Genomic DNA, 440,357 nt, shown 5'->3' with positions numbered 1-440,357 from the left:
TAAGTATTTGGACATACTCAAGTGTGAAAGTGGCCACTTAAACCAGCCAATGACGGGTCATAAGCCCTGTAAATGCCTAGACTTCCATATTCCCTTCTCAACAATGTTTTCCCTCTCTGTTGAAATAAATTTAAATGGGTATATTGGTTTACTATTTGGTACATTGTAACATGTTGGTTTATCATTTGGTACTTTAAAAAATTACATAAAACTGGGTTTTTAGTCTACAATTTTTTTTTATTTAAAAACTGTGTAAGACTATGTTCCGGCACACTTAGTTATATAATTATTTTGGTTTTTTTTTATTAATACTTCTACAATGTTTGTATTCTTTTTTTTATACAGAATAATGTTCCCTCACTGGGGTGTCCCGTGCCGAGGGAAACATTTTACAAATAGTGAAACATGCCTTGAATGATTTATTTAACAAAGTCAACATAATAATAATAAAAAAAAACGTAATTAATCTATTAAACCTAATTATCATTAACATAATAAGCAATATAAACTAAAATAATCATAAAAAACATAACGAATTTATATATACCTGTAGACCAAATTTCATATACGGGACACAAATTTTACCTCTTTGGCTTGATCCACTCATCGATCTGTGCGCAACCCACCTACACTACCCATTTCTTAATAGCAATTTTATATTGTGAGTATTTACTAATTGTCCTTATGGATAATGGAAGTAGATTGTACACTTTAACCGAGTAGTAGGCCAATCCTCTTTGACTGAAGGTTGTTTTAATTTTTAATTGTTTTTTCATCATCAGGGTGGAGTATCTAGTAACTCTTGTATTTGTGAAAGAAGTTATGGAAGGTAGAGAATAATGTTTGCGTGCGTATAGTAACAGGGCTTTTACATAAAGTTGTTTTTATAGATGTTACATTAAGATTTACGAATATACCGAGGGAGCTAGTTCTGATTGGGACTCTTAAGATAATTTTTGTTAAAGTTTTTTGTGCAATTATTATTTGTTTGATCAGTGTCATTTGCACATCCCCATCCAATTATTCCATATTCCAAAACTGATTGACTTATTACGTAATATATTTTTACAAGTTCTTTTATGCTGATTATATTTATTTTAGTTTTAAAAAAGTATTTTTTTTTTAGTATGTTTGATTTGATTAGTCCATCTTAAATTCCCATCTATATAAACGCCTAAATATTTAATTCAATCTACTCTATCCAACGATTATGTAATGTAATTATTCATATATTTGTGCCAATAACGGAATCGTGGAATTTTCAGACATCGATAAGAAATCTATTGTTTTGCTTTTGCAGGCGATGCGCATGGATAGAAATACAATGGATAATCGTTACATCGAGTTGTTCCTGAACTCGTCTCCCGGAGGCGGCGGGGGAGGCGGAGGTCGTCCCTACGGAGGTAGCTTCACGGGGAGCTTCAACAGAAATAATAACTACCGCTAAGCTTGACGCCGTTATTTCCACGTCTTCCCTAATAATTAACTTTAGCACATAATATAAATATCTCCGAGGAGTCACACGATGACCTGACTACCCAATGGGTTTCATTAATCAAACCGTTTATTTGATTACTGTTTCCTATTTTAATATAAATTACTTGTAAATCGAATGAAATGCAATACGCACCGTATTCCATTTAAAGACATTGTTTTAATCTTACGTAATTATGGATAAACACTTTGTCTTTTTTATCTCGTTGAGTAATATAGTTTAATTTAATGTTAAGAACCTTTTATATAAAAGAAAAACAATATTTAAAAGTATTTTGTTTTCTATGTTCCCATATAAAGAAAATTTGCAGTTTTCTACTTTGTTTAAATTCAATTTTAAAGATATTTTGTGATTTTTTTTTCAAATATTTTTGCATTTTAATTTACAATGCCTTTTTTCCATTCCACAAATGCTTGGTTTGAACCTTACTAAAACTGTGAAAAAAGTTAACTTTTTTAAAACTGAGACACATGAATTTTAGTTTCTAGCTTGCTTTATTAACAGTATAGATGTTAAGTTTTTTTTTTATTTCTTTGACAAACGATTACGGACAGGGATACAAATTTAAACCCTATCCTATATTTTTAAAAGAAACACAATCCAAAGCATTTATTTTATCAAGGCTTCATAAGATTTAAATGGAGCACAAGAGCTGTATTTAAAAATGAAATTTGATGTGGTTGGATACAAATTATTATGCTTTCATCATCTTTACAGTCTATGGTTAACACTCTTCAGTATAAATAACAATCTTCAGTATAATTTATTTTGTATAATTCAGCTGGAAAAACGACTATAAACTAAGCAATTACTAACCCAATTATACAATTTTATGATACTGAGAAATTACCTAGAATTTGTATGGAATTTTACTTCTGAATAATAAATAAATTTGTATGCAAAGTATTTCTTTTATTTTTCTTATTTTATCATCCCCAGCAAATCAATCTAGTATGTATAAACAAAGATTGAAATATTTCCTATGTGTAATAAGAATCCACCTGGAAAAGTCACAGAAATCCAAATCTATAAAAAAAGACTAAACCAATATTATAATAATCAAAATCCTAACTATATATGTGCAAAGACAAAACCATCCCCGGTTCGCAGTTCCAGTAGGGCGGTTGAGTCTGAGATGGGGTGAGTATGTGAAATCTGGAAGATTCATTTCGGCGGGCTTCTTGATCACCGCTCGGACCTATTCGATATTCCGGCAGAAGCTGCTCAAACCAACATCCCTAGAGCAGCCAATACCGTCAACCATTGATGAAATCATGAAGGCGGTGAAATGCCTGAAGAATGGCAAAGCACCGGGCGAAGATGGCATTCATCTTGAGCTTATAAAAATTAGTCTGGATGCAACTGCTCAGACCCTCCACACTTAACTATCAAAAATCTGGGATGAAGAACGTTGTCTGAGGGATTGGATAATAGTACGATCATTGCATGTCACAAGAAAGGCGATCCTTTGGAGTGCAATAATTACCGCGGAATAACTGCAGAGCGTACCAGGTAAGATTCTTGCACACATAATCTTGGGCAGAATACAAGCTCCCGTACTGCAGATTCTGAGCGTCAACCAAACTGGTTTATTCTCAGTAAGTCGTATGCGGACCATATCCAGAACATAAGATGTATTCTCCAACAGAGCAATGAAATGAACTCGCTCCTTGTGTGTGTTGCTTCATTGACTACGAGAAAGAATTTGATAGTCCGCATTGATCATCCCTCTGGAAAATCCTCAATGCGTACGGTATTCCTCCTAAGATTATCGCTGTTACAAAGGCGGTCCATGTAGACAGCTATTGTCGTGTGAGAATCGGCGAGAGTGCTGGCTGGCAATAGGGTTTCCTGGAGGCGTCTGGTGATATCCACAAGCTCCTCTTAGGAGTGCATGTGGAAAAAGAGAAAAAATATCACACCCTGCTTCCATTAGAGACTGGATGCATGCATGTCAAAATAAGAATACCATAAAAATGTATTCCTTAGGAATAATAATTCAAATTAAAATTTATTACATTTTTATTAATTTTATTAAATGGTAAATCTTGTTATTTGCATACTCAATTTTAAAATACAATATACATTATACAATTAGAAGCATTTGATTAATGTTTTATTTTTAAAAGCTATGTCAATGGCAAATACATAATACTTTGATATTATTTATTATATAAATAAAGGACGAGTGATACTTTAATCCACAAATTTGGAAAATCCAGTGATCGGTTTCATCAGTTTCGCGATTGATATCTTTATACAAAACAGAGGTAAGGATAGATAATTTATATATTCTTAATGCCGTTTCTGCAATAATGTTTTTTTTCAACATGTCTAAAAACGGATAAAATAAGACTACCATTATTGAAAAGAGCCGAGTCGCAAAATTGTTTGATGTATAAGGGTTTAAAAATGTATGATGAGATGCCTGAATGTATGAAGAATGAAAAGTGTCTGAAAGAATTTAAAAATAAATGTATAAGTTACTGTAAAGAAATGTAAATATAAATAGATGATGTAAATGTACATAATAGTTTATATTAGTTTTAATATAAGCTAACTTAAGAAATAAATAAATAAATACATTGAACTCCTTAATAAAGATACCAGTCTCGAAGATGTCGCGAAAGCGATGAAACCGGTCACTGGATTTTCCAAATTTGTGGATTAAAGTATTTATTTATATAATAAATTACAATGAACTTCAATCAAGAATTTTCACTTACAAACTTAAAACTTTTATATTTAACTGAAAAATTATATATAAATTATAAAATGACAGGTGTTCAATTGGGACAACAGATAAATAAAACAAAAATCAATAAATTAACATAATGTAGTTATAACTTAAAAGCTAGTTTAAAAAAAGATAACTTAATTTTAAAAAATCACAACAAATAAAAATATATTAAACAGGTAAAGCTCAAAAATATGTATCTTCAAAGGACAGAAATATGTTTTTGTTTATATAATTTGTTATAAACCTTCGGGCAAAATGTTGAAATCGGGTAAAAGTGATTTCATTTATGTTTATAAATTGCTTTATTTCAAAATCCGAAAACTTTGTTATTTTTAAAAGGCGCAATATTGTCACAATGACCCAGCAAAAGTTGCATGGGATATTAACGTACATACTTACAAAACAAACGCACGAAGCTGCTAGTGTACTACATATTATTTTAAAAAAACAATTGTGAATAGACAATTTTTGCAAAAGCTTCCGATTCTTTTACAAGAAATTTAATCAATATGACTTTGCAGAAATTGGTCAAAACATTTGATTTAATATTATTTTATGGAAAATTCAAATGTCTCCGAAGATATTTAATGGCAAGTCAAACTTGAGAAATACGGCGTCTATGGCCTGGATTTCATCTGCAAATATCCTGGGTTTGTCATTCCTGATGATCCCGTAGTCAGGGTCCGTGGTCGGGGTCGGGGAGTGAGGGGCCCTGCCCCCCTTGACAGGAGTCATGCTGAGCCTGGAGTCTGTGAAGGAGCGGGAGAGCAGGGAGATGTTGGTTGCCGCGGGGATATGGGAGTTTCTCTTGCGACTGTCCATTCGCCTCTTGCGGACCAGGCCGCACCGCACTCTGCAAAGAATCTTGTAGCGTTCTTCGTCCCGTAAGATGACGCACATTTCCTAAAACAGGCAGACGATTTTTAATGATGAATGTCTTTTAATAAACTTTGAACAAAGTCAGATGCAGAACAGGGGCAGTTTGCTCAGCATTAAATAAAATGAGACCTATTTTCTGCGATGATAATCTTAATTTTAAACTTTGTCAGAGAACGGTCAGATGCTATGGGTGGTGTGTACTCTTATATTATGGAGTTGAATCATGGACCGCCAAAGTAAGTAACATACACCGATTAAAAGTGTCTGAAATGTGAAGGAAGATATCTTGGTTTCGCAATACTCGCAAATGGACGGGAATAAGAAGCGTGGAGGATCTATTCCGTATCGCCCAGGACAGAGATGCACACTCCAGAGTAATAGTCAACGTTGGGATAACCTGACAAGACACAGGAAGAAGAAGAATAAACTTCAACCATGAAATTTTCAAAAAAAGTATTAATCAATAATATTTTGAGTATGTTTAAATGTTTATAGACAAGGACTCGGTCGGGATATCTTTAAATGTAGTTTCTTTCATCTCTCGGCCACTATAACATACCTTTCGCATGTTCTCATATTTCCCAAACATCCAGATGAGTGTACAGATCAAACGGGATAAGAGATGATCCTTGTCCCCCCACCGAAGCAACAGAGTCAGCATTGTGTTCAAATAGTCCACCTGATAAATCAAAATGAAGTGTCAAATTAATTTCCAATTTGAATGTAAAGATTAAAAAATGCCCACAGTAAAAATTGTTGTATATTGAGAAGCATCATCCTAATAAGGTAGCGGCTAGGCGCACTACAAACTTATTCACTGATAATGGTGTAATATTTTCATCAAATTTTGAAGTGTCTCTAGACAGCTTTCTAGAGGAAAAAAATATTAGGTAATGTGTCAAAAATTCATAAATAATTGACTAATTATTTTGTTTTCTGCAAATCAAAATCGCATTCCAGGTTGGTTCGTTCCGCGATAGAAGAAAATATGAAGATGATTTACACTCCTGAACAATTTATAAGAAATTTATTTTGAAAAAACATAACATAATTTTTTTTTTGGTTTTTTTGGCAAGGAACACGTCATAAATTATGTTACATAAATTTCTATGAGAATTTCTTTTCGCTCAACAAGCGTTTCGCATTACGAGTAAGATTCTGGAACGAATTATGCTCATTGATCAAAAGATTGATTAATATAATATACCTTGAATACATATTTAGCAGTAGGGTTGTATTTGGTGAGGTTAAGAAGTATGGCAATCCCGAGGTGTAAGGTCTCGAGAGTGGAAACTGATCTGTTAGATGCTCCCATATACATGACGAGCCGGCCAATCAGTGGTACGGCCATCTCCTCACCACCATACATCATGGGGTATACATTTGTTACATAGTCTGAAACAAATAGTCAAATTAGTTAATATTATTAACTGTTTAATCGCCATTGTCACCTTGTGATAATCATCATCATCATTTTCTCACATTCTCGTCTAGTGAGACATAGGGTACTGTATTGGTATTCTAATAAAAATTATCCCTTTAAATAAGTACTTCATGTCGACCCTGCCGGGAATCAAACCCTGGACCTCCAGGCATGCTAACCAATAAACCACGAGGCAGATTTATCTTTAATTTAACCTGAGAGCACCTAATAAGCGAAAAAAGTATCGTTTGGGATTCTGTTCTATTTCACACGCAGAATTCTTGTTTTTCATTCTATTTCTGATTCTAGAATATGCTAGATGCAATTTTAGGCAAATATAAACATCGGCATACTCCACCAATGCTCAATAAAGGCATCAATAACATTTGTTTAGTGTCATAATAAAATAGTGCTGGCGGTCGATAACATTTGTTTAGAGCCTCAATGAGAGTGCTGGCGGTCATTTAGTATCATGATGAGATAGTGTTGGCGGTCATTTAGTGTCATGATGAGATGGTGCTGGCGGTCAATTAGTGTCACAATGAGATAATACTGGTAAACGATAACAGTAGTTGAATGAGCACAAAAGAGAGAAGTAATGTTTACCTAGAGTTTTGAAAGCTCGGATGACAGAGGCCACATCGCGGAAGTGTCCCAGCACCTCCATAGCATCCTCACTCCTCTCCGCCAGGGTGAGCTGCTGTGACTCCAGTCCACCATCTCTCCACCTCTTGCGTAGTGCCGCCACCTTACAGTGCTCCACTTGCTGCTTGCGGATGTTGTATCCTCGCCAATGTTTCTGTTAAATAATAAGAAAATCACAAAAATAATATAAATAAATACATACACAATACTATCTAAATAATTAAATATTTCAGGATTAAAATGCGATATATTTTGCTTTGTATTTGATAAATCATTATCCTTATCTGCGCCCAGAGGCACCATTGGAAAACCAAATGCAGCGTATCTCGATCGTCTGTTATATGAAGGTAAGGTGATCAGTCGTATGCATCTGGTGCCAGTCCAGGGACGCAAAAGTAAGGACGGTAAAAGGATCCGCAAAACTTTTTTGTCAAAGAGCAAATCAACAGAGGATAGGCAAAATTTACTAAATGACAAGTAGCTAACTTTACAGAAGAGCCAATTAAAGTTTGTTTTTTATTTAATTAATAAAAAATCTCGTATTTAAATAATGTAGGAATCACGCTAATAAATAAGGTATAATTATTAATTTTTAAAAAAACAAGCTTTAATTTCTGTAAAGGTGCCACATGTCGCTTAGTAAATTTTGCCTTTCCATAATTTAATAGATTAGAGAAAAATAATTGCCATTACAATTTTACTATGTTTGAAAAATTTCATATTCTAAAGGTCATTTAAGCAGAACAATAAATAATATTTTGAGTATGTCCAAATCATTTTTTTCTTAAAGAATTTCAATGAGGTAGTTCAGTTATTTCTTGTATTTTTTTATTTGTTAATAGACTATCAAACTAAGAAGATAAATTTTGATTTTTATGTTTCATATTATCTCTTTGATTTTTTAAAGTTTTGTAATTTTTAAAATACTCCGCCCGTGCCTTCATGAGTTGTCGTCGGTGAGTTGACATTTAAAAAGAGAAACCTGAACGTATGAAAACACACGAAATATGGCTTCCTAGAAACCGGAAATCTATCACAACGCATAATTGATCTAAACAGCTGTTGACCAGAACCTATGCTACGAAACTTATTTTAAAGCTGTTAATTTTTATCAAAATGTTTTTTTTTTATTTTTTACATTCATTTTCCAGAAACTTTGCTGTACAATCAAATGCTCTAATTTTTACCGCATTTACGAAAACATTTTTATATCCAATTTCCCTTAGCTCTGAACTTCCTCATTGAGATATTTTCTAGCTTAACTATGACTAGAAAGTGAAATGTGGATTTACCTGAATCACGGTAGCCGCCTGGTTGGTGATGAATCTCTGGCGAACTATCGCCTTCTGTTCCACCATACGAGACACGGCTCTCCTGGTGAGCCACCCACAAACAGCAGCTTGTATTTTGATTGCAGAGGTCCGTAACAACTTGAAGGACTCTCTTTCCCGTCTCATGGTGATAATAGATCTCCTACGCTTCTGGCACGTGATCACGGCCTGCTTAAGGTTATTATATTGAACGCGAGCCTTGTACCCTTTCCAATAAGTTATGATTTTAGCTGCCGCAGTGTGTCTGATTTCTGAGACTTTTCTTTCGGCTTCTTGTCTAATGGCCAGATATCTTCTTCGAACTATCCACTGTCTTACAATGGATTGAATTTTGATTATTGTAATCTTCATTGTTAGATAATTTTGTCGCGTATTCTTGGCTAGTAACCAATTTCTGAAATATGTTTGAATCAATAATGTGGACCTTTTGATAGAAAGATATTGTTTTCTAGCAATATACATTCTGTAGAATGATTGTATTGTTATCGCAGCAGATTTTTTCATCAGATAGGTTCTTCTTACAATATTTCTTCTGTAAGAAGTCTGAATAGTAATGGTAGATTGCCTCAACGCCAAATAATATTCTCTTTGCATTTTCATGGCCAAATAAGATTTGAAGTATCGCTGAATTACAGAGGCACCTGATTGCTGTTTGTGATATTCTTGCATACATTTCAGCATTAAGAGTTTCGCTTTGTATTTACTTTGGATAAATTTAACAGTTCTTATCACTTTCAGATAGTCAAACCTCGTGACTTGTGTCAATTTATAATTTCTGTACATTCTCTGAATTGTGACAGTAGCTCTAACCGTAATCAAGTACTCTTGCCTTTGTATTTTCGTAAGTTGATGGGCTCTGAACTTCCTTTGAAGATAAATAGCGGCTTGCCGTTTTAGTTTGTACTCTTTTAAACATTTTTCCATCAATATTTTAGAACGATAAGATCTTTGAATAAGAACACAAGCATTTTTCAAGTTTACGAAGGTTTGACGACAATATTTCATAGAAAGCTTAGCTCTGTATATTTGTTGAATTAAAACTGCGCTCTCTCTGAGTGTAACATAATGAGAATGATCATTTCTCATAGAAATCAGAGAACGATACCATTGTTGGATCTTTACTATTGCATTGTATTTAGTACAATATTCCCTGCGGCAAATATCCATAGACATTTTAGCCCTATACCTCCTTTGAATGATCAAAACAGCGCTATATTTTCTCAAATATTCGCTTCGAATGATTCTCATAATGATGTAAGATCTGTATTTCTTTTGGAGCACAATAGCCGCTTGACGAATTGTGTTGAAATTATTTCTCTCCTCCATCATCCGCTTATAGGCCCTAAATTGTTTCTGGATAATGATGGAAGCTGACCTCATTTCTAGATACCGTCTTCGAGATTCTCTGGTTAATTTATACCCGCTGTAATACTCTTGGATAATCTTGATTGATTTTATTTTTTTCATGTATGACTCTCTAACCAATTTCATTTGCAAATATGCTCTTAAATGTGATTGAATCACGTTGACGCTCTTTTTCTTGGCCAAATATTCATCTCTACATTCCCTCATTGCTAACTTGGCACGATATTTTTGTTGCAGAAATATGGCAGTTGCCTTAAGGGTAGTATATGTATTTTGTATTTTCTTTGTGAGTAAATAATTTCGGTACATTTTCTGCATCTTTATTGTAGTTTCTTTTAAAAGTAAAAATTGTTGTCTTTCGCGCTTCATGATGACATAAGCGCGATAATGAGCCTGGATTATATGAACTGCAGAAATAATAGACTGGAACTTGTCACAATCATTTTGCATAAGTAATTTGGAACGATATCGTGTTTGAACATAAATGCAAGCATTCTTCAAATTTTGATAATCTCGCCGACATAGCTTAGCTAATACATTAGCTCTATATCGCTGTTGCATTTTCAAAGTATAGGATTTAAGAGAAATATATTCTTGTTTTATTTTCCTCGTCATAATAACGGATCTATACCAAACTTGAATCATTTTCGCAGCAGTTTTCACAATGGAGAAATCTCTTTGAGATTTAATGGTTTCTAATTTTCCTCTGTATAACCTTTGAATGTATACAATAGAACGGTAGGTTTTCAAGTAATCGGTTCTACAAATCCTCGTGATCATAAGAGATCTGAAGTGTTTTTGAATGACAATTGCGGAATTTCGAAGATCACAATATTCCTTTCTCGCTTGTAACATCAGCCGCCTCGCTCTGAACCGGGATTGAATTACGCAACACGCCTGCTTAAATTTCAAGTAATTATTGCGTTCAATTTTCATTAAGATGTGTGCCTTATATTTTTGTTGAATAGTAATACAAGACTTTCTAAGTTTTATATAATGATCTCTTTCTTTTTTCGTTTTTAAATAAGACCGGAAATACGTTTGAATCAATAAGGCGCTACATTTTTGCTGCGTAAAGCCATTCCTCACTTTTCTCATAACAACGAGAGCTCGATACTTCTGTTGAACTAAGACACAAGAAGACTTAAGAAGTAAATAATTGCTCCTAAATTCTTTCGTGATTAGCCAGTTTCGGTAAAACATCTGAATTTTTAAAGCCGCATTTTTAGCTTCCGTATAGTCTTTCCGACAAGAATGCATTAACATTTTGGCACGGAACCTCCTTTGTATAATCAGTGTTGAAATTTTCAATTGGATAAACTGCCTCTGAATATATCTTTTCACTACGATAGATCTGTAAAACCTCTGTATTTTAATTGTGCTAACTTTCAGAATGACATAAACTTGTCTAGTTTTCTTCATGGCTGTATACGCCCTGAAAGCATTTTGTAAGTAAATAGTGGATGCTTTGATTTGCAAAAATCTTTTCCTATCCTCATTACGAAGTTGGAATTGCTGTTGTAGTTTTATTTGACGATATCGCCTTTGAATCGTTGTGGCCGCAAGAGTAAGTTTATTTTCACGAAGCAAATTCTTAGCTCTCCGGACAAGCATCACATTACGATACCAATTTTGAATAATACAGACAGATTTCTTACATCGAGTAAAATGATTCCTACAACGCCACATTCTCCAGTGCTTTTGTAGGACAATAACAGCTTTAGTTTCCAACTCGAGTCGTTTCAAATACCACTTTCGGGTAATGATACTCTTCCACCAACTTTGTATTTTGGTAGCTGCATTGTAAAAACGAAGGTTCTTCTTATTTTCTATTCGCTTGTTAAGGAATATAGCGACACACTTCCTGCGCCACCATTTCTGGATAACCAAAGCAGACTGGCAGAAGAGCGGCGCACGGAACTTGTTGATGAGCTGCCATAACAGAGACAAAGTTTTCTCTCGATGGCCATCCACAATGTCTTTGGCTGAAATGTCGCCTACGATCTCGAAGCCGGCCGACTCGAGAGCATTCAAAGCAATTTTTACATTGTGCAGTTTCTGCAGAAGGGATATCGGTGGAGTTCTCAAACCCGAAGACAAGTTCTCCTTCATTAGAATGATTTCCATCAGACGAGTCAGTCTCACTCCGTCCTTCAGATCCACGGCTAAGTTGTGAACAGCGTACTTGAATTCGTGTAGGAAGGTTTGCTTATGAGTTACAATATAACCCGTCGGTTTTAAATGTTTCGTTATATCCCCAACTCCTGATAATGTTTCCTTAGTAAACTGAATTAATATCTGCCTACTGTCTTTGTACAAAGCATTTCTGCAAAACAAGCAGGGATCGTGAGGAATTATTTTATTTTCTTTGGCTTTATCCAAAAAGTAAACCAAACACAGGAATTTCTTCAGTGTGTATTTTTTCACATTCTCCGTATATTGCGGAGAGTGCACATTAGGTAAGGAGTGTTTGGTACTGGTGTACGGATCTTTGAACAAGCGTTCGACTATAAACGCAGAGAGACCCATTAAATCATCGTTGGAGTTAAGGGATATATTAGTTTGGAACACCGTTTCCAGCGCGATGCGTAACCACAGAGGATTGTAGCAGAGTAATATGCTTAAAATAATTTTCTGCAATCCAATGTCGAGATGAATATTTTTATCGGCCCTGATGGAGAGAAATTTTTTCTCTACTTGATTTGACACTTTATCGAAAACAGTAACAATCTCGGGCTTCTTGATGAACGCTTTGGCAGCTTTCCTGAGGCTCTCTAATCTATGGGAAGTATGGTAGTTGGAGGAGACCTGCTCCTTGGTGGGGGCTAGAGAAGCGGCCTTGTTGCGGATCTCGAGCCACGCCTTACCGATGTCAATCTTGCTGTCCACATTAGTCTCGAGGTCTGCTGGGGGAGATAGTACATAATTTAACCACATTTTAAGCTCATTCTCTAGTTCATTGTAGGCTGTTTCGTCATATAGACAAGTTGCGGACATAAATGGATCAACAGTGGTGGCGATAGTTTTAATGCTTACGTAATTACAAGTCTCATCCGACACTACTTGGCTAAAACTAGATGAATTTTTACTACAGTCACGTTTTTCTATCGTTTGCTCCTTAGTAAATGTCCTGGATACTTGGACGCTCCGTTTGGGTTCATAATGCGACTTCATCCACCTTGTATTTTCAACACTCGCACATTTGTTCGGAGGGTTGTGTAGCGGCTTACTAATTTCGAATGTCTTGTTCACAACAAAAGTATCGCAGTGATTTTTCTTCTGAACGTCAGCCATACTTATTTCAGACAGGAATGTAGTCTCTTCGGGAATGGGAGCCAAGGACGAAGGGCTGATGGGCCGAGGAGGAGTTTTTTGCCACAAGTTGGCCTCCATGATATCTTTAGCTCCGGCGAAATTGTTCTTCTCTTTGATGGTATTTCTCAAGTCAGCCCTCTCGTTGAAACTCCGAATACTCTCGGAGAAATGGAGCGAGCGCGGAATAGGACGGCTCGGCGGGGGGTGAAGCAGGGGAGGGGGGGGAGACCCATTCACAGAATACGGAGAACTTTGGTTGCTGGGTTCTATAGGGACTATCGGAGAGTCTCCTTTAACGTAAGTGTCGGAGCTTAGCTTCCCGAAAGTTCCATTGAACGCGTCTCCCGGGGAGTATCCCACAAACAGGTCTTTGCAAACTCGGTTATTGGTAGATCTGCAGGAAGAATGATCGCAATCTTTCCTTTCTGTGGAGCATCTCTTGGGGTTGAAATTCTGCAGAGAATCGTTCAAATCACATTTGGTGTCGGGTGTGAAATGGAAATATTCCGCGCTAGGCTTATCTGGGATATGCGAAACATTGTCAAAATAGTGGATCTGGGAGTTTTCGGTATCTACTCCATTGATACGTATACTGGGCTTACAAGTGTAACGCAAGGAATCTAATGCATCCTCTATTTTAGATTGAGTACTAATGTCACACAGGTCAATAATGGAATGAGTCAAATTGGCAGAAGGTACTTTTATATTAGGATGAATATTTTCGATATTCTCACTTATTTCCGAGTATTTACTATATCTTTCATCAGTTTCGTGTAAAACGTAATGATTATTTATTGTCACAGATTTCACATTTTCGACATGTATATCGGCCCAATCCGGACTATTTGATATTTGCAGAGCAGGCCTAGCACTTTGCACATTCTTGTTAACTCTACTCTGCCTGGGATGATTCTGTACCGGAGTGAATGCGAGGTTGTCAATTAATGCGTCGAGATCGTTAGTTAACGCAGCTTTATGTTTAGTTTCGGTGGCAAAATTCATGGCATTTTCCGAAGTCACGTCAAATGTTTGGTCACTACTATCGATAACAATAGGATTTGATTTATTTAAATATTTGCGTGACACCCTGGAGGGAGTGAATTCCATATTTTCGATGGCGTTGAGCACTGACAGAGGGCTGAAGCGGTTCGGAATCGGCTTGCTGGATCTGAAGTCTCCATAGTTGGGAGGGAAGGAGATCTCATTCTCCTTGTCATAATCAGTCTGCTGGACGAGGTAGGTCTCTCTACGGAGCTCCACTGTGTCTTCAGTGTAGTTCGGAAGTTCTCGGTGTACGCGTGAAGCGGGAGAACTTCTGTACTCTACGGAAATATCCTTCACTATTGTCGAGTTTGTTTTGACAAAGTTTTTGAATTTCGTCCTCTCCATCTGAGGAGAGTATACTTTGTTCCTAGGAGAGAGGCGCTTCACCTTAGTGAAGGGACTGTTCTTGGCATTAGCTACTTTGGAAACTAATTTTCTTTTGGCTTTTGATTGATTTAGTTTCTTACTGACCTGAAATAAGAAACATTAAAATATTATATTCTGCAATTGTGTATTACACCATATTTCATAATAACATATAAAAATATATGCTAGAAAATTCGGCTAAAACTCATTTAGGCCTCCGGGACTAGAAAATATTCTAGTGTAAAAACACTTATCCAATTAAATATTTCATGTCAACCACGTCGAGAATCTAACCCGAGACCTCGAGCAGGGTAAGCAAAAGCCCTGACCATTACACCATGAGGTGAACATTATATTAGACTATGATTACTCATAGAACAAAATAAATCAAATATAATAATAAAAAGTCAACAGGTGGAAGAATTGAAGAAACATGGATTTTTAAAGGTAGGCAGAATGGTAAATGTTACACAGAGTGTAAAATGACCACTTAAACTAGCCAATGACAGGTAATAAGCTCTGAAAATGCCAAGACTTCTCACCTTATCTCAGAAAAGTTCTTAGTATCTGTAATATTAAATATTAGTAAGCTTACCAAGGTTTTGCAAATGATGACAACATCATAGCGCCCCTTCCTGTGGTCCTGCAGCTGGAGGTTTGTCCTCTGGGCAACGGCAGTCTGCGGACACCAGGACAGCAGTAGGGGCACGGAAGCCTCCGGCTCTACTCGAGCCTCCCTCCAGGACAGTTCCAAGCCGAGCTCCACTGGGGGGAGCTTCGCAAAACATAACTGAAATTGTAACATTGTATTTATTATTTTTTAATAGACTATTAAACTAAGCTAAAAATTTTTTTATTCAATTTTTTGTATTGTATTATCAGTGCTATGATTCTTTAAAGTTTTGTATTTCTGAAATAACTCCGCGTGTGATCGCAAGCAAACCGGAAATCTTCAGTCACAATACATCTTCACAGGTTGCAGTGACGTCAGGAGCTTGCATAGCCCCCTAAGAATAAGATATAACCCCTTAATTATTTTATGAATAAAAATTGCAACATTATATTTTAATTCTTGCTTTGAACCGGCGTCGTGGCGCAGTTGGTTAGACGGCCGACTGTGAAACTGGTTTCGCGGATTCGATTCCCGCCAGTTGTAAGAAAAAAATCCATGAAAGATTTTCTTCTCAATTGGTCAAGGTGTTGTGGTGAATTTTTCACTACCTCCTTCCATATCCCCTCTTTCCCACCTGCTGACAAGCCTCTAAAATAGAAGCTTAGCGGGTAAAAACAAAAACTGTGAGAAAGACTATTTTTTTATGGATTCTTAGTACATTTTAATGGGCTATGTATAGCGTGTGAGCTCGCCAATATATGACAGTAAAAATTTTATTGTCTTTGAATTTCCTAGAGTTTTGACCATCGAAAAAAAAGAAGATTGCAAATAAAATCAACAGACAATGGAAATTTGATGTGTATTATTTTAATAGATTGTTTATAACAGAAAAATACATAGAGAAATATGCATTTTTATTTTTTGTAATAAAACAGTCTAGTAAATTCGAATAAATAAAAATACGCTTTATATTAACAATATTAATTAAAATGCAAAAATAACATTGAATACTTGAAAAATAAATATTACTGAGTGTTACAAACATAATTTAAAAAACGGATAGCGATTAAAAGTAAAAACTATCTTTAGTTTAATTCTTATAGCGATAAATACATAAAAATTATAAAACAGGAGTTATACAAATACAAAAATAATATTGTAACTAGGTGGCTACCTACACGGTTAAATTTCGAAACACCACGCAATTTTTTATCTCGGCTACGCTATGTAAAATGAAAAAAAATATTTAAATTAATAATTTCATCACGTCATGAAGTCGCCCCTGGGTAGCGCCTGCTAACGTCAATCAACAAAAACATCCTCGTTTTAATTACAATATTTCGGCTACGCCATAAAACTCTATTTTTAAATAATTTCTCACGTCACAAAGTCGCCCCTGGGTAGCGCCTGCTAACGTCAATCAACAAAAACATCCTCGTTTTAGTTACAATATTTCGGCTACGCCATGAATCTCTTTTTTTAAATAATTTCTCACGTCACAAAGTCGCCCCTGGGTAGCGCCTGCTAACGTCAATCAACAAAAACATCCTCGTTTTTATAACAGTATTTCGGCTACGCCATGAATTTCTTATAAAAAATGTCAAAACGTCACAAAGCCACTCTCTGAGTGTCGCTACTGACATCATTTACAATAACATAATTATTTGTGCTTTTTTCAGGTACGCAACATTTTTTTTAAATACACCTACCTAACCGATAAAATACTATTAGTAATTAAACCAAGGTGTGCTTTAAAGTTCCGTATGGCCAAATAATATTATTTATTATTAGAATATTATTGACATGTAGTTCAAGCATTGCTGCATTCACGTTGCTTTACTTCTGAGAGCTCAACTGCTATGTTTTTCTATGGTTATGTTAATGTCATCTGTCATGTATTGGCGAGCTCACAGGCTATACTTACGCCATTTTAATATATATATTTGTTTCCAGTATTATCATCATTGCCCTATTTTGTATTTAATTGTTTTTCTATTTCTTTTTCATTTATTAAATATACGGCCTAAGCCAATTACAACAGTTACATGAAGAAACACGAATACAAGAAACTGAACAAAAAGAACATAAAATTATGTAGCAAAGAAAAACAAAGGCAATACAATAATGGTATACAATATATTCATAAAAACGAAAGACATAAGACTTCGAGCTAAACCATGCCAATCAAACTTCCTTCCACACTGTTTTAGTCGCGAAGAGATCTACGAAAAGCCATAAGTTAAATCCCAAAGAATTCCAAGTTGTGTGATGAATTGACTAATCTACACATTTTGGACATTGGGGCATAAAAACAAAAGTTGCTATCAGAACTAGAAGATTGAATAAATATCAGATTTTGACTTCTGATGACAATTTTATTTTATAATTTTATTGCATAAAATTAGTATACATACTTAATAACAGGGAATCTATATAAAACTAATTAATGTAAAATGAAAACGGAGTATTCTCTGTTTATAGTCTCCATCTAACATGGCTCAGCCTGTTCTAAGATAGAGATTTTTTATCTTTAGAGCATAAGTAGTCCTATACTAATAAAACAATAACATAAAAAAGAAAAACTAAAACTACTAAATTATAGATGCCTAGCTAATCAAATGTAAGAAATTAAAAATCATTATTATACAAATATAAAGTATATATATGTGCCAAGAATACATGTTACTTAAACATAAATATAATATAGTATAATATATAATAAAAAAACAATATAAAGCAATGAAATACATAAAAATATAAATAATATGTGTACCAATTATATATAGTATTAAGTGTTTAGATTTACATATACTTTTTAAAAAATATCTCTCGCTACACTATTTATATGTGCAGTTATTTTTATTTTAAAATTTGTTTTACATTTTGAGTCTTTTGGAACATGAAAAGAAATTGATTTCACAACATAAACGTGGCGTATCTGGATCATTTTTGTTACATGGAAGGTACGGTGATCAGTCTTGCGCTTCAGATCCTATTCCAGAAACAGTGAAATACTGCAGTAAATAATGCAGTTGTACATAATGTAAATTGTATATTTTTCAATTATTTACATATTCAAAAAATATTCACATATACGTTTATACATATTATTTTTTTACAGAACTCACTAAGCCATGTATGTATATGGCTTGTCGGTGAAGATCCTTTTCATAAAAATAAATGATTACACTATTTGTGTAATAATAATTACTACTACTACTAATTACTACTAATTACTAGGAGCAGAAATTATTTTTTTAAAGAATAATATTTAGAAAATAATAAAATTAATAGAATATGTATATCTGTACCTCAGAGGCAGATGGATTCAATCCAAACGTCAAATGTTCAACACAAGCCTAAAAAATCTACTTTCTCTAAGTGATTTCTAATAATTTATAACATTAATTTATATATTCAGTATCTTAATACATTGGTTCATTCATTATAAGACTTAAGTTTTTTCAAAATCAATAGACATTTTCATAAACTGGATACGAAAATCGAAATGTCATTTCATCAAATTCTGGATTTGCATCTGTCTGTCTCCAAGGTACAGATATTATTCTTATATTTGGATCATTTGGATCAAATATTTGCATTACGCAATATGACAGAAAAGTTTTTGGCGAAAAACCAGAAGCTTTTTTGCGCTTTTGTTGATTTGCAAAAAGCATTTGATCGAGTTGATAGGAAAAAATTATGGATGGTTCTATCGGAGTATGGAGTGAGTGACAACCTTGTCCGCGCTATTGCTTCCTTGTACAAAGATAGTGTAGCGTGTGTAAGGGTAAATGGGTCATTAACTTCCTGGTTTGACATCCCTAAAGGAGTCAAACAGGGATGTGTAATGTCACCGTGGTTATTCAACATATACATGGATAAATGTATGAGAGAATTGAAAAGTATGGATGTGGGAGCGAAAATGAGTAATCTTACTGTCAGTTGCCTTCTGTACGCCGATGACGCAGTCCTCCTAGCTGACAGCGAAGAGGAACTGCAATCCTTGGTTACAAAGGTTTACGAAGTGTGCAAGGAGAGTGATTTGCTAATGAATGTGCAAAAGTCGAACGTCATGGTCTTTGAAAGAAATGTAACTATGACTGAATGTAAGATTGTAGTAAATGGAGATAGTTTGAAACAGGTCGAAGAATTTGTATATCTGGGTAGTATGTTTACTAGAGATGGAAATATGGACAAGGATATTGAAAGGAGGGTTAGTGCCGGTAACAGAGTTAATGGTGCCTTAAAGTCTGTCGTAGCAAATAAGTGTCTATCGCAAGAGGCTAAATTAGCAGTTCATAATGGAGTTCTGGTACCAACCCTAATGTATGGAAGCGAAGCATGGAGTTGGAAAAAAAGGGACGAAAGTAGACTGAATGCTGTTGAAATGCGATCCCTCAGGCGAATGTGCGGAAAAACAATGTATGATAGGTGCCCTAATGTCGAAATTAGAGCTGAATGCAAGGCTGAGTTAAGCATTATCGACAAAATTAAGAAAGGTCTTTTGCGATGGTTCGGTCATGTGGAGCGAATGAATGATGAAAGAACGGCTAAAAAGATTTATGATGCGAATGTGTCTGGTTGTAGAAGTCGAGGAAGGCCGAGAAAGACATGGCATGATCAAGTACAACAAATTCTTGAAAGTGGTCATGTGAAAAGTCGGAATAATCGACGTGCGTGCATGAGAAGATGTATGAATGTGAAGGAAGCAAAGGAAGTGTGCCAGGACAGAGTGGTGTGGCGTTCTATCCTCTCTGCCTACCCCTCTGGGGAAATGGCGTGATGGTTAGTTAGTTAGTTAGTTAGTGGATCATTTGCATAGCGCCATTTTTGTAAAAACCACCTCAAGGGCGCTGGTATGTAATAGAGTAACACAAAAAAGTAATTGTTATAAAAATTTGAATATGGTATGATATAAATAAAAGTAATCAATGATGCAAGAAAATAACGGTTTAAACAATATTAAAAAAATAGAAAGAAGCATCAAAATTTATAAAACGGAAATGAGGATAAGTATAAGAAAGGAAGGAAAGCAAAAAGGGATATAATAAATAATTATTACATTGTGAAAGATTTAAAAAAAGGATCTGAATTACCTGAAGGGGTACAGTTGTAGGGTTGAATACGTCTAAAACCTTCTCGGTTTTTGTGTTTATGCAAATATCTTCAAAAGTTATTAAAGGAGGTGCACAAAATGGCTTGAGAATTAGTTTTGGATTATCTTGATCTGCTGCTTCCTTATCGATCCGTTTTTTTCTAACTATCTCCGGTGTATTATCCACCTAAACGAAAGTTCATACATTATGTAAATAATGGCATTTCAATATTTGTAGGAAATCAATCGTCTCTAAAACCCACTTAAGTAACAATAATGCTAAAATCTACCCACAAAATTATTGGTCTAATATTTAAAGAAAAATGAAAACATATTAAAAGTAACGACAGATTTAAATTGAGGGTAAAATTTGTGTTTGAAGTGTTAACTGAATATGAAGAAAAAAACGATCGCATGACAGGAATTCAAAGATCTGTAAATTAACCACGAATAAAAACACTACACTATCACATACCTGAAAATACATATTTAAGTAGGTTTGAATGTAATCTTAAATTATTTTCAGGCTAATAGCGGATACAATTATTAGTAAAGAGCAACACATAAACTTATAAAAATATTTCCAGCGGCCATTCGGAACCGACCACAGAAACAAACGGATATTTCGATGTTTTCAAAACAAACGAAGATTTTCAAATAGCAGTCCGCAGCCAATCAGAGATTAGACGCTAATTGTGTTACCATAAATAATATAAAATAAACAGCTGAAGAACTGGAACCTACTTAACCGACAATATTAAAAAAATAAAATAAATATATAAATATAGGTATTATATATATCACAATCATAATCAATTTTATCTACTACATACACACTTAGGTTATAGATTCTCTAGATCATGTCTAGTCTGCCTAACTAGGTACAACCTATTTTAAAGCAGACATTTTTATGCAAAAATAAACAATAACATTACTACCTACAAGTTAATAATTTACTATACAGTTATTTAATATTAATTTATACCATTTATTATTTTAGAATGTATTTTGAGTAAATTTGACGATTTTTCTCGACCTAAACCCAGTAACCAATTTTTTACAAATTTATCAAATTGAATCCGGGTCATGGTTTTGAACTATTTGGGTAACAGATTGAATGTTTTGGGGCCCAGAAACCATGCAACCATCATGAATGGAATGGATTTCTGCGTTCAAATGTGGACTAACTGGTAAATGATTAATATATATTTTTATAAATGTAAAATGTAGTAATGTATAAAATATCAATGATGTGTATAAATTGAATATATATGTATATGTATCTATAAAATATAATATAAATATGTTTGTGCGAATGTATATATGTGTGTGAATGTATGGTTATAAATGCATTACAAGTGCCCCGACTCAACACGGATTTTCTAGCGAGTCGGAGCAAGTTCACAGACATGGGTCGTTCCTGATTGTGTCGCTATAAACTGTATCTCTGTCCTTAACAAATGTATGTATAATGTAATTAATAAATAAATAATGCTTTTTGCTTATTTTTATTATAAAATAATCGATCCAAAAAAAATGCCTAAAATAACCGAAATAAATATTTCAGTTTTCTTTTAATTTACAAAATAATCTAATGTGCGCATTTTCAGTGTGTTATAAAATGAAAATCCCTGTCCTCTGGTAATAAGCGCGTTTGCTTATAATGCAAGAGGTCTCGGGTTTGATTGCTAGTGGTGGACATTTATTAATTATTGAAATAAGTATTTTTTTTTTCGTTGCTGATTAAGATACTTCAATTTTTTATACGAATGGTATACACATATAAAAACAGCATGTAAATTAGTAATTGAAATTTGTTGGTGGAAGTTCAATGTAATTAATAAATTATTTTTATTGAAACAAATTATGAGTTGACACTTGAGGTACAGATAATCGGTTTCGTCAAACTTACAACATCGTCAATGATACGATTTTTAGCTAATTCATTCACACTATAATGTGTGCGAGTCGGGCAATTTTCGAGTAAATTAACAAAATTGTAGTGTGTAAACTTTTTAAAAAGCATCTGGGACAATGTCGCGGAAGCGATGAAACCGGTTACAGGTCCATCAAACTAAGTGTGTTATCAACCTGTAATTTGTTTTTACTAAATACTATCAAAACAGTCAGCGACGTCCGACTGTTACATGTTGAAAGATTCGGCCTTTCAGGCATTATGCAATCGGCCCTCCGGGCCTCGTTTCATGTTTCTCCAGGATTTGAGATATTGTTTCGTAATATAAAGTATCATGTGTGACACTTGTCAGCTCTTCCGCTATCCGTGTGCAAAAAATCCCGTCAAACGGATCCTCCGTTGCGACGTGAAAGAAACACAAAAAACAGACAAACACACTTCGCATTTATAATATTAGTATGCGTGGACCAGCATATGGAAATGGATACACATTTTTTCAGAGAAAATTTGATTTCACTTTATAAAGTCAATTGAATAAAAAACTGTTGATTTAAAAATTGAACTCAGGGCTTTACAAATTGTAATTGGTTGTTTTTTTGAATATCTGAATAACTAAATAATATATTAATACTACGAGGAGAATATTGTAAAAATATTGGCATCTCAGGTAATATATGACATTAGGAAGATTTAGTGCGACCCGAAATTGGATTGAAAAAATGTTTTCTTGAAAACTATAACATTCATCATCATCATCATCGTATTACTATCTGATTTCGATGGTGCATAGGGTACTACATTGGTAAACGAAATGCAGCGTACCTCGATCATCTCTGTTACGTACAGGTAAGCTACCTAATCATTTGTACGCTTTATTTGATGGTTTTAATTCGATTATTATTTCTAATAACATTTCGCTATCAGTCATAATTCATTATGGTGGGGAAAAAATATGCATAAAAAAGATAGACATATGATATGTCTCTACGCGGGTCCGGGAACTAGGTCTATGGGGGAATAGAGGAATACTGAGGAATACTGAATATAGAGGAATACTGAAATTTAGGCATTTACAAGGCTTTGATCGCAAGAAATTAGAGAAATACTAAAAACGATTCGTTGGATGGGGCCCTTAAGGTAGATTAATTAAGCCATTCGCTCTATATATATATTTTTGGAGATCGACAAATAGGTAGGAATACGTAGAAAAAGTTTAAAGGTTCAGACATAATTTTTTGTAATATTTGGCAAAGCCAATATATTATTTTATATTTTAATTTTTTTATTCTTTTCTATTTTTTTTTCTTTATTCGGATAACCAACAGCTACAATTATGATATATAAAAACAAAACAAATAAGCCAATTACAGGTTTTCACAAATAGCACCACAGTATGTTAACAATATTGTTGTTATATACATCATCTTCCATTCATAAAGCCACTGTGTATATCTTTATCAATTTATAATTTAGGTACCAAATTATAAAAATTTAGTATGATATTTAAAACGATGAATAATTAGATAATAATGAGGAATTATTGGCTTCAACATCAATAAGTTTCCTGGTATTTAGCTACAGGAGAAAAGTTGTATCTCCAAACTCCATTTTACATACGAATATATTTTTTTCTTTTGTTGTTTTTATGAAACAAAACAATTATTTCCATTTTTATATTATAACAATTAGAAACGTTTTTCAGCGACTCATTTAAGATCTATTTGTGTAATAAATCATCAATTTAAAATAAATTACGCATTTGAGGTAACAGGGCCGGATTACTTTGAGAAGATAACAAAGTTATTAGTAAAATCAACCCTTTGAAACGATAGTGTGAATATTTTAGTAAAAATATGAAGTACGTTAACATGTAATACAAAATGTTTTAAATAAAAAATCATAAAAATACACACATTTTCTAATAAGAAATTCAGTTTCACATTACAGACAATTGAAGATACAAAAAACTCTGATAACTCCCTTTGCTGTACGGGTCCCCATTATTATTAGTTAATTTCAGTATAAGTGTTTGTAGGTGTACCTGTATTATTGAATCAATGTAATATTAAATACTAATAGTACCTAGGTACGATATGGATACTATTTATCAAATATCAAATCATTTTTTATTGTTTTTAATTTGTTTGAACACATTGCATATAAAAATACAATTTAACCTATTATCTGTCGTTTTCCACGTAAAGCATTTTCATGTCAAATCCTATATTATATTATTATATTTATTACCCCACTGATTACAAGCATCTATGTAATAAAACAGTACCTATCAAAGTTGCACTCGCTGATCACGTGAAATATCACGCAGTGATCATCTGGTCAAAGCGTGTTCTTAAAGTAGTATTTAAGTTTGCAATGGAAATAATGATCAAGTGAATGAGAGTATTAGTCCTGTCCCCTTTCTTTGGTGCTGAGTGTAAAAGAGATATCACTATGAATGCCACGAGTTTTGATGAATTGCTGTTCCGTGACTGTAAATAGTCTGTAAGTATCAAATGCGTATTTAACGTAAGTGTGTGAGTAAAAAATATAAAGGTAATATAAACACATTTTGCTACCTGCAAGTGATTTCAGGGCCTCTATAAGCGTACTATTGTATCTCCACAGTAAGAGCCTAAAAGCGATTGATTATTCGAAAAAAGAGGTAGCTATTTTCGTTGTGCCGTATATATCTTAGACAAATTATGTTTTTCTTTATGGCAAAATTATTGAACTAAACTAAATTCATGGTATATGTAAGATTAGATTATTATTAATAATTAATGAATTATTCTTATTAAACCAGTTTAAGAATTGCTGGTTTTCGCGAGAAGCACATTGAGAATAGATAAAATGGATAGGTAGGTAGCAAGGTACCTACAAAACAAAAATGATGTATTTTTTAGGGTACCTAGTACCTATGATTTTACTTTCTTCCATCTTCCATGGCAAATGGCAACTCACATGTTTCTTTTTTGACATTTTGATTGAATTTTGAAAAAAGCTTATTACTTTAGTAAAATAATTACATTAATTGTACTCAAAATTAAAGACAACGCGCGTATTCTTATGTAATAAAGTGTTTTTAAAAAATATACCCATAACGTACAATTTTAAAATACAGAGATATTTCAAGATACAGTAAAATACTAAATACATTTGTGTGGTAGTGTAATGGGATACTAAAATAATATGTTTTTGCAGGCATATTTACATTGAATTTTAATTTTTGAAAATTTGTGCAGTAGTTACGGCCTTTTAGGCGTCATGGGAATGTAGTGGTAAAATTATTGTAGTTGTGTAGGAGACATCACATAACCAAGTTTGCCTCACAAAAGTGCAACATCAAACAGAAGCCAACAGAAGCGTTGTGTCGTTCGAGTCTAATGGAATATCGCTTCTTTAGAGAAATATCGACAGCAACCGTGGCGATTTACTCAAATATTCAAAACCATCGTGACATTTGTCGTAAACAACAAATCTTATTACTATTATTATGCTGTTTAAACGGGTGCTCGAGGGAAAATCGGCGCTGAAGAATATAAAAGGGCCTTCAGATAAGTGCAAGGATAACTTAAAATGTGAAGATTGTGACCATCCAAAGTAAGTCATCAATTATTATTAATCCTTCGCATGAATCATAAATTCCTTTGCAAAAATGTCAGGGTTGTTATTGTTTTGTCATTTTTTACATGCCATTTTTTCATGCCATTTTTTGCATGTTTACAAAAGTATGAATAATTAATTACTTGCCGGCATTTGATTTCGAGATTATAGTAAACAAATCCTCTGTTTACAATGTGGAATCAATCGGTATCTTGTGCATTACAATTATACAAATGGCCTCAACGGATTTTATTTTGGGTGGGCGGCTTTCCTTCTAGAAAGTTCTTGTTTACATTTTTTGTCAGTGGTAGGTAGCTCGTAAAATTCTCTCAGTCCAATTTTTCTACCGACCAATGCTGAGATTTATTAAAAACGAAGTGTTTTTTATGTAAAAAGATCACAAATATGCTTTATTTTTTAGTTGGAAGTGTGATTAAGTAAAGCCAATGTCATGTATTCTTAAAAACATGGTTTAATGAAGTATTATTAGTGTAGTTACTGCTAGTTCTAAAAATACATATGTGTATTATTGCTCTATTAACCCCTTATAGGACACATTTTGTGTGGATTTACAAACTTAATAAAATGTAATAAAATAAACACAATGCTTACTAGTTTGAGTTTCAGGTTGTTTATGCAAATTATTTATTTATTATTTATTTAATTTTACAATACGCCCAAGGGGCATTTACAAAAAATATACAGTTAAGTACAAACATAGTGCGTAAAAATTTAAAAGATAAACAATGCTTTTTTGTATACATTTAGAAACAATAAGAAGCAAATTATCACAATGTTTTGATTAGTTATGGAGTTGATAGATTAATTTTATTGTTTTCCTAAAGAAAACGCCTGTCTTACAAGAGAAAACCAATAATTTTTAAGAGTTATGCCTTTGTGGAATTAAAAAGGAGTTCTTTTTTAATATAATGGGTAATACATTAAAAACTGAACTACTGAGCTCAATAAAATTTAATATACCAACTAGAAACGTCAGACAAAACTTACTCTTTCATACCGATAACCATAGAACTAACTATGGTTTTCATTCCCCTATGCCCAGAATTCTTAGGTCTGCCAACAAACATACCAGTCTTGATTTCTTTGATAGCAAGTTGTCTTCTTTCAAACGATCACTGAATCAAATTCAATTATAAACACCTCTCTCCTGCTTCCACTCCCACCAAGTCTACCATATATAATGGTGTCTTTCTACTTTCCTTTATAATAATTTTCTATTTATAAATATGTTCTTAAAAATGCCCATTGGGCGTATATATAAATAAATATAACTCAAAACATCAAATTTTTAACTTGTCATTCTATGGAGCAAAGCTATCAAAGTGATTGAAGCAAACCATTCACCGCTTTCAGAATGTCTAATCATGTCCCTAATTTTCTTAATTGTGTTATTATTATTTTTTTTCATTTAATTTTTTTGCACCACAACAGGCCAGGAGGCCCAATTACAGTGGTGAATTACATTACAGAATAACCAGGCTTGAGAAAAATCACATTTTAATTTTTGTGTTCTCACCGGGAATCGAACCCGGAACCTTCCGTATGCGAGTCAAGTGTCTTGACCACTACACCACGGAGGCCGCCGTTATATTATTACATATTAATAATAATAATAATGTTTGGATAATTTATATAGCGCCATTTTTGTGAAAATCACCTCAAGGGCGCTGTACAATAAATAAATATTCCAACACGTCTTGCTGCTACAGAGCGCATGGACAGTTGGGATTCTAGTTCCTCGTCTCCAATTATGATATATTACAATTATGATATATATGAGCTAGATAACAGAACGTCTTGCAGCTACAGAGCGTGACAATAAGAAGTCTAGCCCCTATTTACATTTTTATTTTCAATTTTTTTATTTGACAATGAAGTTTAGAGTTTAAGTGATATTTTAAAAACAAAATAAAAAGCAAATTTATAAAATTAGAATTTAGATAACAACAAGTCTTGCAGCTACTAGCGCATGGACGGTTGAAATTCTAGACCCCATTTACTAAATTTAGATATTTGATAACATTTACATAATATGATAAAAATAATATGATAGCTAACATCACAAAAAGTCTTGCAGCTTCAAAACGCATCGACAAATGGAATTTCAACAACATAAGAATGATTTTAAAAAGTTAATAATAAAAATAATCTTAAGAAACGCAATAATAGTACATTGAGCAAAGAACTAGTAAGTATGGCAATTAAGTGAACATGTAACAGCACAAAAAGTAAAATATAAAAAAACTAAACTAAATAAAATATTATTATTATATTTATTGTCGACTTATGGTGTAGTGGTCAGAGCATTAGCTAACCATGCAAGAGGTCTCGGGTTCGATTCCCGACATGGTTGACATAAAATATTCATATTAACGGTGTTTTAACACTAGAATATTTCATAGTCCCTGGACTGGCACCTGAAGCTCAAGACTGATCATCTTACCTTGACGTAACAAAAATCACTAAGATATGCTGCGATTGGTGTACCAATGCAGTGCCCTATCCACCATTAGGTGCGGAAAGGGAATGATGATGATGATTGTATTTTTAAAAATTACAAGTTGCTTATTTTTTACCTTATTATGCACAAGGCTTATTTATATGTACTGAAAAATGTATGTTCCTTCTAACTCCTTTGCACTGTTTGGCATTTAAATTGTATTAAGTTTATGAAACCTTTATTTATTTTTGCCAATACACAACACTGTTACTCGTTTTTTCTTAATTGACCACAGCAAAATATTACTCATGTCGGAGAGATCAAACATCGATAAATATCTATATTTTAATATGTACAAATTAGCAAATTGCGATACTGAGGATTGCCTGTTCTTTTCTGCAATGATTGAGACATACTCAAAATACTGTCGTTATCGTTTATTTATTGTTGTATTGCATTGTTTTATTTGTTTCGTTGCGCAGAGTTGAGCACATTGTTCTACCTGTATTTAGTTACGGATAAAAAATGATTATTTATATTTTCTCCGCAATACTTTTTGTTAGCCTTGACAAATATCTAATGCGTAAGTCTAACCATCTCACCTTCAAATAATTTACAATAATAAATCACGCTGAAGGAATTTTGATAAATAACCTATCTACAGGCCATCTTGTTTAGATATTATCTACCTCAATCAACAAGTATATTAAAAACTTAAGTATTTTATTTAAAAAAACACTAAATATAAATTTAAGTATAATATTTTAGTTTTAGAAGGCCAATAAAAAAAAACACCCAGGGAGCGATAACAAGCGCTATCTTCATTGGTGTGTTTCGAAACGGTATGTTTAACTTTTCTACTACCTCTATCTACCTCGGTATTACGAAGTCTAAATCTCTCATATGTTCGATGTTTTGAGTTGATGAACAAACTTTGATATCTGAATTTGTTGCAACATAGCGCAAAAATATTTTCAAGAAGGGAATATGGAAGTCTATGCATTTACAGGGATTATGAACTCTAAACTAACTCGAAACTCTAAACTTCATTGTCAAACAAAAAAATGTAAATAGGGGCTAGATTTCTTACTGTCCATGCGCTCTGTAGCCGCAAAACGTGCTGTAATCTGGCTCCTGTATATCATAATAACTTTTTAAAACATTTGAAAAATTTACTATTATACTCGATGTTTTTTTTGTAAATTTATTGATAATTTTAAGTTGCTATAATTTCACTCGTCCATGCACTTTGTAGCTGCAAGACGATTAGTAATCTAGCTTCAGTAGGTAAATGTTATCAACTATCAAATATCGAAATTTCGTAAATGGGGTGTAGAATTCCAGCTGCCCATGCGCTCAGTAGCTGCAAGACTTATTGTAATCTATCTTCTATTTTTATAAATTTGTTTTTCATTTCATTTTTTAAAATATCACTAAGACTCTAAACTTCATTGTCAAATAAAAAATAAATAAAATGTAAATAGGAGCTAGATTTCTTATTGTCAATGCGCTCTATAGCTGCAAGACGCGCTGTAATCTAGCTCCTATATATCATAATTGAAGACGAGGAACTAGAATCCAAACCGTCCATGCGCTCTGTAGCAGCAAGACGTGCTGGGATATTAAATGGGGAAAGTTAAAAATAGGTAACAGTCAAAAATACTATACAATGGACTTAAACACTACAATGACTTACCTTACCACTTGAAAAATTACGCTGGAGAAAATTTTAAACCAACCTGAAAAAGCATATGATGACTACATTAACCTGGCGAGACATAACATGACTATCACTTCACTTTATAAAGCGCCCTTGAGGTATTATATGACAAAAATGGCGCTATATAAGTTATCCATAATAATAATAATGTTTTTTTTAATGTGAAAAGACCCTATTGGAGATAACTCTGTTTTACTTCACAAAAGTCAAAAGATAGAAGGGTTAAGGAATTAAAAAAAATTAAAATATTCCAGTAAAATGGCTATATAGTGCGGAGCCAATTTTACCATATAAAACAAAATTTTATATTTGAAGCACTTATGGTGGTCTCAGCATATCCCGCCATCGCTCGAACAAGGGCGAATGGATCCACCCTGCAGAAGTGGCTTTGAGAAGCGCGTTGTTGAAGCTTTTCAGGCGTTCCCATAGGCTCCAGGCTCTTTGGCGAAGTAGGGCAGGGCAGCAAAGGTGTTCATCCGTCCAGCTGTGAACATTTCGATGTTGAAATGTGGACGTTTAAAGATAGGCAGAATGATGAATGTTATACAGTGTGTGAAGTGGCCACTTAAACCAGCCAATGACGGGTCATACGCCCTGTAAATGCCTAGACTTTCGAATTCCACTCTCCATTTTTTTTTCCTCTGTGGCGATAAATTTGGAAGATGCGGGGGTTCATTAATGATTTTTTTTTTGCTGTAGTAAATTTTACTATATTTGCGTTATCTGAAATATTTTATACAACTAGGGGTTATCATGTTGTATGTGAGAATTTATCTCAACCTTTGGGGATGTGTCCATTGGAAGCATAGATAATAAGACTCTAAAGTTCAACGTAGGATCCATCTTGTTAGACAAAGAATACACAACGCTTCAGTTAAATATTGTCCATTCGAACGTGCTGGCGTATATGTAATTAAAATAAATCGTTAAGAACATTATAAAATTATGGCTCATTGATCAATGGATATGCTAAAACTAATAATGAATGTGCTTTTCTTAATTTATTGAGTGAGTAACTGTGCAGTGAAATAAGTTTTGTTGGAAAAAATGTAAGTAATAAATACACATAGTCGGTGACGGTCGGTGGTTGTAACTTCAGGGGGTGCAAAAGAAGACATTCCTGCCGGCCTCCACGGTGCAATGAAACCATAGGTTGTGGGTTCAATCCCCGCCTTGAACAAAGAAAAAGACAATTATCTTTCTTTGTCTTTGTGGTGAATCAGTTATTTAAAAGAAAAACAAACAAAACATCAAATTGATCAAATTATATGTAGCGTAATAAAAATAATAATAATAGCGTATAATATATATATATTTTATTTTATTTTATTATTTTTTCACGCCCATAAGGCTTTTACATACATGAAAGTTTTACAAAATATAAGTATATAAACAACATTAAATTGAAAAAATACAATATAAAGCAACAAAAGATAGAACAGACTTAAGAAGTAAAGTTGGTATAAAAAAAGAAGATGAGTATATAAACAATATAGATTAAAAAAAAAAAAACACAATATAAAGAAATAAAATATAGGAACAGTGTTATGAAGTATAGTTGGTATAAAAATAAAAAGATGAGTGTATTAACAACATAAAATTTAAAAAAAATAAAAAAATTGATGATATATATTATACGCTAAAACAATACTCACTTACAGATTCAAAAACTACTCTTACTTAAATGAAGGACATAACCCCTACAATACATCACATACAAATAATATAATCACTAGATCCTCAACACGAAGACAACTTAAACAAATACAATTTAGTACCACTTTCGGACAAAGGGATTTTGAGTATTATTCAATTAAAATCTATAACCTACTTCCACTATCTATTAAAACAATTAGTAACGAGATTTTTTTTAAAAAGGCTATCAAAAAATGGATAGCGGAGCTAGGTAGAAGTAAAATGGATTGTCTCATTTGCCTTATGTTAGGTTTTTGTTCTTTCATTGTGCGTTTTGTAATAAAAATAATATAGATGTACATAAATTAATTATAAACATAAATACGTAGTGTTTAAAACTGTCCGAACATTTTGTTAATTATCTCTGTTTATTATGTTAGTCTTCTTTGTTTATTCTTAAATGAAAAATATTTAAAAAAAACTAAATTGTTAAGTGCCCTCGGCACGGGTAATCCCAGGGAGGTCATATTATTTTTATTATTAATTATAGTTTGTAAGAGAAAATATATGAATAAATAAAAAAAAATAAAAAATGTATATTTATTTGTACATTTTAAAGGTACATACGAATTGCTTGTGTAAAAAGTCCATTCTTCTATTTTTTTTTTCTAAAATAAACAATAAAGGTTACTTTCCACCGAAGTCATGCAAAAAAATCACAATTATTAAGTAGATTCACTTAACACACTAGAGTTCTGCTGATTGGTCAATTTACTAACCATAAACCTATCTATCTCAACTCTCTTATCATTGGTTGATTCGGAAGAACTAGCGACGTCATGCAAAGTAGTTTGTTTTTATTAAAACCATTTATTTTTTATTTTGTACATTTTTAAGAATTTTTGCCATACAATTTTTACCATGCGTAAAAATGCATTTTTTATATCCAATTTCCCGTAGGGCTGAACTTCCCTATAAAGTTTTTCTGGGATGGCATTAAAAAAATGTTTTGGCTGTAAAATAATAGTGGTTTGGAGCAGCGTTTGTACTGCACTTATGTAAACTAGTTAACTTTGAATCAATAAATTAATAAAATAAAATAAATATGAAGTGATTTATACTGTTTATTATTTAGGCGTTTATTTCATGTAATAATAAATTGATAAAATGTATTCAATATGCAAAATATATTATAAATTCACCCAATTTTATTTCAGAACTAAAATACAGGCTGTTTTCAGCCTGTTTCTATTTTATCTTGATTGTTATGTAGAGATCAGTATCGAATATAGATTATCTGACAATAATGCAGTGAAGAATGTCGACTTGTTATTTAAGGAATGCCATCTTTGTAAATATCTAAAACTGGTTCTTGGTTGTAAACACGAACTGGTATCACTAATGATTTCGCCTTCAGCATGTCAATTTACGGTTCCGTATTTCAATAGCTGTACGATTTCCCTCAAAGGTGTTGTTTTAAAATGATACCTGTGGAAAAATTTTGTGAATTTAAAGTAGCCATAACGGTATATATATTTATAAACCACGTGTTTCAATTGTTACGGTAATCTATCATAAAATAACAAGTGATTGATTTTTTCTATGAGTGAAAAGCTATAAGTATATTAGAAGTGAGTTGCGATCGCAGGTGGCTCCCGATCAAAAACACTGGCAGTGCATTTTTTTACATTTTGTAAACTTTTTTGTTATTTTGTACCATAGGTACTAAATTAATAATATTATAAAATTGCATCATGGCTCCGATAACAATGGGAAGTTAACACTTATCTTCAGTTTTAACTACAAAGTAAAATTAAGTTTCTGTATAAAAAGCAGAAATGCATACAATTTTTCCTCTAAACATGTTCAATTATAGATTACCGAAAAAGATACTTTAAATGTTCATGCAAATATACTCATTTTCGTACAAAAATTTCCGTTTTTCTTTATAGGCAGTTGAAGATAACTCTGTTAACTTCTCATTCAAAAAAGACATTTTTGAGAAAAGTACCTATACAGTTTTGTTCAGAATTTTTTTCTCTGTTTATTACTTTTTCAAAGTAATAGTAAAAATAAAATATTAAATTCCACTAAATGGTATAACAACACTAAAGTATTATAAAAATAGTTTAAAGACGTTTAGTGCTTTACTGTATTATTAGGAAATGATACACTAATGCATTGGCATGATAAATATTAGACTTCTATATTACCTTCTCTTAAATGTTCTCTTCTCTTCTCTTAAATGTTCTTCATCTCTGTTGTAATATGTTAGTATAAACAGCTCCCCGGGGAGTTGAATCCAGTCCTTGTCTACAAAAATTTGGACAAATTCAAATTATTGTTGAGAAATCCACCTGGTCCATGAAGAAGTATAGAAATTGAAAAAATAACATTTTCAGGCGTTGCCTAGTATGTAGGTTGAATAAAACAATTAGATGAATCTCACCCGCATAAATAAAGGTTTCAGCTCTTTAACTTCACAAACATCAACAGATGAAAGAATCGAAGGAATATAGATGTTCAAATATAGGCAGAATGGTGAATGTTACCCAGTGTGTAAAGTGGCCACTTAAACCAGCCATTGACAGGTCATAAGCCCTGTAGATGCCTAGACTTCTATATTACCTTCTCTTGAATGTTCTTCATCTCTGTTGTAATATGTTAATATAAACAGCTCCCCAGGGAGTTGAATCCAGTCCTTGTCTACAAAAAAATTTGGACAAACTCAAAATATTGTTGATAAATATCATTAGTTTATTAAAATCTCACTTCTTTAGTTTGTCATATCCTCAATAATTTTACATTATAAAATATAAAATGTAACTTTAGCTTAGTTAGAATGTAAGTTTACAAATACAATTGTAAAGAGCCTTAGAGGTTATTTTTCACAAAAATGGCATTATTTAAATCAGCCGAATATTATTATTATTCGATAGAGATAACCCAAACCCCTAGGTTATGCAAAAATTTTAAAAATATCAAAATCAATTTTATAAAGAAGTTTCTAACTTCAAATGCTCATATATCTAAATTGTGGTTTTTTGACTTAATACACAAAAGTTCTCATAGAGCTTGAGGAGATGTATGGGAGAGAGAGAGGAGAAAGGAACAAAGGAAAGAAAAGATAATAAGCCTGACATGGTGTTGTTAACGAGCGATAAAATGTGCGATGACAGTCCTCATATTGTTTTTGTTACCAGCATTGCACGGATTACGCGCTTTGTCTTCTCCATCTAATACATGATTTACCGCTATAAATCATTGATTATCTCCTTTAAGCCACAGTATTACTAGATTTGGTATTATGCACACGCATTTAGGGTAATAGCTTATGCGAAAGCGTGAGATGACAAGAAAATAATATCGTCAGCTAGAGTCGATCTCATTTAAAATTTGTCAAGTATTTTTCATCTGTATTTATATTTGTATATAATTATCCACGTAAAAGCCCCGTGGGCTTTAATCAATAAATAAGTAATCACAGCAATTATAATATCTGTACCTTAAAGGATAAACCACGGGAGTCACATTGAACGAAATGTTCAGAAAACAAGATTTTATTTAACCTAACGAGATAACTTCAATCTTTAAAGAACGAAAAAAAAAAAAAGAATAAAAAGTGGGTAAAATTAAATTATATTGGAAATACTAGCAATAAAATAAAACAAGTGTTACAAAAAAATAATCTTTTAGTTTCGTTTTAAATTATAAAATCTTTAGGCCAAACATTAACCAAACAAGATCAGGTAAACAAATTTGAAAAAAGCGGAATTAACATGTACTTGTTTTGGTTCATATATAGGACAAAGCGGGAGAGAAATTCAATATAGACTGAAAGAACATTTAGCTTCACATAGATTAAATAACGATATATCAAACTATGCATCATATTTAAATCAATTAAAACATAATTTTGACGAATCAAAAAACATAAAAATTTTACATGTAGGACATAAAGGTCAAAAGTTAGATAGATCAAAATTTTTAGAAATAAATAGGATAAAAAATAATAGCGATAGAATTTTAATAAATCAGCAGATATAATTCAAAAACTCACCCTTATTAGCCCCCTTAGTTGGACCCTGTACATTGTAATAAACCAATAAATGTATTTCATAAAATAGAATCCTCTCTTAAAGTACACCGCCGACACATGTTTCAATAATTTGTCTCACTCTGTTCCATTGAAATATTTCGTATTGTATATTTTTCAACTTATTTTTAAATGTACCTACACTTAAGATAACATTTAGTTTTATATAAATCATCCTTACACCGTATAATATTCACCAGTCTGAAGATGCCCATTAGAGGGTGAAAGCGCTAATTGGTCAAATAAATAAGCGGAAGTGTACCAAGTATTTTTAAATGAATAACTTATATGTAAGTATAAGTTATTACATCATTACTTTAAAGAACTTTCAAACTAAAATTATGATTATTTTGATAATAAAAGTACATATTAAAATAGCGTATCTGGAACTACTGATGATTTTTTGCAAAACAGACTTCAGATTTTTATTTCAACCTGTAAAAACGTTTTTATGACGAAAGTGGACATCGGTTTTTTATTCACGTATAAAATAGCTCGTTGCAATAATTTCTGCATTTTTAGCTTCAAAACACCAAAAAGTGGACTACCGTGTTTTATCCGCTAATGTTCAGATATAAGTCTGAAATATTCATCAAATGCATTTATTATAATAATGAAAAATTACGTGCCCTCTTTAAATTTCTTCTGATGCGTTTTATCAGCATTATTGTTTAGAAATAATAATGTTTGTATTATCGTTCCCGGGCAAAAGTCTTCAAATGTAAAATATTATGATGTTATTCTTTAGGAAGCTGTCTAAAGATTCTGCCAAGAGACTTGTTTTTTGTTTATACACCACAACAGGAATCACAGTACAGAACACTCCGGCTGTAGAAAAATAACATTATTATTATTACCTCTCACAAGAAACTCTGAAATAAAAATATGTAATATAAAATAAAACTCTCCTTATTATAGTTACCATATATTTTATTATGAATTTGTATGAAGTGAAACCCACTAATACTACTACTACTACCATCACGCCACATCCCCGTAGGGATAGGCAGAGAGAATGGACTGCCACACACGTCTATCCTGGCATACATTTATTCCACATTCATACATCTTGTCATACATGCCCTTCGGTTCTGCCTGCTTTCGACATGACCAGACTTAAGATTTTTGTTTATCTGATCATGCCACGTCTTCCTTGGTCGCCCTCGTCTCACGTTATCGTTCATTTTCGCCATATATACTTGTTTTTCCATTCTTTCGTCGTCCATTCGTTCTACATGACCAAACCATCTCAGTGACCCTTTCTTAATCTATTTATTCGATTTACACTCTCGCCTGATTTCATCATTTGTAACCCTGTCATACATTGATTTCCCACACATTCGTCTAAGAGATCGCATTTCAACCGCGTTCACTCGGCTTTCATTCTTCCTCTGCCAGTTCCATGTTTCACTTCCACACATAAGTGTCAGGACTAAAACTCAGTTGTGCACTTCCAGTTTAGCTTCGATTGACATATTTTTATTAGCAATTACTGTGCTTAGTGCACCGTTCATTTTGTTGTCCGCATTCACTCTCCTTTCAACATTTTTTTCTAATCTTCCATCTCTTGAAAACATGCTTCCCTGATACACAAATTCTTCTACTTGTTCGAGACTTTCGTTGTTTACATTTATTATGCAGTCAGTAACCGCATTTTCCCTTTCAAATACCATCACTTTTGACTTACTTTCCTTCATCACCAATTCACTCTCCAATACATCATACATTCTAGAGACTATTTGTTGCAAATCATTCTTGCTGCTTGCTAACAGAACTGCATCATCAGCATACAACAATTGTGAATGCCGATTTAATCAAAACAATTCTACATCATGTATGTACATACTTAACTCTAATCTCAAAGATGTGCTAAAAAAATCCCTCTGCAAACTTTGCCTTAACATTGTGTTACATTAAGCAAAAGATGAGATATTTTGAAAAAGTATTTTGTTTTCGAGTATTTATATTTTAAATGAGTGATTTCTACCTAAACAGACCTTGATGTATTTTCATCATACAAATTAATGTGATCTAAAAACATAGTTGTGTTCTAATTTCCTCTAAACAACTCTTGTATTTCCACCAAGTCATGTAAACATGTTTAATTGATCCCTTCACATCGATATGCGTCAATTAATTCAGTGAATCTTAGAAAGGTTATCAAAGGTTTTCTTATCATATTAATGTGAATCGCATTACGTAAAATCAGCGTTTCTTAAACTAACTTTATTACCAAGATTAATTTACTATTTTACCTTCATGTTTTTATGCGTTCAAGTGCCCTATGCACATATTAAAAGAGGAGGAAAATCTAGTCCTGGCCGGACTTATTCGTTATATTGCCATTGCGCCAGTAATATCTGTTGAGTAACATTTTAAAAATTGTTCAGAACATGAATATGAAATGTTTTTGTTTTTATTATAGACTTTTTATTGAAAACTAAAAAAAACATTATACAGGGTGTTCATTAAACCTTGTCACATCCAAATCCACGATGATCAGTATGAGCAAGAAGACATATTGGCACATTAAAATAATTTTTTAGAACGAATAAAATTAAAAAAAAAAATATATCAAAAAAAGCAAATGGTTGCTTACTTCTGCTGTGGAGAAACGAGGAGGGGGAGGGGGAGTCTGATACTGCGCCGCGTTCCCCTCACTTTTCTGCAGAAGTAAGCAACGATTTGTTTTTAAAAATATTTTATTTACAAAAAATTTCTTTGTTCTAAATATTTTTTAAAATATGCTCATCTTGCCCATACTGATCATTGTGGTTTCGGATGTGACAGGGTTTAAAGAACACCTGTATAATTTTTTTAAATATTAAATAAGAAAGCCATGTTTTGTTGGAATATTATATAAACAATGAGAAGGTAAAAATACTTTCAAAACAAAATTTTCAATTAACAGATATTACCGGCGCAACGACAATATATGATTTTTTTAATACAATTTTTTCCATAGTAATTTTTAAAAAAAAAAGTGTTTTAATAATTTTGCCTTAAAAATAAAGTGCACATTTCTTTTAGTACAGAATAAAATGTATAATCATTGTTTATTGAAATTTTTTCTATATTTATATGCATTTTTCATTGTGGTCTGCCGCCATCGAGGTCACTGGTGCACTATTTTCCCTGAACTTCACATTATTTTCCTCTTTGACAAGGACGGAGATATGTCTACGCATGTTAAAACCACGATCTTATGTTTTATGCAAAACAAGGAGTCTTATGCATTAAACATTGGTTCCATGGGCATGTGGAGAGAAATAATTATATTCCAATGTTGTAGAATTACATACACACATGTTTGTTTTATAATAATTAGTCAATATTTCATTCTAATCATGTTCTTGAGTCATGGAGCCTTTACTCGAACAGTCCGGCTTTGTCGTCAGTTTGTCGGTAGGTTTTCCTCGAGATACATGTGTGAACGTGTGCTCAGGGCACTGCAGATTAGTTTACAATTGTGTTATCGCTATAAATAGTTTTTCCTTTTTGTTGCAGTGTTTTTGAAGAAGTCATGAAGATTATAGTGACGGCGCTCGCTCTATGGGCAATATGGGTCGGGATTACGCTGGGCAGTACGGTTCTGCCGTATCCCTTGAACTTCATAGTCTCGGCTGGTAAGTATTTTATTTACAAGAATATTATTTTAGTTCAGTCCCACCACATAGCGGCGTTTATTTATCGAAGAATGAGACAAAATGTGTTTAGTAAATAATTTAACTCTTTTATTATTTTGTGTAACATAAATTTAAAATGCCGATGACTAGTTTTAGAACAAGACTGTACTTTTGGCAAGGCTTAAAAATAAACTAACTTTAATTTCTTTTATTCACAATTTAATTTTATTTACTCTACATTCTCTCTCTCTCCATAGGACTGAATTCCTGTGTTGAGTTTGGACAAATAATATACTACGATATAGTACAACGATAAACTGATAACTTCGGAATACATGCCTTAGAAATATTTTTGGTCTTAGGAAATATGATCACATTTCTGATTATCATAGGCAACTGAAATAGCTCAAAATTAGACAGCCGAGAGACTATCACTCCCTTTCACTTCTGTTCACTGTACTTCATAGTCCTAATGCACCTATGTACCTCCGTGAAAATTTTCAATACTTATCAGTTAATGGTTTACCTCTTCATTCTAATTCTCAAATTCTAATACCCATGCACAATTCCTCTTTCTTCTCTAACTCCATATAGTGTCGATGTGGCTGTAAAATCATCTCCCATCCACTATCAAAGATGTTTCTACAGTATCTCTGTTTAAATTACGTCAATCTTTCTCTTCCTTAATCTATCCTCCTTTCCTCTTTCATCTTTATTCCTTTTTTACATTGAATAATAGTATTGCTTTAAGGTAATTTATATACAAATACTGATATTTCTATTTTTGTTCATCTTTAACTTTTCATTTTATTTTCTATTGAATACTTTTTGTAACTTAAATTGTATACCGTCTTTTGTGGATGATACGACGCATCGGACCATAAGACACACCCCAAAATTTATCTATCAATTTTTAGAAAACAAAAAGTTTTGGTCAATAAGACGCATCGGAGTATGAGACACACCCCAAATTTAGTTGAATTTAAAGAATATTTAGGCTAAGTAAAAAAGTGCATATTGCGGTCCGAAAAATGTGGTAAATAAAACTTTTATTTTATCGGTTGATTGGAAGAAATTGCCACTTGCCAATAAGCCCGCGAATGTACAATTTATATTATGTACAAAAAATTCAATAAATAAACAAATAATATTACACAAAGGAAGATTATCATTATAAAATAACACAGCACATTAATATTTACAAAAAAACATCTGTTTTACATTAAACAAACTATCTCAAATATTTGATAAAGTCATCAAGGTGTTTCCAACTCAAATTCCTCCCCCCTCATGGAAAATCTAGATCCAAAGCGTACACCAAGTTTCAAGTACCTAAAATATGTAATCTAATCCATATTTCATAGATCTTGAAGCGTAAGACTGGTCATGTTACCTTCATGTAATAAAAATGATCAAAATTAACTATTGAATGATTGATTAACAGACATAGGATATACATGTAAGAGAAAAAGTGCGTTATGATAGAATTGTAACCCCGAAACCGGTCAGCTAATTACTAAAAACATTTAGTTTATACAAAGTTATACTGCAGAAATAAAGTTTTGTTGATATTGAAGATAACTGTTACAAATACTGTTTTAGTTGTTGGTGTGTTCAAATTGCGTTTATTTACTTATAGCAAACAACAGAATACATTATGGAAATCAGTAAATAGTTGTCTTTGCCAAACATGGACATGCTACATAATATTATTTCTTATTGTTCAATCGCATTTTTTCATTCATTGAATTTACAATCAATACTATTAGGTGTTGACATAAGTTGTGTCAGTTTTTTTCAAATTTGTAAATGAGCACGAAAAGTAAAACAAAATGGTAAAGGTTCCTATTTGAAAGAAAATTTTCTAAAAAAGATATTGTATTTGCTTTTATGTTGCATATATTATTTTATTTGATTACAAGCCTTCAAAATGAAATGTTAAGTAGGTGATGTGGGCATTTTCGACACCTTTCATCTGTTTGTGTTCGATCGAGGGAATAAAGGAATTTGTAATTTTTTTATTTATTTACTTAGGATTCCTTCAATCTCTTGTAAACACCTATGACTTAAAACTATGCAATCCAATTTGACAATCGATAAATTCAAACAACAAATAATAAATTAAAATGAACCATATAATACAAATGGTTAAATCGGGTTGTGGTCAAATTTCTATGTTGGAAAAACTTCACGTAAATTTAAAGTAAGAATCAAAGAACATGTAAGATGTCTCAGTAATAATAATTTTTCGGAATTCGCAAATCATCTTAAATCCGAACATCATGATTTTAATCAAGAAACGGGTGAAGAAATTTTGCATGTCAATAAAAATGGTTCGGACAATTTAGAATGTTTAGAAATTAGTAAATCAAAAACTTCAAATAATAAATAATCAATTATATTTAACTTCGAATCCTCTTTTAAAAATATTCCCGTTATATTCATTTTATCTTCTTTCTCTCTCTTTCTTGCATTTTCTGTCTCTTTCATACAATATTTTATAATATAAATATCAACGAGAGTAATTAAAAGTTAGTTTAATTACTGACAGTGAGCTAATAACCTCAAAAACGGTCGAAGTATAACTCTAAACTAAAGTGGTTTATATAAATTTATAAACATATTAGTGGAAAATAATAAATTTAAAAAAAAAGATTTCGTAACAATATATTTTATAAATCATATAAAAAAATAAGTAATATATTATATAAATTTAACATTTATTTGGATTTTTAATGTGGCTTAGGTAATTTTTAACAATAACTACAAGTCAACAACATAGTGATTCAAACTAATGTGACGAGTAAAGGAAACTGTTTGGTAAGATTTATCACTTATATTCTATAAATCTTAATTTTTTTTTACTGCCTACCCTAGTTAAAAACTCTGTGCACGCGACTAAAAATGCTAATATGTATATCTTTTTAAAAAAAAAACATTAAATTAAATAAAATAAGAAACCTCAAATCTACCGCCAAGCTGTATTGTCCTGCAATTACTCTACGACTCTATAATAACCCCATTTAAACAGCCTGTGCTTGACAACATTCTTAAATGTCTTTGTTGGCAAGGGCTGTATGGGCGCTTGCAACACTGGACACATCAAACTCCAGGTGGCAATCCTGCCAACACAGAGACGCGACACGGCGCTAACGACCGGAAACCTAAGACAGACTCTCACTCTCGAACATCATTGATTCCGGTTGCCTTCAAAACGGCATTGTTTCTCTCTTATGATATTTAACGTTAAATTGTTCCAATTTACACGGCTAGGTTCAAACAGTATTGTTCGGCGTTCATTAGTTTATTGAATTATATGTCGATTAAGTTATAAAGAACTCCAGATAAAATACGTAAGTTAAAATCTTTTATTTTATACCTTGCAACAAAACATTGGTAAAATAATAATTCTATACAATTATCATAACCACACGAAACAGATTCTACTACACCTGAATATCAAAAGTTAATTTATTATAGAATCGTATGGAGTTTGAGGCAAACATTTTTTTTACAGACTAGTAGTGGGCACAGCTAGCTTATCCTTATTTAGAGAAAACAAATAAGACTAATTTGTCGTAATTCGTCCTCTTGTTCTCTTTATTTGGAAAAAAACAGACACAACTTATGTTAACATCCATATTTAAGGTAAATGAATCTTGCATGGCGGTTTTCGAGAAAGGCGTTCTTATTTAATACAGACCCGATAATTCTCCTACATTATTTTACTCATAAACGACACATTGTAAAATTAAGAGGAAAGTAGTACATAACTTAATTTTGGTTATAGAGCTTTTTTACCATCGTTTTACATTATAATTATTGTCATATTGGTAAGGTTAGGTTAGGAAAATTTAAATTATTCATAATTCATGACAAGAGTTTGTGATTTTCTTAATAGAAGTGCAAATCCTATTTTGGTAGATAGTATAATTCCTTTTGGTTTATGGGATTATTGTTATTTAGATAAAACACATGTACATATGTGTAATTTTATTGAAGGTATAATGTGTATCTTATGCCATGAAATGATAAGATAGTCGAGCATTTTATTGACGCATGATCCTTGCATGATATAATTTTTGTATTTCAACCATAAAAAAACCCTACTTTTTTAGTGTTTGAGACTGAACAAAATATCAACAAGGCGGTTTTACATTGGATCTTACTAGAATTTTGAAGTCCTTTTAAAATATTCCTTCAAAAGTTTTTACGGGCACATTAATTTTTAATTTATTCCAACAGAGAGGAAAAACATTTTTGAGAATAGAATACGCAAGTCTAGGTAATTACAGGGCTTATGATCTGTCATTGGTTGGTTTAAGTGGCTTCTTTACACACTGACGTTCACCATTCTGCCTTTGTTCATACATCCATACATTCCTTCAATTCTTCCATCTTTTCGAAATGCCTGGTCTTCCATATCTTTTCTTTAATGATCTCTATCTCTGTTGTAATATGTTAAATATTTTAAATCCATTTATTTTATTTTAATACCTCATGCTTTCGCCATTTTAAGATTATTTAAAAAAAATATTATAAGTTGGAGAAAGTAGATTCTTTAGGCTTTTGTTGAACATTTGACGTTTGGATTTGCACCCGTTTGCCTCCGAGGTACTGATATTATCTTCTCATTTCTTATATTATACCAAATTTGCCTCGTTTGGTAGTATTTTCACAACCCTGTTTTAAAGTATTCATATTTATTCAGATTTCCATTGTTAGCTAAATATAATACGGTATGCTTATGATATATTTAAAATCACATTTTCTGCATAATAATATATGAAACAATGCCAGTGCAGCACAGAAACTTATTAAAAAATTTAAAATTACAACCCCTTTTTACATGGGGATGCTCCACACAGTACCTTGTATAAAAATCGATTTGGGATTTAAAAAAAAAAAGAAATTCTTTACTGTACCTTATTTTTTTTCTTAAATCAAATACTTAAAAAAATACTAAAAAGACCATCAAAATACTTAAAAAAATAATAAAAAGATCATTCACTATCACTATCATATCACGGCATAATTACCACAACTAGGTAATGAAAACCAGCCTTTGTGTAAAAACAGGTTCCAGTGTATAGACAAAGATCAAATTTCATGCAAATGTCTTATTTAAGGCAAACTTAAAATAGCAGACAAACCTTAAATATTCATAATTTTGTTTTTCAGATATAATGTACCCACCGCCAATGTACGACTACCCGTTCCCCAGCCAGAAGGTGCTCAGCAAGCTACCGCCGATCAAGGCGAAGCACATCAACGGCAGTCTCGCCTTCGGCCACACTTCCGTGGAGATGATCCGGAGACTGGAACAGAACCTCATGAACTCGGGAATAGTAGTGGAACAAGCCACCCCAGAACACGGCCAGCTGATCAACGCCTACCCCACGGACGAGGCCATGATCATTCATCGATGGGCGCTCGATATCACCATGGCTTCCCTCAACCTGGCGCACAATGCCTGCACCAAGTAAGTTGCGCCATATGCTTATAGACAAATTCTGGATTTTTTTTACAGAAGTCTAGGCTAGGGTTAAGTGATCACTTTAAACACTAATATTCAGCATTCTTAACAAATTACAACAGGGATGGAGAATACCTTAAGGAAGGGAATATGGAAGTCTAGGTATTTACAGGGCTTATGAACTGTCAATGGCTGGTTTAAGTGGCCCCTTTTTACACACTGTAACATTCACCAATTTGCCTATGTTTGTGAACATCCATATTTCTTCAATTCTTCCATTTGTTGATTTTAGTGAAGTTAAAGACTTGATGACTCCCGAGGGGGTGAAATCCAGTCTTTTGTCTACAAACATTTGGACAAACTCAAATATTGTAATTCAGCATTCTGCCTATAGGTTGTTATATTGTAATGTTTTCAAAAACATATATTGTAATGTTTTTAAATTTTTTATTTATTATAAAATACGTCAAATAGCTCACTTTAACGCCACAATATAGCTGAAAAATTACTACTGCAATATTGCAATTTACGACATTGGCCTTTTTAGATCCAAGCTACAGATAGTATGGCATTATTTGAAATCCAGGCGTTTATAAGGTTTATGACCTAAGCTTTCATCTCGGTTATATTTAATCTAAAAATGATGTCAATCTATTAAAATTAATTAGAAAAAAATATGTATCAAAACCTCTTATTACACGTTGGATAAGTTCCACGCTATTCCGTGTAAAAAATATGCACAAAAAATATGCAAAATATGCAAAAAAATGATGGATATGTTTCTATGAACAAAATCGATTGGGGATTTAAAAAAATGGAATTGTTTACTCTTTACATTGTGATCATTTGTGAGAATACGATTTGTAAATTAATTAGCCAGTTGCAGATCTCCAAGGATGGAATCTGCTGTTATTGGACTTCTTTCTTCATCGTCACTGCTAATTCTTATTCTTCTAATATTTCTTCCTCGCTGAGAACTTATAAACGTTCAAAGTTTTTTAAATTCAATTTTAGTACCAAGATTTTTCAAAATCATTTTTATAAAAAAAAAAACCTGTAAAACGATGTTTCAGTGTGTTTTATAACTTTAAAACAACATATTTTAAAATATAATTAATTGAATAGGAATATTTCAATAATACATGAGAATAATATAAATTCCCTTTCTTATCAATAAAATTTTTGTTTATTTTACAATCTAGATTTATCGAGGAAAGGTAATTAAGATAAATATTATTTATTTACAAACACGATGATAGGTATAAAATATTTATCTTTTGTAGTACCTAACTCATTAATTTATTTGAAGGCACGATCATTCATATGTAATTATTAATTTCTTTGTTATTTTGCAATTAATCAATGACAACATTATAATACGCACTAAGTCTATTTAATTATATTTATTGATTTATTTTATTTATTTACTGTTTTACAATGTTTGTATTTATTTAAAAAAAAAAAATTCTGTCACATGGAAAATAAAATCTTTTAAATGTTTTTTTCGTTATTTAGGTTTGATTAGGTATTTTTATTATTATTTTATTCTGGTTTTATAACAATGGGACTCACGGCTCCCTTCAGGCAGTAAGTACATATTAAAAAATAAACATCACGCAATATTATGATATTCATTCATACAATTATTCTTATCATTGCAGCATTCGCTTTACAATGTGAGCATGATAAGTAAGGCCTTGGTTTTTTTCTTTCTTCAAACTACACATTCCACATCAATTTTTTTTCTTCCCAAACGCGGCCCAATGTACTCCTCTATTTCCTATCCGAACATCACCGGGAACAGACATATCATTCATCTTTCTTTTCTTAATAGGATCGCTGTTCAGATCTGATGTTGTGGGTAACGACATGCGCTTTTGAGCCTGAATATTTTAGGACTCGACGTGTTTCCGACAACGTATAAATACAAATATAAAGTTTACTCATTAATATTATCGTGAATGCATCATAAACACAGTAAACAATACCAAAAATTGCGATGCATTTTATGGTCCGATGCGTCTTATCTTAAAAACTAAAAAATACTGTTTGAATCTAACCGTGGAAATTGGAACAATTTTACATTAAATGTTATGAGTGAGTCTCAATGTCGTTTTGAAGGCAACCGGAATCGATGTTGGTCAAGGAGGGTCTGAATTTAGTTTCTCGATTGTTGGCGCTGTGTTGCGCTTTTGTATTGGCAGTCCTGGCACCTGGAGTTTTATGTGTCCAGTGCTGCAAGTGCACATAAGGGTTAACTTATCTGGTTTTCTAAATATTCGGTATTACCTATTTCCTCGATTATAAGACGCACCCTTATTTTTAGAGACCAGAAGAAAAAATATTACCATTTATAAAAAAACCTGTAATTATAAACAGTCATATTATTTATCTGTCACCTTAGAGCATGAAATTTCTTCAAATTCATTATGATTTTTATCTTTTTATTTTATTGAAACCACCAACTCTTACAAAATTAAACAACACTTACAAAGCAACAACAAAAAACTAGGCCAATTACGGATTTGGAAAAGGTACAATATTATTTTATTTTCTTTTCTTTTATTTAGGAAACATACAGTACAGTTTAATATTTTACACAATTAGACTTAATTCTAATGGAACAGTGAAGTTTCCATATTATAAAGCAATTATATGTAAGGTTAATTATGAAAGTATAAAAAAGAGAAGGAAAAAGAAAAACATAAATGAAAGTTGTTTAAAAATTAAAATTCAAGTAAAAAAAGATTATTATCAACATAGCATACAGTTCACGAGCTTTCGGAAGCCAAAGATGAACAGAAAATATAGGAATTTTAGAGGTCATTGTTAATAAAAAAAAATTGTTGGCCGAATATACTAAGGATTTCATTGGGGTGGAATAGTTTAGGATTAGTATCTTATTGTTTAGTAATTTATTATCAAAATGTTAAATCCTATAATGCTGGAATATTAACTATTGTCCTCAATCAGGTAGGAGATATTGCAATTTTATCAAAGTAACTACTCTGCCTTAATATCTTTTATAGTTGAAACATTAGAACTATAATTCGACCCCGAAGATTAGCTGCACCGGATGTTAAAGGAAAGGGGATGTGAAAATAGGAAAGGAAGGGAGAATAAAAAAAGTAGTAAGGGGCACAATAATGTCCTTATAGCGGTCTCCACATTTGTAGTCAATGTGTGAACAGGGGTGAGTGGATCCACCTTGCGGTGGCTCGGAGAAGCGTATTATTGGAACTCCTTAGGCATTGTCATCGGCTTCAGGCTCTCTGGCAAAGAAGGTTAGCAAATGGTGCATTTGGTGTAGTAATGAGGGATGACGAGGCCATGGACCGCAAAAATTTATTACCAAAAATAAGTGGATTATTTTTTTGTTTGCAGATATGGAGTTCACGACGAGGAATGCGCTTCGTATATCAGCACATTCAGTCTGAAAGGAACTGAAATGGGAGAGAAGTGCGCGATGCTCAACCAGCAAACATGCAGCTCCACTAGAATCAACTCCAAGTATCGATCCTTCGACGGATCTTGCAATAATGCCAAGCGCGGTTCCCTTGGAAAGGCGCTTACCGGATTCAAAAGGCTGCTGCATCCCAAATATGCCGATGGGATCAATGAGGTGAGTTTCCTTATTCTTATTATATTCTATGTCTGTAAAGAAGAATACAGTTCTGTGCGTGAAATAGAACCAGAACCCTAGATGAGTGCCGATGGATACTCTCAGGTAAAGAGTCTGAAAAAGGTATTATCTAAGTATTTCTCATAGGTGACATCTGTTGATGATTTTGTAAAGTTTATTTTATTTAGATAAATACCTAGAAGGTTGAATTCCAGTATCGGTCGTCTAATAAGATATGTATTGATTCCAGCCAAGACGAGCTCACTCCTACAAACCTCTTCCCCCGGCTAGGGCTATCAGCGCAGCGATGGTAGCCGATATCAACGCCCCCGACCAACACAGGACTCTGGCTCTTGCCCAGTGGACACAGTTCATCGAGCACGATCTTGTTTACATTCCAACCAGGAAAATGCGTAAGTTTCCCAATCATTTTTAACTTAGAGACAATATAGAGTACAGTAGATAAATCTAAACAAGCTGGATTTATTCCCTAAACTGCAACTCGTGTCCCAGTTTATTAAAATCCTATCTTTTACCCGCGGCTTCGGTCACATTGTATAAAAATGTATGGAAAAAATAGGAATTGCATCAAAATAAAAATAATTTACCACACTAAATGTGTACATATTGTACACTTTCAGGAATGTTGCAAAAACGGTAATAATTAGGGATTTTTTTTAATTTGATTTTACTAAAATATTTTTGTGTTTCGTATTTTTTCAAACAATGTTATGTAATCTGTTTTTTTATTTGATTTAAAAACAGCATGTTAAAATTATTTTATGTGTAAATAAAAAAATGACAAAAATAACATTTGGGATTTGCATAAAATAATCAATCCAAGATGGAAGAAATATGATGATCTGTTTGTCTATGGTGACGTAGCATCGTTATTATGTTCACAAATCCAAAATCCTACTACAAAACCAAAAGCAAACCAAACTAATCATAGATAAAGCAAGTTAATCAAAGAAATTTAAAGAATTTCCTTCAAATTGATTATTTTTGGCATCCCACCTTACCTACTGCCTACTCATTTTCAAATAATGTTCATTGTCGATAAATTATGTAATTTTTTCATAGTAATTATTTTTAATTCAGGGTGAAAAATAAGTATCCTATTTTACTTTTCACCTCTACGGCTATTAGTCTCACATTGAATCGAAACACAAACAAACAAACACACTTTCGCATTTATAATATTACTACTACTACTACCATCACGCCATTTCTCCGTAGGTGTAGGCAGAGAGAATGGACCGCCACACACGTCTATCCTGGCATACATTCCTAGCTTCTTCCACATTCATACATCTTGTCATACATGTCCGTCGGTTCTGTCTGCTTTTGACATGACCAGACTTTGGATTTTGGTTTATCTGATCATGCCACGTCTTCCTTGGTCGTCCTCGCCTCACGTTACCATTTATTTTCGCCATATATATACTTGTTTTACCATTCTTTCGTCGTCCATTCGTTCTACGTGACTAAACCATCTCAGAGACCCTTTCTTAATCTTATCAATTGTACTTTATAATATTAATCCATACTAATGGGGAGCTTCAGCCCTACGGGAAATTATATACAAAAAATGATTTCTTGCGCGCGGTAAAAATTAGAGCATTAAATTGTACTGCATAGTTTCTTGAAAATGTATAAAAAAAAAATTTAATAAAAATTCACTACTTTGATTGACGTCACTGGTTCATATGGGCGGCCTCCGTGGTGTAGTGGTCAAGACGCTTGACTCACGCACGGAAGGTTCAGGGTTCGATTCCCGGTGAGAACACAAAAATTAAAAATGTGATTTTTCTCAAGCCTGGGTGCTCTGTGATGTAATTCACCACTGTAATTAGGCGTCCTGGCCTGTTGTGGTGCAAAAAAAAAAAAATGTAAACATGAACAAACCAATGATGTGACAGCTGTGAAGGATATCCGGTTGGCTTACCGTAAACGAACCAATGGGAAGAACTAACAGAGAACAACCTTGACCTCACACGGGTCACAGACTATTAACTTCCTCATTGATAAAATGAGTAGAAATTTAATTACTGCAATAAGGGAACACATGAGGTGTAATCTTATTCCTGAATTTACTAATTACCTAATAGGAAATAATACATACCTCAAGATACATTATTGTCAGTTGTGTGTCACCCGTTGCACAAAATTTATTTTAAGGATGTGAATCAATTGAAAGCCAATTGGCACTAGCCAATTACCAATTGCAGAATATAAATAAGTGATGGTTCTTAATTAACTATGTCGCTGATCTCACTTAATGTAATCTTTATCAAGTGGCACAGATTTCATTATTGATTTAAATTTATAAATTGATACTAGAATATTCTTAGCATTAGCACTTCATGTTGTGTTTGAATACCTCGCAAGATTACTTTACTTTGTTGGGGATTTTTACGGCTATTACATACGAGCAAGTAGAAATATGTCAAAATACCGATATGAAACATTGATTAAAAAATATTTTCTTGACTGCTAAACTTAACACTCATTAGACTGGCAGTCTCTGGACAGATGAAAAATACAGTTCTGAGTGAGTGGGATATGTTGTGTAGTCTTGTGGTATTGTTGTAGATTCGGATTAAAGGTTTAAGATCGTCGTGATCATAGAACGATGGACGTGTGAAAAATGCAACATTATTATATATTTGATCTTGAATAGGTTATATTAAGGCTTTATATTCCAGGTTTGAAAAAAAATAAATATGTTTAACTAACCCAAATATCAAACGATTTACAGTAAAACCCCTGTTCTATGTTTTTCAAGGGAGCAACAAAAAAAGTGTAAAACTGAGGAAAACTTAGTGAGGAAATGAAAAATGTATGGAAAAAAATTAATTTCACTAAAATATAATTATTGTACAAGACTCTACTAAATATACTGCAGAAAATTTGTAAGAACTGCCATGATTGGGGATTATTCATATAAACTAATGATTTAACTAAAAATATTTTGTATTTTTTCAGTGTTGTATTGCAAACACGAAAAAAAAAATTGAATTTGCATAAAATGCATACAACAATTTTTTCCCTAAATATTGGGAAATTTTATTTATATGATATCACTTTTTTTAGTATGGCACCACAAAATTTCAACTGTCATTTTGTCACACTTTTCTCCTTATCTCCTTTTATGTTTATAACATTAAATAATATTTCTATTGCCAATTTTTTAAACTTTCTGCATCGTAATTTATTAATGTAAAGACTTTATTCTTCCTAAACATGCGTCGACTGCATGTCACTATTTAGTAAAATGACAAAATTAGACACTTAAACAAAATGGTCAGTTACACTGCACCTACTTTGAATTTATTTGGAGACAATAATTTACACATTTTTTTATTTACCTCGATTTTATTCTTCATTCACGCGGCGGCGCGCAGCATGTCTTTTGACAAATCGAATGAGTTATGAAAGAATTTCGACATAAAACCGGGGTTATGAAAAACGTAAAAAACATTAATTGGGGGGAATATTTGAATGAGAATGTAGGTGTAAAAAGCGGGAAAACGTAAAATCGAGGAACGTAAAAACGAGGTTTTATTGTACTTTTATACTTATCAAGTTGTGATATAAAGTGTAAATAAAAAATTTCAACCGCTCATTTATTACCCTATGAACGAAATTCTGTCTGATTCATATTTTTAAAAAAGAATTCGAAATAATAAAACAGATTGCTTATAATATGAATACAGTGAGAATATTGACAAAATATTAAATCAAAAGCAAAAATGCATAGTTATAAATAAATCTTTATATTCTACTCCAGTTAAAATAAACCTAACCTAACCTAACCTAACCTAACCTAACCTAACCCACCTAAACAATGGAGACGGATTCTTTTTATAAATGTCAATTTTTTTAAACAAGTATCTAATACCATAAAACCTACATTCTACACAACTAATACTATAAGTACATTGTTAAAAAATCTTAAAGAAAAGATAATACTATTGTATAGTGAAATTAAAACGAGGTCATTCTTTTTTACCAGTTCACTTCGGCAACACTATATCTTGCTGCGACCGCTACGGCAGAACCCTTTCCCCCCGTTACCTCCACCCAAGCTGCATGTCCCTTGCCGTGTCCCCAACTGACCCGGCCTACGGACAAGACAGGATAACTTGCCTGCCGTACGTCCGCTCCGCCACCACATTCAGGAGTGACTGCACAGTCGGTACTTCGGAACAGGTATGTCGATCACCCAGTCCATAAATAAGACAAGTCTAAAGACAAAGTTTAAGTTAGCTTAAACCATTCAGCCCCGAATTGATCACTGTGTGGACAGGTAAATGATGATAATGATTCTGTATGTACTTAAAGAGAGAAAAGGTCCCTCAGAAGAATACTTGGTATCCGGTGGTAAAACTCGTAAGAAATGTAGAGATATATTACGGATGCCTCCCGAGAACCTTGACCACGCTTGCTCGCAGACGTCCACGACTAACAGTTCGTTGGCAGTTCACGTTTAAATTACGGGACGCAGACCTGACTTGGGACGACACAAAGGAATTAGCCGCAGAGAGGCCTGGAGAGATTTTCTGTACACCATATGACTGTATTAAGAGGAAATACAGTCTTACTTTTCTTCATACAGACGTATTCTCGTATTTTTTCCCTGGATAATGGCACTAGAGCAATGATTTGTGTGCACACTATACGAGGTGTGTTCAGAAAATAATGGGAATTTTTTAATTTCGTGGGTTTGGAGAGTCCAATTGTCATTTTTTTTAAAATTATGTTATACATGCCCCTGAAGTATGCTAAAATTTTCAGCTGTATGCATTGTTTGCTTTGTCTGTGGTAGCTGCTAAGGTTAGACGTGTTTTTATGAGCTCAGCGATTTTCGTTTGTTAAAAAAAATGGATAAATGAATTTGTATCAAATTTTGTGTAAAAAATTGAATAAATGTGTGAAATTTGATGAAAATGTTAACAAAGGCCTATGGTGAGTCTGCTATGAGTAAAACAAGAGTTTTCGAGTAGTATAAGTGTTTCCAAGATGGCCGTGAAGACGTTGAAGATGACGAACGGCCCCGACGCCCCAGCACATCAACAACCGATGAAAAAGTGGATGAAATGATTATGAACAATCGCCGAATCACAATCAGAGAAGTCGCTGATGCTGTTGGCATATCAATTGGCTCATGCCATGAATTTTTTTAGAATGTTTTGGGTATGAAACGCGGATCAGGTAAAGTTGTTCCGAAATTGTTGAATTTTGAACAAAAACAGCGGCAAATGGAAGTTGCTCAGGTGTCACTAAATAAAGTCAACGACGATGCAGAATTACTGAAATGTGTTATAACAGGTGACGAAACATGGGTTTACGGATATGTATAATGGTTATCTCTCCGCCTTCCCGTATGGGGAAACGGCATGATGGTTTGTTTGTTTTTGTTTCACTGTAATATTTAATAATCATTTTGCTTCTATGTATCAAATGGTGATGATAATGTTCTTGTTATTTTCTAGTGATAAATCACCATGAATTAATGCAATATTAATATAGAATAATAGCATTATTTTTATGATTAATTAATTGAGGAAAACCACAGTTGATGAATACAAAAACAACAATTTTGTCATTGAAAATAATAATAAATATTGTTTATAACCTTCTTTTCGTATTTATGTATATGCATGCAATTCCGATGTGAAAACAATAATTTTATTTTTTCTCAGTTATTATCATTTAATTGTATTATCAGTTGTGCTATTAACATTGACGCAACATAATTTTGTATGCTAATAAAAATACCAATGTCATCTGCTTTTACTTTGTGTCTTATTTAATATTTATGTAAAAATTGATTGAATTAATTTTCTGTACATTTTTTGTACATGTTTGCATTCATGAGTACATTTTCAAACTATTCGGTATATTTTTACATGAATTAGTAAGTTTGTAGAGTTTTTGAACTTTGTCTTTTTGTATTTTGTTATTTATAGCTTGAAAACGGTTTTATTAAAAAAATAAAATTGTGGTTCAAATTTGTTAGGTCAGGGAATTGTTGTTGATGTTACATCACCGCGTGCAAAGGGATCTCTTACCATAGTCTTTTAAGAGTTAAAAATATATATTTCTAAACAACTATGCAAGTAAATCCATACTTTACTTTTTCAAACATTTATGTTCTAAGTATAATATTAATACTCATATGTGCTGGTGTTTAATATTGTTCATTCCATAGAATTAAGAATAGTCCAGAAGGAGCGTAAAAATCATATTTGAATACATCAGACTGTGTCCGAAAAAAACCCCCACTTTGCCCCACTTACGCCGCGCGCATGCGTGAAGTCGCCGCGTAATGTTGCCAGATTGCGAAAAATATAGTCATAACACAAATGTATTTGGACTTAAAAAAAAAAAAAAATATTTTACATAAAACTGATATTTTTATGACATCTTAAATAATATTTGATGTTTTAGAGATAATGTCGGTCAAATGTCCACTACGGCGTTGTTCAATCCGAGAGGTCCAATTTTCATTAGTTCTCTAATTAGATGAGAAAAGTAGCGCAAAAAAATTACTACCCTGGCAACACTAACACAAAGTTCATTTTTTTTTCTTTGACAATCTGATGGATGGAAAAATAATTTAATTTTTAAGTAATGCATTTGCTACTTACGCATGCATTTGCTACTTAAACATGCATTTGCTTTTTTTGCATTTCCACATGAAATGTGATCCCATCCTGTTTCTTTAAAATCCCAGAAGTATTTCTACACTTTAAAATGACACAACCCGGCTTAGTTGTATTCAAATCGGGAGTTGCATACTGAGCGATGTCTACAAAGAAACTAATGGGTCAAAACGTAAAACTACTTCTTTAAGAGTAGTTTAGTCGCATTCTGTTTGATATTCGGTTTATGGACTATTACTAATTCTATGGTTCATTCATATTATTTATTATTTGACATCAAATATGCATAGTATCACGATAATAGATATTTTATTGGTTCCGTGGTTGAAAGCGCATAAAGCCCCTTATCTATAATGTTGTAACTGGATTTATCCAGTTTGAAATTATAATAATGCATGTTTATAGTTAGTATCGCATTTACTGTGTACACGAATTTGTGGGTTTTATTTTTTTGTTTACAAAATCTGATGTAAACTTATTATCTGTGGCATTGCCTACCGGAACTAGGTTTCCAAATTTATTTTATGACATAAACACCATGATAGAAAGCATATGTTTGTATTATTATGTACTTGTATATTCAAAATTATATAAATTCTAATAAATAAATAAATATAAAAGTGTAAGTCACTCTCCAAGCACAAGAGCTAGTCTCTTCTTTTGGAGAGTTTCAGTTATAACATTTACTAGATGTATAAAAGTAGATTTGCATTAGAAAAAAAAACATGTACCATTTATGAAAATATACTGATTAATATTTAATTTATACTTTACATAACTATTAAAATTTTTATGCCATTTTTTAAACAGCGTAAAAGGAAACGCGGTCTCAGTTTTCATCATACAAATGTATTCCTATATTTTCTCCGTGGATTATGGCACTATAGCAATGATTTTTGTATACACTATAGATATTTACCATTGGCCTGTCTCTAATGATTTGGTTGAATTTGGTTTAGTATCTTTTTCTTGTTTATAATTTAGACAATGCAAGCCGAAAGAGATAGTAATAGGAAGAAAATATTACAAATAATTACAATAATATTGTGGTTAAAAATATGTTTGTTTTATGTTTTATTATACAAATACATAAACGCAAACAAAATGTTGTTTTTAGGAAGAGAACTGTCATACTTAAAAGATGATACAAATCTGCCTAAATTGTCAATAAATTCTATCTGCCCTTAGTGGTTTATGCTTATTGAGATTTTATTGAAAATCGCATAACTGTTTTTCACTAACAACAAACAATTTCGATTTAGGCAACTTTTTTCTCACTTAAAGAACATAATTTTACACTTTGAATGACATATTCAACTCAAAATGGACTTTTTTAAGGTTAGTGACTTTTGTCTGAACAGCGACGTTATGTTTTGTGTTTAATAATCTATTTTCCATAATTTATAAAATTATTTGTGTGATTTAGAACTGTTGTAGCAAAATATGACTTTATAATTTAAAAATTCTACGTAGACGCATGTGACATTATTGCTAAATAAGAGTGTATAAAATAATCAAAATATATAAGGTATGATAATTTAAAAGAACATGAACGAATTTTAAAAGAAGTGCCCTGTTTACTATAGTAATTTAGAATGTGTAATATGAGTATAGATAGTGTAAATATAAGTTTTTACACTGTGTAATATAAACAAGTTAAGAAAGATATTGTCGATTTTGTTACAGATGAATCAAGCGTCTCACTTTTTAGATGGTTCTTCGATTTACGGTTCCAATACGAAGGTGGCTGCTTCCCTTCGCCAGAAAGTCGGTGGTCTGCTGGTGGTCGATGAGACTCTGGAAGGAACCTTCCTTCCTCAGGTCGACAGTCCCAAGGAACGTTGTCAGGTTGACAGTGATAGCGCCGTGTGCTACAGAGCAGGTAAATACAATATACTTAAGTGTATTTTTTACATCATGAATAAAAACAGAGGAATCAAAAATAAATTTCATTTAAGTCATGTTCTTTCAAAAAATTGCCTTAATTTAACAGTTAATCCAATTATTCGGAGTCTTTTAAGTCTTCTTCTTTTCCACATCCGCTCCTAAGTGGAGCATGTGAACATCACCAGTTGCCTCCAGGAGACCCTATCGCCAGTCGCCTCTTCCCATGTCAATCGAGCGCCCCTTAGTTCCGCCGAATAAAGTCGAAAGATTGTTATCGACGGCCTTACAGGACAACGTGAGCCTGCAGGTTTAAAGAAGAGGCTACTTGGGTTTTGGTTTTCCCGAGGCATGTGCAGCACGTCTCCGAGCAAAGTCCACCGCTGCATCCTCGAGACGTTTGCTATAGAAGGCTGCTGCGTCTGTTCTTGGACTTCAATGTTAGTTATACAAATGAACCACCTTATACCTAATATTCTTCTCAAGCACTTACTCTCAAAACTCAGAAGTTTGGTGTTTTGAGCTTCGGTAAGGTGCCAAGATTCGCACCCATATAGAAGTGCTGGCATTATACAAGAGTTGAATAATGGGCATTTCGTATGACCGAGTATAGACTAGAGTTCCAGACAACACGCATCCTGTTAAAAGTTGCTCCAGCTATTCCTAGGCGGATTGCGAGCTCTTGCGCATGCTTCCATCCTCAGTTATGTGAACTCCCGAGTATTTAAAGCTGTCAACTTTCTCAATCCTCTGTCCATTATTATAGAGAGGCTGATCAGGGTCAGGACAGGATTTGTTGCACATAATCTGAATCTTTTTTGTATTAATATTAAGACCCAGACAAGTTGAGTTTTCCTGCAGTTTGTCAACAATTTCCTGAAAATCACAGACTTTTCAAAAAGAACTGAATCAAGAACCGCATGTCTGGCGCTCATTAATCCGGATAATTGGAGTTTAACTATATATGGTTTTTATTGCTAAAAACAGTGTTATTCGTTTACTCTTTTTACCTATATTCCGTTTTCCAAAAAGGATATTTCTTTTTTATTTTGTTGTCAATATTTTGTATTGTTTGCAGAATTTTAGTTTCTGAATGAAAATGTAGAAAAAAAGGGGATTACTTGATGAAAGTTTCATTTTGACAAAAATATAACAATAAGGTAGTTCCAGTGCTTTTTATTATTATTTGAGAGTCCGAAGTTCAAACCTCGCTTTACCACTTGGTTTCCATTTTCTAGCTATTTTTTTTTACGCCTTTTATAAAATGGCATCTTAAAAACATTAATGTGATTATTAAATTGATTTGTTGTTTAAGGTGACAACCGCGTGAATATGCACCCCCATCTGACGGCCATGCACACCCTGTGGGTGCGCGAACACAACAGGGTGGCTACAGTTTTGGCCGTCCTTAACCCCACATGGAGTCACGACACCCTGTACCATGAGGCCAGGAGGATAGTCGTGGCCCAGGTACAGCATATCACCTACACCCAGTGGCTGCCCGCCGTCACAGGTCAGTACGACTCTGAATAAGGAACTTTTAACACTTGATTAGGAAATGTGGAAGTCTAGGCTTTTACAGGGCCCATGAACTCCACACATGTGATTGCCATATTTTTATCTCTGTCCAGGCCGATGAAGAATACAATTCTGTGTGTGAAATCAATCCAGAACTCCGGAGGAGAGCTTTCGATTCGATGACTGCTCTCAGGTAAAAGTCTTAAATAAGGAAATCCACCTTGTAGTGCAGTGGTTGGCGTCGTCGCCTACCATTATTGCGGTCCTGGGTTCGATTCTTGGCAGGGTGGACGTAAAATATTCATTTTATAGTTTTTTTGAACAGCAATATTTAATTGTTGAAGCATAAGACTGATCACCTCACCTCTATTATTATTATTATATTAATTTTAAGTGACTAGCTTAAAGCTGATATGCTTAAATCTATTTTAAAGAATGTTAGCTGTTGGCGCACTTTAACTTTTCTGAAACAAATCTAGTCCATTTTTGAACCTATTGAGACTACACAGCTCTTGTGGCAGCTTATTCTTACCATCAACAACCCTATTGCCCAGGAAATGCTTCCTTGGATTTAGATTGAATCTCGTTTTCTCCAGCCTGAGACTGTGGCCTCGAAGACGAGCATCTTGTTTAAGCTTAAACATGTGATTCAAATTTGGGCAGCTATAGTAATTGATCTTGTATGTCTCTTTATGTAACAGATGATCAAACTACATTGCCTTTAGTGCCCTATGCACCACTGGGTATGGAAAGGGAAATGATGATGATGATGATTTTATATCGAGCGCAAAAAGTCTTTTTTGCGGGAGAATCAATGAAAGATTTTCAAAAAAGAAAAATTAATGGAGTCAAGGGAGGTGGTGATGAATGAGTTAGAATGTAATTAAAGTACTTTTTCTAGGAAACTACAACGATGATTCATACGACACGTATGACATCAGCTACAACCAGGACTTGGACCCGACTGTCACCAACTCATTTGCGAGCGCCGGCCTCCGCTTCGTCAGCTCCCTCATGGACGGCTCCATCCGGCTGCTAAATCGCGACGGCTCCGTGAACCTCACCCTGGAGCTGAAGGCCCACTTCAACAACCCTCGCGTCGTCGGCGAGTCGGGGCGCCTGGAGCAGCTCGTCAGGGGGCTGGCAGAGCAGCACAGCCAGGAGATGGACATGCATGTGGCTGATGATGTAAGCGGACGTTTTTTACAAGTCCAACATTAGTGGCTTGGATCTATTATGGTCAATGTCGTAAATTGTTATAGTAGAGTAATTATTTTGCCATTTTGTGGTGTTACAAGAAACTGTTTGACGTCTTTGATAATATTAATAAAACACATTACAACATGTGTATATGTGTATAAAATACCTACATATAGTAAAACCACAGCCACATTCCTTTGTTCTTCATGTCTCCATGATCGGAACAATGTTAATTTACTGCAGGACGTTGCTCTCGTCGTTATGTGCAATACTATTAGACTTGCAAAATATGATGTATTGTATTAAATATAAAGCGATGACTCACTTCATCGGTTGTCACACTATATTTCAGGTGAAATAATTTAGCACGTGTGTGTGTGTCATTGATCATGGATCAATGACATTTCCTATCGCTGTAGTCGTCTGGAATTCATATTACTTTCTTTTAGATATTCCGGAGCAGAATTGTATTTAATATTTTGATCTAAAATTTGCTTCGTTTATTTCAGCTCACAGAGAAGTTGTACAGCGGTAAAAGTTCTCACGGCCTGGATGTCCTGAGCTTTGACATTCAGAGAGGTCGCGACCACGGCCTGCCACCATATCATCAGTTCAGGGCCCTGTGTGGTCAGCAGCCTATCAAAGACTTTGACGATCTATCAGACACAATGTCTCAAAATGTAAGATTTTTATTCATTACACTTATGATCTATGACATGTAATATCGTTTTTTGGATTTTAGTAAAAACCAAATCTGTGTTTATTTCATAATCATCATTTCCTTGTCCTCATCAGTAGTGCACAAGGCACTGTATTGGTACATTTTAATAATTTAATACACTAGGGCAAGATGATCGGTCTCAAGCTTCAAATCCAGTTCAGGACTTGTGATATTGCAGGGTAATTACTATGACTAGATAACTTCAAAATCAGCATTTGTGAGTTAGTTAAAAATAAAAAAAATAAAAAAAACAAAACTGGATTTTTTATGAACAACCAAACTTTAAAATTCAATTTACTCAAAACTGGCTTTTGCAGTTAACCGGCTATCCTTGTATACCCACGATATGATCTTAATGTAACATTCACTATTCTGCCTATGTTTAAACATCCACATTTTCTCAACTCTTCCATCTATTGACTTGAAGTTAAAAGAGCTGAAACATTTATCATGTGGGTGAGATTCGTCCGGCTGAACCAATTCACCTACTAGGCAACGCCTAAAAACAATTTTTTAATTTTTATACTTCTTATATCAGTTAATTTGATCAGCAATGTTTTTAGCATGTCCAAATGTTTGTAGACAGGCTGGATTAAGCGTATAAGGTGGCCACTTAAACCAGCCAATGACAGATCATAAGCCCTGTAAATGTCTAGACTTCCATATTCCCCTCTCAAAAAGTTTTCCCTCTGTTGTAACAAATTTAGATCTAAATAACTCCCTAGGGAGGAAATCCAGCCTGTCTACAAACATTGGATTAATTTGTTTGTGTCAGCAGGTACACTATAATATTTTATTTGAAAACATATTGTCACTCACACATAAGAAAAGTTTTATCAAACATTTTAAAGCGCTGTACAAATATAATAAATATTTTTTAATGGTTTCTTTAAATCTATCTTTGTCTTTTTTTGCTTTTTAAAGTCACTTCACATTTGCAACAATCGTCTAAAATGATGAAAATTTACACTGTTATTTTGTTGTTGTTGCAGGTTATTGACAATTTGAAGAACCTCTACGCTCACGTGTACGATATTGATCTAATTGTCGGTGCTATGGCGGAGAAAGCAACCGATGGTGCTATAGTGGGACCGACATTTGCTTGCCTATTAGGTAACTTAATTTAAAAATAATAATATTTGCACTTTTATGATTTGCTCAGTTAAATTTTGGGCTCATTTTCATTGAGTTGTAAATAACTCGCTATTAGAAGATGGGAACTCGGACCTCTGATCTGTGAGTTCGCGACACTAGCCACAGGACATTTTATTTCTGAAAAAATTCTCACATACATTTTGAAGCTTAACTGTACAAATAACACCCTTTATTTTATTAATTGGTTGGAAGAAAATTATAACTGGCAATAAGCCTATGTACAAATATGTCAAATGAAATGTATTTAATGTAATTAAATCAACTAAATAAGTCTGTAAATAAATTAATAAATAAAAAATATGAAATAATTGGGGCATCCTGGCCTGTTTCGGCGCAAAATGTAAAACAACTAACCCCACACTGTAATTAATTTGTCCTCTTTATATCAATTTTACGATTGTTTGATTTCTGCCTTCCAGCCGATCAAATGTCGCGCACTCGGTCTGCCGATCGCTATTTCTACAGCAACATCGAGCAGCCGGAGCCGTTCAGCAATCAGCAACTGGCACAGATACGGCGGTCCAGCTTGTCTCGCCTCTTCTGCGATAACACCCCGGGACTGGACTCGGTGCAGAGGGATGCTTTCTCAGTTGTCTCAGACAGGTATACATAATGCTGACACACATCTCACTGTGAGAATTTGCGTTTTATAATTGAGCTATATAAGTCAGAGGTGTGAAAAAATACATTTTAAAGATTTTTTTAGAACTGTTGCGTAATATATTTTATTTCATACAAGATACCAAGTTTTTACACTATATTTAAAAGGTGTGCGAGTGACTTTTAGGGAAGGAGAATCTCAACCACATATTCCCCTTCTGCCTGATAAATTCTCTTCCTTTCTTCCTGAAATATCCAAACACCCCCCACCTTGCTACTAACATGCGAACCCTTCTTCACTCCCCCAAACTTCCTATCTTTAAACTATTATTGGAATTTCTTGGATTTTGGACTGCGATGTTCTCCTTACCTCACCTTCCATAAGTTTATACAGTAAAACCACTGTTTTACGTTTTACAAGGGAGCAGCAAAAAAAGTGTTATACTGAGGAAAACAACAAACTGAGGAAATGAAAAACTGCAGAAAAATTGTAAAAACGGTCATAATTATGGATTATTCATATTTACCTATGATTCCATTTTTATAAAATGTATTTTTTCAATCAAAACAAAATGTTTTTTTTATTAAATAAAAAAAAAAACTTGTTTAAATAATTTGATGTAGGTACTTAACCTTAAAAACACGAAAATAAAAGTTTGAATTTTCATAAAATGATTTTATTTATATTGTATCACTTTTTTTAGTATGGCACCACATAATTTCAACTGTCATTTACATCGTGGCAAAACTGTTTCACACTTTTATGATAACTGTTTTAACAATCTTCTTTCCAAATTATGTTTATAACTTCAAATACTATTTCTATTACCAAATTTTTAAACTTTCTGCATCGTAATTTATTGATGTAAAGACTTCTTCATGCGTCAACCGCATGTCACAATTTAGTAAAATTTCATAATTAAGCACTTAAACAAAATGGTCAATTAAACTGGCCCTACTTTGAATTTAGTTTGAGACAACAATTTACACATTTACCTTAATTTTATTCACCATTTTGGGCAAACGCAGCGGCGCGCGGCTTGGCGTCTTTTGACGGATTGAATGAGTTTTGAAATTTTTTAAACGTAAAACATATGAATTGGGGGGATATTTAAATTAGAATGTATGGAAAAAATGGGACCTAAACATTTCGGCGTAAAAAGCGGGAAAATGTAAAATAGAGGAACGCAAAAATCAGGTTTTATTGTATACATTGAAAAAAATATTTGACATGACACTGGCAAAACACCTTTAAGGTGACACACCATCAAAATTATATATTTAAAAAATACACCACATTTAAAGTAAATTTCACTAAATTTTTTAATAAAATAGTAACTTAATTAAAATCAGCACTTCCCTTATCCAAAATCAATAAAACCCGGCTTATCCAAAATCAATAAAACTTTATCTAGTACTGAATCAAAGCTTTTTATTATTCTTTCAAATTAAAAATAATGGCAACAAAAGTTTTTATTAAAAAATTCAAATCAAACACTAGATAAACTATTGAGATATTTTTTTTGTTTCATTGATTTGAGAATTTTACTCCACTCGATTTCCTTATTCAGGATTTTTAGTCTCGTCCAGTGTTCTGATTCAATTTTACGCACAGAACTGTATTCTCCATCCACCATGGACACATGGACACTAATTTTACCACGGCTTATTCAGTTTCTACAGCCTGTCTTTCCTCTGTTTCAGCAATCCTCTAGTCCTGTGCAGCGAAATAAAACGTATGAACCTCGCCGCCTGGCAGGACGCCTCCCACAAACCCGACATTATCACGAGAACAAAGAGGAACATGGATCGTTGGATCAAGCACAACGCTTGAAACTAGTCATTAAACGTGTCGTCTCGGCCTTAGTCACATTAGTTCATAGACATAACCTCACCAAAAGACTCTATCTGCCGTAATAATACAGGGACCGAAAAAAAAATAAATAAAATGTAATTCCCATCATTTTCTAAATAAATTTTTGGTCAATTTTCTTTAGAGTTTTCATTAAAAAAGATCTCTTAATAGATTTTATTTTTTAATCAAACAAAAATACCATAAAAACAAGCTAATGTTCTTCATCAATAGAGTCTTTGAAAATCCATAAACTGACCATAAAACGGTGTGTCAAAATATTTTGAGTTCTTGTTCTCTAATACGCCATCTTGTGTCAACACTAGGTAAATAGCACCTTAACTTGACCATCGTTATTAAAAATACTATACTGACCCGCGAGTGTCAGAATATGATAGGCGTACAATTTAAATAACCGCGATTTTGAATAAGGAAGTGTAGTGTCTTTTAAAAAATTGTTGTATCAAAACAATTTATATTATTTTTTCATGTTACTTAAAACTGATTTGAGATTTACATTTTGAAGCCTCGCTTTGGTTTTTACTTGTGATTTCACGTTTTTCCTCCTGGTTGTCCCGTAAAATCTCCTTGGATTTTTCTATTATACTTAAACTCTTTTAATCAAAGCCTATTTTGCATAGCGTGCAGAAAATCCCAAGCATTTCTCAACAAAAAACAGTTTTTTAAAATATTTTTTATCTCAACTAATATTGAGTTTTGGGGAACTGAGTTAGATCAGCAACTTTGCAAAATAACACTGGACTTTCTTGAAACTACCTTTTCTGTCTTTATACATCGTCGGTGATACTGCAATACCGCGTAACCTGTTTTTTTTTACGAAAATGTTTTACTGAAATAAATTTGTTATAGGAGCCGTTACTTTTTAATTATTGCTATTTTTACTCTGAAAAATGGTATCAGAAAATACTCCAGCGGTATTTTTGGTTGATCAAAATCATAAGTAATATATTAACCATACGCTTTTAAGAATCCCCTATTAAAAAAAGAAATCGATAGTTACGCAGTATTGTAGTATCACCGACGATATGTTAAATTCAATATAAAAACTTTGTGGCCGATGATCGGTCCCGTAAGACTTTTCACATCCACCACAGGGGGCAAACAATTTGCCCCTTGTTGTTTCAATATTTTTAATAGCTGTCTATAATGATATAAAAATTGAACATAATGAATTTATACAAAAATCTCCATCTTAGAACGGGCTGAGCCATGTTAAATAGGAGATTAACCTAATCTAACCTTAAATGCAATTAAAAGAGTTTAGGACAATTAATTGCGATGTAGTGATTGATCTGATTGAATTTTCAACTAAATCAAACTAATTTAGAAAGAGAAAAAACTGCATCATCTATTTTGTTACAAAATAGAAATGATTTGTCCAAAAGGCATACACAAGGGCCCAAATCGCGTGTCGCCATGAGATGACGCTCGCGGTCAATGTCATATGTTTCAGCGTCGTGATGATATGACACTCGCGGGCAAAGTTTTAAAAGTCAAAGTGTTTTGACAATCATAGGAGATTTATAGATCAGATTATCCGAATCTGATAGTTTAATACGTCATTGCAATTGGTCTCCTGTGATAAGTACACTGGTTAATTCAGAATAGAGTCTGCATTTTTCATTTATTAATAATCATCTCTAATTAGTTGGCGTGTTTTCATCAATTAGAATTTTTATCTTTAGCTGTAGTAATTATCGATTCAGAATCATTTTATTTACTTTTTAATATTTAATTATTATAGGTAAGTTTTTTCATGTTTTGGATTGTCGAACAAAATATCAGCCACATTAAGAGTAGTTTCTAAAAATCGTGTTCAAATAACAATAAACGGTTAGGTCACAAATATCTCAATACGGATTGAGAATCTCTTAGAGAATCTATCACTATCTTCTGAACACGTCCTGTAGTCTTGTCCCTTTCCCCCTCTATGATTACCGAATGGAGCTTCTCGCTACCATCCGTGGCCTTGTTGTAGGTCCTGTCGGATATATAGATCCGGTGGCTTCCAAAAAGAATTTCAAGGCTTTAAAAAAGTTTAGTAATCATTTCGGCGAATTGATCATGTCCGATCAATTTAATCCCAGTCAGTGAAGAATCCACTTCCCTCTTTTCCACAATCCAATGAAGTACATATTATGTACTTTTGGATTATCTCCTTTCAGCACTAAGGGTCTAAGGCTAACAAATTACAAAGAGCTCCTTCGGGCATTTTTTCTCGTTTAGCAATGAGTAATTTTTCCGTGTATGTGGGCACCGCCAAGGAGACTTATGTCCTCAGATGCGGTGTGCGGTATGTGGTGGGCAAACTGCCCTGCCACTTACTGAAAAAGGATGGGAATACATATGTTTGTAAATTATAACGAGTATGTTATTCTCCCTCCCTTTGTAGGCAAGTGTCTGGTTTTTTGTGCCAACTGAACCTGTGGTAGATCTGGCTCTGGGTTTAAGCGATTGCTTTACACAATGTGTGACATTTACCATTCTGTTCATGTTTAAACATTCATATATCTTCGATCCTTCCATCTCTTACTAGATGAAGCCTGAAAACAATTATCGTACTTTGACCAGTATTTTTAACTCCCTGAATTCAGTTTTTCAATTACTTATATATTTTTTTTCAATAAATACGCCTTCATTTAAAATACTTTAGTAGAAAAAAATTCTGATCTATTTTCCTCTTATGTGGCAAATTTTTAAGCATTCAAGTGATGAAGGTGATTAAAAGTTGTGATTATTTGAGATTTTAGTCGCCATCGGGCAGTGACCAATATTTTATATTTACTAATTGTTATATTTGTCATAGACGTGTTCCATTTCTGTTCTGTAGGACATTAGAACGTAAAAAAATATTCTAAATTAAGTATCGCAGCTCTGACAAAAAGAATTCCGACACATTTGTAAATAACCAAATATACTTTATAGTCACATACTTAATGTAAATTAATAAAATTCATAAAATCAATAAATTTAAAAATAAAAATATTTACACGTGTGTCGGCCATTTTGGAAAAAAAAAGCTTTTTAATTGCATGAAAACTTTGATATTGATATATCACTTTTGTACAAATTTATTATGCTTTTTTTTCTCAGATAAGCTTACCTATATAATATTATGTGTAGAAATTATTACATTTAAATTCTGCCATTGCTTACTCTTTGTTTTTTGTATGTATTACTTAAATAAAACATAATATATTTGAAAAAAAATGTTCCTATTATTATATGATGTATTTTTTAGGTATTTGTAAGCTATTTTTCTAAATTATTACCATACACATATGTTTTTTACACTATTTAGTGCAGTGTGTACATAAATAATCTGATTGAGATGATTTATAATAAAATAAATATAAAACCATTTTTTTTTTTTTTAAATTCCGACTAGTTTCTTATACTTAACTTTGTTTAACTTTGAAACCGATCGGTAGAAGAAAAAAAAGTGGTTAAAAACAAAGTTGTTTTATATTTATTGTATTATAATGAATACCCACAAAGTTAGTGTTTTAAATATAAATTTTATGAAATTATTTATGTATATTGGAATATTTAAAAACGGTCCCTTCTGTTTCAATAATATATGAAGATGAAGACTATCGATGTTTAAAAAAAATGTATGTTTTAACACAATAAATCTACAGAAACTATATTTAATCAACAATATTTTGAGTTTGTCCAAATTTTTGTAGACAAGGACTGGATTCAACTCCCTGGGGAGCTGTTTATGGACAAACTCAAAATATTTTTGATAAATCCACCTGATCCATGAAGAAGTATAGAAATTGAAAAAATAACATTTTCAGGCGTTGCCTAGTATGTAGGTGAAATAATTCAATTAGATGAATCTCACCCGCATAAATAAAGGTTTCAGCTCTTTAACTTCACAAACATCAACAGATGAAAGAATTGAAGGAATATAGATGTTCAAATACCCTTCCGCCCACATCTCTGTTGTAATATGTTTTAATGTTTAAATATGTCAAAAAGTTAAATTATGGGAAGAAACCATCTTCATGACATTCATTATAATCAGTACCATATTAGATAGTGGACTCAAAAGTCATTTCAAATAAAATATTAATATTTTTAAATACGAGTATGCCAAAAATATGCTAGTGCAATGGCCTCTACAAAAATGTTAGCTACTTATAATGTTTGCACTTTTAAAATGAATAATTAATAAAAAAAACTATGTAAGAATATAATTTAATAAATGAGTTTTTGAATATGAAAATTTTCCAAGATACCAGTTTCACTTTTAGAATTTATGTCAGTTTTAAGAAATTATAATTTAGTCAGTTAATGGCAAAACTAACAAAAAAAAGTTTTTATAAATAAAATATAAAAATTTAAATACAATCGCAAGTAAAGTCTAGATATTTCTTTTATTTGTATTTTGTGAAGTAAAAAAACTAAAACCTGTATTTTTTTATCTTTTGATAAGATTGCTAATTTGCATTTTTTGCATGTGAATCTTGTGTTTTGCCGTAAAAAAACTTACATTAATCTTGTTTTTCTTCAAAATCTCGTTTACTTTGTCAAAAATGAAGCCAAGAGTGAGCAATGGACCAAAGCTAAGACTGAAACAATATTATCTGTGCTCAAGCGAAGAATTACATAAAATAATATTGTTTTCTTTAATAATTTCAGTGGATATTATTAAATATGAATAGTAAAAATACCTTCTTTTATTTTTCTCACCTTAACCTTCTTCATGGAAATGGCTCCGAGATATCTATCGGACCTACATAGGTAATACATATTAGGGAAAATACACGTCAAAGAAAATCTACTCTTAGGTCAGCATTTGATTCAGGCAGAGGAAAACTTGTCGAACTCCGACGCTGCCCAAACATTGGGTTCGGAGCTCGGCCCCTGCCTGGAACCGATTGCCTTCACGGTTATGAATCATCGACAGTTCTCGTCAGTTCAGATCTCAACTGAAATCCTGCTTCTTTCCCCTCAATAAATTTTTAATTCAGAATGTTCAATACGAAGTGGTAATATTTACTGCTATTAGCACTCGCCCCTTCCTAAAATAGCCCGATCTTACAGGACATTTAGCTGTTGCAAGATAATTATTTATTATTATTAATATTTAAAGCATTAACTTTGCGGTCAACCATTTTACTAAATGTTATTAAATATTAAATAACCACTTACCTGAATTCACACATCACCTAATCAATTTAAATAATGACTTAAATAAAAATACACGAGTTAAAATCTTACATACAAATAATAAAGGGTTAAATGTAAATAATATAGAAATATTTCACATTATGAAAGCTTTAAAAAATAATGTTCCTTTAATTGATTAAATTATTGATAATCAAACAACCTTTCAATATAGTCCTTTATACGATGTTCCACTGTATATAGTCACCCTTAACCTATTAAGCTCACATAGACAAATAAATTACTAATTCACATTGTGATGCGTAGTTAGAGAGGAAGAGTCTAAAACTGGTAATCCCAGCATGGAAAAGATCCACCTCTCTCGGTGAGCTGTTCAACAGACCAATCATCTTCCCCACAGCCATCATCAACAGTAAATTTGTTCTGCATTCAGGAAGAGGTCTGTGTACATATAATTTTGTGCTATTCAAATTAGTTCTCGCCTCCAGCCAGGAGCCAGACTCTTCAAATACATAGGCTTGGAGGGCGAGAGTTAATCTACGGAGACCCGATCTATCCAAAATGTAAAATATGTTTATACAAACAAATTAATATAATAATCTCGCCGAAATCCAAACCTATATATATATGACTTCCATATTCCCCTTTTTAACTCTTAAAAGACTGGTAAATATCCCTTTGCGCGCGGTGATGTAACATCGTGTTACCACTAGTAAAAAACTTAATATTCTTAAGTTCAGACATTGAAAAAAAATATATGGGTCTCCACGTATGTCTATACTGTTTAATAATTCCTTTCCCCCATAACTTACAAATAAACATACAATTGAGCCCTGTTATAGTAAAATAAATTAAAAATCATAAACACGCCGCTCATATTACGCGCGTGCGTCCCCCATCACTGTCATCAACCGACTGACGACTGGATCTATTTTACACAACACCCGCAACAGAACAGCGTCTCTGTCTTCCTTGTTGTGAGTTCTATCTTCGTGTTCTCTCTTATGAGGACGTGTTGCTGAATTAGCGGACATTCATTCTTTGCGTTGCAAGGATAAATATTTTTTGTATTAACATCCAGAATAGTTATACAAATTTTACTTTCCAAATCCGGCGTAAAAGTGTCCATTTGAAAATTACAAAAATACGGGTTTATCATTTTTTTAAATAAGAGAGATATATCAAGTCTTGCGTCCTATGTCGACTAGTGTGACATCACAGCCACACAAGAATTAACAACGTCTTTGACTGTTGGGAAAACTAGACAAAAATACCGAGAGCGTTCAAAGCGTTCCAATTCTCATCTAGAAATATTTAGATTTACTCAAAATATTGTTGAAACATACGCGCGACGGACCCTGTCTAGGGTTACCAGGGCTGGTATTCCAAACGCTCTCGCGGCCGTATTATCTCGTGTATTTACATACAAAATACACGAGAAAAACTGTTCTCGTGCCGCGAGAGTGGTTCAGAATAACACCCCCAGGGCCCGTATTCAATTTTATCAATATAGTAAAATTAAGTTTTCTGTTAAAAAAATAGAATATGCAATTTTTTTTTTGTAAATATGTTCAATTACAGGTTACCGACGAAGATAAATTAAATTTTGAAATAAATATACACGTTTTCGTATATAAATATCGTACTTTATATTGTCTCGACATGTACCGATGAAGATGCGTTTATAATCGTGACCCAGGGGTGCTATTCTGAACCATTCTCGTGGCACGAGAAAACAGTTTTTCTCGTGTATTTTGTGTGTAAATATACGAGATAATACGGCCGCGAGAGCGTTTGTAAAACCAGCCGAGGGGTTAAAAAATAGAAAAGTCACAGGTGGATAAAAGTCCCGAAGATCGGTCAGTTGTTAATAATTTTAATAGCTGTAATTAAGATACCTACATTAACACGTAAACAGCTCCGAAAATTTCGGTGTTAAATGCTTCAAATGTTTTATATAAAATGGCGTAGCATATTAGATATGCAATGCTTTTGCCAATGTCAGGTTAAATTCTTCACATGTTATGTGTTTGAAATTGGTTTTATATTGCTCTCTGAAAATCTGTTTCTTTCCTTTGCCTAAATAAAAAAAAAACCTTAACACATTTGCATTGTGTGGCATAATACAAAAATTGAGGAAGTTCGGAGGTTTTTTTATTTGTTAATAAACTATGACCCGTGACGTCACGAGCTGTCGTCGTTGAGTTGAGCTGATAATAAACAATTAGTAACGAGAAAATGTTTAAAAAGGCTATAAAAAAATGGATAGTGGAGCTAGGTAGAAGTAAAATGGATTATCTCATTCGCACAAACCAATATTGAATCAACCGCTCCACATGTGTATAGCTTATGTTAGGTTTTTGTTATTTTCATTGTGCGTTTTGTAATATAAATAATATAGATGCACATATATACCTAGTTTTTAAAACGGAATATTTTGTTAATTATCTCTGTTTATTAAGTTAGTCTTCTTTGTTTATTCTCTAATGTAAAAACATTCAAAACAAGTATATTGATAAGTGTCCTCGGCGTGCCGACCCGTGGGTAACCCCAGTGAGGTCACATTATTTTTATTATTAATTATAGTTTGCAAGAGAAAAATATGAATCAATAAATAAATGGTGACATTTAAAAAGAGAACCCGTACGTATGAAAACACGCTAAATATGGTCTCCCGGAAACCGGAAATTTATCACAACACAGTTAATTGGCACATAAACAGCCGTTGACCAGAAACCTGTGACATTTTAAAGTAGTTCATTTTTATCAAAACGTGTTTTTATAATTTTTTACATACATTTTCGAGAAACTTCGCTTTACAATGAAATGCTCTAATTTTTAGCACGTGTATGAAAACATTTTTCATATCCAATTTCCCGTAGTACTGAAATGCTTCAGATCGAGTGTTGCCATTGCATACAATAAATTTCAGCTAGTTTTTCAACAAGTGAGTTTGCATTGTGTTGAAAAGTTTTCAGTGGGCATGTCAAAAATCCGGTCTCGAATGAAATCCGGGCGGAGTCTAGTCTGACCGGATTTATCCAGTCAGATGGTATCCTTACCCCTGTCTCCCGTGGCTACGGCGTTAGCCTTGCTTTTGGTTCCGGGTTCGACTGAAAGTTACAAATGTAAGTTTTCGCAAGCAAGTGTTCTGTACTCACATTAACAATTTGTGTTTTAGGCCTCTCGTGGGGCAAAGGAGACCTTCATTTGATTTGCTATCATGATATCTAACAATTTGCTTATTCGAAAATTTAATTCAGTATGGCTTTGACGAAAAGGCGGACTGTAAATGAAAATAGAATTTCATTAAGTTTTGTGATTGGGAAATATTTGAGAAAGAATAGGAACATGGAATGGATACATACCTTTAATATGATCTGAATGTTCTTCAATTTCTGGCACTGGATCACAAAATGAACTATAAAAATATAACAATGTTTTCCACGACGCGCGACGATTCCAACCACTTTTTTCCGATTTTATGTCAAGTCAAAAATGTTGTTTAGTTTTTGTTCTAAATTCGAATCTTCTAATTTTGAATTTCTTCTATCTTGATGTTAGGTAGGTACCATAAAGATGGGTCAAAGGAAGGATGGGAACCAAAGGTAATCGGCCAGGAATAGTATCGATAAATGCTGTTATTTACTGAACAGGCTTAAATTTACGAAATTTGTCGTTGACGTGTCAAATTTGATTGGAGCATGCCATTGCTTAAATAATATTACCTACATACGTGAAAAGCCACGGTGCGAATTTGGACATATTGCGAAAATTGTAAACATATACGGTACGTGCGTAATATGGCAAAACCATGCGATAACTTTTATGAACGCATACTTTTCGTCACTACATTGAATAATATTAAATATTTACATCTTACGGGAAAGGCGGTCTGACTTTTCTTCATACAAACGGATTCCCATATTTTCATGACGCGTCTATATAATAATAATAATACATGGTTTATTAAAAAAAAAACAATTTCTTTATCTACTACATACATACTTAGGTAATAGATTTCTCTGGATTATGTCTAGTCTGCCTAACTAGGTACAACCTGTTTTAAGGCAGACATTTTTATGCAAAAATAAACAATAACACGACTACCTACTAGTTATTTTTTATAAAGTTATACAATATTTAAATATACCATATATTATTTTAGAATCCGGAAACCATTTTATTATAAATTTATTTTTGAATTCGGGTCGTGAGGAAGATATGGAAAAGTTTTCTATATTTTTGTGTTATATATTCGATGTGTTCTGTCTATTTAAAATATTTATCAATATTTACTCCAAAATATTTTATATGGTGTACTGATTCAAGTATTTCAGAGCATATTTCGCTTTTTCGATAAATTGGTTTTTATGTGAGCTAGAACCATTCAAAAACCTTAAAAAGCGCCAAGATCTGCCGTCTTCAGACGCACGGTATACAAATTTAATAAATATTTTTGAAAAATGGAAGAGGTACAGATACTAGGTAAGGGCAGACAATTTTGTCGAATAGGTATTTGAGCACTGTTTTTCTGTCATTCTCTCGCAAATGCCTCCCCGATATAGCTCGTCGGCAGAGTTGCCAGACTCGATCAAGCGAAAATAGGTAGATTCAGAAAAATAAATCGGTAGATTCGGGAGAGGTGAGGGGGGGGCAAAAATAAATTTAACATTTGTTCAAAATTTAAGCGTCGTTTCACCTAAGGCCATTGCTTTAAATTCGAAAACGCTTGATAAATGAACAATTGAAAACCAAAAGGACTGCAATATGTGAATAACCAAAACACATTGATTCCGGCTTGCAAAACTTGCCCAGAATACTTGGTAAATCTTGTTTTATTACTTTGAGGTTATGTTGATATTTTAATTTCTATTTCAACAATACTGTATTTTGTGTAACCATACAAACTCTTCGAGGGTTTAAGGCATAAATATTAATGAAATCTGAATGATTTTTTTTTCAATTATGTTTATTAATACCCGTTCTGTGGAAATAAAAGTATTGTGTGTTATAAATAAGCCTGTCAATGACTCGGTATAAATAGTTTTTTTTTTGCAGGTAGAAGCGTATTGCAGCATAAAAGTCCTGACATTGATGGGTCTTCTCTGTCTCTCTATCTCCTGGTATAAATAGTTTTTTTTTGCAGGTAGAAACGTATTGCAGCATAAAGGTCCTGACATTGATGGGTCTTCTCTGTCTCTCTATCTCCTGGTATAAATAGTTTTTTTTTGCAGGTAGAAGCGTATTGCAGCATAGAGGTCCTGACATTGATGGGTCTTCTCTGTCTCTATCTCCTGGTCATTTTCACAATCATCAGTCAAACTTTGTTGTCAAACAAAATTTCCAAACAAAGAAATAATTAATATTTTAAAGTTCTTTAAATGTGAAATATGCTAATTGCTAAAGTAATAAAAAAATGGCTTAAAACAATGATTTAATTAAATTTAAATAGATAATTAACTGAAGAAAAACCATTTCTATCATTTTTACATAAAAGGTGATCAATACACCTTACATGTCTATACATGTCTCCTCATAAGATAAACAAAGATACATATGCATTTTTTAATAATGTCATGAAATTCTATAGTCATATTTTTTCACACCACAATATGACCATTCACCAATACTAACCAATTCATTTCATTAATATATAATTCATTATATATTTATGTACGATAGATAAGGAATTGTTTTAACAATTAACATGATGGTAACCTAAGTGAGCAAACAAACAATAAATTATTATATGTATTCGTTTTATTTTTATTGAAATTTTGTAATATGAAAAATAAACGAGGAAATGTATAGAAATCGGTAGAATTTCAAAAGAATTCGGCAGATCGGTAGATTGCTCCTAAAATCGGTAGATTGCTCCTAAAATCGGTAGATTGCTCCTAAAATCGATGGATCTACCGAAAAATCGGTAGTACTGGCAACGCTGCTCGTCGGACTAATTTTGCCTGGCTAAAATCGTCAAAATCGACGTTTGGCTGTCCCGTTGTCCGCACCCTAAACCTGAACCAATTAAATTATTTTTTTAAGTAAAAGTAACGGAACGAATTTTCTATTTTTTATTGATTAATTTACATGATTGATACATGTTTTTTTTTTACTAATGTAATAGCTGTTACTCTCCAAATCTTGTGCTTGGAGAGTGACTTACACTGTTATATTTATTTAGTAATTTGAAATAAAAAGAAAAACAGAAAATCATAATACAAATTAAAATAAAGAGCTGTTTTTACTCGGGTTAAAAAAATTCTTTAAATTTACTTTGAATTATTTACTGATATATTAGTTTTAATACATTTTAGTTCATTGGGGAGATTATTGTAATTTTTTATTCATTTGAAAACAAAACTAATCATAATAATTCCATACACAAAATATTCAACGAAAGAATTCTGACAAGAAACAATAAAAGTTTACGTGTGGCAGGAGAGCCATAGGGCATAGATAAATACGGATTTGTTAGTGATCCCACTTTCTCATTCGTCTTTGTAATTAAATTGTCGGAGGGTTTTCAAGAATAGCATTATGACAAAGCAATCGAGATGCCCAATCGACTATTGTCGAGTGGGTGACAAAATGTCACATCTTTCCAGCATTAGGCTCCAGATTCGTTAATTTTTTCTTCTTTGTAAATTTGAATAATATAATTTATTTTGTAAATAGTGTCTACTGTATGAACTTTCAATAATTTAAATTTTTCGTGTTGAATGTTGAAGGTTTTTTGTAGGTGTCGATACGTTTTCTGGTTTTTAAAATTAATTATCATATTATTTGTATATCACACGTCCGAAAACCGCTGATAACACTGGGCGGTTTTAAGAGTTTTTGGATGGTCCTAGCTCCCCTAAGAAATACTTTATCAAAAAAGCAAAAATATAGACAAACGTCAATAATAAATATCTATAGTGTGTAAAAAAAATCATTGCTCTAGTGCCACAATCCAGGGAGTTTGACTTGACATTTGTGTATATATGATATTTTTTTCAAAATGATTTAGCTTAGGTATGTGGTAGATTTTATATAGTTTATTTTATTAACTTATTTTTTATATTTCATCATCATTCCATATCCGGTCCCTAGATGGAGCATATGGGGTCCACAAATATCCTCTAGGCATCTCTACCGGCTGCCAGCTCCCGTGGATCCTTCTAATATTCCTTCTAGTATTCTCTTTTTAAAAAAAAAGATAATTCTGGTTGTAATATTTAATTTATAACAACTATCTTATTTACTGTTTTTATGACCTTCATACCGCCCTTTATCGAAAACGATAAAGGCAGGTCTGAAGGTCATAAAAACGTAAATAAGATGTTGTTATAAATTAAATATTACAACCAGAATTATCTTCTTTTTTAAAAAGAAGGGAACATAATTTTATAAAAAAAGGTTTCAACTAAAGTATAAAATAAATGTTTATTTTTAAGTATTACCGAAGGCATAATTTTACGTAAAGAAATAAAGGAAAATGTCACAAAAATTAATGTGATTTAAAATGCTTGTATTTCTTTTCAAAAACAAAAACAAAAAAAAATTGCTTCCGCCACTTTCATGTTTAATTTATTATCTTTAAATTATAACAACAAATTTTAGTTCAATACTTAGATTTATTGAGATCCCAGATACCTAAGTTTAGTCTAAATTTGAAATGGCGTAATCTGCCGCTCTAAAAGTAATTATATTTTAGTTACATAAAACTTTTAAGTATATTTTTAACAAAAATACCTTTAAAAAGTATTGTCCTTATCTAATTTATGTTTTTTTAATTTTTTTATTATTGCGCTATTAAAAAAAAACGTTCGTTTTAAAATGGCAAAATCGTATGATTTCCTAATTTTGCGTTCGTTTTACCAGACTACAGCCTTAAGGCGTCCCGTCGTTCGGACATGTGCCGACGAGTCACTGGCCGACGTCCAGGACATCGAGAACCTGACGCCTTTTAAAGTAGTTAAAGCGTGGTTAAGGCTCTCGGGAGGCATCCGCAGTAATGGCCCAGCCAACCCTATCGCCTTCGCTCGATGACAGTTGTCTTCGGATTTTTTAAATTTAAGTTTATTAGATGCAAAAATGTGTTGAGCCATACCAGTCTCAAATTGAGATAATTGATGTAAACATCAAGTGTCCAGGTCCATTTTTCAAAAATATTAATAATGATTTAGTTTGGCTGTAAAAGGTTATATTTAAAAAGTACTTGGAACAATGAAAGGTGATAACAATTTTATGTTTATTATTTTTTAACATAAAAAATTAGCAAAAAAAGTGGGATAACATAAGTATTTTTACAGAATAACAATAACGCAAACATATTTTAAACCATGTTATATCCCAAAAAAATGTAAATAATAATTTAAATCAATAGTAGATATTTTATTGTGATGGAAATTTTTTAGTAAAAAAATAAATAAAAGCTTCACGTTTTAAACCAGCTGTGCCATTCTGAACCGCTATCGCTGCCGTAGGAACATCAAATTTAGAAAAAATAAATATAAAAGATAAAAGCTTATTTATATACAAAATACTGTCGTTGCGCCGGCAATATCTGTGACATTTCGATTTTTTTTAAGGGGATATTATTTTTAAATACATTTTTATTGGTGACAAAAAGGAAAAATACGTAATTTTATTTTGACAAAATAACTAATACTAACTATATTTTGTTGAAAAAAAATACTTTTTTTTCAAATCACTTAACAGGTATTGCCGGCGCAATGACGATATACAAAATACGCGAGGTAAAAGTGTTTTCTACGGCCGCGAGAGCGCTTGGAATTTCACCCCGGACGAAGCACTCTGTGATTACCCAAATTACCCCAAATTATAACAAGTTAGTTGCGTTTGTAGTAAACAATACTTGTCGGCAATTCTGGCAAAGAATGCGTCTTTAGAGGGAACAACTCATTTTTGCAAATATTGTTATCGTGTTAGCCACATATTGTTCTTAATTCACAACAATACGTTAAGCATGTCAAAGCCGTGTTACATTGCTTTAAGTCCAGTCGCATGGTTTTTGGCCAACACGTTGAGGTATTACAGAAAAAAAAAGTTTAAACTCATCAAACTATTTTTCAAAGTAAGAATATCAGTTTTGGATAATGATTCTGACATTAACTCATACTACTACTACTACTACTACTACTACCATCATGCCATTTCCCCGTAGGGATAGGCAAAGAGTATGGACCGCCACACACGTCTATCCTGGCGTACATTCCTAGCTTCTTCCACATTCATACATCTTGTCTCACATGCCCTTCGGTTCTGTCTGCTTTTGACATGACCAGACTTAAGATTTTGGTTTATCTGATCATGCCACGTCTTTCTTGGTCGTCCTCGTCTCACGTTACCGTTCATTTTCACCATATATACTTGTTTTACCATTCTTTAGTCATCCATTTGTTCTACGTGACCAAACCATCTCAGAGACCCTTTCTTAGTCTTATCAATTATACTTGACTCAGATTTACACTCTCGCCTGATTTCATAATTCGTAACCCTGTCATACATTGATTTCCCACACATTCGTCTAAGAGATCGCATCTCAACCGCGTTCACTCGGCTTTCATCCTCTGCAAGTTCCATGTTTCACTTCCGTACATAAGCGTTGGGACTAAAACTTCGTTGTGCACCAGTTTAGCTTCGATTGACATATTCTTATTAGCAATTACTGTGCTTAGTGCTCCGTTCATTTTGTTGCCCGCATTCACTCTCCTTTCAACATCTTTTTCTACTCTAACATCTCTCGAAAACATGCTTCCCAGATAGACAAATTCTTTTACTTGTTCAAGGCTTTTGCAACTTCCGACATCCATGTATAATACACCCAATAACTTTACGTAAACGAATTCGGACCAATTTCAACATTAAGCTGATATATCTGTAGTTACTAGCCTTCTACGTTTAATTCGTCGACCATAAATCTTGTAGGATTGATAATGTGCGTAAATCAATAATCCGCTTTACGATCTAAAATAGCATTATCTCCCAATAATACTTGAACTGGCTGGTGGGACGAGGTTATACGCTTCACGTTTAGTTTACCTGCTGCCGATTATATTCCGATTTCTGTAATGCAAACCAATGAAATTAACGGACCTACGCATTTTTATTGCTGAAAGTAGTGTTGCAATCAATTTTATATCAGAAAGGAAGTACTTACGCAGTAGAATATAATATTCCGTGCAAATACAATTGTGTAGGTAAATTCTTCATGTTATGACTTCCTCTTCTATGTCTCCTGTGCCTCGATTATGAACGCTATCTTCATCTGTATATATCGAGACGGTATACTTAACTTCTGTACTATCTGTATCTTACCTCGGTATGTTCTACCTACTTGTCATATCGACATCATATGATCGAAACAAACCAATGGAATGACCACAAACAATTAGTACGCGTTCCTTACGTCATTAACATTAAAAATAGTTCTTATTTATATTTTATATGGGGATCTGTAATAAAAAGTGCTCACTTCAAAGCGATTATAAACTCCAACAAATCCCAATTCAAGCAAAAATTGCTCGCTTGAACATGAATTTTGCATGACTTTTGGAAATCACCAAGACGGTACGCTTAACGATCGTCTGTATGTATCTATCGATCGACTAGAAAGCCGGCTCCTATAACGTCTCGATACATACACTCGGAAAGATAGTAAAAAAGATGAAAAAAATAAAGTAACTAAATTATTTTTTTAGTGGTAACTTTCTGACGCATATAATCTGTGTCTGACGCCTAGATACTCTTATTTGTTAGTAGGAGAGAACCTAACGACATTATTTTCACATCTAGGCGTTCGTTTTATTAAAGTGACAGTTATGTCGGAATTTAATTCGACTTCAAAATTTACTTATTTCTCTCTCATATTTTTAATAGGCTTTTAAGAAAAAAAGTGCTAACCTAAAAATGATTAAAAATTTCAATAAATTATAACTAAAGAAAAAAATGCTCGGTGGAACAAAATTTTTGACACGTTTAATGCGTAGATAAACGTATCAAGAGGTTCTAGAACCTTAACTTATCATTTTATACCGACGGGTCTAGACCCGTCGGTATAAAATGATGAACATACATCAAAACTTGATGGTGGGAGTATCGGTACTATACCTTTGTAGTTGGTCGGGAGACTTTTATCTTCAACTATGACGTCATACTGAAGCTATGTCATTTTAGAGCGTAGATATGTGTACCGTGACGTTTGCTTCCCCTTGATTCATATCGATGTACCTACCCAAAACTTGAAGGGAGGGGGTCGGTAGTTTACCTTTATAATCGCTAGAGGGAATTTATCTTCAACTTTACCGTCAAGGTGAAAGTATGACGTCTTTATCTTCCCATCATAATCGAGGCTCTGGTCCGTTGTAGTGCAAAAAAAGTTTTTTTTTTTATCATATAACCACTTTTTTTAATTTGAAATTTTTTTTAAAAATTATTACCCATGGTCTCGGGCAATGATTTGTTGGCAAATATTTGCCTGTCATACCTAACTAAACGAGACCATTAAGGCTGTATGGTAAAACGCGCGCAAAATTAGGAAATCATACGATTTTGCTATTTTAAACCGAATGTTTTTTTTTAATCGCGCAATAATAAAAAAATAAAAAAAACATAAATTATATAAAAACAATAACTTTTAAAGGTTTTTCTATTAAAAAATATACTTCAAAGTTTTATGTAACTAACATATAATAACTTTAAAACCGGTAGATTACGCCATTTCAAATTAAGACTTAACTTAGGTATCTGGGATCTCAGTAAAGACTAAGTATTGAACCAATTTTTTTATAACAATTTGAAGATAATAAATTTAATATGAAAGTGGCCGCAGCGAAATTTTCTTTTTTTCTTTTTGAAAAGAAATACAAGCATTTTAGACCACATACATTTTTGTGACATTTTCCTTTATTTATACGTAAAATTATGCCTTTGGTAATACTTTAAAAAATATATATTTATTGAAATATTTTAGTTGAAAGTATTTTTTACAGAATTGTTTTTTTTTTTAAAGAGGATAATTCTGGTTGTAATGTTCAATGTATAAAACATCTTATTAACGTTTTCATGGCCTTCATACCTGCTCTTATCGCTACCAATAAGGGCAGCCTCCTCGGGTACTGAGTCACCCTCTCAGTTTTCACTAGAGTATTTCTCATTCAGCGCGTCACATACATATTACAACAGAGATGAAGAACATTTCAGAGAAGGCAATGTAGAAGTCTAGGCATCTACATGGCTTATGACCTGTCATTGGCTGGTTTAGTTCCCTTCAGTAGACTGAAGTGTTCAGGTGGCCAAGTTTGGATAGGACCCAGTAATGCGGAGTATAACGCGATCCCTTGCCCAGGGCTACGGGTGAAGACCTCAACGGCTGTGATAAATAACGATTCTGGGTATTTATTATCCGTCAGTGATTTAAAATGTCGGTGTTTTATTAATCGCAGTCGTTTTGTTTTAATTTACACATTACCGATATTGCCCAATATTGCATTCCTCCGAATCGTAAAACTGATCAGATAAACATCCAAATGTCAGTAAGGTTGTAATTATTACATTCGTTATGTTATTCCATCTTTGATGCTATCTCGAGAAACATTTAGCGATCTTGTAAAACAAACAACCATGTACTTGGAACATTTCACAGTATTTATAAGAAGTTTCTTCTGGCGCAGATTGCATCTACATTCTGCGCAAGTATAGTTCTCACAAAACAATAGAAACATTAATATATTATTTTATTATATAAATAAAAGACGAGAGATACTTCAATCCACAAATTTGGAATAACCAGTGACCGGTTTCATCGCTTTCGCGACATCTCCGAGACTTTTTTAGATAGTTTTTTCGAATCAACCGTAAGGGAGTACCAGAATTCCTGTTTGCGGTAAGGTAATCGACTAATCAGCAGAACTCTATGAAAAGATAAAAAAAAAGTTTAATATTAGTATTTCAAGCACGGATTTTTTTATTTTTTTTTAGTTTATAGAGTCTTTATTCAATAAAATATACATATTTTTACAATATACATTATAAAGAAAACAAAGTATTTAGATATATTTTGTCCCTAAACAATTCAATAATAGTTTGTCATCGGGTGCTCAGACATTAGTTTTAATTAATAATTAAATAAGAAGAGTACAGACATAATACTGTATACGTATAAAATAATAAACATAAAAATAGTTTAAAGATTTTTTTTGTAAGAAAATGGAGTAAAATAATACAATTAAAATTAAAGAATAGTAATTTACTTAAATATATTTTAAATATAAGAAAAAAAAATAATAGACACATATAAAAATAGTGTGTGCTCATAAATGTAATCAAAACAAGATAAAAAAATTAATTAAACAAAGTAAAGTAAATCGAGAATTTCAATAATAGTAAGAATGCATCTGTTCCCTGGAATCTAAATAATTATAACACGTTTTTTACTGAAATCGATATATATTTCCTCACTTTAAACAAGTTAAAGAAAATGCTAGAACCCTGATTGAAAATAATCATTATAATTGTACCTACCTAATATTTAATCTAACTGTACCTACCTAATATTTAATTTTTTGTACACTTTAATATTGTAATTATTTTATCTTGTTTGAAAGAAGAAAAGAGGGAAGGCTGATCTGGGATTACTCCGTATGGATCCGCGCCGGCAAAAGGATTTTTAAGTCCGAGTAAAAAAAACCTTTTTTTTAAATTTTTTATTACTTCATTATTATTGTAATATTTTATTTATCTTTTTACGTGTGGAATGATGCGGAGTGTCTTTTAAAGGTACGCTTTTCTTATTCTTTTTTTGACATTGTATTTAGTAATGTATAGAAAACTATAATTGGCTTATAATTAATATAACACACTTCATAAACTCGGCAATAGTTATTCCCACGTATCTGATATATTTAGTGTAGGGTATTGTTCCTATAAAACAAACCTTTTGAACTTTTTCAAAGATAGTGAATGGTAATTATATTTATTTATTTATGCATTTCATATAAAAATTTTTGTTCACTTTGCTCAGCTGTATGAAACTGTACTTATGATTTTCTTGTTATATGACTTTGAAATATTTTATTATTTAATTTGTTTTTTACATTTATTCTTGAATTGTTTAAACTTTCTACTGAATATGTTGTATAATTTTTAGGTTATTTTTTTTTATAAATCTTGGGTAAAAGTTTATGTTTAAAAAAAAAATATTAAGCCAAATATGTTAGTATTGTAACTTTTTGTAAAAGGCAGATTTGCCAATTATATTAATAAAATAGAATAAATAGTTTTGGTTTGTTTGTAAATATTTTTTTTTGTTGTAATGGCTGTTGTTTTCTTTTAATAAATAAAATAAAATTAAAAACACGAAAAAGAAGGTCAATATAACTTGAGACCTCACAGGCGAAGTAATTAAAAAATACAAAACTTTAGAAAATCTAGCGATAAATAGTCGATTAACAATTGAAAAAAACTAAGAACTTCCTCATTCTCGGAATCAAAAGTCTACGATGTTTGCAAGGAAGCGATTTGCTGATGAGTGTCGATAAGTCGAATGTAATGGGTTTTTTAATGAAATGACTAAATGTGAGATCATTGTGAACGGTGTTATTCTGAAACCGGTAGAGGAATTGTGTATCTGGGAAGTATGTTTACTAGGGATGGAAATACTGACAAAGACGTTGAAAGGAGTTTAAGTGCCGGGAACAGGATGAACGATGCACTAAAATCTACCTTGTAAAATAATTGTTTGTCGCAGTATAATAACTGGTGCCGATCCTTAATTATGGAAACGAGGTATTGAATAGGAAAAACAAGAATGAAAGTAGGCTGAATGCTGTTGAAATGCGATCTCTCAGGCTAATGTGTAGTATAACTACAGGGATATAACTATACATATATATTTATATAACAATAGGGATCTGATACTAAGTGAAGGGGTCAACACTGTTTTGGCATCGAGGCAACACTATTATGTTGGCAAGAAGGTGCATAATTTTTTGCCGGAATTGTGGAAAAGCGGGAGTGTTGTCAAGTTGAAGAATGTCGTCATATAAAACTTTTATGACATTGTTCGTTGATGCATGCCGTGAATTGGAGATTCGTACTGGATGTTGAAAACAAAATATAAAAATAAGGAATAATCAAAAAAATACAAAAGGCAATCATGAAGTTTCGCATACATTAATTAAATGTAGGTATGCATGTGTATGCGCATGAATATATGTATGTGTGTACGTGTATGTATGTGTATATGAATGTATGTATATATGGGTATATATGTATATATATATATATATATATGTATGTATATGTGTATACTAGTAAGTTTGTATTTTATTTGTCTGTTCTTTTTTTTACTTGTAAATTATTATGCATTAAAATGTAATTGCCTAGCTTAGAATGGGGTATGTACCCTTGTTAGATAGGCAAAGTGTACAAAAAATGTATGTAATATGATAAAATGTATAAATAAATAAAAAATATAAAATATAAAAAACCTATGAAGGTATCCACAAATTAATGTCGAAATCTGTAAATAATGTAAGACTACACGTATAAGCATTATCAACAAAATCAAGGAAAAAGTTCTGCGCTGGGTTTAATATGTCGAGCGAATGGACGGCGAAAGAACGGCCACAAAAATTAACGATGCGAATGTTGATGGATGCAGAAAATGAGGAAGATCGAGGAAGACATGGCATCACCAAATCCAGCAATCACTTGAAGACGGACCGTTCGGAAACCAGTAGACCAATCACAAATAACTATCGACGTGCTAATAAGCGACGTGATAACAATATCTCACCATGGTTGTGTATTGTATTCGCGATCACAATGGAACATCCGTGAGCACCTAATATTAAATGTCAAAATATTTACGTTTCGCGATATATAATCCTGCTGCGCAATCACATATTTGAATTTCACAGGTGTAAATATGAAAGATATTTCAAAACTGCTATTTTTGTTTATTTATTTATTATTTATCATACTACTTATTGCATTTAGCCGGCTGTTGGCAAGCCAAATGTCAAGAAAAGCAGTCGCCATAGTAATTGTAGTTTAATTTTCACTTTTTCGTATTATTTTTTTTTGTAAACGTCGATTTTTCGCTAATGAACTGTATTTGTTTACGAGGAAAACAAAAACAAACCGACACGAGCGTTGACTTAGAGATTACACACGCATTGACTTATGACCGCGATAGCTTAAGCATGTTTATTATTGTTCATTGTGATCGCTCAAATGCTTAGCATGTTTTTAAGCATGTTTTCAGCATGTTTTTATTTGTGATTGAGCTACAGAATAATCGGCATGCGTACATGAAATGTATGAATGTAAAGAAAACAAGGTCTGAATGCAAAGACCGAAAGATATGGTGTTTTATCCTTTCTGCCTACGGTGTGATTTAAAAAAAATGTTTTTAAAATTTTTATTCAAAAAACATACAGTCATACATAAAAAGTATTAAAAACAACGATTTTCTAACATAAAAAGACCAATTAAGTTTTCGTAAATTATGCAAAAGATTTAAACACTAAATGTGACAAAAAATTTAATAAATAAGAAACTCAAGTGAGAAAAGAATAATTGTTAACATACGCGTTTTCCATGGAGGTTATCATTGATAATAAATAAAAATACCGAGTTTACACCCCGAGCCATCCACGCACACACACATGAACGCGCATATAAAACAAACACAAACATATACATTACATGCGGTACATATACATAGCACAAACCACTCGAGATGTACATTCAGCAACTACCCCAAATAATGTACTCCATGAAGAAATTTTCTGTACAAATGCAGCGTGCAGTTAAAAATGTCTACATCAATACTGAGTCCATTATAATTTCGTCTAATGAATGAATGAATGAATGAAAAATGATAGTTTGTTAATTAGTTTTTAAAGGTTAGATGATCAGTAATACGCTTCAGGTTCGAGTTCAGGGACCATGAAATATTCGAGTGCATAAACACCTTTTCAAATAAATATTTCATGTCAATCATGTCGGAAATCACACCCGAGATCTCTTGCGAGGCAGGCAAACGCGCTGACTAGGAGGCTGACTAATTAATTAGTCATTTTACTAGGTTAGTTTCGAACCCTTCATTAAAATTCCGACAGTAACGCTGAGGTACTATTAGATTATTTGGAATTTTCTCGATTCCAAGGTCCCTTTTTGAGGTCAAACAAATTGCCCGAAACGCGGGTATTTTTATGAAACTACGCTTTATAGGTCAGTCATAAACATTAAAAATGAAAACATGTTATTAAACGATATATCTTTTCACAAAGGAATTATACAGTAAGGTCAGAGTTTATGACACATGACACATGAGACAAATACTATGCATGTAACTATCGATCTTCGAACACTCCTTTATGTTATTCTTGTCGGAATGCTTTATTTTTGTCTTTGTCTTTTAGTTTTATTTTACATATATTCCTAAAAATAACAGAAATTTAATTTATTTATTTCGAATACAAATAGATGTTACAGGTCAAATGGTTATAAATAGAAACTATAAAAAAAATGTATACGTAAAAATAGTAGGGCCTGCCATCCAATAATATGTATTCACCATAAAATTAAGAATAGTCCAGAAGGAGCGTAGAATCATATTTGAATACATTGGACTGTGTTAAAAACTCCCCACTTTGCCCCACATTCACTGCGCGCATGCGTGAAGTCGCCGCGTAATGTTGCCAGATCGCGGAAAATATAATCATAACACTTTTAAAAAAAGCAAGTTATTAATTTCTCTGAAATTTTATTGTACACGCGGAAACATTGATTGACACAACAGAGTAGATAAGTAAAGGGTTATTTAATAAGAGTAATTTAATTCATGAACTTTGAACTTGAAATTTAAAACAAATTTTATTTTACATGAAAAGGATATTTTTATATCATGTTAAATAATATTTGATGTTTTAAAGATAATGTCGGTCAAATGTCCACCACAGAGTTGTTTAATCCGAGGTCTAATTTTCGTTAGTTCTCTCATTAGATTATCAAAGTAGCGTAAAAAATTGACAACTCTAGCACAACATTAAAAAAATTGACAACACTAACAAAACATTCCTTTTGTTTTCTTTGACAATCTGACAAATGGAAAAATAATTCATTTTTAAGTAATGCATTTGCTACTTACACATGCATTTGTTAATCACACATGAAATGTGATCCCATCCTGTTTCTTTAAGATCCTAGCAGTATTTCTACACTTTGAAACGACGCAACATGGTAGTTGAATTCAAATCGGGAGTTGCGTATTGAGCGACGTCTACAAAGAAACTAATGGGTCAAAACGTAAAACCACTCGTTTAAGAGTAGTTTAGTCGCCTTCTGTTTGATGCGCGTATGCGGTTTCTAGACTAGTCTTAATTCTATGTATTCACTTAATTATACAAAAATAAAGCGACGACGGTTTAAACTATATAGAGAATAAATATACTTGTTAATGAAAAGGCGGACTGTAATTGAAAAACGAATTTCAATTCAGCTTTGTAAGAGGTTGGGAGTATTTGAATAAAGGATAGGAACATAGAATGGACACCAACCTTTGATATGATGTGAATGGTCTTCAATTTCGGGCACTGGATTATAAAATGCACTATGATATATGTAACTATTTGTGATAACCATAGGACAACGCACGACAATTCAAGAACTTTTATGCAATTTAATGTACTGACAAAAATGTTGCTTTGCTTTGTTCTAAATCCAATTCTTCTAATTTTGAATTTCTTCTATTTTGATGTTAGGTAGGTACCATAAAGATAGGTCAAGGAAAGGATGGGAAAGAAAGGTAATTGGCCAGAAAAAACATTGATAAATGCTGTTATTTACTTAACAATACTACATATTAAAATAAAATAAATTTGGACAAAACAAGGAGATAGTGGGAAGGAAAAAAAGGAAATTGATGAAGAGTAGTGAAGGATGAATGAAGGAAAGTAGGAGTGGAAAATTGCATTTGATTTAATGATAAAGAACAAAAAAAGAGACAAAACGTCTTTTCTCTGTTATTCTGAATCAAGCCTATTAGTTCTCTTCAATACCTATTATAAGGAGTGTTAAATATTTCAAGACTATTAAAATTCTTGTTAAATAAATACAAAATTGTATATACATACATACAGTTAAAGTTTTTCACAAATATTATAGTTGAACATGCTTTGAGTTGCATTTGTTATTTACCTCGCTTATTATGTACAAGGTTTATATTACTTTAAGTGGATTTTTTCTGCTTTTAAGAAGCTTCTTTTTATTCTTTCAGTGTTGAGATATTCTGTAGTGGGCCAATCAGGATCTTCTTTTGGGCAATGGATTATCAAAAAACGTATTATTTTTTGTCACCCTTTGTCTTTATGTGATTTCTTTAGGCACACCGCTTTCGGTTTTATGGTATGTTATAAATTATAGTCATCGCGTGCGCTTTGCTTTGTTATGCGTAGCTCTACGTCTTTCTTTATGGCAAAGACACTTAAAATCCTTTACTGTACATTAGTGCGAAGCAACTTAGAATATGCATCACAAATATGGAATCCTATGTACAATGTGCAGATATCACGCATTGAAAATATAAAAAAAAAATCGTAAAGTTCATGTGTTTCCGGTTGAAACTTGAGTTTAAATCTGACCAGTATATTCATATATGTAAAAAACATCACCTATTCTCGCCTCGCCTATTATCGCCTCTGCAAAAACGTCGTGAAATAGCGGATATAATTTATTCACTAAAAATTGCCTCTGGTTCAATTGACTGTCCTGAACTACTATGCAAACTTTCTATCAATGTTCCTTACAAAGTAACATTGATAGAAATAACCCTCTTCTTCACATACCTCTCGTTTCATCTAATTATAGGCAAAATTCATATTTTTAACGAACTTTTAATAATTTTAATGTAATAAATAAATCATTTAACATAGATATATTAGCAAATAATCCTAATGACGTACGGCGTTTGCTTTCGAAATAATTCGTAGTATTTTTTATTTTCTTTTGAATTTACATTTAATTACTATTCATTTTATGTTCGAGAATCTTTTTTAACTTACCGTGATGCTACTTGTGAAAACCTGTAATTGGCTTATTTGTTATTTGTTTTGTTATAAATATATTAAAAATAATTATAGCTGTTAGTTATTCAAATAAATAAAATAAAATAAATGAATAAATAAAATAAGGAATTAATATTTTTCCTAAAAGCGAACGGATCAAATATATTCACTATAATAAGCGCAAAAGTTTTTTTTACGCTTCGTTCGGCTGTTTTCTCTCTTGAATGGGCGCTTTACTTTGAAGCGTGATGGACCGTACTCATTAAATGCCAAGGTTTTTTCGTTTTGAGATACGCAAATGTATTAATTATTTTTTAAATTAGTATGTACCTAAATTGTATTTCGGCCGATTTTATTATATTTCCGTAAAATGCCTCAATAAAGAAAAAAATCCCACATCAACGCGAGAAAACAAATATTTTTTATAAAATAAGCAATCAAAATGAATAAATAAATAATTAGGAAATAAAATAAGAGTTTTATAGGAAATAAATAAAAAATAAAAAAACAAAAACAAACCATCACGCCGTTTCCCCGTAGGAATAGGCAGAGAGGATAAAACGCCATATCGCTCTGTCTTTCCATACAGACCTCGCTTCCTCTACATTCATACATCTTCTCTCTTGACTCTTGACATGTCCATCTTCAAGTATTTTATGGACTTGATCGCGCCATGTCTTTCTCGTTTTCTGATTCCATCAACATTCGCATCGCAGTGCCTAGATTATGAACGCTATCTTCATCTGTATATATCGAGACGGTATACTTAACTTCTGTACTATCTGTATCTTACCTCGGTATGTTCTACCTACTTGTCATATCGACATCATATGATCGAAACAAGCCAATGAAATGACCGCAAACAATTAGTCCGCGTTCCTTACGTCATTAACATTAAAAATAGTTCTTATTTATATTTTAAATGGGGATCTGTAATAAAAAGTGCTCACTTCAAAGCGACTATTAACTCCAATAAATCCCAATTCAAGCAAAAATTGCTCGCTTGAACATGAATTTTGCATGACTTTTAGAAATCACTCAGACGGTACGCTTAACGATCGTCTGTATGTATCTACCGACCGACTATAAAGCCGGTTACTATAATATCTCGATACATACACTCGGAAAGATAGTAAAAAATATGAAAAAAATAAAGTAACCAAATTATTTTTTTAGTGGTAACTTTCTGACGCATATAATCTGTGTCTGACGCCTAGATACTCTTATTTGTTAGTAGAAGAGAACCTAACGACATTATTTTCACATCTATGCGTTCGTTTTATTAAAGTGACAGTTATGTCGGAATTTAATTCGACTTCAAAACTTACTTATTTCTCTCTCATATTTTTAATAGGCTTTTAAGAAAAAAAGTGCCATCGTCAAAACGATTAAAATTTTTAATAACTCATAATTAAAGGAAAAATTGCTCGGTGGAACTAATTTTTTGACACTTTTAATACGTAGATAAACGTATCGAGGGGTTCTAGACTCGTCGGTATGAAATGATGTACTTACATCAAAACTTGATGGTGGGGGGTATCGGTACCATACCTTTGTAGTCGGTCGGGAGACTTTTATCAACTATGTTATTCAACTATGACGTCATACTGAAGCTATGCCATTTTAGAGCGTAGATATGTGTACCGGGACGTACGCTTCTCCTTGATTTATATCGATGTACCTACTCAAAACTTGAAGGGGGGGGGGGGGGGTCGGTAGTTTATCTTTATAATCGCTAGAGGGAATTGAAAGTAGTTATGCAAAAAGCAGCCAGTCCACAATTTTGAAAAAATGAGATATTGATGTTATCGGGTGCAGTAAGATCAATTCTATGTTCTGCTTTTTTAAGCCAGACCGTTTTCATACAAAAACTGTATTAATCACCTTCTGAAAATGGTGTAGATCACAAATATGGCATTTCTTAATTTGCAAAAAGCACACACAGCACTAGAAAATTCTAGTGGTGCTTAAAAACTCATTAAAACTGGTCAAAAACACAATCAGATTCTTGTTTGTAATATTAAAAAAACTTATATATTCATTGTTTATCATTCGTTAAAGTCAAAAACATTTCAACTGTTGTGTAGATTGGATAATTCTCTCTTTTCACAAAAGTGCTATTATCTCAGTTTTACTTTTCTGGCTGTTTTCTGCATAAGTACGTTCAATTTATCTTCAACTATACCGTCAAGGTGAAGGTATGACGTCTTTATCTTCCCATCGTAATCGAGGCCCAGGTTCTTTGGCGGAGTAGGGTAGCGGAAGAGTTTACCCGTTTAGCTGTAAATATTTCGGAGGCACTGCAGTCCAAACAATTGCCCATATGCATTGTGATACGTGACCCTTAACTTATTCCACGCTGCAAGCCTACAATTATTTCGTAGTTCCGCGGTATACTTTGATGGATGGATGTCATACGATGTAAAGAGGATTTTCTTCGCTTCGCCATTGCACTGAAAGAACTATCTCGCTTGCATCGAAGCCCTGACATTGATGGCTCTTCTCTGTCCCGGTCACCTTTACTATCATCAGTCAGTATGTGTCCTAGATACTTGAGTCAATTGAAATAAGCGTTTTACATATTTATTATTTGTGTGATTTTCTTTTCAACAAGTGACAAGGACAAGTGTCCGACAGTAAAAAATGAACAAAACGAAAAGTTGACTAGATAGCGGCGCGCGTGGCGACTGACGTTCATAGAGAGGCATTTTGTTAAATGTTTTCTACAAGCAAAAACATAATAGCAGTAAAAACTAGTTTTTGGAAAAAAAAAACTACATATTTAGCGTGTATACGATGTTGTCATAATATTCATTTTATTTTAATAACATAAACGGCAAATCTGCCTTTTAAAACATATATAAAATATTTGTTTTTTTTTTTTTTTTAAAACGTAAATTTCCTTTTACCCAAGATTTATAAAAAAAATTAAACCTAAAAATTAAAAACAAGACTTATAAAAAAAAAATTAACCTACAAATTTTACAACATATTCAGTTGAAAGTTTAAGCAATTCATGAATAAACGTAGTAAACAAATTAAATAATAAAATATTTTAAAGTAATATAACAAGAAAATCATAAGTACCGTTTCATACAGCTGGGCAAAGTGTACAAAAAATTGTATATATAATGAAATGCATAAATAAATAAATATAATTACCATTTACCATCTTTAAAAAGGTTCAAAAGGTTTGTTCTATGGGAACAATACCCTACACTAAATATATCCGATACGTAAGAATAACTATTGCCGAGTTCATGAAGTCATGTCAAGTAGGGTAACCTAAAAAGCGTTAATGACAGGTCATAAGCCCTGTAAATGCCTAGACTTCCATATTCCCTTCTCAAAAATGTTTTCCCTCTCTGTTGCAACAAGTTTAAGTAAAAAAAGTGATATTTTCCTTTTGTACCTACTATAATATCGCACCGGTCATGTAAAAACCCCCCGAGCGTAAATAATAAATAAAATAAAATAAGTAATGAATAAAATATGTAGTTTGTGCTACGTATGCTTATCTATTTACTATTGATTGATGTTAATTTTAAATTGCATTTTTTATTTGAACTATTTTTTCACCTTATGCATTGCAAATACTCGTATGTATGCGCGGTGTCATTAGAGCTTTTTAAACTAACAAAATTGGATCATTTTTTACAACTTACACAATTAGCAATAGTGAAATATTGTGTTGAATAGAATCAAATCAATCATTTATACCTAACGATACATGTTTTTTGCAGACGAAAAAAATTGGACCCTGGCAACTTAATGCTAAAATTAAAAATATGATAAATATATTTTATATCAATAAAGGTTTTGTCAAATTTGTTCAGTAGCTTTTTTTTATATAGGAGTTGCTTTATTATTTACCTTACCTATAATATACAAGGTTTATATTTCAAAAGTGGATTTTTCTGCAATAAAATTTCTTTAAATTTATCTAAACTGTTGGGATCAGAAGGGATATACTAATGTGGGCCAATCAGGAACTTCTCAGCATTTGCTTATGTGGAGAGGAATTCACTTAAAACTCTTCAGGAGAAGCCGGCCTGTTGGCAGTAGTCAACGGTTCTACTTCTGCCTTCCGTTTCACTAGAGAAGTTTTCGGCATTTTCTTCCCTACTTTGGTTTATTTTACCAATTGTCCGCACTATATTGACCATGTATGATACTACCTCTCGTGTGAGTTTTTTATTACCTATCACCGATGGGATGTCGTATAGATCTTCACCCAAGCTTCTGCATCGCGCCTTCAGCTGTTGTCTTTGAAAGCTGAAAAGGGGGCAATGCATCAACAGGTGAGGGACATCTTGAGGAGTTTTATCATCGCATGGGCAGCTGTCGATCTCGGAGAGTTCAAAACGATGCAGGGACCTCATAAACCCACCATGACCCGTAAGCATCTTCAGTCTAGCTGACCTTATATCTGTTTGAATTGTTTTTCACAATCTTGGTTGTTTTGTGCAGTTATGCATTACCTTAATGAGGAAGTTGAAGTTTTAAATTTATAAAAATTGATTCGACAGCGTCGATTTGATTCTTAGCGAAACTATTGAAATGTTTATAATTAAATGGGACTCTTTTTAAACGCATGCCTATCAGAAATGGGCACCTTTTTTCAGGCCGGAGTATCAAAATCATACGAAACGTATGAAGGTTGAAGCAGTCAAAAGAAGTAATCGAAGTATCGGGGATGAGAAAGCTCGGAGCTACCGGAAATAGGATTGATTTTTTTGTTGCGCACGGTAAAAATGCGAGATTAGATAGCAATAAAAAAGAGACTGATATTTCTTTCTTTTTTTGTATTTTTTTATTATTAAATATTTACGTTCTTATGCTTTACTCAAATATTTTATTTTGAGGGCCATTTTCAACGAGTTGTAAATAACTCATTATTGGAAAATGGAATCAAGTAGGGATAAAGTGGAATTCGAACCACGGAACTTTGGTCCGTGAGTCCGAGACACTAGCCACAGGACCACAACCCGATATAGGTATAATATGCTTGTTTTTATGTTGAAATTTTAAACAATCGAATGCCCAAATACTTCACTAATAAGATAGTGTTCAATGAAAAATAACGCAAATATGTTATTGGAAAAATTATTACTTGCTATGTTTGTACTTACCTGTATATCTTTTGTAAATGCTCCTTGGGCGTATTGTAAAATAAAATAATAAAATAATTGAAAAAATAAAATAAGGTTGCCTTTAAAAATAAAACAGAATCTCAAAATTGTAATGAAAATTTATGAAGAGATGCCTGAATGTAGGAAGAATGAAAAGAGTTTGAAAGAATTAAAAAAATAATATTTTCTTTACTGTAATATTATGTCAATTGATATGTAAGTAAAGTAAGCGTAAATATAAATTTATATACTAAACTAATGCTAATATAAGCTAACTTAAGAAATAAATAAAATTAGAGCATAAAATTGTACTACGAAGTTTCTTGAAAATGTATGAAAAAAATTATAAAAACGAAATTCTATGAACGACGTCCCTAATTCTTCCGAATCAACCAGTGATAGAGTGTTGTGATCGATTTCCAGTTTACGGTAAGCCAATTCGACACTCGGCAGAACTCACCGAAGAGAACTTGTGCCGTCACACGCGGAGTGATTTCAAAATTATAAAACTTTATAGAATCACAGCGCTGATTACACGTTACATACAAAAAATGGAGGAAAAAAAGGGTTAGTTTGATAGTCTATTTTTAACAAATGAAAATTGAGAAAACAAAACTACAGAACTTCCTCATTGTCTATCTATATGGCAACCGTCCATCTTCGAAAGACGATGATGATGTATACTTAATTTGAAGACTGGGAATAACAGCTTTTCCGATGACTGTACAGTTCTATACGGGACCAGCACAGTTGGCCACATTTCTCACACTTCCAGGTTGTGGGGGCTCCAGTAGGTAGCTGCCTTCCTCGTAGTCTTTAAGGCTTCAGATTTTCCAGACAGAGGTCGTCGTGTGCCGCTTTTCCCTCCTTTACGGCTCCTCTCCACACACCTCTATCCCTGGTGAGATCTTCCCAATGATCAGAGTCAATGCAAAAGTCTTCATGTCACGTTTACAGACATCTTTAAATCGCAATCGCTGACGACCGTGGAATCTTTAAGTATCACAAAGCTCTCCATACATAATATCTTTCGGTACTCGGCCATCCTCCATTTGACTCACACGACCGAGCCATCGCAGGCGTCTTTGTCCTCATTGTCAAATGTCATATAAAAATCATGTTCAAGCGACCACTTTTTTCTTTGATTTATTTAAATTTTTAATCATTTGGAGGTAGCTACTTTTTATTGTAAAAGCCTTTTTAAAAACGAAGGAGAAATTAGTAAATTTTAATTTGTCATCAAATTATCAAATCTAATCCCTAAAACAGATCCTGACATAACCCGATAGAGTATAACCAAACTCTCACGAAATCAATTATAGACTACTGTTAATTAATATTTATTCCTAAGAGATTATTCGCAAAATTTGTGAAAGGCTCATGAAATGAGTCGATTTCGCTATTTCGGCAATATGTTATATGAAGGCAGGTTAAATATATACTGATTTGTAAGTCTTCTTCTTAATCCCACATTTATTTGTCTTCTTCATAGTAAAATATTTTACTGACAAATTTTATATCGAAAACGACACGGCGTTTTGTCGGGGAATTAAAATGTAATTTGAATGTGGGTTAGAAATTTACGTCCATAATTTTGGATTTTCCATAAGGTTGGCGCATAAAAGCATGGTGTATTGATTAGTCATTTTCACAAATCTACTTTCGAAAATTTTCCGGCCGTCAACGTTATTTTCTTGTGAAACCATCGGTGTCCCAATATTTGCAAATCAACGCCGCAAGGTTAGCCATAAATTAATTAATCATTTATTCTTTTACGCTCATAAATATCGATAATCACAACAACTACTATAATTTCACACTTCAATTGGCTTATCGTAGCACATTAGTATTCAACCATTCAGTTTCCAGGATAGATACGTATCAGTCGGTATTCATGTTTTCAATTTTTATCGGTAAAAAATATCCAATCAATAACATTGTACTGTTTTTGAACCATAAATTTGACCATAAAAATAGTTCTATGTATTAGACTTTATTTTTACCTGTAAGAATCCATCGGCATCGAGTTTTCTTTTTCTTCTTTTGAGCTTATCCACCTCGCTATTAGAGTAGATCTAGCCAGTGTCATATTTTTATTATTTGTTTTTTTTAAGAACAGATTTGATTGAGAGTGAACTTACCGACCAGCAGGCTTACTCTGTCACAATTTCATTTCGTTCGTTCGTTCGCTCGCCATATATCCATCTCAATATAATGCAACCAAAACGGTATTTCGCTATCGTTCCCTCTTATACGATACGAATGAATTTACGAAACGAATTCGTTACAGAATAAGCGGGAGCGTTGCTATTCTGAACACTCTCGCAGCCGTAGACAACGCTTTTACCTCTCGTATTTTATATGTAAATAAAAGCTTTTTCTACGGCCGCCAGAGCTTTTGGAATATCACCCAGGGGTGGTATTTAGATTTCCTCTGCCCCCTAGTGAGTTTTGATTTAAAGATTTACATTTTTTTCTTTGCTTCATATAATGGCCACACTGATGATTAAACGTCAAATGGTGGATAAAACTGCTTCAAAAACGGAAAAAAAACGAATACGGTTTGGCCAATTCAACCCAATTAAGTGTTTTGGGTAATGCTTAGGGTTGCAAAAATGATCTAAATGAAGGTTTTTAGATTTAATTGCACGTGTTCGTATATATTGTATGTTTACTTATCAGTGTGGCTATTATATAAAGCAAATAAAAAAATAAAAACCTTGAAATTAATCACTCTCTAGAGGGTAGAGAAGATCCATAATACTATCCTGGGTTTCAAAATTTAGATACCTGGGACTAAAAGTCTCTAATAAAAAGTATCTCTACAATGAAGTCCGCGAACAAACTAATAAAAATCGACTAAATCAGGATGTTTAAAATACGTTGTCTGAAAAAATAAGCGTTTGCTTGTGTCTACCGCTTTCCAGCAAAGTGCGAATCTATAAAACTTACGTCCGGCCGATAGTGATAAGCGGAATTGAATCAAGAGCCGATACAACCAAAACAAAAGTACTGCATAGAACTGCAGAAATGAAGACATTGCGCACTGTTCTGGGAAAGACGCCCAGAAACAGGATCAGGATTACTGTCATAGGTTAAGCCTGCAACATAGAGCAAGAAAAAGCGGCGATTCTGGCACGACCACGTGGAGAGAACGGATACCAACAGATTTCCACACGTGGTAGTAAACAGCACGCCAGAAGGTAAAACAGTAAACAGCACACCAACCTGGAAGACCTTCGAAGAGGTGACGAGACAGTTGGAGTTCAGTGTCCCAGGAGACCTCTTTGTAATAAACAGATCCCTAGTTGCCTTAAAGAAACCACCAAACCGGTGGAAGCAAGTAACGATTTTGACAGATTGTAAATCAGGGGTACAAACAATAGCTGATCGAAATTCAGTCAACCCTATTATTATGGACATTCATACAGATATACAAAAACTAAAATACAGATCACAGAATGTGTATATCAGATGGATAAGAAGCCACTGCGGAATTCAAGGCAACGAAAAAGCAGACAAAAAGCCTCGAGAAGCTACTCTCAAGAAAACAGCTCTTGATTTTGCCAGATTTCCTTTAAGTTTTGGCAAAAAGAAAATAAGAAGCAGAACTTTTAAGATCTGGAACGAGCGGTGTGTAAGTAAAACTACTGGCCAGGTAACTAAAATATTCTTTCCAACAATCTTTCATGCCTTCGATTTCAGGAAACGCAGCAAGTTGGCTACGAACTGACGCAAATCCTCACCGGCCATGGAAGTTTTTTAAGCTATCTTCACCGTTTTAAGCTCTCAGAAATTAATATCTATCCATGTGATGACGAGACATCCCAAGATGTCCCTCATTTGTTGATGCATTGTCCCATTTTCAGCTTAGAGCGAATGAAGCTAGTGGCGCGATGCAGAAGTCTGGATGAGGACCTAGAAGATATCGTAACAGTAATAAGTCACAAGGACTTATCGCATGAGGAAATATCATACATAGTAAAAATAGTAAAGGTGAAATAAATAAAAATAGGACACAAAACGCCGAACACCCTCACAGTGGAACGAAAGGTCTGTTGATGTCTGTCAATAGTCCGGCTTCTCCTTAACATCCTTAACAAGGCCACAGCCGATTATCTCACCAGATCCTAACTATATAGTCAGAGTAATTTTAGGAACATACCTTTTGCATTTAATATAAGCCTTGTACATAACACGAAAGGCAAAAAATAAGCAACTCCCATATAAAAAAAAAATTAACAGATCCCCGGATCCACCACAAGTTTATTTTGCGTATTTTTTAAGATTTAGATCGTGGGAATTAGGTAATAATTTCTACAATTAGTAATCTTTAAAATCAGAATTTTCGAGTTACTCACTAAAAACACATATTTGCATCTTCCTCTATAATTGCTTCAAATAGACAAGTCGTGATTCATTCAAATCATATTATGATGATCTATTAACATGTTTGTAATTAATTTATCAACATTTATTATTAAGTTTTTTTGTTCCATTTGAAGATCTTTCGTGTGAATAATGTTCTTCGTGAGATTATTGAGCAATCTTGGAAATAACCCAATTCGATTTTCGTTCCACAAGGTATTTTTTTATTTGGGGAAATTAACGCATTCGTTAATATTTTGTAATATTAAAATGTATTTGACACTGGAAAAAATATAAAATTTGTTGCGCAGCGTCTTTGTATTATATTCTTAAAAACTACTTAATTAATTAAACCACAAAAACCATAACCCAGAGGTGTCCATTTCGTTTATCATATAAAGCAACGGCACTTATCATTACGATATGTAACAAAGAGAATTTTATGTATTTACGTACATTGATTACAGTGGTCAATAAAAAATGCAACGATCGTTGCTAAACATTGGCCATTATATTTGTAGCAAGCGTAAACACGCATCATTACAATGAACAAGGTCAGTGGTAAAAATAATTACCTGCGGATTGTGTATTATGAAACTATAATATAATATATTATATGAAGTGCAGAATTGGAGTAAAATTTAACTGACATCTTTACATTATTATTTTTTTCAACAATATTTTTTATTTTTTTATTTTTATGTATACTTTTGCAATGTTTGTATTCTTTTTTTATACAGAATAATGTTCCCTCACTAGGGTGTCACGTGCCAAGGGAAACATTTTACAATAAGTAAAACATGCCTTTAATGAGTTATTTAACAAAGTTAATATAAGAATAAAATAAAAACGTAATTAATCTAATTAACCTAATTATCATTAACATAATAAGCAATATAAACTAAAATCATCATAAAAAACACAACCAATTTATATAGACCTGCCGACCAATGGAGAATCCGTGTAAATAGAATTCTCCTTTTGCGATTTGAATATATTTTATTATGGCGGACAATTAAATTATTTTCTCCAAAACTGCCGATGTGAGCTAGTGGATTATGCAGCCAAAAATTCTATTAAGATGTACTCGAACCAGAGAAAATTAATATGTAATAACACTGACTGACCTGGTGTTGAGTCTTCTTCCCTGTCGGCGATCAGCTCACGCGCTACCGGGGAAACTGGTGGTCAGGAAAACTGCATGCACACAACTGTCTGGAGTCTGGAGGCGGCGCGGCGGATGATGATCAATGGCGATGGATGATAAAATGTTTGCGGCGTTATATAAACTTTTACGGCGAAAAAAGCGAAAAATACTTTTAAACAATTAGAAAAGAGTGCGAACGTAACTCGTTGAAAAAGCGAAGAGTGGCGCGGAAGAAAAAGCAGTGTTGCCAACCAACAAAATATCCCGTCAGGCGTAGCAACCCCACAAATCAAAATTAGCCAGTATCTACTTACATGCGATTCTTCTGGCTGAAATACATTGAAACAAATTATCGGCTCAACCAACCAAATTTCATAAACAGGACACAATTTTTTACCTATTTGTCTTCATCTACTCATCGATCCGTGCGCAACCCACCTATACTATCCATTTCTTAATGGCAATTTTATATTGTGAATACTGACTAATTGTCATTATGGACAATGGAAGTAGATTGTACGCTTTAACCGAGTAGTAGGCCAATCCTCTTTGACCGAAAGTTATATTAGTTTTTAAATATTTTTGCAGCATCAGGGTGGAGTATCTATTAACTATTGTATTTGTGGAAAGAGTTATGGAAGGTGGAGAATAGTGTATGTGTGCGTACAGTAACAGAGCTTTTACATAAAGTTGTTTTACAGATGTTTTATTAAGATTTACGAATATACCGAGGCAGCTAGTTCTGATTGGGACTCTTAAGATAATTATTTCAAGTTACTAAACTTAGTAACTATTCAGTGTTCGGACGGAGATTATAAGTTCTGAGTTCTGAATGTGAAAAAGAACCAGAATCCAGGACGGGCGTTTTTGAGTCGATGGCTGCCCTAAGTCGAAAATGAGTAATTTCAGTTGTTTTAAAAAAAATGTTAAAAGACTATTAAACTAAGCCAAAAATTTAAAAAAATATATATATTTTTGAAATTACTACACGTGTGACGTCTCAAGTTCTCTTCCCCCTTTTCTTGGTGAGTTCTGATGATTGGTCAGTTGACTTACCATAGACCAAAAATCTATCAAAACTTCCTTATCATTAGTTGAATTGAAAGAACTAATGACGTCATTCAAAGTAGTTCGTTTTTATTAAAATATTTTTTATCACTAATTTTATATATTTTCAAGAAACTTCATCGTCAAATGAGGAACTTCAGCCCTACGGGAAATTAGATACAAAACTTGGAGTATTAAATTATTGTACTGCAAAGCTTCTTGAAAATGTACTTTAATAAAATGAAAACTACCTTGAACGACGTCACTTGTTCGTATGAATCAACTAATGATAAGAAAGTTATGGAAGATTTCCGGTTTGCTTACCGTCAACGAATTTATTGTGACAAAACACACCAACTTCTGCATACAAAATATATAATTAGATTCCATAAAATACCTTGGTGTTACCATTGATAGGAATTTGCGATGGTAGGCTCAGGTCCAGTCACTAAACTCTAGGTTGAGAAAGCTGTGCCATCTATTCTGCTCTCAGAGACATTCTGGATATTAACACTCTCAGAAGTGTGTACTTTGCTCTGTTTCAATCCACGGCAACCTGTGGAATAGCTGGCTGGGGAGGTTGTGCGGCATCCATTTTCAAGCCGCTCATAATTTCACAGAAATTATTATTGAGAATAATGTTCCGGCGCTCTCCAACATACCCGTCAGAACAGCTGTTCCAATACATGAAGGTGCTGGATATGAGACAACTGTACCTAAAAGAAGCACTTACCCACTTCTGGTCAAATAATAAGGAGAGGTCTCAGCAAAATGTCCGCACGAGGTTTTCCCAGAGCATGAATTATGTCATACCCAAAACACGTACGACTTTTGCTTAGAGACATCTCTCATTTATCGCACCGAGAGTGTTCAATATTTTTGAAAAACGTATTAAGCTCTCAAGGACAAAAAATATTTTCAAGAAAGGAGTTAAGGACTGGATTTTCCTTAGTGAGAGGGATGTGAGTAGGAAACTCCTTGATGATTTTCCGAATGCTTGAGTTTACTGTTTACCATATTGATGTGCCATATATATGTATTTTAAAAAATATTTTTTAAAACGATTTTTTATGTTTCTAATCCTATATTTGTGGTGATATACTCATGTGTCTGTGTCATATAATTGCTCGTCCCATCTCAACACAGAACTTTTAGTCCCATGGAGTTGGGACTTATTGTCTCAAATAATGTACAATAAACTTATGTATGTAAATAAATAAATAAAATAAATGGACCAATGGGCAGAACTAATCGAGAATAAGCTAGCGGAAAAGATCCTCTGACGTCACACGCGGAGTTATTTCAGAAATACAAAATACAAAACTTTAAAAAATCATAGCGCTGATAATACGATATGGATTTAAAAAGTATTTTTTTGGCATAGTTAAATAGTCTAGTAACAAATATGAAAATTCCACTGAACTTCCTCATTGCAATGTCTTGTCATATTAGTACCTAGAATATGTTTTACGTGTCCATATTAATTACACGATGCCCTCAATAAAATGTGAATGACTTAAGCCACCGAGTTCATTGTGTTTGACTTATATTTCGACCGGTCATTTTTTTCCATAGTCATTATGATAAGTTCGGTTCTGCTGTGTAGCCCAGTGATGGATGCATTACCCTGTTTAGAGAAATAACGAATCGGTTAACACACTTCATTGTTTCCTTTTAGACGTTCGCAGAAATAAAGTCCAGGAAATCCTTTTAGTACTACAATGATTTATTTAATGATTTCATCGTGTTACAGGGTGGTCATCATGACAATTATTTTGTATAATTATTGCTTACTACTCATAAATCTGTAGAGATCATAGTCCATAATCGATGACATACACGTGCTAAAACATTGAATGAAAGTTAAATTCAAACCGTAAATTGTGGAGTCCCACAAGGATCTATTTTGGGTCCACTCTTATATATTTTATAGATTAATGACCTATCACAGTACAATTTTAAAGGAAAAATTATTATGTATGCCGACGACATTGGACTATTCTTTAAAAATCAAACAGACGTATTAACAAACAATGACATAAACAAAGACCTTACTATGTTGACTAAATGGACCAACACAAACTTACTTACACTTAAAGAAAAAAAATGCAATATTATCCTTTTTAGAAAAAAATGTCGTAAAGTAGATGCTTACATAAATAATGAACGACCAACTGAAATTGAACATGTTAAATACTTAGGACTAACAATATACAGACAATTGACAACAAAAGTGTCGACATTATCAAGTCTTTTTTTTTAAAATCAAAAACTTTGTTCCAAGAACGGAATTTTTTTTAATGTACGAAGCCTATGTGAAAACTAAAATATATTACATGCAACTACTATGGGGAACAGGAAATCAAAATGACATACACAGACTACAAAGACAGAAAAATAAAATATTAAAGTTAGTATATGACCTTCCCTATCTAACAGCAACTAAAGAACTTTTTAAACAAACTAAACAATTAAATGTAACTGAACTCTTTAAACTGGAATCCTTAAAATTTATTTATAAATTAGCCACTGATGTAATTGTAGACGAAGAATTAAAACTTGAAAAAAACTGTAGGACATGAACACAATACGAAAATATCAGAAAAATATCATATACAACCTTCCAAAACGAGAAAAGGACAATCGAGACTAATAAACCATGGACTGAAATTATACAATAAACAATCAGACAAAACTAAACAAAAGACTCAGACAACCTTTACAAAAGATGTTAAAAATATTATTATTAACGGTAGAATGTGAATTTTAAAAGTAAAAATATTTTGTTAAATGTATGTAACCCGTAAGGGTTTATCAATGAAAAAAAAATTCACCTGAAATAGTGCAATGACCGATAAAGCACTTTCATCATTTTCTACAGAATCCAACACAGCAAATTATGCAACTCTAACAGTATTGCACATTAAATCGGGAGCATCGTCCTGCAATATATCAACACTGTCCCTATCGTAGAGAAATGAACTACAAAGGAACGTGGCGTATAAAGAGACCACAAGGCGTGGCATCGCCTGTCAGTCAGTTCAGTTCAGTTGACCAGTCAACGTCAGTCAGTCCAGTTTAATCAGTTACACAGTTCCAGCATGAAGTTACTTAAATTCACACTCGCCTGACACAATTAATTATTTATTCGCCATGTAATAAATAAACGTCAAACAACAACCTCCTGTCTTCTGTCAATCTCTAACTGGGGAAGGAGCTCCAATCCTCAACAACCAAATTCCTAATTCCTACAAGTCCATTGCAGTTTTGTGATAATTATAGTCTTTTTTTCACAAAGTTTAAAATTTTAACACGTCTTTATAGACTTCAGTAGCTCAATCACAAATAACTTTCGATGTTCTTAAAAACATGCTAAGCATTTGAGCGCTAACAATGAACAATAATAAATATGCTTAAGTTATCGCGTTCTATAAAAAATAATACAATATATTGCATTTGCGAAATAGTAAGGAGTATCTAATACAAAAAAGGGAAAATTAAATTACAATTACTATGGCGACTGCTTTTATTGATATTTGGCTTGCCAACCGCCGGCTAAATGCAATAAATAGCATGATAAATAATAAATAAAAATATAAGTTTTTGAATATTTTCCAAATTTACACCGGTGAAATTCAAATATCTGATTGCGCAGCAGGATTATACGCCGCGAAACGTATATATTTTGATATTTAATATTAGGTGTTCACGGATGTTCCATTGTGATCGCGAATACGATAAACAACCATGGTGATAAATTGTTATCACGTCGCTTATTAGCACGTCGATAGTTTTTTGTGATTGAGCTACAGGTATTTAATTTATGTTTTTATTACTAGTAAAATACACATGGTTAAATGCGTAGGTCCTCAGTTTCCTATGTGTCAGAATTAAAAACTAACCTGAAAATTTTCGAAATATTTCAGTGCCTATGCCTGGTGCTGGTCCTTAGACGCGGAGTGGAGTAGGTGGCGGGAAAAAGCTCAAAAACTTCTACATAGACTAAGATTCCATCTTCACCGATGTACCATGTTTTAAAACTGAATATTATTATGTAGGCCAACTAGACTCTGATATTTTATCTTTTCGTAAAATGAAAACTAATCATAGGAAACAGTCTACGATCCCTCGTATATGTGAAACATTTAACAAAAAAAATATTTAATCATTAAATCAAATTCAATTTTCCACTCTTACTTTCCTTCAATCATCCTTTACCACTCCTTATCAATTTCCCTCTTTTCCTTTCCACTATCTCCTTGTTTTGTTCATATTTATCTTATTTTAATACACAGTATATTTATTATTTATATAGTTTAAACTTCAAGCCGTCGTCGCTTTATTACAGTATTATTTAGTGAATACATATAATTGGATGGCAGGCCCTACTTTGTATACATTTTATATAGTTTTTTTTTTAAAAATATTAATTTAACCTGTACATCTGTTTGTATTCGAAATAGATAAAATAAAATAAAATAAAATAAAATAAAATAAAATAAAATAAAATAAAAAAAAAAAAAAATAAATAAAAAAAAAAAAAAAAAAAAAAATAATAAAAAAAAAATAAAAATAATAATAATAAATAAAATAAAATAAAATAGAATAAAATAGAATAAAATAAAATAAAATAAAATAAAATAAAATAGAATAAAATAAAATAAAATAAAATAAAATAAAATAAAATAAAATAAAATAAAATAAAATAAAATAAAATAAAATAAAATAAAATAAAATAAAATAAAATAAAATAAAATAAAATAAAATAAAATAAAATAAAATAAAATAAAATAAAATAAAATAAAATAAAATAAAATAAAATAAAATAAAATAAAATAAAATAAAAATAAAATAAAAATGTAAGTTTATAATAAACATCGTGTTCTTCCTGTACTTAAATAAAATATTTGTCAGTAAACGGCTGCTACACAGTACACGGCTACCATAGGTAAAGGCGTTCAAGTTTAGCATAGGTAATTAAGAACGTATTGTAATTTATTATACCGATACTTCACGACCAACTCGGTAATTTTGAACTTCATTAGGCAATAATACGTAGGAGTAAATGTCTGATACTAATATTAAGGTTTTGTACTCGTAAGTTTCCAAGGTGGAATAATTACACACAATAGTGTAATAATCATATTTACAACTGAACTGTTTAGAGTAGGTATTGAGTTCAAAGCGCAGGTCACGAACAAAGGCTTAAATTTTGAGTATAAGTATCCAAATCTCTAGACACAAGTGCCAGATAACTTAATCCTTTGTTTTAAAGAAGCCGTTTTTTTAAAAGAAATAACCCGCTAAGCCTCTTTTATAGAGGCTTGTCAGCAGGTGAGCAATGTAGAATAAAGTTACGAAAAATACGCCACAATACCCAGACCAATTGAGAAAAAAATCCTTCTTCAATTTCCTTCTTGCAACTGGTGGGAATCGAACCCGCGAGGCCTGTTTTACAGTTAGCCGTCCAACCAACTGCGCCACGGCGCCTGTCATTCTTTTTCAATAACTTTTTTGTTATTTTTTTAATTATCCTACCCAATAATGTTAAAAATGTATCCAAATTATTAAAATATTTTTTGCCGAATTCTTTCAATAATAATCCGCATTTATTTTTGCTTTCCCCGTGTTAACAAATGAACCGTGAACCCTAGGCTGGTATTCTGAACGGAATTGCGCGCAAAGAGATCGCTCTGTTAGTGCGTATTTAGTATGTAAATACGCGTTAAAAATGCGTTTTCTGCGTGCGCTTTTGCGTTCAGAATACGACCCCAGATTAATAAATCTTCTAGTTTTTCCCAAAATTGAAAATGTTTTGTTCTCTGCAATATTTTTCGTTTTGACTTTCAAGTGTGTATACTCGTTTATAGTTTAGAAATGTTAATAATTAGCATATAGTTAAATGATAATTAGATGTAAGTTAATATAAGAACATTCGTACATTATGTTTGTACTATATTAAGACTAAATATTAATAAAAAGCAGCAAACATTACAATCGCTTTACTATCTTTGATTGTGCTGTTTGGGTAAGTACTTCTGGCCATAACCACAATAATCTAGATTTTGTGCTTCACATTTTACATGCATTCCCTCTCCCAACTCCTGCTCTTAAAAGCATCCTCTCACAACAGTATTTTGTGAAAAAAAAAGTGAATTTTGCAGAAAACTCGAAATATTATAAAACAGTTTTATAAACACTCCAACGACAATCGTAATATATTTTTATTTATTTACTTTTTAAGTCGGATTTATAGCATTTTAATTGGTATGTTCCTGGTACCACCCGGCCCTAAGGAACTCACGGATTATTTTCATGTTGAGGTTAGGAAAGGTTTAGATGAAAGTGGAGTTTAATGAATTTTTAGAAAAAAAAAGAAATTATAAATTGTGAACCTTTTTTTAATGACAAATTCTAGATTTTTCCGGTCAACAAAAACTCAACCCTTTTCAACGTTAGATGCCGCTAGTTTTCTCCATACTTTTATTTTCTATGGAAAAATAACACGCATGGGAATGTCATATTGAAATTTATCTTTCTGCTGGCAGAACCAGTCTGCCAGTAGGAAAAGCAATGTCTTTACTCAACCGTATTTCTTCGGATATCGACATCTTTCATGTTACTGAAGAAAAAAAATCAGGGAGGATAGCTTCCCCTTATTCTAATTACTGCTATTTTTATTTTACCATTTTGTAACATTTAAATTTTTTAGGTATTTTTTTCCCGTGTTTTGTATAAATAAATTGAAATTAAAATTGAAAAAAACCAGGCACACATTGTTAACATACGTTGTGACCGTTTTTTTTCCAAATTTAAAATGAGCACCGAAAGTTTAAAAAAATGGCAAAGGTTATAAATCATTCGAGATATTTTTTTTGCTCTACAAGATATTGTGTTTGCGTTACATATGTTATTTTATTTTATTACGAGCCCTTAAAATGGATCATCTAGTAAACGAAAGTGAGCGTTTTTGACACCACCTTCTGTTCGCGTTCAATCAATCAATGGGGGGGATAATGACAGTGAAGCACTCCCTTCACATACTTTAAAACTGTTTTAAAGACCAAGGGTCTTCCCAATAGTTTCGCTCATACTAAAAAGCTGTGTTTTTTGGTCAAAAACCGAGCAGTCGTATTTTTATAATCTCAATTTCATAAACAGCGGTTTTAATTGAATTATTGTACTGGCTTACTTCTTCTAAAAATAATTGTTTAAATGTTATGAGTCATAATTTACTAAGGTATCCAAAATAAAACACTTTTATTGAATTTCATTCTGCTTTTATTATAAAAAAATATGTGACACTTTTCGTTTTTTTTGGTTTGATAATGTCTTAATATATTTAAAAAATAATAGTAGAATTAAATCCAATAAAAGTGTTTTATTTTGGATACCTTACCAAATTCTAATATGGAATTCCACCAATTATCTGCATACACAATAAATTATAATTTATGTTTTTGGTAAGATATTATAACAAGATGTTTTATTGAAATTTTTGTTCCCACAAAAATCTTAATTTCAAAAAAATTAGTATAACAATTTAATTTATTTATACTTTGTTAATTTTGTCTGTCTTTGTTGTATTTTAAACTTTCCCCTTATTGATCCCTTTGAATGTAATAAATGAAACGATTAAGAAACCGTGGTAGTATTGTGGACTCACGGGCTAAAGGTCCGAGGTTCAAATCCCACTCTACGACAACTCAATTTCCATTTTTCTAGTTCAAGTTATTTACGGCTTTTAGGAAATGGTCTGAAATTTTTAATATCTGAGTAAATTATAACAGAGATGAAGAACATTTAAGAGAAGGTAATATAGAAGTCTAGGCATCTACAGGGCTTATGACAAACAAACATCAACATATGAAAGAATTGAAGGAATATAGATTTTCAAATATGGGCAGAATGGTGAATATTACGCAGTGTGTAAAGTAACCACTTAAACCAGCCAACGACAGGTCATAAGCTCTGTAGATGCCTAGACTTATATATTACCTTCTCTTAAATGTTCTTCATCTCTGTTATAATATGTTAATTTGAGTAAATAATAAGAACTCACTTACTTCTCTTTTTCTATAAAAAAATAAATAATAGAAAATAGATATAAATAGTAGTGTTCTTGTCTATAAAACAATTATATGTCCACACATAAATTACTGTTCTTCCATTATTTTTTTTAAGTAATAAAGAGGAAATAAAAAATTTACAAATTTACAAATTTTTCAAAATAATACGATAAAAATTATACTCAAAAGAAACACGTCTTCTGATGTTGAAAGAATGCACAAAGAAATTGGCTTACTCTCAGTAAAGCAATGAATAAAATATAATATATTATTTTTTATACATAAAACAATTAAGGGGATAAATAAAAAAAAATATACATATAATAAAATTTAACCAACAATGTCGTACATATGAATCTAGGGATAAAAATAGATAATATTATCAATGAGGAGAAAAGCAGTGTATTGAAGCTGTACAATGAGTTAGCTGAAGAAACTGAAAGCATTGAAAAATAAAAAATAATTTTAAAAATATATTTTTTTGAGAAATTTTGATGGAAAATTGTCATGTTGTTGTAGTTTTTAAGATGTTATATAAACTAACTTAATAATTTTTATCTGTTATGCTATCCATAGTGTTGAAGTGCTTTATCTGTTAAGTTTTTTATTGTTTACTTTTTAGCACGAACACTTTACAAATTGTAAATTCAATAAGGGATTGTCCTGAACTATTATCTCTCATCAACTTCAGGGTGCCTGAAAGAATGACTAGACAGGTGCTACCGTTTTGTAGCAACAATTCACGGACAGTGTATTCTTGTAATGCCGTATTAAATAGACTTCATGAACTCGGCAATAGTTATTCCCACGTATCTGATATATTTAGTGTATGGTATTGTTCCTTTAGAACAAACCGTTTGAACTTTTTCAAAGATGGTGAATGGTAATTATATTTATTTATTCATGCATTTCATAATATATACAGTTTTTTGTTCGCTTTGCCCAGCTGTATGAAACAGTTCTTATGATTTTCTTGTTGTATTACTGTAGAATGTTTTATTATTTAAACATTCTACTGAATATGCTGTATAATTTTAAGGTTAATTTTTAAAATATAAATCTTGTTTAATTTGTAGGTTTAGTTTTTTTTTATAAATCTTAGGTATAAGGAAATTTATATTTAAAAAAAATATATATCAAGCCAAATATGTTAGTATTATAAATTTTTGTAAAAGGCAGATTTGCCGTTTATGTTAATAAAATAAAAATAAAATTAGCAAATGAATGTGTAAGTAGCAAATACATTACTTAAAAATTGAATTATTGTTTTATCTGTCAGATTGTCGAAGAAATCAAAATGGACATTTCGTAAGTGTTGCCAGGGTAGTATTTTTTTTTTACCCTGCTTTGCTCATCTAATAAGAGAACTAATGAAAATTGGACCTCGGATTAAACAACTCTGTGGTGGACATTTGACCGACATTATCTTTAAAACATAAAGTATTATTTAATATGATATAAAAATATCCGTTTTATGTAAAATAAAATTTGTTTTATATTTTAAGTTCAAAGTTCATTAATTCAATTACTCTTATTAAATGACCCTTTATTTATCTAATCTGTTGTGTCAATCAATGTTTCCGCGTGTACAATAAAATTTTCGAGAAATTAACAGATTGCTTTTTTTTTTTTTACCTTACATTTGTGTTATGATTTTATTTTTTCCCATCCTGCAACATTACACGATCCTGCAAAATCACGAATGCGCGCGGCAAAAGTGGAGGATTTTTTGGACACAGTCCGATGTTTTCAAATATGATTCTACGCTCCTTCTGGACTATTCTCAATTCTATGAAATTAACATTTAAAATTCGCATTTTAAAAACGTTTTTTTTTTTATTATTTACTTAGTAGTTTTTCCATTTCAGGTTAATAAAATCTTAATATATGTTTAATTTTATATATTTTATATCTTTTTCACACCTGCGCAATAATATACACACATGTCCACTAACCTTCACAAATAATGTCTAAAACATATTTGCACACGCAAAGAAACCGACTTATGTATATTTCATATATTTCTGTGTATATATGTCATTGATTTTGTTCTCTGTGTATTTTGTTAGTTATATTTATGTACATGTTTTACTGTTGATATCCCCAATATTTTTTTTTTAATTAAAAAAAGGGGAAGGGAGGTCTGTATGCAAAGACAGAGTAGTATGGCGTTCTATCCTCTCTGCTTATGTGCTTATCCCTACAGGGAAACGGCATGATGGTTTGTTTGTTACGTAAAACATACTTATATTAACTCAATTTATGAGAAATATTTGATCAGGAATGCAGCCGTTTATCAAATAACACCTCCAGGCTCTTAAATCACGTTTTAATAACCTTAGGAAGTAATTATCTTGCATATTATAATGGTTTTTCATTTTATTAATGACCTACTATATACGACTATATACGATTATTAATTATACCGTTATTAATAATCCTTTTACCACAAACATTTGAAAAGAATAAAGATAAATTAAAATGAATTTAATTAATGAAAATAAATTAGCAGAGAATGTTCTTAAGGTCCTTTTAATCAGCCCTCTCTTAGTCAAGTGAAATAAATTGATGTATATTTGTTCCCAAGAAAGTGGAGTCTTAGGATCAAATGAGCCCACTGCAGGGTGAAGCAAACCAACTGACAATACGACCCAACTTTTGTATTCAAAGTTTTAAATCTTTGAGCTATGTATATGCCTGTTTTTTTTACGAAACTTATGTTATTATAAGAAATTATTATTATTATAAATAATAAATTATGATTAAGCATAGAAAAAGTATTTTGAACGAATCGGAGATGAATCCCTAAATACATTTTACTAAATACACATGACCAATTTACTACTATACTCTATTTTTTATAAACTTATTGATATTGTTTTAACTTTGCTGGAATTCCTCTCGTCCATGCGCTTTGTAGCTGCACGATGATTGGTTTTCTAGCTTTCATATATCAACTTTAAAATACCTAAATTTTGTAAACGGGGTCTAGAATTCCAATCGTCTATGCGCTTAGTAGCCGCAAGGCGTGTTGTAATCGTACTCCTTTTTATTATTCATATATATATATATTTTTTAATACACTAAATTTGTTTGTGAATTTTTAGAATGTGTAAATGGGAGCTAAATTTCTAACTGTCTATGCGCTCTGTAGCTGCAAGACGTCCTGTAATCTAGCTCCCATCTGTTATAATTTTTTATTGATCTTAACTGAAAACGAGGAACTAGAATCCCAACCGTCCATGCGCTCTGTAGCTGCAAGACGTACTGGGATATTTATTAATTGTACAGCGCCCTTGAGGTGATTTTCACAAAAATGGCGCTTTACAAATTATCCAACAATATATATATATTTACTAATGTTTCGTATGTCGTACATAAGAGTTCCGAATATACGGTTGTCTCGAACACTCTTTACGTCTCACTTTCGATGCCATAGGTTCAGATCTAGATATTCGCGAATGAGATTCACGCACCACGCAGGCCAGTGGCTAAGTAAGATGTACCACTGCCACAGAACGCCATATGTGGGTAGTTTCTTCCGAGCCCTGTTTGTACTATTCGGTCTTTTCCCTGGCGGTCTTTTCGTTAGAGCTGCGAATGTCAGCCGATGGTTTTATCATGTTTTAACTAATTAGATTGAAAATATTATCGCTTTTGACTTCAACTATACCTGATTGAAACAATTGCCATATATTCTTTTTTCCGATTTAAAATCTCTTTTTTTTGCATGTGTATACTACACAACAACAACAGAACTGAGCAACTCGTTTATTAACAAAAAACATTGCTTTTTATCAGTGAAACCGATAGGAAGATTCACGGACTTTTAAACGGTTTTGTGTATGGAGGAAACATTTTCACTTGTCGTTTGTACCTCTCGTTTTCAGGTAATTTAAAATTTGCGTTTTTTTTCATAAAAAGTTTTTTATCACCCTTCCATAAAAGGATTGTTCTTCCGAAACTGTAGTAGCGTTCTTGTAAAATAATGAAAGTATGTAACACTAATAGCAATGTTTTAAATATAAATTTTTTAGTAATTTTAATTAGTTTTTTAGTAATTTTAATAAGTAATTTTTTGGTTATGTAAGACACTAGTTTTTTTTATATTTTGAAGAAAGGGTTAGGTGAATAAATATATTAAAAACAAGCTAACACTTACAATTTCTAAATAAAAAATGTACGGATAAAATAACACATTGCAATTACATATGGGAAGTAAAAAATTACAAATGATTTAACGACATTATCGCAAATAAAACCTGCAAACACAGCAAGCAACAGTCTAGATGCAATAAATATGGCGGATTACAATGCATATCCGACTTTTTAATGGCATTTTTATACTAATGAAGAAATAATAACTGTATAATGACTTCTTTGATTATTGTGATTACTATAAAGTTATGTTTACATGTATTACGTAATTCCAACATATATTTTAATTGATTAGGTGGTTGGCGAATTCGAGTTATTATTGTGGAGACACTTCAAATATTCTTTAACACGATATGAAAATTTCTTGTTATTCTTCGAACGTAAACTGAAGAACGAGAGTAGGGAAAATATCACATACTACGAATACCGATAGAAATATATAAATATATTTAAAATAATTAATTGTATTTTCAAAATCAATATGGTTATTGTGGAGAAATGTTTTCATATTTAAATTTAAAAAAGACATTTTAAAAAATGCGTAGCTAGAAAAACGCGACATGTTTGGCCTTGACAGATGTGACGTCAAGATTCGTGATAATGTTCTAAACAAACTTGAATGGTCAGGAACAAATAAACATAATCGTGTCATATTAGGGGCGTGGCCAATGGAATGACCGTTTTTGCGGGAATTCAAAATTACAAATTGAAAAAAAAAAATATGCCAGTAATTGCCAATTTTTTTTTCTATACAGATTTTATAGACCTTTATTACTTTAAAAATGTAAAAAAACGTGACATTTCCCTATTGCTTTTGAACCCTTCCGGGCCTATGGAGGTTCCCCAGGTAGCATATTTTCAATAACTTATTTTTAAATCATCTTACTGATTTTATTTTTTGCACAATTTTAAGCACCCGATAATGTTAAGAATGTAACCAAATTATTAAAACATTTTACTGCCGAATTCTTTCAATAATAATTCACATTTTTCTTTAATTACTTCAATTACTTATCATTTTATTTTTTGTAAAATTTAACCGTTGCTTTATTTTATTACAATACATGTTATTGGATGGCAGGCTCTACTATTTACATACTTATTTTTTTAATAGTCGCAATATATAAACATCAAACCTTTACATCTGTTTGTATTCTAAATAAATAAAATAAAATAAAAACTTGTATTACTAGCAAATTGACTAAAGTAATCATGCACATTTCTTTTCGTGATTCACTTTTTTGCATGTTTTTTTTAAATGTGTGATTGGTTACTTCTGATTTCTGATGTCTATCATATCATAAGTAAATACATTGTATAATCTGAGAGCGAAGAAAAGTGCATTCTCTGTCCTAATCTAGTTTTACAGAGGGGTACTTTGGTTCGATTTTGAATAGTTTTTTGTAGCTTAGGTATTGTTTTACTTCAAACTTATACTAACCACAATATTGCAAAAATCACAGAAACGAGTATAAACATGAGACAGCCATTTAAATAATGTTTAACGTAATGGTTGCTACATAAATACACTTTATATAACGTGATGCAATGAATATGGCCGTATATCAAGACATTAAGTTTCCGTTTAGCAAGAAAGCTAATAGAAAATACGCAGATATTACACTATTTTGAATTGCTAATTTATTATTTCAAAGTGTTGTATACGGTGTTGTTTAGAGTGTTGTCGAGTGTCGTAACTACTACCCGCAATATTGATGTGTCATATATTTATTTAAAAAAAAAATTATTATGTTTCAGGGCCTCAATTATGAACGCTTTCTTCATCTGTATATATCGAGACGGTATACTTAACTTCTGTACTATCCATATATTCCTCGGTATGTTCTACCTACTTGCCATATGATCGAAACCAACCAATGAATGACCGCAAAAATTAGTCCGCGTTCCTTACTTCATTGACATTTAAAATAGTTCTTATTTATATTAAATATAGGCTTCTGTGATAGAAAGCGCCCACTTATGCTTTATATTGTCTGTATTTATCTACCGAGCGACTACAAAGCCGGCTCCTTTAACGTCTCGATACGTTCACTCCGGAAGATAGTAAAACAGACGGAAAAAATATAATAATTAAATTATTTTTATAGTGGCAGCTTTCTTACGCCTAGATACGTATATGTCAATAGGCCAGAATTAAGTGACAAAATTTTTCGCATCTAGCCAATCGTTTCGGAAACTGACAGTTATGTCAGAATTTTATTCGACTTTAAAATTTACTTGTTTCTCTCTTATATTTTGAATAGGCTTTTAAGAAAACAAGTGCAAACCTCAAAACGATTAAACATTTTAATAAATCATAATTAAAGAAAAAATTGCTCGGTGAAACAATATTTTTGTCACTTTTAATGCGTAGATAAACGTATTGAAGAGTTCTAGACCCGTCGGTATACACCGACGTACTTACATCAAAACTTGAGGGGGGTAGTGTATAGTGTAGTGGGAATGGTAGTGTATCTTAGTAGCCGGTCGGGAGACTTTTATCTTTAACTTTGACATCATACTGAAGCAATGTCATTTTAGTACGTAGATATGTGTACCGTGGCGTACGCTTCCCCTTGTTTCATGTCGATGTACCTACCTAAAACTTGTATGTGGGTGGTCGGTAGTGTATCTTCGTAATCGCTAGAGAGAATTCATCTTCAACTGTATCGTCAAGGCGAAGGCATGACGTCATTATCTTCCCATTATAATCAAGGCCCTGATTCAATATAATATTTGTGATGTAATACTCGTATGTCTGTGTCAACTAATTTCTCGCCCCAACTCAACACAGGACTTTTAGTCCCACCGAGTTGAGAATTACGTCTCAAAAACACTACTTAGAACTAAATATAAATAAATAAATAAATAAATGTATAATTTTTTTATTCAAGTGACACCTTAAACCTCAAATGAAAAACACAATATCTTATAGATCATCAATCCATGACACAAAATAAGGTAAGAATAATTATTTGACATACTTGATTACGATAAACTTCTGTGTACCTGAGGAATAAAACTGATCAATGTGAAAACCACATGTGATCAATCAAAAGGACATTGTCACACAATTATACTGTGAAAAATAAAATATTAACAAAAGCAATGACAATTCAAATATTATTTTTATTTATAAGAATCAAACCACGAGAAAATTTTACTTTTGTTTTACATTTAAAAAAAATAAAATAATTGCTAACTCATCTAAAGCATGTTTGAGTTGATTATTCTCTTCACACAGTTGCAGCATGTTATTTTGGCGATGGCGAGATCCTCCTTCATCAGTGCATTCGTGGTGGTCAAGGCTTCTACTTTAGTTTGAAGATTGGTCACAGTGGCACTGGACAAACGAAAATTAAATCGAGACATAATTTTCATAAAATCAAAACACTAACGAAACATAAACAGACACTCGACATTAATAATGCACATGTTTTTGCAACACAAAGATTAATTATTAAAGTAATTCTAAAGAAACCCTCAACATTCAATACGGAAAGTCTATATAAAATATTTAAGGTTCATACCACTGTGTTATCTATTCAGTGGTTCATACAGTAGACACTCTTTATAAAATAAATACAAAAGTTATGGTCAAAATAGCTTTGTCTTCAAAGGTTTAAAAAATTATAATAATCTTCCCAATGAACTAAAAACTATTAAAAATAATATATCAATAAATAAATTTTAAGTAAATCTAAAGAAATTTTTTGAACACGTGTAAAAACTACATTCAATTTTATTCAGTATGAATGTGTTATTATTTTATGATTTTTCTTTATACATCCTATGTTTTTTTTTCTCTCATGTACTCGTATTTAAAATTACATAAACTCTTATAAATAAACAACTAAAACAGTGTAAGTCACTCTCCAAGCACAAGAGTTAGTCTATTTTTTCGGAGAGTTACAGTGATAACATTTACTAGATGCGTAAAAGTCGATATGTATAGAATTTTTAAAAAACATGTACCTTTTATGAAATTTATTAATTAAAAATAAAATAATAATATAAAAAAATAAACCGCATGGCCAATACAATATTGCTAGTACAAAAATGATGTGTTTTGTATTATTGTTATGAAAAACTTAGACAGCACCATTTTTGTAATACAATACCTCAAGGACGGGTTTTTTAACAAAATAAAAAATGGAATTTTTTTTCGAGAGTTTGGCCTAAAATATGCTCAATTTACCAACTGACTGCTTCACTAATTGAAAACCTTACCGCACGCCTCTGATAATATGGACCCATTTACTCTTTAAAACAAATTGCTTTTATCTATAAACGATTTGTTGATTGTTTATCAATTATTTCTCTTGTTTGTTTTTTTATCGTAATGTAAGTCTAGTCGTCCGATTGTGGGTTTATGTCTTATTCCGGTTACAATTACAAAAAGGCGACTGTCGATTGATTGAAGTCGCAAAATTAGTTTGGCAGCGAGGAACGAATGCGGTAACACTTGTGAACAGAAATAGAAAAATAAATAACCACACGTACGGAATGACACAACTTTAAAAGTGTAGACTCGATGTAGACAGGCCAAATGTAAGAATTTATTATAACACAACAATTAAGGTCTTGACGAAAAGACAATTTCTTTAACAAATATTTTTCAAATGTAGAAATACACTGTTAAAATTGGAATTTATTTAGACCCCTGCAATCAGTTTTGAAACGTTCAGATCCTTTTACCAATAGGTGTAATAATATTTATTATTTTAGTATGGAATTTTCACACTTATAGCATTCAAGTAAATTTAATTACAATTTTGTTTGTGTTGATTGAAAATAAATGATTTCATAAATATATTATTCAGAACCTTGTTATTAATTATGATTAAATTTGAAGCATTTAATTGCTGGTCAAACATTTTATCAAATTTTAGTCAATATTTGTATATCGACTTTTCTGCCTACAGGTTTCGAGACGTACTCGTCACTTCGTCCGGACACTAATTATCTGTCTTCTTCTAAACTCATTACCTGATCTCTTACCATTCCTCGTCTTTGAATGTGTAAGTATTATCTCCCCATTAAAAAAACTGATATTTTTAATTAATTAGGGTTTTTTCAAATACGCAAAAAACCAAAAAAATTATTTTGGCAAATTCTTTTTTTGATCAGTCTGTTGTTATTGTTCGATGGAAAATATTGCTTTTAGCAATAAGTCCGCCGAAGTATTTATTCTTTCTACTTGAATATTTAAAATAAATGATTACACTAACATGCAAATCCCACTGCCGTATACACTTTCACCATAGTAGTTGCACAAAAATATATTAATATCAAACGTTGGTTTTATGTTTTTTTTTAATCAACACGTTGGTTTCATCTTTTTGAATCAACACAATGGTTTTATATTTTTAAATAAACATGTTAGTTTCATCGTTTTAAGTCAACATGTTGGTTTTATATTTTTAAATCAACACGTTGGTTTCATTTTTTTAAATCGACAAGTAGTTTAATCTTTTTAAATCAACACGTTGCTTTTATATTTTTAAATCGGCCAATAGATTTCATCTTTTTCAATCAACTCGTTGGTTTCTTAGTTTTAAACCAAAACGTTGGTTTCATATTTTTAAATCAAAACGTTGGTTTTATATTTTTAAATCAACTCGTTGGTGTCATCGTTTTAAATCAAAACGCTGGTTTTAGATTTTTGTGCAATGGTTCTAAAAATCAACAGATAGAAGAATTGAAAAAATAAAGATGTGTGAAGAATGGTGAACACATTGTGTAATGTAGCCACTTAAATCAGTCAATGACAGGTCTGTGACAGCTAATGACAAGCAATGTAAATGTCTAGACTTCCATATCCCCTACGTATTCATATTTCTCGTAATATCTTAACTCTGCTTTTCGTCCTTCCTCTGCCATTTATATTATTCTCTTCCATTTATAAGCGTCAGGACTGAAACCTTGTTGTGCATTGCCAGTCTGGCTTCGATTGACATATTTAGTTTTGCAATTAATTACTGCATAAAAATGCAAAACAACAAAAAATGAAACGGGTGTTAGAGTGAGCGTTGGTTAAAAAACAAGTTCAGACTATTTATAATTTATAAGAAGGTCGAAAGCGAGTTATTATTGAAAAATCAATCAAATTACATCATTATCCATGTATGATTAGATCAAAAAACACTTTTTAATATGTGGGTTATAACATGTTCCGTTGCATTGCACATTTATAAGAAAAAAATTGTTTATCTATAAATAGATTGAAAATGGTTTGACGCTGAACCAATGATTATACATTGATTCGAGGACTCTACTCAAGTCAACTAATTTGCTAACTGTCAAGCAGCTTTATGTCAGGGCGGTTCTAACTAACTTCTGGTTTTCAATAATGAATGCAACCAAAAAAATATAAGCCAAGGCGTGCAACGGGCATTTACTTTACGATACGATAAGTAAAACTGCACTTTTTCAGATGCATTTCACTGAATAGGCCTTAGGTTTTTAAACGTGTTAGACCCTGATAAAAAAAGTCTGTCTGTCTGAGATTGTTTCTTTGACATAATTATTTTATCTGTTTTAATTTGAACTAAAATTATAATTTCATTATTATTTTAATTTTTAAAATTTTAATTATAGGTCGTAATTTTTGTATATTTTGTAATTGGTATTTATGTTTCAATCTATTACACTAGGTAAATACTGTTTAGTATAAACAAGCATTTATAGTTTGGGTTATCACCTTTCTTTCCCGTCCTTATGGTACCTACCTAACATCAAGATAGAAGATTTATAAAAATAGATCATAAGGATTTAAAACATTGTAAAAAAAAAACATTACATAACACTGCAAAAGATTTTTTGGAATCGTCACGTGTCGCGTCGTTCTGAAAGTTATTATTTGGAAAGTTATTTCACCATCCAGAGTACCAATATTGAAGAATATCCCAACCACATTAAAAGTAGGTCCATTCCCGTGCTCCTTTCCTTTATTCAAATACTCCAACTTTGTTTGAAATTGAATGATTTTCGTTTTACATTATACAGTCCGCTTTTCGTTATCAGGTACTAACAAAATTTAACAATGTAAAATTGCAAGGAAATATTCGTAGCAACTTCACTAGGTATAAAAATAACAATTCTGAAACTACTAACACATAAGATTTATTAATAAAAAATTAAAAAATAAATGAATACAAATATTAAAAACTGGATAAAAAAAAACACTAGAAACATATTAACAACTATCATTTATTGCATAATGTATGCAATAAAACCTACTCCATTTGAAAATACACAAAAAAGATTGTAGGTTGTAAATTGTATCAAAAATAAGTAAACTGTTACGTATTTATTATTCATGAATATTATTCGCATTTTTTTTCTATTTGTCCTTTCACTAAGCAAGCTCATATCGTAAGAAACAAATTTACATTAACAAAAGTTGTATTTAGTTCCACGCACCGCACACCGTGTAGTTCATATAAATTATAATAAAAAATACAACTAAATCTCTAATACAGATTACGATACATAGTTAGAGAGAACTCTATTGGTTGGTTGTTTATCATACCAATTAAGGGCATTGGTAGCAAAGATACTCCCGTTTTGGTATTTTCGAGAAAAATAACAAAAACTGCTACACTAATGCCAAAGAGAGTCTTCATGTTAGAAATATTATTTTCACTGAATTTAAGATACTAAAAAATTAGCTTTAATAGAAACACTAATTCAAAAAACTTTCTTACTATTTGTATGGCACGGCCATTTTGAAAATTTAAATCTCAAGCCTGTCATTGGTCGAATAAAATGGCTAATGGATATTGCTATGTTTGCTTCCAAACACTATTTTCAAACCATCAGAAGTATGATTTTAAACTACATTTGCAACTCAACTCATGATTTTTATTAAAAAAAAGTTGATAAACTACAGAATGACATCAAGTGCTTGGTCGAGTTACCCGATGTAATACTCTGTTCAAATGCGGTCCATCATCGACCAATGACAGCGCGAATTCACCAGTAATGCGGATGCATGTACTCGCGAACCAATATGCTAACAACATCGATGTCTTTAACGTGAGTTTTGTAAATTTTAAATATCAATGTATATGTTCCATATCAAATAGAACTTAAAATTCTGTTCATATTGTATTTTATAACATTACGTACCTAGCTGCTTTAAACCTTTAACTGCATTTCCCAGTTCTATATTTTTTCACTTTATATTGTATTTTTTAAAATTTATGTTGTTTATTTATATTCATCTTATTTTTTATACCAACTTTACTTCTAAACACTGTTCTATCTTTTGTTGCTTTATATTGTATTTTTTAAATTTAATGTTGTTAATATACTCATATTTTATAAAACTTTCATGCATGTAAAAGCCTTATGAAAAATTAATGAAATAAAATAAAATAAATAAATAACAAATAAAATATTTTTTTTAGAGGTTGCTACCTTTGCTTCCAATGCCCTCAATTGTCCTCCCCACAGGCATCATCAACGGGAAATTGGTTTTGCAATCGGGAAAAACGAGTGGTCTGTGTTGCCTAGCTCTTAAGTAGTTGCACGCTGGATATAACTTTATGCGCTCCTTATAAATTATCCCGTTCAGAAATTTAAAGGCAGGCAGCAAAGCAATGCTCCTTCTGAACCGTAAGACATTTTGTAGCGTCCGATTTGATGGATTCGAAGTTTAGTTTAGTTTTAACATAATGTAGTTTCAAATGAGGTTAAAACATAATGTGGTAGTTTAAAATTTGTCAAAAATGATTGTAACGGACGGTTGAAATAGAAAAATTAAATATAATAACATGGAAATATAAAAAAACATAAAAAACTATCCCGACATTCCGATTTGTGGTTTAAGACATTTTAATGTTGAATAAAAGTGCATACCTACACTAATATTTATATTATGATCAAAGTATGAAAAAAAACCTTTATTTAACCTTGACGTATTATTTTGTAGGTATTTTTTGCAGGTATTCATTTGGTCATTCAATTATTTCAGGTAATTGTAATTATATCAATTTAAGTAGTTACGCAAGAAATAATATTGATTTTTTATTTAATTATAACGAGTGGGTTTGGTTCTGTTTTGGGTTTGTGTTATAGCGAGCGCTGTCGTATTGTGTCATATTATGTATATTAATGTAATTATACAAAAAGTATACATTTATGATTATTTATTTATGAGAGAAAAAAGGAATGCATGACAGCTCAACCCTTTTCAGGCATTGTATACTGATAGCAGTGCGAGTTAGAATTTAGTGGACTGTATGGAAATTTATTATTAATTATACTTTTTTTATTGTCACAACCGACTAGTTTCGGTAACTCAAGTTGCCCTCTTCAGAGTTATATAATAACTAAATATACATACGTAAAAGAAACAGTGAACAGTGAAGTGTCGATAACATATTTTTACAAATAACCATTCTTTTAATTTTGAAGATGGAGTAGAAATATTACAAATTATTATGAAAATAAAACTTTGCTATCAGTGTTACACAATTTTATTATTTTTCAAGAACACAACTATATTTTCGGGAAAGCACTTCTCCCATCGACGGGTGATATAAAACTAATATAATAAACACAGAATATTGTTCACAATGTCATAGAATCTAAACAAAAAATAAACAAATGAATCAGTGAAACTAAGAGCAGGGGGTTTTTTTTCCCTTATCTAAGGTGTTAGCATATGAATTGATGGTTATCTCAATTACAGATATGAAAACATGATCAATGAGTGACAGGACATTAAGTCGAATTTATTCCTTAAATTTAGCACATAAGTGGAAGTTGCAATAATTAAGTCTAAGATTTACTGTGTGGGAAGACATCGCGAATCATATAATAGATAGTAACCACTCATTTCATAATCACACCCTAAAACTCCTGCACCAAGTAAATAACAAAGGTAGTAATATGAATAATTTAGAAATTAGAGAAATTCAAAAAAACTTAAATTCTGAGAACAACCTAATCAATAATCACACATTTAACCACCCCTCGCCTTTATTGACTATGTTCCCTTTGCGACCCCCTCACCTCACTCAACCTCTAAGACCCGCGTCTGTTAACACTCCCTTAGCCGAGCGATGATTGTGGGTGGGTATTAAGAGAGTGCCTTGAGAATAAGAACGAAGAGGTAAACCAAGAACTGATAAGCGTTGAAATTTTTCACGCAGGTATATAGGAGCGTTAGGACTATGAAGTACATTGAACAGAAGTGAGAGGGAGTGATAGTCTCTCCGCTGTCTAATTTTGAGACATTTCAAATGCTTACGATAATCAGAAATGTGGTCATATTTCCTAAGACCAAAAATGTACCTTATGCATGTATTCTGAAGTCGTTCAAGTTTGTCGATTTGCTCACGGCTTAAATCAGTCATGGAAACATCAGCGTAATCTAGAATGGGTAGTAGTAATGCGTGTACAAGGGTGCATTTAGTATTAATAAATACCTTTGTTTATTTAAATACACATTCAGATTACTTAGATTAAATTTTATCATTTAATATATTCTCAATAATCCCAATCTGTTAGGGCTTTCATAAGCCTGTTAATTGGCTTAAAAATATATAAAAAATACGTATTTAAATTTAAAATTTAAACATTCCGTGAAGTTTTTTTTTTGTAAAACCTCGTATTTACGAGGCAGTTTGTATTTGCGCAACCAAAGTGAGCTACAGGATATAAAATTTTGTTTATATCATACGTGGTACGAACTATGTACTACTAAGCATAATTTGATAAATCTAGAACAAAAGATTTATGACTTTGTTAACAATAATAGCGTGATCGAGTGCGGTACACAACAGAAAATAGTTTATAGTAATGACCATTTTTTAACGGACGCAGGATAAATTCAACTTGAGCAATAAAGAAATCATTGTAGGCGATTTATACAGTTTCGTAATAACGGTCATAGCGTAATATCATGATATAGCCAAAGGCCCTTATATATGTATATTTATACGTGAATATTCAAAATATGCGAATATTGTAGGAAATTGGGTGATTTCGTAAGTTATCCTCATTATTTCTCTATCCGGTGGTTCATAAGGTATTTATTTATTTATTTATTGTGGATAACTTATATAGCGCCATTTTCGTAATAAAATACCTCAAGGGCGCTTTACATGGTGATTCTACTGTTAAGTTAATTTAATTGAAGCTTTAAATTTGTAATTTGATTAAAATAATTTATTTTGTTGTCACGTGCTACGGATTTATTCAAATGATTTAGAGAACAAGTGGGTTTTAAGTTTTTTCCGAAACATCACTTCACTTTCACAGCCTCGCACCTCTGCTGGGAGAGCATTCCATGCCATAGGGCCTGCGACCGCAAATGCGCGCTCACCAAATTTAGTGCGCTGTTTGCGTAGAGGTATAATAACTTTTCCTCTCGCCGTAGACGTAGCTGATCTAAGCGTGAGACGCCTGTCAGCTAGTTCATCTGGAATGCATAGTTCCCTTAGATATTCCGGAGCCGAGTTGTGCAGTGACTTATACATAAGCCAACAGAGTTTGTATTCGACCCTCTGTGGAAAACGTAGCCAGTGTAGTTCCCGAAGTAGTGGAGTGATATGACTGAACTTAGAGATTCCGAAAATAAGTCTCGCTGCGGCATTCAATACAGATTGTAGGCGAGTCATTTTGTTCATTGGTAGACCTGCATAGATACCATTACAATAATCGACTCTAGACACTACAAACGCATTTATTAATTGACGGGCGGCATCAACCGGCAAATTTTTGCGTATGCATTTAATTTGTCTCAGCTGGTAGAAGCATGAACTTATCGTTCTACTAATTTGAGCGTCAAGAGATAGGTCAGAATTGAGTAAAACTCCCAGTAGTTTAACGGTGGGTAAAACGGCACTCCCTACATTGGGTAGAGCCGTATCCTGGATCAAATTCTGTCGTCTGGCTGAAGCCACCCACAGTTGTTCAGTTTTTGATGGGTTTAATGTTAGTCTGTTTTCAGCCATCCAGTTTCCTATTTTCTTGATGCATCCATCAATTAAATTGACAAGCACACTTCTCTCGCCTGGTTTGCAATAAAAATAAATCTGCGTATCATCTGCATAGCAGTGCAACCACAATCCACATTCTTTGATAATGTTCTCTATATCTTTAGTGTAAAGGAGATAGAGAAGTGGTCCGAGTACTGACCCTTGAGGCACTCCTGTAGACACCCGAAAGTTGGTTGAGCTTTTACCCTGGAACACGACTGCATATTCTCTTTTATTAAGATATGAACTGAACCACATATGTGCCTGATCACGGATACCATAAGTTTTCTCCAGACGTTCAAGCAAAATATTATGGTCTACAGTATCAAATGCAGCACTCATGTCCAGAAGAGCCATCAACACCAGATTACCAGAGTCCACCGACGTTATAATGTCAGACAGTACTCTTATCACTCCCGTCTCCGTGGAATGAAAACGTCGGTATGCCGATTGCCTTACCGAAAATAAAGAATTCCGCTCGATATAGTTAACGAGCCTGTGAGAAACTATTTTTTCTAGTATTTTTGATACGATGGGAAGATTTGAAATAGGGCGAAAACTGGAAAGATCTTCCACATCTAGTTGGGAATTTTTTAAAAGTGGAGTTACATTTGCTTTTTTTATGGCTCTCGGAACAATGCTGCGCTCCATGGATGTATTAAATAAATCTGTTAAAAATGGAGCTAATACGTTAATGCATTTTTTCAAAAGCCATGTTGGCATCGGATCTAATATACATTGTTTGTTGGGTAATGCCGCAACAATTTTTTTAACCTCATTTATAGACGTTGGTTCAAATTTACTGAATTTTTGAAGGGCATTATCTAAAATTACAGGTTTTTTCGCTGAACTACACGCCAGTCTGATTTTTTCGACTTTATTTGTAAAAAAGTCGGCAAAATCAGTGGCAGTAGCGCTTGTGTTAGATGTCTCTGCTATACAGTCACCACGAACAGATTGAAGGCTTCGCCAGAGTTGTTTTGGAGACTTTTTCTGTTCAGTGATTTTTGTACACCAGAAACTAGATTTTATTTCTTTTATAAATGTCCTATAAGAGGCTTGCATATCTAACCATATTGATCGGTCCAAAGTTGACAGTGTGTTTCTGTATTTGCGTTCTAGACGTCTTAGCTCTTTCTTTTTGAGTCGACAATTTTCGTCAAACCATGCATCAGATTTCCTTTTTCGAATAGTTTTCGTAGTAAATGGTGCATGTTTGTCTATCAGGTTAGATAGTACCTCATTGTACAACCCAACCAATTGATCGGCGTTGTTTGAGCGACGGTCAATGTCCGGACCAATCAACGATGTCAGAAGTTCGGATTTAAAATGTTCTAAATTTAATTTTCTCCATGGCCTTGATGCGAGTGTTTTGTAAGTTGGTGTTGGTTTTTGGATATTAATTTTACAGTGCACTAATCTGTGGTCTGAAAGTCCGATGTCTGTTACAAAAACTGTGATTTTTTTATCACAATTCCGTCGTATTATAACATCAAGTGTACCTCCCGCATCATGTGTAGGGGTATTTACTTCTTGTGAACAATCGAAATCACTTAAAAGTGCATTAAAACGAACCGATTCTGAATCCGTCTTGCGGTCGAAACGAATGTTCAGATCTCCAGTTACGTAAGGTACTGTATTAGTACACCAAATCTATCGGTACCACGGTTGAGGACGTCGTACATTCACAATGACGGTATAGTTGAAGATAAATAATTCTTCCATCGATATGTATCAAGGGGGCGCGCACGCCACGGTACACATATCTACGCACTAAAATGACATACCTTCCCTATGACGTCATAGTTGAAGATAACATTTTATTTTATTTCAATTGATTTATTTATATATATGTACACTACAAAATGGAATATCTTAATTCATACATATAGAAATGATGAAAATAAAAACGTAAAATTAGGAATATATAAAAATAACACATAAGTATACACAATATCCAGAGAATAATATGTTAAAAAATTAAGATAATCTTGTAACGGAAAATCCCCTCAGAGACATGAAAAATGTTAATGTTCAAAGTAATATTGTTTAACATAGAGAAAGCTCTTCCAACAGGCATAACTATTGGTAGGTTGGTCCTGTATCTTGGAATGTGAAACAGTCTATGCTGACGCTGTCTAAGGTAATTACCCGCAACACAAAAGCTAATGCTCCGCATGATTTCAGGGTCGAATCGAAAAAAGTGCGTAGTTAAATCTTCCTTCTGGTCTTCAAACTGATGTAACCGAGCACACCCTGGAGGATACAAATTACTAGTACTTAAACACATACTATTTTCTACAAAACACACAGTTTATCCCGAAGATGGCTCCAGCAATGGTAGCCGAAACGTCAGAAAATATCCAACACACAATGTATCACTCAAAAAAGAAACATATAAAAGTAACTATATTAACCAGTCTTTTGTCTATGAACATTTGGACAAACTCAAATATTTTAAAGAAACCAACTGGTCCAAGAAGAAATTGAAAAATTGAAAAATTGTTTTCAGGCGTTGCCTAGTATGTGAAATAATTCAGTCAGATGAATCTCTTCACAACAATAAAGGTTTCAGTTCTTTGACTTCACTAAAATCAACAGATGGAAGAATTGAAGAAATATGGATGTTCAAACATAGGCAAAATGGTCAATGTTACACAGTGTGTAAAGTGGCCATTTAAACCAGCCAATGAAAGGTCATAAGCCCTGTAAATACCTTGACTTCCATATTCCCTTATTTAAGGTATTCTCCATCCCTGTTGTAATTTGTTAATCTTAATGACCCTCGAGGGGGTGAAATCCAGTCTTTTGTCTATGAACATTTGGACAAACTCAAATATTGTAACTATGTATTTATTTTAATACGAACTATTGATTTACTGTAGGAAAAGTGTTAATTAAAAAAGATTTTTCTGAAATTAAACTAAAAAAAAATACAATGTTCCCCATCTGGCCCTACTGTCAGGAAAACCCCTGATAAAAGAAATTGAGTAGAGAATAGTCGGTCTGCAAAATTAGCAGTTCACAACGGAGTCCTGGTGCCGACCAGTATGTATGGGAACGAAGTGTGGAATTGAAAAAATAATGATGAAAGTAGACTGAATGTTGTGGTAATGCGGTCTCTCAGGCGAATGTATGGTAAAACTATGTGTGATAAGTGCACAGATGTCGAGATCTGTGCTTTGTACAAGGCTGAGACAAGCATTATCGACAAAGAAAGGAGTGCTGCGTTCGCTTGACAGTGAAATAACGGCTAAAAGGATTTCCGATGCAAATGTTGATGGATGCAAAAAACGGGGAAGACCGAGAAAGACATGGCATGACCAAGTTCAACGAATAAACTTGAATAATTTAATACCGTTTTTCTTTATAATATATGTATGAGGTCATTTTAATTCATGACAAAGAATTAATATTTTAATTATTCTGTAATCAAATTTCGATGTGAATGTTATAAAATAATTTTAATGAGTCGCAATTATTATAAAAAAGTATTTTAATTATAATTGATTGCGTAAATAATAATTAAAATAACTATGCTAATTTGTAAAAGGTTTTTGATACAAGACGACAACCATCATATAACACAATTATTACTAACATTGTAAAGTATATTTTAATTATAACAATGTAAATTGTTTCCACTTTATTGCATAAAAAAACTCATTCATTATTAATTTCGTAATAATTATTTATTAAATTCTTTTTTAAAGTACGTAATACGCACGTAGTATATACGCGTTTTAGTGATTAATCAAAAAATTTAATGCAAAAAAGCTAGTCTAGGCATTTACAGGACTTATACTCTGTCCTAAAAATGTTTTACCTCTGTGTTGCAACAAATTTAGATATAAAAAACTCCCTAGAGAGGAAATCCAGCTAGTCTGCAAACATTTTGACATACTCTAAAATTTTTAAATAATAAGAGCCTAAAAAAGGAATTTAAATTTTTATTTTGTGTGATTTTCATATAAATTTGTATGGTGTTACAAAATCAATGTTTTTTTTTCTGCTGAAACAAAAATTTAGTCTGTGATAAACATTGGAGCCGGATAGACGTAACGTCGCTTGAGGTATTGCTGATACTTCATCATCTCTATTATTTTGTTTTTTTTACACCTAATGGTGCGTAGGGCACTGCATTAGTACACCAATCGCAGCGTGTCTTGATCATTTTGTTACATGAAGGTAAGGTGAACAGTCTGACGCTTCAGGTACCAGTCCAGGGACTATAAAATATTCTAGTGGAAAACACCCTTTTAAATAATATTTCATGTCAACTATGTCGGAATTCGAACCCGAGACCTCTTGCATGGTGGGAAAATGCGCTGACCATTACACTACGAGGCTGAAAAACAGGAACGTTTTTTTAAAACTCTTGTGTGGCTGTGATGTCACACTAGTGTACATACAATACAAGACTTGATATATCTATATATCTCTTATTTTTTTAAATGATGAACTCGTATTTTTCGTGATCTTCAAATGGACATTTTTACACCGGATGTAGAAAGTAAAATTTGTATAACTATGCTGGATGTTAATACATAAATGTTTATTCTTGCTACGCGAAGAATGAATGTTCGCTAATTCAGCAACACATCTGTATAAGAGAGAGCACGAAGATAGAGACGCTGTTCTGTGGCGGGTGTTGTGTAAAACAGATTCAGTCTTCAGTCGGTTGATGACAGTAATGGGGGACGCACGCGCGTGATTTGAGCGACGCATTTAAAAAAAAAATCTTTGCGTTCTTATGGTTTACCCAAATATGTCATTTTTGATGGCCATTTTCAACGAGTTGTAAATAACTCACTATTAGAAAATGAAAATCAAGTTGTGGTAGAGTAGGGTGCGATCCTCGGATCTTTGATTCATGAGTCCACGACCCTAGCCACGGGACCACAACCCGACTTTTTTGTTTTTTATTTAATTGATAATTTTTAATTTATTTTGCTACAATTAATTAATTGTTTATTTGCATAAATTATGGAAAATAAATTATTAAACAGTATGTCTCCGTGTTTTTTTTTCTTAAATGCCTGAACTTTAGAATATTCAGTCTTTTGCTTGTGGTAACACGATGTTACATCAACGCGCGCAAAGGGCTTTTTTACCACACCAGGATTGCTGATACATAAACCTATGAAAAACGTGTTTTGTGAATAGCACAAAGTACCCGACTCACGTGTGCTCGCCGCTAGCCTTTTTAAAAGAATAAGTTTGTTTAAAAAATAATTTTAATTAATTTTTTACGTGTTTTTGTAGCACCTTGTATTCTAAACTGACTGCCATGTCAATACACCGACCTTGTATCCATAATAAACATTGATTTTACTTTCGTTTTCATATGAGCGTTTATTGACTTCAAAACAAAAAACAGGAATATTTTTTTCTTTAAAAACGTTATGACCAGCTTTGTAAGCATATTTTTTTTACTTCGCTATTCAGAGAGGTTGACCGACATTAAACTACAAAACAATGTATTTTGATCTTTAATTACTCTTTATTAGAAATATAAAATAACGTCCATCAAAATGTAACTTAATTATAGGCTATTTAAAATCGTTTAAAGAATTCAGCGTAATATTTATTATTATTTTTTTAATTATCGAATATATTATTTACAAGTGAAATTGCTTTATTGTATAGGTATTAATCGGTTGCCATGGCTAATTATTTCATAGAACATGTAAGCCAAAAGACGTTCAACCCATAACATTTTGAACGCTAAGCATAAAAAGGTATTTAAATTTAATTTAATTAATCGATTCTCATATTTTACTTATTGGTTCGATCCAGTTAAAATAATTATCATCATATGTGATAATCTGAATTTATAAAAAAAATAATGCAGGTCCTAAAAAAAATATTTTTAGTGGTTCAAAAATTTTAGGACATCTATATTATGTGTTGTTTTGCTCTTTGAATAAATAAAATACAAAAATTGTGTTTTTATAATATTCAATCATTTTTTATCATTTTGATATCTATCGTATTCTTCCGGCAGACTTGATTTCAGTTAAAAATAAAATGTATACTTACACATGGGGTTCAAAGTTCAAACTGTCAGTAGGGTCGCAGTGAGTCACATATTGCTGGAGGATGTGATTCTTTAAAATGCTGCGAACGCCCAGTTGCATTCCACCGGCAACACTACTGACTAGTCCTACTCGTTAGCGTCCACGCCGCAAACCCCGGGCGATGGGATCACACTCTTAACGGTGTGATCTTAGCAGATAACGAGAGGGTGAAAGGCAAGATTTTGGCGCCTCAAAACCAAAACCAAGCAGCTAAGGGAAGGTAACCCCGACAGAAAATCCACCAGAGAAGCCAACGGGAAACCACTCTGGTCACCTTTTCCCAGGAATCACTAAGGCGAGTACATCAATAAGCAGTCGTCCTGGCTGTGAAATGTTAAATTAGCCTAGGACAGATACACATGCTTTCGCTGTAGTGATCGCCAACGTCAGGGGGACACGGCAAGCCACTGGAAGAAGAAGATACCCACACACAGACCATGCTTTTGTGAGATTTTTTGTGTGTTAATGTAATATTTTTTTTTTGTATTTGTAACTTATGTATACCTAATGTAAAATGCAAAGAAAAAAATATAATCAAAAAAAATTAAAAAAAGACAAACGCACTTTCGCATTTTTACAAATAATATTATTATTAGTAAGTATAGAAGTATGGATTATTAATAATAATTACATAGAAATATGCTTATACTTATGTATATTTACCCGGAACATGGAATATAGTATTATAATATAGATACGTACTAGTAATTGGAATGTTGATCGGACATTTAATGTCTACAATTTGCAGTAAAAAAGAAATTTGTGAATACATAATGGACGTTTTTATGATTAATGTAATCGGTACGAATATGCGAAGTGAGAGAGGCGGAGAAATGAAAGTATTACCGAATTCGCTAATCTAGATTTCGGACGTAAACGAAATTGACAATTTATTTATTTATTTTTTAATAAAAAAGGTTAATACGCTCAGCCTATAGTTAGAGGTTTTTCAGCAGATGGGATAGAAGGGATATGGAAGGAGGTTATAAAAATACACTACAACACGATTTTGGCTGGTTCGATATTCTTGCACAAATTAAAATCTAAGTGTATAAATGCCCATGATATTCTTGCTCAGTTTTACCTTAATGTACCTCACCGTAACTTGCGTACCAATGCTGTCTTTGCTGTGGGAAATTACAAAACCAACATCGGATTTTTTCCCCTCTGCCAAGGATCCTCAGAACAGAGAATAAAATCTCATTAAACGGTACTGTCGATGTGTTCCTACAGCAAAAGCAAGTATTCAAGAAGCAAGCGGTGTTGTCACCCCTGACTTGCGATGACACACTTGCCATGTCCGCCTAGATTATGCCATAATTATACCTTTGTAAATTTAAATAAACTTTAAGATTGTTTAAATTGAGTGTTATGATATAATATCAAATCAATAATGCCAATCTGTTAGGGCTTATATAAGCCTGTTGATGGGCTTAAAAAAAAACATCCAGACCAATGGACAAAAAAATCTTTCTTGAATTTTTTCTCGAAACTGGCGGGAATCGAACCCGCGACGCCAGTTTTACAGTTAGCCACGGCACCTGTAATAAATAACATTTTATTTTGCTTTTATTCATATAAAAAAAAAACCTCAATATTACAATAAATATGACAAAAGGACACTTTAATGCAGTATACCTAAAATATGTTCTCATCATTTTATTTCCTCATCCGCTTCCAAGTATTTTTACTCAAACGAAAGACTTAACCCAAACAATACAACACATCAATAATGTTTAGAGTTTGTCTAAATTTTTGTAGACAAGGACTAAATTTAACTCACTAGGGAGCTGTTAATATTAACATATTACAACAGACATGAGGAACATTTGACAGAAGGGAATATAGAAGTCTAGGCATTCACAGGGTTTATGACACATTGGTTGGTTTAACTATTCTGTCTATATTTGAACATCTATACTCCTTCGACACTTCCATCTGTTGACATTTTTGCAGTTAAAGAGCTGAAACCTTTATTGTTGCGGGTGAGATTCATTTGATTGAATCTACATACTAGGCAACGCCTGAAAACATTTTTTATAAGCCATGTGGACGCCTAGACTTTTATATTTATAATCATCATCCCCTTTCCACACCTGATGGTGCATAGGGCACTGGATTGGCACACCAATCGGAGCGTATCTTGATAATTTTTATTACATGAAGGTAAGATGATCGTTCTCACGCTTCAGGTACCAGTCCAGGGACTACGAAATAGTTTTTAGTGTAAAAACACTCGTTTGAATAAATATTACACATCAACCATCTCGAGAATCGAACCCGAGATCTCTTGCACGGTAGGCAAACGCGCTGACCATTACACCACGAGGCCAACGTCTATATTCCCTTCTGTAAAATGTTATTTCTGTTTGTTGTAATATGTAACTACAAAACATGTAAATAGTATAATCACTAGATTCTCAACACAAAGCCAACTTAAGCAAATTAAAACTAATACCACCTTCGGACAAAGGGACTAAAATCTATAACCTACTTCCACTGTCCATTAAAACAATTCGTAACAAGAAAATGTTCGAAAAGGCTATAAAAAATGGATAGTGGAGGTCTTGTTCTTCTTTTTCTTCAGCCTTCTGTCCTCCACTGCTGGATATAGGCCTCTTCCATATCCTTCTATTTCTTTCGATCGGTTGCTGCTTTCAGCCAATTTTTACCTTCCACAGCGGCTATGTCATCGGGCCATCTTTTTAGAGATCTTCCGACGCCACTTTTACTCTCCCGAGGTCTCCATCTTAAAATTTTAGGGGCCCATCTTATGGGGTCCTGTCTCGCAACATGTCCTGCCCATTGCCACAGTCCTGCTGCGTGATCCTGATATCCGTTATTCTGGTTCTGTTCCTAATTTCCTCATTTCTAATTCGTTTCCTTTGGCTTATACAAAGCATGTTTCCATGTTGAATTCAGTCCATGTCTACAAAAATTTGGACAAACTCAAAATATTGTTGACTTTACCATTTTGTTTTACTTATTACGCTCACTTTAAAATTTGGAAAAAGACGAACAGAACTTATGCTAACACCTAATATTTTCAAAAAATATATACTTATGTTGCATAATAAATCAAAGGGTTAGCAAGATTTTTGAGGTTCAATGTAACCTCGAAACATACCTTTTTCGGAATGTAAATAAATCATTTTCTTAATTTACCGGATTGATTTTGAACAAAGGCTTTGATTTATATTCACGATCAATTATTTTTTAATGACAACGAACCAACTCAACGATTGAACTATTGACAATTAAGATGTTTCTAAAAACCCATTCAGACCCGAGTTTATTCCTGTGAATAAATACAACATTTTGTATTCATTTGAATTATTCGATAATTTTTGGTATTTTTTATTTTTTTAAATTTCCTATGCATTCGAAATTATTCAACATTTATTTTTAATATCGGATTGTAGTCTCGTGGGTAGTGTTGCGGGCTCAAGAATCAGAGTTCCGAAGTTCGCACGGCACTCTACGTTTTCTTGATTCCCATTTTCCAAATTCAAGAGAATGACCTCAAAATTAAAATATTTGAGTAAATCATAAGAACGCAAATATTATTTTTTTAAACATTTTAATGAGGTATCATTCAATATTAAATTGGTTTTTTATGAAAAATGTATATTTTAAGTTATGTGGGGTCAGCCATTCTTAAAAAAAACTAAAATTCCTTTGACACATAATTAAATATCTTCTTTCAAACGATCGCTGAATCAATTTCAAATATAAACACCTCTCTTCCGCTTCCACTCCCACCAAGTCTACTATATATCTACAATTGTGTCTTTCAACTTTCCTTTTCTGTGTATAAATATGCCCTTAAAAATACCCATTGGGCGTATATATAAATAACAAATGAATGAACCGTTTTTTTCACAACACATATGAGAGTTTAATTAGGGCTAGTAAAAATATGTCAATCAAAGCTTAACTGTGCATAGCGGAGTTTTAGTCCCAACACTTATGTGTGGAAGTAAAACATGAAAAAGCCGAGTAAACGCGGTTGAAATGCGATCTCTTAGACGAATGTGTGGGAAATCAACGTGTGACAGGGTTACGGATGACGAAATCAGGCGAGAGGATGACGAAATCAGGCGAGAGTGTTAATTTGAGTCAGGTATAATTGAAAAGATTAAGAAAGGGTCTTTGAGATGGTTTGGTCACGTAGAATGAATGGACGACGAAGGAATGGTAAAACAAGTATACATGGCGAAAATGAACGGTAACGTGAGACGAGGACGACCAAGGAAGACATGGCTTGATCAGATAAACTAAAATTTTAAGTTTGGTCATGTCAAACGCAGGCAGAACCGAAAGGCATGCATGACAAGATGTATGAATATGGAAGAAGCTGGAAATGTATGCCAGGATAGACGTGTGTGGCGGTCGATTCTCTCTGCCTTCCCTGTACAGGAAAATGGCGTGATGGTAGTAGTAGTAGTAGTAATTAAGGCTGGCTGTTTTCTGGAAAATGCACATTTTAGGGTGTGTCGTCAGCCAGACTTTAAAAGTCATTAATACACTAATACTAATATCATTAAATTATTTCTTGTATTATTTAAAAAAATTAATGGCATAAGTAAAAAAACACTCCAACTGTCGTGTAGGTTTGATTATTCAGTCTTTTATCAAAAGTGCTATCTCAGTTTCACTTTTCAATGGCTGGGTGCTTTTAGCATATCACACCCACACGATAAAGTTTTCAGCTCTTTTACTTCACAAAAGTCAAAAGATAGAGGAGAAGAGATGTGGATGTTTAAACAAAGGCACAATGGTAAATGTTGCAAAGTGTGTAAAGTGGCAATACGTGTACCAATCACATAAAAAATAAAGGCTTTTCAAATACAATCATGCATTTATTGTTTTCGTTTTATATATGATTTACTGTCTTTAAGCACCTGGGCTGGTATTCCGAACGCGTTTACAGCGCGCTATAATGCGTATTTAGTACGTAAAATAGCGCTATACCGCGCTATAATTTCGTTTGGAATACCAGCCCTGGTGCTCATCCAATAATCTACATCTCAATTTAAGTAAGTGCAAGGTTCTGAGATATTTTCGTCTGGAAAATCGTATACGACTACTCACTGAACGATGAAATATTATCATTTGTGTCTAGTATACGAGATTTAGGTAATATACTTGACATTAAACTTTCTTTTACAATTCATATTGAACATGTTATTACTAAGTCCTTAAAACTTCTTGTATTTAATAACAGACGACACAAATGACTTTAATACATAAATCTGAAAAAGTATTATTAATATTTATAGCATTAATTTTGTGGTCAAACATTTTTCGGAACATAATTTCAAAATATCTTTCTATGAAGCATCACCTCTATTTACTTAATGTTATTTATTATTTGTATATTCTTCGGGTGTACCACAGGGTGCTCACCTTGCTCCTTTGCTATTTAATCTGTTCATCAACGATATAAAAAATACTTTTCTTACTTCACCAATTTGGCTGTTTGCTGATGACACTAAAATTCTCAAACAGATTGACAGCCCTTCTGATTGTTCACTATTACAATCTGACTTATTGTCTTTTAGCACCTGGTGCTCATCCAATAATCGACATCTCAACTTAAGTAAGTGCAAGGTTGTGAGATTTTTTCGTCAGGAAAATCCAATCATATACGACTACTCACTGAACGATGAAATATTATCATCTGTGTCTAGTTATACGAGATTTGGGTATTATACTTGACACTAAACTTTCTTTTACAATTCATATTGAACATGTTATCAATAAATCCTTAAAACTTCTTGGGTTTATTAACAGAAGCACAGCTGACTTCAAAAATATCAATACCCTTAAAATTATCTTCTGTTCCCTAGTTCGCCCGCACCTAGACTATTCCTCCGTTATCTGGTCTCTATATTATGATGTTTACATCAAAAATATTGAATCAGTTTAAAATCTATTTTTAAGAAAGATAGGCTGGAGGTTGGGCTTATCCAGCGACTAATATACGTACGATGAGTTTGAATCTACCTTAAATATATATTTCCTTCAAGCCCGTCGAAATAAATCCGACCTTCTAGTTCTATTTTAAATTCTCAACTCACTTTTTGATGCGCCTGAACTAATGAGCTCAATAAAATTAAATATTTAAACTAGAAATCTCAGACAAAATTTACTCTTTCATAGCGATAACCATAGAACTAACTATGGTTTTCATTCCCCTATGCCTAGAATTTTTAGATCTGCCAACAAACATACCAGTCTTGATTTCTTTGATAATAAGTTGTCTTCTTTCATATGATAACTGAAACAAATTCAATTATAAACACCTATCTCCCATTTCCACACCCACCTAATCTACTATAATATACCACTGTGTCTTTCAACTTTCTTTTATAATAATTTTCTATGCATAAATATGTCCTTAAAAATGCCCACTGGGCGTATATATAAATAAATAAATACTATTTTTCGAATAAATCTCACACTACACTTTTTATGTGTGGAGTTATTTTTCTTTATTAGATGTATAATAATACATCTCATTTTTAAATTATGCATGTAAATACTGTGTGCAGAACACCTGTGCACCAATCATACAATATACAAATATGGAGTATTTTTTCGATGCTAAGTAATTTTAAATAATTTGTGTAATTAATTTTAATACAGATCTGCGTAACTCAATAACAAAATTCATAAGTATTTATTTGTATGTCCAAAGGCGATTTTTTCACAATACGCGTTCACTCTGATTAATAATTACAATGAAAAAACATTGACTGTTATTGAATTACATACCTAATAATTTATAGACGGCTATAAATAATTTTGAAACACGTGAAAATAAAAATGCTATTAATTATTTTTACACTTTTTATGATTTAAACGCGATATTTGATTAAAATATGTTTTTTTTTAAGGATATTCGGTTTGATAAATACGTGTTTGAATATAGTTTTTCTGTCACTTTCTCGCAGATACCTCCCGAAATACTGCGCAAAAAAGACAGCTGCATACTGGACTAATTACCTCTAACTAAAATCGAAAAAATGGGAATCATTTATTCCCATTTTCCGCACCCCAAAACTGCATCGATTTTGAGTTTAAAAAAAAATATATATCAGAAAGAAATATTCTGCGTTTCACTTTTTCGAAAAATAACGGCAACAAACCGTTGTTTAAAGTACATGTAAACAACATATAATTTTTAATAATTTTCTCTTTTTTAAATGACTGTATGATTTTATTTTATATTTAAATAAAACATTATGGGGCTTACTCATAAACTCAGCGGAAAGTCACGCCTAAGTATAGTGGTATAATTCGGGTGGAAATACCATCCTAATTCTACTACCAAAATATATATTTTTTAAACTTATTTTATTAAAGAAGGTAGACATAAACAGAAAATATAAAAGGAAAAATACTTAAACCCACTAAACCGCGAACCCGGCTTGTCAGCAGGTTTTTTATTGTTCCTTTACAAAGAAAAATGTTAAAATTTTATAAATTTAAAAAGTAGTTTAAACTTATAATAAGAAATCAAACACTGATTTGAGTCTACTGAACACTTTATTTTATTTTTACAAATATAAACATATAAAAATAAAAATTTCGTGAAAATTGTTCGCCTTATTAGGGCATTTTCAAACGAATGTGAAGATTATTTGGATTGAATGTCCTTAAATAGTTATATAATTCAAGGTACTTAAGTAGAAAATAAAAATAATCTTATGAACTATAGCATGTACATTAATCGTAATTGAGGGAAAAACCAATGGTTAAGGGTGAGGCTAAGTGTTTAATAGGTAATGGGGAATTTACGTATTTATATTTGAATTTCGGGGAAAATATAACAAAGTAAGTATTTATTGACATACAAGTATGTATTGTGAGATAATTAACTAAACTTTATAGTTTTGTAAATTTAGATAATTGCTGTCGAAAAAATATGAATAATATTATAACAGGTTGCTGTTCATTTTAATTTTAAAACATGATTGAAATATTATGAGGAAATTTATATAAACTTAAATGTATTATTATACAATATTTCTATTTTTAAGAATTTCTTATCTTATTTCTTAAGTGTTTAATAGGTAATGGGGAATTTAGGTATTTATATTTGAATTTCGGGGAAAATATAACAAAGTAAGTATTTATTGACATACAAGTATGTATTGTGAGATAATTAATGAAGCTTTATAAGTTATAATATATAATTATAAGTTTATATATGAAGTTCTACAAAATAAACACCAAATCAAACAATAGTTTAAACATTATTAAGAACTAAAAACATGCGTATTTTTTACACAAAAATTTAAATAGATGACTGTTAACATGAAATAATAATTAATATAAAGTCATGTTACATAATATTAGATATTTTTTTCTTAAAAGTATTGTCAACATTTTCTTTTAAGATCTGCTTAGGAATCTTATTGATGGATTAATAAGAAATTGGTACTTATTTCTTGGTCTTTATTCTACAGACACGAAATAAATTGAATAATTTTATAGCGTTTGGTTCGCAGTTCACTAATAAACCTATTTTCCCATCCTCGCCCATAATATGTTGCAACATCACGAGATATAATAGATTTCTAGGTGCAGACGTAATGACCAGCGCGGTAACCACTAATAACATTAAACGTTGGTCTCTAGTCCTTGACCGTACGTTACACCTGCGTGACCATGCGGGCGTGATTTTACGATGAATTTGAACCAATTTTTAACGATTTCGTATGAGAATAAATAAAAATTTATTTATTAGATATAGGTAGCCTAAATATAGGCACCTACCCGTGAACCTACCGGAAATACAAGACATTTTCAAGGACGCTTGAATTAGTGGTGATTGATCTATGAAATCAATCGATTTTAGCATCGATCTTAAATGTACATTTATTTTTAAAGATTTTATTTTTATTTTTTAATTTACACTGCTAACCGCCTTTTATTGTACACAGTAATACAAATTTTAATAAACCTACTACATTGGTAAACATGATGGTAAAATTTAAATAAAACAAATTACACTAAACTTTATACATTTTATAAACCAAATACAATTTGAGAACAAAATTAAAATGGAAAACAAAAATAAAGAAAGGATATAAAACACAATTAAATATTGTTACGGTAGGTCAGGAAGGATTGATAAACCAAATTAAATTTAAACTTTGCAAACGTTTGTCATAAAAAATGCCTTCACAAACCCGTAATCCTTCTCTCCCAAAACAAGCGGCCACCGGCTAGGCCACAACGTTAGAGCATGATATAATTTTACATAATTTAAAAAATTTAACATACTTAACACATAAATACATTGGAAAAAAAAATCTGAAATAAAAAAACTTTCTTTGCAGTATGTGAATTTAATACATAAACATATAAATTTACGCAACTAATATTTGTAATTTTTGATTCCTAAATTCATTTAAAAATGATGAATGAAATACCTCTTTCTACAAATTCCTAAAATTTTAATGTTAACTATCTAATGAAATGTGGATCCACCGTAGAATGTTAAGAATATCTTATCTAACAATGAAGTATTACGTAGAGCCAATACTAACAGAGAATTATTCACTACTGTTAAGCTCCGTAAGTTTTCATATTTTGGCCATGTGTTGAGAGGTGATAAATATGCCATACTTCAGCTTGTCATGAAGGAGAAGATCGAGAGACGTAGAGGGGTCGGAAAAAAACAGTTTTCCTGGTTTCGAAACATCCGAGCATGGACCAGGATTAGAACTGTGGAGGAGCTGTTTCGCTCTGCTCAGGATAGGGAAGCTTTCTCCCAAGTGGTCGTCAATGTCGGGGAACCCGACATGACACGTAAAGAAGAACTGGAAAATACACTAACAAATATTCTGGTTATAAATATTCTAACGTCATAAATTTAATTCTTCTAAGATAAAAAATAAAAATACTAATCCTGTTGTAATTATTCTGAGTTATGAATGCAAGTCTTCTATGATGATTAAATATTAATGTACTATTTTTGATTAAACAAACAAACAAACCATCACGCCGTTTAACCGTAGGGGTAGGCAGAAATGATAGAATGCCATAACACTATATTGGCATACAAACCTCGCTTTCTCTACATTCATACATTTTCTCATGCACGCACGCCGATTATTCCTACTTTTGACATGTCTATCTTCAAGTATTTGATGGACTTGATCTGATTGATGATTTAAAATTAAATGATCCAAGCAAGACCATGTGTCAGTCCGAATAGCATGGCAATGCGTAGAAGATGGGATCTTAAAAAATGGGTTTCATTTGGGCCCGTCTCTTCAATGATGTAGAATTTTTACGTTGAAGACCCGGGTCAGCTAGTTAGGGCTTGCATGTGGTCCACTAATCGGGTACCCAATACCATACCATAATCTCAGGAGGCTTTAGGGACAGTTCAGCGATCCAATAATTTCATTTCTCAATGCAGTGCTATGTTTTTTAAGAGTAAGGGAGACATTTATCTCCGTAGCACCTCAGCTCGACTCCATAATATTTCCAACACCTGGTTTGTGTGACAATTATCATGAACAATATGTAAACTATTAAATAAATATTAAAAAGTTAGTAAAAGGGCTCTGTAAGTTTCAATCCAAGATTTATATGAGTTTTAGAGACCCTGGATCAGCATAAATGAAAGTGATTCAACGACTTACGCGAAAAGCAGCTCCTATGTTCCGCAAGCGATTCTTTACCTTACATGTTTGACACGAAAGAGGAAGAGGATTCAAACTAAAGATATGAACTATTTTTTTCTATGATATATTTTGTTGCCCTTTATAATAAGGAATATTTTAATGTGTTCTTTTTTCCTTTTTTAATTACTATAAAAATATAACATATAATCTTTTACGGAATATTTTATTTTCTCTTTCTTATGTTACACAAAAATATTTTAACTGTCTATTTATTATAGGAGCAAAAATTCATTAACATTTTCTTGTATACCCACGAAGAGGCCATGCCTTTGTGGGATTTTTTTGTTTACTATTTTTACTATTAATGTGTATTTCATTGCTAAGAAATTATCTTTTATTTTACTTCTTATGTATATTTAAAAAAAAACAAATAAAAATAAAATAAAATAAATAAATGATGAAATATGGAAAAAAAGTTTTTTATGAATATTTCACAAATCGATTTAAAGCGCACATCACTACGCAGGTATTATTAAAATTGACCATGAATATAACGTGGTCGTCTGTTATACATTAAACATCAACCTCCGAAAGAAAATGCAGATTTTTTCAAAACGGAATTTACAACACACTATTATGTACCTATACATTTTTAAAACCTATCGTAAACAAATAAATTTGTTTAATCTCACGCATATAATACTAATTGGAGTAGAATAAATTGTAATAGTTTTTATGACTAATTATTACGTACAAGTTTTTTAGATCAATTTTTAATATGTTTTATTGACTTTGTTATTTTGGATATTTGCAATAACAATTTCGTATTGCTTTTGTTCTGCGGTTTTTGTGACATGTGGCGTTGTGTATATGGCCAATATGTTTTATATAACGTTATTTATTATGTATCGGGTGTTTTCAATGCGTGATACAACTTCAAATTAAAATAAAATAAGAAAATAATATTATCTATAAAATTTTCATTTCATTTTATATTTATTCATTTTTATAAGCGCAAAATTTGAAATTTACATTACTTAATCGTGATATCCAAAATCGCAATATACGCGACTCAAAAAATCTGCACGTTGTTACCTCCTATGAAATAGAGTAGGGTAAAGAAAACAGAGAGTTTCCCCATTAATTGTTATCACATCATGATCATTATGATCACATCAAATTAAAATATTTTCGGAAACAAAGTAATATATTGTCAATAAGTGAACAATTCTTTTTCTAATAAAATAAATAAAACATCTTTTTTTTTCACCGACCGGTTTCAAAGCCAACAAGCTTCTTCGTCAAGGTTTACGTAACTAATGAATTCTTTTCTATTTTATTTTTATCATGTTCACTAAATACTACACGTGGAGCCAATATCTCAAGTCTTTTTACCTTAAAAGGTTGGTAATTTGATATGAATATTTTCGAAGCCAGACAGGAGTGGACTAAAAGATATATTGTTTATTTGGTTATTGCTTATTTTTTTCTTATTATGAATCTATTTTATTATAATGAATAACAACAAAGTCAGTGTTTTAAATGTATTTTTTTAAATTCTTATTCTAGATTTGGTGTTTATTTTTAAGAACTCTATATTTAGCTTTTTAATATAAAAATCAAACACTGATTTGAGTCTACTAAACACTTCATCTAATAAAAGAATAATAAAAAAGTGTTTGATTTTTAAATTAAAAATATAATTCTTTTCCTTACTCTTAGAGGTGGGGGGGTTAGTGCTATGCATGCTACTGACGTCACTGCGATCTGTGAAGATCTATAATGACGGATCCTTTCGAATGGTTCTCGCCCTCCATGCCCAGGGCTGCGATTATGAACGGCTATCTTCATCGGTATATATTATACTGAGACGGTATAAACTAATATCGATATTTATGTACGAAAGTGGGTATATGTGTATGAAAATTCAAAGTATCTTCATCGATAACCGGTAATTTAATATGTTTAGAAAAAAAATTGAAAAAATATTATAATTTTCATTCAGAAAACTTAATTTTAATTTGTTGATAAAATAGAAGATAAATTTTAATTTCCCATCAAAATCAAGGCCCAGGTCTATAAAGAGCCTAGCTACTGTGTGGATGGCGAGAGTTTACATTTTGCTAAATCTCCCCCTCCAAGCTCAGATCCGTAAAAATCGGGCTATTAGGTAGGGGGCGAGCTCTTTAACATCCTCAAGTTTAACCAGTGGTCCCCCGAGGATGAGGCTCCTTTTATAATAAATGATAGGTGTTTCCTCATCTGCAGTGAAGAACCTACATCTGGACGTTTCGGAAAGGTTCATTTTAGCAAGGTGTTTTTTCAATCTGCAGTGCCCGTAGGGCTTTAGTGATAACCCTCACTTGATTTCGGCTGAGTTTTATTAGGTCAAAAGCAAAACTTTGCGAGTACCCTTTTATCAGTTCCTCTGCATGGTGCTAATCAGGTACTTTTTGGCAGAGCATTACGCTTTGCTTCCTGGCTCATGACCTAAGCTCAAAGTGTGTAATGTGGCCACTTAAACCAGCTGATGACAGGTCATAAGCCCTGTAGATGCCTAGACTTATATATTAATTGGTAAGAAGTCGTTTGGAGTTTAGTTCCATTATTTGGTCGCCACATGAGACTCGATACTCTTTGATGGTGGAGAGAGTGCAGAAAAAATTTCTGCGCTATCTGTACCTCAAAGAGTGTGGATATTATCCTTGGCTCTTCCCAACCGACTTTTTACTGGGAATGCTAGGCTATCCGTCATTATGGGGGAGGAGGGACGTTCATTTGGGTGTTCACTTTTTCCAGGTGATCGGTGGTCGCATACATAACTCAGAAATTCTGATGGATGTAGGTCTGTTCGTACCTGATAACTATCTTCAACAAAGACAGCATCGATTGTTTTACCTACCGCGATGCAGAACCAACCTGCCAATGGTTATGCCGGTTGGTAGAGCAATCTTGCTACTTAATCGCATCGCCTCGGGTGTCGACATATTTCACGACAGTGGGCCTTCCCTTAGGAAAGCACTTTCTAACTTTTAATTTTTCTTTTTACATTTTGTTATATTATTTTAATAACATAACTATCTGCTGTAATTTGTGATCTATTATTGTATTTGGAATGAATTGGGTCTTTTTTCTGTAATGTTCTAAATATCTGAATAAATAAATGAAATGAAATTACCTTTTCTAAAATGTTCTTTATCTCTGTTGTAATATGTTAAAAAATAGTAACTTTGGGTACGTTTTCGTATCACTAGTTTTAAAAATATTTTACTCTATGGGTCTATGTATCAATATGTAAATGCATAGTACAACATGAGCATATTATTTGAACAATATCGAGGAACCTTGAAGATTTGTACAATATATCTTTCTGTCAATGTAATTATTAGTGGCCCTTAGTATCCCTATAATTATTTGCCTTTAATTAACGGATATTAAATAATAAAGTCATTTTTTTACCTTCCGAAAAGTCAATAAGGTAATTTACTGCTACGCTAATAATGAATACGCTGTCAAATAGTTGATTACTTTGGCCAACATCGGTTGAATTGATTTTAATTGTTGATTAGAAATCACGACAAGAGAATATGTCACGATTTTAATTTATCGACAAATAGAATAAAATATTATAAGACCAAAGACAACATGACTTTCTAGTCTAACGCAGTAGATCTGGAATTATTATTTTCTAAATCTATTTCAAAGGGAGGGAAGAGATGGCATTTTAGAGAATAAAATATGAAAGTCTAGGCATTTATAGGACTTTTCACGGACCTGAGCCTCGATTATGATGGGAAGATAAAGACGTCATTCCTTCATCTTGACGGTATAGTTGATGATAAATTCTCTCTAGCGATTACGAAGATACACTACCGACCCCTTACATTCAAGTTTTGGGTAGGTACATCGACATGAAACAAGGGTCACAGTACACATATCTACGTACTAAAATGACATTGCTTTAGTATGGTGTCAAAGTTGAAGATAAAAGTCCATCGACCGACTACTAAGATACACTACTTATCCCCATCAAGTTTTGATGTAAGTACATCGGTTTATGCTGATGGGTCTAGAACTCTTCGATACGTTTATCTACGCATCAAAAGTGTCAAAAATTTGGTTCCACCGAGCAATTTTTCCTATAATTACGATTTATTTAAAATTTTAAACGATTTCAGGTTGACACTTTTTTTCTTGAAGGCCTATTTAAAATACAAAGAGAAATAAGTCATCTTTAAAATGCCATTGAGGTTGGGATAACATTTTGACAGTTAGTACAGCGCCACTGGCGGTGAAGTTTGAAAACTGCAGCGCATGCGCAAGACCACGTGACCTTTGAGACCGCGTAATTCGCATCCCCCTTTAAGGCGCAATGGCAACATTTCAAAATAAATATTACTATTTAATTTATTCGTGTCTTCTTTATTAGGGTTGTGGTCCTGTGACTAGTGTCTCAGACTCACGGATCAAAGGTCCGTGGTTCGAATCCCACTCTACCCCAACTCGATTCCATTTTCTGATAGTGAGTTATTTACAACTCGTTGAAAATGGCCCTCAAAATTAAATATTTGGGTAAATCATAAGAACGCAAATATTTCTTTTTTCTTAAAAAAAAAGAATACGTATTTTCGCGCGATGTGTAGATAGAATCGGCTTTGTAGTCACCCGGTAAATAAATACAGACGATCATTAAGCATATCGTATTGGCAATTATCAAAATTCTTTTTAAAATCACGTTCAAGCGAGCGTTTTTCCCTTGCATTGGGATTTACTGGAGTTTATAGTCGCTTTGAAGTGGGCGCTTTCTATCACAAAAGCCTATCCTTATATAGGGTGATCTTTAAACCCTGTCACATCCGAAACCACGATGATCAGTATGGGCAAGAAGACATATTAGCATATTAAAAAAAATATTTAGAACAATGAAAAATATAAAAAAAAAAATTTAAACAAACAAATGGTTGCTTACTTCTGCAGGAGAGAATTGAGGGGAGCGCGGCGCACTGTCAGACTTCCCCCTTCCCCCTCGTTTCACCCCTGCAGAAGTAAGCAACCATTTGCTTTGTTTTTCATAAAGAAATAAAAACAAAATTCAAACAGAAGGTTAAGAAATATGTGTTAAACAACTTATAATTTAAATAAATTTAAATTGTTATTGTTATTATTAGAGCACACATAAGAATATGTTCATGTGTGCCCTATTTCAAGTTTCAAAATAAATTTTAAAAAATTGTCAACATACTTTACAAACTGTTTGTTTACTAAAAAAAATAAAAAATAATAATACAATAATTGAATTCCAAGCAAAACGTTTGACCACTAATTAAAAAAATCAATTAACTTAATAAATAACTGACACCTGATCAATTCAGGGTCTAAAAATCATCGCAATTAATCAGTCTTTTGTTACCTATGCATTATATTTTTTAAAAGCATCGATTCTGAATGCGCAGTACAATTTTTTCAAGTGTAGTGAACTTCAATATAATTGTATTATGCAAACATGATAAATGCTTTAAATGCGTGTTCTTTGATAGGTGTAAGGTCATCTTTAAATTTTAACTAATGGTTCTTAACTTTTGTGTGGTCAGTCATTATGTATTTCAATATTTCACGATAAATTATTAACATGAATACATGAATACATAGCAGTAATTAAAACACTTGCTTCCTATTTTCATCTTCAAATTATTTTTATATTTATTTATAATTTTTAAAATTCCGTTATGTTTATATAAACATAATTTATATCAAGTCGTGTAGCGTCTTGTCTGGTTAGTGTAGTAATTATGTGCTTTTGAATCTTGATTTCAAATACTTTTTTTAGGAATCCGTTAGTTCTGGTTCTAACTCACACACAGACTGTATTCTTAATCCACCCGGCCACACACATTTATTCGAATATAAAATGATTATTTACAATATTTCGGGTACGTTCAAATCTTTGTAACAAAATTTTGATTTTATCCTGACAGGATTGAAGCAGATGAAATGTAATAAATATATAATCGAATGCACAAATACTTCAATAATAAGATATTGTTGATTTTTTTAATAAGAGTATTACAAATAAGGATAGAAACAGAATCTTAAAATTGCATCATGTATAAAGGTTTTAAAATGTATGAAGAGATGCCTGAATGTATGGAGAATAAACAGAATTTGAATGAATTTAACAAGAAATGTTATGTTTACTGTAAGATGATGTAAATAGATATGTAATTAAAGTACGTGTAAATATTCGTTGATATAATAATTGTTATATTAGCTAACTTAACGAAAACACTTTTAAAATTAAAATAGCTGTAATTCTTCTGTACGTGTGATGTCACTGAACTTCTCCTAAACGGCTTAACCGATTTACATGCGGTTTTTAAGCGAAATGTAGATTTTTGCGCTGCGCATGTTCGTAGATATTAAAATTTTCAAACGAATCTGTTAAAAAAAAGTTCAAAGCATAAATATTTTTTTCATCGACCTACCAGGGTTGCATTCGACGAGAATGCAAATACAAAAAAATGGAAGGATGTTATTTTTTTGTGTTTAAAAAAGTTTGTTTTTGAATGTTTACAGAAAACATTCGCATTTTATTGACCCCAATCAGATTATTTCCTTAAATTCCTTTTAATTTCTTTCCATTTGTTTCTTTTTAGTAATACTAAAATAACAAATTACAAACACATTTTTGAAAATCGCATTTGTGTATAAAGTGCACCCTTGTTGGTGAGAAGAGCCGAGTTTGACGTTAGCAAAAATAATTATATATTTGAAAACGAATTATTTTATGTTTTGGAATTCAATCATAAACAAATACTTAGGTACCTACTTATCAATGAAAAGTATTTTTCCAAGCTAATGGAAGGCAAGTCAACGTTCGGGAAGGACAACGTGTGTCGGGTCCGCTAGTATATCGACATCGGGATATATTAAAAATCCTTTCTTTTTAAAGCAATGCAACATACCATACACTTTTGGACCGCATGTGTCGGGAATATGACATGTATGTTATATTCTCGACGCTGTATATATATAATTATAAAATGTATATTTGAAAATAAACAAGTCCCGGCATGCTTAAAAAGACAAGTTTATAAATCGTGTATATTGCCGGTGACGACATACGGATTAGAAACCATGTCTGTAACACAGAAAAGTAGCCAGAAACTAAAATGCACTCAAAGATTCATGGAAATACAGATGCTGGGTATATGTCTAATAGATATTATAATAAATTAAGCAATGAGGCGATGAACCGGAGTCGTGGGTATCCCATGATCCATATCGTGCAGAAAAATTAAAATGGCAGTGGGCAGGGCACTCGGCGAGGCAAAATGATGGCAGATGGACACCCAAAATAATAAAGTGGAGACCATGGACAGAAAAAAAAAGTGCTTTAAGGCCACAGAAATGATACGTCTATGAGTTTGCCTCGATAGCTGGTAAAACGTGAATGATAAAAGCAGGTGATAGGAAGGAATGGAGACGTTTGGAAGAGGCCTTTATCCAGTAGTGAAGAAAACAAGGCTGAAGAAGGAAAAAAAAACTGAAATGGCAAAATCGACATATTTCAAGATCCTCTTTTCTGTGGCCTTCCAACACTTCTTTTGTTTGCCCATGGTCTCCACTTTATTATTCTGGGTGTCCACCTGCTATCATTTTGCCTCGCCAAGTGTCCAGCCCACTGCCATTTTAATTTTGCTGCATAATCCATGATATCCACGACTCCGGTTCGGCGCCTTGTTTCTTCATTTCTGATTCAGTCTCTTAGACATACACCGGGCATATGTCTTTCCGTGGATCGTTGCTAAGCATACATGTACTACTTATTTTGTACATGAGATATTTTAAAAAGTTAAGAGGATGCGCGGTCTGACTTTTCTCCATAAAACCGTATTATCTTATTTTCTCTCTAGGTTATGGAACCAGAGCAATTTTTTTCTACACTATAGATCTATCTATAGTGTCCTTATAGCTTTTTGTCGAATAATATTTTTTTATAATAGCTAGGAAAATCCAAAAACTTTGAAAAGCGTCTAGTTTTATCTGACGTCTTTGGACGTATGGAACATCCAAAAAACCTTGAAAGCGTCTAGTTTTATCTGACGTCTTTGGACGTATGATTTACAAATATGATAACTTTTTTTTACACGCAAAGAGTACCGACACGGGTTATTTCATTCTGATACGCTTTTAAATTTTTTTAAAATTAAAAATCGGTTCAAATTTGCATGGGGAATTTTATAAGGTAGGTAATATAATACAAAAAAGATGGAAAACATTTTTTAGAAGGGAATACATAAGCCTTGGCATTTACAGGGCTTATGCCCGCCCGCCCTCTTGCATATGTAATTAAACTGTATATGCGTATAAAATATTTTAATAAATATTTATTAGGTAATATAGAAGTCTCGATTTGATCTTATCTCCAAAATATGTTAAGAATAGTATAAAAGCTATAAACGTTGTAAACAATTTACCAGTCTTGAAGATGCCTACTTATGCGAAAGCGCTCGTTGGTCAAAATAATCATCATCATTACCTCTCCTCACTTAATGGTGCATAGGGCACTGTATTGGTACACTAATCGCAGCGTATCTTGATCATTTTTGTTTCATGAACGGTACGCTTCAGGTACCAGTCCAGGGACTGAAATATTCTAGTGTGAAAACAGTCTTTTAAATAAATATTTCATATCAACCATGTCGGGAATCGAACCCGAGACCTTTTGCACGGCAGGCTAACGCGCTGAACATTACACCACGAGGCCGACAAAATAATAAAAAAGTAAAACTAAAACAAAAAGTTTCATTCATAATTTTATGTATAATAATGTTTCAGGGGTTTCTTGAAGGTGCGCGTTTTATATTAAAACGTAGCTCATTCAATATTTAAGTTTTAAAATAAAATAATAAAATAATAATATTCTTTCCAGCGCAATATTTATGTAAAATATAAAACCCGCTGAGAGCATTTAAACTATACAAAAACGAAAAAATCTAAATCTAACGAGAGCTTATCTATTGCACATAATTGAAATGCCATTGTGGTATTTATTTATTATGTTTACAAGATACAATTAACACCAATTCCCAGTAATGTGTAGATCTAAATTTTCATTAAAAAAACTAGCTAAAAATCGTTATACACGACTGCGGAACCATAAAGAAAATAGTAGAAAAATGATTGATAATAAAGGCTGGTAATTAAGATCCTACCCATGAAATTAAAAAAAAAATACGCTGTAGATTTTTTTACGCTGGCAATAAAAACGAATCGTTCTAAATTTTAAATATCTAAATCGTTCACGCGCGTTAAAACAATTGAAAATCTATATTTTTCCAATCAGTTACATTGTATCTCTACTTAATGGCTGAATTTTATGGATCGGAAAATTGGTCAGAAATCATCGTGTAAATATTTTTTGATTTTTTAATGCGTTATCATTATCCTTTTTAGCACTCAATGGTGCTAAAAGGAACCGCGCTGATACTAGAGATGGAAGCTATAGTTATTTAAAAAAAGCCGCAGTAACAGTTACCGTTTTACAAATTAAACTGTTTCGTATAATTGTTTTAGACGTTTTTATTAAAAAATAGTTTTGTATATCCTGACCACATTTTAACGAAGAGGGGTGGCCATGGTTTTGCCACACTTCTCTTAAAACTGTTTATTTTCGAAACGGTTTTACGTCCACGCTTCTTTAAACTGTTATTTAAAAAAAAAAATAATTTAAAATCCTGACTATTTTTTCTACACACTAACATATTAATTTTTCTATAAGACTGTTACAGCTGTTTAAAAACATAAATGTCACTGTGTAACTGGTTTTTTTACTAAGCAAATTTTTTTTTTTTTGAACTTTTTTAGCTGTTTCGGAAGAAAAACTGTTTAATAATGGCATTTTTTTTTCATCGCAGCGTATCTTGATCATTTTTGTTTCATACGGTCATTTTTAAAAATAAATATTTCATGTTGGAGTAGCAGGATTATTTTATGTTGGAGCAGTCAATGGATTCCAAGACCTCTTGTATGGTAGGCAAACTTCCTGAATATTAGACCACAAAGCGGAATGAATATCTTACCCTAACGTATAATAACAAATGATAATTCCCAAAATTCAAAACACCAGACCCTGAGTTTTGAAAATAAGTATTTGTGAAGAATATTAGGTGTAATATCAGTACGTACTATTTATTATTAAAGAATTGACTTTATGGTCAAACATTTTAACTAATGTTAGTAAATATTAGTATTTAACCACTTATTGACTTTTTATGTCTACCGGTTTTGAGACATACCCGTCTCTTCATCAGGACTCACTATACAATAAATAGCGGTTACACCCTTAAAATTTTTAATCGAAAATTTGAACAAAAATCGGTCAATAAATTCTTATATTCTCCTGTAAATATCAACGAAGATAAATATAATATTTGTAAATTATTTTGAAAATAAAACTTTGTTATTAGTTAACATATTACAACAGAGATAAAGAACATTTAAGAGAAGGTAATATAGAAGTCTAGGCATCCTTGTCTACAAAAATTTGGACAAACTCAAAATATTGTTCGTTATTAGTGTTACACAATTTTTATTCTTTTACAATAACACTACTACAGTTTCGGGAGGAGTGCTCTTTTTATTTTACGAGTATATGTTTATGATTATAAAAAGGCATTTGTGCAGTTCATGAATAAAATATAGAATAAATTCTGTACCTAAAAAAATAAACCACGGGAGACACATTGAACAAAATGTTCAGGAAACAATATTTTGTGATTGTGCGATTTCCACAACATGATAACTTTTGAACCAAATGAGATAATTTTAATCTATAAAGAACGTTCAATGTAAAATTATAATTTTTTTGATAACTAAAGTACATATTAAAAAGCGTATCTGTAACTACTGATGTTTTTTTACATTAAAACAAAGTGAACTTAATTTTTTTTTCAACCTAAAAAAACATTTTGATAGTGGAGTACGGTGTTTTATTCACGTATAATTAATAGCTTATCGCGATAAATTCTGCATTTTCCACTTCAAAACGGTAAAAAGTGAACTCCCGTGTTTTATCTTCGAAGGTACAGAATTAGACTTCTTGCCGAGAACTCTGTTTAGTTTTCAATTAGTTATGTTTTTCTGTTCCGTGTAGTACGGCCATTATACAATTAAATCCAGCCGTGATTTTGAGTTAATGGTACGAGGTTAGGAAGCTAATGTTGGAATATATTGCGTTTATTTTGATCAGTGTTGCCAGTTACACAATTTGTGCTTTATTACAATATATTATGTAGATATATAGTTTGTGTACGTAGGTGGTACTGACCCGCATTATAGATCAGTAAATCACACTGCAGATTCGATTTGAAATTAGAATTTATGACGTAACGTGGATTGGGCATCTCCAATGCAAGCAAACTTGTTTGCTGTTATTTTCAAAATCTTAAAAGGGAATAATTCCCCTTTTTACCATCTGAATTCTAGGCAATAAAACAAAAAATCACGTGACTATCGGAATACGATTTTTTGTTCGGTAATTAACTAAACGAAATATAAAATGGTTATGTTTCAAATGTTTCATTTTCGTGAAAAGGGCAGACACGGTGCCGTTTTGCGTAAATTTTTACCATAATCCACCGAATAAGTTTTACTTGTCATTTAAATTCTCATCCGATTTCAATAATATTCCGCCATGCTAAAAGTCGAACCCGGGACAGTATGCTTGGTAGCTAAACTCAAGTAACTCCGGCAACTACACGTGGACCGGATCATCTAGGAATTTAGCAAAAACATGTGTTTGCACATGTGCGATACTGCGACAGTGACTAGTGACTACGAAAGCTACCCTATCTGTTATGTTATCCATAGTGTTGAAGTGCTTTATCTGTTTAGTTTTTTATTGTTAACTTTTTAGCACGAACACTTTATAAAGTTACTATTATTTTGTAAATTTATTGATAATTTTAAGTTACCAGAATTTCACTCGTCCATGCATTTTGTAGCAGCAAGACGATTAGTAATCTAGCTTCAATAGGTAAATGTTATCAACGATGAAATATCCAAATTTAGTCAATGAGGTCTAGAATTCCAACCGTCCATGCGCTCAGTAGCTGCAAGACTTGTTGTTATCTAACTTCTATTTTTATAAATTTGTTTTTTTTTTTTTTTAAATATCACTAAATCTCTAAACTTTTTTGCCAAATAAAAAATGTAAACAGGGGCTAGATTCCTTATTGTCTATGCGCTCTGTAGCTGCAAGACGTGGTGGGATATTTATTTACTGTACAGGGCCCTTGAGGTGATTTTCACAAAAACGGCGCTATATAAATTATCTAAATATATATATATATATAATAGATAATGTGGAAAAAATGTCGTAAACATTGAATTATAAAATACAACATGACTAGAATTTTGACCCGGCTTTACTCGGGATAGAGTTAAAATCAATTTTTTATTGGTTCTAAAAAAATATTTTTTAGTAATTTCCATTTTTAAATTTAACGTCGCCAGAAAATACCGTTAGTATGTTTTATTTTACATCGAATAAGGCCAAAAAAATAGGCCCGTAACATTATAAATTAATGTGTAAAGAATAAGATTATTTTATTACATTAGGAAAAAAAACGAAAAGATAATGATGTTAAATAAATATATAAGCGCATGATTGAAATAACTTATTCGGTATGCGAATATTGATATTTAAAAAATAATAATAGTCCAAGTTATATAATAATTGTTTTTGTTATTATTATTACTAACAAAACTGATGTGGAGTGTTTCACGAATCCATATCAAGTCCTTGAATCAAAATCTTTGAATAAAAAACATATAATTAGATTAATAAATAAATATAACCAGCATCATCCGCTGTATACTCAATACTGTATTTCTTAATAACGATTTTTACTATTATTATTATTGTTAACATAAGATAGACCCGAGAAATTAAGCAATCGTTTATTGAGAAAATTAGGATTCGTATGGAAACGTAATTAATTATAAAATCAAGGAGGAAAATAAATCAAATTAATAGATTTATTATCACTATGATTAAGATTGGACGTATTATTAAATCTAGAAAGCTTTGCAAATGAATGCTTGCGGCAAATATTTGGTATTAGGTAGTTCGGCTTTGTCAGAAATGAGAATTGATGGAAAATGCAATTTGATAAGACAGGCCCGTCTACGTAGCGTAGTTGGTTAGACTGCCAACTGCGAAACTGGCGTCGCGTCGCTAGTTCGAATCCATTCATTTGATTATTGATGTTCGTTAATGTCAAATCTAGAAAACTTAATTTATTGTTTTTTTGACTTACCTCACCCTTATAAAGTTGAAAGTTGCAGTTATAACATTAACTTAATGGGTATATAAAAGTAGATTGTAACCGAAAAAAACATGTATCATTTTATGTAACAACATTTATAATTTGGACATACTGAAAGCACTGCTGATGTAATACACATGACTTTTAGTCCCATGGAGTTGGGACTTATGTCTCAAATAATGTGCAGTAAACTTATGTTAGTAAATAAGTAAATAAATACATGAACAAGATATACTCCCAGGATTTAAAAAATAAAACTCATTTGGGACGGTACATTAAAAGAAAACATTTTTGTGACAATACATAATATTAGTTAATGCAATCCAAAATAAAATCGAAGAATAATGTTGGACCAGTTATTTTTATTCAAATTAATAAATAATAAAATTGATTCTCCTAACCTACTAGAAAGACTTCCATTCCGTGTGCCATCTAGACCGACAAGACAAAATCTTTTGTTTTACACTGAAAACGCGTCAACAAACTATTTTAAACAATCTACAATATCTAGAATATGCGACCAATATAACAATATATTTACCGAGGCTGATATTTTTTGTGACAATGTATGTAAATTTAGGTCAAAAATTATAGAAATTTTGAGAGAAGCAGACATTTAACATTATTATAATATAAATATTTTTTCATTTCGTTTCTTTTACATTTATTATATTGAACATAATTTAAATTATTGTATTAAGTGTAAACAATTTTTTTGGTGTGTGCATGAGTTTCTTACTCTAATATACAAAGAAATTGGCAATATATGTGTACATACTGTTTGTTTACCTAATAAAATAAATAAATAAAAATAGTTGAAAACAAAATATTAGAAGCGTAAGACACAGCATTATTCACGATTTATAGAAATTAAATTAATAACTATTACTATCAAAAAGATTCAAGTAATATTTTTAAATTGCTACACTTGCTAATTTTAAAAAGTAATCAGTACGTGAGAATATTTTTAATGTGCTTCATATTTTTCTGTATTTGTAGATTCAATCAAGCGATAAATAAGTAATTACTTTAGCGAACTCACAGAGGAAGTACTACGTTTATGAACAAAAACACAGAAAGTGGCTTGGTGGTATTTTAGATACTTGTTAATGAGAAATATATTTTCTAATTAATACTGTAGGGAATAAAGGAATCAAGATTTTTTTTGTCAAGAATTGTCAATAAAAAAAGAAAAAAAAGATATGTAATATTTCAGTTTCGTATGGAAGATGAATGGACGAGGATGTACGGATCAAATATTTGTTCTGCGAAACATAACAGAAAAATACATGGCTAAATACCAAAAGCTTTTTTGCGCATTTGTCAATCTCCAAAGAGGGTTGATAGAGTTGACAGAAAAATTGTGGGAGGTTTTATCGGAGTATGGAGTGAACCTGACAAGGGTTATTGTGTCACTGTATAAGGACAGCACAACATGTGTAAGGGTAAAGCGGTCATTCACATCGTCGTTTGACATTCCTAAAGGAGTCGAACAAGGATGTGTAATGTCACCATGGTTTTTCAACGTATACATCGATAATTGTATAAAATATTGAAAAGATTTAAGAATGGGAGCAAAAACGGGTGATTTTATTGCCAATGGTCTTTAGTATGCTGATGATGCCGTGCTTCTTGGTAGCAAAAAAGAAGATCACAAATTTTTGTAACAAAACAACTGAGATACAGAACATTTTAGAAAATGTAATATAGAAGTCTAAGCATCTACAGGGCTTATGATCTGTCATGGGCTGGTTTAAGTGGCCACTTTACACATTGTGTAACTTTCACCATTCTCCACATATTAGAACATTTATATTCCTTCGACTCTTTCATCTGTTGATGTTTGTGAAGATAAAGAGCTGAAACCTTTATTTATGCGGGTGAGATTCATCTAATTGAATTATTTCACCAACATACAAGGCAACGGCTGAAAATCTTATTTTTTAAATTTCTATACTTCTTCCTGGACCAGGTGGATTTATCAACAATATTTTGAGTTTGTCCAAATTTTTGTAGACAAGGGCTGGATAATATAAACGTATAATTTAAATCGGGTTGTGGTCCTGTGGCTAGTGTCTCGGAATCACGGACCAAAGGTCCGTGGTTCGAATCCCACTCTACCCCAACTCGATTCCATTTTCTAATAGTGAGTTATTTACAACTCGTTGAAAATCGCCCTAAAAATGAAATATTTAGGTAAATCACGAGAACGTAAATATTAAAAAAAAAAAAAAAAATACAACAGAGATGAAGATCATTTTAGAGAAGGTTGTAATATGTTAATATTAACAGATCCCACTCTCCCCTAACTCGATTCCATTTTCTAATAGTAAGTTATTTACAACTCTTTGAAAATGGCCCTAAAAATAAAATATTTGGGTAAATCATGAGAACGTAAATATTTCTTTATAAAAAAAAAAATACAACAGAGATGAAACATTTGAGAGAAGGTTGTAATATGTTAATATTAACAGCTCCCCAGGGAGTTGAATCCAGTTTTTGTCTACAAAAATTTGGACAAACTCAAAATATTGTTTGTGTCAAAAGTTTCCGGTGTATGCAGGGAAAGCGATTTGCTAATGAATGTAGATAAATAAAAAATAATGGTTTATGAAAGGGATGTAAGCATAACTAATTGTAAGATCAGTGTGAACAAAGATAATCAGGCAGAAAAATTTGATTAGGTATCTGAGAAGTATGTTTACTAGGAATGGAAAGACTGAGAAGGATATTGAAAGGCGGGTGAGTGCCGGAAACAGTGTGAACGGTGCATTTAAATTTACCTTGGCAAAAAAATGTTTGTCGCAGGAGGCAAAACTAAAAACTTGCATTCACAATGGAGTTCTGATACCGAATCTTATGCATGAGACCAAAGTATGGAATTATATAAATAATGATGAAAGTAGGCTGAATGCTGTCGAAATGTAAACTCTCAGGCCAATGTGAGGTAAAACGATGTATGATAGGTGTACAAATGTCGAGATCCGTACATTGTGTAAGACTGGCATTATCGACAAAATCAAAATAGGAGTGTTGCGTTGGTTGGATATGCAAAGCGAATGGACAGCGAAAGAACAGTTGACAGTATTTACGACGCGAATGTTGATGGATACAGAAAACGAGGAAGACCGAGAAAGACATGGTGCGACCAAATCCAGCAGATGCTTAAAGATGGATATGTCAAAAGTAGGAATAATCAGCTGGCGCGTCTGAGAAGATGTACGAGTTAGAGGAAGCGAGGTCTGTATGCAACTTGGAGTAATAATGCGCCAAGCTATAGAGTAGCTCAAACGCAGGAAAACTATTCTATGACTGTTGGGTATTAAGTTAGCTACATTTCGCAGCAAAACAATGGGCCGTATTTAGGTCGAGAATTGCTAAATGAATATTAATTTGCATTGTAAATACTTTTAAATATGTACCCGTGTATTTATTATTGCAGGGTTATTCCAATTTATTTTTCTATAATTCGCCTATATTTATTTTATAAAACTAAAAATACATGTGTGTGTTTATTTTTTTATTCATTTATTCATTTTATTCACAATATACTTATGTTACATTTATTGAGATGTAAATCCCAGCTCCATGGAGCCAAAGTCCAGTGTTGAGTTTGTTTGTTTGTTTGTCCGTCACATCTCCGAAACAACGAGTCGTAGCGGCCTGAAATTTGGACATGTCATTTAAGATGCGATTTTAAGGTTAACGTTGCTATTTTTGAGTAAATTTTTTATCAATCTCTACTCGACAAAGTCAAACTTTATATTTACCACACTGACTGTTATGTCGGAATTTAATTCGACTTCAAAATCTACTTATTTCCTTCTCATATTTTGAATAGGCTTTTAAGAAAAAAAGTACCAACCTCAAAATGATTTTAAATTTCTCGGTGGAATAATTTTTTTGTCACTTTTGATGCGAAAATAAACGTATCGAGGGGTTCTAGACACGTCGGTACAAACCGATGTACTTACATCAAAACTTGATGTTGAGATGAACGGTAGTATATATTTGTAATCGGCCGGGAGAACTTTATCTTCAACTATGACGTAATACTGAAGCTATGTAATTTTAGTGCGTCGATATGTGTACTGTGATGTACGCTTCCCCTTGTTTCATATCAATGTACCTACTCAACACTTGAAGGTGGGGGGTCGGTAGTGTATCATAGTAATCGTTAAAGCTAATTTATCTTTAACTATAGAGTCAAGGTGAAGGTATTATTTATTTTCTTTTATTTAGGAAACATACAGTACAGTTACAAAGTTTTATATTTTACACAGTTAGACTTAACTCTAATGGACCAGTGAAGTTTCCATATTATAAAGTAATTATATGTTAGGTTATTAATGAAAGTACAAAAAAGAGAAGGAAAAAAACGTAAATGGAAGTTTTTTAAAAATTAAAATTCAAGTAAAAAAAGTTATTTTAAATTTTGTAGTTTATAGTTAGTATTTACAAATGGATATAATATTAAAAATGAAGAACATTTGTAAAAGTAATTTAAAGTTAAGAATTAAAATAAAGAATGAAAAACATGCTCAGATGTAAAAATAAAATAAAATAGTAATAACATTTTTAAAAAAGGAAAAACATAAATATACCCATACATATTTTAAGAGATTCAAAGAACCGATGAGAAGAATCTTTAAGTGAAATATAAGACATTAAATTTAAGACAATTTAAAAAAACATCTTTAAAATAAATTGCACATAAGAGCAGCAATATTTCGATTTTGCATACGTATATAATAAAAGTAATACTTTAAAAGTATAAAAACATGTCAACGCAGCCGAGAAAAAAAGAAAGAATAACAGGTATAGCAAGTTATCTTTAAAATTTGAAAAGGCAATATAAGGAAAAGATTTTAATCCAAGAGTAGTCGATAAAATTTCATTAAAGCGATTTTAGCAGTAATACAAATTTCAGAAGAGAAATTTGATTAAAAATAATAATATTAATGTATGTAATGTGAAGTGATGTTAGAGAAAAAGGGATCAACGGGAGTTTTATTCAAAAGTTTTCAATACACTATTTTTAAATAATTGTAATCGTGTATGATAGATATCTATGGTTAAAAAAACTGTTATAGTGGAACACGATCTGTGTAAAAACGAATTCTGACAATAGTTCGTATTGACGCTAGGTATTCGAAAGGTTGGGTGATTTCGTAGGGCACGTGATGGACAGTTAATTTGAATTTTATGACGTCTTTATCTTTCCATCACAATCGAGACCCAGGTACCCAAATTAATGTCACAATTAAGCGCCCCTAGGCACTCCAATTTACCGATCACCTTACCTTTATGTAAAAGATGATTGAGATTCGCGTATGTCCGAAAATAAGCAATGTGATAAATATTACACGCCTCTAAATTAACCCTGTAAATGCCTTGACGTTCGCATATTTAAAGGTTCTTCATGTTTTTTAATACACAGCAATCTATCCATTTGAGATTGCGGTACGGTTTTTTGATTAATTTGAATCTTTTATTCTTAATATGTTTGTAGTAAAATATTTGTAACATATTACATATTGGTCAGTATGTTGCAATTTTTTTATCGACAAGAACATTGGAAATGTGAAAGTAAAAAGATTAATCGAAACAAGAATCTAATTTAAACACTAATTAATTTAAACTGATATCAACATAACTTTGTGAAGATGGTGTTGGTTTTTATATTTCCTTTTTATTTATTTATTTTTATTTTATTTCATCAGCAAATTCAGCAAAGATTTGTCTATACAATTTGAATTACGGAATTACACAGAATAGATAAAATTACATTTGACATTAAAGGGGACCAGAAAAGTTTCAATGGTCAAAAACTGGGTGAGATTCGAATGACAGTTGTGGACAAACAAATAACCATAAACAAAGTTTCATTTTTCGAAAGTTTTTTGTGTTTTCTTGATAAACAAAACAAGCTTCGAAATTTCCAAAAACATTAATAATTGAGAGGTATATTTATATCTAAAAGCGACCACGCAACACGAACTGCTTTCTTCTTGTTGCGATTGCGGGTGAACGAGTTAGGTTTTTTTTTAACGGCATTTTGTTGGTAAGATCTTCTTCCATAGAATAAACTTAAATTCTGTAACGAATCGTCAAAATTAGATCAATGGCGGTCAAGAAATCAAAAACTCCGAAAAATTCAAGTTACTTGTGGTTAAAGCAATATCAAAAAAAAAAAAAAAAACAGTATACATTTTGCATGAAGAAATAAGCTGGAGTAATCGGCCAGTTTCTTTCACCCACTGGGAATGGGCTGGGCGCTAGTGCGCTTATAGATGTTTATATTCATTTTTTGAGCAATATATAAGGAAATATGACCACATTTCTGATTATCGTAGGCAACTGAAATGGCTCAAAATTAGACAGCGGAGAGACTACCACTCCCTCTCACTTCTGTTCAATGTACTTCATGGTCCTAACGCTCCTATATACCTGAGTGAAAAATTTCAACGCTTATCAGTTCATGGTTTACCTTTTCGTTCTAATTCTCAAGGCACACTCTTAATACTCATCCACAATTCCTCTTTCTTCTCTAACTCATATAGTGTCCATGCGGCTCGACTGTGGAATCATCTTCCACCCACCATCAAAGATGTTACTACATTATCTCTGTTTAAATCACGTCTGAAAAAACATCTCCTTTCTCTTCCTTAATCTCTCCTCCTTTCCTTTTTCCTCTTTCCTCTTTTTTTTCCTTTTCCCATTGAGTAATAGTTTTGATTTAAGGTAATTTATAAACAAATACGTTTATTTATATTTTTATATACTTTTAGCTTTTTAATCTTTTTTTTTCTATTGAATATGTTCTATAACTTGAATTATAAAAATAAAACTTTTATTTTATTGGTTGGTTGGAAGAAATTGCCATTTGGCAATAAGCCCGCCAATGTACAAATAACATTATGTACAAAAGTTAAATAAAAAAAAAAAAATAATAATAAACGGTGACGTTACTTTATAATGTATAAAAAATATTTTATTTATTTTCTCATAATTAAAACTACTGTAAAACATTATTATCGGTAGTCAAATATAATGGCAAGCTGCCCATAATCGATTTTACGGACGATTCGTCCCTGCTGTGGGTGAATGGTGGGCTTTTGTATCCTCTCAATGTGTTCATTTTGATGTTAGAAAAATAAAAAAAGTTTGTAGTTAGATTAAACATAGTATTAAATTTCCTCATTAATAAAATAACATTTCTCAATCGTTATTATTTAGTTTGTCCGCGAATCGAAAGTGCGATGTGACATAATTATTCAGATTAAGTAATTAACATGCTTAATACTTTCATTGACTGCTTATACATTCGAAATAATATATTTTCTGAATTGTTAACATAAATATTAACACATATACTTTTGCGGAACGGTATTTAGTTCAACTCGGTAAATATAATTAGTTTTCGTGTTTTTTACATAATTTATTTATTTACGAACATTGTCCATATAAATAACTTATGTTATTTCACAAAAAAATATAATTTTATAGCAAACGACGAATTACAACAGAGATAAAGAACATTGAAGAAAATGTTATATAGAAGCCTAGGTATCTACAGGGCTTATGACTTGTCAATGGCTGGTTTAAGCGGCCACATTGCACACTGTGCAACATTCACTATTCTGTCCATATTTAAACATGTATATTCCTTTAATTCTTTCATCTGTTGATGTTTGTGAAGTTAAAAAGCTGAAACCTTTATTTATGCGGGTGAGATTCATATAATTGAATTATTTCACCTACATACTAGGCAACGCCTGAAAATGTTATTTTTTTCAATTTCTCTACTGCTTCATGGACCAGGTGGATTTATCAACAAGATTTTGAGTTTGTCCAAATTTTTGTAGACAAGTTCGAATCGACATCTACTCGATAAAAACTCAAACTTTATATGGATGCCTAGTGCGGCTCCAACCTATTGCCCGTCATCAACTGTCAATATCAACAGTAAACATACTTTAATTCACAAATTAACTAACTAACCATCACGCCATTTCCCCAGAGGGGTAGGCAGAGAGGATAGAACGCCACACCACTCTGTCCTGGCACACTTCCTTTGCTTCCTTCACATTCATACATCTTCTCATGCACGCACGTCGATTATTCCGACTTTTCACATGACCACTTTCAAGAATTTGTTGTACTTGATCATGCCATGTCTTTCTCGGCCTTCCTCGACTTCTACAACCAGACACATTCGCATCATAAATCTTTTTAGCCGTTCTTTCATCATTCATTCGCTCCACATGACCGAACCATCGCAAAAGACCTTTCTTAATTTTGTCGATAATGCTTAACTCAGCCTTGCATTCTGCTCTAATTTCGACATTAGGGCACCTATCATACATTGTTTTTCCGCACATTCGCCTGAGGGATCGCATTTCAACAGCATTCAGTCTACTTTCGTCCCTTTTTTTCCAACTCCATGCTTCGCTTCCATACATTAGGGTTGGTACCAGAACTCCATTATGAACTTCATTATGAAATTCACAAATTTATTCCCTTAATTGAGAAAAAATAGAATCTGAAGTAAATATGTTGATATAAAGAAAGTTTATAAGCAACATGATACACGCGTCGGGACAATAAATGCCAAAAATCAATGTAAATCGTGGGCAAATATTCGAAATCAATTACCCGTGAAAACTGTCTCCTTTAACACATTTGACGCTCCTACTGCTGCAACCAAACATACTGCAATTCATCATAGTCGAATTTTATTTATTATAACGTAAATATCCAAGTTTTTTACAAACAAAGCCAAGCACAGCTTCAAAAACATCCGATCAAACCGTTATGTTAATGTTGTGAAAAAAAAAAAAACAAAGTGGCCACCAATTTGTTGCTAAGCAACAAACCACATCGCTTGCGTTCTATAAAACATAGTGATAGGGCTTCTCTATAAGTTCACGCATTATTACTCTGAGATTAAAACGCATTTTACTGAAAAACCGAAGTGATTAAAACGCCGGAGGTAAGAAACTAATCCTTGCATCGTTGATCACATGTTGTCTCTTAAGTTATCATTACGACGTTGTGTGCATGACAGGGAAAGCACAATGAGTTGGCAATGTGTGAGTGTCATGTGACCGGAAAGAACGAAGGAAATTTCGCCGTTTCCGTTTCAAAATGGCGGCCAAATTAGATCATCCGAAATATTTCACCGGAAGAGTTCGCCGTTTTTTGCTAATCTAATTATAGGCGATATAAATTAATTTTACGCTTAAACCCGATTTAAATCAGATAATGTTTAATGTGTATAGTATAAAGTAGATAATGCTATAGAAATTGAGAATTTACATGAGAGAAAAGAGGATAAGAAATAACGAGTGGATAAAAACGGAATTGACTGCCGGGCAGGCGATTAGTTTTTGTATTATTTAATCAAAATTACTTACTACTAAGACTCGGCTTCGTATGTATGTATGTATGTAGATATATTTATTTAAATTAACAATTTATTTAGATAAGTATATATAGTTCCGTCCAAATATTGGAATGAACCGATGCTTCTCTAAAAACTAGAATTCTAAACAATCACCATCTATTTTTTATTTATTTAATAAAATCATCTATAAATTAACTAATCTTTTAAACAACTACAAGAAATATTTGGTTTGTTGTTTTAATCAAAGCGATCTGAGATTGGTTCGATGTTCATTCATTAATAACTTCTTAAAAATTGCGACAACCCCACACACAACCTTCCGACGGCGCAGTCATGCGCGCACTGGAATAAAATACATTGCGCTCATCTGATTCTGGAATATGAAATTGCGTAACTGCTTAGGTTCCTTCAAAACGGACCCTCAGTACAGAGTTTCACAAGTCCGCGCATGCGCAAATAGAGATCTTTAGTATCTGTGGAACCAACATTTACTATGTTTTTTGTAAACGTAAGACTGATCATCTTACCTTCATGTAACAAAAAAAACAAAATACCCTGCGATTGGTGTACCAATGCAGTGCCCTATGCACCATTAGTTACCGAAAGGGAATAATGATGATGATGATGAAGATGATCAGTCTTACACTTCAGGTGCCAGTTCTGGGACTAAGAAATATTTTCGTATAAAAACTTCCTTTCAAATTTTATTTATTTATTTATTTATTTATTTATTTATTTATATTTATTTATTTATTTATTTATTTATTTATTTATTTATTTATTTATTTATTATTTATTTATTTATTATTATTTATTTATTTATTTATTTTAATTGTATCAATCCCAGAGTGAGTTTGCTAACTCATGGGAATACAATTGTGTTTTTGTACATTTTTGTATTTTGAAATAAAAAAATAAAAAAATTTCATATCAACCATGGTCGGGAATCGAACCTGAGACCTATTGCATGGTAGGCAAACGCGCTGACCATTACGCCACGAGGCCGACTGTATGTATACGTATGTATCAGAATCAGAAAATAAGATACCTGTGAGTTGGGACTGGATACTATTAGTACCTATCAAAGTAGTAGTGGCATAACAATATGCATTGAAAGGTTTTTGATTATTAAGGTGTTTATATAATTAAGGTGTACACAGAGAGAATTACATATTGGTGCAGTTAGAATCCTGACGAAGAAACGGGTATGTCACGAAACTGGTAGATATAGAAAAGTGGTAAGTGGTTATATTATCATGACAGTAGAACAACTACACATGAGATGTTCTTCAACCTTACACGAGAGCGGTTTAAAAAAATTTTGACACTGGTTGAGCCTATAATTTATTTCGATGTATTTTAGCCAGAAGAACCATAATATGTAAGTAGATACTGGCTAATTTTGGTTTTGTGAGATTGCTACACCTGACAGGACATTTTTGGTTTGGCTGCACTGTTTGGCCCGCGCGCGCTTCTCTTCGCTTTTTCGACTGTGTTCGTACGTTTTTGAATTGAAAAAAGCATTGTCCGCTGTTTCGGTTTAAGTTTAACTCGCACAACGCCGCAAATTTATCATCAATCTGTCGCCGTTCATCATCATCCACCGCCTCCAGACGAAATTGTGTGTTTTCCTGATCAACAATTTCCCTGACAGCTTGAGCTGATCGCCGACAAGGAAGATGACTCAACACCAGGTTAGTCAGTGTTAATACACGTTGATATTCTCTGGTCTGAATACATTTTTAATGGATTGTTGGCTGCATCCACTAGCTTATATTGTCAGTTTGGAGAATCAATTTACTATCCGCTGTCATAAATTTATTTTTAAATCGCAAAGGTGAATCTTATTTACACGATTCATCAGACACTTTATGTCACAACCTGATAAGTACAAAAGTATATAATTTGGTACTTGAGTTAGTTATGCGTATTAAAATTTTTAAAACCTAGAATATAAAGACTTTATATCACCTTTTCAGGATCAAATATAAAAGAAAATCGATGTCCTATTTCGCCGTTCTACAATAATGACAATATGAAATTATTCACTAACATTCAATGAAATGTTTTACCACAAAGTGAATGATTTTAATATTAGTGTCCGACTGAAATAAGATTTTCAGCCAAAACTGAAACTATTTAAATTTATTTCAACAGAGAACGAAAAAGTTTTTGAGAAGGGAATATGGAAGTCTAGGCATTTACAGGGCTTATGACCTGTCAGGAGGAAATCCAGCCAGTCCGCAAGCATTTGGACATAATCAAACATTGTTGAATTACTACCTGGTAAAAGAAGAAGTATAAAAATTGGAAAATTGTTTCCAGGCGTTGCCTAGTAGGTGATTTGGTTCAGCCGGATGAATCTCACCCACGTGATAAAGGTTTCAGCTCTTTTACTTCACAAAAGTCAACAGATGGAAGAGTTGAGGATATGCGGACGTTCGAACATGGGCAGAATGGTGAATGTTACACAGTGTGTAAAGTGGCCACTTAAACCAGCCGATGACAGGTCAGAAGCCCTGTAAATGCCTAGACTTCCATATTCCCTTCTCAAAAACTTTTTCGTTCTCTGTTGAAATAAATTTAAATACGAACAACTCCCTAGGGAGGAAATCCAGCCAGTCTGCAAGCATTTGGACATAATCAAACATTGTTGAAAACTGAAACTATTTATAATAAGTTTAAAGTCACTTCAAAACGCCCGAAATAAGGCGTTTTTATTATTTAACCCCATGAGTTCATCAAAATAAGTGTGGAATAAAATCCACAATTAAATAAAAGGCAAGAGATAATGGTTCGATGTTTCACTTGATTCACTCACACTTAATGTATTTATCATGGATATGGGGTTTTGTAACTAAAAAGCTTATATCTGAAATCCAGATTATCCAAAATAGGTCAGTAAGAAATATATATAATATTCCTATAGAAATGCACATAAAAACATTTACAATGTGGCCGGCATTTTGCCTTTTAGTATTATACCTTATTAAAAAATCGCACATGCTCAGATTCAAATCATAAGTAATGTACTCGTAGCTCACACAAATACCCAATACATAATGATAACAATTTATCGTATTCACGATCACAATGGAGCATCCGTGAACACCTAATATTAAATGAAAAAATGTTTACGTTTCGCGACGTATAATCCTGCTGCGCAATAACATATTTGAATTTTATCGGTGTAAATATGGAAAATATTCCAAAACTTCTATTTTTTTATATTTATTTATTATTTATCATGCTATTTATTGCATTTAGTCGGCGGTTGGCAAGCCAAATGTTAAGAAAAACAGTCGCCATAGTAATTGTAATTTAATTTTCACTTTTTTGTATTAGATACTCCTTACTATTTTGCAAATGCAATATACTGTATTCTTTTTTATGGTAAACGCTGATTTTTTGCTAGTGAACTCTATTTATTTACGACGAAAACAAAAAACAAACCGACATGAGCGTGGACTTAGAGATTACACGCGAGTTGACTTATGACTGCGATAGCCTAAGCATGTTCATTATTGTTCATTGTGATCACTCAAATGCTTAGCATGTTTTTAAGTACGTCAATAGTTTAAAAAAAAATTGAATCGGCATTCACTTCGTAACACTTTATTATAAATTATAATGAAAATAAAACTTTGTTATTAGTGTAACACAATTTTATTATTTTACAAGAACACTACTATAGTTTCGGGAGAGCACTCCTCCCATCGACGGGTGGAGTGCTCTCCCGAAATCTGCCTTTTACAAACATTTATAATATGAACATATTTGGCATAATATTTGTTTTTTTTAAAACATGAATTTCCTTATACCCAAGATTTATAAAAAAATAAATAAACCAAAAATTATACAATATTTATATTTTAAAAATTAACTTAAAAAATATACAGCATATTCAGCAGAAAGTTTAAGTAATAAAACGTTCTACAGTAAAACAACAAGAAAATCATAAGTACTGTTTCACACAGCTAGGCAAAGTGAACAAACAACTGTATATATATATTATGAAATGCATGAATAAAAAAATATAATTACCATTCACCATCTTTGAAAAAGTTCTAAAGGTTTGTTCTATAGGAACAATACCCTGTACTAAATATATCAGATACGTGGGAATAACTATTGCCGAGTTCATGAAGTCTATTTAATACGGCATTACAAGTATACACTGTCCGTGAATTGTTGCTACAAAACGGTGGCACCTGTCTAGTCATTCTTCCAGGCACCCTGAAGTTGATGAGAGATAATAGTTCAGGGCAATCCCATATTGAATTTACAATCGTCTATCGTTAAGTTTGAACAAATTTAATGTTTTAGTAAAAAATCGTAATTTAAAAATTCATGACTGATTCTTAGTTTAAAATTTATATACTGTAAGAATTTTTTTTGGACTCTTTCAAAAGGATTTTGATGACAGTTGTAGTAAGGAGTCCATATTGTAGAGTTATACTCTAACTGGCTTCTCACTAATGAAGTGTACATCAACTTCAAAGTGCCCATGTTTTTGAATTTCTTAGTCACACGTAACATGAAGCCTAACATTTTTAGAGATTTACTAGTAATCCGAAACATCCCGCCCGCAGGTTTCAGCTTAGCCGAAGTTTCGACCGATACTCGTTTTATTGGACATAACTGGCTTAACCGAAACTTCTGTCGTTCATTATTAAATATTGATATTGTTTGTAAATCAAATAAATAAATGCAGATGTTTAAGGCGCGAACAAGAAGTGAATGAGCGCACATTATATTTTCATGCAATACACGTGTATTCCTTAAATTTATCCGATTTGCAACCAAAGTTTTTAAATAATATGAATATGTAAATACAACACTTTCTTAATGGATTGTGTATGTACTAAAGAATAATCTACATTAAATTTGTTATTGTAATGAGAGTATAACTCCTAATTAAGTGATTTCAAATTCGTTAGTAAAATGAGTACCGGAAGCGAGAAGTAGAGAGTTTTGATATGAATATGCTCACCATTTTATGTTAGCCAAATAGAAATTGATAACTTACATACAATGTTTGGAGACGTATACTGCTCCCCCAGATAAGAATGCCCCCGCCCACATGGAGACGGCAGCGTAAAAGATGTGTTGACGTTCGTACTCTTATCTGGGCCTCAATTATGAACGCTATCTTCATCTGTATATATCGAGACGGTATACTTAACTTTTGTACTATCTGCACTTTTACTTATTTGTATCGAGGGGTCCCTCCACCATCAAATTTTGATATAAGTACGTCGGTTTACACCGACGGGTCTAGAACCCCTCGATACGTTTACCTACGCATTAAAAATGACAAATTTTTTGTTCCAACGAGCAATATTTCCTTTAATTACAATTTATTTAAATTTTAATCCTTCTGAGATTGGCACTGTTTTTCTTAAAAGCTTATTAAAAATATGAGAGGGAATAAGTAAATTTTTAAGTCGAATTAAATTCAGACATAGCTGTGTGTTCTGAAAACGAGCGGCTAGATGCAGTGGCTAGACTGGATAGATGCCGCCCTATTTAATATACAAGAGCATTTAGCCGTAAAATGTTGCCAGTGTAAAAAATAAATTTTGTAATTATATTTTTCCCATTTCAGTTTCAGTGCTGCAGAGCAGCGTTTATTTTATAATTAAAAAATACATAAATGAATTTGTTACCCACTAAGTCTATAGACTTTTCGGTGGGAAACATTTTTTATTTACATTTACATTTATTTTATTTGTATTTTACAGATTTATTTATAAACAGGAACTATAAAGTATCAAGAAGATATTTCTTCAGTTCTTTTTTTTTCATTTGAAGGTTTTTCATGTTGATGATGGTTTGTGGGAGATCATTGAACAATCTTGGAACAACGCAATTTAATGTTCGCTCTCCGAAGTAATTTGTAATTCGGGGAACAGACAGGGAGCCCTTATTTTTTAATCTAGTGTTGTGAGTGTGGGAAACTCTTTTTTTATATTCCGGATCAATCAAGTGATCATTTGTTTTATTATATTTCTGAGTGTGCGTATCGAGACGCTAAAGGAGCCAGCCTTGTTATTGCTTAGTAGATAAATGCAGACGATCGTTAAGCATACCGTCTTGGTAATTGTCAAAAGTAAAAAAAATAAAATATTTAAGCGAGCATTTTTTGCCCAAATTGAAATTTATTAGCTTGGATGTGGGCATTTTTTATCAAAGAAGCCTATTTAAAATGTAAATAAAAATTATACTAAATGTTAATGAAGTAAAGAATGCGGACTAATATTTCGGGGTAATTCATTGGTTCTATTCGATAATATGACGTCGAGATGACAAGTCGGTAGGACATACCGAGGTAAGATACAGATAGTACAAAAGTTTACCGTCTCGATATGTACAGATGAAGATAGCCATCATATTTGAAGCCCTGGGCTGGGATTCTGAACGGAATTTCGCGCGAAGAGATCGCTCTGTTAGCGTGTATTTAGTACGTAAATACGTGTTAAAAATGCGTTTTCTACTTTATTATAATTATTTTCACAGTTTTAAAATGCACAGAGTTTCTTTGTTTCAGGTTAGGAAATTCCTGTGTTTAGGAAAGACCTTCTTTTTTACATGTGTTTTTTTTAATTTTATTAAATTCTGCTTAATAAATTCAAATAATAATAATAACATCAAAATTATTCAAAATAAATATAAATTAGATACGAGTACAGTAAAATTTCTCAAGATACCAGTGCACGTGCTGTGTAATATGTAGATGAGGTTAAAAATAAGGAGAAAAGCGATTCTATCATCGAACATTTAATAAATATATGAATAATGAGTCACATTAGTGGTTACTTTTGCAATGTCAATTGCAACAGAAGTAGTTATGATGCATGGTTTTTAAATATTTCATAAGAATAAAGGATGAGTTCTTTATGGCATTTTAGTAACTAATCCATCTGTAGTTAATCTTAAGGTGTTTAAAATATCAGTTAAATCAGTTGAACAAGAAAGAATCGACGTTGATTGATCATTGAACATTATATCTCCGCGTTGAATGGAGAACATTCCAGATAATCTACAGTAGATTTAGCACGCAGCATCTTTAACAATATTAGGACAAAACATTACAACGTGCTTATAATTTCTCAAGAGGATGATTTACCTTAAGGCTGTAGTCTAGTAAAACGAACGCAAAATTAGGAAATCGTACGATTTTGCCATTTTATAACGAATGTTCTTTTTTTAATCGCGCAATAATAAAATAATAAAAAAAACATAAATTAGTTAAAAACAATATTTTTAAAGGTATTTCTTTTAAAAAATATACTTGAAAGTTTTATGTAACTAAAATATAATTACTTTTAGACCGGCAGAATACGCCATTCCAAATTTAGACTAAACTTAGGTATCTGGGATATCAATAAAGACCAAGTATTGAACTAAAATTTGTCGTTTTAAAGATAATAAATTGAACACGAAGGTGGCCGAAGCAAAATCTTAACTTATTGTTTTTGAAAAGAAATACAAGCATTTTAAATCACATACATTTTTGTGACATTTTCTTTTATTTCTACGTAAAATTATGCCTTCGATAATACTAAAAATAATAATAATTTATTGAAGTACTTTAGTCAAAACCTTTTTTTATAGAATTGTTTTCTTTTTTTAAAGAATATAATTCTGGTTGTAATATTTAATTAAAAACAACATCTTATTTACGTTTTTATGACCTTTATACCGGCGCTTACCGATAACGATTACTTCTATTTCTTTATCGCCCTTATGTAGGTACTTATGTTAAAAAATAAACATTAAAATAAAAACACATATTTTTTTCTAAAAAAACACACGGTTTATGTTGAAAACGGCCCCAGCAATGGTAGCCAAAACGTCGAAACAAATGTAACACACACGGTATTACCCAAAAAAGAAACTATTACCAATTTTTTTACATTGCAGATCCCCGACGGTGCAAATTTGAGTAAAGTTAGGGTAGGTAGAGATAAAATGCCTTAAGGCAATATGTCCGCCCTTATATGTATATATTGTGTTTGATAAATAAACATAATGTATTTTTACAAAATTAGTTATAAAAAAAACAAGAAAAATGCATAAATATTTTTAAGCGGTAAATAACATAATTGAAAAAATAAGAAAGTTCAAGTTCTGCCTGGTTTATATGCCGTGACGCTCATCACAATAATTACTGATAAAAGAATCATTATTCGTGTTGCATTATGATTTCGTCATCAATTTACGTAAAGGGTGAAAGGTAAGTGCAAAACCATTATTTCTCCACTTTCTTTCAATCCTTTTAATGTTGCCCTTTATTTGTATGGCGCAAAAATCCACTGTATGGTTGATAATAATAGTTTCAAAACTCTTTATTGCTCACTAGTTCGACCCCATCTAGAATACGCTTCTCCTATTTGGTCTCCATTCTACAGGACTCATATTGACCATATCGAGTCTATCCAACACCGTTTTTTAAGAAAAGTGGCATGGTTGCTCGGATTACAAAGGGGTAATTATTCTTATTTGGAAATAGAGCAATCTCTTAATCTATCTACATTGGAGAGACGTAGAACTGAGATGGACCTTACATGCATTTTCAAAATACTTAATGCTTTAAGTGATGTCCCATCTCTGTTGCAATCAATTTCTTTTCATGTTCCCAACCGTGTCACCAGAAGTCAAAATCTGCTATTTATAAAATCTTCTAAGAGCAACTTTGGTTTTTATGCCCCAATGTCCAGAATGAGATTAGTCAATTCATCACACGACTTGGAATTTTTCGGGATAGATCTTCCGGCTTTTCGTAGATCTCTTCGCGACTAAACAGTGTGGGATGAAGTTGGATTGGCATGGTTTAGCTCAAAGTTTTTGATTTTTCGTTTTTTTAAATATATTGTATACAATTATTGTTTTGCCCTTGTTTGTCTTTGCTAAATAGATTTATGTTTTTTTTGTTCAATTTCTTACATGTATGTTTCTTCATGTAACTGTTGTAATTGGCTTAGGCTGTATATATATAATAAATAAATAACTTAGTAAATAAATAATGAAAGTAATTTTTTGTTGTGAAATATTATCCCGAAGTAATAATTTTGTTGGTGTCCGAGCGGATAAATAAAACAGTTATGTTTGTGAAATAGATCCAGAATCCCGGACTGAAGGAACTTTTTCCATTCTTTTCTCGGCAAAGCACCCAAATTTGAGTGATACATGTCTTAATTTACCAATGTTTTTGTTGCAAGGTTGCAAAGTTGTTGCAAATTAACGAAAGATTTGACAACATTTTTTAACGAGTGGATCACATGTAAACAATTTATAGAACAGGGCTGAACAATAAAATAATAATAAGTAATTTATTTAATTTTAATTTCGTAAATTATTTAGTTTGTCAGAATATTATATACTTCGTGTCTTAGATTTTTTTTTTGTATTTCCTTAAATGTTTAACTATCACACTACTGATCATAGGACAGGACAAAGAAAGAAGATGATGAATATTAAGTGGAAAAGATAGACCCAGTAAGCAAATGTCCATAAAAAATTCGCCATTAGGTAACAATCTGCAGTTAAATAGAACGTGATCTGCGGTCTCCTCTTCCTGAAGGAACTTTAGCCGTATGAGAAATTGTATGCAAAAAAAGTTTTCTTACACGCGGTAAAAAATAAAGTATTAAATTCTGTATCTTAGAGGATAAAACACGTCGCTCAGTCTGCAACTCCCGATTTGAATTCAACTATGCCGTGTTGTATCGTTTGAAAGTGTAGAAATACTGCTGAGATCTTAAAGAACAGGATGGGAACACATTTCATGTGTAAGTAGCAAATGCATATGTAAGTAGCAAATGCATGTGTAAGTAGCAAATGCATGTGTAAGTAGCAAATGCGTTAGTCAAAAATTTAATTTTTTTTCTATCTGTCAGATAGAAGAAAACAAAATTGACATTTTGTTAGTGTGGCCAGGGTAGTAAATTTTTTACGCCACTTTGCTCATCTAATGAGAGAACTAATGAAAATTGGACCTCTCGGATAATATCTTAATTCCTAAATTAAAAACAACTACTGCACAACATCATTATACTTACAGAGGAATATTTTTATTCAATGAAATGAACAAAGATAATAAAAAGTACAGTCAGGAATACAATATATTTAAGAAAGAAGTAAAAAAATACTTCTATAATTCTTCTTTATGTAACACTGATTGAAAACACCGTTAATATCTTTTTTGTAATTTAAATATGTTATTTTAAAAATACAACTGATTAAAATAAAATAATCTATTGTAAGACGTCACTCTCCATGATGTACACAAGAATTGTTTATTTCTTTTACGTAATGGGAAACGTTTATGTAAATATATGTATTTGATTATTGTAAAAAAAATAAATTTAGTTGTAATATTGTATTTTAATTTGTTTATTAATAAAAAATAAAAAAAAACAATGCCGTGGTGGACATTTGACCGGCATTACCTTTAGTAACATCAAATATTATTTAAAATGACATAAACATATCCATTTTATGTAAAATAAAATTTGTTTCACTTTTTAAGTTCAAAGTTCATTAATTCAATTAATCTTATTAAATGACTCTTTACTTATTTAATGGACAATCAAATTTTAGAGAAATTAACAAATTGCTTTAAAAAAAAAAAAAAATCTTACATTTGAGTTATGATTATGTTTTTCGCGATCTGGCAACATTACGCGGCGACTTCACGCATGCGCGCGGCGTAAGTGACGCAAAGTGGGGGTTTTGTGGACACAGTCCGATGTATTCAAATATGATTCTACGCTCTTTCTGGACTATTCATAATTCTTTGGATACATTTTATTTTATTTTATTGAAATAAACGGCACTTAGTGCCTTTTACATATAAGTTGCACATAATAAAAACATACATGTAAGTGAAATAAGTCAAATATAGTATTTAAAACAAATTATTACTAAACAGTTATTTATAAATTAAAAAATCAAAAAAAAAGATACACGGTTTAAAAATAATATTACTAGTTATAAAAATACTTGAAAAATTAAATATTTGGTGATAGAAATATTTTGAACCTGTATAAAAAGAGAAATAAAAAGTAAGAAAGCTGCGCATATTAATTTTGAATAACACTAACAAATAAATGTTAAATGATAAGTATCAATGCGGGAAGGGAAAATAGTAGAAGATTCCTGTCGATGTCTAAACTTCTAGATGCCTTTCTCTAAAATGTTCTTCATCTCTGTTGTAATATGTTAATATTAACAGCTTCCTACGGGATTAAATTCATTCCTTGTCTAAAGAAATTTTGACAAACTCAAAATATTGTTTACCATTTTGCTTTACTTTTTGTATCCATTTTTAAACTTGGAGAAAAGCGGAAGCAACTTATGTTTGTACCCAACGATTGTCTAGAAGGTAGTTTTACACCTCAATATTTAATAAGCAAATGATTATTATGTAGTTAATTTGAAAGGTCAAATTTGTGGAGTATTTAGCTGCGCTTTTTATTTCGCGGTGATTTTACGAGGTCAGTAGTTTGATTTCCGCAATAAAGAAGGATAATATATTGCACAGGTTTCAGTAAGAAATTAGTTTGAAATCGGCAAGTTTTACATAGTTTATTCAGTCCACGCGTTTATCTAAATATTTACGTAACTTGACGTGTTATTTATTTGTGTAAAAATCACATACTTAGTATCTTAACCTGTCAAGAAGCGATGAGATTGGCAATGCACATTCTTTTTTTATTTACTATAAATTATAAATAACATATTGCCATGTATTATTATATAACTTTTCTGCATTCCATTTTTCGACATGTATACTTTTTTATTATTATTATTTTTCTATTTTTTTTATTTTATATTTTTTTTTAATTAAAAGAATAATCCGCTAAGCCTCTATTTCAGAGACTTGTCAGCAGGTGGGAAAGAGGGGATACGGAAGGGGGTAGTGAAAAATTCACCACAACACCCAGAACAATTGAGAATAAAATCTTTCATGGATTTTTTTCATTACAACTGGCGGGAATCGAACCCGCGACGCCAGTTTCACAGTCGGCCGTCTAACCAACGACGCCTGTCATTAAGAATAATAAAAAAAGTTTAAAAATTACACGTATGCATACAATCTGAACGAGTGCAAATGTTAAAAAAATACAACAATGAAAAAGTTGTTTAAATGTACAAAATATATTATTTTGTATATTGTTTAATATGTTGATAAGTGTTTTTGATTTATATATAGAAGAGTCCCGACTTAAAACGGAATTTTCTAACAAGTCAGGGCATAAAAAAATATGATTGTGCTCTATGATGAAATTGTGTATTTTGTGCATTAAATAAAAAAATATATTTAAAAAATATTTTGGGATATTAACAGTAATATACATGTACAAACGAAAAAACGTAAAATGAAAGCAATAACCGATATCCACAAAAATACATTATGCATAAACAAAAGGTATATAATAATAATTTGTGTGTTTGTGAGAGAAAGAGGGTGGGTGAGGGTGGGTCTGCCATGCGCTCTGTAGCTGCAAGACATGCTGTAATCAAACTTCTATCTGTTATTAAATAAAATTATAATTGGAAACGAGGAACTAGAATACCAACCGTTCATAAGTTAGAGTGACAAATAATAGTCGAGAAAACACACGGTTTGTGAGAAAAATTAAGAAAAAATATATAACATTGAATGGATTATTCAATTTAAATTTCAGATAATTTTTTAATTTTCTTTTGGGTTCATGGGTATTTTCATAATTTTTAAGGTTCAACGGAAAGTTGAAAGTATTTTTTTCCAAGATAGAGAAAATAATTTTTATAATGCTGGGTTTAATATCGGGATTTTTATGTTATTTTAATATCTTGCAGATATTTTTTTAATTTCAATTTTATTTATTAAGGAAAAATAACAGTTGTTATATAATATTATACAAACTATAAAAAATAGTACATACATCGAGTTAAAGTTTTTCACAAATATAATGAGAGAACATGTTACACAGTAAAGAGAAAAATAATATATTATTTAAGACATAAGAAAAAAAAGAGCTCTTAAGAAGGTTAAGGGATGAGGAAATAAAGTGGAGGAGTGGAGGAGAGGGATTTTCATAATATAGTTGACCAATTCAAAATTTTGATATTATAATAAAATAAACATAATTAACTTATTATTACACGCTTTTACTGCAGAAAACCCCAAAATGGCACTAGAGATTTAGGAATAGGGGAACCAGGGTAAAAAGTAAATATATATTTATACTTACTAATGAATAAAATTATTTTTGGAAAAACACTTTGTTTTGTTTTCCTAGTTCAAGGAATGATCTGTTAAGTGCCGTGTGAGGTGTTGAGGGGCACTTTGTAATGAGTAATTGAATCGCCCTCCAGTCGTCAATAAAAGGCAGCTTCGAAGATGGTATTGTTTTATTTAGTTCACTTTTGAAGATTACAAGATGTCTCCAACTATGTACACTCGTTGGGTTTACTGTACTTATAATTAATAATATTCAAGTTTATATTTTATAATAAATTGTCGTAGTCACGACGTACTAAGTTAGGAATCTAATTTCTTTCAATGTGTCCTCCTGAAACCAATGTATTGGGTTATAAAGTGTATTTTTACATTAAATGGAGGGGATAATAATAGCTTCAGTTAAGAAAAGTGCAACTTGGAGAGATCGCAATATAACCAATATCTAACAATCGGAATTTAAGTATTGTATTAAATGAATGCAAACTTCTTAGAGCTTAAAGATATGATCCTTTAATCAAAAGACATCTGCTCTTTTAGGCATAAAAGATAAATTTGAACAATATTACGCAAACGAATTAAGACAATAAATTATTGTCTTGTATAAGTAAATGACCACCAGAGATGACCACCGGAAAAAATGAAATAAATAACTCTTGTGTCAAAGAAATAGGAAACGATTGGGAAAAAAAATGTGTGGTCAAAATACGAAAGATGGCACTCATATTGAATATAACCAGGAATTGCGATAGTTTTCAATATGACAAAAAGGGTTTGAAACAAGGTTGGCACACAACAGATCTAAGAATATTAATGTTCAGTCATTACAACACTATGATCAATTTTATAGGTATGTTCGATTTTTCAAAAGTAATTTTGGTTTTTAAGCAGGCCCTTGCGCGGCCCAGTACCATTTGGTCCACGGCCCGGGGGTTGGGGAATACTGGTCTAGACGTGTCGGTATATTTACTGTACAGCGCCCTTGGGGTGATTTTGACAAAAATGGCAATGCATAAATTATCCCCATAATAATAATAATAAAGATAGCGCCTGTAATTGCCCTCTGCATTGTTATAGGTCAAAACGACACATAAAGCACCATATATGAATATATAATATGCAGGCGTCTATCGAGTATTGTAGGTAAATCAATCCATAACCTTTCACGACATTACTTACCTACTGAGTACCCGTATGTACTGCGTGTTTATATTACAACACGATATACAATAGTTTGGCTTATAAACGCTCAGTAACTTGACTTCAATACTACTCGTTATTTTACTTAAACACACAAGAGAGAGGTGTGCCAAATGTTAAAATTTTTGTTTTAATCACAAATATTGATCATTAAGAAATACATTATTATTTAAAATGCAAACAATATAATAGTTTTTGACCGAAAATAGGCACAATCATCGATTATCAAGGTACCTAATAAAAAATAAATATTATTACATTTTGGTAAATGAGCGTAATAGAAGCAAATTTAGAAATTTGTATTGAAGGAGTTGCTAAGATATTTGCGAAAAACTTTTAAAAAAAGTATTATGAGATTTCTAATTATTATTTTATTTTATTTAATTTATTTATTTTTGAAACCAACACAGTGATAGTAATAATCAATACATAAAGAATAACAACAAATAACAAGACCAATTAAGGCTTTCAAATAGGAACAAAACGTACAGTTCGCTATGGGTGAAAGGAAGTGGGATGGGAAAATAGGGAAGGAAGAGAAGAAGAAGAAATAGTAAGTAAATACAAAACAATGAAAAAAGAAATTAAAATTTATTTAAATGTATACATACAACATACATGCATATACATACACATACACAAACACATCCATATATATATATATGGATGTGTTTGTGTATGTTTGTTTTAAATTTACTTGTGAAATAGACATTTTTAAAACGACAATTATCAATTTTAAAACGTTCTTAAATGCACTGTTTGAAACAAATTATTAATGTCGTAATGAAACTTTCTTTTTCATACAATTCTTTCTCTGTTTTTGATGTGCACACGTGCGTTTCCAGAAAATATCTACCAGCCAGCGGGCCACATGGCGACGATATCTACCTACTGTCTACAAAAGCTTCTCTTCGGACATCTATCTCCCTTTGTTAACCATGGAGTTGAAACAGTGTTTGATTTATTTAGTTTTTTATTGCTCACTTCTTGGCATGAACACTTGACCAATTTACTACTATACTCTATTTTTTATAAATTTATTGATATTGTTTTAACTTTGCTGGAATTCCTCTCGTCCATGCGCTTTGTAGCTGCACTATGATTGGTTATCTAGCTTTCATATATCAACTTTAAAATACCTAAATTTTGTAAACGGGGTCTAGAATTCCAATCGTCTATGCGCTTAGTAGCTGCAAGGCGTGTTGTAATCTTACTCGTTTTTATTATTCTTATTATTTTATTTTTTTTATACACTAAATTTATTTGTCAATTTTTAAAATGTGTAAATGGGGGCTAAATTTCTAACTGTCTATGCGCTCTGTAGCTGCAAGACGTCCTGTAATCTAGCTCCTATCTGTTATAATTTTTGATTGATCTGAATTGAAAGCGAGGAACTAGAATCCCAACCGTCCATGCGCTCTGTAGCTGCAAGACGTACTGGGATATTTATTAATTGTACAGCGCCCTTGAGGTGATTTTCACAAAAATGGCGCTTTATAAATTATCCAACTATATATATATATATATATACATATGCAAGCTATTTTTTGACATTGTCACCATTCCTCTCAATGCAGGTGATGAAGCGGGGTATCAACTTTTTGATGCCTTCTTTGAAGTATTTTCTCGCCAACACCTTCGTCCTTTTCTCCAACTTTACCTCCTCGTCGGTTGAAAACCTTTTTTCACCCATGTGCAGCTTCAGGAAGGTAAAGAGATAGTCATCTGAAGGTGCTAGGTCAGGAGAATGCGCGGGATGGTTCGAGACGAGCAGTTCCTTCGTAGCGTTGGCCGTGTGCGGTCTGGCATTATCGTGCAGCAGGCAGACTCCCTTTGTCAGCATGCCTCTCCTCTTGTTCTAAATCACCCTTCGCAATTTTTTTATGGTCTCATAGTATCTTGCAGAGTTGATGGTCTTCCCTTGAGGCATATATTCAATTGAAATTGTGCCTTGACAGTCCCAAAACACGCATGCCATGATTTTCTTCGCTGAAATGGTGGTTTTGAACTTTTTGGTGGAGGCTGAAGTATGACGCCACTGTTGAGACTACCTTTTGGTATCGGGCGTGTAGTGTGCAACCCAAGTTTTATCTTCAGTAACGACGGAGTGAAGATATTCACCTCAACGGGAGGTTTTTCCTTCCAAACGGATAACGGATGACGCCGCGTATTTCTCACATGGCGGGAGATTGGATTGACATTTTTCACGAAACGTGTTATCGCGTCGACTCTTCTCAACGTTCTAACCTCGAACCGGTCTTGTTGTGGAGGAAAAGAGTCAGGCTACACGGAAGTGTTGCCAGCATGTAAAAAATAAAACCCATCCGGTCCTTCTTCACTAAACTTTGTACATAAAATCAAATAGTTTAAATAAGTAAGATTATTTAAAAAACGAGATTTAAAATTCTCGTCTTTATCTTGTTTAAAACCAATCGATAAAAATAAAGATTTATGGGCTATAAAAAATATGATAAAGAACAAGTTCAAACTTAATATAAAGCTTACGTGACTGACAGTATGAGCAGAAAAAGGCTCTTACTTTCTAATGGTGGAGAGAATACATAAGAAATTTTTTCGTTACCTGTACATGAGAGAGTGTGGATACTACCCATTGCAGTTCCCATCATTGATCCTTTAAGGTATGCTCGGTATTACAAGTTTGCGAGCCAGAAGGAGCATTACCTCGCTTATGATGGCCTTCAAACTTCTGAACGTGTTAATTTAAAATCGCAACATTTTGGAGCGCATAAAATTATATGTACTGAGCAACTATTCAAGAGTTTGATGATGCCCGTGGGGAGAATGATCGGTCTGTTGAACAGCCTACCGAGAGAGATGGATCTTTTCTATGCTGGGATTGCCAGTTTTAGACTCTTCTTCTCTAAGTATGTATTTATTTATTTAAAGGTAGTTTATTGCACATTATTTGAGGCATAAGTCCCAACTCCACAGGATTTAAAGTCATGTGTTGAGTTGGGACGAGCAATTAGTTGACACACACACAAGAGTATATTATCACAAATATTAAATAGGATCAGATACACAAACACAACAATAATAATCATAACAATAAAAAAACAAATATATATCACATCAATATGGTAAACAGTAAACTCAAACATTCGGAAAATCATCAAGGAGTTTTCCACTCAAATCCCTGCCACTAAGGAAAATCCAGTCCTTAACTCCTCTTTCAAAAATAATTATTGTCATTGAGAGCTTAATTTGCTCTTCCAAAATATTGAACACTTTCATTGCGCTAAAAGAGAGATGTCTCTGAGCAAAAGTTATACGGGTTTTGGGTATGACATAATTCGTGTTCTGGAAAAACCTCGTATAAACATTTTGCTGAGATCTCTCTTTATCGTTGGACCAGAAGTGTAGAATTGCTTCTTTTAGGTACAGTCGCCTCATTCTCAGCACCTTCATGTATTGGAACAACTGTTTTGACGGGTATGTTGGAGGGCACCGGAATATTCTTCTCAATAATAATTTCTGTGAAATTATGAGAGGCTTTAAGATGGATGCCGCACAACCCCCCCAGCCAACTATTTCACAGGTTGCAGTGGATTGAAACAGAGCAAAGTACACACTTCTGAGAGTGCCAATATTCAGAATGTCTCCAAGAGAGCAGAATAGATGGCGCAGCTTTCTCAACCTAGAGTTTGGACCTGAGCCTCTCATCGCAAATTCCTATCAATGATAACACCAAGGTACGAGTATTTAATGGAATCTACCCGTTGTAGAAGTTGGCATGCTTTATCAGAGTAAATTCCTAGATTAAGGGTATTGTTATTGCTACTATGTATCAGTATAGACATTTGTGACATAGTCGTTATTGTTTACTATTGTTTTTATGGACTTTATGTTAGACCCATATATCTATATATATAGATCTTTATAAAGCGCCTTTTTTGTGAAAATCTCCTCAAGGGCGCTGTACAATTAATAAATATCCCAGTACGTCTTGCAGCTACAGAGCGCATGGACGGTTGGAATTCTAGTTCCTCGTTTTCAATTAAGATCAATAAAAAATAATAACAGATAGGAGCTAGATTACAGGACGACAGCTACAGAGCGCAAAGACAGTTAGAAATTTAGCCCCCATTTACACATTTTAAAAATTAGTTTATTGTATTAATGATATTTAAAAAAAAAATAATATCAGTAATAAAAAGGAGTAAGATTACAACACATCTTGCAGCTACTAAGCGTATAGACGTCTGGAATTCTAGACCCTATTTACAAAATTTAGGTATTTTAAAGTTGATATATGAAAGCTAGATAACCAATCATCGTGCAGCTACAAAGCGCATGGACGAGTGGAATTCTAGCAAAGTTAAAACGATATCAAAAAAATTACAAAGCATAGTAGTAAATTTATCAAGTGTTCATGTCAAGAAGTAAGCAATAAAAAACTAAATAAACAAAACATTCTTTCAACTCCTTGGTTAACAAAGGGAGATAGATGTCCGAAGAGAAGCTTTTGTAGATAGTAGGTAGATACCGTCGCCATTTGATAATTTCTGGGAACGCACGACCTAATATCCTTAACCTATTGGGCATTATTTTTTTATTTTTTTAAATAACTTAATCTACGTATGTACATTGTAATTGGCAGACGTGCTGTACTGTATAGTATATTGCGTTCTTGAGACTATTTACCGTTTAAAAGACGCTTTATTAATTGGCTAATATCACTAAAATTGGCAATATTGATCATATTATATTCAGGTTTATCAATACGAGACCATTGACTTGCCATTTTACCATATATATATTATACATGAAAACAAGGCCTATAAACCGCTTCAGGTTTTTCTGCTTTTCCCTTTAGACCAATAGACTCTTTCTTCACTAACCGGGACATTCAAAGTTCAAGTTCTTTGCGATGCATTTCATTGATTCGATTGCATTATGCAATTTTAGTAGTGAGTCGTCCCGCGAGAGCGGTTCAGGATAGCACCCCAGGTAAGTATTTTTAATTTTAGGGGCAGACAACATATAATAAACAACTAGTTTTTAAAACAGTTCATTTTCATGTTTCAATAAAATAAAAATAGTAAAAATTGGAATTGAAATGTATTTAAAAAGTATTTTTACAATAAAATCGGACTTCGGTGTTTTATTTAACTATATAATAGCTTGACAATATTTGAGTTTGTCCAAATTTTCGCAGATAAAAGACTGGATTTCACCCCCTCGGGAGTCAATAAGATTAACAAATTACAACAGGGATGGAGAATACCTTAAATAAGGGAATATAGGCAATCTAGGCATTTACAGGGCTTATGACCTGTTATTGGCTGGTTTAAGTGGCTACTTTACACACTGTGTAACATTCACCATTTTGCCTATGTTTGAACATCCATATTTCTTCAATTTCTTCACTAAAATCAACAATGAAAGCATCCACCCCTTTCCCGAAACTTTTCATAAAGACTTCAGTCTTTCTTCAGTTTCGCATACTTATCAATATCATTAATTTTTTTAAAACTAATTAAGCGAAAATTTAATATTTCTTTACAATCAAACCGTGAAAATAACAAAACAAATAAACTTTAAAAACTTTCATTGTACCCCTCGCTGCAGTATTGTCAGTTTGTGATCAATCAAATACACATGGTCAGCACAATCACCTTTTTCTAATTTCCCAGTATTACTCCAGATCCCGCATCGGAAAGGAAGAAGAACGTAGTAATACAAACAAATCAATCAAACGACACGAGACCCAAATACATATAGGAAACATTAGAATAATTTGCCCTATACAACATGCACTCAATCAGCAGAAGAAAAACAATACGTATCTATAACAAATCACAGTGGAACATCAAATTATCAAGACTTTACCGGCAAAATCTTAACACAGATCCTAACATGATCCCTATCGAACTCAGGCGAAATTACTTTTCGTCATAGTACTGAATTCCTCGCAAAAACCATGTAAATCAACAAATGGAAGAATTGAAGAAATATGGATTTTCAAACATAGGCAAAATGGTGAATGTTACACAGTGTGTAAAGTGGTCACTTAAACCAGCCAATGACAGGTCGTAAGCCCTGTAAATGCCTAGACTTCCATATTCCCTTATTTAAGGTATTCTCCGTCCCTGTTGTAATTTGTTTACATAATAGCTTAATGCGATCATTTCTGCCTGTTTAACTCCAAAACGGTAAAGAATGAACTCCTGTGTACAGAAATATTATTACCCTTAAGGAATACGTCACTTTTGAAAACAAAAAAAAACCTTTATTAGCATAAAAAATAATACATACAATAGAAAAATGGAACAATTAAGGTTGAACTTGCCAAAAAAGTGTCTAGTTCTTTTGTTTGGCAAGTTTACAAAATAATGTAAAAAAGATACAAAAATGCAAAAAAAAGTTATACAATAAATAGAAAATAAGACTGTTAAAAAAATTGAGAAAATTTAACAATTATAAAAAAATAATTAAAAACATAAAAAAAAATAAATTGATATTCACAGGCACATATATTTTTATTCAGTTAATGTTAATTATTTCAGGAAGCTTTTCATTTGGAATTTATTTCTTGCCATAGATTTTGTGGTAAATTATTCAAAAGCTTCTGTCTTATATAGATACAATAATGTTTGGTCGTAGTAGTTTTAATTCTCTGTAAAGCGAGGCATTCTGTTCTTAACCTTCCCGTAATACGGTCCGATGGGAGGCTCTCCTTATGCACCTGGAGCATGCAACACTTTCCGTAGATATCCTCCACTCTTCAAGCATTAAATTCCTTTAACAGTTCGGCAGTTGAAAAGAAAGATGGTTTATATGGTATTATTACCACTTTACACACTGTGTAACATTCACCATTCTGTCTTTATTTGAACATCTAAATTCCTTCAATTCTTCCATCTGTTGATGTTTGTGAAGTTCTATATTATATTACCTTCTCTTAACTTAGACTTCTGTATTACCTTCTCTTAAATGTTCTTCATCTCTGTTGTAATATTTTAATATAAACAGCTTCCTAGGGAGTTGAATCCAGTCCTTGTCTACAAAAATTTGGACAAACTCAAAATATTGTTGATAAATTACCTGGTCCATAAAGAAGTATAGAAATTGAAAAAATAACATTTTCAGGCGTTGCCTAGTATGTAGGTGAAATAATTCAATTAGATGAATCTCACCAGCATAAATAAAGGTTTCAGCTATTGAACTTCACAAACATCAACAGATGGAAGAATTGAAGGAATATAGATGTTCAAATATAGGCAGAATGGTGAATGTTACACAGTGTGTAAAGTGGCCACTTAAACCAGCCATTGATAGGTCATAAACCCTGTAGATGCCTAGACTTCTATATTACCTTCTCTTAAATGTTATTCATCTCTGTTGTAATATTTTAACACATTTAAGTTTGTAAGTGAAAATTATTGATGGAAGTTCATTGTAATATATTATATAATATTATATAAAGACAAAAAGATAAGTTTTCCAACTCAGGAACTTACCTTCTTAATTGTCACGACTGTAAAAATACATGCTACGTAGGCCAAACGGGTAGAGCCTTTAAAACACGCATAAATGAGCACAAAAAATCATGGTCTAATTATAAAAATAATTCAAATTTTGCCAATCATTTCATAGAAAATAAACATTCCTTTGAATTAAAAAATAACGTAAAAATAATTCATATTGCACCTAAAGGCCATAAACTTGAAAAATTAGAAATTCTCGAAATTAATAGATTAAAAAATAAACCCGACGTAAAATAACTATTTATGAAGAAAAAAACATTTCAAAATTTAAAATAATGGTCAAGACATATGTGATAAACAATTTATAAATAAAATATATTTGCAATGTTATTATTAGAACACACATGACAATATGTATGATATGTGTGCCCTACTTTAAGATTTAAATAAATAAATAACTTAATGAATAGATAATACACGTGCATTCTCCATTACTTTACCCATTGTAATATAATTTTACTAAAGACTTTTTACCCTTTGTTTTTCAGAAATCATTATTTAAAAAACCACACTCACGAAGGATGGGACACTAAAAATAAAATAAAATACTTAAACTCATTAAAATAGCATTATATCAACTCATTAGTTAACCCGAAGAACAAATTTTTATAATGATCCTTGAGATAAAAATAACTTTATTTAATTTACTTTCATATATGTACCTTTAAATTATCTATCCTTACCTCTGTTTTGTATAAATACATTGAACTCCTTAATAAAAATACCAGTCTCGAAGATGTCGCGAAAGCGATGAAACCGGTAACTAGATATGCCAAATTTGTGGATTAAAGTATCACTCGTCTTTTATTTTTATAATAAACTATTTTATCTTTTATGTTTTTGTGTTTGAAAATAGTTTCCGAGTTATGAAAAATGAGTGTCTCTACGCGAGTCTTTATTTACAATATGAGATTTCTAGTACACAATTCATTCTTCGGCTAGATCTATAGCAAATAATTACCATTGTATTCTTCAACTACCCTTACGGGATGACGACGTAATGGTTTGCTAGTTAAAACAAAATGGTATTGTGATATAATTAATGTTCTGTGAAGTGTGTTGCGTGTCTCGGCGAGGAAGGCTTCTCCATTTCCGATTAAATTAAATATCCGATATAGGCTGTAACATTTCAACACCTGAGCAGATTTCCAAAGCCCGTCCAAGGTGTCCAACGAATGCCGAAGAAAACATAAACGTTACGCCTATTTTAAATAATTATTTGCGTATTTCCCTTTTAATTATTAATTAATTACCCTTTTCGCACGCATCGAAATGCTTACTTGCCAAAATGGAGTAGAATAAAAACATATTTAAATTTATTTCAACAAAGAGGGAAAACATTTTTGAGAAGGGAATATGGAATTTTTAACATTTACAGGGCTTGTGACCTGTCATTGGCTGGTTTAAGTCACCACCTTATACACACTGTGTAACATTCACCATTCTGCCCATGTTTAAACATCCACATTTTCTCAACTCTTCCATTTGTTGACTTTTGTGAAGTAAAGGAGTTAAAACCCTTATTATGTGGGTGAGATTCATCCGGCTGAACTAAATCACCTACTAGGCAACGCCTAAACAATTTTCCAATTTTTAAACTTCTTCTTTTACCAGGTAGTTAATTCAACAATGTTTGAGTTTGTCCAAATGCTTGCAGACTGGCTGGATTTCCTCCCTAGGGAGGTTTCATATTTAAATTTATTTCAACAGAAAGGGAAAACAGTTTTGAGGACAATCTCAAACATTGTTGAATTAACTACCTGGTAAAATAAGTATAAAAATTGGAAAATTGTTTTCAGGCGTGGCCTAGTAGGTGAATCTCACCCACATAATGTGGCATGGTTGCTCGGATTACAAAGGGGTAATTATTTTTATTTTGAAATAGAGCAATCTCTTAATCTGTCTTCATTGGAGAGACGTAGAACTGAGATGGATCTTATATGCATTTTCAAAATACTTAATGCTTTAAGTGATGTCCCATCTCTGTTGCAATCAATTTCTTTTCATGTTTCCAACCGTGTCACCAGAAGTCAAAATCTGCTATTTATAAAATCTTCTAAGAGCAACTTTGGTTTTTATGCCTCAATGTCCAGAATGTGTAGATTAGTCATATCATCACACGACTTGGAATTTTTAGGGATAGATCTTCCGGCTTTTCGTAGATCTCTTCGCGACTAAACAGTGTGGGATGAAGTTGGATTGGCATGGTTTAACTCAAAGTTTTTGATTTTTTGTTTTTTTTAATATATTGTATACTATTATTGTTTTGCCCTTGTTTGTCTTTGCTAAATAGTTTTATGTTCTTTTTGTTCAGTTTCTTGCATTTATGTTTCTTCATGTAACTGTTGTAATTGGCTTAGGCCGTATATATATAATAAATAAATAAATAATAAAAGTTTCAGTTCCTTCACTTCACAAAAGTCAACAGATGGAAGAGTTGAGGAAATGTGGATGTTTAAACATGGGCAGAATGGTGAATATTACACATTGTGTAAAATGGCCACTTAAATTAGCCAATGACAGGTCATAAGCCCTGTAAATGCCTAGACTTCCATATTCCCTTATTTAAGGTATTCTCCATCCCTGTTGTAATTTGTTATTTTTTATGCTACTAATAATTCACAAAAAAAATAAAAAAATACTGCACTGTATTTCATAGACATTTATTACTTTAAAAATGTTTAAAAAAAGTAATATTTCCCTGTTCGGAATTTCTTGACTGTTTCCTATTTCGCCAACAATAATGATGGATGAAGAAATATTAAAGGAAGTGAAAGAGATAAAATATTTGGGGATTATAATAGATTCTAGATTGACTTTTTCCCAGAATACAAGATATGTGACAAATAAGATAGCAAGGAAGGTTTCTCTTATGGGAAGAATCAGAAGATATATAACTGCAGATTCGTGCAGGATGATTTATAACTCCATAATTGTGCCTCATATAAATTATTGTAGTAGTATTTTGTTTTTGGCAACTGAAGGGGAAAAAAATAAACTTACTGTTCTGCAGAATAGGGCTATGAGAGTAATTTAGAGAAAAAATAAACACACCAGAATAAAGTTGATGAACAAGCAAAAATTATGACAGTACGTCAACTAATATATTTTATTAAAATGTTTTTTGTTTATAAAATAATTTATGGTTATACCTCAAAAGAGTTGACTCAAAAGGTTTTTTTCTAATCAATGAACATGTATATAAATCAAGAAATAAACATGAAGTAAGACTACCATTTCGTAGGAAAACAAGTACACAGAACTCTTTGATGCACCGAGCTGTACAGTTATATTATAAGGAAATACCATTAGAAATAAGAGAGCAAAAAAATATTATTTCATTTAAATGTCAATTAAAAAAACATTTGTTTAGCAGATAAGTTTTAAAAAGTAATCTTATTCGTGTTAGTTTTATGGAAGTTTTCTTTTTAAGTGTACGTATATCGTTTGAAAAATGTTAATAACTAGTATATGTTTTAATAATAATTAGATATAAGTTAATATTAGGACATTCATTTATTATGTTTGTACTATTTAAAGACAAAATAAAAAATAAAAAAATAAAAAATAAATAACAAAAATTCACGCGTTGGGCTCGTGTTTTTCTATCCGTCGTTCTTTTGTCTATCCATTTGTGGACTGGACCCTTTAAAACACGACGTTTTTTAATTACCGGCGTCTTTATATTTATAAATTTTAACTATTGCAAAGAACGCCCATTTAATTAGAGTAGAGTTAAATTAACTTCTGAACTTAATTGTCTCTTACCTGACAATAAAACGCTCCATTTTATAATGTAAAGAACTAAAATTGGCGAAAAGTAAGGTGCTCGGTAGGTACCCCCTAACGACACATTACGACATTATGATTCCTATAATAAAGCGTAGTAAGTAAGTTACGACCATGGTTAATTAGGTTGTTTTCACATTTCAGCCGGTCGCAATAAAACCGACTTTAATTAAAATCACCTTTCTCACTTTCGCGAATCATCTTTTGTTTTAGGCGGAACTGTATGCCTATAAAGCAATGACCGCATCGACCGATCCCACGCATTAACAAACAGGTTTTTATTAAAAAAAACAAATATTATTACACAAAATATTAAAGGATACATCCTGATAAACGATTTACTATCATAAATTTTATATTTGAAGCACTAACTTTGTAGTTATCTTTTTATATTTATATTTCTTCAGTACGTGTGATGTCACTGAACTCCTTTTAAACTGCTTAACTGATTTACGTGAGGTTTTCAGTGAAATATAGATCTTTGCGCTGCGTGTGTTCGTAGATATTAAAGTTTTCAATCGAATCTGTAAAAAAAATTAAAATAGAAGCGTAAATCTTTTTTTCATCGTACCAGAGTTGCATTTGACGAGAATGCATATACAAAAAAAAAACAAAAGGATGTTGTTTTTTATGTTTAAAAAAAAATCTTTTTTAACGTTTACAAACAACATTCGCTTCTAATGAATCCCAATCACATTATTTCCTTACATTCCTTATAATTTTTTCCTATTTATTTCTTTTAACTGGATTTTTGATAATACTCAAATAATATTAACTGACATTAAATAGATTTAAAAAAATTGCATTCATGATTAAAGTGCACCCCTGTTGGTGAAAAGAGCCGAGAAAATAATTCAGTTGCAAAAATAATTTTATTTTTGAAAATGAATAATTTTTAAATTTTTTAAAAAATTTATCGAGGAGGTTATCGATTTATAAGCGAGGTCTGTGTGCAAAGATAGAGTGATATGGCGTTTACTATTTTTACTTTTAATATGTATTTCATTGCTATGTAATTATGCTTTATTTTTTTAATACTCTGTTTTACCTCTGATGTATATTGTAAAAAAAATAATTAAAAAATGTGATAACTAAAGCAGCCAACGATGGGTCACAAGCCCCGTAAATACCTAGACTTCAATATTCCATTTCAAAGATGTTCTCTAACCGTTGTAATAAATATTTATAAATATTTTCATTGCTGAAATTAATTTTAATTATTATTTATTTCCTGAAATTAATTCAGGGTTATTTGTCTGTGTGTCTTACCAACATCACCGCAGGGTTTGATATTATTCAAATCTAATTTACGATCAATGTCCATAAAATTAATAAAAAAATATTAATACTTTCTGAATATTTAATTATTCATTAAGATATGAGTAATGTCGATTAAACATGCGAGTATAAACAGTAAAATTATTAGAATAGTCAATCGCCTCTCTTAAATGAATAATTAATGTACAAAATGGCGTATAAAAGTTCTTGAGATAGGTAAGTACTAGTGAGAAAATCATGTGTTTATATTTTTTTAAGAGGGTTCTCTGGTTTCAAAATTTTTAAATATTTTTTTTACTTAAATTGTTTTCTTAATATATCTAGAATATGTTGGTCAATTGATTTTTTAAATTCGAAGCCATTTTAAAGATACAGCAGTTAGAAGAGACAAGTTTTCGGAGCGCTGGTATTAGTTGTAACTGTAATTGAAACTTAAAACGTGTTTTTCTCAATACTATGTTTTTCAAACTTTCCTCTCCATTATATCTTAAGAACGGCTTGGCCGATTCACTTCAAATTTATATGCTCAACTCAACATATATAGACGAACAGAATGATTTATTATAACCCCAACATTAAAAATATTTCAACTTTTTAAAAAACATTTAAGTTTGTAAGTGAAAATTCTTGATGGAAGTTCATTGTAATTTATTATATAAATAAAACACGAGTGATGATCTTCGAGACTGGTCGATGTCGCGAAAGAGATGAAACCGGTCACTGGATATTCCAAATTTGTGAATTAAAGTATCACTCCTGTTTTATTTATATAATAATTTTTTTTTAACAAAAAGTTGACAAAAAATGCATGAAATTCGAAATTTTTGTTTAGAAATCTGTCAAAAATCCAATTTTCAACATTTTCTTTTCCTAATAGTTCGTTTGGTGGATCTAAGCTTACAAATTAAAACACCACCAACTTTTTAGTTTCAGATAAGAAAATCAGCTGATTTTGTGGGGGGAGTGGGGTCCATTTTTTCTTCATAATATTTTTTTTCCATATCATAATATTTGTTTACTGTCTTGTACACGGTTTTTCAGGGCCAGACCGCGAAACTTCAGTGGAACATTTCTCATGGTAAGCTTTTAAAATATCCAAATGAATTATTTTTTTTAAGTTATCTATCCTACTCTTCAGTTTATAGTCCAGGAACAAAAAAATATTTCAAGGCAATTAACCTTTGAAATCAATATTTCACGTCCACTCTGTCAGAAATCAAACCCAGAACCTCGAGAATGATTGGCAAAGGCGCTAACTTCCATAGAAAAAGGCGGACTTATCGCCTTTAAATCAGGATTTTTACCTTAGAGCAGCCATCAAATTAAAAACACTCGGTCAGGGTTTTAATTCTATTTCCAACCAGAATTGTATTCTTCAAACGCCTGGACACATGCCTTATATAAATTATTATGCCAGACAGATTGTTGCTCAGAGGCATGAATGAAATATTTATTAAATATATATTTGAATAATTTATATAGCGACATTTTTGTGAAAATCACCTCAAGGGCAAGAAATAATATCATTGTCAATATGTCTGCATATAACACAACAATTTATTTATACAAATACATATTTATTACCAAAAAAATAACGTATCCCTAACTCTATGAGGCCATGAGCCCTGTGTTGAGTTGAGATACAACATAATAGCAAAAACAAAATATTTTTTTTTACATATATTTCAATAAACATATGAACAACACGCTTTATAGTATAAAGATCTATGCAATATCTCGCAGCAGTCTCCTGCAATGGTCTCTTCCCTTAGACTAAATCCAAACTTGTACAATTTTCTTTTTTTTTGGTAATAATCATTTCGGCGAATTGATTATGTCCAATAAATTTAACCCGTCAGTGAAGGATTCACTTCCCTCTTTTTTCAACCCAATGAAGTTTTTATTATGTTATTTTGGATTACCTTTCTTTAGCACAAAGATGATTAGGCTACCAGATTACAGAGAGCTCCTTGGGGCAGCTTTTCTCATTCGACAACGAGCAACTTTTTCGTGTATGTGGGCACCGCCAAGGAGACTCATGTCCTCAGATGCGTTGTGCGGTGGACAAGTTGTTGTACACTTCTCTTGAAAATGGCTTTCGTTTTGGAGAACTTAATACGAGCATGTTCACAGTTGGTCAAAGGTGCAGATTATTTTAACAAATTGTTTAATTTTTTTACTTTTATTTTTTTTTAAAATCTTGTTTTTAATATTCATGTTTTTGAAAAAAAAAATACTAAGCCAAATATGTTAATATTATAAATATTTGTAAAAGGCAGATTTGCCGTTTGTGTTAATAATATAAAATAAATATGCTTTTCCAAAACATGCATAAAATGACAGATATAAAAAAAATATATTAAAAAATAAATTACCATCTACACATATTACAACAGGGATAAAAAACATTTTCAAGTAGGAAAATTGACATCTAGGCATTTACAAAGTTCATATTCCTTCAATTCTTCCATCTGTAGATTTTTGTGAAATTAAAGAGTTGAAGCCTTTACTGATGTAGGAAAGATTGATCTGAATGAATTATTTCTCCTACTAGGCAACGCAAAAGTGAACAATGTAAATTCAATTTTGAACCCTCGACAGTCCATCTTAGAATAGGTTATCCTAGTGAAAACTCTACAATTAATGTTCAACGAAGTTCGGCAAAGGGTCTCTGGAACATACTGGCCATTCCGAATTTAATAAACTGCCCTATGAGCTAAAACACGAAAAGTCAAATAACAAATAAAAAAATGTCTCAATTGAAAAATATTACTTAAATCTTTTTAATAGCGATAGTTATTTTTTATTGAAATAAACGGGACTTAGTGCCTTTTACGTATTAGTTACAAATACAACTAAATATACATACATGTAAGCATAAGTAATACAGAGCATTTAAAACGATAATATTAATTAACAAATAATAAAGTCTAAAAAAGATAAACTATTTAAAATATTACCAGTTATGAATTATCGATAAAAAAAAGATATTTTGGTATTAGAAATACTTAGAACCAAAAAAACTAAGAAAAAGTTTTTAAATAACATTAAAAAATATATATATATAAATCTATTATCATTTAAAACTAATAATTAGGTAAAAAGTATATATTTATGTATAAAAATATATAATGATATAAAAAAATGATGAAGAGAAATATTTTGTACTTATAAATTAATTAAAATAAAGAAACGAAAAAAGCAACAAAAAAAACACTAATAAAGAAGTTTAAACAATTCTTAACAAAAGTAAAAAATAGTTACCTAGAACTACCAATGAAATAAAGAAGAAAAGCCGTTCTATATGTACTAAATTTTATGTGAAATGAGTCACCAACGTCCTGGTACTTATTGCCTAGAGAGTGAAGTCTATTGATGACTGCATTTTTACCATACATTATTAATGTAATTTGTATAGATGGTGTAAAGTACTGTGTTTAATGTTTCTTATATTATGTTTTCTAACTATTTCGGATGTATTAACTATGTATGATATTATGTATCGTCACAAAAATGTTTTCTTTTTATGTACGGTCCCAAATGAGCTTTTTTAATAACTCCTCAAGCTCAATTACAAATAACTATCGACGTGCTAATAAGCGACGTGATAACAATTTCTTACCACGGTTGTCTATCGTATTTGCGATCACAATGCAACATCCGTGAACACCTAATATTAAATGTCAACATATTTACGTTTCGCGACTTGTAATCCTGCTGCGCAATCACATATTTTAATTTCACAAGTGTAAATATGGAAAATATTCCAAAATTGCTATTTTTATTTATTATTTATCAAGCTATTTATTGCATTTAGCCAGCGGTTGGCAAGCCAAATGCCAAGAAAAGCAGTCGCCATAGTAATTGTAATTTTATTTTCTCTTTTTTGTATTAGATACTCCTTACTATTTTGCAAATGCAATATATTGTTTTTTTTTTAATAGTAAACGCCGATTTTTCGCCAGTGGACTGTATCTATCGAGGAAACAAAAAATAAACCGACACGAGCGTTGACTTAGAGATTACACATGCGTTGACTAATGACTGCGATAACTTAAATATGTTCATTATTGTTCATTGTAATCGCTTAGCGTTTTTTTAAACACGTCGATAGTTATTTGTGATTGAGCTACTACGAGTATAATATCCACCATATTTATTACATTATATGTTTTAATTATAAAAAATATTGAAAATATTTATACTTTTTTCCTCATATAATATTGTAGCTATTAATAGTTGTATTAGGGAGAAACGAGAGTTTTTATCCCAAAATTTTAAATGAATAAAAAAATCCCATAAAATGATAAATTTTTTTGGGATAAAAAGTAGCCTGATCGATTACCAGCCTTCCAATTGAACGTAGTTATGAAGAAAACAGCCAGCCATAGAAAAGTGAAACTGAGATAATAGCACCTTTGTGAAAAGAGTGAATAAACAAATTTCCACAACGTTGGAATGTTTTTGACTCTTACAAATGATAAACAAGGAATATATCAGTTTATTTTTACATTACAAACAAGAATTAAATTATGTATTTGACAAGTTTTAATGATTTTTAAAATTCGTTAAGATTTTATAGTGCTGTAGGTGTTTTCGGCAAATTGAAAAATGCCATTTTTGTGATGGACACCATTTTCAGAAGGCGACTTTTATTGAATTTTTTTTTTGTATGAAAGTGGTCCGGCTGTTTTATGCAGGACGTATAATTGACCTTACTGCACCCGATAACATCAATATCTCATTTTTTTTAAATTGTGGACTGGCTGGTCAACTACAGAGTACTGTAGACCCTGGATCATTTTAAAATCTGTTTTAATTGAATGTCTCCTTGACTTTATACCATGTGTTATTATTGATTCTACTAATTAATAAATTGTCCATAATAATATGAATTTCTCATGGAGAGTACTAACTTTATCAATGATCCACGCATAATCCGCACTTAAGTGGGGACGTCCACCACCTGAACTTTTCTTTATAAGTCCCCGTAAGGCGAATATTCGTTTAGTTTCCTTTAGTGACTGACGCTCTAGGCCGTCTGTTACGGTTGGATCTTAACCTCTAGTTAGCTTTGACTATCGCTTGTCGAATACAAGGGGCTGATCGGACATTGGACTCTCGGTGGTCGTGTACATTTGCCAGTGTTTTTTTGTGATTTGTGGATTTTGGATTAGTGTAAGTGCCTTGATAACAAGGTAAGAAATTTTATAATTAGAAAATATTGTAATAAAATAAATAAAACAACTTTGTTTTTTACCACTAATTTTTTTTTTTCACCCACCGGTTTCAAAGCAAACAAGTTTCTTCGTCAAGATTTATGTAACTAATGAATTGATTCCTATTTTATTTTTATCATGTTCACTAAATACTACACGTGGGCCCAATAAATCAAGTATTTTTTTCCTTACAAGGGTGGTATTTTGAAATCAATATTTTCGAAGCTAGACAGGAGAGAACTAAAATAAATATTATTAATTATTTTTTTCTTATTATGAATCGCTTTTTAATTTCTAAGATTCCTAAGTTGTCTAATATTTTATTTTTAACATGAAGTACTTTTTATCAAGTTTCTTTATTGAAGTTACGATTATTTTCTATCAGATGATTTGCGAATTCAATTTTTTTATTTATTTAAGCATCTTAAGTGTTCTTTTACTCTAATATTAAAGTTTCTTTTTGTTTTTCCAATGTAGATTGAATCGCAATCAGTACACTTTAATTGGTATATCCCAGATTTATTATATTTATGGACTTTGTCTTTGTGATTTTTTAACAATGTTCCTATATTATATAGAAAATATTGTGTTTTAGTCATTGAAAAAAACTGCCGTAAAAACTAATTATACAACCGTAAAAAATATAAATTATCGACTCGCCAGACTGTCACACGAGCATGCAAAATAACTTTTTAAACTATTTTACAAAAGAAAACCAAGAAAGAGATAAAAGAAAATAAATGTATATTTACCCAAAAAAACATAATTGAGTTATTTTTTTAACGATTCGCATATTCACGAATTTATTATGGCCTTTCTAGGATAAAAATAATTATGTATCCAAGTTTCCATATAATTATGTGATATATTGGGAATACCTATAATAAAAAAAACGTTAAATACATTTAATAATGTACAATAAAAATAATCCACTTAACAGAATTGTATATTAACATCAAATTATAATAATTAGAAAATAAAATAGCGTTAATTATACAAAAATATTAAGCCCTATGAGAGCCTAAATTTCTATATTCCCCTCTATAAAATATTCTTTATCTCTGTTGTAATATATGAATTATTTTATTGTTTTAAATAATTTTTGTTTACATGTTTTTTTATATTGATAGATTCTTTACGGTTTTGTAGGGTATTATAAAAAAAAAAAAACATTTTTTTTTTTCAAAACCTTATTCTTATTGAAGTAAATTAAGTAGGTAAATAAAATTATATTATTATTGTTATAAAAAAAATTAAACTAATCAAATTTTGCGTTCTATGTTTAGTTACAACATTGTTTTTTTGGTTATTATTATTTTTAAAATTAATTATGATTGGGCATTTTTTTTCCTTATATTATATTTTCAGTCAGCTTTTTATATTTATAAAAATATTACATTTTAAAATATATTTTGAGAATCAGCTCGGATACATTAAATTAAAGGATGGCCAGTATGTTAATAAAATAAAAAAACAGTTATTTAAAAGTAAATCAATAAAAAACAGTAATATTTTTCCTAAAAATCTAAACAGATCTAAAAAAAGTAAACATAATTCATGGCCACTTTTATGATAATCTATACTATTATTATAAATGCGAAAGTGTGTTTGTTTGTGTGTCCTTCACGTCTCAACGGTGCGACTGATTGACATATTTTTTGCATAGGGATAGCCGGAAAGATAGGAAGTAAAATAAGCTATTTACTTTACATCTCGAAAAAAAAAATTAGCACTAAGCAACATTATTAAAAAATGAAAGTGGACATTTGGGTAGGATTTCATAAATAATCAATTTGAAATATATTATTCAAATTTCTATAATTGACTTGCTTCGTCTATAGTTAGTTTGATTTGATTTTGGATTTGTGAACAGGATAACGATCCCACGTCTAACGAATCATCGTATTTCTTTTATAACGATAGTTGGAAGACCAAGCTACTTTCGATCTCGATAAAATATATCAGTCCATCGGAAAAATTCTTATCGGTAAACAAAAACTCTCGTTGATAAACGACACGACCAATCAATTATCTCAATTATTTCTCCCTTATACCACTTATACAAAAAAAAGGTTCTATCAAAATATTACAATTGCAAAAAACGCCTGAAAATGTAAATTTAAAAAAATATATTCGAATAATAATTAATTCATTAATATCACCAACTTTATTTGACTAATTTTTATAGTTAAAACTAAAAAAAATGTTATTTCTGATTATTAAATTTCGGATTGTAATTTTTTTGTAAACATTAAAAAAACAGAGCCAATGATCAAGATTACGTATGTCCACATATTCATTTTATTGAGTGAGTTAACTTCGTGTTCAAATTAATGAAAAATACAGTTATGTGTGTGAAATAGAACCCGAAACCGTTAAGAGCGTTTATTAAAAATCTTGAAAATGAAAATTGAATGGAAATAAGTCCGCCTCATAAATGAACGTAGTTATGCAGAAAACAGCCCGTCTACAATTTAAAAAAAATATATTTTGGTGTTATCGAATTTAGAAAGGTCAATTCTATGTTCTGTTTAAAACAGCTAGGCCGCTTTTATAAAATAAGTGTAATTATCACCTTCTGAAAATTTCATGATGCCAAAACGTCATAAAAATTAATGTCACCTGATACATTCACAGTTTGTAAGAGGTTTCATTCAATATTTGATCGGGACGTTTTTTGCAAAATGCATATTTTAGATTGTGTAGTCAGTCAGACTTTAAAAAACCACCAAATTTCTTTTAACTCATAATCAATAATTTTTTAATTTATCATAAAACAATAATAAAGTTATTCTTTATAATTAAGTACCCTAATACATTTTTTTTTGTTCTCCCAGATGTTACAACAAACTCATTTTGGGACAGAATAATATTTACATAAAGGAATGGTTGTAATAATAATATAGTAACAAGTTATAATATGTACATAACACTGAAATAAGAAAGCAAGCAAGTATATAATACAAAGAATTAAAAATAATTTATAATAAAAATTAATATTAAACATTTGCATATAGTAAGAAAGAAATATCCGAGGAAAAAGAAGAACTTAAAACTAAATTTCACCTTCCATGTACCTCCTCAAGTAGTAATTTTTAAAATAAATATAGTCATTTTTTGGCGTTCAATAGGACTCTATGAACATAAAATAATATGATCAATACATAATGACATAACACACATAAAAATAATGTAATAACTTATATTTACATATAAGTTATTAATTAAAAAATACATGGTACACTTCCACTTATTTGTTTGACCAATTAGCGCTTTCCCCTTCTAATGGGCATCTTCAGACTGGTGAATATTATAAAGTAACGATTTTTTTAAATTAACAACTTAAATGTAAATATAAAATATTACATTATTATTTTGGGATTCTATCAAGAATTGACAATAAATAATTTAAATCAAATAAAACAAAAGAGTTTTACAAGAGCTGATGGTTTTCCACAAAATGCACATCATAGGTTGTATGGGCAACCGGACTTTTAAAATAATTTAATCTTGTCATTTACATAATTAAATTCTTTTTTGTTTTATAAAAAAACGAATGCATCCATTATTTATAATTTTTCAAAGTAAAAAACATTCCTACTGTTGTGTAGATTCGATTATTCACCTTTTCACAAAAGTCCTATTATCTCAGTTTCACTTTTCTATGGCTGGCTGCTGTCTGCATAACAACGTTCAAATAACAATGCTTGAGGTCCCGAGTTGAATTTCTAACAGGGTCAACATTAAATATTTCCAAATATAAACAAATGCCCCACGCGGCAAGCTTAGATCGACATAATAAATGCATATTATAAGTATTGTATGCGTTTTTTATGTAACAGTGCTTTATGATTTTCTTGTTATATTAATACTATCTAATTTGATTTTTAAATTGTTTTTTTCATTGTTTTGATCTTCTTTTGAATGTCTTATATAATTTTTAGGTTTATTTTTTTTTCTCAATCTTGGGTCAATAGTATTGTATGCGTTAATTATGTTTTTACTATAATTTTTCTAAAATGCATTTTCACCATATATTTTATTTTATTTTATTTTATTTTATTTGGGAAATCAACAGTTCTACATACATTTTTTTAGCAAACAAACAGATAAAGTGTATAAACTCAGAACTAATAACAGATTTCCACATAGTATAAAAAGTTAGTAAAGAAAATATATTACATATCAAATAAATACATACAATTTAAACGTATAAAAATGTTATTTTTATGTACTCAATAATCAAAGATTTTTTAATATTTATTTTAAGAACATTAAGTTACTGTAAATTGGGCGGGATAAGGACAAAAATGCTTGAAGAGAGGATAAGGAGGGGAGGGGAGATGTACATATTTATTATTATAATGTCTACTAAGTTACATAATACATTTTTAGTGTTAATTTTAAATCTGACAGAGTGATGTTTGTGTAATCTATATTTTTAAATTTTGTATTGTAGATTGAAAAAGCCCTACGAAAAAAAGGATTTTTAACATACGATGTTTTACTTATTGGTACATGAAACAGGTGGTACCGTCTACAAATCCTGGCTGGCACATGTATTGTTATTAAACCAAGCAGCTCTGTACAGTCCTGTCATAATTTTGTAAAGCAGTAGTTGGTCCGCACACACTCTGCGGTATTGTAGAGAAATGTATATAGTGATACATAAGAAATACCGATTTTATATTTATGGGACTTTATAAATTTGTTTTGAATATTTTCTAAATATTATTATTAGAAATCAATGCACAGGTCATAAGCTTTGTCAATGCCTAGACTAACATATCATATGTACTGCGTTTCATAACTACATATCGTATTATATGGAACTCATTGCAAATTATTTATTCAATATGTACCAAATTTAATTTTATAATAAAATACTTTTTTTGAAAGTAGGTGTAAACAATTAAAAAAAAAAAATATATAATATTATATTTAACACTGTATGGATATAAACACATTTCAAATAATACAGAGTAAAAAAATATTACTGTTTTGGTGGGGTAACCATCTTAAGGCAGTTCCCAGGACCCATATCCATATTATCCGCAGAAACTGTATTCAGTAAGCTAATTTTTGTATTAATGGGTGAATTCTGACTTGCATTTGTACAGACTCAGGAGAGATTAAACACTGCATGAGATCTCGCGAGTATAATGATTATTATATCATATTATATTATGTATTATTTAATTAACAGTAGATTTTTTTTAGATTGGCTTTAAAATAAAAAAAACAAATTTTATTGTTGAAATATATCTATTTTTTAATGTAAGAACATTACACATTCAAAGTAAAATAAATAAAAAAAAAAAACAAAATCGGATTGTGGTTCTTTTTTTTTTGTTAATGAATAACCCGCTAAGCCTCTATTTTAGAGGCTTGTCAGCAGGTGGGAAAGAGGGGATATGAAAGGAGGTAATGAAAAATTCACCACAACACCCAGACCAATTGAGAAAAAAATCTTTCATGAATTTTTTTCTTGCAACTGGCGGGAATCGAACCCGCGACGCCAGTTTCACAGTCGGCCGTCTAACCAACTGCGCCACGACGCCTGTCCAAGTCTAGTGTCTCGGACTCACGGCTCAAAGGTCTGTGAATCAAATCCTACTCTACCCCAAGTTGATTCCCATTTTCTAATATCGAGTAATATTCAACTCGTTGAAAATGGCCCTCAAAAATGAAATATTTGGGTAAATCATTAAAACGCAAATATTCATTTAAAAAATACACGAAATAAATCCAATAAAATTTAAATAAAACTACTCCATTCTTAAAAGTATTCTCCGTCTCTCTAACAATATTAATTAATATATTATTCAACAGTGGTGCCTCAATTAGTGACAGCTGTTTTGCAATGTTTCACGAATGGTGTCAAAGCTATCAATTTGTCACGTAAAGACCTCTTTGGCTAAAACTATAAATAATGTATTTGAACTTGTTAAATAAAAGACATAATTGATTTTTACAAATAAAGAAAAACTTTTTGAAGGCTTTACTCACATGAATACTTATTAATCATCATCATTCCCTTTACAAATAATTGGTGCGTAGGGCGCAAATCTGGTTCGTCTCTCAATAATCATCGGTTTATTATATACCATACATACTCACTTAAAGACAAGATACTCTTCAAATTGAAGTCAAGATTGCGCCCCAGGGCTCCAATTACAATGATAAGTTAACAAAGTCATCTTCAATTGTTTATCTTTAAATATGTAATACCTCTGTACGTGTGATGTCACTGAACTGCTTCTAAACGGCTTAATCGATTTACCTGCGGTTTTCGGAGAAATGTAGATCTTTGCGCTGTGCGTGTTCGTAGATATTAAAATCTTCAATCTAATGTGTAAAAAAGAAGTGAAGAGCATAAATATTTTATTGATCGATCTACCAGGGTTGCATTCGAGGAGAATGCATTGACAAAAAAATGTAAAGATTTTTTTTTGTGCATAAAAAAAGTTTGTTTTTGAATGTTTACCAACAGAATGTGTTTTTTATGGATCTGAATCAGATTTTTTCCTTAAATTCCTTGTTATTTCTATATATTTGTTTATTTTTACTGGATTTTTGGTAATACTAAAATAATATTAAATTAAATACATAAAAAAATCGTATTTCTACATAAGTACACCCCTCTGTTGGTGAAAAGACCGGAGTTTGACGTTTGCAAAAAGAATGCCATATTTGAAAAAATAATTATTTTACGTTTTGGAATTCAACCATAAACAAGTACCTACTTAAATTTAATATTTGAATTGGTAATGTGTCCAAAATAAAACAAGTTTATTGGATTATTACGACAGACGTTGTTCTGCCCGAACGTTGGCTTGCCTGCTATTACCTTGGAAAAAGAGTTTTCTTTGATAAGTAGGTACCAGGTACTTGTTTATGGTTGACTTCCAAAAAATTAAATAGTGAATTTTAAAATATATAATTCTTTTTGCAAATGTCAAACTCCACTCTTCTCACCAATAGGGGTGCACTTTATTCATGAATGCGATTTTCTTAAATATATATTTTAAGCCAGTTAATATTATTTTAGCACTACCAAAAATCCAGTGAAAATAAATAAATGGAAAGAAATTATAAAGAATGTTTGGAAAGAATCTGATTGGGATCTATAAAAAGCGAACGTTTTTTTTAAACATTGAAAAACAATCTTTTTTAAACACAAAAAACAACATCCTTCCATTTTTTGTATGTGCATTCTCGTCGAATGCAACTCTGGTATGTCAATAAAAAAATATTTATGCTACTAACTTTTTTTTAGAGATTAGATTGAAGATTTTAATATCTACGAACATGCGCAGCGCACAGATCTACATTTCGCTGAACACCGAACGTAAATCAGTTAAGCCGTTTGGGAAAAGTTCAGTGACATCACACGTACAGAAGAAATATAGCTTTAGCAAATTAAAACAGGTATATGATGAAACATGATATGTACCAGAAACTGAACAAAAATAACATTAAACCATGTAACAATATATGTACTCATAAACACGACCAGCATTTAAGACTTCGAGCTGAACCATACCAATTCATCTTCATCCCAAACTGTTTTAGTAGTAAAAAGATCAACGAAAAGCCGGAAAATCTATCCTGAAAAATTCCAAGTGTGGGGAAACCAGCGCCATTGGTTTGTACAGAAAACGTTTTAATGACGTCTTCTACAGTCATGCCAGCCGCTAGATGACAGCACCGCTCTCTTGGGAAACCATATATTTACACGACGTTAAAGCACCGTCTCCGGAGGGATTTTTTAGAGTTAACACCGTTTTAAAAATAGATAAATCAATCCTATTTTCGTACATTGTAACATAAGAATAATTACGGTTCGGCATTGACCTGTGTAGCTGTTAACACTTACCGAATTTTGCAATTTGTAACACAAAATAGCTATAATATTGTACGTAGCACATAATAGTTATCATATTCCCTTCTCTTAAAACAGTACCAATCCACTTTAACAAATTAACGCCGTTAACGAAATTATTTCATAGTTGAGGTGAGATCATAATGAAAGAATTGAAGGACGCCAAAGGCTCTTTTACCAGCTCTTTACTTTAATTCAATTCTTATAGTTTCAGCTAACCGAGAATAATCGTGAAGGTCTACTTGCTAAACAAACGTTAAATCTATATTCAAACCTCCATTGAACGTAAAGTTTAAGTTTTTTTGAAATTAATTCATTTACAATATTTTTATGTTACATTTGATTGAGACACAAATCCCAACTCCATGGAATCAAAGTCCTGTGTTGAGTTGGAACGAATATATGTATGACACTTTAACAATTAATATCACCAGATTATGTACTGCACAGAACAAAAACATAATTTAAAAATACATGGCATATCAACATAGCATAAAAATAAACATGCAATAAAATAAAATTGAAAAAACATGAAAACATCCAATTGAAATAAACTATCGCAAATATTTGATAAACCATCAGGAAGTTTCTCACTCAAATCCCCCCTCCTAAGGAAAATTTGGTTTTCCTATTTAGTTTTTCTATTTAGTTTTTCTACTAGGTTTTTCGTTTTTTTATTTTCTCTCTATCTATCCTCGCCTCTGTTGTATACACCATGATTTGGTCTGACACACGTTTTGTATATCCGAATTATGTTTCCAATAATCACGTGTTCATTGTACCATACGACATTTCTTAGGCATCCAGATGTTTATTAACTGAGATAGATATGTTCTCATCATCACTATGGCAGCGTCATCTGCATGGCATGTGATGTTAATGACCTTATTTCCCTTAGTAGATTTACTACTTTTTTTAATTCTGAAAGCAATTTTTCATATATATTTATTTTGCTTGTGTGGTTTTTGGCGTATATATTGTTCCGCTATATTAAGTTATAAAGGTGCTAAACGTGCTTTGTTTCGTTGTTGTTCTCAACATGTGTTATTTTCTAAATTTTAATATTTTTATGTCCCAAATCGAGTTGTTGTAACTCCCGAGAATGTACTTCAACATATTGTACTTGTAATATACTTTGCGTTATTTGATTAATAAATAAAAAAAAGATCAAGTGTTGAAACTCTTTTTTGAAATTAAATTTTGTCCTTTAGAGCTTAACACGCAGTTCCGAAATACTAAACACTCTCGGTGCGATAAAGAAGAGGTATCTTCGAGCAAAAGTTGTCGGGGTTTTGGGTTTAACATAATTCATGTCCTGGGAAAACCTCGTACAAACGTTTTGCTGAGACCTCTCCTTATTGTTCGACCAGAAGTGTGTCAGTGCCTCTTTTAGGTAAAGTTGCCTCATTAGCCTTGATTAGGATGCTAAAACTTTACCACCTAAAATGTCTTCTAATTATTAACATTTTGTATTGTTATTGAAAGAATTCGTTTCTACATAGATAATTACAGGGCTGTTCAAAGCACGGCCCGCGGCTTATATTTGTGCGGCCCGCGACGTGTTTTTGATCTACCGCAAATACAAACATTTCCCTTTACAAAATTTATTTCGTAGAAAAATATTTTATTTTTATGGCATCCCAAATAAATTAATGAAACATTTATTCATATGGCAACAAGCTTTCTGTCACTATTATTTGAGGAACTCCCGATTTGTGTATTGTTTCTAAACTAACGAATGGAGTCGATGATGGGCGGTACCTATCTTTGTGAAAGTGCATATTCAACTATGAATTTTATACAAACAAACAAACAAACCATCACGCCGTTTTCCCGTAGGGACAGGCAGATAGGATAGAATGCCATATCCCTTTGCCTTTGCATACATACATACATACCTCGCTTCCTCTATATTCATACATCTTATTATTCCTATTCTTGATATGTCCATCTTCAAGAATTTGTTGGATTCGGTTGTGCTATGTCTTTTTCGATCTTCCATGTTTTTGGAATCCATCAACATTCGCATCGTAGATCCTTTTAGCCGTTCTTTCGCTGTCCATTCGCTCTACATGTCGAAACCAACGCAGCACCTTTTTCTTGATTCTGTCGATAATGCATGTCTCAGCCTTACACAGTTCACGGATCTCGACATTTGTACACCTATCATACATCGTTTTACCACACATTCGCCAGAGGGATCGCATCTCGACAGCATTTCACCTACTTTCATCATTATTTTTGCAATGCCATTATCTGCTTCCATACATTAGAGTTGGGACTAGAACTTCATTGAGAACTGCTAGTTTTGCCTCCTGCGATTAAAATTTGTTTGCCAAAGTAGATTTCAGTGCACCGTCCACCCGGCACTCACCCTCCTTTCAATATCTTTCTCAGTCTTTCCATCCCTAGTAAACATACTTCCCAGATACACAAATTCTTCTACCCGATTCAGAATATCTCCGTTCACACTGATCTTACAATTTGTTATATTTCTAAAAATTCCGGTGTATCTTAGTGATTTTTTAAATCTATAAAGACTTACACCAAAAAAGTTCAGATCTTGTCTAGAGTTTACAATACGACACAATCGGGACTCAAGATAATGGATTTTAGTATGAAACTAAATATAATTATCTACCATACTGAATTATTAACTAAAGAGAAAATAAATTTCCCGCTGCGCCATTTTTGTCGTTATTTTCGTCGCAAACAGAAACATATCATTTTTCAAAAGTAAATAAAACAAAACTGAACATTCAACATGTTTATAAGATTTGCGTTAAAATTAGAAAAAAAGATATAGACAAACATTGAAATAAAACAAAATAAATCGCTTTAAAAAAACTTTTCTAGTATTCTCACGTATAATTCAGAACTGTATTCTGTATCCGCCCGGACACGGATTGAATTGTGTTGTCATAATCGATGAAAAAATATTATGCATTGTGTTTTGCGCGCCTACTACACATACGAGTGTATGCATAACTTCTTACGCATTCATTGCATAATTGTTGAAAACACAATTAATTTCGATATGAGTTTATTTTAAACTAATGGAATGCTAATATCAGGAATTTCTGATAGGGTTTCTGCCTTTTTAGGGCAATTAAAATTAATTAATTAAATTAATGAGAACTTATTTAGTTAATTTTCCGCTTTACCCAATGTATCACTTTCAATATTTCGAATAAAACTTTTGTAATTGACCGCGTAAAGTTCTGTAATAAACACAAAATATGTTCTTTTAATAAATTATCTTGCAGTATACGAGTACGTGCAAATTCCAGTGTGTCAAATATTTATTATTTTATAGCACCTAATTATAATCTTTAGTGGTGTAATTATTACTTATTTTATAGCTGAAATCAAATTTTTTTAATGATAAAGTAAATATGTACAAATCACTGCGTTTTTTCCTCGTCACGAATAACATACAAAAATAGACTGTACATTAAATCTGAGATAAAGAATCAAATCAAAAGTTTTTCTTCACCAAAATCAATAAATAGTTTTTCAATGAAAAATTTGCGTTCCTATGATTTGCCCAAATATGATTATTTTTAGGGGCAATTTCCAACGAGTTGTAAATAACTCACTATTAGAAAACGGGAATCAAGTTAGGGTAGAGTGGGTTCGAACCTTGAACCTCTGATCCTTGAGTCCGCAATGCTAGCCACGGAAACAAAACTTGATACATCTAAGAAATGTGGGTGTTCTTACAAAGGCAAAATGGTAAATAATAGTAATCATTTTTTGTAATAGATTTCACTGGATAATGTGAAGTCTGCCATTTCCGTACCTAATGGTGCATAGGGCACTGTATTGGTACACCAATCGCAGTATATCTTGATATTTTTTATAACATGAAGGTATGGTGATCAGTATTACCTACGCTTCAGATGCCAGTCCAATAACTATGAAATATTTTAGTGTTAAAAGTTTGCATAACTAGGCACAGCCTATTAAATCAGATATTGATTAAAGTTTATGTAACAACTTTTATTTTGGTATTCGTTGATAAAATGTATGCTTTCTGATCACGCCAGTCGCCAGATAGTAGTTAGACCCTCGAATTTTGCGGGTTTGCTGGTTCGCGGATTTTGGCGTTGCAATTGCGTTATATTTATTCACTTTTCTACCGAACGCCTACACAAATGAATGAAATAACCTACCTTGTAATGGGATTTTTCCAACCTCAATGTTCAAAATTCTCTCTCGTGGTAGACTCAGATCCCAGGGTTAGATCAGCACTTGTCGGTTTCTCGATTATTGATTCGTACGATAACCTGACACAGTGGATTGAAATGACTTATTGATAGCTAAAATAACCCGTTAACAATCACGTTGAGAATATCAAAAAACATCTGCACGTTTGATGACAGTTCAGTTATATTAGGAGGGAGAGAAAAAAAAATTGTATCCACATTAGCATAATCGCAATATTCAAACTAGGGCAATAGCACGTAGTACGTAGCAATAAATTAAACGCAGCAACCTAGTAAATGTGCAATACACAATACATATAGTAAATGTGGCGCAACCGATTTCACTTTCCATAGTATTGTATCCCAACTAAACTAAGGGCTTTTGGCCTCATAGTGTTTTTTTTTTGTTTTTAATTTGAAAATTTTATTTATACACCCTTACGGATTATTACATTCATTTTACAGAAATAGAATAAACATTTTTCATTGATACTCTGTTGTTCAAAATAATATTTTTTTACATCTTTTGAAAAGTTTGTCTGAGTCTTTTGTTTAGTTTTGTCTGGTAGTTTATTGTATAATTTCAGTCCCTGGTTCATTAGGATTGTCCTTGTCTTGTTTAAGAAAGTTGTATATGGTATTTGTCTGATATTCTCGTATTATGTCCATGTTGACTACATTTTTTTACAAGTTTTAGTTCTTTGTCTACAATTACATTAGTGGCTAATTTATGGATAATTTTTTATGATTCTAGTTGAAAGAGTTCAGTTATATTTAATTGCTTAGTTTGTTTAAAAAGTTCTATGGTTGCAGTTAGATAGGGAAGGTCATATACTAACATTAATATTTTATTTTGCTGTCTTTGTAGTCTGTTTATGTCATTTTGATATTCTGTTCCCCATAGTAGTTGCATATACCATATTTTAGTTTTTACATAGGCTTCATACATTAGAATTTTTTCCGTTTTTGGAACAAAGTTTTTGATTTTTCAAAAATGACTCGATAATGTTGCCACTTTGCTAATTAAATTGTTGACATGAATTGTCTATTGGTAATCCTAAGTATTTAACATGTTAGGGACACGGGATGCGTTTTGTAATGCGTCTTGGTGTGGATACAAAAAAATTAAAGTTGCCAATTAAACCAGCAAAAGACAGGCTTTGTAAATGCTTAGACTTCCATTTTCCTTTCTCTAAAATGTCCCCAATCTCTGTTGTAATTTGTTACTAATAAAAAAATGTGTTTTGGACAAGACTGTTTGTTGGTTGTTAAATAAAATATCTTTCGCAGATCTAACGGGACAGTTATGTTCAATTTATTTCCCTTACGAGATAACAGTTGTTAAAGAACAACATTTTCTTCCGTGTCTGTTACTTTTTCAACTTGATAACAATCAAATTAAAAATGTATTACTTTTTATCATTTTATATCACGAACGGATCCGGATCGGATAATATAAATATGTACGCACAACTTACTCAGAAATAAATACATAAATGTCCAATTAAAGCGATGATTAAAGAATAATTCAGACAACTTAATTGATTTAATTTGCTAAAGACAAAATACTTTCATTCCAATTAAAATTAATTCATTGGGATTTTTTATTGAGAGAATGTTGTCCACAAAATATAAACCAGTCCACTTTTTACAAAATATTGTATTCCGTATAATTTGCACGTTAAATTTCTTGTATAAATATTTTCAAGACTCTTATTTACAAGTGTATGTAATGTGCATAAATGCATATTAATAATTTACTTATATGTACATCATACATATCATCATCATCATTCCCTTTCCGCACCTAATGGTGCATAGGGCACTGTATTGGTACACCAATCGCAGTGTATCTTAATCATTTTTGTTCCATGAAGGTAAGATGATCAGTCTTACGCTTCAGGTACTAGTCTAGGGAATATAAAATATAGTTTTTAAATAAATATGATATATCATGTCAACCATGCCGGGAATCGAACCCGAGACCTCTTGCATAGTAGGCAAATGCGCTGACCACTACACCTCGAAGCCGACACATATGCACTTATACACATATAAAGCTTGTATTTTTAAAACGATTAAATACTTAATTCCTAATACATAAATAAATTAAAATAAAATTAATACTTTAAAAAGTAAATTAAAAAGAATTTTTAAAATGACACCTTGATATATGTTTGTCCGCCTCGTGGTCGAATTATCAGCGCGTTTTCTGAACAAGAGGTCTCAGGTTCAGTTCCCGACTTGGTTGACATGAAATATTTATTTTAAATGTGTTTTTTTTTTCTCCCCATGCCCTTCTATGTGGAGTATGTGAACATCACCAAAAACTTCCAGTAGCTCAATCACAAATAACTATCGACGTGCTGACAAACGTGCTAACCATTTGAGCGATCACGATGAACAATAATGCTTAAGTTATCGCGCTAAAACGGCGCTATAAAATTTGTCGAAATCTATTATTATTATTATTAATAACCTAGAAAAACTCATTGCGCATCTGAACGGCCGCGGCTGTGAACATCAAATAAATTATCGATATATTCTTTAGTTTTATTTTGTAAGATTGTTTTTTTTTATCGTTCAAAAAAAAAAATGGCGATTTGCCCTTTAAGTCGTTTAAAACGCCATCTTGTCCATCAAACATCAATGCACTTACGGTTTTCGATCAAACTGTTAAAACATTTTTTATCCTTGACATCTATGCAAGATATATCATATTTGTAATAACAATGTTTTATACTTGGTATTTCCTATAATTATTACTCCATCCATTTATGTTATTTAAAGTAAATTGTGTATGAAATACATTTATTTCGCGCGAATTAAATAGATATTATTTTCCCGTATGGAATTGAATAATCGAGTCATTCTTAAATTATTAAATTTTCTGATGAATTTTTAAAACTCGTAGTGTAGTGTGGGATTCGAACCACGGACCTTTAAACCATGAGTCCGAGATACTTGCCACTGCCCACAACCCTATTCTATTTATAAATCACAAGCGGAATTAATTTATTATCAAATATGGTATTACCATTTGGGACCTTTCTTGTAAAACCGATACCAGAAAATTCAACAATAAACTATCACGCCGTTTCCCCGTAAGTGTAAGTAGAATGGATTGAATGCCATATCCGTCTGTCTTTGCATACATATCTCGCTTCGTCTACATTCATACATCTTCTCATGCACGCTCGCCGATTATTCTGACTTTTGACATGTCCATCTTCAAGCGTTTGTTCGATTTGGTCATAACATTTCTTTCTCAATCTTCCTCATTTTATGCATCTATCAACATTCGCATCGTAAATCTTTTAGCCGTTCTTTCTCTGTCCATTCGCTCTACAAGTCCAAACCAACGCAGAGCTCTTTCTTGATTTTGTCGATAGTGCTTATCTCAACCTTGCATAATGTATAGATCTCGACATTTGAGCATCTATCGTACATAGTTTTACGACGCATTCGCCTGATAGATCGCATTTCGACAGCATTCAGCCTACTTCCATCCCTGTGTTTCCAAGTCCATACTTCGCTCCCATACATCAGGCCCGGCACCAGGACTCCACTGTAAACAGCTAATTTTGCCTCCTGCGACAAATATTAATTTGCCAAGGTTGATTCAAATAGACCGTTCATTCTTTTCCCGGCACTCACTCACTTATTAATATCTTTTTCGGTCATTCCACCCCAAGTAAACATACCTCCTATATACTAGTACACAAATTCCTCTACACGTTTCAGTATATTCTCACCCCATTCACGGTAATGTTACATTTGGTCAAACTTTCATTGCAATTCAATTTATGCAAAATTTGACATCAAATTTCATAAACAGATAAGCTAGAATTAATAATGAAGATGTACTCGAACTTTTTAAAAACCAAGGGTACCTGTCCGTAAATGCATTTTATGGCTCAAATTTGTTACTAGCTGTCGGTCAAACAGTACCTATATACAACACAAGACTTACACAAAACGAAGGCTTTAAGTGCGGAGGTTTTGTTACAAATATGGCCAAATAACTCTTATTAAAATTATATAGTAAAATATTTCTTATATTTCTTACTATAGTATTGAGTGAGTTTCTAGGAAACATATCTCAATTATCATTTCAATTATGCTTTTATATATAAATTATTTTTCTGTTGATTTCAATGATACTCTTATTTTGTTTTTTTTTAGTACTACTTTATTTTACTATTATTTTGTTGATTTTAATAATACCATTATTTTGTATATTTGATTATGTTTGAATCTTAATTTGTATAATTTATATTTAAAAAAATATTTCTGATTATCTTTTTTGCATTGTATTCTTTGGAATTTTATTATTTTATCACTTTTACCTTTTTTTCTAGATTGTTATTCTATTGCATCACATGTCATTATAAGTTAATCTTATTAGTTTTTCAATTTTTTTATTGTATATTATTATGGCTTGACACGAGCATAGCCTAAAAATCCTTAATAAGTTCATTTATATTTAACTAGTGTAATTTTAAATGAATAAATAAATTGCATTAAAACGAAAATTTATATTGAAATACCTAAACATATCTTAAAAGAAACAATTGACCCCGCATTCAAGGAAAAAAAATACTGAATGGTTTACATGCAATATTGCCGATTAATTAAAACTATTTTTTCTTGTTTGCATTTACTGGTTCAATTTTTATATTTACTTTTATAATATTTTCAAAAAATTTTTAATCATTAAAAAAAAATACGTATCCATATCATTTAGTCTTAAATACTGATTAAACAGGTTTCTAAATTTATATGACTTCTTTAAACATTAATATCTGTAAATGAAAAAACTTGCTAACAAGCCGGTTTTACGGTTTAGCGGGTTTGTTTTCTTTTACTTTCTTTAACATGTGTCTATCTAACATATAGGCAAATAATATTTTACAATACGACAATATATGTGTATAATATTATTAATTCCAAAAAAAAACAATGAATTTGGAAAAAAAATTGATTTAAAAGCCAACATGAACATGATCACAATACAAGAAAAAAAATGAAAAATCTGACTCCCACTTTCAAAAAAGACGAAGTCGAAATTCAATTTTATATACTGCAGTGAAAGAATATTATGATATGGGAAAAAAATTTATGAAGGAAAAAAAACAAATTTAAACTGCACATTGAGATATATGAGTTAAACAACTAATAAATTTAATTTATAATATACAAGCAAACGTCGTTTTACGCCTGGGTTCCGTTCCGAGAGACACCGGCGTAAAAAAAATCGGCGTAAAATGAACACAAATAAAATGGAAGATATAAGGTTAGGTTCCGTGTCAAAATTCTAAGAACAATCTAACATGTTTATTTAATACATATCATATTTATATATAAAATAAATTATAAATGTATTTAAAAAATACAGTTTAAATTCGCTTACAAAATAAATAATAATTTCTTAAAATACTCGTAAATAATGATTTTTTTAATAATAAATAATAACACACCAGTTCGTCGGTACTAAATTAAATTATCACTCTTTTTTTAAAAAGCATCCAATTTTATTTGTTTTGATTGTTGCTTCCTTTCTTGCAGAATCATGGCGTAAACGACAAATATTTAAACATTCTTTTAATTTTAATAATAATAAAATAAAAAATACCATCATCCTTTTTATTTTTCTTAAAAACAAAACAAAAACTAACTCGGAAACAATTTCGCACGCACAATAGGCTGCTCGCAAACACGGTAATATAATAAAACAACGTGTAAAAGTGTGTCTGCTATTAGAATCGCGGCGCCTACTGTCGTCTGGTATCGGCCGAGCCGGGGAATCCCACGCCGGCACGGACCGGCGTAATTGTAAATCGGCGTAAATCGAACTGGCGCAAAACATCGTTCACCTGTACATTATTATTATTAGAGCACGCATAAAAATATGAATATGTGTGGCCTAAATCAAGATTTAAAAGAAAATTAAAATTAATAAATATTTTTTTTTTTAAATGATACGATATAATGTAACAAATTTTATATAAAAATAAAAATAAACTAGAATTTTATAGATTGTGAAAACCTCACTCAGGAGGATTATTTTATAATTTACTTGGTGTACGAATACTCCAGGTTTTATGTGTGTCAGGAAAACTTGTTATTTTCTTAAAATGGGCTCAATATTTCAAAATATGATTTATAAAAATACTTTCACCACTGAGCTAAGAAAATTAATCCATGTGGTTATTTTTAAATCGATAATTCCCAGTTAATGTTCTTGGTCTAGATTGAACACATCGCATTTAACAGATTACGGCAGTTAGGAATAATCGGTTCTGAGTACTCATGGATATGCCACATTTCACTATTATGTCAGAATCATTATAAGTTCTTGTTTTTCACAGAAAAAACACAACAATGCTTGCGCGAGGCGTGATTTGATGACCCGTAAAGTAAACTTATATAATCTAGCTGCTAGTCGTGTTGCAAGCAAACCCCCCCATCTGTATTTTTTAAAATTTATAATTAAATATTTAATTATTAAATCATTACGCATTCCAAAAAAAAAACTTTTTTCCCTTCAAGTTTTTTTTTATTTTTTATTTATTTACAATTTTTAAAAACCCGTTAGGGTTACATTAGAAATTTAATATTGTCTAGTCATTTTATGTCTCGTCTATTCTAGTTAGTTCAGTCATCATGTGCTTTTTCAGATTGATTTTAAATTTGTCTCCAGTAAAAGTTTTCAAGTAGTAAGGTAGTTCGTTGTAGTGTTTAAGTCCATTATGTAGTATTTTTGACTGTCCTGTGTTTGTCTTTGCCTTTTTAATATGATAGTGTTGTTGTTTTCTGGTGTTATATTTGTGTATGTCAGCATTTTTGACTAATATTATGTCGTCGTCTTGTATGTTTCCCAGTGTTATTTTGTGCACAATTTTTAAGGTCTCAATTTTAGTCAAGTAGTTTATGTCAAACTGGTGTGTTTTTTTGTACAATTCAGTCGTAGAGGTCAGGTAGGGTAGGTTGTATGTTAGTTTAAGAATTTTATTTATTAATTAGGTCTTATAATAAAAGAAATCAAACACAGATTTGAGTCTACTGAACACTTTATTTTATTTTTACAAATATAAAAACAAAAATTTCTTGACAATTGTTTCGCCTTGTTAGGGCATTTTCAATCAGATGGATTGAATGTCCTTGTATAGTTATCGAATACAAGAAACTTATGTAAAAAAATAAAAATAATCATATGAACTATATATAGCATGTACAATTATCATAATTGAGGGAAAAACCAATAGAAAAGGGCGAGGCTAAGTGTTAAATAAGTATTTATATTTGAATTCCAGAAAAAAATTACAAGAAAGCAGGTATTTATTGACATACATGTATGTATTGTGAGATAATTAATTAAGCTTTGTAGTTAAATATATTTAAAAAATTGTTGTGGAAATTGTATTAATAATATTATAATAGGTTGGTGTTCTTTTTAATTTTAATACATGATTGAAATATTATGAAGAAATCTATATAAACATAAATGTTTAATTATGAATATACATGCTATAGTTCATAAGTTTATTTTTAATTTTTCTTAAATGCCTTGAATTATATAACTATATATATAGACATTAAATCCATTTAATCTTCACATTCCTTTGAAAATGCCCTAACAAGGGGAAACAATTGTCACGAAATTTTTGTTTTTATGTTTGTAAAAATAAAATAAAGTGTTCAGTAGACTCAAATCAGTGTTTGATTTCTTATATTATAAGTTTAAATATGGAGTTCTACAAAATACACACCAAATCAATAAATAAATATACTAATTAGGTGTTAACATACGTTGCGTCTGTTTTTTCACAAATTAAAAAATGAATATCAAAATTTGAAAAAAAATGAATGGTCATTCAAGTAGACGAAACTGAGCATTTTTGAAACCCTTTCTGTTCACGTTTAATTGAGGAAATAAAGCTGCCAAAGCTGCTAAAACTTTTCTCGATAAAGATATTTATTTATTTATTTTACGGACATTATACATTTATTCAATTCATCGAGTATTAATATTACAATTTAAGAATAGTCAAAATCATTTTTAAAAAATAAAAAAAAATATCAAACAACATAAGGGACATCAAGACAAGATCTGGAGTATTAATTTAGTGCTCGTTTAAATCGTTGTAAACTTAAACCAAAAAAGGTCAAGATCTTGTCTTGAGTTAACAATACGACAAAGACGGGTCATTGGAGAATTAAGGCTATAGTTTGTTCTATGCTGATCGATGAACAGTACTTCATTGTTTCTTAACCGAGTCGGAATATGGAATTTTACCTGTTTACCATTGAGTATGCCGAACATATGAAAATAAACAGGAGCTAAACCAAAGTAATGGCTGTGGCCCGTAATGAACAACGAATGAATATAGTAATGTCAGGAGCAACTCTGAAAAACGCGAAAGAGTTTATGTACCTTGGAAGCAGGATCACCTGGGACGGGAGAACAAAAAGAGAAGTCGACTGCCGCATACACCAAGCAAGGCTTGCGTTTAACAAAAAATCTAAGATTTTTGAGTCAAATAATATCAATCTAAAACTCCGCAAGCAACTTGCCAAGACATATGTATGGAGCATATTGATGTACGGTTGTGAGACATGGTGCCTTACCGAAAGAGATAAAAAAAGACTAGAGGCCTTCGAGATGTGGTGCTACAGAAAAATATTAGGAATTCGCTGAAGAGACCACATCACTAATGACGAGGTTCTCAACAGAATCGAAGAAGGTAGGCACCTAATCAAAACCATCTCAGAGAGGCTAGCCCGATGGATCGGCCACATTATACGCCATAAGGGTCTCCTGCATGACATCATAGAGGGAATGGTTGAGGGGACAATTTATAGAGTGCGCCCCCGACGGGAATATTTGGAGCAATTGTGCGAAGATTTTAACTGCGCCTCATATGTCGAGCTGAAGAGGGCTGCAGAAAATAGAGACCAATGGAGGGCGAGATGCAGGACTTTGCTGCAAACCAATCCCCGGGATTGAGACTACAAAGAAGAATGTATGGAGTATATATTAGTTTTACGTTTTTGTAGACCAGAATTTTTTTTAATTGACTCTATATCAGCATATAAATAGTAACCTCTCTCTAGTGCAAGCATCCACGTTACTTTTCGAAGCAAGCGATGTTGGACTGATTCAATGTGATTTATGTGATTCGCATTAGTGCGAACATTAGTAAAATCAGAGGACATCAATAATTAGACCGCTGAAACCAATCTGTTGCACGTATAGATATTTATTATGACATTTATGTATGTTTAAATATTTGATCATTTGGTCAACGCATTGAGTCACGGGCTTGCGTAAACTAAAGATAAATGTTTCGGAAGCTGGATGTGTGAATTAAGAAATGGAAATTTTATAGGTCTTAATTCGCACTCTTACGATGTTATTAACATAGACGTATTTATACCGTGTCGAAACCTTCTTCATGGACCAGGTGGATTAATCAACAATATTTTGAGTTCGTCCAAATTTTTGGAGATAAGAACTAGATTCAATTCCCTGGAGAGCTGTTTATATGTTTTTTTTTTATTTTCCACTATCGGAATTAATTAATTAAGGTAGCTGTTTATATTGATGTTAATATAAACAGCTCCCCAGGGAGTTAAATCCAGTCCTTGTCTACAAAAATTTGGAACAAAATTTGGACAAACTTAAAATATTTTTGGATCATAATATTTTTATTAATTAATCCTTTAGAAGATGAAAGGCGAGTTTTTGGCGCCTCAAAACCAAAACCAACCAGCTAAGGGAAGGTAACCCCGACAGAAAATCCACCAGAGAAGGCAACGGGAAACCACTCTGGTCATCTTTTCCCAGGAATCACTACGGCGAGTACATCAATAAGCAGTCGTCCTGGCTGTGAAATGTTAAATTAGCGCAGGACAAATACATATGCTTTCGCTGTAGTGATCGCCAACGTCGGGGGGACCCGGCAAGCCATCAGAAGAAGAAAAATCCTTATTAATTCCGATAACGAAAAAAAAAAATTTACATATCATTATTAGAATTTTTCCAAATATTTTAAATGTCAAATCTACCGGCGGACATTCTGTTCAATATATTATCAGGTTTAAAGCGATATAAAATGACCCACAGAATATAATAATATTGAAATTAGGCACAGCCAGATAATTGGGCAAACTGCGTTATTCTACAATAAGTTATTATAATGATTTAAATACCTAGATCTATTGTTCATCCTAAGTAGAATGAGATACCCGTGTGTGAACGCAATACCAGGCCTCACGCATTTTCACATTTCGTTATAATATAATATATATGTATTTCGTCTGTAACTTTCGGCCCTATATTGAATGGGATGGTAATTATCAGAAAGAGGTAGTTCCCATAATAAGTAAAAGTGTTATGAGTATTCAGTTTATCTTCGGTTATTATATTATGAATATTGCGACATGAAGTTAGTAACATTGTGTTACTTAATATAGAAAACGAAAAGCTTTTAGAATTGAATGATGATCAACATCTTTGTTGAATTTGCGTATTAACGATCTGTAAATTAACCAAAATTGTATAGGATCTGGGCAGTCAACGAAGCTTGGTACTAGATCCTTGCAACACATAGCCTTTTAAAATTTGTATTAATTGTCACCAGGGTTTAAAGTACCAATTTCCATGATGTTATCCATGGCTTTATCCTACTGAGTTCCTCCAGGGTATGCTCGGTTACAGCAGTTTGAAGACTAGAAGGAATGTGTATTTATTTACGCACTTCTTTCGATTGTTGCGCGGTATTATTGACAACTCTGAAATTATGCGGAGCATTAGCTTTTATGTTCCGGATAATTACCTTAGACAGCGTCAGCATAGACTGTTTCACATTTCAATATACAAGACCAACCTGCCAATGGTGATGCCTGTTGGAAGGGCTATGTCTATGTTGAACAATATTACTTTGGACATTTACATTTTTCACGTCTTTGCGAGAGTTTTTCGTTACAAGATTCTTTTCTTTTTTAACATATTATTCTCTAGATATTATTTTTTTAATTTTCTTTTATTTAGGAAACATACAGTACAGTTACATAGTTTTATATTTTACACTGTTAGACTTAACTCTAATGGACCAGTAAAGTTTCCATATTATAAAGTAATATGTTAGGTTATTAATTAAAGTACAAAAAAGAGAAGGAAAAAAACATAAATAGAAGTTGTTTAAAAATTAAAAATATAGTAAAAAAAATGAAGTAAATTTGTAAAAGTAATTTTAAGTTTAGAATTTAAATAAAGAATGAAAAACATGCTCAGATGTAAAAATAAAATAAAATAATAATAACATTTTTAAAAGGGAAAAACATAAATATACACATACATATTTTAAGGGATTCAAAGAAACAATGAGAAGAATCTTTAAATAAGACAATAAATTCAAGTCAATTTAAAAACATCTTTAAAATTAATGACACATTATAGTAGGAGCAGCAATATATTGATTTTATATACTCGTACATTATGTATACTTATGTGTTTTTTTTTTATATACACCTAATTTCACCTAATTATTATTTATGAATTAAGATATTCCATTTAGTAATGTACATATTTATGAATAAATAAAATTGAAAATTTAAATAGAATTTCATAATATAAGAACAGGAGGCAACGTAAGGATAAAAAAAAACGTTTTCGTAAAGTACTTTGAATAAATAATATGGCTTTAGTATAAATGACCTATTCTCCTCTTTAGATGCGAATCGTGGCACCTCACTAGGGCCCAAAACACAAAATTCTGAGTTTTGGGAATAGGTGTCTCAGAAGATTCTTGGGTGTGCGGTGATTTGACTTTGTGCGGAACGAAGTATTATGAGAAAGGACGCGGCAAACTACGGTGAGAACTGTCATCAAGCGGAGGCGATACGGTTGGCTTGGCCATGTACTGCGAATGCCTCCTGAGAGCCTTAACCGCGCTTGCCCACTTTACAAGGCATCAGGTTCTCAACGTCCTGGACGTCCACCGCTGACTGTTTGTCGGCAGTTCATGTCAGAACTAAGAGACGCGAACCTGACTTGGGAAGATGTACAGGAGCTAGCAGCTGGCAGAGATGCCTGGAGGACCTTCGTGGACACCATATGCTCCAACTAGGGAGCGGCCATGGAATGATAATGATGATAGTTGACCTAGATAATGTTTTGAATAAATTTTTAATACTTTTTAGCAATGAATTTAAATAAAAAGTATATTATTTTAAATAAAGCTGTTATTTTATAATGTTCATAATTTTTACTTTGTTTTTTTTGTTTTATTATTATTACTTATTTATTATATCATATACATAAAACTAAATATTTTTACAAAACTGCTTTGACTGTAACTTTTTTATTAGTTACCCTGTTCCGTTCTAAGATAGTCAAAATATAAAAATTATAATCAATGCAAAGCAAAAACAAATAAAAAATACTAAAAAATTACAACAGGGATGGAGAATACCTTAAGTAGGAAATATGGAAGTCTAGGCATTCAAAAGGCTTATGACCTGTCATTGGCTGGTTTAAGTGGGCACTTTATACACTGTGTAACATTTTGCCCATGTTTGAATATCCATATTTCTTAAATCAAACCATTTGTTGATTTTAGTGAAGCTAAAGAGCTGAAACCTTTATTGTTGTAAAGATATTCATTTGACTGAATTATTTCACATGCTAGGCAACGCCTGAAAACAATTTTCCATAATTCATTTCGAAATATTTATTTAAAAGGGTATTTTCACACTAGAATATTTCATAGTGTCTGGACTGGTACCTGAAGCCTAAGACTGATCATCTCACCTACATGTAACAAAAATGATCAAGATACGCTGCGATTGGTGTATCAATGCAGTGCCCTTTGCACCATTCGGTGCGAAAGGGAACGATGATGTAAATTATTAAAATTTCTAAACAATATACGCACGCTTTAATTTTTTTTATTTAAAGCCAACTCGAATACAATTACTTTTTAAAAGCTAACTTCTCTGCTACACACATGTTTTTTTAAACTTACGTTTAAATAAAATAATGTTTTTGTTCTCTTATTTCTAATGGTATTTCCTTATGATATAACTGTACAGATCGGTGGATCAACAAGATCTGTGTCTTTGTCTTCTCTCTAAAATGGCAGCCATACTTTATTTCAGTGCTGACAATGTGATATTTACTGTCCACGCCTTTAAATTCATAATAGCATCTACAAAAAACATCAATATCTTTATATTACTTGGTAAAAAAGTGTTAGGTTTTATAATTTATATTACCATTTTTATATATTGTTAAAAATATTGAATTCAATGTAGGAGTTAAATTAAAATGTAATTTTAATATATTTAAACTCCACGGGAGGTATGAAGTAATACCTCACGTGGAGTTCTAACCTAGATTATGACGTAACTATAATAGTTGATATTAAATTACTATGTAAATTAGGTGAGTTTAATAACGGATATAAGTCATTGCCTTATATAATAAACTTGAGTAAAATTTATTAATGGACTGTGCAATTGATATATATATATATAACTAGCGAACCCGACAGACTTTGTCCTGCCCGAACGTTGGCAAAATACTTTTCATTGATAAGTTGGTACCTAGGTACTTGTTTGTGATTGTATTCCAAAACTAAATTTTTTTTGTATTATATTGAATTCAAGTAGGTACCTAGGTACTTGTTTATGGTTGAATTCCAAAACACAAAATAAATCTTTTTTCAAATATGGCATTCTTTTCGCAAACGTCAAACTCCGGTCTTCTCACCAACGGAGGGGTGTTCTTATGTAGAAATACGATTTTTAAAAATGTTTTGAATGTAATATTATTTTGGTATTACCAAAAATCAAGTTAAAAGACATAAATGGGTAGAAATTATAAGGAATTTAAGGAAAAAATCTGATTCGGATCAACAAAAAACAAATACTGTTTTTAAACATTCAAAATCATTAATTTTTTTATACACAAAACACCAACATCTTTCTATTTTTTTGTAAATGCATTCTCCTCGAATGCAACCCTGGTAGATCGATGAATAAAACATTTTTAGATAGAAGATTTTAATATCTACGAACACGCACAGCGCAAAGATCTATATTTCTCTGAAAACCGCACGTAAATCGGTTAAGCCGTTTAGAAGAAGTTCAGTGACATCACACGTACAGAGGATGTATATATATGTAAAGATATTAAAGTAAGTGATATATTTGGCAACACAGTTTATTTATTTTGAGAAAACGGCAGCCAGTTCAAATAAACAATGAAAAAAAATCTTTCATCTAGTCCAGTGGTCGGCAAACTCATTAGTCAAAAGAGCCAAAGATCAGCATTATGACAATTAAGATTTCTTTTGGGAGCCAAATTTCTTTTCGTTAAACTGTTTCCTCTTCAAAGCCAAAAAACCTTATTATGCAGTGAATATCTCCGTATTTAATCTCTGTTATTGGGTGAACATTCTTTAAATTAGCGATGTAAAAGAGATTTAACGACAATTGTGTTTACAACATTGATCGCCAAATCCATAATATTTGAAAATTTTCGTTTCTTTATGAATGATGCAATGTTAAACAAGTATTTCTTGATGAATTTTTCTTCTAAAATAGAAAAAAAACCTTTCTCATTTCGGCCATACTATGTATTATGTTATGTGCTCCAAATTATGTAGAAATTGAAATAATTTCAAGTTTAATATGATGCTTCTCCATGCATTCGATTGCAGTATTTGAAATAAACAGATCAATACAGTTTGCAATAAGCTAAGAGTTTGCCTACTTAACATGTACCATTTAAAACCATACATACCATACCCAGTGCTGAGACTAGTTTACTTGGGGCTAGTTGACCCAATTATTCAATATGGATTAAGAATATGGGGACTAAGTTTTAAATCTTATACGGATAGAGTCTTGAACTTACAGGTACAAATTTTAAAAATCATCGTACCTGTAAAAATAAAGAATGAGGCAAAAGAAAACAATAAAATATTATTTGATTTTCCTAACGTTTTGCCAATTAACAAACCGTGTCAGTATAAGATAGTGACAGATCATTTCCTCGATTGCAATTTTAAATCCAAAATAAACCACCAGATCATGACCCGACAAGTATCAGCACAGCAGCTGATGGTACCACGACAGAAAAACTACTATGGTGACAGAACAATGGGTAGTGTAGTACCAAAACTGTACAATTTAATACCAGCTAAAAATCGTAAAGAAAAAAACCTAATATCATTAAAAAAAATAGTCAAAAAAATATTAAACAGCAAGTGAAACTTAAGTGTATAAATATATTTTATTCTTTAATTATTATTAAACTATGTACTTACTTATATATATTTTTTAAATGTAATGTATCCCGCAGACAAGCTTCGGCTTTGCAGGAACAAAAATACAATTATCATCATATCCTCAATACTTGTTATCTTCGTTTTTTTAAGTTAGTCTTCTTTGTTTATTCTCAAATTTAATTTTTAAAAAGTATAGTGTTAAGTGCCCTCGGCACGGGAAACCCCAGTGAGGTCACGTTATTTTTATTATTAATTATAGTTTGTAAGCAAAAAATATTAAGAAATAAATAAATAATTCAAAAGGCAATACCTCTAGTAGTTCTTCTATATAACCCGTAGACTAAATAAATTGAATGAAATTGCTGTGTGAGCCGCACTCGAGTGGCTAAAGAGTTGCATGCGGCTCGAGAGCCGCGGTTTGCCGACCACTGATCTAGTCCCATGATCCTGTGAGAAAACACGAAAAAACGTTTGAATAAAGAAAAGAAACACCGCATTTCCTCATAACGTATTTAAAAAAAAAAAAACTTTTTACACGGGGAAACGTTCCACTCCACACAGAGAAAAAAAAACAATGCTTGAAAAAGCAATCTGAAAGACAATGGTGGATTGGTTTCCTTGTATAAAAATCGATTCGGGATTTCAAAAAAATTAAATTGTTTACAATCAATAACCTTGATTGTATTAAAAAATAAAATACGACAGCAAAATACTTTAAAAAATCGTATCAAATTAATTATTTAATTGTTTTGTTACAATAACAATGAAAAACTTAATGAAGTCACTGAAATTAAATATTTAGGTGTAATGTTGGATTCAAAACTTACATTTCACCAAAACGCTAAGATGGTAATAAATAAGATTGCAAAAAAATATCAATTTTGGGAAGGATCAGAAGATTTATTGATAAGGACTCCTGCAAAACTATTTACAAAGCAATTATTGAACCACACGTTAACTACTGTAGTAGCATTTTATTTTTTTTTATTATCAAACAAAGAAAACATAGATAAACTAACTGTATTACAAAATAAAGCCTTTAGAATCATTTTGAAAAAAAACCAGATATACGAGGGTAAAGTCGATGGTAAATGAAATGAAATTATTAACATATAAACAAAGAATATTTTACAATACAATGATATTTGTTCATAAAATTATAAACTCTAATAAAAAAACAGAATTTTGGAAAAAAATTGATCGGAACCAGCATGAACACGATCACAATACTAGAGAAAAGAACAAAATTAGACTTCCATTTAGGAAAAAGGCAAAGTCACAAAATTCAATTTTATTTAAAGCAATTAAAAAGTATTACGAAATGGAAAAAAATATTTATGAAGAAAAAAACATATCAAAATTTAAAATAATGGTCAAGACATATGTGATAAACAATTTATAAATTAAATATATATTCAATGTTATTATTAGAACACACATAACAATATGTATGATATGTGTGCCCTACTTTAAGATTTAAATAAATAAATAAATAAATAACAAATAACTGGACATAGATACATAGATAACATACAAGCTATATAATATTATTAGATCCGTCACCCTTTATTATTGTTCACAGCATGCAATCTGTTACAAATAAGTAAAAGTAAGTTTAAACAAATAAAGTATAAATGCTAAAGAAACATGTTTTTCAAGAAAAAAAAACACTGAAAAAAATTAATTTAAGTTATAGTAAAAATATCGGTAAACAATTAGGGAAATGAATGAGAAATACATGAAAGAAAGCGTAGGAAAAATTACAATATGGTCATTTGTAAAAATGACTAAATAATATTTTGGGTAAGTGTTTGCAGACAGGCTGGATTTCCTCCCCAGGGAGTTATTTAGATCTAAATTTGTTGCAACTGAGAGGAAAATCATTTTTGAGAGGAGAAGATGGAAGTCCAGGCATTTACAGGGCTTATGACCTTTCATTGGCTGGTTTGAGTGGCTTCTTTACGCACTGTGTGACATTCACCATTTGTATCACTCAACATGAAATATACAACCTTTATACAACCTTTTCAAGATCAAATATTTAAGAACAATAATGTCGCATTTTTCGCACGTTCGTCGTTTTTCCACGATCACGACAAACTGATTTTGCCCCTTTTGAAGAAAACGATACTTATAAACTAACCATCACGTCGTTTGCGTTCGCATCCATCAACTTCGAATCGTAAATCTTTTTATCTATTCTTTTGCTGTCCATTTGCTTTGCATGTCCTAACCAACGTAGAACTCCGCAACTATTATTTAACATTCAACTTTTTGGACGTATTGCACTGGCTCAAATTATAATGATAATATTTTATTTATTTATTTATTTTATTAGGTAAACAAACAGTATGTACACATATATTGCCAATTTCTTTGTATATTAGTGTAATAAACTCATGCACACGCCAAAAAAATTGATTACACTTAATACAATAATTTAAATTATGTTCAATATAATAAATGTAAAAGAAACGAAATGAAAAAATATTTAAATAATAATAATAATAAATGTCTGCTTCTCTCAAAATTTCTATAATTTTTGACCTAAATTTACATACATTGTCACAAAAAATATCAGCCTCGGTAAATATATTGTTATATTGGTCGCATATTCCAGGTATTGTAGATTGTTTAAAATAGTTTGTTGACGCGTTTTCAGTGTAAAACAAAAGATTTTGTCTTGTCGATCTAGATGGCACACAGAATGGAAGTCTTTCTAGTAGGTTAGGAGAATCAATTTTATTATTTATTAATTTGAATAAAAATAATAATATTAATAATAATCACGGTTTATTAACAAAAATAACAATTTCTTTATCTTCTACACGTTTTAAGTAATAGATCTCTCTGGATTATGTCAAGTCTGCCTAACTAGGTACAACCCAAATCATAATTCCTGTAAATGCCTAGACTTCCATATTCCCTTATCAAAAATGTTTTCCCTCTTTGTTGAAATGAATGTAGGTACAACCTGTTTAAAGCAGCCACTTTAATGCTAAATAAACAATAACACGACTGCCTACTAGTTAATTTATTATATTTAATTCTACTATTTAAGAACGTTTTTTAGTAAATTTCTGATTTTTCTCTACATAAACCCAGTAACAATTTTTTTGCAAATTATTTAATTGAATCCGGGTCATTGCTTTACAACGTTCGGGTAACATATGGAATATTTTGGGACCAAGAAACCTGAAATTTCTTTGCCCGAATTCAGAGTTGTGGTAAACTCCATGACCCATCCTCTAGTTCGACTTCTGGTAGTGTAGGAGTGTTCCTTTTGGAATTTGGTAGAATAATTTGCTTTCACAAACATTATTATTCTAAATATATATAATTGTCTTGTATCTAAGTTCCCGAAGTCCTCAAATAACTTGACGCTGGGGTACCTGAAAGGCTTTTTAAAAACTATTTTAATGAACGACTTTTCAGCAGATTCGAGAAGTTTTAATATTAATTCATTAGTGCTTCCCATCCTATTATGCCATAAGTTATATTTGAGTTGCATAAAATATAATATAGCTGTTTGAGTTTAGTATGTTTTATACAACTAAAAATATAATTTAGTTGACAATATAGTATTTTTTATACAATTTAAAATATAATATACATTAAGGGCTTATGTTTTATTAATTTGTAGTATTGTTTTAAACGCACGATTTTTGTACGCTGAACTTGGTCGTGAATTTCACTTGCATACAAACATTGCCAAGTCGATGCATTCTGGGTGCAATACGATGTAATGCAATGCATTATGCATGTATTCAAATCAGGCTGTTGAATTTCGTTGATACCAATTACTTCCCATTATAAATTATTTAAATCAAGGTTGTCACTGTCTAAAACATGATTGATTTTATTAATTATTCAGAAAAATGGAATGATAGATTTCCAATTTATTTAACACTTTATAAATATACACAATATATATATATATATACATACAAAGGCGGGCATATTGCCTTAGGGCAATTTCTTCCTACCTACCCAAAACGTTCAGTTTTAGAAAATTACAAGTATATGGACATGTTGAATCTTATGATTTAATACAAAATTAAAAACAAAAATTAACTAAAAAATATCAAAAATTAACACTACATAATGAAGAGAGAGGAGAGGGAATGGGAAGGAAAGAAAAATAATGAAGAAAAAACTTAAATATTTAGATAGTGACATTTTGATCATGAATTAAATGTAAATAAATAAGGGGCGCGGCGTCTCTAACATTAGTGGGTAGATTATTCCACAATCGAGCAGCTACTACTGTGAAAGAGGAGTCAAGAAAATTAGAGCGATGAAAGTGTATTAAAAGGGTTCTCTCGGTTCTAGACCGAAGATATGGTCCGTGTTGTAATAGAGGCTAGAGGAGCTCTCTCAGATAAACAGGAGAAGTGGGATTATTTAAAATATTGTGAAGAAGTGATATAATGTGAATGTTTCTTCTATGCCTGATACTGAGCCAATGTAGTTGCGTGCGGTATTTGGTTATGTGGTCGAATTTGCGAAGATCAAAGATGTAACGTATGCAAACATCCAAACTTTCCAACTCATCAATTTGAAATTAGTGAAATGACGACAGACCCCGTGGCGCAGTTGGTTAGACGGCCAACTGTGAAACTCCCATCGTTTTTTCGACACATGCCAGTTACCAAAAAGTCCAAGAAATATTTTTTCTCAATAGTTCTGGGAGATGTGGTGTATTTTTCATAACTTTCTTTCACAGATAAGGTTCAAATAGGCATCGTGGGTTATTCCTTATTTAAAAAAAAATAGTTATTACATTTCGTCAGGATCGTAGAACAATGACGCATGTGATTTTTTTCAACTGTGCGTGAGAGTGATTAAATTATTTTGACACTTTATGTCACAACTTGAAAAGTACAAATGTATACCATTTGATACTTGAGTTAGTTTTTATTTAGCAATTCATATCAAAGGTACAGATTAGAACTAATAGGCTTGATTCAAAATAACAGAGAATGGACATTTTGTCTCTTTTCTTGCTCTTAATCATTAAATCAAATGCAATTTTCCTCTCCTACTTTCCTTCATTCATCCTTCACCACTCCTTATCAATTTTCTTATTTCCTTCCCACTATCTCCTTGTTTTATCCATATTTTTTTATTTTAATATTATGTATATTTATTATTTACATAGTTTAAACCGTCGTCGCTATATTGTAGTAAAATTAGTGAATTCACATTATTAAGTGGCAGGCCCTATTATGTAAACATTAATTATAATTTTTATTTATAATCATTTTACCTGTACATCTGTTTGTATTCGAAATAAAGCCTTTAGGTAAGTTTTTCAATATCAAATATAAAAGAAAGTCAATGTCGCATTTTTTGCACATCCGTCGTTGTTCTACGACCCCAACGATTTATACGTGCTGACATCTAGACCACAAAGCAAAAAAATAATTACGTACTTATGTGTTTTTTATTATTTCGACTTAAATGAAATATATTGTGTCATTTCAACACAATAACTCGAATAACAGGCTATTTTCACAAATCAGGAATAACGTTGGAATTATTTAAAGCGGATTTTTACGATTTTAATGAGATATCTACTAATGCATAAAAAACAAGTTTTCATTCATTATTTTCGGCTTTGAAAACAGCACAAACAAAACGGCTCGCAGTTGGCGTCACGTCACATTGACGTCACACGTCATGTCAGCCGAGTGCGCTTCTAGCATATATTTTGTTGACCCAGTGCGGAAAAATATTAATACCGTTGCCGTCGTAATTTATTGCCTATTTAAAAATAAAAAAACAACGCGCAAAGACTTATTGAAATAAAATTATGTCTTGTTCTAACTTAAACACAATTATAATTATTTATGTTTAAAGCATTAACTTTGTGGTCAAACATTTTACCTAAAGTTAGAAAATATTAATTAAAATTTTGATGTTCAAAAGCTTTTAAAATATCATGTTCATTCGATGAATAATTTAATTTTGGCATTTAAACTGGTGATGGCTACAAGATGTTTACCGCGTATTTTTATTGAGTCAAGTGCGTTTATCTCCAGGGCAGAGACAAGTATTTATGCAGAGCCCGGTAAAGAGATGTTAAACTCTTAAGAAAAATATATTTCAATTCTATTTATTATACATTTTATTTAAAAACAACAAAATACCTGCCTTTGTAAAAAGCAAAAAAGATACACAGCTTATAGTGACAACCAGAAACGACCAATTAATACCAGTAAACTTGCAACTTATTTTTTTTGTGGCAACTTATATATTATTTTTCTTGGCCGCTATTTATGAATTATATTTATTTTTATAAAACAATGACATGTTTATTTTATGACTATTCAAATATATGGGCTATTTCTTAAAAAAAAGAATTCACCACATATTATAATATAATATTTATATGTTTAATGAGAATTATTAAAAAAAATAATTTAAAAACGGGGTTTACGACTTTGGTTGGTTTGAGTGATTCATTAACCCTATGCCCATATTTTTTTTCTAGCTATATTTTATCATAGCTCCCTATTTCATAGCTAATAGTGTATAAGGCACTGCGTTGGTATATCAATATCAGCGTATCCTATTTTTTGTTAAATGTTAGTATGACAATGAGTCTTTTGCTTTTAGTGCCATTAAAATAAATTAAAATAACCTTTTTAAAACACGAGCTTAAGACGCAAATCGTTTCATACATTTTCTTTTTTTTTGCATCACAACAAGGAGGTCCAATTTTGTAACATTTCGTGTTAACTGAATATTCACAACGAACTAGAAATTACTTACTTATATTTTTTATGTAAACCTGGGCTACGATTATAATGAGAAATTAACAGAGTTAACTTTAATTAAATAGGACCGTAGTTTTTCACGCTCAGTATTATCAGTATGTATCTTTCTTGGGTGATCATCCCATGTCAGTGTGTAGAAGTAAGGATCTAGAAGGACATTTTTTCGCCTTCGAATCAAAGATTTGGCATAAACCTTAAAACTACAGTGCGTGAATAATAAAATAGGAAATTGAAATACACAAACGCCCAAATAACATAAACAAAAACGACGGGCTGAAATTAAACTCAACATGGTTCCCGGCACTACGCACTACAAAAAATGACGCGGAATGTGCCTACTGCCGACTGCAACACGGTACAAATTACTAGTTGATAAACACATTTTTTTTACAAAACAAACAATTTACCCTGAAGATGGTAGCCGAAACTTCTAAATAAATCCAACTTATATGGGATCACCCAAAAAATACATATTGTATGTTTAATTGTCTATAAAGCAACATCAAATTTTCTAAACGAAAAATGTATTTTTTTGCCTCCTCTTTCACAGTAGTAGCTGCTCGATTGTGGAATAATCTACCCACTAATGTTAGAGACGCCCCGCCCCGCCCCTTCTTTATTTACATTTAAGTCAAGATCAAAATGTCACTATCTAAATATTTAAGTTGTTCCTTTATTCCTCTTCTTTTCTTCCCATCCCCTTTCCTCTCTTCATAGTATACTGTTAATTTTTTGTGTATTTTTATTTTCTTAATCTTTGCTTTTAATTTTTGCATAAAATTGTAAGATTCAATATGTCCATGTACTTGTAATTTTCTCAAACTGAACGGTTTGGGTGGGTAGGAAGAAATTGTCTTAAGGCAATATGCCCGCCCTTGCATGTTTATAATCTGTATATGTATAAAAAGTGTTAAATAATAATAAAAATAAAAAAAATAATAAATAATACATATATTTATTTTTAAATATTAAGCATCTTTGATGGAAATCTGTAATTTGACATGTTTTAAATAAAAAATATACAAAAATTTGGTTCAACTTTATCGAAAATTGAAAATACCTCTATCAAATTCACATTGTAATTGGGGTTCAGGTTATGTCTTTCAACGTTGAAAGGGGGCAATGTATTAACGTTTAGAATTGAAAAGAAAGAATAAAGCAAGCTTTAATGCAATGCATTGTTTATGTATATGAATTTTATAGTAATACCGACAAAAACATTATGTGATTATCCACGTGATTAACTGTGATTAACCACGAAGTCAACTTCGAAGGTACTCAGATTGAGAATTTCAAGCGCAAATCATAGCCATCCGTTACACGTTTGTTGTTAAACTAAAAACCAAACCAAAAAATAGGAACGCTTTGTTCTATGCTATAGAGCTAAAGGGCTTCCCAGGCGAATTATTACTCAGAGTTATGAAAACATTATGTGATTATCCACGTGATTAACTGTGATTAACCACGAAGTCAACTTCGAAGGTACTCAGATTGAGAATTTCAAGCGCAAATCATAGCCATCCGTTACACGTTTGTTGTTAAACTAAAAACCAAACCAAAAAATAGGAACGCTTTGTTCTATGCTATAGAGCTAAAGGGCTTCCCAGGCGAATTATTACTCAGAGTTTTGAATGCTCCAAGCAGGCCTTCAGTTCAACTTACCTGCTGCAGAAGTGCCGTGTAGAGTGGGTAAGGTTATGTTCTCAAGAAATCACCTGTACTTTCACTTTTTCATTCTTTCTTTTCTTAACCGTTAACATTACCGCATGAGACGACTTACGCATTATGGTTTGCGGTTCTCAGTTATTACGTTTCGCTGTACCAAAATATAATCGACCGAATTAGCAAACGGCATTTTTTACATGTACGCAAATTAATACATTCATGTTTGACTCAGTCGGTATAAATGGTTAAAAAACGATTGACCATGTTCGCTTGCGAGATTGGTAATTGAAAATACTTTGCCGACAAAACAAACAAACATCACGTCGTTTCCCCGTAAAGAAAGCAGATATAATAGAACGCCATATCACTGTCTATGAATACATGCATCATTTCCTGTACATTCAACGCACGCACGGCAATTATTCTGACTTTTGACACGTCCGTCTTCAGTGTTTGTTTCGATGTCCAGCGTCGTAGCTCGGATTATGAACGCCCACGGGAGGTTTTGGCTTCTAATACTTATTTTCTAAAAATAACCTTATTCTAATTTAACATACGATGTTTTATTTTTAGGTTTATTTTTTTTTCTAAATCTTGGGTCAAAATTATTGTATGCGTTAATTAAACCAAATATGTTTTTACTATAATTTTTGTATAATGCATTTTTACTATAAACTTTATTTTATTTTATTTATTTTATTTTATTTGGGAAATCAACAGTTCTACATACATATTTTTAGTAAACAAACAGATATAGTGTATAAACTCAGAACTAATAACAGATTTCCACTTAGTATACAAAGTTAGTAAAGAAAATATATTACATTTTAAATAAATACATACAATTTATACACATAAAAATGTTATTTTCATGTACTCAATAATCAAAGATAATTTAAATATGTAAATGTGTAAATATTATAATGTATTTATTTAAGGAACATTAAGTTACTGTAAATTGGGCGGGATAATTACAAAAATGCTTGAAGAGAGGATAAGGAGGGGAGGGGAGATGTACATATTTATTATTATAATGTCTACTAAGTTACATAATACATTTTTAGTGTAAATTTTGAATCTGACAGAGTGATGTTTGTGTAATCTATATTTTTAAATTTTGTATTGTACATTGAAAAAGTCCTACGAAAAAAAGCATTTTTAACATACGATGTTTTACTTATTGGTACATGAAACAGGTGGTACCGTCTACAAATCCTGACTGGCACATGTATTGTTATTAAACCAAGCAGCTCTGTACAGTCAACCATTCCTGTCATAATTTTGTAAAGCAGAAGTTGGTTCGCACACACTCTGCTGTATTGTAGAGAAATGATTCCATGGAAGGTGGAGGCAGTGAGAGTAGATACATAAGAAATACCGGTTTTGTATTTAAGGTACTTTATAAATTTGTTTTGAATATTTTCTATTCTACTTATATATATGGCATACTGGGGATTCCATATCTGAGAGGCGTATTCCAAATGGCTTCTGACAAATGTATAATATAATGAAATAAATTATGGTGCGTTTTTGTGAGGGCTTATTTTTGAACAATTTTATTTTCAAAATTATGAATGAAAACATTTTTCCACAATATCCATGTTGGTTACAACTAATTTTTTTGATCCATTTTTCATATTTTGATCGATTTTTCCAGTATGTGATATTTGAAGGTATAAATGAATATTCTCTGGTATTATTTCATCAATGTTTTTGCTCACTCCATAATAAGAAAAATGCACTCTGCTTTCGAATCAAATAGTATCACAATCGGTTTTTTAATGTGATACGATATGTATCTTTTTAATAGTGCGTGTCAATAGTCGGTTAACATCAGCAGATATTTTGATCACGGGTATCCATTATGTAATTTCAGTTAATGGACAATCGATGTCTGAAAATGCAAAATTACCTTTTAAAATGCGTTTTAAAACCCTTCACTACATTACAGACATCATTACCAATAATTGCAATGCTTTTAAATTATAAACTGACTGTATATATTTAAATAAGATATAAAAGAGTGAAATTGGAACAAAACTTAAATGCTTGATTTCTCAAAACAGGGATTTGAGAGTTAAAGCTTTTAGCCAGTATACCCACGAAATATAACTCAAGTAGATGCTATCTACACTGACTGCAAAAGCCTTTAATAGAGTAAATCATCTTAAGCTTCTGTTAAAGATCAAACATCTATTACTTCTTATCTGACAAATTGCTCTTAATCTGTTGTAATCGGTAGCTTCTGTTCGAGCTTTGCTTCTGTACCATCAGGAGTGCCCCAAGGTTCAAACCTCGGGTCACTCCTTTTCAATGTCCATATTTATGATGTTGTTCAATGTTTCATGTTCACACAGTTTAGTCTTTTTGCTAATGGTACTTACTTATTAATAATGATCAAGACATTTTTAAAAGTAAAAATATTTTGTTAAATGCATGTAACCCGTTAGGGTTTATCAATGAAATTTTAAAATAAAAAATAAAAATAAAAAATCTTCAAGAAGACCTAAATAGATTTAACACATATTGTATTTATTTATTTATTTATTTATTAACGGACATTGTCCATGTATACAATTTATAAGGTTTAAATATAACAATAAAATAGTAGTTTAAAACATTTAAAGAAAAAAGAAAGAAGCATTGACAAACATAAGGGACATCGAGACAAGATCTGGACTATTTATTTAGTGCTCGTTTAAATCGTTGTAAACTTAAACCAAAAAAGTCCAGATCCTGTCTTGAGTATTGAAAACAGATTGTCAATTAACATTTAAAAGTATCAGCAAAATTATTTTTACCGCAGTCATTCCAAAAAAATAAACCATTGTATACATATAACAAACTTATTATCAAAATTACTGTAGAAAAAGCTAACAAAATGTTGGAGTTTGTCATACGATCAATTAAACCTTTTACAAGAACTCATGCATTAAGAAAACTTTTTTCGTATGGACGAAATGTCCTTAAGTTTGGTTCTTCGATTTAGAATCCTCAATATAATATTTATAATAATCGCATTGAACATATTCAAAACGGCTTTCTTAGACAGTCAAATTCTAAAAATAATGTTAGGTTTTCAAGTAGGTCTGAATGGGCCAATTTTCATAAAATTCAACATCTCGTAACTCAGCGTATCATGTTTGATATGAGCTTTCTCTATAAAATTGTTAAAAACCCAATTGATAGCCCAGAAAAAGTTAAAATCATTTCATATCGAGCCTCTGTCCGTAGAAGTCGTCATTTTGTACTCTTCGATATTCGGAGCTCACGGACTAATTATATGAAGAATAGCACTCTTTGAAGAATACAGCCAACCTATAATGACAGTTTTAGTGACATCTACATATTAAATTGTAAATACTATAGTTTTATCAGATTTGTATGAGACATTTTAAATTTATCTCCTGCTTAACTTATAACTTTCACTTTTACATACATCTATTATCTAATGAATTATTGTTGGTTGTGAATTTTTAGTCATAAATATAAATGTTCATGGACGCAGAAAGACAGGGGAGTAAGGCAGAGTTGGAACTTTACCATATCTCCTCCCTTTTATGTACTTTTTATTTAATTTTTAAAAAAATAATTTTTCTAGTATTTATTTTTTTCCCTTCTTTTTTTGTATTCATAATAAATTAATATCAAATCTGTAATTGGTTTTACTTTTTAAAATTGTTTTTTTGTACCTCAATTTCGTTAAAGAGACTGTATGATTACCATAGTAAATAATCCAGGGAGAAAATACGGAATTACGTTTGTATTCAGAAAAGTAAGACCGCGTTTCCTCGGAAGCGGGGATTTACAAAAAAATACACTTACGTCTTAATAACACACATTTATTATTGAAATGTTAATTTAGTAAACAGCACTGTAATACAAACAATAAACTTCCGCATTTAAACTGATGAGGCTCGTAGTTTTGAAATCCTGCGATGTTATAGCGTTGAAATCTTTTCATAGCTTGTCAACATTATACTGAAGGTGTTATGGCAATACTAATTATTGAGCCGTCAGATGTTATATGTGCAATATTTGCTAGTAATAAAAACACGTCTAATAAAACGCTTCAGAATAGAGTTTGGTAACAAACAGAAGATTGTTTCCGAACAGGTAGATAGATCGCACAATGAATAATGGCGATGCAGTTCTTGCATTATTAACTTGATATTTGTTTGGCCCAAGAAAAGAAACGCCTTTTTATTCCAATATGCTAATTAGCAAAACTGCTATTCGTTCGTGTAGAAAGTAAGTAATTTATTAGAACAATTTCCTTGTTATTGAAACTGTGATGATTGAGAAATTCTGCGCAATTTTTCAACTGCATTTTGACAATGCAACGAGATTAAAAATTAAACAACTTTCTTTCAATCTGTCGCCATGTTTGATCGTGACTTTCAAACTGTCAGATTTTAAATACATTTTATGAAATGCCATTCTAACGTGATTATAAGCTTAGATATTCATATTAGTATATCGTTATAACACAAAAACACGAAAAAAAAAATTAAAAACGAATGCAGTCGGGAATAGACAAATAAAAAACATTATTCACAGTATTATATCTAAAAAAGGTGAGAAAAAAACACATAGTAAATACAGCAAAGTAAGGAATACAATTACTGTCTCTAAATTAAAATACTCACCTTGGTCAGGGGCCTGTATTCTAAAGGGAAGTTAAATTTATCTTTAATGTTATCTTGAAAGTGAAATTAAGTTTTTTATATGAAAAATTTAATATGTTTACAATTTTTTAACTAAACATGTTCAATTACAAGTTACCAACGAAGATACTTAGAATTGTCAATAGAGAACAAATATACACATTTTCGTACTAAATATCGACATTAGTTTATACTGTTTTGCACTTACAGCCAATCTGCTAAACAATATGGATTTTTTACCCTTGAAAATAAACGCACTGTATCTGAATTACGCAATTTATATAAATTATTAAATAATATAAGATACTATTTTAACCTACTCTACAAAATTAATCTTAATGTCCCCTTTCGCGTGACAAGAAATGAGTATTTATTCCACCTGCCGGTCTGTGGCACTAACTATGCACAACACTCTTTCCACTATCGTTCTTACTCAATCTATAATCCTTTTTTTTATCTATTGATATATTTAACATGCCCCTTAATTTATTTAAAAATAAGTTAAGACATATTCTTTCTGTATGCGAAATGCTCCCGATTGCTATTTAATGATGTTCACACTTACACCCCACCTGGAGCACTTATTCACACACAAATACACACAAACACATTTCTACATTTACTCTCATACAAATACACACAAACACACCCTTTTGTCGTAGAACAATTTAATATGTTTGATTTTTAATTAGTAACTTTGCTGGTCTGTCTTTAAACTGTATCTTTTTTATGTTTTTAAATCATTGTTGACTGTTTCTGTAAAATAAATAAATACTGTCTCGATATGTTCCGATGAAGATTGCGTTTATAATCGCGGCCCTGATATCGATACGAAGAGTTATGTTCAATTGTATATGAAGTAAAATAAAATTATTTATACAAAAATGCATAAATGCATTTATTTTTTTAGTTATTTAAAACACGTTTAACTATATACATGTCACCGACGAAGATACTTAAATTTTTATACAGGCATGCACATTTTCGTTTGAAAAAACATTTTTAAAGTCGACAATTAAAAATAATTCTGCCGTCTTAAGCAATCAGGCAGTTATTTGCAAAAGTCATATCTTGAGATATGACGCTTTTTAGAAAGGTATTTATTAACTTTATGCAAATGAAAAAAAAAACTGTAAATAATCGTAAGTAAAAACAAAGTATGTGAATTGTTTTTAAGGCATAAAACCTACGTGTGTCATATCCACATTAAGTTTTTATTTTAGATTTTGTGTTATTGCTTAAGAAAATTAAAAACTTTAAAAACATTAGGACCTTAATTATAAACTTGGTATTAAGTTACACCCAGGCATAGTGGTAAAATAAAGATGAAAATATAAGGGTGGTATTCTTATCCGTATCCTGCCACTATGCCAAGGCATAACTTTATGAGTAAGGCCCATATTGTTTTTCGTACTGAAATATTTTGTTTACTGCACATTGCTATATTTTATCAATTGATTCGAAATTTCCTTTAGAAAATGACCTCATATTCAACTCATTTTGTGATTTTTCCTTTTTATTTATGATGGCAGAATTTCAGTAATCGGGACCCAGATATTGTCAAAAAAAACTTTTTCAAAAAAGGTAGTTAAGTTTAAAATCTTATGAACTATTGACAAACTTTGAAAATGCCTACTGGGGCGAAAGCGCTCGTTGGGAATATAAAAGTTCAGGCATTTACAAGGCTTTTGACCTGTCATTGGATGTTTTAAGTGATCACTTTTGAAATATTTAGTGTAAATGTTGTTACAACGGCTAAATACTTTATGTGGGCGGACAGAAACAGAAGGTAATAATATTATTTGTAACAGGCAGAAACGAAACTCGTGACTTTGGGTTAGAAGTCAATCATTTAACCGCTGCCCCACGGCGTCTGTCAAATCACGCGTTATGACGTCACATACGTTAAATTATGTCTTTATTTGTGTATTTTGCGTCAGTTTGAACACTTGGGTATAATTAACATTGCTTACAGCTATTCTAGGTATTTCTTAAAATTGTTATATCTCGTATTTAGAGTTTCGACACTTTAAAACCGGTCAACCTGATTCTGATTTAGGACCGTTAAGAGTTAAGACTGTCATCAAACCGTGGGGTGAATACTACAATGAGGTAACTGCAAAATCAGCATTTTTGAGTTACCTACTAAAAACACATATTTGTGGCTTCTTGACAAAAATGCTTCAAATAGACAAGCTTTCACGGGCCGCGATTATAAAAACTATCGTCATCGGTACATGTCGAGACGGTGTGAACTCAAATCGACGTTTATGTACGAAAATGTGTATATTTGTATGAAAATTTAAGATATCTTTGTCGGTGACCTGTAACTGAACATATTTAGAAAAAAAATGTAATGCGGGCCATGGAATAGGATAAAAAATGTGTTTTTAGTGTGTGAGGTGGCGATTTATAATTTGCGTGAGATCATTTGAATGAATGATCCACAATGTGTCACACATAAAGAAAAGTTCGAGAAAATTCAATGGACATTTCTTAGACATCTTAACTGGAGATGCAGGTATACCGATCTCAATTATATGTCTTCCTGCAAAAAGCACCACTTGCTTACATTAGAAGATTGCCGTCAACTGTTGAACATGGGGGTGCTTCATGACATACTTAGTGGACGCCTTGATAGCCCGGCTCTTTTGTCGGAGTTATCATTAAATGTCCCCGGCTACCGCACCCGTCACACGTCGAGCTCTCTATTTCATGTGCCAGCAGTTCGTACGAACTATGCCCAGAACTCTCCGCTTATACGTTTTGCTAGTGAATATAATTTGGACTTTCCCCTTATTGATCCATTTGATTGTAAAATAATAACATTTAAAATGCGCGTCTTAAAACATACTTTTTTGTCTTATACTTAGTTTCAACAATAAAGTCTTATTTTATCTTATTTTATTTTATTTTACTATATTTTATCTCTAATTCTTAATATTTTATATATATCTATATTTTTGACACTTGACACTTGTGCAATATTTACACACATGTCCACCCTCATTCCAATATAATACCCACTCACCCACCCTCTCATTCACTTACACTCACACAAACACACTAGTATGTATTGTACGTGTATTTAATGTATTTCTGTGGATATCTGTCATTGGTTTTATTCTCGGTATATTTTATTTGTTGTATTTTTGATACATGTATTACTGTTGATATCCCCAATAAATAAAATTAAAATTAAAAAAATGCATATTTTATAGTCCCAAAAATTTTTTATTCGATTTTTACTGATAATATTTCATTGATCCCAAACTTTCAAAATTTTTCTTTTTTTAAAAAACACGTACTATCCTGGATTCGAACTTAAGATATTAACTCATTTTTTCGATGATATATTTTGATGATTTTCGATAATAGGGAATATTTTAATGTTTTTTATACATTTTATATTTCCTTTTTTAATTGCTATAAAATAAAAAAGTACCTTATAATCTTTTACAGAATATTTTCTTTTCTCTTTCTTATATTACACAAAAATATTATACCTGTCTTTTTATTATAGGAGCGAAAATTCATAAACATTTCTTATATACCCGCGAATAGGTCATGCCTTTGTGGGATTTTTTGTTTACTATTTTTACTGTTAATATGTATTTCAACGCTATGTATTTATCCTTTATTTTTAAATACTCTGTTTTACCTCTTATGTATATTGTGAAAAAAAATATATATTAAAAAAAATATATGAAAAAAGCTGATTTTGGAATTACATTTTTATGAAGTACTCCCTCCGCATAGCCGAAAAACCGTTTTCATGACCGAGGGCTTTTCATTTGGTTTCTCTCATTAAAAATAGCTATGCGTTTTTGTTAATAAATGAGTTACTCTTAAAATTAGAATTTTTTTATTTCTTTTTGATTTTATATCGTATCGTATATCGTGAGTTTAGGTTATTATCTGGAGGGCCTTTGTTGGATATTTTCATTCTTCCTCATGACCATATTGCAAACACGAATGGTAGCAATCAATGGTCGCAACGGTAGTTTGGAGTTACCTGGTTGTAGTAATTACCACTCGAAATATTAATTGAGAGCACTACACGCAAAGCTGACTATTAGATACTACTATAAGCAATAAGTCCGCCAGTATAAATAATACGTTTTTGTCTAATTAATTAAAATTAAAAGCCTTAAGTCGTTCGCTCTTGGTGGAGCACTCGTGATCACGTTAGCAGGAGGGGAGCACGTCATTAGGATCTAGCTCCATCCGCTTCCTTAGACGTCAGTCGCTTCTGTCACCATGTCTGATCATCCATTTACCGCCAATTTTTCCATGTAATCTCGTCGCTTCGTAACTTGGTCCAAGTACCTGACAACACAGATTTACACAGTGGAAAAAAGACGCTGTTTATATCCAATGCAGACATATCACATACATACTTTGAACACCGATAAAAATATGTAAAATGAATTAAGAATAATTAACCACATTATTTAAATCAATACGCATATTGTAGAAAAATGTTTTCATTCATAATTTAAAAAAATAACACAATGTATAAATACCCATAAAAATATTTGAAATGGAATTAAAATAATTAATTGTATTTTCAAAATCAATATGGATACTGTGGAGAAATGTTTTCTTAAAAAAATATATTTAATCACTGTAATTTATTATATTTTTATCATTTTATATTTTACAATAACTAAAATCCCACCAAGCCACTTTCTGTGGCTTGTTGGTGGATATTTATATCTATACTAAAATATAAAATTTATAAAATCAAAGAATTTACAGATATAAATAATTAACAGCAGGAAAGATCAGTTTTAAATACACAAATAAAACGTTTTTTTTCATATAAGAAAGAAAATATATAAGAAAAGGAAATTATGAAAAAAATATGGCAGTAGAAAAACGAGACATGATAGTTGTGACGTCAAGATTCGTGACGATGTTCTATAAAAAATGAACGGTTAGGAACAAAGTTGAAAATTAACATGAATTGTGTCGTATTGGGGGCGTGGCCAATGCAAAGACAGTTTTTTGCGGGAATTCAAAATTGCAAATTTAAAAATATTTTTTATGCGACTAATAGTAAAAAAAAATATTTTACTTGCCAGTATTTCATAGACCCTTAATAATTTATAAATGTATAAAAAAAAATCTCTATTTAAAAAATATGCTTTTATGAAAACGCGCCATGATTGATCGTGATACTCGTGACGTCAAGATTCATGTTATCTCGCACCTTTAAGACCATAAAACGACTTCAATGAGCATTATCCATCGTTCTGCATTAAAAAAAACGCAACATTCGAACGGGAATAGGACAAAACCGTTACATCGGTCTCTTTATTAGTCAGATAATTTAAATTCCGTGTCAGTACGGAAGTGTGGTATTGTGTTCACATTGCTGTGTGAAGGACGCAACGCAGACAGTGATCGAAAGTAGATTTTATTCCGATACAAATAGCATGTTTACTTTATTTTTTAAATATTAAAACGACCAATTTAGCTTTGTGATTGTTTCGTTCTGACTTACCGATAATCTAAGTGAGTTATTTAAGTTAATGTCATTTTATTATTTAAATTATCGATAATCTTAAGTGACTTATTTACGTTTGTGTCATTTCGTGAATAAATAAATGCGTGTGTTTGGTGACTTGATCTGACCCAATAATTTTTTTGCCATTATTTCATTTAACAAAGTCCATTAATTTGTTTGTTTTTTTTTATTACTCTAATAATGTCTCATTTAATAAATGTCTTGTTTAAACTTTTACGAACTTATTTTTATTACGATTATTTTTCATAGATTCATAGCTGGATGTCTTCGGTATAATTTTTAGCTCAAAATTTGATGCTTACTTAAAAATATACGTTACAATCGCCAAAATAACACGAAGGTGTTAACAATTTACATTCTTCTTTTGCAGTTTCCCAAAAATATGATTTTTTTAGTTGATTCATTTTCATCCTAAAGTTCCGATACTCTCATGTGTAAAAAACTGCCTTTGAGTAAATAAATAGAACAAAATAGATAAACATGGGCCAGTCATTTTTATAACTGTCCACCGCACGTGAGTTAAAAAAGTCGTAAGGATTGTTTTCAAATGAAGTAAAAACAATAATTATCATATTAAAATAATTAAGAAAGTAGTTTGAAAATATGAACAAAATAAAAACAAAAGGCAAGTGACAATATACAAAATTTAACTAGGACAACAATAATTGTTAAACCCTTCTCTTAAAAACGCTTAACGAGTTTTTAAAGATATCAATTATTAAATAATTATAGCGTTTTTGTCAAAATGTGCAAAATTGTTTGTTTTATCTTAAGCTGAAAATGGTATACAATCTTGTGCAAGATTTGACCCAATGAAAATTGTGTCGTGCAATGAGGAAGTTACGTATTTATTTTATTTATATACTTTTCAATAGACTATAACTAAACTAATTTAAAAAAAATATATTCCAAGTTATCAGCGCTATGATTTTTTAAAGTTTTGTAATTTAGAAATTACTTTGCGTGTGACGTCACAAGTTCTCTCCTGTGAGTTCTGATGATTGAATTCGCTTCCCGCAAACCGGAAATTAATCACAAACACTCTAATGTTGATTAACAAATTACAACAGGGATGGAGAATACCTTAAATAAGATAATATGGAAGTCAAGGCATTTACAGGGCTTATGACCTGCCATTGGCTCGTTTAAGTATCCACTTTACACACTGTGTAACATTCACCATTTTGCCTATATTTGAACATCCGTATTTCTTCAATTGTTCCATTTGTTGATTTTAGTGAAGTAAAAGAGCTGAAACCTTTATTGTTGTGAAGAGATTCATCTGACTGAATTATTTCACATACTAGGCAACGCCTGAAAACAATTTTTCAATTTTGAACCATCTTCTTAGACCAATTGGTCTATTGTTGGTAGATTTGGAAAAATTAGTGACGTCGTTCTGTTTTATTGAAATATGTCCTATTAATTTTTATTTTCTCATGTAATTGTATATCTAAAATTATATAAATTCTAATAAACAAATAACTATAACAGTGTAAGTCACTCTCCAAGAACAAGAGCTAGTCTTTTTTTATTGGAGAGTTACATTTACTAGACGTTTAAAAGTAAATTTGTGTAGAACAAAAAAAACATGTACCATTTGTGAAATATATTTATTTAAATCACAGTCTTAACATGTACAAAGGTTTTTTGCTTCAGGTCTCGACTAGCTAGGAAATTCCTGGGTTTAAGAAGGACCTTCTTTTTACATATATTTTTTTTTATTTCATTGAATGATGATAAAAAAATTCAAATAATAATAATTATATCAAAAAATTCAGAAGAAATATAATTTAGAAAACATACCGATAATAATAAAAATTGCCGCATAAATATAAATTAGAAAATATACCATTAACAATTAAAAAATTAAACATTAATTAGAAAACTTAGGAGTAATATTAGCAATTGAATCATAAATATACATTAGAAAATATACCACTATTAATTAGAATATGAATCATTAATGCATATTAGAAAACATACTTATAATACTAAAAATTTTAGGATAAATTAGAAAATATATTATTTATAATTAAAAGAAAACGTGTTAATGCTAATAATAAGAAAATTAAAACAAATATAAATTGCAAAACATAAAAAGTAAAAATAATATATCAATAAAAAGAATAAGAAGATATTTGACAATTAAAAGCAACAAACACATCTTTTAGTCATAAAAATAATTTGCAGGATATGAAAAGGTCTACTCCTTTATTGATTAATAAAAAAAATCGACCGTGAAACTGCCCGTTATATGTCATGGTGCCGAAAACGTCGGCGTACTGCGCATGCTTCCGCGCAATTCTTAATCCCATAAGTTTCCTCATGTAAACGGCAAATAAAATTGCCTAAGATTTGGTACAATAATAACTGTACAAGAATTTGCACGAGATCTTGCGCAAGAAAACACAACAATGATTAGGCATTATAATTTTTTTTTTGGTGCAACCGGTTTTTAGGCGTATATATTCAATTATTAACATATTGCAAAAGACATAAAGTACACTTTAGAGAAGGTAATATAGAAGTCTAGGCATATACAGGGCTAATGACCTGTCATTGGCTGGTTTAAGTGGCCACTTTACACATTCTGTAACATTCACCATTCTGCTCATATTTGAACATCTATATTTCATCAATTCTTTTATCTGTTGAAGTTTGTGAAGTTAAAGAGCTAAAATCTTTATTTATGCGAGTGAGATTCATCTAACTGAATTATTTCACCTACATACTAGGCAACACCTGAATTTTTTTTTCAATTTCTATACTTCTTCATGAACCAGTAGCTTAATCACAAATAACTATTGACGTGCTTAAAAACATGCTAAGCGTTTGAGCGATCACAATGAACAATAATGAATATGCTTAAGTTATCGCAGTCATAATTCAACGCGTGTGTAATCTCTAAGTCAACGCTCGTGTCGGTTTGTTTTTTGTTTGCCTCGTAAATTAATACTATTCACTGGCGAAAAATCGTCGTTTACTATGAAAAAATAATAAAATATATTGCATTTGCAAAACAGTAAGGAGTATCTAATACAAAAAAGTGAATATTGTTTTACAATTAATATGGCGACTACTTTTTTTTATATTTGGCTTGCCAACCGCCGGCTAAATGCAATAAATAGTATGATAAATAAAAATAACAGTTTTGGAATATTTTCCATATTTACACCGATGAAATTCAAATATGTGATTGCGCAGCAGGATTATACGTCGCGAATCGTAAATATTTTGACATTTAATATAACGTGTTCACGGATGTTGAATTGTGATCGCGAATACGATAAACAACCATGGTGAGAAATGGTTATCACGTCGCTTATTAGCACGTCGGTGGTTATTTGTGATTGAGCTACAGGTGAATTTATCAACAATATTTTGAGTTTTCCTAAATTTTGGTAGACAAGGGCTGGATTAAACTCCCTGGGGAGCTGTTAATATTAACATATTACAACAGAGATGAAGAACACTTTTTTTAAAGCCAATCTACATGTTTATGTAACCCCTTACAGATTGGCATTAATGAATAACATTTAATCTAAACAGTCTTAAAATCTATTTAAATTTACAAAAGGTATAAAAGTTGTCGGCTTCGTGGTGTAATGGTCAGCGCGTTAGCCTGCCATGCAAGAGGTCTCCGGTTCGATTCCGACATGGTTGATATGAAATATTAATTTAAAAGGGTGTTTTCACACAATAACATTTCATAGTCTCTGGACTGGTACCTGAAGCGTAAAACTGATCATGTTACAAAAAATTATCAAGATACGCTGCGATTGGTGTATCAATGCAATGCCCTAGAAAGGGAATGATGATGATGATGAAAGTTTTCTTCATCTCATTATTTATATCACTACAGAGATGGGTAGAATTTTTGTTTCAAGATTATGGATATTCGAGCGTTTACAGGGCTTATGACCTGTCATAGGTTGGGTTCAAGTTGCCACTTTTATGTAGAATTCTACAACATTCAACATTCGTTTGTGTGTATAAATATGTAAATATATATACACATACCAAAAATAATATTTTCTTCATCTCTGTTGTAAAATGTTAATATTAACAGCTCCCCAGGGAGTTGAATCTAGTCCTTGTCTACAAAAACTTGGTTAAACTCAAAATATTGTTGGTATATATATTTATTATTTTTTCCGTTATAATACAACCTTCAAAACATTTATAGTTTAATAAAAACAGAGTGAGTGTGACTTTTTGTAAGAATTTCAGTCATGGTATATTGTATTACGTAACGCGTTACATTGCATAGACCTAATTTTACTTAATAACATGTGTAGGTAATACATCATGCATAATTTATGTAATAACGAAATGTTTGTGGTCCACCCGTATGTTTGTGAAAATAGCCAACTCTGTTTGTCAAGGCCCAAAATACCTTCAGGCATTGTTCTATATTTGATAGATGTTAATGGAAGTATGAAAAATAAATATCGAGGATAATTTGTTTCAATTAAAATATATTTATCTGCGTTTAATACTTTCAATCGTGTGATTTATTACAGCAAATACTGCGAAAAATTGCATACTTCACAGTACTTAAATATTTTTTAAATGTATTATGGCAAGGCAAGAAAAATCGAATTTGTCTAAATTGATGTATTTTAACATTTGATGTATAAAATATGAAATGGTAATATTGCGGAGAATCAGTACAACTAGGTAACTTCAAAATCAGATTTTTTTCAGTTATTTCAAATCGATGATGAAAATAGGTTAAATGATGTTGAAATGCGATCCCTCAGGCGAATGTGTGGTAAAATGATGTATGATAGGTGCACAAATTTCGAGATGCAGGTATATTTTATTTTGTTAATTCTTGTATTTTATAAAAGACGGAAAGAAAAAAAAGTTCCTTTGACTGCCTGCCCACGGTAACTAACCCCAATTCTAAGACAGTCAAAAAAAAAAATTATGCGTATGAAAAACAATATATTTTTTTATTAATAAATTTCATAAAAGGTACACGTTTTTTAAAAATTCTATGTATATCTACTTTTATACATCTAGTAAATGTTATCAATGTAACTCTCCAAAAAAAGAGACTAACTCTTGTCTTTTAAGAGGGACTTACACTGTTGAAGTTGTTTATCTATAAGAGTTTATATAATTTTTAATATATGAGTACATGAGAAAAAAAAACAAAAACATAGGATATATAAAGAAAAAAACATATATTAAGAATACATTTATACTAATTACAATTGAATGCAGTTTTTACACGTGGTCAAAAAAATACTTTAGATTTACTTTAAATTTATTAATCGATGTATTTTTTTAGTTCATTGGGGAGATTATTATAATTTTTTACACCTTTGAAGACAAAGCTATATTGACCATGACTTGTGTGGAATTTAGGAATTTTAATATTATTTTGGTATCCGAGTGACTTATTCGTCTCAAATTCTTTTATTTTTTCTTCTCAATAAATTTGTAAAGTGGAATTTATTTTATAAAGAGCGTCTATTGTATGAACCTTAAATATTTTATAAAGACTTTCAGTGTTTAAAGAAAAAAATGGTTATATCATAGAAATGATAAAAAAACTTGCTGAAAAAAATAACGATCCAAAAAAGAACAAGTGTTGCCATCTATCAGATAACATCAACCTCTCCCCCTCCAAGTTTACTAAGGAAAGCAATTAGTAACCTCTTGAGCTTGTGGCTCTTATAACCTTTTTTTGGTTCTGGCATTACATGATATATTTTTTGTTATATGTAAGAGTCTTGTCTCTGTGTCAAAGAAGTTTGAACCGTTGGTCGAGGGATAAAATCGGTATTGGAACTCCGAGTATCATAATGATGAGCAACTTTAATGTAATGTAATGTAACTGTCCTATCTGTGAAAGCTATGAGAGTGAAAGCACTACAATTAATGATATGAATCATAAACGTATAAAACATGTGAGTCGAGGTCTTGTAAAAAATCAAGACAAAAGTTGTACACTGCGCGGTGACATGACCTTCCTTGGAAGGGTCCGATGTCTTGCAGGGAACCCGCTGGCAGAACGCGGGTTCAATTTTTTGCAACGGTTATATGCTCAGACTATACTTTGTAAAAACTAATACGCGTGTGTCTCTGTTAGTATGAGTGACCATTAGTGTCTTCTGTAAATATTGCTGTTTGATATTAAATACTGCAAATTCCTAGAATAGTGTATCACTGTGATATCAATAAGGCTTTTTGAAGATAGTCCGTATTAATGACTTTCGTTGCTGGGTTCAACTTTGCCCTAGTACAACTCTCTCTTTCCGAGGGCTTTACAGCCCATATCGATCTTTGGCCTGCTGCAACTTTCGCCTCCAACTCTGTCTGTCCTCAGCCGCTGACTTCCAATTCACCACCTGGAAAAAGAGATGCACCGCATCCTTTTTCTTTTTCTTTTCACCTGGATGTCAGCTCATTAGTCTTCTAGGGACGTGTGAATCAAGCATTCGGTGTACATATCTTAATCTGAGCACCTTCGTATGTGTCGAGATGCTTTGGGCCTAGTATATTTATTTGACAATTGTAGTCTGCATTACTTTACGGGATGTTTAACCCATCAAGTAATGCAGACTGTAAACATAAGTTAGAAATTAACTCATAGAAAGCAGATAAACTGCCGTTATGTACAGAAAAAAAGATCCAAATTATCCTCATTCAGCAATCAAATTGTTCATTCAGTGAATTCTGACTTGCATTTGTACGGCTTCTGGGTGTGTAAAGCAGTGCCTGAGATCTCGCTTTAGGAAAATTATTGGGAACATAAAAACTGATCTCTTTCAGTATAGGTATTTGGATTATATATACTTCCAGAAATCAGCTTATAGAAATTTTTCACAAGAAAAATTTGACGACGAGATTTGAGGGTGTTGTAATCCAGCACCCCTGCTAAAAATAATGATGAACACAAGAATGGATAATTATTATTTTCTTTGAGACATATGTTCTACAGTTCATTGTTGTACCAAATACACCACTGATTATCTTCTCTAACTGGTCCTTAGATTCTTCACAGTACATTTCGTTCAAAGGTGTCGAGCATCTCAGCCATCTTCACTCTCAGTGTTAACACCTCAAAACCATACGCCAATACAGTTGGTATAATTGTTTCATATTTATATGGTAATTTTGGTTTTTCCGTGGACGTTACGTGATTTGAACACTGGCAGCAAAGAATAGTGTATTTCGTTGGCTGCTGTGAGTCTTTTTACGATGTTTCCTGGCTCCTCATTGTTATCTCTTATACTAAAAAGGCAGGGGAATTGCTCAATCACTTTACATCAAGAAATAATTTACTTTATATTGGACACTATGCGCAATGGGTATCTGCTCCTGGCTCCTCAAGTAATTACATTGTAAGTAATTTGTCGATATTTATCGAATGTTAATTCGGACTCATCTAAAATATTATTAAAACAATTATTACTTCAATCAATAAAAATATGCAATAAATATAGACAGAAAAATGAAATAAAAAACTACAATTTGTATGTTATTTATCCCGACTCATAAAAAAACCTGCCTGGTCATTTCTAAAATTTAAATACAGCCATTCTAATACAGACATATATTTATACTTGAAATACGGTCTGATTGAAACTGAATTTGATTGATATGAAAGCTCATAGTGATTTAATTTGGTGATATTTTTTGCACCAGAACGGACCATATGGCCAAATCGCTATAAATTATACAGCAGAATTGAATCGGCTTAAATAATATATAACCAAATCGCATAATGACTTAAATATTTTTTTTTAAATACCTGCACGTTTTGTTTATAAGTTTTGTTAAGCCGTGTATATGAATATTATATATCTGGATATATCATTTATATAAAAAAACAACACACTTCTAAGTTTTTAATGTTGAAATATAACGTTAATAATTGTAAACATGTGAATAACTATGTGGTTATAGTAGAGCAGCTAAACGAATTTAAATTACTGCTCGCCATAAGCACAAAAAAAATGCAAATAGTTTCAACTAACGACACGCATAACATATTTTATTATTTTATTTTATCAACTTTGATTAGTTTTGACTAACAATAATTTGTTTTATGTAGGTTCAAAATATAGCTGCTCGATAATGAAATAATTGGCTATTTTATATAATAACTTCTATTATGGAATAATCTATGCACTAGATTTTCCTTTTTTTTACATCTTCAAAATATTTTTTTTGAAAGCATCAATTACATGTCCTTTTTTTTCGCTCCCTATATCTAAGTTAGTAGTAATTATTATTATAAAACCATGTAGGACTATCATATGATAAATTGTAAAGGATCTTTACCAAGTAAGCGCTGAAAATATGGGATTGCCCTGAACTGTTATCTCTCATCAACTTCAGGGTGCCTGGAAGAATGACTAGACAGGTGCCACAGTTTTGTAGCAACAATTTACGGACAGTGTATACTTGTAATGCAGTATTAAATAGACTTCATGAACTCGGCAATAGTTATTCCCACGTATCTGATATATTTAGTGTAGGGTATTGTTCCAATAGAACAAACCTTTTGAATTTTTTCAAAGATGGTGAATGGTAATTATATTTATTTATTCATGCATTTCATATACAATTTTTTGTTCACTTTGCCTAGCTGTGTTAAACAGTACTTATGATTTTCTTGTTGTTTTACTGTAGAATGTTTTATTATTTAAACTTTCTACTGAAAATGCTGTATAATTTTTAGGCTATTTTTAAAAATATAAATCTTGTATAATTTTTGGTGTGATTTTTTTAAATTTTTTTTTATAAATCTTGTTTTTAATATTCATGTTTTGGAAAAAAAATATATTAAGTCAAGTATGTTAATATTATAAATATCTGTAAAAGGCAGATTTGCCGTTTACGTTAATAAAATAAAATAAATAAAATGAAAAAGTGTAACCTATTTTTTTTTTTTTGTTTATTCTTCCATACTGTTACATATTATGCATGTATTAAATTATTTGCTTATTAGTATTTTCCCCTTGACTGAGAATGTGAGTACTGAAAACGATCAAATTTAAATGCGTCACCTACATACAGTGTTTACTAACCATCTTTCTCTGTAAATAATTTAATGTTCTCGGATTAACAACTGGAAACGATTTCCCTAGTAATAAATTACCCATGTCATTTTTTGCAATAAATCTAAACTTGAACAGTTAAGATGTTAAGGCAATTCACAAGATTGCTAAAGTTCAACAAATTTGAAGTATTCCATCATTAATGATTATTTTCCCTTTATTTTGATTTCATCACGATCACCTGTCAATTTTAATGAATTATTTCTGAATCTTAACAAATAATATTGTCACTTTATCCTTCAAAATGATTCGACTTTAATGCTTTTGAGTTGATCAATGGTATACTAATCTCCTTGAATCTGGTGTATGTAATTTAATTATCTTCGCCTGATTAAGTTATTCATTAAGGTCCCCTTAATTGATTGAGAAATTAGAAACTATTTTATGTTCCTTAAACATTTCGGAAATTCATTTAGATGCTGTTTGACCTTTGTCTCAGTGGAACAAATTCGTTAATAATAGCGGATATTCTAATTACTTGGCATTGCGCTTCCAACAAATGTTTGATAATTAATATTGGTTTATTAGTCATTTGAAATGCATTTCGATTTCCGTATTACCAATAATTTAGAAGTTGCTGCAAAAAAAAATATTTAATATTCCTAATTCGTCCGTATCTTTTTTTTATATCTACTATTTATTATATATTTATACGTATTATAATATCACTTTTTTTTTGTACACTTTGCCCAGCCAATAAGGGTACAAACCCGGTCTAAGCTAGGCAACTATAAATACACATACTCTTATATATACGTATACATATACCCATTCCCGTACACATACAAACATACATAATATATACAAAATTTAATTAATATATGCGAACTGTAATTTCTAGATTTATTCAAAACCTTTGGTTCGAAGGCGAAAAGATGTTTTGTGTCTATAAAGTGTTTTGCTATTACAGATTTTTCAGGGCGCCCAAGTTTACACGCTCTTTTATGTTCGTCAATAAATACGCGTAATAAATAAATAAATCTTGGTGCATAAGTATTTGTTTCTCCATATCTGTTTATTTGATGAAATCCTTAATTATTGACAAGGCAATTAAGTGTTTCGCTCGTGGCTTTATCTTTCATGAAACAAAAAGGATCCGAAAACGCGGTGAAAAGGAGTTAATGATGATAATGTTTTTAAATGGGCACGCAACGACTCGATCGCGTAACCTCAAAACAAGGTACTGATTCACCAGCCGTTTGACCCAGAAAGCGTGACCAAATGCATTATTTCCTTTTATTTCAGACGTAATCTTTCTCACAAGGTCTAGCCAAGGTTAGAGCTGTCTCCATTGTCTCTGACTTATATTTTATATTCCTCGAAGTAATGGATTTAAGCGAGTTAATCGAAGCCTTGTGAACGACACTTGCTTTACGAGCGAGTAATATTTTAATTTGACCAGAACTTAACATAAAAGTCAGTTTTAGAACAAAGGAAATACAAAAATAGTACAGCCCTTCGTATGAAGAGTGGAATATCTCAGTAGAACACGTTTCTGAGAAAAACGCGATAAAAGAAAATAATGTTAAAAATATAAAATGCATATCTGAAGCATTAACTTTGTAGTTATTCATTATAATAAAATAAATATAAAAAAACTTTGTTTTCAACCACTTTTTTTTTCTACCGCCCGGTTTCAAAGCTAAACAAACTGCTTTATTTATTTATATATACACCCTATGGGAATTTTTAAGGACATATGTACACATAGAATTGTTATAAAAGAAAAAAAGAAAGAAACAATGTTATATAGTAGACTTGGTGGGAGTGGAAGCGGGATGGTGTTTATAATTTAATTCAGTGATCGTATGAAAGAAGACAACTTGTTATCAAAGAAATCAAAACTGGTATATTTGTTGGCAGGCCTAAGAATTCTGGGCATAGGGGAATGAAAACCATAGTTAGTTCTATGGTTATCGGTATGAAAAAGAAAGTTTTGTCTGACGTTTCTAGTTGGTATATTTAATTTTATTGATTTCAGTAGTTCAGTTTTTAATATATTACACATTATATCAAAAAAGAACTTCTTTTCAATTCCACAAAGATATAACTCTTAAAAATTATTGGTTTTCTCTTGTAAGACAGATGTTTTCTTTAGGAAAACAATAAAATTAATCTCTCATGTTTGTTGGCAGACTTAAGAATTCTGGGCATAGGGGAATGAAAACCACAGTTAATTCTATGGTTATCAGTATGGAGAAGTAAGTTTTGTCTGAGGTGTCTATCTGGGACATTTAATTTTACTGAGCTCAGTAATTCAGGCGCATCAAATAGTGAGTTGAGAATTTCAAATAGGACTAGAAGGTCAGATTTATTTCGACGCTCTTAAAGAGAAGATATGTTCAAGTTCAAGGCGGCCTCCGTGGTATAGTGGTCAAGACGCTTGACTCACGCACGGAAGGTTCCGGGTTCGATTCCCGGTGAGAACACAAAAATTAAAATGTGATTTTTCTCAAGCCTGGTTGTTCTGTAGTGTAATTCACCACTGTAATTGGGCCTCCTGGCCTGTTGTGGTGCAAAAAAAATGAAATGAAATGAAATGAAAATGAAAAAAGTTAGTTTCTAACTCATTATACGTATGTTGGTCTCTGGATAAGCCCAACCTCCAGTCATTCTTTCTTAAAAATCGATGTTAGGAGTTCATCACGTATTCCCAGTCGACCAAGTTTCTGCAAAAAGTTAGAGTGGCCTTACCAAACTTGCTAAACCTTTTTAAAGATTTATGTTGATTTGGATGAATGAATATGTGTTTATTATTAAAACAAAAGCAGTTTATTGAGGGCATAGGGTATATGATTATATAGGGCAGAAACGGGACAGAAACAAAATGTATTTTTATATTGTCACATTCAAGGCGATTCTGTGGCAAACAACGTCAAAAACTTTTACTTTCTTGAGAAACAACTTCCCATAAAGAGATATACGTATAAAAATAAATACTCGTTGACATGAAAGTCGACCTGTTTTACCACACGACTTGACATTGCTACCTCACAAGGCTGCACTCCAAAAGAGATTTTAATATCGATTGATTTTATAATTGAACAAATTGAGAAACATATCGTTGCTTTTGTTCGTTTTTGTCCGACATCCCATTTTTATTGAAATTGAGTTAAGTCTGCAGGAGTTCTGAGAAAGCCTTTGTATATAAAATTCAAATGAAAAATATTTAAAGGGGTTTTTAACGAATCTTGTCTTGATTTGTGGTCATTATTTAAGCCTATTTCGTAAAAAAAATCAAGCTCCGTTCCTGCAGATTTGTGTTTTGGTCTGTAGGGCTATAGTGAATGTAATTTAATTTTCATTTTTTTGTATTAGATACTCCTTTCTATTTGGCTAATGCAATAAATTGTAATTTTTTTTATAGTAAACGCTGATTTTTCGCCAATAAACTGTATTTATTTACGAGGAAAACAAAAAACAAACCGACTCGAGCGTCTACTCAGAGATTACACACGCGTTAACTTATGACTGCGATAACTTAAGCATGTTCGTTATTGTTCATTGTGATCGCTCAAATGCTTAGCATGTTTTTAAGCACGTCGATGTTATTTTCGAATGAACTACAGGGAATGTTCGCAACAAACTTAACTCCGTTTATTTATTTATATTTGGATAATTTATTGATTGATTGATTGATTGATTTTGTGAAAATCACCTCAAGGGCGCTGTAAAATAAATAAATATCCCAGCACGTCTTGCAGCTATAGAGCGCAAGGACGGTTAGGATTCTTGTTTCTCGTCTCCAGTTATGATATATAGGAGCTATATTACATGTCTTGCAGCTACAGAGCGCATGGACAATAAGAAATCTAGCCCCTATTTACATTTCTATTTTTTTATTTGACAATGGAGTTTGGAGTTTTAGTGATATTTTAAAAAATGAAATAAAAAACAAATTTATAAAAATAGAAGTTAGATAACAACAAGTCTTGCAGCTACTGAGCGCATGGACCCGGTTGGAATTCTAAACCTCATTTACCAAATTTGGATATTTGATAGTTGATAACATTTACCTATTGAAGCTAGATTACTAATCGTCTTGCAGCTACAAAATGCATCCGTTCTATCAAACATATGCCAATTGGCCGCAAGTTGAGGAAACATATTTTGAACGCTCATGTTTACGCTAGTTTTATATCTCAATGTCATTAAAATCGAACGAGCTACAAAATTACATGGACTGTAAATACTAATTAGATGAAAAAAATATATATATAAAATTTATTTGTTTATTTATATACATAAGTTTATTGTACATTATTTGACACATAAATGCCAACTCCATGGGACTAAAAGTCCCGTGTTGAGATGGAACGAGCAATTAGTTGACACAGACACATGAGTATATCACCACAAATATAGGATAAGAAACATATATATATTTTTTTTAATAATACATATGGTACATTAATATGGTACACAGTAAACGCAAACATTCGGAAAATCATCAAGCAGTTTTCTACTCAAATCCCTCCTACTAAGGAAAATCTAGACCTAAACTACTTTAAACTTATAATTAGAAATCAAACACTGATTTGAGTCTACTGAACACTTTATTTTATTTTTACAAATGTAAACATATTTCTAATTATAAGTTTAAATATGGAGTTCTACAAAATAAACACCAAATCAATCAATAAACTTAACTACTTTCTTGAAAAGAGTTTTTGCCCTTAAGAGTTTAATGCGCTTTTCTAAAATATTTAACGCTCTCGGTGCGACAAATGAGAGATGCCCTTGAGAAAAAGTCGTAAAATGTAATTAAATAGAAAAAATATTGAAATAAACCGTCTCTGGTGGCACCAAACTTCGTGATTATAATTAAACGAGCTTAACTTACACGGGCTGTGCAATGTACATAGTATTTACATGACAAAAAACAACATATGATGTAAAACGTTATTGGAATGCAATAGAAGGTAATGATCTATGAAAGTGTAACACGTTATTGCACGAAACTCGGTAGGTAGGTAATGTTATTTAATATAACAACCGGTTGCAACTAAAATTTGTAACGTACATAATTATTTCCCTATATTTCTGAGTAAGGTCCGAATGACAACACCGCGTTGCAACGAACTGATATGAATCATGCGGAAATTAAACTAAATTGTCGCATACACAATATACACATGTATGTATGCACATTAGAGTGAGCCGATGACGTATGAAGCTTTTTTATTTTTGTAGACATCAAAACGAATAGGGTCTAAAAAGTAGCACTTTGGATCACATTGAACGTAAAAATTATTTAAAAAAATATTCCATTCTATTTTCGGCCCTCAACCGAGGTTTGAAGTTTATCGCTGTCTTGAACACGAGAGAACCCTTTTAATACCCTGTCATCGCTCTAATTTCTTTGCCTCCTCTTTCACAGTAGTAGCCGCTCGCTTGTGGAATAATCTACCCACTAATGTTAGAGACGCCCCTTCATTATTTACATTTAAGTCAAGATTGAAATATCACTATCTAAATATTTAAATTGTTCCTTTATCCTTTTTCTTTCCTTACCATCCCCTCTCCTCTCTTCATAATATAATGTTATTTTTTTTTTATAAATATATTTATTTTTGTTAATCTTTGCTTTTAATTTTTGTATAAAATTGTAAGATTCAATATGTCCATGTATTTATAATTTTCTCAAACTGAACGGTTTGGGTAGGTAGGAAGAAATTGTCTTAAGGCAATATGCCCGCCCTTATATGTATATTTATTGTATATGTATATAAAGTGTCAAATAAAAATAAATAAAAAACATTTTGTCAATTATCAATATTGAAAAAAGATTTTTTTGTTGGTAAAGATATAACTAGATCACATTACAAATTCGAACACGTTTTAAAATTACCGAAATGCAAAAAGTTTACACTCCACGGTCCTGATTCCGTTGAGCGCCTGGCTAATATTGACGAAAACAATGGCTCATTAAAACAATGCTACCCATTATCACAAAACAAAGTGCAACTCTCGTCCTTAGATGCTTTTTGAATAAGGTTAATTGCACATTATAAAATTTAATTGGACTGATTTTCTTACTTTAATACGAAATGACAGTCATTTCCGGTTTATCGCAAAAAATCGACTTTTTCAAAAACTTCAAGCTCTGGTTGAGGGGCAAAAGTAGTATTGAATATTTTTTGCATTCCGAGTAATCTAAAAGGCAACATTTTAGACCCCTTTCATTTCAAAATTAGAAAAAAATAGCATCGCCCCTTCCCAATGTACATGTATATGTGTATATGATTAATTTAAACATAATTTTACAAAATAATATACATATTTTGGCGTTAACCTCTAGTGTTCCTAGTGACATACGATTATAATATGTGAACTTCTGGTTGAACTTTTAATAAATACATTTTTTTTCTTTATCAATACTTTTAACAATTCTCTAATGCAGCGGTCGGTAACCCGCGAACCGCGAGGCGTTTTGGTGCGCCTCACAAGACCCTCGGCCTTCGAAGTGGATACCTATAACGTACCAAACGATTTGCAAACCAACGTGATAAATTTTAAAAGAGATACCACACTTAAAATGGAGTTAAAGTATAAAAAAATAATTGATGGATTTCCATAAGAGTTTGCCCTCTGAAAACTACAAGGATATGAAAAGCCTACCTAACCTATATGTCTAAACCTTAAAGACTAAATCAGAGGAGTCTCATTAAACGAAATTTTCTGTAAACGAGGTTTCAAAATTGTGTACTTTCTAAAACACGATAACTTTTGAACCAAAAAAGATAATTTTAATTCATAAATAACTTTTCATGTAAAAAATATAATATTTTGATAATTATTATACTTAACCAAATAGCGTATCTGAGACTACTTATATTTTTTGTACTAAAACAAAATGGTTTCTAGATTTTTATTACAACTTAAAAAAGCAAAACGAAATGAGATTTTGGTGTTTTATTTACGTATAAAATAGATTACTGCAATAATTTATGCATTTTAATCTTCAAAGCGGCAAAAAGTAGACTCGTGTTTTATCCTTTGAGGTACAAATATATTTACGAGGAAAATTTTTCAATTCTAAATTAAAGAAAAAACCAACAATTTTATCGGTTATTAGATTCACATTAAGACGCAATAGTACACATCTCTACTTAATAATGCAAGAAATATTAAAAAAAACTAAAATATTGTAGGTATACTGTAATGATCTATAGCCCGTGTAGCTCTCAGGTTAAATATTTGGCCCTCTCACAAAAAAAGGCTGCCGACCCATGCTTTAATACATCATTTTACCGCAAGAGAAGCAAATAGCTTTCTTTCAGCAGATTTCAATGGTTATTGTTTTTGTCAAAAATCTTTAAAAGTGAATTACTATAAATGGCGTCTAGTTATGCAACTTTTTCGCGATTAATGACGACATTTTTTCAAAGAAATAACATTGTTAGAAAGTATTTATATAGATAAACCTATGAAAGATAAATCATTATTAATTCTTCTTTTATAATATTGGTGTAAAATCTTTGTTAATTTTGTTTTATATTTATTTTAATAAAAATTCAAATGAGGTTCTGGAAAAAATAAAACTCGCGATGCTCGCCATTAGGAATAAATTTATAACAAGAACATATCCCGTGGTGTTCTATTTTCTAAATTACGAACGTACATTTTTACTGTATTTCTTAGCAGATTAGTTTCAAAGAACATGTAAAAAGATAAATAAAATTATCACATATATGGAGCATCAGAATGAAAGAAATAACAAAAAAAAAACAGTTTTTCTTATTTTTCTCTCAGGTCTCAAGAGGATAAAACAAAATCCATGTTTTTGCCATCGTAACATAGCTTCATCCCGCTTTAAAAACATTCAGAGGTATTTCGTTCCATTGGGTAATAATAACGTCACGGAAAAGCCACTAAAAGAAATTAGAATTAAGAACACAGAAGCAATTCTTTTGACAATTATGATTCCTATACTTGGAGGCCAAAAATCTTGAAAATCTGGGCAATTGGCGCGACATACTTCACGATTGATGGCGGTTTGTTGAGAACGTTAGGCATTGTCTTAAAAATTGATAACAATTATTGAGTAATATTGTAATAACAGAGAAAATGTGTAAACGGCTTCGTAACATACATTATGTTATTGTCTAATTTAGTATTTAGGAAAGCATTGTAACCATCAACACATTACTCTCGAATGTTCTCATACACACATATTGTTTGTGCGAGCAATAGAGTATTTTCAAAAGTCGGGAATAACGAGTATATTTGGAGCGGATTTTTACGATTCTAGTGATATTGTGGAGGGCAACACGAACAGGTTCTAACTCCATTTTGGCCCGCAAAGCGTAGTCCGCTGCAACGTCAGCTCGGACAAGATATTCAGAAGAACTAACATTTTATCTTGGCCTTTCGTGTCGCCCGGCCACCAACTATCCGCCAGTGTTTGCTATTGTAAATTCGTTCTGTACAAAATAATAGGATGTAACTCGTGTGTAACTACTTAATAAATAACTTCAATTGTAATCCATCTTTCTCGTTTAACCTCAAATCAACTCACAACATCCTATAAATGGGGTGTTTCCCTACACAATATAATTACCAATGTATTCTCAGAGTAATAATTCTCTAGAGAAGCCCTTAAGATCTGAACTTTTTTGTGTTAGTTTTTCTAGATTTAAACAATTACCAAGATAGACCAGATCTTGTCTTGAGGTAAAAATTCTCATTTATTTTTTTGTCCTAGCTTTAATTTTCATTAATTGTATTTTATTTTAAAAGTACCTGTATGTATTATAAGGAAATGTGTTTGCCATTGTTGAATGAACTGAAGTCCGTAAACAAATCAGCTTTATTGCATAGAACAAAAGCGTTCTGAATTTTTGGTTATGACCTCCGCGGCCGCCTCCGCTTCTAATAAACGTTGCGTACAAGTTTGGCGTCAAAACGTCAAACGTGCCGTTTGAAGGACCCTATTGCAGTTACACTAAAACTTATTTCTTCTTCTCCGTCTTTCCTCAGTTCTGAGGGTCGTGATCGTTGGTACTTTCCCCAGCCATTCCATTGACGACGCGTCTCCACCCTTCACGGCTCTGCGCCCTTCCACGGCTCCATGTACGATCACCCGTGACATTGTTTTCACCTAGTCGATCCTCGATCTTCTTTGTCCTAGCACACTCCCCGTGATTATTATTTTCTCCAGATTTTCTGGGTCATGTCTGGCTATGTGTCCGAAGAACTGCAGCATACGCTGGCAGCAAACAAACGATAGGCGAACTTTCACGTCGAGTTCCTCCAGCCTTTTGTTCTTCTGACTGGTTATGGGATTCTCAGGGTTCAACGCCAACACCACATCTCGAAGGGAACTATTATCTCCTATTCACGTTCTTTAACTGCCCACGTTTCTGCGCCATATAATTTTGGATTTGGGTACGCACTATGTACATTTAAGTATTTTTTGAGATACCCCGATCTCCCCAAATTTTTGTCAGTTAAAGTTATGCTTATTTATTTATTTATTTAAATATTTGATAAAATAGTAATATGGGATTTTTTTTAAAAAGAAAATAAGTTTTTGTTTGGTAAAGTTCGCGTTGAAATTAAAAGTCGTGGCGCTCATCAGCGCGTTTGCCTACCATTCAAGGGGTCTCGGGTTCGATTACCGACATGGTCAATATGAAATATTAATTTAAAGGATATTGTCACACTGGAATATTTCATAGTCCCTGGACTGGTATCTGAAGCGTAAGACTAATCATCTTATCTTCACGTAACAAAAATGATCAAGATACGCTGCGATTGGTGTACCAATGCAGTGCCCTATGTACCATTAGGTTTGGAAAGGGAGAATTATGAATGAATAATGAAAATTAAAAAATAAATTATTTTTAAATTATAATTCAATGACGCGAAACGTAAAAGCTAATACATTATTTTACAGAACAGAAAATATATTCGAATTACGTTTAATCTTTACCGCTTTCCTTTACCTTATGCTGACACCGAATAAAAATAAAATAAATAATATAAAAATAATATTTTTTGAATTATCGTTCGCGCCAATAGCCGTATATATCATTTGCATTGTAAATACTTTGAAATACCTGTGTATTTAGTATTGCAGAGTTATTCTAATATATTTATTTTATTAAACTGAAAATACATGTGTGTGTTAATTTTTTTATTTATTCATTCATTTTATTCACAGTATACTTATGTTACATTTGTTGAAACATAAATCCCAACTCCATGGAACTAAAGTCCTGTGTTGAGTTTGTTTGTTTGTCCGTCACATCTCCGAAACGGCGAGTTGTAGCGGCCTAAAATTTGGACACGTCATTTTAGATGCGATTTCAAGGTTAACGTTGCTATTTTCGAGTAAAATTCAAATCGACCTCTACTCGATAAAAACTCAAACTTTATATGGATGCCTAGTGCAGCCCCGACATATTGCCCGTAATCAACTGTCATTATCAACAGTAAACACACTTTAATTTACAAATTTATTCCCTCAATTGAGAAAAAATAGTATCTGAAGTTGATATGTTTATATAAGGAATGTTTTTAAGCAACATAATACACGTGTCGGGACAATAAATGCCAAAAATCAATGAAAATCATGGGAAAATATTCGAAATCAATTACCTGTGAAAACTGACTCCTTTAACACCTTTGACGCTCCCACTGCTGCAACCAAATATACTGCAATTCACCAAAGTCGATTTTTATTGATTAAAACGTAAATATTCAAGTTATTTACAAACAAAACCAAGCACAGTGACAAAAGCATCCAATAGAACCGTTGTGCGTATGATGTCAAACAAAACAAAATGGCCGCCAATTTGTTGCTACAATGCTAACCAACATACATCGCTTGCGTTCTGTGAAACATAGTGATAGGGCTTACGCATTATTACTCTGAGATTAAAGACAATATTTATGGCGATAGAAGATAACTTGCAAATTAAAAGGCTAAATAAATAAATGGTTATACATACTTGAATTGTGAATGTAAAATGTAACGACGTGCCGAGTGCAATTGTAGCGCATTCTTTTATATTAATAATCGTACATTCCCATAAAAACTAGTTTCGCATATCATATGTACATATAAATATACGTGGTACAATTTCGACAATGTTTTTGGCAATGTAGTTGGTGTTTTATTACTGTTATTGACATACCAAAAGCTGATAATGCGATAGTTATGCAACAGTTACACGCTTACCTAAAAAAACGCTAAACTAGAATAAAATAAATCAACCAACTGTGCCATATTTATATATCTAATTGGATATTGAATGTGAACGTGTTGGTGTGTAATACGAACTTGTTATAAAGGCTGTTTCCATGAAAATGTGATAAACTTTTTTTCGCTAAAACATCGCCAAGAGACAAAGAGAAGATTTAGAAAAAAAGTATTATCGGGTTGTGGTCCCGTGGCTAGTGTCTCAGACTCACGATTCAAGATTCAGAGACATGTATATTTTATAGGCCCAGAGTTTTTTTTAAATATTTTTTATTTCCTTTTTTAATTACTTAAAAAAATACCATATTATCTTTTACAGAATATTATATTTTTTCTTTCTTATGTTACACAAAAATATTATAACTGTCCATTATTTATAATAGGAGCAAATATTCATTAACATTTTCTTGTATACCCACGAACAGGCCATGCCGTTGTGGGATTTTTGTTTACTATTTTTACTAATAATATGTATTTCATTGCTATGTAATTATGCTTTATTTTTTTAATACTCTGTTTTATCACTTATGTGTATTGTAAAAAAAATCAATTAAAAAGATGTCCGTAGTTCGAATTCCACTCTACCCCATCTTGATTCCCATTTTCTAATAATGAGTTATTTACAACTCGCTGAAAATTAAATATTTGTATGGTTGAATTCCATCACATAAAATATTTCATTTTCAAATATAGAACTTTGTTTGCAAACATCAAACTTGGCTCTTCTCACTAACAGGGTTTCACTTTATTCCTGAACGCGAATTTCAAAAATGTATTAAAATCAGTTAATATTTTTTTAGTTTTATCAAAATTCCAGTTAAAAGATATAAATGGCAAGAAATCATAAGGTATGAAAGGAAAGAATCTGATCCGGATAAAAGGAAAAAGACTATTCATTAATAAGTAGGTACTTGTTTGTGATTACATTCCAGAACTAAAAATTGTTAATATTCTAATATTGAATTTAAGTAGGTACCTGTTTATGGTTGAATTCCAAAACATAACTTAATATATTTCCAATATAGCATTCTTTTTGCAAACGTCAAACTCCGGTCCTCTCACCAATATAGGGGTGTACTTATTTAGGAATACGATTTTTTAAATGAATTGAATTTAATATTATTTAAGTATTATCAAAAATCCAGTAAAAATAAATAAATGGGTAGAAATTATAAGAATTTTAAGAAAGAATCTGATTGAGATTCATAAAAAACGAATTATGTTTGTAAACATTAAAAAAAAAACTTTTTTTTACCTTCTTTTACATCCTTTAATTTTTTTTGTATGTGCATTTTTGTCGAATGCAATCCTGGTAGATCGATGAATAAAACATTTATGCTCCTAACTTCTTTTTTTTCATGTTAGATTGAAGATTTTAATATCTACAAACATGCGCAGTAAAAAGATTTACATTTCTCTGAAAACCGCACGTAAATCGGTTAAGCCGTTTAGGAGTTCAGTGACATCACACGTACAGAAGAATTATATAAATGAAGATAGGAACATAATATGCGGTGGTGTGTCACTCTCCGAATGAAGACCATACATTTGTATTAGATTTTCTTAAATATTAGTTTAAAAAAACATGCAATGAAAGAGAAAAAAACAAAATTACGGCAAAGAAAAAAATAAGCGTAGACCATCAAAAAGGAAATTGGAATAATGAAACACAAAAAAATGCTGTAAATAGAGGCTAGATTTCGTATTGTCCATGCACTCTGTAGCCGCAAGACGTGCTGTAATCTAGCTCCTATCTGTCAAAACTGAAATATATATTATAATTGGAAACGAGGAACAGGAATCCCAACCGTCCATGCGCTCAAGACGTGTTGGGATGTTTATTTATTGTACAGCGCCCTTGAGGTGATCTTTACAAAAATAGCGCCATATAAATCATCGAACTACTATGACACAAACAAACTAGCACGCCGTTTTTCCGTAGAGGTAGGCAGAGAGGGTATAACTTCATATCGTTCCGTTATAACTAGTTGTTCAAATTTATGAATTTGTCCAAATATCTAAATAAAATACGGTACAATTCAGAAAAATCTTTCTTGCAACTGGCGGAAATTGAACGGAATCTCTAATAACTTTACAACGTGCGGATCTCGACATTCGATGTGCCTCCAAAATTCTAAGAAATAAAACTCTCATTTATACTCCTTTTGTTTCATCTAATTATAGGCAAAATGCAATTTATGGCCAACTTTCACTTATTTTAATGCAATTAGAAATTCATTAAACATATATTAATATCAATATATTACAACACAGATAAAGAACATTTTAGAAAAGATAATATCCTCCGGGCGGCCTCCATGGTGTATTGTTCAAGACGCTTGACTCACGCCCGGAAGGTTCCAGGCTCGATTCCCGGCGAGAGCACTAAAATTTAATATGATTTTTCTCAAGCCTGAATGTTCTGTGTTGTAATTCACTACTGTTATTAGGTCTCCTGACCTGTTGCGGTGCAAAAGAAGACAGAAGTTTTTTTAATATTTATTTTTATTTCAACACTTTATTTACATATGCAGTTTATAAACATATGAGGGCGGACATATTGCCTTAAGGCAATTTCTTTCTACCTACCCAAACCGTTCAATTTGAGAAAATTACAAGTACATGGACATATTGAATCTTACAATTGTATGCAAAAATTAAAAACAAAGATTGAGAAAATAAAAATAAAATACAAGAGAGGAGAGGGGATGGGAAGGAAAAAAGAAGGATAAAGGAACAGCTTAAATATTTAGATGGTGGTATTTGAATCTTGATTTAAATGTAAATTAAGAAAAGGGCATCTCTCTCATTAGTAGGTAGATTATCCCACAATCGAGCAGCTACTACTGTGAAAGAGGAGGCAAGAAAATTAGAGCGGTGAAAGGGTATTAAAAGGGTTCTCTCGTCACTAGAACGAAGATATAGTCCGTGTTGTGATATGGGTTGGAAGAGGTCTCTCAGATAAACAGGCGAAGTGGGATTATTTCAAATATTGTGAAGAAGTGATAGAATGTGAATGTTTCTTCTATGCCTGATACTGAGCCAGTGTGGTTGCATGCGATATTCAGGTATGTGGTCGAAATTGCGAAGGTGCAATCGTCTTGGCGTTTACAAGACTTATGACCTGTCATTGGCTGGTTTAAGTAACCACTTTACATACTTTGTAACATTCACCATTTTGCCTATGTTTTAACATCTATATTCCTTCAACTCTTCCATTTGTTGATGTTTATGAATATTTTTAATTCCTTTATTATGTTATATTTCCTTCTCTTTAATGTTCTTTATAACTTTTGAAATATTTCATTATGTGTTTTGTATTATAAATAACATAAGATGTAATAAATTAATTATAGACATAAATACGTAGTGTTTAAAACTGTCTGAACATTTTTTTAAATATCTCTGTTAATTAAGTATTTTATTTTTATTCTCAAATGTAAAAATATTTGTAAAAAAAAGTATATTGTACTCGGCACTGGTAACCCCAGTGAGGTCACATAACTCATAGTTTATAATGGAAAAAAAGATAAATATGAATAAATAAATATTAATATTAAAATCTCCCGAGGAGGTTCAATCTAGTTCTTGTCAGCAAAAATTTGGACAGACTCAACATTTAAAAAGATGTGTAAAAATTTAAAAATACCCAGCCAATGGTAGGTCATAAGCCCTGTAGATAACTAGGCTTCTACATTCCCATTTCTAAAATGCTCTTCATCTCTGTTGTAATGTAATAAAACATTTTTTTTTTACGAATAATCATAATAATATGCGGCGTTACTTCCCGAGTAATACGGTTTTTTTTAAAGCTTAGATTAGGTTTACTGCTTATTAATTTTATGTTTGAGAATATATACTAATTATAACCGTGGTTTTACATGCGTTTTACCTGTAACAGTTTTTTTTGTTTTATATTTATGTTTTTATATGTGATAATAAAATATGAAGCTGGTGGTTATTAAAATAATGAACACAATGAAGGAAAAAATAGCTCTTACATAAAAAACAGTTTCTCGAATTAATCGAATACATTTGCCTTTTTTTAATTTAGCCCCTGACTTGCCAAGTTGCCAATTTTTTGCCCTAAATTGTTATGTCCTTGCCTCAGTTTTTGTATTGTATTCAAAGTATTATTACTTCTATTTATAAATTCCGTGTTGGGCCTTTTAAATCAAACCATGACCGTTAATAATTAAATGATTAACTCATATTTTTTGTTATCCTAGCCGATTTTGAATTCAAACCACACTATGAATAGACTTATCTTAGTATTTTTTCATTTGTTAATAAAAAACATTTCTTTTTTTCAGGTCACAAAACAGAACAACGATCTAAGAATACCAAGGAGTTGATAAAAGGTAAGTCAAATAATAGCATACCTTCGTTTATTATTTAAATAATAATCATTTAGTTACACAACATTATTTTTTGGTACGTGTATTTTGTACACAAATCTGGATTTCTCCCAAGGGGGAGTAGGTATATATATATATATATTTTTATTTTTTTTTTACCTGTGTCGATATTCGCTAATAAGCGGAATGGGGAATGTTGTAAATACGTAAAGTGGCCACTTAACCCAGCCAATGACAGGTCATAAGCCCTGTAAACGCTCGAATATCCATAATCCTGAATTTGAAAAAATTCTACCTCATCTCTATAGGGATATTAATAAAAAATAAAAAAATCATTTAGTTCTTTATTGTTTACTTTTAATCGTAAACATTTGACTAACTTATAAGCTCTCAAATTATTTCAAACTTAAAATTCATAAATATGTTGTTCATTGAATCGGCATTCACTTCGTAACACTTCATTATAAATTATTATGAAAATAAAACTTTGTTATTAGTATTACACTTTGTAATTTTATTTAACACTAATAAAAAAGTTTTATTTTCATAATAATTCATAAATATGGTTTAGAATTCCAACCGTCTATGCGCTCTGTAGCTGCAGGATGTGTTTTAACCCAGCTCTTATTTTCAAACTTTAAAATAATTAGTTTTTTTAAAAAAATCATGTAAATATATAAAATAGAGTTGTGGTCCTGTGGCTAGTGTCTCGGACTCACGGACCAAAGGTCCGTGATTCAAATCCCACTCTACCCCAACTCGATTCCCATTTTCTAATAGTGAGTCATTTACAACTCGTTGAAAATGGCCCTTAAAATTAAATATTTAAAAAATGATTATAAAATCATTAGAACGCAAATATTTCTTTTTTACAATTTAAAAAAAAAATGAGGCTAAGCTTCATACCGTCCATGCGCTCTGTAGCTGCAAGACATAATGTAATCTAGCTCCTATTATTATATGTGATTAAATTAAATTATAATTGGAAACGAGGAACTTGAATCCCAACCGTCAATGCGCTATGTAGCTGCAAGACGTGTTGGGATATTTACTGTACAGCGCCCTTGAGGTGATTTTCACAAAAATGGCGCTATATAAATAATCCACAATAATAATAATAATAATTGTTTACCCATAGGCATTCAGTAGTGCAAAAACCACTGAATTGCCACTTCAGTTACACAGTATTTGGATCAATTTTAGTACGAATTTGCTTATTTAATTAACTAATTTATTTATGGTTACATATTTACATATTTATTACAGCAATTTACATTGAGTAATATATACAGGGTGGCCGGAGAAGGGACGTCCAAAGGTAAAATGTAGGTGCCGAATTGAGGAGTATCCGAATCACCCCCATATATGTTCCGCGATTTTGCGGAGTTTTCGAGTTATTAAAAGGTTTTTGAGAGTTTTCAGATCAGGATCAGTTTTTTTTTTAAGTTCAGGAAGGTTTTTTCATTTTTTATAAATTGGATTTTTACGCATAAAGTAATTAGCTTTGTAATATTAATGAAAGCTACAAAAGTTTTGATCTAAAATGCAGATTTTAAATTCGAGCGAGTCAGACTTGAACTTTCAACTTAAAATTTAAAAAGACAATGCTTTAGTTTTTAAGTAATTTTAAAAATTGATCTAGACTTTGATCTTTTGTATTTATACAAAAAAAATACATAATATGCTATTATTTGCTAAAATCAGCCTTTAAAGATACTGAGGTGGAAAATTTCTTAGTTGTTTTCACCTCGTGTTTACTGCTACTCGTGTCGCCATTTTATCTCTAACAAATATTTTTTGTTGGTTTACACACTTTTTATCATAATTATCCTAATTGGACGTCACTTCTCCGGCCATTCTGTAGAAAAAATCCTATTTTTTCTTCATCTTTTGAGAGATCTTAAGATCTGTGTTACAGACAACTAGTTGTTCTCTTGAGATGATGAAGTCCAACTGTTCCGTCATCTCTTGGGTGGTCTTCCAGGCGAACGTTGTTCAGATGGAATTTCATTAGCTGCAGTGTACACAAGTTTGTCGCTGCTCCTTCTGTCCACATGTTCTCTCTAGTATCTTATTCTGGATTTGCTCCATTAGACGATGACCTCTATTTCACACGTATCTCTAATTATAGTATTACGGATTTGGTCTTGGAATGTTTTTCCAGTAATGGACCTCAACACCTTCGTTTCAGCAGTTCTGAGTAGTCCTTTGGTACGAACAGTATCAACCCACGCTTCAACAGCATACTTCATGATGGACCTCACACATGTCTTGTATATTTTGACCTTACTATCGATACGCATATCCTTATTTCTCCATATTACATTCCTCAGACACCCCGACACAGTTGATACTTTGTTGATCTTTTCTCGGACTTTAGTGTACAAACCACTATAACTTGCGATTTCTACTCCCAGATATCTGAAACTCATGACTTAGTTTCAAGGAGTAGAAAAAATAATGAATTTTTCGTAGAATTAATTAAAGAAAATATCACAAAATTTACTTAATTTAAAATGTTCGTAGTTCTTTTCAATAACAAAAATTTTAGATTTTACCGCGGCAGTTCTTTTGTTGAATTTATTATCTTTAAATCGTTACAACAAATTTTACTTTAATATTTAGTCTTTTTTAAGGAATCAATGTGCCAAAGTCAAGCCTTAATTTTAAGAGACGTAATCTGCCGATCGTAAAGTTATAATATTTTAGTTACCTACATGAAATTTTTAAGTATATTTTTTAACTGGAACACTTCTGATGCATGTTTATTTATTTTTTAATTAAGCAATTAAAAATAATCATTTCTTTGAAATGGCCAAATTGAATGATTTTCTTATTTTTTACTAGACGACAGCCTCAATAAGAACTTAAAAAAAAATGTAAATGAACATTAATTTCGATTACTTTCGATATATCTACTCTTTTTTATATTATATTATAACATGCATTAATTTATTATCTTCAAAAGCTTTTGTTTGATTTCTCTATAGTAATTTAACAATTAATCCTCTACAGTTCAGCAGACATAGCTTTTAATTTTCTAATCTTATACCATTTCCACCTGCTAATTAAAAACACACGGTGGCTCTAAAAAAGCAGGTAATTTTTTTTTTTTTTTGATAAATTATTTGTTTTTTCTATGTACATACCTTTCAAAATTTAGTTTGATTTAATTCATTGTACTGTTAAGTTAACATCAAATTTGTATTGTTAAGGTGTATTTAAATACACCTTAACAATATAAATTGCGTGTATGAATGTCGAAGAAGTGAGATCTGTATAAAAAGACAGTGTGATATGCCGTTTTTTATTTAATTCAAATAATATTTTTGAATAAGACAGTATGTGTATATATTATTACACACTTAAACTAGACGTGCTTGTATTTATAACTACTAAGTGTTTTCTTTAGGCTTATCGTTATTGTCTTTGTTAAAAAAAATATTTTAGTTTTAGTCAAATAAGATTTTTTCTATTCCAATTTTTATATATATTCAAACAATATTTTTCCTTCGTTTTTCTCAAAAAAGAAAGTACAGTCAATGTAATACAATCTACAAAAGTACTGCCACAAGTCGGTAACTGCAAAGTTTTGAAAAATAAGAGTGATTCATAACTGTTACCATATTTCTCATATTTTATGAATAAAGAAAAAATGTTTTATGATATTTTGCTTTTGGTTCTATTTAAATAGTTGATTTAACTTTAAAAGTAGAATATGTCACAATAAGTGAAATATTAGTTACCAACTTATGCCAGAAACTATACGAGTTGTATGTAATATGTACTCGTATTATGTTGTATGTGTGAATTGAATCGCATACTTTAATAGTTTGGTTATATATATTATTTTAAATATTGTTTCTTAAACAGTAGTTTAAATATTACCTTATTTAAATTGAACATGTTAAATACTAAGGATTGACAATAGACAGACAATAATTGACATGGACAATTCATATCAACAATTTAATTAGCGAAGTGGCTACATCATCGAGTCTTTTATTTTAAATTAAAAACTCAGTTCAAAAAACGAAAAAAAAATTTGTATGAAGCCTATGTAAAAAAACATTTTTTTTTGCAACTACCATTGAGATCAGGAAATCAAAATGATATAAACATACTACAAATACAGCAAAATAAAATATCCAAGTAAGTAAATGACAACTAAAGAAATCTTTAAACAAACTAAACAATTAAATGTAATACAACTCTTTTAACTAAATTCTTAAAATTTATTCACAAAGTAGTCATTGATGTAATTTTAGACGATGAACTAAAACTTGAAAAAAATGTAGTAAACATGGGCACAGTACGAGAATATTAGAACGATATGATACACAACTTTCTAAGACGAGACAAGGACAGTCAAGACCAATAAACCAGGGACTGAAATAATACAATATACTACCAGACAAAACTTAACAAAAGACTCAGACAACCTTTGCAAAAGAGGTTAAAAATATTATAATTAATAGGAAAATTTTAATTTAAAAAAGAAAAATGATTTTTTTGAATGAATGTTATCCGTAAGGACTGACTAACGTAAGGAAGACTTCTATGTTACCTTCTCTAAAATGTTCTTCGTCTCTGTTGTAATATGATAATATTAACAGATTCCGGAGAAGTGAGTCCAGTCTTGTCTACAGAAATGTAGACAAACTCAAAATATTGTTGATAAATCCACCTGGTCCATGAAGAAGTATAGAAATTGATTAAAATAAAATTTTCAGGTGTTGCCTAGTATGCAGGTGAAATAATTCAATTAGACGAATCTCACCCGCATAAATAAAGGTTTCAGCTCTTTGACTTCACAAACCTCAACAGATGAAGGAATTGAAGGAATATAGATGTTCAAATATGGGCGGAATGGTAGATGTTACACAGTGTGTAAAGTGGCCACTTGAACTAGCCAATGACAGGTCATGCCTAGACTTCAATGTTGCCTTCTCTAAAATGTTCTTCAACTCTGTTGTATAATGTTAATGCGTAAGAGTTTTTAAAAATTATTTTCTTAACATTTTTTATAGTCAAAGCCTTCGGCGTGTTTAGTAAATAAATAAAATATCTTCTCCGCCGATCCTTACGGAGAAACGGTATGATGGTTTGTTTCGTAATATCTTCCACCGCAAGTTACGTGACAGCCGGTATATTCAAGTACACATTTGTATATACATATCTAGAGTTAAATTAAATAAACTGGCAATGTCTGTCAACTGGGATCATTATTTATACCATCCACTTTCCTTTTGGCACTGCTAGATGCGCGTTGCAATGTCAGCTTACTTTTCAGGAATGCACGTGGACGCAATTTAATTCACTTTCTACGCCTGCTAGTGTTTTTATAACAAATCGCTTCCCCATATAGTCAACAAACAAGTTTCCTTTGAAATAAGAGCCTCAACAACGGTCTTGAATCAGTGGAAGATGACTAAGCGTGATATGTCACCTTTTATAAATTTTGAGAGCTATTTTAAAGTTTGATGGGCTCTGAAAAATCAGGATCTTATTTTACCATCTCCTTATAAATTCTAAATAACAAAATGCAAATTAAAAATAGCTACCCGATTATAATTATATTTGCAACCAACAGATTTTGACATTCGTCTGGCAACACTTCCGCGAAAGGCCTTTCTGTAAAAATCTATGCATTTGTTGTCAAAAATCGCGCGTCTTTCGAAATCTATTCTTTCATTCCCAAGCACACCTTATTACGTTCAATTTTGTTAGTTTTTATAAGTTTTAGATGCATCGTAGTATTTTATATGTCATTGAAAATAATAGTCAATAATTAAGGTTTATTTTTAAATTATTTAAGGTTAGTAATGTACATATGTACTCGTATATTATTTTTTTAGTATTTTAATAGTTTTTTTTTCTGTTTTAGTAATTTCTCTTTAGCTTTTTCAATTTCTTAACATAAAATATAATTTTAATCATAGTTTTCATTGAGTTTATTTTATTTTAGTTAAATATGTGTATACGCATAAGAAAGGAACAGATTTTATTATGTTATTTTAAGTTAATTAGTGGCGGTTGCTAACTGTCAATTATAGAATAAGGAGCGTAGAATCATATTTGAATACATCGCTTTGTGTCCAAAAATTCCCCTACAATTCCCCAGTTTCACCGCGCGCATCCGTGAAGTCGCCGCGTAATGTTGCACGACAAGAAAAAATATAATCATAACACAAATGTAAGGTAAAAAAGGTATCATAGTAGTAGAGTAGCTAAGTCAAGGGTCATTCAATAAGAGTAATTGAATTAATGAACTTTGAACTCAAAATATAAAACAAATTTTATTTGACATAAAACGGATATTTTTCGGTTAAATGTCCACCACAGAGTTGTTTAATCCGAGATCCAATTTTCATTAGTTCTCTCATTGGATGGGAAAAGTAGGATAAAATAAATTACTACCCTGGTAACACTAACGAATCGTCCATTTTATTTGCTTCGACAATCTGACAGACGGATAAATAATTTAATTTTTAAGTAATGTATTTGCTACGTACTTATTCATTTGCTAATTATAATGAAATGTGATCCCATCAGACCAATCTGCCGATAGTTATGCCTGTTGGAAGGGCTACCGTTATGCTGAACAACATCACTCTGGATGCTGATCTGTTCCAAGTATACGAAGGCGTTTTCCGGAGCAAGAGTCTCCTTATGTATTTTTATAATATGTACGTATGAAATATTTAGTTTGTAATGTATGTATTATTTAAAATAAATAAATTCAATTGAATTGAACCTCACAGAGCCCAAAACAGCGAATTTCAGAGTTTTAGGAATAGGTGTCTCTGAAGAATTTTGGGTGTGCGGTGGTTTGACTTTGTGAGAATTGTGGTAATGAGAAAACCGGTGACAATTGTCGTCAAGCGGAGGCGATACGGTTGGCTAAGCCATATACTGCAGTTACGCTGGCCTACTTTACATGGCATCAGGTTCTCAATGTTCTGGACGTCCACTGCTGACTGTTCGTCGGCAGTTTATGTGAGAAATTCGGGACGAGAACCTGACTTGAGAGGACGCAAAGAAGTTGACAGCCGATAGAGATGCGTGGAAGCTCTTTGTGGATACCATACGCTCCAACTAGGGAGCGGACATGGAATGATAATGATCTGGGAGACATTTGCGAGAGAGTAGCGGAAAAACAGTGTTCAAATACCTATTCATCAAAATTCCCAGACACCGCCTATCTTTTTGACATTCACAATAAGAGAAAATTGTTTGAGTTACAGCGGTTAGCGTGAAACTGAAATATTTGTAAACAAAATTCGTAAATATAAAATACGATGACCCTGATGTTATGGGGATAATAAATTCGTTGACAAACTATTTACGACTATTAATATTTAACAATAATAATAAATCTATTGATGCGTGAAGTGCAATGGCTTAAGGTAACCCTTTCAACTCGGCAGATCATTAAAATATACACGAAATAAAATATTTATTTCCTCACATACCTACCGAAATTAAAAAGCAGTGAATTTATTTTTTTATTACTGGTATTTCTTAGTAAGTATTAATCTTTTTCTCCTTTAATTAATAGTCAGCATTATACAGAAAAGTGTGTTTTTTTAGTTTTACAGCTGACTTCTGGTTTGTTTGTTATGAAGCGAATTCTGTCGGCCTTATAAATGATATTTTAAATACATTTTCAACGTAGTAAACATAAACAACAAAAAAAACAGATTTTGTCTTGAGTTAACAGTTCGACAAAGATGGATCATAGGGAAATTAAGGCGATAGTTTGTTCTATGCCAATTGATGAACAGTACTTCATTGTTTCTCAACCCACGAGTCAGAATATAGAATTTGAATGGACGATAATACAATATTTCTATTAGCGCTACTTTTCCACCCGAGTACAGCCGAACGTAATTTGACTCACCATTTTGACCGCAGGTTTCAGAGAGTAAAGTTTCGGCCAATTTTAGACCGTAAAAATAAGAGAAACCGCCGCCGAAACCTAAACTTCGGTCGGTTACTAATACATTTGACTAAAATTATCTAGTTTGAGTGAATAAACAATTATAGTAATAAAATAATACATATTTCTGTGGCCACCTGAAAGGGCCAATGTCTTAAATCGCAGTACTACAAGAGAGTTATTATTTAGCTACTTTGTGGCATTATAATGAAGGCTTTGTATTAATGAAAAAAACATTATCACGTACGAATGTGTATACAAAATAGTTAATTACATATATTTTTTTGGCATCGACCCTGTAAAAATGTTGGTAAGAAAAATATGATATCTGAATCTTGAATCTTCGCCCTTTTAGACACAAGCCACATATTTCATGATGTTTGTGGATTTATTGAGACCCATTTTCCATTAAAAATGGCGGTTAAAAAATAATTTCAGAATTATAAAAGATTTTCTAAATGGCCCAAAATTATAATAATTAAATAATTCCTTAAATAGATACGGAATACATTTTTTTTATGTCCAAAGGAATTAAGTCAGAGCCCCGATTACAACGGAAACTTAACATTTATTTTCAATTTTGCATACAAAGTAAAATTAAATTTTCTGTATGGAAAGCAGAATATGCATACATTTTTTTCTTTTGTTTATGTTTATGTTCAATCATAGGTTACCGACAAATATACTTTAAATTTTCATGCAAATATACTCATTTTCGTAGACAAATATCGATTTTTCTTTATAGACAGTCGAAGAACACTCTGTTTACTTACCATTGTAATCGAGGCCCAGGTCTGAAAAGGGTTAAATCAAAAACAGTTTTAGTTAAAAACCTTATAGACAATGGCATTTCATTCACTTACGTGGTTTTGTGAGAAGCACGTTGTTGGAATAAATATTTGTCGTATCTTAAAAAATCAAGTGAACGCGGTTCTGCAGTATTGTAACTGAAACATTTAGATAGTGACATTTCAAACTTGATTTAAATGTAAATAAAGAAGGAGGGCGTCTCTGATATTAGTAAGTTGATCATTCCATAATCAAGCAGCTACTACTGTGAAAGAGGAGGCGAAAAAAATAGCCTTCTCACTGAAATAATTATAGTGTATAATTCAATTCATTTAATCTAAATATAACAAATACATTACAAAAATATATTCAATACGTACATATTAAAAAAAAGAAAAAAAATACACGAAAGAGACTCATGTCAAAGTAGTAGAAGAATCCTGCTCCGGAAAACCCCTTCGGATACATGGAACAGATCAATATCCAGAGCGATGTTGTTCAGCATAGCGGTAGCCCTTCCAACAGGCAGGTTGGTCCTGAATATCGGAATATGAAACAATCTATGCTGACGCTGTCTTAGGTAATTATCAGGAACATACAAACCAATGCTCATCATAATTTCAGAATTATCGATCATACCGCGCAACAATCGATAAAAATGTGTAGTCAAATACACATTCCTTCTAGTCTGTAAACTGTTGTAGCCAAACATACCCTGGAGAAACTCGGTCGGGTAGAGCCAAGGATAATACTCGCACTCTCTCATGTAGAGATATCTCAGAAACTTCTTTTGGATTTTCTCTATCATAAGAGAGTACTTCATTTTATGTGCCCCCCAAATCATCGAGCCACTCTCGAGTCTACTTCGCACCAAGGAGTTGTAAAGAGTTCTTAGTACGCGGGTATTTTCTAAAACACTGGCAGTACGCAGAACAGATCCTAATGCCTTCAATGCATTACCACTAATTGTCTCTTTGTGTTCATGAAATGTCAGAGTGCTCACAAATCTAACGCCCAGATCCTTAACATTCGATGTTCGTATCAGATTCTGGTCATTCATTTTGTAGCGAAAAAAAAGAGTTTTTTGGGCCCTAGTGAAGGACGTGACCGAACACTTGGAAACATTAAACCTAAGTTTGTTTGGCCTTTCCCATTCAGAAACATAAGATATATCCGCCTGGAGAAGACAAAAATCGTCAGAATTTGTCATCTTTAAGAAGAGTTTTTAGTTATTCGCAAACAACAGAAAACGCTAGTTCAAAATTACATTTTTAATATTATTTATTCACTTTAAATCAATTTCTTACCAGTCTACGAATGGAAATCAAATAACACTAAAAAATCATTTCCTTAAATTATTTCTTGATAACCCTTGACCCATGAGATTTAATGTTAAATAATATATTATAATTTATTTTTAAAAAGGTCTCCGAGATATGTCCATTTTTGTTTTAATTATGTTCAACTAAATGTATTTTTATTTTTATCTGATAATCTTTAATTGTATCAATCCCAGAATGAGTTTGCTAACTCATGGGAATACAATTGTGTTTTTGTACATTTTTGTATTTGGAAATAAAAAAAAAAAATATTTATAAAAATTGAGAACAACAATGGACCCAGGTTAGAGCCTTGCGGGACACCCGAGAAAGTATGGAAACACTCTGACGCGAATAGACCGTAGGAGACGTGTTGGTTTCTATTTTGGAGGTAGCTCGCCATTAATTTTAACATACCATCCGAAAAACCGATCTCATACAGCTTATTTAATAAGACATCATGGTCGACAGAATCAAAGGCCTAATAATCAAAACCCTTGCTTTTTACTTTCACCGAACTTGCGACGGTGACCCCTCAAGCAAGGCTTTGCGACCCCCCTGGGGGCCGCGACCCACAGGTTGAAAAACACTGTTATAGAGAATGAAAGTATGGAGAAAATAAGCAACAACTATTGTTGTAAAAGGGTAAGGTTAATATTATGTTATTTATTTGCGATCTCCGATAAAACTCGTTTGACCGCCATTCTGCGTAGAGAATCCGCTGTGATACTGAACTCTGAAAATCCAGTTAGAAAATATTTTCTAGCTATCATTCATACTTGAGATAACCTGTTAATATGAACATAACGTTATTATTAATATGATATTAACATTGACTTTTATCTTATAACTGAATATTAGTGAAACTCTCATTACTTTCCCGTGAAATGTTTTCAAAAGTATAAAATGCTTCAACATCAAATTATATCTTGCGGTTACCATTTTCTATTCAAAGTATTTTAATAAAATGATACATGTTTAACGTTGATCATCATCATCCTCATCATTCCCTTTCCTCACCTAATGGTGCATAGGACATTGCATTGGTACACCAATGGCAGCGTATTTTGATAATTTTTGTTACATGAAGGTAAGATGATCAGTTTTACGCTTCAGGTACCAGTCTAGGGATTATGAAATATTCTAGTGTGACCTTTTAAATACATATTTTATATCAACCATGTCGGGACTCGATCTTGAGACCTCTTGCACGGTAGATAAACGCGCTGATCATTACACCACGAGGCCGAACGTTGTTTATTGTTTACTTTGTATCATAAACACTTGACAAAGTTTGCTACTGTACTCGATGCATATTGTTATTCGTACATGTGCCTTGTAGCTGCAAGACGTCTGCACCACGATAGGCCTGCGGCGCTATTCTCAACCGCTTTCGTAGCCGTAGACAACACTTTTATCTCCTGTATTTACATACAAAATACACGAGATAAAAGTGTTTTTTACAGCCGCGAGAATTTTTGAAATATCACTCCAGTAGCTAAATCACAAAAAACTATCGTCGAGCTAATAAGCGACGAGATAACAATTTTTCACCCTGGTTGTTTATCGTATTTGCGATCACAATGGAACATCCGTGAACACCTAATATTATATGTAAAAATATTTACGTTTCGCTACGTATAATCCTGCTGCGCAATCACATATTTGAATGTCACCGGTGAAAATATGGGAAATATTTCAAAACTGATATTTTTACTATTTATTTATTATTTATCCTGCTATTCATTGCATTAACCCAGCGGTTGGCAAGCCAAATGTCAAGAAAAGCAGTCGTCATAGTAATTGTAATTAAATCTTCACTTTTATGTATAAGATACTCCTTATTATTTTGAAAATGCAATATATTGTATTATTTTTTATAGTAAACGCCGATTTTTCGTCAGTGAACCGTATTTATTTACGAGGAAAACTAAAAACAAACCGATACGAGCGTTGACTAAGAGATTACACACGCGTTAACTTATGACTGCGATAATTTAAGCATGTTCATTGTGATCACTCAAATGCTTAGCATGTTTTTAAGCACATCGATAGTGATTTGTGATAAGGCTACACGAAGCTCAATCACTATATTACAGCACAGAGCCACCAGGCTTGAAAGAAACACATTAAATTTTTATGTTCTCATCGGATTTCGAACCCGGAACTTCCCGTGCGTGATTTAAGCATCTAAGCCATTACACCACGGAAGATTACTCAATATTTTTCCATAGATATGTATTCGAAACTAAAATGACTTGGAAGTGATCATTATAAATTTGTTCAACTTTTGCGAATAAAGCGTACATTTATATTATACAAATTACTATGTTCAAGTTATGCGAAGGACATATATGATACTAATGGAAAGAGAATTATTGGGTAATCTAAGAAAACGTTTAGTGAGGAAAATCGCTCGCTGGTTCAAGGATTATTATCCGATCGTAATACAATCCTACAGTAATAATTATCCGAGTAAAATGAGTGTTTTGAGGTTAAACTATTGTCATTAATTATGCACCACGTAAATTGTCCCCACAGTCAAATACGATGATGTACATTTAAAGAGACGTTACAAGCGTGAAACTGATAGCTTTTCGTTCTTCTTCGTCTTCTTGTAGTTCTGCCGATCTGTTTTTACAGACTACTCGGCAGGGTCGTAGCCAGACTTAAAAAATACTTTTAAATTCGTAATTTGAAATTCCCGCATATAACAAACTTTTACGCGAGCTTCTAGCGGCTACAATGGCCACTATTTTTAAGTTCAAACTGTTCCCTATTATGATTTGTAGTAATTGTGTCATTGAAATTAATTCTTTATTTTTTTACAATGAATTTATCTTACATTTTTAAAATTGTAAAATATTTTAACGTCATTTATTACTTCCTGGCGTTTAATTTTTAATTTTAATTTAAATAGTTATAATTTATCATTAATATAAGATTATGTTTGTTAATTTATTTATTTATTTTTGCACCACAATAGGCCAGGAGGCCCTATTACAGTGGTGAATTACATCACAGAACACCCAGGCTTGAGAAAAATCACATTTTAATTTTTGTGTTCTCACCGGGAATCGAACCCGGAACCTTTCACGTGTGAGTCAAGCGTCTTGGCCACTATACCACGGAGGCCGCCACGAATATTTTGATTATTTTGTTGTAATTTTTCTAGTTATTAAGTTCTATCTTTCTTCTAATATTTTACTGTAAGTTTCTCTTTTCTGTTAAATAGGCACTATAAGGTTTTGGTAGGTTTTTCTGTTGGTGCCTATTTCAATTTATGTTGAAATTTTTGTTGGTTTGGATATGTGTTTATTATTACAATTGATATTTTGATGTTTTTCTTGAACTTATATTTTTGCTGTCGATTGTTTGTTATATTGTTATTCCTTTCTGTTAATGTTTTTCTTATGTTTATTAATGCAAGTTGTTTTTGGCCGATGTTATCAAGTTTTGGTAGGAGGCCCCAATAAAGGGGGAAAAAAATGGCCACTATTCTCGATGCATTATACCTACAGATCTTTAGGGTTGTCATTTTATTGAGTATCTATAGACTCCAGGACTAATTTTAAAAAAAAATTTATTTACAATTTTAAAAAACCCGTTAGGGTTACATTAGAAATTAAATATTGTCTAGTCATTTTATGTCTCGTCTAGTCTAGTTAGTTCAGTCATCATGTGCTTTTTCAGATTGATTTTAAATTTGTCTCCATTAAAAGTTTTCAAGTAGTAAGGTAGGTCGTTGTAGTGTTTAAGTCCATTATGTAGTATTTTTGACTGTCCTGTGTTTGTCTTTGCTTTTTCAATATGATAGTGTTTTTGTTGTCTGGTGTTATATTTATGTATGTCAGCATTTTTGACTAATATTATGTCGTCGCCTTGTATGTTTCCCAGTGTTATTTTGTGCACAATTTTTAAGGTCTCAATTTTAGTCAAGTAGTTTATGTCAAACTGGTGTGTTTTTTTGTACAGTTCAGTCGTAGAGGTCAGGTAGGGTAGGTTGTATGTTAGTTTAAGAATTTTATTTTGTTGTCTTTGTATTCTTGTTATGTCTGTCTTGTTACCAGTTCCCCAGAAGGCGATCATGTAACTCAATTTACTTTTGACATAGGCTTCGTACATCATAATTTTTTCTTTTCTTGATATAAAATCTTCAATTTTGTAGAAGAGGCTATGTAGTGATGCCATTACTTTAGTGAGTCCGTCTATGTGTTTTGTCCATTTTAATTGTCTGTCCATTATAAGTCCTAGGTAAGTCACATGTTCAAGTTCTTTAAGAGTTTCGTTGTTTATTTTTATGTTCATGTTATGGTTCTTCTTTTGTGTTTCGAAATGTATTATATTGCATTTCTTGGCATTTAGTGTTAAGAAGTTTTTGTTTGTCCATTCTAATAGTTTTTGCACGTCATTGCATAAAACAAGTTTTGATTTTCGTCACATCTGAGTTTGTAGTTTGCATACCAAATCGCACCCCTAGAAACTGCCAACAATCCTCATCTTAGATGTACTAACCATGTGATTCGTAACACTTTTACCAGTTCACAAAGGTTGGGTAATTTAAAAAACAATGACGTTGGTTTAAAAAAAAAAATTTTTGTTAATTATTAGTGGCATAAAAAAATAATTAAAATTTTGAATTCCCGCAAAAACGGTCATTCCATTGGCCACGCCTCTAATACGTCACGATTCATGTTTATTTGTTCCTGGACATGAAAATTTGTTCAGAAGAATCACAAATCTTGACGTCACAACAACCAGGGCCAAAAGCGTCGCATTTTTCTAGCAACGTATTTTTATAAAATTTCTTTTTTACGTTAATGTATGAAAACATTTCTCCAAGATATCTATATTAATTTTGAAAATACAATTAATTATTTTAAATCCATTTCATATGTTTATACCGATATTCGTAGCATGTGATATTTCCTAAGTTTATGAAGGCTGATTTTTTTTACGTTTTTTGCAGAAATACGTGTAGAAAAATATTTTCATCCGTACGCACCTAATAGTGCATAGGGCTTAGCATAGGTACATTAAATGCATCGTTTATCGATCACTTGTCATATGAAGGTAAGGTGATCGGCCTTACGCTTTAGGTGCCAGTCCAGGAACATGAAATATTGCAGTGAAGAATCACGTTTTTAATCAATATTCCAATGGTATTTCCGGAGATAAAAAAAAATATGACGATCTTACGACTTTATTCGGCGGAACTAAGGAAGGAGGAGAGTGCTGGCTGGCGATAAGGTCTCCGGAGACAACTGGTGATGTCCACATGCTCCACTTAGGAGCGGATGTGGAATAGAAGAAGAAGAAAATTTTGCCGGGAATATGTCCATCAAGTTGGGACATGAAAATTAATAATTGTGCTTTGATAAAATTTTGTACTGCATGCATTAAATAAATATAAAAAAATACGGTTTCTCGTTATTATTATTTGCATATTTAAGGAGCAAACATTTAAAAAGATATTTGTGATAAAACAAGATTTGTATAGAACTTGGAAAATGAAGAAAAACTTTTAAAAACAATATTCAAATAAATGTGTGTACTTTTGGACATATTTTTGGTAAAAAAAGGTCTGTTTTAACGCGAAATTCAGAAAATAATTTAAAAAAATTGATTTAAAAATATTTTTTTTCAAATTTGATTAAATCACTTTTTAAATGTTTGCCATTTATTTAACTTGTTTTTTTAAATCTTCATATACTTAAATACATTCATTTAAGCGGACTTATTGCTGAAAGCAATATCTTGCAACCTTCCAAAAAACCGACTAGTCCAAAAAGGAATTTGTCGAAATTTGTACATAAAAAAATAAACATTTATTTGCAACAATATTTGAGTTTGTCCAAATGTTCACAGACAAAAGACTGGATTTCACCCCCTCGGAGGTCATTGAAATTAACAAATTACAACAGGGATGGAGAATAAGGGGGGGGGGGGAATTGTTTTCAGGCGTTGCCTAGTTTGTGAAATAATTCAGTCAGATGAATCTCTTTACAACAATAAAGGTTTCAGCTCTTTAACTTCACTAAAATCAACAGATGGAGGAATTGAAGAAATATGGATGTTCAAACATAGGAAAAATGGTGAATGTTACACAGTGTGTGAAGTGGCCACTTAAACCAGCCAATGACAGGTCATAAGCCCTGTAAAGGCCTTGACTTTCATATTTATTTATTTATTTATATACGGCATTTCTGCCATTTACATATATGTGGTATAAAGAGTGCTTAAAAATAAAAATATTAAAAAAAAATCGAGTATGAAATATTAATATACTCGTACTGTACACATTATTAATTACTTGAAATACATATATATTTTAAAGAAATTATACAATAACAAAATACATTAATCAATCAAATTATAACTATTCCAACCTAATATTCTGAAGATGATTTGCTCTTTTTGATAAAAATATGTTGGTCACTTTATTTTTTAAGTTAGGCAGAGATAAACTAAATATATCAAAATGTGATGCATATTCATTCCCGGTATTCTGTAATCTAACAATAGGTGAGTTGTATTGAGCTACCGTTCGAGAATTTTTACAATTAAATATTGTAGATGTTCTGCTTAATCTAGGTGGTACATAGAATGAAATCAATTTCAGTAGATCAGGGGTATCAAACATTGGTTTTATTATTTTATATAAAGTCATAAGATCGGTCGATGTTCTTCGTTCTTTAAGAGAGTCTAAAATTTTGTTATAATTTAATTGATTAGTAGAAAACCCCATCTAAAAATTAATAATATTAATATTAATATTAATTATTAATATTCCCTTATTTAAGGTATTCTCCATCCCTGTTGTAATTTGTTAATTTATTTGCAAATTATATCTGCTTTTTAGTGGGCATAAAGAGCTTGCACACATAAACGTACTTATGAATAAAAGTACTTATGTAATACACATTATTTGTATGATTATTAAATATCTAAGGATAATCATATAATACTCATTTACACAAATACTTAATTTGATACGTAAAAAATACAAGTCATTGCGTTTGACCTCATATTTTTAAGCAATTAGATGTTCATGTGTATCTAGTTTGAATAATGCCGGAAATGATTTGAAAACCCATTGGTTAACTTAATGTCCTAGTTTCATTTGTCTAATATATATATTAATTATTATTATTACAATTAGATTTTATTTGGGTCTAATCTATCAATTATTGAAGTTAGTTCCGGCATAAAGACGATTGCAAATTAGCAACAGAAGTCGTTACGATGCCTAGTATTATTATTTATTTTTTTACACGACTATCTCATCATCACGTTGTTTATTCATTTAGTTATGCTAAATCAAATCTTTTTGTAACGTCTTAAGAACTTATAGCCCCAAAAGAAACAAACTATTTTAAACAATCTACAAAACCTAGAATATGTGACCAATATAATATTTACCGAGGCTGATATTTTTTGTGACAATGTATGTAAATTTAGGTCAGAAATTATAGATATTTTGAGAGAAGCAGACATTTAACTTTATTATTATTATTATATTCATATTTTTCCATTTCGTTTCTTTTATATTTATTATATTGAACATAATTTAAATTATTGTATTAAGTGTAAACAATTTTTTTGGTTTGTGCATGAGTTTCTAAAACTAATATACAAAGAAATTGGCAATATATGTGTACAAACTGTTTGTTTACCTAAAATAAATAAATAAAAATGTAAAATTTAAAAAAAAATCATGCTTAGGATTCCAAAATGAATTCAGAATACTCGAAACACCAAGCAATTACAACAAAAATATAAGTATTTAGGAATTAAACATTTAAATAGCCCTCATATTAAAAAAAAAAAAAAAATATCCAAAAAGGTAACCAAAAAGGTAACCCAGAAAATACTTCTACATGATAAACCCTATTTAAAATTGTCAACTCACTCTTTGATGCGCCTGAACTACTGAGCTCAATAAAATTAAATATCCCAACTAGAAACCTCAGGCAAAACTTACTCTTTCATACCGATAACCTAACTAATAGAACTAACTATGGTTTTCATTCCTCTATGCCCAGAATTCTTAGGTCTGCCAACAAATATACCAGTCTTGATTTCTTTGATAACAAGTTGTCTTCTTTCAAACGATCACTGAATCAAATTCAATTATAAACACCCCTCTCCCGCTTCCACTCCCAAAAAGTCTACTATATACTATTGAGTCTTTCTACTTTTTTATAATAATTTTCTATGTATAAATATGTTCTTAAAATGCGCATTGGACGTATTTATAAATAAATAAATAATTAAACCACCTAATCAGATCACGAAATACTTTTTTTTATATTTTCTACTACAACTTCAATTTAAAATCTTTTTGAGGCGGCTACTTTTTATGGCAGAAGTCTATTTAAAATACCAAAGAGAAATAAGTAAATTTTAATTTTACGTTGAGACCGGAGAAAGGTTTGGTAGTTTAGACAGCAGTGACAGGTTAAAATTAGAACATTTTAAGTTTTTTCAACATGTGTCAGATCATTTGACGTTTGAAATGACATAAATGCGCATGCGCCGGAGCACTACTAAAAAATGGAGCCACTATAAAAAAAAAATATTAGCATTTCATTTTTTTCTTCTTACATGTCGGTAGAGCCCACTTCGTTAATACCTACGTAAAAAGAAATAGTAAAAAAGTTAAGTACCTATACTGCTTGATATAAGCGTTTATAAGAAAGTGATAATAATCATTCTACTATGTGCCCCAAACACGTACGACAGTAAAAAATCTAATGATAAGTATTTTGGTATTATTCTAGATAGTAATATGAAATGAAAATTACAAATATATGCTATTGTAAAAAGAGTTAGAAAACTTATTTACATATTTGTTAGACTAAGAAACATTCTCTCTTCCAAAAAAATTAAAACTGTTTACTACGCAATCATACAGTATAATCTGTAGTATGGAGTCATAGGCTGGGCCCATGACTCCATACTAGTCATAGGCCTCTTTTGTCCACTTTTGATTGCCCAGAAAAATCATCGCTAAAATTGTATTAAAAATGCCAAAAACTTGCGCTTCAAATTTAATTTTCAAAAAACTAGATGTTGCTTTGATTGATAACACCTTTAAAAAAGCATCTATAAACAAACTTTCGAAGAAAAAAACCTACTTATTTAAAAAATTCTCGATACCCCAGATTTTTAAATAATTTAATTTTACATGGATGCAATACAACTGCAGCTTTAAATTTTTATTTACCTGTTGGAAAAATAAGCTTTAACAATCTTCCAAAAATCTTAGAATCAATAGCCAATATTTTTACATTTAAATCTAAATTTAAAAAATACACGAGACTCACTCTATTCTGAATTCCATACAGTAGAAAAATTGTGTATCCTTTAGAATATAATGTCGAATTTTAAGGAACCTGTTTTAGAAAATAAAAATGAAATATAAATAAAATATTATTTATGTATATATTTTATTTATATATTTATTTATATATATATATATATATTTATAAATAATATATAAATATTATTTATATATATATATGTATGTACCTGAATAATTTGACAACAACTTGACGCTGGGGTACCTGAAGGGCCTTTTTATTATTTTAATAATCGATTTTTGAGCAGATTCGAGAGGTTCTAATATTGTTTTAATAGTGCCTCCCCATCATATTATGCCGTGAGTTATAATTGAGTTACATAAAATATAATATAATTGTTTGAGTGATAGAACATATAACATTATTTAGATAAAGACACTCCTGTCTGATTTTAAAGATCGTATCAATCTCATTTCACAATTCCCATTTCTAAAAGAACAACGTGACAGAAAGACTTGACATATTAACTCCATATGCATCCATGTAATATTTAGTAATCACTGAAAAATAAAACAGGATATAATTTATTAGTTAGATATACCTTGATAAATAGGTTGTGTACCGTTGAAAAAATAAAAAATAAGCGATTAAAAACAAATTTGTTTTCTTTTTATTGTGTTATAATGAATAACTACAAAGTTATAAAATAATAATTATTAAATAATTATAAAATATTATTTAGGAAAAGAAAAAAAGAGCAGTGTAATCAGGTTTGGGATGAGGAAAAAATTTGGACTAGTGGAGAAGAGGGGTTTTTATAATGATGTTGACCTATTCGAAATTTACTTGCGATAATAAAGTAAACTTGAAATTTGTTGCAACAGAGAGGGAAAACGCTTTTGAGAAGAGAATATGAAAGTCGAATGTAAAGTCGAATCTAAAGTTTAAACAGAGCAGGACGGTGAATGTTACAAGTGTGTAATTGGCCACATAAACCAGCCAGTGAGAGGTCATAAGCCCAGTAAATGCCTAGACTTCCCTATACTCTTCTCAAACGTGTTTTTCCTTTCTGTTGCAACAAATTTAGATCTGAATAACTCCCTAGGGTGGAAATCCAGCATGCATGCAAACATTTGGACTTACTTAAAACATTGTTGAATTAACTTAAAAGATACATAAATTAATTGCACACTGACAAATGTTTCATTTTAGAGTGTTTCAAAATGTCTAAATGGGGACAAAGTAAGTCAAATTTCCAGCAGCTACGATAGATAAATGAATTTTGAACATGACTTTTTTGGCCAGTGGATTATAAAGAATCCGTCACGTTGATTTAACGAAGTACTTCCTGCTCAAGAACACACATGCTTCCGATAATGGTAGAGCCAGTTCCCGGACTAATGAGTGATCAGCCAAGTTCTGCAGCATTGCCCAATGAACTTACTCAACCGAGCCACAATAATGGTTCACCGTGCGCCAAGGTGTGATATCGTGCGGAGTTATGCTAATTCTTGTTGCTAAATCGCTTCATTACGCTTTCAAGATGCTTCGCCTTCCGTTATTTACTGGTCTATTGAGATAAGTGTTGAAAAAACCATTCTTTATTCTCTGTGAGATAACCATTATTATGTATGAAGATGCACGAATGAAATATCAGCTGCTTAAATTTATGTTGTAAGAAAAAGAAACTGATTTATTAGTATTTAATTTACCTTAATCACACGTGTTTTATTTTTACTTTAGTTATTAAAGCATTAACTTTGAGGTCAAACATTTTATACCTGTCTCTCCGTCAGGACACTTTTTTTTTTTTTTCATTTTAAATCATACTTCTTCTTTTTTATTGTTATTTTATTAGGTAATTCAACAAAGATACATACTAGAAAACATACAATTTGAAAGCATTCGTCGATGCAATTTTACATGCATCTATTTCTTCAATTATAGAATTACACAAAATAGATTTATATATTAAGATTTTTTTTTTTTATAAAAAGAAATATTTGCGTTCTTATAATTTACCCAAATATTTAATTTTGAGGGCCATTCTCAACGAGTTGTAAATAACTCACTATTAGAAAATGGAATCAAGTTGGGGTAGAGTGGGATTCGAACCACGGACCTTTGGTCTATGAGTCCGAGACACTAGCCACGGGACCACAACCCGATTTAAGATGTAAAACATATTTTTGATTTTTTTTTTACAGAAAACAATGCAATAAAAAATAAGTTGTAAAATAAGTGTAAAATTAGTTGTAAAATAAGTGTGTACTTATTAAATTAGATTTATTCCTAAAAGATTATTCGCAAAAGCTGAGAGAGTATCATGAAAATTTTAAATTTTATTGTTTCGGCAGTATATATTATATTCCCGACACCTGTGGGCCTATGTAGCATTATTTGAAAACAAAGGCAGTTTAAATATTTCCCAATTTTATTGAGGAGAACGTCTACTTGTAGAAATTGTGCCTTATGACGTCAAAAGGGTATAACTTGTTTTTGGCACCGACACTCGAACATTTTAAATATTAAAATTAATTAATAAGTTACTAAATAGTTGCCTAAAATGCATTTCTTAAGTTTTTTTTCCAAAGAGATTCCAGTTATTTTAGTGTGAAAACAATATTATGCAAAATATAAATAGCCAGGTATGTAATATTAACGCATTACTTTACAATACATAATACAATGGAATGTGTTGTTAAAAATATAATAATTGGTTAGCAAACTATTTTAACACTGAAATAGTTTCAAAACATTTTAATTAAGCTGCTCAATCATTAGCAAGTGTAATGTTTTAAAATGATGTTTCGATCATTATTATATGGAATTATGATAACTAATTTTATTTAATTGATTGGGTAATCAAATGTTTATCATTCATTGCATAATCTCTTTCTGAGCACTAAAAATTGATATAATGGCATGCAGATTATTTGTTTGGGATTTTTACAGCTATTTACCATTTTAAAAAATTAAAATATATTAACAATACTAGAGCCAATTAAAAAAATCCACTGTCAATCTAATAATACATAATATATAAGAAAAGAGTTTTTAAAATTGTGTGTGTGCGATGTTTGTATTCATGTGTGTGTATATGAATGTGTGTGAATGAATGTGTGAGGATGTGTTTGTGTCGGTGCGTAAATAAAAAAAGTCATTTAAAACGTGTATAGGAGAGAACTAAGTAAAAGTTTTGACTATTAAGAAAATAATAATAAAAATAAATACTTTCGAAACCTTTTGAAAAATATTTTTCTTAAGTAATGTTATGTTTTGATTGAATTTAAAAAAAAATATAGTCAGTGTCAAAACCTTATTCTGAATAAAGCTTTTATATAAAGCAAGATATTGAAATGTGGCAGAGATACAAAGATTTAGCATACGAGTATGTTGACGATACTGAACATGTTTTTGGTGAAGCAAAGAGTAATTTTTGATACATTAGTATAAACATTAAAATTAACAAATCAATCGTTGCCCAAATACATGTTTAGTTATGTTCAGCGTATAAAAGAAATTCATTGCTATTTTACAAGAGGATTTTTAGACTCCCAAAACCAAGAACCCAGACAACTCAGAACAATCTGTTCAATAAATTACTTAAGATGTTTAATGTGTCACCGAAAGAAACTAGAAATGCTGGGTCTATCGCATCGTTTCGTAGGAGGTAGATAAAGCGTCATAGGAAAGCGTCTGGATTTAATGACAATGTTTTGTTTTTAAACAATTTTTCGTTTAAAGATAAATTGTTTTTTAGTTTATGTATAATAACTTTTAATTTTAACTTTTAATTTAAACTTTGAATATTTATTTAAATTTTGACTTTTACTTTTGATTTTAATTTTAACTTTTGATTTCAACTCTTAATTTATACTTTTCATATGTACATCTACTACCTGCATCTAATGAATTATTGTTGGTTGTGAATTTTTACAAAGAAATATAAATGTTCACGGAAGCAGAGAGAAAGGGAGGAAAGTAAAGTTGGAGCTATACAATGTCTTCTCCCTTTTATGTACTTTTGATTTAATATTCATGTTTTTACTTTTTTAGAATTCAATTATTTTTCCGCTCTTCTCCCGCATTCATAATAAATTAGCGTGAAATCTGTAATTGGTCTTACTTTTTTATTGTTCTTTTGTACCTTGTTTTTTAAAAAAACTGTATGATTTCCTTAGTATATAAAAAATAAATATATAAAAAAATGAAAAAAAAAAATCAGTTGGTCAAAAAAAATACTGTACACCTACCTAAAATAAATACATTACATTTCATAGCCCCTTTTTGTACATTTTTTGCATGGACCTATTTCATAATTCTTATTTGACATTTGTTTTCAGTTCCAATGTTTTTGGTACATTTATTTTATTTAAACTTAAAGCGAAGTGAGAAGCGAAACCATTTGAAAATAATAAATGAAATTGTTATTTTGTATGTTTATGGAAAAGTTTCTAACTACGCGGAAATGATTATGAAACTACATTAGGTTTCAAAAAGGATTGGTTTGGAAATAAATAGTCATACAACAAAATTTATGAGTCCAACAAAGAAAAACATTTTTATTAACAATAATTAAATCGAAGTGGTTGATAAATACACATATCGAGGACAAAAAGTCAAACTTAGCAAAGATAACCAGAGCGAAGTTACCAAGAAGAATAGGGCCAAATTGGCTCGCTTTCGGCCAGCTAAATTATATTTTTGAAAATGAACAAGTCCCTGTATGCTTTAAAAGCCAAATCTATGAAGCGTGTTTATTGCCAGTGACGGCATATAGACTAGAAACCATATCTGCGACACAGAAAAAAAGCCAGAAGCTAAAATGCACACAGCGATCCACGGAAAGACAGATTGCTCGGTGTATGTCAGAGAGACAATAAGAAATTTAAAAAAAATGGTGCTGATCAGAAATCGTAAACATGAATCTCGCAGCAAAATTAAAATGGCAGTGAGCTTGTACTTGTACAAAATAAAAAAATATTTATTCTTTTTTTTGTTTTGTACACCATTTTGTCAAAAGGACCTAAATTATATTGTTATGGCATCTGTTACAATCAAAATAGTGTAAAGTTTCCGCACACCAAGTTTCGTAAAATTTCCATTGAAAATAAACGTAAAAATGTCATTTTTAATAAAAAATTATAAAAGCGCCATCTATGAATAATTACTTTCATATTTTCGTTTTGAATCACCTTAAATGTATCTAGTAGAAACTTTTTCTTTATCTTCGTTTAGATATTATTATTATTATATTATTTTATTCCAGTAAAACGGCTACATAGTGCTGAGCCAATTCTACCATATAAACATGAACATAATTGTAAACATAACCATAAACATAAATATAAATATAAACATAAATATGAACATAAAATAAAATGTTATATTTGATATTTATATATATATATATATATATATATGTATACTTTTATGGCAAAGGTTTATATTTATCTGAATATAAAAATAGTGGATGTTGTAAAAATGTAATAATTAAAAAAATATTTATACTGACCTTGCCAAGATTGAAGAGTGTTGGACGGTCTGATAGATGTTGCTAGACCTGTCTGAAATCCAGATTTAAGAATTTCAGATTATTTACTTAGTTTGTTAGCCCTTAGGTTAAAAAATGGGAGACTCTCGGGGGTGGCAGTAATATGGTAACCAATATTTACGGGATTTTCGTATTTTAGAGAATGCTCGGTAAATTATATTTCGATAAAGGATCCCCATGTCTCGGGGAATAAACTGAACAAATATTTTGTACTGTCCTTTCGCAACCAAAAGAAATAGTGTTGCCTTTCAAATCCTTGGTGTTGTAATTGTCAACAATCCTTTCATTAAAGTGAAGTGGTTAATAAACTTGAAATATGAGGTGTTGGTGACATGATTATGTAGTTAATCTTTTGGTGACTTATGTGCAGGGAGGGCGTCGGAGTTAGTAAATTTCTCAAAATGATGAAAAAAGTAACATAGAGGGAAAACATTTTTGAGAAGGGAATAGGGAAGCCTAGGCATGGCTTATGATCTCTCATTGCTTAAGGGCCGGTTTTATAAATATCCGTTCGTTAACTTGATACCATGTTTAACTAATATTTGGTATACCGGCCGATTATTGTGTTTTATAAACGTTCGTAGCGTTACGAGCCGTTAAATCTATGGTTAAATGGTTACTGACCGATTTTGGCCGGTTAAATGCATTACGGTCCGTTACCTTCAGCGCCGCTGCCGTATTTGACACGACAGTTGTTTTATCACATTGTTATTTAATCAAATCTCCACCCAATTAACATGCAAATAGTCATTATTTTGGGATTTAGTCGAATTACCAGTTTTATATGTTTTTTACTCTGCGTGGTGGTATAAAATCAACTTTAGTCTGATGGATAAATATATTCAGCAGTAATTTAAAAAAAAATTTAAACATAGTTTATTGATACAAATATAAACTAAAATGACAGATAATAGCAAAAACTATCCATCGTACCTGCTCGCTTTTAATAATTTTATTTTTAATTCATAGTTCTTTTTTGTGTAAAAACTTCGTCCAAAATTGCCGGCTATTTGCATTTGATGTATTTTTTCATTCAATGCGAATGCGCACCGTTCGCATTTGACAGAAAGAGCTTAGATAAAAAGTTTTCCATAGACAATTGACAGAAAAATTTCAATTTCTATGAAAATGCTTACCGGCGACCGTCCGTTAACAAAAATGGTTTATAGAACACAAAACCGTCAGTTATCGTAACGAACGGCCAACGGTTCGTTACACTTACGGAAGTTTGATTAAAGTTTATAAAACCGGCCCTAAGTTGCCACTTTACACACTGTGTAACATTCACTATTATATTTAGGCATACACTTTCCCTCAACTCTTCCATCTGTTGGCTTTTGTAAAGTAAAAGAGCTGAAACCTTTATCACGTGATGATATAATAACCTATATTTAAACATAAGTTAGAAATTAAAAATACCTCGTATACTTCCACTTATTGATTTGACCAAATAACGCTCTCACTTTCTAATGGGTACCTCCAGACTGGTAAATATAATACAGTCTAAGAATCACTTATATAAAACGAAATATTATCTTAAGTGTGGGTACAGTCAAAAATATATTTATCAATTTATTTAAACTTTTACATTGTTTGTATTCTTTTTTTATACAGAATAATGTTCCCTCACTGGGGTGTCCCGTGCCGAGGGAAACATTTTACAAAATGTGAAACATGCCTTAAATTAGCCTTTTAACAAAGTTAACATAATAATAACAATAAAAAAAAAAGTAATTAATCTAATTATCATTAACATAATAAAAAATAAAAAACTAAAATAATCATAAAAAGCATAACCACTTTATATGGACCAATAGAACAAATTTTATTGACAGTGCACACATTTTACCTATTTTGCTTGATCCACTCATCGATCCGTGTGCAACCTACCTCCACTATCCATTTCTTAATAGCAATTTTATATTGTGAGAACTTACTAATTGTCCTTATGTATAATATAAGTAGATTGTACACATTAACCGAGTAGTAGGCCAATCCTTTTTGACCAAAGGTTGTATTTATTTTATTATGTTTTTGCAGCATCAGGGTAGAGTATATATATGATAACAATTTGAAAGTGATACAAAACATAATATTTCAATAAAACAGAGTAGGACAAAGCTGCGTTTGGATTCCATCAAGAATTGTCAAATAACTTGAATCTTTATCATGTGGGTGAGATTCATTCGGCTGAACCAACGCCAAAAAACAATTTTCCAATGTTTAAAGTTCTTATGCAAGTTAGTTTAATCAACAATGTTTTGAGTATACCCAAATTTTTGTAGACAAACTGGATTTCCTCCCTAAAGAGTTATTTATATCTAGCCTGTCTACAAACATTTGGACATACTTAAAACATTGTTGATAATAATCTAAACTTATTTCATTAAAATGTATATTAAACAAACAATGAAATATTCGCGTACTTATGATTTACCCCATCACTTAATTTAAGGGGCCATTTTCAACGAGTTGTAAACTTACTATTAGAAAACGGAATTAAGTTGGGATAGTGTGGGATTTGAACCACGGACGTTTGAGCTTTGAGTCCGAGACACTAGCCACGGGACTACAACCCGATTTAATGGTAATGAATTTTTATATCCAAATTTAATACAGTTTTTGAAACCATTAATGTAATTGCAATACGAAGGAATTTTAAAAAAGAACTTATGAAAAACTATAATAGAATAAATGAGGGTACTATTTGCGAACTCAGCAAAATCCATCTTTCTTTATTTTGAGCAAATCACAAAAAACTGATACAATACTTAACATCAACTTTTTTTTAAACTTAAATTTTTAATTAAAATCGTTAAATATTTAAAATGTAAGCAGTGATGACATAAGCATGATTATTAAAAATTAAAAACAGTCGTGAAATAAAAATAATATATAACCAACTTTGCAATACTAAAGTAGAGGTTGCCATGTTTGGAACAAAGCCGATAATTTAAAAGTCAAATATTACAAATTTAGCCGTATCTTTAACTGACAATGTTAAAATTATAGTAAAAAATTGTATTCTAAATAAGTTTCAATTAATATCGCATTTTTTTTAAATTGTGGATTTTGCCTGGTTTGCATGTAGTACCCTCAAATTAAATGACAATAAATTAGAGTTAGTTGAAAAAACTTTTAAAAAAATAACAAATTACAGTAGGAAAAGTCGATTTCAGCCTCGTGGTGTAGTGATCAGCGCATTTGCCTCCCATGCAAGAGGTTTCGGGTTCGATTCCCGACATGGTAAATATGAAATATTTATTTAAAAAATGTGTTTTTTCACTAGAAGCGTAATACTGGTTGTCGTACCTTCATGTAACAAAAATGATCATTATTCTAGCGCCATAATAAAGCCAAGAATACGATGAAGAAAATTCAGACCGAGTGCCCTATTAAGCAGGGTAAATGCGACAACCTAGTGTACCCACAAAGTAGTTTTGTCACCACTCTACTTAGACTTTAAATGGGTGATTTAATTGCTTCATTTAGAAACTGAATCAACTTGACACTTTTTGCAGCGGGTATATAAACAAATAAATAGCTTTTGCAATTAAACCATAAAGTCACCATTGTTCTAGTGAGCTAATCGCCCTTTCCATATTTCCTTTACCGGTTTTATTTCCAAACAATGGGATGAAAAATATGTCACATTAAATATAATTTCTTTATTTAAATCTTCAAGTACAAAGAATAGGTAGTTTGGCGGACTTACATGAAAAAACCTAACTAATTTAGTACTTAGAACCTGTAGCAATTGCACAGAAATCTTTAATCCGAGTCATTTAAAAAAAAAACATTTCGTTATCCATGTGACTTGCTCTTCAAAGAATTCAGAGTACTGAATATTATTCAACAGTATATATTGAGAACGGTGGTGGTTACACACATAAAGAGAGACATTTACCCAAGCGTCAACCACAACCATAAAACAAGATACTCTAATAGGGATCTGATACTAAGTGAAGGGGTCAACACTGTTCTGGCATCGAGACAACACTATAACGTAGGCAAAAGGGTCCATAACCTTTTGCCAGAATCGTGGAAAGACGGGAGTGTTGTAAAGTTACGGAAGGTGTTGACCTCGCTCTTTCATGACATTGGTCGTAGGGAGTCAGAAAAGTTGATGCATGCCACGGATTGGAGAACCTTACTGGATGTCAAAAATAAAATATAAAAAATTAGGAATAATTTGAAAAAAATATATTTATAGATGACAACCATGAAGTTTCGCATAAATAAATTGTCTATGTTTTTATGAATGTATGTATGTGTAAGCACATGGGTGTATGTACGTATGTGTGTATGTACATGTGTATATATGTGTAAATGTGTATATATGTGTAAATGGTAAAAGTGATAATTTAAGAAAATTTTCTGCTCTACAGGATATTGTATTAGTTCTAATGTAACATATGTTATTTTATTTGATTACTAGCCTTTAAAACTGAATGTCACCTCCTTCCGTTCGCGTTTAATAGAGATAAAGGAGAAACCATATAACGAAAATAAAGAAAAAAGAAGACATTTTTTTTGACTCACGGATCAGGAGTCCGAGGTTTGAATCCAACTCTACCCCAACTTGATTTTCATTTTCGACCAGTGAGTTATTTACAACTCGTTGAAAATGGCCATCAAAATGGAAATATTTAGGTAAATTATAAGAAGGAAAATATTTCTTTTTTAAAAAAAAAACCTTATTGACTAATTTAAGGATAACTATCAGGGTCGGTTTTAAATAAGCTCGCTTTTCTCAAAAGCGGCAATGAAATTTTAATTATTATTTATTATTTATTTATTTTGCATCACAACAGGCCAGGAGGCCCAATTACAGTGGTGAATTACATCACAGAACACCCAGGCTTGAGAATAATCACATTTTAATTTTTGTGTTCTCACCGGGAATCTAACCCGGAACCTTCCGTGCGTGAGTCAAGCGTCTTGACCACTACACCACGGAGGCCGCCTATATTATAACACATTTACCTTATGTATACTTAATTTTTTATCCAAATGAAGAACAAGAGATCAAATTAGTCAATAATGTATTATCTTTTTTTTTCGTAAATAAGGAAGTTCAGTGTCTTTTATTATACTATTAAAATGGTCTAGTTTAAAATAAACTATTAAACTAGGCCATTTAAATTTTTTTAATGTATATCGTATTATCAGCGCGATGATTTTTTTTGTTTTGTATTTCTGAAATAACTCCGCGTGTGACGTCAGAGGTTGTTCTATTTTAATTCTTCCGATTGGTTTGTTTACGGTAAGCCAACCAAATATCCTTTCCAGTTCTTATATCATTAGTTGATACATATGAACCAGTGACGTCGGTCGAAGTAGTGCGATTTTATTAAAATATTTTTTATTCTTTTTTTCGTACATTTTCAAGAAACTTTGCATTTACTGCGCGCAAAAGAACATTTTTTGTATCCAATTTCCCGTAGGACTGAAGTTCCTCGAAAGTCAAAAATGCACACTTTCGTCTACTTGACATTCCATTTTGAAGGCTTGTAATAAAATAAAATAATATACATAGCGTAAAAAAAATACACTATCTTTTAGAAAATAAATTTTTCTTTCGATTGACGTAAACTTTTATCATCTGGTTTTACTTTTGCTGTTCATTTTTAAATTGAAATAAAAACCAAACAACTTATGTTGACACCTAATACACTGAATTTCAACAATGTTTTGAGTATGTTCAAATGCTTGCAGCCTGGCTGAATTTCCTCCATAAGGAGATATTCATATTTAAATTTGTTGCAACAGAGAGGGAAAACATTTCTGAGAAGTGAATATCGAAGTCTAGACATTTACAGGGTTTATGACATGTCATCGGCTGATTTAAGTAGCCACTTCACACACTGTAACAAACACCATTCTGTCTATGTTTAAATATCCAAATCCGTTGATTTTTGTGAAGTAAAAGAGCTAAAACCTTTATCATGCGGGTGAGATTCATCCGGCTGAACCAATTCACCTACTAGGCAACGCCTGAAAACAATTTTATAATTTTTGTACTTCTTCTTTTACCAGGTAGTTTAACCAGCCAATGACATAAGACCCGTAAATGCCTAGGCTTCCATATTCCCTTCTAAAAAATGTTTTTCCTCCTTTATGCAACAAATTTAAATACTTAATTTTATAAAAAAGATACCCGCCTCGAAGATGTCTAGAAAGCGATGAAACCAGTTACTAGTTATTACCAATTTGTGGATTATAGTCACTTGTTTTTTGTATCTATAAAGAAAATAAGTGCACTGTTTGAAATAATTTTGACTGACTAAATGCATTTTCAAGTAAAGTCCGGCTTAGTGTTTCGTTGAAAACTGAATCAATATTCGTGAATCAGCGTTATTACCAAATTGTAAAACGCATTCCTGACAATCCGATTTATCATTGAAAATTGGTTCACGACTTTACAAAGTTTCATAATCATCGGACTTTGATGGATAATATTATTCTCTCACAATATGACTAAATAAACGTATCAGGTAAAGCGGGGTGAATTCGTCATAGTAGTGAAAAACAATAATTTTCATCTACGAATATAAATGTGAATGAAAACATTTCAGAGAAGGGATATCGAAGTCTAGGTATTTACAGGACTTATGATATGTTATTGGATGGTTTAAGTGGTGACTTTACACTTTTGTAACATTCACCATTTTGCCATTGTTTGAATATCCATATTTTTTTCTTTCTTCCATCTGTTGCAAAGGTTCTTTTTTTGAGATATTACACTTTTTAGTGTTTATCAACTTTATGCTAATTTAAAAAAAACTGCAAATAATCATTATTAAAAACACAGTATGCCAATTGTTTCCAAAGTAAGCTATGCTCAGTTTTTGCTTATGAATCTCAAGATCTTGTGTTATTGCTTAAAAACTTAAAACAAATTAAATAATTTTTCGCACTGAAATATTTTATTTTTATGCTAATAGTTAGTATAAGTTGTTGTAACAATAATGACTTTTGGCAACAATGTAATATACTCGTACTGTGTCAAACATTATTACCTTAAGTGTATTACATATTTTATGTACTGAATTTTATGGCATCAAATAGTTATTTGTCAGAAAACAATTAAAGTGAAAAAAAAATTGTACTGAATTCTATATTACCTTTAAAGATTAAATTTTAAAAAGTTCTTTGTCTAAAAAACTGTTTAATATAATTTATATATATAGATTTAATAAATATAACGTTCCTCATTTCATTAAATAAAAAAACAATTCTTTTGTACATAATGGCAAGTGACGTCTTACAATATTTTGTTAATTTTATTTTTTATTATAAATATTTTTCGTACAACAAATAAATTACAAACAAAAAAATAACGGTGTTTTCAATCAGTGCTACACAAAAAAGAATTATAAATATAACTTTTTTTTTTCACTTCTTTCTTAAATATATTGTATTCCTGACTGCACTTTTTATAAGTCAATTATAGTTTTCTGTATATTCTTCATTATCATTTCTTTTTCGCATCTATTGGTGCATAGGGCACTGCGTTTTTACACCAATTGCAGCAATCTTAATCGTTACATGAAGGTAAGATGATTATTCGTACGATTCAGGAGCCAGACTATGAAATATTCTAGTGTAAAAACACGGTTTTAAATCAATTTTCAAGACTTCTTGTATGGTAGACAAACACGCTTAGAACTGCACTACGATTTTTGTATATTACTCAATACAATACCAACAAATTTTTTTTAAAACATGCTGATGTTGGGCCATTTTGTATCACTCCACTTGTAAAAAAATACAAATATTGTAATAAAAATAAAATTAAAATAAAACGCAAAACGGATTCCATTCGAAAAACAGCACGGTAATTTTTTTTTTCTCTTGTCCCGAGTATGTATTGTTTTATTTAGGTATACAAAGCTTTTTTTCCTAGAATGCATATATTGCAAAATAGTTATTTTTCACGGGTCCGGGTCCGTTCCTTGATTATTTATTTAATTTTTATAACTAAGACCTTGCCCGGAAGAAGCGAATTTGCCGCGAAACGTTTCCTGCGAATTCGTTCGCGCGATAGCGAGATACTAGGCGCCAATACTTCGCGTCCACAAGCATCGCGCGAACTCAAATTACGCGCGTAAATCGCGTGCACTTCGCCAGACTCTCGACTCGCACTTGATTCGCGATTACGTAGTACGCACGAGAGAATCGCGGCGAATTCGTTCTTTCCGGACAGGCTATAAGGTCTTCAGAAAGCCAATGTATCTTTGCCCGGCGGCTTCATTTTTTATTACCGTATTGTGCGCACATTTGTTTGTACACCCCATTTTACGCCGGTGGCGCAGGAATACGACGCGGCGTACCTGTTGCATGTTCAGCCTCTCAGTTTAACTAAAGTCAAGTCGTCACGCTTTGTTCTGCTGAAAATGTCTTGTGAAACGCGTATCATTGTCGAACGGAAATGCAGGTTCTACTTTTTTGTTCAAAATTGACAATTCTACATTCATTTGGCTGGGGTTTTGCATAAAAACTGCCAAGCATTGTTCTGCATTCACGTTTTTATGCGACCTTTATCTATATTATAAAACTGAAAACACATAGTTTATTTGTTTATTTTATATTATTATCCGCCACAGAAACTCTAAGTCGGAGGGATGTAAAATTGATGAGCTAAGACACGAAAAACTTAATAAAAAATCCAGAAGTGACGTAATTAAAAAATATTTCTTAAATCTTTTTGATATTGATAATTTTTAATGTAGTTTATATAAGATGGTGTTTTTTGTTTCTTATACAATAATGTTTTCTTTTTTTTCGGATGTATTAATTTGTATGATATTATGTATTGTAAAAAAAAGTGTTTTTTCTTATGTACGGTCCCAAATGAGTTTCTAATAACTCCTGGGAGTATAATATGTAATTTTTGTATTATATGTTTTTTTAATAATAATAATAATAATAATAAACATTTAAAATACAATTTCTCGGTCAGTGGTACTGTTTTCAAGCCAAAGTTTTCTCAGCCATTCCAGGTAAAAATCATTTTTTTAAAACTATTAGTAAAAGAGTCGCAGGTCGCCCTCGTGGTGTAATGGTCAACGCGTTTGCCTACTAAGCTACCAAGGTTCGATTCCCGACATGGTTGAAATGAAATATTTATTTAAAAGGGTGTTTTCACACCTGAATATTTCATAGTCTCTGAACTGGTGCCTGGAGCGTAAGACTGTTCATTTTATATTCATGTAACAAAAAAATGATTAAGATGCGCTGCAATTGGTGTACCAATGCAGCGCCCTATGCACCATTAGGTGCGGAAAAGGAATGATGATGATGATGAAAAGGGACGTAAAATTAGACATGTCATTTTAGGTGCATTTCCAACTGTGCTATTTTACAGCCAAAGCTATCTCGGGCTTCCTGGTATAAAATTGAACATTTTAACGGAAAGTCACAGGGACGTGAAATTTGAACACGTTATTTGCATTAAGCTAGGGTTTCCTAGGACAGCGGTGCCCGTATTTTAACGGCCGTAGTGAACGGTGATGCAGTGGACAGCCATCTTAAAGGTGATTAGAGAGTGGTTTCCTAGGAAAACGGTGTTAAATGGTGTTGATAACACCGTTTTTCTAGAAAACCACACTCTAGTCACCTTTACGACGGCTGTCCACTGCATCACCGTTCACTACGGCCGTTAAAATACGGGCACCGCTGTCCTAGGAAACCCTAGCTTTAGATGCAATTTCCAGGTCGACGGTGCTATTTTTGAGCCAAAGTCTTTCGGTGCAAAATCTAATTTTTTCAACGGTTGGACAACGATGTAAAATTTGGATAAGTTTTTCTAGATGCAATTTCTACATCAACGGTGATATTCTCGAACAAAAATTTTCTCGGGCTTTCTTGGTAGAGAATCGAACTTTTGGACGGTAAGTCCTAGCGTCATATTTTGACATGTCATTTTAGATGCAATATTAAGGTTAACGATGCTATTTATGAGCCAATTTTTTAAAGAACTCTTCGAAATTTTTATTTATCTATCTATTACTTTGTAAGAGAGTCGTAGCGATTTGAAATGGTATTTCTAGATCAACGATGGTATTTAAGAGCCTTTTTTGGTAAAAAAAAGTGTCAGCCAGAGTCACCAACATATCTGGTCATTTCAATACTTTACATCAGTTTGTTCATTTAAATAAATTATTTATTTTGTTTCAGGTTACAAACTGACCATCTGAAATTTGAAGACCAGTGAACAAATAAAAGGTAAGTCAATTTACTTTATTTCTAAAAAAATTGGAATTTGAATCAGTGACAGATTTGTTTTTTACATGTATCAACAAAAAAAAGTTCTAACGATTAATCCAAAAATTTTGCAAAGCAAAATGATCATTCTTACGTTTTAGGTGTTATCCCAGGAACTGTAAAATACTTTTAATGCTACAATATTCATGTTGCATTTAAGACCAGTTTTTTTAAATTTATACTGTTTACACCTGGTATCAAAAACCAACGAATTTACTACTACACCAAGAAACGAATGAAAGTAATATGTTTTTAATCGATTAATAATCTACAAATAACGATAGCCATATTTTTCAATGTAATTTATTTATTGATTAAATTTATTAAAGAACAAAGTCAGACCACTAAACACACATAGATACATAGGAGACATATAATATTATTTGACCCGTCAGCTTTTATGATTGTTCACAGAATGGAATGTATTACCAACAATACTTTTTAAAAAAGAAACATAAAGTATAAACAGTTAAACCAACCAATAACAGGTTATAGGCCCCGTAAACGTCAAGACTATTATATTCCCTTCTCTAAAACGTTCTTCATTTCTGTTGTTATTAATAATAATGACAAGCGCCGTGGCGCAGTTGGTAAGAAGACAGCTAACTATAAAACTAGCATCGCGAGTTCTATTCTCGCCAGTTACAAAAAATCCAAAAATGATTTTTTTCAAATTGGTCTGGGTGTTGTGGTATATTTTTCATTACTTACTTTCATATCCTATTTCCCACCTGCTGACGAGCCTCTAAAGAAGAGCTAAGTGGGTTATTCCTTTTTTTAAACTCCCTTGGGGGTTGAATCGAGTACTTGTGTACAAAATTTTGGACAAAATCAAGGAAAAGTGAGGAAAAAAAAGAATATTTTCAGGCATTAAATAGAATGTAGGTGAAATAATTCAGTGAGATTTTATTTTACGAAGATCTTAAATTTAATTTCTTAACCCCCTCTCTCACAGTAGTAGCCGCTCGATTGTGGAATAATCTGCCCACTAATATCGGAGACGACTCTTTTGTATTTAAATTCATATTACGTATGAAATTTCACTTCCGAACATTTTAGTTTTTAATTTCTTCTCCCTCTTTCCTTCCCTTTTACCCCTCTTTTCTTCATAGTATAATGTAGATATTTAGTGAATTTTTCATTTCTAAAAAAACATACACATGTACAATGTTTTGTTTTATAATAAAAGTAATATAATATACCTACAATATGTGTAATTAAAAAAAAATTAAGTGGTTTATACAAATTTATAAACAAATAAGTTTAAAATGTCATACCACAAAGTGAAACATGTTTTTGATAATAATAATACCTACAATATGTTCGGATGCTACTGATTTTTTTCAATTGAACGGTTTGGGTAGGTAGGAAGAAATTGCCTTAAGGATTGGCTAAGGGTAGGTATACTGATGCCCCCTCTAACGCACATGCATGTAAAATGTATATGCACAGAAGTGTGCAACATGAATAAATAAAGATGCCTTGGTGCTGGAATGAGTTTGTTGCCAATGAATCCTAAATCCTTCAACAGCCTGTCGATAAATGTTCGGGACATATCAAAATACTCAAATTGCAAGCAGGAAGAAAAGAACATATTAATGTTGTTGGTAATATGTTATGAAGTCATGTGTTGAAGTGTGGACCGTATGTAAAATTTGCTAAAATAAAAACGCCATCTTCTGCTTCGAACTCTTGAAGTTTATTTCATGACTTAATAACGTTTTGCTTAATTACTTTATTAATTACTGATATAAATACGAGTATAAGTAAAAATGGTGGATAACTTCGCCGCAGCTAATATTTCAAATCAAAAAACTTAGGACTGATATGAGAATTTGTGAAAAGAGAGCTGAACGCTATTTGCGTTTCAGTTTATGATATTTTTTATATTTTTTATTTAAATCTTAAAGTAGGGCACACATATCATACATATTGTTATGTGTGTTCTAATAATAACATTGCAAATATATTTAATTTATAAATTGATTATCACATATGTCTTGACCATTATTTTAAATTTTGATATGTTTTTTTCTTCATAAATATTTTTTTCCATTTCGTAATACTTTTTAATTGCTTTAAATAAAATTTAATTTTGTGACTTTGCCTTTTTCCTAAATGGAAGTCTAATTTTGTTCTTTTCTCTAGTATTGTGATCGTGTTCATGCTGGTTCCGATCAATTTTTTTCCAAAATTCTGTTTTTTTATTAGAGTTTATAATTTTATGAACAAATATCATTGTATTGTAAAATATTCTTTGTTTATATGTTAATAATTTCATTTCATTTACCATCGACTTTACCCTCGTAAATCTGTTTTTTTTTCAAAATGATTCTAAAGGCTTTATTTTGTAATACAGTTAGTTTATCTATGTTTTCTTTGTTTGATAAAAATAAAATGCTACTACAGTAGTTAACGTGTGGTTCAATAATTGCTTTGTAAATAGTTTTGCAATTTACTCCAAACAAAGGCGCATATTTGGTGTTACCAATACATCTAAAACTAATAATAATAATAATAATTCATCATTATCTTACCGCACCTAATAGTGCATTGGTAAACCAATCGAAGCGTATATTAATTATTTTTTGTTACATAAAGGTAAGATTACCAGTTTTACGCTTCAGGTACCAGTCCAGGAACTATGAAATATCCTAGTGTAAAAACACCATTTTAAATCAATATTTCAAATCAACCATGTCGGGAATCGAACCTGAGACCTCTTGCATGATAAGCAAACGTCCTGACCATTACACCACGAGGCCGACAATAATGATATAATGTAATAATAATTACGATTTATTAATTACTACATGTTTTAAGTAATAGATTTTTCTGGATTAAGTCTAGTCTGCTTAATTAGGTACACCTGTTTTAAGGCAGACATTTTTATGCAAAAAAACAATAACATTTCTACCTTCTATTTCGTTTGTAATACAATATTTAATTATACTATTCATTATTTACGAATATTTTTTGCAAATTTTACGATTTTTCTCTACCTAAACCCAGTAACCATTTTTTTATAAATTTATTTCATTGAATCCGGGTTATGGTTTTGTAAGTAATAAGTTGTTAAATATTTTTAACAAAAAATCCAACCACTATGGTCCCCATATAATCCAAGCTTCAGATATGTAACACTGTACTTAAATTTAAAATCAATTATTTATTGTGTGTTTATGTAAAAAGTTAATTTGAAAACTATTACTATTAAAAAAAAATTATTAAATGTCTTCCTCGGCTCGGGTTTTCCCAGTAAGGACTACATTGCGAATTTAATTACGTAATGTATTCTGGTGAAGTAACAAGTAAATAAACAAATAAACTATTAAGTTTAATTGATGCTCTATATAAAATAAAACTATAAATCGTATCTACAGAAAACATCAATATTATCAAATGAACAAATATAAACGTACCTTATTCATCTGTTTTATGCTGTTTATCTCAATTAAGTCTTGAGATTTTGTAATGTAAATAAATAATGACTTATTTAATTATAAGTTCGTATTTAATCTAAATGTTTCGGCTAAGTATTCTATAATGAATTTAACCAACATTCCCGTATAGACTTATTGCAAAATAGATTTTATTACCTCCTCCAACACAGGTATGTCCGAATAACGATTATCGTATAACGAGTTACATTATTTTACCTCCGCACAGGTGTAGTGTCAAAAATCAGAGCAAGGTCTCACCATATGGCCGACAGACGAATCGTTTATCATTTTATAATAATTTGATAATACTTTTATAATAGGAACCAAAGTAATTGTTTATATGTGTTTATTTTGTTTAGTTTCTAAATTAATTTAAATTTATAAATTTAAAAATTATTTTTATAGTGGGGAACTTCAGCCCTACGTGAATTTGATACGAAAAATGTTTTCTTGCGCGCGGTAAAAGTTAGGGGCCGTCCAGAGTAGAGGCGTAGGGCGGTAGCGACAGGCGCGATATTTCAAACATACGAAAACGTATAAAAAACGCCACACATGGCCATAGTGTGAGGCCTGTAGTGAACGCGACAAATAAATGTTCAAGGCCTTGGAGCATTAAATTGTACAAAAAAGTTTTTCATATGAATCAACTAATGATAAGAGAGTTGTGAAAAACATCCGGTTTACTTACTGTGAATGAACTGATCGGTAGAACTGACCGAGAATAAGCGGAAGAGAACCTCTGACGTCACATACGGAGTGATTTCAGAAATACAAACCTATAAAAAAGCATACCGCTGATAAAACATAATTATTTATTTTTAATTCGGCGTAGTATTAACAAATAAAAAAAATAAAAAAACAACTTAACTTCCACATTAGTTAAAATATATCTAAACTTTATGATTTATCTACACAATATACAAGTTATTTAATCCTTTCCCTAATTTATAAAATGCATTTTGCTCGAAAAGTAAAGACGTTTTTAGCTTCCCGGAGATTTTATGGCAACTCTGTTGATGTGTTCTTAATCATTATTACAATTGTGTTTTTATATTATATTTCATTCATTTTAATGATTTAATTGTTCAGAGTGTGTGTTAGAATACTGGTTTATGCATGTATGTAGCTGCATAAGCATGATTTTATTATTTTTTAAAGTACTAAATGTTTGTAATAACTTTACACTTTTTCTTAATTAATATGACTTAACACGGGCATAGCCTAAAAAGCCGTAACAGGTTAGTAAATGTGTAACCAATGTTAATTGGAATGAATAAATAAATTCATTCGCCCGTGGCCGCTGTCATAAAAATTTGATAAAGACGTGTTGGGACATAGTTTTTTTTCACTTTCTCGCAGATGCCTCCCCCGATATTGTGCGAATAAGACATTTTCAAGTCAGATTGATAATGCTTAACTTAACTTAAAATCGACGTTTCGTAGTATTCGTAGATACACACATACATGCATACATACACATATACATTGTTATATATACATTGTTCCTTTATCTTTCTTCTTTCCTTCCCATCCCTTCTCCTCTCTTCAAAGAATAAAGTTTTTTTTAATTTTTTAATTTCTTATTTTGTTAATCTTTGTTTTTATTTTTTGTATAAAATTGATAGATTCAATATGTCCATGTATTTATAATTTTCTCAAACTGAACGGTTTGGGTATGTAGGAAGAAATTGCCTTAAGGCAATATGCTTGCCCTTTCATTTATATATCCATTGTATATGTATATAAAGTGTCAAATAAATAAATAAATAAATACACATCCAAATACAATGTACCACTTTAAAAATAAACATAAAATTGTAAATAAATCCGTTTTAACTCTTTGTAAAGTATGTATGAGAATAATGATCAACTTAAAAAAATATATTAAGGAAAAAAATGGGAAATAATAATACAGTTATACTATGAAAATTACTAGTTAAAAAATTAAAATTAAAAATAGGAATGCTGTTGTTACTTTGAATTTATTTTGTGACGTAATAGGTGTGTGAGAAAAGAATCTTGCAGTTCTTTGGACATATTCCTCGAAAAAACTTTAATAGTTTAGAGAAAATTATCCTTCTGGTAAGTGTCGAAAAGACAAGGTCGCGTGGACGTTAACCGACAAGATGGAGTGGTTTGGTGACTGAATTATCAGAAACATCTCTGACAAACCTACAGAACAGTACAGGAACGTTCCAGATGGACGGAAACTGTCCACAGACGAACCATACCTGGGGTCGGGCATGGTCACCATCCTCAGTCATGAGGCACTGATTAAAGAGAAGAGAATAGGATTTGGTTATATTTCACACTCTAAACTGCATTTTTAATCCGGCCAGATGGTGGTGGATGGTGTTGATAAAATTTCGCATATAACTAGTTTCATTTGAACGTAGTTATACAGAAAACAGCCAGCGAAAAGTGAAATTGAGATAATAGCCATTTTGTGAAAAGAGTGAATTATAAAATCTACACAACAGTTTGAATCTTTTTGACTTTAACAAACGATAAACAATGAATACATAAGTTTTTTTATATAATACAAACAAGAATTTTATTGTGTATTTGACCAGAATAAAAGATTTTTAAAGTACCTTACGATCTTTACAATACATAGGTTTCAAGGAATTTAATAAATTGCCACAAAAATTTAAAGTACCTATTTCAAAATATAGAAACAGGACGTGCGAATTGAAGAATTATTTTTTCCAGAAGTACTTTGAATGAATAATGTTAGTTTATAGAGAATGCGCATCTTGAACATATACCTTTTAATATTTTACCGTTTTTGCTTGTATATGTAATTTTTAATACTATTTAAATGTTATTTGTGTTTTTTTCTTTTTATATACTTTTTTTGGCTTGTATACATAATTTCAATACGTTTTTGATAAAAAAAAATTAACCTGTATTGGGTGTGCGCATATTTTGTTAATAAAAAAAAAATTATTTTATTTTGTACTAGTTCAGTATGTATATATACATACATGTAATTTTTAAACTTTTTCATTTTTTTTCCCAGATTGCATAATGTAAACATTATTTTGAATTTATTTCCATGCCTAGTATTCTGTTTATTTTGTTATTTTCAAGTATTTTTCATACCCTTTTTAATTTGTAGTATATCATAATTTTAATTTTTCTGCTTTTGTAAATAATATTATAGTTTAAAATTTAAAAACGTCTTAAAAAAAATGTTATCTGTATGTCCCTAAATGAGTTTTTTTTTTAAAAAAACTCCTTGGGAATATTGTATATAATTATGTATAATATGTTTTCAATATAATAAAAAAATTTTTTTTTTTTTTAAGTTTTGTGGGTGTTTTCTGCAAATTAAGAAATGCCGTTTTTGTGATCGACACCTTTTTCCGGAGGTGATTAATACAACTTTTTTATATGAAAGCGGTCTGATTGTTTGTTTTGTTTTTTATCGACCTTACTGCACCCAATATCATCAATATCTCATTTTTCAGACATTGTGGACTGGCTGCTTTCTGCATAACTACGTTCATTTCGACTTTAGCGTAGGTCATATGACATCATTTCGGATACTCATGAATAAAATTATTATTTAATTACCTACGTACTCTAATATTTATGATACTGTCAATGACCAAGCGTACAAGTTTATTATGTAACGAATGCAGATATATCTAAATACTACTGGCGAAATACTATAATATTAGATTTGGTCCAAATGAATTTTATCGAAAGATATTAATATTAATTAACGATTTATCTTATCGATTACTACAACGTGGTCTACTTTATGTTGTCGTTACCTTAAAAAGATATATAAAAAATGTCACAACATCAATAATTATTTTGAAAGTGATTGAATCAAGCTGTAAATAATTGTTACTGTTAAAGTTTTTAATTTAGACCTCCAAATGTGCGTTGTGCTATATTACATCTTCTCAGTACTTTTTTACGGCGTCAAAACGTAGACGCACACCCAAACCACTTCAAAAAAGAGCGCAACCTTTTAAATGTGGTGCTACAGGAGGATATTAAAAATCTTCTGGAAGGATAGTCCGAAACTATGACATTCTTCGTTGGATGAAAAAAGATAAATAGGTACTGAGGACCAAAAAGAAGAGAAAACTTGAGTACTCTGGGCATGGAATAGAATATAAGAAGTAAAAAGTGAAGGAAATCATTTTTGGTAAGGAAATATTAAAATCCAGACACTTACAGTCTTATGATTCGTCATTAATTTTTAAGAATGAGGTTTACTTCTTGCTCCAAAAATTTTAATTATTATTTTTTTTCCATCAAAAACAAAGATTTACAATGGCAGAATAATGAATGTTACACAGTGTGTAAAGTGGCCACTCAAACTAGCCAATTACAGGTCATAAGCCCTGTAGATGCCTAGACTTCTATATTGCCTTCTTTAAAATGTTCTTCATCTCTGTTGTAATATGTTAATGTTAACAGCTCCCCAGGGAGTTGAATCCAGTCCTTTTCTACAAAAATTTGGACAAACTCAAAATATTGTTGATAAATCCACCTGGTCCATGAAGAAGTATAGAAATTGAAAAAATAAAAATTTCAGGCGTTGCCTAGCATGTAGGTGAAATAATTCAATTAGATGAATCTCACTCGCATGAATAAAGGTTTCAGCTCTTTTACTTCACAAACATCAACAGATGAAAGAATTGAAGTAATATAGATGTTCAAATATAGGCAGAATGGTGAATGTGTGTAAAAATAAAAAAAAATAGCCACTCAAACCAGCCAATGACAGGTCATAAGCCCTGTAGATGCCTAGACTACTATATTGCCTTTTTTAAAAAGTTTTTCATCTCTGTTGTAATATGTTAAGATTTACAATAAAATAATGTGACCTCACGGGGGATACCCCTACCGAGGATACTTAACAATATACTTTTTTTATAAATATTTTTAAATGTGAGAATAAACAAGGAAGACTTAAGGTGATTTTAAACGAAAATATGAAATTATATTATTCATAGGGGGCGCTTATGTATTTTTTTATTGAAAAATTTCATTTTTACATTTATTTTCAATGGAGATTTTACAAAACTTAGTTTGCAGAAACTTTGATTGATTGTATCAAATACTATAACAACAATACAATTTTGGTCTTTTTTACAAAATGGTAAAGAAAACAAAAAAGAATTTATTAATTTTTTTGTTAATTGAAATTTAAAAGTATTATGTTTTGGCATTTTAAGATGATTTTAGTATCTATGCAAAAAATTAATATCATTCATACTTATTCTGCCACTATTTTACCCATGCGTTTATTTTTTTAATGTTTTTTTTTAAACAGAAAAACTTGAGTTCTTATTTTTTACTAAAATATTTACATTTTCAGACCATTTCCTAAAAGTTGTAAATAGCTTGCGCTGGAAAAATGGAAATCGAGTTGTGTTAGAGTGGGATTTGAACACCGGACATTTGGCTCGTGAGTCCACAATACTACCACGGGACCACAACCCGATTTGTCTGTTTATATGTACACTTATATAAATTCACAACTATTTTTTTTATTTTTTTTTATTTATTTTATTTATTACTATTTATTTATTTATATCGGACCCGTACTCTAATATATGCCGTATTTTTTTTACATATAAACTCTGTAATTTTATTTTAAATGTGTTTATAATGCATTCGAATGTTGAATAAGCTTTAGTTAATGTGTTTGTGCTTCTCGGTGAACCAAGTAAATAAACAAAAAAAAATACGCACACATAATCAGAGTTTATTTAAGATTTGAATGAACCGTATACTTTTTTTTATTTTTTATTTTTCGCTATTTCTTCGACCGACTTTATTCCTTTGTATTTTTGACATCACATTATTATTGACATATTTGGGTAAAATAAAAAAAAAGCCAATTATAAACCTAATTTAATTTTTTGACGTCATACCTTTTCACATTAAAAACTTCCAATGTATTAAATTATAATTAAGAAGTATTACGTTTTATACGAAACCTCAATACAGAAAACTGTAAAAAATAAGTAATACTACGAGTACAGGTAACAAAAATATGATTGATATTTAATATCTCACTAAAAAAACTCGAACAAAAAAGCGTGTTGGGTTTCATTCCAGCCGTGCCGTGCGTTCAATTTGTACATATTACATCAACGCATGGGAAAACGCGAAACCCGTTTGAATCGTGAATGGTTGTCATGATAATCAAACATTGCAATGATAATAATATTGATATTAATGTATTGTTGTTAAATTTAAAATTGTTAGTTTTAAATATATATTTCATGAATAATTCATTGATTAGCTGTTTCTTTTAAATTTGAGTTCAGTTTATGTCAACAAAAAAACAAAATTTATACGAAATAACAAACATGGTCGTACACAATTAAAATATTGATTCTATTAAATATTTTTTTTACAAAGAATATGAAAGTCCAGGAATTTAAAAAGCCTTTTTTATCATCGGCAGGGCTAAGTGATCACTCTACACACCATAATAATTATAAAAAATATGAAATTTATACTTTTTTTTTTAATAATTGAATTAAAATAACCTAAGGATCTTAATTCAGAAAACTAGGTTTAAAGAAAACACATTTTTGAAAAAATAAAGTTTTAAAGAGTTCTTAAAATAACCTAATGCAACCTGCTTTTTTAATTGAATCGGGTTGTGGTCCTGTGGCTAGTGTCTTGGACTCACGGACCAAAGGTCCGTGGTTCGAATCCTACTCTACCCCAACTTGATTCCCACTTTTTTTTTCTATGCTATTTATGTTAAGTATCCTTATTATTATGTTACTGAATAGTTACTAGTTAAGTTGATAAATATATATTTTTTTTTTTTTTATCTGCAAGATTTTAATATTTAAATTACCGTAATAAGTTGATTGTATCAAATACAAGAACAGGCGCAGCAAACTCCGGTGACAACTGCCATCAAGCGGAGGCGATACGGTTGGCTTGGCAATATACTGCAGATGCCTCATGAGAGTTTTAATCACGCTTGCCTACTTTACAAGGCATCAGGTTTTCGACTTCTCTGACGTCTACTGCTGACTTTTTGTCAGTTTATATCGGACCTTGGACTCGAATCTGACTTGGGAGGACACACAGCTGAAAAAGATGAATGGCGGCTCTCTATGGACATAGGCTTCATATGCTCCAGCTAGGGAGCGGACATGGAATGACCAATAAAATCAGGAAAATGAAGATAAAAACGCTCGATTTTGTTTCTTTCAACACTCCATATGTTCATGGACATTCGTTGTTCATGATTTTCAAAAATAATGATATTAATTTAAAAACATAGCGGCGGCCATTTTAATGACGCTTTAAGCACTTTCGAGATTGTCCATGATTTTTTAGTTAAATTAACTTGTTTCTTTTTGCCTTTATTCTTCTATTTTTATATCCGCTCCGAAGTGGAGCATGTGGACATCATCAGGCGTCTTCAGTAGACCCTATTTTCAAATCGATCCCGCATCCCTTAGTTTCGCTGAATAAAACCGAAACAAACGTCAACGATGGCCTTCTAGGATGGCAGAAGCCAAAATGTGTTCTGTCTCAAAACCCAGTATGCGTTTTTTCCTCCTTGAGTAAGTTTGCAGATTACAGATAATATATGAAGCTTTTTAATTTAGAAAATAGCATTTCGTAAAATATTTACTAAAGACCATTTTTGTTTGATAGTATTCTGTTGATTTATGACACCAGTTCTTTTGTCTACCCGTCTTAGTGGCGCGCCGCTCATTGCTGCGTCAATTTTTAGCATTATTCATTTTTAGAAGGAAACGAAGCGGAAAGTGACCGTCACGTGGCGGTGCAATATTATTGCGAAAATGTCTAGTTGGATAGCAAGCCCAACTATTTTTATGTATACATTTTTTAAAGTTTATATTTATAATAATTTAATCTATACACATATTTGTATTCGATAAAAATAAAATACAAATGCAGGTACAAATTATGAAAAAAAAATAGCTTACCTATAAAAAAAGTCACCGTTCGCTACTGGATGCAGTCAATCTCGGGTCAATATAATTAACACCTGTACCTCTTTTACTCGTTCAGTTGTTACTTAAGCATTTGAAATGTTCCTACTTAGAAATCGCGAGCAAGATAGCGGCATTTCAATTAAACTCCCTATTATACGGGTCGCAGTAATGAAAAGAACATTATTTATAATAAATACACGTAACAAAATGGAAAACCGTTCCTCTGTATTGCAATTTAATCAAAAAACTAGTGTTGTGAAAGTATCTAAGTGGTTTTGGTGACCTACGAAGCAGCAGGCTTATTCTGCCACAATTTTGTTTCTTAAGTTCGTTCGTTCGTCATAAATCCATCTCATTCTAAGGCAATCAAAACCATATTTTGCTCTCGTCTCCTCTCATACGATACAAATGAATTAACGAAACGAATTAGTCGCAACATAAGGCCACGGGTCATAATTTTATGTGTTACTTTACAAGATAATTACAATTAACTTATGAAGATATGTGGTGACGGAGAATTTTAATTAATTGGTATTTAAACGCTGTCTTTTTGTCAGTCTCTCGCAAATGTCTCTCCGATGTTCTGGAAAAAAAGACTGAACCGATTTGGTTGTTTTTTGTAAGAAATAGAACCAGAATGAAATTTTCTTTTACGTTTTTTAAAAATTGTATATTCTTCTACCATACGTCCGAAGATGGCATATAAAACTGGACGCTTCTCTGGGTGTTTGGATGGTCCGAACTCCCATAATAAACTATTTATCAAAAAAGAAAAAGCATAGAAACACACCAATTGTAAATATCTAGTGTTTGAAGATCCTGGAAGGCCGTCGATGACGATCTTTCGACTTTATTTCACGGAACTAAGGGGCGCTGGATTGACGTGGGAAGAGGGGAAAATGCGCTGGCTGGTGATAGGGTTTCCTGGAGGCAAATGGTGATGTCCACATGCTCCACTTAGGAACGGATGTGAAAAAGAAGAAGAAGTGTACAAATCACCGCTCTAGTACTATAATCCAGGGACAAAATACGGAATAACGTTTGTATGAAGAAAAATCAGACCGCGTTTCCTCTTAAGCTTTCTAAGAGAAGCTCCAGATAAATCAAAGTATTTTCTAAAATTCAAAGTACTTACTTCACGATTATTCATATATTATAATTAAAATAAAAACACTTACTTCAATTACCCACGGGTTTTGAACTTCAATCCCCCTCACTCATTACTCTATACCTCCACAAATACTACTTGACATAAAGACATGATGAACTTACTTATGTAAGTTCTTCCTCTTCATGTGTCATGTCGGGTCCCCCCGACGTTGACGATCACTTGGATGAGCAGTGCAAAACAGCTCCTCCACAGTTCTAATCCTGGTCTATGCTTGGATGTTTCGAAGCCAGGAAAACTGTTTTCTTCCGAGCCCTCTACGTCCCTTGATCTTCTCCTTCATGACAAGCTGAAGTATGGCATGTTTATCACCTCTCAACGCATGGCCAAAATATGATATCTCACGGAGCTAAACAGTGGTGAATAGTTCTCTATTAGTATTGGCTCTACGTAATACTATTTGTTAGTTATCATATCGGTCCAAGATATTCTTAACATTCTACGGTGGATCCACATTTCAAATGTTTCAAGGTGGTTTTTAACATTAACTTTTAGAGTTCACGCCTCTACACCATACAGTAAAACAGACCATATATAACATTTGACCATTCGTTGTCTCAGCTTAAGTTTATATTATCGTCACAAAGAAGATTCTTCATTTTGTTAAATCCTGTTCGGGCTGTTTCTATTCTGCATTTTATTTTAATGTCGGGGTCTAGATTTTCCTAAACTGTTTCACTTTCCCAATATTGACACATTTAAGTTGGAGATTTACATTTAGACTAGCGGACCCGACAGGCGTTGTCCTACCTGAACATTGGTTTGCCTGCTATTATCTTGGAAAAAGACTTTTCACTGATAAGTAGGTACCAAGGTAATTGCTTATGGTGGAATTCCAAAAATAAAAATTGTTAATTTTCAAATATTTAATTTAAGTAGGAACTTGTTTATAGTTGAATTCCAAAACATAAAATGAGTATTTTTCAAATATGGCATTCTTTGTGCAAACGTCAAATTTCGATCTTCTCACCAACAGAGGGGTGTACGTAAGAATACGATTTTGAAAAACGTTTTAAATTTAATATTATTTATGTATTACTAAAAATCCAGTATAAAGAAATAAATGGGTAGAAATAACAAGAAATTTAAGGAAACTATCTGATTGAGATCCCCAAATAATGCTGTTTGTAAACATTCAAAAACAAACTTTTTTTACACACAAAAAAACAACATCATTCCATTTTTTTGGAAATGCATTCTCCTCGAATGCAACTTTGGTAGATGGGTGAATAAAACATTTATGCTCCTTACTTATTTTTCCATATTAGATTGAAGCTTTTAATATCTACGAACACGCACAGAGCAAAGATCTATATTTTTCTGAAAACCGCATGTAAATCGGTTAAGCCGTTTATGAGGAGTTCGGTGACGTCAAACGTACAGAGGAATTATATATATATATATATATAGATGACTCTAAATATTTTAACTACTTACTTTACGACTTTAAATTTTAATGAAAACAAAACTAAACAAATGGTTTTTAGCTGAGAGAGTCATCTAAATGTATGTAAGTAGACACTGTTAAAATTATAAATTAGTCTTATATTCATTTCTCAATTATAGATTGATTATTGCTCATTATAAAAGCCGTTTTTACTGTAAACGTGATATTCTTTTCAAGTTAATGAACAAATATATCTTGAATTCACACAAGTTCGTCAATTTATTTTGTATTAATAAGCACTCCAACATTAATTATATAAATATTATATACATTCTAACTTTCTCCATAGATCATAGGCTCTATGTCGTTTTTTTTTATGTTCGTCACACCCATCAAAATAATTATACTGGCACGTTATTATTTCAAAAGGTCTTCTTAATGATCTAATCCTACTGAAAACTGCAGATAAAATCTATTAGTATTGTTATATAATGAGTTATTGATTGGTAATCGTTTAAAGTTTACAAAACGTGATTGTTTATCTACAGCTAAATTTAATACACGCTTATTATTAAGTGATATGTATGTGAACATTTTAAATTAAATTTTTAACATGGAACAGTACTCCTTAGAACAGATAACCCTATGTTTTATACTTTTTTTCTCATAAATTATAACAATAATAACAGGGCACAGCATTGGTTTACCAATTGCAGAATATCCTGATTATCGATTTATCATATGAAAATCAGATATATATGTCTTATGTGAAATATTATAGCAAAAAATAAGTTTTAATAAAAAACATGTATTGACTATGAAACTGCAAGGCGGAATTTCCCAACTTAAAAACCAAAGTGGAGTCAAACAACACCGCACGTACACGTAATTATAATAATATTCATATTTTACAGAGTTGAAATATTTTCTTGGTTAGTGATTTATGTGATTGAATATAACAGTATTTGTAACTGTCAATATTTTTATGATTGAAATAAATCAATATTTATTAAATATATTATAATTAAATAACTCCGTTTTTTATATATATATACCTTTTTATTTTTTACAATTTCATAACCAACTAGTTTCGACAAAAGACTTTGCTTTCTTCAGGGTCAATTGCAAACTATTGTAACATAAAATTAACACTGTGAGGGTAGAGTGGGTGTAGCTAAAGAGAAGAGAAAGGGTAGAAACTCGAGATTTATGTGTGGATTTAGGGAGAGGGAACATATTCGAAGACTATTATTAAAATTTATTTGATTATTAATACTATTTCAATGATTATTTACAGCCTTTCTAATTTCTAATATTCCCAAGTTATTTAGTGTACTTTCTTTTTGTTCAAGTGTAAAATTTCAATTCTATCTTCATAGTTACTTCTTCTTTTTCGTCAGCCTTTTGTCTTTCACTGCTGGATATAGGCCTCTTCCATATCCTTCCATTTCTTCCTATCGGTTACTGCTTGCAGCCAATTTTTACCCCCCACAGCGGCTATGTCGTCGGGCCATCTTTTCTCAGGTCTTAGGTTCGATTCCTGACATGGAAATATTTCACAGTTCCTGATCTGGCACCTGAAACGTAAGACTGATCATCTCACCTGTTACGAAAATGATCAAGATACGCTGCGATTTTTATTATTAAATTATTATCATTCCCTTTCCACACCTAATGGTGTATAACTTTTAATAGAACATAATAACATACATGAACTAGATATTATACTTTCAATATTTGAGTATGTCCAAATGCTTGCAGACTGGCTGGATTTCCTCCCTAGGGAGTTATTTATATTTAAATTTATTGCAAATGAGAGGAAAAACATTTTTGAGAAGGGAATGTGAAAGTCTAGGCATTTACAGGGCTTATGACCTGTCATCGGCTGGTTTAAGTGGCCACTTTACACACCATGTATCATTCAGCACTCTGCCTATGTTTAAACATCCACATTTCCTTAACTCTTCCATCTGTTGACTTTTGTGAAGTAAAAGAGCTAAAACCTTTATCACGTAGGTGAGATTCATCCGGCTGAACCAAATCACCTATTAGGCAACGCATGAATAAGGGTTTCAGCTCTTTTACTTCACAAAAGTCAACAGATGGAAGAGTTGAGGAAATGTGGATGTTCAAACATAGGCAGAATGGTGAATGTTACAGTGTGTAAAGTGGTCACTTAAACCAGCCAATGACAGGTCATAAGCCCTGTATATGCCTATACTTCCATATCACCTTCTCAAAAACGTTTTCCCTCTCTGTTAAAATAAATTTAAATAGATATTATACTCTCAGGAGTTGTATCTATCCCCTAGAAAGTGATTAATTTAGAGATTTTTATTTTTTGCATGCGTTTACACTTTCCTTCATATCTGGCCACACTGATAATTAAACGTCAAATAAATATGAACACCTGATCATTTTAATTGAGAACATTATTGTGACCTTAAGGGTTATCTAAAACACTTAATTAGATTGAATTGACTAAATCATATTAGTTTTTTTAACAGTTTTATACATTATTTGACGTTTAATAATCAGAGTGGCCATTAAATGAAGCAGTTTCGTCGCATTAAAAAATATCCCCAAATTAAGCACTCTCTAGGGGTAGAGAAGATTCAAAATACCACCCCAGGAGTTATAAAAAATAAGAACTCATTTGGGACGGTAAATCCAAAATAGTAAGAAAACGTAATATTAGAAACAGAAGACACAGTATTATACACTATTTATAGAAATTATATTAATAACTTTAACCATCAAAAAGATTCAAGTAATATTTTTTAATTGCTACTCTTTTAGATTTAGTATTCGACTTTTCGTTTTTTAATTATGTTTTAATATTTAAATATAAGTACCTACAATATTTATAAAATTTTAATTTCTAAATAATGCACTGAAAGTATGTCCATGAGTTGATTTCATTAGAAGACACAAAAACCTTATTAAAACCGTGGCATTTAGTTTAAACATCTGAAAAATTGTTAGTGTGCGACATTTGAAGTTTTTACAAGATATTGAATTATTTAATAAAGTTTATTTAAAAATTATAAAATAAAACGATTTCATATTATTTTACAGCTTATAAGACAATGGCGATATATCTTACACATTTCTCTTCTCGTAATGTCATTATCATCAATTTAAAACTTAATATCGGGCGATAAAAGTCATGCCAGGTCATGACTCAGGAAAATATACATGAAAACTTTCTTTTGAATACTTGATTTTGTACTTCCTCGACATTATTTTTGGCCGTCTCAAAAGGACTGTAGGAGTTTTTATTATGTAGTTCATTAACTGTTTATTATTTGTGATTATTTTTTCTGTGATAAGCACACCTAATCTGTTGCTGTATTCGGGTTGGTCTAACTGTCAATATATACTATGCGTGACGCATTCTCACGTCAGATATAAAATGAGGTTATGAAGATACGCCACAATGAGGAACTTCAGCCCAACGAGAAATAGGATACAAAAAATGATTTCTTACTCGCTGTCAAAATTAGAGCATTTAATTATATTACAAAGTTTCTTGAAAATGTACGAAAAAAAAATATTAAAAAAAAACTTACTACTTTGAACGACGTCACAAGTTCATACAATCTGCCAATGATTAGATAGTTGTTGAATATTTCCGGTTTACTTACCGTCAAATGTCTAATCTTGAAGCAAAATCTTGAGAAATTTGAATTATTTGTAAAAAATGGCTGCTTGATTTGGGTCCCGAGAACTGTCTTGAGATGGTCATCCTACCAAAGCAGTAGACATGTTTTTATAACATTATTTTTGCATTTCATATTTTGTATTTGTATCCACACAGTGTCTCGATAAATATAAATATGTCATATACATTTGGCATTTGTGCGGATGTTGGTCCACCGGGAACTTACCGATGTAAAAGCGCCTACGACAGTAGCTTGTTACTTGACCCAATGTCTGAGAGCTGTGAGCTGTACTAATAATATTATTTTGATTTTTGATTTTTTTTTCTTTTAGACACCATAAGGATATGTTAAATCATGTTAATAAATGCCTCGACACGGGTTGTGCCCAGTGAGGTATTCGTATTTAAAAAAAAGTGCTATGTTAAACGTGAAATAAAGTTAACTTAATAAAATAAAAAAATCAGCAGAACTGACCGAGAAGAAGCAGAAGAGAACTTGGGTCGTCACATTGAAAGCCCCACTCTCTTACCCTGATTGTTTTAAAGATCTTGTGGCCTCTTTTCAGATCCGAACATTGCAAAAACAATTCATTTTTTAGCTGTAATGAACGGTAACTCTTTTTTTCAAAAACTTCTTTGTTAACAAAAATATCTCGTTTTTTATTTTTTGAGTTTACATTTACTGCTTTCAATGCCCCGCCCCTATCGCCGTCAGAGCAATCTAAGTATATTAAACAGTCAATTCGTCTGTCACCCTCAACAAAATTTTCCTGATTCTGACGGTGATAGGGTATGTTAGTTCATTAGCTTGTTAGTAACCGTAATAAACAAGTCCGATTAGGAGAACCAGAACCATTGCCACCCTTCCATTGGCCAAACAGCTCAAACGAAAAGCATTGTTCAAAAATTCGCTCTATTCCTAGCACCTTCTTATTCAAGACGAAAACCTAGCATCAACTTATTCAAAATATAGCATCCTAGTCAAGACCTATCAACTAATCTATCAATCGACCTATCAACCAACCTTACAACCAACCCTTTTAACCACACGCGATATGAAAACCCAACCCTACATACTAGGACAGCGTCCTCAATAACTCACCACGGCGGCGAAGAAGCAGCACAGCCCGACCCCCAACCGATACTCGCCTCCCAGTCCCACTTTTTAGTGCATTTTATTTATTTATTTTATTAACATAAACGGCAAATCTGCCTTTTACAAAAAATTTTAATATTAACATATTTGGCTTAATATACTTTTTTTTAAAAACATAAATTTCTTTTTACCGAAGATTTATAAAAAAATTAAACCTAAAAATTATGCAACATATTCAGTAGAAAGTTTAAAAAATTCAAGAATAAATGTAAAAAACAAATTAAATAATAAAATATTATAAAGTAATATAACAAGTGAATCATAAGTACTGTTTCATACAGCTAGGCAAAATGAACAAAAAATAGTATGTATTATTATGAAATGCATAAATAAATCAATATAATTACCATTCACCATCTTTAAAAAAGTTCAAAAGGTTTGTTCTATAGGAACAATACCCTACACTAATTATGTCAGATACGTGGGAATAACTATTGCCGAGTTTATGAAGTCTGTTTAATACGGCATTACAAGTATACACTGTCCGTGAACTGTTGTTACATTGTTGTATTAGTAGATAAACCCTCTTCCCTTTTACGGAAATAGACAAAACATGTCTTGAGTTCGGTTCTGCATTGCCGCCATAAAAAAAATCATATTAAAATTCCGTTAGAGCCAAAAAACAATGCGTTTTGAGATTCTTCAAGGGGCATCCCACTTTATGAGCCGTCACACAAGAAAAACACTAAGCTTCCCATTGGGAAAAAAATTGTCTTGAATTTTTACTATTGCAACTGGCGGGAATCAAACGCGCGATGCCAGTTTTACAGTTGGCCGTCTAACAAATTGATTCACGGCGTCTTAATAGAGAAACAGAAATAAAGATATAAACAAATTAGGATACAAACATAATGCTTATTAATCTTTATATTTATAAAGCGCCTTTGTAATGAATTCGGACCAAAGGTTTTTTTATTATAGATTAGTGGTTCAAGGACATGTATTTATAATGTTCGTATTATTTCAAGAACAAGTGTTACAGGAACTATGGGCAGCTGAGAAATTATTGGAATTGTCGGAAGTTAAGTTGATTTATGATCTGTTAAAGAGCAATTCATTTAAATGAATCATTTGCGAAAAGTTATGATTTATCAAAAAACGTTGCGTGTGGCGATATGTGGGCGTAAGTACCACGTTCTTGATTAATTTCGTACTATTAACTAAGTTTATTTTAGAGTGATTTGTTGAAATAACTTTTCACCTTTTAATGTTATTTTTTTATTTTTTTTTTTTATTATTTCATTATCCTACAACTTTTTAATGAAAATTTCTCAACAAAGTAGTTTTTCGAATTAAATTTAAATATTTAGATTTTTTATATTTTCTTTATTTCTTCAGGTAACTAATTTTACAGCTTCAATCCCTTGTACAATGAGTTTTGAGATTCTGTTTTTCTCCTCATTGGTAATTTTTTTTTTTACCCCTTGTTTCATATGTATGACATTGTTGGTTAAATTTTATTATTGTTTTAATTTTATCCATCCCCTTAATTATCTTGCAAGAGCAAGCTAATTTTTCGCGCATTCTTTCTACATTAAAATAAATATTACCCTTTAATATATAATTCTCATAAGGCATTACTTTAAAGAATTTGTATATTTTAAATATTCTCCTTCATTACATAAAAAAATAAGGAAAGAATAGTAATTTATGTGTGGATATATGATTTTTTTATATATAAAACAAAAACAAACCATCACGCCGTTTCCCCGTAAGGGTAGGCAGAGAGGATAGAACGCCACAGCACTCTATCTTTGCATACAGATCTCGCTTCCTCTACATTCATACATCTTCTCATGCACGCGCGCCGATTATTCCGACTTTTGGCATGTCCATCTTTAAGTATTTGTTGGATTTGGTCATGCCATGTCTTTCTCGGTCTTCCTCTATTTCTGCATCCATCAACATTCGCATTGTAAATATTCTTAGCCGTTCTCTCGCTGTCCATTCGTTCTACATGTCCAAACCAGCGCAGAGCTCCTTTCTTGATTTTGTCGATAATGCTTGTCTCAGCCTTACATAATGTACGGATCTCAACATTTGTGCATCTATCGTACATAGTTTTACCACACATTCGCCTGAGAGATCGCATTTCGACAGCATTCAGCCTACTTTCATCCCTGTTCATCCAAGTCCATACTTCGCTCCCATACATCATGGATGGGACCAGGACTCCGTTGTGAACCGCCAATTTTGCCTCTTGTGACAAGCATTTATTTGCCAAGGTCGATTTAAGTGCACCGTTAACTCTGTTCCCGGCACTCACCCTCCTTTCAATATCTTTCTCAGTCATTCCATCCCTAGTGAACATACTTCCCAGATACACAAATTCCTCTACTTGTTTTAGTATAACTCCATTTACAGTGATTTCACATTTAGTCATACTTTAATTTCTTTCAAAAACCATCACATTCGATTTATCGACATTCATCAGCAAATCGCTTCTCTTGCATACATCGTACACCTTTGTTACCAAGAATTGCAGTTCCTCTTTGTTATTAGCAAGGAGTACAACATCGTCAGCATACAAAAGACAATTGACTTTTTTTATCAGAATACTACTTTTTATATCTATTACATATCGTCAACCTCCCATACATGATTTTTTTTTTTTTAAATTGTTACATATTGAGAATACGTTTTGAAATTCAAATATCTATCCAAGTAGACCCCGAGATAGTTTATTTTGTCCATAGAATTTATAATTAAATTATCAATATTAATATTTATTTCCAAATGATTTGTTTTTGATGTATTTAATTTTATTTTTATTAATTTTTAACCATTTTGATATATTTCCTAAATTGTAATTAATCTCTTTTATCACTGTGTTATAATTATCTCCTGATATGTAAACTTGTGCATCATCTGCAAAAAGTTGGATTTTACAATATTTTAGAGATTTACCGATGTCATTTATGTATATGATACAATATGGGCCCTAGCAATGAGCGTTATGCTGTAAAATTTAGGATTTGATGAATGCTCCAATATTAATTTTGAAAAAAAAATAGGTTTCGATATTATCAACGATTTGGATCCAAATTTATTGCATCAGAGAGGGAAAATACTTTTGAGAAGGGAATATGGATGACTGGGCATTTACGGGGTCCATTTACCTGTCATTGGCTGGTTTGAGTGGCCACTTTACTGTTAAAAATTCACCTTTTTGCCCATGTTTAAACATCCAAATTTCCTCAACTCTTCCATATGTTGACTTTTGTGAAGTAAAAGAGCTGTAACTCTCTATTGCAGCAAATTTAAAACAAACATTTGGACATACTGAAAATATAAATAAATAAAATATTAAACTGCTTTCATGTTTTTTTTTTACTTGAACCGTTTTATTTCTTAGTAAGTATCAAGCTATTTAGGCGTAAATGTGAAAACCTGTTTTCATCACCACATTTGACGGAAAAATATTCAAAATTAATAAATCGATTACAAAAATCGAAAGAAAAAAGACCGCCACAACAATATTGTAAGCTGTCAAAAGTATCTTCTTATATTTCCTGGAGTTGAGGGGTGGAAAGACCATTAAAAAACAAAGAAGAAGGAGAATTATATTGCCTGAACTGTAGGGAGGTTGACAAGCGCTAGACTAGAGACTAGATACTAGAGTGAAGCAATGAGAGTAAATCTAGTTCCGAGAGAGCTAATTGCAATTTACACCAGTTAACGTGGATTTACCTGACATACGTACATAACTGGTCGTTACTTGTGTAGTCAATCGAGAGTGAAAACTACCTTGTTTCGCGAGCTCACATTAAAAATCAGACAAATGACGCGTTGTAACATTTATTTATACAGCCACTTCAACATTCTGTGAAAAAATCGAATGAATCTCACTTATGTATTGGGTATTAATAAATTATGTTCGTTTTTATCAAAATTGAAAAATTGGCACGAAAATTAAACCAAAATGGCAAAGATTATAAAGTTATTCGAAAGAAAATTTTCTGTTCTACAAGATATTGTGTTTTCTTTTACGTTTCAAATATTTTTTTTATTTTTAAATCATAGATGAATCAAAAAAAAATATTTTTCCTTCTCTTTCCTTCCCATCCCCTCTCCTCTCTTCATAGTATAGTTTTAATTTTTAGTTCTTTAATTAATCTTTATTTTTAATTTTTGTATAAAATTGTAAGATTCAATATGTCCATTAATTTATAATTTTCTCAAACTGAACGGTTTGGGTAGGTAGGAAGAAATTACCTTAAGGCAAAATGCCCGCCCTTATATGTATATATATATTGTATATGTATATAAAGTGTCAAATAAATAAATAAATAGAGCACAAAGAATTTTTAAGTATGATACGTTAAATAACATTCCCAGGAGTTACAAAAACTTATTTTGGGATATAAATAATATTAATATAAAAAAAATAACACATTTTGAGAACAACAAAGAAACAAAGCAAGTTTAGCACCTTTTTAACTAAATATGGCACAACAGTATTTATACCAAAAACCTTTTCCTACACAAGCAGAATATTTAAAAAAAATCCTTTTAAGAATAAAAAAGTAGTGAATCTACTAAGGAAGATAAGGTAATTAACATCAAATTTTAGAAAAAACAATTTTCACTCAGATCTTCCAAGGAAAGGTTAAGGTAAAAGGCCTTGAGAGCCACGCTTTGCAATTTACGCGTTTAATTTTCTTTAATTTTGGTCGGTAGTTTATTATACAGCGTTCGACAGATATTCTCCAAGGACTTTTTACCAAACTTGGTAAAATGAAATTTTGGTATATGCAGGTTTTTCGAGCTGCGCGTATTGCAAATCTTCAAATAAATCACTCTCTAGAAGAGGTAGAGAAGATTCAGAATAGCACCCCTGGTCTTTTTCAAATTCTCTAATTAAGACTGGACGCGAAAAAAATAGAAATCATTATCGAAATTATTTATTTTGTTTTATTCGGGATTTTTACAGCAAATTAAATAAAAAATAAGTAGAAATGTACTTAGTACCTATAAAAGTTTACAAAACTGTATGTGTGCTACATTTGTATTCATGTGTGTGTATGTGAATGAGGGTGGGTGCAGTGTGAGGGTGGGTAAGTAAAAAATAAATAAATTAACGTGTATTTATAATATAAATGGTACAGGAGAGAACTTAGTAAGAGGTTTGACTATTGACAATAAAAATAAAAATACTTTCGCAAAGTTTTGTTTTTGACCTAATAAAGAGGGTTATTACTAGAGCCCTGACAAGGCGCTGCAGATAGAACAGATAACTTGATAAAATGAACCTTTTCGAAACTTCTAGATTTAGGTTCATCAGTGCAGATGAGGAAACACCTATTCACATTATATGTGAATGTGATGCTTTATATCATCAGGAGCCTCATCCTCGGGGGACCACTGGTTAAACCTAAGGATGTTAAAGACCTCGCCCCCTTCCTAGTAGCTCGATACTTTACGGATCTGAGATTGGTGAAGGAGATTTACCAAAATATAAGCTCTCGGTTACCACACAGTAACCAGTGGCTCAATCACAAATAACTATCAACGTGCTAATAAGCGACGTGATAAACATTTTCAAGATAACAAAATACTATGGTTGTTTATCGTATTCGCTATCCGTGAAAACGTAATATTAAATATCAAAATATTTACGTTTCGCGACGTATAATCCGGCTACGCAATCTCATATTTGAATTTCACCGGTGTAAATATGAAAAATATTCAATAACTTCTATTTTTATTTATTTATTTATTATTTATCATGATATTTATTGCATTCAGCCGGCGGTTGGCAAGCCAAATGTAAAAAAAAAAACAGTCGCCATAGTAATTGTAATTGTAATTTAATTTACACTTTTTTGTATAAGATACTCCTTACTATTTGTGCAGTGCAATATATTGTATTATTTTTTATAGTAAACGCTGATTTTTCGTCAACGAACTGTATTTATTTACGAGGAAAACAAAAAACAAACCGTGATCGCTCAAATGCTTGGCATGTTTTATTATTTGTGATTGAGCTGCAGGTCCGTTATTGACCTGGGCTTGGAGGACGAGAACTATTTACGGAGACCCGTCACAATAGACCTTCACAGGTTGCCGTGACGTCAGGAACTTGCATAATACTGACCCTTGCCTCTAAGAATAAGAAAAGGAATTATACCTACTTCCGGAAATTTAAAAAAATATTTTTCCTAAGTAATGTTATGATGCTTTGATTGCTCAAAATACTGTTATTTTCATTTGAGATCATCTATTTGCAAGGTTGTAGAATTGTCTGTTTTTTGTCTGCTAGCGATTAGTCGATCATCGACCACTAAACGAACACAACAGTACTAGTATATTCGATACGATGCGCGATTAAAAACCAGTTTGTCGCTCACGAATGGCAATCTTTAGCCATCCGGTTTTCATTGAACGTCGCAATATTATGTTAGGAATCTTTAACGGTTATTCTAGTGGCCTAACTGTACAATGTGTTAATATCAGCATCGTCATATCCGCAACCGATGGCGACTCGGCTGTGGAATCTTCCCCCATCTAATTCGAGACCATAATTTTATATTGAATTTCTTCGAAGATTGGTGTCAAAAAACATGCAATTAAAGAGGCAAAAACAAAATCACGAAGGATGGATCATCAAAAAGAAAATAAGAATAATGAAAAATCTATATGTGAAGTAAATGATGGAGAAGATCATTTTGTTATGAAGGAATTGACAGTATCATGCCTACTAAAAAAAATAATTAAAAATTACCAATAGTGGTACGCAACGATCCTTGGGTGAACTTCAGAAACAGAGGGGCAACATACGAAGTTGCTCAAATAATTTAATCAGATTAAAATGGGAAATATAAAAAAATAGGGAACTTAATGCGTCTGAATTAAATGACTTGTAATACAATAACTGAACTTATTTTTGTGTAATACGAGTACGTATTTTTTTTTTCTTTATTTAAACGCTTTTTAGACTTTTACATGTTTTACATACATATATACAAATATAAAAAAGACATGTATTTTACACAGAAGTAGCAAAATATATATATGATTTTTAGAAGAAAAAGATTAAAAATATTATCTTTGCATATTAGTATAAAAGGGGAAAGAACAGAAGTGCATTTTTAAATATGAAGACAGAAATGCATTTTACACAAAAAAGGAGCAAAAATAATCATTACATATTAGTACAAAATATATGGGGGGATACATATTAATACATACATACATACATAAATTGCAGTGGAGAACAGAAGTACATTTTTTTGTATGGATTATATTATAATAATCTTAAAATTAAAATAGGTTAAAAAAATACTAATTTAGAATACAGATATAAGTCAATTAATGGTAAAAAATTGAAATCAACATAGTAATATTAAGGTATTACAATTTGAAGATAGTATATTGATACACTGCCTTTTTAAATTCAAAAGTGTTATATTAAATATATCTACGTCATTTGCGTATTCATTTACAAATGTATGAATTCTCTTTATTGGAGAGTGTGCACTGTAGTTTGTTGTAGATACATTTACATAGAATAGTTTATTAAATACACACAGGTCGCAGTGACGTCAGGAGCTTGCACAGCACTGACCCCCACCTCTAAGAATAAGAACGTCACTACATTGCGAATGAAGAAATATCGCGTTATATCGAATTTGCACTCGCCGGGGTTGCGATCAAAGGGGATTACCTGCACTTTAATTTTATTTGACAATAATCGCCTTATTCTGTCACTGAACAAGAAATTTACATAAATGATCAAGATACGGTGCGATTGGTTTACCAATGAAGTGCCCTATGCATTTTTGGGTGCAGAAAGGGAATGACAGTGAGTTTCTAAAATATTCTAACCTAATAAAGGTAATAAAAAACAATGACATTAAAAATGCATTATTTATGTGAGAAAAAATGGTGTTGAATATTGGTAACCTAACTCGACTACCGTGGGAAGCCCGCATAATAAATGCATTTAGCATGTAGTACTTACATTAATTATTATTAAATGTCTGTTATGTTGGAAAATTATATGCACATTTCAAACAACGGAACTTATGTTTATGTCCTTGGACTAGTTAAATGTTATACAATTCAATGTACCGGCATATGCCGTAATTACACACAATAAAAGTGTTTAGAAATTGTTCCAAGAAATTTTTGGAAGAAATTGTCTTATTGCAGTTGACTTTTTTTCTTTTATCCTTCTGTTACTTATCATATGCCAGTGGCTCAATAAGCGACGTGATAACAATTTCTCACCATGGTTGTTTATCGTATTCGCAATCACAATGGAACATCCGTGAACACCTAATATTAAATGTCAAAATATTTACGTTTCGCGACGTATAATCCTGCTGCGCAATCACATATTTGAATTTCACCGGTGTAAATATGGAAAATATTCCAAAACTGATATTTTATTTATTATTTATCATGCTTTTCGGCCTCCGTAGTGTAGTGGTCAAGACACTTGACTCACGTACGGGGGGTTACGGGTTCGATTCCCAGTAAGAAAAAAAAATCCAATGTGATTTTTCTCAAGCCTGGATGTTTTGTGATGTAATTCACCACTGAATTTGGACCTCCTGGCCTGTTGTGGTGCAAAAAAAAGCAAAAAATCAAATTTAAATAAATATTATTTGCATTTAGCCGGCGCGGCGGTTGGCAAGCCAAATGTCAAAAAAAAACAGTCGCCATAGTAATTGTAATTTAATTTTCACTTTTTTGAATAAGATACTCTTTGCTATTTTGCAAATGCAATATATTGTATTATTTTTTATAGTTAACGCCGATTTTTCGCCAATGAACTGTATTTATTTACGAGGAAAACAAAAAACAAACCGACACGAGCGTTGACTTTGAGATTACACACGCGTTGACTTATGACTGCGATAACTTAAGCATGTTCATCATTGTTCATTGTGATCTCTCAAATGCTTAGGATGTTTTGAAGCACGTCAATAGTTATTGGTGATTGAGCTTCAGAGGAATCTACTCTAGAGTGATCGCCAACGTCGGGGAGACCTGATATGGCACAGAAATAAGAAGTGTCGTTTGGACTCTGTTCCGACGTTTCGGATCGCATAACACCGTCTATTATCAGTGTTGATGTTGAAGAAAATATTTTTTTATTATTTTTTTGTTATGAGCCCATAGAATTAAGAATAGTCCAGAAGGAGCGTCGAATCATATTTGAATACATCGGACTGTGTCCAATAATCCCTTCACTATGCCCTACTTTCGCCGCGCGCATTCGTGATGTCACCGCGTAATATTGCACGATGGGAAAAAATATAATTATAACACAAATGTAAGGTTAAAAAAAAGCAATCTGTTAATTTCTCTGAAATTTGATTGTGCACGCGAAAATATTGATTGACACAATAGAGTAGACTTATGTACTTATGTAAAGGGTCATTTAATAAGAGTAATCGAATTAATGAACTTTAAACTTAAAATATAAAACAAATTTTATTTGACATAAAACTGATATTATTATATCATGTTAAGTAATATTTGATTTTTTAAAGATAATGACGGTCAAATGTCCACCACAGAGTTGTTTAATCCGAGGTCCAATTTTCATTAGTTCTCTTATTCGATGAACAAAGTAGAGTTCAAAAAATGTACTACCCTAACGAAATGTTCATTTTGTTTCTTCGACAATCTGACCGATGGAAAAATAATTCAATTTTTATGTGATTCATTTGCTACTTACCCATTCACTTGCTAAGTACACATGAAATGTGATCCTATCCTGTTTCTTTAAGATCCTCGCAGTATTTCTACATTTTAAAAGAGCACAACACGGCCCAGGAATCAGGAATTGCGTACTGAGCGACGTCTACAAAGAAACTAATGGGTCAAAACGTAAACCTACCTATTTATGAGTAGTTTAGTCGCCTTCGTTTTGATGTGCGTATACGGTTTCTGGACTATTCTTAATTTTATGCATAAGCCATTGAATGCATAAATGAAACAAATATCTAATGAACTAATAAACTTAACAATCGATGTTTCTAAGATGTGTTTTATTGGATAAAATGTCGACTCATAGTATAGTATAGTGGAGCAAATGTGAAAGGTATTAGAATAACCTGTGCATAACATCTTGGGAATTCTCGGAACAAGGATGCTATTATAGAGAATGCAGGTCACAATATATATGAGTATACTAAATATAGATAGATATACGAGCAATGTATGATCTACATACATAAATTAATCGATTTAAAGCGCTTTCAGCACGTTTATTTTACATCATATACCAAATTGAGAATGAATAAAAAATGTCTTTACCACGCGCTGCTCAATGTGACATTATCGATTCTTTTTTCTTTAAATCGAAAAATTTGTTCCAAAATGGAAAAAATAAATTATGTATGAAGCTTATATAAAAATGAAAATATGTTATATGTAACTACTATGGGGAATAGGAAATCAAAATGACATAAACAGACAATAAAATCAGCAAAATAAAATATAAAAGTTAGTGTATTATGACCTCCCTAACATCTAACAGCAACTAAAGAACTCTCTAAACAAACAAAACAAATAAATGTAACTGAACTCTTTCAACTAGAATCCTTAAATTTATTTATAAACTAGCGAACCCGACAGACTTTGTCCTGCCCGAACGTTGGCTTGCCTGCTATTAGCTTGGAAAAAGACTTTTCATTGATAAGTAGGTACCTAGGTACATGATTATGATTAAACTCCAAAACTTAGGATTAATGATGTCGAACCGATGAAATATTTACATAAAAATATGTTTTCACACTAAAATATTTTATAGTCACTGGGCTGGTACCTGAAGCGTAAGACTGATCATCTTACCTTCAGGTAACAAAAATGATCAAGATACGCTGCGATTGGTGTACCAATACATTGCCCTATACAACATTAGGTGCGAAAAGGGAATGATGATGATGATGATATAACCACATAACGACTTTTCTATGTCTACCTTATTAAAAATTAAAAAAAAAAAATGTGTGCTTATTAAAATGCATTTTATGTTGGTTTAATATTTTTGCGCAAAAAATATGGTAAAGGTGTACAATGGGTTTTACATGTTGGTTTAATTGGTGTCCTGACGAAGAGACGGGTACGTCTCGAAACCAGTAGACATAGAAAAGTCGGTAAGTGGTTATATACAAATATATAATAACATTTGGAAGGAAATCCGTTTAGTATACACCTAGAGTGTTCCTCTTTTATCTGGTATCCATATTATGATGTTCACATCAAGAATATTGAATCAGTTCAACATCGATTTTTAAGAAAGATAGGTAAGGATAGATTAGGTTAGGCTTATCCAGAGACCAATATACGTATAATGAAACTAGCTTAAATATACCTTCTCTGTAAGACCGCCGAAATAAATCCGACTTTCTAGTCCTATTTAAAAATTTCAACTCACTTTGATGCGCCTGAACTACTGAGCTCAATAAAATTAAATATCCCAACTAGAAACCTCAGAAAAAACTTACTCTTTCATACCGAGAACTAACTATGATTTTCATTCCCCTATGCCCAGAATTCTTCGGTCCGCCAACAAACATACCAGTCTTGATTTCTTTGATAACAAGTTGTCTTCTTTCAAACAATCACTTAATCAAATTCAATTATAAACACCTCTCTTCCACTCCTACAAAGTCTACTATATACAATTGTGACTTTCTTATTTCTTTTAAAACAATTTTCTATGTGTACATATGTCCTTAAAAATGCCAACTAGGCGTATATATAAATAAATTTCATATAAAATAATAATAATAAAAATGTATTGTAAATATTTTTGGTAAATAAAATGTAACAAATTAATATGTCACGATTCTAGTCTACAAACTTTAACACGTGTTTTAAAATACAACTCAAAACTAATAAAGTTGTGGTGAATTGGTTAGCCATGAAAAATAATACCTAATCATTGTAATGATCGAATTAATTGGGCTGTAGAAATTTGCTATGTCTACATATAAGAATGGTATCTAAGCGTACTGACAGCTTGCCTATTGTGCTTGTTAAATTTTATTAAATGCTTTCAAAGTGATCACAATTATAATTGTGCAAGAATTATTATTATATTACAATCACGCGTCGTGAATCGGGCGAAGTCGTGGAATGTCGTGATTTATAGGCGTGGTCACACCAGCTTGCTTAATTCAACCTGACACAACTTTGGAGCACCGCTAAGTAAGACACGTTTATTATCTAATTTGGTCCCGATAACTGCCTCGAGATTGTCACCCTAACAAAGCAGAAGTTTCAAGTAATTGAATAAATATTAAATAAGTTAGGTCTAAAAAAAATACCTGAAAACGAAACGTTTCGCGCCCTGTGGAATAAACGACTCGTATTACTTAATCGCCTCATACTTTTACGCAATGTTTGTCATAAGAAAACAAACAAACCCCAGACAAAACTGACTTTCATACAGACAGTTAGAAATCTAGACCCAATTTTTTAATATTTGAAGTTAATGTAAGAAAAGTGCTGGCAAAGCTAATATCATCAAACAACGGCTTGCAGCTACAAAGCGCATAGACGGGTGAAATTCTAGCAACCAAAAAATATTTTTTTTAATTTACCAAATCGAGCAAAGTAAAGTTTGGCAATTGTAAATATACATTAGCACAAAAAATAAACAGTAAGAGAAATGAAATAAAAAGGGCATTTCTTAACATAATTTATAGTTAGAAAGATAGATAGAAAAGTCTGGAATCCGACTCATGCTTTTCCAATTTTAAATTAGTATATGAATTATTTTTACTTATTGTTTGACCATAAAGTTAATGCTTTCAACATTTAAAATATTTATTTTTTAGTCAACCGCATCGTTTTGTGAGATGATGACTTTTGTTTAAAAAAAAACATCCATTTAGGTAGATAGAGTGTCATCGGAAAGCGTCTGGATTTTATAACAATGTATTGTTTTTAAAATTATTTTTGTTTGTATAATGTTTATTAGTTAAGGTACAACTAGGTGTTAAAATTTTATTTGTGCAATTATCTAAAATAATTACATACCATTACAAATGTAATTTAGTTTTTCTGAGGTGGATATTATATAATGTGTCTTATTTAAAAAATGTACCGTATGAATTTTTATGTTTTAATGGTAAAATCGCATATTATCAAAAGGTCTAGGACTTATTTTGAGAATATTATCTACATTATAATTATTTTACCAATATATAATATTGTATTTGTTCAAACGACCTTATATTATATTCTCACAAAATTATTTCAAATATCATTGAAATTTGATATTCTATACTTGTTTTCCCACAAATTTAATGTATCTCTCCTTGAATGTGCCGAATGGCTTCAAACTATGGATATACTCATCAATAAAATGACTCAGTTGATTTTAATTTATCATTAGTGCATTTCCGTTGTGATGTAATTGAAAATCTGATTTCAATTAAAAAAATACTTCAGTTCATCTTATTTCTATAAACGATGGAAATTAATGAAATAAATGTAACCGGAAAAACTACTCATCCCCAAGCACTCCCGCCCAGTCGCGGATGTTCCTTAATGTAAGATCACACTGTTCTTGTGTGTTGTGTTGAGGTGTAGTCTGTCATGTAAATGAAACAAACTGTTATTTGATGTCTCTAAATGTTTTGTCATGTCATACACAAGAGCGTCTCAAACAATTTATTTCCGTTATATCATGGATGGAGTAAAGCTTGAACGAGCGTCGACGTCCAGGGATCTTTTTACTCTCGTAATAAGCCTCGCTGCTGCATTTAAACGTCTTATTCCCGGCCTATTCCGGCTTATTCCTTATCTGGGAACTGATCAAAAATGGTAAATATAATTACTGACTTAATAAATGAAGGTATCATAAATTAGGGTACGGTCCAAAGTATTATAAAAGTAAGTAAATTAGGATGAAAGGCAATCGCTCTCACCGTTCGACTACGAGGTGGAGAATATTGATTTATTTATTACATATACAACCTCAGCCAATTTCAATTATTAATTTATTTTATTTTATTTATTTAATGAAGAGAATAGAAACAAGTAGAAACAGTTAACCATTTACATAATTATGGAAAAAAATTACATTTGCAATTAACAATCCGTCGCCCAACTAGACAATAGTCTGTTCTAAGGCTTACAATAGTTATATGAAGAAACATATGTACAAAAAACTGAGTAAAAAGAACATAAAACTGTGTAACAAAGACAAAAAAGGGCAATAAAGTAATCGTATACAATATAATATTCATAAACGCACGAGACTTTGAGATAAACCATGCCAATTCATCATCATACACTGTTTTAGTGGCAAAGAGATAAACGAAAGATTTATCCCAAAAAATTCCAAGTTTTGTGACGAATTGACTAATCTACACATTCTGGACATTGGGACATAAAAACAAAAGTTAATCTTAGAAGATGTTATTTATTTATTTATATTTATTAAAAGGAATTACCCGCAGAGCCTCTATTTTGAGGCTTGTCAGCAGGCGAGATAGAGGAGATATGGAAGGAGATGATGAAAAATACACCACAACACCCAGACCAGTTGAGAAAAAATCTTGGATTTTTTCTTGCAACTGGCGGGAATCGAACCCGCGACGCCAGTTTCACAATTGGCCGTCGAACCAACTGCGCCTGTCAAATGGCAGATGATAGGCAGATTTTTACTTCTGGTGACATGGTTAGGAACATGAAGAAAATTTTATTGCAACAGAGATAAGACATCATTTGGTAGCATGAATTATTTTGAAAATGCATGTAAGGTCCATCTCAGTGTTACGTTTCTCCAATGAAGACAGATAATAAATTACACCGGTTTTTCACCATTACCAATCAATCTAACTAATAAAGCTTATTCCGATATTTTCGTAGCTGCTGTAAAATTTACACAAGTGACTAAACATGATTTCAATGTCGTGAGAAGACTTTTCTTCATATTATATTGAACGGGTTTTGTAACCGCGAACTGAGTACAAAGAACTGTATTGTTAGTAAAAAGAAACGCGTGTTAAAACCCAGTTAATAATGAACAATGCTTCCTTACAACGGAAACCGAAAACCTGTGAATAGTGGTGAGTTGTGTGCACTACTAAATGCATTATGTCGACACTTACTGAGAGAAATCATTCATGAACCGCTGTATCTTGCTGACTTTTTCAGTTACATGAAGGAATGTGCATTGTGGGTCAAAAACCTTTACCGGTTTCGTAAACTAAACCGATTTATTTTAATTTATTTTTTTTCGTTAGTAAATTTCATAAAAAGTACATGTTTAAAAAAAATCTATACAGATCTACTTTTATACATCTAGTTCATATTATCTCTGTAACTCTCCAAAAATAGATACTAACTCTTGTGCTTGGAGAGTGACTTACACTGTAGTAGTTGTTTATTTATAAGAGTTTATATAATTTTAAATATACGAGTACAAAAAATAAAAATATGGGATTTATAAATAAAAAAAAATAAAAAAATACATTCATACTAATTAAAATTTAATGTAGTTTTTAAACGTGTTCAAAAAATTTCTTTAGATTTACTTTAAATTTATTATAATGACCTGGTCCATGAAGAAGTATAGAAATTGAAAAAAATAACATTTTCAGGCGTTGCCTAGTATGTAGGTGATGAATTAATTAGATGAATCTCACCTGCACAAATAAAAGTTTCAGCTCTTTAACTTTACAAACATCAACAGATGAAAGAATTGAAGGAATATAGATGTTCAAATATAGGCAGAATGGTAAATGTTACACAGTGTGTAAAGTGGCCACTTAAACCAGCCATTGACAGGTCATAAGCCCTGTAGATGCCTAGACTTCTTTATTACCTTTTCTTAAATGTTCTTCATCTCTGTTATAATATGTTAATATAAACAGCTCCCCAGGGAGTTGAATCTAGTCCTTGTCTTAAATAGGTAATGTTAATTATTTCCAATAATCATGTGTTCATTGTACTATACGACATTTCTTAGGCATCCAGATGTTACTAACTGAGATGGATATGTTCTCATCATCACTATGGCAGCATCATCTGCATGGCATGTGATGTTAATGACCTTACCTCCCTAAGTAGATTCACTCCTTTTTTGTATTCTTAAAAGTGCTTTTTTATTTATATTTATTCTTTTATTTATATCCCTACAGAGATATAAATAAAAATATAAATAAAAAAATATATACCTACTCCCCCTTGGGAGAAAATCCAGATTTGTACAAGTACACGTACCAAAAATAATGTTGTATATTTATTCTGCTTGTATAAGAAAAGCTATTAGGCGTATAAACTGGAGTGCTATATTTAGTTATAAAGGTGCTAAACTTGCTTTGTTTCTTTGTTGTTCTCAATATGTGTTATTTTCTGAATGTTAATATTATTTATTTCCCGAATGGAGTTGTTATAACTTCTGGGAATGCAATTCAACGTATTATACTTGTAAAATACTTTGTGTTATATGATTTATAAATTAATTAAAAAAATATAAAAAAAACAATTTTCAGTGTGTCCACCGCTAGCTTTTATTTTAATTCTGAAACATGTAATACATAGCATAATTTGTAACAAACCTCCGTTGTTCAGCTTATGTAATACGTATAAATATATATTTTAATCAGAAAGCGTAGAAACCAATATACCCAATTTATTTACAACACACTTGACTATTTAAAGATTCGTGACGCTTTTTATTGATATATCGCTATATATCAAATTTACCGAAACAAGGTGAACGCTTTACTATACCGAAGTATGTTTGTGATTTTTCTTCTCTCCGACCGATTGAATAAGGTCGTTTAAAAAGTGAATCTGGTAGTTTCGCTTGAGCGGCCAAGTGTCTCGGATTCGAGTCTTTTGTCGGTCAATCAAACAAAAACAGGAACACTCTCCATCTCTATTATTAGCCAAGTGAGATGTGAGATGGCACGTTATCTTACATCAATCTCTTGGGAGATAAGTGTGTTATATAACTGCCTTAACTAAACGATGCTAAAACATTATTGCCGTCATTAGCACTCTCTTAATAACGCAGAAATTAACTTTGAAATAAGCCGATCCATAAAATTAAATGTGTATTTGTTTAGAAACTGTATTTCATCATTCTACTTATGTCCGCTAGGAAGATGAGTGAAGACTTCATATACACGGTTTTTCAGGGCCAGACCGCGAAACTTCAAAGGAACATTCCTTGTGGTAAGCTTTAAAAAAATGCCAACAAAATTTTTCCAAAAAATCATTTAAATAAATACTTTTTTATTGTTATAAAAAATATTTTTTACTTTGTGGTATGACATTTTACACTTATATGTTTGTAAATTTGTAAAAACCACTTTGATTTTCCACAATTCCTCTTTCTACTCTAACTCAAATAGTGTCCATGCGGCTTGACTGTGGAATCATCTCCCATCCACCATCAAAGATGTTACTACATTATCTCTGTTTTAATCACGTCTGAAGAAATATCTCCTTTCTCTTCCTTAATTTCTCTTCCTTTCCTCGTTCCTCTTTTTTCCCTTTTCCCATTGAGCAATAGTTTTGATTTCAGGTAATTTATAAACAAATACGTTTATTTCTATTTTCATATATCTTTAGCTTTTTAATCTTCATCAAATATATTTTGTAACTTGAATTATAAAAATAAAACCATTATTTTATTGGTTGGTTGGAAGAAATTGCCATTTGGCAATAATCCCGCCAATGTACAAATAACATTATGTACAAAAAGTTAAATAAATAAATAAGTTAGAGTTATTCTTCGACCGGTTTCGAAGTTACTACCTCATCGTCAAGAATTAAATTAACATTACTTTATCACTTAACAATAATGAGAATTGCCATAGAATTTTGTACATTAATTATTTTTCTAATAATATCGCTCAATTTTACCGACAATATTAGGCCAGCTTTTTATACTTATAATAATATAGGTAAAATAATATCAAATTGTAAAAATAAGGATGATAGATTAAATCATTCGGGAATTTATAAATTAAATTGTTTAAATTGCCCAAATTTCTATACAGGAAAAACTTCACGTAAATTTAAAGTTAGAATCAAAGAACATATAAGATGTCTCAGTAATAATAATTTTTCAGAATTCGCAAATCATCTTATATCCGAAAACTATGATTTTTATCAAAAAATGGGTATAGAAATTTTGCATTTCAATAAAAATGGTTTTCGTTTAGACAATTTAGAACCATTAGAAATTAGTAAAGCCATTAATCAAAAACATCAAATTATAAATTTTATTTAAATAGGTACGAAGGTTTCTAAGGCCACTGTAATCAATATGTTTTTTTTTTGGGTGATACCGTGTGTGTTGGATTTGTTTCAACGTTTCGGCTACCATTGCAGGAGCCATCTTCAGGGTAAACTGAGTGTTTTGTAGGAAAAAAAAATGTGTTTAACTACTAGTAATTTGTACCGTATCGCAGTCGGCAGTAGGAACATTTCTATTCTTTTTCGTAGTATGTAGTGCCGGGAACCATGTTGAGTTTAATTTAAGCCCGCCGTCTTTGTTTATGTTATTTGGGTGTCCGTGTATTTTAACTGTCTCTTTTATTATTTGTGCACCGTAATTACTGGGTTTATGCAAAATTTTCGGTTCAAAGGCGAAAAAATGTCCGGTGTCTATAAAGTGTTCCGCTATTGCAGATTTGTCATGATGCCTAAGTTTACACGCTCTTTTGTGTTGGCCAATCATTTTTTTTGTGCGCCCTATTTGTCCTATGTAAACCTTATCACATCCTTGGCAATTTAATTTATAAACAGATTCCGTTTCCAAGGGATTCTTATCTTTTGGGTTCAAAAAATGGTTCTTTATTTTTCCCTCAGTCCCAAACATTGTTCCAATATTATGTTTTTTCAGCACTTGGGCTATCCTGTCAGTAACATTCTGTACATATGGTAGGTATGCAGTTTCTCTTGTAATATCTTCTTAGTTGTTCTTCTTGGTAGCTTGCGATTTAATATTTTTTTAGTTTAAATAATTGAAGTTTTAATTATTTAATAGTTGTCAATTTGTTGCTTCTTATATCCATTACGCTCCAACGATCTGTAATTTTGCTGACCTCTTCTCCCTTTTTGGAATCTTCGGGACTGGGACTAAAAGTCCCGTGTTGAGTCGGGACAAGCAATTAGTTGACACAAACACATAAGTATATCATAACAAATACTATTTAGGATCAGAAACATATCAATAATAAATAGATATATAAATCTATTATATATATATATACGGCACATTAATATGGTAAACAGTAAATTCAAACATCGGAAAATCATCAACGAGTTTCCCACTAAGAAAAATCCAGTCCTTAACTCCTCTCTTTAAAATGTCTTTGTCCTTAAAAGCTTAATACGCTCTTCCAAAATATTGAATACTCTCGGTGCGATAAAGGACAGATGTGTCCGAGCAAAATTCGTACGTGTTTTGGATATGGTATAATTCGTGCTCTGGGAAAACCTCGACCAGAAGTGTGTAAGTGCTTTTTTTAGGTACAGTTGTCTCATATCCAGCACCTTCATGTATTGGAACAACTTTTCTGACGGGTATGTTGAAGGGCGCCGGAGTATTATTCTCAATAATAATTTCTGTGAAATTGAGAGGTTTAAAGAGGATCCATAGATAATAATAGATTAGGCGAAACGACCAAAATTAGGCGTTTTTATTCTTACGAGTTCATTAAAATAAGTATTTAATAAAATACACAATGAAAAAAACACTAAAATTTAATGACTAAATTTGTTCTTAACATTTTACAACAGAGATGAAGAACATTTAAGATAAGGTAATAAAGAAGTCCAGGCATCTACAGGGCTTATGACCTGTCAATGGCTGGTTTAAGTGGCCACTTTACATACTGTGTAACATTCACCATTCTGCCCATATTTGAACATCTATATTCCTTCAATTCTTTCATCTGTTGATGTTTGTGAAGTAAAAGAGCTGAAACCTTTATTTATCCGGGTGAGATTCATCCAATTGAATTATTTCACCTACATACTAGGCAACGCCTCAACACAAAACTCTTCACACTTAAACCGGCCATTGACAGGTCATAAGCCCTGTAGATGCCTGGACTTCTATATTACTTTCTCTTAAATGTTCTTCATCTCTGTTGTAAAATTTTAATATAAACAGCTCCCCAGGGAGTTGAATCCAGTCCTTATCTACAAAAATTTGGACAAACTCAAAGTATTGTTGATTAAATTTGTTCGTTATGTTACACAAATAACTTATATGTAACAGTTCTTCAATGTGCATGCGAACTTTAACTTTATTTATATACGGAATTACAAAAATATAAATACGAAAGATCGTACAACCCACTAGAACTTATTCACTAGCCATAAGATGTACCCGCGTATATCGGAACGTAATCTGACACAACCCGACCGCAGGTTACGGCTGAGTTAAAGTCTCGGCCAATTTTTAGCTGAAAACCCGAATCCGCGACTAAAACTCGTTTTATCATCACTAGCCTTCATGTCAAACTTGGTGATAATAAAGTGGTAATCTTCAATTGGTCGATACGGGGTGACGGATGCCGAAATCAGTAGCACCTCGACCTTTGTTAATTGGAAAGATACGTCGTTACGAAAGACCGGAAGTTGCCTCTTTGAAATATCAAGATAAAAAGACTTCCTTTAAGACTTATATAGAAACCGGCATCCGCGAATTTCCGATCATTTGGTCATGCCACAATTTCCGCATAGGCAGAAATTTGTCTACTTGAGTCTATCTAAATTATTGTGGACAAGAACTGGATTCAACTCCCTTTGAAATTATTTATTTATACTTTTACAATGTTCCCTCACTGTGTTGTCCCGTGCCGAGGGAAACATTTTACAATAAGTGAAACATACCTTAAATTTGTTATTTAACATAGTTAACATAATAAGTAAATAAAAACGTAATTTATCTAATTAACCTAATTATCATCTTAAACATAACAAGCAATATAAACTAAAATAATCATAAAAAAACATAACAAATTCATATGGACTTGTATACCAAATTTCATAAACAGGGTTGAGTATCTAGTAACTCTTGCATTTGTGAATTGAGTATTGATACTAATGTATTACAACAGAGATAAATAACATTTGATAGGATGGCATATTTTAGACCAGGTATATAACGGTAGGACTGTATTGGCGTATGGATGCGAGGCTGAGATGCTGGATATATTTGAAAGGAGAGTTCTTCGCCAAATGTGTGGTCCCGTGAAAGATGTAGAAGAGTGGCGCATTAAACAAAATGAATTGTATGAAGCCTCTAGTATCTCAACACACATAAAACTGTTCAGGTCGAGATGGGCTGGACGCGTACAATTAATGGCTGATGCGCGAGTAACCAAGAGAGTCATGACTGGACACCCAGGGGGTAAAAAGAGGATTGGAAGACCTAGACTGAGGTGGGAGGATGAAACAAAAAAAGATTCAGCACAGCTTCTACAAGTTGCAAAAATTGAAAATGGCTACTGAGAACAGGCGGAGCTGGAGGCAAAAGTTGAAGGACGCCTAGGATCGATTTGAGCTGTAGCGCCATCGTAGAAGAAGAAGGCTTTTACAAGACTTATGACCTGTTATTTATTTGCTTTATTTTTATTCATACAAAGATATATAGTATTACAAAAAAATAATAACAAAATTCCTTTAATTCTTACGATACATTGCAATACGATGCATAAAAACTTTTTTTAAATGGACTTGCTTTAATAGACTTCTAACATATAAAAAATATATGAAAAACCACTGAACTTCCTCATTGGTCTTAACGGGAAATAAAGCAAGTAATATAATTCGATTGAGCCATTTTGAATTATTCGGGTAGTTGATTAATTAATATTTGATTTGCATAAGACGCCCATAATTAAAGGCACACGTATGTCTAATTGATTTGGTTCATGTATAATGTATACATAATAAAATAATCTAATTACAGTACGCAGTAAGCACTAGGTACTAGTAATATTTTATGTGTAGCAAAAAAAATGAAGTTTGAAAAAAGTTTGAAGATATTAAAATAAAAATTAAAAAAAGTAATTTTACTTTATGTTTACTTAATTTTTAAGAATAAAATCATTCTTATTAATAAAAAAAAAGTACCAGTACGGGGTAATAACCCTAGCAATAATACAAAAAATAAATAAATAGAGTGTTTATTCAATAAAATACACGTGTTGTCATAATATTAATACATTAAAAGAATAAAAACATTAAGTATTGAAACATATTTGTCCCTATAAACTATCAAATAATAGTTTCTAATCGGGTGCTCAGACACAAGTTTTTATTAAGATTCAAATAAAAGAGTACAGACATAATATTTAACATATATTTATTTTATTTTTGGGGCTTCGAAAAAATAAAAAACCGTATTCAGAAAAAAGAAAGAGAAAAACTCAACCAAATATAATTGTTTAAATATTTTTTTTGAAGTAGAGAGAGAGAGAAAAAAACAATTAAATTAAAGAATGACCATATATTTAAACATATTTGAAACTTTAGAAAAAAATGTAAAAGTAGTTGGTGCTCATAAATGCAACCAAAATAAGATAAAAAATAAAAATGAAATAAATTTTTACTAGTATGAAAGTATTATTATTTTCCGGTTTTTTTTCTCATGTACTCGTTTATTCAAACTTATATAAATTCTAATAAATAAACAACTATAACAGTGTAAGTCACTCTCCAAGCACAAAAGTTAGTCGCTTTTTTTGGAGAGTTACAGCTATAACATTTACTATATGTATAAAATTAGATTTGCGTGGAATAATAAAAAAAACATGTACCATTTATGAAATTTAAAAATAAAAAAAACAAATAAAAATTTATGTTTACAAAACAAAACTTATTGAACATTCAACTTTTTCATTCATCTGCTCACCTAATTATATGGCAGTTTGAAGGCGATCTTCATGAATAATATGGTATATATTAGATTAGATTAGATATAAAGTATGCATATATTCTTTGCTTTATTAAGTAATCTGTTATAACCTTTCACGAATGAGTTATTTATTATGTTTTAATAAACATTTATTAATTAATTGATTTAATAAAAGTTGATAACGATATTTACAAAGTAAATCCAAAAATTTATTAGGTATAACCATTAAATAAATAACACACGGTATCCTAAAAATATTAATAATTAAAAATAAAATAAACAAACTATTGTAAGACGTCACTCCCCATTGTGCACATAAGAATTGCTTATTTCTTTTACGTAATGGTTAACGTTAATGTAAATATATGTATTTAATTAATGTTAAAATTGTATTTAGTTGTAGTATTATATTTTTATTTGTTATCTGAATGGAATAAAAAAATAACATAGGTACCTACACTACCTACCTAAATGTTTAACATTTAAAAAAAATATTAGGTGTTCAATAAGTTTAAGTTTGTAAGAGAAAATTCTTGATGGAAGCTCTTTGTAATCCACAAATTCGGAATATCCAGTGACCGGTTTCTTGCCGGCATATCATAATGACTATTCACGAGTACGCTTTATTTTTTTTTTGCTATTTTTTATTTGGTTTATTTGTAAATATTGCTTTTTTTGTTACAATGGCTGCTGTTTTCTATAAAATAAATAAAATAATCATAGTCTTGAGGTTTGTAAAGGAGTAGTAATTTTACAAAACCAAACGAGTGAAAGAAAAAAAATTGTCGGCCCGTGATGTATTGGTCAACGCGATTGCGTACCATGCAAGAGGTCTTGAGTTCGACTCCCAGCATGGTTGACATCAAAACATTTATTTAAAAGGGTGTTTTCACACTAGAAAACTTCATAGTCCCTGGACTGGTACCTGAAGCGTAAGACTAATCGTCTTACCTTCATGTAACAAAAAAAATGAAGATGCGCTGCGATTGGTGTAAAAAAAGGCAATTTGTTCAAACACACAAACCATCACGCCGTTTCTCCGTAGGGGTAGGCAGAGAGGGTAGAACGCCATAACACTCTATCTTGGCATGCAGACCTCGCTTCTTCTATATTCATACATCTTCTCATGCACGCACGCCGATTATTCCTACCTTTTACATGTCCATCTTCAAGTATTTGATAGACTTGATCGTGCCATGTCTTTCTCGGTCTTCCTCGTTTTCTGCATCCATCAACATTTGCATCGTAGATCCTTTTAGCCATTCTTTTGCTGTCCATTCGCTCTACATGTCCAAACCAACGCAGCACCGCTTTCTTGATTGTGTCAATAATGCATGTCTTAGCCTTACACACTTCACAAGCAATTTGTTCATTTCTTAAAAATTTTATTGTGCACGCGGAAATATTGATTGACACAACAGAGTAGATAAGTAAAAGGGTCATTTAATAAGAGCAATTGAATTTATGAACATTGAACTTAAAATATAAAACAAATTTTATTTTACATAAAACGGATATTTTTATTTCATGTTAAATAATATTTGATGTTTTTTATAACTCTTTATCTATCTATCTCTATTTTTAGATGATTTTGGTCAAATATCCACCACAGAGTTGTTTAATTCGAGGTCCAGTTCTCTCATTAGATGAGCTAAGTAGGGTAAAAAAAATACTACCCTGGCAACACAAACGAAATGTCCAATTTGATTTCTTCGACAATCTGACAGCTTGAAAAATAATTCAAATTTTAAGTAATGTATTCGCTACTTACACATTATATTGCTAATTACACATGAAATGTGATCTCATACTGTATTTTTTAAGATTCTAGCATTATTTCTACACTTTAAAAGGACACAATAGTTGCAGTTGCGGCATAGTTGAATTCAAATCAGGAGTGGCGTACTGAGCGACGTCTACAAAGAAACTTATAGGTCAAAACATAAAATTACTAATTTATGAGTAGTTTAGTCACTTTCTGTTTGATGCTCGTATGCGGTTTCTGGACTATTCTTTATTCTATAGCCGCCGTATTAAAAAAATCTTCAGAACCACCAGACAAATTTGAACCGTCATCGTCAGGGAGCAAAGGATTAGATAAACTTTATTTAGTGTTGCGCTATTGATCAACAATATATTTTTATCTGTGGTCAATGCAGCGTAAATATTTTCCGTGTATAAAATGCAAGAAATTAAATGACCATTAAAATGCAAGATTTACTGAGCACATTTTATCGTATCATTTGATTATTGCCTTCATAAATAAATTCTCATAGGTAAATGTTCTCGCCGGTATACAGCAAGAAATAATATGCAAGCGGACCAGTGGTTATGTAAGTTTAAGATCAAGGTTCTCGTATTATGTTTCAATGAAAAAGTGAATTAGAATGAACGAGACGTGATTAAGAACTGTTTTAACTGACTAATCAAGTTTTTTACAATGCCAAATTAAAAATATATTTATACGTACAGCATTGACTTTTTATGATAGATTGAAACGCGTAACACGAAACTGCTTTTTTATTTGAAATGTAAAAAAACATATTTACTGTCAGTAAAAAATCGTGTTAGTTTTATTTTTTACGTTAAGTCATTAGAAAACTAGTTCCTTGACTATATATCAAATTTAAAAAGATTTAAATAAAAAATATTTAAATACATATCTAGTAAATATGCTAATATGAAAGTGTAGAAGTGCGATTAATAAATGCTTTTTTTTATTTATGTGTATTTAAAGCATTAACTTTACAAAATTCAACAACAGATGAAAAAGTCGAAGAAATGTAAATGTTACGCAGCAAGCAAAATGGCCACATTTTTTTTTCACTCTCGTGTCTCGTAATAAAATATTGTAACGTTGTAAAAAACAAGTCCAACGTACCCCGTTTTGAAAGCATTTTAGTACTGGATTATAATTCTAATTCTATAAAGTTGCCTGATTTAGCGCCATCTGACGGCCGCGGTAGTAACTCATCCATACGATATCCGTGCATTAGAAGTAGATTTCTTTCCGTTTGAAAACTCGAGACGAACAGTCTAGTTGTCGCGCAAAGACACAAAGAGAGGCGATCGATTTCAAAAATGTAGTCCTTCAAGAAAGGGAACGTTCAACGTAACGTAAGCCTATTTGTTTTAAATTTATTACCGAAATTCTTGTAGAGAGAGATGTCATATTCTAATGAGATTGTATTTTATATAGGTTCCCTTTTTCTCTATCTTTTTCTCTACCTTTTTCTCTACCTTTTTCTCTACTTTTTTTACCTTTTTCTACCTTTTTCTATCTTTTTCCATTTTTTCACCTTATTCTATTTTATTTACTCCATATTTTATCTGCTTTGTCCGATGATAAAGATTTTACAATATGGTATATTTACTCCATAATTTGAATGGATCACTAATTATTACGAAGTTTATTCGTAAGTACCTGGAAAAGTCGGTGTCGGATTTTAAAGTTTTCTTCAAGATCATGAGACACAAATTTACAAATGCAAGGAAGCAGACGATCATTTACTGAATTAAAATGTCGACAAATAATCTTATGGGAAATCATCAACTGAGCCAACCACGAGTAAAAATACATCAACCGAAGACATCGTAAATCGAGTCCCATCTGCGGATTTAATTTTGTAAAATCAACATTATTTCATATCATCTCGAGAAGAAAACAATCGAGAATCTATTTCACTTGTCATTATTATTGTTACGAATATTTATTACTTAGGTAAATTTATTGTCAACCACTTACTCATATCAGCTAGGCAGAATTCTGAATTTTATATTAACTAATCTTGGTACATTTGTAGAGAATTGCTTCTTTTATTAAAATTTTGCATTTCACTAACGAGTTGTTTATTTCATAAAATCCAGATCTTTAAGTCATATTTGTTCCATTTTACAGTAAGGTATTTTATATATAACGTTTTGATTCCGTTCATAAAATTAAATTTATACAACATAATCTTATTTTTTTGGAGAATTCTCATGTTCTTGCCGATTGAGCGAAACTGGTGAATGGTAAGTTGTTTGTAGGTACTTTCTTTGGTTATCTGCATTATTCTTCTTAATCTTAAACATTTGCTTATTGATTTTTGATAACCTACCTCTATAATGTCGCCCACCTGGGACCAAACAATTTATTTCAACCTACACTGACCGTTACAATATACACATTGTTACAATATCAATACGTTATAAAGAAAACATATTTTGTCCCGATAAACTATTCAATAATAGTTTTTCATCGGGTGCTCAGACATTAGTTTTAATAAATATTCAAATAAAAGAGTACAGACATAATACTGTATCCGTATAAAATAATGAACATTTTTTTTTTGTTTTTGATGCATTGATAGAAAAATATTATTGAAAAGAAAAAAATCAACAAAACCAGATAACAATGGTTTTAAGAAATAGAGTAAAATAATAAAATTAAAATTAAAAAATGGCCAAATGGCTAGTAAATAAGTAAATACTTGAATTTATTTTAAATATAGGAAAAAAATATAAACACACATACAAATAGTGTGTGCTCATAAATGTAATCAAAACAAGATAAAATATGAAACGGAGTAAATTGAAAATTTCAATTCATATCTACAGAAAAAAAAATAATAAGAAAATTAAAAGTACCTTTTCAAATTAAGATCTAAAAAATGTAAATAAAATAAGAAAGAAATAAAAGAAAAGGTTAACCAAAAAAAATAACAAAAATGTATTCAATGAGAGTTAAAAAATGTTTTACATAAATAATAAATCAATATAGGAACGTTCTGTCTACTAACCACTTTCGTAATAAAAACATAATTTTTCGTAGTCAAGTGGGAACATATTTAATATTTTTGGAACAATATAATCCAACGTACGTTGTATATATTTATTTTTAAACAAGCGAATGACAGATCAACAGCCTTATAAATGCATGGACTTCCGGAATATTTATTTCTCAGAAATGTTTTCCATCTCTGTTGCAATAAAGTTCATAATAATAAAATAAATAAAACAATTTTGTTTTTAACCACATTTTTTTTTGGCAAAGAGGTGTAGAAATTGAAAAAATAAAATTTTTAGGCGTTGCCTAATATGTGGGTGAAATAATTCAATTACATGAATCTCACCCGCATAAATTAAGGTTTTAGTTCTTTAACTCCAAAAACATCAACAGGTGAAAGAATCGAAGGGTTAAAGATGCTCAAATATAGGCAGAATGATGAATGTTACACAGTGTGTAAAGTGGCTACTTAAACTAGCTAATAAGCCATAAGCCCTGTTGATGCCTATACTTATATATTACCTTCTTTAAAATGTTCTTCCTCTCTGTTGTAATATGTAATATTAACAGCTCCCCAGCGAGTTGAATCTAGTCCTTTTCTATAACTCACACGAGAGGTAGTATACATGGTTAATATAGTGCAGGCAATTGGTAAAATAAACCAAAGTTGGGAAGTAAATGCCGAACACTCCTCTAGTGGAACGGAAGGCCTGTTGACTGCTGCCAACAGGCCGGCTTCTCCTGAAGAGTTTCCGGTGGTTTCCTCTCCACATGAGCAAATGCTGATAGGTTCCTGATTGGCCCACATAAGTATATCCCTCCTGATCCCAACAGTTCAGATAAATTTAAAGACATTTTATTGCAGAAAAATCCACTTTTAAAATATAAACCTTGTATATTATAAGCAAGGTAAATAATAAAGCAACTTTAAAAAGACAAACTCAAAATGTTGTTAATAAACGTATAAATAAAAATACTTTTGTTATACATATGATGTGACAAACTAAATTGTTGATTTCATTGTAATAAACTATTGGAATGTTTGAGAAATCAATGCATGACAGGGTTACGAATGATGAAATCAGGCGAGAGTGTAAATCTGAGTCAAGTATAATTAATAAGATTAAGGATGGGTCTCTGAGATGGTTTGGTTACGTAGAACGAATGGACGACTAAAAAATGTTAAAACAAGTATATATGGCAAAAATGGAAGACGTGGCATGATCAGATAAACCAAAATCTTAAGTCTGGTCATGTCAAAAGCAGACAGAACCGAAGGGCACGTATGACAAGATGTAGGAATGTGGAAGAAGCTAGGAATTTCTGCCAGAATAAACGTGTGTGGCGGTCCATTCTCTCTGCCTACCCCTACGGGGAAATGGCGTGATGGTAGTAGTAGTAACTATTGGCTATACGCATCAATAACTACTGTACTTGTTTTCAATATGGGTAAGTGCATGATTTGTAAAATACCAAACTACTTGTTCGATTATATTTCATTAGCTTATGGTACCTGGTTAGGTGACTTTTGATGGTAGTAATTGAACTGCAGGAAGTTATACTTTGTGAGTAATAGCAGTTCTCGAGGAAATGGAATGTATGGTTATATTGGCCGATTGCGAGGAATTATATAGCGCTGAACGACGCCTACGTAACAAAATTTTATTACACGTTATTAGCCTGAAAAGTGAAATTTATGGATAGAGTATAATTTTTATCAATACAATATATTTTTTACCTAGATTTCCTCGTGAACGATATTCAGTATTTATTACTTATGTAGGATTTTGACTGTCGAGAGTTGATGGAGCTCCTACCCCTGTTAGAGATTGAGAGAAGACACGAGTTGCCGTTCAATGCGTATTTATTACATGGTAAATTTTACTGCCCGAGTGTTACAGCGATGATGGGTTAAAGGGACTGCACTTGAACTATATGCTGGAACTGTGTGACTGCGTCGAGCAGAGTCTTCGGACTGGCTAGACTGACTGAACTCAACTGCTGAGCGTTACTACTTGCACTTACTTACCCTGTGGTCTCTTTGCACGTTTCTTTGTTATTCATATCTCCATGGTAGGGACGATGTTAATGTACTGCAGAACGTTGATCTCGTGTTCCGCAGAATGACATAAACTGAATTCGATGGAAAATGCTAGCTTGCTTCTTGGAGACATGACTCTTTATTTCAGGTGAAATTATCATGAGCTGTAAACCACACACTTACGAAAAAAATATTTTCCTTTTTATTATATAAATAAAACACGAGTGATACTTTAATCCACAAATTTGGAATATCCAGTGACCGGTTTCATCGCTTTCGCGACATCTTCGAGACTGGTATATTTATTAAAAAGTTAAATGTATTTATACAGAACAGAGGTAAGGATACATAATTCAAAGTTATATGTAAGTAAATTAAATAAAGTTATTTTTATCTTAAGGATCATTATCGACAAATTTTCTATGGGTTAACAAATGAATGGATATAATGTTATTTTAATGAGTTTAAGTATTTTATTTTATTGTTGGTGTCCCATTATTCGTGAGTGTGGTTTTGTAATGATTTCTGAAAAACAAGGGGTAAAAAGTCATTAGTAAAATTATATTACAATGGGTAAAGTAATAAAAAAAAAATAAAATAAAAAAAAATAATAATAATGTAAAAATAATTCATATTGCACCCAAAGGCCATAAACTTGACAAATTAGAAATTCTCGAAATTAATAGATTAAAAAATAAACCCGACGTAGAATTACTTAATGAACAGATAACTATGTTTTCTTTCAGATATTTATGTTTTCTTTTTCCTTCTCTTTTTTATACTTTCATAATTAACATTAGATTTAATTGCTTTTTAATATGGAAACTTCACTGGTCCATTAGAATTAAGTCCAATTGTGTAAAATATTAAACTTTGTAACTGTACTGTATGTTTCCTGAATAAAAGAAAATAAAAAATAAAATAAAATAACACATGTGCATTCTCCATTACTTTACCCATTGTAATATAATTTTACTAATGACTTTTTACCCCTTGTTTTTCAGAAATCATTACAAAACCACACTCACGAAGGATGGGACACCAACAATAAAATAAAATACTTAAACTCATTAAAATAACATTATATCCATTCATTTGTTAACCCATAGAAAATTTGTCGATAATGATCCTTAAGATAAAAATAACTTTATTTAATTTACTTACATATAACTTTGAATTATGTATCCTTACCTCTGTTCTGTATAAATACATTTAACTTTTTAATAAATATACCAGTCTCGAAGATGTCGCGAAAGCGATGAAACCGGTCACTGGATATTCCAAATTTGTGGATTAAAGTATCACTCGTGTTTTATTTATATAATAAATTACAATGAACTTCCATCAAGAATTTTCACTTACAAACTTAAATGTTTTAAATATTTTCCTGTTTATTTTTTTTAATACCGTATGAATTTCATAGCAAGCTACGGAATTCTTCCCAGAACCATATTTTTTTTCTCCCTGCCCCTCAATCCCGATTCATCCAAGGTACATCCTTGTACACACGTCCCAGGATTTTCTGTCTTGGGTTGTCATAACGGGAACACCTGTGCCGCCAATTCCACAATGTTTTTTTTTTAGATAGGGGTTGCCTAATTTTTGCTTCGCTTATTATTTGTAAGACTTATTTATATTTACTGCAAATGGTATTTTCCTTACTCTAACTATTGTGTGAGGATCTGGTGGGATAATCGGCTGTGGCCCTGTTTTAATGTACTTCCCCGCATTTGCTTTAAGAAGAGAAAACCTCAAAAACTCATTTAAGGAAGACCGGACTTTTGAAGAACATCACCAGACCAGGCGCGTTCCGTCCATACATACTGTGGACGTGGCGCATCCTTTGAATATTTAAAAATAAGAATATGTGTTTTTTATTATGTAAATAAAACACGAGTGATACTTTAATCTACAAATTTGGAATATCCAGTGACCGGTTTCATAGCTTTCGCGACATCTTCGAGACTGGTACCTTTATTAAAGAGTTAAATGTATTTATACAAAACAGAGGTAAGGATAGATAATTCAAGGTAAATTAAATAAAGTTAATTTTATCAAAAAAAAATTTTTCGGGTTAACTAATGAGTTGATATAATACTCTTTTAATGAGTTTAAGTATTTTATTTTATTTTTACACTAAAAATGGATATTTGGACACTAAAAGTATTGCTTTTTACCAAAGGCGGTTGATACAAATGGGACAATACAGTTAATTTGTGTTGCTAAACGAGTGTTTATATTCTGTTGGGTTCTTTTGACCTCACTTAATTTATCATAAAATTTAAGTTGTAGGCACCTTACAAACAATTGTCTTACATCCAATATCTTTAACTCAGCTAATAGATCTTCCGTTGAATACCTCGAGGGTTTTTTGAGAATGATCTTCATGATCCATTTTTGTGCTATTTTTACTGGTTCAAGGATTGAACGAAAGCAACCTCCCCAAGCTAAATTGCAATATGATAGTTTGCTTTGGCAAAAATCAAAGTAAATTTGTCTCATAAGTTGAGCATTCAAAATATTTCTTAGGCTTTTATAAATGTATGCTGATTTCCGTATTTATTTATTTATTTATTCACACTCTTTATCAAAATACAATTCCATATTCACTTTGCCCAGCTAACAAGGGTACATACCCCGTTCCAAGCTAGGCAATTACATTTTAATATATTATAATACTTAACAAATTAATATAGAGCACAGACAAACAAAATATAAACTTATTCGGATACACATTTTGATTCATATACATACAGACATACACATATATACACACATGTATATATAAATATACACATATATACACATGTACATACACACACACGTACATACACCCATGCGCATACACATACATACATTCATAAAAACATAGACAATTTATTTATGCGAAACTTCATTGTTGTCATCTATAAATATATATTTTTAAAATTATTCTTTATTTTTTATATTTTATTTTTGACATCCAGTAAGGTTCTCCAATCCGTGGCATGCATCAACTTTTCTGACTCCCTACGACCAATTTCATTTACTTGGATATTTCTATAATTTTATCTTTCCAGCTAAGTTTAGAATCTATTATGACCCCTAAGTATTTTATTGAATTTACTTGTTCTAAATTTTCACATTTGCACAAAGTATTAGGTATGCACGAATGAACCTTGAGTGAAAAAATTTCAGGTTCTGTTTTTTTTGTGATACTGAAGCAGATGAATTGGTTTTTTTTTTTAATATTTAAGGTGAGTAAATTATTGTCTAACCAATCTTTTACGCGTCGGATACCTTTTACCTATGGCCCGCATGTGTTGGCAATATAATATATACTGCCGAAACAATAAAATTGACATTTTTCATGATACTCTCTCAGCTTTTGCGAATAATCTCTTAGGAATAAATCTTATTCAATAAGTACACTCGTACAAATTATTTTTTATTGCATTGTAAAAATGTTAAATCAATCCGAATACTAGACACATGAATGGATCTGTCAGATCCAGTGCGACCATCGGAACGTTAATTAGATATTTAAATGTCAAAACATGATTATTTTTGTCAGCATCCCTACTAATAATAATCACCGCACGCGCCTGCAACAGGCCTTCCGTTCGCCATTTTGTTTATTTCAACAATTGTAAATTGTCCATCTACTTAACTTAATAGACCAATAACCGGTTTAATCGCTTTCGCGACATCAACAGACTAGTATATATTTTTTTATTCCCATTCAATAATCAAATGTTCTCTCACAAAACTAACCTAAAAAACAGTATTTTTTAAATTGTAAACGCTTAGATTTCTGCACTCTCAAATAAGTCTATTATCTCAGTTAAGACAACTATCGAAAAGTTGTTTCCATTGTGTCTGTTGAGATATTGGTCGCTGTAGTTTTTTTTCCTCTTTGTTATTAATTCTTATAGACACTTTGTATCCCGGAGCCGTGTAAACACGTGATTATATAACCACGCGTTGTGTCCCGGTCCCGTATTTTCACGTGATATACCAGCTGTTCAAAAAAGTGCATTTTATTGACATCTAGTGACTTTTATTAGTACTTTTTCGCTGCTGGTAAACTACGTGAAAACACGGGACCGGGACACAACTCGTGGTTATTATGATCACGTGTTTACACGGCTCGGGGATACAAAGCACAAAAAAGGAGTGAGACGCTGTAGATATATGTGTAAACATTGCAATGTGGCTCTCCATAAAGGTCAATGTTGGTAAAACTATTAAACAAAAATGACTCATTAAATTGTTTCAAATAAAAATGAGAAGTTAGAATTGATTTAACCTAATATTTTTAGTATTATGACACGTTTAAGAAACCCTTCACAAAGCATGAAATTTCACAAAAATGGACCGGGCACGGGGTAAATTTTATGTGTATTTGGCCGGTACTCAAAGTGTTAAGACGCCATTTTTCTTCTTTTCATCCAATGAAAAAAGGATTAGGTACGTTCTTGATTTTTGTTATTTGTCACGTAATATAAATTCTGCACACTTTTGTTTACTCACAATATACAAATAAGCGAATGTCTAATATCAACGTGCAATTTTTGCCATTTGCGAAACTCTAAACAACCATGGAAACATAGCGCAATCCAACACCAAGTTATATTGAAATTTTGGAGGAAAAGTACTTCTAGTGTCCTAGCACAGGATGGCGTAATATTCGTTCGTCATTTATTTGTACGGAATAGACCGGTGTGATGTCTCTTCAGATATGAGGAAATGAAGGAATGTGGAAGTCTAGACGCTTAGCAAGAGTATGGAAAAATTAGGTTGAAAGTAGACTGAATCTTGACACGCGAACGTGTGGTAAAACAATTTATTCACTCAAAGGCAATTTATTACACATTATGTATTTGAGACATAAGTCCCAACTCCACAGGGGCGAACCGTGTATAGAAGCGATTATGCACAGCTTACCATTATATTTGCCTAGCCATAATAATGTTTTATTGTAACTTTATTTACAGAAAAACAAATAAATAACTAATTACTTTTTATTTTAAATGATTTCCACCGTTTGTATTTTTATCCTAATATAAATATTAGTATTAATAAAACGCGCTTAGAGCCTGCGGTGAGCCAAGAAACTCGCTGATTATTCCAGCTTATTTTTCATACAAATAAGCATACTATATTTTGAATATATTAACCCCAGTGCGGGTTTTTTCTCCTATATTAAACTTGCAGATTACACAAATTATTTGAAGATTCTTGATTTGGAAAATAGTAATTCAAACATTATTTCTTAAGGACTATTTTTCTATGAGATGGTACTTTTGACATAAGACCATAATTACTTTCATGCGCCATATTGCAGGACATATAGCACTTTACGCGGCCGTTTTTAGCACTAGTAATTACTAGAACAATGCGGCCAGTTGACATTTCAATTGAATACATAATATCGACTGAGTTTATAGTGGTATTTTTTATTTATTTTTTAATAAATTATAAATTAAAGTAATGGATAATATATCAATATAATGTAACATATCACGAAGTTCGTTTGAGTTGATTTCATGGATAAGAGTTGTTGTATCACACAGAACCACAGAAAATATCAATTTATAGTATATATTACTTACATTATATTATGTACCTCCTATGTAGGTACAATTATATTATATTTTTAATAGCTAACCTGTAAATAAAATCACGATTCGCCACTGCAACTCCATGAGATTGAAAGTACTATGCTGAGTTAGGACCCGATAAATCCGACCTTCTAGCCCTATTTAAAATTTTCAACTCACTCTTTGGTGCGCCTGAAATACTGAGCTCAATAAAATTTAATATCTCAACTAGAAAACTCAGACAAAACTTACTCTTTTATACCAATAACTATAGAACTAACTATGGTTTTCATTCCCCTATGCCCAGAATTCTTAGGTCTGCCAACAAACATATCAATCTTGATTTCGTTGATAATAAGTTGTTTTCTTTCATAAGATCACTGAATCAAATTCAATTATAAACACCTCTATCCAGCTTCCACTCCCACCAAGTCTACTATATACCATTGTGTCTTTCTAATTTCCTTTATAATAAATTTTTATTTATAAATATGTCCTTAAAAATATGTATAAATAAATAAATCAAATATCATCACAAATATCAAATAGGATCAGAAACAACAATAAAAAACATATAAATGGCACGGACGCTCGCAACCGATTAAAGTCTGTTCTATCAAACATATGCCAATTGGCCGCAAGTTGAGGAAACATATTTTGAACGCTCGGGTTTACTCTTATTTCATACCTCAATGTTATTATAATTAACACTTTGTATCCCGGAGCCGTGTAAACACGTGATTACATAACCACGCGTTGTGTCCCGGCCCCGTGTTTTCACGTGATTTAACAGTTGTTCAAAAAAGTGCAGTTTATTGACATCTAGTGACTTTTATTAGTACTTTTTCGCTGTTGGTGAACTACGTAAAAACACGGGACCGGGACACAACGCGTGGTTATTTTAATCACGCGTTTACACGGCTCCGGGATACAAAGCACAGAAAAAGGAGTGAGGCCCTGTATATGTGCGAACATTGCAATGCGCAATGTGGCCCTCCATAAAGGCCAATGTTGACAAAACTATCATACAAAAATGACTTATTAAATTGTTTTAAATAAATATGAGAAGTAAAAATTAATTTAATCTAGTATTTTCATAATTATGACACGTTTAAGAAACCCTTCACAAAGCACGAAATTTCACAAAAATGGGCCGGGCACACGGTAAATTTTATGTGTATTCGGCCGGTACTCAAAGTGTTAAACGAACTACAAAATTACATGGACTATACATACTGATTAGATGAAAAAAAATATTGATAACATTTATTTATTTATTTACATACATAAGTTTATTGTACATTATTTGAGAAATAAGTCCTAACTCCATGAGACTAAAAGTCCCGTGTTGAGATGGGACTAGCAAATAGTAGACATAGACACATGAGTATATCACCACAAACATAAGATAAGACATTAAAAAAATCATCAAGGAGTTTTCCATTCAAATTCCTCCCACTAAGGAAAATCCGGTCCTTAATTCCTCTCTTGAAAATAGCTTTTGCCCTTGAGGGCTAATACGCTCTTCCAAAATATTAAACACTCTCGGTGCGATAAAGTAGAGATGTCTCTGAGCAAAATTCGTACGGTTACAATGTATGATTAGTCACAAAACAAAGGTAAGAAGGAGGCGCTGGATTGGAGGGATGATTTTCAACGAATGAACAGCGAAAGAATGACAAAAGGATTTATTGTGAGAATGTTGATGGATGTAGAAAATATGAAGATCGAAAAAGACATGGCATGATCAGATTCAACTTATACTCGAAGAGGTGGACGTGTCAAACGCTAGAGTAATCAGCGAGCGTGCATAAAAAGATGTATGAATGTAGAAAAAGCGAGGTCGGTGTGCAAAAACAAAGTGATGTGGCCAAGTACTGGGAGTTCGCAAATAAATTGCCCTACTTAGGGTTAAATTATCCCTTTTTACTCGATGTTTATAACTTCCGTAGCTCTACAATTTTTTTTGACCACTCAATCTAGCCAACGATAGGTTATAATCCCTGTGAATGGTTTGAGCCAGTGGTCAGCAAACTCATTAGTCAAAAGAGCCCAAGATCAGCAGTTAAACAATTAAGATTTCTTTCGAGAGCCAAATTCCTTAATGTTTTAAACTGTTTCTTCTGTAAAGGCACCGTATCTTAATAATTAAGTACGCGCATAAGCAGAATAAAATATGCGTATTCGCTCTTCATTTTAACTATGAATTATTTGAATTGGCGGTGATAAAAGCTTTAGCTAAAATTGGGATGACAATATTGATCATTAAAACCTTTTTTCTTATTGTGATTTCTTTTTAAACATGATTGTCCTATGTTTGACGCCGAGATGTTAAACTGCATACAAATGTGCGCGCAATACGTCCAAATTTTCGAAAACACAGAGGAAGTAATAAAAAATGAAGGAGTTGGGAGAATCATTACCACGCTTCTTCTGCAGGTAAAATCACTAAAATGTTTTTCCCAACGCTGGCTGATGCAGCAAACTTCCGTCATCATCACCAAAGTACTTTCGAAACGACCCAAATTTTTACCGGACACGGAGCTATGAGAAGTTATCTATATAGGTTTAAATTAAGGAATGATGACTATTGTCCATGCGATGATATTTCTTCACAGAGTATAGAACATCTGTTATTTCAGTGCCCATTTTTCAGTTTGCAACGCCATAATCTTGAAGCAGAATGCAGGAAAGATGGAATATCCTTAACAGATATCCACACTGTAGTAAAAAGTAGTTATCACGCGCCATTGTTCTTGAACTTTGCAACAATGGTGATTGGACTTATAAAGGTAATAAACCAAAATCAGTGATCGAACATCCCATTTCCAAGACAAACAAAAACTTTTTTTTTTCCGAGTACCTTAGCCTTGTACATGACACGTAAGGCTGCTAAATACAGGGGTCCAAATATATTTTTTTTTTTTAAATTTAAAAAAAAAAAATTATAAAATGAAGCCACTGCCGAAAAATACATTGACTTTCTAAAGGCCATAGTTACAAAAATGAATAAAAATAATGAAGGAATGGACTCATACCCGTGAAAAATAACTATTGTGCAAAATATACATACCAAGAAAAAAACTTTGAATGCATAAGCAAAGCAATGAATAACGGGAACAAGAGGAAAAAAAAAACATTATTTCTTGAAATGTATGTGCACAAAGTGGTTCTTGTTGAATGGTAAAGAAGTATCTCGTGATTAATTTTTTACTTCAAAATAATTTTTTTTTAATTGCCCCATCCGCATCATTGAAACAATTTTATCGAGTTTAATATAATGTTTTTCCATGCATTTATTGACAGCATTTGCAATATTCTCGCTACGTGTTGGAACTTACAGTGGAAATAATCCTTAAAGTTTTTCTTTAGAACCGGTGGATGAACTAAATTGAATGAAGGTGAAGGTCAAGGGGCTAAAGAGCCGCATGTGACTCTCGAGCTGGAGTTTGCCTTCCTCTGGTCTGGGCAGACCAACGCATTATTTAATCCCTTCATGTCGGTAGATGATCAATGACAGTTCTTCCGTTTTTGTTGATATGTATATCAGTAGAGGATTCTATAAAAATTAATAACATACAAAAAAAACGTTTTTAACGTTTATTTTTGGCAAATTTACTAGCTTGAAACTTTGTTGAAAAAGACAAAAATATTAATTCGTTTGGTCACTTGAAATTGAAAACTGAACGTGAGAGCGTTCGTATAATCGATCTCAAACACGTTCAGTTGGATTCATTTAAGTAGTTCAGTCTCCAGTCCCCTTGAAGGCTGTGACAAAGCTAAATTTCTTCAGCTTTAAAATGAAATTTAACTCTATATGTTTCAATGTAATTCGACGTGCCGATGTCGTGTCGCATGGTACAAATGTCATACTTTGGAATGTTCTGGAAATAATCTTTTCAGATGATCTTAAGATGATACAATCATTCGCTATGGTAATCTGTAGCAATTTTCGTAATAAGTTGGGAAAATTCTTGAGACAAACTTGTACGCAATCAAGTGTACTTACATATGTACGAACAAACGAGTATTAAAAGCAATTTATTGTGTCATGTTTTTGTCATTTGCAGTATTACGAAAAGTCAATCTGCTTTCATAGACATCCCCAAGATCCTTTACTGTCGAAACACGCGTGACTTGGTGGCTATCATAGAACCAGAATCTTGTACGAGTATCTAGAGCTTAATTTAGACGTTACTTTTAACATATTGGTTTTTTTTTTTAGTAAATAACAAATATTTGCGTTCTTATGATTTTAACATATTACAACAGAAATGAAGAACACTTAAGAGAAGGTAATATAGAAGTCTAGGCATCAACAGGGTTTATGACCTGTCATTGGCTGGTTTAAGTAGCCACTTTACACACAGTAACATACACCATTCTGCCCATATTTGATATATATCCCTTCAATTCTATCATATGTTGATGTTTGTTAAGTTAAAGAGCTGAAACCTTTATTTATGCGGGTGAGATTCGTGTAATTAAATAATTTCACCTACATACTAAGCAACGCCTGAAAATTTTATTTTTTCAATTTCTATACTTCTTCATGGACTGGTTTCAATGGCTGGTTTAAGTGGCCACTTTACACACTGTGTAACATTCACAATTCTGCCTATATTTGAACATCTTTATTCCTTCAATTCTTTCATCGGTTGATGTTTGTGATGTATTGTACGCTTATTTATGCAAATTGTTTGTGTACATACATATTTTTTGAATAAAAAAAACAGAGGCATTAAGGTAATATAGAAGTCTAGGGATCTACAGGGCTTATGGCTTGTCTTTGGCTAGTTTAAGTGTAATTTGTTAATATTATCAGCTCCCCATGGAATTAAATCAAGTTCTCGACTCCAAAAATTTTGACAAACTCAAAGTATTTATTTATTTCGACGGCTTACACTTTTTACAAAGTATGAAATAATATTGAAAAACAAACGTCTCTGAAATGGTTTGGTCTTGTAGAACGAATAGACGACGAAAGAATGGTAAAACAAGTATATATGGGGAAAATTAACGGTAACGTGAAAGGTGGACGACCAAGGAAGACGTGGCATGATCACATAAACCAAAATCTTAAGTCTGGTCATGTCAAAAGCAGGCAGAACCGAAAGGCATGTATGACAAGATGTATGAATGTGAAAGAAGGTAGGAATGTATGCCAGAATAGACGTGTGTGGTGGTCCATTCTCTCTGCTTACCCCTACAGGGAAATGCCGTGATGGTAGTAGTAGTAGTAGAGCACTATTATAAATCAATTGATCAAATATTACGTAATTCTCATGAAGAATATAGTAATCAACTTTTTTATTAGCAAATACAATGAATTAATTGCATGTTATATAATGTTTAGACAAACCAGAGCAGAATATTTATTGGGTCGTTTCTTTTCAATATAAGCTGGTGTGTTTTTATTGTCCATCAATCCTAATAAATATCGATAGTGAAAGCTTTTACCGCCTTTTACTTTTGATTTAACAAGTCCAGGCACATTTTATGCAGCTTTACAACTCGTTCAATCGTACGACACTCCTTTCAAGTCATTCCTTATTATTTGACAATCGCGGATGTTTCCACAGCCTTACTGGGATACTGCCCAAGAGTGATATAGATTTTGGAAACAAATATTTTATTTTTGCTGTCGCTACAGTTGAAATATTAACAATTGCAAAAAACTACTTATAAGACTCGTATGTAAACATAAAGTATAATAATCGAGTATTTTTGTAACAAACAATCCCAATATCGGTAGTGTGATAGAAGTTTTGTACCTATAAGCCCATAGCCCTTCTATCATATTTCTTTTTTTTAATTTTCGTTTTTTGAAATCTACAGTTACATATTTATTTATTTAAAACTTCAAGTACAAAGAAAAAGTACTTTGGCGGACTTATTACTAAAAGCAATATCTTCCAGTCAACCAAAAAACAGATTGGTCGAAAAGAAGAGATTGATAAAAATTTTGTACTAAAAAAAAATATCAATATGTAAATAAAATTTTAAAAAAACTAATTTAATTAAAATAGCCGCTGATTTTAAATTGGGAGATAAAGTAAGTAGATATTCACTTTAATAAAAAAATAGATAAAATTATTTCAATCTATAGCTTATCGATTTTGTTGATTTCTATAGCTTATATGCCATGTGCATTTGGCACATATCACCTTAGATTTGCTGATGACATAATAGTTATAAGTGAAAGCATTGATGAATTGAGTCTAATGATAAACGAATTGTACGAGGCTTCTAGCAAAATCGGTCTGAATATGAAAATTACAAAAACAAAAATTATAAGTCCAAAAAATAAGATCATCACTGTTAACAATAAAAACCTCGAAATGGTAGATGAATATATATTTATTGGATATAAGATAAAACTGGGGAAAGAAAATTAAACGGCGAAACTGCCAAGACGAATAGGAATGTGTTAGGCAGCTTTTGGAAAACTTAAGCACATACCTGAAAATAAAGGTATTCCGATTTGTCTGAAAAGGAAAACTTACGAATCGTGTATACAGCCCGTGACAAAATATGCATTAAAGACCATGGCCCACACACAAAGAAATGTAGAAAAGCTCAAATGCACACAGTGATCCATGGAAAGATCCATGCTTAGTATAAGCCTAAGAGATAAAAAAGAAATGAAGAAATTAGGAACAGAACCAGAATAACGGATATTATGGATCACGCAGCAGGACTAAAGCGGCAATGGGCAGAACATGTTGCAAGACAAGACTCCACAAGATGGACCCCTAAAATTTGAAGATGGAGACCTTGGGAGAATAAGCGAGGCGTCGGAAGACCTCAAAAAAGATGGTCCGACGACATAGCTGCTGTAGGGGGTAAAAATTGGCTGGAAGTAGGAACCGACAGAGAAAAATGGAAGAGTATGGAAGAGTCCTATATCCAGCAGTTGAGGACAGAAGGCTGAAGAAGAAGATAGCTTATCGATTTCGTAATCTAAATATCAAATTATATACAATTTGTGACATTCATTATTTTTCAAAAGTAAATAGATCGGATGGGACTTTTTTTTCATTCAATAAAGCACAAAATTGTCCTGGCATCACGCCATATTTCACAACGGCATCTGATACACCTATTTTCAAACTTACAGTTTCTCGGCAGCAACCCGACCTATGTGCATATAATGATAATATACAAGTTGCAGTCGATGCACATGTTGCAATATCGCCACGCAGCGCAGTGCATCACATGCACAGATAAGAGTGTTACAGTTTCTTGCGATGCAAATAATCCAAATGCACTTGCGCTTTCCAAAGTTGCGCAAATCATTATAATTACATGTCGCCGTTCCAGCTAGTTGCCTACAATGCATGTTTTACGGTCTTTATGCACAATTAGCAAAGTTTAAACGTGTAAATAAATCACGCATAAAATACTGCCTCTTTACTTCCGCCCTTATCTAGCCGTTTTATCTTTGCTTAAGTGTCACGGTTGCTTTTTCTGTATTATTCCTCCCTTCCTGGTGATATGTAGCTAGTACACATTGCATCTAATAATTTTAATGTCTATTGATTTATTCACATACATGTAGTTTATAAAACATTATTTGAGACATAAGTCCCAACTCCATGGGACTAAAAGTTCTGCGTTGAGATGTGACGAGCAATTAGTTGACACCGACACGTGATTATATCACCACAAATATAGGATCAGAAACATAAAAAAATCCTTAAAAAAACAAATATATCGCATATCAATATAGTAAACAGTAAACTTAAACATTTGGAAAATCATCAAGGAGTTTCTTACTCAAATCCCTCCCACTAAGGAAAATCCAGTCTTTTACTCCTCCCTTGAAAATAATTTTTGTCCTTGACAGCTTATAACTAATATAGTAAATACTGGGTTAAGGTTTTATGGTATTCCTACTTTATTTATTTACATATTATTATAAAGAGGCTTTACTGACAGAATGCATTAGGTCATCAGAACAAGTTGCGGGATAATCGCATTTAAAGCTTTTTTTTTCTACGCACTATTCCTCCCAGAATTTTCTTTTATTTCATTTTTTTCAAAACTTTAAAATAGTAATCTTTATTCTAGACAAAGCAAAAAAAACTCAATCAACATTTTGCACCTAACTACTCGTATATTCAAAAATACAGTCCTTATACGGTTGACTTAATGCATTCTGTCAGTATAGCCTCGCTGTATTATTATTTTTTTATTTTATGATTTTAATTAAAATTATTGGAGAAATGATGCGTTGAAAGAATGAAAAAGCTTTAAATGCGATTTTCCCAGAACTTGTTTAAATGACTAAATGCATTTTGTCAGTAAAGCCTCGATATAATAGTTAGATAATTTACATAGCGCCGTTTTTTTGAAAATCACCTCAAGGACGCTTTACAATAGATAAATATCCCAGCACGTCATTCAGCTGCAGAGTGCATGGACGATTGGGTTCTGGTTCCTAGTTTCGAATTATAATATATTTAAATTATAACAGATAGGAGCTAGATTACAACACGTCTTGCAGCTACAGAGCGCATGGACGGTAAGAAATCTAGCCCCCATTTACATTATGTTTAAGGATATTCAAATAAATAAGCAAAAACTCATTTTAAAAATAGGATTTAGATAATAACAAGTCTTGCTGCTACTGAGCGCACGGACTGTTGAAATTCTTGACTGCCTTTACAAAACTAAAGTGTTTTGTGGTTGATAACATATATATTTTGAAGCAAGATTACCAATCGTCTTGCAGCTACAAAGCGCATGAACGATTGGGATTCTAGCAACTTAAAAAAATATGTACATAGTAGATAATTTATTAAGTGTTCATGCAAAAAAGTAAACAATATTTATTGGGCACAGAAAAAGCATTTTACTTATAGTAGCACTCAAATGTTTTATAAGTTATTGTTTACATATTATATGATTGAAATGGCAATTAAAATACGTCTCTTCAATCTGAGTGTTTATTGTATAGAGCATGTCGACGATTCAGACTCGAACCTTGTTTTACTTTTTGTGACACAACTTATGTTAACACTTAATACAATAACTTTTTAAGACATATCATATTAATTATAGACATATATCAGATATTTTTATATTTATGTAAATTTGTCGTAATAAAAATAAAATAATGTTTTTATTACGAAAGTGGTTAGTGGACAGAACGTTCCTATATTGATTTATTATTTTTGTAGAACATTTTTTTTTTCTCTCATTGAATACATTTTTGTTATTTTCTAAGGTCAACCTTTTCTTTTATTTCATTCTTATTTTATTAACATTTTTTGGATCTTAATTTAAAAAGGTACTTTTGATTTTCTTATTATTTTTATTTTTTCTGTAGCTATGAATTGAAATTTTCGATTTACTTTGTTTTATTTTTTATCTTGTTTTGATTGCATTTATGAGCACACACTATTCATTTGTGTGTTTATATTTTTGTTCCTATATTTAAAATATATTCAAGTATTTACTTATTTACTAGCCATTTAGCTATTCTTTAATTTTAATTGTATTATTTAACTATATTTTCTTACTTTATAAAAAAGATTTATTTAAACCAACTGTCTCTGGTTTTGTTGAGGTTTTTCTTCTTAATAATATTTTTCAAAGCATAAAAAAAATCATATAAGTTCATTATTTTATACGTATGCAGTGTTATGTCTGTACTCTTTTATTTGATTATTAATCAAAACTAATGTCTGAGCACCCGATGACAAACTATTATTGAATAGTTTATCGGGAAAAAATATGTTTTAATACTTTGTTTTCTTTATAATTTATTAATATTGTAATAATGTGTATATTTTATTGAATTCTTTATGAAAAAAAAAGAAGACATTTTCAAAAACTGATTTTATTAAATTGGTCACATAACTTAAGTAAGCCACCTGAACAGATTCCCATGATTACAAATAATCAATTAAAATCAACGAAAACCAGCCTAATTAATTGATACTTTCTCATAAAACAACCTTTTTACTATCCGTACATACTCGTATGTGTTTCTATTAAATTCTAGGTATAATATCCGGATAAAGTGGACTTGATTATTAAATTAATCTCATTATCGATAAAACTATACAGATAGTTACATGAAGATCATGTTTTTGAGTCAATATGCCGTGAGAGCTTCTCATGGGTTATATTTTAATTAACAACATAACGTAAAATTACGAGCAATTATTTTATTTTCTGCTTTTGTAATAGATAATTTTTTAAGTGCTTCTGAAAGTACGGTCGTTAAATATAAATATTTTTATTACAAATCTCGATAGATGTGTGATAAAATCCGGTAATTCAATGTTACAAAAATACGTATTCTACTTCAACGTAAGAATGCTCCAAAACTGTAATGACGCCATTTCATTCCATTGCATGGTAAAAAATCGTTGCAAATTTTTGGTATAGTTATTGGTTTTACAACAGGCGTGTAACGAGCGGTTTCGTCGCTGCTGTAAACTATAGCTAACTTCGTGATTGATAAATCTAGAATGATGTTTATCCGTATAGAAGGCTCTATAGAGGGTTATTTATCTGAGCATTGTACCCTTTTTTAAGTTTTAGATTTAAAATATGAAATTTGATTCAAAATTACTGGTACCATGATGCCGACATCATAAATAAGTGAATTGTTATTTATTTATTTATTCATAAAAAACACATATTACAAAAAAATAATGACGTATCCGTAACTCTATGAATCCAAGAGCCCTGTGTTGAATTGGGATACAACATAATGGAAAGTGAGATGGATGAATATTAAAATTAAAATTATTACAAACATAAATTTAAGTAAACATCTAAACTGCACGCTATTTATAATATAAAAATCTATGCAATCTCTCGCAGCAGTCTCTTGCAATGGTCTCTTCCCATGGACAAAATCCAAACTTGTTCACTTGAATAAACTTATTTATTAAAACAGACAGGGAAAACATTTTTGAGAAGGGATTATTGAAGTCTAGGCATTTGCAGGGCTTATGACCTGTCATTGGCTGGTTTAAGTACCCAATTTATGCACCATTTGCCTACGTTTAAACATCCACATTTCCTTAACTCTTCCATATGTTGGCTTTAGTGAAGTGAAAGAGCTGAAACCTTTATTAATATACAAGGTGAGATTCATCTGTACTACTGACACTCAAAAGTACTACCCACAGTTTCTGTGAACAGTTATTGTGAATTGTGTTAACCATTGTGTTTCCTACTGTGCTACTGTTTTACATATATAATTCGATGCGCCATTGCGCACAGTTCTCGGGTGAGTGTTAGCTCATCAAATCCTTCACTAATACCAAAGAAAACTAAAAAATACAAAAATAAAAATATACTTGATTACAGTTTATATATTAAAAAGTGATTGTGTTTCAAACATTCTATGAGCAAGTAAATATACATATCCTATTTACGTATTTATTAAGTTTAATTATCGATAAAAAGTCTGACGACATTTATATAAGCTAAAAAGATTCTCATGTGATATAATTTGATTGTTTGCGGCCATCTTTGCCACAAGTGCTGTGTATATTGCCTACTACAGGCGCAACTGTAATAATTATTAAATAAAATTAATATTTGATCAAAAATCAACCATTAAAATGTCAGTTGATGAATCTCTTATGGATAGTGCCGTTGATTACATCAACAGTATATCCTCTAAAATTCATAGTGCACTGGCCGTACTCACTGAGCCGTCTTGCCGAGCCACAAAAGACCAACAAGTTCGTATACAGACCTATTTAATTTGAGTTTTGACTGTTACGAATCAGATGGCACTTGCAATGGGCAAACTGGAAGGCGCTATTGAAGCGCTGAAATCAAATAAGTTATCTGGACCTACTTGGAGTTCTATAACATCAACGAACTCACAATCAAACAAAAAATATGCGATGCCCCCGATAACAATCAACAAAGCGCCAGCACTCCCAGCGCGACCTGCAGTATTTGTTTTTCCGGAAGATAAATCTACATCATATAGATCAGAATCAACTCTAAAAAAATGAAGATCGCACTGAATCCTACTGAAATAGGTGTTAAAATAACAGGAGTGAAGCAAATTAAAAGTGGGGGAATAGTCATTCACCCAAGTTCTCACCGAGAAGCTTTAAAGCTTGCAAATAACCCTGAAATATCTGGTGCTGGATTAAAAGCAACGGTGGCGACTTATAGGCTCCCACGCATTGCCATCCATGAATTGGAACAAAACACCTCACCCGATGACGTCACTAATGCGATACATCTGCAGACTCATGATGAGATAGGTATACCGCTCGAGGATCTAAAGAAACAAGTCATAATGTCTCATAAATCTGGCCCTCGAACAGGGACATGAACATTTATATTTAGATTTCCTCCCTCTGTGCGACAGCAATAAATATGTTCATCCCTAAAGCCAACTTTATCCGACCAAAGTTTCCAAAATGGTTCAGTCCGTATTGAAAAAACTTAATATTTGAAAAAAAAAGAAATCACAAATTATATAAATTAACTGGCAACCTAATAAATTACCAAATATTTTCCCAATTGACAGAAATGGTAAAAGCGGAGACGAGAATCTGTTACAGTGTCTTTATTAGCAATACTGAGCAGATGATAAACGATGACCCGAAAAAGTTTTGGAGGTTTGTCTCGGATAAGCGTAGCGATCACCATATACCGTCAATTATGTTCCTCAATGACGGACGAGCAACTAATGGTGCCGACATTGCAAATTTTTTTGCAACTCATTTTTCATCCGTTTTTGTAAATAATAATTCCTCATGCTGCGCTATCCCATTACAATATTCAAATACTATAGATTTAAACAGTTGCACAATTTCTAATAATGATGTTTTCCGTTCTACGAACAAATTAACTAATAAAAAGACTACTGGGCCTGATGGAATTCCAGATTTATTATTGTAAAGTGGCCACTTAAACCAGCCAATGACAGGTCATAAGCCCTGTAAATGCCCAGACTTTTATATTCCCTTATTTAAGTTTTTCTCCATCCCTGTTATAATTTATTAATATGATTAAAAAATTGTAGCTACACTCTCGCTAAACCAATTTCATTCATGTTTAATCTCTCTCTGTCATCTGGTGAGTTTCCATCCTTTTGGAAGATAAGTTATATAAGGCCTATTTTTAAATCAGGTGATAAATTTGATGTTAACAATTAAAGGCCTATTTCAACATTATCTTGTATCCCTAAAATGTTTGAAGCTATTATTGCTAGCAAAATCACGCCTATGTTTAATAATATACTGATCGATGAACAGCATGGATTTAGATCTGCCAGATCAATCACCTCTAACCTGGTAGATTATACCCAGGTTATTGTCAAAGCACTCGAAAATGGTCAGCAGATTGACGTTCTCTATACAGATTTTTCTAAGGCATTTGACAAAGTAGATCATAAAATTCTCATGTATAAATTACATGCCTTGGGAATAAGAGATCCATTGCTCTCATTTATTAAATCGTATCTTACTGGTAGGACACAAAATGTTCGGATAAATAACTATTTATCAACCAGTATTGATGTTACATCGGGTGTACCTCAGGGTGCTCATTTGGCACCCCTGCTTTTCAATTTGTTTATTAATGATGTTGGTAAATCATTCTCTCACTTTCGTTTTTGGCTCTTCGCAGACGACAAAAAAATTATCAAAATAATTCAAATTTTAGAAGACTGTTTTCTTCTTCAATCAGACATTAACTCTTTTAACCGATTGTGTAAAGTCAATAAATTAGAACTAAATATTAAAAAATGCAAAATAATGTCATTTCATAGAACAAAACAACCAATTTCCTTCGAGTACCTATTAGAAAACTCCAAAATTGATGTAGTTAAGTCCATCAGAGATTTAGGAGTTGTTTTGGACTATAAACTGACATACAACGAGCATATAGATAATACAGTAAATAAATCACTAAAATTAATTGGCTTCATTAACAGAATATACTCTGATTTTGCTAATGTCCGTACAATCAAAACTCTTTATTGCTCAATTGTTCGCCCTCTTCTAGAATATGCCTCCGTAGTCTGGTCTCCATTTTATGTCAATCGCATAAATTACATTGAATCAGTCCAACATCGCTTGCTTTGAAAAATAGCGTGAATGCTTGGACTAGAGAGAGATAATTATTCTTATGCTGAAAAAGAGTCAATTTTAAATATTACTAGTCTACAAAAACGTAGAACTAATATTGACTCTATATATATGTTCGGCATACTAAATGGTATATTCGATGTTCCATCATTACTGGGACAAGTAAAATTCAATATTCCGACTCGTAGATTGAGAAACAATGAAGTACTGTTCATCGATCAACATAGAAAAAACTATGGCCTTAATTCTCCAATGACCCGTCTTTGTCGTATTGTTAACTCAAGACAAGATCTGGACTTTTTTGGTTTAAGTTAACAACGATTTAAAAGAGCACTAAATAAATAGTCCAGATCTTGTCTCGATGTCCCTTATGTTTGTCAATGCTTCTTTTCTTTTTTTAATGTTTTAAACTATACGTTTATTGTAATATTTAAACCTTATAATTTGTATACATGGACAATGTCCGTTAATAAATAAATGCTTGAAAACACTTTTAAAATACAATATTTAAAATTGAGACCACGGCTATATTTTTTTGGGTTGAAAAGAAGAAAACAAATACAAACGCTGAAAACATTCTCAAAAATGACCTAATACGTTATCTATTAATGTTACAATTATTACTAATTAAGTCCTGGCATTAATTGTTATATCTCTCTCTTCCTCAGATTCACGATGCTGTTCCTGCTGGCGCTTCTAGCGCTGAGTGCCGCTAGTGAAGGAGTGAGGTTTGGTTTGCACCAGGATCCGGTCTCCTCCTACAGCGTGTTCCTGAACCACCACCCCACCAACTCATTCTCCTCCCCGAGCTACCACGGCCCACAAGGGTATCATGGTCTACAAAGACCTAAGATCTATGGAGGCTCGTCAGGGGGATTCTTCCAACCTTACTCTCCATTCACGTAAGTGAATTTTCTTATTATTGGTATAAAAATAAATATGTTTTCCAAATAAATCTTCAATAAATGTCAAAATATATACTGGATTTAACATCCGGGGGATTTTATCGAGGTAAATAGAACAGCTTTTTTTAGAACAGCTCTCGAAAATATAATTATTTGCAGGGTCCCTTCCTTTCTCAATACTGCTCAGGAGCCTTATGCTGGAAATATGTGACATTTTGTCACCCACTCGACAATAGCCGATTGGGCATTTCGATTGCTTTGTCATAATGTTATTCTTGAAAACCTTCCGACAATTTAATTACAAAGACGAACGAGAAAGTGGCAACACTAACAAATCCGTATATATCTATGGCTCTCCTGCCAAACCTTTATTGTTTCTTGTCAGACTTCTTCCGTTGAATATTTTGTGTATGGAATAATATATAATGAAAAAAAAAAAAAAATGTTTTACTAAGACACTGCAACATTGATAATTATTACTATTTGCCTTTGACATAACACACATCTACGTGTTATTAGAAATATTTCATATTTATTTAATGGATTTTAAAATCATATTGTAAAATATATATCTCAAATACGTATTTTGACATTGACGAGCAATAAGATAATTTTAAAATCATATTTCTAGTGAACCTTCATTTGATAATGGATTTAAAATAGGTACAGTTATATTGGTTGCACATTTGTTGATACGCCATAATCATAACATTGATCAGTGTTGTAAATTTTAAGTTGAATACAACAAAAAAAACAACTCGTCATTCAAACATAAATGCCGAGCTTTTTACAAGAAGGAAGTTTGACAGCTGAAGATACGATGTCGCATTTGATTTTCAATGTCAAGTGCTTTGGCGCACTCGAGATACAGTCGATCGGTTTTCAATTGACTGCATTCGTATGGGTATTTCAAGAATGCTGTTACTCGTCAAATTACCGAAGTCGCAAACGATTCTAAAGACCAATGAGTTTAGCATAAAACCCTGATTGCCAAAAAACAAAATTTAAACCTTTTACAATATTAACAAGGTCAATAAGCACTCTAACTTGAATATAAAAAAAAACGCATTTTATAATCTGCTGTTGGCTGATTGAAATTTTTAATTAAAAGCCTGTGTAACATTTACGTACTGATGATTGAGCATAATACGCACGCAGTATCCTTGAATATTGTTCCACTGTCTGGTCTCCTCAATATTCCAAATATATTTCAAGAATTGAAAGAATTTAAAAAAAAAAATTGAATCGCCTAAACTATCGTCAATATTTACATGTCAATAACTATGAATAAGCTGCAGTACATCACAAAATCGATACCTTACAATCTAGAAGAATGAATCATCAATGATACCGTTTTCCTTTACAAAATATGCAATAACAATTTAGATTGCCCTCAACTGCTTGGAAAATTGAAATTCGTATTCCTCAACGCACAATTTGACTTCAACAATTATTTCATGTTGGTATTTCAAGCACGAATAATAATAAGAATGCATCTTTGCCTAGAATTTTAAATAATTATTACACGTTTTTTGCTGAAATAGATATATGTTTCCTCACTTTAAACAAATTTAAAGAAAATGCTAGAATCCTAATTAAAAATAATAGTTTTAATTTAATCTAACTAATACCTAATATATTTTTTTTGTTGACATTTTGATATTGTAATTATTTTCTCTTGTTGAAAGAAGAAAGAAGGGAGCACTGATAGCTCCGTATTACTCCGTATGGATCCGCCGGCGAAAGGATTTCTAAGTCCTAGTAAACAAAAAAAGTTTTATTTTATTTTGTTTATTATTTCATTATAACTGTAATATTTTACTTATTTTTTACGTGTGGAATGATGCGGAGTGGCTATTTCAATGTGAGCTTTTTTTCTTCTTTTTTTGACATTGTATTTAGTAATGTATAGAAAACTATAATTGGCCTATAATTTTGGTTTATTTATAAATTATTATTTTTTTGTTGTAATGTTTGTAGTTTTTTTTAATAAATAAATAAATATTTTTAAACGCACATTTTTGCTGGATAAAATTTTTGTTTTTATTTTTTTTATTAATTTTTTTTTTATTTAGATTACGGATTATTACATTTATTTTACAAAAATAATATATTTTTTTATTCATACTATATTGTTGATAATAATATTTTTTACATCTTTTGAAAAATTTGTTTGAATCTTTTGTTCAGTATTGTCTGGTAGTTTATTGTATAATTTCAGTCGCTGGTTTATTAGCCTCGACTGTCCTTGTCTAGTTTTAGAAGGTTACGAATGATATTTTTCTGATGTTCTCGTATTGTGTCCTAGAATTTTTTTCAAGTTTTAGTTCTTCGTCCACAATTACACCAGTAGCTAATTTATGAATAAATTTTAAGGGTTCTAATTTAAAGAGTTCAGTTACATTTAATTGTTAAGTTTGTGTAGAGTTTTTTAGTTGCTGTTAGATAGGAGAGGTCATATGCTAACTTTAATATTTTATTTTGCTGTCTTTGTAGTCTGTTTATGTCATTTTGATTTCCTATTCCTCATCGTAGTTGCATATAACATATTTAAGTTTTTACATAGGCTTCATACATCAGAATTGTTTCCGTTTTTAGTTTCTGGTATCTTATACAAAATATAAAACATTTTGTGAATCTTTTTTTTTCCGTTTTGACGATAGTGGGTTTGCAAGCGCCCCCGCTGTAGCGCCCGTAGACCCCGCCACCCTGACCTGCGGTTTGGCACCTGCCACGTGTATAGACTCCCGCTACAGGACCCTGGATGGGTCTTGCAACAACCTGAGAAACCCCGGCTGGGGAGTCCCCCAGAGCCCCTACGCCAGGCTGCTCCCCGCTAACTACGGGGATGGTAAGAATATGAAGTTCATGAATATTATCTTATTTTATATCAGTTTATTTCACATAATTTCGTTTCAATTAACTTTTTTTTATTATTTGAAAATATTACAGCAGACAAAATTTTAATAAAATAAATTTAGACTGGCGACCACGCTTGAGTTAGGCATATTACATGATGATTTAAAAACATGTTTTTTGTAAAAAGATATATTGAAAACATCTCAAGCGACGTGACGTCCGTTCTGCTCTCAAAACGAATTTTTTTAACATTTTTTTTAAGACTAAGTTTGCGTTTGACAGTCTATAATAATTATTCATTCAGTTCACTCTATTCAAATTTATATATCGTGCAAGGCGAAATCGATAAAAATAATAGTTTTTAAGCAAATGATAGAACAAATACATTTTTGATAAATTGGCTTTGTAATTTTCTTCATATTTATTAAATTTAGTGTTATGGTAAAAAATGCAATGAAAATGCTTACAAGACTTTTGATTATTGTGCCTACAGCTAAGGATTATTATTTATTAGGAATCAGTGAACCAACCACCAGCAAGACTGGGCGCGATCTTCCTCTGCCCAGAATCCTCAGCCTGATGTTGTTCCCTGACCAGCCCATCGACGACCCAATCTGGAACCTGAACGCTATGCAATGGGGTCAAATCATGACTCACGACATGTCCCTAGCCGCTGGAGGAACTCAATCGCGTAAGCCATAAAATTATATGCACCATCAAATAATTACGTATAAATGTCAATTTTAAATAAAAAATACGAAAAGAAAGCGGAATAGCTTTATGCAAGTTGTCATACCCTGGTTAGAATGAGGCATTGACTTTGCAGGTCCTATATTCATTTTGTTTTGTGATCGATTCTGTACATCCATCAAGGATGTCTCTATTGAGGTCCCATTCCATCGAGTTGATTTTTTTTCCTTTCTCATAATTTATCAATCATTACCTCCTTTCAAATTAAATAGGTTTTAAAATTAAATAAATATCCCTATTTAAATGAGGGCAATAGGTGATTAAATAGATATTGATGAAAGTACCCTTTGAAAAACGGGGTTTTTCTTTGACACCAAGTATGAATTTGTATTTATTAGATATAATTTGATTTGCTTTATCAATGTGTTGATCTTTACAGACAGAGAAGATACTCAGTGCTGTAGCAACGAAGGACAGTTCATGGACCGTAGCAGCCTGAGCGAGCACTGCTTCCCGATAATCGTTCCTGAAGATGACCCCATCCATCAGCTTACTAGGACTAGGTGTATGAACTTCGTCAGGACAATTACCACCAGAGATCGGAATTGCGTTGGAGGATATGAACCAGCTGAGCAGGTAAACTGATAAAGCAATGCATCTCAAAACATTTAAAAACGAAAAAATTGATATAATTTCAATACGAATGCATTAATCAAGACAGGATTCTGAATATGTCAATGCTTCCCAAGGGAAAAAGATATTTGTTCTTCCTCTTAAATACACTATATGTGGTAAACATATAAAATAATAAATGTTTGCAAAGTAAATATTAAATAACCTATGAAAAACAGTTTTGGAAACATGACAATTTTCCAATCAAGGCCCCTATAGTCCTTAAAATGTAACATGATTAGAATAACAGTTGTCAGAAAAAGTGACGACATAACTTTGTAGTAACGTCAAAGGAGTTATTTAAATTGACACACGAAAAATCATTTGTATCTGGCGTGTTAATTTATTTTTTGATTACAACGGTTAAAACATAAATCAACATTAAAATATAAAATCAGCTTTAAAACTAAAAAAAAAAACTACAATAAACCTAATTATTAACGACGTTTTTACAAGATTACATCATTTCGCAAAAACGTTAGAGATGGGACAAATTGATCAAATAAAAAAACTATTCGTTTGATGTTGTTTATGAAAAAAGTCATTCTAATCAAGCTATATTTCAGGGACTGTAACAACCGTTTTTTTTGAAAAACTTTAACAAAACAAAACCAATATTTATTTGATGGGCGGAGATAAACGGAAAATTTCCTTGTATATTCCTGCATTAATGGTATTAACAGTACACTTTTACGACTATTCAAAACACGAATAAATCATTTTGTGCCTATTAAACTTTGGTTTTGATAAAATAAGTATGCGCGTTTGTGTCATATCTACAGTGGCACAAATAAAACAAGGTAGTCTCGGTAATATAAGTAGACTTATTTCAATCATGCATTAGGTGGTACAAAGAGTATAAGTTAGTTCTAGTAGTATTAGTAGACCCATTTCTGTCCCATCTTTAATAATTCACGTAGTATATCTGGAATATCTCTGTTATTTGTACAAATTACTCGAATATTGTTGAACAGAAGAAATAATCTTTAAATAATTTTACCCATTTTGCAAAATATGAGTTCTGTGGCTAAATAATTAGGTTCAAAATAATGTTTTATTACTCTCTTGAAAAGTTACATTATTGCACATAAGTTTATGCAAGCCAATCAAAGATTTATTAATGTAACAAATTTTTAACGTACTTCAAGATTTTTTAATATATTTTAAGAAATATTTTGCTGTTTGCATCTTGAACAAAAAAATGGTTTTAAAAGGAGTCGGCATTTATTAATTTTCAATCGGTACTAATAAAATATAAATTGAACAGGTAACCTACTACATATTTCGAAGGTATACTGTAACTGTCTTTTTAGTTTGTAAAAAAATACATAAAAACATATTATATATTTTTAATAGAGTTAGACACGCGTGCATCCATTATCTTTTGAATAAAAGTAGGAGTAATTAATATTTTCTTAGTATTTTAACTGATAGCGCAACTTACCGGATGAAAGGTAGACGCGATTGACAAGTGGTGTTCACATTGTGTTCATATTGCGTTTTAATAACGCCGCTACTCTGAATTACAATACAAAATGAGTACAACTCACCTTATACTGGGGTTCTCCAGACCTTATTATTCAAACTTCTTTTTGCGGTAGGCTCTACGGGACGTTGGGTTGAACAATAGTACGACGACACGACGGGTTCGTAATGAATTTACAGTTATTTTGCGGTGCAAGGATTCAAAATTACCACAGCAATCACTCCCACATGCCCTCATGCTGACAGTTAGTACATCATTGCCGTAGCAAGAAAGTATGGTAACTCGCGGATAATTGTAACATCTCGATTAGAGTTCATAATAAATGTGGCGTAACCACTAATTGTAACTCTTTTTTGACAGCTTACAGTGGTGTCAGCCTACATGGACATGTCTCTCGTATACGGGAACAACGATATGCAGCACACGCCTCTGAGGGCCAATGCCGGAGGAAGGTTGCTAGTGGAGACCAGACGAGGAAAGGACTACCCACCAACTGAGGTCAACTCAACTGTTGTCTGCGAAAGTGCACTTAGCAGCAATGAACCATGCTACTTGACAGGTTTGTTCACATATCTATTGTTTTCAAACTTATTCTTTTTCTGGGACACATCGGATCTTTTTAAAAAAAAAAATGTTAATTTTGTCAAAATTGAAACTTGTATATTCCTCATCTTTTGATGTATATTACGTTCTTTTTTCAAGTTTACACGTGCAAGCTTTATATCCCCATTAAAAACTGATGTTATTTTTTTATTAATTTATGTATCTTTTGATATATTGTTTTAGTACTAATTTTAGACCGATTCTTCTTTTGGATAAGTCTTTTTTTTGGTTGTCTGGAAGATATCGCTTTAAAATGTTAAGATATAACCCTTTAAGATAATAAATACCTAAAGGTACAAAAATCGATTTCTAATAAAGCATTTTTCTATATATACATTTATGTAAATTTAGATTATTATTTTTATTATTAATCCGAAAAATTATTTAACTCCGATGCATTCATACAAATCATGGAATCAACACCGCTTATTTTAAGGTAATTAACTACTTCAATGTAATAAAGTCATTGTTAAAGGATTGTTAGTACTCTGTTTGACAACTATCAAGAATCGAATCTAATATCATAGGCATGGTAACCAGAAGAGAGCAAAAAATATAATATAACGTTTTATAAACTGCTTCTCCACCAAGCCAAAAAATATCACCGCAAACAGCTTGATAAGATTCATTATATTTATACCTCTCTCCACACCCGATGTGAATGATGTACTGCCTTACTGTGAATGTAAGGTGATCAGCCTTACATTTCAGGTGCCAGTTCTTCTTCTTTATTCTTCTTTTCCACATCCGCTCCTCAGTGTAACATCACCAGTTGCTCCAGGAGACCTATCGCTTCCTACCACGTCAATCCAGCGCCCCTTAGTTCCGCCGAATAAAGTAGAAAGATAGCCATCGACGGCCTTCCAGGACGGCGTGAGCCCGCAGGTTAAAAGAAGAAGAAATTTGGGTTAAGGTTCTCTTGAGGCATACGCAGCATGTGTCTAAAGGTGCCGGTTCGAGAACTGTGAAATATTGCAGTGTTGGACCACCTTTCAAATCAATATTTAATGTCGAGTAAGCGAAAATGCCAACCGAGGCGGACTTATCTCTACTTGATTTCCTCATTCAGGATATATTTTAGAAAATTGAGTTGGTAGTGTGAAAATCACCTAGTGGTTATAGCGTTAGGACCACATTCGTAAAGGCCTAGTGCGAATAAATATAAAAGCTTTAAATAATAATTATAATACTATAAAGTGTTCTTGTCGGATAGAAATCGCCCGCAGGCCATTGTTTTGCCGTTGGATCATAAGACAGGTTGAGATTCTTGAAAGCGATACGTGTTGTGGGCGTATCTCTCGATGCCCCATAATTGGCTTTCAATTTAATAAATGACGGATCTTTTGTTATATTGCGTTTGGATATTGTTATCAATTAAGCTTCTTTGTCTTACCCACATGTTGTTCAAAAACAACGTCTCGAGTCAACAATATTTTGAGTATGTCAACAATATTTTAGGAAAGTCAGCGAAATCAGGAAGTGTCTTCTTCCCAAAGCCTTTTCGTCCGCTTTTTCACTATATGCACAATAAACATGTGTTCTATTTCAACGTACGGAACTTGTTAAAGCGCATTGTGAAATAATATATTCCAAATTCCACCATTTCAAAATGTATTTTTGACTAAGAATATTAACACTGAGGTTTGGACAAAGCAATTTCAGCTTTAGGTATTAAGAAAACAATAATTTATCGAAGTATGATTACAAATAATTATGATGAATGATAAATGAGATATTTTTTAAGATAATTTATAAATTAAATATTCATGTCCTCTATTATTCTGATGTTATAAGCAAAAAGGCAGTTTTTTTTCAAAAATCACACAATAATTTCAATTTTATATATAATAATGGTTCTCAAGAAATTTCGAACCATTTAATATATGGCAATGAGCAGTAAAAAAAATCGGTACAAAAAACGATAAATTTAACGTTTTTTAGATTTTTTAAGCAATAACACAATCCCATCATCATCATCATACTCTTTTCGCACCTAATGGTGCATAGGACACTGCATTGGTACACCAATCGCAGCGTATCTTAATCATTTTTGTTACATATAGGTGAGATGATCAGTCTTACGCTTCAGGTATCAGTCCAGGGACTGTGAAATATTCACAACACAACATCTAAAGATCCATATTAAAAAATTCAGTATAAATGTAATGCATACACACAGGTTTTATGCTTTAGAAACGATTGACATACTGTGTTTTTGATTATGATTGTTTACAGTTTTTTTTTTAGTTTGCATAAAGTTGATAAATACTCAAAATATGACTTGCGAAAAAAACTGCCCGTTTGCTTATGACAACAGTATTATTAGTGCACACATAAGAATATAATATGTGTATCTTACCTCAAAATTAATAAAAAAAACTGCTATTATCTGTTTCGCCATGTCATGCATATTTACGAAATATCATTACATGTGATTTCTTTGATTTAAATGCACATTTAAAGTAAATCCCATAGAATTAAGAATAGTCCAGAAGGAGCGTAGAATCATATTTGAATACATCGGACTGTGTCCAATAATTCCCCCACTAAAACACACTTTCGCCGCGCGCATACTTGAAGTCACCGAGTAATATTGCCAGATCGCGCATAATATAACCATAACACAAATGTAAGGTTAAAAAAAACAATTTGTTAATTTCTCTAAAATTTTATTGTGCATTCGGAAACATTGATAGACACAACAGAGTAGATAAGTGAAGGGTTATTTAATAAGAGTAATTGAATTAATGAACTTTGAACTTAAAATATAAAACAAATTTTATTTTACATAAAACGGCTATTTTTTTATCATGTTAAATAATATTTTATGTTTTTAAGATAATTTCGGCCAAATGTCCACCACGGTGTTGTTTAATCCAAAGTTCAATTTTCATCATTTCTCTTGTTATATGAGCAAAGTAGGGTAAAATATTTTACTACCCTGGCAACACTAACGAAATTTCCATTTTGTTTCTTCGACAATCTGACAGAAAATGACATGGAAAAATAATTCAATTTTTAAGTATTGCATTTGTGACAAACACATTCATTTCATAGTTACACATGAAATGTGATAGATCCTAGCAGTATTTCTACACTTTAAAAGGACGCAACACGGGATGATTAAATTCAAAACAGGAGTTGCGTACTGAGCGACGTCTACAAATAAACTAATGGGTCAAAACGTAAACCTACTCATTTATGAGTAGTTGAGTCGTCTTCTGTTTGATGTGCGTATGCGGTTTCTGAACTATTCTTAATTCTATGGTAAATCTATATAAAATGAATCATTACTTCCATCTGTCATAAATAGTAATCATTATTTCATCTTGTTTTCCAGTACGTTTCTAAAACTCTTCTTGAGTTGGGCGATAGATGTCGCTGTTATTTATTTATTTAAATGTACAATACAGCACTATTGCCAATTACAATGTGCATTAATTATATCTTCATATGGATAATTCTTCTGTACATGTGATATCACCGTACTCCTCCTAAACGGCTCAATAGATTTACGTGCTGTTTTTAGAGAAATATAAATCTTTGCGCTGTGCGTGTTCGTAAAAAATTAAAATCTCCAATCTAAAATGTAAAAAATAGAAAGGAGCATAAATGTTTTATTCATCGATCTACCAGGGTTGCAATCGAGGAGAATGCATTTATCAAAAAATGGGAAGATGTTGTTTTTTGCGTGTAAAAAAAGTTTGTTTTTGAATGTTTACAAACAGTTTTTGTTTTTTGTGGATCTCAATCAGATTCTTTCCTCAAATTTCTTATTAATTCTACTCATTTTTTTTCTTTTTACTGGATTTTGGCAATACTAAAAAAATATAAAATTCAATACATTTTTAAAAATCGTATCCCTAGATAAGTGCACCCCTCTGTTGGTGAGAAGACTGGAGTTTGACGTTTGCAAAAAGAATGCCATATTTGAAAAAATATTCATTTTATGTCTTGGAATTCAACCATAAACAAGTACCTGGCAGGGGCGAACCGTGTAAAGAAGCGATTATGCGCAGCTTACCATTATAATTGACTGACCATAATAATGTTTTACTGTAACTTTATTTACAGAAAAACAAAAAAATTATTACTGTTTAATTCAAATCATTTCCACCGTTTGTATTTTTATCCAAATATTAATATTAATAAAACGCGCCCAGCGCCTGCGGTGAGCCAAGAAACTAGCCGACTATTCCAGTTTATTTTTTCATACAAATAAGTATACTATATTTTAAATGTCTTAACCCTAGTGCGGGTTTTTTCTTCTAGATTAAACTTGCAGATTATACAAGTTATTTGAAGATTCTTGATTTGGAAAACAGTATTTCAAACATTTTTTTAAGGGCTATTTTTCTTTGAAATGGTACATTTGACATAAGACCATAATTACTTTCATGCGTCATATTCCAGGACATATGGCACTCGACGCAGCCGTTTTTAGCACTATTAATTTCTAGGCCAATTAGGCCAGTTGACATTTTAATTGAATACCTAATGTCGGCTGAATTCATAGTGTTATTTTTTGTTTATTTATTAATGTATATATATATATAAATATCATGAATTTGCGTCGTTTGAGTTGATTTCATGGATAAGAGTTGTATCACACAGAAACACAGAAAAATAAATTTATAGTAAATATTACTTACATTATATTATGTATGTACCTCCTATGTAGGTACAAACATGTGATATTTTTTTATAGCTTACCTGTAAATAAAATCACCATTCGCCACTGGTACCTGGGTACCTACTAATCAATGAAAAGTCTTTTTCCAAGATAGGGTAATATAATAATAAGCAGGCGAACCAACGTTCTGTCAACGACAACGTCTGTCGGGTCCGCTGGTAAATTTTATAATTAGGTAAATACAAAAACGATAAAACGATAACGATAAAAAAAAGCACAATAAATTATTAAGGTTCATAAAAACAATAGTGAACAAAGACGAATAAGTCACTAATACACTTTGGACCTTACTCATAACCTTGGCATAAAGTTACGCCCAGGTATGGTGTAAGAATCCGGGTGGGAATACCATCCTTATTATGACGGTATTCCCATCCTTATTTTACCACTATGCCTAGACGTAACTTTATAGAAAGGAAGAGTCTAAAACTGCTAATCCTAGCGTGGAAAAGATCCACCGCTCTTGGTAGGCTTGCAAACCACATACCGCACACCGCATGTGAGACATAAGTCTTCTTGGCGGTGCCCACATACACGGAAAAGCTGCCCGAAGGAGCGCTCTGTAATCTGGTAGTCATAGAACCTTTGTGCTGATAGAAGGCTGACAGAAGTACCTACATAATGTGCACTCCATTGGATTGAGAAAAGAGGGAAGGGAATTCTTCACTGACTGGGATTAAATTAATTTGACATAATCAATTCATCGAAATGATTACACAACGTTTTAAAAGCCTCGAAATTATTTTTGAAAGCCACCAGATCTGTGCATCAGACAGGACCTATAACAGGGCCACGGATAGTAGCGAGAAGCTCCATTTGGTAATCATAGAGTGGGAGAAATGACAAGACCACGGAATGTGTTCAGAAGATTGATTAAGATGTCCACAGCAGCATGAAGTGTAATCAACAATATTGAAAACAAATAATTTGTCTTTGAATTTACCATTACCTCATAAAAACTGCATAGTCCAGTAATAATCCAGATAACCCAAGAAGAATTTAAGCTTTCTCTCGGTAGGCTGTTAAAGGACTTTACTAGGTTTTATTGGTTTTTTAAAAATGTAATGTAAATTTTTTTAATTGTAAAAATGCTGCCATTAGTAACGCTTTTTATATTGTTTATAAAAATACGCATTACATAAATTATCACCAGCTTTATAAATAAAATGGAATCGGGTTGTGGTCCCGTGGCTAGCGTCTCGGACTCACGACTCAAAGGTCCGTGGTTCGAATCCCACTCTACCCAACTTGATTCCTATTTTCCAATAGTGAGTTATTTACAACTCGTTTAAAACGACCCTCAAAATGAAATATTTGGGTAAATCATAAAAGACTGGGCTTGGAAGGAGAGAACTATTCACGGGGACCCGTCACAATAGATCTTCCCAGGTCGCAGTGACGTCAGGAGCTTAAAAAGCACTGACCCCCACCTCTGAGAATAAAAATAAGAATAAATCATAAGAACGCAAATATTTATTTTTACAAGTAAAATAAAAATAAAAAAAGGACATCTATTTATTTATTTTTTTATTTATAATATATAATATAATTTAAATATACGGCATTTCTGCCATTTACATTTATGTGGTTTAAAGAGTGCTTAAAAACAAAAATATAAAAAAATCGAGTACGATAGATATTATAAATTACTTGAAATACATACATATTTTAAAGTAATTATACTATGACAAAATACATTAATCAATCAAATTATAACTATTCTAACCCAATCTCCTGAAGTTGATTTGCTGTTTTTGATAAAAATATGTTGGTCACTTTATTTTTTAAGTTAGGCAGAGATAAACTAAATATATCAAAATATGATGCATATTCATTCCCGGTATTCTGTAATCTAACAATAGGTGAGTTATATTAAGCTACCGTTCGACAATTTTGACAATAAACTATTGTAGATGTTCTGCTTAACCTAGGTGGTTGGTACATAGAATGAAATCAACTTCAGTAGGTCAGGGGTATCAAACATTGGTTTTATTATTTTGTATAAAGTCGTAAGATCGGTCTATGTTCTTCGTTCTTGCAATTTAGTTAATTTTAGGGAGTCTAGAATTTTGTTATAATTTAATTGATTACTATTCATTTATATATTTTTATTTTCATCAAACTCTTATCCGCACCTGATGGTGCATATAGCACTGCATTGGTACAATCAATGTGACGAATCTCGATCATCTGCCGGTGCCAGTCTGGGGGAAATTGAAATATTTCAGTGTAAAACATGAGGAATTTCAGTAGTAAGGAAAATTGGACATAATCAATGTTTTCTTACGCGAGGTAAAATCGAAGCTAAACTGGCAGTGCACAGCGGAGTTTTATTCCCAACACTTATGTATGACGACTTTTTACATTCTTTTCGTTTTCCAGAATTTTTACCTGGGCTGTATGTTCATCGGCTCGGACACAGAAAAACCTGCCAAAATTTGTTTCAAAAACCCGTTTTAAAAAAAATTCTTCTACTTCAGGGGACGTCCGAGTGAACCAGAATCCTCAGCTGACCATCCTTCAGATTATGCTGCTCAGGGAACACAACAGGGTGGCTGACGCTCTTACCGCCCTCAACCCGCACTGGGATGACGAGACTACCTTCCAGGAGGCTAGGAAGATCGCGGTAGCCGAGTACCAGCACATCAACTACTACGAGTGGCTGCCAATCTTTTTGGGTCAGTAACTTTGGTGACGTTTAAAATATCAACTACAGACGATATAACTGAATTTACATTTAATATAAAGACTGAAGTAATAAAAAACTATGGTGATATTTAAAATATTAACCGCAGAAGACAATAATTGTTGAGACATTTAAAATATCAAAAAATAATGTTGTTAATCAAATGTATTAACGTAATAAATATCGAGTGCGAAAATCGGTAACTGTAGAAAATATCAACTACAAAAGTTGGTAATAATTTGTATAAAAGTAAAAATATTGACTGCAGAAATCGGTAACTGTAGAGACGTTTAAAATGTCAAATATAAAAGTTGGTAACTATTTGTATTGACGTAAAAAATATCGACTGCAGAAATCGGCAACTGTAGAGACGTTTAAAATATCAAGTGTAAAAGTTGGTAACTATTTGTATTGACGTAAAAAATATCTTCTGCAGAAATAGGTAACTGTAGAGACATTCAAAATATCCAATATTAAAGCTGGTAATTATTTGTACTAACGTAAAAAATATCGTCTGCAGAAATAGGTAACTGTAGAGACATTCAAAATATCCCATATTAATGTTGGTAATTATTTGTACTAACGTAAAAAGTATCGACAGCAGAAATCAGTAACTGTAGAGACATTCAAAATATCAACCACAAAAATTGGTAATTATTTGTATTAAAGTAAAAAATATCGAGTGCTGATATCGGTTACTGTATTGACATTCAAAATATCAACTACAAAAGCCAATTATTGTAATAATTTAAAAAAAAACAACTTGAGAAATCAGTTACTTTACTAAATTCTAAAATGTAAACTGCAGTGGTCGGTATATGTAGAGGAAAATCAATACACAACAGTCCCGTTTGATAAAATTTCCGGATCAACCGAATCACCAAAATACTTTTTGTTATTTGTTTGTTTTGTTACCATGAAGCAAAATAAAATGTCACATTTTTTTACGTTTTTTTTATTTAGTTTTGTATTCCAACATGTAGGAAGGTTTTTATGTGTTTTTAGAAATATCATATTTTTATTCATTCTATGCAATACATTTTCCCCGTGTACATATTTTCCGGTTTAATCGAATTACTGTTTAATCGGAATCTCATCGGTCCCATCAAATTCGGTTGAACTGCGTATTATCAATTGCATCTACACTATCAACTATCATAACTAACGTTTTTACAACTAAGACACATTTTGAAAAACCAATTTTTTTATTGGATTGTCTAAAATGGATGGTATTGTTCCATACTACCCCGTTAAAGTGTACAATCTACTTCCATTATCCATAAGGACAATTAGTAAGTTCTCACAATATAAAATTGCTCTTAAGAAATGGATAGTGGAGGTGGGTTGCACACGGATCGATGAGTGGATCAAGCCAAATAGGTAAAATGTGTGTACTGTTTAAGAAATTTGTTCTATTGGTCTATATATATTGGTTATGTTTTTTATGATTATTTTAGTTTTTTATTGTTTATTATGTTAATGATAATTAGGTTAGTGGGATTCATTTTAATTTTTTTTATTGTTATTATGTTAACTTTGTTAAATAGCTAATCTAAGGCATGCCGTTTTACATTTTGTAAAATGTTTCCCTCGGCACGGAAACATTATTCTGTTTAAAAAAATAATACAAACAATGTAAAAGTATAAATAAATATTTTGGGCCTCGATTTTCATAAGATGGGTTGATGATTAATGACTACGAGATTATTGAGAACGATGTTGTTTTGATTCTTCAGAAAAAATGCGTTTAGATAAGAGTACAATATTTTTTTATTTTTTTTAAATCTTCCTCTTATATATTTTCGATAGCATAATTAACATCTCTAATCTGACTATATTTTTAGGTGTGGAGAACTCGATAAAGAATGGAATTATCTACCCCAACATAAAGGGGTACGTTAACGACTACAGCCCTTCTGTAGATCCCACTGTACTTAACGACCACGCCACTGCTGCGTTCCGTTTCTTCCATTCCCTTATTGCTGGAAGGCTTCAGTAAGTATTTTTATAAATTTAACAAAACTCCTTTTTTAATCTAACACTGACTATCAATGGGTCCAAAATTTTCAAAAGTCCTTCTTCCTTACATGAAATAACTGAATATTAAAATAAAATAAAGTCACTTTGTTTTTATGAATCACTTATATTTTTTATAATTTGACCACCAACTAGTTTCGGCAATACTATGCCTTCTTTAGGGTTAATTACAAACTAACAAAATGTACATTTTTTCACAATGAAGGTAGAGTGGGCGTGGCTACGGGGGTAGAGAAGAGAGAGGGTTTGTGTGTGGATTTAGGGAGAGGGAACATATTTAAATGGGACTATTACTAAGATTTATTTGATTATTAATAATATTTAAATTTTTATTTACAGACTTCTAATCTCTAATATTACAAAATAATCAAGCGCATATCCATTTTTGTTTGTATGTAGAATTTCGATGCCATCTTCCAAGTTGAATGAGTGACTATTTGTTAGGATATGGTCAGCAAACTCAGAAAAATAATTGTTTTTAAGACATCTCATATGTTCTTTAACTCTAACTTTAACTCTAACTCTTTAACTGCACATAATCGTATTTGACTGTGAAGACAATCACATGGTGCATAATTAATGAGAACAGTTTAACCTCAAAACACTCATTTTATTCGTATAATTATTACTGTCGGATTATATTACAATCAGGTAATAATCCTTGAACCAGCGAACGATTTTCATCACTAAACGTTTTCTTAGATTACCCAATGATTCTATTTCCATTGGTATCATATTTATGTCCTTCGCATAACTTGAACATAGTAATTTGTATAATGTAAATGTACACTTTACTAGCGAAGAGTTGAACAAATTTATAATGATCACTTCCAAGTCATTTTAGTTTCAAATACATATCTATTGGTAAATACTGAGTAATCTTCCGTGGTGTAATGGCTTAGATGCTTGACCCACGCACGGGAAGTTCCGGGTTCGATTTCCGGTGAGAACTCAAAAATTAAATGTGTTTTTTTCAAGCCTGGTGGCTCTGTGTTGTAATATAGTGATTGGGCTTCCTGGGGTGATATTCCAAACGCTCTCGCGGCCGTACAAAACACTTTTATCTCGTGTATTTTGTATGTAAATAAATGAGATAAGAGTGCTGTCTGCGGCCGCGAGAGCGTTTGGAATGTCACCGCAGGCGTAGACGTCTAGCAGCTACAAGGCGCATGGACGAATAACAACCTACATTTTTTTTTTAAATTCATGAGTACAGTAGTCAACTTTGTAAACTTTGTCAAGTGTTCATGACAAAAAGTAAACAATGAACAACGTTCGGCCTCGTGGTGTAATAGTCAGCGCGTTTGCCTACCATGTAAGAGGTCTCGGGTTTGATTCCCGACATGGTTGATATGAAATATTTATTTAAAAAGGTGTTTTTACACTAAAATATTTCATAGTCCCTGGACTGGTACCTGAAGCGTGAGACTGATCATCTTACCTACATGTAACAAAAATGATCAAGATATGATGCAATTCGTGTGTCAATGTAGTGCCCTATGCACTATTAGGTGCGAAAAGGGACTAATGATGATAAAAATTCAACGCTGTGTAACATTCACCATTTTGCCTATATTTGAACATCCAAATTTCTTCAATTCTTCCATCTGTTGTTTTTATATTTCTGTTGTAATTTGTTAATATTAATGACTCCCTAGGGGCCTCGTGGTGTAATGGTCAGCGCGTTTGCCTACCATGCAAGATGTCTCGGGTTCGATTACCGGTTGACATGGTTAATAAGAAATATGATTTTAAAAGGCGTTTTAATACTAGAATAATTCATAGTCCCAGGACTGGTACCTGAAGCGTAAGACTAATTACCTTCATGTAACAAAAAATGATCGAGGTACGCTGCGATTGGTGTACCAATGCAATGCCCTATGCACCATTAGGTGCGGAAAGGGAATTATGATTATGAGGGGGTGAAAACCAGTCTTTTGTCTTCAAATATTTGGACAAACTTAAAATAAAACGAACAATGTTAAATTCTTTGAAATGTTATAAAGAGACACGTTATTTTCTACTAAATGCATCTTTATTCAAGAAAATAACGCATTGCCTCTATAATTCAAAATCATTTAAGAAAGTGTATATTATTTTACATCGAATTAAAATTAAAATGCCAGCTCTATTCTTCCAGGCTTATCAACGAAGCTCGCCAAGTTGAAGGAGACATCAGACTCAGCGACTGGTTCAACCGCCCTTCCATCATTGAGCAAGGAGACAACTTCGACGCCCTCACCAGAGGTCTTGGAACTCAGCCAGAGAAGGCCAGCGACCAGTTCTTCGACAGCGAAATCACCCAGTTCCTCTTCAAGAGAAACAACACCTTCGGAGGGGACTTGAGAGCCATTGACATTCACAGAAACAGGGATCACGGATTGGCTTCGTACAATGATCACCGTGCCGAATGCGGTCTGCCAAGAGCACGATCTTTCGAGGATCTCACAGATTTAATCTCCAATGAGGTGAGGATATTTTTTTAAATAATTTAAAGGCGTTTTTGATTTCCGAGTTCTTTTATCAAATTCAATGATCTTAATCAAGAGCATTGAATTATAAAATGATAACTTTTACTGGGATTGGTTTGAAGAAACACCTACATACACCACACACTTTGAGCGGCTTTTTAATCTAGCCATATTATATATTAATGTGTATTTTTCAGAACGTTCACCTTCTGGCGACCCTTTACGAGTCCGTTGACGACATTGACTTGACTGTAGGAGGCTCCCTGGAGGCTCTGGTGGACGGAGCCCTCGCTGGCCCTACTTTCCTATGTATTCTGACAGAACAGTTTTACAGGACCAGAAAGGGGGACAGATATTTCTACGAGAATGGAAACCTCCCTCACTCATTCACACTGCGTAAGTTATTTCAATTACCATACAATTTTAATACCCCGAGGGGGTGTTTTTTGTAAGTTTTGATTTAATTTTTTTAGTTAAATTTTAAATCGGTTTATACTTAAAATTTTGACCATGACTACCAATTAATTGGCAAAATTAGGTTTTTGTTGTTGTTTAAAAAAAACATTATTTTTTATTCAATATTTACTCATTACACTGGTGTGCATGAAAATCGGCCCGGACACTATACCTGCTGATTCGTATGTGAAATGATCTTTTAAATCCGAATATGACCCCGGTTTTACCCTATCACCCCCCGTTTTCGAAAGAGGCCTTCCCTACCTATTTTGACCCCCCTTATTAATAAGCCACACCCTGGACCATCAAAAGATACGTCCAACGTCCACCGATGATGAAGAGTGTTCAGCTAATTCAGCTCATGGACAACCTCACCTCTATTATTATTTACAGCTAAAATAATCCTTTTCGCCCCTCCAAATCGAGTTCACGGCCATAAAATATTTACTATCGAAGTAACAAAAATAGAAGGGCTCTTCCGAAAACAGCGGGTGATGGGGGTAAAACGGGTTATATTCAGATTCTGAAGTCATTTAACATGAGAACCAGAAGGAATGGTATCAGGGCTCGAATAAAAAGATCTTTCTGCAGACTTGTGTTATTAATGCTACTTTTTTCACTTTAAAAAATATTAAAAAAAACAATGCGTAAGTTTCGTAAACTCGTTGTTGATTGGTTGAGGATCGAACATAAAAGATTGAATCTTCTTAGCGTATTTTTCGCCCGTTTGCATATAAATATTTATGTAATTTTATTTTCATTTTACAGCTCAACTCAACGAAATCCGCAAAGCCAGCATTTCCCGATTTTTCTGTGACAATGGAGACAAAATACAATCCATGCAGCCTAAAGGATTCCAAAGAGTTTCTGAAGGGTAAGTTCCAGAAACATTCCCGAAAATAGTTATACCAAACTAATAGTAGATTTTAGATGAAAGCTATTTGAGACCAAGTTATCTGGAAATAAAATTGTCGGCAAACTCATTAGTCAAAAGAGCCAAAGATCCGCGGTACAAGAATTAAGATTTCTTTGGCGTGGCAAATTTATTTTTGCATAAAAAGATTTCCTCAAAGCCAAAAGACATTATTTTGGGTAGAAGATTTGCGTATTCTCTCTCTATTTCAATTGAAAATTCTTTGAATTGGCGATAATTTATTGACCAATAGTATTGACAATCTTGATTACCACTTCCAACATATTGCATTTCTTCTGGAGATGTCTTCGCACAAAGCGCTTCTTGGTGAATAATGCAACGATATACAAGTATCTCGTGATGGAAAGAAAACCTCCACGTGTTTGACCTTTAAGTGGAAATAATCCTAAAAGTTCTTCATTAGGATCCGTTGGCAAAATAAACGAAGGGTGATACTTGGGTTATGTGAGCCGAGTGATACTTGGGTTGTGTTGCTAAAGAGCCACGTGCGGCTCGCGAGCCGCGGTTTGCCGACCACTGGTGTAAACAATGACAATGTACGTAGATAATGAAGACGTTCAGTGTTCTTTTTATTTTTGTTATTTATTTTTTATATTTGTCAAACTAAGGCAATTTAAAAATACATATGTTTTTGTGTGTCGTATTATCATCGCCATGATTTTCTAAAGTTACGTAATTTTTAAACTACTCCGCTCGTGACGTCACAAGTACTCGTCAGTGAGTTCTTCTGACATTTAAAAGTAGGGTCGTACGGGTAGCGTAAAAATACAAAAAAACATCAACAACTTTTTATTACAATTCAAGAAAGTTCGGAGTACAATAAAATGCTCTAATTTTTACCGTGTGTTGAAAAAAAAAAAAATTATATCCGATTTTTTACGAAACAGCTCTTAAACACAATCATCATCATTACAAACATATCATTAAATATTAGAGATGTGATGAATAATGAAATAAAATATTTTCATACAAATTTTCATACAAAAATCATACAAAAAAGTCCAGGTTCAATTCCTGGCCAAAAGACAGAAATTTAAAAAATGATATTTTTCTCAAGCTTAGATGTTCTGTGGTGTAATTCACTACTGTAAAAAGGCCTGGCCTGTTGTGGTGCAAATAAAAAATATATTAAAAAAATCATAAGTTTTTTACATCGCGAGGACACGCGTACCAACTCGATGGGACTAAGGGCCTTTGTTGAGTGAAAGTAGGACATAAATATTATGATGAAAAAATTAAACTTTATTGGTAGTACAAAACAAAAAATTATAAAAATAATCAAATTGTAATGAAATAAAGAAATAGAATTCAAATAAAATGATAAATAAACGATTTTTGGCTTAAATGAGATAAATTAAAATAATTCATCTTTAATAGGTACGAAGGTTTTCACGGTGACTGTTATCAATTTGTTTATTTTTTGGGTGATACCGCGTGCGTTGGATTTTTAGAAAGTAGAATCGTAGAAACTCAGTTTACCTTGAAGATGGCTCCTGCAATGGTAGCCGAAACGTCGGAACAAATCCAACACACACGGTATCACCCAAATAAGAAACAAATTGATAATTCATCTTACATTATGTACTTATGGTGGTCTAAGCATCGCTCAAACAGAGGTTATTGGATCCAGTGGCTTGGAGAAACGTGTTGTTTGAGATTTTCAGGCGTTCCCATTGGCATATTTATGACGATATTTTATACAATTGTTTTATTACCCCAGTTTGTATTTGCTACGTAGTTTTATGTTCTTTTTGTTCAGTTTCTTGTTTATATATTTCTTCATGTAACTGTTGTAATTGGCTTAGGCCAAATAAGTCATATGGTTAAATCGGGCGAAGGTTTTCACGATCAATGATATCAATTTGTTCCTTTCTTGTTTGATACCGTGAATGTGTGATTTTCTTTTACCACAGTTTACCCTGAAGATGCCCTCTGTAATGGTAGCCGTGACGTCGGAACAATCCAACACACACAGTATCACGGAAAAAATAAACAAATTGATTTCAGTGACCGTGAAAACCTTCGCACGGATTTAACTATTTGACTTCAAATAGTTATTTTTTTGTCCGTTGTCCATTGGTGTTTTGCTTCAAAACTAATGACGTAATATTTTATTTCAGCAATAAGATAGTGCCGTGTCAACTCTTGCCAGCCGTGGATCTCTCCTTATGGCAAGACAGCAAGTCACCCATTGTTAATTCGCATCCGCACTATTCATTCTTCAAGAAATAGGTTCATAAAATTAGTGAAGTAATACTAGTAATGCTCATTCTCCCCTTAAATATTGTCAAGTTATAAAAATGCCTAGATCGTAGCTTTATTTTATGTTCACTAAAATTAGTAAAAACAACCATAACACACAACAGAGAGGGAAAACATTTTTGAGAAGGAAATATGGAAGTCTAAATATTTACAAAGCTTACGACTTGTCATTGGCTGGTTTGTGCGGCCACAGTACACAATGCAAACATCCACATTTCTTCAACTCTTCCATCTGTTGACTTTTGTGAAGAAAAAGATCTGAAACCTTTATCGTGTGGGTGAGATTCATCTGGCTGAACCATTTCACCTGCTAGGCAACGCCTGAAAACAATTTTTCTATTTTTATACTTCTTTATATGCCAGTTAGTTTAATCAACAATGTTTGGGTAGGTCCAGATGTTTTTAGATCTTATTAACTCCCTAGGAAGGAACTTCAGCCTGTCTACAAAGATTTGGATATATTTAAAACATCGTTCATATTTAAATAGGTCAAAAGTAGTGACGTGTAAAAACGCCCGAAATTAGGGAAACCTTATTAAATATTAAATCAATTGTAAGGTGATTCTTAACGGAAATATGAAACAAATTATTCATATCTTTTTTATTCACCGTTTTTATTTTTTCATTAAAAAATGCCATTTTTACGTTTTCAATAAAATAAGTTATTTTTTGTTTTGTACACCATTTAGTGAAAAGGAAATAAATTATATCGTTATAGTATTTGTTACATTCAATATTGATTAGTATATAGTGTAAAGTTTCCGCAAACCAAGTTTTGTAAAATTTCCACTGAAATTAAACGTAAAAATGGCATTTTTCAATAAAAAAATATAAAAGCGCCATCTAAGAATAATTAGTTTCATATTTCCGTTTAGAATCACCTTAAATAAAAGGCATTCATTTAACGTGACAGTTGACAACACTCACCGACAGAAAGCTGAAACAAACTTAAGGTCACAGGTCTCGTGGCCGAGTCACGAGCCATACGATGCATCCGAATATAGCCGAATGCAATCCGATCGCAGGTTTTAGAAGTTTCGACCAATTTTCGGCCGAAATCAAACCTTCGGTCTGTCAGTGACAGCATCACATACCAATTTATTGTAATGTCGCAAAATACGGCAACACATTGTGTTACGTAGCATTTTATTGCATAATATTGCATTCTATCGTATTATAATATATAACATTGTACAGCATTACAAAGCATTATATCTGTACCTCAGAGGCAGACGGATGCAAATCCAAACGTTAAATGTTCAACAAGAGTAAAGAATCTACTTTCTCTAAGTGATTTCTAATCATTTATAGCATTAATTTGTATTTTCAGTATCTTGATACGTTGGTTTTGCTCATTACAAGACTTACATTTCTTCAAAATCGCAGAACATGATCATAAACTGGATATGAAAATCGAAATGTCATTTCATCATATTCTGGATTTGCATCCGTCTGCCTCTGAGATATTATGTTTTAATGATTTGTGGTTTTTTTATTTAGACAATGATTTTAATACATTTTTTTCTCTTTATTCACATCACGCAAATTTTCTTTGTTTTAAATTCATTTAACTACTGAATGTTTATGTTTTATTCATTATTAATTATTACATTTTCATATTTTGTATCAATGGCATCCTGGCGATCGTATTGTTGTAAACTTTATTTTATTACTGTGTATATTGTAATTGATAGTGAGAAAAAAATATATTATCTTTATCTACAATTTATGCTACAATGAGGAAGTTCAGTGAGTTTTTTTTATTTGTTAATAGGCTATTAAACTAAGCCAGATTTTTTTATATTAATTTTTATTTATCGTATTATCAGCGCTATGATTTTAAAAACTTTTGTATCACTAATTGGTCCGTTTACGGGTAAGCACACCAGATATCTTTCACTGCTGTCTTATCATTGGTTGATTCATATGAACCAGCGACGTCGTTCAAAGCTGTTCGTTTTAATTAAAACATTTTTTAAATTATTTTTTAGGTACATTTTTAAGAAACTTTGCCGTACAATTTAATGCTCTAATTTTTACCGCGCGCAAGAAAACATTTTTTGCATCCAATTTCCCGTAGGGCTGAAGTTCCTCATTATTTAAATACTTTGTATGTTTACAGAAACGCATTTAATATGAAATTGGTCGATTTCGTAAAAACCAATAAATTTTTTAAAATAATTCTGTATATCATAGCATTACATATAAAGCATGGCATAGTATTAAATTCATTACATCGCGTTACGTATTATTACATAGTATATTGTGCTAGATACATATTATGATGTTTTTATACACGTGGTAATCAGTAAAATATTTTTTTAAAAGTAATCAAAATGTTAAGTGTGATTGGAATTAGCCGACAATATTTATGGGGAATTTCCATTAAACCATTAGTTTTAAGCGTACATTAACTATTTAATGTAAAATACACATATTAATGTTCTGCAATATTAACGTTATTTATAAATAGAAAATACCTTTTTTAAGATACTTAAAATAAGATTTTTTTAAGCTCGTCGTCAAGTGTATATAAAAATAACAAACAAATAAAAACATTGTGAAAATCATCATGTTGACTTTTATTCTTTCTCCTACCCCTCCGTTATTTAATTCACAGGTTGCCTAAAGGGCGTATCTACCTCCCTGGGGTGCTATTCTGAATATTCTTTACCCCGTTCTGCATGCGACTATATAGCCTCACTGATGATTAAACGTCAAATTACGTAAAACAAATACAAAAATTATTATTTTTATTTAGAACATTATTGCGAAAACTAAAACACTTAATTAGGTTGAAATTGACCAAACCGCATTAGTTTTTTTACAGTTTTTTTAACAGTTTTTTTTTTTTAAGATACTTCTTATAATTTTATTTGGAAGTTCAACAAGGATACATAAAATATATACAATGTGTAAGTAAACATTGGTATCATTCTTTAAATATATCCTCAATTATAGAACTCCGCCATCTTTCACAAATTATATTAAAATATTTAATATAAATATATTATAAGTAATTATGATAAAGATTAAGTTAAAGTAAAGAATAAATATTGAGTTAAAGATAAGAAACCAGAGAAAATAAGAAGATATGAATGATTCTATGTGAATCGCATAAATCACATTAAATCAGTCCAACATCGCTTGCTTCGAAAAGTAGCGTGGATGCTTGGACTAGAAGAGGTAATTATTTTATGATACAGAGTCAATGTTAAATATTTCTAGTGAACAATGCACATGCAAAACATAAAAATACCCAAATTGATCACTCTCTAGGGGTAATGACGATTCAGAATGGTTCTCTTGGTGGCGCTGAAAGGGACCAAGGGGCCAAGAAGGTGGCATTGGAGGAATTAAGGGGGTATTGAAAGAAAAATGGGGGCAATGAGATAATATATTAACCTTATAAAATATCAACATATTACAACAGAGATGAGCGAAGGATGGACTTGGAAAAACAGGGATGAAAGTAGGCTGAATGCTGTCAAAAGGCGATCTCTCAGGCGAATGTGTGGTAAAACTATGTACGATAGATGCACAAATGTTGAGATCCGTACATTATGTAATGCTGAGACAAGCATTATCGACAAAATCAAGAAAGGAGTTCTGCGCTGGTTTGGACATGTAGAACGAATGGACAGCGAGAGAACGGCTAAGAATATTTACAATGCGAATGTTGATGGATGCAGAAATAGAGGAAGACCGAGGAAGACATGGCATGACCAAATCCAACAAATACTTAAAGATGGACATGTCAAAAGTCGGAATAATCGGCGCGCGAGCATGAGAAGATTTATGAATGTAGAGGAAGCGAGATCTGTATGCAAAGATAGGGTGTTGTGGCGTTCTATCCTCTCTGCCTACCCTTACGGGGAAACGGCGTGATGGTTTGTGTTGTTGTTTTTTTTGTTTTTTGTTGTACAACAGAGATGAAGAAATTTTTAGAGAAGGTAATGTAGAAGTCTAGGCATCTACAGGGCTTACGACATGTCATTGGCTGGTTTAAGTAGCAATGTAACTACTTTTCTATATATCACCTCAAGGGCGCTTTTCAAAATGATTCTATGGTAAATAAATTTGTAATTTTATTAAAACAGTTTATTTTGTTATCACATGCTACGGATTGATTTAAATGATTTAGAGAACAAGTGGGTTTTAGGTTTTTTCCGAAACATCAGAGAACATTCCATTCCGTAGGGCCTGCGACCGCAAATGCGCGTTCACCGAATTTAGTGCGCTGTTTCCGTAGAGGTATAATAACTTTTTCTCTCGCCGTAGACGTAGCTGATCTAAGCGTAAGACGCCTGTCAGCCAGTTCATCTGGAATGCATAGTTCCCTTAGATATTCCGGAGCAGAGTTGTGCAGTGATTTATACATAAGCCAACATAGTTTGTATTCCACCATCCGTGGAAAACGTAGGCAGTGTGATTCCCTAAGTAGCGGAGTGATACGACTGAACTTAAAGATTCCGAAAATAAGTCTCGCTGCAGCATTTAATACAGACTGTAGGCGAGTCATTTTGTTCATTGGTAAACCTGCATAGATACCATTACAATAAATCGACTCTAGACACTACAAACGCATGTCTTAATTGACGGGTGGCATCAACTGGCAAATTTTTGCGTATGCATTTAATTTGTCTCAGCTGGTAGAAGCATTAACTTATCGTTCTACTGATTTCAGCATCAAGAGAAAGGTCAGAAATAAGTAAGACTTCCAGTAGTTTAACGGTGGGTAAAACGGTACTCCCTGCGTTGGGTAGTGCCGTATCCTGAATCAATAACTGGGCGCTCTTTCTCAACTAGATATTCAGAACACATAAGATCCTTTAAAAATAAAAAAACAAGATTCTCAATTTGCCAATCACTTAATTGAAAATAATCATAAAATTCATATCTCAAATAAACCAATTCCATTACACGTTGAAAGCAAAGGGCGTAAACTTAATATACTTGAACAATTGGAAATTAATAAATATCTAAATAATCCTAATTTAAAAATAATAAATTAACAAACCAACCTAATATCTTCACCACTATTAAACATATTTAAATAGACTGTTATTCTTCACTTTGTTCCTTTTTGTACACGCTTATATGGCGCGTAATTAATAGGTGAATCATGTTACAATTGCATTTATATATTTCGAAAAAGAAATTCTTAAAAATAGAAATATTGTATAATAATACATTTATGTTTATATAAATTTCCTCATAATATTTCAATCATGTTTTAAAATTAAAATGAACAGCATCCTGTTATAATATTATTGATATTTTTTCGACAGCAATTATCTAAATTTACAAAACTATAAAGTTTAGTTAATTATCTCACAAAACATACTTGTATGTCAATAAATACTTACTTTGTTATATTTTCCCCGAAATTCAAATATAAATACCTAAATTCCCCATTACCTATTAAACACTTAGCCTTACCCTTAACCATTGGTTTTTCCCTCAATTATGATTAATGTACATGCCATAGTTCATAAGATTATTTTTATTTTCTACCTAAGTACCTTGAATTATATAACTATATAAGGACATTCAATCCAAATAATCTTCACATTCGTTTGAAAATGCCCTAATAAGGCGAAACAATTGTCACGAAGTTTTTATTTTTATATGTTTATATTTGTAAAAATAAAATAAAGTGTGTAGACTCAAATCAGTGTTTGATTTCTAATTATAAGTTTAGAAACCTTGGTCAACCAGTAGCAAAAGTTGCAACAATTATATTTTTTCTTTTGGCAACAGCGCAATGTACTGTGCCAAATATTATTATATGTAATAGAATATATTATTTTGAATGTTTAAAATATATATTTAAGAACGAAAATGTATTTAAAAGTAATTCAAATACTCGTAGATCAAATCAAAGAAGAAATCGTGTGCGCTTGAAATACCACATCGTAAAACGTGGCTAGCACAGAGATATTTATTGGCCCAAAAAAGTTAATTCTTTTTAACTGATAATATTTCATTGATCCCAAACTTTCAAACTCTTTTGACGGGTATGTTTGAGGGCGCCGGAATATTATTCCCAATAATAATTTCTGTGAAATTATGAGAGGCTTTAAAATGGATGCCGCACAACCACCCCAGCCAACTATTTCATAGGTTGCAGTGGATTGAAACAGAGCAAAGTACACACTTCTGAGAGTGCCAATATCCAGAATGTCTCTTAGAAAGCAGAATAGAAATAGATGGCAAAGCTTTCTCAACCTAGAGTTTAGTGGCTGGACCTGAGCCTCTCATCGCAAATTCCTATCAATGATAACACCAAGGTATTTTATGGAATCTACCCGTTGCAGAAGTTGATATGTTTTATCACAGTAAATTCCTAGATTAAGCGTATTGCTTACAGTCATATGTCAATATATTTACGAAAACTTGATATAGGTCAGTATAATGATATACATAGGTACATAAAATTTTTAATAAGTTTTAGAGGAACACAGATTTCCATAGGTTCAACACGAGAAATAAAGATATGCCAGTTGTGTCCACTACTAGACTGCAAAAAATGATAATTATTTTGCCTCAAACTGCATACGGTTCTACAACAAGGTACCTCTTGAAATTTGGCTTTGCCAACAAATCTTTTTTAAGATTTTGTCAAGCAAAGGTTATTTGGAAAGAGCTACTATAGAGTAGAAGAATATTCGCAAGACAAGACAGATTGGCATTAGATTCATGTTTATTGATTTCAGTTTGTTGATTTTAATTGCATTGTTGATTTGAATTTATTCGTTTGTTAGGTTTAATTGACTAATTGTTGAACTGTATTATGTAGTTATAATTTATTGGCATTTATAAATGACAACACACCCGACAGACGTTGTCCTGCCCGAACGTTAGCTTGCCTGCTATAGGCTGGTTGAACGAACATGTCAAAATACGTAAATGCGTGTTGATGAAGAAAAGTCAGACAACTTTTTACCCTTTGTTTTTCAGAAATCATTATTTACAAAACCACACTCACGAAGGATGGGATAATAAAATAGCATTATATCAACTAATTAGTTTACCCGAAAAAAAATTTTGATTATGATCCTTAAGATAAAAATAACTTTATTTAATTTACTTACATACAACTTTGAATTATCTATCCGTACCTCTGTTTTTGTATAGATACATTTAACTCTTTAATAAAGATACCAGTCTCGAAGATGTCGCGAAAGCGATGAAACCGGTCACTGGATATTCCAAATTTGTGGATTAAAGTATCACTCGCCTTTTATTTATATAATAAATTACATGAACTTCCATCAAGAATTTTCACTTACAAACTTAAATAGGTAGGTACTTTGGTACTTTTGTTTGTGGTTGAATTCCAAAACCCGGAAAAAAATTCAAATAAAGATACTCTTTTTGCAAATGTCAAACTCTACGCTACTTACGCCAGTGATGCATTCTGTGTAAGAACGCGTTTTCAAAAATGTCTCGAATATCGGTTTAAAATTTTTAAACTTTACTAAAAATCCATTAAAAATATGTTAACATGTAGAAATTAAGAAATTGTTAGGAAATTAATCAATTCAGTATGTATTGAAAATAATTGATGTTTCAAAACGTTAAAATACAAACTTTTTTAATTAACAAAAAAACAACATTCTACAATTTTTTGAATATGCATTTCAGACGAATGCAACCCTGGAAAATCGATAAAAACACATATGTGCTTCTAACTTCTCCTGAATATATTGAAGATGTTATTGTTTGTAAACCTTGAGTACGTGAATTAGAAATTTTGCAAAAAACCGCACGTAATTCTGTCAAGCCATTTACGAGTTTTTGCGAGACACAACACGGCGATTCTTTTATATATATATATATATATTCAATGAATTCTATGCAAAGAAAACACTTTACTCATAGAATTAAGAGTAGTCCAGAAACCGCACACGCACATCAAAAGAAGGCGACTCAACTACTCATAAATGAGTAGGTTTACGTTTTGACCCATTAGTGGGCTATGTATAGCGTGTGAGCTCGCTAATATATGACAGTATAATTTTTATTGTCTTTGAATTTCCTAGAGTTTTAACCATCGAATAAAAAGAAGATTGCAAATAAAATCAACAGACAATGGAAATTTGATGTGTATTATTTTAATAGATTGTTTATAACAGAAAAATACATAGAGAAATATGCATTTTTATTTTTTGTAATAAAAACAGTCTAGTAAATTCGAATAAATAAAAATACGCTTTATATTAACAATATTAATTAAAATGCAAAAATAACATTGAATACTTGAAAAATAAATATTACTGAGTGTTACAAACATAATTTAAAAAACGGATAGCGATTAAAAGTAAAAACTATCTTTAGTATAATTCTTATAGCGGTAAATACATAAACATTATAAAACAGGAGTTATACGAATACAAAAATAATATTGTAACTAGGCGGCTACCTACACGGTTAAATTTCGAAACACCACGCAACTTCTTATCTCGGCTACGCTATGTAAAAAGAAAAAAAATATTTAAATTAATAATTTCATCACGTCATGAAGTCACCCCTGGGTAGCGCCTGCTAACGTCAATCAACAAAAACATTCTCGTTTTAATTACAATATTTCGGCTACGCCATAAATCTCTTTTTTTAAATAATTTCTCACGTCACAAAGTCGCCCCTGGGTAGCGCCTGCTAACGTCAATCAACAAAAACATCCTCGTTTTTATAACAGTATTTCGGCAACGCCATGAATTTCTTATAAAAAATGTCAAAACGTCACAAAGCCACTCTCTGAGTGTCGCTACTGACATCATTTACAAAAACATAATTATTTGTGCTTTTTTCAGGTACGAAACATTTTTTTTAAATACACCTACCTAACCGATAAAATAAATACTATTAGTAATTAAACCAAGGTGTGCTTTAAAGTTCCGTATGGCCAAATAATATTATTTATTATTAGAATATTATTGACATGTAGTTCAAGCATTGCTGCATTCACGTTGCTTTACTTCTGAGAGCTCAACTGCTATGTTTTTCTATGGTTATGTTAATGTCATCTGTCATGTATTGGCGAGCTCACAGGCTATACTTACGCCCCATTAGTTTCTTTGTAGACGTCGCTCAGTACGCAACTCCTGATTTAAATTTAACTATGCCGTGTTGTGTCATTTTAAAGTGAAGAAATACTGCTAGGATCTTAAAGAAACAGGATGCAATCACATTTGTGTGTACATAACAAATGCATTCCTTAAAAATTAAATTATTTTTCCAACTGCCAGATTGTCGAAAAAACAAAATTTAAATTTCGTTAGTGTTGCCAGGGAAGTAATTTTTTTTACCTTACTTTGCTCATCTAATGAGATAATTAACTAAAATTGAATCGCAAATTAAACAACTCTGTTGTGGACGTTTGACCGACATTATCTTCAAAACATCAAATATTATTTGACATGATATACAAATATCCGTTTCATGTCAAATAAAATTTGTTTTATATTTTAAGTTCAAAGTTCATTAATTCAATTACTCTTATTAAATGACCCTTTACTTATCTACTCTGTTGCGTCAATCAATGTTTCCGCGTGCACAATAAAATTTTAGAGAAATTAACAGATTGCTTTTTTTTAACCTTTCATTTGTGTTATGGTTATATTCTTCGCGATCTGGCAATATTACCCGGTGACTTTAAGCATGCGCGCGGCGAAAGTGTGTCTAAGTGAGGGAATTATTGGACTCAGTCCGATGTATTCAAATATGATTCTACGCTCCTTCTGGACTATACTTAATTCTATGACTTTACTATAACTAAAACTAAAAAAATAAATCCAATCAAACATGTTAATAGCCTACTGTAAAAACAAAGTAAATAATATATTTATCCTAGAGATTCCTCACACTTGGCCATTTGGAAAACATTCTTTAATACAATATTTACTTTTAATTGAACTGTTCATGCAGAAAAAATTCGCCTTGTCAGCTAATTCTACTATATCAAATGGAACACCTCCATAAACACGATTAATCTTGATCTCATATCATTTTGCATTTATGTAACAAATATAAAAAGTGACGTGTGAACATTTGATTAAATATGTAATCAAATTGTATGAAAACACTAACATTCAAATATTATATTTATCAATAAAAATTCGGGTACCGATGAAATTCTGGGGTCGGCCCCAGATATTGAATTAAATTGAATTCCATATTTATGTTCATATGCTGGTGATGGATGTGGATTTTTTTTTAAATCCGAAAGTGAGCTAAATGTGTGAATCGGGTTGTGGTCCCGTGGATAGTGTGTCGTGAACTCACGGATTAAAGCTCCGCGGTTCGAACCCCGCTCCTCCACAACTTGATTCCCATTTTCTTACAGTGAGTACAACTCGTTGAAAATGACCCCCAATTTTAGCATCTATTTGTTTATTTTATTTCATTTGTTTACTTAATTTATTTGATTTGCTTCACTCATTTTTATTAGTTTTACTCATTTTATTTATTTCACTTTATTTATATATTTTGTTTATTATACAGGGTGTTCTTTAAACCCTGTCACATCCGAAACCACATGATCAGTATGAGCAAGAAGACATATTGGCACATAAAAATATTTTTTTAGAACGAATAAAATTTTAAAAAATAAAATATAAAAAAAGCAAATGGTTGCTTACTTCTGCAGGGGTGAAACGAGGAGGGAGAAGGGGTGAGTCTGACACTGAGCCGCGCTCCCCTCACTTCTCCCCTGCAGAAGTAAGCAACAATTTGTTTTTTCAAATATTTTATTTTTAAAACTTTTGAAGAAAAATTTCTTTGTTTTAAATATTTTTTTAAATATGCTAATATGTCTTCTTGCCCATACTGATCATCGTGGTTTCGGATGTGACGGGGTTTAAAGAACACCCTGTGTATACGGCTTAAGCCAATTACAACAGTTATATGAAGAAACATATGTACAAAAAATTGAACAAAAATAACAAATAACAATGTATCAAAGTTACTGATATTTCTTCCGGAGTAACTCAGGGATCGCAATTGGGCCCATTGTTTTCAACGCGTATATATGTATATATATTCAACGTGATATTTATGTTGTATTTAGGAACGCAATTTTTTTTGTGTACGCAGACAATAAAAAAAATATACCTCACAACCAATATCTAAAACATATTTACACACCCAAAGAAACCGATTTATGTATATTTCATATATTTACGTGGATATCTTATCCGTTTATATGTTCTTGTATATTTTTTGTTATTTTTTTTACATGTATTACTGTTGATATCCTTAATAAATAATATAAAATAAAGATATGCAGAGGTAATAAAATCGAAAGGAAACGTAAAGAGCGAATGGATAGTGAATAAACGACCAAGAAGAATAACGATGCGTATGTGGTTGGTTGCAGGAAACGATATATCATCCACAAAAAGAAGAGAAGTTGAATACAGTAAAGGGCGTTGGTTCATCACATACTTTCAAAATGTATTAATGTACTACCGTGAAAGCTTTTATTCTGGTTTTGATGGCTCCTCCCCAGCTCACATTCTATTATGTTAACGATGAACGTACCAGAGCGAAGTAAATGTTAGTGTCCTGTGATCAATGGCGTTCCATATTTCCTTGAAGACACTAACCAGTTTCCGTATTTTTATAGAGACAATGCCAATGTGATTAGTTGAGTCACTTGACCGGACTTCTGCTATCAATAAAAACACCTAGATATTTCAACAGTTTCACTTTCTCCAAAGATAAACAGCCGCATTAATTGATATGCTTATTACATGTATAGCTCTTAAGGTCAATTTGCTCGTTGTTAAGGCCAGTCATCAAAAAAGTCAATATTTTAGTTTTAGTGGCATTGATAGTCAGCAAACATAGATCAAACCAATCATGTACTCTGTTAAAGCCAATGCTTTTGGAGAATGTTTTATTCTGGGTATCTCTTGTAAAAATGCCCCAATGGTCCCAAAACGCTTATTTTTAGTACACCGTTGTTTCTGTTTGAGGTGTATAGAGTTCATTATTAATGATGGAGTTCTTCCACCAGGGTAACTTTTAAACCGCCGCAGTGAAATGTTCTTCAATGTTTAAGAGTTTTTTAGACAGTAGTTTACGGATTACAGTGTCAAAAACGTTTGCAAAATCTATGAAAATATCTAGGATTTTTTCACTCTGATCAATATTGCCGATAATTTAGTCGATTAGTTCACTTATAGCGCCTTAAGAAAATGTTTTTTATTCCTCTTTTGAATAATTTTGTCCAAACTCCGGTGTATCTCGGTGAGGATATAATTTCTAACTAAATCAATACTTTTTTTAATTGGATCAACAATAGCATAAATCGCTACTCAGATAATTAATCGCATTTTTTTTCATTCAAATATTACCGTCATAAATTTAGTCAGCTGCGGGTGGTGTCAATTTAATTTGAACAGCTTTTTTAAATAACTACTAACAGAAAAAGAGAACGTGCATCTTAAATCAACTGTCGTGTACGTTTTTCCACCATAGTTCAATCATTTTCGAATGGTTTTTCGTCCGGCTATTACGTGCGAATACGTCGTCAATTGCTCGGAGACCATTTTAAAAATGAATGTTTTAAGGACTTCGTTGTTTTTAGTTTTTTTTTTCCTAGCCTTAAATAGTTGCAATTGCACTATAAGTCCTACAAAAGCTCCCACCGTCGCGCCTAAATGTAATCCAACAACTAAAATTGCTCCTGTTAAAGGGGCAGTCCCTCCCACTAATAGTTGCCCCATGAATAAAGTGGTCACAACCGCTAAACTAGTGGTTGACGCAGCCAAGGGGGTGGTAAAAAAAGTTGTCCCCGTTGTAGCTGCCGTGGCTAAGAAAATCTTCGACGCTCGAAATTCCGATGAAGTTAACTCTCAAGAAGCAAAGAAGATCTATCCTCCGAAACCGTAAGTATTAGATATCATTTATGAATATTCAAAGCATTGTGGTCAAACTTTTAAATGAATGTAAGTAAATACATTTGTATACATTAATTTATATGCCCTTGAGTTATCTTTATTTTTACAACCGCTGAACCAATTTTTAATGTCTACCGGTTTCGAGATGAACCCGTCGCTTCGTCAGGACACTCGCTACATTGACATGTAAACAACACCTTCACCTTCACCTTCTCCATCACTACAGTATACATAGTATTCAAGAAAATAGTTCAAATCTTGCACAGTTTAAGGGATTCGACAACCACCGAATGGACATGGACTGAATGCATTCGATTATTAATCAGTGTATATTAGTATTTACATGGTAAGTACGTCTCGAAACCGATAGGGTTTATAAAGTCATAAAGAATATTTCTTCTTCTTGAGGTGCCTTGTCAGGTCCCCCCGACGTTGGCGATCACTACAGCAAAAGCATCTCGGTCCTGCGCTACTCTTTTATTCCGCAGCCAGGACAACTGCTTATTGAATTTACTCGCCATAGTGATTGGAAAAAGATGACCAGAGTTGTTTCTCGTTGCCTTCTCTGGTGGATTTTTCTGTCGGGGTTACCTTCCCTTAGCTTGTTGGTTCTGGTTTTGAGACCTCAGAAACTCGCTTTTCATCCTCTCGTTATATGCTGTGATCACACCGTTATGAGTGTGATTCCATTGCCCAAGGTTCGCGACGTGGACGCTAACGAGTTAGACTAGTCAGTAGTGTTGCCGATGGAATGCAACTGGGCGTTCGCAGCATTTTATAGAATCACACCCTCCAGCAAGATGACTCACTGCGACCCTACTGACGGTTTGAACCCCAAAGAATATTTAAGAGAAGTAAATGTGGAATTCTGAATTCTATGGACTATTACTTTCACATATTTAGCCCGCGTCTTATACAAATAATAATTTATGAAGCAGGCAGAACCAAAGGGTATGTATGGATAAGGTGTATGCATTAGAGATGGGCGTTTCTTTTTTTTATAAAAATGGCAATAACAGTTGCCATTTCACTAATTAAGCTGTATCGTGAAGACGTTTAAAAAATAACAGTTTAGTTCGAAATATCGAAGAAGCTAGAAATGTATGCCAGGAGAGACGTGTGTGGCGGTCCATTCTCTCTGCCTACCTGAAAATGGTGTAGTGGTAGTAGGAAAAGATAGATAATTAAAAATAGACATTTCAAATAATAGTGACTTATACCAGATCCAATGTGGAGATTGTAACCATTAGTACCTCGGCTAAAAATCAAATATTAGAACGAAAGAACATCGTCGAGCCCCTAATATCCAATACCTTCTCAGAATTCACCAAGCAAATAATGGAATCGAACTACCCTTTTGAAACATATGAAATCAAACGCCTTCATTCTATAACAAGTAAAGGGGAAAATAATTAATAACTTAGATAATCTAGAAATACAAAAAACCAATCGTAAAAAACATAAATTATTGGTATTATATTTTAAACTCCCTTACCAATACATACAGCATTCCCGTGATATATTATTCTTATCCTTAGAGATGGGGGTCAGTGCTATGCAAGCTCCTGACATCACTGCGACCTGTAAAGATATTTTGTGATGGGTCCCCGTGAATAGTTCTCGCCCTCCGAGCCCAGGTCTATAAATAGCCTGGCTACTGTGTCAAAAGCGAGAGTTTACATTTTGGTAAATCTCCCCCTCCAAGCCCAGATCCGTAAATCAAGCTATTAGGTTGGGGGCGAGCTCTTTTACATCTTTAGATTTAACCAATGGTCCCCCAAGAATGAGGTTCCTTTTGTGATGTAAAGTATTCACATAGAATGTGGATAGGTGTTTCCTCATCTGCACTGTATAACTTACATCTAAAAGTTTCGGAAAGGTTTATTCTAGCAAGATGTTTGTTCAATCTGCAGTGCCCTGGGCGGGCTCTAGTGATAACCCTCACTTGATTTCGGCTGAGTTTAATTTGGTCAAAATCAAAACTTTGCGAGTATCATTTTATCAGTTCCCTCGCATGGTACTAACCAAGTACTTTTTGCAGAACATTTTTTTTAAATTTATTATTTTAAAAAAATATATTTGAAAATTTATTTATTAACCCTATCGGATTATTACATTAATTTTACAAAAATATGATAAACGTTTTTTATTCTTACTCTGTTGTTCAAAATAATATTTTTTACATCTTTTGAATAGTTTGTTTGAATCTTTTGTTTAGTTTTGTCTGGTAGTTTATTGCATAATTTCAGTCCCTGGTTTATTAGTCTCGATTGTCCTTGTCTTGTTTTAGAAAGTTGTTTGTGATATTTTTCTGATATTCTCGTATTATGTCCGTGTTGACTACAATTTTTTACAAGTTTTAGTTCTTCGTCTACAATTACATTAGTGGCTAATTTGTTAATACATTTTAATGATTCTAGTTGAAAGAGTTCAGTTATATTTAATTGCTTAGTTTGTTTAAAAAGTTCTCTAGTTGCAGTTAGATGGGGAAGGTCATATACTAACTTTAATATTTTATTTTGTTGTCTTTGTAGTCTGTTTTTGTCATTTTGATATCCTGTTCTTCATAATTACACTCTGCTTTCTGGCCCATGACTTAATCTCATTACCAGAAGCACATTTAGGAAACTCACAGTAGGGTTCAGGGCCGATTGGCTGTCTCAGCTCCAGCCTTGCCAATTCATCAGCTGCTTTACTGTTGGTGTTTGAGGGTCCAGGTACAAAAATATCATACTTACTCGTTATTTAAACCCCTTCTTTTTCAACCCCTCTCCACCCTTGTCAGTACCTCATTTCTGTATATTTATGCTTAGTTTATAGTAACATCTGTAGATTGACGGAATTGTGCCATCTGAACCTAAAACCTAGTTGTGCTTTGAAACAAACTCAAGTGCTCTAAAAATAAGATGTTTCATTCAAACAAACAAACCATCACGCCGTTTCCCCGTAGAGACAGACAGATATGATAGAACTCCATATCACTCTGTCTTTTTTTTTTTTTTTTTAGAAACCTGAAATTTCTTTGCCCGAATTTAGAGTTTGCGGTAGACCCCGTGATCCATCCTCTAGTTTGACTTATAGTAGTGCGGGAGTGTTCCTTTTGGGATTTGAAATAATAATTTGCTTTCACAAACATTATTATTCTAGAGATACATAATTGCCTTATATCTAAGATCTTGAATTCCTCAAATAACTTGACGCTGGGGTACCTGAAGGGCTTTTTGAAATTATCTTGATCGTCGATTTTTGAGCAGATTCGAGAGGTTTTAATATTGATTTATTAGTGCTTACCATCCTATTATGCCATAAGTTATAATTGAGTTACATAAAATATTATATAATTGTTTTAGTTTAATTAAGATTTTACGAATTGACTTGGAGGTATGGGAAAGTTTTCAAATTTTTGGTATTATATCGTGTATTCTAGTGGTTCTGTCCATTTAAAATGTTTATCAATAATTATTCCCAAATATTTTATATGATGTACTGATTCAAGTATTTTAGAGCATATTTTTAATTGATGATTTTGTTTTGGCTGTCCCACTGTGATTTTGCCAAATGTAATGTTTTTTTTTTTTGTCAATATTTAAAGTTAAGATATTGTTATCCAGCCACATTTTTATCACATTGACACCGTTTTGAGCCGCAGAATGAGTTTCATCCCATTTGTTACTTGTAAAAATTAGAGCAATGTCATCTGCAAATGCAATTATGTCTTAATTTGTTACGTGCGTCAGACATAGATTATAAATTTACAAAATGAACAAAATCGGTCCCAAAATACTACCATGAGGTACTCCAAATCCTAATTTAATTTTGAGGAAACGTGGTCTTTATGAGACTGAAAAATTGTGTTGGTTGGTGCTTATTGCAGTAAAATGCCTTAACTATGGTATTAATTATACAGATATACATAAATACCTTGTTTTTAAAACTGACTGAATATTTGTTAATTATCTTTGTTTTTAAGTTAGTCTTCTTTGTTTATTCTCAAATGTAATTTCAAAAAAGTAAATTGTTAAGTGTCCTCGGCACGGGAAACCCCAGTGAAGTCACATTATTTTTTTTAATTTTAGTTTGTAGGCGAAAAATATGAATAAATAAATAAATTGCCAGATATAAAAGACTCAAAATGTAAAACAAATTTTTAAATAAAAATAACTGCACATATAAATAGTGTAGCGAGAGATTTTTTTGAAAAATATATGTAAATCAAAAAACGTAGTACTTTATATAATTGGTACACACATTATTTATATTTTTATGTATTTCGTTGCTTTATATTTGTTTTATTATATATTATACTATATAATTTATGCTTAAGTAACATGTATTCTTGACACAAATATATACTTTACATTTGTATAATAATGATTATTAATTTCTTACATTTGATTAGCTAGGCATTTATAATTAAGTAGTTTTAGTTTTTCTTTTTTACGTTATTGTTTTATTAGTATGGGACTACTTATTTCATTTTCATTTTCATTTCATTTTATTTTTGCACCACAACAGGCCAGGAGGCCCAATCACAGTGGTGAATTACATCACAGAACACCCAGGCCTGAGAAAAACCACATTTTTAATTTTTGTGTTCTCACCGGGAATCGAACCCGGAACCTTCCGAGCGTGAGTCAAGCGTCTTGACCACTACACCACGGAGGCCGCTGACTTATGCTCTAAAGATAGAAAATCTCCATCTTAGAACAGGCTGTGCCATGTTAGATGGAGACTATTAGAAACAGAGAACACTCCGTTTTCACTTTACATTAATTGGTTTTATATAGATTCCCTGTTATTAAGTATGTATTTTTTTTTTGCAATAAATTTATAAATAATAAAAATAAAATAATAAAATCGAATTAACCTTACCTCCAAAAGATTGCTTTTTTTAGTATCAAAAACGGTAAAGACTACCACCATAACCCCTTCCCCAAAACTTGTTGCTAAAAAAGTAGTGAAATCTCCAATCAAATTTTTGTAATGCCGGAGTTCAGATAAAGTGGATCCAGTTGAATCAAAAAAGTTGATTGCCCAAAGACGTTAGTAGTTGAAGGTTGATCTCTTGAATTTTATCATTATTTCATCACTCGTACGATGTAGTCATGTAAATGCCATTTTTTTAGTGATATTCCTTATTATCATGTTTTTATTTCAGGAATGAGAAGTTTGTGCCTCCTTGCTGCGGCCGAGTGATCCCTCCCTGTGACGCTACCAAAAAGTTTCGTAGTTTCGACGGATCCTGCAACAACTTGGCCCACTCAGATTGGGGAGTACCTAACTCCACGTACTCTAGACTTCTTCCTCCTTCTTATGCCGATGGTAAAATAATTTCAATTTTCTTCGAATCACTGTTTTGTTGAAACTAGTCAAAACACTCCAAAAATATGTTTAAAATGTTGATTTTTCTAATATTCCATATGTATCTATATAATTTATTATGTAAATAAAAGGCGAGTGATACTTTAATCCACAAATTAAGAATATCCAGTGACCAGTTTCATCGCTTTCGCGACATCTTCGAGACTGGTATCTTTATTAAGGTGTTCAATGTATTTATATAAAATAGAGGTAAGGATAGAGAATTCAAAATTAAATAAAAGTAAATTAAATAAAGTTATTTTTATCTGAAGGATCACTATCAATTTTTTTACGGGTTAACTAATGAGTTGAAATAATGCTATTTTAATTAGTTTAACTATTTGTTTTTTTTTCTTAAACTCATAAAAAAAGCATTATATCAACTCATTTGTTAACCCGGAAAATTGATAGTGATTCTTAAGATAAAAATAACTTTATTTAATTTACTTTGATATAATTTTGAATTATCTATCCTTACCTCTGTTTTTTTACTTGAACTCCTTAATAAAGATATCAGTCTCGAAGATGTCGCGAAAGCGATGAAACCAGTCACTGGATATTCCAAATTTGTGGAATAAAGTATCACTCGTCTTTTATTTACATAATAAATTACAATGAACTTCCATCGAGAATTTTCTCTTACATACTTAAATGTTTTGTATCTGTATAACGTGATTTTTTTTCTTTAGTTAATTTAGTCAAGTTTTCTTTGTTCGAACAGCGAAAATTTTGCTGTTTTTTTACAGACCGTTTCTCATTAAATAGGTACGCTGTTTATACCCATTGTAGACCTGGGCTGGTATTCTAAACGCTAGAGCGCATAAAGAACACTTTGTCAGCGTGGATTAAGTACGTAAATTCCCCAGAGGGTGGTGTTCCGAACAAATGAAGCAAAGTGTAGTCGCCTGCAAAAAATAAAAATCCACAATTGAACTACCACTAGTGGTTCATAAAACAAAGTAATTTTATTTATTCCTTTAAAAAAATATATAAATCAACTCTATTTAATCATTTCAAAGATGGTGAACAGTAATTTACATTTGTTAGTTTATAGCGCTTTCTTTATTTACTTTTGTGTGGACATATATATGGATATATCGTGGTTAAGTAAAGGTGACCATTTGCAAAAATGACGAAATTGAGATTATTTACTTTGTCGTATCGTATTAACATAATACTTGGCTGGTAAAAATGCCAAGTCAATCAGACACTCTAAACAAAATTTAGTTTTTAAAATATGTGACCATTTAATAGAAGCTCAAAGATTTTTGACAAGTAAAACTGACCAACACACATCGTCATTTTTATTAGTAAATTTAAGACCCAAAGAATTGACCAAGTAACATTTTACGTGTAGGTAGATGTCACCAGTAAAGAGTTAGTTAGAGTTAGTAGTAAGTATAAATACTTACTAACAAAACAACAAACAACAAACTATTACAACACGAAGCGGACTTATCTCCACTGGATATCTTTTTTCTTGATATTTACCTGAAAGTCGTTCTTTCATAGTCCTTTTCATCTTAGGAAACAGAAAAAAGGTAGTTGAATACGGTGGCTGATCATCAATGCAGTCTTAATTTTTGACAAAAAGTTGCTAACAAGCCGTTAGGCTTGAGCTGCTGTCCGTCGTTTTTGCTCAAGAATTATCTTAAAAATTCGCCGATCACACCAAAACGCGTCTTATTTCTCGTAGTTTGAAGAAGAAAAAATTAAATATTATCGTTCTCATAATTTACCCAAATATTTCCATTTGCTGGCCATTTTCAACGAGTTGTAAATAACTCACTATTAGAAAATGGAAATAAAGTTGAGGTAGAGTAGGGTTCGAACCTCGGACCTCTGATCCGTGAGTCCGCAACACTAGCCACGGGACCACAACCCGATTCTATATAAGGTCGCAAAATATATAACGACATTCAATCCATTTAATCTTCACATTCGTTTGAAAATGCCCTTACAAGGCAAAACAACTGTCGCAGAAATTTTGTTTTTTTTTATTTTTTTATAAAGTGTTCGGTAGACTCAAATAAGCGTTTGATTTTTGTATACTATAAGTATAAATATGGAGTTCTAAAAAATAATCACCAAATCAATCAATAATGTGATTCTTCTCAAGTTGGGGTATTTTATTCTGTCATCAATAAATAAGAAAAAAACAATAACATCACAAAAAAAAATAAGAGGCATTTTCGAACCAATTCATTTGTAAATCTCATATTTTATTTATTTTTCTTGCACGTGTATGAAAATGTATCTAATACTACGGGTCAAATTAGGAGTAAAACATTCAAAATTATTAATTCGCCTATACAACTGATCACACAATGTTTTGCCTTGTTTAGACTTGTTTAAATAAGCAATTTTTTCATCTTGATTAATGATGAAATTTTTTAACAATTATTCAAATATTCCTAGTACCTAGTACATCATATCAACATTAAAACACCTGGTTAATTATTAAAGTCATTGTTGATATTGAAATGGAATCAATTGTAATTATTAAGAATAAACGGAGCTCCGCATCAGCGGATTATCCGCTTAGTTTAGAAGATCCGCATCCGCATAAATTATTTCAAATGTTTAACGGATGTGATCTTCTTTTTTATTTCATACATAGTTTTAAGTTGTTATCACAGACTAAAGATATTTAAATGCTTAATTTTTCATTTATTTTATTTTATTTATTTACAACAACAACAAACCATCACGCCGTTTCCCCGTAGGGGTAGGCATTACACATCCCTGTTTGACTCCTTTCGGAATATTAAACCACGATGTGAATGACCCATTCACCTTCACACATGCTGTGCTGTCCTTATACAGTGACGCAATAGCCCTTATCAGGTTACCATTTACTCCATACTCCGATAAAACCTTCCACAATTTCTCTCTGTCAACTCTATCAAATGCCTTTTGCAGATCGACAAATGCGCAGAAAAGTTTCTGATGTTTAGCCAGGAACTTTTCTGTCATATTTCGCAGAGCAAATATTTGATCCATACATCCTCTTCCATTCATAAATCCACTTTGTATATCCCAAACTCTATCTTTAGTCACTTTTCTTACTCTCTCAATCAGTATTCTGCCATAAATCTTTCCAACGGCGCTCAAAAGGCTGATATCTCTATAGTTTCCGCAGTCCACCCTAGAGCCTTTTCCCTTGTATAGAGGCATAACAACAGCTCTCTTCCAATCAGGGGGAGTGTATTTCTCCTCTAAACATAGGTTAAAGAGCTTATGCAGCCATACAAAAGTTATTTCTCCACCCGCCTTTATAAACTCTGTGGCAATGTTATCATAACCTTGCGCTTTCCCATTCTTCATATACTTAGCAGCATTTTTAATTTCTTCCATACTTATCTCTTTCGCATCGTCATCTGCAAATTACATTTATATATTCACTATACCTCACTCACTCCACTACTTCGGGAATTCCACTGGCTACGTTTTCCACAGAGGGTGGAATACAAACTCTGTTGGCTTATGTATAAGTCACTGCACAACTCTGCTCCAGAATATCTAAGGGAACTCTGCATTCCAGATGAACTAGTTGACAGACGTCTTACGCTTAGATCAGCTACATCTACGTCGAAAGGAAAAGTTATTGTACCTCTACGCAAACAGCGCACTAAATTCGGCGAACGTGCATTTGCCGTCGCAGGCCCTATGGCATGGAATGCTATCCCAGCAGAGGTCCGAAACTGTGAGAGTGAAGTGATGTTTCGGAAGAAACTTAAAACCCACTCGTTCTCTATGTTTTTCCTTTTTTTTTTAAAATGTTATAACTATTTTATTTTATTTTTACATCTGAGCATGTTTTTCATTCTTTATTTCAATTCTTAATTTTTAATTACTCTTAAAAATTTTCCTCATTTTTAATATTATTTCCATTTGCAAATACTCACTACAAACTACAAACTTTAAAATATCTCTTTTTCACTTAAATTTTAATTTTTAAACAACTTTCATTTATGTTTTTCTTTTTCCTTCTCTTTTTTATACTTTCATAATTAACCTTACATATAATTGCTTTATAATATGGAAACTTCACTGGTCCATTAGAATTAAGTCTAATTGTGTAAAATATTTAACTTTGTAACTGTACTGTATGTTTCCTGAATAAAAGAAAATAAATAAAGAAAATAAATAAATAAAAAAATAAAAAAATATCATTTGAATAAATTCTTAGCATGTGGTGACAAAGTATATTATTTTTCTTAAATTAAAAAGTTAAAATTAAATTTATATCTTTATATAATCACTTTGTAAAGCGCCCTTGAGGTATTATATTACGAAAATGGCGCTATATAAGTTATCCATAATAATAATAATTATTATATATACAGGGGTAGGCGCTTGAAGTGTTGCCAACTTCACACAGACTAAACGGCTAATGACAGTGAGCTCATGTTTTGACGTGTTAGTATGTTATATTGTTAATAATTCTACCGAAGCATATCGTTGTACATCGCAGTTAAAATAAGTTATCGAAATGGAATTCAAACTCAACAGTGTTATTACTCTGTATTTAACTGGAAAATTGCAACTAGCAATTTTTAATGAGCTATGACATTTACATGTGAACAAAATGTTTGTATATCGGACCATTTCACCTTGCAATGATACTGGTAGCATAATAAACGTCATGGAGGTGAACATCCAAAAACAGCAACATCGACAGAAATGGTCCGAAAGATGAAGGCTAGAATTCAACGTAATCCACGACAAAGCGCAGTTCAATCGGCGAAAAAACTCAATGTGTCTGCTCGTAGCATTGGGCGCATATTAAACAACGAACTACAATTGAAGCCCTACAAAATACAAAAAGTGCAAGATTTAACGCCTGCACAAAAGGCTGTTTGCCTAGCAAAAGCAAAGGTGTACAATGCAAATTAAAAGACTATTTAGACCAACGAATTGCTCTGCGAATGCAAGCGCCTGCATCAGTGATGGTTTGGGCCGCGGTAACTGCCACAGGACGCTCACCACTCGATTTCATTGAACAGGGCGTAAAGATAAATCAACAAAAAAAACCTTGAAAATGTTTTTTTTTTTTTTTTTTAATTTATTGGGGATATCAACAGTAATATATGTAACAAAAATACAACAAATAAAATATACAGAGAATAAAACCAATGACAGATATCCACAGAAATAACATTAAATACACGTACAATACATACTAGTGTGTTTGTGTGAATGTAAGTGAGTGAGAGGGTGGGTGAGTATTGGGATGAGAGTGGACATGTGTGTAAATATTGTAATGTGTAAATATTAAGTGTCAAGTGTCGAAAATACAAATATATTAAAAATATTAAGAATTAGAGATAAAATATAGTAAAATAAAATAAAATAAGATAAGATAAAATAAGACTTTATTATTGAAACTAAGTATAAGACAAAAAAGTATGTTTTAAGACGCGCATTTTAAATGTTATTTTTTTACAATCAAATGGATCAATAAGGGGAAAGTTCAAATTATATTCACTAACAAAACGTATAAGTGGAGAGTTTTGGGCATAGTTCGTACGAACTGCTGGCACATGAAATAGAGAGCTCGACGTGTGACGGGTGCGGTAGCCGGGGACATTTAATGACAGCTCCGACAAAAGAGCCGGACTATCAAGGCGTCCACTAAGTAGGTCATGAAGCACCCCCATGTCCAACAGTAGACGGCGATCTTCTAAAGTAAGCAAGTGGTGTTTTTTACATGATGCATTGTTACCTTGGGCAATTAAAAAATCGGTAGAACCCATTGGACGTTTCAACAAGACTCTGCACCATCGCATAAAGCCCGTGAAACCCAACGTTTTTTACAAGAAAAAGTTCCCAGCTTCATTTCATCACAACAGTGGCCTACATATTCCCCGGACTTAAACCCAATAGATTTTTCCCTATGGTCCATTCTAGAGGCCAAAGTATCAGCTAGCAAATATGAGACGGTCGATGCCTTAAAAATTGTTCTTCGCTCAGAATGGGACAAAATACCATCAGTCCACATTCGTGCAGTGTGTGAAGCCTTCTTGGACAGACTCGGCGCTTTTATCCGCGCTTTACACTTTGTATCCCGGAGCCGTGTAAACACATGATTATATAACAATGCGTTGTGTCCCGGTCCCGTGTTTTCACGTGGTTTACCAGCTGTCTAAAAAAATGCATTTTATTGACATCTAGTGACTTTTATTAGTACTTTTTTGCTGCTGGTAAACCACGTGAAAACACGGGACTGGGACACAGCAAATGGTTATTATAATCACGTGTTTATACAGCTCCGGGATACAAAGCACAAAAAAAGGATCGAGGCCCTGTATATGTGCGATCATTGCAATGCGCAATGTGGCTCTCCATAAAAGCCAATGTTGGCAAACTGTAATACAAAAATGACTAATTAAATGGTTTCAAATAAACATGAGAAGTTTTAATTGATTTAACCCGGTATTTTCATAATAATGACACTTTAAGAAACCCTTCACAAAACATGAAATTTCACAAAAATTGGGCCGGGCACAGGGTAAATTCTATGTGTATTCGGCCGGTACTCAAAGTGTTAAGGTGACTACATCGAACAATATTTTTTTTTTTTAATTGAAATGTTTTTACGATATACTTAAGTTATTACATTTAAAAAATCAAAATCGACAAAATTAAAGAATTTTTAATTGGTAAAACTTCGAATGCCGACCCCTGAATAACAACAAAATATAAAGTAAATTAAAATAATTAGTATAACATTTGAAAATTAAAAAAAAAAACTTATAAAACTAATAGAATATAAATCATACCTATGTTGTAACAAACATAAACTAGTGTACAAAATAATAATTTTACTGAAATTAATAGAATATAGTATAAAAACATAATTGTTTCAATTATATAAATATGGTGCATACAAAGTTATCAATAATGCAACATAATAACGGTTTAAACGATATTAAAAAATAGATATAAAGTGGAAATAATAATAAGTATAAATAAGGAAGGAAAGAAAAAAATATATATAAAGACTGATTTTTGTTTTTGAGAATATTGTTATTTAAAATTTTATAAACATTGATTATTGTTTTTTTTTTATTTTATTATTATTTACTTATTGAAATCTACAGTCATATACACAATAATCCGGTTATAATATATTAAATACTTAATACTAGGCTAAAAACTATTTCAAATTTATAATTACCAATATACGTCATGTGTCACAAGTATATATTTACAAGAATAGAATTTGGAAAACGAAAAATGAAATGTTTGTACCTTTGTAAATTCAAAATAAAAATAATATTGTTTTTACCCATCATTACTCACCCACGACGACAATGCCTGCATGCTGTCGCTTATTTCCCTTTTGAATTGATTATAATTCTAGTTGAATATGTCACTCGCATTAGCTCCAATAATGTTATTATACAAGTTGCAAATTTTATGTATGCGTGAACTTTTTACTGCATTGGTGTTTACGTCAGCACAGTAAAATAATTTGGTGTGTCGGGTACGTTTAAAGGTTGCATGGAAATTAATTAAACTAAGTAAATTAGGGCAGTCAGTAATGCCATTAAACAGCTTGAATAAAAACATTAAGTCAGAAATCTGTCGTCTACTATTCAAGGAGTCTCTCTTAAAATGTCGTCTCGTTTCATCATAATTATTAAATATTTCTGAACGATAGACATTTAAAAAAAATATTTTGGACTTTTTCTATTTTATATTTGTGACTTTCATAGCAATTATTATTTATCTCGTCATAGTCACAGTTAATATTATAAAATAAAAACGTTATACATAACTTTTTTTTAAATTATTTTTATATTACGTATTTAATTTTTTTTCTCTTTTGAGCTATAGTTGTTTTTCGATTTCTCCAATATTATTGTTATTTATTGGAAACATATTCGATAACCATATTTGCCGCAAAAAATCGGTTTCTTAGAACAGGAATTAGGAACCGATTGTAACTAATATTTCTGGCTTGCCGACCCTGCATATACCGAGCCTACTCCCAATACAAGAAAAATTTGTAACAGTGTTTTTTGTGCCGTTTTGTAAAATATGAAGTGTATGTATAAATAAATAAAACTTTAAATTCATAATTTCGTCTTTATTGAAAGACACGAATCAAAAATCTTATTAGTTTTATAGTAGAAATCGTTATCATAGTGATATGCTGATATGACCCAATAATTCTACATTTATCTTATTACGAAAATTTATTTGGCGTTGACTGAAAAAACCCTGGAGAAACTAATCTGTTTCTTTATTAACCAATTATTAATTAAATAAGTATCTTTATTAACTTGAAATGCTTTTATTTGTAATCATTATTAAGGTCTTCGAAAACCACGAAGAGCCACAGATTCGAGCCCACTTCCTCCAGCCAGGGAAATCAGGACAGAACTTTTCCCCGTCGGAGCAGATGAGAACCAATTGTGGCCAATCAATATCATGCAATGGGGACAATTCATGGCTCACGACATGTCACTGTTGAGAGATCGTGACGGAGGTGAGTGGTCCAAATAGTTCACTATCTTTTAACTGGACTTGAGAATCGAACCTGTTTCTCTCAAATATGCCTGGGCGCTTGCCGTTGTTGTAGAGATCAGTTGCTGTACGACCGACGGTCAATATGTACCAAATAATAGTCGGTTCTGCTACCCAATTAAGATTCCTGAGAACGACACTACGCTGGGCAAGGCTGGACAACGCTGCATGAACTTCACCAGAACCGTCACAGACGTAGACATGGGATGCGGTCAGGATAATGTCCCTGCCAAGCAAGTAAGATAAATCGAATACTATTTCAATTGCGTAGTAGCCTAGCCGGTGGCAATGGATTTTGTGAATGGAATATTGCGGATTTGGGGACACAATTTCGGATAAACCCTTTCAAACTTCAACTAAATTTTTATTTATAGATCTTCCACAAACAAGTCGTTGCAATATAAACAAGTGTATTCGTGGAGGGTCGATAAACATAAACCCAAATAACATTAACAGAGACGACAGCTGAAATTAAACTCAACATGGTTCTCGGCTCAACACACCACAGAATAAACTACTCAAATCATACTTAGCAAATCGGAAGCAGTATACATATGTAAACAACAACAAAAAAGCGAAATATAAACAGTAAATTTTGGAGTACCACAAGGATCGATTTTGGGTCCACTATTATATATTTTATATATTAATGACTTATCACTGTACAATTTTAAATTAAAAATAATTATGTATGCCGACGACATAGGACTATTTTACAAAAATCAAACTGACGCATTTACTAAAAAAGACATAAACGAAGACCTTACCATGTTGACTAAATGGACAAATACAAACTTACTTACACTTAATGAAAAAAAATGCAATATTATCCATTTTGAATCTTTGAAAAAATGACATACAGTAGATGCTTACATAAATGATGAACGACTAACTGAAATTAAAGATGTTAAATATTTAGGACCAACAATAGACAGAAAATTGACATGGACAATTCATATTAACAATTTAATTAGCAATGAGGCGACATTATCGAGTCTTTTTTTGTAAATCAAAAACTTCAAACTTGTTGTTGTTCCAAAAACGGAAAAAATATAGTGTACGAAGCCTATGTAAAAACTAACATATGTTATATGCAACTACTATGGGGAACAGGAAATCACAATGACTTAATCAGACTACAAAGACACCAAAATAAAATATTAAAGTTAGCATATTATCTCCCCTATCTAACAGCAACTAAAGAACTATTTGATCAAACTAAGCAATTAAATGTAACTGAACTCTTTAAACTAGAATACTTGAAATTTATTCATAAATTAGCCACTGATGTAATTGTAGACGAAGATCTTAAACTTTTAAAAAGTTGTAGTAAACATGGACACAATACGAGAATATAAGAAAAACATCATACACAACCTTCTAAAACGAGACCAATAAACCATGGACTGAAATTATAAAATAAACTTCCAGACAAAACTAAACAAAAGACTCAGACAACCTTTACAAAATATGTTTAAAATATTATTATTAACGGTAGAATGAGAATTTTTAAAGTAAAAATATTTTAACATATTACAACAGAGATGAAGAACAGTTTTAGAGAAGGTAATATAGAAGTCTAGGCTAAGTCTAGGCTATCTACTAGGCTTATGACCTGTCATTGGCTGGTTTAAGTGGCCACTTTACACACTGTGTAACATTCACCATTCTGCCCATATTTGAAGATCTATATTTATTTGTTTTGTTATATATATATATAAGATAGCTGTTGGTTTTCCAAATAAGTAAAATAAAAAATAAAAATAAAACAAGTGTATTACAACGACTTGTTCGCGGAGGATCGATAAATTACATAAACAGAGACGACGCGCGACGGCTGAAATTAAACTCAATCAGGGCCCCGATTACAATGGAAAGTTAACAGAGTTATCTTCGACTGTCTATAAAGAAAAAACGATATTTGTGTACGAAAATTAGTATATTTACATAAACATTTAAAGTAACTTCGTCGGTATCCTATAATTGAAAATGTTTAGAAGATAAAAGTGTATTCATATTCTGTTTTTCATACAGAAAACTGAATTTTACTTTGTAGATAAAATTGAAGATAAATGGTAACTTCCCATAGTAACGGGACCATAGTTCCCGGTACTACACATTACAAAAATGACGCGGAATGTGTCTACTGCCGACTGCGACACGGTACAAATTAATAGTTCATGAACACATACTTTTTCTACAAAACATGTGTTTTTACCCCGAATTACCCTGCAATGGTACCCGAAATGTCGAAACGAATCCAACTTAAACGGGCCAAAAAAATATACATATTGATTCAGAGAAACTGTTTTGAATTTTTCATATCTAATCATTATTTCAGATCAATACTGTAACAGCATACATGGATCTTTCAAACGTGTATGGCATTAGCGAAGATATGGCCAAAGATTTAAGAACAATGACGAATGGTGAAATGAAGATGGAGAAAAGGGGTACCAAGTTTTACCCTCCGACTGAAACTAACAAGGATGCCAACTGCCCGTGTAATTCTGACAACGAGAACGTGTGCTACAAAACAGGTATAATTATAAATAAATATGTGGCTTATGAAAATAAATAAATAAACCTTTTGAATTAATATTTCAGACGTTTATGACCTGATGCAGAATAAACATAGACACACTGATCAAGCAAATAATAATTGCACAAAAAGCTTGAATAAAAATTATCTTAAAAGTCCCATTCAGAACTAGCTCCCCGGGTATCTTTTAAAATCTTAATATCAAATATATAAAACAACTTTATGTAAAAACTTTGTTACTATACGCACGTAAACATCATTCTCTACCTTTCGTTATAAAAACAAGAGTTACTAGATACTCCACCCTGATGCTGCAAAAAAATAAATACAACCTTCGGTCAAAGAGGATTGATCTACTACCCGGTTAAGTGTACAATCTACTTTCATTATCCATGAAGACAATTTGTAAGTTCTCACAATATAAAATTGCTATTAAGAAATGGATAGTGGCGGTGGGTTGCGCACGGATCGATGAGTGGATCAAACCAAATAGGTAAAATGTTTGCACTGTTGATGAAATTTGTTCTATTGGTCTATATAAATTGTTTATGTTTTTTTATGAATATTTTAGTTTTTTATTGTTTATTATGTTAATTACAATTAGGTTAATTGGTTTAATTCCGTTTTTTTATTGTTTTAATTATGTTAACTTTGTTAAATAGCTAATCTTATGCATTTATTTATTTATTTATTTTTCATTTTATTTATTTATTTATTTTTCTATTAATTTATCTATTTATTTATTTATTTATTTATTTATTTATATATTTATTTATTTATTTATTTATTTATATATTTATTTATTTATTTATTTATTTATTTATTTATTTATTTATTTATTTATTTATTTATTTATTTATTTATTTATTTATTTATTTATTTATTTATTTATTTATTTATTTATTTATTTATTTATTTATTTATTTATTTATTTATTTATTTATTTATTTATTTATTTATTTATTTATTTATTTATTTATTTATTTATTTATTTATTTATTTATTTATTTATTTATTAACGGACATTGCCCATGTATATAATTTATAGGGTTTACATATTACAATAAAATAATAGTTTAAAATATTTTAAAAAAAGAAAAGAAGCATTGACAAATATAAGGGACATCGAGACAAGATCTGGACTATTTATTTAGTGCTCGTTTAAATCGTTGTAAACTTAAACCAAAAAAGTCTAGATCTTGTCTTGAGTTAACAATACGACAAAGACGGGTCATTGGAGAATTAAGGCCATAGTTTGTTCTATGCTGATCGATGAACAGTACTTCATTGTTTCTCAATCTACGAGTCGGAATATTGAATTTTACTTGTCCCAGTAATGATGGAACATCGATTATACCATTTAGTATGCCGAACATATATATGGAGTCAATATTATTTTTACGTTTCTAGGCATGTTTCACATTTTGTAAAATGTTTCTCTCGGCACGGGACACCCCAGTGAGGGAGCATTATTCTGTATAAAAAAAAAAACAAAACAATGTAAAAGTATAAATAAATATCAGTTTTACCATAAAAGTCGTGAAATTTTACTCAAATACTGATTACAACGTAAAATATGCCACTAACCTCTTTTGAATTCGACATATTTTTTATTAAAAATAGTTTAACGGGTATTTTGAACGATTTGTACGATAAATGCACAAATGTTGAGATCCGTACATTATGTAAGGCTGAGATAAGCACTATCGACAAAATTAATCAAGGTGCTCTGTGTTACATTTCTGACTAAAGCCAATTTGGACAGGTAAAGCGAATGGACGGCGAAAGATAGATACGAATGTTGATTGCTGCAGAAATACAGGAAGACCGAGAAATACAAACCAAAAATACCAACAAATACTTAAAGATGGATATGTCAAAAGTCGGAATAATCGGCGCGCGTGAATGAGAAGATGTGTGAATGTAGAAGCGAGATCTGTATACAAAGACGGTGATACGGGGTTCTATCTTCTCTGCCTACCCTTACGGGGCAGCGGCGTAATGGTTTGATGTTGTACTTTAGATATTTTATTATTTCCATTTTATAAAAAGGCATTTAGGCAAAAGATATTTCATGTTGGCGTATTTTTTGTTCAATTTTTATAAATGCAAACTTGTTATCAATCGGAAGACCTCAAAAAAGATGGTCCGATGACATAATTGCTGTGGGCGATAAAAATTGGCTGCAAACAGCAACCTACAGGAAGAAATAGAAGGGTATGAAAGAGGCCTATATCCTGCAGTGGAGGATAGAAGGCTGAAGAAAATAAATAAATAAAAATGGGTACTTGTGAGCCAAAAATCATTTTGAAGTGTTATTATAATTGAGGTACATTTTATCATTTTTTACAGGTGATTCCCGATCCAATCAAAATCCACAGTTGGCTATTCAGCAAATTGTCTTTGTGAGGGAACACAATCGCCTTGCCCGTAGTTTAAAGACAATCAACCCACACTGGAATGACGAGAGACTTTTCCAGGAAGCTCGAAGAATCAACATTGCAGCTTATCAGCACATTTCTTACTACGAGTGGATGCCCATTCTTCTTGGTAATGTATTGTGTTTTTAAGCGGAGAAAGTGCAAGAAAAAAATCTGCGCTATCTGCATCGATCACCGTTTAAATACCTTTTGATCTTTAAATTTATTTCAACAGAGAGCAAAAACATTTTTGAGAAGGGAATATGGAGTCATAAGCCCAGTAAATGCCTAGACTTCCATATTCCCTTCTCAAAAATGTTTTCCCTCTCTGTTGAAATAAATTTAAATATGAATATAGGGAGGAAATCCAGCCAATCCCCCTAGGGAGGAAATCCAGCCAGTCTGCAAGTATTTGGAAATACTCAAACATTGTTAGCCATACTCAAGCATTGGCGGCCTCCGTGGTGTAGTGGTCAAGACGCTTGACTCACGCACGGAAGGTTCCGGGTTCGATGCGCGGTGAGAACACAAAAAATTAAAATGTGAATTTTCTCAAGCCTGGGTGCTCTGTGATGTAATTCACCACTGTAATTAGGCCTCCTGGCCTGTTGTGGTGCAAAAAAAAATGTAAAAAATTGTTGAACCATGAAATATGTTTAGTGTAAAAACACCCTTTTAAATAAATATTTCATATCAACCATGTCGGGAATCGAACCCGAGACCTCTCGCATGGTAGGCGAACGCGCTGACCATCACACCACGAGGCCATCACACCACGACAAATGAGAACTATTTGAAATTTTAATGAATTTGAAATTAATTTATATATGAATAACTCCCTAGGGTGGAATTCCAGCCAGTCTGCAAGCATTTAGACATAGTTAAACATTGTTAAACTTTTGATCTTGCCAGAAATTATTACAAACGTGCCAACCATTAACTGCACTACGAGGCAGATTTATTAAAAACATTAAAAATAATGTATTGTCCCTGGGGTACCCATCTTTATACCGTTTTTTTATCCTTTGGAATATTATTTTAAGCAGTAAATAAAAATGCGACAGCAAAAGATAGCTGAATGGCGAGTTGGTGATGTATTTGAACACTGATTTGACTTTTTTAGGTCGTACAAACTTGATTGATCATAAAATCATTTTTGAAAACGTCGATGGATATACAAACGATTACGATAGCAGCAAAAACCCTGATGTAACCAACGAGCATGCCCATGCCGCGTATCGCCAGTTCCATACTCAAATTGTGGGAATGCTAAAGTAAGTTCGTTTTTTATGTAACCGCTACACTCTCCGGATCTGGCGCCAAGAGATTACCACCTGTTTCGCTCTATGTCGAACCAAATGAGGAGCATTACCTTCAACGACGAAGAAGACCTCTAAAACTGTCTCAACAACTTCTTCGGCACCAGGCCGGGTGATTTTTGGCGGAACGGGATCAACCAATTAGTCGAAAGGTGGAGCTGGTCGTAAGCAGCAACGATGAATATATTTTTTATTTTTTTATTTTTACGATTATTCAACTCTTGTATAATGCCAGTTCTCCTATATGGGTGTGAATCTTGGCACCTTACCAAAGCTCAAAACACCAAACTAATGAGTTTTGAGAGTAAGTGCTTAAGAAGAATATTAGGTAGAAGGTGGTTCGATTTTATAACTAACATTGAAGTCCCAGAATGGACGCAGCAGCCTTCTATAACTAGCGTCTTGAGGATGCGGCGGTGGATTGGACACGTGCTGCGCATGCCTCAGGAGAACTTAAACTCAAGTTGCCTCTTCTTTAAACCTGCGGGATCACGCCGTCCTGGAAGGCCGTCGATGACGATCTTTCGATTTTATTTGGCGGAACTAGGGGCGCTGGATTGACATGGAAAGAGGCAAAAATGGTGGCTGGCGATAGGGTCTCCTGGAAGCAACTGGTGATGTTCACATGCTCCACATAGGAGCGGATGTGGAAAAGAAGAAGAAGATTTTTTTTTTCAACGTTGGGTATATTTTGACAGCAACCAATAAGTATTTTATTATTTGAAAGTATACACGCTTTATAGTGCCGTGCCCCGAGCTCAAACGAAAGTTACGCACGCAATATACATGATTTAATTAAAATTTATAACCCTCCCTTTTAGGGCCGTAATACATTAATTTTAATTTTCAATAAACTGGTCGATGATTTCCATAGTATACTTTTTGCGATATCTCTAAGGCCTGACCCGAAAGCGAACCTTCGTCTTTATTGAGGGTCCAGCACCAAGCTAGCAGTTACCAGTTTCTAACTAGGATTCTATGCACGCGTGGCCGGAACAAAGTTGATTGTCTTTTTTCTTACATTCATCCCAAGTTTTTTGTGTATTATCTCCCGATGTTTTTTTGCTGAGAGAATGGTGTTGATGACTATCTATATAATAAACATCATGCTGTGCGCCAGTGGTAATTCTGTGTCCATCAATTCCTTCTTAATATTCAAACTATTAATTCATTTCATAATAATCAAAGCACTAAAACGCCAGAAACGGATTGTAAATTTGAAACGCTTTTTATCGTTGACGATTTTTTTTCGATTTTAAAAACATTGTGAGTTCTGATGATTTGAACGATCGTGATGGGGTATGTCTTGCTGGAAGATTTATTTTCACGAACAACCAAACTGCGTTACATTAGCGGTAATACCAACAAGTCATCAGTAGCATTCATGAGTGGTCGTCAGGCCTCGAGAACTCCGAGCAATGTAACCACTGACATTACCATCAGTGTCATAGCAGATAGTGAGAAAGCAAATGGCGAATCTCCGGCGCCAAATACTGGACCCACCCGGCAAAGAGAAGGCGGCTCCGATAGAAAACTTATCAGAAAAGGCAACGGAAGACCACTCTGATTATTATTTCTCAGGATATTACTATAAAGATGTGATTTCCAACGTCGCAGACACCTTTAGGGCATAAAGAGGATAAGGAAGTAATATGTCTATGAGATGTTAATCAAAATCATTTTTTTTTGTTATAGGCTCATGGACGCAGAACGTCAAACTAAATCTACCACATCAATTTCGAACTGGTTCAACAGGCCTGTAGTTTTAGAACAAGGAACAAACATTGAGCAACTTACTGTGGGCTTGTTGACACAAAAAGTTTCAGCAACTGACAGATCCAACGTAGAACAGGTTGATAACATACACAACTTATTCTTATTTTTCTTAGAAGTGGGAGTCAGTGCTATGCAAGCTCCTAAAGTCAGCGTGACCTGTAAAAATCTATTGCGACGGGTCCCCGTGAGTAGTTCTCGTTCTCTAAGCCCGGGTATACAAATAACCTGGCTTCTGTGTGGAAGGCGAGAGTTTGCATTTTGCTAAATCTCCACCTTCAAGCCCAGATCCGTAAAGAATCGTGCTATTAGGTACGGGGTGAGCTCTTTAACATTCTCAGGCTTGTCCGGTAGTGGTGATCCTCCAAGGATGAGGCTCCTTTTATGATGTAAAGGATCACATTCACATACAATGTGTATGGGTTTTTCCTGATCTGCACTGCTTCTAGCAAGGTGTTGGTTCAATCTGCAGTGCCTTGTAAGGCCTTTAGTGATAACCCTCACTTGATTTTGGCTTTATTAGGTCCAAAAAAAAAATTTACACTCTGCTTCCTGACCCATGACCTAAGCCCATTTTGAGAATCACATTACGGCAACCCACAGTAGGGTTCAAAGCCTATTGGGTCTGTCTCAGTTCTTAGCCTTGCCAATTCATCAGCTGTCCGTCTTATGTCTTACGTCTGTCCATCTTACCGTTGATGTTTGAGTGTCCAAGTGCTCAAATTAATGGTTCACTGTAACACTTATTGACCCAATTAAGCACCCGTAGGCTCTTTAAGATTAATTTAGAATTGAGTTGGATAGAATTCAGTGTTTTTAGTGCAGCCTTACACTCAGAGAGTATAAATTATTTTGTTTTTTACTGTCTGCGCAAATTTTCATGAGCGCGGGCATAGATGGTATAAAGTTCCGTTTGGAAGACAGTGGAATACAGCCTTAGGCTAATGGAGAAGCTTTTTGCGGATCTAACTTCGTGTATCCCAGCATCTGATTCCCTGATTGTCCATCTTTCTAGGAGCCATCGGTTTACTACACAATGTCTCCTTCATTGTTCCCTATCAGGTGTAAGCACTATAAAATGCATTTGAAAATTGAATTCCATAGTCATTACTTCCGATGGCATAGCTAACATCGAATAATCGATGAGGTATTGCTGCAAATTCCTCATAGTTCTAGATTTACAGTTGGCATTGCCCGACTCCATTGCATGAAACATGGTCATATCAGCCTCCATCTGCACATGAATATGTAGAAGATTTAGGCATAACATCGCTTCCATTGCCGTAGTTGAAGTAGAGTCATTGCTCCAGTGGTAATTCTAGACCATTCTTTGTAGGCTGGGATATGCTCCGCAGCATACTTTTTATTGGGCTTTTTTGTGGCAAGCTATACACCAAATATATTTTCAAAGTACAGGTTTTGGTTTGAGGCCCCATTTTTTACCCACCATTAGTGCGAAGCGGCAACTAGTGCGAAGTATAATTTTGGCCTTTCTGGTCCCATTTTGTACGCGTAAATTCTAGTCTTTGATTCAAGATCATTCTTAGGTATTTGACATCTTGACACTCCAGTTTTGTCTTTTTACACAAGCTCTCAATCTCTTTTAAGGCCATCTGCATGAGTCTCGATTAGTACCCGGCCATCTACCCACAATCGAGACCACCAAGTCATCTATATTTCCCTGAGTCATAAACTCTTAACCCCTCGTAATCGACATAAATCGTCAACCACAATGGACCATTCAAGTGAGGATAGAACACCACCTTGAGGACAGACCCTTGTTATCGATACCTCTATAGTGGTATCAAGCAATGTCGTCTTGACCGTTCTGTTCGATATCATTGACTTAATCCATTACAGTGGTCAAATCAACGCTACGTTTTGTCATTCCATTAGTAATGATTTCAATTGAAATGTTATCAAAAGCTCCTTTAATGTACAAAAAGGCACAAATCCTTGAAGATGAAGGCTATACTAACCTTCTTCTCTGGTCTCAATCCTGGGATTGGCTGGCAGCAATTACTTTTATTCTTTTCTTCCATTCCTCCCTGTCTTGTGTGGTTTTTTTTAAGTCAACATATGATGAGCAGCGCACGTCCTCTAATAGGTCCTCCAGGTACTCTCGGCGTGGGCGTCCCCTAGAATTTGTCCCCTCGGTCATCCTCTCCATTATGACATGTAGGAGGCCTTCTTGACGTATTACATGGCCGATCCATCTCGCTCGCCTTTCGGACAAGGTCCTGAGCAGGTGCCTTCCACCTTCGATTCTTTGGAGTACCTCCTCATTTGTAATGTGGTCTCTCCAGGAAATTCCTTGTGGTCTTCTATAGGACCACATCTCAAAAGCCTCTAGTCTCCGTTTATCTCTTTCGGATAGGCACCATGTCTCGCAGCCATACATCAAGATACTCCATACATAGGTCTTGATTAGGAGTATTCTTAGTTTTAAGTTTATATTATTTAATTCTATTATTTTTGACCTTTTATTATGCTAACATACATATCATATTTGTTCGAAATATATTATTTCTGATCGTATTTCAACTAACAATGTTATATAATTTTAGATTAGCGACAGAATGTTGGCTTGTCAAGGAGTTGGCTATGGTATCGACATGAAGGCTACAGATATCCAAAGAGATCGAGACCACGCACTTGCCTATTACAACGACTACAGGAAGTATTGTGGGCTTAAGGTTGCTCAAAGCTTCGAAGATTATGCTGATTTGATTCCACTGGAAGTAAGTCCATTTTTGACAATTTCTGCTTACTTTGATTGTTTCATTGTTTTTAAATAATATTATTCCTTTTTATTTTTGTATTTGAGTACTACAACAACAAAAATAAACCATCACGCCAATTCCTCATAAGAGTAGGCAGCCTTATACCTCCTTTTGATCTAATAATTCCTCCGTTACCTAATACCTCCTCCGTTGAATAATATTCAAAATCCCTTTGTCCGAAAGTGATATTAGTTTGTATTTGTTTAAGTTGTCTTTGCGTTAAGGACCTAGTGATAGCATTATTTGTATGTGATGTATTGTAGGGGTTATGTCTTTCCTTTGAGTAAGAGTAGTTTTTGAATCTGTAAGTAAGTATTGTTTTAGCGTATAATTGTTTTGGTGTCATAAGTTGTGATTTGTGGAATATTTCTTCAGTAAATGTCTGTATCGAGACTCTGAGTAATATTTTAACTATGGATTTTTGAGCAACAAATACACTATTTAAAACTGCGTCACTCGCACTACCCCAACCGATTATACCGTACTCCAAAATTGATTGGCACAATGCAAAATAAATCTTTAAAAGTTCCTGTACATTAATTATATTTCGAATTGTTTTGAATATACATATACGTTAGTATTTTAACACATTGAGCACCGGCCGAGTACACATAGAATTTACCCTGTGCCCGGCCCATTTTTGTGAAATTTCATGCTTTGTGAAGGGTTTCTTAAAAGTGTCATAATTATGAAAATGCTGAGTTAAATCAATTGAAACTTCTCGTATTATTTATTTGGAACAATTTAATAAGTCATTTTTGTATGATAGTTTTGCCAACATTATAGCCTTTATGGAGAGCCACATTGCGCATTGCAATGTTCGCACATATACAGGGTCTTACTCCTTTTTTGCGCTTTGTATCCCGGAGCCGTGCAAACACATGAATGTAATAACCACGCGTTGTGTGCCGGTCCCGTGTGTTCACGTAGTTTACAGCAGCAAAAAAGGAACTAATAAAAGTCACTAGATGTCAATAAAATTCACTTTTTTAGATAGCTGGTAAATCACGTGAAAACACGGAACCGGGACACAACGCGTGGTTATATAATCACGTGTTTACACGACTCCGGGATACAATATGTTAAGTTTATTATTAGTACCTCCTAGTACTAGGTACAAATAAAATTTGAACATCTAGTTATACCTTTGCATACAGATCTCACTTCCTTTACATTCATAGATCTTCTCATGCGCGCGCACCAATTGTTTAGACTTTTGACATGTCCATCTTTAAGCATTTGTTGGATTTGGTCATGCCATTTCTTTCTCGGTCTTCCTCTATTTCTGCATCCATCAACATTTGCATTGCAAATATTTTTAGCCGTTCTTTCGCTGTTCATTCGCTCTGCATATCCATGTATTTGAGTATTTGTCTCATAAAAACAAATCTCAACCTCATACACTATTTCGTTCTTTTTATTATTGATTTTACTGCCTTTGAGTACTTGATTCAATTGGTCTAGCGTTGATTTTTTTTTTCAAGAATTAATCTGATCAATAAGTTGCACTCCAAAAATCATTTTAAATCACATAATTAGATGCCTTCAAATCAAAACATAAAAACATGCACGAGTAACGTGCCGAAAACGTGCCGTATTGGTATTAGGTAATTTCATCATCATCATTCACTTTCTGCACCTAATAGTGCATAGGACACTGCAATAGTACACCAATCGCAGCGTATATTGATATTTTTTTGGTTATATGAAGGTAAGATGATCAGTCTTACGCTTCAGGTACTAGGTCTGGGACTATGAAATATTCTAGTGTAAAAGACACTTTTTAAATAAATATTTAAATAAAATCAAACGCGCTGACCATTACACCACGAGGTCGACTATTAGGTACTTTAGTATCATGCAAATCTGGGTAACTTTTCTTTTGAAGGAAGGCTGGGACCTAAAAATTAATCGGAATATTTTTTTTTTTAAGAAATACAAGTACTCTTATAATTCACCTAGATATTCCAATTTTGGTGGCCATTTTCAGCAAGTTGTAAATAACTCACTATTAGATAATGGAGATCAAGTTGTGGTAGAGTGGGGTTCAAACCTCGGACCTCTGATCCCTATTATTATTTTGTTCGGTTTAGTTGTTTGTCTTTTAAATACTATGTTGTTTATATGCCTATAATATAAGACAGTTTGTAATCTTAAGCACTCGGCATATATATATATAAATACCACTTCCAAGCAATATTTTTTCTGAATCTTAAAAACCACATTATGGATACAAACCATTCTTTTCATTTGAATAGAATTAAAGTTTTACATTCTGTCACAAATAAATGTATTATTATGAATAACTTAGAAAATATTGAAATCAAAATTTTTGTTAATTCACACAAAACTTTGATTAATAATACCATATTTCAAAATTCTTACCCCTGCTGTCAATATTCCCCATAATTTGGAAAACCCCACCCCCTCTACATCACACTGCCTTGCCCTTCCATCAGTACCTTGATACTAATTTGTTTATTTTAGTTTATATTTACACTTGATGATGGGTAATTAAAAATACTTGAAACTAAAAATAGTGTTATTATGTTAAACTCGTATGTGGTAAAAAATTACTAAGTTTTAATTTTAAATAAAATTTTAATGTTTTTTCCATAAAGTAAATGCTGAAACAATAAATAATATAAATATCAAATTACATTTTGATCTTTGCAGTACATTCCTACCCTGAAAAAACTATACAAGAGCTACAAAGATGTTGACATATCAGTTGGAGGAGGTTTAGAAAATCTTGCCAATGGTTCACAAGTTGGAGCTACCTTCCTGTGTATCCTGAATGAGCAGTTCCAAAGAACCAGACAGGCTGATCGTTTCTGGTTTGAAAATTCTGGATCTGGATTAACTTTGCGTAAGAATACTTTATTATGGGGTACCAAAGTAACACCCTTGTGGGACACCAAAATATGTGTTTTTATTTTTAATGCTTAACTTGGGGGAAGGGGGATTTCCTTAAAATAGTATATATCTTCTTGCGGCGACTTATCAGGTCCCCCCGACGTTGGCAATCACTATGGCGAAAGCATCTCGGTCATGCGCTACTCCGAGGCCAGGAGAACTGCTTGTTGGATGTACTCGCCATAGTGATTCTTGGGAAAAAATTACCAGAGTGGATTCCTGTTGACTTTTCTGGTAGATTTTTCTGTCGGGGTTACCTTCCCTTAGCCGATTCTGGTTTGGAGACGCTAGAAACTCGCCTTTCATCCTCTCGTTATCTGCTGTGATCACACCGTTATGAGTTTGTGAGTGATCCCATTGCCCAGGGTTCGCGACGTGGACGCTAACGAGTAGGACTAGTCAGTAATGTTGCCAGTGGAATGCAACTGGGCATTCGCAGCATTAAATAGAATCCCACCTTCCAGCGAGATGTGACTCACTGCGACCCTATTGACGGTTCGAACCCTCGGCCCCATATAGGCACTATTTAATTAAATAAATTTTCTAATTATTATTAAAACTTAATCAAACCATAATGTTATAAGAACGTAGTTTACCCACACAGACAGCAGGTATGTTTGCTGGAGTACATTTATTTATATACACTATTTAATTAAATAGAAATAATAATAGGACAGGTTCCCACTTAAATCTGTGGAGGGGAGTATTTTGTAAAAGTAAAAGACGGTGTCACCCGAGCGGTTGAAACTAGTTATTAGTCTATCATGCTTCTATCAAGTAGATTAAAATTTCAACCTATCATTTATTTTAAAAAAAAACATTTTTTGTTAAATACAATGAACTCTTTCATTTTCTCAGGGCCTTGTGGTCTGTTTTTTAAGAGGGAAATGAACTTCAATCGAGAAAATTATCAACTAATTTGAATGCCTATAGATTATGTAAAGCGAGCGCAATATGTATTGAAGTAGACATTATTTGATGTGTGAATTGATTGGTCAATTTGTTTTCATGACAATGCCAATTGACTTTCATTTCATCAACCGTTTCCCGATGAACAGCAATGTTACTTTTGCCACACATAAAACAATATTGATTCCCATAATTTACTTAAAAGACTTCTATTCCGTGTGCCATCTAGACCGACAAGACAAAATCTTCTGTTTTTACACAGAAAACGCGTCAACAAATTATTTGAAAGAACCTACAATACCTAGAGTATGCGACCACTACAACAATAGATTTACCGAGGCTGATATTTTTTATTACAATGTATGTAAATTTAGGTCAAAAATCATAGAAATATTTTTTTTTTTATAAATTTAACTTTTTGCACATAATGTTAATTGTACATTGGCGGGCTTATTGCCAAATAGCAATTTCTTCCAACCAGACGTGATTTAAACAGAGACACTGTAGTAACATGTTTGATGGTGGATAGGAGATGATTCCACAGTTGAGCGGCATAGACACTACATGAGTTAAATAAGAAAAAGAAAGTGTGGAAGGCTGTTAAGAGAGTGCTTTGAAAATTAGAACGAAGAGGTAAACCATGAACTGATAAGCGTTGAAATTTTTTACGTCGGAGTTTTTTTTATTATAATATTTAACATAATTTTAATTATTGTCTTAAGTGTAAACATTTTTTTTTGTTGTGTGCATGAAAGTCCTACACTATAATATACAGAGAAATTGTCAATATTTGTGTACACACTGTTTGTTTACCCAAAAAAAACAAATATTTGACACTTTTTTTCATTTCCAGAACAATTGAAAGAAATCAGGAAGTCCACTTCTTCTAGACTTTTCTGTGACAACGGAGATGGAATAACTAAAATCCAACCCAAGACATTCGTTCTCATCTTCCCAGGATTGTAAGCGATAGTTTTAATACATACTTTGTGATTATGATTACTAGTGATAAAACGGATAGTAGATTGGCCGGATACCAGATATCCGGTAAGGTCCTAAGACGGATTTTATGAAATTTCCGCAGTGAAATTAATATGATCAGTGCGTTTGACCACAATGCAAGAGGTTTCGGGTTCGATTCCCGACATGGTTGATATGAAATATTGATTTAAACGGGTGTTTTCACACTAGAATATTTCTTAGTCCCTGGACTGTTACCTGAAGCTTAAGACTGATCATCTTACCTTGATGTAACAAATATGATCAAGATACGCTGCGATTGGTGTACCAATGCAGAGCACTATGCACCTTATGTGCGGAATGGGAATTATCATGCGCGGTCCGTTCATAGAACGCATGGAACCATTGGTTACCCTAAATTTACGTTTAACAAATATTGTTTATAAAATATCATGTTTAATAAATTAATTATCAGTCATAATACCTTACATTTAGATTACTAATAATTAATAATTGTATTAATAGTCGCGATAAATTGCGGAGGAATTTTAATATTGCCTTGGAAAACAAATTATAAAAAGAAACATAACCTCCCAGCGCGTCCGTTTACCAGCGCTGTCATGCGCGTACTACTTGCTACTGGCTGGCTGGGTATCGATGTAAAGAACGATCGCGATGGAAGCATATTTGAAATTACGTTCCGGCGCCGCGCCGTACTGAACGCGCAGTCCGGGCGCAGGCGCAGACTAAAACTCTCACTGGGCAACGGAAGCAACCGAAACATACCAATACATTATTTTCCATGTAGTTTACATGCAATGCGAATGCAACGCCGCTGCCGCGCCGTGCCGCGGAGCACAGATGCGATTTTAGTATTTTGGTGCTGAACATTTTATTATGATTATTATTTTGTGGTGGAGTAGAAATACAAAATAAAATGTTGAATTTAATTCAAACATTACATCAATATATTATTGATTTGTTATAAGAAAAAAAAATATAACCTATTACATAAAATTATGTTGATTTTTCGGGTTCAAATAATGACCAATTCTTTTTCGTTGAAAAGTCGTGTTTTTTAACAAGATAATGTATATATTATAGTGAAGTTGGTTGATTTGTAATTACAATTTATTACTAGATATGTAAAATTATTGTTACTATTCCTAATCATATTTAATAGTATTTAGTTTGTTTTTAATTTCTTAAGAGCAGTGTATATTATTATGTACCAATTACTTATGTATTTATTGCTTCCCTAATCAAAAACTCTACCGCACGCCCCTGGAATGCACGTAAATTATTTTTACGTAAATTTTTTATTTTTAAATTATAAAAAAAACAGACAAAACTTATATTTATTTATTTATTTTATTTTAAAAGGTAATTAAACAAAGATTCATACTAGAGAACATGTTATTTAACAACTAATAATTTAATCATCAACACCTGCATCTACGTCGAAAAAATATCTGATACCTATATTGTGTTTTACAGTTTTTTCATCTTGTTTTTTCAGCAACACCCTTGTTCCTTGCAGCGAAATTCCATCCATGAATTTGACCATGTGGAAGGAAACCGCTCCCGCTTCGCCCGCTTCGCCCGCTTATAAACCAAGTATTATCGTCAAATAAGTTTCAATGTTATTTATATGTTATTTATATGTTATTTACCAATATATTTGTAATGAAATCTGCGTATATAGTAAACCGAACATTAAATTAAACAAAAATTGAAACTTACTTGTTTTATTTTAGTTAATAGGGGAGCAGGGGATATAGCGCCCAGCGGCCAACACCGTACAGCAAGTTTAACAGTTTTATGTCGGAAAAAGGCGAGTTCTATATCAGTGTCACGCTCGTTTATTTAATTTAGTCTCACATCCTCGCAAGTTATCACATTGGTCAATTAGCTAGCGGTGCCATCAGTGATGTGATTGCACATTCGCTCTTACCACATAACACCACAAAATAACTCCTTAGAACATATTTTTACAAAAATGGTTCTATCAAATTTCAAATTGTAAGCATATTTAGCATAATTTTATCGACAGTGCAACACTCCATTCCTTTTTTTGTAACGACAGTTATCGTAAGGTGATCATTCGATCACCTTACCATCATGTAACGGAATATCGAAATAAGCTGCATTTCGTTTACAAATGCAGTTCCCTATGTACCACTGGGTGCGGAGAGGGGAATGATGGTGATAATGAGTTTAATAAGAAACGCGGTGGCTGAGAATTGAACATTGTTTTTCGGTCACCATCTCGCAAATTCCTCCCAGATGCTGTTGCGAAAAAGACAACTGCACGTCGGATTGATTATGCTCAAGTAAAATTTACAATATCGACATTTCGATGTCTTGTTTTCCGCGCCCCAAAACTGAACCGATTTGGTTGTTTTTTTAAAGGAAGAGTATCAGAATATGAAATTTTGTTTCAGAAAGTTTTCCGTTTTCAAAAACATTTATCATATTTTTATACCATGCGTCCTAAGACGTCGGCCTCGTGGTGTAATGGTCAGCTCGTGTGCCTACCATGCTAGAGGTCTCGGGTTCGATTCCCGACATGGTTGATATGATTTTTTTTTTTAAATTTCATTGATAAACCCTTACGGGTTACATACATTTAACAAAATATTTTCACTTTTAAAATTCACATTCTACTGTTAATAATAATATTTTTAACGTCTTTTGTAAAGGTTGTCTGAGTCTTTTGTTTAGTTTTGTCTGGTAGTTTATTGTATAATTTCAGTCCATGGTTTATAAGTCTCGATTGTCCTTTTCTCGTTTTAAAAGATTGTATATGATATTTTTCTGATATTCTCGTATTGTGTTCATGTTTACTACAGTTTTTTTCAAGTTGTATTGAATTTAATATTTTTTTAGTATTACCAAAATCCAGTAAAAAGAAAAAAAATGAGTAGAATTAATAAAAAACTTGAGGAAAGAATCTGATTGAGATCCACAAAAACAAAAACTGTAAACATTCAAAAACAAACTTTTTTACACGCAAAAAAACAACATCTTCCATTTTTTTGTAAATGCATTCGAATACAACTCTGGTAGATCGATGAATAAAACTTTTATGCTCCTTACTAATTTTTACCTTTTTGATTGGAGATTTTAATTTACATAAACCAGCCATTGACAGGTCATAAGCCCTGTAGATGCCTAGACTTCTATATTACCTTCTCTTAAATGTTCTTCATCTCTGTTGTAATATGTTCCCATCTAAAAGTAAAAGAAAAAACTCTGCTCATCGTCTACACGGTTTGGACAAGGGTAAGTATAAATAGAAGAAATAAATAAACCCATCACCAAGTTTGAATCCCACTATGTCGACATGATGGGAAATGTTAGTGTCTACTGTCTGGAGCACCAGAACGCCCCCGGGTTACCCTCGAGGCCGGTCACCGGCGGCACACCCAAAAACAGCAGACTTACCCGAAGACTACTGGTTGCATATCAGCTTTTGCCACCACTCGTACCTACTCGAACTATGATTATTGAAGGATTTTACCTCATGGAGCGAAAGCGAAAAAGGAGACGTGTATTTGGTGCTCAGTCCTCAGCAAAAGAATTCGACTGACAGGGGCGACGGCGATTGAAAACCTCTGCTCCAAGACACGCCCGGTGACTCCTCAGGAATGTCGTTAGAGTAGATACAATAAAAGCATCCAACCCTTTCCCGAAACTGTTCATAAAGACTTGAGTTTTTCTTCAGTTTCGCATATAAATAAAAAAGCGAAAATTTAATATTTCTTTACAATCAAACCGCGAAAATAACAAAACAAATAAACTTTAAAAACTTTCATTGTACCCCTCACTGCAGTATAGTCAGTTTGTGATCAATCACCTTTTTCTAATTTCCCAGTATTACAGTGGAGGAATACAGTGTTAGTTCCAAATTGAGACCGCGGCCGCACGCGAGTAGATACAGGCAAAAATGACAATGTAATATTTTCTGATGTCGAACACTTGAAACAATGAAAAATACTGAATGTGCTTTATAAGCCATTCGTGCGCTATCGCCGAATTTTTTTGAGCTGACAGAGTGAAAACGAACCATTTGTTATGAGCGTCAAATTTGGCTATGAAAATGAGCTGTTAAATTTGTTAAAAAACATTCGAGAAAAAACAAGTAAAAATAAAATATGAGATAAATAAAAAATGAGATTTCAAAATAGGCCAGACTCCATACGCTTGTGTATAAAATAAAGTCAGAACGCTGGACGAGTGGTTTC

At 32.0% G+C, this 440,357-nt stretch overlaps 5 protein-coding genes across 7 annotated transcripts; 3 read left to right on the top strand and 2 right to left on the bottom strand.

Moving 5' to 3' along the window:
• Positions 1 to 3,541: 3,541 nt before the first annotated feature.
• asp (microtubule assembly factor abnormal spindle) lies at positions 3,542 to 20,972 on the bottom strand. Its single transcript, XM_088226262.1, has 8 exons — positions 20,790 to 20,972; positions 20,316 to 20,501; positions 15,199 to 15,393; positions 8,475 to 14,708; positions 7,144 to 7,336; positions 6,322 to 6,509; positions 5,674 to 5,793; positions 3,542 to 5,138 (listed from the first exon to the last, which is right to left on the bottom strand). The coding sequence occupies exons 1-8, from the start codon at positions 20,799 to 20,801 to the stop codon at positions 4,800 to 4,802; spliced, it is 7,467 nt and encodes a 2,488-aa protein (XP_088082388.1). The 5' UTR covers positions 20,802 to 20,972; the 3' UTR covers positions 3,542 to 4,799.
• Positions 20,973 to 25,587: 4,615 nt separating this feature from the next.
• LOC148281726 (salivary peroxidase/catechol oxidase-like) lies at positions 25,588 to 64,209 on the top strand. Of its 2 annotated transcripts, none has more exons than XM_088226260.1 (13): positions 25,588 to 25,829; positions 39,252 to 39,370; positions 44,552 to 44,852; positions 48,231 to 48,468; positions 48,719 to 48,881; positions 52,487 to 52,683; positions 56,826 to 57,021; positions 58,339 to 58,536; positions 59,443 to 59,729; positions 60,251 to 60,421; positions 61,455 to 61,575; positions 62,037 to 62,220; positions 63,922 to 64,209. In XM_088226260.1, exons 1-13 carry the CDS (start codon positions 25,723 to 25,725, stop codon positions 64,049 to 64,051), a joined length of 2,412 nt encoding a protein of 803 aa, XP_088082386.1. In that variant the 5' UTR covers positions 25,588 to 25,722; the 3' UTR covers positions 64,052 to 64,209. The 2 variants fall into 2 exon arrangements, with proteins under 2 accessions (XP_088082386.1, XP_088082387.1); XM_088226261.1 differs by lacking the exon at positions 25,588 to 25,829 and adding an exon at positions 30,886 to 31,062.
• Positions 64,210 to 196,714: 132,505 nt separating this feature from the next.
• On the top strand, positions 196,715 to 393,774 carry Pxd (Peroxidase). 2 transcript variants are annotated; one of them, XM_088226258.1, is made up of 13 exons: positions 196,715 to 196,903; positions 267,569 to 267,616; positions 302,708 to 302,755; positions 371,593 to 371,826; positions 374,493 to 374,680; positions 375,203 to 375,379; positions 375,818 to 376,014; positions 377,897 to 378,095; positions 385,313 to 385,510; positions 387,363 to 387,513; positions 389,696 to 390,023; positions 390,224 to 390,422; positions 391,251 to 392,278. In XM_088226258.1, the coding sequence occupies exons 4-13, from the start codon at positions 371,600 to 371,602 to the stop codon at positions 391,358 to 391,360; spliced, it is 1,974 nt and encodes a 657-aa protein (XP_088082384.1). In that variant the 5' UTR covers positions 196,715 to 196,903; positions 267,569 to 267,616; positions 302,708 to 302,755; positions 371,593 to 371,599; the 3' UTR covers positions 391,361 to 392,278. The 2 variants fall into 2 exon arrangements, with proteins under 2 accessions (XP_088082384.1, XP_088082383.1); XM_088226257.1 differs by lacking the exons at positions 196,715 to 196,903; positions 267,569 to 267,616; positions 302,708 to 302,755 and adding an exon at positions 393,537 to 393,774 and having other exon boundaries at positions 371,597 to 371,826; positions 391,251 to 391,356.
• On the bottom strand, positions 269,704 to 270,045 carry LOC148281725 (uncharacterized). Its single transcript, XM_088226264.1, has one exon. The coding sequence runs from the start codon at positions 270,043 to 270,045 to the stop codon at positions 269,704 to 269,706; it is 342 nt and encodes a 113-aa protein (XP_088082390.1).
• Positions 393,775 to 406,174: 12,400 nt separating the features above from the next.
• Positions 406,175 to 437,842, top strand: LOC148281723 (immunomodulatory peroxidase-like). Its single transcript, XM_088226256.1, has 12 exons — positions 406,175 to 406,577; positions 411,748 to 411,911; positions 420,277 to 420,450; positions 420,544 to 420,725; positions 422,830 to 423,028; positions 425,383 to 425,580; positions 426,574 to 426,724; positions 428,465 to 428,621; positions 431,110 to 431,283; positions 434,002 to 434,194; positions 436,004 to 436,112; positions 437,630 to 437,842. The coding sequence occupies exons 1-12, from the start codon at positions 406,183 to 406,185 to the stop codon at positions 437,742 to 437,744; spliced, it is 2,211 nt and encodes a 736-aa protein (XP_088082382.1). The 5' UTR covers positions 406,175 to 406,182; the 3' UTR covers positions 437,745 to 437,842.
• Positions 437,843 to 440,357: the final 2,515 nt, after the last annotated feature.

The sequence above is a fragment of the Micrasema longulum genome, unplaced genomic scaffold (genome assembly GCF_059751315.1).
Source record: "Micrasema longulum isolate JH-2025_06_02 unplaced genomic scaffold, ASM5975131v1 h1tg000416l, whole genome shotgun sequence".
Taxonomy (NCBI): domain Eukaryota; kingdom Metazoa; phylum Arthropoda; class Insecta; order Trichoptera; family Brachycentridae; genus Micrasema; species Micrasema longulum.
This window is presented reverse-complemented; position numbering and strand designations above follow the sequence as displayed.

Coding starts and splice junctions, on each gene's coding strand:
- asp (XM_088226262.1), bottom strand. Junction 7,337..8,474: donor AGGCGGCTACCGTGATTCAG/GTAAATCCACAT, acceptor ATTATTTAACAG/AAACATTGGCGAGGATACAA. Junction 5,794..6,321: donor CTGCTAAATATGTATTCAAG/GTATATTATATT, acceptor TTGATTTATCAG/GTGGACTATTTGAACACAAT.
- LOC148281726 (XM_088226260.1), top strand. CDS start 25,723: ATGCTGTTTAAACGGGTGCTCGAGGGAAAATCGGCGCTGAAGAATATA. Junction 44,853..48,230: donor GCGCACAATGCCTGCACCAA/GTAAGTTGCGCC, acceptor TTTTGTTTGCAG/ATATGGAGTTCACGACGAGG. Junction 57,022..58,338: donor CGCCGTGTGCTACAGAGCAG/GTAAATACAATA, acceptor TTGTTGTTTAAG/GTGACAACCGCGTGAATATG.
- LOC148281725 (XM_088226264.1), bottom strand. CDS start 270,045: ATGAGTTTCAGATATCTGGGAGTAGAAATCGCAAGTTATAGTGGTTTG.
- Pxd (XM_088226257.1), top strand. CDS start 371,600: ATGCTGTTCCTGCTGGCGCTTCTAGCGCTGAGTGCCGCTAGTGAAGGA. Junction 385,511..387,362: donor GTGGCTGCCAATCTTTTTGG/GTCAGTAACTTT, acceptor CTATATTTTTAG/GTGTGGAGAACTCGATAAAG. Junction 390,423..391,250: donor CCCTCACTCATTCACACTGC/GTAAGTTATTTC, acceptor TTCATTTTACAG/CTCAACTCAACGAAATCCGC.
- LOC148281723 (XM_088226256.1), top strand. CDS start 406,183: ATGGTTTTTCGTCCGGCTATTACGTGCGAATACGTCGTCAATTGCTCG. Junction 420,726..422,829: donor ATAATGTCCCTGCCAAGCAA/GTAAGATAAATC, acceptor TCATTATTTCAG/ATCAATACTGTAACAGCATA. Junction 425,581..426,573: donor GTGGATGCCCATTCTTCTTG/GTAATGTATTGT, acceptor TGACTTTTTTAG/GTCGTACAAACTTGATTGAT.